This window comes from Drosophila subpulchrella, unplaced genomic scaffold, assembly GCF_014743375.2.
Source record: "Drosophila subpulchrella strain 33 F10 #4 breed RU33 unplaced genomic scaffold, RU_Dsub_v1.1 Primary Assembly Seq61, whole genome shotgun sequence".
NCBI lineage: Eukaryota > Metazoa > Arthropoda > Insecta > Diptera > Drosophilidae > Drosophila > Drosophila subpulchrella.
This window is the reverse complement of record NW_023665697.1, coordinates 173,917-750,632: the sequence shown is the minus strand read 5'-3', so window position 1 is coordinate 750,632 and position 576,716 is coordinate 173,917. Positions and strand designations below refer to the sequence as shown.

General features: G+C 41.5%; 1 protein-coding gene and 1 long non-coding RNA gene across 15 annotated transcripts; one reads left to right on the top strand and one right to left on the bottom strand.

Moving 5' to 3' along the window:
- Positions 1–112,173: 112,173 nt before the first annotated feature.
- Positions 112,174–356,858, top strand: LOC119562564 (putative serine/threonine-protein kinase STE20-like). Of its 14 annotated transcripts, XR_005221886.1 has the most exons (8): positions 112,174–112,501; positions 113,461–113,889; positions 151,720–151,956; positions 152,010–152,117; positions 210,969–211,066; positions 316,578–316,857; positions 317,228–317,289; positions 317,349–322,230. XR_005221886.1 is itself a non-coding variant. In XM_037875770.1 (6 exons), exons 1-5 carry the CDS (start codon positions 112,198–112,200, stop codon positions 211,034–211,036), a joined length of 1,146 nt encoding a protein of 381 aa, XP_037731698.1. In that variant the 5' UTR covers positions 112,174–112,197; the 3' UTR covers positions 211,037–211,066; positions 356,763–356,858. The 14 variants fall into 14 exon arrangements, 12 of the variants coding, with proteins under 12 accessions (XP_037731698.1, XP_037731696.1, XP_037731697.1 ...); XR_005221887.1 differs by lacking the exons at positions 152,010–152,117; positions 210,969–211,066; positions 316,578–316,857; positions 317,228–317,289; positions 317,349–322,230 and adding exons at positions 269,235–269,383; positions 270,671–270,746; positions 277,150–277,244; XM_037875770.1 differs by lacking the exons at positions 316,578–316,857; positions 317,228–317,289; positions 317,349–322,230 and adding an exon at positions 356,763–356,858.
- On the bottom strand, positions 197,391–198,134 carry LOC119562566. The gene is made up of 2 exons (XR_005221888.1): positions 197,817–198,134; positions 197,391–197,736 (listed from the first exon to the last, which is right to left on the bottom strand). It is a non-coding gene; the product is annotated as an uncharacterized LOC119562566 (long non-coding RNA).
- Positions 356,859–576,716: the final 219,858 nt, after the last annotated feature.

Genomic DNA, 576,716 nt, shown 5'->3' with positions numbered 1-576,716 from the left:
ACAAGTGTCTTAGTCGCTTGGTTGGCCTTGACTCGTTGCTTGTGACCCTCGGTACGTCCGATGGTCCTGATTGACTCTACGACCTCTCGCCTTTGAAGACTCGGTGCTCCAGTCCTGTAGCTCTCTGAAGATACTCGCAGCTCCCTGAAGATCCTCGCAGCTCCCTGAAGACGCTCGCTGCTCCCTGAAGACGCTCACTCGCTGATCGCTTCGCACGCGTGACTCGGTGACTGCTGGTAACGACTCGGACTCGCGAGGGGGTCAGCCGTACGGGCTTAGGAAAGCGTCACCGTTCTCAGACTAGGGTGAACAGAAGCTGCGCTCTCCAGGATCGCTCCTTTCGACACACCGCCGCCTGTCCCTTGCTCTGTCCCGGATGGTCCCACTGGGGTTTCCGCTCAGCCCGCGCGGACAGTCAAGGCGGTAACGCCAGGAAGCTGCCTCGCGCTTTACTTCGCTTCCACGCCTAGTGTAAACGAACGTTCCACCCTAGCCTCACTCTTTTGCCTTTGGTCCTGGACGTTTCCGCGTGGCTTTTGGTACTCGGGGTTCGGGCGCGCCGCTCCGGGACCTCGCAAGTCGAATCTGTAGGGCTCTCCTGGACAATTCGACTCGAGACCGTACCGATCGACCGCTCTCCCTTCTGGCTTGTTATATTCGTGGTTCGGGCACGCCGCTCCGGGACCTCGCAAGTCGAATCCGTAGGGCTCTCCTGGACAATTCCACTCGAGACCTTACTGATCGACCGCTCTCCCTTCTGGCTGGTTATACTCTCTCCAGGCGTAACGCCAGGACTTTGTGGATAAAGTTATACGACCGCCTTGACCTAGCCGTGTGACGCCCTCTGGATCTCAGCTACCTGCGTCTCAATTCGGAGATTCCTGGTATCCCAATCCCGAACGTCTCGACGTAGCAATCTTGCTCCTTGTAGGCTCCCACGGCGTTGTTTCCCTGGCGACTCGACTTGCTGTTGCTCCCTTGTAGATTATCGGGTTGTTTGATTGTTCACTTTGGTATCTGATTGATCTTGACGGTTTGACTCCTTGTGATCGACTGATCCAGCTGCCAGCGCTCTGCGGCCTTATATAGGGCCTCCGGGAACCGTTATTTCCCTTTTGCGCACGGCCCGCTGGATCTCTCCACTCTGGGTCCAAAGTCCGTGCCTCCTGGATGACCCACTTGTCGTTCCCGTACCGCTTCCAATCGATGCTCCGCCCACTGCTGTCATCCCGCTGATTCCCGTGATGCTTGTGGCACGCCTGTGTGCCGCTCCACCGCCGAGATGTGGTACTTCCTCTCCCGGTCCAAAGTTCACGGGAGAGTCCAAAGTCCGATGGAGTCCCGTTACCCGCTTTTGCACACGGCACTCTTGCCTTGCCCGCGAAGTCTCCACTCTCTCTCGATCTCCATCCTCGGTCTCCAAACTCTCTCGCTCTCCCTCATTGGTCTCCAAACTCACTCGCTCTTCTTCGTTGGTCTCCAAACTCTCTCGCTCTCCTCGCCGCGCCGTTACTACGCGAATTCGCCGCGTATCTGGCAAGCGGCCGGCCATCTGCTGCTGTTTCTATTTGTGGGGAGTTATTCAACTCCTCACAACCCTCATGTGCTGGCTGACAGACAACGGGTTAGCAGTCGCCGAGCACAAAAGGGAGGCAGTGCTGATAAGCAGCAGGAAGACTGTGGAGAAGGCCACAACACGAGTCGGATCAACTCCAATAGAAACAAGTACCTTAATCAAGTATCTTGGAGTACTGATCGACCACAGGCTATCGTTTAAGACGCACCTATTGTATGCAGCAGCCAAAGCATCCAGATCGACTGCTGCCATCTCATGGATGACGGCCAATACTCGAGGACCAAAGCAGCACAGCAGAAGGATCATAGCCACAGTGGTGACATCTACCATACTGTACGCCGCGCCCATATGGGCCGAAGCTATGAAAATCGCAACATACAGCCGCCAGTGCAAAGCTGTCTACAGACGCTGCGCTTTGCGCATCACAGGCAGCTTCTGCAAGGTATCTGAGGAAGCCTCGCTAGTGGTAGCCGGTACTATACCGATAGAACTGCTAGCGGCAGATCGAAGAACTGGTAGCACAGGAAGCAGGACCCAGCGCAATAACACGATCGAGGCATGGCAAGGAGGTGGAACAATGCGGCCACAGGGCGGTAGTCGCACAGGCTAATTCCCAGTCTAACCCCCTGGCTGCAGAGACGACACGGACAGGTAGACTTCTACCTCACGCAGATGATCTCCGGGCACGGATGCGTCAAGAAATACCTGCATAGGTTTAAGCACGAGCCAAACCCCTACTGCGACCACTGCGGCACAGGAAGCATCGAAGACGCGGAGCACGCGCTATTCATCTGCCCCCTATACGCTAGGAACCGAGCCGAAGCTGAAAGTACAACCGATTGTAGCCTGACAGCGGACAACGTGATCAGCTGCATGCTGGAAAACCAAAGCAAGTGGGACGCGTTAGCCAACATGGCCGCTGGCATCCTGAAGGATCTAAGGCGTCGAGAACGGAGTCGACGCAACGAGTCATAAGGACGAGCGGCAACCTGACCGCCATCCGTCCCGCGAAGTATAGCTTTGCGGCAGTCCCGCGGGATCGATACACTTCTACCTCTTCTCTTCTTCTACCACTTTTATTCTAGTATATATTTAAGCTTTATTTAATTTAAAAAAACCCACCCACCAAAACAGCGAAAATATTGCATATACGTTACGAAACGTACTTGTTAAGTGGAATATACTGCATGAATTTATATCAGTAGTCTCGGACAACGAATGTTCGATGACACCCACCCACAACACCCACCAAAACAGCGAAAATATTGCATATACGTTACGAAACGTACTTGTTAAGTGGAATAAACTGCATGAACTTATATTAGTAGTCTCAGACAACGAATCGTCGATGATTAATACGTGCACACTTTTAGAGAAATGGCACATGTCCTGATTTGCACACACTTTGAATCTTATAGTGCAAGAATCATTGATGATCGACAGCGGTACAAAATGTAAAAATATTGTCTCCTCTATTCGTCCGTCAAAATGTCTTGCTATCTGCGACCGCCCTTGCCAGGTAATGTAGAGGGCGATTCAAGAAAATCCCCATAAAAATACCCGTCGCCCTTTTGATGGGTCCCCTGATGGCCTAAAGACACTTAATTTTTGCATTCAAGAAAATAAAATTGGCTTTCACCACTAACTCACTTTGATTAATTTTAACACAAGCGTGACTTTAATAGGGGTCGTCTCTGATCTCCAAAATGGCAGCCACTGAGTTAAAAAGCTCACCTAGATGTCTTTCACGCAATTTTCTCTCTCTCAAAAGTGGGTCATTGGACGATCCGGGACAATTTGAGAGAATTCCTAAGAGCAAGCCGGCATTCATTTGTATAGCTAGATCGCCCAATAGCCAACAATAGGGGGCGCCTCCGGCATTGGGTAACTCTACCTACGCTATCGATATACTGTCCCAATATCAGCTTACTATCACTATCAGCAATATCACTTAAAATGCAACACCACCCAACGATTTAGAGAGATGCCACCTGGTCTGAAGCCACTCGACGAAATCACTGGGAGCATTGAAATCGTTTTGTGATGGGACCTGGTCTGCCATCCAACTAGCAGTTCCATATGCTGTGGGTCAGACTTTGCGGAAACCACTGTTTCCACTCGCCCCTTTGCACCTACTAGATTCGTTGGAGAGACTCCCTAAAATATGAGACCATCCTCGATAAGGTCTGGTAATTTGGCCAAGTGGTAATTCATCCTCAGTGAATTCGGTGGTTTCGAGACTCAACAACTCCGTCGGATACACCGCTAGCTCTTCCACGCACCGTGCGAGGAGACACCCACGACTTTCTTGCTTCCTTTCCGGTGCTCGATGTTGAAGGGGAATCCTTGAATCACGTGACCACCCGGCCAACCGTCCCGAAAGATCTTTCATGGACATGAGCCACTTCAAGCTCGCGTGTTCCATGATGCAGGTGAATGGCATCCCTTCGACATACGGCCGGAACTGCGGCGAGACGCTCTTTCTCGGATTCGTTGTAGTTCACCTGATGTTTTTCATCTTCGCCGAAAAAAAAGCAATCGGCTGTTCCTGTCCGTCGTCGTCTCGCTAGAAAAGCAACGACTCCAACGTGTGATGCATGAATAAAGAAATGTCTCTGGATGTCCGCATGCACCAGTACTGATGCTGTCGCTAACGCCATCTTCAAGGACTCTACGGCTAGCTGGGACTCTGGACTGAAAAAAAACTTTGAGTTACCAGTTTTCTTCAGCGATTCAGTGAGCGGAGATCGCTCGTCGTTTCCGGAATCGATCCCTGGCTTTCTGAACTTTTCCGGACACCAATCTCATGCCGCTCAACTGGTGCTCGGCGAAGATCCGGTTCGTGAACTCCAAATATCGGCGCATCCGTTGTAACGAACTGAATTTTATGGTCTGCTCGCTACGAGATTCGTGCGGCTAGCTCAGTATATTGTGTGTTCGTCCCACCAAATTTATATTAACGTGACCGCCCAGTAGCTCAGTGAGAAAGCACAGAATTCACGGGTTCGTATTGGGTTTTATTGCGGGTATATTATTACAAGTGTCTTAGTCGCTTGGTTGGCCTTGACTCGTATCTTGTGACCTTCGGTGCTTCCAACGGTCCTGATTGACTCGACGACCTCTCGCCTTGACGACTCGGTGCTCCAGTCCTGTAGCTCCCTGAAGATACTCGCAGCTCCCTGAAGATCCTCGCCGCTCCCTGAAGATCCTCGCAGCTCCCTGAAGACGCTCGCTCGCTGTTCACTTCTCACACGTGACTTGGTGACTGCTGGTAACGACTCGGAATCGCGAGGGGTATCGGCCGTACGGGCTTAGGGAAGCGTCACCGTTCTCAGACTAGGGTGAACAGAAGCTGCGCTCTCCAGGATCGCTCCATTCGACACACCGCCGCCTGTCCCTTCCTCTGTCCCGGATGGTCCCACTGGGTTTCTGCTCAGCCCGCGCGGACAGTCAAGGCGGAACGCCAGGAAGCTGCCTCGCGCCTTACTTCGCTTCCACGCCTAGTGTAAACGAACGTTCCACCCTAGCCTCACCCTATTGATTTTTGTCCGGGACGTCTCCGTGTGGCTTTTGGTACTCGGGGTTCGGGCACGCCGCTCCGGGACCTCGCAAGTCGAATCCGTAGGGCTCTCCTGGATAATTCCACTCGAGACCGTACCGATCGACCGCTCTCCCTTCTGGCTTGTTATACTCGTGGCTCGGGCACGCCGCTCCGGGACCTCGCAAGTCGAATCCGTAGGGCTCTCCTGGACAATTCCACTCGAGACCTTACCGATCTACCGCTCTCCCTTCTGGCTTGTTATACTCTTTCTAGGCGTAACGCCAGGACTTTGTTGACAGGGTTAATCGACCGCCTTGACCTAGCCGTGTGATGCCCTCTGGATCTCAGCTACCTGCGTCTCAATTCGGAGATTCCTGGTATCCCAATCCCGAACGTCTCGACGTAGCAATCTCGCTCCTTGTAGGCTCCCACGGCGCTGCTTCTCTGGCGACTCGACTTGCTGCTGCTCCCTTGTAGATTATCTGGTTGTTTGATTGTTCACTTTGGTATCTGAGTGATCTTGACGGTTTGACTCCTTGTGATCGACTGATCCAGCTGCCACCGCTCTGCGGCCTTATATAGGGCCTCCGGGAACAGTTATTTCCCTTTTGCGCACGGCCCGCTGGATCTCTCCACTCTGGGTCCAAAGTCCGTGCCCCCTGGATGACCCACTTGTCGTTCCCGTACCGCTTCCAATCGATGCTCCGCCCACTGCTGCCATCCCGCTGATTCCCGTGATGCTTGTGGCACGCCTGTGTGCCGCTCCACCGCCGAGATGTGGCACTTCCTCTCCCGGTCCAAGGTTCACGGGAGAGTCCAAAGTCCGGTGGAGTTCCGTTATCCGCTTTTGCACACGGCACTCTTGCTCTGCACGCGAAGTCTCCATTCTCTCTCGATCTCCACCCTTGGTCTCCAAACTCTCTCGCTCTCCTTCATTGGTCTCCAAACTCTCTCGCTCTCCTTCGTTGGTCTCCAAACTCTCTCGCTCTCCTCGCCGCGCCGTTACTACGCGAATTCGCCGCGTATCTGGCAAGCGGCCGGCCATCTGCTGCTGTTTCTATTTGTGGGGAGTTATTCAACTCCTCACATTCCCCCCTTACTTCGGGAAACATTTTAAACTTGTTCCTACTCTCCGGCGTTTTCTTGTTTATCCTAGCCTTCGAGTCCTTGTGATTCCCGCGGCGCTCCCTCGTTGCTCCCTCGATACTCCCACGACGCTCTTAACTCCGTTGAGTTTCTACAGCGCTGGTCATCCTCCTCGTAGCAACTTGAATCTCCCGCGCCGATATCTTTCCTGACTCCACTGGGACATCGATACTCGTGTGCTATCGATCCCCAGCTCGCTGCTCATCGCTGCGTTCTACTCCTTTTATTTGCTTCCTCCGCCTGGTCACACCATTCGTGCGTGATCGATGTGCGATATCGATAACGACGGTGCGGCGTTGCCACCTGCTCGTTGCGATATTTCCACCTTTGGCCGATATTACCATTTGACGTGTACCCATCGATCGCACTTTCATCTAGTGCCAATCGATCGCCTATCGAGGCGCCCCCTTCCCTGGCTCATGGTGATTTTGCAACTTTCTAGGTAAGTTTTCGCATTTCCTCACTCCTTTCTATTTCATCCTTTCTCTCTCCACACGACCTCTCTCGCCTCTCGCCTCTCTCTCTCGCCCTTCAATTGTCCTTAGCCGGCTGAGCCTGGTTTTACGCTGGCAACACTCGAAAGCTGGTGCGGAGAGGACTTCGCATTTGCTTCGCTGCAGGTAAATATTTTGGTGTCGCTTGGCTGCTTCCTGTATTAACCCAATATTGATTTCAGGACGCTGAAGCTGCCATGTATGCCCCTTACTTCTGTTTCAGCCGCGTTTCCCGTTCTATGCCGGTTTTTTTTTTAAACTCTGTTTTTCGTTTCATTTAACTTTTATTTCTGCTCCTCGAACACTCTCATGCCCGCCAGCCCCAACCGGACGCGGAACGCGCGCCCCTCTCTCCATACGCGCACGCTGCGCCTGCCGCCCAGGATGCGAGCCTCCTGTACCACCGGTGCCTCCGCTATCCCTTCGGGCCACTCCGGCTCCGCGATCTCTCGCCATCGCTGGCCCTCCGGCGCCGACACCGTCCGCGACAACTTCGGCCGGGCCACCACCTCGGACACTTTGGGCGCCGAGTGCTGCCGCTTGAGCGGAGGACGGCCGTTTTCCACGGGCTCAGGCCACACCCAGGGTCCTCGCTCCAGAGGCTCCGCGGTTACTGCGCTCCCGGTAGGCGTTGGCGTCGATGGCCCTGTCCTTGGCGTCGTTGGTCCGGTGCTCGGCGTCGGTGGTGCCCACTGCTCCGGTCTGCCACGGGTCCTGGGGTCCAGCGGGCTCACCCGGGGACCACATTCTTCCCAGATCCGGGGTTCCTCCGGCCAGGTCCAGACAACCGTCTGCTGTCGCCACCTTACCCCTTCGGCCACGAACGTCCGGGTGCTGTGGCTCACGTGGGCCGCCGGTATGTCTGTCCGGATGTGTTGCTGCTGCGGTGGTGGCTGCTGCTGCGGTGGTGGCTGCTCGAGCTGCTGCTGCGGTGGTGGCTGCTGCTGTGGTGGCTGCTGCTGCGGTGGTGGCTGCTGCTGCGGTGGCTGCTGCTGCGGTGGTGGCTGCTGCTGTGGTGGCTGCTGCTGCGGTGGTGGCTGCTGCTGCGGTGGCGGCTGCTGCTGTGGTGGCTGCTGCTGCGGTGGCTGCTGCTGCGGTGGTGGCTGCTGCTGCGGTGGCTGCTGCTGCGGTGGTGGTTGCTGCTGTGGTGGCTGCTGCTGCGGTGGCTGCTGCTGCTGCGGTGGCTGCTGCTCGTGCCTCGGCGTGGGCGGTCGTGCTGGCGTCCACTGTGGTGACCCCTCGTACCGCGGTGTGGGCGGGATTTCGGGCAGCCACCGCGGAGGCGAGGACGCCCAATCGTCTGCCACTTCTTGCGGCGGGATGCAGGGCTCGGGCGCATACCTCGGCGTGGGTGGGTACCCCGGGTTTTCCCACAGCTGCTGCTCCTCCTCCTCGGCCATCCGCAGTTGGGCCTGCCACTCCGGCGACTCCTCCATCTCCTTTAACCGCCGCTCCTCGCTCCGCCTTCGCGCCTCGCACTTTCGTCGAAACTCCCACGTAGCCGCTACCACAGCCTCGGCATGGCTACTGGGAGCCAGCTGGTCCTGGGGCGGCTCTTCGCTGGCCCACTCCACCTCCGCCGCGCCAGTCGGGATGCGTCCGTCGGCCCGGTTGACCGCTTTGCGAAGCCGCCATCGCCGTTGCTCCACCCGCGGGTCCTCCACCAACTCGACTTCCCTGTCGGAGCTGATAACCGGCTCGGGGACGCCCCGCCTGGAGATCCGCCGCGAGGTTCGGGTAGGCCGGGCTGTCGACCATCCTTGCCCCGGGCTAGATCCTCCGGACGGCTGGTGGGCAGCCATCATCCTGCGCGCTTCGCTCCTCGTCACACGTGTGCTCATGGTGCTCGTCGATTTTGATTGTTCAGCTGGAGCCTGGGCTCCCTTTAACGACACCTCGGTTCCAAGCCTTCCTCTTTGCTCAATCCCGCTATTTCCATCGGCCTCTCCTTCTTACTACCCAGATCTACGGTACAGCTCTCTGCTTTGTGCCGTCTTCCCCCTTCCTTCGGCAGACTTTTGATGCGTGTTTTTTCTTTTCCTCCGATCAGTCCCAATCGAGACCTTAGACGCTCTGGTTCGCTCCCTTTGTGTTCTTAACGTTCTCCTGATGTCCTTTATGTGTTTCATTGCGCCTTTGTAGATGCCCTGTAGTATCCTCGGAGGTATCCTTGGAATTTGTTCGTAGTATCCTTTGGGAATCCTTGCAGGTATCCTTGCACTCTTTCCGTAGTACCCTTTGGGAATCCTTGGACGTATCCTTTGACTCCTTTCGTAGTATCCTTTGGGCATCCTTGGAGGTATCCTTGGAATCCTTTCGTAATACCCTTTGGGCATCCTTGGAGGTATCCTTGGACTCCTCTCGTAGTATCCTTTGGGCATCCTTGGAGGTATCCTTGGACTCCTTTCGTAGTATCCTTTGGGCATCCTTGGGGGTATCCTTGGACTCCTTTCGTAGTATCCTTTGGGCATCCTTGGAGGTATCCTTGGGATCCTTTCGTAGTGTCCTTTGGTCATCCTTGGAGGTATCCTTGGACTCCCTTCGTAGTATCCTTTGGGCATCCTTGGAGGTATCCTTGGGATCCTTTCGCAGTATCCTTTGGTCATCCTTGGAGGTATCCTTGGACTCCTTTCGTAGTATCCTTTGGGCATCCTTGGAGGTATCCTTGGACTCCTTTCGTAGTATCCTTTGGGCATCCTTGTAGGTATCCTTGGGATCTTTTCGTATTATCCTTTGGTCATCCTCGGAGGTATCCTTGGACTTTTAATGTTGTTTTGCATCTGTTGTGTCTGCTTGCTGTAGCCGCTCGCTTGTGTTTTCCGTTTGTTGCTGTTTCAGCTCGCTTACGTGGATGGTCCGCTCTTTCTTTGTGTTTATGTGTCGAATTTTGCAGATTACTGGTGACGCAAAACCTATGACTTGGTAAGGTCCGTCGTATCTTGGGGCCAATTTTGCTGCGAACCCCTCGGCCGCTTTTGATAAGTGGTGTTCCTTGGCCCACACGACGTCACCCACCTTTGGCGTCCATTGCCTCCTCCTTAGGCTATAATGCCTAGCCTGGTCCTGGGATGCTTTCTCCAGGTTCCGCCTTACAATCTCGAAGATTTCCCTGAGTTTGTTTGCATTCTCTACCGGGGTCTCTGTCGGTCGTCCGGTCCCTACGGTTTCTCTGTCGTATAGGGCGCTCGGCAGTCTTGGTTCTCTGCCTTGGGTAATGAACGACGGTGTGTAACCTGTGGATTCTGAAACGCTCGTGCTTACTGCCAGCATGATTTCTGGCCATTTTTTGTCCCAGTCTCTTTGGTTCTGCCCTGCGAACTGCGCAATCATTGTTTTCACCGTCCTATTGGCTCTCTCAGTCGGGTTCTCCTGTGGGGTGTATGGAGCTGTGAACTGTTGCCTGGCTCCCATTTCGGCCAGGAAACTCTTGAAGGTTTTGCTGGTAAACTGGACTCCGTTGTCCGTCATGACTATTTTGGGGACCCCATACCTCGCGATTATGCGTTCTTTAAAAGCTTTCTTTAGGGACTCGGCCGTCGCGCTTCGCAGCGGCACCAACTCAGTCCACTTGGAGAACCTGTCTATCAATACCAGCAGCATTTGGTTGCCGTGTTTCGAACGCGGCAGGGGTCCGACGAAGTCCGCACATACCGTAGCCCATGGTTCCTCTGGCACCTGCGTAAGCATTTTCCCAGCCATTTGCATCTGATTCGGCTTGAACCTCATGCATGTCTCGCATACTCGCACGTGGGCTCGGGCGTCTCTGTGCATTCCTGGCCAGTAGTACGGGGCTGCCAGACGTGCTATTGTCTTTCGGCTTCCTACATGGCCAGCCGCCGGTGAGTCGTGGTTCTCCTTCAGCACCGTTTCCCGTAGAGCTTTCGGGACGCACATCTTCCATGTTGCAACATCTTCGCTGCCCGCTCTATGAGGTATATTCCTGTACAGGGTGTTACCCTCCATCACGTAGTCTGGATACTTTTGCGGCTGGGTCCTTATCTTTTCGCGCATTTCCAGAATCCAGCTGCATGCTGCAGAAGCTTCCGCCGCCGACGTCTCCTTGATCCCTCGAAGCGTTTCCGGCAGTGGCTGCCTTGACAAAGCGTCTGCCACCACGTTGAGTTGCCCTTTCCTGTACGCTATTTCGAAGTCGTACTGCTGCAACTCCAGGGCCCATCTGGCGATCCTCCCTGAAGGGCTCTCTATGCTGTTGAGCCACTTCAGTGCCATGTGGTCGGTTACTACTTTAAAGTGGTAACCTTCCAGATACGGCTTGAGCTTTCGGATTGCCCAGACGATTGCCAAGCACTCCTTCTCGGTTGTTGAGTAATTCTTCTCAGCGCCGTTGAGCGTTCGGCTTGAGTAAGTTTCCTGGGTCAAGATTGCCCCGATGCCGTAGTCGCTTGCGTCAGTTTGCAAGATGAATGGTTTGTCGAAGTCCGGGCATGCCAGTACGGGGTCTGCGACGAGTCTTGCCTTCACCTCTTCGAACGCCGTCTGATGTTCCTGTGTCCACACCCATTTATTGCCCTTGCGTAGCAGATCGTTGAGAGGTTTGACTATTTTTGCGAAGTCAGGTACAAACCGGCGGTACCATGATGCTACGTCCAGGTACTGTCGGAGCTCTCTTACTGTCGATGGTGGTTCTAGTTCGGCGATGGCTGCTATCTTTTCCGGATCCGTGCCTATTCCTTCGCTAGTCACTCGATGACCGAGATATAACAGCTCTTTCTTGAAAAATTGGCACTTCTCCGGGTTTAATCTCAGATTTGCCTCCTTTAGTCGTCGGAACACTTCCTTTAGGTTGGCCTTATGTTCTTCCAGCGAGCGCCCGATCACTATGATGTCGTCCTGGTAAGCAAATGCGTGCGGCGACATTTCTGGGCCGATCACCCGGTCCAGCACCCGTTGAAAGGTCGCAGACGCCGAATGAAGTCCGAATGGCATTACTTTCCATTGGAATAAACCTTTCCCCGGGACTGTAAATGCCGTATACTGCCTGCTGTCCGCTTTCAGTGGGATTTGCCAGTACCCATCCTTTAGGTCCAAGCTGCTGATGTACCGTGCTTCCCTCAGTTGGTCGAGAATATAATTTATTCGGGGCATCGGGTAGGCATCCTTTACAAATTTGGCGTTTATTTGCCTAAAGTCGACGCACAGTCTCCATTTGCCCGTCTTTTTTCTAACCATCACGATGGGAGAACTGTATGGGCTTGTTGAGTGTTCTATGTATCCCATTTGGAGAAGCTCGTCCACCTTCGCATTGATCTCCCCTTGAACTTTCGGATTCTTGGGATAGTATCGCTGCTTTATTGGTTTGTCGTCTTTCATCGTGATCTGATGCTCTGCCATGTTTGATGTTCCCTTCATGCTGCTGAAAGTCGATAGCTCTGCCTCCAGGAATTTCGTCGTGTCGTCATCTTCGCTTGCCCGTTGGACGACTGCCACCGACAACTTTTCCTCGAGCCATCCCTTGTGACGATTCCTGGCCGGTATTATCACTTCGTGTCCAGCGCACTTAATTTCGGTACCGACTTGTGTTAGAAAGTTCCATCCCAACACCAATGAATCCACTACTCCTGGTAGTATCAGCAGGCTCATGCTCAGTCGCTTGTTCCCGAACGCGATTTCCACCTCCAGCTGCTCATCGATTCCGCCACATCTTCCGTCTGCCAACCTAACTTGCCGTCGTATCCTCGTAATCTTTCCGAGGGCAGCCAGGTCGTCCGCCAGTTCTTTGCTTATAAAGCTTGCTGTTGCCCCGGTGTCGATTGTGGCCTTGTATGTGCCCCCACCAATCGTCACCGCTGCGGACAACTGCTGCTCCTCCTCGATCATCTTTCCCGTTAGTTTGGAGAGGTAGCATCTTGCGACCCCCGCTCGCCTCTCTGCGGCTGAGATCGCTGGGCATTTCCCGCCTGCTGGCAGCATTCAACGCTCCTGACGCCTACTCTCCCGCACACCCAGCAGAACAACAGGCGTTGGTGCCGACATCCCCGCGCCCAGTGTCCATGACCGCCGCACTTTCGGCAGGCCTCCTGGGGGTCTGTGATGTGTGTCGTTTCACGAGGCCTTTGTGTTGTACTTGGTGGCCTCCAAACATTGTTTGCTGGTTGCATTTGTTGCTGTTGTGGTGGTGTCCATTGGCCTCCGCGTGGTGCTCCTGCTGCCTGCTGCCGTGGTACTCGGTTAGGTGGCGACCATTGGTCGTTTCCCCGTGTCTCCTGGATTCCTGTCTCTTCGCATCTTCTGCATGTTACCTGCGCTGGCGATGCCGACTTGTTCTTAGAGAATTTGTTCTCCTGCGCGAACGCTTCCCGCTCCTTTTCGAGTTCTTCATACTCGTCTGCTAATATCATCAGCGTGTCCAGGTCCGACACTTTGTATGCCCTTAGGAAGATCCTTAGACTGGGGGTGCAGTTCTCCTTGATGATTCTTAGGGTCTCTATAGCGGAGTAATTAAGTGGCCTCACCATCGTCTGCATGTCGATCATGTAGTCTTTGAACGACTCGCTGAAGCCCTGCTTCCGTTGCCTGACCTGATCCGCCAGCCTGGTGAAGAAGTCTCTCGGTAGAAAGTATGTGTGGAAACTATCTATGAACTCCGCCCAGGTTTTCCATTGTTTGTTGTTGGCGATGAACCACTTCAAAGCCCTTCCCTTCAGCAATTCAGGCATCGCTCGGGGAATCATGTCTAACTCCAAGCCGTATGTGTTGGCGGACCATTCCACCTGCTCCAGGAACTCGAACGGTTTTTCCGCCCCGTCGAACCTGAACGACCATTCGCGGACCTGTTTAGCGATCCTTGCATAGTCTGATTGATTGGGTCTCGAGATCAGCGCTGTTGTTTTCCTGTCTTGGCTTGATTCTCTCCTGTTTGCCCCCTTTTGTAGGTTGTCAACGCTCAGGCTTGCCACTAAGTTGTCCCCTTCGGCGGTTGGTAACGTGATGCTGGGGCCGGCTTTGTCGTTGTATGTGGCTTCCAAATCGGCCCAGATGTCAACGAGTTGTGGGTCATTATCCGTTTCTGAGTAATACTCGGATAATGCTTTTCTCATGTCCTCTAATCTGCCGTCCAGGGTGACATTAAGCCTCTGTGCGACATTGGCGAAATCCTCCTTTTTAAGCCGGTAGATCCACTTCTTCCCCATTCTGTTTAAATTGCTTTCACTGCTGGGACAATCACGTTGGGCGCCAGATGTAACGAACTGAATTTTATGGTCTGCTCGCTACGAGATTCGTGCGGCTAGCTCAGTATATTGTGTGTTCGTCCCACCAAATTTATATTAACGTGACCGCCCAGTAGCTCAGTGAGAAAGCACAGAATTCACGGGTTCGTATTGGGTTTTATTGCGGGTATATTATTACAAGTGTCTTAGTCGCTTGGTTGGCCTTGACTCGTATCTTGTGACCTTCGGTGCTTCCGACGGTCCTGATTGACTCGACGACCTCTCGCCTTGACGACTCGGTGCTCCAGTCCTGTAGCTCCCTGAAGATACTCGCAGCTCCCTGAAGATCCTCGCCGCTCCCTGAAGATCCTCGCAGCTCCCTGAAGACGCTCGCTCGCTGTTCACTTCTCACGCGTGAGTTGGTGACTGCTGGTAACGACTCGGAATCGCGAGGGGTATCGGCCGTACGGGCTTAGGGAAGCGTCACCGTTCTCAGACTAGGGTGAACAGAAGCTGCGCTCTCCAGGATCGCTCCATTCGACACACCGCCGCCTGTCCCTTGCTCTGTCCCGGATGGTCCCACTGGGTTTCTGCTCAGCCCGCGCGGACAGTCAAGGCGGAACGCCAGGAAGCTGCCTCGCGCCTTACTTCGCTTCCACGCCTAGTGTAAACGAACGTTCCACCCTAGCCTCACCCTATTGATTTTTGTCCGGGACGTCTCCGTGTGGCTTTTGGTACTCGGGGTTCGGGCACGCCGCTCCGGGACCTCGCAAGTCGAATCCGTATGGCTCTCCTGGATAATTCCCCTCGAGACCGTACCGATCGACCGCTCTCCCTTCTGGCTTGTTATACTCGTGGCTCGGGCACGCCGCTCCGGGACCTCGCAAGTCGAATCCGTAGGGCTCTCCTGGACAATTCCACTCGAGACCTTACCGATCGACCGCTCTCTCTTCTGGCTTGTTATACTCTTTCTAGGCGTAACGCCAGGACTTTGTGGACAGGGTTAATCGACCGCCTTGACCTAGCCGTGTGATGCCCTCTGGATCTCAGCTACCTGCGTCTCAATTCGGAGATTCCTGGTATCCCAATCCCGAACGTCTCGACGTAGCAATCTCGCTCCTTGTAGGCTCCCACGGCGCTGCTTCTCTGGCGACTCGACTTGCTGCTGCTCCCTTGTAGATTATCTGGTTGTTTGATTGTTCACTTTGGTATCTGAGTGATCTTGACGGTTTGACTCCTTGTGATCGACTGATCCAGCTGCCAGCGCTCTGCGGCCTTATATAGGGCCTCCGGGAACAGTTATTTCCCTTTTGCGCACGGCCCGCTGGATCTCTCCACTCTGGGTCCAAAGTCCGTGCCTCCTGGATGACCCACTTGTCGTTCCCGTACCGCTTCCAATCGATGCTCCGCCCACTGCTGCCATCCCGCTGATTCCCGTGATGCTTGTGGCACGCCTGTGTGCCGCTCCACCGCCGAGATGTGGCACTTCCTCTCCCGGTCCAAGGTTCACGGGAGAGTCCAAAGTCCGGTGGAGTTCCGTTATCCGCTTTTGCACACGGCACTCTTGCTCTGCACGCGAAGTCTCCATTCTCTCTCGATCTCCATCCTTGGTCTCCAAACTCTCTCGCTCTCCTTCATTGGTCTCCAAACTCTCTCGCTCTCCTTCGTTGGTCTCCAAACTCTCTCGCTCTCCTTCGTTGGTCTCCAAACTCTCTCGCTCTCCTCGCCGCGCCGTTACTACGCGAATTCGCCGCGTATCTGGCAAGCGGCCGGCCATCTGCTGCTGTTTCTATTTGTGGGGAGTTATTCAACTCCTCACACCGTTCTTCATATGATAAATAAATTAAATTACAGCTATACCTATGTACACTTATCTACACTTAGGACTTTTACTGCTTCACAGGACTCTTCTCTGGAGGCATCCTTTCCGCCCCCAGATCCCCTAGTCGACCGGTTTCAGCGCAATCCGGTCACTTTGTAGTAATGCTGTCCAGTTTTTCGGATACATAGCAAAAAGTCTGCAATCCGTCGACTCCCACTGCCGGTAGCCATGGTCCATGGCTCCACCTCGTGCTCATCCGGATCCTCTTCAGCCCTTAGAAAGCTCGGCCTCGCTCACCCTGGTTTTGTCCCCGAGGCCAAAGCGCGGTTGCTGCCCGTATGAGGCGTGACCTCGGCGGCCGAAGTTGCGTTCGACCTCGATGCTTTTGCCCACTTATGGCCCTTTTTGGTTATTTTTACCAACTGTCGCTCTGGCAATGGTTGAATCTGGCGGACGATCTGGCCATGTTGCGATTAATCCCGGTTCGCTCAGAGATAACTTTAAATGGACACATCATGATAGGCAGATGTTGGGATAGTCGCAGCCATATCGTCTAAGCAGACAGATGAAGCGGGAGTTTCCGAAATGAGTGTTTGTACCTAGAGATTGAATAAAAGTGAGTAGAAGAATAATTATCATGTTAGTGGTAGTAGCCTATTCTTTTATTTATACGGGGTCCCAACACAACGGGCACCAGGATATTTATTTGAGAGTTCCACGGACTTACGCACAATTTCGCCGTACCTGAGAGCCACGATTTGGTGATGCAACCGGTGTCCGTTTGACCCGCTTAGAAGTACTTGGACCAGCTAACGTCGTCTTCCGACGTCGCTGCCGACGCCCTTCAACCTTTCCCGGTGAGTCCGTTCCGGACTCTTCCCTCATCTTGGGAACATCAGGCCGTAGTATCGCGCGGCATTGAGAGATACCGCCATTTTTAGTCGGGCGGTCGATCTTTGTACTGGTCTTGCCGAAACACATTGTAGCGCGCCAGGTTTCCTTGTGCGACATTCATTGTCGCTGGCCTCCGACGAAGAAGTCCTCGGCCCGGGTTATAATCGCCCTTCATGCCTGGCCCAGAAGTGGCTGAAATGCAAAATTGTTAATTACATGTTTACATTTATTGCTTTATATACTTCCTTTTTAATTGACCTGTAGGAGCGGCTCCGGCCGACCGAGATTGGGTGGTGCCCCTGCAAAATCCTATGGCCATCCTTGGTTTGGTGGGAGCGCTTGGCTAAGTCAACGATAGCCACCAAAAATAACCAATTTTTCCGTAAAATTATATTTTTTTTTTTTGATGATTTGTCTTTTGGTCGCGTCAACTCTGTCGCATTGACCAGATACTGGTATTGGTATTTTATTTTTTTTTTTTGGTTTTAAATCATCACATGGATGATAGAGCTGTTGGTCGCAACAGCACTGCCGCATAGACCAGATACTGGTGGTTTGAAGGTGTATGCGCGATACACCTACGTAGACTCAGCTGCAATCGATATTAATCGTAGACGTTCTCAATGTTGTGATGTCGTTGATGCTTAAAGTTATTCCTTCAGAATGTTGCTCTAAATGTCGAGGTGTCATCAGAAAGTGTAGTGATAGTCTAGGTTAATCCTCCAGATAGATTAACCGAGGATGTTTGGCGGGGTGCTGTTGGTTTCAGCACATTTGCTCGTACGTTTCCAATTTACAAGACCACAGAAGATGGTCTCCAAAATGTTCCGTGGGATGAGTGTGACAGGTGGTTGTCAGGCCAATAAGCCAGTGTTTCTTAATAAATATAAAGTGATAGAAATAAGAGGTAGATTCAAAAATGTAAATTGCAGTATTTAAAAAATATGGCCAACTCTCTTAGATGGAGAAGTTCTTTTCTCTCTAGTAATTGTGATAGATTGTTATAATGATTACAAATTTTACATTTAGTACGGATGTGGGTTAGTTTTTGGCAGTTAAAAATTAGATGTTCAGCATACTCAGGTGCGTTTTAAGTATCACAGAGACTTGAGTTAATAACTTCTAGTCTACTTAAGAACAATTTGTCATACGTATGATCTACAATTAATCTATTTTTAACTTATAACTCATAGTGCTATGGCTTTTTGGGAATGTCTGAAAATACTCTAATAAGGATAGACCCTTTGTTTATACATTAGCCTTTGAAATCCTCATTTCATTTATGATGTTAAGTCTCTTTAGAGCTAAATTTTAATATCTACAGCAACACCCTCGCTGACAGCTAAGTTGGCTACAGCATCAGTCGTTTCGTTCAGTTCAACTCCTTTGTGTTCTGGGATCCACATGAATCCATAATGATCCATAAAATCTTGTTAAACCGATTTCTCTACTATGTTGTGTATTTCTTGTAGAATATAAGACTCAGTTCACTTGTTTTTGACTAAGTTGGCAGCACCCAAACTGTCACAGAAAATTCCAGCCTTCGACAAATCTTACTGGATAGCTTTATACCAGCAAGCTCTTCACCCACCGAGGATAAGGAAGATTCCGCTGTCAATTCCGCTAGCAACAGGTTTTAAGAAGGCTTCTGTGGATATAACATTCCAACCCTTGTCAAATACCCATTTGTTATTTTGATGTATATGGCCTCCACTACATCACTCGAATATTTTTTCTTGTTTTTCACTAATACTTTTTCTTCAACATTTACTTTTCTTGAAAGAAGTGTTCTCGAATTTTAGATTTCTCAAAAATGAAACTAGACTCCTTATTGGTACTGGTGTAACCTGTATCTGCCAAGGAATACTTGAATTCGTTGAAAAGAGAAGGGTTCATAGTCTTTACCTTGATAAGCTCTTTCGCCGTAAGAAACTTTGATCGAAAAACTGGTGGCACGACACCCGCAAGAACAAAAATTTAGTGTTTGCTAGTTCCTGGTGGGACATCAACACATCTTCGTGGGACCCTTGCCTGATCAATTTCTAAACTTTTTTTATTGGCTAGGCCTGATATTGCATATTCCTGCTTGGCACGAAGAAAAGATTTAAAAAGATTAGTGCTTATTCTTGGCTTTAAGCCTGATTTGAAGGATGTTGCGTACTGGATAAATTTTTCGCTCTTCTTGGTGTCAGCTTTCACCTTTTTCACGTGATCATTAAGCGACAGTTTTGCGGAGAAAACATTCCCCAAAAAAGAGTAATTTCTTGTAGACCCCTTTTGACAGGAAACTGAGGCACCAGTGGATTAACACCTTTGGATAGTTATGACTCAAGAGAGTCGGAAAATATGATGATGCAATTTTGCCGATAAAACTTTAAATTTAAACTCTGCTGGAAATTAGTGTTTACAATAGCGTACTTCAGGGCTTGCTGTGGGGCTCTGGTGTTTAGAATATCAGCTTGGGTGCTTAATTAATCCGTTTGGTGCGGAGTGCGTGAAACAGATTTGGGTGGGAATAATTTGGAGACGTTGTTGAAAGAAATAGCTGACCCTGGATTTACCTCAGAGTCAGTCAGAGTTATATTTAAGTTAGCTCTTGGCTCAGAGTTGTTTATTAATTGGGTAAGTATCCCTAAATAAGGTGCCATACAACTTGTAGGTGTGTATACATATATGCTATTGCAGCTGATGGGGGTAAAATGAGAATTATTTAAATGTAAATTCTTTATAATACCCACTAATATCCTTATGTAAAAAAAATTTCACATGCAAAACTTAAACATCATTAACACATTTCCGTTAAAGGGTACTACTAATTTGAAATTACAAAATAATGTTGTTATTCTCATTGAAATTGCATTCCTATGTTTAAACAAATACATATAAATGTTTAAGCAAATAAATTCACGGCCATCCTCACACCATTCCGCTCCATTATTATTACTAAAATTAATATAATTATTAATTAGCTCCAGTGGTCTTGTTACATGTGTGGGAGTCAGTATATTCGGCTAAGTTGGCATTCCTAGTTAGGACATTACCCATGGCAATTAACATAAATAGCCCAGTTGCAACCCTTCAGTAGCAAGGATCCGATCCTCGCTCGAATACCAAAAATACCATTTTTATGGATTTTGGGGATTTTGTACATTCTACATCCACGCTAGACGCCATGATTTCCTCCTCTTTGTCGCAAGCTTCTCCCGAGATCGGTTCGTTCCCTGCATAAAGTGCTATAATTTTCAAACCCGTCCGCATCCACACATCCGCGTGTGAAATTCTTGGAATTTTGGTTGACCAGTACGACCGGTTATCACTCTCAATATTGGTGGTAAGATAACTCGACGATATATTGAAAGAATCTAATCGTAATTCCCGGGAAACAGCAGTAACCAGAGACACGTGCGAATTCTCGGAATTGACGGAAGTTTTACAGTCCTCCCTCTGCGCACAGCAAGGAGCAGGTGCCGCGTGCAGCGGTTCATTAGCGGAACCATACATTTCTTAAGCGCCAAGCCATAATCGCCATTTGGGATTCTCATACCGGACACCGCGTGAAAGGAATCTTTCATGTTTGCCACACCTGGATATATTTCATCATCGTCAAACCATAAGCGGCTTCAAGGATCGCCTCCGTCAACCCGCGTGAGGTTTTGACCTTGCCAAGCCCGCACCACGATCTACAAGTCGGATCACGTTGCAGTTCGGGCGAAAATCACACCGGCGCCAATTCGGCGCAATTCGGGCAAGACAGCGGAGGCAGATGCCGCATCCCAATTGGAATTTGAATTCCAATTCTGGCTTCCAGTTCATTTTGGCCGGGACTGTCAACTCGTTTTTGTGTCGCTAAAGCGATTGTAGTTTAATTTTCTTATTCTAAATATTTGTACAAGTTTCTAATTTAATTTACGATTCCTATTTAGCCATTATACTTGCGTGTGTGCTTACAACATAGTATGACATATATACACCTAAATTAAACTATTCTACAGCGCACATCGATCGTCATCAGGCCTGCTGACTTCGTTGGAGAGTTCGTAAGTACGGCATAGCCGTAAATCATTTACATTCCTACATATATATATTCATTCTTGTCTGAGCCCGCACACTTTTGGTACAAATATATACATGTAATTTTTCACATTCGTTTATTGATAAATATTAAATAAGAATCGTTTGCCCTTATATAATTTAACGTAATCCGCCTAAGTGATTTTCTGTAATTATACCTTTGCAGAGGGTATATTGATTTCAGTCAGAAGTTTGCAACGCAGTGAAGGAGACGTTTCCGACCCCATAAAGTATATATATTCTTGATCAGCATGACTAGGCGAGTCGATCTAGCCATGTCCGTCTGTCCGTCCGTTTCTACGCAAACTAGTCTCTCAGTTTTAAGGCTATCGGGCTGAAACTTTCCCAAAAGTCTTATATCTTTTGCAGGTAGTATATAAGTCGAAACCAGCCGGATCGGACAATTATATCTTATAGCTCCCATAGGAATAATCGGAAAAAAAATTTTTTTTATACCCTTGCAGAGGGTATATTGACTTCAGTCAGAAGTTTGCAACGCAGTGAAGGATTCGTTTCCGACCCCATAAAGTATATATATTTTTGATCAGCATGACTAGACGAGTCGATTTAGCCATGTCCGTCTGTCCGTCTGTCCGTCCGTTTCTACGCAAACTAGTCTCTCAGTTTTAAAGCTATCGGGCTGAAACTTTCCCAAAAGTCTTATATCTTTTGCAGGTAGTATATAAGTCGGAACCAGCCGGATCGGACAACTATATCTTATAGCTCCCATAGGAATAATCGGCCAAAAAAATTTAAAAAAATTATATCTTTGGTGTTTTTTAGCATATAACCTCCTAAGCTTGGAAATAACATTTTTTAATTAGTTTTGAGTTTTGAATTAAATTTTATCGAAATCGGACGACTATATCATATAGCTGCCATAGGAACGATCGGAACATTTGTGGAAAAATAATATGAAACAAATTATTGCTTCGGTGTTTTTCAACATATAACCTCCAACGCTTGGAAATAACATTTTTTAATTAGTTCTGAGTTTCGAATTTAATTTTATCAAAATCGGACGACTATATCATATAGCTGCCATAGGAACGATCGGAAACTTGGTAGGAAAATAATATGAAACAAACTATAGCTTCGGTGTTTTTTAACATATAACCTCCTACGCTTGGAAATAACATTTTTTAATTAGTTCTGAGTTTTGAATTTAATTTTATCAAAATCGGACGACTATATCATATAGCTGCCATAGGAACGATCGGAAAATTGGTAGGAAAATAATATGAAACAAACTATAGCTTCGGTGTTTTTTGACATATTATCTTATACTATTGGGAATATCATTTTTTGTGTTTTTAAATTTAATAATTATAGCTGCAAGGGTATATAAGCTTCGGCTTGCCGAAGCTAACTTCCTTTCTTGTTTAAATTATATCTTTGGTGTTTTTTAGCTCATAACCTCCTAAGCTTGGAAATAACATTTTTTAATTAGTTTTGAATTTTGAATTTAGTTTTATCGAAATCAGACGACTATATCATATAGCTGTCATAGGAACGATCGGAAAATTGGTGGAAAAATAATAGGAAACAAATTATAGCTTCGGTGTTTTTCACCATATAACCTCCAACGCTTGGAAATAACATTTTTTAATTAGTTCTGAATTTCAAATTTAATTTGATCAAAATCGGACGACTTTATCATATAGCTGCCATAGGACCGATCGGAAATTTGGAAGAAAAATAATATGAAACAAACTATAGCTTCGGTGTTTTTAACATATAACCTCCTACGCTTGGAAATAACATTTTTTAATTAGTTCTGAATTTCGAATTTAATTTTATCAAAATCGGACAACTATATCATATAGCTGTCATAGGAACGATCGGAAAATTGGTAGGAAAATAATATGAAACAAATTATAACTTCGGTGTTTTTTGACATATTATCTTATACTATTGGGAATATCATTTTTTGTGTTTTTAAATTTAATAATTGTAGCTGTAAGGGTATATAAGCTTCGGCTTGCTGAAGCTAACTTCCTTTCTTGTTTTTGAATAAGTTGGCCGCATATCGATAAAATATGTAATCAGTTTCGTAATAATTTAACGTAACCAAATATCCATTTCTTTTTCTATTTGATAATCTTGTACTGACACACGATCATATAGAGAGTCATTTGGCGTGAAGAACGCTTAGTTTTAAGGTTTCAATGTTAGGATTTGTAGTATTAAGAACCATGAACCATATTATCGTATTTGCCGTATTAAATGGAATTTAAGATGAATTAATTTGTGACCTTTTGAGGGCACCTTAGAGGATGTACCACAGCGGTTGTTTTAAGGGTGGAGTCTAATGAGACTTCACAGGTAGGGTAGGTATAGAAGGTGGCCAATAACATCTGGGCCTCCGTCTTCGATAGGTACAGTCTCTCGTCCGAATCTTAGCCGATGAGTTAAAAATCCTTATCGTTACCGTCTCTCTGTCTACTATTGTTAGTTCTGTGACACTCTTGTTTCACTCTCACACAAACCCACACCCATCTTCCTAAGCAGGCCGGTCAAAGCGTAGACAGAGGTGTTAGGGTGGACAACGCTCATAGAGTGTGTTCGTTACACGTGGGCATATTAGTGCCCGAGTCCTGACAGGGACTTGGGCCGAGGGAGAGGCGTCCAGTGTTCAGGAACCAATTGCCGGCATAAGCTAAGTCGTATTTGGGTCTTGGGATCTTGGTAAGCCTCTCTTCTCTCCAACATAACGTGAATAAATATTTAAAGTGCCTGGAAAATAATATTAGTCCATAAATTTCGTCAGTCATCAGTTCACACTGCCCCACAAGCTTAGCTGTCGCTTGATCGCAATACGATCGGGCTGTGTTTTGGCCATATTCCCTCCCCTTTACACGTTCGTGTGCCAATAGATCGTCGCGGGCCGAGCAATACGATCCCCTGGTGTCAAGGTGGTTGACCTACTCCACTTCTCGCGTTAGAGCTCTAGCACACCATGGTTTCGAATTCTTTTTTATTTACATTATAAATTTATTAGGTAAAATATATCGGCGTCCGACTAATGCATATGGAATTTATTTAATTGGCAATTACAAAATATTGCTAGCGGAGAGTATCGAATTTACCACCTGTGATGGTGCACATATCAGCAAAACGCTGACTATTCACGACTACAAACGTCACTCGGAGGGCTCTTGCAATTGTACATGCAACAACAAGGCTGATACTTGCCGCTGAAAAAGTTTACAGTAGTCAATAAAACGGTAGGATACTGCACGAATATTTATATATGTATGTTTATAAGAAAAGAACCGTGTTCCGACAAACGTACTTCCTCTTTAAGTCCTGGGCGATGAGATCTCGACGATCCGGATCCTGGGCTTTGGAAAATATTATATTATATATATATATATAAATATACGTGCACCAATACCTCTACCTCTATGGTGGTGTGGAAATGACGACTGCTTTAAATTTAATTTAAGTAACAAAGAGAAAAGCATAACAAAAGTTGGACTATATATTATATATTTACGAAATTTACGCAGGCGAAGCAACTGGTGACCTTGCTAGTGTATATATATATATTTATGTGACGATACTTACGTATATGTATATACATGTTAGTCAAATTCGAATTCAAATTTTACTTTTATTAAAGAGCACCTGTGTAGAAGATGACGTTCCAGGAGAAACCAAGCCCCCATCGAAAAAAAATGCGGCATGTCATTAGTGAGGAAATATTTCCAGCAGGTTGAGGGAGGCTGTGGAAAGTGTGTAGGGTGTAAGCAACATCAACGACCTGTAAGACCCTGGTTTCATTTTTTAATGTGTCTTCAAGCAAGGCATATTCTATGGGGTCGGTAAGCAAAGCAAACTAGACGATGCGCTAACAAGAATGGTAACTACGGACATGCATCCGTTCCGCATAGGGTTCCGTAAATGTTGTGCATTGCCTAGACCCCAATTGTACTTTGGCTTTGGCATAAATGAAAAGAAAGCTCCACGATCTCCTCGCAAATGTGAAGTACTGCGGCATCACAACAGATGGTTCGACGAGTCGAGCAAATTACCAGTTTTTGTCGGTAACGTGCAACTTTGTTTCCACAAGTTGTATCTAAGAAGTGCGGTGTTGTTAACGAACAAATTAGTATGCGACACTGTTATGTGGGCATATTAGTGCCCGAGTCCTGAAAAGGACTTGGGGCGATGGAGAGACGGCCGATTTTCAGGCACCATTTTGTGTGTGTGCGTACAATATTCAGGAGCACACATTCCCCCTCACATTCTTTGATTACACTGGCGGCGGTGGTGCGACACATAACATTCTTTCGTGCTGCTATTTGGGTCCTCCCTACTGAAAGTTAGATAAGGTAGCTGGTCCTGGTGGCGTAGACTCCGTTGGCGGCTGCCCATTGGAAAGTCGCCTTTTTTCGGAGGTGGCGGCTTCCGTCAGCAAGACACCCGAATGGATTCTCCTCTCTTTTCTAATCCGCTAATGACTTTTACACCAGTCTAAAGCTTTTACTTGGCTGCCGGTATGGATCGAATTAACTTGGTTTTTCCACATAGACATATTATTTCTCGATATCTGCTATCTTGGGATTCAAGGCCCGGCAGTTGCACTTTGCCAGCTGGCGTGGTATGGTTATCAGTAGGTCGTTCGTGGTCGATGTTATGGCCACACGACACCGGTAAATAGCCAGTCTACCTTTACCAGTCTGAGTATGGTTAGTCAAATGCACCACTCCCCTCGACTCAATCTTTTTATGGGGAGGGCGTACGTAACAACACCCACCAAAACAGCGAAAATATTGCATATACGTTACGAAACGTACTTGTTAAGTGGAATATACTGCATGAATTTTTATCAGTAATCTCAGACAACGAATCTTCGATGACACTCACCCACAACACCCACCAAAACAGCGAAAATATTGCATATACGTTACGAAACGTACTTGTTAAGTGGAATGTACTGCATGAATTTATATCAGTAATCTCAGACAACGAATGTTCGATGACACCCACCAACAGAAACTGCATACAGCCATCAAGTCCGCCTTCAACGGCAAAGCCGAAGTGGCTATGCTGGAGGACACGGTGCAAGTGGAAATCCGCGACCTAGACGAAATGACCACCTGCGAGGAGGTGTTACATTCAGTGTACGCTGAGGAGGAGTGCGACATCCCGGCGGGCGCTGCACCTAGGATGCGAAAGGCGTATGGCGGAACCCAAACGGCGACGGTCCACCTCAGACCTGAGCATGCGCAGCGGATCCTCGACAAGGGGAAAATCAGGGTTGGATGGGTCGTCTGCCGCATAAGACAGAAAATGGAGCCCAGGCGATGCTACAAATGCCTGGGATTAGGCCACATGTCTGCCAGATGCCCAGCGTCAGAGGCAACAGTCAAAATCACGAAGCAATCCTGCTTCAGATGTGGCAAGGATGGCCACAAGTATAAAACTTGTACCCAGGGCAAACCAAAATGCATCGTCTGCACAAGAAGGGGGAAATCTGGAGGAGAGGCCGAACACTCGACCCTCAGCAGGGCGTGCCCTGAGTACCGGAGAGCCATGTACGATAAACAGAATGGTTAAGGTCGTACAGCTCAACCTTAAACACTGCAGAGCGGCGCAGGACCTGCTAGCACAGACGGTCATCGAGCAGCAGGCTGAGGCTGACAATACTCATCGAGCCCTACAAGGACAAGCATGAAGGCGTATGGCAACATAGCTCGGATGGCAGAGCAGCAATATGGAGCTGCGGACAGCCCCCTGGACACCTATCGCAAAGGGCTTCCAGGACGGGATACACCAGAGCGAAGATCAAAGGGATAACATTCTACAGCTGCTACATAGCCCCGATCGTTCACATTAGCGAGTTCGGAACAATAATGCAGGAGATCGCTGACGACGCACGCGGTAGGTCCCCTATCCTCATCGCGGGTGATTTCAACGCATGGTCCACAACATGGGGCAGCGCTAGTACGACGCAGCGGGGAACCATCCTCCTTGAGGCAGTGGCTCCGTTAAACGTATGCCTACTCAACGAAGGTAATAGACTAACCTTCTGCAAGTCAGGTCGGGAGGCAATTATCGACCTGACCTTCGCTAGCCCTGAACTGGCACGTAACTGCGTATGGAGGGTGTTAGACATATACACCCACAGCGACCACGCCCTGATCATCACCCAGACAAGCCCCAGACTGGCCGCCCCAAGCAGCCGCCAAACGACCTACAAAGCGCACAACCTTAACACAGTGTCCCTCCTAGCACACATGGAAGGCGTCTGCGTTACAGGAGAGGCTAACACATGCGCGAGGAACATAGCCGATAGAGTGAAGGAGACGTGCGATGCATCTATGCTTCCAGAAGCTACCAGGAGCTGTGCGAAGCGGCGGATGCAGAACCATTCGGGTCAGCATACAGGATGATCATAGGTAAGCTCAACAGACAGCCGACCCCTAAGGAAAACCAAGATCGAAAAACCCTTTGGCCCCGATGGCATTCCCAATGCTGCACTGCACACATTGGTGGCAAACTACCAGGGTATATTCACGGATATGTGTCTCACCCAACGAACCTTCCCCATGGGTTGGAAGCGTCAAAGGTTGATGCTTATCCCAAGACCGGGCATCCTCATACAGACCCCTATGTATGCTGAATACAACGGGGAAGATATTCGAGCGCATAATCTGCACCCACCTCGAAAAAGAACTCGACCAACTTAGAGCGTTATCGGACCACCAGTTTGGCTGCTAACGCAATCGAAGGAGAAAGGTGGCTAGGTGGCTCAAAAGAGTACTGCCCTGTCTGCACCCTGGACGTCAAGAATGCCTTCAACTCTGCCAACTGGAACCTTGTCCTGCAGGCACTTCATCGCATGGGAATCTCGGACTACCTGATCGACCTCGTAGCGGACTACTTCAAGGACAGAGTGCTCACATATTCCTCTGATGTCGGAGAGCACGGATACCTGGTGACAGGAGGAGTACCTCAAGGCTCAGTCCTGGGCCCGATACTTTGGAACGTCATGTACGACGGGATCCTAAGGCAGGTACTACCCGAAGGATGCACTGTTGTGGGATTTGCGGACGACATAGCGCTGGTAACGTTAACGAAAACCCTCGAAGAGATCAGGGATAGATGCAGCCTCTCGATAGACACCCTCATGTGCTGGCTCACAGACAACGGGCTAGCAGTCGCCGAGCACAAAAGGGAGGCAGTGCTGATAAGCAGCAGAAAGACTGTGGAGAAGGCCACAACACGAGTCGGATCAACTCCAATAGAAACAAGTACCTTAATCAAGTATCTTGGAGTACTGATCGACCACAGGCTATCGTTTAAGACGCACCTATTGTATGCAGCAGCCAAAGCATCCAGATCGACAGCAGCCATCTCATGGATGACGGCCAATACTCGAGGACCAAAGCAGCACAGCAGAAGGATCATAGCCACAGTGGTGACATCTACCATACTGTACGCCGCGCCCATATGGGCCGAAGCTATGAAAATCGCAACATACAGCCGCCAGTGCAAAGCTGTCTACAGACGCTGCGCACTGCGCATCACAGGCAGCTTCTGCAAGGTATCTGAGGAAGCCTCGCTAGTGGTAGCCGGTACTATACCGATAGAACTGCTAGCGGCAGATCGAAGAACTGGTAGCACAGGAAGCAGGACCCAGCGCAATAACACGATCGAGGCATGGCAAGGAGGTGGAACAATGCGGCCACAGGGCGGTAGTCGCACAGGCTAATTCCCAGTCTAACCCCCTGGCTGCAGAGACGACACGGACAGGTAGACTTCTACCTCACGCAGATGATCTTCGGGCACGGATGCGTCAAGAAATACCTGCATAGGTTTAAGCACCAGCCAAACCCCTACTGTGACCACTGCGGCACAGGAAGCATCGAAGACGCGGAGCACGCGCTATTCATCTGCCCCCTATACGCTAGGAACCGAGCCGAAGCTGAAAGTACAACCGATTGTAGCCTGACAGCGGACAACGTGATCAGCTGCATGCTGGAAAACCAAAGCAAGTGGGACGCGTTAGCCAACATGGCCGCTGGCATCCTGAAGGATCTAAGGCGTCGAGAACGGAGTCGACGCAACGAGTCATAAGGACGAGCGGCAACCTGACCGCCATCCGTCCCGCGAAGTATAGCTTTGCGGCAGTCCCGCGGGATCGATACACTTCTACCTCTTCTCTTCTTCTACCACTTTTATTCTAGTATATATTTAAGCTTTATTTAATTTAAAAAAACCCACCCACCAAAACAGCGAAAATATTGCATATACGTTACGAAACGTACTTGTTAAGTGGAATATACTGCATGAATTTATATCAGTAGTCTCAGACAACGAATGTTCGATGACACCCACCCACAACACCCACCAAAACAGCGAAAATATTGCATATACGTTACGAAACGTACTTGTTAAGTGGAATAAACTGCATGAACTTATATTAGTAGTCTCAGACAACGAATCGTCGATGATTAATACGTGCAAACTTTTAGAGAAATGGCACATGTCCTGATTTGCACACACTTTGAATCTTATAGTGCAAGAATCATTGATAATCGACAGCGGTACAAAATGTAAAAATATTGTGTCCTCTATTCGTCCGTCAAAATGTCTTGCTATCTGCGACCGCCCTTGCCAGGTAATGTAGAGGGCGATTCAAGAAAATCCCCATAAAAATACCCGTCGCCCTTTTGATGGGTCCCCTGATGGCCTAAAGACACTTAATTTTTGCATTCAAGAAAATAAAATTGGCTTTCACCACTAACTCACTTTGATTGATTTTAACACAAGCGTGACTTTAGTAGGGGTCGTCTCTGATCTCCAAAATGGCAGCCACTGAGTTAAAAATCTCGCCTAGATGTCTTCCACGCAATTTTCTCTCTCTCAAAAGTGGGTCATTGGACGATCCGGGACAATTTGAGAGAATTCCCAAGAGCAAGCCGGGATTCATTTATATAGCTAGATCGCCAATAGCCAACAATAGGGGGCGCCTCCGGCGTTGGGTAAATCTACCTACGCTATCGATATACTGTCCCAATATCAGCTTTCTACCAGCCAGTTCTCACTTAAAATGCAACACCACCCAACGATTTAGAGAGACGCCACCCGGTCTGAAGCCACTCGACGATATCACTGGGAGCATTGAAATCGTTTTGTGATGGGACCTGGTCTGACATCCAACTAGCAGTTCCATATGGTGCTCGACGCGGGTTGTTCGTTTAATTATGCTGTGGGTCAGACTTTGCGGAAACCACTGTTTCCACTCGGCCCTTTGCACCTACTAGATTCGTTGGAGAGACTCCCTAAAAGATGAGACCATCCTCGATAAGGTCTGGTAATTTGGCCAAGTGGTAATTCATCCTCAGTGAATTCGGTGGTTTCGAGACTCAACAACTCCGTCGGATCCACCGCTAGCTCTTCCACGCACCGTGCGAGGAGACACCCACGACATTCTTGCTTCCTTTCCGGTGCTCGATGTTGAAGGGGAATCCTTGAATCACGTGACCACCCGGCCAACCGTCCCGAAAGATCTTTCATGGACATGAGCCACTTCAAGCTCGCGTGTTCCGTGATGCAGGTGAGTGGCATCCCTTCGACATACGGCCGGAACTTGCGAATAGCCAGGAGAGCGGCGAGACGCTCTTTCTCGGATTCATTGTAGTTCACCTGATGTTTGTTCATCTTCGCCGAAAAAAAAAAGCAATCGGCTGTTCCTGTCCGTCGTCGTCTCGCTAGAAAAGCAACGACTCCAACGTGTGATGCATGAATAAAGAAATGTCTCTGGATGTCCGCATGCACCAGTACTGATGCTGTCGTTAACGCCATCTTCAAGGACTCTACGGCTAGCTGGGACTCTGGACTCAAAAAAAACTTTGAGTTACCAGTTTTCTTCAGCGATTCAGTGAGCGGAGATAGCGGAAACCACTTCGCGCCTCTTCGCTCGTCGTTTCCGGAATCGATCCCTGGCTTTCTGAATTTTTCCGGACACCAATCTCATGCCGCTCAACTGGTGCTCGGCGAAGATCCGGTTCGTGAACTCCAAAAATCGGCGCATGCGTTCTTCATATGATAAATATATTAAATTGCAGCTATACCTATGTACACTTATCTACACTTAGGACATTTACTGCTTCGCAGGACTCTTCTCTGGAGGCATCCTTTCCGCCCTCAGATACCCTAGTCGACCGTTTTCAGCACAATCCGGTCACTTTGTAGTAATGCTGTCCAGTTTTTCGGATACATAGCAAACAAGTCTGCAATCCGCCGACTCCCACTTCCGGTAGCCATGGTCCATGGCTCCACCTCGTGCTCATCCGGATCCTCTTCAGCCCTTAGAAAGCTCGGCCTCGCTCACCCTGGTTTTGTGCCCGGGGCCAAAGCGCGGTTACTGCCCGTATGAGGCGCGTCCTCGGCGGCCGAAGTTGCGTTGGTTATTTTTACCAACTGTCGCTCTGGCAATGGTTGAATCTGGCGGACGATCTGGCCATGTTGCGATTAATCCCGGTTCGCTCAGAGATAACTTTAAATGGACACATCATGATAGGCAGATGTTGGGATAGTCGCAGCCATATCGTCTAAGCAGACAGATGAAGCGGGAGTTTCCGAAATGAGTGTTTGTACCTAGAGATTGAATAAAAGTGAGTAGAAGAATAATTATCATGTTAGTGGTAGTAGCCTATTCTTTTATTTATACGGGGTCCCAACACAACGGGCACCAGGATATTTATTTGAGAGTTCCACGGACTTACGCACAATTTCGCCGTACCTGAGAGCCACGATTTGGTGATGCAACCGGTGTCCGTTTGACCCGCTTAGAAGTACTTGGACCAGCTAACGTCGTCTTCCCAGGTCGCTGCCGACGCCCTTCAACCTTTCCCGGTGAGTCCGTTCCGGACTCTTCCCTCATCTTGGGAACATCAGGCCGTAGTATCGCGCGGCATTGAGAGATACCGCCATTTTTAGTCGGGCGGTCGATCTTTGTACTGGTCTTGCCGAAACACATTGTAGCGCGCCAGGTTTCCTTGTGCGACATTCATTGTCGCTGGCCTCCGACGAAGAAGTCCTCGGCCCGGGTTATAATCGCCCTTCATGCCTGGCCCAGAAGTGGCTGAAATGCAAAATTGTTAATTACATGTTTACATTTATTGCTTTATATACTTCCTTTTTAATTGACCTGTAGGAGCGGCTCCGGCCGACCGAGATTGGGTGGTGCCCCTGCAAAATCCTATGGCCATCCTTGGTTTGGTGGGAGCGCTTGGCTAAGTCAACGATAGCCACCAAAAATAACCAATTTTTCCGTAAAATTCTATTTTTTTTTTTTTTGATGATTTGTCTTTTGGTCGCGTCAACTCTGTCGCATTGACCAGATACTGGTATTGGTATTTTATTTTTTTTTTTTGGTTTTAAATCATCACATGGATGATAGAGCTGTTGGTCGCAACAGCACTGCCGCATAGACCAGATACTGGTGGTTTGAAGGTGTATGCGCGATACACCTACGTAGACTCAGCTGCAATCGATATTAATCGTAGACGTTCTCAATGTTGTGATGTCGTTGATGCTTGAAGTTACTCCTTCAAAATGTTGTTCTAAATGTCGAGTTGTCATCAGAAAGTGTAGTGATACTCTAGGTTAATCCTCCAGATAGATTAAGCGAGGATGTTTGGCGTGGTGCTATTGGTTTCAGTACATGTGCTCGTACGTTACCAATTTACAAGACCACAGAAGATGGTCTGCAAGATGGGATGAGTGTGACAGGTGGTTGTCTGGCCAATAAGCCAGTGTTTCTTAATAAATATAAAGTTATAGAAATAAGAGGTAGATTCAAAAATGTAAATTGCAGTATTTAAAAAATATGGCCAACTCTCTTAGATGGAGAAGTTCTTTTTTCTCAGCGTACTCAGGTGCGTTTTAAGTATCACAGAGACTTGAGTTAACAACTTTTAGTCTATTTAAGAACAATTTGTCATACGTATGATCTACAATTAATCTATTTTTAACTTTAATTATTTTGGCTTTCCATTTAAGGTCATAGTGCTATGTTTTTTTGGGAATGTTTGAAAATACTCTAATAAGGTAAGACCCTTTGTTTATACATTGCCTTTGAAATCCTCATTTCATTTATTATGTAAAATTTCTTTAGTGCTGACAGCTAAGTTGGCTACAGCATCAGTCGTTTCGTTCAGTTCAATTCCTTTGTGTTCTGGGATCCACATGAATCCATAATGATCCATAAAATCTTGTATAACCGATTTCTCTACTATGTCGTGTATTTCTTGTAGAATATAAGACTCAGTTCACTTGTTTTTGACTAAGTTGGCAGCACCCAAACTGTCGCAGAAAATTCCAGCCTTCGACAAATCTCACTGGATAGCTTTATACCAGCAAGCTCTTCACCCACCGAGGATAAGGAAGATTCCGCTGCCAATTCCGCTAGCAACAGGTTTTAAGGAGGCATCTGTGAATATAACATTCCAACCCTTGTCAAATACCCATTTATTATTTCGATGTATATGGCCTTCACTTCATCACTCGAATATTTTTTTTAGTTTTTCACTAATACCTTTTCTTTAACATTTACTTTCCTTAAAATAAGTATTCTCGAGTTTTGGTATTCTCAAAAAGAAACTAAACTCCTTATTGGTACTGGTGTAACCTGTATCTGCCAAGGAATACTTGAATTCGTTGAAAAGAGAAGGGTTCATAGTCTTTACCTTGATAAGCTCTTTCGCCGTAAGATACTTTGATCGAAAAACTGGTGGCACGACACCAGCAAGAACAAAAATTTAGTGTTTGCTAGTTCCTGGTGGGACACCAACACATCTTCGTGGGACCCTTGCTTGATCAATTTCTAAACTTTTTTTAATTGCTTGGCTTGATATTGCATGTTCCTGCTTGGCACGAACAAAAGATTTGAAAAGATTAGTGCTTACTCTTGGATTTAAGCCTGATTTCAAGGATGTTGCGCACTGGATAAATTTTTCGCTCTTCTTGGTGTCAGCTTTCACCTTTTTCACGTGATCATTAAGCGACAGTTTTGCGGAGAAAACATTCCCCAAAAAAAGTAATTTTTTACAATTTGACAGAACTGCTTCTCCAAATTTTAGACACCTTTTGACAGGAAACTGAGGCACCAGTCGATTAACACCTTTGGATTGTTATACCAGTTACTCGTAGTGTAAAAGGGTATACTATATTCGTCGTATTGGGTTTGGCACGCAGATTCTTGAGCTTCCTGCGAAGCGCAAACCGCCCAAAACTGTGGCTCCTACAGTTTTAATGCTAAAAGAAAAATTTTTACTGACCCAAAAAACCGCCCACAAGTCGCCCACAAACTTCAAAAAATCGTAAATGTGAACGCGGATATCTCGGATACTATCAAAGATAGAGAATTGGGATTTCAGACTTAGATTCCGTAGCCTTGTACGCAGCGCCCACTCTAACGCCCACAAACCGCCTTAGCCTGTGGCGCCCACATTTTTCATGCTAGAAAAAAAATTTTAACTGAAATGTATTAGTTTCGTCAATACCAATTGATTGACCCAAAAAAAGTTTGCAGCGCCCACTCTAACGCCCATAACGCTTAAATCTGTCTACCGCCCATATAACCATATATTGAGATCGCAGGTAGGTGTCGCATTTCAATCTCGCTTTGCTGATTGCATATCTCCATTTCCCTTTTGTCCCTTTAGCTTAGTAACGGGTACCTAATAGTCGAGGTACTCGACTATAGCGTTCTTTCTTGTTTTCACTTTGCATGATCAGTTTAAAGGAGTTCACATTACAGGTCTACGACCGCCATGATGATATTTGATGCTCTTACATTTATCACATCGTTTATGCACATCGATGCAGATTCACCTTTTTGATATGCATAAGATCTTTATGGTAGCACTTCATTTTTCTTAGTAAGCTTTTCCAGTTTCATTTTAACCAAGCGGTTTACTGTTTTGTCAAACACGGAAATGTGGGAGATTGGCTAAAATTTGCAACATTTTTCAAGTCCTTGTCATTTTTTGGAATAGGTGTGACCTTAATAAATCTTCACTCTTTCCGAAAATTGCAGCATTGCAGCATAATTGCATTTTTTTTTTGCTATTCTAACAGCCTCTTTCCATTTTATCTTTTAGTTGACAGCATCAACATATACTGTGTTTATGCTATGCCTATTTCATGAAATCAATTCATTAAATGAGCAAATTCGAAAGTCACGAAAGTTGACTATGAAATCAGTCCCAATATACGAAATGCTGAGGCACAGCCAACTTTACTGCCTACTACTCTATAGAGCTCTATATAAAACTCAAAAGATTTGAGAGCTTTACTAATATCATTTGATGAATTTTTCTGTGTTGTATAAACAGGGGCTATTATAATTTCATGTGTTAAGAATGCATGATATTCATAGCATAAACATAGTAATAGTTTTCATAAGAAGGTAATGAACAGGCTCTTTTTTGTTTGTTTAAAAAATCTCTATAAAGGTTCATTAGATCTTCACTCCACCAATACTTAGGAGTCCTATTTTCCTGAACCATGTATGTCGCTTGCAGAGGGTATATTGATTTCAGTCAGAAGTTTGCAACGCATTGAAAGAGACGTTTCCGACCCCATAAAGTATATATATTCTTGATGAGCATGACTAGACGAGTCGATCTAGCCATGTCCGTCTGTCCGTCCATTTCTACGAAAACGAGTCTCTCAGTTTCAAAGCTATCGGGCTGAAACTATCCCAAAAATCGTATATCTTTTGCAGGTATTATATAAGTCGGAACCGGATCGGACAACTATTCTTATAGCTCCCATAGGAATAACCGAAAAAAAAGTTTAAAAAATTATATTTTTGGTGTTTTTTATTATATAACCTCCTACGCTTGGAAATAACATTTTTTAATTAGTTCTGAGTTTCGAATTTCATTTTATCAAAATCGGACGACTATATCATATAGCTGCCATAGGAACGATCGGAAAATTGGTGGGAAAATAATATGAAACAAATTATAGCTTCGGTATTCTTTAACATATAACCTCCTACGCTTGGAAATAACATTTTTTAATTAGTTCTGAATTTCGAATTTAATTTTATCAAAATCGGACGACTATATCATATAGCTGCCATAGGAACGATCTGAAAATTGGTGGGAAAATAATATGAAACAAATTATAGCTTCGATGTTTTTCGACATATTATCTTATATCATTGGGAATATCATTTTTTGAATTTTGAAATTTAATAATTATAGCTGCAAGGGTATACAAACTTCGGCTTGCCGAAGTGACTTCCTTTCTTGTTTTTTGTTAAGGTTTCAATGCTACTATTATTTACTAATTTTTTCAAATTTTTTTCAACCTTTTTTTGGATAAAAATTGTTTTGGTAAGCTTCAGTAATCTTAAAGGGGATTGGATGATGATGACTACCACCTAAGAATATATAGTCACACAACCATTCCCTACACTGAATCCCTTTAACGAAAGTTAGATCTAATACCCATCCTTGAGCAGCATCTGTTTTTTCTTCTAAAAGTAGGATTACCATTGTTTACTATTAGAAAACCAGCATTTCGCATTCGCATGTAGACCTTGCATTGAAATCTCCAGCAATAATTACCCTGTCGAAAGGGTCTTAGGTTGGTAATTTCATTTTGAAAATCCGGGAGCAATAATTGAGGTTCTAAATATAGTGAAACAATTTTGATGTTACAACTTCTTTTTGAAAAATTTGCAACAATAATGTCAAAATTCGTTTCATAAATAGATCTTTTGACATTTAGATCATTTTTGTATGCAATTGCAGCTCCTCCAGAAGGGTAAAATTAAAAATTAAGAAAAGTTTATGTACCTGTTTGTATGATTCTTCGTTCACACTTTCTTTATGGCCTAATTCTTGATGAGTTTATTGTATCTATCTTCATCAGTGAAGGTTATATAGGAAAGAATGTGATCGCTAGTATACGAATCCAGATGAGGCTGTTGCACAGGAATAGTTGGTTTTAATACTAATCGACTGGCATAACTATGCTTTTTCAGCACGTCCTTAAGATTTGCGTCCTTATTTTGCACAACTACCTCTTTCTGACTGAGAGCCGGAAAATTTCCCTCATATTTGACAGAATATGAGTAGTTTTGTTGAATCGAATACGTACTTCACACCTCTATTCTAGAAATCTTTTTAATGGTCATGTCGGATATCCCTATTCTGTTATTAAAAGTAACATTACACAATACTGAAGTATTTTTCATAGATCGTTATTTGGTCACGCTTAAGTTCTCTATTTCCTTTTTGATTTTGTCTGCGGCGTGCGTGTGCGACGAAAAGAGCTATAAAATTAAACATAAAATAAAAACTTAAATATAAAACACAAATTTTCTGTTTTGGTTGCTGGGAGTGGCTGAGTTATTCAATTTCCAACAGGTTATGGGCCCAGATCTACGCACGAAATAAATACCCCTCAGTTCCAAAAAAAAGTTTCACTTGTGAATCACCTTGTGAATCACGTGGGACATGTCCTCTTGCACAAGTGAAGAACAAGTGACGCTCCATATAGAAAATTGTATGGGATGTCCGCATTTTCACAGGTGAAAATTCAAATGAAAATTTTTCTAATTCCCACGGGATTTCACTTGTTCCTTATACTCACTTTTCGTATGGCCTGTCACGTGCCGGTGACACGTCCCAAGTGAAATCACTTGTGAAAATCAGAATTTAGCCATGAGTTTTCACTTATGAAAATATAGAATTTAAAATACATACATTTTTATTTACTTTTAAATTCATTTTAATTAATTAGTGTTATTATAGTGTTAGTGTTATAGTGTTATAGGACAATTATTATAGTAAGCCTAGTTTTATGTTACGTTATTGGCTTTTTACATTGGTCATCGCTTTCCTTAATCCTTTGTCCGGGTCCTCCGAACCCTTGGCCAACGCTCCAAAAAAAATGTATGGGCATATGATTAAAAAATGCGTTTTACTTGTTTATTTGTATCTTTACCTTTTAGAGCTGTGTATAAACCCTTTGCGGGATTTTTTTTGACACAAAGCATTTCGTCATCCACTTTCGGCTAACGGAACCCATTGAATACCTTCAACATTGACGTACTTTAAACTAAGATCAATGCACAACATCTTAAACTTAACGTAGCCCTTAACTGACTTTATTATATTAACTTAAAGAAACGATTAAAGTAACTCTGCTGCGCACAATGAAAATGGATGCTCCCCTTTCAATCACTCAAACAGAATGCACCAAGTCTTTTCCTCACCCCTTTACTTGACTTCTTTTGTTTTATCTTCGTTGTTGGCGCGTGCCACTGCACCTATACCCTTTCTAAAGCGAAAAATATCCGACTAAATAATGTTTACTTCTTGGGTAAAAAACACAATGTGAATTTTTTTAAAAATGTTAATTCTAAAATATTTTAAATACTTAATTCAATTTTGACGGACTAAATTTCTATAACTAAACTAAAAAATTGTATTGTTATAAAAATGTATAATAAGTAAACATAACATTATAAGTAAATTCAATTTACTTAATTTTACTATAATCAAATAATTTAAATTTATAAAACAAGATAAGTGGTTTTTTTTCGATATACAATAATGCTCCTAAAATATTAGGGCATTCACATGTCGCTGCTCTACGAACATTTTTTCGCCGAAATATTAGTCGCTAGCCGAACATAACGGAGAGACGCAAAAAAAATAACGGACCGGCCGAAATTTGTCTCTGCGAGCGCGGAGTGCAGGCAGATTATAAGACAAGAAAGAGAGAGAACTTCCGAATATCTGCCTCTATTTGTTGCACGATGGTTTTCGTAGGCAGTCTTCTACGCTGCGCCGACTTTTCTGCTGACGTCAACAGCGGAACAGCGTTTTAGGCACAAAAAAAAAGCAAAAAAGCTTTTTGCCTTGAGCCATGTCACCGCGTCCCTCCTGCAGAACTGAAGGGTAAGTAAAATTGGTGTAATAGTGACTTTCAAGAACAAAGTGCAGTTGCGCGTCCTCCGCATACATTTAAACAATTTGTGTGTGTGTGTACTAGAATTCATTGGAAAAGGCGAAGCTGAATATACAGCAGTTTGACGGCGAAAAATATGCCGTGTGTAAGTTCAGAATAAGGCCTTTGTTTTCAGAATTAAATGTAATCAAAGTTATTGATCAAGATCAATAGTAGATGAGAATTGGAAAAATGCAGAGAGGTGTGCAAAAAGCACGTTAAGAGAATACTTAAGTGCTTCGTTTCTCAATTTCGCATCCAGCGGCATCTCAGCGCGCCAGATTCTCAAGAATTTGGACGCCAAAGACGCGCTAAAAAGTTTGGGCGCGCAGTGGGCATCTCGCAAACGGCTTCTTTCACTTAAATTAAAGAGCGAGACGGCACTGTTGAGCCTACAGTAAGTATTCGACGAGTTAGTGAGTGAGCTGCTAGCTGCTGGTGCAAGAATCGAAAAGTGATGAAGGTGTTTGTTCCAAATGACAATACACAGCAACAATAGCAATAACTCTTTCCGAAATTATAATAATAATAACAACAACAATAACTCTTTTCGAAATAGGGTTGCCAGACCATCAAAAATATTTAAGGGAAAAGAGAAACTAAACTTTAGATATCATTACTGTGGTAGGAAGGGACATATAAAAAAGGATTGTTTTCATAATAAATCAAGAAAGATCGCTATAGTCGAGTACCTCGACTATCAGATACCCTTTACTCAGCTAAAGGGACCAAAGGGAAATGGAGATATGCAAGCAGCAAAGCGAGATTGGAATGCGCCACCTACCGCCGGTAGACAGATTTAAGCGTTATGGGCGTTAGAGTGGGCGTGGCACTCTGCTAAAACAAATTTTCGCTGCGTAAGAAGTTCAGGAATCTCCACGCCAAATCTCAATAGCCTAGCTCTTATAGTTTTCGAGATCTCAGCGTTCATCCGGACAGACGGACATGGCTAGATCGACTCGGCTAGTGATCCTGATCAAGAATATATATACTTTATGGGGTCGGAAACGCTTCCTTCTGCCTGTTACATACTTTCCGACGAATCTAGTATACCCTTTTACTCTACGAGTAACGGGGAAAAAAAATAAAGAAAATAAACAATCTCAAGTCGCAACGTCGCTACACGGTGATTTCTCGTTCATGCTAAAAGCAAATAGCTCGGTGCCGGATAATTTCGGATTTATTCTTGAGCTGGAGTATCCGATTAAAATATCTGTGTCCAATCCTTAACGTGGCATTGTTCGACTCCACAATGGCCATGAAAGGTAATAGTCTAGAAGAGGGGCATGTGCTCCAAAAATATCGAAAAAATTATCCTCGACTTTTTAGGAATCTACGTGCAGAAGATTATCGCCTGAAACGCGTGGTTCTCTTGTAATTGCATTTCAAAGTTGCTATAAAAACCAAGTAGCATTTTCTAGGATTGATGGTGTTATGCTTTCCATTCGTTGTCAAAATAATAAGTATTTGAAAAAATTCGACTAAAATCTTTATTTGTTTTTATAGCAGGCCAGATCCCACAACCGCGAATTAAATATCCTCGATAGACAATGATTTCCAAAGAACTCGAGCGACCATGGATGACCAACAAATACATTTTTAAAATGATTCTGAAGATAAACTATTTTAACCTTTTCTGGGGTCTTAGTCGTCATCGAAGCCAATTACGAAAATTGTTATCAACTGGTTTAGTATCTGCTTATACTTGAAATTCATTTGTAATAGTAAATAAAATTCTTTATTAACTTATGGTTAATGATTTGACAGTAAATATTTACTATAAAAAATGCTGGGTATAATTCCAAAAAATATCAAAATTGGCTTATAGGAAGCCATCTTATTTTCTTTCTGAGTAAACCCATTACTCGGAGAGTAAAAGGGTCAATTGTTTTTTTTTTTTTTTTTGGTTTCTCTAATAAAAGCATACTCCACATTTCAAACCAATTTCAGTTTTACAGACTAAGCCTATTCCTTTTCGTTGTCCGTATCGGTGGATTCCTGAAATTCAAGATAGTAAATTGCGTTCAGGATTGTACGATTCGCCCATTGCTGAGAAAAATGCTTGAAATCTTGAGATGTGGTTTGGGTGCCTTTTCAAAAAAGTGAATCGCGCTAGGTATCCTTGGTAGTTATCTCTTTTCCATTCATAGGGAGGAATATTCTCCTTCAGATCACGCCATGGTCTCTCGATCCGCGGCGTATTTGCTCCCATTTCAGGGTCCACGAAGTTAACTAAATCATTAACGATCATGTGGGAGTAATTTTAATCCTTCAAACCATTGTATGACATCCAGCAATCGGATATAATTGTGGTTCCATTGGCGACGTTGGCCTCAATAATCGAAGAAGCGTTTCCTGGCTACGATCCTCCACAGCCACCACCCGGTTTCTATACAAATTCCTTCGGAAACCCATTGGCCATCCTCAAATATATTTGCGCCGGCCAACTTTTGTTTCGTCAATTTCGACGAATAAACCGACTCCACCTATTACCTGCTTTCCTCCGTCCAGCTAACATAAATTTCCCGACAAAAATTACTCCAGTCGGCCACCGTCTGTTGGGACCAGCCTATTTATCGTCGAAGGAATGATGTTACAAGCCTGTTCTAAGCCAACGAGGGATTTGCTAAAGAATGTCCGTTTAAGGCCGGATTCCTTACAAATAGAATTTAAAGTAAAAATTCCTTAAAATTAAACAATTATTACCTTAAAGGAGCATTCCACTTTTCTTATTGGTGATCATTACTTATCATCCTGAGACACCTCCTAAGTGGCGTGCTAGTCGGACCCTTCGTACTGAAGGACAATATTGCGGGCCTATTGCAGTTGGGACAGTCCTTGTTCTTCAGAACAACTCCATGTCGCTGCAGAAAAGCAAACATGTCTTCTTCGCCCATGGCAAGAAAGTCTTTATACGTTAAAAAGCTCCCGTTGCAAGTATCCATACTAAACAAAAATCAAAAGTGGAATTTTTGATTTAAGTAACAAGAACCAACTTGTTTTTTATAGCACTTAGAAAATGCTACTGGCTTTTTATAGCAAAACACGCAACTTAAAAATGCAAGAGAACCATTAAATTCCGCCGATAACCCTCTGCGCGTATATTCCTAAGAAATCGCAGTCCATCGAGGGTAATTTTTTAACGATTTTTGGAGCACAGGCTATTAACCCATGAAACAACGTTGGAGGATGTTCTCTACTGCAAAGAGGCTTCCGGAAACTTGATCTCTATAAAGCGACTTCAAGAGGCCGAAATGTCAATCGAGTTTGACAAGAACGGAGTAACTATATCCAAAAATGGAGTTATAGTCCAGTGAATTTCAAGCCCTTACAGCTAAAAATCAAAATAAAAGTACTTACAAAATATGTTATGAGAGATTTGGTCACATAAGCAGTGGCAAATTATTAAAAAAAAAAATGTATTTAGCGACAACAGTCTCCTTAATAATTTAGAATTGTCCGATGAAATATGTGAAGCTTGTTTAAATGGTAAACAAGCCAGATTTTCATGTAATCAATATAAAGATAAAAGCTATAAAAGAGGCCTTCGTTTGTAGTTCACTTAGATGATTGTGGCCCAATTACATCTGTACCACAAGATGACAAAAATTAGTTTGTTCTTTTTTTGTAGATCAATTTACACATTACTGTGTAATATATTAAATAAAGCATAAATCAGATGTATTTACTATGCTTAAAGATTACGTAGCAATAAGCGAAGCACTTTTTAATCACAAGATTGTGCATTTTTACATAGGAGGGAATATTTGTCCAATGAGATGCGTGGTTTGTGTCCAAAAAGGGATTTCTTACCACCTAACATTACCACAATTAAATGGGGTTTCAGAACGAATGATAAGAACCCTCACTGAAAAAGCTCGTGCCATGGTTAATGGTGCAATAAATTCCTGAAAGAGAGTAAGGTGAGTAGACTTGAAAATTTCCCGAATGAGAGTAAGGAATATGAAGAAACAAATTTCCCGAATAAGAGTAAGGAATATGGAGAAAAAAATTTTTCGAATGAGAGTAAGGAATATGATGAACCAAATTTCCCGAATGAGAGTACGGATAATGAAACACCTTAACAGCCAAGTGAAATTGGTAACATCGACTACAACAATGGGGGTGTCGAAATAATCAGTAGAAGTGAAAGATTAAAGAACAAGCCTTTGAAAACCAATAATGAGGAAGATATAAATTTATATAAGTATATATTAAATGTTCATAGTTTTTTTTAATGCTGTTCCAAATACATTTGGTGAAATAAAAAGTAGAAATGATAGATCGTTTTGGGAAGAAGCATATAATAAAAGTACTTGGAAAATTGTAAAGAATCCTGAAAAAAAATATTGTGGACAATAAATTTTCTCTAAAATATGATATGATAAAAATACAAAGCAAGATTAGTTGCGCGAGGGCTTACACAAAAGTATCAAATCAACTATGATGAAACCTTTGCCCCAGTTGCTAGGATCTAGAGTTTTCTATTCATATTATCAATATCAGTTCAATATAAATTAAAAATACATCAAATGGATGTGAAAACAGCGTTCTCAAATGGCAAGTTGAATGAAAAACAAGGAAAAACGCTATAGTCGAGTACCTCGACTATCAGATACCCGTTACTCAGCTAAAGGGACAAAAGGGAAATGGAGATATGCAAGCAGCAAAGCGAGACTGAAATGCGCCACATACCCCTGATCACAATATATGGTTATGTAGACAGATTTAAGCGTTATGGGCGTTAGAGTGGGCGTGGCAAACTTTTTTTTGGGTCAATCGATAGGTATTGACGAGACTAATACATTTCAGTTAAAATTTTTGTTCTTGTGTGGCAAACTTTTATTTGGATCAATCGATTAGTATATCAGTTAAAATTTTGTATCTAGCATACAAATTGTGGGCGCCACAGGTTTGGGCGGCTTGTGGGCGTTAGAGTGGGCGTGGCACATTCGCGTAACAAACTTGCGCTGCGCTTAAGACTACGGAATGATAGGTATTGATGAGAACAATACATTTCAGTTAAAATGTTATTTCTAGCATTAAACAACAAACTTGCGCTGCGTAAGAAGCTCAGGAATCTGCATGCCAAGTCTCAGTAGCCTAGCTCCTATAGTTTCCGAGATCTCAGCGTTCATCCGGAAGGACAGACAGGCGGACAGGCGGACAGACGGACAGACGGACATGGCTAGATCGACTCGGCTAGTGATCCTGATCAAGAACATATATACTTTATGGGGTCGGAAACGCTTCCTTCCGCCTGTTACATACTTTCCGACGAATCTAGTATACCCTTTTACTCTACGAGTAACGGGTATAATTACTCTACGAGTAATGGGTATAATAAAACGGACAACCTCCTTGTCTTTCAATTGTATAAAAAATATCATTAAATTTAGCAGCACTTTAAAGACATGATACTTAAATTAAAGTTTTGACACAATGGGCCCTTTTGACCACTATTGGCCCTATCCGAACTCTTTGCTCGGGATATTCTGTTGTTTTCCTGTAAATAGAAGTATTCATCAATGTAAAAAATATTTTTTATTTTTTTTAATTTATAAGTAAGGTTTACTTCGAAAAAATAACCATAAAACATTGGAATTTCATTTATTTCGTTTTATTTATTTATTTATATCCTAACGCTACAAGTAAAGACTTATAATTATTGCGTAAGTCACATCGGGTTGAGTAAAAAATGTTTAAATAAAATAAATAATTTAAATGTACTACCTTATAACTAACAAAGTTGTGTTTACAATTTGAGTATAAGTTTAAGTTTAAGTATGAGTTTAAGTTTGAAACTTTCTTTAAGCATGCATAAATTCTATGATTTTAGAGATAATAATAATAATAAATAATGTCTTAAGGTCAATCCACTGACTAAGGCTAAGGTCTAGAATACTATTAACTAGGTGGGAAGTGTGGTCAGTGCGACGAAGATTAAACACATAACGGACGATTGAATTACAAGCAAGTTAATTTTTGCGTATCCTGAGTGTCGCAATGTCCAAAAATCTCAACACCGTAACAAACAAAATTGTTTTGGCCACAAGCATACGTAGCTGAGTTGGCAAGAACGACTGAGAAGTAGAAAGCTGTCTCAGAAGCCCATATGTTATGCTCCATGTTAACGTGTTATTAAAGGTGATACCCAGGCTGCCTGCAGATTCTTCATATTTGATTGGGCTATTGAGAATCATTAAGTGTCGAAGGGTTTTTTGAAAAGGGAAAAGTGGATGTGGTAATTGCTGTGTTTATAATGTGTGTATTATGGCTAAGGAGTAAAGGTAACAACAATTTAATAACTTTTAGGCTAATGCCATCCTGGCCTTCAGAGTTTGACTTCACCTTAAGTAAACATTCAAGAACATCACATTGTCTAACACACATAAAGCTAAATCTATTATCAGAGTCTGGTAAGGCATTCAGGTACTTGTTACATGTAGCTTCAGGTACATCGAATTCCACAAACTTCCTGTTCAGATCGTTGACGTCCACTTGGTGTTGGACCAGCTGCTTGCTTTTACCCATTCCAATATTATTAAGTTCACGCCATTTTTTTTAATGGATACATTTTACAATTTGGACCCATAAAACAAAACATAACAAGAAAGGAAGTTAACTTCGGCTAGCCGAAGTAGTATACCCTTGCAGTTATAAGAAATAATCAATGTTAAATTTTTAAGAATTGTTGCTAGCTTCAGTGATATTTGTGAAAAGTTAAAATATTCTATATCCCAAAGTAAAAGGAAATACGATGAAAATCAACAAAGCAATATTTTTTTAAAGTAATAATTTCATTATTTCTCTGACCGTTTCTTTGATAGCTATATGTTAGAGTCGTCCGATTTTTATTAAATTTAATTCGAAATTCCTAAAAGTACAAAAAATGATATTCCCAATAGTATAAGATAATATGTCAAAAAACACCGAAGCTATAATTTGTTTCATATTATTTTGCCACCAATTTTCCGATCGTTTCTATGGCAGCTATATGTTATAGTCGTCCGATTTTGATAAAATTGAATTCGAAATTCAAAACTAATAAAAAAAGGTTATTTCCAAGCGTAGGAGGTTATATAATAAACAAGGAAGAACGCTATAGTCGAGTACCTCGACTACCAGATACCCGTTACTCAGCTAAAGGGACCAGAGGGAAATGGAGATATGCAAGCAGCAAATCGAGATTGAAATGCGCCACCTACCGGCGGTAGACAGATTTAAGCGTTATGGGCGTTAAAGTAGGCGTGGAATAGTATCAAACAATAGGTATTGACGAGACCAATACATTTCAGTTAAAATTTTGTATCTAGCATGAAAATTGTGGGCGCCACAGGCTTGGGCGGTTTGTGGGCGCTAGAGTGGTCGTGGCATATTCGCGTAACAAGCTTGCGCTGCGTACAAGGCTACGAAATCTAAATCTGAGATCCCAATTCTCTATCTTTGATAGTTTCAGAGATATCCACGTTCATACTTACGATTTTTGAAGTTTGTGGGCATTTTGTGGGCGCTAAAGTGGGCGGGTCAATCGGTAGGTATTGATGAGAACAATACATTTCAGTTAAAATTTTTATTCTAGCATCAAAACTGTAGGATCCACAGTATTGGGCGTTTGCTGAAACAAACTAGAGCTGCGTAAGAAGCTCAGGAATCTGCACGCCAAATCTCAATAGCCTAGCTCTTATAGTTTCCGAGATCTCAGCATTCATCCGGACAGACGGACAGAAACATCAAAGATATATGTTTTTAAAATTATTTTTTTCCGATTATTCCTATGGGAGCTATAAGATAAGGTTGATTACTCCGTCTGGTTACAACTTATATACTACCTGCAAAAGAGAGAAGGCTTTTGGGCAAGTTTCAGCCCGATAGCTTTAAAACTGAGAGACTAGTTTCGGTAGAAACGGACGGACATACGGACAGACGGACATGGCTAGATCGGCTCGTCTAATATGCTGATCAAGAATATATACACTTTATGGGGTCGGATACGTCTCCTTCACTGCGTTGCAAACTTCTGACGGAAATCATAATACCCTCTCCAAGGGTATAAATATTCATGAAAGTTCCTCAGGGTATATCATGCGATGGAGAAGGTGTTAGTTAGTTAGGTAAGTTGAATAAAGCAATTTATGGGCTCAAACAAGCAGCTAGATGGTGATTTGAAGTTTTTGAGTGAGTGTTAAAAGATTGTGGGTTTGTAAACTCTCCTGTAGATCGCTGTACATATAAAATAGACAGAGGTGGTGCTAAGGAAAACATATGATATATGTATTGTTATATGTTGATGATGTTGTAATAGCAACTGGGGATATAAATAGAATGAATAATTTCAAAAGTTATCTAAATGAGAAGTTCGACATGACTGACTTAAGTGAATTCGTAATTTTATTGGGACTCGAATAAAAATGAGCGAGGGTACAATTAGCTTAAGCCAATCTGCTTGCATGAAAAGGGGCTTAAACAACTTTAACATGGATGATTGCAATGCAGTCAGTACGCCTTTACCAAGCAAACTTAATAATGAGTTGCTCAACTCAGATGATAATTACCGCAACCTTATTGATCTTTTGATATATATAACGCTATGTACATTATACACGTCTCGAATTCACAACTGCTGTAAATATAATTCTGAGTTGTGGCAATTTTTAACAAGAGTTCTTATGTATTTAAATGGGGACATTAACATGAAACTGAATTTTAAAAAGAATACAACATTTGAAAATGTTTTAGTTGGTTATGTCGATTCTGATTAGGGTGGAAACGGAGTTGATAGAAAAAGTAAAACAGGCTATTTATTTAAAATGTTTCATTCCAACCCTATTTGTTGGATCACAAGAAGACATAATTCGGTAGCAGCTTCATCGACTGAAGCTGAGTACATGGCTTTATTTGAGTCCGTAAGAGAGGCTTTGTGGCTAAAATCTCCCCTTAATATCTACGAAGACAACCAAGGTTGTATAAGTATAGCAAATAATCCCTCATGCCATAAGAGATCCAAGCATATAGATATACAATATATCATGAATGATTTTTTGCATTGCATAGAATGCACTTTAGAATTGAACAGACATCAAAAAGAGATTTTTTCGGGCAACACTACACCATCAAAACCCGTTTTTACTGTTTCAGTAGGTACAAGTTTGAAACCCTGCATATTGTCATTAAAACGTTCAATAAAGTTAATCTTAACCGGCAAAAAAACAATTTCCAAAATTTCCTGATAGCAAAAAAAAAGTTGGAATTCCTTTAAAGGTCCCCCGCGTTTCAACAACATTCCTGGGAATAAAAGCAACGATGTTCACCCTTTTCAAGTCTTCATTGTTAACAAAGGCATTTGAAATAAATCTTATAAAGGAGCGGCGATAGTGCAACGAACTTATTAAAGAAATAAAAATTTTGATATGCCTTTTTTTTCATAAAGGAAGAGACCACTCTTCTCTTTTCAAAAAGACTGTAGTTTTTGATTGTTACAAGCACCCCAGAATCACCAATATGACAAGTATTATACAAGAAATTACGACGTTCAGTTTTATCAATTAGTTGTTGAGTTAGAATTATCTTTAGTTTCATTAATACATAGTTTTTTTTTTACTTGTTCTTCATTGTCGGGTCCAGCTGTCATTGTTTGGTCTGAGTCACTTTCGTTTTCAAAAAGACTGTAGTTTTTGGTTGATACAAGCACCACAGAATCACCAATATGACAAGTATTATACAAGAAATTACGACGTTCAGTTTTATCAATTAGTTGTTGAGTTAGAATTATCTTTAGTTTCATTAATACATAGTTCCTCTTTTACTTGTTCTTCATTGTCGGAACCAGCTGTCATTGTTTGGTCTAAGTCACTTTCGTTGTCCCTAACACCCGTTGAGTTGTGGCTCTTTGCAATCATATTTTTCACACCATGACCTTGCCCAAAATTTAAATTATCAATTCGTACTTTTTTAGTAATAAGTTCAGCATCAGCATAGTTATCGAGCAGGTCTTCATTGTTCAAGTCGGAAAGCTTTACTTTATCACAATTTATTTTGTTAACTCGACCATGATTAGAGTCTCCATCAAAAGGTTTCAATTTTGCGCATGATTTGTATTTATTAACCAATGTTTATGTTTTGTTTTTAGTGATGACAGATAGTTGTGTGATGTGAGACAGCGTTGCTATCGATATTTTATGTTGCGAGCTGTAGCATAAGGGGTACTCCGAAGGATAAACTTCCGTTTAGCTCCAACGCCCGATTTTGTTCAAACTTTCTATATCGACGTGTTTTCGGGTCCTGATTACGGGAAAAATTGTCAAAGTTGGCGAAAAAGCCCCTGGCCCCGATGGCATTCCCAATGCTGCACTGCACACATTGGTGGCAAACTACCAGGGTATATTCAGGAGAGAGAGTTGTGAAAGCAGAGAGTGCGGACGCGTTCTAAAATCGCTCCGTTTATTCCTTGAAGATTTCAGCATAAAACCAGAAGCGCAGCCGGCCATCCGGCGTGGAGCACTCGGGACACGCACCTCGACATCAGCTGGTGGACGGGAGGCCGTGGACGACATCCAGGAGCAGCTTGGGAATCTATCCCCAACAGGCTTGGCGGCCAGGCAGGGGCCGGTCGTAGATGAGGGAGGGGAGGCATCTCTGCCTCTTATTACTTTCCACTCGTTGTTTGTTTAGCAGTTGCCAAATTTTTTCTTGCGCGACCAGCTGATCGTAGTATGCGAAAGGGGCTGCGTGTGCTATAGCAGCAAGCTTCGGACAGGGTGCAGGCCAAGCACATAAATAAGTGCGTGCCGTAGCACGTAGGGAATTTTGGGTGGCTCTTTAAAAAAAAATTAGAAAATAAAAACCATAAGCCTTATTACTAAGACTTATCCCTTTTATTAAATAACTCATAAAAATATTAAAGTCCGATCGAAAAACAGCAGATACTGCGGATAAAGATCCAAGCTTACTGCAGTACCATCGAACTCCCCAGGCGGGGAAATGGCGGGCAGGGGATCGGGGGCACAACACCCTGGCGCTAGCCTAGGGGTTGGGCCAACCAATAGTGGAGGCACGCCGGCAAACAAAGGCCTGGCGGCGCCGGCTAATGCCGACGGCTTCCACGCGCCTTTGTCCAGTCTACCTGACTGGGCCAACACGGGAGCTGACCCTTTTAAAAAAAGCAGTGTAATGGCGAGATCGCCAGAAAAAAGGGTGGAGTGCAGTGGCAGGCAGCCTGGCACCCCCCCAGCAGGAGATAAAAGCAGCCCAAAAGCTGCTGATGAGGAGCAGGGGGATATGCTGAAGCAGCTGACGGGCCTGGGATCAAAGGCCAGGGAGCTGAAGAAGCTAATGGAAGGAAAGCGTTCCATTACTAACCCCATGAGGGATATAGTCGACGAAATCGACTATCTCCAGAGGGAAGTCCTGTCGGCTGTGCAATGCATAGTCGAAGAACAGGAAAAAGCTAAGGAGATAGCAAAAAAAAACCTGCGCAGAAGTGCTCGCGAGCGGCACCAGCAAGCGACCCAGGGGTCAAGAAACTGGGATGACGTTAGCGGTACCAGCGAAAAAGGCGATGCATAAGGCACCGGCAAGTGATGCCAGTCAAGGTGTAAAGAAAGGGAAACATGCTGGGACAGTTAGGACCAGCAAGCCCCAAAAACCTGGGAAGAAGCCAGAGGAGTGGACACAGGTAAAGCAGAAGGTCCGGAAGCCCAAGGTGCGACCGCCACGGAACGACGCCTCTGCTGGAAGGTCCTATGCCGACAACCTTAAAAAGGTTAAGGCTGAACCGCAGCTTAAGGAGCTAGGACAAGCAGTACAGGCCGTTAGGCGAACAGCAAAGGGGGAACTCCTAGTGATTCTAAACAAGGTCTCTGACCCTAAAACCGTAGAGCTTCAGACCACAATGAAGGCTGTCCTGGGCAACAATGTCGACGTCAGAGCGCTGACTGAACCAATGCTGATCGAGGTAAAAGACATCGGTGAGACCACCGACAAAGCAGACATCTTATGTGCGGTTCAATCACAATTTGATGTGGAACTGCCAGAGTCCGCGGTGGTAAACCTAAGGGTGGCATACGGAGGCACCCAAACCGCCACACTAAGAGTTATGCCCGACATAGGGAGGCGACTCTTAGAGAAGGGCAAAATAAGGCTGGGATGGACCTGGTGTAGAGTCCGCCCAAAGCTAACACCTAAAAGGTGTTTTAAATGTATGGAGTTTAACCATGTAGCAGGGAATTGCAGGGTCCAGGAGGAGTGCTCAAAATGCTGCTACAACTGTGGCGCAAAGGAGCACCAAGCCAGAGGCTGCAAAGCAAAGGCCTGCTGCATGCTATGCAAACGCAAAAAGGAGAAAGATTGCGATCACCCAACAATGAGTGGGAAATGCCCGTACTTCAGGAGGGCTATGCAAGGGCTTAGGGGTAAATGAAGTTCCTTCCAATGCTGCCCAATCGTTGCTAGAGCAAAATGTCATCGAGAAAAACGTAGACATGGCACTCATAAGCGAGCAATACAGGAATAAAAATTCCGGAGAATGGGTAACAAATAATAGCAAAAAATCGGCAATATGGAGCTGCGGTAATCCAAGGCGACAGATTAGCAAGAAAAAATGCGGAAATTGCTTCGCTAGGGCTCAAGTGAATGGTATAGCTTTCTATAGCTGTTACCTGCCGCCAAGCCTTAGCCTTCCCCAGGCAACATCTGCGCTCAAAGAGATTGCAGAAGACGCCCGGGAAAATCGCCCCGCCGTAATTGCCGGGGACTTTAATGCCTGGGCTACGGAGTGGGGCACCCCCCGAACCAACGCGAGGGGAAAGGCGCTACTTGAGAGCTTCGCCGCACTTGACCTAGTGCTGCTGAACTCTGGAACAAAACCGACTTTTTCAAGAGCCGGCACCAGTTCTATCATTGACCTCACATTTGTGAACGCTGGATTGGCCTCGGGCTCCAGCTGGGAGGTTAGTGACACCTACACGGGTAGTGACCATGCAGCAATAATCTGCACGATAAATTCTAGAAGTGGCCCACCACGAGTCCCTAAGACCGTGCCAGGGTACAAAATAGAAACGCTAGACGTGGAGATGGTACAGATGTTGTTCGAGGACCTCTCCACAAGCGGCTCAGCTGAAGAAAGGGCAAACCACATCGCAGAGTACACCAAGGTAGCGTGTGATGCACCTATGCAGAGAAGAGGGAAAATCCCATCAAGAAGAAGACCTGCATACTGGTGGAACCAATCCATTGCGGAAGCCAGGAAAGACTGCCACAGGGCAAGACGCGCATACCAACGCTCAAGAGGAAGGCCCGAATTTGAGGCACTTCAAATATATTTCAGGGAAAAAAGACGAGCCCTGGAAAAAACTATAAAAGAGAGCAAACGCAGGTGCTTTAACAATATTTGCGAAGAAATAGACTCCAACCCATGGGGCTTCGCTTATAAACTCGTCACAAAACGGCTGCGGGTATTTAGTCGGCCATCACCGACATGCCCAGTCAGCCTAAAAAGGATAGTGGAAACACTATTCCCAGAGCAAGAGGGTATGGCGCGAACCTCACTGATCGTGAACAGGGCGAGCATAAAGCTCACAAGTGCCGAAGAAGTCCTCCAGGTATTGAAGACAATACTGGACGACAAGGCACCGGGACCAGATGGAATCCCGAATAAAGTTCTCAAAATTGCCATAAAAGCAAATACTAAAGAGTACGTTGACATGTATAACGCATGCCTAACGGAAGGTGTGTTCCCTAGCCGCTGGAAAACACAGCGGCTGGTACTCATACCAAAGGGGGAAAAACCCGCGGAGGAGCCTTCTTCGTATAGGCCACTCTTCATGCTGGACACGGTGGGTAAAATTCTCGAAAGAATAATCCACTCCCGGCTAGAAGGTGCCCTTGTCGAATCCAACGGCCTCTCAGAGATGCAGTATGGTTTTCGGAAGGGGCTATCCACCATCGACGCCGTCGGTAAACTGTGTGAAATCGCAGATAAAGCCATTGAGGGGAAAAGGTGGTTGTACGGCACTAAGCAGTACTGCATAGCGGCAACGTTGGATGTAAAAAACGCTTTCAACTCCGCCAGCTGACACCACACACTAAATGCACTGAGCAACCTAAATGTACCAGTGTATATACAGTGAGTAATAGCGAGCTACTTTGAAGGCCGCCTGCTCCTGTACGAAACTGATTCCGGGCAATCGACCCACAGGGTCACCGGGGGAGTTCCCCAAGGATCAGTCCTTGGCCCTTTGTTATGGAATGTCATGTACGATGGGATACTTAGGATCACGATGCCCGAAGGGGCACGACTCATTGGTTTCGCGGATGACGTGGCCATAGTGGTTACGGCAAAGAAACTCCCAGATGCGGAAGGAATCTGCAACGAAGCGGGGAAACGAGCAAGCGCATGGCTCGACTCCAAGGGACTCGCCTTGGCAGCGCACAAGACTGAAGCAGTCCTGATAAGTAGCAGGCAGAAAGTGGAGGCAGCTACTATCAAAATTGGAGAAGCCACAATTACATCGCGTCCAAGCCTAAAATACTTGGGCGTCATGATCGACCACCGGCTTTCTTTCAAAGAACATCTAGCGTACGCTAGTGGCAAGGCAAGTAGGACCGCGGCCGCAATCTCGCGAATTATGGCGAACACTCGGGGACCAAGGCAACCAGGATGTAGATTACTGGTTAGTGCTGTCACATCGACGCTGATGTACGCTGCTCCCATATGGGCTCGAGCCACAAAAAATGGAAGTTATATGCAAGACGGCGACTCCGTGCAGAGATTGTGTGCACTACGGCTATGCTGTGCGTTCCGCACGGTATCCCATGACGCGGCGCTGGTAATATCGGGAGGCATACCGATTGATCTGCTGGCAGTGGAATCAGCTAACATCCGCGCGGGCAGCACAGGGGTCGCAACTGCAGAATCCGTACGGAAAAGGTGCAGAGAACTCACCATTGCTAAGTGGCAAGAGAGGTGGGTAAATAGTAGCAAAGGACCATGGACGTATAAGCTTATCCCAGAACTGCAGAGATGGCTGGGACGGAAGCATGGACATGTGGACTACTACTTAACGCAACTGTTGACGGGACATGGATGCTTTAAATACTATCTGAATAGGTTTAAGCATGAACGTTATCCGCACTGCCCACTCTGCGAGTCGGATAATAAAGACGCAGAACACGTATTTTTTGTCTGTCCGAGATTCGAAAATGAACGAAGAGATCTGAGCATAAGGGTTGGGAGGACGCCAGCCGCTTGTAACCTGGTGGACATTATGCTTGAATCAGAAGTAAATTGGTCTGCGGTATGCAACATGGCCACAATAGTACTCAAAAAACTGCGCATCGCAGAAAGACTGCGAAATTCCAATAGGATAGAATCCTAGAGAGCCCTAAGGGCATTCCCCCCGGCGAAGTAATACCTAACGGCAGTCCCGCCGCGGAAGCGGGGAGGGGGTGGAGTTTTTACTGGGTTAGAGTCCCTGACTTCTGCAAGCTAGTTCAGCTCCGAGTTGGCTTTCGATGCTTTAAACCACCACTAACACAAAAAAAAAAAACCAGGGTATATTCACGGAGATGTAGAACATGTGTCTCACCCAACGAACCTTCCCCATGGGTTGGAAGCGTCAAAGGTTGATGCTTATCCCAAGACCGGGCATCCTCATACAGACCCCTATGTATGCTGAATACAACGGGGAAGATATTCGAGCGCATAATCTGCACCCACCTCGAAAAAGAACTCGACCAACTTAGAGCGTTATCGGACCACCAGTTTGGCTTCCGGAGAAAAAGAAGCACCATTGACGCGATCCAAGCGGTCACCAATTTGGCTGCTAACGCAATCGAAGGAGAAAGGTGGCTAGGTGGCTCAAAAGAGTACTGCCTCGTCTGCACCCTGGACGTCAAGAATGCCTTAAACTCTGCCAACTGGAACCTTGTCCTGCAGGCACTTCATCGCATGGGAATCTCGGACTACCTGATCGACCTCGTAGCGGACTACTTCAAGGACAGAGTGCTCACATATTCCTCTGATGTCGGAGAGCACGGATACCTGGTGACAGGAGGAGTACCTCAAGGCTCAGTCCTGGGCCCGATACTTTGGAACGTCATGTACGACGGGATCCTAAGGCAGGTACTACCCGAAGGATGCACTGTTGTGGGATTTGCGGACGACATAGCGCTGGTAACGTTAGCGAAAACCCTCGAAGAGATCAGGGATAGATGCAGCCTCTCGATAGACACCCTCATGTGCTGGCTCGCAGACAACGGGTTAGCAGTCGCCGAGCACAAAAGCAAGGCAGTGCTCATAAGCAGCAAGAAGACTGTGGAGAAGGCCACAACACGAGTCGGATCAACTCCAATAGAAACAAGTGCCTTAATCAAGTATCTTGGAGTACTGATCGACCACAGGCTATCGTTTAAGACGCACCTATTGTATGCAGCAGCCAAAGCATCCAGATCAACTGCAGCCATCTCATGGATGATGGCCAATACTCGAGGACCAAAGCAGCACAGCAGAAGGATCATAGCCACAGTGGCGACATCTACCATACTGTACGCCGCGCCCATATGGGCCGAAGCTATGAAAATCGCAACATACAGCCGCCAGTGCAAAGCTGTCTACAGACGCTGCGCACTGCGCATCACAAGCAGCTTCTGCAAGGTATCTGAGAAAGCCTCGCTAGTGGTAGCCGGTACTATACCGATAGAACTGCTAGCGGCAGATCGAAGAACTGGGAGCACAGGAAGCAGGACCCAGCGCAATAACACGATCGAGGCATGGCAAGGAGGTGGAACAATGCGGCCACAGGGCGGTAGTCGCACAGGCTAATTCCCAGTCTAACCCCCTGGCTGCAGAGACGACACGGACAGGTAGCCTTCTACCTCACGCAGTAGCCTGACAGCGGACAACGTGATCAGCTGCATGCTGGAAAACCAAAGCAAGTGGGACGCGATAGCCAACATGGCCGCTGGCATCCTGAAGGATCTAAGGCGTCGAGAACGGATTCGACGCAACGAGTCATAAGGACGAGCGGCAACCTGACCGCCATCCGTCCCGCGAAGTATAGCTTTGCAGCAGTCCCGCGGGATCGGAACACTTCTAGCTTTTCTCTTTTTCTACCACTTTTATTCCTATATATATTTAAGCTTTTTTATTAAAAAAAAAAAACTGAAGATAGTACAAAGACCCGAATCGCCGCGATTTTTGTTTAAAAAAAGTTTTGCCAGCGTCATTAGAAATGCTTTTTATATTTTTTTTGGTTAATACATTTTATTTCCGTTTTATAATTTGAATTTTATTTTGTTTTCTTACATTATTTTTAGCTACGACAACTGAAATGCTCTTTCCAACATTTCTATTTTGCTTTTACTTTTCATTTAGACTTTATTATTATAATTTCGTGTTCTTAAAAATGTTAATGCCGTTCTCGTGATTTGGTCGTACCATCACTTAAACATCGAGTGACATAGATATCAATATCGACACGCCGATATAACAACAAGCTTCCGTGCGAAATATCGGGCAAAATGACGCAAGTGTGTAGGAGTACCCCTAATGCCACAGCTCGCAACATAAGTATCGACAACTCCGCTGTCTCACATCACTAATCTATCGGTCATCGCTAAGAACCAAAACGTAAACAAAGGTAAATATCTACAAACATTGACGGAAAAATGGATTAAATTTGGTGGCGAAACCTGACCGCCGTCTTCAATAATTACGCGGTCAAAGCAGAGGATTTGTTTTGCTGAAAAAAGGGTACAGGCGCCGCGGAAACTATGCTCTACAAGTCACTTATTGGTAGAGCTCGCATGGAAACACGGCCCTCAAAAGGAACATACGCGATGCGCGTGTGTATGGTCACCTTATCGTGAGGAGCTCCAGGGCAAAAGAAGGGACAGGCCAAAAAGGTACTGCACTGTAAACTGTAAAAATTAGCGCCGATGAAATTGACAAAAAAAATTATGCGAAGCTGGTAGTGGAAAATTTTGCCAAAATAATTCCTGAGCTCAGTGGAGAAAATATGTCAGTGCAGCAGTGGTTTAATAACTTCGAATTAAACGCTGAAGCATATGGGCTTAACGACAAACAGAAATACGTACAAGCTCGTGCCAAAATGACACGTACAGCCGCTCTTTTTCTGGAGTCTACAGAAGTGTACGAGTACAGCCAGCTGCGTCACCAACTTATAACGGAATTCGAGTGCAATCGTTTATGCAGTGCCCAAATTCACAATCAGCTGTCTGTGCGAGTGAAAGCAAACAATGAAGCTTTCACGAATACATGCTACAGATGAAACGCATCGCTGCTCGTGGGACATTGGACACGGAGTCGGTAATTCGGTACATTGTCGACGGATTGGGGCTTAAAGCGGATTACAAGTACACCCTGTATGGATGCAGTTCTTACAAGCAGCTAAGAGAGAAATACTAAATCTACGAACGAACGCGTCCGATCGATGAGAATCTGATGTTGAAGAAGAAAGAGTCACAGCCGCTTGCAGAGAAGCCCGAGCACAACAGCTATGTGAGGAAACAGCACTGCTACAATTGTGGATCCCAAGAACATCTACGCAGGGATTGCCGAGCTGCATTAAAGTACTTCCGCTGCAATCAGAATGGTCACATGTCGAAAGATTGCCCTAGTACGGCTGCCGTAAACTTAAGTCTCTCAAAATCAACGATGTGCAAGTCAAGGGGCTCATAGACACAGATGCAAATGTTACCCTATTAAAAATGTCCGTGTTTGAGGAAATGGGTAGCGTCTTCTTGCAGCCAAGCTGTGTAACTTTAAGAGGACTTGGAAACAACATCACACGCTCCGCTGTTCAGTTTATGGCAGAAGTGGAGATCGACGGAATGTGTCTGGCACACAAGCTTCTTGTGGTGGCCAATCATGCCATCGGATGCGATTTGCTGCTGGGATATGACTTTATATCCAAATTCACAATGAGGTCGACGCCGGAAGGATATCCGTTTTCTCCTTTGAATGAGGAGGAAACTGTGAACACGAATCAGTTAAGTATCTACAATGTGGTTGAAGCAAATACTGATATAGTTGTCCCCTCACAGTACAGAGATACCGTCCAATCGATGATTGAAGAATTTTCCGAAAAAAAACAGACTGCTGTGTGCCCGATCACGCTGAAAATTTTACCGGATGAGAACATAACGCCGTTTCGACATGCTCCAAGCTGAGTGGCTATTAGCGAAGCTGATGTAGTTAAGCAGCAGATTGATATATATAGTAAACGCTGGAATAATACGGCGCTCATCCTCAAATTTCGCCAGCCGCACAGTCATAGTCAAGAAAAAAGATGGGAGCAACAGGGTCTGCGTGGACTATCGCCAGTTGAACAAGATGGAGCTAAGGGAAGCAACCTATAGAGCCAAGAGAAAGGTGCTTAAAGCTAGCAAGGCCAGATGCTTCCAGGAGCTGTGCGAAGCGGCGGATGCAGAACCATTCGGGTCAGCATACAGGATGGTCATGGGTAAGCTCAACAGACAGCCGACCCCTAAGGAAAACCAAGATCGAAAAAGCCCCTGGCCTCGATGGCATTCCCAATGCTGCACTGCACACATTGGTGGCAAACTACCAGGGTATATTCACGGAGATGTAGAACATGTGTCTCACCCAACGAACCTTCCCCATGGGTTGGAAGCGTCAAAGGTTGATGCTTATCCCAAGACCGGGCATCCTCATACAGACCCCTATGTATGCTGAATACAACGGGGAAGATATTCGAGCGCATAATCTGCACCCACCTCGAAAAAGAACTCGACCAACTTAGAGCGTTATCGGACCACCAGTTTGGCTTCCGGAGAAAATGAAGCACCATTGACGCGATCCAAGCGGTCACCAATTTGGCTGCTAACGCAATCGAAGGAGAAAGGTGGCTAGGTGGCTCAAAAGAGTACTGCCTCGTCTGCACCCTGGACGTCAAGAATGCCTTAAACTCTGCCAACTGGAACCTTGTCCTGCAGGCACTTCATCGCATGGAAATCTCGGACTACCTGATCGACCTCGTAGCGGACTACTTCAAGGACAGACTGCTCACATATTCCTCTGATGTCGGAGAGCACGGATACCTGGTGACAGGAGGAGTACCTCAAGGCTCAGTCCTGGGCCCGATACTTTGGAACGTCATGTACGACGGGATCCTAAGGCAGGTACTACCCGAAGGATGCACTGTTGTAAGATTTGCGGACGACATAGCGCTGGTAACGTTAGCGAAAACCCTCGAAGAGATCACGGATAGATGCAGCCTCTCGATAGACACCCTCATGTGCTGGCTCGCAGACAACGGGTTAGCAGTCGCCGAGCACAAAAGGGAGGCAGTGCTCATAAGCAGCAGGAAGACTGTGGAGAAGGCCACAACACGAGTCGGATCAACTCCAATAGACACAAGTGCCTTAATCAAGTATCTTGGAGTACTGATCGACCACAGGCTATCGTTTAAGACGCACCTATCGTATGCAGCAGCCAAAGCATCCAGATCAACTGCAGCCATCTCATGGATGATGGCCAATACTCGAGGACCAAAGCAGCACAGCAGAAGGATCATAGCCACAGTGATGACATCTACCATACTGTACGCCGCGCCCATATGGGCCGAAGCTATGAAAATCGCAACACAGCAGTGGTAGCCGGTACTATACCGATAGAACTGCTAGCGGCAGATCGAAGAACTGGGAGCACAGGAAGCAGGACCCAGCGCAATAACACGATCGAGGCATGTCAAGGAGGTGGAACAATGCGGCCATAGGGCGGTAGTCGCACAGGCTAATTCCCAGTCTAACCCCCTGGCTGCAAAGACGACACGGACAGGTAGACTTCTACCTCACGCAGATGATCTTCGGGCACGGATGCGTCAAGGAATACCTGCATAGGTTTAAGCACGAGCCAAACCCCTACTGCGACCACTGCGGCACAGGAAGCATCGAAGACGCGGAGCACGCGCTATTCATCTGCCCCCTATACGCTAGGAACCGAGCCGAAGCTGAAACGACGACCGATTGTAGCCTGACAGCGGACAACGTGATCAGCTGCATGCTGGAAAACCAAAGCAAGTGGGACGCGATAGCCAACATGGCCGCTGGCATCCTGAAGGATCTAAGGCGTCGAGAACGGATTCGACGCAACGAGTCATAAGGACGAGCGGCAACCTGACCGCCATCCGTCCCGCGAAGTATAGCTTTGCAGCAGTCCCGCGGGATCGGAACACTTCTAGCTCTTCTCTTCTTCTACCACTTTTATTCCTATATATATTTAAGCTTTATTTATTAAAAAAAAAAAAACTGAAGATAGTACAAAGACCCGAATCGCCGCGATTTTTGTTATAAAAAAAGTTTTGCCTGCGACATTAGAAATGCTTTTTATATTTTTTTTGGTTAATACATTTTATTTCCGTTTTATAATTTGAATTTTATTTTGTTTTCTTAGATTATTTTTAGCTACGACAACTGAAATGCTCTTTCCAACATTTCTATTTTGCTTTTACTTTTCATTTAGACTTTATTATTATAATTTCGTCTTCTTAAAAATGTTAATGCCGTTTTCGTGCTTTGGTCGTACCATCACTTAAACATCGAGTGACATAGATATCAATATCGACACGCCGATATAACAACAAGCTTCCGTGCGAAATATCGGGCAAAATGACGCAAGTGTGTAGGAGTACCCCTAATGCCACAGCTCGCAACATAAGTATCGACAACTCCGCTGTCTCACATCACTAATCTATCGGTCATCGCTAAGAACCAAAACGTAAACAAAGGTAAATATCTACAAACATTGACGGAAAAATGGATTAAATTTGGTGGCGAAACCTGACCGCCGTCTTAAATAATTACGCGGTCAAAGCAGAGGATTTGTTTTGCTGAAAAAAGGGTACAGGCGCCGCGGAAACTATGCTCTACAAGTCACTTATTGGTAGAGCTCGCATGGAAACACGGCCCTCAAAAGGAACATACGCGATGCGCGTGTGTATGGTCACCTTATCGTGAGGAGCTCCAGGGCAAAAGAAGGGACAGGCCAAAAAGGTACTGCACTGTAAACTGTAAAAATTAGCGCCAATGAAATTGACAAAAAAAATTATGCGAAGCTGGTAGTGGAAAATTTTGCCAAAATAATTCCTGAGCTCAGTGGAGAAAATATGTCAGTGCAGCAGTGGTTTAATAACTTCGAATTAAACGCTGAAGCATATGGGCTTAACGACAAACAGAAATACGTACAAGCTCGTGCCAAAATGACACGTACAGCCGCTCTTTTTCTGGAGTCTACAGAAGTGTACGAGTACAGCCAGCTGCGTCACCAACTTATAACGGAATTCGAGTGCAATCGTTTATGCAGTGCCCAAATTCACAATCAGCTGTCTGTGCGAGTGAAAGCAAACAATGAAGCTTTCACGAATACATGCTACAGATGAAACGCATCGCTGCTCGTGGGACATTGGACACGGAGTCGGTAATTCGGTACATTGTCGACGGATTGGGGCTTAAAGCGGATTACAAGTACACCCTGTATGGATGCAGTTCTTACAAGCAGCTAAGAGAGAAATACTAAATCTACGAACGAACGCGTCCGATCGATGAGAATCTGATGGTGAAGAAGAAAGAGTCACAGCCGCTTGCAGAGAAGCCCGAGCACAACAGCTATGTGAGGAAACAGCACTGCTACAATTGTGGATCCCAAGAACATCTACGCAGGGATTGCCGAGCTGCATTAAAGTACTTCCGCTGCAATCAGAATGGTCACATGTCGAAAGATTGCCCTAGTACGGCTGCCGTAAACTTAAGTCTCTCAAAATCAACGATGTGCAAGTCAAGGGGCTCATAGACACAGATGCAAATGTTAGCCTATTAAAAATGTCCGTGTTTGAGGAAATGGGTAGCGTCTTCTTGCAGCCAAGCTGTGTAACTTTAAGAGGACTTGGAAACAACATCACACGCTCCGCTGGTCAGTTTATGGCAGAAGTGGAGATCGACGGAATGTGTCTGGCACACAAGCTTCTTGTGGTGGTCAATCATGCCATCGGATGCGATTTGCTGCTGGGATATGACTTTATATCCAAATTCACAATGAGGTCGACGCCGGAAGGATATCAGTTTTCTCCTTTGAATGAGGAGGAAACTGTGAACACGAATCAGTTTAGTATCTACAATGTGGTTGAAGCAAATACTGATATAGTTGTCCCCTCAAAGTACAGAGATACCGTCCAATCGATGATTGAAGAATTTTCCGAAAAAAAAATAGACTGCTGTGTGCCCGATCACGCTGAAAATTTTACCGGATGAGAACATAACGCCGTTTCGACATGCTCCAAGCAGAGTGGCTATTAGCGAAGCTGATGTAGTTAAGCAGCAGATTGATATATGGGTAAACGCTGGAATAATACGGCGCTCATCCTCAAATTTCGCCAGCCGCACAGTCATAGTCAAGAAAAAAGATGGGAGCAACAGGGTCTGCGTGGACTATCGCCAGTTGAACAAGATGGTGTTAAGAGATTGCTTCCCCGTTCCAATCGTTGAAGATGTGCTTTAAAAACTGAAAAATGCAAAAATGTTCACCATAATGGACTTGGAAAATGGTATCTTCCACGTTCCAGTCGAAGAAAGCAGCAAGAAGTATACAGCGTTCATAACGAAGGAGGACCTCTTTGAATTTAATAGAGCGCTTTTCGGTTTTTGTAATTCGCCAGCAGTCTTCATCCGCTTCATAGGTCATGTATTTCAAAACCTCATAAATGAAAACATTCTGGATCTTTACATGGACGACATTGTTATACACGCCGAAACTGCCAACGAATGCCTGGGAAAGCTAAAGAAGGTATTAGATGAAGCAGCTAAATACGGGCTGAAGATGAAGTGGAAGAAATGACGATTCCTGCAGTCCTCAATAACATTGTTGGGACATCAAGTTGGAGGAGGAGAAATTAAGCCTGGACCGGAGAAAACCAAAGCCATCAGAAAATTTCCAATGCCGCAAAACATCAAGGCGGTGCAGCTATAAAAAACTATTCACTGATCGCAAAATCATTAACGAATGTGGGATATGGATATATTGAGGGATTCACAGTAAACTATTTAATTTCATATGGGGACACACTGTTCAGAGTTCCGCAACCTCAAGCATTCTTCATCAGCCAAAAACGCAAAAGAGTTCCTATCCCTTTTCATCAAAGTGATCTATATCCATCACCCTCTTTCATTAGAAATTACGCCTTATAAATGTAAGCAAGTCAGTTGATGTGGAAATTTTGTCAGAGGAAGTCGTGTCATCCATAGAGTGCGAAAGTCGTGAAGTTTTAATAAAATACCTTTGTTTCTTTAATTTACTTACTATACCCGAAATAAACATTTAAATTTGTAAAACCCTACATATTATTGGGGGCTCGTCCGGGATTAAAGTAAAAGAACAAAGAGAAAACTGTGCGTTAACACATCGAAAAACTGCCGCGACAAAGAACGAAGCAAAAACTGAAAAGAAACAGTTAAAAGCGGGGGAAGTACCTGTTATAGAAACAATTGAAGCCGAGAAAATCTGAACAGTTAAACAAATCGACTAGCAGATTTGTGTATTAGAGGAGTTTGAACGATTACGAAGACCACAAAAAAATTGCCAAAATTTGTGCAAAACTTGATTGTGTGAGTGCCCACAAAACTAACGCGCTAAAACCCGCTACGAAGTAATGTACGCAGTATAGAAAGAAAAGCAATTCTGATGAAACACGACGGAAAAAAATTTCGACGACAATTTGATGCAGTGCCTGTGATCGAATTTTGACGACACCTGTGAGAGGAGGACAACGAGAGGTGATCCTTGCAACGAAGGCGAGGGTGCTATTGGCGAGAGAAGAGAAGGACGACATACAGCAACGGAGTGGCCACTTTCTACTTTTGCTACAACAAAAGTTTCCCTGTGGCGAAAAGAGCAGCTGCAAGAACTTGCAAACGACGCAATTTGTAAAAAGTGGACGAGACGATCAAGCAGTGCGGTCTGTCGACATTGTAGAAGAATACGAGCTGGAGTAGCTGAGTGGACTGGAATTGGCCAAAATTCAAGCAGTTGTAGAAGACAGAAAAATCCAATTGGGCGTGGTGAGCGACTGAGGCGATTTCACATATTTAATCTGATTCGAACTTTTTTTGATCACACGAATTGTTTAACGTTAATTAAATTATAACTTTGTATCATTATATTTAAATATTGAACTGTACCACTGTTTGTAAACGGCTTAAACGCATTACCATGGATGCTAGAACGATCCTCGCTATGACAGTGCCTCTTCTAAGGGCAAAGTTATCCGAACTAGGTTTGAACACAACTGGCAGAAAAGGAGCTTTGCAGGATCGGTTGTTCGATCATTATGGATTAGTTGTGGCTGACGATGAGGACGACGATGCTGATGAGGATGGTGCGAGTGTTAGTGGTTCTTCCAATGACCAAGAAGCGGTTCAACCTAGTAGCTCGAGATTTACCCTACGCGATATTCAGGACAGTGTTTCATCATTTTCAGGCTCCGAACAAGAAGACGTCAATCACTGGCTGTCTGAATTCGATGACGTTGCAGTTACCGTGGGTTGGGATAAATTGCAGAAATTCATTTATGCTAAGCAACTTCTGATTGGAGCAGCCAAGCTTTATATCAAAAGTACAAGTGGAGTTAGGGGTTGGATTGAGCTGAAAAACGCGTTGAAGGAAGAATTCGGTAAAAAACTATGTTCGGCAGAGATACACAAGATTTTGCGCCAAAGGCAAAAACAACCAAAAGAGACATGCATCGAATATCTCTATAGTTTAATGGAGATCAGCAAACCGATAAATCTTGTTGAGGAAAGTCTAGTATCGTACTTCGTAGATGGCATCCCAGATAGCAAGATCAACAAGGCAGGGTTGTATCGAGCGAAATCCATTAGGGAACTTAAAGAAGAAGTATTTATTTACGAAAAGATGAAGGGTAAGGAAAATTCTAAAGACAATTTTAACAGGGAATCGACAGGTAAACAGACTCAGAGCAATTTTTTAAGAAAATGCTTCAAGTGTAACAGCGAAGGCCATATTGCTAAGGATTGCAAGGGCGAAGTAATATGTTACAAGTGCAACAAGAATGGACACATTTCTAAAAATTGCGATGAGAAGAAAGCAACTATTTCCATTAAGAAAGAGCTTGCAAACGTGCTGGAAGAGAAGGCTGCGAAGGGACTAATTTACAAAAAGATGAAAGCTGAGGGAGTGACATTCATAGCAATGATTGATTCGGGATGTGACCTGTGTTTAATGAGAGAGGACATTTTCAAAAGTTTTGACGGCTTGAAGCTAAAGCCAAAAGTTAAGCACCTGAGAGGTATCGGCAAGGGCGAACTTGTGACCGTAGGATGCTTCGACGTCGATCTTGAAGCAGATGGCGTATGCTTCTCAGTAACTTTCCATGTCGCTAAACAAAATGAACTCGAGTACGCTGCGATTGTGGGAAACGATGTGCTACAATCAGTCGACGTTATTTTCAGTTCCAACGGCGTCGAGTTCAGGGCAAAAGAGAGAGACTTTGCATCGACATTTAATGGAATGTGTGTCACGGAGATAGTCGAGCAAAGTGCTGTCCTTGATAAAATTAATTTATCTCACCTAGACGATAGCCAAAAGCTAAAGGTACAGCAGCTTGTTTCAGAGTACAAGCCAATAAAATCGATAGAGTCTCCAGTAAGCATGAGAATCGTTTTTGAAGACGACATTCCTGTATATCAACGCCCAAGACGCACGTCATACGAGAACAAGTGTTTCATAGAAAAGCAAGTGCAGGAGTGGTTGGCAGAGGGAATTATTGTACCCAGCTCCTCAGAGTATGCTTCGCCAGTGGTACTGGTAACTAAAAAGGACGGATCCAGACGATTTTGTTGCGATTATCGTCGACTCAATCAAAAAATCAAGAAGGACAATTTTCCGATGAGTCTAATTGACGATGTTCTCGACAGGTTGCAGGGCTCAAAAATATTCACAACCCTGGACATGATGAACGGATTCTTTCTTGTGCCGATTGAAGAAGAATCTAGGAAGTTTACAGCGTTCGTGACGCATAACGGGCAGTACGAATTTACTCATGTACCGTTTGGTATCTCAAATTCTCCTGCTGTTTTCTGTCGTTATGTCACGGCTACGTTGAGGGATCTCATTCAAGCGCAAACAATCGTTGTCTATATGGACGATATAATCGTGCCAACTAAGAACGAATCTGAAGGACTGAAGGCGTTGGAGAAAGTATTGAGCGTAGCTTCGAGGGATGGACTACGAATCAAGTGGGAAAAAGCACAATTTCTCAAGAGCAAGATCAATTTCTTAGGCTACACTATTGAGAACGGAACTATAGCACCCACCAACGAGAAGATTAAAGCAGTCGTCAATTTTCCAATTCCTCAAAGCAGACAAGCTATGCAGCGCTACTTGGGTCTGACGTCATACATGCGGCGCTTCATTAAAGACTACGCCCTCACAGCAAAACCTTTAAGCGACCTTCTTCGGATAAAAAGCAACAAAAAGGACGACAGAAATCTCACGTTGACAGAGCAAGGATTACTTTCGTTTAACCTCTTGAAACAGCTACTAGTGTCAGCACCAGTACTCAAACTGTTCGATCCGATAGCCACAACCGAAGTGCATACAGATGCAAGCAAGTATGGCTTTGGAGGCGTTTTAATGCAAAGAGACTCGGAGGATCAGCAGTTCCATCCTGTAGAGTTTATGAGCAGGAAGACAAACGGTTGTGAAGAAAAGTACAGTTCCTACGAGCTCGAGGTTTTAGCAATCGTAAATGCGTTGAAAAAATGGCGAGCTTATCTCCTTGGTAAACCTTTTACTGTCGTTACCGATTGCAACGCCTTCGCAATGACGATCAAGAAGGATGACCTACCACCAAGAGTTGCCAGATGGGCCATGGCTCTGCAAGAGTTTGAATTTAAGGTAGAACACAGGGCTGGAACCAAGATGAGGCACGTGGATGCATTAAGCCGATTGTCATGCTTTCTAATCGCAGATTCCACAAAGTCACGTTTAGTGGAGGCACAGGACAACGATAGCTGGATAAAAGCTGTAAAATCCATATTAACCAACAACGATGACTACGAAGACTATTTCCTAAAAAATAATATCCTGTACAAGGACGCAGTTCTTGAGCTGTTAGTTGTTCCTAATTCAATGGAAGAGGAAATTATCAGCGTAGCACACAAGGAGGGCCACTTCGGTATAAAGAAGACTCGCGATATTCTGGAAAAGTCGTATTATATCCCTGGAATCCAACAGAAGGTAGAACGAGTTGTCAAAGCATGCGTGGAATGCCTGATCATCGACTCCAAGCGTGAAAAAAGGAAGGGTTACTCAGTCCCATTGACAAGGCTCAGGAACCTCTCGGAACCTATCACATCGACCACGTTGGACCCCTAACCGACACATAGAAACGCTATAACCACATTTTGGCTGTCGTGGATGGATTTTCCAAGTTTGTTTGGCTTTATCCAACAAAGTCGACTGGAACCGAAGAAGTCTTAGAAAAACTGGAAAAGCAAGCAGCAGTTTTTGGCAATCCTCGCCGAATAGTTACTGACAGGGGCACCGCTTTTACCTCAGGACTCTTTAACGAGTACTGCAACCGTGAAGGAATCGGAGGTAACCAGAGGTAACGGCCAAGTGGAAAGAGTTCACAAAATTGTCATCCCGATGCTCAGCAAAATGTGCCAGGAAAACCCTCTGAATTGGTATCGTCACGTAGATAGAGTTCAGCAGATAATTAACAACACTCCACCTCGAACAACAAAGTACAGTCCGTTCCAAGTCTTGACCGGATTGAATATGAGAAAGAGGGACGACGAATTCTCGAAACTTTATGAAAACTTAAAAAATAGAAGAACTAAATGACGAACGTGAAGAGATACGAAAGAAAGCTCAGCAAAATATAGAGAAAGTCCAGCAAGAAAACAGAAAGACTTTTAAAGAAAAAAGGAAGGTAGAAACTGAATATAGTGTAGGTGAATTGGTTGCCATAAAAAGAACACAATATGGAACTGGAATGAAACTCCGTCCAAAATTTTTCGGCCTATACAAAGTAACTAAAAAACTTAATCACGGGCGCTATGAAGTAAAGAAAGAAGGCAATCAGGAGGGACCAAAAATTACTACGACAGCAGCCGAATATATGAAAAAATGGGGTTCATTCAGGGGCGAATGAAGATTCAGGATAGCCGATTGTGGGATATGGATATATTGAGGGATTCACAGTAAACTATTTAATTTCATATGGGGACACACTGTTCAAAGTTCCGCAACCTCAAGCATTCTTCATCAGCCAAAAACGCAAAAGAGTTCCTATCCCTTTTCATCAAAGTGATCTATATCCATCACCCTCTTTCATTAGAAATTACGCCTTATAAATGTAAGCAAGTCAGTTGATGTGGAAATTTTGTCAGAGGAAGTCGTGTCATCCATAGAGTGCGAAAGTCGTGAAGTTTTAATAAAATACCTTTGTTTCTTTAATTTACTTACTATACCCGAAATAAACATTTAAATTTGTAATACCCTACACGAATTTGCTGCGAAAAGACGTTAAATTTAAAATGGGTCTGGACGAGCAGCAGGCGGTCGCCATATTAAAGGAAGCATTGGTGAGCGAGCCGGTGCTAAGACTCTATCGCAGGGATGCAAAAACCGAGATACACACCGACGCGTCGAAGGATGGGTTCGCAGCTACGCTGTTACAGTGGCATGAAGGACAATTGAATCCGGTCTTATTCTGGAGCAAGAAAACCTCGGAGTCTGAGCTATATACAAGAAGCCAAAGCTATTTTTCTCGCATGCAAAAAATTCCGTCAGTACATACTCGGTACCAACTTCAAGCTTGTAACTGATTGCGCCGCTTTTAAACAAAAGTTAAGCAAGAAGACGTTCCGCGAGAGGTAGCCCAATGGGTACTGTACCTGCAGAACTACAGTTTTGAGGTGGAACACAGACCAGGAGAACGGTTGAAGCACGTGGATTGCCTGAGTCGATACGCAATTGATGTCATGATAGTATCGTCGGAACTCACAGCAAGAATCAAGAAAGTCCAGCAGGAGGATACGATGATCAAAGCAGTCTCCGAAATCCTGAAAAGTAAACCATACGACAACTTTAAATTAAAGGCTGGTCTGGTGTACAAGGTTGTGCAGGGAACGGATCTGTTAGCAATACCGAAATCGCTGGAGAGAGAGATAATAACAGAGGCACACAACGCAGGCCACTTTGCCGTACAAAAAGCAATGCATGCTGTTCAATTGTGACGCCGTGCCAAAAAAAAGCTCTGTACGGCTGTCATTGTAAGAGGGGCTCTTGGGAGTAATTAAACGACTGAAGTTCAAATATAACAGTTTAGCCTTTAATTCATTAGCTTATAATGTGTACACTTCACTCTTCTTCATTAATTAACTTTAACAAAATAATGGGTCGCAATGGACAGAAAAATAAAAGAAGACAATGTTGTTCCGGTCGCTGAAGCTTGTAGTTCTCACTGCTCTCCTCTCAAGTTCTGTAGGGTTGCCAGATGTCCTGACCTTCGTCTTCAGTTGACAGGGCTATCAGCTGTGCATACGAACCAAGTACCGTGGGACTGAACATGCCGCCCGCCAATGCGAAATCCGCGTGATACATGTGTTGTTCAGGATTCTGGATCTAAATTCCCTTGTACTCGTAGCGGCTAAGACAAAGAGAAAGAGAAATGACATACGGATGCAATTGATTACCAAGGGAGCGATAGCTGGTTCATATTAGCATGAGATCGGCAGGCGACAAAGCTTGGAGATGGAGCGTTTTTGACTGCCTGATTTTGTTTTCAGTGTTACGACACGAACGAGTGAATCCTCTCCAGGATGGACACTGGTAATTCTACCGAGCGTCCATTGCGATGGAGGCAGTTGATCGTCCTCGATGAGTACTAATTCGTTGATTTAAAAATTCTCCTTTTCCTGACACCATTTTGGGCGAGTTTGAAGATGGGACAGCCAATCTCGGCTCCATTGCGTCCAAAACTGACGGATCAAATTTTGATGAGATAGAAATTGCTCACGGAACGACGAGTTTTGAGGGCGACAATGGGCAGGTGCGAGCAGGGTGTCACCAATGAGAAAATGTGCCGGCGTGAGAGCTTCTAAGTCGTCTGGATCAGACTCCCACAGGCCTCCGAAATTGGGAGAGTATGGCGGAGTGAAATGCCATGTAGGGCACGTAGCGTGGTCGCGATCCGCCTGTTGTGCGCTTGCTAATAACTTATTGGCGCCAACGAAATTTATTCCGTTGTCGCTATACATATGTTGAACTGGTCCTCGCCGACCAGTAAAACGAGAAAATGCTAGTAGGAAGTGTTCCGACAAGAGTCCGGTAACCGCATCTAGCCAAGCAGACGAAAATAGCAATGTATCCTTTGTAAGTACTTGTCCCACGAAGCCGTGCTGCCTTGATTTCGATTGCCCCGGTATAATCGACGACGGTCGCAATGAATGGGCGGTTTGGTGGTTGACTCTGTGCACCGGCAGGTCGCCCATCAATTGACTTCCGATGCTGGGTGACGCGCGGAAGCACGTGATGCATTTTCGAAGGATCGTTCGGACGGCTTGTCTTCCATTTGGAATCCAGAACTTGTACCTCGTGTGGGCTTAAGTAAGATGAGCGCCGCCATGCAGGGTAGCTTGATTGGAGTTCTGAATTACCAGCTCTGTAAAGAAATGACGCTGCGGTAAGATGATTGGATGTTTGCGATCGAAAGAAAGGTTGGAATGTTTGAGACGACCGCGAACGCGTAAGATGCCGTCGTCAAGAAAGGGAGTGAGATTTCTTAGGATGCTCTTCGGAGGCAGAGGATTTTCTGCGAGGATTGCGTGCATGTCGGATTGAAAGGTTTCGGCTTGTACTATTTTCACGACGCAGCGAAGTGCATTGTCCAGTTCCTCTGGCGACAGCTGACTGTAAGATCTGGTTTTCTTCGATTGAGCGTTGTGACGAAAGCGCAGTATGTGTGCTATGACTCGAACGAGTTTGGTGTAAGTCGAAAACCGCTCAATGATATTAATGTCTACTTGGGTGGTGTGCAAACGAATTTGCAAAGATTTTGCTTCTAGGGATTGCTCATCAAACTTTACGTTCGGTACCACTGTGTCCGGCCACTCACTGGAGTGTTGCCTCAACCATGATGGTCCGTGCCACCAGAGATCAAAGATGGAGATTTCTGATGGGGATAGTCCTCTCGTGGCGCTGTCTGCTGGATTATCCGCCGTGGGAACATGTCTCCATTGGTTTGAATCGCTGTGGTCCAGAACGTAGGCAACGCGATTGGCAACGAACGTTTTCCATCTAGTGACATCTCCTTTGATCCAGTGGAGAACGATAGTGGCGTCCGTCCAGTATGTAACGGAGATTTGAGCGTTTTTCCAACGATTGTTTGCTACTACCCATTTAGTTAGTTTGGTTGCCAGCACAGCGCCGCATAACTCGGTCCTCGGGATCGTGAGGGGTTTCGTTGGAGAGATTTTGGATTTTGCAGTGAGGAGAGTGGTATAAAACGATGAATCCGGTTGGGGTATACGCATGTAAACCGCCGCTGCGTAGGCGTGAGTGGACCCGTCGCAGAAAGCGTGCAACTGGATATCATGGCTAAAGTCTGGCGTATACCGTACGCTGCGAGGTATTCGGATTTTGCTGATGTCCCCCAGATTGACACGGAACTTTTTCCATTTGTTAGCGATGGAACTGGGCACTGGGTCGTCCCACCCTAAGTGCTTGCGATCGTTCTCAGAATGGAGGTGTGCCATTGTGACTTCCTTTAGAATTAATTTTGCTGAAATGAGAATAGGGGCGATTAGTCCTAAGGGATCGAAAAGTCTGGCGATGCTGGAAAGAATTTCTCTTTTGGTTGAACCCGTGGGAATGCTCGCTTGCAATTTGTAGGTGAAACAGTCTTGGTTAGGTAACCAATGCATTCCTAAGGTTTTGACGGTATCAGAGCTGTCCCAGCTTCGTGACGTTTGATTGCATCGGTTTGATGAAGGAATGCTGTCTAAAAGCGCTATGTCGTTACTAGACCATTTCCTCAATTCCATATTTGCGGATTTTAGAGCGTTCTGGATTTGTAAACTCTTGTTTTGTGCTGCTGAGATAGTGTGATCACCAGAAAGAATATCGTCGACGTAGATTTCGTGCTTTAAGACCTCTTCCGCCAGTGGATGGCGGTGAATGGTGCAGAAGCGGTACCGAAAGTTACAGTTGACAGGCAATATTCCTTGATGTTTCCATCCGCCGCCCGCCATAAAATCCGCTGGTACTGCGTGTCGTCCGGATGTACGTCTATGCAGCGGTACATGCGCTGGATGTCGGCGGTGAAAACATGCCGGTACTGTCTCCAATTCAGCAACACTGCAGGGAGATCATTTTGTAGAGTGGGTCGGACAATACATCGTTTAGAGATCGACCGTTGGAGGTCTTTGCCGATGCGTCGAATACAATGCGCTGTTTGGTGGTGAGACTTTCTTCTTTATAGACAGCGTGATGAGGAAGAACGCAGGATTCAACCCGACAGGATTTTATGGAGGTACTGACTGTTGATCTCTCACTAGAGACTGCTGGTGTGATTTGTCCCAATTCAAAATATTCTTCGATGCCCTCCTTGTAGCGAATCCATTTGTCTGGATCCCGTTCATAACGCCTCTCTAATTGAAGGAACCTGTTTAAAGCGACTTGACGCGATTTTCCTAGGGCCATTGTGGGATCGAAATGCCATTTGAAAGGTAGTCTTACCATAAAACTACCGTTTGGTTGGCGTGTGTGCGTTTCCTTAAAGAAGGACTCACACCACCGCTCTTCGTCAGATTGAAGTGATCGGCTTGGGACCGATTCTATTTCGCAGAAATTCTTCAAAAGCGATTCCGTATCTAGCGTGGTTTGATGACAGCGAATATTAAGCGTGTGGATTGATTCCTGGAACTTGCCGAGTATCATCCAACCTAAGTGAGAATTTTGTGCAATAGGTTCGTATGGATTTCCGATTCGAGTTCCCGGAAGGATAAGACCTGCCATGAGGTCGGCTCCGATGATGAGATCTATGCGTTTCGAGCGATAGTATAAAGGTTCCGAGAGCTGGAGTCCGTTGATGTGTTTCCAGTTTTGAGGCGAAAACGATTGGTTTGCTAGATGTGAGGTCAGCGAGTTCATAACGTACGCAGAGTCGACATCTAGATTGAACGTTGGGTTTAGCGACGTTCGGATGCAGCATCTTGCCGTAAAGTTGCACCGTTGACCAGTAGTTTGGCCGACGCCGGCGATCGAAGCGCGGATTCTGCATCGTGGAAGCTGGAGAGCTTGGACGGTATGCTCTGAGATTATTGTAGCTTCCGACCCCTGATCGATGAGGGCAGTTATTGTTGCTTGAGCGCCGCTCTGGGGGTGGCAGACAATAATCCGTGCGGTAGCTAGCAAGATATTCTGTCGCGTTGCATGGGAGGCTGTGGAAGAATAACATTGGAGGTTTGGATTAGCAAGGGGGCTAACTGGTGAGGTGTCGTTGTTCATAATCGAAGCGATATGTGGTTGACTGGATGATACGGTCGACGAGTAAGGTTGGGGTGCTGGAGTGATGCTTGGCGCCGCGGCCAGATGAAGTAAAGAATGGTGGCGTTGTCCACAGTGGTAGCAATTCTTTACACTTGAACAGCGGGCCAGCATGTGCGATTTGCTCAGGCAGTTAAGGCATTGGTTTGACTTACTCACGACCTCCTTACGTTGGTAGCAATCCAAGCTAAGGAATCGCTGACATCGACGAAGGATATGATTACCATTGCAGTGTGGGCAACGAAGCACAGGGGGGCTTGGTTGCGCGTGGGTGTTATGAACCGAGATACGTTTTGTGATACGTTCCACAGCCTCCCATGCAACGCGACAGAATATCTTGCTAGCTACCGCACGGATTATTGTCTGCCACCCCCAGAGCGGCGCTCAAGCAACAATAACTGCCCTCATCGATCAGGGGTCGGAAGCTACAATAATCTCAGAGCATACCGTCCAAGCTCTCCAGCTTCCACGATGCAGAATCCCCTCATTTATGGCGGAAGCGCGGACTCTGCATGATCCAGTGATGATCCAGATTTGTTGGTGCCCGAACAGTTTCAATTTTCAATGGCGTCCAGGGTGATTAACCGGTTGTTGAGAAACTGTTCGAGATCCTTGTAAAAGGGATTGTGGGTTTGACTGCCGAGATGATGTTCCCAGGCGGAGTGCGTCTCTTTCGGTAATTTTGCAGTCAAATAATGGGCGAGCCAGTGATCCCCGTTCTGCAACGACGCGTTGACGGTGTTACAGGCGGCTGCGCAGACGTTGACTGCACTGATCATAGATCGAATATCATCTGGCTTCTCCTTGCTTAGGCTTGGCAACTGGTACAACATGTTCATGTGATTGGAAAAGACCACGCGTGGATTGTTATAGCGCTGAATTAGTGTGTCCCAAGCCACCGTATAGTTAGCGGCCGTCAAAGGAATTTGACGAATATCGCAATCTCGACCAGCTGGCAGAGATTCCTTGAGGAAATTAAACCGTTGAATATTGTCCAGCCGCTCATTTTGATGAATTAACCGAGTGAAGGCGTCATAATATCCAGGCCAGTCCACACAGTTTCCGCTAAACTTGGGCACTGGCAGTTGTGACACGTGCGTCGGCAACCGTCGACACGGCGGTGGGTGCCGAGGCTGAGGACGGCGTCACTGGGAACTTTATTCGTTGGCTTTCAGCTACAAGGCAATAGGTTTCCATGTACAGATCCTCGAAGCTGACGGCGATCTTCTTGGCGTGATAGTCCGCTTTGACATATCCCTCGGTGCAGATGATTACTTGATGGGTGGTCTCAAAAGCTGCGTTTAATCTCTCGATCTGCTGCAGGCGCTTCATATAATAGCTTTCGGTTTTTCGAGACGCGGAATCCTTCTTATAGTTCTGCTGCAGACGGGTTAGACTTTGAAGACGCTCCTTTTGAAGTGTAATAAAACCTGCTAAGGCCGGATCATCAGCTTCGTGGTCAGACATATTATGAGAATTTTTACCAATTTATTTTGAATCTAGCTAGCTCTGCTTGATAAAATAAAAAGCACCCGTACTCACGTGATCTTTCCCTTATTACTTATGCCTGAGTTTACGTAACGTTGAATATAGCGTGAGCGCAGGCTGTACTTTTTCCGATTCCGCTTTGAGTAGAAGATTTTTCTTGGTTGCGAAATTATAACGGGCCTTCTTGCAGCACCCGTGTGTGTGTGTGTGTAGAAGCGCTGTCAGGCGCCCGGGTGTGTTGGTATTGGTGACTGTGCTCTTTCGGTGTGAGAGCACTTGTCGGGGGCACAAACGTAGACGATCGCAATTTGTGTTAGATGGAGTGATGGGTGTTATGCTTTATAACCAACAATTGAAAGATCAAACTGCGATTTTTAAACTTCAAGCAAGACTCCCCTCATGGGCCACCATGTTCAATTGTGACGCCGTTCCAAAAAAAAGCTCTGTACGGCTGTCATTGTAATAGGGGCTCTTGGGAGTAATTAAACGACTGAAGTTCAAATATAACAGTTTAGCCTTTAATTCATTAGCTTATAATGTGTACACTTCACTCTTCTTCATTAATTAACTTTAAATAAAATAATGGGTCGCAATGGACAGAAAAATAAAAGAAGACAATGTTGTTCCGGTCGCTGAAGCTTGCAGTTCTCACTGCTCTCCTCTCAAGTTCTGTAGGGTTGCCAGATGTCCTGACCTTCGTCTTCAGTTGGCAGGGCTATCAGCTGTGCATACGAACCAAGTACCGTGGGACTGAACACATGCCATACAGCAGAGTTATTGGATCCCACATCTAGAAGGGAAGGTACTGAAGATCCTAGAAAACTGTATGAAATGTATAATCTACAACAAAACACTCGGAAGAAAAGAAGGATTTTTGCATCAAATCGACAAAGGATCAGAGCCGCTTCATACTATACACGTAGACCATCAGGGACCAATGGATGCTACTTCAAAGCACTACAAGTACATCTACGCGATGGTTGACAGCTTTAGCAAGTTCGTATGGATGTATCCCACAAAAACAACAGGTGCAGACGAAGTCTTTGGTAATCCGGCTCGTATAGTAAGCGATCGCGGATCAGCATTTACGTCGTCTAGCCTGTGGGGCACCACAGGAGTTCCAAGAGGCAATGGACAAATAGAACGTGTAAACCGATCCATCCTGAGCATTATTTCAAAGTTGTCGACGGAGGAACCTGGAAGATGGTATAAGTTTGTACCTCGAGTTCAGATGGCTATCAATGGCACAGTTCATGAATCTACACAGCGTTCTCCATTTGAGCTGCTGATCGGGATAAAAATGCGTTGTAGACCAGATAGCGATATACTTCAACTAATAGTTTGATAACTTTGATGACGAAAGAAAGAAGATGCGACAAGAAGCATAAGATAATATTCAGCAGGCCCAGGAAAAATATAAGGAACAATTTGATAAAAAGCGAAAATGCGAGTACGGATACAAAGTTGGAGATCTCGTCGCCATTCGTAGAACGCATTTCGAAGCTGAGAGAAAGATGTCTAGCGAATTCTTTGGTCCATACGAAATAACAGAAATGAAACGAGGTGAACGCTTTAATGTACGAAAAGCAGCAGACGTCGAGGGACCCAATAATACGCACGAGCAAATCCAATTGTTCTTTTCATTACCTGTGCACCGCGAAATAATATTAATAAACCGTATCCAATAACATCTTACATGTATTTAATTTTTCCTAAATTTCAGCCACTTTTGGGACTGGCCTGGAGGCGATGACTTCTTGCCGGAAGACAGCGGCAACACGGGTCTCAGCAAAGGAAAACTGTCCAGTCCGAGGTTCGGCTGCCCTACAAAATGGCGGTACTGAGGTGGACGTGGTAGACCGGAACGGACTCACCGGGAAATACTTGATGTCGTCGACTTGGACAGCTTAACGCGTTTATTGCTGGTCGTCTGTGCGGGACGAACGGACACTGGTTGCTGGCAGCCAAGTCGGGGCTGGTACGTACGGCGAAGTCGCACAGATATCAGAGGAACTCCCAAGTAAATATCCCGGGGCCCTTTGTGTTGGGACCCCGGCTGCCTTTATAAATGATTATTAATAAATAACGAACTACCATGTAACTTTCCTGTCACTCACTATTATTCAATTTCAAGCACAAAAAATGTATCCTAGCACTTCCAGCTGCATCTGCCTGGCTGGAAAATATGGCTGCGAATATCCTCATATCTGCTGATCATCGTTCGTCCCCCCGCCATGTTACATGGCATCTCCCAAAATTGGGTCATCGGATACATGGGGCCATTTAAGGTAATCCCAGGTTTATCAGTAAACCGGTGATAGCATCCTTGCAACACGTGGTAAATCGTGAAAAGCAAGTACACTGAAGAAAATTTGTGATACATTTTTGTTATTTATTTATTTAAAGTGTTGTTTTGTTGTTAGGATGTGTTGGATTCCTTTTTCTTCACGTCCTGAATACATAATTTTATGTCGCTTAAATACTGAAATGTGTAATCGTAACCCGTGGCAACCCTACGCGCTGCGCGGTTACCTCGACTTAAAATATAAAATGGGGAAGGAAAGGAAAAACCAGCAGTAGTTAAACCAGCTCTACTTCCGAGTGAGCGATAGAAAGACGATAGGACACACTTTACAAAAACCAAATTATTGGGAAAAAACTGTCTTCCAAATGTCTTCTAGAAGTTTAAAAGAAGATGGAAAGGAAAACAAAAAACAACGCTCATGCGATAATAGGGGGCTGCGATAATTTTCCGTTACCCATTCTGATATATAAAATAATATATAATCATTTTCGACCAAGCGTCATTTGGCTTCGCGATTTGTTTGTGGTCACAGCAGTCTTGTATAAAAATTGTTTGTTTACAATATATTTACATTTTCTTAATTATTCTTAATTGTATAACATATTAAAATGTCCATCTCAACAAAGGGTGTGGAATTTACGTGCAATAAAGCTGTGAACATTACTTGGCGTGTAAGAGCGGAGAAAACCAGCATCCAAGGTTTCGCCATATAATTGATTATTAAAGTATGTAACAGGCAGAAGGAAGCGTTTCCGACCCCATAAAGTATATATATTCTTGATCAGGATCACTGGCCGAGTCGATCTAGCCATGTCCGTCTGTCCGTCTGTCTGTCTGTCCGGATGAACGCTGAGATCTCGGAAACTATGAGAGCTAGGCTATTGAGTTTTGGCGTGCAGATTCCTGAGCTTCTTACGCAGCGCAAGTTTGTTTCAGTAGAGTGCCACGCCCACTCTAACGCCCACAAACCGCCCAAAACTGTGGCTCCTAAAATTTTGATGCTAGAGTAAAAATTTAAACTGAAATGAATTGTTCTCATCAATACCTATCGATTGACATAAAAAAAAGTTTGCCACGCCCACTTTAACGCCCACAAAACGCCCACAAACTTCAAAAAATCGTAAGTATGAATGCGGATATCTCGGAAACTATCAAAGATAGAGAATTGGGATGTCAGATTTCGATTCCGTAGCCTTGTACGCAGCGCAAGTGTGTAATTCGAATATGCCACGCCCACTCTAACGTCCACAAGCCGCCCAAACCTGTGGCGCCCACAAATTTCATGGTAGATAAAAAATTAACTGAAATGTATTGGTTTCGTCAATACCATTCGATTGATCCAAAAAAAATGTTGCCATGTCTTACATCTATTGCAGTTAGTATATAAGTCGGAACAAGCCGGATCGGACAACTATATCTAATAGCTCCCATAGGAATAATCGGAAAAAAAATTTTTTAAGAATTATATCTTTGGTGTTATTTAGCATATAACCTCCTAAGCTTGGAAATAACATTTTTTAATCAGTTTTGAATTTCGAATTAAATTTTATCGAAATTGGACGACTATATCATATAGCTGCCATTGAAACGATTGCAAAATTGGTGGAAAAATAATATGAAACATATTATAGCTTCGGAATTTTTTAACATCTAACCTCCTACGCTTGGAAATAACATTTTTTAATTAGTTCTGAGTTTCGGATTTCATTTTATCAAAATCGGAAGACTATATCATATAGCTGCCATAAGAACGATCGGAAAATTGGTGGGAAAATAATATGAAACAAATTATAGCTTCAGTGTTTCTTAACATATAACCGCCTAAGCTTGGAAATAAAATTTTTCATTAGTTCTGAATTTCAAATTTAATTTTATCAAAATTCGACGACTATATCGTATAGCTGCCATAGGAACTATCGGAAAATTGGTGGAAAAATAATATGAAACAAATTATAGCTTCGGTGGTTTTTGACATATTATCTTATACTATTGGAAATATCAATTTTTGTATTTTTAAATTTAATAATTATAGCTGCAAGGGTATACAAGCATCGGCTTGCCGAAGTTAACTTCCTTTCTTATATGCTAAATAACACCAAAGATATAATTTAAAAAAATTTTTTTTTTCCGATTATTCCTATGGGAGCTATAAGATATAGTTGTCCGATCCGGCTTGTTCCGACTTATATACTAACTGCAAAAGATGTAAGACTTTTGGGAAAGTTTCAGCCCGATAGCTTTAAAACTGAGAGATTAGCTTGCGTAGAAACGGACGGACAGACGGATATGGCTAGATCGACTCGTCTAGTCATGCTGATCAAGAATATATATACTTTATGGGGTCAGAAACGTCTCCTTCACTGCGTTGCAAACTTCTGACTGAAATAAATATACCCTCTGCAAGGGTATAAAAATTTAATCCGGTCATACATTGGTCTTGTCACTGAAGACAGCATTCCGTTCCATGTGCTAAACTCAACTAGCATGCGCAACATAATTTACCCCATATGTCAAGGTCTTAACGAAAAAAGCGGAAAAAAAATTATTTTGAACGGAAGCAAGTGAAAGTCTGTTCTAAAACAGGTAGCAGCGAATGTTAGGCTTGAAATACATTAAGAATGTAAAAATTGACTGCTTTCTTTAAAAATAGATAGTGCAACGCGGCTTGATCGAAATATATTCGGCATCAGTGCTCAATTCGTCAGCAAACAAGAAATAAAATCCCGAATTCTTGGAATGGGGGAACTCAAAGGAGCAGGTTCAAGTACATCCCAAAATCTCGCTAGAGAAATTATAGCTGTTTTAGACAAATACGAAATAGCCCTGACCCAAATTGTATCAATTACATCGGATAATGGTGCCAATATGATAAAAACATCGAAAATTTTATCAGAAATACATATGATGATATTGACGAAGTCTGTATTAAAGAGAACTTGAGTACACAAAGCAAGTCGACCTTTTCGAAAAAACATAAAATATGTATTTGGGTGAAATACAAATATGTCGATGTGCAGCACACACTGGACAGCTTTGTGCTTTTTATGTAACAAAAAATGAACATATAAGAGGGTATTAGTTAACCTGCCGCAATTTTACCAAACACATTCGGAAGCAATCAAACGGTTATTATAAATTACCTCAATTGGATTGTCCAGCTAGATGGGGATCAACATATAATATGATTGACCTACTCTATATTAGGCTCTATTGAAACTGTTGAAAATAAATCCAAAGACGACTATTTCGTTGGACTCCTATGTTACAATTATGGCTCCACTGCAAATACTATAGTGCAGTTTCAACAAGAACAATTGCACTATGGGAATTTTTATGCTCTGTGGCTGGTTTGCAAGTTGTCAACAAAACAGATTTAAGCAACATGCGCTTTAAGTAAAGAATCAATTTTTTATAGGATTGAAGAGGCGCTTCCTGAATGTAATGAAGTAAGAACAAAAAAATTAGTATCAAATGTTGGCTTCGATGCTTGCTTATACCTGGACCCAAGATTTCATCATATCCTGGACGGCTCACAAAAGGAAAGAGCAATTCATTTTCTGAAGAAATTGTGGACACAAATTAAAATCCACAGCCCCATTCCAAATTTAGTATCATCAAATAATTCAATGGCTTCGGATACTGTACATGAAGGAAGTAATTTCGATCTTTTGGGCGACTTTTTAGGTGCTAACATTAATCCGAATGAGTCAACAGATGTCCATGGAAAGATTGAATCGTTGAAATTGCCGTATATGGGTATTTCCAGGGGTCGCGAACGTACGTTAGTACGCACTTAGTGCAAATAAAAAATAGAAAAAAAATCTTTTCTGAATTTTTTTTTTGCTTTTTGATAGCATTTTGTTAGCTCTTAGCTTAGTGTACATGATGGGATTTAATGAGCTATCATTTTCATAATATTGGCAAAAAACATGCGGTCGCGAACGTACACAAAATGGAAGTCGACTTTGGCTTAATCTAGTAAAATGCAAATATCTGCGAATTGGGACGGAATATTCTAAAGCAATAACTTTACTTTTAAAATGGATTCATGTAGCTTTCATTCGAGTCAGTTTCCAAGGAAATATCTCCATTTGTTTTTTTTTTATTGAAATAAGTACCAGTCGCGAACGTACGGGTCGCGATGGTACGATTTTTCCATGTTGATTTATCAACAGTTAATTGAAAATTTTTTTGTCCTCCTTGGATTTTTATCTGCTTATTAGATTGCAATAAAGAGATTTGGTAGAAAAGGTTCAAACATATCATATGTTTTCCCTGCGAAATAATTAATCATAAAAATGCCTTTAAAAGTAGCTAAAAATGAAAAAAAGTGAATTTTTTCAGTTTTCAGGGAAATTTTTTTTCAGCAAATTGATTTGTGAAAATACGCACAAAATTCGATGATTTCGAAGATTTTTTTGTTGTGGGCCTGGTTGACCATTTTCCGGATTTGCCCATATGTAATCTAGTGAAAATGTTTTAAATTTCTGGAAAGTAAGGAAATTTAGCGATCCAGAGCTTAATTTAAAACAAAATATTTATTAACAAGTGTTTAATTTTTTTAATATTTGTAGGTAACAATAGAGCGGGCGTTTTCGTCTTTAAAACTGGTGTTGTCATATAACCGAAATCGATTAAGTCACGAAATATTGGAAAATATTCTTCTTGTCCGGCTTAACTCAACTCACTTGGATAGTGCCATCAACAATTTAAGTTTATTTGAAGACGAAGAAGAAGAGGGGTGATTCGTGTTTCCAAATGCATAAGTTCCATAGCTCGCAAATAACTGTTGACCGTTTTTCTTCTTGCGCTCTCGTTGCGAGCACAACCGAAAATGTTCATACTCTCTCGCTCTCGCTCTGAGCTCACTTATGTTTTCTGTTGAGCGCTTTTCGTTGAGCTCTTTGTATGTCGCTCTTTCAATGAGCAGTGCGTAAAGAGCGGAACGAGAAACGCTCGCACAATGAGAGTCAGCAAAAGACCAATTGACCGAAAAACTCAACGCAAACGGTCTTCACATTTACCTTCGTTGTTGTAAAAAAGAAATAATATAATTTGTTTAATAGAACAATTTAAATATATTTTTAAATATTTTTGTTAACGATCGCAATTAATATATTTTTTCTGCAAAACAGACGCTTAACGTTTTGCTTGCCTATGCGTGTGAATGTATACCAATACATACGCAAAAGACTTTTTGATTCACTGAACACGACAAAACGGTCTTGGAACAACCAGAACAAAACAGAATAGAAAAAAGGTTTCGCTCTGAGCGCGAGCGAGCTCATTCAAAAACCCATAAATCGGTTGCTCTCTGATTATTTTCGTAGAGTCAGGAAAAGACACTTATTTGCAGACAACGAGAAACGGTCGACAGTTATTAGCGAGCTCTGATAAGTTCTTATTTCTTTTTACTTTTTTATATTTAATTAATATTTAGTTAATACATTAATATGAATACTGTAACTTTTAATTTTGATTTAATCTGAATACTGTGAATAAATATAAGTTTTTTATTTTGATTTTTTGTTTTTGAATAATATACTATTATTTACTTTATTATTTCAAACCACTTTATTCTGACAGAAAATATGTTCTTTGTCAGGTGCAGAAAATAAAAAAAACAAACACAAGCGAGAGCACATGAAAAAATATCATGTGCTCTGTTCTCATCTCGCTATCAATTTTTGCTACCGTTACTGCTACACAGAGCACAGAACTTCATTTTCTGCAATCGCTATTGCTACCGTTTCTCAAGCGACAAAACTGCGAGCAGAGCAGAGCACATACTTTCTCGTTGTTCTGCTATGGCTCTGCTAGGGCTCTCGTCAAAAAGAGAGCGATAGCAATAGCAAAACGAAATACTACGAGAGTAGCGTAGCTTTTCAAACGCAGATTAAATTGTTAATTAGCATTTCCTACATGCAAGGTACCGTACCGTACAAGAAGACAAAGCCCTTATAAGTAAAAAATATGCAAGATATATAAAAAAAAAATTTTTTTTAAGATTTATCAACGGAGAAGACCTTTCCTAGGTATCTTCTACAAGCGTTTGTTAAGTCACTTCCACGATCCGAATGCGATATCGCGGTTGATCGTTTTCATCTTTTAGAAGTCACTATACAGTGCCTTTCGCGACAGAAAAAGCTTGCAGAGTCCTCCTAAAAAAGAACTAAACGTAAAGAAAAACTTCAATCGCTAAATTGAATAATTAAATTAATGTCTATCTAAACCTAGTATATGTGTAACCCATCCATTTATGTATAGACATTTGTATGACCTTAAACTAATATTTAATAAAATTATTTATTTATTTAAAATCATAAAGTCGAAAACTTGTGTATTTATTTATATATATATATTTATTTTTTGATTAATTGATTGATTTATTTTTTTTTTTGACAGAAACTTTATACAAAAGTGTTTATTTTTTTATTAAAAATACGTTTGATAAAATGATGTCGGTTACCACCGCAAATGCAGCATTGCGCAGATCAATCGTGAATACAAAAAAATCAAAAATGCCTCAACAATTGGAAAAAATTCACTTAATTCATGTTTATTTTTCATAATTATTTTACTGACGTTATGCATTAAAACTTGCACAAAATTCTTACTTTCCCCAACACTGAAAATTTAAAATAATGTTTAACCGCCGCTGCACCCGAATACTGAACTTGGGTATATTTAAAAAACCTGTAAAAAATCGATTTAGCAACGGATTGTCGTGATCAATGGGCGCATATTCTCCGTTAAGGTTCAGTCTTCAAGAAAACAACATAAAATTAATTTCGGTTTTTAGGCGTGTATTTTTAAAGAAGCCATTTATGCCAGCGTCATTTTTTCCAACTTTTTTAACTTTGACGAATTGTAGCTTCTAAACTAATGAATGGATCTCAATGATGTGTATAAGAAAGTTAAAGGGAATTCTATTACCTGTAATATCGAGTTATAAAATAAAAAAGTGCGAAAAACGTTTTTTACACTTTAAAAAAAATTGGTACCATAGAAAAAATTGTAAGTGCCCTTTTCATAATCAGAGAGATGTACCTTACCGGAAAACAAAGCTTTCCTTGAAGGCGTATTTCATCAATTTTTTTTGTAAACTGGTGTAATCAGTTATCATTTTGTACTGCTGAACGCAGCCAATGTAGCATGTATCAAGAAAAAGTACCATCATATTTTTATGCTTCAAGAACTTAAGCCTATTCACATATGTATGGGGAGTTTCCGCATCAGCGACCGGATTCCGCTTTAGCAACTTCTTCTTCCATAAGAGGCTAAAAAGAGAAGTCAAAAAGTCGCTACATCAGCGGAAAATGGGACCGCAAATTGTTTTAGAATTCCAGTGTTCTGTTCAGTGTTTTGTACGAGTTTAGGTGCTATTTGTTCTTTGCGTTTCGGAATTTTTCTGAAAAGGAAATGCATTTGGACTGTAATGGCGCCGTCAAAAGAAAACTATTATTGGTGCTGTCCCATGGAGCCGTCAAACGGCTCAAAGCCCAGCTATTGACCTCATCCTGAAAATAAATTATGCTATGGTGATTATTAAAGAAATGACCAACCCCTTGTCCTTCTTGGCAAAACGTACATTATTTATCTCAAGTAAAATGCATTTGAGGGCCCATTCACCTCAAACATTTTTTGCTTAAAAATGGATATAGACAAAGAACAGTATGCGAAGAAGGTGTAATAAGCACTTAAAAGGGTCCAAACGGTTCTAGCTCGTGACAGTTCTCGTGGCGCCACTGTTGACCCACAATAGTCCCTATTCATTTTACTACGCTTGCCTGAATGGAAATCACATCACATCATACTCATTTGGCGCTGAAAACATTTTACATGATAGCGTTCAAATTGAATTCAATTTTGCGTTGTCTTGCCTTTTTTCCTCTTCCTCTTCCTTGGGATATGGCTTCCTTATGCCGATCAGCTGTTCGCTTCAGAGATTCTCTATGTGAAGAAAAATCCGCTTAAAATTTGTGTGTGCAGAGGCTGTTGGTAATCATGTGCGTCTAGCAAAACTATCTTAAAATTTCCATCGGTGATCAGGATATTTATTTGTATAGACTTGATTTATGAAATGCTTTAAACGTTCAGATTTGTTTTAGGGGTTGTATACACTTGACGACAAAAACTGCTAGGTATCTTGGAATCTTACACGCATTAAAGGCTATACTAGATTCGAAAGGAAGTATGTAACAGGTAGAAGCTCCCAGTCGTAAATGACAGCATTCCAGCATCCCAGTCGTAAGTTGGGGAACGTGTTTTAAAAACACATAGTTCTGTGTCGTATCTTTTTTACGCAAAACAGCACGCATGCAAATTTACCAAGGCAAATGTGCGTGCTGGGTGCATTCTATTGCGGTGCCTTCTATACGTGTTTCAGAATAATGCATCCAGAAGCATGCCCAAATGGGTATTCGGGGACGTGTTCCGAAACAAGTAGTTCTGGGTCGTATCTTTTTTACGCAAAACAGCACGTATGCAAATTTACCTAGCATATGTCCGTGCTGGGGGCAGCCTTTTGCGTGGCATCTGGGTGTATTTCAATATAATGCATCCAAAAGTATGCCCAAACGGGAGTTCGGGAACGTAAAAATAGTTCTGGTCCGTTCTTTTTTAAGCCAAAAAGCTCGCATGCAAATTTAACTACCAAATGTGCTTGCTGGGTGCAGTCTTTTGGGTGCCGACTAGTGTATTTCAATATAGTGCATCCAGGTGTATTTTAGTGGGAATGTAAAAAACAATACTCAAAGCCGAAGGTTGCCGATGCCCATTTTTTACAATTGTCTTTTCTGTACACAAATGAAACTGTCAGGAATTATTACCACCTCTAGTTTTCTAAAATAAAATTTATTTACGTAATTACATATACAACCAAAAATTCCTGGTAAAAGGGAACATGCAAAGAAGCGCGCGGTTTTTCTCGCCTCTTGCATTTCTCGCCACTTGCAGATTTCATTTGAAAGAGTAAAGTTCTTACCAAATAACCAAATTTTTATCAACCTTGGATTAATCTTTTCCCAGGTAAGTAAAGTGTAGTTAGTGTAGTGTGAAATTAAACAAATTCACAAAAAACTTTAAATGTGATTGCACATACATATGTATTTAGAATGCAATTACATACATACATATATGTATACATAAGTGCGAAGTTAAAAGAACATTAAGCATATATACAATGAATACCAAATTAATTTCAATAAATAACATGTATGTACGCAATTGAACGTTGCTTTTATGTTTATACAGTTTATACAGTATGTGCAAGCTACATTTTACAATTTTATTATTTTTTAATTTTATCAAAGTTTTACAATTACATCAAAGCATATATATATAGAGTGTAGTTCTGCGAAAATAAATAAATTTCAAATTAATATAATATGTTTGTACACAAATAATCCGCTCTTTTACAAACCGAACACCTTTTTTTGAGTCACATTTTTGATATGCATATAACTCTTTACGTATATTATTTGGTAAGTAAGTAAACACGCGTATCAGGATTTTGCCGAAAAATACTTATTTTTGTTATATATATTTCAAAAGTTTAGAACGCAATGTAGTAGAAGATTCCAGCCCCATAAAATTATCGTCTCCTGTATTGCTTTGTAAACTTTTGACTTAAGAAATATAATTTTTTATTATTTCCGAATTTTAATGTAAGTTTTTATTCATATTTTCTAGTATTTTGTATATTTTTATTTTCAGGTACCGCTCTTTAAATCCATTTTGGGGAATAATTTGATAAAAAACTGGGACCAAATAATAAGACCTGAAGTTATCATTATTATTATTATACCCGTTACTCGTAGAGTAAAAGGGTATACTAGATTCGTCGGAAAGTATGTAACAGGCAGAAGGAAGCGTTTCCGACCCCATAAAGTATATATATTCTTGATCAGGATCACTAGCCGAGTCGATCTAGCCATGTCCGTCTGTCCGTCTCTCCGTCTGTCCGTCTGTCTGTCCGTCCGGATGAACGCTGAGATCTTGGAAACTATAAGAGCTAGGCTATTGAGATTAGGCGTGCAGATTCCTGAGCTTCTTACGCAGCGCAAGTCAGCAGAGTGCCACGCCCACTCTAACGCCCACAAACCGCCCAAAACTGAGGCTCCTACAGTTTTCATGGTCGAATAAAAATTTTAACTGAAATGTATTGTTCTCATCAATACCTATCGATTGACCCAAAAAAAAGTTTGCCACGCCCACTTGAACGCCCACGAACCGCCCACAAACTTCAAAAAATCGTAAATATGAACGCAGATATCTCGGAAAATATCAAAGATAGAGAAATGGGAATTCAGATTTAGATTCCGTAGGCTTGAGCGCAGCGCAAGTTTGTCACGCGAATATGCCACGCCCACTCTAACGCCCACAAACCGCCCAAGCCTGTGGCGCCCACAATATTCATGCTAGATAAAAAATTTTAACTGAAATGTATTGGTCTTGTCAATACCTATCGATTGATCCTAAAAAAACTTTGCCACGCCCACTGTAACGCCCACAACGCTTAAAACTGTCTACCGCCGGTAGGTGGCGCATTTCAACCTCGCTTTGCTGCATATCTCCATTTTCCTTTGGTCCTTTTAGCTGAGTAACGGGTATCTGATAGTCGAGGTACTCGACTATAGCGTTCTTCCTTGTTATTATTTATTGTTTTAGGCTTCCTAACGCTGCAAGTTCCAAAACTTATAAATTACAGCGCTAGTCACAACTGGTAAACATATTTAAGTTTTGACAAAATTGGTTCTTAAATCTAATGACATACATTGATACATTTATTGCTGAACATTTAGATAAATAGAAATAAAGTTAAATCGAAATTAAACAAGAAAGAACGCTATAGTCGAGTACCTCGACTATCAGATACCCGTTACTCAGCTAAAGGGACCAAAGGAAAGTGGAGATATGCAAGCAGCAAATGCGCCACCTACCGGCGGTAGACAGATTTAAGCGTTGTGGGCGTTAGAGTGGGCGTGGCAAAGTTTTTTTTAATCAATCGATAGGTATTGACGAGACCAATCAGTTAAAATTTTTTATCTAGCAGGAAAAATGTGGGCGCCACAGGCTTGGGCGGTTTGTGGGCGTTAGAGTGGGCGTGGCATATTCGCGTGACAAGCTTGCGCTGCGCTCAAGCCTACGGAATCTAAATCTGAAATCCCATTTCTCTATCTTTGATATTTTCCGAGATATCCGCGATCATATTTACGATTTTTTGAAGTTTGTGGGCGGTTTGTGGGCGTTAAAGTGGGCGTGGCAAACTTTTTTTTAGGTCAATCGGTAGGTATTGATGAGAACAATACATTTCAGTTAAAATTTTTGTTCTAGCATCAAAACTGTAGGAGCCACAGTTTTGGGCGGTTTGTGGGCGTTAGAGTGGGCGTGGCACTTTTCTGAAACAAACTTGCGCTGCGCAGGAATCTCAGGAATCTGCATGCCTAATCTCAGTATTGTAGCTCTTATAGTTTCCGAGATCTCAGCGTTCATACGGACAGACGGACAGACGGACAGACGGACATGGCTAGACCGACTCGGCTAGTGATCCTGATCAAGAATATATATACTTTATGGGGTCGGAAACGCTTCCTTCTGCCTGTTACATACTTTCCGACGAATCTAGTATACCCTTTTACTCTACGAGTAACGGGAAAAGGTTTTGGGGATAAGTCGCAATGTTAAAATAGGAAATAATATACCTTATAGTAGACTAGAACTGCTATTTTTTAGGTGTGAGAGAAGTTTTGTCTTAAATAGTGTTGCGCTCCTAGTTTCTTTTATGTAGTTGGGAAGCTCGTTCCACGTTCTAATCGCATTTATAAAAAATTGTCTATTTGAAAGCAGAAACCTGTGTCGGATGCAGATAATATTCTTTGTTCTTGTAGATCTGGAGAATTGTAATTTTTCAAATAAGTACAATGGCTCTCTGGTTTTTTTTTTTTTTTTTTTTTTTGTGTTAGTGGTGGTTTAAAGCATCGAAAGCCAACTCGGAGCTGAACTAGCTTGCCGAAGTCTGGTACTCTAACCCAGTAAAAACTCCACCCCCTCCCCGCTTCCCCGGCGGTACTGCCGTTAGGTATTAGTTCGTTGGGATGGAAATGCCCTTACGGCTCTCTAGGATTCTATCCTATTGGAATTTCGCAGTTTTTCTGCGATGCGCAGTTTTTTGAGTACTATTGTGGCCATGTTGTATACCGCAGACCAATTTACTTCTGATTCAAGCATAATGTCCACCAGGTTACAAGCGGCTGGCGTCCTCCCAACCCTTATGCTCAGATCTCTTCGTTCATTTTCGAATCTCGGACAGACAAAAAACACGTGTTCTGCGCCTTCATTATCCGACTCGCAGAGTGGGCAGTGCGGATAACGTTCATGCTTAAACCTATTCAGATAGTATTTAAAGCATCCATGTCCCGTCAACAGTTGCATTAAGTAGTAGTCCACATGTCCATGCTTCCGTCCCAGCCATCTCTACAGTTCTGGGATAAGCTTATACGTCCATGGTCCTTTGCAACTATTTACCCACCTCTCTTGCCACTTAGCAATGGTGAGTTTTCTGCACCTTTTCCGTACGGATTCTGCAGTTGCGACCCCTGTGCTGCCTGCGCGGATGTTAGCTGATTCCACTGCCAGCAGATCAATCGGTATGCCTCCCGATATTACCAGCGCCGCGTCATAGGATACCGTGCGGAACGCACAGCATACCCGTAGTGCACACAATCTCTGCACGGAGTCGCCGTCTTGCATATAACTTCCATTTTTTGTGGCTCGAGCCCATATGGGAGCAGCGTACATCAGCGTCGATGTGACAGCACTAACCAGTAATCTACGTCCTGGTTGCCTTGGTCCCCGAGTGTTCGCCATAATTCGCGAGATCGCGGCCGTGGTCCTACTTGCCTTGCCACTAGAGTACGCTAGATGTTCTTTGAAAGAAAGAAGGTGGTCGATCATGACGCCCAAGTATTTTAGGCTTGGACGCGATGTAATTGTGGCTTCTTCAATTTTGATAGTAGCTGCCTCCACTTTCTGCCTGCTACTTATCAGGACTGCTTCAGTCTTGTGCGCTGCCAAGGCGAGTCCCTTGGAGTCGAGCCATGCGCTTGCTCGTTTCCCCGCTTCGTTGCAGATTCCTTCCGCATCTGGGAGTTTCTTTGCCGTAACCACTATGGCCACGTCATCCGCGAAACCAATGAGTCGTGCCCCTTCGGGCATCGTGATCCTAAGTATCCCATCGTACATGACATTCCATAACAAAGGGCCAAGGACTGATCCTTGGGGAACTCCCCCGGTGACCCTGTGGGTCGATTGCCCGGAATCAGTTTCGTACAGGAGCAGGCGGCCTTCAAAGTAGCTCGCTATTACTCACTGTATATACACTGGTACATTTAGGTTGCTCAGTGCATTTAGTGTGTGGTGTCAGCTGGCGGAGTTGAAAGCGTTTTTTACATCCAACGTTGCCGCTATGCAGTACTGCTTAGTGCCGTACAACCACCTTTTCCCCTCAATGGCTTTATCTGCGATTTCACACAGTTTACCGACGGCGTCGATGGTGGATAGCCCCTTCCGAAAACCATACTGCATCTCTGAGAGGCCGTTGGATTCGACAAGGGCACCTTCTAGCCGGGAGTGGATTATTCTTTCGAGAATTTTACCCACCGTGTCCAGCATGAAGAGTGGCCTATACGAAGAAGGCTCCTCCGCGGGTTTTTCCCCCTTTGGTATGAGTACCAGCCGCTGTGTTTTCCAGCGGCTAGGGAACACACCTTCCGTTAGGCATGCGTTATACATGTCAACGTACTCTTTAGTATTTGCTTTTATGTCAATTTTGAGAACTTTATTCGGGACTCCATCTGGTCCCGGTGCCTTGTCGTCCAGTATTGTCTTCAATACCTGGAGGACTTCTTCGGCACTTGTGAGCTTTATGCTCGCCCTGTTCACGATCAGTGAGGTTCGCGCCATACCCTCTTGCTCTGGGAATAGTGTTTCCACTATCCTTTTTAGGCTGACTGGGCATGTCGGTGATGGCCGACTAAATACCCGCAGCCGTTTTGTGACGAGTTTATAAGCGAAGCCCTATGGGTTGGAGTCTATTTCTTCGCAAATATTGTTAAAGCACCTGCGTTTGCTCTCTTTTATAGTTTTTTCCAGGGCTCGTCTTTTTTCCCTGAAATATATTTGAAGTGCCTCAAATTCGGGCCTTCCTCTTGAGCGTTGGTATGCGCGTCTTGCCCTGTGGCAGTCTTTCCTGGCTTCCGCAATGGATTGGTTCCACCAGTATGCAGGTCTTCTTCTTGATGGGATTTTCCCTCTTCTCTGCATAGGTGCATCACACGCTACCTTGGTGTACTCTGCTATGTGGTTTGCCCTTTCTTCAGCTGAGCCGCTTGTGGAGAGGTCCTCGAACAACATCTGTACCATCTCCACGTCTAGCGTTTCTATTTTGTACCCTGGCACGGTCTTAGGGACTCGTGGTGGGCCACTTCTAGAATTTATCGTGCAGATTATTGCTGCATGGTCACTACCCGTGTAGGTGTCACTAACCTCCCAGCTGGAGCCCGAGGCCAATCCAGCGTTCACAAATGTGAGGTCAATGATAGAACTGGTGCCGGCTCTTGAAAAAGTCGGTTTTGTTCCAGAGTTCAGCAGCACTAGGTCAAGTGCGGCGAAGCTCTCAAGTAGCGCCTTTCCCCTCGCGTTGGTTCGGGGGGTGCCCCACTCCGTAGCCCAGGCATTAAAGTCCCCGGCAATTACGGCGGGGCGATTTTCCCGGGCGTCTTCTGCAATCTCTTTGAGCGCAGATGTTGCCTGGGGAAGGCTAAGGCTTGGCGGCAGGTAACAGCTATAGAAAGCTATACCATTCACTTGAGCCCTAGCGAAGCAATTTCCGCATTTTTTCTTGCTAATCTGTCGCCTTGGATTACCGCAGCTCCATATTGCCGATTTTTTGCTATTATTTGTTACCCATTCTCCGGAATTTTTATTCCTGTATTGCTCGCTTATGAGTGCCATGTCTACGTTTTTCTCGATGACATTTTGCTCTAGCAACGATTGGGCAACCTCGCAATGGTTTAGGTTAATCTGAAGGAACTTCGTTTACCCCTAAGCCCTTGCATAGCCCTCCTGAAGTACGGGCATTTCCCACTCATTGTTGGGTGATCGCAATCTTTCTCCTTTTTGCGTTTGCATAACATGCAACAGGCCTTTGCTTTGCAGCCTCTGGCTTGGTGCTCCTTTGCGCCACAGTTGTAGCATCATTTTGAGCAGTCCTCCTGGACCCTGCAATTCCCTGCTATATGGTTAAACTCCATACATTTAAAACACCTTTTAGGTGTTAGCTTTGGGCGGACTCTACACCAGGTCCATCCCAGCCTTATTTTGCCCTTCTCCAAGAGTCGCCTCCCTATGTCGGGCATGACTCTTAGTGTGACGGTTTGGGTGCCTCCGTATGCCACCCTTAGGTTTACCACCGCGGATTCTGGCAGCTCCACATCGAATTGTGATTTAACCGCACATAAGATGTCTGCTTTGTCGGTGGTCTCATTGATGTCTTTTACCTCGATCAGCATTGTCTCAGTCAGCGCTCTGACGTCGACATTGTTGCCCAGGACAGCCTTCATTGTGGTCTGAAGCTCTACGGTTTTAGGGTCAGAGACCTTGTTTAGAATCACTAGGAGTTCCCCCTTTGCTGTTCGCCTAACGGCCTGTACTGCTTGTCCTAGCTCCCAGGTTCAGCCTTAACCTTTTTAAGGATGTCGGCATAGGACCCTCCAGCAGAGGCTGCGATGACTATCGCGTCGTTCCGTGGCGGTCGCACCTTGGGCTTCCGAACCTTCTGCTTCACCTGTGTCCACTCCTCTGGCTTCTTCCCAGGTTTTTGGGGCTTGCTGGTCCTAACTGTCCCAGCATGTTTCCCTTTCTTTACACCTTGACTGGCATCACTTGCCGGTGCCTTATGCATCGCCTTTTTCGCTGGTACCGCTAACGTCATCCCAGTTTCTTGACCCCTGGGTCGCTTGCTGGTGCCGCTCGCGAGCACTTCTGCGCAGGTTTTTTTTTGCTATCTCCTTAGCTTTTTCCTGTTCTTCGACTATGCATTGCACAGCCGACAGGACTTCCCTCTGGAGATAGTCGATTTCGTCGACTATATCCCTCATGGGGTTAGTAATGGAACGCTTTCCTTCCATTAGCTTCTTCAGCTCCCTGGCCTTTGATCCCAGGCCCGTCAGCTGCTTCAGCATATCCCCCTGCTCCTCATCAGCAGCTTTTGGGCTGCTTTTATCTCCTGCTGGGGGGGTGCCAGGCTGCCTGCCACTGCACTCCACCCTTTTTTCTGGCGATCTCGCCATTACACTGCTTTTTTTAAAAGGGTCAGCTCCCGTGTTGGCCCAGTCAGGTAGACTGGACAAAGGCGCGTGGAAGCCGTCGGCATTAGCCGGCGCCGCCAGGCCTTTGTTTGCCGGCGTGCCTCCACTATTGGTTGGCCCAACCCCTAGGCTAGCGCCAGGGTGTTGTGCCCCCGATCCCCTGCCCGCCATTTCCCCGCCTGGGGAGTTCGATGGTACTGCAGTAAGCTTGGATCTTTATCCGCAGTATCTGCTGTTTTTCGATCGGACTTTAATATTTTTATGAGTTATTTAATAAAAGGGATAAGTCTTAGTAATAAGGCTTATGGTTTTTATTTTCTAATTTTTTTTTAAAGAGCCACCCAAAATTCCCTACGTGCTACGGCACGCACTTATTTATGTGCTTGGCCTGCACCCTGTCCGAAGCTTGCTGCTATAGCACACGCAGCCCCTTTCGCATACTACGATCAGCTGGTCGCGCAAGAAAAAATTTGGCAACTGCTAAACAAACAACGAGTGGAAAGTAATAAGAGGCAGAGATGCCTCCCCTCCCTCATCTACGACCGGCCCCTGCCTGGCCGCCAAGCCTGTTGGGGATAGATTCCCAAGCTGCTCCTGGATGTCGTCCACGGCCTCCCGTCCACCAGCTGATGTCCAGGTGCGTGTCCCAAGTGCTCCACGCCGGATGGCCGGCTGCGCTTCTGGTTTTATGCTGAAAACTTTAAGGAATAAACGGAGCGATTTTAGAACGCGTCCGCACTCTCTGCTTTCACAACTCTCTCTCTGGCTCTCTGGTGTATATAACTTTGTGTAAAAAGATTATTGTTCTACTTTTCATATAATCTGCCAAGCTTATATCAAATATATTGTAAGCAAATTGAGTTACATGGTCAGATCTATGCAAATTAAATATAAAACGCGCAATACTATTGTATGCTATTTTCAGCTTATGCTGACTTGCTATATCACAATTTTCATAGATCTCTAGACCATAAAAGAGTGTGGGTATTATACAAGACTTGGCAATTAGAAGACGCACACTAACAGGTAAGGAACATTTAACTAGTGACAAGGTCTTATTAGTACGTATGTTTTGCCTACAGCTTTGTTTACGTGGTCATTCCAGTTCAAGGTTCTATTAAATGTGATACCCAAATTATTGGCGGTTTCCACGTACTCAATTGGTGTTTTTTTTAATCATCAGGGGGAATAGTTCAATATTGCATAATTTCTTCTTAAAAATGATTAAGCACTTTGATTTCAATGGATTTATGGCAAGACCGTTGTTTCTTGCCCATTCATTTACTCTTCCAAGCTCCATTCTACAAATATCTAAACACTCACTGATTCTGTTTAAGGGACGACTAACATACATCTGAACATCATCAGCATATAAATGGACATTACATTTCGACAGCACAGAAGGAAGATCATTTATATATAGTGTGAATAATAGTGGTCCAAGAACCGAACCCTGGGGTACACCACGCTTCAGATAGGCAATCGAAAAACAAATATTTGATGATACAACATATTGGCGACGATTTTTAAGATACGAACACAAAAGTTTGACGGCAGTATTGGAGAAGAAATACAAATTTTTGAGTTTTGAGAACAGAATTTCATGATTTACTATGTCGAACGCTTTGCTGTAGTCCAGCAATATTATGAAGGTGACATACGAGTTGTCCGTCTGTTGACGAATATCTTCAGTAATTTTTAGGATGGCTGAGGTGCAGCTACGATTTTTTCTAAATCCAGATTGATGGTCATTTAAGAGGCTGTTGACAGACAAAAAATTATTTATTTGTGATGCGACAATATTTTAAAGCACCTTCGAGAGGTACGGAAGAATAGATATCGGCCGGTATTCTTTGTTTGATTTAGGTACTGGGATAATTTTGTCGGTTTTCCAGCAGTCAGGGAACGTAGACGTGGTAAGAGCCGTGTTAAATGTGTGCGTAAGGTAAGGGATAAGTTTAGGAAGTAGAATTTTTATAAAATTAGGATGAATATCGTCAGGTCCAATTGCGTTAGACTTAATTTTAAGAATTGTGAGGAGTTGAATAACTCCCCACAAATAGAAACAGCAGCAGATGGCCGGCCGCTTACCAGATACGCGGCGAATTCGCGTAGTGACGGCGCGGCGAGGAGAGCGAGAGTGTTTGGAGACCAAGGGTGGAGATCGAGAGAGTTTGGAGACCAACGAAGGAGTGCGAGAGAGTTTGGAGACCAGTGAAGGAGAGCGAGAGAGTTTGGAGACCAAGGATGGAGATCGAGAGAGAATGGAGACTTCGCGGGCAGAGCAAGAGTGCCGTGTGCAAAAGCGGATAACGGAACTCCACCGGACTTTGGACTCTCCCGTGAACTTTGGACCGGGAGAAGAAGTGCCACATCTCGGCAGTTTAGTGGCACACAGGCGTGCCACAAACATCATGGGAATCAGCGGGACGGCAGCAGTGGGCGGAGCATCGATTGGAAGCGGTACGTGAAGAACAAGTGGGTCAACCAGGAGGCACGGACTTTGGACCCGGAGTGGAGAGATCCAGCAGGCCGTGCGCAAAAGGGAAATAACGGTTCCCGGAGGCCCTATATAAGGCCGCAGAGCGCTGGCAGCTGGATCAGTCGATCACAAGGAGTCAAACCGTCAAGATCACTCAGATACCAAAGTGAACAATCAAACAACCAGATAATCTACAAGGGAGCAACAGCAAGTCGAGTCGCCAGAGAAGCAGCGCCGTGGGAGCCTACAAGGAGCGAGATTGCTACGTCGAGACGTTCGGGATTGGGATACCAGGAATCTCCGAATTGAGACGCAGGTAGCTGAGATCCAGAGGGCATCACACGGCTAGGTCAAGGCGGTCGATTAACCCTGTCCACAAAGTCCTGGCGTTACGCCTGGAAAGAGTATAACAAGCCAGAAGGGAGAGCGGTCGATCGGTAAGGTCTCGAGTGGAATTGTCCAGGAGAGCCCTACGGATTCGACTTGCGAGGTCCCGGAGCGGCGTGCCCGAACCACGAGTATAACAAGCCAGAAGGGAGAGAGGTCGATTGGTACGGTCTCGAGTGGAATTATCCAGGAGAGCCCTACGGATTCGACTTGCGAGGTCCCGGAGCGGCGTGCCCGAACCCAAAGTACCAAAAGCCACACGGAAACGTCCCGGACAAAAAGCAAAAAGGGTGAGGCTAGGGTGGGACGTTCGTTTACACTAGGCGTGGAAGCGAAGTAAGGCGCGAGGCAGCTTCCTGGCGTTCCGCCTTGACTGTCCGCGCGGACTGAGCAGAAACCCCAGTGGGACCATCCGGGACAGAGCAAGGGACAGGCGGCGGTGTGTCGAAAGGAGCGATCCTGGAGAGCGCAGCTTCTGTTCACCCTAGTCTGAGAACGCTGACGCTTCCCTAAGCCCGTACGGCCGATACCCCTCGCGAGTCCGAGTCGTTACCAGCAGTCACCAAGTCACGCGTGAGAAGTGAACAGCGAGCGAGCGTCTTCAGGGAGCTGCGAGGATCTTCAGGGAGCTGCGAGTATCTTCAGGGAGCTACAGGACTGGAGCACCGAGTCATCAAGGCGAGAGGTCGTCGAGTCAATCAGGACCGTCGGAAGCACCGAAGGTCACAAGCAACGAGTCAAGGCCAACCAAGCGACTAAGACACTTGTAATAATATACCCGCAATAAACCCAATACGAACCCGTGAATTCTGTGCTTTCTCTCTGAGCTACTGGGCGGTCACGTTAATATAAATTTGGTGGGACGAACACACAATATACTGAGCTAACCGCACGAATCTCGTAGCGAGCAGACCATAAAAATCAGTTCGTTACAGAATATTATCTAAAACATCACATTGGTCAACACACATAAATCTAAACCTAGTATCACAGATGTTATCAGGTACTGAATTCAGGTACGTGTTGGTTGTGACCTCAGGAACTTGGCATTCTGCTAATTTAAGGTTGAGTTCATCTATGTCAACATCTAGTTCCTGTGATGTTTTTTTTTTTACCTATCCCTAGAGCTTTAATCTGTTTCCATGTTTGACTCGAAGAGGTTGAGTTTTTAAATTTTTGGCTAAAAAAGTTTGATTTTGCAGAGTCGATTAGTTTGGTAACCGTTTTTCTCAGAGATACAAACATGCTGTGGTGTTGCGGTGTTTTGTATCTTATCCGCTTCTGGTATGCTTCATTACGTTTTATAATTGCCAATTTTATATTATTGGTAAACCATGGTTTTTCGGACGGTCGAATTCTATTGAATTACAGTGGGTCTAGACATACCCATCAGTTCTGCAGTAGGGACGCAAAAAGTTTTTTTGTTTTTTTTTTGTGCTTAAAACGCTGTGCCGAAGTTGACGTCAGCAGAGCAGTCGGCGCAGCGCAGAAGACTGCCTACGAAAACGGTGCAATAAAGTGAGGCAGATATTCGGAGATTTCCCTCTCTTTCTTGTCATATAATCTGTCTGCACTCCGCGCTCGACGAGACAAATTTCGGCCGGTCCGTTATTATACCCGTTACTCGTAGAGTAAAACGGTATACTAGATTCGTCGGAAAGTATGTAACAGGCAGAAGGAAGCGACCCCATAAAGTATATATGTTCTTGATCAGGATCACTAGTCGATCTAGCCACCGAGTCGATCTAGCCACGTCCGTCTGTCCGGATGAACGCTGAGATCTCAGAAACTATAAGAGGTAGGCTATTGAGATTTGGCATGCAGATTCCTGAGCTTCTTACGCAGCGCCAGTTTGTTTCAGCTGAGTGCCACGCCCACTCTAACGCCCACAAACCGCCCAAAACTGTGGCTCTACAGTTTTGATGCTAGAATAAAAATTTTAACTGAAATGTATTGTTATCATCTATATCTATCACGGGTGCGGGACAAAGAAGAATGTACCCGTTGCATGCTTCTGGAAGCATATATCTGGAATGCACCTGGAACTAACAAACTAAACACATTCTGGGTGCAATCTTTTTTAATGCACCTGGAAGCAACATACTAAACACCTTCTGGTTGTACTCCTTATTAAGGCACCTGTAACATGTACCGAGGAATGCACCTAGATGCATTAAAAAATCTAATATCTGGAAGTTTTCCCCAGGAATACATAAAACTGGATTTAAAATTCAAATTTTTATTAATTTATTTACTTTTTTCAATCAAAATCGCTTTCTGGTTCGGCTCCTTGTTCCGGGTTGGCCTTCTTTAGGGCGATTTTTCCTTTACAAATTTAGTTCTTTTGCCTCACGAATGCCAACCGGATGTCTTTTAAATAGTCCAAAAAGGCATAACCTTCTTTTTTTGTGATTCTGCATAAATATAAACACATTTAAAATTATTAGCTTTGGTTAATAATATTTATAATGTAATTTATTATTTCTAGTATTGGCTACTGTCACAAAGTTTTTAATCAAAATAAGGAAGAACTCTATAGTCGAGTACTTCGACTATCAGATACCCGTTACTCAGCTAAAGGGACCAATGGGAAACGGAGATATGCAAGCAGCAAAGCTAGAATGCGCCACCTACCGGCGGTAGTCAGATTTAAGCGTTATGGGCGTTAGAGTGGGCGTGGCAATTTGGATCAATTGATAGGTATTGACGAGACCAATACATTTCAGTTAAAATTTTTTATCTAGCATGAAAATCGTGGGCGCCACAGGTTTGGGCAGTTTGTGGGCGTAAGAGTGTGGCAAACTTGTTTTGTGTCAATCGATAGATATAGATGATAACAATACATTTCAGTTAAAATTTTTATTCTAGCATCAAAAGTGTAGGAGCCACAGTTTTGGGCGGTTTGTGTTTGTGCGTTAGAGTGGGCGTTAGAGTGGGCGTGGCACTCTGCTGAAACAAACTTGCGCTGCGTAAGAAGCTCAGGAATCTGCATGCCAAATCTCAATAGCCTAGCTCTTCTAGTTTCCGAGATCTCAGCGTTCATCCCGACAGACGGACATGGCTAGATCGACTCAGCTAGTGATCCTGATCAAGAATATATATACTTTATAGGGTCGGAAACGCTTTCTTCTGCCTGTTACATACTTTCCGACGAATCTAGTATACCCTTTTACTCTACGAGTAACGGGTATAAAAAAAAGCTTACAAAAAAACAGAAACAATAAATGTCCATAAGTTGAAAATTTAAATAATACCATATATTTAAAATGAATTAAAATGTATTTAAAAATGTATGTATTTTCAATATTTTCATAATTGAAAACGCATGGGAAAAGTTCTGATTTTCACAAGTGCTTTCACGTGGGACGTGTCACCGGCAGGTGACAAGCCATACGAAAAATGAGTATAAGGAACAAGTGAAATCCCGTGGGACTTCGAAAAACTTTCATTTGAATTTTCACTTGTGAAAATGCGGACATCCCATACAATTTTCTATATGCAGCGTCACTTCCCTTCAGTTCCAAATAAAAAGTTTCACTTGTGAATCACCTTGTGAATTCCGTGGGACATGTCCTCTTGCACAAGTGAAGAACAAGTGACGCTCCATATAGAAAATTGTATGGGATGTCCGCATTTTCATAATTTTGTATCTAGCATGAAAATTGTGGGCGCCACTTTTTACTCTAGCATCAAAACTGTAGGAGCCTCAGTTTTGGGCGGTTTGTGGGCGTTAGAGTGGGCGTGTCACTCTACTGAAACAAACTTGCGCTGCGTAAGAAGCTCAGGAATCTGCACGCCAAAGCGCCAACGCCTAGCTTTCATAGTTTCCGAGATCTCAGCGTTTATCCGGACAGACGAACAGACGGACATGGCTAGATCGACTCGGCTAGTGATCCTGATCAAGAATATATATACTTTATGGGGTCGGAAACGCTTCCTTCTGCCTGTTACATACTTTCCGACGAATCTAGTAAACCCTTTTAATCTACGAGTAACGGGTATAATAACGGACCGGCCGAAATTTGTCTCTGCGAGCGCGGAGTGCAGGCAGACTATAAGACAAGAAAGAGAGGGAAATCTCCGAATGTCTGCCTATCTTTGTTCTGCAGTAGGGTCGCGATGACATGGCTCAAGGCAAAAAGCTTTTTTTGTGCCTAAAACGTTGTGCCGCTGTTGACGTCAGCAGAGCAGTCGGCGCAGCCCACGAAAACGATCGTGCAACAAAGAGAGGCAGATATTCGGATATTTCCCTCTCTTTCTTGTCTTATAATCTGCCTGCACTCCGCGCTCGCAGAGACAAATTTCGGCCGGTCCGCTATTTTTTTGCGTCTCTCCGTTATGTTCGGCTAGCGACTAATTTTCGGCGGAAAAATTTTCGTGGAGCAGCGACATGTGAATGCCCTAATATTTTAGGAGCATTATTGTGTATCGAAAATATACAACATATATTGTTTTATAAAAGTAAATTATTTGATTATAGTAAAATTAAGTAATTTGGATTTACTTATAATGTTATGTTTACTTATTATACATTTTTATTACAATATATTTTTTTAGTGTAATTATAGAAAATTAGTCCGTTAAAATTGATATAATGATATATGTAATGATATATGTAATTATAGAAAATTAGTCCGTTAAAATTGATTTCAATATTTAAAACATTAGTAGTATTAGTAGTATTTTTAAAAAATACGTATTGTATTTTTTACTGAAGAAGTACAAATTATATAGTCGGATATATTTCGCCTTAGAAAGGGTATAAGTGCAGTGGCACGCGCCAACAGCGAAGAGAAAACAAAGGAAATCGAGTATAGGGGTGAGAAGAAAACTTGGTGCATTCTTTTTGAGTGATTGAAAGGGAAGCATCCATTTTAATTGTGCGCAGCAGAGTTACTTTAATCGTCTCTTTAAGTTAATATAATAAAGTCAGGTAAGTGCTACGTTAAGTTTAAGATGTTGTGCATTGATCTTAGTTTAAAGTACGTATATTTTGAAGGTATTCAATGGGTTCCGTTAGCCGAAAGTGGATGACGAAATGTTTTGTGGCAAAAAAAATCCCGCAAAGGGTTTATACACAGCTCTAAAAGGTAAATATACAAATAAACAAGTAAAACGCATTTTTTAGGAGCGTTGGCCAAGGATTCGGAGGACCCGGACAAAGGTTTAAGGAAAGCGATGACCAATGTAAAAAGCCAATAACGTAACATAAAACTAGACTTATTATAATAATTGTCCTTTAACACATAACCTAAATAACACTATTTAATTAAAATTAATTTAAAAGTAAATAAAATGTATGTATTTTAAATTCTATATTTTCATAAGTAAAAAGTCATGGAAAAATTCTGATTTTCCCAAGTGATTTCACTTGGGACGTGTCACTTGCACGTGATTTCACAAGTGAAAACTCATGGAAAAATTCTGATTTTCACAAGTGATTCACTTGGGACGTGTCACCGGCACGTGACAGGCCATACGAAAAATGAGTATAAGGAACAAGTGAAGTCCCGTAGGACTTCGAAAAATTTTCATTTGAATTTTCACTTGTGAAAATGCGGACATCCCATACAATTTTCTGTATAGAGCGTCACTTGTTCTTCACTTGTGCAAGAGGACATGTCCCTCGTGATTCCCAAGGTGATTCACAAGTGAAACTTTTTTTTGGAACTGGAGGGAAACTATCAAAGATAAAGAATTGGGATTTCAGATTTAGATTCCGTAGCCTTGTACGCAGCGCAAGTTTGTTATTCGAATATGCCACGCCCACTCTAACGCCCACCATCCGCCAAAACCTGTGGCGCCCACAATTTTCATGCTAGATACAAAATTATGAAAATGCGGACATCCCATACAATTTTCTATATGAAGCGTCACTTGTTCTTCACTTGTGCAAGAAGACATGTCCCACGGGATTCACAAGGTGATTCACAAGTGAAACTTTTTTTGGAACTGAAGGGAAGTGACGCTCCATATAGAAAATTGAATGGGATGTCCGCATTTTCACAAGTGAAAATTCAAATGAAAGTTTTTCGAAGGCCCACGGGATTTCACTTGTTTCTTATACCCATTTTTCGTATGTCTTGTCACCTGCAGGTGACACGTCCCACGTGAAAGCACTTGTGAAAATCAGAATTTTTCCAATGAGTTTTCACTTATGAAATCACTTGCAAGTGACACGTCCCAAGTGAAATCACTTGTGAAAATCAGAATTTTTCCACGAGTTTTCAATTAAGAAAAGTACTTACATATTCAAGTACATTTTAGTTCATTTTAATTGGATGGTATTATTAAAATTTTCAAGTAACGGACAATTATTGTTTCGTTTTTTTTGTAAACTTATTTTTAGCATTTTATATTTACCTTTTATAGCTGTGTTTAACCCTTTTCACAAAACACAATTAAAATGGATTTCAATCACTCAAACAGAATGCACCAAGTCTTCTCACCCCTTTACTTAATATCTTTTGTTTTCTCTTCGCTGTTGGCGAGTGCCACTGCACTTATGCCCTTTCTAAGGCGAGATATATCCGATTATATAATTTGTACTTCTTAAGTAAGAAATACAATATGAAATTTTTTTTAAATGTTAATACTAAAATGTTTTAAATATTGAAATCAATTTTAACGGACTAAATTTCTATTACTAAGCTAAACAATTATATTGTAATAAAAATGTGTAATAAGTCAACATAACATTATAAGTAAATCCAAATTACTTAATTTTACTATAATCAAATAATTTACTTTTATAAAACAATACAAGTTGTTTATTTTCGATACACAATAATGCTCCTAAAATATCAGGAAAATTTTTGCGCCGAAATATTAGTAGCTAGCCGAACATAACGGACAGTCGCAAAAAAAAATAACGGACCGGCGAAATTTGTCTCTGAGAGCGCGGAGTGCAGGAAGATTAGAAGACAAGAAAGAGAGGGAAATCTCCGAGTATCTGCCTCTCTTTATTGCACGACCGCTTTCGTAGGCAGTCTTCTACGCTGCGCCGACTGTTCTACTGACGTCAACAGCGGCACAGCGTTTTAGGCACAAAAAAATAAACAAAACAAGGAAGAACGCTATAGTCGAGTACCTCGACTATCAGATACCCGTTACTCAGCTAAAGGGACCAAAGGAAAGTGGAGATATGCAAGCAGCAAATGCGCCACCTACCGGCGGTAGACAGATTTAAGCATTGTGGGCGTTAGAGTGGGCGTGGCAAAGTTTTTTTAAATCAATCGATAGGTATTGACGAGACCAATACATTTCAGTTAAAATTTTTTATCTAGCACGAAAGTTGTGGGCGCCACAGGCTTGGGCGGTTTGTGGGCGTTAGAGTGGGCGTGGCATATTCGCGTAACAAACTTACGCTGCGCTCAAGCCTACGGAATCTAAATCTGAAATCCCGTTTCTCTATCTTTGATATTTTCCGAGATATCCGCGTTCATATTTACGATTTTTTGAAGTTTGTGGGCGGTTTGTGGGCGTTAAAGTGGGCGTGGAAAATTTTAAGTCAATCGGTAGGTATTGATGAGAACAATACATTTCAGTTAAAATTTTTGTTCTAGCATCAAAACTGTAGGAGCCACAGTTTTGGGCGGTTTGTGGGCGTTAGAGTGGGCGTGGCACTCTTCTGAAACAAACTTGCGCTGCGCAGGAATCTCAGGAATCTGCATGCCTAATCTCAGTATTGTAGCTCTTATAGTTTCCGAGATCTCAGCGTTCATACGGACAGACGGACAGACGGACATGGCTAGATTGACTCGGTTGGTGATCCTGATCAAGAATATATATACTTTATGGGGTCGGAAACGCTTCCTTCTGCCTGTTACATACTTTCCGACGAATCTAGTATACCCTTTTACTCTACGAGTAACGGGTATAATAATAATAATGATAACTTCAGGTCTTATTATTTGGTCCCAGTTTTTTATCAAATTATTCCCCAAAATGGATTTAAAGAGCGGTACCTGAAAATAAAAATATACAAAATACTAGAAAATATGAATAAAAACTTACATTAAAATTCGGAAATAATAAAAAATTATATTTCTTAAGTCAAAAGTTTACAAAGCAATACAGGAGACGATAATTTTATGGGGCTGGAATCTTCTACTACATTGCGTTCTAAACTTTTGAAATATATATAACAAAAATAAGTATTTTTCGGCAAAATCCTGATACGCGTGTTTACTCACTTACCAAATAATATACGTAAAGAGTTATAGGCATATCAAAAATGTGACTCAAAAAAAGGTGTTCGGTTTGTAAAAGAGCGGATTATTTGTGTACAAACATATTATATTAATTTGAAATTTATTTATTTTCGCAGAACTACACTCTATATATATATGCTTTGATGTAATTGTAAAACTTTGATAAAATTAAAAAATAATAAAATTGTAAAATGTAGCTTGCACATACTGTATAAACTGTATAAACATAAAAGCAACGTTCAATTGCGTACATACATGTTATTTATTGAAATTAATTTGGTATTCATTGTATATATGCTTAATGTTCTTTTAACTTCGCACTTATGTATACATATATGTATGTATGTAATTGCATTCTAAATACATATGTATGTGCAATCACATTTAAAGTTTTTTGTGAATTTGTTTAATTTCACACTACACTAACTACACTTTACTTACCTGGGAAAAGATTAATCCAAGGTTGATAAAAATTTGGTTATTTGGTAAGAACTTTACTCTTTCAAATGAAATCTGCAAGTGGCGAGAAATGCAAGAGGCGAGAAAAACCGCGCGCTTCTTTGCATGTTCCCTTTTACCAGGAATTTTTGGTTGTATATGTAATTACGTAAATAAATTTTATTTTAGAAAACTAGAGGTGGTAATAATTCCTGACAGTTTCATTTGTGTACAGAAAAGACAATTGTAAAAAATGGGCATCGGCAACCTTCGGCTTTGAGTATTGTTTTTTACATTCCCACTAAAATACACCTGGATGCACTATATTGAAATACACCTAGTCGGCACCCAAAAGACTGCACCCAGCAAGCACATTTGGTAGTTAAATTTGCATGCGAGCTTTTTGGCTTAAAAAAGAACGGACCAGAACTATTTTTACGTTCCCGAACTCCCGTTTGGGCATACTTTTGGATGCATTATATTGAAATACACCCAGATGCCACGCAAAAGGCTGCCCCCAGCACGGACATATGCTAGGTAAATTTGCATACGTGCTGTTTTGCGTAAAAAAGATACGACCCAGAACTACTTGTTTCGGAACACGTCCCCGAATACCCATTTGGGCATGCTTCTGGATGCATTATTCTGAAGTACATGTAGAAGGCACCGCAATAGAATGCACCCAGCACGCACATTTGCCTTGGTAGATTTACGATCCAGAACTATGTTTATTAAAGACACGTTCCCCAACTAACGACTGGCAAGCGTTTCCGACCACATAAGGTATATATTAGGTTGTCAAAAAAGTCTTGCGGTATTTTCGCTAGTTGTCGCTGCAAGCGTGTAGTTCTAGTAGGAAAAGCTCTTTTCACGCGCTAACACGCGATTAATTGATGGTTGTTTCTTTTTACAACGATGGTTTCGACGTCTCCGTTCTGGTGTAGAGGTGGTCGAAGATGCGCCACGCTCCGGAAGGCCTGTCGTCGAAAATTACGATAAAATAGCTGAGTAGCAAGGCATTGTAGCAGCAGTAGCATCTGCCAAGAGCTGGCATGAGTCATCAAACCGTTATAAGCCATTTGAAGAAACTTGGAGTCACTAAGAAGCTCGATGTATGGGTGCCACACGAATTGACGCTAAAAAACATCTTTGACCGTATCGACGCATGCGAGTCGCTTCTAAATCGCAAGAAAATCGACCCGTTTTTGAAGCATATGGTGACTGGCGACGAAAAGTGGGTCACTTACGACAACGTAAGGCGCAAACGGTCGTGGTTGAAAAGCGGTGAAGCGGTACAGACGGTGGCCAAGCCTAGATTGACGGCCAGGAAAGTTCTTTCAAGTGTTTGGCGGGATTGGCAGGGAATCATCCACTATGAGCTGCTCCCCTATGTCCAAACGCTCACTTCGGACATGTACTGCCAACAACTGGACCGCTTGAAGGCAGCACTCATGTAGAAAACGACATCTTTGATCAATAGAGGCCAAATTGTCTTGCATCAGGACAACCCCAAGCCACACATCTTTGGTGACGCGCCAGAAGCTCCGGGAGCTCTGGATCTCGCACAAATTGATAACCACCTGTTTCTGTTCATGGCGAACGCGCTCAATAGTCTGAAGTTGGCCACAAGAGAGTCCTGTGAAAATTGGCTCTCCGAGTTTTTTGCCAATAGGGAAGCAAGCTTCTATAAGTAGGCATCTCGTTGGGAACGCGTAATCTAACAAAACGGCGCATAATTGACTTGAATCGCGTTATTGTAACCTATTTTATGGACAATTGAAAATTCAATAAAAATACCGCAGGACTTTTTTGACAACCTAATATATACTTAATCAGGATCACTTGCCGTTTTGGTCAGCGATGTCCGTCTGTCCGTATGAACGTTGTCATCTCGTAAACTATAAAAGCAAAAGTATTGAGATTTGGCATACAATTTCTTGCGCACCACAAGTTTGTCTCAGCAAGGTGCCACGCCCACTTAAACGACCACAAGCCGCCAAAAATTGCGACACCCATAGCTTTAATGCTAGGATAAAAATGTTAACTGAAATCTATTGCTTGACTGACCCAACAAAATGTTGCCACGCCCAATTTAACACCCACAAGCCCCCATAACGCTAAAACATGTCTGACGTTCAATGAACAATTTTGTAATCTTCGCTAGGTGTGGCCTTGAAATCTCGAAAAAAAAGGTAGCTTTGCGACTTGCCTACCGCCATCTCGCTTGCTCATCCTTCCTGCGCATCTGATAGCTGAGGCACGTCGAGTGCCATAGCATTCTTCCTTTTTTATATCAAGGAAACTTTTTGGTTAATTTCTGATTTTAGTATCTTAAAGTAAATAATTAATGTTATGTTAAGCCTAGTACTCAGATCGGGCAAAAGTTTCACTAGTCGAAAAATCGTATTCTTTGTAGTGTGACCGAAGTTTTCAAAGTTCACCCGCCATGCATGTAGCATGGTCTTACTGTCAAGCAGCTGAGCTTGTTGCCAAACAGAAAACAAATCCATTGGAGCAATTTAAAAAAGAAGAGTCTGCTGGTGCACAAAGAAAATAAAATAAAAATAAATGAAATTTTCAACGATGTTTTTATTTATGTATGCATTGGCATGTGGCATGGTCTTACTGTCAAGCGGCTGGGCTTGTTCCCAAACGGAAAACAAATCAATTGGAGAAATTTAAAAAGGAGGAGTCTTCTGGTACACAAAGAAAGTAAAATAAAAACAAGGGAGAACGCTATAGTCGAGTACCTCGACTATCAGATACCCGTTACTCAGCTTAAGGGACCAAAGGGAAATGGAGATATGCAAGCAGCAAAGCAAGATTTAAATGCGCCACCTATCGGCGGAAAGCAGATTTAAGCGTTATGGGCGTTAGAGTGGGCGTGGCAAAATTTTTTTTGGGTCAATCGATAGGTATTGACGAGCCCAATACAGTTCAGATAAAATTTTGTATCTAGCATGAAAATTGTGGGCGCCACAGGCTTGGGCGGTTTGTGGGCGTTAGAGTGGGCGTGGCATATTTGCGTAACAAACCTGCGCTGCGTACAAGGCTACGGAATCTAAATATGAGATCCAAATTCTTTATCCTTGATAGTTTCCGAGATATCCACGTTCATATTTACGATTTTTTGAAATTTGTGGGCGGTTTGTGGGCGTAAAAGTGGGCGTGGCAAACTTTTTTTTTATCAATCGATAGGTATTGATGAGAACAATACATTTCAGTTAAAATTTTTATTCTAGCATCAAAACTGTAGGAGCCTCAGTTTTGGGCGGTTGTGAAACAAACTTGCGCTGCGTAAGAAGCTCAGGAATGCACGCCAAATCTCAATAGCCTAGCTCTCATAGTTTCCGAGATCTCAGCGTTCATCCGGACAGACAGACGGACAGACGGACAGACGGACATGGCTAGATCGACTCGGCTAGTGATCCTGATCAAGAATATATACTTTATGGGGTCGGAAACGCTTCCTTCTGCCTGTTACATACTTTCCGACGAATCTACCCTTTTACTCTACGAGTAACGGGTATAATAAGTGGAATGTTCAACGTATGTTTTTATTTATGTAAATTTGTAGTTTAAAGCTTCCTTAACGTCCCACGAATGCTTCGCTATCTTTCCCGCGCCACCGCAGTCCAGCTCCGAGTCCCAATGGGCATATTGGACCTTGAGGAAGTGGGAGCCGGATTGGGAACGGGATTGATCCGCTGATGCTGCAGGAAGTCGCCCAGCATCCTGGCCATGGCTTCTCCAACTGTTCCTTAGCGGGCGCCCTATTTTCCGTGGGAGCCGGATTGGGAACGGGATTGATCCGCTGATGCTGCAGGAAGTCGCCCAGCATCCTGGCCATAGCTTCTCCAACTGTTCCTTAGCGGGCGCCCTATTTTCCTCCTCCCTATAGAAGCCACCCCGTCCTCCAGCTCCGCTTAAGATGCCAAATAGCTGGTGGTGGTGGTGTACGGAGTCCTAATGGAGAGGACTTCGGAGATCATTATCTATTAGTACAACGCAACCAAATTATTTTGTCCAGATCTTACTTTCTTTGCGAGGACACGCTCGGCAGGATGTCCATGTAGAGAGCGAAGTCCCACTCGGCATGTTCCTTCCCACTGGGAAGATCCAGAGGATCTCCTCCAGCACGTCAACTATTCTGCGGATTTGCCCCTGTTTTGGTATTGCTTCCTGTCGGTTAAGTCCCACAATAATGGGCAACAGCTTGGATTAGGCGTTCTTTTTCATCTGCACTGACCTCCTTTAACCGTTTTTGGGGTTTTTCTTCCATTTAAAATTTTTAAATTCCCCACCGCTTCTGCACGAACACCGCCAAAGATTAAATTTCTCATTCTTTGGGCCGCGGCACTCGCGAAATCTGGTATTTTTTGTGGTATTTCCTTAGCTCATCTGAGTACCGCGCTTAAAAACAGACCCGACGAAAAGCGTTAGCCGCGTATTTGCCTCTCGCTCACTCCTATGGTTAGCTCGCGGTTTTCGTCGATGTGAGTACTAGGCTTTAATTTTAAAACTATAACAACATTAGAAATCACGGAAATATAGTCAAACTACTAGTATCGATTTCAAGGCCTTGCGGTGCACACGATTCCGGGAGAACGCTTTATCTTATACCGAAAGTGAACGAAGGAATTTGAAAAATTTCGATTACAGCGGAAATAGCGGAACTTTGACCGAAATAAGTGCTAAGTACAAGAAAATTCTTTTGTTTTGATAATAGGATGACAATGTAAGGATCTGTGTCCACCGCATAACCATTTCGAGAGAACACCGTTCCGAGATATTCTCGATTGCTTTTTAAGTTCACTGCTTCTGTTTTATTAATGTTTTAAGTTCACTACTTCCTGTACCCAGAGGTAGCTATTAAGTCCCATATGTGTGAGTTTACCTAAAATTTTGTACAACAAGGTAATGAAAAATCGCATTTTTAGCGGATGAAAGTGTATATAACCACTAAAATAGGAGTGTACAAAATTAATTGAACCACAGTTTCCCCAATTTGAAATGTTCCTTGTTTATGTCGTGATCGGCAACTGTTATTCATGTGAGTTGTTTTTGGATAGCTGAGTGGGCATCGGAGTTTCACAGTTGCCAAAAAGCCCACTCTTTGGGAAAAGGAGACTAACGTCATAACTTGACGTATCTTCCAATATAACTAGCATATAGGGTATGTCACATATTTTCTACAAAGCCAAAAATATCTTCTGCACTTAGCCGCTTAAAATTGCAACACCGATTTTTGTTAACAGTTAATCGGCGACCGATCAAGGAAATTTTCATTCAGGCAAGCTATGTATAAATTGAATAGGGACTTCTGTGGACCAACAGTGACGCCAGAGAATTTTCACAAGTTAAAACCGTTTGGACCCTTTAGGAACATATTTAAAACACATATCTCGCATTGGGTTCTATGACTCCACCAATTTTTAAGCAAAATGTTTGGGAGGTGAATGCGCCTTCAAATATATTTTGCTTAATATAAATATTGTACGTTTTGGTGCAACATATGTCAAGTCTTGCCACGAAAGACATAAGCTGAATGTTGGTTATTTCTTAAAAAAAAAAACCGCAATATTTATTTTCTAGATAAGATCCGAGCTGTTGTAAGGCTCCTTAGTGTTGGGCCAACAACAATTACCTTATAACAGATGACTTTTGACATTAGAGTAAAATGCATTTCCTTCTCAAAAAAATCGTATGAATAAAAGTCTCCTTCGTAAAAAATACTGAATAAAAACATTGAAATACTGCATCGTTTGGCATCATTTTCTGATGCGAGTTATAGCGACTGTTTGCCTTCTCTTTTTAACACGTGAATTTCTTATTGAAGAAAAAGTCGCTTAAACGGGAACAGCCACTGTGTGAGTAGCTATTTGTTGTATTTGATTTATTTAAATTGTACACTGGGACGGTTCGCATTTGCTTCAAAATTTTTTTAAAAAGAATCATAAATAGAATTTATCGAATTAGATACCGATTAATATGCGATTTTAAACACTGAAAGAAAAAGAAAGAAAAAAAATTGATTTCGGAGGGCATATATAAAATGGACTTGTTCCCTTTAAAGTAAAGCCTACTACTCACATCGACGAAAACCGCGAGCTAACCATAGGAGTGAGCGAGAGGCAAACAGGCGGCTAAAGCTTTTCGTCGGGTCTGTTTTTCAGCGCGGTACTCAGATGAGCTAAGGAAATACTAGATAAAATACCAGATTTTGCGAGTGAATTTTCGATGAACGCCGTTAGCCGCGGCCCAAAGAATAAGAAATTTAATCTTTGGCGGTGTTCGTGCAGAAGCGGTGGGGAATTTAAAAATTAAAAATGGAAGAAAAACACCCAAAACGGCTAAAGGAGGTCAGTGCTGATGAAAAAAGACGCCTTATCCAAGCTGTTGCCCATTATTGTGGGACTTGACCGACAGGAAACAAAACCACAACGGGATAAATCCGCAGAATAGTTGAAGCGTTAGAGGAGATCCACTAGAGAATCCCAGTAGGAAGAAACATGGGACATCGCTCGATCTCCGACGAGCTCTCCATTGAGGACTCCTCCCTCACCAGCTACTTGGCAGCTGGTGATGGAGCGAAGGTAGAGGATGCGCCGGCTTCTATAGGGAGGAGGAAATAAGGTCGCCCGCGAAGGGACAGCTGGAGGAGCCATCACCAGCCATTATTGACCAGCTCGGAGCTGGACTACAGATGGCGCGGGAAAGATGGCGGAGCATCCGTGGGACGAGAAGGAAGCCTTTAACTTCCAATTTGCATAAATAAAAACATTCGTTGAAAATTTAATTTATTTTTATTTTAATTTCTTTATGCACCAGCAGACTCTTTTTTTTTTAATTGCTCCAATTGATTTGTTTCCGTTTGACTACAACCCCAGCTACTTGACAGTAAGACCATGCCACATGCGTGGCGGGTGAACTTGAAAACTTCGGTCACACTACAAAGAATAATATTTTTCGACTAGTGAAACTCTTAGCCGATCTGAGTACTAGGCTTAACGATAAAGTCGAAGTTTCACATCAGTTAAACATCACAACATTTTCCTAGGAATGGGTTGTGTGTAAAGAAGCTCTTATACAGAATTCGTCAAAGAGTGGATGGTGTATTCTCTGTGGGAATCGGGTATAAGATGCACTTTTGGATTTCAAACAGAAAAATAGCCACATACATAAGTCATTTTTGATTGAGATGTGCAGCAACAATATACGCCACTATAAACTATTGCAAATATTAAAATATGGGAAATATGGAACAGTTTACATGGGATATGATTTAAATAATAAATGTTTAGCTATTAAAAAAATGTCTCTGGATCAACCAATAGAAGAGCTTACGGCAATGTGCAATGAAATTTTGACTATTCGTCGTTTTAAGCATAAAAATATTATCACAATCCTTCACTGCTTTTTGTATAATCAGCATGCATATCTGATATTCCCATATATGTGTTTTGAAAACTGTGAAATTCTGCTTCAAAAAGTGTATACCTCTGGTAAATTTATTATATTTTTATGTATAAAAGTATATGTTAAACTAAAACAATATACAAACATACCCCTTGCGCGCATAACTTTGAATTGATTCCACACAAAAAGGCTTGAAAGCAGAACACAGTCGGAAATAAATGCATTCCGGAACACGTTCGCTTATTAACAAATAATCACACAAAACATTTGCCGGAAGTGATGATCTTTCCCATTCAATTTACCCACAAACTTCAAGAAATCGTCCATATGAACGCTGATATTTGGTATTTAAGATTTAGATTCCTAAGCTTCGTACGAAGCGCAAGTGTGTTACGCTGATGTGCCACGCCCACAAACCGCGCGTAGCTGTGGCGCCAACAGTTTTCATGCTAGACAAACAAATTTAACTGAAATGTATTGGTCTCGTCAATACCTTCCGGCGCTTAAAGAGAGCAGAGTGCGCGGCTAAATTATTCTATTGAATAATTCACAATTTAAGCAATTTGTCCTTTTTGTTTCCCCCTCTATCTCTCCAATAGCGAATCTTCGATGCGTATTCCAATTATAAAGCTGTCATCCTAAAATTGTAACTTAACTTTTTATCAATTTTCAAATTAAAAGCTGAGTAACTTGATAGTTGAGACACTTGACTATAGCGTTCTCTCTTGTTTTAGTTTAATTTTACTCGTAAAATATTACTTTAGTTTTATATACAAATCCAAAATCAATACTTTTTCTTATAGTTTTATTGTTGCTTAAAAAAATAAAACTCAGATAACTTTGGTTGGTAAGTTTTGGATTTTTTTATAAAACTTTAGGAACAACTTATATTTTTAATTTCTTTATGTAAAAATAGAACTCAAAATCATGTGGCGATTCTGTGGACTTTGAAATAAGTATTGAAATAATAATCTTAACTCTTCTGATCCCTCGTATCTTCTTGTCTTATTATACATTTATTCTGATGCAATATCTTGTTTTCAAGGTTTTCCGGAGATTATGATAGCACTTATCATAAAGGATGTATTATCAGCTATTACATATATTCACTCTGAGAACTGTGTCCATGGATCTATAAGAGCTCAGCATGTTCTTATAAATTCTAGAAAAGCTGTTATATCAAATTTTCGTGATTGCCAAACTTTTATTAATCAAGGAGAAAAAAAGAATGTGCTGTATGGATCAACGGTGGGAAAAAAAAATCAGTTGTATTGGAAAGCACCAGAAGTTTTAAATCAAAACCTTTCTGGCTACACCGAAAAAATAGACATATACTCCACAGGAATCACTTGTTGTGAAATGGCAAATGGGTTTCAACCGTATCAAGGCACAGAATTAACATACATGTATATTGAAAAAGCTCGTGGAAGTCGTCCTTTGCTATTGGATCAGAGCAGTATTATGGAAGACCAAGGTAATATATTTCACAACTATTTTTAAGTGAAATCAAATATCTAAACGCTAAGAATTATAAAATATATAAAGCTTATAGGTTAAATGCTTTTATCACTGTGGACGAAGACAACTACTACTACTACTACTTGCGAAGACAACTACTATATACAAGGGTGGTCAAAAGTATTTTCACAAAAAAAAAGTTAAATATATTCATAATTTGAACTTACATCTTGTTAACTTTGGCATCAATGGAAAGGTAATTTAAATGCCGTTTGAATGATACAATACATTTCTTAACACATTCAGTACTTATTGAAAAGGACGAATTTGTGTGAAAATGTCCTTTTTGAACTTTTTTCCTCGACTTGAAAACTTAAATTTTTTGATGCAAAAAGTTTCTTCAAACAAAAATAATAGTAACTGCAAAAAGAATTTTTCAAAAATCATTTTGCTTATATTTTTTATGATTTTTTGAAAATGCTTAGAAACATGCATTTTAGCCATATTTTTCTCTTTTTCATACAAATTTTTTCCGACAGTGTCACCTTTAAAAAATCATAAAAAATATAAGCAAAATAATTTTTGAAAAATTTTTTTTGCAGTTACTATTATTTTTGTTTGAAGAAACTTTTTGCATCAAAAAATTTAAGTTTTCAAGTCGAGGAAAAAAGTTCAAAAAGGACATTTTTACACAAATTCGTCCTTTTCAATAAGTACTGAATGTATTAAGAAATGTATTGTATCATTCAAACGGCATTTAAATTACCTTTCCATTGATGCCAAAGTTAACAAGATGTGAGTTCAAATTATGAATATATTTAACTTTTTTTTTGTGAAAATACTTTTGACCACCCTTGTATAGCCGCAGAATTGAAAATCTGCCATTATGATCCGATCGTAACGAGTGATACACCAATCGAAAGCTATCGCATAAACTAAGAAGATTGCATACCAAGACTTTAGGTTAGGTTAGGTAGGAGTGGTTGGAGACTAACTATTAGTCCCCTCACTTAGGCCACAATGGGCCCCTTGTGATACCACATGATCTCTGAAAGATCCGTTTCCCTAGCTCATGGGTTTTCTGCCTTCTCGAAGTATTCTGTTCTTCTTAAGAAGCATAGTAATTTTTGAATGCTTACGTCCTGAATGGCCGCAAGGTTCGGAAGTGTGTAGCTACCTAGGGTTTGAAAGCGCTTTAGGTTATGCGCTGGGCAGAAGCATAGGAGGTGTTCGATGCTCTCCTCTTCGTCTATCTCCTTGCAGCTGCGGCAGAAGTCGTGGTTACTTAAACCCAGCCTTATCGCATGAGTCCCTATAAGACAGTGGCCCGTGAGGGCATTTAGGAGAGTGGAGATGTCCTCCCTACTACATTGTAGGAGAGTTCTTGTTCTTTTCGTATTATAGTTTGGCCATGTGAGTCTAGAATTGTGGCATGTTGAGATTGAGTTCCAACGGTTATTGGAAAGAGTATACAATCTCTGCCTGAGATGGAGCTTGCAGGTAGCCATGGGCATCCCTACCGTGTCCTTATCACGAAGGATATCGGCGGTTGTCCCCTGTCTTGCCAGCTCGTCTGCTATGCAGTTGCCCTCAATGTTGCGGTGCCCAGGCACCCAGATGAGGCTGATTCTCAGATGAGTGGCCATCTCGTTAAGAGATTTGCGGCATTCAGAGATTGTTTTTGAGCTCGTTGTGTAGGAGTCGAGGGCCCGGAGGGCAGCTTGACTATCCGAGAATATGAAGATATCACTGTCCTTATGTACAGACGTGTTCAGGTGGGTAGTGGCTTCCTGAATTGCCATCACTTCCGCTTGGAAAACACTACAGTGGTCTGGTAGGCGGAATGAGACTTTTATGTCTAATTCGGGGGAGAAGACTCCCCCACCTGTTTGGGAGTTAAACTTGGAGCCGTCCGTGTATATGTTGACGGCGTTTACGAATTGATGTGGGAGGTTGTCCCAGTCTGAACGGGTGGGTATATGAATTTTGTATCTTCTTTCGAAGTTGACTATGGGTGGGACGTAGTCTGTATAACGTGGTAGGGGTGAATGTTTTGATAGGATAATGGAGTGACCCGTGGAGCCCGTTGTCCATGCCGCTGCTTCACGGAGCCTCAGCGCTGTTGCAGATGCCCAGCTTTTGGCAAGTAGGTCCAGGGGTTGGAGATCGAGAATTGTGTTTAGAGCCTCAGTGGCGGTAGTGCGCAGCGCCCCACTGATGCAGAGTTCTGCGCTCCTTTGGATCTTGTGAAGGATCCGGAGGTTGCAGTTCTTATCTAGAGAAGGCCACCAAACGATGTTTCCGTAGAGGAGAATGGGCCTGACTATTGCAGTATATAGCCAGTGAACTATCATGGGGGAGAAACCCCACTTCCTCCCTATGGCTTTTTTACAAGCGAAGAGGGCTATGGCCGCTTTGCGTGTGCGATCTAGGATGTTGTCAGTCCAGAGGAGCTTTTTGTCAAGAATGACACCTAGGTACTTTGCTTGGTTGCTGAAGGTTAGGCGCGTTTGGTGTAGTTTTGGGGGAACTAGAATTGGTATCTTGTACTTCCTTGTAAAGAGGACTAGTTCGGTCTTTTCCGGGTTAACTCCCAGTCCACAGCCAGCCGTCCACCGGGAAAGGGTGGATAGGGCTGTCTCCATCAGATTACAAAGGGTTTGCGGGAATTTGCCCTGCAGTAGGATAACCACGTCATCCGCGTAGGCTACCACTTTTGTGCCCGCCTCTTCTAGAAGTGATAGCAGTTTGTTGACCACCAAAACCCATAGAAGAGGTGAGAGTACTCCCCCTTGTGGGGTTCCTCTACTGACATTCCTGGTCGAGAGGGCCGATCCCATAGTGGAGTGCACTACCCTGCTGGTTAGCATGGTGTGTATGAGTCCCACTATGGGCCGCTCAATGCCCAGTTCAGTCAGAGCACCAGTGATCGCCGTTGGGGTGACGTTGTTGAAGGCGCCTTCTATGTCTAGAAACGCTGCAAGAGAGTATTCCTTATTGTGGAAGCCTCGTTCTATACTGTACACTAGAGAGTGGAGGGCGGTGTCGGTTGATCTACCCTTACGGTACGCATGCTGTGCGTCAGAGAGTAGGCTATGGTCGATGGTTAGTCTGATATGGGTGTCAATTAGCCTTTCCAGGGTCTTCAACAAGAAGGAAGAGAGACTGATCGGGCGGAAGTCCTTTGGGTTGGTGTGGGAGGGCTTGCCGGCTTTCGGTATAAAAATTACCTTAACGTCCAGCCACCTTGTTGGAATATGGTTTAGAGCAAGGCAGCCGTGGAAGATGGCTGTCAGCCAGGGAAGGGACATATCTAATGTCCGTTGTAGCTGGGCCGGGAAGAACCCATCTGGGCCAGGTGATTTGAAGGGCTTAAAAGAGTTAACAGCCCACTGAATGCGGTCAGGGTTTGAAATGTTGGCAATACTCTGGTCGTCTAGATTCTCCTCTATGTGGAGGTCCTCCACTACCTGGGTATTGTTAGGGAAGTGTGTGTCTAACAGCAGTTCAAGGGTTTCCTGACTGTTTTCCGTCCAGCCATCATCATTGGTTTTAAGATAGCCAATGGTAGCTGGAGCTTTAGCTAGAATTCTTCTGAGTCTGGATGCCTCCGCAGTAGATTCTATGCTACTGCAGAAATTAGCCCAGGCTCTTCGTTTTGATATTCTTATTTCCTTTTTGTATAGGCTTAGTTTTGAATGATATAGATTCCAGGAGGATTCGCTATTGTTATATTTAGCTTTATTGAAGTAAGTTCTACACTCTCTTTTAAGGTTCGCCAGGGTTGGGTTCCACCATGGGGGTTTGTGCTTTGTTTTGCCTGTTCTACTTGGGCAAGCCCTTTTTAAGGCCTCCCCGCAGATATCGGTAAAAGTGTTGACTAGGTTATCTAATTCTTGACGGTTGTGTATGCGTGTCGGGGGAGCGAGTAGGTTCCTGCTGAGGAGATTTTTGTAGTATCCCCAGTTGGTTAATCTTAGATTAGTGATGTTCTCGGCTGGAGGATGGTCTAGACTTATTGTAAATTCTATGTACCGGTGGTCTGAGAATGAGTGTTCGGTCCCCACCTTCCACGTTTCAAGTTGGTTAAGTAGGGGATCAGATATTAGAGTAATGTCTAGTACTTCCCTCCTATTTCTAGTGATGAAAGTTGGGTCATTACCTTTGTTGCAGATGAATAGATTTGATTGAAGGAGATAATCGTAGAGTAACTCACCCCTTTCGTTGGTGTTTGTACTTCCCCATTGTGTGTGGTGAGAGTTAGCGTCCCCACCCAGGATGAGTTCCTTAGATGAGTGAGTGTGTATGAGTTGTTGTGTAGTGGTGTTTGGTAGTGGCCCTTCGTGGTCGTGAGCCAGATAGAATGATGCTATGGTGTGATGGGTGTGTTCGCTTAGCTCCAGCCTGACCGTGGTAAGGTCGCCTTCGCTAAACTGTGGAATAAGAAATGTGTTAAAGTGTGTTTTTGTGAGAATGCAGGTTCTGGTTTTACCCTTGTCCTTGGTGTAAAAAAGCTTGTAAAGGGGGGTTGATAAGCCACAGATGTTGTTACCAACAATCCATGGCTCTTGAATGAGGACTACGTCTATGTTGCCTGTTGCCAGGCGGGTGAGGAGGGCAGCGGATGCTGCCTTGCTGTGGTGCAGATTAATTTGCAGAAACTGCACCATCTTTGGGACTGGGGTCGGGCTGGGTTCCCTCCGCTTCCTCCGCTATGTCCTGGAGGACAGAGCGCCCTGGTCGGGCTGTGTCCTGGGTGCACAGCTGTTTCAGGCTCTCCGTCAGCTCCGAGTCGGTTGACACGTAGCCGGTGAGGGTGGCCTCCTCGTGATCTGGTTCGTCGTCGCTCGGGGGTTCGTACGACGCACAGGCAGCCAGGTTGTCTGCCGCTATCTTGTCTGTGTCGTAAATACGAAGCTGCACCTTATCGAACCCGTAGTTCACTCGGTGCTGCTGGGCTGCGAGGGGTTCCAAGCATGCCTGGTTCAGGAGGATGACCACGCTCATGGTGACTCGCTCGGTCTTCTCCACCTTGACCACCTTCCAACCGTCTGTTGGAAGTTTTGGGTTGAACCTGGTCAGCAGGCTGAGTATAGCCTCTGGTTCCGATGGTTCAGACGGCAGCCACACCCTCGCTCTCGGTCGAGACGGGATGTCTGCAGCCTCACAAACTGCCAGCTTGGCCCCGGGGTAGACCTCGCCGACTTTGTCAATTGCAGCCTTGTACAGTGCTGCCGATCTCTCGTCTTCGCAGGCGATCAACTTTACGTTGCCCTGGTACCACCCTGCATCAGTGCAATCGGGTGGCGGTCCTGGGTTTTCGTCCAGCACTTTCAAGGCCACTGTCGCAAGGGCCCGTCTAACCAGACCCCAATGGTTTCTTGGGATCCTTCCGCCTTCATCGCTCTGGTCGATGACTCCAATGATCTTCCGATCCTTTACCACTTCCGCAAAGGATCTCGACCATGTGCCGCGGTTGGTTACTTTGGCCTTCTTGCTCGCTGGTTGAGCTGACTCCATCGACCTCTCACGCTTGTTGCTGGTAGTCATAGCGATGTCGAAGTCTGGGATAACTGCCTTCGCCCAGGCTATGTCCTCTTGGATTTTCTGGTAATCCAATTTCGAAGTCTGATCCTCACGTATCGGATTGGTGGCCAGCCGTTTGAGGATCCTGGAAGCCTTCTTTCTTTCAAGAGGTCCAGCCTGGTTAGGTGGAACCCTCTTGAACTCCTTTGCCCTGGTACTCACCACGAGACCGGCTTTGGCGCTCCCCTCAGGTTGGAGTGACTGGTTAGCCACACCTACGCTGGTGGGAGGCTTGGGCTTGTCGCTATGGCGAGTTGGGCTTAGCCGGCTGCGTGGTTCGCTGGCCTTGGCAGGGGTAGACGTCACGTGGACTGGGGTAGTCAGAGCCGTGATCTTGCTCTTTCTTTCGTCGTTGGTTACGACTTCCGACTTTATAAGAGTGTCGGGCTCTCGTTTTGTGCAGTCTGTTTGTTTATTGTTATTTGAGTTCTCCATGTTAAATCCCACGAGCTGCGGAGAAAGGACAGGTCCACCCGGGCAGAGATCCGCCGTACCCGGGTAAGGCTGACTTAGAACAGGCGGTCGCCACTTGCCTGAGCTCACCGTTTGAGACTGAGTTATTTGATGACTCGGGCTCCCAGCCAGATTGACTCTCGGCACGGTACGAGTGACACCTTAGTCCAGCCCGGGGTGAGATGAGTTGTGTGGGTAGGGAAGAGGTAGGTTCAAAGAGTGTGGGAAGGGGGTGTGTGTGAGCTATTTGTCGGAGGCGGCAGCACAAGCGCGACGTCGGTACTGCTACGGCGCAGATACCCGCTGACTGTCCGGGGCTACTTATTTGCGCTTCATGTTGGGGGCTTGGCGGTAGCCGGGCCGTGTCCAACTTCCACGCTTATTCGTAGCTACCCTGGAGAACCAGGGCGCTCGCTATCCGCAACCTGCGACCCGTTCGGTAGCCTTCAGCTCGGCGCCCTCAGAGCCATCCCACTAGCTCTTTGGCCGAAATACCAAGACTTTCGAAATATAGATTTGTTTGGGTGAAAAAGCGGTGAAAGTGTAAAAGTAAAAGTTTAGAAAATTGGAGCTGCTGGATACGGTGGGGATAAAAGTCTCCGGCTGTTTAGCTAGTTTTTTTTTTTTAGGAGCCACAGTTTTGGGCGGTTTGTGGGCGTTAGAGTGGGCGTGGCACTCTACTGAAACTAACTTGCGCTGCGTAAGAAGCTCAGGAATCTGCACGCCAAATCTCAATAGCCTAGCTCTCATAGTTTCAGAGATCTCAGCGTTCATCCGGACAGACAGACAGACGGACAGACGGACATGGCTAGATCGACTCGGCCAGTGATCCTGATCAAGAATATATATACTTTATGGGGTCGGAAACGCTTCCTTCTGCCTGTTACATACTTTCCGACGAATCTAGTAAACCCTTTTACTCTACGAGTAACGGGTATAAAAACAAGATTTTCTTCTTCCCAAAATTAAAATGTTTTTCCCTTTGTTTGTGGGTTTGTATGCATCCCTTCTTAGTTTTAGGGTTTTGGAAACCCTATGGGTGTATAAAGTAGCTTGAAATAGAAAACGTTTGTTCTACAACTTTTGGAAAAACCCGCTAGTTTAGTGGAAAATAAAAAAAAAGCCAGATTTAAAATGCTTATAGTATCTAAACAACTAATGCTACAGAAACGTGCTATAAATCTCTGAAAAGATAATTTAATTTGCTAAATACTCTTCATATAGTAAAATTGTCTGAATATAATAGATTTAAAGTTATGACAAAAAGTTATGTTTTAAAACCATTTTTTGACTATTTTCTCAAAATTGAGTCAAACGATTTCTTTTTAAATTTCAAATAGCCCTTGATATTCCTCAACTTGTGATGTATAACACTTTTTGCCCTAAAAATTTACCGTTTGGAAGATATTAAGCGATAAAAGTGCAACTCGTTTTAACTCCGTATACGAAATATTTCATACTTATAGGAATAAACAAGAAAAAAACCAATTTGATGAAAAATATTCTTATTAGATTTTTTCAAACGGAAAATCTGTTATGGTTTTATGGTCCTTTACTAGCATGAAGCTAATCGAAATAGGAAACTTGATCTATTTGTTCTACCACTTTGGAAAAACCCGCTAGTTAAGCGGGAAATGTAAGAAGCGACAGATTTCTCTTGGAATCTGAAACTATACAGCCCTTGAGATTCCAAACTTGTGCTATTCAAATAGGTAACTTGTGCCTAATTTAAGGTGGCGTTCAGCTAAGATTAGGGGTCGAATCTGTGTTTGGTTTTTCAATAGCCAAGCCATATGGGAACGACTCCTAGTCATGGTATTGGGGTACTTAAACTCTTGTGCAAAAAAAAAGTAGTGGCGAACACGTCTTTAGCAAAAATTATATTACATTCGAAAAAATAAATAAACTATATTAAATTTATGTATTCGGCACGCTACAAAAGAAAATTTACGTGTAGGTAAATGATTATTTACTTTGCGGGCCGAAATCATAAATTTAATATAGTTTATTTATTTTATTGAATGTATCATTCTTCGTCACAATTGTTGATATCAGAAAGTTTTGTTAAAGGAGCGTTCGCCACTACTTTTTACCTCCTTAAGAGGTGTTTTTGTTTGATATATAAATATTTCGCAAGAAAGGAGATTATATAGTTATTTGGCTCAAGATACCCGAATAGGTTCTCATAACAAAAGGATGGATCTACAAAAAGGAGACGCAGCTTCCTGCGCCCACCTTCCTACCTTTTGAAAAATCTGATCTAGACTGCAAAATAAATTTTACTAAGGGGAGGGGTCGAAAATCTAATGGGGTTACAAAAGCTTGATTTCTTTAAGGTGAAGTTAATCGTATGTGTAACAACAGACAGACAGATTAAACGTTTTGGGCGTTTTTTGGCGAGTGCAAGAAGCTCTAGAATTCTTATCTAAACATTCTACTTTTTATGTTTTTCGAGATCTCAGCGTTCATACGGACAGCCAGTCAGATATGGCTAGATCGATTGGGTTTCAGGATCAAGAATATTTATACTTTATAGGGTCGGCAACGCTTCCCTTAACCTGTCACATAATTTCGAATGCATCTAATATACCCTTTTACTCTACAAGTAACGGGCTTAAAAATATTATTAGTTGACAAATAATTGACATAATTTCCGATGAATCTAATATACCCTTTTACTCTAAAGTAACGGCCTTAAAAATATCTAAAAGTTGACAAAAAATTATTTTAAAATGAAAAACTTTTTGTCGGGGAAGTAATAAAATAGGGATACTCGTTCGCTTTGTAGGGCAGGTTGTTCTCCATTTTCGTATTTTTGTTAATTGATTCGACAACTTTGGGGGCGTCGCCATATATCGGTGCGCTTTTCAGTCAATGAAACTGGGTCCTGTAAAATGCAAGTATAAATATTTGAAAACGATAATCGATCGTCTATAAGTAACCAATATCTATTTTTTTTTTTTTCACCCCGTCCAGAGTTGATAATATTAAATTTCAATGATTTGCTTAATTTGACATCTCACTAAATCATAAATATAATGGGTATAAAACCCGTTGAGTAACTAGCCAAGTCGATCTACCCAGCTCCGTGTGTATATTCGTATAAACGATGAGATCTCGGATACGATAAAATTTAGTTTATTAGAGGCATCGGGTAGCCGTCTTTTTGATAGGTTTTGCGTTGATCTGCATGAAGTCGCATAAAGTCTTTACTCGTTTGTCATCTTTTTCACCAAAACGATGGAGGAGCTGTGAGGGCTGTTTGCCCCCAACTCGAGACGCCACCGACGCATGACCTACCCCTGGATTTTTGTGTTCTTCGGCTTATACCCCTGCTTGATTGGTTTGTTTCCTCCTTCATTGTGATCTGATACTATGCCATGTTCGATACTTCCGTCATGGTGTTGAAGTCTGTCTGTTTTTCCAGGAATTTCGGCAGTGGCCGGAGTTGTTTTGCAGAGAACTTCTGTTCTTTATTTTATGAATGCCAAAAGGGAACTGACTTACAGCTAACAAAAATTTAACTTAAATTTAACTGGCATCCGGCCAGACGCTGTGTCAGCAGTTTGGCCGGAGCGAGCTCTTGGACGATCGGTCATCGCCGTCGCCCGGTTAACTTAGTTAACTACTCCCCCCGGCCTGGGTGACTTGCCGATAGGTCAAGCCGATGCAGATCAACGCGCTGAATATTGCTCCTGCAATTAGTACCATCTGATATGACCGATAGTCGTTGACCTTCTTCCCGAATTTTTTGATATGCTCCAAATTACGCTCACTCAAACGGTGAAGGTGTGGAAGACTGAGAACGTTGCGCTCCATGGTGACATTCAGGGAAGGTGAGCTGGCTACTCCTGGAGCCCTTTTCTGGGCTGTGTCATGGTTGACAAATCGGGTTTCGTTGACCGTGGCACTCTCGGTAAAGGTGATGAGGTATGTACCCCGTATATGGACGGACATAAGTGCCATTGTCCACACTCACGCGAGCGTTTATAATGACAATCCCATCGTCGACGTAAGTAACGGGATGCAGGTCACTTTGCTGGATCTCGCAATGCGCAGTGCCTCTAGCGTGGAGTTCTTGGGCGCACGATCTTCTTAGCGCCAGCTGGCAAAACGTAGCCCCTGGTGTTATGGAGCAATTCTTCAGCGTGTGGATCTCCCCATCGCATTCCGCTATCACGTTATCTTCCAGCCTGAGCATGGTGTCTTGATGCGACACGGGAAAAATAGTAATCCTATTGCAGGCTGACTTAATTTTAGGAAATTTAATAATAAAGTGTAAAATGTTAACGGATTGAAGGATTTTAACGGATGCTACGGACAAAACGTCTTTAATCGCGGTCTCGGCGGGCTCTTCCATCCACACACTTTTCAGGTCTGCATGATCTAGTATGCTAGGGCTAACGATATTAACTTTAGCAAGAGTTACTTCGAGCATTAAATTTTGCAGCTCCATTGCGATCATCCTATTTCGAGTTAGTAACATCTCGAATAGATGGCCCGTATCAATTTGGGATTCTTTAGCCGACCTCAAAAGTTGATTGACAGTTGTGGAAATTATATTGATTTGGTCCTGTACTTTGTTATTGATATTTAATTGCCTATTGCTTGCATTTATTAGTTGGAATTCTTTAAATTTCATATTTTCAAAATCTTCAGCGTCTGGCGTTCCCGCCACTACCTTCAACGCCGTCCCTAGGAAGTCTAAGCTACTCTATGATGGATGCTCAATGAGTCGAGCAGGTCACGCAGGTGAGCGACATCAACGCTCAAAAGTTTTTGCATGTGCGACTGGGGGAACATGTTGGTCATTCCGTCAGTCTCTTCTACCACGCGCCTATATTCTGAGAGATTCGCTGAGTGTTTTACAAATGCGAATTCCTCCCATACCAAAATTCGACCATCAACGATGGGAATGTATTTAGCTTTTGTCCGTGACGCGTTCCGATGTTATGGTCAAAAGGAATAGCAGGGGTATGGATGTAAACCTGTAATTCGAATATACTGTAATGATTGTTCAAAACGGGGTAGCCCACCACCAAAGCATGGAAAATAAAGCACGATTAAAAATAATAGTAATAAAAAACTTACGCCAAGTGGCTAGGGATAAAAGCAATAAAAAATTAAAAATTACCAGGCGAGCAATAACATGGTTATGCTTGGCCTACTTAAGGTTGTCCTTGTGGACCACCCTCCCCTTAATGAGGACTGTAGTCCCCATGTCCGCTTCCACAGTTTTTCTCTTCACACAATGGTGAGAGTTTGTTGCCTAGTCGTTTGTTGGATTTCACTAGGACTTTTTCGCCAACTTTTAACACCCTGTTTTGTCGGGAAGCATTTTCCCTGTTTCGGAGCTTATCTTGGGCGTGTTTAGTCTTATCCTGTACCTCGTATTGTGGGTCATTCGATTGTGTTTAAACCACGTCGGCTGGCAGTGGCCAGCAGAATTAACTCAACTCCCTAATGTCTTTATCAATTTTAAGACATCTAGCAAGCTCTACAAGAGTGCTGTGGAAACGTTCCACCTGTCCGTTTGAGACACTGGAGGGGCGGCGGACGTAAGGAAATATTTTTTGTCTGTGGAGAAAATGTCTATATGTAGCAATTCTCCTACATGAGATGGGACTGGTGTTTCACCAAGCATATGTTTTTTGGGATGTCTGTCATATTTTGCCTTAGCGCATGTCTAGCAATTGGCTACAATCTCGCTCGCTAGCTTGTCCATTTTCGGGAAGTAGTATTCTTTAGGAACAATAATGTCCGCGAGCTATTCAAGCAATGACTCCTTGCATGTGAAGTCAATGTTATGCCGTCTTTTGTTTCCGAAGAGTACGAAGCTGCGTTTTGACGGAAAGCGTGCTTCCTCCAGAGTTATCTGGTTTTAAAGGCAATTCAAAGGTTTGTCCGTAGTCTCACTGTGAATTGTGGCTGCGCACGAAAGAGCTTCTTCCTCTTCCACATCGTTAAGTTGTTGTCTTGAAAGGGCATCCGTAACGAGGTTTTCTTTGCCGGGCTTGTAAAAAATTTTAGCGCCGGACTCGTCGATGCGAGCTTTCCACCTTTGGATTTTCGCATTCGGATTGGATTCCGACACTGCGAAGGTCAACGGTTGGTGATCAGTAAAGATACTTATATCTTTAACTGCATACAAATAATGGCGCAGTTTGGCCAGCGCCCAAACTATGGCTAACAGCTCCCTTTCGTTGGTAGCGTAGTTAACTTCTCTATCCTTTAAGGTTCTGGAGATCATAGTTATGGGTCGCCCCTCTTGGGACAGCACCGCGCCGATGCCGTGCGCTGAGGCATCTGTCGTTAAATCTGATGCCTTTTTGTAGTCGGGATATCTGAGGACGACATCTTCGGAAGCCAGAATGTTACGCAGCTTTTGGAAAGCCAGCCGTTGCGGCTCGCTGAACTGTACCTGGATATTTTTGGATCTGTGTCTACTGACACTTCCATGTTCCCCTTTCAGAATGTTCGAAATGGGCCTAGCTATTGACGCAAAATGTTTAATAAAGCATCTATAATAGCTAGCCCCAAGCCCAGGACTGATCTGACCTCAAATATGTTTTTAGGCTCCGCGAATTCCTGAATGGCCATGGTTTTTTTCGGGTCTGTAGTGGCCCCGTTGTTGGTGACTATGAACCCTAAAAAGCTAACGCTTTTCTTAAAAAAAATTGATTTTTGTGCTGATACCCTCATGTTGGCATCGTGCAGGCTCTTAAGAACCCAATCTACGTGCCGGATGTGGGACTTTTCGTCCTCTGAGAAAACAATAACATCATCAACATAGACATAGCAACATTTGCCGATCTGCTCTCGCAGTATATCGTGTTCTTTGGAAAATGCTGGCCCCATTTTTTAATACAAATGGCATCTGCGAAACTCGTATTTTCCTCCGTTAACGGAAAAGGAAGTTTTTTCACGGTCGCGTTCTGCCAGTGTGATTTGATGATAACCGGACTTCAAGTCCAGTGTTGTGAAATACTGGGCCTTGCCCAAGTTTCCTAATATCATCGAGATGTTCGGCATGGGTTATCGCTCGGGTATTGTTTTCTCGTTCAGCTTGCGAAAGTCCAACACCAAACGCATTTTCCGCTTGCCAGTTTCGGCGGTAACCTTTTTATCTACTACCCATATTGGGTTATTGTAGGGGGATTTTGACTTTTGGATTATGCCATTTTTTAACAGGTCTTGAATTTCGCCATTGACGAAATCGGCTGCTCCCATTGGATATGGGTTAAGTTTGGCATAGATGGGCTCCTCATCGACAGTTCTTATGGTAGCTACCACCGACGTGTTGTAAGGTAGGGCCTCATTAGGGTCCGTGAACGCTTTTTTCCTGTCGCTGAGCATTTTCAAAAATGCTTTTCTGACCAGAGGTGGTGCATCCGGGCAGTCCAATCCTTCGTATGGGCGGATGAATTTCCCCGCTACTCTATGTCTGATGAATGGTAGCAGGGATTTTCCCCTAAAAAATTAATGGCATCCGAGTCATACTCGCAGATGGCGTCATCGTCTACCTTTTCCGCTGCACTGGAGGCTGCGTCGGCGAAGTATCAGAAGTATCTGCGCCCTGAGCTATGAGGATAATTCTTTGCCTCTTGGGAGGGCCCGAGCGTCCAGACGCAGCCGCCTTCGCGTTCTGGTAAGCCGGGGCACGGGACGGCTGTAACATTTTGGAAAGCGACGGATCCACGTCCATGGGCTCCGGTGTGTTTCTCGGAAGCCTGTCGCTGCGTGGAGCAGAGTGTACTTGCGCCTTGTAGTTTTTAGTAAAGGGCGGGTTCTTCCCGGCACCTATTTGAGAATTTGTTTGTGGAGGGGCTTGTTGCCGTTCCTGCGCTTTTGGGAATTGCTTGCGCTCTCTATCCTCTTGGTTCCTTGCAAACGTTGTTGCGAAGATGTTTCTCTCATGGTTGGATTCGACTTCCTGCGCCAAGGCGAGAGTTGTCGGCATGTCTTTGGGTTTTGCCGAGAAAAGCACATCAGTGAGGCTGCGCTTTAGCCCGGAGATAAACACCCGCAAAGCGTCTTCACGGAATTTATCGCACAATACCTTAGCCATGGCCGCCTCATACGTCATATTGACCTTGTTTGTTAATAAGGTGAGTTTCTTTTCAACCTCATCATAGTACTGTAACAAAGTTAGACCACCCTGTCTTAGAGTGCCTAACTCTTGCTCGATGACGTGCATCAGTCGCTTGTCACTGTATGTGAAGTCCAAGCGATTTATAATCGCGTCGAAATTCAACACAGTCCCAAACAAAGATAGCACAGCATCAGCGGGACCCCTGACCTTACTCCTAACAATTATGACCGCTTGATAGTGGCGGGAGCTGCCATCATACCGTCTGAAAATGTGGTAAGCGGCTACAGCTGCTTGTCCCCAAGATACGTACGATTCTTCCGTTCCCGCAAATTCGGGCAGACATTTAACGGCATCTAAAGGCTCGTTACATTGTATGTCTTCTCTTATTTCTATGGCCACATATGTTTTTATCTGAGGGGTCTGGGCTGGAGCGCGGCCGTATCGGATTGGCAAAAGTGGAGTGGCGAGACAATAAGACAACTAAGACTGCGATGCTAATGTCAAGAATTCGAGCATAAGCAAAGAGACATATAAAAGCTGAATTAAATGCACCCAATTAAACGAAGCAATGAGACGGTGTTTTTATTAATTATGATCAATTAGTATTTAAATCTTCTGCTAGTAGTTTATTCTTTAGCTTCGGTTGAGATATTTAACTTCCAAATTTTCTGTTAGCTGCACCAAAATATTAATTTAGTTATTCACAAAAAAGAAAATAATATGCAAACAATACGCAATAATAAATATCTTGAATAGCAAACTGTCACTATTAATTATATATTCTAATAACATATAATTAATTTGTAAAAAATATATTATTATGTAAAAATATATATATAATGTAATATATTTATATCAAGCTGTCAATCAATTAATGAGTGTTAGTTAATTACGATATTAATGTTAAATATTAGTATGAAGCTGCAGAAGGTTTTCCTGTAGTGTATGTGAATTTTAACAAAACTGTGTTATGGATTTTCTCACTTACATGGTTCCCTAATTTTTACCGCAGTGGGTATTTTATGTTGAGCGCCAATTAAACTTTTAGTATTCCCCTATCGGTGCTGACGTGATCCCGCGCAGCAGTCTAGGTTTAAGGCAGGCCTACTTTTCGCGGCTAGTGAGCTCGTGGGCTCGTGGGGAGGCCCGGAGCAGCAGCAGTGAATTGTGGACGGCCGGTTGGCTGGCCGATATACGTATGTTTGTTACATTAAAATTTACAGAGCAATAAGTGAATATCAAGAAATCATTATATCATTATAATGCGAACATAATACGCGAATTGGATCATGTAACTCAAAATTAGTCTTACAAATTTCTGGGTAATAGGTCGAAAATGACGAGTTGACCTTACAGGGATGGAGAACTGTATTTGACTAATCAGGTAGCTTGAATTTACAAGTCCACTGATTAATTGGTGAAGGAACATAACACAATGGCAGGCCCGGCGATCCTTGAGGGAGAGCAGGGTCAGTAGACGCAGTCTATCCACGTAAGATGGTAGGTGACGATGTGTTTCCCAGTTTAAACCACGTAATGCTAGCAAAAGGAACTGTTTCTGTACTGATTCGATAAGCTCCTGATACTTAGCATATTGAGGTGACCATGCACACGAGCAGAATTTTAGGATTGACGAACCAAGGAAATGAATAAGTGTTTCGTGGTATAGGGTCCTCAAATTCCTTTGACCAACGTTTGACAAAGGCAAAAACCCCTTTTGCTTTTCTAAATATGATGCCAATGTGATCAGTGAAGTTTAAGTTGTGGTTGAATAAGACTCCAAGGTCTGTAACGGAATTTATGCGTTCAAGATCACTCGACCCAATAAAATAGCTTCTGAGGAAAAGATTCTTTCGATAAAAGGACATTAAGTTACATTTATAGTTGTTTAAAAACAGCTAATTCTGAATGCACAAAGAATGCAAATTATTCAAATCGGCTTGCAAGTGCAAATATTTACGTCGTCCAGCATACATCACAACATGAGAGGAGAGAACTACATGAGGCAAGTCATTTATTCATTCAAATTTAATTTTTTTCTTAAAAATACCAAACGCTTAAAAGATAGATAGACAGATAATTCTGTTCTTTTAGGGATCATATACACATTAATTGTGGTTTTTTTTTTATAGTAAAAAAAAGCTTTAAACAGTCTTCATTGGTTTTTGCTGCTCTTCTATCATAAATTATATTTCCAGCCGCACTGAACACTCGATCGCTCTTTGTGGAGCTAGCTGGAACGCAAAGAAAGTTGTCAGCGCATTTTGCCAAGAGGGTCTTCTCGCTGTAGATATTCTTAAATTAATCAAATATTAATTGGGATTTAGTGCGATTGAAAACAAACTTACCTTCCTGTATTCAAGCGGATTGGAATCAGCTTTTGTATGGACATTTTCGAAATACTGCCTCGTTGAAATTATAGCGTCAACATGAGGTGTTTTAGTTTTTTGCGCAATCTTTTCCGAATGTTACGCAAACATTGATGTTGATGAAGTTGATGGTGTTGGTGGCTCAGACATTACGGATACCGGGGACATTTGTATTTCAGTTAATTCAATTTCGAGAGCATTTACAGCCTGATCCACCGAGGTCTTTGTTGAAAATGCCTCCCTCTTGAACCGCGGGTCCAACAAAGCCGCAATCTTCGTAACTTTTCTTGTTTGGTACGGAAAGAGCCTCTTTATGTAGATGGCACTTTCTAGGTGTTTCTTCTTAGGCGGTCGCAGCAAAAGTGATCTTTATTGCACAGATTTTTACAGCCTTAGCCTATTTCACAAGAGTTGGGGGTATACAGTATGAGGGAGTGAGACAAGCATAGTGTTTCTGTAACCGAGATGTAATATTTAATAAAAGTGTGACCTAACTTAATGTAGTATGTATGTATAACAGATGCTTAGGGATATGTATGTGTGTGTGTGTGTGTGTCTGCTTGCTACATTTATTATATCTTTAATGATGATTTGATCTTTAGCTCGATGATTTTATGGTATAAGCTTAAAGAAATAGGAATTATTAATGATATTGACACTTTAGTATTCGTTGATGTCTGAAGGGTCGCCTCTTCGAATGGCTGTACCAGTTCATTAAAAACTTAAGTTTTAAGCCGTGAGTGGGTCAGGGACTTTAACAATTTTCAGAAGGGTTTTGGAAACAGCATCTTTTATTTGTATCAATCGTTTAATAACCTTTAAGGAACTTTTCCATTTTGTTGACATCTCTTGTACAAGAGAGTATGGAAACTCCCGGTCTTTAGCTTTTCTTAGCTTGGAGTAAGCAGTGATGCTGCTCTGGAAGAATGTTACAATATGTTTGCATTTCTCAATTAAAATTTTTACAATTGGCAGCCAATTGCATCTTGTACAATTAAATTAAGTGTATGTGCAAAGCACGTCATATGTAGTTTTTGCAAAAGATTACATGCTTTTATCATGGATGCTGCATTGTTGGTAACTACTGCGGTTACTTTATCCATGACCTCCCACTCTTCAAGTACTGCTCTTAAAGATCTCTCAATATTTCAATTTTCTGGTCATCGTCACTTAACAACTTGCTGGTTGACAATACACAAGACTTAAAGCAACTTTGGTGAACAAAATGGCAAGTTACAGTAAGGTAATGATCATTGACTCGCGAGGACCACCCATCCGTTGTTATTGCGCGTTGTTTTACATCCTTTAATATTGTTTTTATGTTGGTCTGTATGTCGTTATACATGTTTAGGAGCAAAACATTGCGCAATGTCTTACGGCTCGGTAATATTTCATATTTCGAGTAACTCATGTCAAGTAACGACATGTCAAAATGCCTTATCTTTGACGATTCTAAATGGCTGCATATCTATTGCTATCATTTTGACTATTGCGTTGTCCAATTTCATTTTTCTTTCCACTACTGATTTCTGTATATATTTAGCTCTTTTAGGATCAAAAAAGGTTTTAATTGTCTCAATTGGCTTTTCGGATTATGGTTGGAAAGATTCGATGTGTTGCCACTGGTTTTAACAATTTTGGCACATATGTTGCACTAGGCGAAATCTGCAGTTATGTATTTCAAACACTTCCATACCTCCGATCTACTTTTAAATTTGTTCTCCGTTTTGTTTTCCTTGTCGGAAATAGGTTCTGCGTATAAAAAAAATTAGTATAAGAGCATAAATAAATGTGAATAACAAAATCAAAACAAGTGAGAAAGCAGCAGTCGAGCGTACCCAACAGCAGTGTACGATACCATGTATTGAACATATTTTTAAGTGTTTTTAAATTAACTCCTTACATGAACACTGCAAATACTTGTCCATTGTTATCCTCGTGTCCTGCCACCAAGTACGAACCTATATAATTAAAAAGAAACAAATTGTACATAAATAATAGGCGAAAAATAGTTTTCAACTACAAACCTCGTTTTAAGACAAATTTCACAACATATTGCAATGTTGCATGGCCAAAAGAATCGATTCTAAAAAAAAAAGAATCCATTGTTTTGCCGGGGGTAAAGAATCGATTAAATCGAATCTGAATCCAGCTCTAGTCCTAGGTGGCTTCCTTGCGGAACACCACGTCACGTGAACAAGATTAGAGATTGAGCTTTCAAAAACTTCTCTCTGAGTCCGGTTTGATAAGTATGTTGAAATCTACTTAGTCAACGTGATCGGGAATCCTAACAGTATAAGTTTTTTCAATAATAACTGATGGTTCACGGAATCGAAAGCCTTACTGAATTCCGTAACAAGACATCAGTTTGATTATAATTTTTAAAAGCGCTTCTGATAACTTAAGTAATTTTAAGAATATTTGTAGACGTTGACCTTTGTTTCTTAAAGCCATGCTGAGTCGGGGACGATACTGAGCTGCATTCTTGCTGGAACTGAGCGGCAATTAACTGTTCAAAAAACTTTGGAATTGCGCTCAGTTTTGCGATTCCACGGAATTTTTTAATGTCCGACTTGCTTCCTTTTTTATGAAGTGGGATGATAAAACTTCAGGGAAATAAGAGTGTAGAAGGGATATTTGAAAAGTTTAGATATCGGTTTGCACGAAGCATCGGCAAATTTTTTTTAAAACACAGCTCGGTACAACTTCAGGGCCCGAAGAGAAAGACATCTTGATTGTTTGAAGATTTTGAGAAACATCGTCCTCACTTATAAGGGGCATGAAAATACAGTTGGAGTGAGGGAGAGGGTTGGGTATTATAAAGCGTTATCGTAACTAAAAGATGAGTACGTAGACAGGAAAAAAAGTTCGCAATATCGGGGTCACAAGAGGAGGATGTAGAATCAAGGTGAAAACAAGACGGAAATTGTTGTGATTTTTGTTTCGAATTAACAAAGGTATAGAACTGTTTTGTTTTATCTTGGAATTCGGTTCTACAACGGTTTAGGTAACTATTGTAGCATTCGGAGTTATGGATTAAGAAATTAGAACGAGCAGTTAGATACCTCGAGTGTTCAGCTTGCAGCCCGGTTCTCTTCAATTTCTTAAACAGTCTGGACATAGAGTTTTTCAGGAAATAGAGGGTCTGAGAGAACCAAGGGGGATTATGAGACGCGTTTGCAGAGAGAAATGAGACAAACATATCGAAAGCTGAATAGAGTAAACCATAAAACTGTTCTACAATATGATCATCGTTTGAATCCATGAAGTACCAATCGAGTTCGGATAAATACGTATTCATTTCTGCGAGCTTAGCTGTACGAAATCAACGAAACGATCTAGGTTCGATTTCGGGACATGCCAGTAATGGCACTGGTGCTTCTAAAGTAACCTCAAGTGTATAATGGTACACGTCTTCGGTATTAGACGGAGGGATAGTTCGAGTTACGTATGCATTTGGAAACTCTGAAGCAAAAATAAGGTTTACAACCTTACCAGAGCAATTCAAGACTGAGTAAAGATGTCCTAATGAAAGGATCAATAAGACCGTGAACAAACGCATGGGACGATGTGGCAACGAGAACATTTGAATCAGTTGAGGGCATCCAAGAAATGGCAGAAAGGTTAAAGTTGCCCATAACAATAAGATGATCGTTATTGCCAAGGGTTGAATGAATACTCTATACTTGAGCCATGTGCTGAAGTTAGAGGCTACTATCAGACCGAGGGGGAACATACGAGTATAATATAAAATCGAAATAATCGTGAACCTGAATCCGAACAGCAACAAACTCTAATGCTCTGTCCGTACCAATCAACGGAATACTTTGAAAGACAAGATCGCCCTCGACGGCAATAATATAATTTTCCGCAAATATTTCGCAGTCAGACACAGAGGAATTAAGCCACGTTTCAGTAAAAGCAATCACATTGGCATTGAAGGAGACACTGTTGACGTGCAGTTTACTAAGTTTGCCCAATAAACTGCAAACATTTTAGAAGTGTAGGGAAAAATTATTTTTTGATATTTTGGAACGTTGGTTGAAGAAATATGAGGTCCGTGAACCCGAGGAAATATAGAATGCCTTATCAGCCTTATCAAGATGTACCTTAGGAAGTCCACAAGGTCGGCACACTTAGGGTGAGCAAGGTTGTCTCAAAGCCAGCAACCAATTGTGGTCTGTCGAGAGGTGATTTTGTCATTTAAGTGGCAAGGTTTGATGCAGCAGGCAGACATAGTATGTTTTTATATAGTTGTCTAATATATACGCGTAGACAAACAATTTAGATGTAGAAAGCGCAGATTGCAATGGATAGTTAGGGATAGTTAGAAGGATGAAGTTTTTTGCGTTTTTCTCTTAAAAGATTGTACTTTTCAACGAACTAAAATTAAAATTTATTATAGATAATAATAATAAATATAGATAACCCAAGCTAAAATTGGAAAATTGTACATACTTTTCAGTTTTTTATTTAAAAAAAAATAACTAGAAGACGCACTCAATCCATTTTCATACACGATTAAGTATGGGAGAAAACAAATTAAAAACAAGGAAAAACGCTATAGTCGAGTACCTCGACTATCAGATACCCGATACTCAGCTAAAGGGACCAAAGGGAAATGGAGATATGCTAGTAGCAAAGCGAGATTAAAATGCGCCAGCTACCGGCGGTAGACAGATTAAAGCGTTATGGGCGTTAGAGTGGGCGTGGCAACACTTTTTTTGGATCAATCGATAGGTATTGACGAGACCAATACATTTCAGTTAAAATTTTTTTTTCCAGCATGAAAATTGTGGGCGTCATAGGTTTTGGCGGTTTGTGGGCATAAGAGTGGGCGTGTCATATTCTGGTAACAAACTTGCGCTGCGTACAAGGCTACGGAATCTAAATCTGAGATCCCAGTTCTCTATCTTTAATAGTTTCAGAGATATCCACGTTCATATTTACGAGTTTTTGAAGTTTGGGGGCGGTTTGTGGGTGCTAAAGTGGGCGTGGCAAACTTTTTTTTGGGTCAATCGATAGGTATTGATAAGAACAATACATTTCAGCTAAAATCTTTACTCTAGCATCAAAATTGTAGGAGCCACAGTTTTGGGCGGTTTGTGGGCGTTAGAGTAAGCGTGGCACTCTGCTGAAACAAACTTGCGCTGCGCCTAATCCCAGTATTGTAGCTCTTATAGTGTCCGAGATCTCAGCGTTCATACGGACAGACGGTCAGACGGACAGACGAACATGGCTAGATCCACTCGGCTAGTGATCTGATCAAGAACACAAGGTGAGTTCCAAAGTAAACAGGACTTTTAAAAAAAAGACAGAACAAATAGTTTTTTCGGCAAAATCAATTTATTTTATTCAAAATAGTCTCCTTCTTTAATACGGCGTTTTGCACGGTCCAACAGCATGTCGAACGAGTGTTTTAGCTGGTTGCCCGGTATGGCCGCCAGTATGCCGGTGCAAGCCTTTTGAATGGCCTCTACGTCTGCATAACGCTTTCCTTTCATCGGCAAATGAATTTTTCCGATTAGGTAGAAGTCGCACGGTGCCATATCAGGTGAATACGGGGAGTGGTTGATGGTTAAAATGTGATTTTTGGTCAAATAGTCGGACACAAGCGTCGATCGATGAGACGGCGCATTATCGTGCAACAAACGCCAACTTCCATCTTCGCGATATTCGGGCCGAACATCATCATTATAATCAAATTATTAGAAAAAAATTGTTTGTAAAATATTGTTTTTTAATTTGTTTAATGTTAATTTGACATATTCTGATTTCATCACAAAAGTATACTTAATTTATTTATTTATTTATTTAAGATCATAGTAAAGTTTACAAAACTAACAGTTTACTAACCAACATAGGGGGTGTATTGCTAGATACTAGGCCTTCGACTACGTATTTAATTAAGCTACATTTATATTTGTATAATATATTTTAGAAATGCAGCATACCCTTAGGCATACGTAAGTCCTTCCTTATGAATGACAGAAATTGTGAACATTTTTTAGAGACGAACCAAAAAAGTTGATATTTCTCTTTTCGAAATATCGATATTTCATTCGATTGTTTGGTTTTAAAAATAAAAGAAGCGGGAATGAATGAAAAAAGTAGAATTTAGATGTTAGGCAAACTAAAATCAAATATTGGCGCGCAAAACGTACATTAAAACCTGAAGGAAAAAAATACGGCATACTTTTGGGCATTCTTAGTAAAGCTCATCAAAATGGTTCGACTTCAAATTAAACCTTCAATTAAAACTAAAATTACTGAAAACTAAGGTAAAACCGCATCGAGTCGGCGATGAGCGATTTTAGTAAATTAATCAAAGAATTTATTTTTGAAGTAATGACTCCATTTGGGGATGGCACTCAAAAGCACTCGAAAAGCAAAGTACTCAATTGCTAAAAAAAAAAACTGTAAAAATCAACGAAAAAGTTTCTTTTAGAAAACAAGTAAGACATACGAGCTATTTAATATTTTTTACTTGTTGAAAATAATGACTTCTAAAAGTTTTGTGAAGAAGTCGAACAGCAACATCAGCATTCGTGACTTCTAGATTTTTTTCATTTCCGTCAATATTTGTTTAAGTTTTTACTTTTTTACGGTAAAAGAAAACTTCTTGCCCGAATTCTTTGAAACTTTGGCATAAATTAGTTTAATGTATTATTATTATAATATTATTATAATAATATTATTATTTTCTTTGAAAAAACGTATTTTTGTCCAAAAATCGGATCGGCTGGTTCAGTGTGCAGTGTTGAAAAGCACTCAAGGATAGTAAAAAGACCGACAATTTAAGCACGTAACAGCGCTGTAAATCTTTCGGTCATCTTAACATTTAAACTTAACTTTAATAAATATTCAATTTAAAAGCTGAGTAACGGGTATCTGATACTCGAGACACTCGACTGTAGTGTTCTCTCTTGTGTTTTTTTGAGCCATTCGTTATGTCGGTTCCTGGCTGGAATCAACGAACCCACTACATTTGGTGTTGTTTCCAGATTCGACTTCTACCTCGAGCTATGCGGCTGAATAAATGCCGCATCTTCCGTCTAACCTAACCGTCCCGTCTTGTCCTTGTAATTCTTCCTAAAACTGCCAGATTGTAAGCCAGTCAACAAAGTTACGCCAGTTTTTCGTTAATAAAGTTCGCTGTGGCCCCGGTGACGATTGTGGCTTTGTATGCGGTTCCCCCAATCGACACCGCTGTGGACAACTGCTGCTCGTGCTCGATTTGCTAGCCGGCTAGTTTGGAGGTAACACAATCGTCACTGGGGGATAAGATCGCCACGCTCGTTGGCAGCATTTGACGCTCCTGACACCTACTTAGCTGCACACCTAGCGGAACAAGCGTTGAATCCGACATCCTCGTGTCCGCCACATTTTCGTTAAACCTCTTAAAGGTTTCTGATGTGTGTTGTAAGGCCTCCGTAAGGTGTTGGTTTGCTGTCCCTGTTGGTGTGGTGTCCACCGTCCTCCAAGAGGTGCGTGGGTGCCGCCGCCGACGGAGGATGCGGAGAAATATATGCATCGCTCGAGGTGGAGGTCAAATTCGGCAACAAACAACTGACCGCCATCGCTAAACTGTAACCATCCTCGACCGTCAAGGAACTACTCCGGCAATACCTTAGAGTAGCGTCGTGGTACCGACGATTTGTACCAGATTTGTAAAGAATCGTCAATCCATTGAATGACTTACTACGTAAAGGTAGTAAGTGGGAGTGGACACCGGAGCACCAGATGGCGTTTGAGGAAGTGAAGGCAAGACTCGTGGCAGACCCGGTACTAGCATGTCCCGGCTTCAGCAAAACATTCACCCTACAAACAGACGCCAGCGACTACGGCATCGGAGTGATACTGACCTAGGAGACCGAAAAGGGCGAAAAGGTAATCTTTGAGAAGAACTATTCAACAACGAAGAAAGATTACTTGGCAATTGTCTGGGCGATCCGAAAACTCAAGCAGTATATGGAAGGTTACCACTTTAAAGTAGTAACCGATGATATGGCTTCAGGAGGGATCGCCAGATAGGCCCTGGAGTATCAACAGTACGACTTCGAGATAGCGTACAGAAAGTGTTAGCTAAACGTGGTGGCTGACGCCTTGTCAAGACAACCACTACCAGAGACGCTACGAGGCTTGAAGGAGACAACGGCGCCAATGGCTTCAAAAAGTTGCAGCTGGATCAAGGACATGTGCGAAAATATAAGGATCCAGCCGTAGAAGTATCCGGACTATGTGATGGAAGGCGAGACTCTGACATATATAGAAATGTACCACATAGAACGGGCAGCGAAGACGCCGCATCATGGAAGATGTGCGTCCCAAAGTCGCTTCGGGAAACAGTGCTAAAAGAAAACCACGTCGCACCATGAGCGGGGCATGTTGGAAGCCGAGTGCTAACCCAAGTGCCAGAGGAACCGTGGGCCACGGTATACGGGAACTTCATCGGAACCCTACTAAGCCTACCCAACAAGAAAAATCAACAGAACGAGCGAACAGTAATATAAAGACCATAATAGCGAAGTTCGAAACTTGGACGAGAAGTGTCCGGAGATTATGCTAGCAGTGAACACGAGCATATCGGAGTCCTCTGGTTGTACCCCATCGTTTCTTACCCAATGCAGGGAGCCACGACTCCGGAACGCCCTTTATGATAGGGAAACCCTTTCACGTTGGCGACCTTAAACAACAATAAACACAAAACACAAGAAAGCAGCCTGCGGACACATCGGAAGACTTATAAAAAATGCAAGTCCAGACCGCAAGGCAACAGAATTCAGCGTCCGGCATTTGCCGTATTCATCCGTGATTACGCCAGGCGGAAAGGACCTATACTAGGATACGGCACAAGAACACGATCAGAATTTTACATTGATCCAGACTGCGAGGCAACAGGATTATGCGTCAGGGCTGAGCGAGAGTCATCCATACGCACCGCTGAAAGGACAATCATACGGATAATGCACAAGGACACGATTAAGGGTGTATACTAACCCTACTTTGGATACGAGCCACGTAGGAAAAAGTATGCGCGGAAGAGCTCCTCTTCTTGTTAACCGTGGAAAGGGGGAGGGTGTAGATTCAGATTTACACCGAATTCAGAAAAACAACAAACAGGAAGAGAACACGGAAAAACCGTGGAATGAAAAGTAAGTAAATGCCGATCCAACCAAAATTGCAACTAAAAAAAGCCCTGCTGCAAACTAAGGTCAAACGGTACCCAAAACAGCTGGGACCATTGTCCCAAAACTTAAGGGCAACCAACGGCATAGTCTGGTTGGGGCTGAAAAAATAAAGGAAAGACAAGAACAAATCAACCGAAAGCTGTTCTGGCAGAACGAATTTTTCCTATTCACCGATGACTAGGGAAGGGGGCGACTCGATTAGAAGGCGGTCGATTGGCACTGAATGATGGTGTCGATCCATGGGCACAAGAAAATACTGGAAATATCGACAAATGGTGAACATCGCAATGAGCATACGGAGGAACGGCGAAAAGGTGGAGAACGCATTGATCTGGGGTATCGATGTTCCAGTGGAAATTCATGGAGCATCGGCGTTTTAATTCTGAGAGGCAGGCGCACGAGGCAAGAATGTAAACGTGATCGAGAACTCAAGATAGAGCGTCGGGACAGCATCGAGGGATTCATCTAGAGCATCGCAAGGACTAAATTAATTAAAGCCGGAGAGGAAGAAGGAATTTATTTGTTTCCCGAAGAAAGGGGCAATTATACATGGCGGTCTGCCGGTTACCAGTAACGGCAAGGCGAAGAAAGTTCGCAGAGAGAGAAGTTGGAGAATGATCGTTTAGAGAGGGTTTGGAGAACGAGACGTTGGACAAAGAGCGTTTGGGCAAAGAGACTCTGGGGAACGATAAGTTGTAGAATGAGTAGAGAGCAAAAGGAAAATAACGGTTTCCGGAAGCCTTATATAAGACCGGTGGCAGCTGGATCAGTCGATCACGAAGCGTCAATCCATCAAGATCAGTCAGTTATTAAAGCCTAAGAACCAGGAGCAAGTAAACAACAAAAAAGTGAAGCAGCACCGTGGAAAGCCTACAAGGAGCAAGATCGCTACGTCGAGACGTTCGGGATTGGGACATCAGGAATCTCCGAATTAAGACTCAGGAAGCTGAGGTCCTGAGGGCATCACACGGCTATGTCATGGCAATTTGTTTCTAACTCTTGTCACGACCACACTTTGGTCACGACCACACAGAGTTGATCAATAGAGTACTTTGACGAGAAACCGTGAGCTCCGTGTGCCTTGCCCAATTGAACAGGGTTCGACTTGTGGTTTCGGGAGGCGTTGTCTTGGAGAGCCCAGCGGTTACCGGCGAAGTCCCAGAACAGCCACTGATGAAACCCCAAGTGCCAGAGAACCACACTTTCAGCCAGGAAGGGCGAGCAGTCGAACGGTTGAGAGAACTCATCGAGTAGCGCAGAAACGCCACGGACGACAAGCAATAGGGTGAGGCTAGAGCGAAGTGAATGGCTAGGCAGCTTCCTGGCGTAAGCCTTGGCTGTTAGCGTGAACCAATCCCCGGTGGTCGTTGTTTCGAATGGCGTTGCCCTAGAGAGCGAGCACCTGCCCGAGAAGCACCCTACACACAGAAAAAATAAAATTCCAATACTGGTCATCAACCGGGTATATTTGCATATAAATTTTGGTCCCTTATGTTGCCATATTAAATTGATATTTTCGAACATATCAACAAGGTATTTTTCATACTAAATTAGTATGCGGACATATTAAATTTTTGAGAAATCTATGGTATTTTTAATTCCAGTATGTTATTTTTTAATAACAAACTGCTATGCTTTCATATCAAACTGCTATGCTTCGATATTAAACTGATATTCTTTTACATGATAAGTTTGTAATAACCATTTTTGAAAAAAAAAATTGCCTTTATAAAAATGAATATTAAATCCCCTTTAAATTTGTTTAAATTATTTATTTCCAATATATTTTGGATCCATTACAAACATATTTCGAGGACTTAGCAATGTACGGCCGGTCATCTGAACTCCGATCCTCGATAGAGGAGCCAAAACAATGATCTCTTGCTTGCTAGTGTCCGGTGCCACCCACACACACCCTATCTCAAAATGTTTGCTTGTTTGGACGTCACAAATGACTTAAAAATGTTAGTGGTTGGTTACCTTTGGTCTCAGACCCGATTTGATAGTGGTCGCAAACTGCAGGATTCCCTCGCTTACTTAAGTTAATTTTTTGAATTTATTTACCTGGTCTGTGCATGCGCTTAGGATTCATCCTATAAAGGTGATTTTTTTTTAGATCGGCATCGTTACCCTTATAACAGTTGCACTTGCTTCCCTTTTATTGCCTTTGCTTACTATGTTAAAGGCAAAACCGAGGTCCTTGCATAGAAGACTAAAATCGATTAGCTTCATTTGCATGTTTTTAACATTGTTGTTACATTTAACAGAGGAGGTTATGACACTCATCATGCATTGAAAAGAATTGGCGATAGGCAGGATCCTTGGGAAATCCCACAAGTTATCACTTGAACAGCCTCCCCCAGTTCTAGGACACAAAGCTTAGTATTCAGTCGCTGTAGGTAATAGAAAAGTCGCACTTTCTATGACGACCCTAAGCGTGTTAAGATTGACGCAGTTGTAGACATTGGAACCACAACTGCTATAACTACGTTATGGCGAAGCTTTTCCTTAAGGGCTATAACATTGATGACGTCGTGTATGCACATTGTAATATTACATGGTCCTGGATAGATTCCTCCAATCTAATTTCGACCATAACGTATACCGTTTTGGCCAACACAGAAATGAGTGAGATAAGTCTCACCTATGAGATTTTCTCCAACCCTCCAACTGTCTTCTTGTTTTTGTTTAGAGAAGTATTTAAAACTTAAAGAAATTAACATAAAAAGGATGAAAAGGATTTTTAAAGAAAAAAATGTATTTCTTGTCAATCAAATTAAAAAAATTGTTTCTTCATTTTATTTTATGAAAAGACCATACTTAAATAAAATAAAATTTTGGCGTGTTTTATTTCCCACTTTTTAAGTGAAATTGTAATTTTATATTTTTATTAACAATATAGTTCTTAACAAAAATACTGAAATCCTTTATATCAACGTTAAGTGAAATGATGTTGTAAGCTACTTTTAAAATAATCGGTATTTAATAGCAAAGATAATTGCACACTGTTTTTTTAAATTTACGTTCCTGCGGCTTACCGCCTTGACATAGTTTTCATATGCCGGGGAGGTGCACGCTTTTACTTGGCTTTACTTGGCAAAATCTGTTAAAAAGATTCCTCAAGTCATAACTCCACCAGAACTTAGAAGATTTGTTTGATTCAATTTTGTAAGTGGCTGCTTTAATTTCGATCTTCATGTTCTTTGTTAAGTTGTCAAGATTACCGCTAAAATTTATTTTGCCTAAATTTTTTCACAGCATTCTTTTGCCAGGAAGACATTTGTGTCCTTTCAAAATTCTTACTTTTCCTGAAGTAAAAGTGGTGATAAAGACTGCCACACAGGAATAAACTGTCTCGGTTCCAATCTGAGATTTAAATCAGGGACCATAATCATTATACGTTTTATACAAAACAAGAAAGGAAGTTAGCTTCGGCAAGCCGAAGCTTATATACCCTTGCAGCTATAATTATTAAATTTAAAAACACAAAAAATGATATTCCCAATAGTATAAGATAATATGTCAAAAAACACCGAAGCTATAGTTTGTTTCATATTATTTTCCTTTTTCATTTTCTAACTCTAGTTGTGTTAAACCGAATTCGGTCATCAAAGACTCATTTTAACTTTTAACTCTCTTCTACACATCATTGAGTTCCATTCATTAGTTTAGAAGCTACACTTCGTCAAAGTTGAAAAAGTTGGAAAAAATGCAATAACGCTGGCATAAATGGCTTCTTTAAAAATACACGCCTAAAAACCGAAATATGTTGTTTTCTTGAAGGCTGAACCTTAACGGAGAATATGCGCCATTGATCACGACAATCCGTTGGTAAGCATTTGCTGCAAGTTTCCGTGCTATTTCCTTGCTAAAAATATATGAAAATGATTTCTTCGTAACTGCAATCGCATACTTTTTAGCTTGCCCAGCACTAATAGCAAGGAATCTGACGTTATGCATTACATCTTGCACCAAATGCTTACGTTCCCCAACACTGAAAATTTAAAATAGTGTTTAACGGCCGCTGCTCCCGAGTACTGAACTTGGGTATATACGTTTAAAAATTTGTAAAAAATCGCTTTACCAACGGATTGTCGTGATCAATGGCGCATATTCTCCGTTAAGGTTCAGCCTTCAAGAAAACAACATAAAACTAATTTCGGTTTTTAGGCGTGTATTTTTAAAGAAGCCATTTATGCCAGCGTTTTTGCATTTTTTTCAACTTTTTCAACTTTGACGATGTGTAGCTTCTAAACTAATGAATGGAACTCAATGATGTGTAAAAGAAAGTTGAAGGGCATTCTATTACCTGTAAAATGAGTCTTTGATGACCGAATTCGGTTTATCAGAGCTCGAGTTAGAAAATAAAAAAGTGCGAAAAACGTTTTTTACATAAAAAAAAAATTGGCACCATAGAAAAAATTTTAAGTGCCCTTTTCTTAATCAGGGAGATGTACCTTACCGGAAAACAAAGCTTTCCTTGAAGGCGTATTTCATCAATTTTTTTTTTGTAAACTGGTGTTATAGCTCCGGTGTATTTTTATACCCGTTACTCGTAGAGTAAAAGGGTATACTAGATTCGTCGGAAAGTATGTAACAGGCAGAAGGAAGCGTTTCCAACCCCATAAAGTATATATATTCTTGATCAGGATCACTAGCCGAGTCGATCTAGCCATGTCCGTCTGTCCGTCTGACCGGGTCACAGCACCCGAGTTGTGTAACGCAATATCCACGTCGAGCCCGGAGACTCTACCCACGATTTAGGTGTCAACCACAGCCACCACGATACTCCCACAAGGGGGCCAACCTAAATGAGCAGTCTTGGAAGTGCTCAACCCGTGGTACCGAAATTACAGGCTCGGTAGGCCTCACCCCTTCAGCTCCGACAAGCTCGGATGGGGCAACCATTGCCATATTAGTCGCCTCCTACCACAAGCTAAGACACGCTGTGGCAGTATTCTTCGCCGCCACCACACGGCAACTGGCAATGCAACAGCGGGCCGTTGACTCCCAAGATAGCAGATATCAAGAAACAGTAATCCCAGGTGAGAACATCTAGTTTATCCGATCCATACCGGCAGCCAAGTAAAAGCTCTACTCTGGTATAAAAGACCTTAGACAATTACAGAAAGGGGTAGAATCCATTTCGTTGTCTTGCTGACGGAAGCCGGAAGCTCCGAGGGAAGTAGACACAAATCGCAGCTCGAAAGAATCTTATGTGTCGGACCTGCGACGCCATTGTCATCAAAGAACGTGGAGAGGATCAACAATAAGGACGACATCCGACATGCTGTGATGTTTGTGGACGCAGTACCCGTGATCCCCACGCTCCTGAAATTTGCTCAGCCATCCGTTCAGAAGCGTAGTGACCAATAACATACTTCGGAGAAAGTAGTGATGCAATAAAAATGTTTTAATAGAGCCAAACAAAGCTAAAGTGAACCTATGCGTAACCAAAGACAAATATCCTTTAGTAATACAAAGGAGCAAGTGAAAGTCAAAAAACATTGAAAGCATTCAAAAATGCTTTAAAAATACATTTAAACCAACCGAATTGATAGACAAAGTGCGAATCATGATGAACAATTAGAGAAGGCGAGTCTCTCCACCAGCCGTTTAAGAAGTCGCATGCCTCTGGCATAATATTAATATATCTATATATTTTGTGTTTAAGTGAATTGGTATACTTAAGAACAGCCGTATTTTGGTGCACGTATATTTATATATATATGCAATATAATTTTTTCCAAAGCCCAGGATCCGGAGCGTCGAGATCTCATCGCCCAGGATTTAAAGAGGGAGTAAGTTTGTCGGAACACGGTTCCTTTCTTATAAACATACATATATAAATATTCGTACAGTATCCTACAGTTTTATAGACTATTGTAAACTTTTTTAACGGCGAGTATCAGCCTTGTTGTTGTATGTACATTTGCAAGAGCCCTCCGAGCGACGTTTGTAGTCGTTAATAGTCAGCGTTTTGTAGATGTATGGTGCACATACACACACAGGTGGTAAATTCGATACTCTCCGCTAACAATATAATTGTCAATTAAATAAATTCCATATGCATTAGCCTATTATTACTCATCCCCGCCGGACGCCGATATATATTACCTAATACATTTATAATGTGAAAAAGAATTCGAAACCATGGTGTGCTAGAACTCTAACGCGAGAAATAGGTCAAGAACTATAACATAACTTTCGACGGACAATCTTGACAACAGGGGATCTTATTGCGCGGCCGCGACGATCCATAGGTACACGAATGTGTGAAGGGGACGGAATATGGCCAAAACACAGCCCGATCGTATTGCGATCAAGCGACAGCTAATCTTGTGGGACAGTGTGGACTGACGACTGACGAACTTTATAGACTTATATTATTTTCAAGGCACTTTAAATATTTATCCTCGTTATGTTAGAGAGGAGAGAGGCTTACCAAGATCCCATAACCCAAATACGACGTAGCTTATGCCGGCAAATGGTGCCTGAACATCGGACGCCTCTCCATCGGCCCAAGTCCCTGTCAGGACTTGGGCACTAATATTTCCACGTAACATTATACGTGTGACCGACATGCAAAGAAAATGTAAATATCGGTTATGGTCCGCTGCGTCGTCGCGACCCACTTTGCCCACCCAACCTTGGCCACGAAATTTTTTTGTCGTATGGGTTAGAGGTTATTTAGCGGGGACCAAAAAAAAAGGTTTTAATCAAATATTATATTATGTTTATTTAAAACTAAATAAAAAATATAAAAATTCATGGTATTCTTGGGTTCTTATTTTAATTCTAACAATTTAAAAATAACATAATTCGTTCCAAATTTTAATTAGTTAGTGTAGACCTTAAGAATTGTTACATTTTTTTTAAAGCAGCCAAGAAAATATTTATGGCTCGACAAAGTTAGTATAAAATAAGTAAAGGTAAAAAAGGTCACTTACATTTCTCACGGCTCCAACGTTGTTGCTGTTCCTGTTTTGGAAGGTATTAAAAAATATAATAATTTGCCACAATGTAAAGATTTTATTGAAAGGTTTTCTTAAACACTCGCACCGATATTTATAAGCACACCGAGGCCCTTGAGACATTTTTAAAATTACTAAAACTCAATATGTTAAACTAAGAATTCTTTACATAACTACCCTTTATTCCATTTTCCCATCTCCGCTTCTCCGATGTTCGGTCATTGGTCTGTTCTGGGGTCTTGTAAGCTATGCTTTATCTCACTCAAACGCACAACCGTATGCGGAGCCTCTCTCTCGGGTTTGCGTCTGGTCAACTTCTCTCTCACTGTTCCCGCTTAGCTTCTGCACCTGCGATGTGAACTTTTACAACGGCCAGAAAATTACCCAGGCTTTCGACGCCCAATCCTAGTGCCAAAATATAGCTTTTAGACAACTCGTGGATTTCCCAAACTCACCCAGTGGACTTCGCTCAGAAAATGTAAATTATTATGTTTTCTTGGGTCTAAGTTGCTTTAAGGGCGTTGGTTTTTATTACGTTTGTTACGTTTAGGATCACCCGCGAACACTTATGTGACACTCTACCGACCTTTTAGTTAGAGTTCACTGCCAATCGTGATTGAAATAATACTCCGAACCTAAGACCATTTCAGTCGGAGAATCAAAAACCAAAAGAAGGTTACTTCGGTCTCCAACAACTCTTTTCCTTTCTTAGATAACTTGAAACTATTCCCTGTTTTTTTTTTTTCATCTTTTCTTTGACCTTATCTGCTGTATGTAAGACGTTAACAGAGCTGTTAAACCGATGCTCACTGACACTTTCTCGGTCCTTTTTGGAGAATTGCCAACTGCGGTATCTGTCGGATAAGGTCTAACGGACTTTAAGCCCATGTATCCAAGCTTATTTTAGGGGCAGCTACGATATTCATTAAATTTGTTGATTCCGGTTCCACCGTGAGCCTTACCGTCCGGATGATCTGTGCAATACGAAGTGTATCCTCTTATTTGAAAGTTCTATTTACTTGTATAATGCATTTCTGCCAGCAGCATTACGATTTGAGCTATTTCAAGTTTGTGCCGTAAAACGCCATTGGCATTCCACATGGATATTCGAAGGCTAGACATCGATTATTTAGATTGTTGGGACGGAGCATCGAGCTTGTGGATTCGGCGTTTTGTTATTGATGTTGATTATATGAAAATATTTTTGGCGAAAAAGCTTTTTTCTTTCAAACCCTCTACTATATCAGTGGTGGATATGTCGGGTTCTATGCCTTTTAACACTACTTGCCAGTCCTATCCGCTCCTGAGCTGAGGGGTTTTTTGATCTCATCCAGGTATTTAGTTACGGCTCGGAAATAATCTGTTTTAGTTTGAAGCTTTGACTCGTGAAGAGGGTAACATAAAAGCGCACCAATTTTATTCACTAGGGCATTCAATTTCTGTTCCCTTTTGTAAATTGGTGGGGGCTTTGACATCTTTTGACTTGGATTGCTTATTTTCCACTTTCGACAATAGGGCGTATCTGTTGTTACTAGAGGCCAACCATTCCAACCATTCCAACCATTTTATTTTACGGTCTTTCGGTTGATTTGTTATTTTATTATTGTTTTTTTCTATTGTTATTGCCGGTATTCGTCCTCGTACTTACAATTGGTTTTGTAACTTTAAACGGCGCTGCAGAAATGGACAACGCTTCCGTTATCGAGCTGTTGGTGACGGTGACCTTTGATGTTGTTGTTGCAGTTGCTGCAGTTGCAGATACTAGCCAGGTCCGTGCGCTCTTGGCTGGTAAGCCATGACTCGAAGCTGGCGGTGGTGTTCTACACTGCAAACTCCATGAAGTGTGAGTTGGGGTGGGTAGGGCGGTAGAACAAGACCGTGCTTCTTTGCTGTCAGCTTTAAAGAAGTTATTTCTACTTCTATATCAAGGGTTGAGAAATATGAGAGATAGCCGTTTCTCTGGTTTACGGAGCTTCAACGCTCATTTTTTGGAATGCCACGCATCGAGCTAAGTATTATTCGCGGCACTTCTTATTTATAATAATTTGGCACTGATTTTATTCATTGCATTAATTACTGTATGAACCATTTATGTTATTTGTTATCCACTTTTTTGTGTGTTTTTTGCGGAGCTTGTGAAAAACAAGTGCACTCTTTTTGGCAGTTGGTGTGGTTTTTTTATTCATCAAACTCTATTACATAACTTTTTATTAGTTAAATTACCGATCGCAGCTTCAATCCAAAGTAGGCTGACTTTTTATACCCGTTACTCGTAGAGTAAAAGGGTATACTAGATTCGTCCGAAAGTATGTAACAGGCTGAAGGAAGCGTTTCCGACCCCATAAAGTATATATATTCTTGATCAGGATCACTAGCCGAGTCGATCTAGCCATGTACGCCTGTTCGTCTGTCTGTCCGTCCGGATGAACGCTGAGATCTCGGAAACTATAAGAGCTACAATACTGGGATTAGGCATGCAGATTCCTGAGATTCAGCAGAGTGCCACGCCCACTCGAACGCCCACAAACCGCCCAAAACTGTGTACAGTAGGTGTCGCATTTCAATCTCGCTTTTCTGCTTGCATATCTCCATTTCCCTTTGGTCCATTTAGCTGAGTAACGGGTATCTGATAGTCGAGGTACTCGACTATAGCGTTCTTCCTTGTAAATTCTAAAATCTTAGCCAACTAACATCTGCCAGAAGCTTTTCTTTTGAGCTTTTATAACTTTAATTGTTGTTTGAAATATAAGCTTATACTGAAAATGTCGCATCCCATTGATCCCATGAAATGAAATAATGCTGACCGATGCAATTTGCTTGAAAATTGGATCGAAATATGATTTGAAATTAAAACTTGAAACGTATAGTTCGGCCCACGAAGGAGAGAGTTTGAGCTTCGAACCGAAGCTTGTGCTTACTTACGATTGGTTTATTTAGTTGATGCGAAGTTGATGGCCAAGGCAAAGACCAAATAAGAAACAAAGGCAATAACGTTGAGAGCAAAGTCAATATCAAAAATTGTTTATTAAATCATTGGATGGATAATTTGTGCATCTACCAAAGAAAGCAAATGATAAAAATATGACAAATTTTTTTTTAGATAATAAAGATAATAAATATAATAAATATAATAATATATAAGATAATAAATTGCCATATAAAAAAAAAACTTTTTAGTGTTGAGGGTCTTTTAAACATTACAATATTATTTTTAAAATGCACAACATAAATCGAGGTTAACGCAAAAAAAACCTAAACACGCCCTCTTGATTTGGTTCATAATTCATAACTCTTACAAATACGCCTGTCCCAAAATTTCCCTTTCAGGGTTGTTAGGTAAGAAAATAAGGATCATTTTAAGATTTTGTCGAGAAAATAACGATGGGGGCATTACTTGTTAAAAAATGAATAATTTTTTGTTTTAAATGTTTTCTTAATAAAATACTAGTTTAAAAGCATTATGTAATTTTTTCTTAAAATTTGGAATGTGTGTAACATAGAACCCTTTGTTGCATAAAAAACACTCGTTCAATAGTGGTTGCTTATCATAGACTTTCAGCTGAAAAACTTTTTTTTAAGTCTGGAATAATCATTTTAACTGATATGTATTTCTCTCGTTAAAATGTGGCAACGCCCTTTCGAACGCACACAAAATATCGTCAATATGAACGCGGATATCTCGAAAACTATGAAAGCTAAATTTTAGGGACTCAGCATGTAGATTCAATACTTAAAATATAAAAATTAATTTTATTTTATACAGCCAATACCTACTGGCACATCGAAACTTTTTAAAAACAGTGATGATTTATACCCGTATCTAGCAAGAACATCGTCAAGAAGTCACAGCGAGTAGATAAAAGTGAAAAGTGTAAAATGTAAAATTGTAAAATAGATCCAATGTAAAGGGTATTTTATTTTGAAGTATGTTTTCTGAGTAACAGGTATCTGACATATGGGGCGTTAACCGGAAAACCCACCAGCCAAAACGGCATTTTTCGGATGTACGTAAGAAACACAAAATTGTCGCAAATAGGGTTACCAACCTATAAAAATTTAAACGTCTTTTTCATTTAATTTGCACCCTGTGACGTAAATTTTAGGACAGACATATTTGTACCTAAAAACAAAACGATTTCAAAAAGTTTATCTTCTGTTGTACATATCGGATCAACCCACTTCCTTTTGTCCGTTTTTCCTCTTGTTGCGTTTAACTCCATCTTTTGATGAACAATTTAAAATTGTTAGAAATTTTAAATTTAAAAACGAAACTTACTGTCCTTCTTACTTCAGTCGAGGCTGATTCCTTTGTGTCTGACATAGAGACAATAGATGGTAATCGATTTACTAATGCAGTCAAAATGTAGACCGAAGACACTAATGTTAAGGCAGCATCTCCAAGAATAAATTCGTCCAATTCAAGGCTAATTCGAATACCCAAAGGCTTGGATCTGTGTGGCAAAAAACCATCCAGTGCGTATTTGTTAACGCTAATTCCAAAAGTACGTTATATTAATGGGTAAATATATATATTCGCTTAATACGGTTTTTATACCTTTGCAGAGGGTATAATGATTTCAGTCAGAAGTTTGCAACGCTGTGAAGGAGACGTTTCCGACCCCATAAAGTATATATATTCTTGATCAGCATGACTAGACGAGTCGATCTAGCCATGTCCGTCTGTCAGTCCGTTTCTACGCAAACTAGTCTCTCAGTTTTAAAGCTATCGGGCTGAAACTTTCCCAAAAGTCTTATAACTTTTGCAGGTAGTATTTAAGTCGGAACCAGCCGGATCGGACAACAATATCTTATAGCTCCCATAGGAATAATCGGAAAAAAATTTTTTTTAATTATATCTTTGGTGTTTTTTAACATAAACATCCTATGCTTGGAAATACAATTTTTTAATTAGTTTTGAATTTTGAATTAAATTTTATCAAAATCGGACGACTATATCATATAGCTCCATAGTAATGATCTTAAAATTGGTGGGAAAATAATATGAAACAAAAAATGTAGCTTCGGTGTTTTTTGACATATTATCTTATACTATTAGGAATATCATTTTTTGTATTTTTAAATTTAATAATTATAACTGCAAGGGTATACAAACTACGGCATGCCGAAAGTAACTTCCTTTCTTGTTTTTTAATATTATGTAAACCTTTTATTCAATTTCAGAGTCAAGCTTACTGCCTCAAACAAATGAACAATTTCGCCGTGATATATTTATGAAAAAATCGTTTTCAGATGACTTTCATCAGTTCGTTGAACTATGCTTGAATAAAAATCCACTATCTCGATGGGCCACGTCAAAATTAATGACACACTCCTTTCTGAAGCAATGCCGCTCTACAAGTCTTGCAGAGCACTTCAAAGATTTCAATCATGATTTGTCAAAATGTAAATTAAAAGAACGTATGTATATTAATACTACCAACACATATTTTAAGCCTTTAATTAAATTTAAGGAGTCACAGCGAATGAACAAAAACTATCAATACTGAATGCTTTTACTTTTAAGGGGTTATATACCTTCTTTGTCGAAGAAAAAGAGGAATGTTTGGATTTTTTTTTAGGTATGTAGCAATTATTTCATTACACGAATGTTTTAATTTTTTGATAGTATTAACAATGTTTGTGCAATATTTCGTGGAAAAATATTAAATAGTTTTTAAGGGGTGGCTGTTTCCCTTAGAGGCCTTTTTTTGATGAGCCTTGCGGTGATACTTCCCCAGGTCGAACAGGTCAACTGAAACCATAAAAGTAAACAAACCTCCTCATAGTCGATTTAGCGTCGCTTGTGACCGGTTGTGTTTATCTTGTGCTCTGTGATATTTGTCAATTTGTCATTAATATCTGTGATACTGGTGCCTTGCTTTGTGACTTAGTCTATCATAACCAGCCGTGCTTGTGTTTTAAATTTAATTATGTTTAATTGTCTATTTTATTGTAGAAATTTTAACAAAACCTAACTCTGTTTTTAGCCTGTGCATTTTGTTATTGTAACTTCTGTACGCTGTGGTGCATTGGTTTCAATAGCTTTTGTTGTTGTTTCCCATAACTTTCTTGTAATCTCTCTCCCGTTTCTTGTCGTCTAAACTGTTGTCGTGTATATTTTGTTTGTGTTTACTCTTATACTTTTGTGCTCTTGTGTGTCTACATTTTTATTTGTTTGATCCCACACAGTGCTCTTGAAGCAGAAGCAGGGTTTTTGAAAATGGATGGAAGGTTTTTGAACGTAGAGTTTTCCTACATGAGCTCTACTTTCAGAATTTTCAAACAGCGAAATCATACCTGATCCTATTTTAAAGATACATGTGTATATATCTTCATATGTATACTCTAAGTGGATTATAAATAAGTCTGCACAGATAATAATTTCAAATACAGATTAAATGTGTTTTATATATTTCTTTTGTATTGTTTTAGTTAATTTAGAGTTGGATTAATTAGTTTAATAAGACATCTTGTCAGAAAAAATTTAAATACTTGAATATACCACTTTCAGCGTAACCCGGGACCAACGGCGTGGACGTAGTGGTAATCTGGACCCATATTTATACCCGTTACTCGTAGAGTAAAAGGGTATACTAGATTCGTCGGAAAGTATGTAACAGGCAGAAGGAAGCGTTTCCGACCCCATAAAGTATATATATTCTTGATCAGGATCACTAGCCGAGTCGATCTAGCCATGTCCGTCTGTCCGTCTGTCCGTCTGTCCGTCTGTCTGTCCGGATGAACGCTGAGATCTTGGAAACTATGAGAGCTAGGCTATTGAGATTTGGCGAGCAGATTCCTGAGCTTCTTACGCAGCGCAAGTTTGTTTCAGTAGAGTGCCACGCCCACTCTAACGCCCACAAACCGCCCAAAACTGTGGCTTCTACAGTTTTGATGCTAGAGTAAAAATTTAAACTGAAATGAATTGTTCTTAGCAATACCTATCGATTGACCCAAAAAAAAGTTTGCCACGCCCACTTGGACGCCCACAAACCGCCCACAAACTTCAAAAAATCGTAAATATGAACGCGGATATCTCGGAAACTATCAAAGATAGAGTATTGGGATTTCAGATTTAGATTCCGTAGCTTTGTACGCAGCGCAGGTTTATTATGCGAATATGCCACGCCCACTCTACCGCCCACAAACCGCCCAAGCCTGTGGCGCTCAAAATTTTTATGCTAGATAAAAAATTTTAACTGAAATGTATTGGTCTCGTCAATACCTATCGATTGATCCTAAAAAAAATTTGCCACGCCTACCCTAACGCCCACAATGCTTAAATCTGTCTTCCGCCGGTAGGTGGCGCATTTAAATCTCGCTTTGCTGCTTGCATATCTCCATTTACCTTTGGTCCCTTTAGCTGAGTAACGGGTATCTGATAGTCGAGGTACTCGACTATAGCGTTCTTCCTTGTTTTTTTTTTGTAATTTTTTGATTTTTATTATATTTTTTTGTATTTTGTTTTTTTTATTTTGTTTTCGTTTTGTTTTTAATGTGGTTTTTCGTTTATCGAGAAATGTTCAAATGATGAAAAATAAAATAAAATGACGTCTGGTGCTACAGATAAATACGTCATTATTATATAAAAATTTGAGGAATAACAATCCTTTTTGGAATCTTAATTTCGATTATACATTGAGTGATGAAAATTCTACAACTGCTCTGAAAAGCCTCTCTAAGTATAATTCGTCTTCGATAGTATTAATTTTATACCTCTCCCAAGTTTGAGAGAATTCGCGGTGGAGTGACTCCCCACTTTGCTCAGACCAATACCCTAGTCCATTATTGTGTTCTATGAACTGAAGACATTCTTTAATGTGAGTTTTTAATACATGTATTTTCAATGTTATAGAGACGTCTTCAATTTCATGTAAAGCATCTAAAGCTTCGTTAAGCTCATTTAAATGAATATCCAGTTCTGGTCCTACTTTACCAGATGTGAAACTGCAATCGACAACTTTATTCATTATCACAAAAGCATTGAAAAAGGGTATTATTTTCAAATAACCGACTTTTTCATATATCTCAGGATCTTTTAGTTTGTGAGCTTCTTTTAAAAGTTTCCTACATGCGTTGCCTTCGAAACAATCTCCGTGGTAGTTTTTGGAAATAAGTTTTAACTTTTTCGGCCAGATCAAAGCTTTCTCTTTACCCAAAAGGGGTACTAAACCCTTCCAAAATAGATGATTTACTAAACCCATCAACACATGTAATTCAGGAATAACGCATTTTTCTAACACGGTGGTATCATCACTTTCTGTGAATAGAGGAGAGTTGATAGTACTGTGAAACTCTTTGCTGTTTTTCTTATTTCTACCAGAAAGATCGAACTGTTCGAAATCATTTCTTAAATCTCCGAAAGTTTTTAGTCTCGTGACATTAATTTTTAAATTATTTGCATCCGAACTACAATGAGAACTGCTTACATCCTCCTGCGTAGGAGTCTTATTTTCTCTCAGGTCGTCGAGTGAAATGAAACAGTAGGGGCAAGGAAACATTGCAGATGCTGTCTGTTGGCCATTTATGATAAGCAACAATTTGAAATCCGAAACGAACTTAAAGGGAATATTATTTATTTTAGTGATTTCAAACAAAAGTTTAACATTTTCATATGTTTCCTTAATCTTAGGAACAATGCATAGCAACACAACTCGTTTCACGCTCATCAATTTCGCTTTCTTACTTGCGCTACCACCTTCGAAATACAGACATCTTCGATTCCTATTCTGAATTGTTGAATCATCATCATCATCGTAATCACAGTTTTCTTGAAATATTGATAGAGAAATTTTGAAAAATCCGCCACCCCCGTCGGCCATTGCTTTAACACAAACGTTTTCCTGAAATTTTCTCTCTGTAACAACTGCATCAAAAAGTTCTTCTGCATCTGTGTAAACTACTGGTCTTTCTTCTTTTTTTCTATCGTCACAATCAAAAGAGTATTTACCTTTTTTATAAATATTTTGTAAAATTTTAGATTGCCCTGACATGTGCTTACTGTAATCAGCGGGTACTGACTTTCTCCCAACATTTGATCTTAGAAAGTTAGCAATATTCTTCATTTTATTGCTAGATAAGCCAAGATTCACTCGCAAATTATCCAAACGCTCCTCGCTGAACGTAGTGTTTTTTTTTTCATTCGGATTGACAACATTTTGACAACATTTTCATTTTCGAACCCTTTGTACTCAACTGAATTTGCTTATTCCTAATGCGCCCGCTTGCATTGTCTTCAGAATGAATTTTTGTTTTAATAATACTAGACGCAATGTATTCTTGCTTTTTCTCGGGAACGTTTTCCATTAGTTTCAAGACACCTTGCATATTGTTACATGAATGCTTCTTACCTTTGCTGATTTCTTGTAAGCATTTTTTACACACTTGAAGGGTAATTTTTTCCTTTTTTTGGATGTTTTTCTTTGCAAGTTTGTCAATATTTGAGGATCCATAAAGACCGTTAGTTGTGTCAATCTCAGATTCAAAGTTTCGTTTACAACCTCTACCCTTTACTACTTTTTCATGACCTTTATGTCTACCTGTTAAGCATATATAACAATTACAACTGTCCGTAGATGTGCGAGTATTTTTAGGTAAAACCAAACAAATGTAATCTGGCATACCTGGTAAAGGTCTTGTAAAAATATTCTTACTTGCATCAAATAGTGTAAGATAGCAGGTTCTGCATATGCTTAGGGGAAATTTCTCGTTATTTAAATCGTAATCTTTGTTTATAAACATCTTAATCAATGATTCATACTTTTCATTTATAAGAAATTCATTCGGCTTTCTTTTCCCGAAAAAAATTTTTTTACCGCAAGGTCCGCAGACTTTACGTCTATTTTCATCGTGAAGACAAGTTTTCGTATTGTCCATTAGAGCCTTGCAGTTTTTATGAAGTCTTATAACAATGCTGATATGTAAATAGCACGTTACACCCGTGAGGCCTTGCGTCCATAGGGACCTGAGCACATACGCAGTAAGCATACGCGACTGTCAACTGTCGAGAGAAGCTATTGGTTCAGTTCAAATGTTTATATTATATTCAACCAAAAATTTTTCTCGACAGTCAACTGTCTTTCTCATTAGTAAATCAACTAAAATTAAATAAACTTTTGATGTTATATAACCTATGGACCTCCAATGACGAAATGAGCAATGTATTACTCATAATAACGCATCTATCACAGGTTAAATCAGTCTAACTTTAAAATAGGATCAGGTATGATTTCGCTGTTTGCAAATTTTGAAACTAGAGCTCATGTAGGAAAACTCTACGTTCAAAAACCTTCCATCCATTTTCAAAAACCCTGCTTCTGCTTCAAGAGCACTGTGCCCAGTGTCAAATTAAGTGAGGTATTTATATTTCCTTTGATTCTTTGGTTTTATTAATAACTTCTTTTCTTAAATTAAAAATGGCTCTTTTTTGTTGCAAAAAAGATTGTCAGTTTGGATCGTCACCTAATGACGTTTTTATTTACTGTCGTCTCTGCAACATAGTCATACACCCAAAATGTACTGGACTTGTTGGCAGAGTAAAAGATTATATTGATCTGCATGTTGGTTTTTCGTGGACTTGTGCCTCATGCGTGGAAATAGATCGTGATTTGGATGGCTATGTTGCGCTGACCAATGATCGTTTTATGAAACTGTTCGATAAACTCATGAGCGTAGTTGCTGATATTAAAGAGTTTAAGGCGGACCTAGATAATAAAAAAATGTCAGTAGGGTCACCTAAACGCAAAAAGACCGCTCCTTCAAAATCTGTTCAAGTAAAGGCATCAGTTCCAAATCCCAACTTAGCTTCTAATATTTTTACCCGATCGGTAACGCCAGCAATGTCGGCATCCACTGGGGCTGGGGGACCTAAAGCTTCACTGACAGCAGTACCCATAGGTACCAAAAGCTCTGGAGTCCCTGTTTCTGCTAGTCAGCCTAACGTTTCAAACCCTACGCAGCTTTCTGTGCCTACAGGGAAAGTTAGCTCTATAGGAGTCCCTAGTCTCGATAATCAGACGAACGATGTTCAGATTGCTGGTGGTGGAAGAAAGAGCCTCTCGGTTGTTCCATATAGGAAGCAATTATTTGTGTCTCGTTTAACACCTGAAACCACATCTGCAGATGTTTTGGAATTTATATATCAAAACATCACAGTGGAGGAGTTTAAATTTCCATATGTTCGTAGGATATCTTCATTTAAAATATCTGCTCCTCCGGAAGTATTTAATGTACTAAATTCTAAAAGTTTTTGGCTTAATGATGAATTGGTCATTAAAGAATTTGTTCCAAACAGACGGAGAACTAATAATAGGCCTTCCACGACAGTACCTGCGCCAAAAAACTGAGCAGTTTATTTTTGGCCTATCAAAATGTTAGGGGACTTAATATAAAGCTACCTAAGCTATATGCTGACTCCTCTGCCTTTTCGGAAGACATTCTGGCCTTTACTGAGACTTGGCTGAAGCCGGAGATATCAGACTCTGAAGTTCTGTCCAAAAATTTCAATACGTATAGAACTGATCGCTCTCCTCGTAGGGGGAGTGGGGTGCTGGTTGCCGTTACCTCTACTTTAACATCGGAAAGGATATACTTTCTTAATCCCAATGAAATAGAATTCGTTGGTGTTAAAGTTTCTTTGAAATCTTTTTCTATTTATTTAACTTGTTCTTATATTCCACCTGGATCCGACTTAACAATTTATGAGCAACATTTGTCTGCAATAAAAACTGTTTTATCTCATATTTCCGAAAGGGATATTTTGATTATTTTGGGTGATTTCAATCTCCCTGACATTTCTTGGTCCCTTTCTACTGACTCACTTGTCTCTGCCCCCTTATCTGACCATGAATTCGTTGATGGTCTGTTAGAATTATCATTACAGCAAGTAAGCTTTATACGGAATTCATTAAATAGACAACTAGATCTTGTGTTTGCTTCAGACCCGTCTGAAGTCACGGTATCTAGAATTGACGCTCTTGTTGTACCTGAAGACCGATATCATCCAACAATGGAATTGACAATCTGCCTCCCATGCGTTGATACCCTCTCTCCTTCCCTTTCACCAACTAAAAGTAGATGCTTTCGTAAATGTGACTTTAGTAAACTCAATAACTTGATTTCATAATATAACTGGACAAATTTATATAATTGCTTGGATATTGAAAGTGCTACGGAACTATTTTATAGTGTCCTAAACTCTTTTTTTCTGTGAATGTGTTCCTGATAGTTTTGCTCCTAAGTTAGACAGGCCTCCTTGGTTTACCAATCAGTTGCAAAGACTTAGAAACCTAAAAACAAACTTCTATAAAAAGTACAAAAAGTCGGGTAGGCCATCCGATTTTTCAAGATATGTGGTGGCTCGTACTAATTTTAATGTACTTAACAGTCATTGCTATTCCATGTATTTGAACCGATGTAAATTTGAATTTTCAAAGGATCCAAGGCAGTTTTATAACTTTGTCAATGCTAAGCGAAAGTCTTCAGCGTTGCCATCATCTGTACGTTTAAACTCTATTGAGGCATGCACGGATCCCGAAATTGCTGATTTATTTGCCGAATTCTTCCAATCTACTTATAGCTCTGTTTCTTGGTCTAATTCTAGCTACCCTAATCAATTAAACAGGGCAAATTGTATTTTTTCTCCTGTAATCACCGAAAGTTCTCTCTTAAGTGATTTAGAAACTATAACGCCGACTTATTATTCTTAAGTATTGTGCCCGAACTATTTGTAAACTCATTCTTAAACTTTTTCATTTGTCTATCTCATCATCTGTTTTTCCTACTATCTGGAAAGATTCTTTTATTATTCCACTCCACAAAAAGGGTGCGAAGGTTAATGTTCAGAATTATAGAGGAATATCCAATTGTCAATTCCTAAAGCATTTGAACGCATTATTACCTCTCAGTTGCAACATTTGTGCTCCTCTTTAATATCGCCGTGTCAACATGGTTTTGTTAAGCGAAGATCGACCACCACTAACCTGCTCGAATTGACATCTTTTGTAATAGATGGGTTTAACGAAAAATTGCAGACAGACGTTATATATACAGATTTTAGTAAAGCCTTTGACTCTGTAAACCACTCTCTTCTTTTATTCAAATTAGATCAGCTCGGGTTTCCGAATAATCTTTTAACTTGGATTTCAAGTTATTTAAATGGTAGATCTCAGAGGGTTTTATTCAAAAACGCTGTTTCCAAGATGATCAACGTGACATCTGGAGTGCCTCAGGGCAGTCATTTAGGCCCTTTGCTGTTTACTCTGTTTATAAATGATCTTCCCTCTCTAGTAACTCACTCTCGTGTACTCTGCTTGCAGTCAGACATTAATAGATTCCAGGAATGGTGTCAGTACAACCTTTTGAATTTAAACTATCTTAAATGCAACGTTATGACTTTTTATAGGGGTACGCCAACGTTCATAAGTTACTCTCTTCAGAACATGTCCCTGGACCGAATATACTCAGTAAACGATTTAGGTGTTCTCCTAGATCCTAAACTTAAATTTGACTCCCACATAACCTCTACTGTAAATAAAGCTATGAGTGTTCTTGGGTTTATAAAGCGTTGGTCTAAAGAATTTGATGATCCATACACTACCAAATTATTATTTACCTCCCTTGTCCGTCCTAATTTGGAATACTGTTCTTCCGTTTGGAGTCCTCAGTATCAAGTGCACATTGACCGTATAGAGTCCGTACAGAAACAATTTCTTCTTTTTGCCTTACGTGGTTTGAACTGGGATCAAAACGTCAGGTTGCCTTCTTACTCGAGTAGATTGCTATTAATTAATTTGCCTAGTCTAGTAAGCCGTAGAACTATGCTTGGTACTATTTTTATGAATAATCTTAGCAGAGGCGATATTGATTCTGTAGATTTGGTAAGCCGCCTTACTTTCAATGTTCCTGTTAAACTAATGCGAAACTACTATCCTATCAACTTGCCACGATGTTCATCTAATTTTAGTCAGCATGAGCCTTCTTGCGTTCTTTGTAATAATTATAACAACCTATATCATTTAATTTGTTCCTCAACTTCTATCCCTGTATTAAAAACTAAAATTTTAGCTCATTTGCTTTAGTCTTGTTGATCTATGTTTCTTCCTGTCTTTGTTTGTTCTATGTACCTTCCTCGCGAACCGTATTTGCCCGAAATAAAAATGGGCCCGCGCGTAACAAGCACGTGCTTGGTGTCGTTTGGGCCACTTGTTTGTACTGCTCTTAGTGCATCAACGTTCAAGAAATATAAAAAAAAAAATAAAAAAAATTTCATTAGTTTAGTGTAATTCCTTGTGCTTGAACGATGGTTTTTAAGATTTTCTTGCTAAAAATAAACCTTTTGGTCGCTAGAAATTTCACTAAAAAATTCATTTCGGCGATAAAAAAGTTTGTGCGTGAAAAGTCGATCGTTCAAGCACAGACAAATTTCATTACGAACATTTAAAAAAAAATTGAAGTGAATCGGTTCAGTAGTTTTCCGCCAATCCATATCACCGCAAAGTCATTTTTCAAGAAGCACCATTTCGAGATATTCGCGTTTAAAGTTTCAAGTTCAGTTTATGCGCGCGACGAGGCGCGCGGTTAGGAGCGCTGTAACTTTTTTTCTACTACTCGAATCTCTAAGAAAATTTGGGAAAATGTTCTCAAGGAGTTGTTCTTTAAGATAAAGCAATAAAAAAATGTTCGATTTTTTGAAAATAAAAAAGGTTTATAACCCCTTAAGCAAACTTATTAAATGTTTTGTTTTTTCAAAAGTTTAAAAGCAGAAAGTTGCTGAGATCTATTGGGCATATCCCTATAAAAGTTCGGAGGCAAAATTTCAGCGGAGTTAATACTAACAGCTCTTGGCGTAAACCAGATGTGATACTTATTCTCTTTTTTTACAAAAGTCACAAAAAAAAATAGGTTTTTAAGTTATCGGCTGTAAAAAAGAGAAAATTAACGATAATGTCAACAAATACCGAAAAAATGAAATCTTCATACCCTAACAAATGGTACTGTTGGGAATATAATGGTACCAATTTCAAAAGCACGAATGAAAAAACCACAAGGACCCACGAAATGTTTGCTCTGGCACTGCTGAAACACTTAAAAATTAAATAGGTTTCTTTAATTTTTACTCCGCGCTTTTAGTCTAAATTATCTCACATACAAATATTAAAAGGTGGATTCTGGGACAATTAGCATATTAATGGCAACCCTCCCCCCACTCATTAACGTATGCGGGTTCTAGGACAATTACCATAATCCATAAATTAACTGATTTTAATGGGCCTTGAAGTCATAAAAATGTCACGATCATGTACATAAATTATTTAATTGCCCCCATCGCCCCCACATCCCCATGTGACAATATTGATCATGTATCCTTTCCCTCATTATGAGCAATTAATAGTCACGTGAGAAAGGTCGCACAACCATAGTATCTGTTTACGTCAAATGGGCGTTTAATTTCAGGAGGCAGTGTCGAGCGGCAGTGATATGTCTACATATCACGCGCTCGCACTGCCGTCCGCTCTCCCTCTGCATCTCTCCCCTAAGTCTCCGCTCCGCACTGGAGCGCTTAAGTTAAGTTAGGCTTAACTAGCTCCTATTTCCAAGTGTATCAATAAACATCTATGCACGTCGCGTAAGAAACCCCAAGTTACCCCCGTGTTTTTTGCGTACCCTTCGTTCTTGGGACTTCATCTATTTTAGCGATCAAGCCACCCCGCCACAACATTTTGGTCCTTCGAGCCGAATTTAAAAATCTTTGCATTTTCCTCTCCTGAACTTTCCTTTCCTATCAATAAACATCTATGCACGTCGCGTAAGAAACCCCAAATTACCCCCGTGTTTTTTGCGTACCCTTCGTTCTTGGGACTTCATCTATTTTAGCGATCAAGCCACCCCGCCACAACATTTTGGTCCTTCGAGCTTTCCTTTGATTTTTCCCAGCAGACTCCAACCGCTTCAGATAAGTTCCACTTACTATAATTTGCCGGTCATACAGCCAGTTTTTCGAACCCTATTTCCACTAACTTTCTGTATGATATATTGTCTAAATCCAAAAGTGATTAATCCGAGGCAACGGCAATGAATATATGTATTTCAATTCCGTTATTTGTGCCCGACAATATTCCAGTTTCCTTTGTCCACAATTGTACACTTGAAACAATTCCAATAGATATTTCAGTGCTACTATTTAACTAAAATATCACTCAAATATATTTTTAATTCCAACTGTGTGTAAAATATAACTCAGCCACAATAAACAATTCCCGATCATAAAATATTTTCTTAAGATTTTCACTCCTTATTTTTTACTGTTCCAGATGCGTGTGTATATTTACATAAATATTATAATACAGTCCACTCTAACTACTCTTTCTAAAACAGTCCACTCTAACTACTCTTTCTAAAACAGTCCACTCTAACTACTCTTTCTAATACTTCAACTACTTCTCACGACCTACAAATACGGGTAAATTATTTTTAAAATTAAAAACAAAGTTACAATATCCACAAATTTACTCGAGCAATTCGTCTGCAATTTAGTTGTGCAGGTGACAAACAAACGCACCGACAAACAAACATAAGCGAAGTCTTTACAATTCCCGCATCGTTATTCCGCTATTCGCACTTCACATATGTACATATGTACAGTGTACATACATACGTATATCGATTTTTCGCCAGTGCGCAGTGGGTCAAGAGCTCTCAATAAATGTTCCTTCCAAACAAACAAAATAAAACTCCGTAATTCTTTACATAAGTCCGACCATCTGATATAATAAATATAATTGACTCTGCCTATCCGACGTATATATATATATATATATTTACAATCTTGATTGGTTCCTAAATTAAAATTGGATTTTAGCCCGTTTCCTTACTTCTGAACTAAAATTCTAAATTATTTTACGCTATGGCAACATCTGTAAAATCCGCTTTAGCCCGATCCAATCGATCCAATTTAGTCTGATCCAATTTTATTCCACTGTGAACGCTCCAGGTGCTCCTAACGTAATCCGCCTGTAAAATTCGTCGCGATCATTTAAATTCCTTGTGGCAAACGGTAAAAGCAGCATATGACATATGCTCCGATTGCGTTGTGGCTGCAGGCGAGAGCGCCGCAGACACCAAATCCATACTAAAATCTGAGTATTACCAAACTTACTCCACTTTTGAAACGGGGCTCCTCCCGATTACCTCAAGCTCCAGCAATTCCGTCCCGAATTACCACGTCTTATGCTCCTTCCTATCGACAAAAGAGGTTTTCTGGGGCGTTTATCTTCGCTGGCCGACTTTCCGGGACCTTTTCACGGCGATATACATAGAAAATCCGAGTCTAACGTCCGTTGAAAAATTGTTTCACTTAAATTCAAAAACAAGTGGCGAAGCTCATTCCATAGTTTCGAGATCCCCACTCACCAGTGTTTCGAAAATAAGCGATTGTAGGTGAACAGTCAACCTAAAAGTCTCTTCAATTCATAGCACAGGAGTCTGGAGCAGCCTTAAAGGAACTTCAACGCACTATTCAAGGTTGCTTAACTTCCTTATGTGCTCGACAAAACTACTAAAGCTCTCATTATGGGATCAATCCATCCAAAATAAAGCCGAAACTCCTACGTGGCTCGAGCTTGAGCCTTTTTCGACTGAGCGCCATCGAACTCTTGAGGCCGTCGATAGCTTCCGATCTGCCAAATTTCTCCACGTCCATTCCAAAGACACTAGTCGAATGGCAGAATTTCCAAAAATTAATAACTTCAATACAAGGGTAGTTTCGATACCCAAAGGCGCTGCGTTCTGTGTTCAAAGAAGAATGACGGTAGACGATCGCCTAGCCTATATCCAAAGAAAGCAGTTGTGCTTCAAATGCTTTGCAAGCAGCCATCAATTCCAGGATTGCACATTTGCTTACAACTGTCTCTTTTGCCAGGATCAACACCACACATTGCTGCATCAAAGCAGCGGTCCTACTGCTCTACCGATTCCATCCGACCCTCCAAGGCCAGTATCCGCCTCAGTTCCACACACCATTTCGTCCTATTCAACGCAAGTTTCCGTACAAAAATATATTAAATCCTTCCAATGCCGAGTCTGCCAAAATATCCATTCTCTACGGAAGTGCCTCCATTTTCTGCGGCTTAGCCCCCAGAAACGGCTCCAGGAAGTACATATCCAAAAGTACTGCTCCAATTGTTTGGCCACAATCATTCCAAGAACTCCTGCCGCAGTGATCATCACTGCCACAAGTGTGGAAAGGGCCACCACACTCTCCTACATACGGACGACCGATCTTCACTTCCATCATACTCCTGAGCCTACTAACCTGAGGTTCTTGCTACGGGTGTCCTCGCAAGAGTGGGAATGTTCACGCCAAAAGGCCGTTTAATTTCTGGAAGCAGATATCTACATCTCGCGCGCTCGCACTGCCCTCTGCTCTTCCTCTCCATCTCTCCCCTAAGTCTCCGCTCCGCACTGGAGCGCTCAAGTGAAGTTAGGCTTAACTAGTTCTTATTTCCAAGTGTACAAATAAACATCTATGCACGTCGCGTAAAAAACCCCAAATTACCCCCGTGTTTTTTGCGTACCCTTCGATCTTGGGACTTCATCTATTTCAGCGATCAAGCTACCCCGTCCAACAGTATCCAAAGGTTGTTATCTTAGAGGAACATCCGATCATGTTGGGGAAAGGTGTGATCACGTACCCTTTTGCCTCATTATCACAGGTGTTGCTGTGCACGTGAAAAAGGTCGCACACCCAAAGTATTCAAAGATGGTTATCTTAGAGGAACATGTCCGATAATGTAAGGGAATAATGTTTTCTATGATTGTAAAACTAATTTAGAAATCAAAAGAACCCCAATAAAATAATTCTCATAAGTTAATGATTCTCAGATGTGAAATATTGTTAAACACACATTTTTGTTTCCGCCCCAGAACGTTTAACTGGTAAATTTTCTAGGATTCTCTTCTTTCCACAAATGGGGCATAAAAGGGATTCAAGCAAGAGCTACCCGAACATGCGCACCTGTCCATTACCTGACCGCAATGAAAGGGGCACATGCACAAGCCTGAAGATGCACGCTCATTGACAAGCGATATAAAAGGGACACATGCACAAGCCTGAAGGCGCACGCTCATTGACAAGATCATGGGCCTCACGCTAACGACCTCACGGCTGACTGCTAGCTCTAGCACGTCCCATAATAGGGGTTGAAATCCCGACCGCGCAGCAAGTAGCCGACATATCTCAGTCAAGAAAATATTTTCCATTCCCCGTACCTGTAATTTTAATTTATTCATTTATTTTGATATTGCAAACATGTTTTATTATATATTAAAACTAATTTTCTGGCTTCGTTCCGGCGATTTTCATAGATGCGGCAGGCGCACGTTTCCGATGTCAATTAAGGATTAGAAAATGTAAAGTCTTCACCATAATTCGTAGTTTTGAGATCATGTCCACCATGATTCATGATGAAATGCTGACCTATTATCTGTCCTTTAAATTGTTCAATAAATTGGTAAATTTCCTCATGAAATTTTATTTTATTAATTTTGTTTTCTTGTAGATCTTTACACATTTAGTCTCAACTTCAAAATGATGTATAAAAATTATTGCATTGTTTTGGAGCTACTTTTAAAAAATGTCAAAATAATGTAAAAATAAAAATAAAAAAATAATGTATGCATTGGTAAGAGCACAAACCCCGCCCTTAAGATGTGTTTCACAATAAGGAAACCGGTTTCCCTTAAGCCTGTTTAATGACGGACAGCCCACTTCCTCAATATTAATGAGCTGACGACTCCCAAAAAACGTCTGTAGATATCGATTCTTTTCAAAACCTTTAAGAATAATTTATTTTCCGTTTGTGTCAGCCGAGCCAACTACGCAAACTGCGACCATAATCGAAACTCCCTGACCTACCTACCTACTTTAGAATATAGCTTATTTCACTAATCATTACACTAAACTGCCGTGTTCCAAGTAGTATATAAGCATGTAGCAAATGAAGAATAAATCAGTTATCAACACACCTCATAACTCCGCGGTTCTACTTCCTACCTCTAGGAATAGGGCTCGTAATACACTATCTCAACTAGCAGCTATCCACGTTAGCTCAACCTCAGCGCAGCTCAGCATCGCCTGTGGTCCGGCATCGCTGTAACCATCGTTACCATTGCCGCGACGCGATCGTCCTGACAGCAAAGCCTCCCCGTGCCAGCGACAAGAGCTCATTACCCCCTTGTCCCGCGGTGTGACCCAGAAGTGTCTACTTCGGTTAGGCACAAGCATTGTCCTTAAATACTTTCGAGTTTGCGGAAAACTGTTTTCTAAATCGTTCCAAAAAAATTTGTAATGTGTATTGGTTAACCAAATTGGAGTCTTTCGAGATTTTATATTTAGTAAAGTAAAATCATATGGTGGTTCTATTAAAAAACTATTATTCAAGTTTGGATCTTTTCGAATATAATTCCAATTTCCTTTAGAATAAAATTATTATTATTATCAAAGAAACCTTGAACATCAATAGAAACAGTATCTTTCAACATTTGTCTAATGTTAAACAACTCGTTGTGCTAGTCCGTTTGATGGGTCATATTCAACTAAACGGTCATGTATGAGGAGACAATAAGGTTGGGAATTTTCATGACTTGGTGTCCTCAGTTCTATTGAAATTCTCACATCAATAGGACAAGTTTTCACTGATTCGTTTTGATATGAAAGATCAACCACAATAATAGGACCCTTCATTTAAATTCAATTTTACATTGCAGCTGTGTTGACTTCCAACCCCAATTTGGGATTAACATATGTCATTGTTTTCCTTTCAACCGCTTATATTATACTCGAAGCTTCAGTCCTAACGACTTTAAAAAAAGTTTATTTTTCAAAGTAAGTGGGCATCTATTCACTGTTGATCCTCTTTCTATAGTTTTACAATTAGTAATGCTTGGCTGAGGACTTAAGCTACGTCTTTAATTATAATCATTCTATTAAATGAATGTGCATGCGAATCGAAATCGAATAAAGAGATTTTTTTTATACCCTTGCAGAGAGTATTATGATTTCAGTCACAAGTTTGCAACGCAGTGAAGGAGACGTTTCTAACCCAATTAAGTATATATATTCTTGATCAGCATCATTAGACGAGTCGATCTAGTCATGTCCGTTTGTCGGTCCCTTTTTTCGCAAACTAGTCTCTCAGTTTTAAAGCTATCGGGATGAAACTTTCCCAAACGTCTTCTTTCTTTTGCAGGTAGTATATAAGTCGGAACCAGCCGGATCGGATAACTATATCTTATAGCTCCCATACGATTAATCGGAAAAACATATATAAAAAATTATTTCTTTGGTGTCTTTTAACATATAACCTCCTACGCCTGGAAATAACATTTTTTAATTAGTTCTGAATTTCGAATTTAATTTTATCAAAATCCGGTTCTTGTCATTTCGGCGACGGATCAGGAAGAAGAGAGCAAAGCATCCTAATAGTAGGACGGTGGTAGCCCCACAGCTAAAGACGGAGCCATACGTAATTTGGCCCCCAAGATCGCCGATTCGCTGCAGACTGCGCTTGTTTAATTCGTGCAGAAACGGTAGACTAAGGAGTTGGTGGTGCTCAGTAATGTTGATTTTAGCCATGGCTGGCACAGCCGGTGTTTTCCTCAGAACCCCATGATGATTGACGTATGGGGTATGGGGTTTATTTGTTCGACGAAGGTTACAAGGAACGTGCCGGCAATGTTTTGATGAGTACTGCCGCCTGTTATGTTTGCAGCAGCGTCGTTGATGATAAACATGCCTTCGTCTAGTGTCTCAGTGAGCGAGAACCCCGGTCATTAGCTATTGAGCGCAATAGCTAAAGTATATATATTCTTGATCAGGATCACTAGCCCAGTCGATCTAGCCATGTCCGTCTGTCCGTCCGTCTGACTGTGCGTCCGGATGAACGCTGAGATCTCGGAAACTATAAGAGGTAGGCTATTCTAGGATTCCTGAGCTTCTTACGCAGCGCAAGTTTGTTTCAGCAGAGTGCCACAAACCGCCCAAAACTGTGGCTCCTACAGTTTTTATGCTAGAATAAAGATTTTAACTGAAATGTAATGTTCTCATCAATACCTATCAATTGACCCAATAAAAGTTTGCCCAGCGCACTTTATCGCCCAAAAACGCCCCCAAATTTAAAAAAATCGTAAGTATGAACGTGGATGTCTCGGAAACTATTAAAGATAGAGAATTGGGATCTCAGATTTAGATTCCGTAGCCTTGTACGCAGAGCAAGTTTGTTACACGAATATGCCACGCCCACTCTAACGCCCACAAACCGTCTAAGCCTGTGGCGCCCACAATTTTCATGCTACCGATCCAATCGATCCAATTTAGTCTGATCCAATTTTATTCCACTGTGAACGCTCCAGGTGCTCCTAACGTAATCCGCCTGTAAAATTCGTCGCGATCATTTAAATTCCTTGTGGCAAACGGTAAAAGCAGCATATGACATATGCTCCGATTGCGTTGTGGCTGCAGGCGAGAGCGCCGCAGACACCAAATCCATACTAAAATCTGAGTATTACCAAACTTACTCCACTTTTGAAACGGGGCTCCTCCCGATTACCTCAAGCTCCAGCAATTCCGTCCCGAATTACCACGTCTTATGCTCCTTCCTATCGACAAAAGAGGTTTTCTGGGGCGTTTATCTTCGCTGGCCGACTTTCCGGGACCTTTTCACGGCGATATACATAGAAAATCCGAGTCTAACGTCCGTTGAAAAATTGTTTCACTTAAATTCAAAAACAAGTGGCGAAGCTCATTCCATAGTTTCGAGATCCCCACTCACCAGTGTTTCGAAAATAAGCGATTGTAGGTGAACAGTCAACCTAAAAGTCTCTTCAATTCATAGCACAGGAGTCTGGAGCAGCCTTAAAGGAACTTCAACGCACTATTCAAGGTTGCTTAACTTCCTTATGTGCTCGACAAAACTACTAAAGCTCTCATTATGGGATCAATCCATCCAAAATAAAGCCGAAACTCCTACGTGGCTCGAGCTTGAGCCTTTTTCGACTGAGCGCCATCGAACTCTTGAGGCCGTCGATAGCTTCCGATCTGCCAAATTTCTCCACGTCCATTCCAAAGACACTAGTCGAATGGCAGAATTTCCAAAAATTAATAACTTCAATACAAGGGTAGTTTCGATACCCAAAGGCGCTGCGTTCTGTGTTCAAAGAAGAATGACGGTAGACGATCGCCTAGCCTATATCCAAAGAAAGCAGTTGTGCTTCAAATGCTTTGCAAGCAGCCATCAATTCCAGGATTGCACATTTGCTTACAACTGTCTCTTTTGCCAGGATCAACACCACACATTGCTGCATCAAAGCAGCGGTCCTACTGCTCTACCGATTCCATCCGACCCTCCAAGGCCAGTATCCGCCTCAGTTCCACACACCATTTCGTCCTATTCAACGCAAGTTTCCGTACAAAAATATATTAAATCCTTCCAATGCCGAGTCTGCCAAAATATCCATTCTCTACGGAAGTGCCTCCATTTTCTGCGGCTTAGCCCCCAGAAACGGCTCCAGGAAGTACATATCCAAAAGTACTGCTCCAATTGTTTGGCCACAATCATTCCAAGAACTCCTGCCGCAGTGATCATCACTGCCACAAGTGTGGAAAGGGCCACCACACTCTCCTACATACGGACGACCGATCTTCACTTCCATCATACTCCTGAGCCTACTAACCTGAGGTTCTTGCTACGGGTGTCCTCGCAAGAGTGGGAATGTTCACGCCAAAAGGCCGTTTAATTTCTGGAAGCAGATATCTACATCTCGCGCGCTCGCACTGCCCTCTGCTCTTCCTCTCCATCTCTCCCCTAAGTCTCCGCTCCGCACTGGAGCGCTCAAGTGAAGTTAGGCTTAACTAGTTCTTATTTCCAAGTGTACAAATAAACATCTATGCACGTCGCGTAAAAAACCCCAAATTACCCCCGTGTTTTTTGCGTACCCTTCGATCTTGGGACTTCATCTATTTCAGCGATCAAGCTACCCCGTCCAACAGTATCCAAAGGTTGTTATCTTAGAGGAACATCCGATCATGTTGGGGAAAGGTGTGATCACGTACCCTTTTGCCTCATTATCACAGGTGTTGCTGTGCACGTGAAAAAGGTCGCACACCCAAAGTATTCAAAGATGGTTATCTTAGAGGAACATGTCCGATAATGTAAGGGAATAATGTTTTCTATGATTGTAAAACTAATTTAGAAATCAAAAGAACCCCAATAAAATAATTCTCATAAGTTAATGATTCTCAGATGTGAAATATTGTTAAACACACATTTTTGTTTCCGCCCCAGAACGTTTAACTGGTAAATTTTCTAGGATTCTCTCCTTTCCACAAATGGGGCATAAAAGGGATTCAAGCAAGAGCTACCCGAACATGCGCACCTGTCCATTACCTGACCGCAATGAAAGGGGCACATGCACAAGCCTGAAGATGCACGCTCATTGACAAGCGATATAAAAGGGACACATGCACAAGCCTGAAGGCGCACGCTCATTGACAAGATCATGGGCCTCACGCTAACGACCTCACGGCTGACTGCTAGCTCTAGCACGTCCCATAATAGGGGTTGAAATCCCGACCGCGCAGCAAGTAGCCGACATATCTCAGTCAAGAAAATATTTTCCATTCCCCGTACCTGTAATTTTAATTTATTCATTTATTTTGATATTGCAAACATGTTTTATTATATATTAAAACTAATTTTCTGGCTTCGTTCCGGCGATTTTCATAGATGCGGCAGGCGCACGTTTCCGATGTCAATTAAGGATTAGAAAATGTAAAGTCTTCACCATAATTCGTAGTTTTGAGATCATGTCCACCATGATTCATGATGAAATGCTGACCTATTATCTGTCCTTTAAATTGTTCAATAAATTGGTAAATTTCCTCATGAAATTTTATTTTATTAATTTTGTTTTCTTGTAGATCTTTACACATTTAGTCTCAACTTCAAAATGATGTATAAAAATTATTGCATTGTTTTGGAGCTACTTTTAAAAAATGTCAAAATAATGTAAAAATAAAAATAAAAAAATAATGTATGCATTGGTAAGAGCACAAACCCCGCCCTTAAGATGTGTTTCACAATAAGGAAACCGGTTTCCCTTAAGCCTGTTTAATGACGGACAGCCCACTTCCTCAATATTAATGAGCTGACGACTCCCAAAAAACGTCTGTAGATATCGATTCTTTTCAAAACCTTTAAGAATAATTTATTTTCCGTTTGTGTCAGCCGAGCCAACTACGCAAACTGCGACCATAATCGAAACTCCCTGACCTACCTACCTACTTTAGAATATAGCTTATTTCACTAATCATTACACTAAACTGCCGTGTTCCAAGTAGTATATAAGCATGTAGCAAATGAAGAATAAATCAGTTATCAACACACCTCATAACTCCGCGGTTCTACTTCCTACCTCTAGGAATAGGGCTCGTAATACACTATCTCAACTAGCAGCTATCCACGTTAGCTCAACCTCAGCGCAGCTCAGCATCGCCTGTGGTCCGGCATCGCTGTAACCATCGTTACCATTGCCGCGACGCGATCGTCCTGACAGCAAAGCCTCCCCGTGCCAGCGACAAGAGCTCATTACCCCCTTGTCCCGCGGTGTGACCCAGAAGTGTCTACTTCGGTTAGGCACAAGCATTGTCCTTAAATACTTTCGAGTTTGCGGAAAACTGTTTTCTAAATCGTTCCAAAAAAATTTGTAATGTGTATTGGTTAACCAAATTGGAGTCTTTCGAGATTTTATATTTAGTAAAGTAAAATCATATGGTGGTTCTATTAAAAAACTATTATTCAAGTTTGGATCTTTTCGAATATAATTCCAATTTCCTTTAGAATAAAATTATTATTATTATCAAAGAAACCTTGAACATCAATAGAAACAGTATCTTTCAACATTTGTCTAATGTTAAACAACTCGTTGTGCTAGTCCGTTTGATGGGTCATATTCAACTAAACGGTCATGTATGAGGAGACAATAAGGTTGGGAATTTTCATGACTTGGTGTCCTCAGTTCTATTGAAATTCTCACATCAATAGGACAAGTTTTCACTGATTCGTTTTGATATGAAAGATCAACCACAATAATAGGACCCTTCATTTAAATTCAATTTTACATTGCAGCTGTGTTGACTTCCAACCCCAATTTGGGATTAACATATGTCATTGTTTTCCTTTCAACCGCTTATATTATACTCGAAGCTTCAGTCCTAACGACTTTAAAAAAAGTTTATTTTTCAAAGTAAGTGGGCATCTATTCACTGTTGATCCTCTTTCTATAGTTTTACAATTAGTAATGCTTGGCTGAGGACTTAAGCTACGTCTTTAATTATAATCATTCTATTAAATGAATGTGCATGCGAATCGAAATCGAATAAAGAGATTTTTTTTATACCCTTGCAGAGAGTATTATGATTTCAGTCACAAGTTTGCAACGCAGTGAAGGAGACGTTTCTAACCCAATTAAGTATATATATTCTTGATCAGCATCATTAGACGAGTCGATCTAGTCATGTCCGTTTGTCGGTCCCTTTTTTCGCAAACTAGTCTCTCAGTTTTAAAGCTATCGGGATGAAACTTTCCCAAACGTCTTCTTTCTTTTGCAGGTAGTATATAAGTCGGAACCAGCCGGATCGGATAACTATATCTTATAGCTCCCATACGATTAATCGGAAAAACATATATAAAAAATTATTTCTTTGGTGTCTTTTAACATATAACCTCCTACGCCTGGAAATAACATTTTTTAATTAGTTCTGAATTTCGAATTTAATTTTATCAAAATCCGGTTCTTGTCATTTCGGCGACGGATCAGGAAGAAGAGAGCAAAGCATCCTAATAGTAGGACGGTGGTAGCCCCACAGCTAAAGACGGAGCCATACGTAATTTGGCCCCCAAGATCGCCGATTCGCTGCAGATTGCGCTTGTTTAATTCGTGCAGAAACGGTAGACTAAGGAGTTGGTGGTGCTCAGTAATGTTGATTTTAGCCATGGCTGGCACAGCCGGTGTTTTCCTCAGAACCCCATGATGATTGACGTATGGGGTATGGGGCTTATTTGTTCGACGAAGGTTACGAGGAACGTGCCGGCAATGTTTTGATGAGTACTGCCGCCTGTTATGTTTGCAGCAGCGTCGTTGATGATAAACATGCCTTCGTCTAGTGTCTCAGTGAGCGAGAACCCCGGTCATTAGCTATTGAGCGCAATAGCTAAAGTATATATATTCTTGATCAGGATCACTAGCCCAGTCGATCTAGCCATGTCCGTCTGTCCGTCCGTCTGACTGTGCGTCCGGATGAACGCTGAGATCTCGGAAACTATAAGAGGTAGGCTATTCTAGGATTCCTGAGCTTCTTACGCAGCGCAAGTTTGTTTCAGCAGAGTGCCACAAACCGCCCAAAACTGTGGCTCCTACAGTTTTTATGCTAGAATAAAGATTTTAACTGAAATGTAATGTTCTCATCAATACCTATCAATTGACCCAATAAAAGTTTGCCCAGCGCACTTTATCGCCCAAAAACGCCCCCAAATTTAAAAAAATCGTAAGTATGAACGTGGATGTCTCGGAAACTATTAAAGATAGAGAATTGGGATCTCAGATTTAGATTCCGTAGCCTTGTACGCAGAGCAAGTTTGTTACACGAATATGCCACGCCCACTCTAACGCCCACAAACCGTCTAAGCCTGTGGCGCCCACAATTTTCATGCTAGATAAAAAATTTAACTGAAATGTATTGGTCTCGTCTATACCTATCGATTGATCCAAAAAAAAATTTGCCACGCCCACTTTAACGCCCATAACGGCTAAATTCGTCTACCGCCGGTAGGTGGCGCATTTCAGTCACGCTTTGCTGCTTGCATATCTCCATTTCCCTTTGGTCCCTTTAGCTGAGTAACGGGTATCTGATAGTCGAGGTACTCGACTATAGCGTTCTTCCTTGTTTTGAAATATTTTTACCTTAGACACCGCCAGCACGTCAGCCACACTGAAAATTGTAAGGTGTTCATTCGTAATCTCTCTCACATCAATGTTATCTAAAATAACCGGACTCAACAAATTTACTTTTGCTAAAGTTAAGGATGCAATAAAGTTTTCCAATTGAGTTATTAGTACGCTATTTCTAGCAAGAACCGTCTCGTACAGGTGATCGGAGTCTATCTAGTCTGCCTTGCTAATGGAGTTTACTTGCTGGGGAAGAAGATTAAATTGAGTTTGTATTTTGCTATTAATGTTTATCTGATTATTTTCAGTCTGTATTAACTGCAGTTGTCTGAATTTTATTTGTTCCCAGTCCTCGAAGTCTGGAGTCCCTGCTATTACTTTTAGTGCGGATCCTAACATGTTAATATGTCGACCATGTCTATGGAGTATTAGTTCCATATGTTTCCTTGGGAACTTTGTCGTTAATGATGATATTTCGTCCGCATAAGTCTCATAGAATGTTATATTAGCTGTGTGTCCAAGGTATCCGTACTCGTCCCAGATAGTTACGTCCCCGTCGGTCACCGGTATGTAATCAGCGTGTAAGTAGTGACTAAGTCGGAAAGTCGCGTTCGTGGTCAGTACTGTCTGTAGGAATATGGCGACGTGGTTTAGTCTAAAAGGAACAAAAGGAGAATGGTTAATACTAATTTTTCTTCATCTATATTAGGTTGTCCTTATGAACCACTCTCCCCTTTATTAAAACCGTTGTTCCCAGGTCAGCCTCAACGGTTTCCTCGGAACAAAGTGGTGATAATTTGTTTCCTAGCCGTTTATTTGTTTTTAACCAAACTTTGACCCCTACCTTAAAACGTTTGTAAGCCTGTTCTTTGTTTACGTGGTCTAGTGTTTTTACCTGAGCTTTTTGTATTTTTTCTTTAATTTATATTTCAAGTTCATTGGGATAATTTTGACAGGTTCGACGTACTTGTTACGGAGTGAATTGTTTTGTTATATTCTACCTGAAAACTTTTGTAAGCCCCGTTTTTGTTTACGTGGTCTAAGGTTTCACCTGAGCTTTGTGTATATTTTCTTTAATTTATATTTCAAGTTCATTGGGATAATTTCGACAGGTTCGACGTACTTGTTACGGAGTGAATTGTTTTATTATATTCTATAGTTGCTAATAGCACAATGTCAATGGTATCGTCAAGTTTTCTGTCTATTTTTAGGCAACGAGCTATCTCGGCTAACGTACTATGATAACGCTCTACCGTTCCGTTTGATGTGCTATGCAGAGGTGGTGAATTAGTGTGGTGTTTAGCCTGCTTTTCAGGATGACCATTTGTATTGTAGTGAGAACGTATCTTTTGGTAGTTTTAATATTCTTTATTTGTATTGTAGTGAGAACGCATCTGTTGGTAGTTTTAATATTCTTTATTTGTATTCAGGAGCAGCATTAATGCCGCTTCCAACGTCAAGTTGTTTCTGGTTTAACAATTTTCCTTAGGTTCTTAGTAAGCCTAAGTCTCGTAGCTGCGCTGCCTACAGTTGGACGGAAGAGAGACGGCTATGTATATCTTATATATATTAGTGTATTTAATTATGCTCTCTTTAGCTGGAGCGCGAGGGTATATGTATATACTTGAGTTTGGCTGAGCGGCCGGCGTGTGTAACAGAATGCTGACACTTGCACTTTCTGTGAGCGCGCCGATCGACTCATGTTTCGGCCACTTAGGTTTTTGACCGGGCCTTTGTTTATGTAAACACAGCAACAAAGTGTTACAGTGTGTTTGCTTCAAGTACTCTTGGTACAGTAGATATTCAATATATGTGCATACTACAGTAAAAATAAAAATAAAAATATAATGTATGTATAATGTAGAGCACTAACCCCGCCCTTAAGATGTGTTTCACAGTATGGAAACCGGTTTCCCTTAAGCCTGTTTAATGACGGACAGCCCACTTCCTCGATATTAATGAGCTGACGACTCCCAAAAATCGTCTGTAGATATCGATTCTTTTCAAAACCTTTAAGAATAATTTATTTTCCGTTTGTAATTGCCCTTAAATTTTTTCGAGTTTGCGGAAAACTGTTTTCTCCATCGTGCCAAAAAATTTGTAATGTGTATTGGTTAATCAAATTGGAGTCTTTCGAGATTTTATATTTAGTAAAGTAAAATCATATGGTGGTTCTATTAAAAAACAAGGAAGAACGCTATAGTCGAGTGCCTCGACTATCAGATACCCGTTACTCAGCTAAAGGGATTAAAGGGAAATGGAGATATGCAAGCAGCAAAGCGAGATTGAAATGCGCCACCTACCGGCGGTAGACAGATTTAAGCGTTATGGGCGTTAGGGTGGACGTGGCAAATTTTTTTTTGGGTCAATTGATAGGTATTGACGAGACCAAAACAGTTCAGTTAAAATTTTTATTCTAGCATCAAAACTGTAGGAGCCACAGTTATAGTGGGCGTGGCATATTCGCGTAACAAACTTGCCCTGCGCACAAGGCTACGGAATCTAAATCTGAGATCCCAATTTTTTATCTTTGATAGTTTCCGAGATATCCACGTTCATATTTACGATTTTTTGAATTTTGTGGGCGTAAAAGTGGGCGTGGCAAACTTTTTTTTGGGTCAATCGATAGGTATTGATGAGAACAATACATTTCAGTTAAAATTTTTATTCTAGCACCAAAACTGTAGGAGCCACAGTTTTGAGCGGTTTGTGGGCGTTAGAGTGGGCGTGGCACTCTACTGAAACAAACTTGCGCTGCGTAAGAAGCTCAGGAATCTGCACGCCAAATCTCAATAGCCTAGCTCTCATAGTTTCCAAGATCTCAGCGTTCATCCGGACAGATGGACAGACGGACAGACGGACATGGCTAGATCGACTGGGCTAGTGATCCTGATCAAGAATATATATACTTTATGGGGTCGGAAACGCTTCTGCCTGTTACATACTTTTCGACGAATCTAGTATACCCTTTTACTCTACGAGTAACGGGTATAACTATTATTCAAGTTTGGATCTTTTTCGAATATACAGTGGTCGGCATAAGTATTTTGACAAAATAAAAGTTAAGTATACTCATAACTTGAATTTACTTCTTGTAAACTATAGGCATCAATGGAAAGGTAATTTCAATGCCGTTTGAATGATACAATACATTTCTTTACCCATTCAGTACTTATTGAAAAGGACGAATTTGTGTAAATCAACTTTGAAATTAAAAAAAAAAACTTTTTTCCTCGTCTTGAAAACTTAAATTTTTTGATGCAAAAAGTTTCTTCAAACAAAAATAATAGTAACTGCAAAAAGAATTTTTCAAAAATAATTTTTCTTATATTTTTTATGAATTTTTGAAAATGCTTAAAAACAGGCATTTGAGCCATATTTTTCTCTTTTTCATACAAATTTTTTCCGACATTGTCACCTTCAAAAAATCATAAAAAATATAAGGAAAATGATTTTTGAAAAATTCTTTTTGCAGTTACTATTATTTTTGTTTGAAGAAACTTTTTGCATCAAAAAATTTAAGTTTTCAAGACGAGGAAAAAAGTTTTTTTTTTTAAATTCAAAGTTGATTTACACAAATTCGTCCTTTTCAATAAGTACTGAATGGGTAAAGAAATGTATTGTATCATTCAAACGGCATTGAAATTACCTTTCCATTGATGCCTATAGTTTACAAGAAGTAAATTCAAGTTATGAGTATACTTAACTTTTATTTTGTCAAAATACATATGCCGACCAGTGTAATTCCAATTTCCTTTAGAATAATATTATTATTATTATCAAAGAAACCTTGAACATCAATAGAAACAGTATCTTTCAACATTTATCAACCACAATAACAGGGGCCTTCATTTAAATTAAATTTCACATTGCAGCTGTGTTGACTGCCAACCCTAATTTGGGATTAACATATGTCGAAGTTTCAATCCTAACGACTTTAAAAAAGTTTATTTTTCAAAGTAAGTGGGCATCTATTCACTGTTGATCCTCTTTCTATAGTTTTACAATTAGTAATGCTTGGCTGAGGACTTAAGCTACGTCTTTAATTATAATCATTCCATTGAATGTGCATGCGAATCGTAATCGAATAAAGAGATTTTTTTTTATACCCTTGCAGAGAGTATTATGATTTCAGTCACAAGTTTGCAACGCAGTGAAGGAGACGTTTCTAACCCAATTAAGTATATATATTCTTGATCAGCATCATTAGACGAGTCGATCTAGTCATGTCCGTTTGTCGGTCCCTTTCTTCGCAAACTAGTCTCTCAGTTTTAAAGCTATCGTGATGAAACTTTCCCAAACGTCTTCTTTCTTTTGCAGGTAGTATATAAGTCGGAACCAGCTGGATCGGATAACTATATCTTATAGCTCCCATACGATTAATCGGAAAAACAAATATAAAAAATTATTTCTTTGGTGTCTTTTAACATATAACCTCCTACGCCTGGAAATAACATTTTTTAATTAGTTCTGAATTTCGAATTTAATTTTATCAAAATCCGGTTCTTGTCATTTCGGCGACGGATCAGGAAGAAGAGAGCAAAGCATCCTAATAGTAGGACGGTGGTAGCCCCACAGCTAAAGACGGAGCCATACGTAATTTGGCCCCCAAGATCGCCGATTCGCTGCAGATTGCGCTTGTTTAATTCGTGCAGAAACGGTAGACTAAGGAGTTGGTGGTGCTCAGTAATGATGATTTTAGCCATGGCTGGCACAGCCAGTGTTTTCCTCAGAACCCCATGATGATTGACGTATGGGGTATGGGGCTTAATTGTTCGTCGAATGTTACAAGGAACGTGCCGGCAATGTTTTGATGAGTACTGCCGCCTGTTATGTTTGCAGCAGCGTCGTTGATGATAAACATGCCTTCGTCTAGTGTCTCAGTGAGCGAGAACCCCGGTCATTAGCTATTGAGCGTAATAGCTAAAGTATATATATTCTTGATCAGGATCACTAGCCCAGTCGATCTAGCCATGTCCGTCTGTCCGTCTGTCTGTCCGGATGAACGCTGAGATCTCGGAAACTATAAGAGCTAGGCTATTGAGATTTGGCGTGCAGATTCCTGAGCTTCTTACGCAGCGCAAGTTTGTTTCAGCAGAGTGCCACGCCCACTCTAACGCCCACAAACCGCACAAAAATATAGCTCCTACAGTTTTTATGCTAGAATAAAGATTTTAACTGAAATGTATTGTTCTCATCAATACCTATCGGTGCCACGCCCACTTTATCGCCCACAAACCGTCCCAAACTTCAAAAAATCGTAAATATGAACGTGGATATCTCGGAAACTATTAAAGATACAGAATCTCAGATTTAGATTCCGTAGCCTTGTACGCAGAGCAAGTTTGTTACACGAATATGCCACGCCCACTCTAACGCCCACAAACCGTCTAAGCCTGTGGCGCCCACAATTTCCATGCTAGATAAAAAATGTAACTGAAATGTATTGGTCTCGTCAATACCTATCGATTGATCCAAAAAATAATTTGCCACGCCCACTTTAACGCCCATAACGCTTAAATTTGTCTACCGCCGGTAGGTGGCGCATTTCAATCAGACTTTGCTGCTTGCATATCTCCATTTCCCTTTGGTCCCTTTAGCTGAGTAACGGGTATCTGATAGTCGAGGTATTCGATTATAGCGTTCTTCCTTGTTTTGAAATATTTTTACCTTAGACACCGCCAGCACGTTAGCCACACTGAAAACTGTAAGGTGTTCATTCGTAATCTCTCTCACATCAATGTTATCTAAAATAACCGGACTCAACAAATTTACTTTTGCTAAAGTTATGGATGCAATAAAGTTTGAGTTATTAGTGCGCTATTTCTTGCAAGAACTGTCTCGTACAGGTGATCGGAGTCTATCTAGTCTGACTTGCTAATGGAGTTTACTTGCTGGGGAAGAAGATTAAATTGAGTTTGTATTTTGCTATTAATGTCTATCTGATTATTTTCAGTCTGTATTAACTGCAGTTGTCTGAATTTTATTTGTTCCCAGTCTTCGAAGTCTGGAGTCCCTGCTATTACTTTTAGTGCGGATCCTAACATGTTAATATGACGACCATGTCTATGGAGTATTAGTTCCATATGTTTCCTTGGGAACTTTGTCATGTTATATTAGCTGTGTGTCCAAGGTATCCGTACTCGTCCCAGATAGTTACGTCCCCGTCGGTCACCGGTATGTAATCAGCGTGTAAGTAGTGACTAAGTCGGAAAGTCGCGTTCGTGGTCAGTACTGTCTGTAGGAATATGGCGACGTGGTTTAGTCTAAAAGGAACAAAAGGAAAATGGTTAATACTAATTTTTCTTCATCTATATTAGGTTGTCCTTATGAACCACGCTCCCCTTTATTAAAACCGTTGTCCCCAGGTCAGCCTCAACGGTTTCCTCGGAACAAAGTGGTGATAATTTGTTTCCTAGCCGTTTATTTGTTTTTAACCAAACTTTGACCCCTACTTTAAAACGTTTGTAAGCCTCGTCTTTGTTTACGTGGTGTTTTTACCTGAGCTTTTTGTATTTTTTCTTTAATTTATATTTCAAGTTCATTGGGATAGTTTCGACAGGTTCGACGTACTTGTTACGCAGTGAATTGTTTTGTTATATTCTACCTGAAAACTTTTGCCCCGTCTTTGTTTACGTGGTCTAGGGTTTTTACATGAGCTTTTTGTATTTTTTCTTTAATTTATATTTCAAGTTCATTGGGATAATTTCGACAGGTTCGACGTACTTGTTACGGAGTGAATGGTTTTGTTATATTCTATAGTTGCTAATAGCACAATGTCAATGGTATCGTCAAGTTTTCTGTCTATTTTTAGGCAACGAGCTATGTCGGCTAACGTACTATGATAACGCTCTACCGTTCCGTTTGATGTGCTATGCAGAGGTGGGGAATTAGTGTGGTGTTTAGCCTGCTTTTTAGGATGACGATTTGTATTGTAGTGAGAACGTATCTTTTGGTAGTTTTAATATTCTTTATTTGTATTGTAGTGAGAACGCATCTGTTGGTAGTTTTAATATTCTTTATTTGTATTCAGGAGCAGCATTAATGCCGCTTCCAACGTCAAGTTGTTTCTGATTTAACAATTTTCCTTAGGTTCTAAGTAAGCCTAAGTCTCGTAGCTGCGCTGCCTACAGTTGGACGGAAGAGAGACGGCTATGTATATCTTATATATATTAGTGTATTTAATTATGCTCTCTTTAGCTGGAGCGCGAGGGTATATGTATGTACTTGAGTTTGGCTGAGCGGCCGGCGTGTGTAACAGAATGCTGACGCTTGCACTTTCTGTGAGCGCGCCGATCGACTCATGTTTCGGCCACTTAGGTTTTTGACCGGGCCTTTGTTTATGTAAACACAGCAACAAAGTGTTACAGTGTGTTTGCCTCAAGTACTCTTGGTGCAGTAGATATTCAATATATGTGCATACTACAGTAAAAATAAAAATAAAAAAATAATGTATGTATAATGTAGAGCACAAACCCCGCCCTTAAGATGTGTTTCACAATATGGAAACCGGTTTCCCTTAAACCTGTTTAATGACGGACAGCCCACTTCCTCGATATTAATGAGCTGACGACTCCCAAAAATCGTCTGTAGATATCGATTCTTTTCAAAACCTTTAAGAATAATTTATTTTCCGTTTGTAATTGCCCTTAAATTTTTTCGAGTTTGCGGAAAACTGTTTTCTCCATCGTTCCAAAAAAATTTGTAATGTGTATTGGTTAACCAAATTGGAGTCTTTCGAGATTTTATATTTAGTAAAGTAAAATCATATGGTGGTTCTATTAAAAAACAAGGAAGAACGCTATAGTCGAGTGCCTCGACTATCAGATACCCGTTACTCAGCTAAAGGGATTAAAGGGAAATGGAGATATGCAAGCAGCAAAGCGAGATTGAAATGCGCCACCTACCGGCGGTAGACAGATTTAAGCGTTATGGGCTTTTTTTGGTCAATTCATAGGTATTAACGAGACCAAAACAGTTCAGTTAAAATGTTTATTCTAGCATCAAAACTGTAGGAGCCACAGTTTTGGGCGGCTTGTGGGCGTTATAGTGGGCGTGGCATATTCGCGTAACAAACTTGCCCTGCGCACAAGGCTACGGAATCTAAATCTGAGATCCCAATTTGTTATCTTTGATAGTTTCCGAGATATCCACGTTCATATTTACGATTTTTTGAATTTTGTGGGCGTAAAAGTGGGCGTGGCAAACTTTATTTTGGGTCAATCGATAGGTATTGATGAGAACAATACATTTCAGTTAAAATTTTTATTTTAGCACCAAAACTGTAGGAGCCACAGTTTTGAGCGGTTTGTGGGCGTAAGAGTGGGCGTGGCACTCTACTGAAACAAACTTGCGCTGCGTAAGAAGCTCAGGAATCTGCACGCCAAATCTCAATCCGGACAGACGGACAGACGGACATGGCTAGATCGACTCGGCTAGTGGTCCTGATCAAGAATATATATACTTTATGGGGTCGGAAACGCTTCCTTCTGCCTGTTACATACTTTCCGACGAATCTAGTATACCCTTTTACTCTACGAGTAACGGGTATAACTATTATTCAAGTTTGGATCTTTTTCGAATATAATTCCAATTTCCTTTAAAATAAAATTATTATTATTATCAAAGAAACCTTGAACATCAATAGAAACAGTATCTTTCAACATTTATCAACCACAAAAATAGGGGCCTTCATTTAAATTCAATTTCACATTGCAGCTGTGTTGACTGCCAACCCCAATTTGGGATTAACATATGTCGAAGTTTCAATCCTAACGACTTTAAAAAAAGTTTATTTTTCAAAGTAAGTGGGCATCTATTCACTGTTGATCCTCTTTCTATAGTTTTACAATTAGTAATGCTTGGCTGAGGACTTAAGCTACGTCTTTAATTATAATCATTCCATTAAATGAATGTGCATGCGAATCGAAATCGAATAAAGAGATTTTTTTTATACCCTTGCAGAGAGTTTTATGATTTCTGTCACAAGTTTGCAACGCAGTGAAGGAGACGTTTCTAACCCAATTAAGTATATATATTCTTGATCAGCATCATTAGACGAGTCGATCTAGTCATGTCCGTTTGTCGGTCCCTTTCTTCGCAAACTAGTCTCTCAGTTTTAAAGCTATCGGGATGAAACTTTCCCAAACGTCTTCTTTCTTTTGCAGGTAGTATATAAGTCGGAACCAGCCGGATCGGATAACTATATCTTATAGCTCCCATACGATTAATCGGAAAAACATATATAAAAAATTATTTCTTTGGTGTCTTTTAACATATAACCTCCTACGCCTGGAAATAACATTTTTTAATTAGTTCTGAATTTCGAATTTAATTTTATCAAAATCCGGTTCTTGTCATTTCGGCGACGGATCAGGAAGAAGAGAGCAAAGCATCCTAATAGTAGGACGGTGGTAGCCCCACAGCTAAAGACGGAGCCATACGTAATTTGGCCCCCAAGATCGCCGATTCGCTGCAGATTGCGCTTGTTTAATTCGTGCAGAAACGGTAGACTAAGGAGTTGGTGGTGCTCAGTAATGTTGATTTTAGCCATGGCTGGCACAGCCGGTGTTTTCCTCAGAACCCCATGATGATTGACGTATGGGGTATGGGGCTTATTTGTTCGACGAAGGTTACGAGGAACGTGCCGGCAATGTTTTGATGAGTACTGCCGCCTGTTATGTTTGCAGCAGCGTCGTTGATGATAAACATGCCTTCGTCTAGTGTCTCAGTGAGCGAGAACCCCGGTCAATAGCTATTAAGCGCAATAGCTAAAGTATATATATTCTTGATCAGGATCACTAGCCCAGTCGATCTAGCCATGTCCGTCTGTCCGTCCGTCTGTCTGTGCGTCCGGATGAACGCTGAGATCTCGGAAACTATAAGAGGTAGGCTATTCTAGGATTCCTGAGCTTCTTACGCAGCGCAAGTTTGTTTCAGCAGAGTGCCACAAACCGCCCAACACTGTGGCTCCTACAGTTTTTATGCTAGAATAAAGATTTTAACTGAAATGTAATGTTCTCATCAATACCTATCAATTGACCCAATAAAAGTTTGCCACGCGCACTTTATCGCCCAAAAACGCACCCAAACTTAAAAAAATCGTAAGTATGAACGTGGATGTCTCGGAAACAATTAAAGATAGAGAATTGGGATCTCAGATTTAGATTCCGTAGCCTTGTACGCAGAGCAAGTTTGATACACGAATATGCCACGCCCACTCTAACGCCCACAAACCGTCTAAGCCTGTGGCGCCCACAATTTTCATGCTAGATAAAACATATAACTGAAATGTATTGGTCTCGTCTATACCTATCGATTGATCCAAAAAAAAATTTGCCACGCCCACTTTAACGCCCATAACGGCTAAATTCGTCTACCGCCGGTAGGTGGCGCATTTCAATCACGCTTTGCTGCTTGCATATCTCCATTTCCCTTTGGTCCCTTTAGCTGAGTAACGGGTATCTGATAGTCGAGGTACTCGATTATAGCGTTCTTCCTTGTTTTGAAATATTTTTACCTTAGACACCGCCAGCACGTCAGCCACACTGAAAATTGTAAGGTGTTCATTCGTAATCTCTCTCACATCAATGTTATCTAAAATAACCGGACTCAACAAATTTACTTTTGCTAAAGTTAAGGATGCAATAAAGTTTTCCAATTGAGTTATTAGTGCGCTATTTCTTGCAACAACTGTCTCGTACAGGTGATCGGAGTCTATCTAGTCTGACTTGCTAATGGAGTTTACTTGCTGGGGAAGAAGATTAAATTGAGTTTGTATTTTGCTATTAATGTCTATCTGATTATTTTCAGTCTGTATTAACTGCAGTTGTCTGAATTTTATTTGTTCCCAGTCTTCGAAGTCTGGAGTCCCTGCTATTACTTTTAGTGCTGATCCTAACATGTTAATATGACGACCATGTCTATGGAGTATTAGTTCCATATGTTTCCTTGGGAACTTTGTCGTTAATGATGATATTTCGTCCGCATAAGTCTCATAGAATGTTATATTAGCTGTGTGTCCAAGGTATCCGTACTCGTCCCAGATAGTTACGTCCCCGTCGGTCACCGGTATGTAATCAGCGTGTAAGTAGTGACTAAGTCGGAAAGTCGCGTTCGTGGTCAGTACTGTCTGTAGGAATATGGCGACGTGGTTTAGTCTAAAAGGAACAAAAGGAAAATGGTTAATACTAATTTTTCTTCATCTATATTAGGTTGTCCTTATGAACCACGCTCCCCTTTATTAAAACCGTTGTCCCCAGGTCAGCCTCAACGGTTTCCTCGGAACAAAGTGGAGATAATTTGTTTTCTAGCCGTTTATTTGTTTTTAACCAAACTTTGACCCCTACCTTAAAACGTTTTTAAGCCTCGTCTTTGTTTACGTGGTCTAGGGTTTTTACCTGAGCTTTTTGTATTTTTTCTTTAATTTATATTTCAAGTTCATTGGGATAATTTCGACAGGTTCAACGTACTTATTACGCAGTGAATTGTTTTGTTATATTCTACCTGAAAACTTTTGCCCCGTCTTTGTTTACGTGGTCTAGGGTTTTTACATGAGCTTTTTGTATTTTTTCTTTAATTTATATTTCAATTTCATTGGGATAATTTCGACAGGTTCGACGTACTTGTTACGGAGTGAATGGTTTTGTTATATTCTATAGTTGCTAATTGCACAATGTCAATGGTATCGTCAAGTTTTCTGTCTATTTTTAGGCAACGAGCTATCTCGGCTAACGTACTATGATAACGCTCTACCGTTCCGTTTGATGTGCTATGCAGAGGTGGTGAATTAGTGTGGTGTTTAGCCTGCTTTTCAGGATGACCATTTGTATTGTAGTGAGAACGTATCTTTTGGTAGTTTTAATATTCTTTATTTGTATTGTAGTGAGAACGCATCTGTTGGTAGTTTTAATATTCTTTATTTGTATTCAGGAGCAGCATTAATGCCGCTTCCAACGTCAAGTTGTTTCTGGTTTAACAATTTTCCTTAGGTTCTTAGTAAGCCTAAGTCTCGTAGCTGCGCTGCCTACAGTTGGACGGCAGAGAGACGGCTATGTATATCTTATATATATTAGTGTATTTAATTATGCTCTCTTTAGCTGGAGCGCGAGGGTATATGTATGTACTTGAGTTTGGCTGAGCGGCCGGCGTGTGTAACAGAATGCTGACACTTGCACTTTCTGTGAGCGCGCCGATCGACTCATGTTTCGGCCACTTAGGTTTTTGACCGGGCCTTTGTTTATGTAAACACAGCAACAAAGTGTTACAGTGTGTTTGCTTCAAGTACTCTTGGTACAGTAGATATTCAATATATGTGCATACTACAGTAAAAATAAAAATAAAAATATAATGTATGTATAATGTAGAGCACAAACCCCGCCCTTAAGATGTGTTTCACAGTATGGAAACCGGTTTCCCTTAAGCCTGTTTAATGACGGACAGCCCACTTCCTCGATATTAATGAGCTGACGACTCCCAAAAATCGTCTGTTGATATCGATTCTTTTCCAAACCTTTAAGAATAATTTATTTTCCGTTTGTAATTGCCCTTAAATTTTTTCGAGTTTTCGGAAAACTGTTTTCTCCATCGTGCCAAAAAATTTGTAATGTGTATTGGTTAACCAAATTGGAGTCTTTCGAGATTTAATATTTAGTAAAGTAAAATCATATGGTGGTTCTATTAAAAAACAAGGAAGAACGCTATAGTCGAGTGCCTCGACTATCAGATACCCGTTACTCAGCTAAAGGGATTAAAGGGAAATGGAGATATGCAAGCAGCAAAGCGAGATTGAAATGCGCCACCTACCGGCGGTAGACAGATTTAAGCGTTATGGGCGTTAGGGTGGGCGTGGCAAATTTTTTTTTGGGTCAATTGATAGGTATTGACGAGACCAAAACAGTTCAGTTAAAATTTTTATTCTAGCATCAAAACTGTAGGAGCCACAGTTATAGTGGGCGTGGCATATTCGCGTAACAAACTTGCCCTGCGCACAAGGCTACGGAATCTAAATCTGAGATCCCAATTTTTTATCTTTGATAGTTTCCGAGATATCCACGTTCATATTTACGATTTGTTGAATTTTGTGGGCGTAAAAGTGGGCGTGGCAAACTTTTTTTTGGGTCAATCGATAGGTATTGATGAGAACAATAAATTTCAGTTAAAATTTTTATTCTAGCACCAAAACTGTAGGAGCCACAGTTTTGAGCGGTTTGTGGGCGTAAGAGTGGGCGTGGCACTCTACTGAAACAAACTTGCGCTGCGTAAGAAGCTCAGGAATCTGCACGCCAAATCTCAATAGCCTAGCTCTCATAGTTTCCAAGATCTCAGCGTTCATCCGGACAGATGGACAGACGGACAGACGGACATGGCTAGATCGACTCGGCTAGTGATCCTGATCAAGAATATATATACTTTATGGGGTCGGAAACGCTTCCTTCTGCCTGTTACATACTTTCCGACGAATCTAGTATACCCTTTTACTCTACGAGTAACGGGTATAACTATTATTCAAGTTTGGATCTTTTTCGAATATAATTCCAATTTCCTTTAGAATAAAATTATTATTATTATCAAAGAAACCTTGAACATCAATAGAAACAGTATCTTTCAACATTTATCAACCACAATAATAAGGGCCTTCATTTAAATTCAATTTCACATTGCAGCTGTGTTGACTGCCAACCCCAATTTGGGATTAACATATGTCGAAGTTTCAATCCTAACGACTTTAAAAAAAGTTTATTTTTCAAAGTAAGTGGGCATCTATTCACTGTTGATCCTCTTTCTATAGTTTTACAATTAGTAATGCTTGGCTGAGGACTTAAGCTACGTCTTTAATTATAATCATTCCATTAAATGAATGTGCATGCGAATCGAAATCGAATAAGGAGATTTTTTTTTATACCCTTGCAGAGAGTATTATGATTTCAGTCACAAGTTTGCAACGCAGTGAAGGAGACGTTTCTAACCCAATTAAGTATATATATTCTTGATCAGCATCATTAGACGAGTCGATCTAGTCATGTCCGTTTGTCGGTCCCTTTCTTCGCAAACTAGTCTCTCAGTTTTAAAGCTATCGGGATGAAACTTTCCCAAACGTCTTCTTTCTTTTGCAGGTAGTATATAAGTCGGAACCAGCCGGATCGGATAACTATATCTTATAGCTCCCATACGATTAATCGGAAAAACATATATAAAAAATTATTTCTTTGGTGTCTTTTAACATATAACCTCCTACGCCTGGAAATAACATTTTTTAATTAGTTCTGAATTTCGAATTTAATTTTATCAAAATCCGGTTCTTGTCATTTCGGCGACGGATCAGGAAGAAGAGAGCAAAGCATCCTAATAGTAGGACGGTGGTAGCCCCACAGCTAAAGACGGAGCCATACGTAATTTGGCCCCCAAGATCGCCGATTCGCTGCAGATTGCGCTTGTTTAATTCGTGCAGAAACGGTAGACTAAGGAGTTGGTGGTGCTCAGTAATGTTGATTTTAGCCATGGCTGGCACAGCCGGTGTTTTCCTCAGAACCCCATGATGATTGACGTATGGGGTATGGGGCTTATTTGTTCGACGAAGGTTACAAGGAACGTGCCGGCAATGTTTTGATGAGTACTGCCGCCTGTTATGTTTGCAGCAGCGTCGTTGATGATAAACATGCCTTCGTCTAGTGTCTCAGTGAGCGAGAACCCCGGTCATTAGCTATTGAGCGCAATAGCTAAAGTATATATATTTTTGATCAGGATCACTAGCCCAGTCGATCTAGCCATGTCCGTCTGTCCGTCCGTCTGTCTGTGCGTCCGGATGAACGCTGAGATCTCGGAAACTATAAGAGGTAGGCTATTCTAGGATTCCTGAGCTTCTTACGCAGCGCAAGTTTGTTTCAGCAGAGTGCCACAAACCGCCCAAAACTGTGGCTCCTATAGTTTTTATGCTAGAATAAAGATTTTAACTGAAATGTAATGTTCTCATCAATACCTATCAATTGACCCAATAAAAGTTTGCCACGCGCACTTTATCGCCCAAAAACGCCCCCAAACTTAAAAAAATCGTAAGTATGAACGTGGATGTCTCGGAAACTATTAAAGATAGAGAATTGGGATCTCAGATTTAGATTCCGTAGCCTTGTACGCAGAGCAAGTTTGATACACGAATATGCCACGCCCACTCTAACGCCCACAAACCGTCTAAGCCTGTGGCGCCCACAATTTTCATGCTAGATAAAACATTTAACTGAAATGTATTGGTCTCGTCTATACCTATCGATTGATCCAAAAAAAAATTAAATTGAGTTTGTATTTTGCCATTAATATCTATCTGATTATTTTCAGTCTGTATTAACTGCAGTTGTCTGAATTTTATTTGTTCCCAGTCTTCGAAGTCTGGAGTTCCTGCTATTACTTTTAGTGCGGATCCTAACATGTTAATATGACGACCATGTCTATGGAGTATTAGTTCCATATGTTTCCTTGGGAACTTTGTCGTTAATGATGATATTTCGTCCGCATAAGTCTCATAGAATGTTATATTAGCTAGCTGTGTGTCCAAGGTATCCGTACTCGTCCCAGACAGTTACGTCCCCGTCGGTCACCGGTATGTAATCAGCGTGTAAGTAGTGACTAAGTCGGAAAGTCGCGTTCGTGGTCAGTACTGTCTGTAGGAATATGGCGACGTGGTTTAGTCTAAAAGGAACAAAAGGAAAATGGTTATTACTAATTTTTCTTCATCTATATTAGGTTGTCCTTATGAACCACGCTCCCCTTTATTAAAACCGTTGTCCCCAGGTCAGCCTCAACGGTTTCCTCGGAACAAAGTGGTGATAATTTGTTTCCTAGATGTTTATTTGTTTTTAACCAAACTTTGACCCCTACCTTAAAACGTTTGTAAGCCTCGTCTTTGTTTACGTGGTCTAGTGTTTTTACCTGAGCTTTTTGTATTTTTTCTTTAATTTATATTTCAAGTTCATTGGGATAATTTCGACAGGTCCGACGTACTTGTTACGCAGTGAATTGTTTTGTTATATTCTACCTGAAAACTTTTGCCCCGTCTTTGTTTACGTGGTTTAGGGTTTTTACATGAGCTTTTTGTATTTTTTCTTTAATTTATATTTCAAGTTCATTGGGATAATTTCGACAGGTTCGACGTACTTGTTACGGAGTGAATGGTTTTGTTATATTCTATAGTTGCTAATAGCACAATGTCAATGGTATCGTCAAGTTTTCTGTATATTTTTAGGCAACGAGCTATGTGGGCTAACGAGCTATGTCGGCTAACGTACTATGATAACGCTCTACCGTTCCGTTTGATGTGCTATGCAGAGGTGGGGAATTAGTGTGGTGTTTAGACAGCTTATCAGGATGACGATTGTATTTCCCTTTCGAGCATACTCTTCAATTTGTTACTACTTCAGTAACAATTCTTGTCATTTTGGGAAAGAAGTAGTCTAAAAGTATTTGTTTGACGTTTTCTTGAGCCGCGCGATGTACTCGGTTGTGCTCAGTCACAACTATTTCGAGTTGCTCTGATTTGTTAGTTTCTTCAATTACAATTAAAATTAATTTGACATATTCTGAAGTCATCACAAAAGTATGCTTCATTTATTTAAGATCATAGTAAAGCTTACAAAACTAATACTTACATATGGGTTGTAGTGCTAGCTACAAGGCCTTCGACTACGTATTTATTTAAGCTACATTGATATTACATAGGGGTTGTAGTGCTAGCTACAAGGCCTTCGACTACGTATTTACTTAAGCTACATTAATATTTGTATTATATATTTTAGTTCTCATCCGAAGAAAGTGCAAGAAATGCAGCATACCCTTAGGCATACTTAAGCCCTCCCTTATGAATGACAGAAATTGTGAACATTTTTTAGAGACGAGCCAAAAAGTTGATATTTCTCTTTTCGAAATATCGATATTTCATTCGATTGTTTGGTTTTAGAAATAAAAGAAGCGGGAATAAATGAAAAAAGTAGAATTTAGATGTTAGGCAAACTAAAATCAAATACTGGCGCGCAAAACGTACATTAAAACCTGAAGAAGAAAAATACGGCATACTTTTGGGCATTCTTAGTAAAGCTCATCAAAATGGTTCGACTTCAAATTAAACCTTCAATAAAAACTAAAATGACTGAAAACTAATGCAAAACCGCATCGAATCGGCGATGAGCGATTTTAGTAAATGAATCAAAGAATTTATTTTTTGATGTAATGACTCCATTTGGGGATGGCACTCAAAAGCACTCGAAAAGCAAAGTACTTATTTTCTAAAAAAAAAAAAAACAGTAAAAATCAACGAAAAAGATTATTTTATGAAACAAGTAAGACCTACGAGCTAGTTAATATTTTTTACTTGTTGGAAATAATGACTTCTAAAAGTTTTGTGAAGAAGTCGAACAGCTACATAAGCATCTTTGACTTTTAGATTTTTTTTCATTTCCATCAATATTTAATGAATTTTTATACCCTTGCAGATGGTATATTTATTTCAGTCAGAAGTTTGCAACGCACTGAAGGACACGTTTCCGACCCCATAAAGTATATATATTCTTGATCAGCATGACTAGACGAGTCGATCTAGCCATGTCCGTCTGTCCGTCTTTCCGTCCGTTTCTACGCAAACTAGTTTCTCAGTTTTAAAGCTATCGGGCTGAAACTTTCCCAAAAGTCTTATATCTTTTGCAGGTAGTATATAAGTCGGAACCAGCCGGTTGGGACTACTATATCTTAAAGCTCCCATAGGAATAATCGGAAAAAAAAAAAAAAATAATATCTGCTTTTTTTTTAAGCTTGGAAATTACATTTTTGAATTAGTTTGAATTTCGAATTAAATTTTTTTATTAGTTCTGAATTTCCAATTTAATTTTATCAAAAGCGGACGACTATATCATATAGCTGCCATAGGAACGATCGGAAAATTGGTGGGAAAATAATATGAAACAAATTACAGCTTCGGTGTTTTTAACATATAACCTCCTACGCTTGGAAATAACTTTTTTTAATTAGTTCTGAATTTTGAATTTAATTTTATCAAAATCGGACGACTATATCATATAGCTGCCATGTGAACGATCGGAAAATTGGTGGTAAAATAATATGAAAAAAATTATAGCTTCGGTGCTTTTTGACATATTATCTTATACTATTGGGAATATCATTATTTGTATTTTTAAGAATTTCGAATCACATTTAATAATTACATCTGCAAGGGTATACAAACTTCGGCTTGCCAAAGTTAACTTCCTTTCTTGTTTTTATTTAGATTCCTAAAGTCAATAACCAGCGTCTTTTTTTGTGGCCATCTTTGTCAACACCCTTTTTGTCTACAACCCAGATGGGATTATTGTAGGGTGATTTTGACGGTCGAATAATGCCATCAGCAAGAAGTTGTTAAACCTCCGTGTTGACAAAACCCGATACAACTTGAGGGTGGGGGTACATTTTTGAACAAATGTGTTCTTCATCCGTTGGGATTGTAACAACCGTGTTTATGTTATACGGCAGGGACTCGTTGGGGTCCGCAAATGCGTTTGATATTAATTTAATCATCTTTTGAAAAGAATTTTTAATGACCACCGGTACGTCTTTATGGTATACTTTTACAAAATTTACATCCTTAAATTCAGCAAATTTAAGAGCCTCGATGCCGCTTTCATATTCTATAATGTTTTTTTTTACATCAAATTCCCTTAGGCAATTTAAGATGACGAAGGTAGTTATTTTTATACCCTTGCAGAGGGTATATTGATTTCAGTCAGAAGTTTGCAACGCAGTGAAGGAGACGTTTCCGACCCCATAAAGTATATATATTCTTGATCAGCATGACTAGACGAGTCGATCTAGCCATGTCCGTCTGTCCGTCTGTCCGTCTGTCCGTCTGTCCGTCCGTTTCTACGCAAACTAGTCTCTCAATTTTAAAGCTATCGGGCTGAAACTTTCCCAAAAGTCTTATATCTTTTGCAGGTAGTATATAAGTCGGAACCAGCCGGATCGGACAACTATATCTTATAGCTCCCATAGGAATAATCGGACAAAAAAATGAAAAAAAAATTATATCTTTGGTGTTTTTTAGCATATAAACTCCTAAGCTTGGAAATAACAATTTTTAAATAATTTTGAATTAAATTTTATCGAAATCGGACGACTATATCATATAGCTGCCATAGGAACGATCGGAAAATTTGTGGAAAAATAATATGAAAAAAATTATAGCTTCGGTGTTTTTCAACATATAACCTCCAACGCTTGGAAATAACATTTTTTAATTAGTTCTGAATTTCGAATTAAATTTTATCAAAATCGGACGACTATGTCATATAGCTGCCATAGGAACGATCGCAAAATTGGTAGGAAAATAATATGAAACAAATTATAGCTTCGGTGTTTTTTAACATATAACCTCCTACGCTTGGAAATAACATTTTTTAATTAGTTCTGAGTTTCGAATTTAATTTTATCAAAATCGGACGACTATATCATATAGCTGCCATAGGAACGATCGGAAAATTGGTAGGAAAATAATATGAAACAAATTATAGCTTCGGTGTTTTTTGACATATTATCTTATACTATTGGGAATATCATTTTTTGTGTTTTTAAATTTAATAATTTAAAATTAATTAATTCGGCTTGCCGAAGCTAACTTCCTTTCTTGTTTGAAATGTTTTTGTTGTAAATTTGATATTATAATTTCAAATTTACATTGTAGTAGATTGGATATTTAAAATATCAAATTGATATTATTGTAAATTTGATATTATAAAATATACATTGTAGTAGATTGGATATTAAAAATACCAAAATGATATTATTGTAAATTTGATATTATAATGTCAAATAAAAATTTAAATAAATAATAATATACCAAATTTTTTAAATTATACGTTTTTATTACCTATTTACAGTTTTTACAAAGAATTTGTATTTCATATTTACATTTTTTTTATTTTACATTGAGTCTTTATTTTTGTACTTTTATATATATACTTATTAACTAAAATTTCTTTATTCTTATTAACTTATAACTAGAGTTTATGTACAAATGAACGGCGGGCCCTCGAAGTTTTCTATATTATCAATCTTATAATTTTCCAATTCGGCACCCACCACATAAGCTTCATAATGCTCGCTAAATTGGAAACTTCAATTAACTGGGTAATAACAAAAATTGTTTTTGAAAAACTTTCCAGAATACGCAAAACTTAATGCAATTCGCAAACATTTTCGATATTTTTTGTAATGTAATAACCGGGCTTGTATACTAAACCCTTAAACTCTAAATGTGTAACAAAAGCATCTATAAATATTTCATTGGCGCCATTATTTCGAATTAAATAATTAAATCTACATTTCTTATGAACGTTAATATTTTTTTTTTAATACTGTAAACAGTGGGAAATCCATTTTCAAAGCTCTTTAAAAACTGGGAGAATTTAAGCGAGGCCCTAATACTTAATGAATGAGAAATGTCTTTTCTTGAAGTAGTAGACTTTTTAGGTGCCTGATGGTGTTTCAACATCTAAACCAAATTCTTCGAGTTCTTTAAATGTATTTAGCAGTGGATATAGAAGAGTTTCTGCGCCAAATTTCTTTTCGAATGATGTTTTAAAGGAAGCAGCTATAAATATAAGTATAAAGTCAAGTTTTGACAAAATGTGCTGCGGCAATGTAGGGAACGTGTAATAAGCGCCACAAATATTATCAATGCTAGCTTCAAATCCATCCATATACATAAACGGGAATTATAAGCTTGTCTTGAAAGTTAAGTTTTAGAGCTTGAAAACTACTAGAATTGACAAAGTTCTTAATGTTGGTGGATTTGCTTAGCCTTTCCATTTTGTCTAAAGTTTGGTCAAGCCCGCGAGGAAGTTCAAAGAAAGTCTTGATTTGGAATTTAATAGGCATAATGCATGCATCCTTTTACCTTTGCGTCATGTAACGTAGGTCTATTGTTCTTAATAACTTCTGTTATTTCGTTATTGACGTTAAAAGTAATGGGCTTCGCAAAGGTACTGTTGCTTAAAAGGTTTTTAAACAGTCTATACTCTGTGCCAATATTTTGAAAAGGGTTCAAACAAAAAGAAAGAACATTTTCAACTGGTTGCTTAACTGTGTCTGGAACACTTTTTAAAAACACATGTCTTAGAGCATTAGCTATAGTCGTTGTTACAGTTTGAATTTTTTCCTGAATGAGTAGTACGTCTTTTCGACAAAAAGATTTTGTGGAATGTAACTCAAGAAAAATGTTTTGACAAACTGACTGTGATTGAAACATTAAAAAAGTTGATTCGTCGATATTTACATTATCTTCGATCAGATTTTCAAAAAATATATTTTCTTCACTAAAATTATGGTCGTCGGACAAATTTTGCTTATCATTTTCGTCATCAAAAACAATACATTGTTTTAAAATTGAACATGAAGTTTCCAAATTATAAGCGGGGACTGATTTTCTTAATACATTTTAATTTTTTGGGTGTGGTTTTTAATATGTTCCTTTAAAACTTAAAAATTCCTTAAAACACTGGGTTTCTTTTTGAGTGCACTTAACCTCTCTATTTCCATCAATTCGTGGAAAACTTTCAAGTGTGAAAAGTAACAAATACTTTCATTAAAGTATTTAAAGCATTTAAAGCATTCCATTTTGCTGTTTTTAAATGTGTTTGTTTCGTTATGTAGTAAGTATGTTTATGAGAAATAATAAAAAAAGTGAGTATAAAAAATTAATGAATTCTCAAAACCTAGAAATTGTACAGAATTTTCAAAAGTCTGAGTGAAATTCGTTTTTTTGTTTTTAGAGGGTTTTTTAAGGTAATGCATTAAATTTATCACTGAGTGACTCTTTTGGTCTCCTGGACAAATTATGTCAAACAAGAAAGGAAGTTAGCTTCGGCAAGCCGAAGCTTATATACCCTTGCAGCTATAATTATTAAATTTAAAAACACAAAAAATGATATTCCCAATAGTATAAGATAATATGTCAAAAAACACCGAAGCTATAATTTGTTTCATATTATTTTCCTACCAATTTTCCGATCGTTCCTATGGCAGCTATATGATATAGTCGTCCGATTTTGATAAAATTAAATTCGAAACTCAGAACTAATTAAAAAATGTTATTTCCAAGCGTAGGAGGTTATATGTTAAAAAACACCGAAGCTATAATTTGTTTCATATTATTTTCCTACCAATTTTGCGATCGTTCCTATGGCAGCTATATGACATAGTCGTCCGATTTTGATAAAATTTAATTCGAAATTCAGAACTAATTAAAAAATGTTATTTCCAAGCGTTGGAGGTTATATGTTGAAAAACACCGAAGCTATAATTTTTTTCATATTATTTTTCCACAAATTTTCCGATCGTTCCTATGGCAGCTATATGATATAGTCGTCCGATTTCGATAAAATTTAATTCAAAATTCAAAATTATTTAAAAATTGTTATTTCCAAGCTTAGGAGTTTATATGCTAAAAAACACCAAAGATATAATTTTTTTTCATTTTTTTGTCCTATTATTCCTATGGGAGCTATAAGATATAGTTGTCCGATCCGGCTGGTTCCGACTTATATACTACCTGCAAAAGATATAAGACTTTTGGGAAAGTTTCAGCCCGATAGCTTTAAAACTGAGAGACTAGTTTGCGTAGAAACGGACGGACAGACGGACAGACGGACATGGCTAGATCGACTCGTCTAGTCATGCTGATCAAGAATATATATACTTTATGGGGTCGGAAACGTCTCCTTCACTGCGTTGCAAACTTCTGACTGAAATCAATATACCCTCTGCAAGGGTATAAAAAGTAGTGTTGTATAAAACTCCATACCCAATAAGATTCTTCTGAATACTTTAAATTAAAAACATGAAAAATTTTAAATAGGGTATCTAAAGCCCCTACAAAGGAATGAAACTTGAGTCGATAACTACCATAGAAAACAAAAAACTCTTGATCTTCGCCATTGTTTTCATCAACCACCACCATATAGGGTTGTATTGGAATGTTGTCTATCTCAGACTTTCGCATTTTCCGTTCCTGCTCCTCCTGCAGATTGTTAATAGAGCTTATTTAAACAACGCTACTATTAATCGAATCTTGAATCGAAGGCACATGAACTTGTGAGTTTGATTGTTTGCAGCTCATAGTCGGTTTTAATACGCAGTCCAGCAACTTAAAGTAAGCGCAATTTTTGACATCTGAGGAAAAAATTAAAATTAGTATGGTATTTAACATTTTATGTTCTAAAATTAATTTAGATTTAATTGAAAAAGCTTACCATCCCTTACTTCGGAAAATAAGCTGATATAATATGGATTTTTAAGATTTTCATCGAAAGAAGCAGTTAGTTTTTCAATGGTTTTATCCCATAAAGTCATTAGCCAGTAGGACTTCCCTGGGAATCGTTTATCGAAGTCAATACCTATCTAAAAATGTATAAAAATAAAATAAAATAAGCATGATATCTATAAAGGCATAAAATACACAGAAAACACAACAACTAATATACAAAACAACACGGACAAAACAAAAGGCTTACATTAAAAAAATATGCTTACAAAGTTACTGGCGCTCGCTTGCTTAAAAATTGGAAAAGTAGAAATTATATCATTTAGATTATTTGCGTTTTTGTTAATAATTTTGCGCGATAATCGTAAGTTTCTTCCCAAAGTTCGATACATTCAGGCTCCGATCCATTCAAAAATTTTTGTTTTGCGACTAATTCGATTTTACTCTCATTTTCTGACTCGGATTCTGAACTGCTGAGACGACGTTTTAATGAAATATATCTTTTTTGATTCAAATTGTGAATTTTATTGTATAGTAAACCCCTCGGGTTTTGGCGACCGCATGCTTTTCTGCTTAGAAAATATAATTCCTTTTCTTCAGTCGGAATTTCGTGAACATTTGGTGCCTTGTATTTTTTTTAAGAAATCCTTCATAAAAGCTTTCGGCAATAATCGTTAATATCTTGCTTCTGCTATGACTGGTAAGGCTTTTGATTTGTAAAATTCTTTCAATATTTTAGCTCTAATGTCGGGCGACTGAAGTATAGACTTTGAAGTTTGTGGGCGGTATGTGGGCGTTAAAGTAGGCGTGGCAAACTTTTTTTAGGTCAATCGATAGGTATTGATGAGAATAATACATTTCAGTTAATATTTTTATTCTAGCATTAAAACTGTAGGAGCCACAGTTTTGGGCGGTTTGTGGGCGTTAGAGTGGGCGTGGCACTCTGCTGAAACAAACTTGCGCTGCGCAGGAATCTCAGGAGTCTGCATGCCTAATCCCAGTATTGTAGCTTTTATAGTTTCCGAGATCTCAGCGTTCATACGGACAGACGGACAGACGGACATGGCTAGATTGACTCGGTTGGTGATCCTGATCAAGAATATATATACTTTATGGGGTCGGAAACGTTTTCTTCTGCCTGTTACATACTTTCCGACGAATCTAGTATACCCTTTTACTCTACGAGTAACGGGTATAAAAATAAGAACAAATTAATATGAACATATGAATAAAGGTTAAGGTCTCATAAATTAATATATGTACACAACCCAATGGCAACTTTAAACATTATGCTGACATTACCGTATTGGAACAGGCCGGAACAGGAGTCGATGTATTATTTGATGATTATTTGATTATGTATTTGAGCCTTTGGAAAGTAAAACCACTATCTGAAAACCAAAAAAGTAAATCAATACACTATATTTGTTGTATATTTACAAATAAGACAGTCGTAACAGGACATTGGTAGGTCCTGATCGGTCAAGAAACTTAATAGTTCTTCGTTTTCAGACTCCGTCATTTTTTCTAAAAAAAAAGGGCCAATATTTACTTTTGAGTGTACGTGTTTGAGTCTATGCCGAGCGCAAAAACACTGTAAATGTTTATACATACGAATGAATGTGCGTGTGAGATACTAAAAATGGGCAAGTGAAACTAACTAAATTTTCACTAAATCAAGACACACATAGTCATACACACATAGTTACGCATGTACATATGTATGTATGGACAGATGCACGTGCTTTTCATTGTCGTAAGAATGTGCGTGTGAGAAGCAAAAAATGCACAAATGCAATTAAATAAACTCTCGATATATAAAATTTCACTTATGCATTTTTTTGCTTCTCACACGCACATTCGTGCATCTGTCCATACCCTGCAAGCAAAAGTGCGATATTTCTATCGCCTGTCGTCCAGAAGTCACTTCTTAGTAACTTCTGCGCGATAGAAACGCGGTAGAACACATTTTACAAAAACAAAATATACATATATCGCGTGGAAGTAACTTCCAAGTCCCTTATGGAAGATAGAAAGGCGATAGTACACATTTTACAAAAACAAAAAGGGTCGGGATCGCGAAGAAGTAACTTCTGAGACACTTCTGCGCGATAGAAAGGCGATAGTACAGATTTTACAAAAACAAAATATACATATATCGCGTAGAAGTAACTTCTGAGTCACTTCTGGACGATAGAAAGACGATAGTACACATTTTATAAAAACAAAAAGGGTCGGGATCGCGAAGAATTAACTTCTGAGACATTTCTGCGCGATAGAAAGACGATAGTAGTGAGTAAAACACGCGATAAAAAGAGGTCGCGGTAATTTTCCGTTACCCCTTTTTTCTGAAAATTTTTTGGGTCGAGCGTCATTTCGTTGCGTGATTTGTCTGTGGACAGTGCGGTTTTGTATCAAATTTGTGCATATTAAAAATATAATATATATAATGATATAATACAAGTTAACACCGGCCAAACGCCCCCTTCCCTTCACCCCCTCTCGACCACGATACTGGACACCGCATATCTTTCATCACCCCTCTCGGCCACCCGCATTGCCCTCACCCCTCTCGGCCACCCAGCAACACCAAAACATTCGAGTGGCTACAGTTTCAAGTGGCTACAATAATGCAGCCGCTAAGTTATAGTACCAGCAGCGATGGAGCAGCAGCGATGCAGCAGCAGAGACAACGTCAGCGACGCAGCGACAGCGACGTCAGAACGACAGCGACGCAGCGACGGCGGCGTCAGAGCGACAGCACAGCGACAGAACGTCAGCGTGAGAAATGCAACGGCAGCAGCGCGACAATGCAAGAGCGCTGACCGCCCGCTAGCTGCCTCAGCTATAGCCGCCGCTACCCATACCCATCGCTGCGCCCTAACGGAAATGCAGCGTTAGCATATGGGGCTTAGCAACGCATTGGGCAAAATACCCAAAACCGCTGCTATCGGCATCGGGTTTCCGGAGCCGCTCTGCCAACGTTATGCTGACGGGCGGTTCCGTCCAAGCCAACCAGCGACTCGAGGAATGATTTTACTTTTACTTGCATTTGTACCCCTGACCAGCCTAGACTTAACAATTTGAATAATAAAACCAATTGTAACGTTAAAGAACGTTTACTGTTTTATTTTAAAGTAAATTCGTTAACTAAATTAAAAAGGCTTAGAAGGAAGAAGACGAAGAAGTCAACCCAAGAGAAGGAACCGCAATGAGACTGATCTTAACTAGGTAATATCGGGGAGAATCCTCCCCCCTCTGGCCATACTGGCCATAACTGGCGCCCGAACAGTGTTCACTTTCTCGCGAAAGTGGGGCAAAAAGGACCCCCTAAATTCAAAAAAAATGAAAAAGAAAAAAATTAAAAATGTTAGCTTTAAAAGCTAATCAAAATTTAAAGGAAAATGTCTTTTTTAATATTTCAAAAAATGTGGTGTTGTGCGTGTGGTCGAAAAGTAAAAAATGTATACAAAAAACGAAAATATGAGAAATTGTGCGAAACACAGCTACCCGCCGCGGTGGGGGTGCTGCCGTCCAGAGCTGGCACTCCCCACGGGCGCAAAGAAAAACTGTGATTAATTTTATGTGATGGTAAACCTGCCGCGGCGATTTGTCCACGCACCTTGTGGCGCGGCATATTCGCGGGCACAAAATACCTATATAACAAAAACGACCAATAATCCGCTGCGGCGATAAGTCCATATCAATGGGTAACTTATTCGCGAGCGTAAAAAAAATTGCAATCTAAAAAAATAAATACAGATAACCGCTGCGGCAATTAATTTGCGAGCGGAAAACTATTAAAAATGTCTTCGAGACCAAAAAAGTACAAAAAAATAAAATATACCAAAAGTTCTCGCGTGTGGATGTGGAATGCATTCAAGAAAGCTGCCCAGTGGATTGTGTGGCAACCGTACCTTAGTAGGCGAAACGCCAAAAAGGACAAATACGGACCACCGCGCCGATAAACACAATACACAAAAAGGAAAAACAAAGAAATTATTTAAAAAAAGAAAAAAACGCACAACCCTCAAAACGACAAGTCCCATAAAATTTTTTTAATAAACCGAAAGAAAGAAACAAATTCTAATTAATATTTAATTTCAGACTAATAACCCTGTAAGCAGCGAATACGGAATACAATCAAAAACAATACAAGGAGGAAAATAATAAGGGTGAGTGAAACGTTTCCGCATAAAATTTCCCTTATTATATTATTATTCCCAAAAGAGAACAAAAAATAAATTTTCATAAAACTGTTGCTTATTTCCCCACGTCGACCCAAAATAAAAATAAACTCTTGAAATCCCAATAAATTAAGCACTTGAAACTATCGATATTAAAAATGGAGGAAATGAAGGAGGTACTAAACCGACTTGACTCCACTGTTGCGGCCCTAACCACTCAGATGGTGGGCATGAAGGACGAGGTTAAGAAAATAGGGAATAGGGTGAGAACTTTAGAAACCGACTTCGAACAGCGCAACCCGATAGCGGACATACCGCTACCATTAACGCGTCCGCGTACGGAGTATGAATTGAAGGAATCTTCGACCGTACCGGATTGCGTAAGGGAGTTAATAACTTTCGAGGGTGATTCCGAGAAGTACATTTCTTGGATCAATAGGGCACAGTCCATAATTAACGACTATGAGGTCATTCGGGAGAAACCCCTTTATAGATCAGTCCTTATCCAAATTAGGCAAAAAATTAGTGGCAACGCCGACATGGCGCTCAATGCCTACAATGTACGGGATGACGACTGGACTGAAATTAAACGAGTATTGGCACTACACTTCGCCGATAAAAGAGATGTCGGTACGCTAGAGTACGAGCTAACACAAATGACCCAGGGAAACCAAAAGGTGGACGATTTTTACAGTAAAATTAATAATCACGTCTCGCTAATAATGAATAAAATTAAAAGCATGAATTACTCTTCGGAGATAACGAAAGCTTTCCTTGCCGGACAAAGGGACAAGGCTCTTAATGCCTTTATTAGGGGGTTAAACGGCGACGCTTCCAGGCTTCTAATAATCCGTAAACCTGCGGACGTCCACGAAGCTTATTCTATTTGCCTAGAGCTGCAGAAAATGGATCCGAGGAACCCTACGTCAAGGGCGCCTCTATTTAAACAGACCTTCAACCAAACATATCAGAACTAAAGATCACCTAATCCACCGAGGTTCCCCCAGATCTATCAGTTTAACAATAGGGCCCAAACTAGTTCAGGGCACAACTTTGCCCCAAGTGGAAGCGTGCAGGGCTCTCCAAGATAGACACCGGCGCTAACAATAATTTTATTAGCCTCAAGAATTCCGCCGGCTCTACAACATTATCCACGCCGTTTGTCCTTCAATCCGCGGGGGGTAATATTAAAATAACACATCGTATTACTGGACAATTTTTTAAACCAATAGGAAACGATACTGTTCTCACCTTTTTTGTTCTTCCCGGACTAAACTCATTTGACGGCATTATAGGAGACGACACCCTAAAAATCTTAAAAGCCCTGATCGACAGAAAAAACGATACCTTGACAATATCACCCGGTATTAAAATACCCCTCCTTGCAAAAAATCTCTAAATGTACATCTGTTATGGGATGCAAAACATTCCGAATCTGCAAAAGAAGCTTTAAACGCGCTTATCAGCGAATATTTCAAAATCTTTGAACCACTCTCGCCCGGAGAGGCCGTAGACACGAGCGTTAGGGCCGAGGTTCGCACCAGCACCTCAGACCCCATATACAAAAAGAGCTATCCCTACCCTACCAATATGAGAGGGGAAGTGGATAGACAGATAGAGGAACTTTTGCGGGATGGGATCATCAAACCATCAAAAAGTCCCTATAACTCCCCGGTCTGGGTAGTTCCAAAGAAACCCAAACCAAATGGAGAGAAACAATACCGCATGGTCATCGACTTTAAGCGCTTAAACGCTGTCACGATTGCAGACACTTATCCAATACCGGACATTAATTCTATTTTGGCCAGCCTAGGGAAGGCCAAATAGTTTACCACTCTCGATTTAACTTCGGGATTCCATCAAATTTACATGTTGGAATGCGATACCCCAAAGACAGCATTTTCTACACTGAATGGGAAGTACGAATTTCTTCGTCTTCCGTTTGGGTTGAAAAATGTCCCAGCAGTATTTCAAAGAATGATCGACGATGTATTAAGGGAACACATTGGCAAGATTTGCTATGTGTACATCGACGACATAATAGTCTTTAGTGAGGACTATGATAGCCACTGGCAAAACCTCCGCGCTGTCTTTAATAACCTGGAGAAAGCCAAGCTGCAGGTCAACTTAGAAAAAACTAATTTCCTGTCAACGCATGTTGCAGACGACAAAAAAGTAGAAGGTGTCACAAAAATGAAACCACCTACCAATGTAAAGGAACTAAAGAGTTTTCTCGGCATGACATCCTATTATAGAAAAGTTATTAAGGACTATGCCAAAGTCGCAAAACCACTGACTAACTTAACTCGAGGAGAGTTCGCTAGAGTTAAATCTTCACAATCAAAAAAGTCCCCATTGAACTCGACGAGGCCGCGATGAAAGCCTTTAATGATTTGAAAACTATCCTTTCATCCTCAGAGGTATTGGCATTTCCAAATTTTTCCAAACCCTTCCACTTAACCACCGACGCGTCAAGTTACGCTATCGGAGCAGTTCTTTATCAAGTGGACTCTGGCAAAGATCGGCCAATAGCGTATATCTCCCGATCTTTGAGTCAGACAGAAGAGAACTACGCCACCAACGAAAAAGAAATGCTTGCGATAGTGTGGGCCTTAGATAACCTTCGTTCTTATTTGTATGGCGCTGGATCTATTAAGATTTACACTGATCACCAGCCTTTAACATTTGCACTGGGCAATATACATTTTAACGCCAAGTTAAAACGCTGTAAGTCCCGTATTGAGGAGTACAATTGCGAATTAATATACAAACCAGGGAAGTCAAATATAGTGGCCGATGCCCTTTCGAGGGTTACAACGTATGTTAATCACCTGGGTCCTGACAATGATACCGCCTCCGAATCGGATTCTATAGCTACGGTTCATAGCGCTCTTCAAGACGCCTCTTCTTTAATTCCCCACGTTGAAACCCCGATTAACGCCTACCGGAATCAATTGAATTTTTATTCAGATCTGTCCGATTATTCGTGTGGGCACCCACATACTGGAGATGTGCGCCACTCAATTCCAATTAGTGATCACGCCCCTTCAACTCTTCTAAACTCATTAAAGAAATACTTGAAACCTTCGGTAATCAATGGAATTAAAATCCCGGATGATTACCTACAACTCCTTCAAACCTGTTGCTTCCAGAATTTTAAATTGTATAAAATCCGTATAACACAGCGCTTAGTAGAGGATATTACGGACGAAGAGCAAATTTGCGAAGTCATCGAGAAAGAGCATCGCAGAGCTCACAGGAATTCAAAAGAGGTCCGTATTCAAATCCTAGAAAAGTACTACTTCCCCAGGATGGCTAGTATTTCCCTTTTCCTTTTTCCCTTGCAATCAAAATCAGCAATACATTATTTCACAGCGCCTAAAATGATAGTGTCTGATAACGAAAGGGGCCTTCTATGCCCAACTGTCTTAAGCTACTTGCGAACGCTGGGGATTGAACTTTATCACACCCCAACTCAGAAAAGCGAAGTAAACGGTCAGGTAGAAAGATTCCATTCTACCTTCATGGAAATATATCGATGCCTAAAAGGAGAATATCCCACCTTTAAAACCACCGAGCTTATCGCAATTGTCGTAGACATGTACAATAATACTGTCCACTCGGTAACGAATAGAAAGCCGGTGGATATTTTTTTAAACCGTACTTCTAGAATAAATTACCAGGGATTATCCGATTTTAAACATCAAACTCTTGAGGACATTATAGGGCTCATTGAGCACAAACATACTTTAACCAACAATGGGCGCAATAAAAATAGAAGCGACCCAATTTCCAACGAACCAGGTGGCACAGTGTATGTCGCCAATAAACAAATAAAAACAAAGGAAAAACAACGATTCAAGGCAGAAGAAGTTCAGGATGACCGAAGGGTCACTATTAAAACAAGGTCGGGAAAAATCTTTCACAAATCACACTTAAGAAATTAAAAAAATTTTTGAAACGAACCTACAACTAACAGAAAATCTAACTATTCGACATATGTGGTAGGGGAGACTAGCAACAGAATCTCTTAACACTTTACAAAAATTCATCTAAAAACCATAAAGGGAAATGCGTACTGAACGTTTCACTAACTCTTAATCTTCCCCAAACACAAACAAATAAAACCATTTAATATCTTCACAAATATAATTAAGAAAAACCTAGTCTAAGATACACACTTATTGATATGAAAAATATAAACCCCTCAGAAAAGGGGAACAATAAATTCCTTTAGTAATAGCTATACACAAATAAGAATAAATACGCAAATAATAACAATACGAAAATAATAATAATACACACACAGAAAAACACCAACACGAACATTAAGATTAAGACAAATAGACAATTTAATTATAAGAATCTGCAATTTCATGTACATTTAATCCTCTTCTGACGCTACAAGCGCGTCTACCATCTACGTGGCGGCAACCCTCCATATTTTCAAATATGATGCACCGGTTGTCCCCTTACAACAAGGTACCGTCTGGAGGACCAATGGCGTCTTCAAACTGGCTCACGTCATCAATCTAGGCCGCATGCAGCAACTCATCGACCAGGTAGCAAACGAGGCTATGATAATCACCGATCAACATATTGGCGCTTTGGTTGGCCACTATCTTCAGCACGCTTTGGAAGGAATCTCGCGCATGGATAGCGCACCAACACGGAGACAACGCTCAATCGATTGGCTAGGATCAGCCTGGAAGTGGGTCGCGGGATCACCGGACAAATCGGATTGGAATGCCATCTTGAAAGAGGAGGACAGCTTGGCAAGGAACAACAACCAGCAGATTCGAATCAACACTAAGTTGTTTGACTCAACGCACGAATCGCTCCAGAAGCTGAACGATGTTATCGGGAGAGTCAACGCAATAGACGGGGACTTCCACGTGACGACGGCCGTCTGGAGTGGTAAACACGAATCTCTTGGATCACGACGAAATCAACATGATATTGGCAGAGGTGGACAGCCTTCCTTATAAAAACGTCGTGGAGGCAGTCGAATTTTCCAGACCTACAATCCTTACAAACGGGACTACTCTTTTGTACATCCTAGCGATGCCCAAGGTAGTGGACAGGAAGTACCGATTGATGAGGATCTACCCAACGACATCCGACGGTAAACAAGTTGTGCTAAAATATACCACACTGGCAATGGACAGTCTGGAAACATACGCCCTTCTCGGAAATTGTGTATCCATCGGTAACGCAATAGTCTGCCGAGAAAAGGACCTGCTTAAATTGGAGGAGGACAGTTGCATACCCAGACTGTTGAAAGGAGGCCAAGCCGAATGTGACTACTTGAGGACCAACCAGGAAACAGTGGAGCTTATCGATGACGGCACAATTTTTTTTGACAAACTTCAATGGAACAGTATCCACTCCGGTCAAGAAACACCACTTAGAAGGCTCATACGTCGTGCAGTTCGACAACGAAACGATCACAATCGGCGACCGGAACTACAGCAGTTATTCGTCAACACACCTGATGGCAATGCCAGCCGTGCTAACCCAGATAAAAACTACGGGTTATGAGCTATCACTGAAATATGTCCACGAATTCAGCATGGAGAACCTGAAAAAATTATCAGTCATGTCCAATGAGATTTTGATATCCTTCTCAGTGGAGCTAGTCATAGCTCTCTCCATCATGACAGCGGTGTACCTCGTGTGGAAAAAGATAACGTCGACCAAAGGAATCCTTAAGCTGCGGGATCCGCTTGCGAACCTGGAAACGCAGGGCACCCTGGAGCCCGCAAAAAAGGCCTAATAATCTGTGGGACACAGATCTTGTGGTGGGGAGGAGTTAACACCGGCCAAACGCCCCCTTACCTTCACCCCCTCTCGACCCCGATACTGGACACCGCATCTCTCTCATCACCCCTCTCGGCCACCCGCAAACTAGGGCCCATTGCCCTCACCCCTCTCGTCCACCCAGCAACACCAAATCATTCGAGTGGCTACAATTTCAAGTGGCTACAATAATGCAGCCGCTAAGTTATAGTACCAGCAGCGATGCAGCAGCAGAGACAACGTCAGCGACGCAGCGACAGCGACGTCAGAACGACAGCGACGCAGCGACGGCGACGTCAGAGCGACAGCACAGCGACAGAACGTCAGCGTGAGAAATGCAACGGCAGCAGCGCGACAATGCAAGAGCGCTGACCGCCCGCTAGCTGCCTCAGCTATAGCCGCCGCTACCCATACCCATCGCTGCGCCCTAACGGAATTGCAGCGTTAGCATATGGGGCTTAGCAACGCATTGGGCAAAATACCCAAAACCGCTGCCATCGGCATCGGGTTTCCGGAGCCGCTCTGCCAACGTTATGCTGACGGGCGGTACCGTCCAAGCCAACCAGCGACTCGAGGAATGATTTTACTTTTACTTGCATTTGTACCCCTGACCAGCCTAGACTTAACAATTTGAATAATAAAACCAATTGTAACGTTAAAGAACGTTTACTGTTTTATTTTAAAGTAAATTCGTTAACTAAATTAAAATGGCTTAGAAGGAAGAAGACGAAGAAGTCAACCCAAGAGAAGGAACCGCAATGAGACTGATCTTAACTAGGTAATATCGGGGAGAATCCTCCCCCCTCTGGCCATGACTGGCCATAACTTATATAATATAATATAACATATTTAAATATCCCCCCAACAAAGCGTGCGAAATTACGTGCTTAACGTGAGCTGTACGATTATTTAAACCTTTTTACGGACAAGCTAGCTGTGGACATTACTTGGCGTGTAACTGCGGAGAAACCCAGCATCCAACGATTCTCAACATATTTAATTGTAAAAAATAATGTATTCTACTTTATTTTTACTTTGATTGAACAAAAAACAATTTTTGTTTCTGTTTCTTTTAGAAATGGTTATTAATAAATTTCTTTTGTCGACGGAGCTGGACCTAAAGAACATTGTTCAGCAAAATTTCCTACATGCCAGGCACCGTGTATACAAGCGGACAAAGCACGTATACAAAAAATAAATGCAAAATATTAAAAGTAAAAAAAATATGTTTTTATTCAAGATTTTTCAATTGGGAAAGACTCTTCTAGGTATCTTCTACAGGCATATGTAAAGTCACTTTTGAGTGACTTCCATAAGTGACTACGGCGACACTTCCAGAAGTTACTTCGGCGATATCGCATTTGGATCGCGGGAGTGACTCCCTTCGGGAAGAAATGTGCCACTTTGGCGACACTTCTAAGAGTGACTTCGGCGACACTTCCAGAAGTTACTTCGGCGATATCGCATTCGGATCGCGGAAGTGACTCCCGTCGGGAAGAAATGTGCCACTTCGACGACACTTCTCGGAGTCACTTCGGCGTCGAGGGAGCATCGAGGAAGCAACGAGGGTGCGCCGGGGGGATCGGCAGGAGCATCGCAAGGGCTCGAAGGCTAAGACATGCAAGGAAACGCCGGAGAGTAGGATCGAGCCTTTAATTGTTTCCCGAAGTAATGCAGAATGTGAGGAGTTGAATAACTCCCCACAAATATCAGCAGCATCAGCAAAAGATGGCCGGCCGCTTACCAAATACGCGGCGAATTTGCGTAGTAACGGTGCGGCGAGGAGCGACTGGAGAGGAAGAAAGTTTGGAGACCAAGGTTAGAGAAGATGAGAGTTTGGAGACCAATGTGGGAGAATAAGAGAGTTTGGAGACTAAGGATATAGATTCAGAGAGTTTGGAGACAAAGGAGGGGATAAGGAGAGAGTGGAGACAAGCGGAGTAGTGCAGAAGAGCCCTACGGTTTTGATTCGTGAAGTCCCGAAACGGCGTGTCCAAAGCCCGAGTATGACGAGCCAGAAGGGAGGGCGGTCGATTCTGTACGGTCTCAAGCGGAGAAGCCCAGGAGAGCCCTACGGTTTTGATTCGTGAACTCCCGGAACGGCGTGTCCGAACCCCGAGTATAACAAGCCAGAAGGGAGAGCGATCGGCCCTACGGTTTCGACTTGTGAAGTCCCGGAACGGCGTATGCCCGAAACCCGAGTACCAGAAGCCACGCTACGTCCAGCCGCGCAGCCAGTTCAGCCAAGAGCAGTGCGCAGGATATTGTAAGCAGCAAGCCAGCCACCACATCACGACAGCCACGCAAGATAGATCGAGCCACGCGGAAAAGTCCCGGACAATAAGCAAAAGGGTGGGGCTAGGGTGGAACGTAAACGCTAAAGCCCTTCTAGCGCCATCATTTTTTAATACTTTGCAAAAATAGAAAAATAAGAATTTCTTCTTGTTATAAATACCCATACTTATGCCAAAATATTTCAAATCGGACCAATAACTAAAAAGTTATAACCAAATAATAATTAAAAATATCCAAATTCAATGGAGTGCGAAGGGAATGGAGATATATTAATGCAAGAAATCGGCTGCTTACGAAATTTCACTAACAAGCCACCTTGCTTTCATTCCTATAAACGCTAGGAATGAATGCTTGGTAGCGCTTTTGTGTGGTGTGCAATCTTTGCATCAAAACTGTGACCACCGATGTTTTGTGAGTTTTAGAGAGGGCGTGATACATTGCTGAAACAAACTTATGATGCGCAGAAGTCTCCAGAATCTGCATTGTTAATACACTTTTTCTTCTTCTTCTTTTCCTGTTACTGATGAATCTATATACTCTTTAACTCTACGAGTAACGGGTTCAACAACGTGGTTATTTCAATCGCTTTAATTCATAGGAATAATTGTGATTTTCTTAAATGGAAGCATTGATGAACCCTCTTATGTCGGCAAAAGGCACTTTTTCTTTATAAATATAATAAAATAAATAAATAAATATATTAAATACACTCACTTTGGTATTTTAAAATATTTTAAACATTCTAATTTGTACGTTACATATATATCTTAGGAAATACCATTCCGTGTTTCAATATATACAAAAAGGTTTCGTTAATTCTATTTGATAATAATTTCTAATGTTATTTCTCATTGTTTTAGATGAAACGTTTTCTAGCGCTGACACTAACCCAATCAGGGACAATGATAATACAATATGGAATTTTTAATCAATTTAAATAAACTGCGTAATATTTTGGGTAAGATTTTATTATTAATTTAATTTTCCTTTACGCATTTTGGAACTAATTGATTATAATAATATTAATTAATTAATTATTTTTATGAATAAATATAATTTATATTGTAATAAAAGTTAATTAATCTCATTGTTTTAGATTAAACTTTTTCTGGCGCCGATACCAACCGAATCAGAAATCAATTCAATTTAATCAATTTAAAAAAAATTTCGTTAGTTTTTGGGTAAAATGTTATAAATATATTTACATTTTCCATTACGCTTTTCGCGGAACATTATTAGATTTGTTTTTTAAAGTATTTTTTAGTTTGGCCCGATTGAGGTCAAATATAGTAAAATAAAGTAAACAGAATGGCAGACTCCCCAAAAAGTTTTGCATTTATGTTGAAAAAAAAGAAGGCGACAGCTGAAGAGAGCGGACGAGTCTCGTGCGAGCTCCGCGAAAAGTGCAAGAAAGTTTATTAATTAAAAGACAAACAAAACACCTGGTTAATTACAAATAAGTGAAAAGACGCTAGAACCCAAAGAAATTTAGGTTACAACTCACAAAATCGGTGTAATGACTTAAACTAGCTCATAATTATTTTAACTTATAATAATAAATAAGTGCCACGCTAATAAAAGCTCAATGAGCTACGAACAAAATAAAGAGACTGAGCTCCGCGAGCCGAAGAGACGGTCTCAACGCGTGATAGCGAAGTGCAAGAAACGACCCTACTGTCGGTCGATAGCCAAAGAGCACGATCTTGCTCACCATGCTTACCTAAGGCTACCCCTACTCCGACGGCGTGGAGTCAACAATGCAAAAACCCCCCGACCATCAGTTTCTACCCCTGGCGCACCAACAACATGCAACGGTAAAACTGCATCCGCACTAAATATGTCAGCAACAACTACAGCTACGGCAAAAAACCAACAAAAACCACAGCTACGGCTATTATTTCGGAATCGACTGCAACCGCAGCTCTAAGTACAACGGCAACAAAATCCACGACAACAAATGAAAACCAAAACAAAATTCAGCAAGCGGGACCGGCCATACAGACCGGACTAGATCGGTACATCCATGTCAAGCGTAAGCTTAGCCCGCAGAATACCGCGGTAGGTAACAAGTCAAAAATTAACCGTGTCCAAATATAAGATAAATTACCCGGGAGATCCAGCAGCAATAGATTTGCGCTTCTAGCAGAAAATGAACCAGAACAGGCTCAGGAGACCCAACCGAAACCTAAGCCCCACCAATTTACATTAGGGAGAAAATCTCGAACGCCCTGGTTAACAAAATTGTTGCGCTGACCGGGGACGGAAACTTTTATGTTGTTCCGGTCACAAAAGGGGATTTTCATGAAACCAAGCTTCAGACCAAATCTGAAGAACATTTCCGAGCAGTATCCAAATATCTGGAGGAAGCTAGGAAAAGCTACTACACGTACCAACTAAAAAGTAGCAAGGGCCTGCAAGTGGTACTAAAATGAATCGAGCACGACGTAACCGCCAAGGAAGTTATCGATGCTCTCAAGGAAAAAGGGTTTTCTGCAAAGAGCGTCAGTAACATTATAAACAGGAAAAAAGAGCCGCAACCACTCTTCAGGGTCGAGCTGGAGCCAGACAGCAGAGTCTTGAAGAAAAATGAAGTGCACCCCATTTGTAACCTGCAATACTTATTGCACCGAAAAATTAACGTGGAAGTGCCACATAAAAGGAACGGCCCAATGCAATGCTCAAATTGCCAGGAGTATGGACACACCAGGGCATACTGTTCACTTCGAACAGTCTGTGTAGCTTGTGGATACTTCCACAATTCGGCTAACTGCCCTGCCAACAAAGAAGACCCCAAAACGAAAAAATGCGTTAACTGCCGAGGTAACCACACGGCAAACTACAGGGGCTGTCCGATCTAAAAGGAGACAAAGGACCGCATGCGAAAAGTGACAGCAACGCGTCATCAGAATACCCAGAAGACGCCGGAAGTATTTTTCGGCACGGCTGCAAGATCCTCATTTGGTCAACTAAATGCCCAGAAGGGATTCTCATACGTCGATGCCCTTCGATCAGGGACGGAAAATCCACTCCAGTCTAATCTAGGAAACGATTAGTAGATCCGAGTACAGACACAATGCACTCTGGAATCTATGATGGTCACCATGCAACAAAGTATGATGAAAATCATGTCATTCATGAAAACGACCATGCAAACACTGGTTCAAAACCAGAACATGGTGTTACAGCTACTTTCAGCTAAGCAGTCTAAATAACAGATGGCAAATCTACGAATAACAATGTGGAACGCCAATGGCGTTTCACGGCACAACCTTGAAGTAACACAGTTCCTGAATGATAATCATATCGACATTTTGCTGCTGGTAGAGACGCACCTCACAAACAAATACCACTTCCAAGTAAGAGGCTTTACTTTCTACCGCACAGACCATCCAGATGGAAAAGCTGTAGTAGACAGCTAGGGTTTTCAGGCCTGCGTTCACTAGACTATGGATAACCTAGTGTATAGGAAGATTCGGGTTCGTGCACTTCTAGCATTGCTCGGTGCTAAGCTCGTCGGATTGTCGTGGGATCTTCCTAGTCTTCTCTATAACACGCACCGTACTACGCGAAAAAAGTTTTAAGTGCACTAAGCGGTAATCTAAAAGGATCGAACAACAAAATAATGGGTGTAAACGGACTCAAGGCACGCGGACGGACGTTGAAGGCACAAGCGAATCAGGAAACATTAAGAGTTGGGGTGGCTCGATGATATTGCCGCCCCTTTCTGTACCCTCCCTACCATGATAACTCGTGTGAAATTGTTTGCGGTTATCCCTTATTCAATGTTTATTCATTATTCACATTTTTACTTTATATAGCGGCGGCATAGCAAGATCAATCACGATTCCGCGTTACAAATTTATTCAACCATTGTTGAACTATCAACTTCAATTAACAAAAGAAAATCAGAAATTACAATTATGATTTCAAAACAACTTAAATTCTTTCATATTCAAAAATCAAATTTAACTCAAAATATAATAAGACTCAATCTGACCGAATAACCTTCCGTTTGATTTGGCACGCATAATCATAATATCATTTATATATGGGTCAAATGTCAGAAAATCAATATGGTGGTAACAATATTCACTTACGCAAAACTCCGGCGATGCAGGTTCGGTGGGCCCATCGAAGACGCTGTGCAAGGATGCTTTTAAGACAAGTTATCATATTAATTTCTGACAAGATCAGTTATGTGGAATGTACGGATGGTCATTGTCAGAACTTAAAGAAAATTACTACTAAATCAATACAAAGGTACGCTACATAAGCTAGTACCGAAAAATTACTCTACATAGATCGAAAGTTAAACTACACAAAAGTTAGCGCCTCCGACAGCTCACAACATACGAAGGGATCTGCGTCTTCGCATGCCAGACAGCAGGTCTGATCAATCGATGCTCTCCTCCAGATACATTTGCCTATGGTGAGGCTTCTCCCATCGGCAAGCCGCACGTGGCGAATACGGGCGAAGTGCCGGGTCTGTTGCTCTCCTTCAAACGCGATCACCTATGGTGAGGCTGTTCCCATCGGCAAGCCGCACGTGGCGAATACGGGCGAAGTGCCGGGTCTGCTGCGCTTACAAAACGCCTTCCGAGATACTGCTCACTGGACTAGCCAGAGCTGAGATTCCTGATGCCGCGCGTGGCGCGTGTGGGTGAGGCGATGTGGGTGTAGCAGCAAAAGTCACATCCGGTATCCGTTCACTTCCTTATCCAAGTATGACCACGGCTGCGATCAGTGGTCCAAAAATGGCTGCTGTACTAGCACCATAACCCTCCAAATTGTCGCTCTATGGCTTAGCCAGAGCTGGGGCGGTGGATGCCGCGCGTGGCGCGTGTGGGTGAGGTTATGCACTAGCCACAGTGGTCACTCAGGTAGGCTTCCTTCGATTAGGGCGGTTCTTACAAGGCCGCACGTGGCATGCGGTTGGTGGGATGCCGGGCCAGAGATTTATGCCGTTCGCGGCGATCTGTAGCCTCGGTCACCTTCCAGAATGTTCGCGCCTTTGCTGATCGCAGGGGGCACCTAGCGCGACACGTGTCCGCGGGACAGAAAAAGTCTCGTCTTGGCCGACCGGTTGCGGGGTTGCAGACGGCGCGATCACGCCGCGCTGGCGCTGATGTTGCCGGCCGGCTTCGACAGAACCTCCTTTCTTTTCCTATTACAAAAAAAATACAAAGAAATACACGCCACTTAATAGCCTGCCTATGCGGTTAAATTCGATTGTTCTTATTTACCAGTAGTTAGGTGTAAAAATATATATATGATCCTCCTGTTAGCATAGACTTGGCCGGTGCACACACACTTAACGGAATTCAAACCGCGTGGGTTGTAATTTTCCGTTTGTATTCTACTTACGGCAGCAGCTTTGCGTCCGTTCTCAATCAAAGTTTTAAACGAAGTGAACGAGAACTCTTGACGCGAGAAGTTGGCTGTACGCTGCAGCGTTGCCAAGCACACCTAACGGGATCTTTCCAGATTCTGTTCTCCTTTCTGCCTTCACACGTTTTCGGTGCGCGCGAGAAAGAGAGGCTGTTATGCTGACAGACTATACGTGTAAGCGGTTCAGCTGGACGATATTCGCTGCTCTCTGCTATACCCTGCGTTTAGCTGTTAGACATATGCGAATTTACATGCAAAATGACTTTACTTAGATTTTTCTCAAAAGTTTATACTTCCATTTACGACTGGCCCCCACAAAGCCCACGGCGGAACCGGCATCCTAATCAGAGAACGCATCAAGCACCACTTTCACCAAAGGTTTGCAACTAATTACTTGCAAGCCACTTCTACCAAAGTGCAGTCAGGGAACGGAAACCTCAACATAGCCGCTGTCTACTGCCCGCCTCGCTTTACAATTTTTGAAGAACAGTTCATGGACTTCTACAACTTGCTTGGAGATCGCTTTATAGCTGCAGGGGACTATAATGCCAAACACACGCACTGGGGATCACGCCTTGTGACTCAAAGGAAGGCAATTATAAAATGCAATCATAAAATCGAACAACAAATTAGACTATGTTTTCCCTGGAAGCCCAACATACTGGCCAACAGACCCCAGGAAAGTTCCAGTTAATAAGCGCCAAAGCGCTTTCGGTCCTGTCGTTAGACCATTCGCCAGTGCTAAAAACTCTTCTTCGAAGCACAAAAACTACAGATCACCCCCTCAGGCTGACGTCGCACAGAACCAACTGGTTAAAATATAAAAAGTATGTAAGATCACACATCAAATTAACCCCTCACTTCAACATCGAAGCGGACATCGACTGCTCTACCGATGGAACAGATACAGAAAATGCACAGCTGCGGTTCATTAAAAAACTTTCGCCAACCAGTACATCCTCTGTGAAGGGCAGTAACTCCGATCAGAAATTCATCTGGCAGAGTGGCTCGCAGTGACGAAGACAGAGCCGAAACTTTTGCTTTACATCTCAGAAACGTCTTCTAGCCGAACCCTGCCACTGGTTCATCTGTCCTAAAATAAAATGGATTCTGAATCTAGTTCCCTACCACCATTGTTTCAGCCAAAGGAGATCGCGAAATTCATTGGAAAACTGAAACCGAAAAAGGCCCCTGGCGGTGACCGAATAACCCCAAAAATGTTAATTGAACTTCCAAACTCTGCCATTGAGTTTATTCGTAAGCTCTTCAATGGGATCACAACTCTCGGCTACTATCCGGAAAAATGAAAAAAATCTATTATCATTATAGTACCGAAGCCCGGAAAACACCACACAATTCTGTCATCCTACAGATCAATTAGATTATTATCGTGTCTGTCTAAGTTGTTCAAAAAATGCCTTCTAACTCGCATAATACCATATCTAGGAGCTCATCAATTTGGCGTCAAAACCATGGAACAATAGAACAAGTTAACAGAATAACATCAGAAATACTCACAGTCTTGAGCATCGAGATACTGCAGCGCAATATTCCTCGATGTATCTCAAGCCTTCGATCGAGTATGGCTAGATGGCCTCATGCACAAAATCAAAACACACTTGCCTGATAGCACTCACAAGTTTCTTGAGTCGTTTGTATACAACAGAACCTTCGCAGTAAGGTGCAACAACAACATCCGACGACTACATTATCAAAGCAGGAGTCCTGCAAGGAAGCGCGCTAGGGCCTACTCTGTTTCTCCTATACACAGCGGATAATCCCACGAACGAGCAGCTAACAACATCTACGTTCGCTGACGACACCGCAATTTTAAGTCGCTCGAGGTGCCCTGGCCGAGCCACAACACAGCTAGCAAACCACCTCCTCGTAGTAGAGAGGTGGCTATCTGATTGGCGGATTAAAATAAATGAAAAAAATGTAAGCACATAACGTTTACTCTCAACAGGCAAAAATGCCCTCCACTATCATTGAATAATACGTAGATTCCCCAAGTCAACGATGTACCGTATCTCGGCGTCCACCTTGACAGACTACTAACCTGGAGAAGACATATCGAACGCAAGAGAGTACACCTAAAACTAAAAGCCAGCAGCTTCCACTGGATTCTTAACGCTCGTTCGCCCCTGCATCTGGACTTCAAGGTTTTGCTCTACAACTCCACTCTCAAGCCCATCTGGACATATGACTTGGGTTTCCAGCCGATCCCGTCTACAACGCAACGACCAGCCAAGCCATCAATAACTTTCGGGCTCCCTTTAGCACAATATCAGTCATATGACTGTTAGTTAGATTAATTAGTTTAAGATTTGATACACTTATTGTTAGTATCCAAAGGGAAAATTTTCAATAAATAAATAGCAAAGCATAAAAAAAAAATGTTGAAAATATATATATAAAGGCATTGTATGTGATTACATTTTGTTTTGCGTAAAGTCGACCAAATAAAATAATCCTTGAACAAGGGTGTTCCCAGCTTAAACCCTTTAAAGCTTAATAAATTTTTCCAGCACCGATTCCATGAGAAGTTGATGCCTTGATCAAACGAGATATACAGAAGTTTGATCCAGGATCATTAAACTGTTTAGCCCAACGTATTTTGATCGCTAAACCGCCCTTGGCCCTTCCCTATATAACCCCTTAAGTTTTCCTTATTCTCGTTTTGTATATCCGTTACTCGTAGAGTAAAGGGGGATAATTGATTCGTCGGAAAGTTTGTTACAGGTAGAAGGAAGCGTTTCCGACCCTATAAAGTATATGTATTCTTGATTAGGATCACTAGCCGAGTCTAGCTAGCCATGATCGTCTGCCTCTCAGATTTCAAAATTTTTAAGAGCTAGATAGTTGGGATTTATCCTTGATCCTTGATCTACGCCCACAAAGGGCCAAAAAACTAAAACCCGTCGAACACGCGCATTTAAAAAATATTTCGAAAAATTTAAATGAGAATTGTTCAGTTCGGCCCATTCATTAAAATGTTAAACGCAAATAGAGCGTACAATCTTGGGAACAGACGCTTTGCTACTTGCTTATCTCTATCTCCCTCGCACTCCCAGTACACTTCGCTGAGTAACGGTTAACTGATAGTCAACGGCGTCGACAGCGTTCTCTCTTGTTTCTTTTATTTTTATTTTTGCCAAATGAAGTCGAAAACTGTGCAGTGGTGACTCGTTAAGTTGAGTGGGTCAAAAAGGTAAGCTAGGCATAAGCAGTTATATTTTATAAGTGTCACAATAAACACCCACGCACGTAAAAACCCTAAGTAAAACCCCGAGTTTTTCGTACTTTTGTTTTTGGAATTTCCTACTATTTCAGCGATCAAGCTACCCCCTGCCACAACAGTTGTTTTTACTTGCTTACAGCACTAAATTGGCCGCAAGGAGTGGAAAAAATCAAGCAAAAATCATAGTATTAGTGTCTAAATATAAGTTTGAAGCGCGACCATCGCACTTAACTCTTGTACAAAAGTAATTCTGTTATATGGACTGGCAATGTGGTGGACTGCTCTACACCAACAACGTATCTCGGCCCCACCAAACACAGTACAACGAATGGATGGTTTTGTATTAGTGGAGCCCTTTGAACTATCTCAAGTATTAAACCGTCCATGTCTGGACTTACCATGCATGGAGCTGGTGAGATAGGCAGCTTTTAGACTGAGGGACTCATGGCAATAAAAAACTAATTCCAATGGACATGCAAAGATTCTCGAAAACAACACGATGATCCCGGAAAAAACGGATCTGTGTTGAACACTTGAGTAAAATCAGAACCCCTTCGAGGGCTTTATTCCGAGTAGAGTAGAATGGGACCAATGCCGACCCAGCTTAACGAAAGCAATCTGCTTCTATACTGACGGCTCCAAATTAGAAGGGTGCGTTGTCGGAGGCGTGTACTCTGAACACCTTCATCAATAATATAGCCGAACTGGCAGAGATTCAACTTAAAAATCTAAACAAATCATTTGGATTAGAGCAATGTTAGCCAACCTTTGAATCGGCTGGCATCCCATATATTTTTGATCAGGATCTCTAGCCGAGTCGATCAAGCTAGCCCAGTCCGCCTGTCTGTCTGTCTGTCCGTATGAACGCTGAAATCTAGGAAACTATAAGAGGTAACATGTTTGGATTAGGCATGCAGACAATTGGCCTTTCTGCGCATCGCAAGTTTGCTTCATCGGAGTTCCACTCCCCGCATATCTTCATCTCCCTGATGGTCAAGGCTAACGACTATAGCTTTATTTCTTGTTTTCTATAAATTTTTGTATTTTTCGATGTGGAAGTAGAATTTTTGTCGTTAAAACTTTCGTTATTTTCGCCTTAGTTGAAAATTCCATCGTTCGGCGACAATAAAATTGATGAAGCTATCTAAATGTTTTTATACCCGTTACTCGAATAGTAAAAAAAGTGTTTCCGACCTAATAAAGCATATATATTTTTGATCAAGATCACTAGTCGAGTAGATCTAGCCATGTCCGTCTGTCAGACTGATCGACTTTCCATCTGTCCGTATAAACGCAGAGATCGCGGAAACTATAAGAGCTAGTATGTTGGGATTAATATTGAATATTCTTTGGTTTAATTCAAGTTTAATTCAGCAGGGTACTACCCCCACACACGCCCATAACGCTAAAGCCCATCTAGCGCCACCATTTTATAATACTCGGCTGTTTAAGAAATTTCACTAGCAAGCCATCTAGCTTTCATTACTACAGACGCTAGATGGCATGTTATTGAAATCTCGTAAACAGTCGATAGGAATGTAAGCTTGGTAGCGCTTTTGTGTGGTGTACAATCTTTGCATCAAAACTGTGACCACCGATGTTTTGTGAGTGTTAGAGTGGGTGTGATACATTGCTGAAACAAACTTACGATGCGCAAAAGTCTCTAGAATCTGCATTCCTTTTCCTGTTACATACTTTCCGTTGAATCTATATATTCTTTTACTTCACGAGTAACTAAGTGGTTATTCCAATCGTTTTAATTCAAACGAATAATTTTGATTTTCTGAAATAGAGGCATTTGTGTACCCTCTTATGTCGGCAAAAGGGACTTTTTTTTATAAATATATTAAAATAAATAAATAAATATGTATATTAAATATTTTAAACATTCTAATTTGTACGTTACGTTTATATCTTAGGAAATACCATTCCGTGTTTCAATATATACAAAAAGGATTGTTTAATTCTATTTGATAATAATTTCGAATGTTATTTCTCATTGTTTTAGATGAAACGTTTTCTAGCGCTGACACTAACCGAATCAGGAACAATGATAATACAATATGGAATTTTTAATCAATTTAAATAAACTGCGTAATATTTTGGGAAAGATTTCATTATTAAATTAACATTTTCCTTTACGCTTTTTGGAACTAATTGATTATAACAATATTAATTATTATTATGAATAACAATAATTTCTATTTCAATAAAATGTAATTTATCTCATTGTTTTAGATTAAACCTTTTCTGGCGCTGACCCCAATCGAATCAGCAACAATCATAACACAATATGGAATTTTTAATCAATTTAAAAAAAGTTTTTATTAATATATTTACATTTTTCATTACGCTTCTCGGAACATTACTAGATTTTTTTTTTAATATCTTAGCTTGTTTCGATTGAGGCCAAAGATAATAAAATAAAATAAACGGAATGGCAAAATGTTTTTGATTGTCACCTTTTTGCTTTTTGGCCAATGAAATCGTCCACTGTACAGTGGTGACTCGTTAAGTTGAGTAGGTCAAAAAGGTAAGCTAGGCTTAAGCAGTTTGTTCAAGAAGAACACTTATTGTCATAAGCTTAAGCTCTGATCAAGTCAATATGTAAATCTATCTAGGGCCTTTAATAACGATCTGTAACTTAGAACCTACAAGGGTGCAGTGTCGAACAATTGTAATCTTAAGTACAGGGCACTTGAGCCTGACCATAAATATAGTTCTTACACTGCACAAAGGGTGGCTTAGCGGGAGACCGTTGATAAGGCTCAAGCAAACAAATGTTGTCTTTGCGTAGACCATAGATAAGCATATTATAAGAATTTCATGTTAGTTACGTAAGCGAAGACTTAGAATAGTAAAAGTAAGTTTTTATACAGAACTCAAACGTTACCCTTTTATTTTGGTCATTCGAGCCTTTTTGATTTCTTGCGGAACAATTGGTTAGACCTCTCTGTTGTCTTCCCCCACCAGTGGTAAGAGACTCAGAGATTTTCTGCACCTTAAAGATTCTGCTAAGTGCTAGACATTTGCAGCTAAAGGTAGCAAAAGGTTCAAACGATTGTTTTCCCCCACCAGTTGTAAGAGACAAAAGTGTTGAACAAAAGAAATGTATAAAGGCAAGAAGAGTCTTTTTTGTTTCTAAGCACCTTAAAGATTCTGTTATCTAACAGCTAAAGGTCGCTAGGTCGCTAAGGCGTTTCCGAGGCCATAACATCGGATAAATATATAAAGAAATATAGTGATTTATATATTCAAACCAATAAGTTGGTAAGGCGTGTCCGTGGCCAACAGCGACAGCGGATATAAAAATAAATCATTTTGTGAAAAAAGCATAATAAATACAAAAAGTGCCACAAAATAACACTGGTGATTATAAATAACAAAACAGGAGTGAAACAAAAAATGTTCTAAAAAATTCAATTATTTGGATTAATATAAAAAAAGTGCCTACAATGCAAAAAAGCAATAAGATAAAAAGCATTAAGGCTAAATAGCACGAAACCAGAAGCTAACAAAACAACAATAAATTACAACACTAAAACAAAATTAAAAAAAAAACAACAAAATCATCTATAAACAAGGAAGAACGCTATAGTCGAGTACCTCGACTATCAGATACCCGTTACTCAGCTAAAGGGGCAAAAGGGAAATGGAGATATGCAAGCAGCAAAGCGAGACTGAAATGCGCCACCTACCCATGATCTCAATATATAGTTATATGGGCGGTAGACAGATTTAGGAGTTTTGGGAGTTAGAGTGGGCGTGGCAAACTTTTTTTTTTGATCAATCGATAGGTAATGACGACTAATACATATCAGTTACAATTTTTTATCTAACATGAAAATTGTGGGCGTCACAGGATTGGGAGGCTTGTGGGCGTTAGAGTGGGCGTGGCATATTCGCGTTACAAACTTGCGCTGCGCTCAAGGCTACGGAATCTAAATCTGAAATCCCAATTCTCTATCTTTGATATTTTCCGAGATATCCGCGTTCATATTAACGATTTCTTGAAGTTTGTGGGCGGTAAAGTGGGCGTGTCAAACTTTTTTTTGGGTCAATCGATAGGTATTGATAAGAACAATACATTTAAGTTTTTCTAGTTATTCTAGCATGAAAACTGTGGGAGCCACAGTTTTGAGCGTTAGAGTGGGTGTGGCACTCTGCTGAAACAAACTTGCGCTGCGTAAGAAGCTCAGGAATCTGCACGCCTAATCTCAATAGCCTAGCTCTTATAGTTTCCAAGATCTCAGCGTTCATCCGGACGGACAGACAGACGGACAGACGGACATGGATAGATCGACTCGGCTAGTGATCCTGATCAAGAATATATATACTTTATGGGGTCGGAAACGCTTCCCTCTGCCTGTTACATACTTACCGACGAATCTATTATACCCTTTTACTCTACGAGTAACGGGTATAAATATATATAAATTAAGAAAATGTTGTCCGACAAGTCCATTGAGCTCTTGCAAAAGCAGTCCGAGTTAACCCAGCAAATCATAGTTTTAGAGGCAAAAGTGCATTTAACTCAACAGGAGTTTCAAAAATCTTTTGACCTACAAAAGGTTTTTATACATAACCATAGTGTTTTGCTAAAGATCGGTGTAGTTATTTTTTTTTTTTGCTTTGCTATTAATTTTTTGAATCTTCTCCCTTTGGATACTAACAATAAGTGAATCAAATCTTAAACCAATCAATCTAACTAATATATATGACTGATATTGTGCTAAAGGGGGTCCGAAAGTTATTGCTGGCTTAGCAGGTCGTTGCGTTGTAGACAGTATCGGCTGGAAACCCAAGTCAAGCCTCTTGCGAAGTGATAGGGGTGCACAGAGAGTTTTTCATTGTATGACGCTTTTTGTTTGTCTTTTTCATCTTTTACGGTAAGAATGCCTAGGTCCATGTGGATGTTTTGGTTGCGAATATACCATGGTGCCCCAGTGATAGTTCGCAGGATTTTCGATTAAACGCGTCTGTTCCCAAGATTGTACGCTCTATTTGCGTTTAACATTTTAATGAATGGGCCGAACTGAACAATTTGGAATTGAACAATTCTCATTTAAATTTTTCGAAATATTTTTTAAATGCGCGTGTTCGACGGGTTTTAGTTTTTTGGCCCTTTGTGGGCGTAGATCAAGGATCAAGGATAAATCCCAACTATCTAGCTCTTAAAAATTTTGAAATCTGAGAGGCAGACGATCATGGCTAGCTAGACTCGGCTAGTGATCCTAATCAAGAATACATATACTTTATAGGGTCGGAAACGCTTCCTTCTACCTGTAACAAACTTTCCGACGAATCAATTATCCCCCTTTACTCTACGAGTAACGGATATACAAAACGAGAATAAGGAAAACTTAAGGGGTTATATAGGGAAGGGCCAAGGGCGGTTTAGCGATCAAAATACGTTGGGCTAAACAGTTTAATGATCCTGGATCAAACTTCTGTATATCTCGTTTGATCAAGGCATCAACTTCTCATGGAATCGGTGCTGGAAAAATTTATTAAGCTTTAAAGGGTTTAAGCTGGGAACACCCTTGTTCAAGGATTATTTTATTTGGTCGACTTTACGCAAAACAAAATGTAATCACATACAATGCCTTTATATATATATTTTCAACATTTTTTTTTTATGCTTTGCTATTTATTTATTGAAAATTTTCCCTTTGGATACTAACAATAAGTGTATCAAATCTTAAACTAATTAATCTAACTAACAGTCATATGACTGATATTGTGCTAAAGGGAGCCCGAAAGTTATTGATGGCTTGGCTGGTCGTTGCGTTGTAGACGGGATCGGCTGGAAACCCAAGTCATATGTCCAGATGGGCTTGAGAGTGGAGTTGTAGAGCAAAACCTTGAAGTCCAGACGCAGGGGCGAACGAGCGTTAAGAATCCAGTGGAAGCTGCTGGCTTTTAGTTTTAGGTGTACTCTCTTGCGTTCGATATGTCTTCTCCAGGTTAGTAGTCTGTCAAGGTGGACGCCGAGATACGGTACATCGTTGACTTGGGGAATCTACGTATTATTCAATGATAGTGGAGGGCATTTTTGCCTGTTGAGAGTAAACGTTATGTGCTTACATTTTTTTCATTTATTTTAATCCGCCAATCAGATAGCCACCTCTCTACTACGAGGAGGTGGTTTGCTAGCTGTGTTGTGGCTCGGCCAGGGCACCTCGAGCGACTTAAAATTGCGGTGTCGTCAGCGAACGTAGATGTTGTTAGCTGCTCGTTCGTGGGATTATCCGCTGTGTATAGGAGAAACAGAGTAGGCCCTAGCGCGCTTCCTTGCAGGACTCCTGCTTTGATAATGTAGTCGTCGGATGTTGTTGTTGCACCTTACTGCGAAGGTTCTGTTGTATACAAACGACTCAAGAAACTTGTGAGTGCTATCAGGCAAGTGTGTTTTGATTTTGTGCATGAGGCCATCTAGCCATACTCGATCGAAGGCTTGAGATACATCGAGGAATATTGCGCTGCAGTATCTCGATGCTCAAGACTGTGAGTATTTCTGATGTTATTCTGTTAACTTGTTCTATTGTTCCATGGTTTTGACGCCAAATTGATGAGCTCCTAGATATGGTATTATGCGAGTTAGAAGGCATTTTTTGAACAACTTAGACAGACACGATAATAATCTAATTGATCTGTAGGATGACAGAATTGTGTGGTGTTTTCCGGGCTTCGGTACTATAATGATAATAGATTTTTTTCATTTTTCCGGATAGTAGCCGAGAGTTGTGATCCCATTGAAGAGCTTACGAATAAACTCAATGGCAGAGTTTGGAAGTTCAATTAACATTTTTGGGGTTATTCGGTCACCGCCAGGGGCCTTTTTCGGTTTCAGTTTTCCAATGAATTTCGCGATCTCCTTTGGCTGAAACAATGGTGGTAGGGAACTAGATTCAGAATCCATTTTATTTTAGGACAGATGAACCAGTGGCAGGGTTCGGCTGGAAGACGTTTCTGAGATGTAAAGCAAAAGTTTCGGCTCTGTCTTCGTCACTGCGAGCCACTCTGCCAGATGAATTTCTTATCGGAGTTACTGCCCTCCACAGAGGATGTACTGGTTGGCGAAAGTTTTTTAATGAACCGCAGCTGTGCATTTTCTGTACCTGTTCCAACGGTAGAGCAGTCGATGTCCGCTTCGATGTTGAAGTGAGGGGTTAATTTGATGTGTGATCTTACATACTTTTTATATTTTAACCAGTTGGTTCTGTGCGACGTCAGCCTGAGGGGGTGATCTGTAGTTTTTGTGCTTCGAAGAAGAGTTTTTAGCACTGGCGAATGGTCTAACGACAGGACCGAAAGCGCTTTGGCGCTTATTAACTGGAACTTTCCTGGGGTCTGTTGGCCAGTATGTTGGGCTTCCAGGGAAAACATAGTCTAATTTGTTGTTCGATTTTATGATTGCATTTTATAATTGCCTTCCTTTGAGTCACAAGGCGTGATCCCCAGTGCGTGTGTTTGGCATTATAGTCCCCTGCAGCTATAAAGCGATCTCCAAGCAAGTTGTAGAAGTCCATGAACTGTTCTTCAAAAATTGTAAAGCGAGGCGGGCAGTAGACAGCGGCTATGTTGAGGTTTCCGTTCCCTGACTGCACTTTGGTAGAAGTGGCTTGCAAGTAATTAGTTGCAAACCTTTGGTGAAAGTGGTGCTTGATGCGTTCTCTGATTAGGATGCCGGTTCCGCCGTGGGCTTTTCCATCTGGATGGTCTGTGCGGTAGAAAGTAAAGCCTCTTACTTGGAAGTGGTATTTGTTTGTGAGGTGCGTCTCTACCAGCAGCAAAATGTCGATATGATTATCATTCAGGAACTGTGTTACTTCAAGGTTGTGCCGTGAAACGCCATTGGCGTTCCACATTGTTATTCGTAGATTTGCCATCTGTTATTTAGACTGCTTAGCTGAAAGTAGCTGTAACACCATGTTCTGGTTTTGAACCAGTGTTTGCATGGTCGTTTTCATGAATGACATGATTTTCATCATACTTTGTTGCATGGTGACCATCATAGATTCCAGAGTGCATTGTGTCTGTACTCGGATCTACTAATCGTTTCCTAGATTAGACTGGAGTGGATTTTCCGTCCCTGATCGAAGGGCATCGACGTATGAGAATCCCTTCTGGGCATTTAGTTGACCAAATGAGGATCTTGCAGCCGTGCCGAAAAATACTTCCGGCGTCGTACGCGAGTAAATGAACTCATTTTGGGTATTCTGATGACGCGTTGCTGTCACTTTTCGCATGCGGTCCTTTGTCTCCTTTTAGATCGGACAGCCCCTGTAGTTTGCCGTGTGGTTACCTCGGCAGTTAACGCATTTTTTCGTTTTGGGGTCTTCTTTGTTGGCAGGGCAGTTAGCCGAATTGTGGAAGTATCCACAAGCTACACAGACTGTTCGAAGTGAACAGTATGCCCTGGTGTGTCCATACTCCTGGCAATTTGAGCATTGCATTGGGCCGTTCCTTTTATGTGGCTCTTCCACGTTAATTTTTCGGTGCAATAAGTATTGCAGGTTACAAATGGGGTGCACTTCATTTTTCTTCAAGACTCTGCTGTCTGGCTCCAGCTCGACCCTGAAGAGTGGTTGCGGCTCTTTTTTCCTGTTTATAATGTTACTGACGCTCTTTGCAGAAAACCCTTTTTCCTTGAGAGCATCGATAACTTCCTTGGCGGTTACGTCGTGCTCGATTCATTTTAGTACCACTTGCAGGCCCTTGCTACTTTTTAGTTGGTACGTGTAGTAGCTTTTCCTAGCTTCCTCCAGATATTTGGATACTGCTCGGAAATGTTCTTCAGATTCGGTCTGAAGCTTGGTTTCATGAAAATCCCCTTTTGTGACCGGAACAACATAAAAGTTTCCGTCCCCGGTCAGCGCAACAATTTTGTTGACCAGGGCGTTCGAGATTTTCTCCCTAATGTAAATTGGTGGGGCTTAGGTTTCGGTTGGGTCTCCTGAGCCTGTTCTGGTTCATTTTCTGCTAGAAGCGCAAATCTATTGCTGCTGGATCTCCCGGGTAATTTATCTTATATTTGGACACGGTTAATTTTTGACTTGTTACCTACCGCGGTATTCTGCGGGCTAAGCTTACGCTTGACATGGATGTACCGATCTAGTCCGGTCTGTATGGCCGGTCCCGCTTGCTGAATTTTGTTTTGGTTTTCATTTGTTGTCGTGGATTTTGTTGCCGTTGTACTTAGAGCTGCGGTTGCAGTCGATTCCGAAATAATAGCCGTAGCTGTGGTTTTTGTTGGTTTTTTGCCGTAGCTGTAGTTGTTGCTGACATATTTAGTGCGGATGCAGTTTTACCGTTGCATGTTGTTGGTGCGCCAGGGGTAGAAACTGATGGTCGGGGGGTTTTTGCATTGTTGACTCCACGCCGTCGGAGTAGGGGTAGCCTTAGGTAAGCATGGTGAGCAAGATCGTGCTCTTTGGCTATCGACCGACAGTAGGGTCGTTTCTTGCACTTCGCTATCACGCGTTGAGACCGTCTCTTCGGCTCGCGGAGCTCAGTCTCTTTATTTTGTTCGTAGCTCATTGAGCTTTTATTAGCGTGGCACTTATTTATTATTATAAGTTAAAATAATTATGAGCTAGTTTAAGTCATTACACCGATTTTGTGAGTTGTAACCTAAATTTCTTTGGGTTCTAGCGTCTTTTCGCTTATTAGAAATTAACCAGTTTAGTTTTTGGTGTTTTGTTTGCATTTAATTTATCAACTTTCTTGCACGAGATATATTCATTTATTACCTAGTACGTATATACATACAGGGTAAATATAAGTATACAGCTGCGAAAAAAAAATAGCACCACCTACTCGAGCAATGTTTGGATAGCCACCCTACCTATATTTTTAGCTCTGTCAAAACATGCAATACCTTTTTGGAATCGAATTGCAACATAGAATCAGAAAATGAAAAAATAATGTAGATTTTTTTTTTAGTTTTTAAATTATTTAAGAAACTTTATAAAAACTCCAAAAACTTAACGAAAAAAAAAAATAGTACCACTTTTCAAAAATGGATTTAAAATTATAGGATCTACCAATATTCATGAGATAAGAATATGGAACTATTAAATCGATGTTTATATTCTTCATTTAATACTTTGTGGTGTATCCTTTATTGGAAATAACAGCTGCGCAGCGTTTTGGGATGGAGTCAACTAGGTCCTGGCATCGCTTTATGGAAATTTGAGTCCAGGACTCCTTAATTACTCTGCAAAGGGATCCCATGGATGTTGGCGACTGCCTTCTTGACGTCCGACCACAGATTCTCTATTGGATTAAGGTCTGGAGACTGCGGAGGCCACTCCATAACGTTTACAGAGTTGTCCCCAAACCATTTCCTTGCCTTCTTGCTGCTATGTTTTTGGTCATTACCTTGTTGGAAGACCCACACGAGCGGCATTTCATTCTCTGCGAAAGGTAGCATAATGGTATCCATGATATCCACGTATACGTGCTGATCCATGATGGCCTTGATCCACTATATCGGGCCTACTCCGTAATAGGAAAAGCAGGCCCATACCATCACACTACGCCCTACATGCTTTATGGTCTACTGGGGCTTAAATTCCGAGTTCTTTGGACGTCAGACACACGATCGTGATCCTTTTCCACCAAACATAATTACATAATCACCTTGCTCTGACGTGACCATAAAAAATTCCTCCACTGTTTGGGTGACCAATTTGCATGATCCTTGGCAAACTTCATTCGCCTAGAAATATGTCTGGCATTTAAAAGTGGTACCTTTCTCGGGCTGCAGGCTTTTAGGTTATATTCCCTGAGATATGTACGCAGAGTTTGCACCGTCGCATTCATTTTAAGCTCCTTTTTAAGCTCAGTAGCAGATTTAAAAGGATCCTTCTTGTTCTGACGAATCAATCGATTGACGTGAAGGGGGGTCATAGACAGTTTTCTTCATCGTGTTTCAGGTTTTTCTTTAAAGATTAGAGCGTTCTTAATCATTTTATTTAAAGATTCGACCAATCGACCAACTTCTCTGTAAGATTTTCCATCCTTTATCGACTTTTGGATGATATCACGCTTTTTCTCAGTGCATTGCCTTCCACGCCCCATTTTAATGGTATTATCAAACTTTTTATGTTCAAAATATTTAAGTTATAGATAAATCTAATTGACCCGTGCTTTGTTTAAAGGCTATTCGGCAAAATATGGGGTTTTTGCTAATAAATGTGGAAGTGGTGCTATTTTATTTTTCTCCATTTTTTGGGCTTTTTTAATAAAACACTTAAAAATAAATTTATAGGAAGGATTTAAAAACAGGGAAACACATTTTTTGGTTAGAAAGAATACTAAAGAGTACAAAAAAATTTTGTGTTGAAAAAAAACAAACACTGAAAACAAGGTATTGCTTCGCGCAATGGTAGCCGCCTAGGCTGTAGCTCCTCTCCTCTCGTTATCGGTGCGACGCAGCGTTCGCAGTACACTCGCTACGTAGGCTGCCGTCGCTTCCCAATTCACCTCGATCAGCAGCATGAGGGGCACAAAAGTTTCTAGCCTAACTCTTGCCCCGGTGGTCTCCATCAGTGTTTGGCGGTTGTTTGGCGGCGACATTCAAACAGGACATGCTGAGCGTCCTCAACAATCCCTCTGCCGCACTCTGGGCAGCTGTCCTCCGTGTCGTGTCCGAAGCGCTTAAGGAAGCTTCGGAAGCAACCGTGTCCACTCAGCGCCTGCGTGAGGTAAAAATCAACCTGGCCGTGCTTCCTGTTCACCCAAGGCTCTATGCTGGGGATAAGCTGGTGCGTCCAGCGTCCCTTGCTGGAGTTGTCCCAGGCTGCCTGCCCGATGTCGACGCTCTGCATCCTGGCACTCCTCTTCACCTCGGTCTTGGCTCTGTGGTTCGTCTGATCGCCTGCTAGGGCCGCGCGAATCTCCTTGGCCTCCCGCTCCAGTTCACATAGGGGAACTTGGCCTGCGATGACAAGCGCTGCGTCGTCCGAGATCGTCCTAAAGGCATTCGATATTCTGACGGCACACAGGCGGTACGTCGAGTTAACCCCTGGCATGTAACTGCTTACAGCCGCGGCCTCGGCCCACACCGGAGCAGCGTACAGCAACTGCGACTTGACAACGGTCGCGAGAAGCTTACGTCTGTCCTGCTTCGGTCCCCTGGTGATCAGCAGGATCCTGCAGAGCGATCCTGTGGTCTCACTTGCCTTTTTATTGACGTACTCGAGATGTTCGCGGTAGGAGAGGCGGGTGTCCAGCATGACTCCGAGGTACCTTATGGCACGCTGGGATACTATCAAAGTCCCTCCGATCTGGATATGCGCCTCCTCCTCCACTGCTCGAATTGCGCAGTTTGCAGCTGCTTCCACGGCAGCAACATCATCAGCGAAGCCAACTATATTGGTGCTGCTCGGCAGTGGGAGCTTCAGAACGCCGTCATACATCGTGTTTCAAAGAGGGCCCAGTACCGAGCCCTGAGGAACAGCGGCAGTCACCTCGTAAGTCCTGGGGCCCACAGAGGTTTCTAGGACCAGCTCCCTTTTGCTGAGGTAGCTGTGCACTACATTCAGCAGGTACTCCGGGATGTTGAAAGACCGCAGTGCCTCCAGTGTCCTCCCCCAGTCGGCTGAGTTGAACGCGTTCCGTATGTCCAGCGTGACCACTAGACAATATTTCTTCGTCCCACCCTTCCGTCTGGTACCAGCGATGGCTTTAGATGCAATGTTGGTGACTCTCTCTATCGCGTCCAGTGGCGCTTCCACCTGTCGGGGAAGGTCCCTTCCAGCAGGCACGTGTTGTAGAGCGTTGCTACCGCGTCCGGATGGAGGGATAGCAGGGTCTTCACTGCACTGTTCGGGATCAGATCCGGCCCAGGTGCTCTCCTGTTCTTCAAGGTTCTTGCCACAGATAATATTTCCGTCTCCGTGACCGGACATATCGGGCTCCCAATTTGTCGCGTCCATCGGGGGATGCAGTGGAGGCGGCCTTCTGGGAACAGCGCCTGTATAATACCTTCCAATACCGCTGGGTCAGTAGGCGACTTAATGCCGGCATTCACACGCTTGACCACTGTCTTGTAGGCTCTTCCGCATGGGTCATTTTCCAGCTCGTCGCAGAGCTTGAGGTAGCTTTCCCTCTTGCTGTCCCGAATCGCCAGTTTGAGTGCCTTCTTTGCACTCCTAAAGCTCGAGTTGCAGGCTGGGAGGTATGCGGTACCTCTCGCCCTTTGGACTAACCTCCTGGCTCTAAGGCAGGTCCTGCGCAAGCTAGCGATTTCCTCGCTCCACCAGTACACTGGCGCGTGGTGCTTCCAAAAGGTCTTCCGCTGCTGCATGCTTAGATCACAGGCTTCCTCAAGTCTAGCCGCCAACTTATTCGCTGCTTCATCTGCCGAGTCCAACTCAGAGACAGCCAATCCTTCTAGTGCACTGGCAAAGGTCTGTGGCATAAAGGTGTCTTGGCGGTAGGCTTTTCTTGACCCTGTCGTCGGCTGACTTTGGCACGGTGGACCGCCAACTGTCAGCAGGATGGCCTCATGGTCGCTGGCCGTGAACACCTCGCCTATCCTCCAGCGTGTGCTACGGGATAAGGAGCTGCTCGCGAACGATAGGTCGATAATTGAACCGGCCCCAGCTCTGTTGAAGGTGTGCTGGGAGCCCTCGTTCAACAGGACGATGTCCAGCGACGAAATGGCTTCGAGGATAGTGCGCCCCCTGGCGTAGGTATAGAGGGAGCCCCATTCCTCGGCCCAGGCGTTAAAGTCGCCTCCGATCACCACGTTGCTCCGTCCTCTCAGGTCGCTACTCAGCTCGTACTGCTCGATCCTGCTAAAGGACGTCAGTGATAGACTGGGGGCCAGGTAGCAGCTGTAGAGCCATGTGCCGCCTACGTTCGTTCGGACGAACCCCTCTGCTGCCCTCATGTCCCGGCTGAGCAGAGTCTGCTTCCTGCCTGGTGCCTGGTCTCCTTTCTTCCTGCCGCAGAGCAGATTAAGCATGAAGGCTCCTTGCTGCACTTGGCTGCCTTGTGCCCTTTTTCACCACATCTTATGCAGCAATCGCTCCTGTCCACTAGGCTCTTGCAGTTAACTGCAATATGCCCGGACTCCAAGCATTTGAAACATCTTGGGGGGCCTGTTCTTTCCCGAATTCTGCAGATGGTCCATCCAATCCGCACCTCGCCGCGATGGAGGACGGCTTTCCCCAGGGAGTAGGGCAAACTGATCACAGCTAACTGCGACTCCGCGTAGCCTCGACGCAGACTCCGAACTCTGATGCGCTCCGCGTCGATACCATACTGGCTCGCAATCGCAGCGCAGATTTCCTGCTCCGTCGCGATGGAGTCGATGTCTCTTATCTCCAGAACGAGCAGTTTCGTCTCGTCCGATATGGCTCGCACTGACGCTGCGTCGCCTAACACCCTCGCAACGCTCTCCTTAATGGCTTCTTCACTTTCTGCGCTGCCTTTGGCCACCTCGAGCAGTAGGTTGCCGTTAATGGTGCGGCGTACCTTGGATACACAGCTTCCCAAGCCCGACAGCTGTTTATTTTCCCTTCGAGTCACTATGGCTAACACCTCGCTGTACGATTTCCCGCTCGCCTGGACAACGACGGCGTCGGGTCTGGCGCAACGCGTGGCCCTCGGCTTTTTCTTGACCACCTCCCACTCGGCGAGCGGAATTGCGGGGCTCACAGTCATACTGGCGCCAGCGTGCGTCGCATCTCTTTCTTGTGGCCCTTTTGGCGGGTTCTTTCGGGTGCTCCTGGGAGCTTTGGCACTTTTCTGCTGCGTTGGGCGCGTGGATGGTGGGGCCATTTGAGCCGCAGATCCTCCAGCCACAGTCGGCTGGCTTATCCTTCGCCAAGGCTCCGTTTGCGCTGCAGAATCTCTCCTCCAGACAGGCGTTGTCTGCTGTTCTTTGTCGGCGCTCTGCAGGCTTCGAGAGCATTTCGCGCACATAATTGCAGCATCCTGCCCATTCACCCTGATACTGTCGTCCTTGCCGCCCTCTCTGTTCGCCTCTAGGAAGTTCGTGTGAAGCGCCTTCATGCGCACGAACGTCTCCCTCGTGGCGACAGTTATGTGGCGCGCCGTCTTGTCCATCATCTTGGTAGATACCTTCTGCAGAAGCTTCCCCAGCTCCAAGAGATCCTCAAGGCAGGTTGCCTCGTGGAAGGCCTTGCTCCTTTTGGCCGGCGTTGTCCTCTGCGAGTTAGCTGGGCTTGCAGGATCACGCGTCCTCTTAGGGGTTTCCTTAGCTTCCTCAGTGTCTACGATCAGCTCATCGACTTGGGTTGTCGAAGGTGCCGGCGAGCGGGCGAGCTTGCTGCCCTTCTTAAATGCCGCTGCAACTCCATCGGTCCCATCTTCCCTCGGCTGGCGCCACAGACTTAGACGGTTTGTGGGCGTTAGAGTGGGCGTGGCATATTCGTGTAACAAACTTGCTCTGCGTACAAGGCTACGGAATCTAAATCTGAGGTTCTCTATCTTTAACAGTTTCCGAGATATCCACGTTTATACCTACGATTTTTTTAAGTTTGGGGGCGGTTTTTGGGCGATAAAGTGCGCGTGGCAAACTTTTTTTTAGGTCAATCGATAGGTATTGACGAGAACAATACATTTCAGTTAAAATCTTTATTCTAGCATAAAAACTGTAGGAGCCACAGTTTTGGACGGTTTGTGGGCGTTAGAGTGAAACAAACTTGCGCTGCGTAAGAAGCTCAGGAATCTGCACGCCAAATCTCAATAGCCTAGCTCTTATAGTTTTCGAGATCTCAGCGTTCATCCGGACGGACGGACGGACAGACGGAGAGACGGACAGACGGACGGACGGACAGACGGACAGACGGACATGGCTAGATCGACTCGACTAGTGATCCTGATCAAGAATATATATACTTTATGGGGTCGGAAACGCTTCCTTCCGACGAATCTAGTATACCCTTTTACTCTTCGAGTAACGGGTATAACAAGGAAGATTGCTATAGTCGAGTAAAAAAAATTCAGAGCACTGATTGACAGTGGATCTCAAAGTACTATTATAACGGAGGAAGCTTTACAAATACTCAAGCTTTCAAAAAAAAAAAATTATACTGAGATTAGTAGAGTTTCCTCGATAAAAAAATGCATATCAAAGAACTGAACATTAAACCTTTAAAAGGAAAGAAAAATGAGTTAGTAGTGGAGGCAATTGTCCTCCCAAAATTAATGAAAGCGTTACCAATTCGCTCATTAAATATTCATAAAACGAGGTGTGATAGTTTCCCTACTATCCGTTAGCCGATCCCGAGTTAAACAAGCGACGTTGAGTGGACTTAACTATAGGAGCCGATTTATATGCTAAAAGTCTTCAAATAGGAGTAATAAAGATAGACGGTCTTCTTGGTCAAAACACAGACTTTGGTTGGATAGTGTCTGGATGCACCAAATCAAAAGGAAGTAACACGGTAGTTGCGACCACGACAGAGTGCAAGGATTTGGAAATTAAGGTTTGTTTTTGATGCGTCAGCAAAAACAACCAATAACAAATGTCTTTATGATATCATGTGGATTGGACCTAGAGTTCAAAAAGATATTTTCGACATCATTTTAAAATGGCGCAGATGGCAGTATGTAGTTTCGCCGGGATGTCATGCATGTCTTGTGGAGACTATAAATTAACTCCATATTTAGCTAAACGAGTACTAGCGGATATAGTAGAATAAAAAAAGAATAATAATTATAATAAAGAATAATAAAAAAAAATAAAAAATGATTTCTATATGGATGATTTGATGACAGAATCAGATAGCATTAAGGAATCTAAAGAAATCGTTAAACAGGTCTCATTGGAGTTAGAAAAAGTAAGGATGAATTTGAGAAAATTTATATCGAATCATAAAAAAATTATTGAAAATGTCGAAAATGCTGGAGAAATTTACTAATTAATTATTGTTAGTAGTTTTACGCTTTCTGAAATCTGGGTGTCGGAATCGGTTGACTTCTTGGCGCGAACGAGTACTGCTGCGGATGGGGATACCAGATCGACGTGGCTGTGACGGTTGAGGATTGGTGCTGGTACTTAATTGAAGCTTAGGTGGATTGGAGAGGCTGTGATGGGCTAGATGGCTGCTGTTCTTCATGTCTTGGGCTTGGCGGAGTTGTGGGTGGATTGGAAGTGTCGGGCATCCACCAAAACGGAGTGTTGTCATCTTTGGAGCTGCTACTGAGGCCATCGTTATCAGATCTCGGCTTAATCTTATTTATGTGGCGCTTAATAACACCTGTGGATGTTCGAAGAATAAAGACCCTGCGGCCTATGGGCCGATCGATGACAGCCTTTATCCACTTTTCTCCCCTGGCGAAATTTTTGGCAAATTTTTGCCGACAGAAGATTTAAAAGTTTGGACGAAGCGCTCAGCTAGTCCATTTGATGCTGGGTGAAAAGGAGCTTTTGTAAGGTTGTTAATTCCATGTTGAAGGAAAACTTCCTTAAATGTTTCTGCCGTGAGTTGCGGTCCGTTATCACTGACAATTGTTTTGGGGTAATCCTCGATTGCAAATATAGCTGTGAGCGCTGATATAGTATTTGCAGTGGTAGTCGACGACATTTGGGTTATGAACGGGAACTGAGAATAAGCATCGACGCATATTAACCACATTGAATCAAATATAGGACCAGCAAAGTCTATCCTTTCCCAGGCACTTGTAGTTTTTGGCCAGCTTTGAAACTCTTTTACTGGGTCTGGGTTGCCTACCTTGCAAACGCTGCAACTCTTAGTTGTGCTATGTCGTCGTCGATACCTGGCCACCAAACATGCTGACGTGCTAGTTGTTTCATGCGAACTATTCCCCAGTGACCGTCGTGAAAAAGTACAAGAATTTTACTTCGAAGCTTGCGAGGAATAATAATTCTGTTGACATCAGAATGGAGACATAGCAGCTTTTTGTTGATCGTCAAGGCAAATCTGCGGCTAAAGTTAGGTTGTATATCGGGATCATCCTGTTGTTTTGTCCAAGCAGTTGATACGAAGTTGTATACTCTCTGCAAAACCGTATCGCTTTTTAGACTTTCGTTGATGATATCGGCATTTCTTGGACAGGATATATCGACGATGTTATAGCATTCCTCTTCCTTATCGAAAAGGGGATCTGAGCTTATAGGAAGACGTGAGAGTGCGTCTGCGTTCCATGAGCTTTGGTTGAGCGATATTTAATATCAAAATTATAAGCCATCAAAATTATAGCCCAATGCTGGAGTCTTTCAGCCAACGGCTTGTGATCAGTTATAAGAATAAATTTCCTGCTATATAAATACTGATTAAACTTCTTTACCCCAAATATGATTGAAAGGGCTTCCTTCTCAATTTGGCTGTATCGGACTTGGTGAACGTCAAGGGTTTTCGATGCGAAGGCTATTGGCTTTTCCTTGCCATCTGGATGTATGTGTGACAATACAACACCAATGCCGAAAGAGGATGCATCAGTGGCTAAAACAAGCGGAAGATTCTCGTTGAAATGTGCTAGCTCAGTAGCGTCGAGGATATGCTTCTTCAAAGCTGAGAAAGCTTGCTGTTGCTCTGGTCCAAACTTGAAGGGTGTGTTCTTTCTACGCAATTGATTAACGGGTGAAGCTAACTGGGAGTAATTTGGAATGAAATTGCAGTAATAGTTCACTTTTCACATGAACGCATCTAGCTGTTGTAGATTAGAGGGCGGCTTTAATTCCTTAACGGCTTCTAGTCCTGACGAATCCGGAAGGATGCCTTAACAATGACCCTTCTTCCAAGGTACTCAATTTCATCCCTTAGAAAGAAACATTTCTCTTTCTTACATTTTATGCCATTCGCCTGTAAAATGCATAAAATTTGTTCAAGTCTGGCTAGGTGTTGGTCCGCTATAGTAGCCGAAATAATTATGTCGTCGAGATAATTTCCACAACCTTCTATTTCACTTAGAAGTTGCTCAAGGTGACGCTGGAATACAGCTGGTGCGCTAGCTATTCCATATGGCAAACGTTGGTATTGAAAGAGACCCAACGGCGTGTTGACAAACATAATTTCTTTCGCTGCATCGTCTAACTCCATTTGTAAGTAAGCGTCTTTGAGGTCAATTTTCGAGAAATGCGTGCCGTGACGAGTTTTGTGTAACAAAGACTTACGTGTCGGCAATGGATATTGCTCGATGCCCAATTGAGAATTGACGCCTTGCTTGAAATCGCCGCATATTCGTAGTGCTATGCCTGGCCTCTGTGCTATTACTATTGGCGATGCCCAGTTGCTAAATTTTGTGGCTTTCCAAATACCTGCTTCTATGAGACGCTGCGCTTCGTCCTTGAACTTATCCCATTGGGCAAACGGAATTTGCCTGCTTTTGTAGAACTTTGGTACGGAATTCGGTTTAAAGTAAATGCTTGCCTTAAAGTTTTTTATCGTACCAATAGCCGGCTCAAATACCTCCTCATACCTCTGCAAAGATCTGTCATTTGAGTCCCCTGCTTTTCAGTGACGTTTGCGGTTTGCTGAATTTCAAAATTGAATGTTCCAAGCCGAACCGATTATTGGAGTTCTCCACATTAACCACAATTATCACCACATTTGCCAATTTGTTGCCTCACTTTGCTTCAATGTGTAGCTCACCCAGTACAGGAATTTGCTGTTGGCCAAATGCGTGCAAGATTCGATCGCACTTATGCAGCCTCGGGCTGTTTAGCTTATTGTATGTGTTGAATCTCAATACTAACACCGTTGCACCAGAATCCATTTGGAAGGATACGATTGTATTGAAGAGCTTCAATTCAATCACAGTTTTGTTTCCTTCAAACTTGACAGAGCTGGAAACGTTATAAATTGTTTGAATTGAGTCTGGGTTTTTTTTTCGGGTTTTTTTGTTGATCGGTGTCTTTTTTTGTCTTTGCACTACTTGCAAGCAAATGACAGCTATGTGCCTCTTTCTGGAACAATTGTGGCAAATTGCCTCCCGAAACTTGCAGTTTTTCGAGAATGAGAATGACCGCAGCCAGAGCACGATTTTAAAGCAGTCTTGCTGCCTTTACCATCAGAAAAATTGCGTTTTTGATGATTTGCCTTTGGTGTGTATACTTCGTTTGTATCAAGAGCTCTCTTCTCATTCTCTTTGATTACTGCCATTGTTTTTGTTGTTGCCTCGTAGGTTTCGGCAATTGAGAGAACATCTTCGAGCGACGGCTGCAACATCTGCAAAGCGGCTGTGCGAATTGCGTCGAACGGAGTGTGCACAATTATTTGATCGCGGATCATTTCATTAACGTAATTAAATGAACACCCATCGGATTGGCAAACAAATTGACACTCTCTAGCAATGCCACGTAGATCGGCGACCCATTCCTTATGTGTCTGTGAGTCCTGCATCTGACGTTTGTAGAATTCTTACCCCGCAGCAACAATATGACGCTTCTGCTTGAAATGTTCTGTTAGTTTTTCCGTTATTTGTTCATATGTCTGCTGGTCCAAGTTTTTGATTTTCTTTGTAAAAGTTTGGAAACGGTGGGCACACGGTTAATTCTCCCGATCTGACTAAGTTCACATCACTGTTTTGTGAAAGAATGGATTCCATCCATTTTTGTTGTTGTTGCATCAACTTCTGCGCAAATTCTTGCTGTTGAGCCAGTATTGTTTCAAAATTAACTTGGTTGTCAGCCATTTTATGTCTTTTTGCGTTCGATCACTATTGTTTTAGTCTACCGACACGAATTACACAAAATGAAAATTTTGCGGCACTTTTTTCCTTTTTTCACTCGTCGCCAGAAAATGTTGTGTTCCGATTGCAAGGAGACGACAGATCGGGTTGAGATTTAATGTCCAACTGACTTTTTTCGGCTCTGTATAGCTTTGGTATTTTTGGTATGTTAGAGTGTACATAATAACAGAGAATATCGATAAATTAAACGGCAATTGGCCAAGATTTCGTTATTATGATACATATCAGACCTGATGATATTAAAAAACTAATGGATACAGAATGGAATCACGTAAATTCGGAAGATAACCCGGCAGACATTGCCTCCAGAGGTATTTGTGCCACCAAATTAAAAGATTGCTCAATTTGGTGGAGTGGGCCAAAATGGCATTCAATGTCTAAAGACCATTCGCCAACGTTTCAATTGGAACAAAAAGAAGATATAGTTGTTAATACTGTAATAACAGGTACAGAAAATAACATATCTAAATTACTTGAAAGATATTCAAGTTTTCAAAAATTAGAGCGGATTATAGCCTCGGTATTAAGGTTTATACATATTAAAGTTAATAAGGCTTCATATCTAGCCTTACTGACAGTTGATGAATTGAAAATCGCTAGAATACTGATTGTTAGAAAACAACAGGAGCGTCAGTTTATGTCAGAACTAGTTTGCTTGAGAGACGGTAAAGAAATCGAATCGAGAAGTAAAATATTAGGGTTGCACCCATTCTTAGACAAAGATGGAGTTCTTAGAGTGGGTGGGTGGCTACAAAATAGCAATATGCGATTTGAGGTCAAGCTCCTAATAATATTAGATAAATGTCACCTATCTGATTTAAACCATATCACCTGAAATGCTCAAAAAATCGGGGACAAAATACATTTAAAGGTTACATTTTAGTGTTTGTGTGCAGGGCTACTAAGGCCATTCATTTAGAAGCTGTTAGTGACTTAACGTCATCGTACGTAGGAAATATTAGTAAAATCCCAAAGTGTTTGTGCCTAACCGAAGTAGACATTTCTGGGTCGCACCGCGGGACAAGGGGGTAATGAGCACTTGTCGCTGGCACGGGGACGCTTCGCTGGCAGGACGATCGCGTCGCGGCAATGGTAACGATGGTTACTGCGATGCCGGACCACAGGCGATGCTGAGCTGCGCTGAGGTTGAGCTAACGTGGTTAGCTGCAAGTTGAGATGGTGTGTTACGAGCCCTATTCCCAGAGGTAGGAAGTAGAACCGTCCCTGCAAGCAAAAGGGCGATAATTCTATCGCCTGTCGTCCAGAAGTCACTTCTGAGTAACTTCTGCGCGATAGAAACGCGGTAGAACACATTTTACAAAAATAAAATATACATATATCGCGTAGAAGTAACTTCCAAGTCACTTATGGAAGATAGAAAGGCGATAGTACACATTTTACAAAAACAAAAAGGGTTGGGATCGCGAAGAAGACACTTCTGGACGATAGAAAGACGATAGTACACATTTTACAAAAACAAAAAGGGTCGGAATCGCGAAGAAGTAACTTCTGAGACATTTCTGCGCGATAGAAAGACGATAGTAGTGAGTAAAACACGCGATAAAAAGAGGTCGCTGTAATCTTCCGATACCCCTTTTTTCTGAAAATTTTTTGGGTCTTCCTTTTGACCCACGCCGTTATATTTCGCCCGAGCGTCATTTCGTTGCGTGATTTGTCTGTGGACAGTGCGGTTGTGTATCAAATTTGTGCATATTAAAAATATAGCTTTTTTTTTCTAAATGTTTTTAATTGCTTAACATATTTAAATGTCCCCCCAACAAAGCGTGCGAAATTACGTGCTTAACGTGAGCTGTACGATTATTTAAACCTTTTTACGGACAAGCTAGATGTAGTAATAAAAGAATTTGTTCCCAATAAACCGAGAACAAATAACAGACCCTCCACTGCGCCAAAAAACTAAAAAGTTTATTTTTGGCTTATCAAAATGTTAGGGGACTAAATATGAAGCTACCCAAGCTTTATGTTGACTCCTCTGCATTTACTGCAGATATTTTGGCTTTTACGGAAACTTGGCTGAAACCAGAGATATCTGACTCTGAAGTTCTGTCAAATAACTTTATTGCCTATAGGACCGATCGCTCCTCACGTAGGGGAGGCGGTGTGCTGATTGCCGTTACCACTAGCCTCACATCTGAAAAAATTTACTTTGATACCCATAACGAAATTGAATTTGTTAGTTTGAAAGTTTCCTTGCAATCCATATCTATTTTTGTAACATGTTCCTATATTCCACCTGGCTCTGATTTAATAATTTATGAGCACCATCTGTCTGCCATAAAATCTGTTCTATCCCTTCTTTCTAACAGAGACCTTTTGATTGTTTTGGGTGACTTTAATCTCCCTGATATCTCTTGGTCTTCTTCTACTGACTCACTTGTCGCTATATCTCTATCCGCCCATGATTTTGTAGATGGTCTTCTAGAATTATCGTTACAGCAAGTAAGCTTTATACGGAATTCATTAAATAGACAACTAGATCTCGTGTTTGTTTCAGACCCGTCTGAAGTCACGGTATCTAGAATTGACGCTCTTGTTGTACCTGAAGACCGATATCATCCAACAATGGAATTGACAATCTGCCTCCCATGCGTTGATACCCTCTCTCCTTTAGTTCCTCAAACTAAAATGAGATGTTTTCGAAAATGTGACTATAAAAAACTTAACGATATGATTTCTCAATATAATTGGACAGACTTGTACAATTGTATGGATATTGAAAGTGCCACTGAACTCTTCTATATAGTGTTAAATACTTTGTTTAGTGAATGCGTTCCTGATAGGCTTCCTTCAAAGCTAAACAGGCCTCCTTGGTTTACCAATGCGCTTCAAAGACTTAAAAACCTTAAAACAAACACCTATAAAAAGTATAAAAAATCGGGTAAGCCATCTGATTTTTCGAAATATGTGGTGGCTCGATCGGACTTTAATGTTCTCAATAGTCATTGCTATTCTATGTATTTAAGTCGATGTAAATTCGAATTTTCGAATGATCCGAAGCAGTTTTATAACTTTGTTAATGCCAAGCGTAAGTCGTCGGCATTGCCTTCATCTGTACGTTTTAACTCAATGGAGGCATCGACGGATTCTGAAATTTCTGATTTATTTGACGAGTTTTTCCAAACTACTTATAGTTCGGTTGCTTGGTCAAATTCTAACTACCCTAATCCCTTAAATAGGGCAAATTGTATTTTTACCCCTGAAATTACGGAAAGTTCTCTCATAAGAGACTTAGTAACAACAACGCCAACTTATTCTCCCGGTCCAGATGGACTCCCCGGGTGTGTGCTTAAGTTTTGTGCGTCAACCATATGTAAACCGATTCTTAAACTTTTTAATTTGTCTTTTTCATCATCAGTTTTTCCTACTATCTGGAAGGACTCTTTTATCATTCCACTTCACAAAAAGGGTGCGAAGGCGGATGCCCAGAATTATAGAGGTATTTCCAAATTGTCGGCAATTCCTAAAGCATTTGAACGTATTATTACTTCTCATTTGCAACATTTATGTTCCTCGCTAATATCACCGTGTCAGCATGGTTTTGTTAAGCGAAGATCGACCACCACCAACCTTCTTGAATTGTCATCTATTGTAATAAATGGATTTAAGAAAAAAATGCAGACTGACGTTATATATACAGATTTTAGTAAGGCCTTTGACTCTGTCAACCACTCTCTTCTATTATTCAAATTAAATCAGCTTGGGTTTCCATGTAAGCTATTAGCTTGGATTTCAAGTTATTTGAATGGTAGGACTCAGAGGGTTATATTCAAGAACGCTGTTTCAAAATTGATCTACGTGACATCTGGAGTGCCTCAGGGTAGTCATTTGGGTCCTTTGCTGTTTACTTTGTTTATTAACGATCTTCCCTCTACCATAAAACATTCTCGTGTACTAATGTATGTTAATGACGTTAAGCTTTGTTTATCATATAACGATATAGCGTCGGGTTCCAACTTACAGTCAGATATTGATTGTTTTCAGGGATGGTGTGAGTATAACCTTTTAAATTTGAACTGCCTTAAATGCAACGTTATGACTTTTTATAGGGGTACTCCTACTTTTGTTAGTTACTCTCTTCAAAATACGTCACTCGATCGTATATATTCCGTTAATGACTTAGGCGTTCTTCTGGACCCAAAACTTAAATTTGACTGCCACATAATGTCCACTGTCAACAAGGCCATGAGTGTTCTTGGGTTTATAAAGCGTTGGTCAAAAGAATTTGATGACCCTTATACAACCAAATTATTATTTACCTCCCTTGTCCGTCCTATTTTGGAATATTGTTCTTCGGTTTGGAGTCCACAATATCAAGTGCACATTGACCGTATTGAGTCGGTACAAAAAAAATTTCTTCTTTTTGCCCTTCGTAGTTTGAACTGGGATCAAAACGTAAGGCTACCTTCCTATCAGAGTAGATTACTATTGCTTAATTTACCTACACTTGTAAATCGTAGAACAATGCTTGGTACTATTTTTATACAAAATCTTATTAGAGGTGATATTGATTCTGTAGAACTTGTAAACCGCCTAACTTTCAATGTCCCTGCTAGACTAACACGAAATTATTATCCCCTAAATTTGCCACGATGTACATCAAATTTTTGTCTGCACGAGCCCTTTCGCGTTCTATGTAATAATTATAACAATCTTTGCCATTTAATTTGCACATCATCTTCTATCCCGGTATTAAAAACTAATATTTTAACTCATTTGCTTCATTCTTAGTTGCTTCTTTTATTTTTATTTGTGTCCCGTCTCTATTTGTTTTTTGTATCTTCCTCGCGAACTCGCATTTTTGCCCAAATTTATAGAAGGGCCCCGCGCGTAACAAGCACGTGCTTGGTGTCGTTGGGCCACTTGTTTGTACTGCTCGTAGTGCATCAACGTCCATAATAATATTACTTGGCGTGTAACTGCGGAGAAACCCAGCATCCAACGATTCTCAACATATTTAATTGTAAAAGGTAATGTATTCTACTTTATTTTTACTTTGACTAGACAAAAAACAATTTTTGTTTCTGTTTCTTTTAGAAATGGATATTAATAAATTTCTTATGTCGACGGAGCTGGACCTAAAGAACATTGTTCAGCAAAATTTCCTACATGCCAGGCACCGTGTATACAAGCGGACAAAGCACGTATACAAAAAATAAATGCAAAATATTAAAAGTAAAAAAAATATGTTTTTGTTAAAGATTTTCCAATTGGGAAAGACTCTTCTAGGTAGCTTCTACAGGCATATGTAAAGTCACTTTTGAGTGACTTCCATAAGTGACTACGGCGACACTTCCAGAAGTTACTTCGGCGATATCGCATTTGGATCGCGAGAGTGACTCCCTTCGGGAAGAAATGTGCCACTTCGGCGACACTTCTAGGAGTGACTTCGGCGACACTTCCAGAAGTTACTTCGGCGATCGCGGGATCGCGGGAGTGACTCCCATCGGGAAGAAATGTGCCACTTCGGCGACACTTCTAGGAGTGACTTCGGCGACACTTCCAGAAGTTACTTCGGCGATATCGCATTCGGATCGCGGAAGTGACTCCCGTCGGGAAGAAATGTGCCAGTTCTGATGTGTTGTTGACCAGTGCAACGCAACCTGGCTAGATCGAACCGAGTAACGATGGTTACGAACACAAAGGTTGTTTGGGATCCATTGAAACTGGATTCTATTTATTATACTGTTGAGATTGCACGCCTAAATAAAGAAATTAAATACATAAATGAAAATTATATTTAATTAAAATATTTGCATTTTCATCATATAGATACAGTAACATATATAGGGACAGTACGATTTTTAAGGCCTTCGGGTATTCCTCTTGTTGATCCACAGCGAGTTGTTCCAGCACTCGTAGCGCCAGGAACGGTGCAAATGTGTGGAAATGCTTGATCGGATCGGATGGATCCTCTCTCCAAACGATCTTCTGGCAGTTTCTGTGCTTTTCGTTAACCCATATTTGGCGGAACATTTTAACAATGTCTGCTGAGAATGCGAACTTGTACATTCGAAAGCGTAGGCACACAGCAAATAGATCGCGTTGGATACTGGGCCCTGTGAAAAGAGTGTCATTTAAGGCCTTACCATTAGCGTCGCGAAAGGATCCATTAAAGATCACTCGCCTAGCACTGGGTGGTGGGAAAGAAAGAACTGATTCCCAGTAGCGATTTCTCTGGCGGCACCTCACGCATGTGCCCCAGATTGATATACTCCCGCATAAGGTATATATATGTAAGGAGTTGAATAACTCCCCACAAATCTAAGCAGCAGCAGCAGCAGATGGCCGTCCGCTTATCAGATTCGCGTCGAATTCGCGTAGTAACGACGCGGCAAGGAGAGGATGGAGGACAAGAGAGTTTGGAGACCAAGGATGGAGAACGAGAGAGTTTAGAGACCAAGGATGGAGAACGAGAGAGTTTGGAGACCAATGATGGAGAACGAGAGAGTGTTTGGAGACCAAGTATGGAGATCAAGAGAATTTGGAGACCAAGGAGCGGATAAGGAAAGAGTGGAGACTTGCCGGGCAGAGCAAGAGTGCCATGTGGGGATAACGGGAGTCCACCGTACTTTGGACTCTCCCGTGAACTTTGGACCACATCTCGGCAGTAGAGCGGCACACAGGCGTGCCACAAGCATCACGGGAATCAGCGGGATGGCAGCAGTGGGCAGAACATCGGTTGGAAGCGGTACGTGAAGGACAAGTGGGTCAACCATGAGGCACGGACCTTGGACCCGGAGTGGAGAGATTCAGCGGGCCGTGCGCAAAAGGTAAATAACGGTTCCCCGAGGCCCTATATAAGGCCGCAGAACGCTGGCAGCTGGGTCAGTCGATCACGAGGAGACAAACTGTCAAGATCAATCAGATACCAAAGTGAACAGTCAATCAACCAGATAATCTACAACAAGTCGAGTCGTCAGAAAAGCAGCGCCGTGGGAGCCTACGAGGATCAAGATTGCTACGTCGAGACGTTCGGGATTGGGATACCAGAAATCTCCGAATTGAGACGCAGGTAGCTGAGGTCAAGAGGGCATCACACGGCTAGTTCAAGGCGGTCGGTTTAACCCTGGCGTTACGTCTGGAGAATAACGAGTATAACAAGCCAGAAGGGAGAGGGGTCGATCGGTACGGTCTCGAGTGGAGTTGTCCAGGAGAGCCGTACGGTTTCGACTTGCGAGGTCCCGGAGCGGCGTGTCCGAATCCCAAGTACGACAAGGCAGAAGGGAGAGTGGTCGATCGGTACTGTCTCGAGTGGAGTTGTCCAGGAGAGCCCTACGGTTCCGACCCGTGTAGTCCCGGATCGGGGTACGCCCGAACCCCGAGTACCAAAAGCCACGCTACGTCCAGCCGCGCAGCCAGCACCGCCAGGAGCAGTGCGCAAGATAGCGTCAGCAGCAAGCTAGTCACCACATCACGACAGCCACGCAACACAGAGCGAGCCACGCGGAAACGTCCCGGACAATAAGCAGAAGGGTAAGGCTAGGGTGCAACGTTCGTTTACACTAGGCGTGGAAGCGAAGTAAAGCGTGAGGCAGCTTCCTGGCGTTCCGCCTTGACTGTCCGCGCGGGCTGAGCAGAAACCGCAGTGGGACCATCCGGGACAGAGCAAGGGACAGCCGGCGGTGTGTCGAAAGGAGTGATCCTGGAGAGCGCAGCTTCTGTTCACCCTAGTCTGAGAACGGCGACGTTTCCCTAAGCCCGTATGGCTGATCCCCCTCGCGAGTCGTGAGTCGTTACAAGCAGTCACCGAGTCACCGCGTCAGGGACGAGCAGCGAGCGAGCATCTTCAGGGAGCCGCAAGGATCTTCAGGGAGCTACAGGACTGGAGCACCGAGTCAACAAGGCGAGAGGTCGTCGAGACAACCAGGACCGTCGGAAGTACCGAAGGCCACAAGTGACCAAGACATTTGTAATAATATACCCGCAATAAACCCACTACGAACCCGTGAATTCTGTGCTATCTCACTGAGCTACTGGAGCTGCGAACACGCAATCTACTGAGCTAGCCACACGAATCTCGTAGCGAGCAGACCACAAAAATCCGTTCGTTACATCTGACGCCCAACGTGATTGTCCCAGCAGTGAAAGCAACTTAAACAGAATGGGAAAGAAGTGGATCTACCGGCTTAAAAAGGAGGACTTCGTCAATGTCGCACAGAGGTTTAATTTCATCCTGGACGGCAGATTAGAAGACATGAAAAAGGCATTATCCGAGTATTACTCAGAAACGGATAATAACCCACAACTCGTCGACATCTGGACTGAGTTGGAGGCTACATACTACGACAAAGCCGGCCCGAGCATCACGTTAACGAACGCCTAAGGGGACAACCTAGTGGCAAGCCTGTGCGTTGACAACTTACAAAAAGAGGCAAACGGGAGAGAGTCAAGCCAAGACAGGAAAATAAGAGCGCTGATCTCGAGTCAGTCAGACTATGCAAGGATCGCCAAACAGGTCCGTGAATGGTCGTTCAGGTACGACGGGGCGGAAAATCCGTTCGAGTTCCTGGAGCAGGTGGAATGGTCCGCCAACACATACGGCTTGGAGTTAGACATGATTCCCCGAGCGATGCCGGAATTGCTTAAGGGAAAGGCTTTAAAGTGGTTTATCGCCAAAAACAAACAATGGAAAACCTGGGCGGGGTTCATAGACAGTTTCCACACATACTTTCTGCCGAGAGACTTCTTCACCAGGCTGGCGGATCAGGTCAGGCAACGGAAGCAGAGCTTCAGAGAGTCGTTCAAAGACTACATGATCGACATACAGACGATGGTGAGGCCACTTAATTATTCCGCGAAAGATACCCTAAGGATCATCAAGGAAAACTGCACCCCCAGTCTAAGGATCTTCCTATGCGCGTACAAAGTGTCGGACCTGGACACGCAGATGATATTAGCAGATGAGTATGAGGAACTCGAAAAGGAGCGGGAAGCGTTCGCGCAAGAAAACAAATTCTCGAAGACCAAGTCGGCATCACCAACGCAGGTAACATGCAGAAGATGCGAGGAGACACGGGGAAACGACCAATGGTCGCCACCTAACCGAGTCCCAGAGCAGGAGGCAACAGGAGCACCACGCGGAGGCCAATGGACATCACCACAACAGCAACTGATGCAGCCGGCAAACACTGTGTGGAGGCCACCAAGTACAACACAAAGGCCTCGTCAAACGACACACATCACAGACCCCCAGGAGGCCTGCCGAAAGTGCGGCGGTCATGGACACTGGGCGCGGGGATGTCGGCACCAACTCCTGTTGTTCTGCTGGGTGTGCGGGAGAGTAGGCGTCAGGAGCGTCGAATGCTGCCAACAGGCGGGAAATGCCCAGCGAACTCAGCCGCAGAGAGGCGAGCGGGGGTCGCAAGATGCTACCTCTCCAAACTAACGGGAAAGCTGATCGAGGAGGATCGATTGGTGGGGCCACATACAAGGCCACAATCGACACCAGGGCAACAGCAAGCTTTATAAGCAAAGAATTGGCGGACAACCTGGGATGGAACTTTCTAACACAAGTCGGTAGCGAGATTAAGTGCGCTGGACACGAAGTGATAATACCGGCCAGGAATCGACACAAGGGATGGCTCGAGGAGGAGCTATCGGTGGCAGTCGATTCGGCGAAATTCCTGGAGGCAGAGCTATCGAGTTTCAGCAGCATGAAGGGAACATCGAACATGGCAGATCATCAGATCACAATGAAAGACGACAAACCAATAAAGCAGCGATACTACCCTAAGAATCCGAAAGTTCAAGGGGAGATCAATTCGAAGGTACTCGAGCTTATCCCAATGGGATACAAAGAACACTCAACAAGTCCATACAGCTCTCCCATCGTGATGGTTAAAAAAAGACGGGCAAATGGAGACTGTGTTTCGACTTTTGGCAAATTAACGCCAAGTCTATAAAGGATGCCTACCCGATGCCCCGAATAAATTATATTCTCGACCAACTGAGGGAAGCACGGTACATCAGCAGCTCGGATCTAAAGGATGGGTACTGGCTGTACACGGCGTTTACAGTGCCGGGGAAAGGCTCCAGTGGAGAGTAATGCCATTCGGACTTCATTCGGCGTCTGCGACCTTTCAACGGGTGCTGGACCGGGTGATCGGTCCCGAAATGTCGCCGCACGCATTTGCTTTCCAGGATGACATCATAGTGATCGGCCGCTCGCTAGAAGAACACAAGGCTAACCTGAAGGAAGTGTTCCGACGGATTAAGGAGGCAAATCTGAGGTTAAACCCGGAGAAGTGCCAAATTTTTAAGAAAGAGCTGTTGTATTTTGGTCATCGAGTGACTAGCGAAGGAATAGGCACGGATCCGGAAAAGGTAGTAGCCACGCCGAACTAGAACCACCATCGACAGTAAGAGAGCTCCGACAGTACTTGGGCGTAGCATCATGGTACCGACGGTTTGTACCTGACTTCGCAATTATAGTCAAGCCTCTCAACTATCTGCTGCGCAAGGGCAATAAGTGGGTGTGGACACAGGAACATCAGACGGCGTTCGAAGATGTGAAGGCAAGACTCGTCGCAGACCCCGTACTAGCGTGCCCGGATTTCGACAAACCATTCATCTTGCAAACTGACGCGAGCGACTACGGCATCGGGGCAATCTTGACCCAGGAAACTAAACGGGGCGAAAAGGTAATCTCTTACTCAAGCCGAACGCTCAACGGCGCTGAGAAGTTACTCAACGACCGAGAAGGAGTGCTTGGCAATCGTCTGGGCGATCCGAAAGCTCAAGCCTTATATAGAAAGCCCTTCAGGGAGGATCGCCAGAAGGGCCCTGGAGTTGCAGCAGTACGACTTCGAAATAGCGTACAGGAAAGGACAACTCAACGTGGTGGCAGACGCTTTGTCAAGGCAGTCATTACCGGAAACGCTTCGAGGGATCAAGGAGACGTCGGCGGCGGAAGCTTCTGCAGCATGCAGCTGGATTCTGGAAATACGCGAAAAGATAAGGACCCAGCCGCAAAAGTATCCGGAATACGTGTTGGAGGGTACCACCCTGTACAGGAATAGCGGGCAGCGAGGATGTCGCAACATGGAAGATGTGCGTCCCGAAAGCTCTACGGGAAATGGTGCTCAAGGAGAACCACGACTTACCGGCGGCTGGCCATGTAGGAAGCCGAAAGACAATAGCACGTCTGGCAGCCCGGTACTACTGGCCAGGAATGCACAGAGACGCCCGAGCCCACGTGCGAGTATGCGAGACATGCATGAGGTTCAAGCCGAATCAGATGCAAATGGCTGGGAAAATGCTTACGCAGGTGCCAGAGGAACCATGGGCTACGGTATGTGCGGACTTCGTCGGACCCCTGCCGCGTTCGAAGCACGGCAACCAAATGCCGCTGGTATTGATAGACAGGTTCTCCAAGTGGACTGAGTTGGTGCAGCTGCGACGGCCGAATCCCTAAAGAAAGCTTTTAAAGAACGCATAATCGCGAGGTATGGGGTCCCCAAAATAGTCATAACGGACAACGGAGTCCAGTTTACCAGCAAAACCTTCAAGAGTTTCCTGGCCGAAATGGGAGCCAGGCAACAGTTCACAGCTCCATACACCCCACAGGAAAACCCGACTGAGAGAGCAAATAGGACGGTGAAGACAATGATAGCGCAGTTCGCAGGGCAGAACCAAAGAAGTAAACACGAGCGTTTCAGAATCCACGGGTTACACACCGTCGTTCATTACCCAAGGCAGAGAACCAAGACTACCGAGCGCCCTATACGACAAAGAGACCGTAGGGACCGGACGACCGACTGAGACCCCGGAGGAGAAGGCCAACAAACTCAGAGAACTCTTCGAGATTGTAAGGCGGAATCTGGAGAAAGCATCCCAGGATCAGGCTAGGCATTATAGCGTTAGGAGGAGGCAATGGACGCCAGCGGTGGGTGACGTCGTGTGGGCCAAGGAACACCATTTATCAAAAGCGGCCGAAGGGTTCGCAGCAAAATTGGCCGCAAGATACGACGGACCTTTCCAAGTCATGGATTTTGCGACACCAGTAATCTGCAAAATACGACACGTAAACACAAAGAAAGAGCGGACCATCCACGTAAGCGAGCTGAAACAACAACAAACGGAAAACACAAGCGAGCGGCTACAACAACCGGACAACAACGTTGAAAGTCCAAGGATATCTCCAAGGATACTCAAAGGATACTACAAAAAAAAGGTCACCACCGACACGATCAGGCGTGTTCGGTGTGCTCTGACTTACAGTGAGTCGCTCAAATAGTTGTTGGCTTTGTTGCAGCAAGTTAAAGATTGCATCGTTTTTTGAATGAAGACCGTTGCTGCCACTCGTTTACATTACTCCTTTCCTTGAGAATAGCGCTTGCACTTAGGTATTTTGCTTCGTATAGCGCATTGTCGATCTCCGGATCGACATAACCTCCCACTTCCTCGTGAAGAGCAATGCAATCGCTGAACTGGCTGAACTCCTTCCGAACTTCATTTAGACGTTCTATTCGTGTGACGATCTCTATGTGTGTAGCAATCTCCGTTTGTTCAGGACATGCCAAGACACGTGTGATGTTGGATGTTCCATTGCAAAATATTACTCTGAGAATCAGGCACTTCAAAACTGTCCAAGAATTCGGAACGATGGACTAGCAATATGGTTAGATATATAAATATTGAGTTCTGTGGACTGTATGTAATTTTATTCTTGCCAGTCGCGTAGCCTATTTGATACTGAGATGAAATTCACAAAAAGACTACGTCGTAGCAGCGTTGCCAGAAGTGATAGTGACGTATCTGCACTGCGATTTCTCAACGGCCACCAGTTCAAAGTGTGATAGTTATTATCCCAATTTGAATATGTTGTTTCAATTTAGATTTGCACGTCAACCTTTTGCTTAGAGTTATCTTTATTTAATGAATTCTTAAGGCTATTACAATTCTTTGTACAGCTACTGAGAGTGTAGCTGCGCCGCCAGAGACGCCGGCAGAGCAGCGTTCAATGCTTATGTATAGATGTATGTATTAGTAGCCGCTGGCGAAGAGTCGCCGCGGCGGAGGGGAGGTCTTATGTTCACTTGGTGACAGAGCGGTCGCGCATGTCAAATATGCAGTCTCAGCCCTATCCAGTCTCAGCCCAGTCCCAGTGCTCTAAACGGCGATCATATTACCGGGCACTTGAAGAACTGTTTGGGACTTGTATTTGTGGCGTACTTATTGTGGCCAAGTGCTACAATGTATATGTAATAATATTAATGCAAAACACTAGTACAGTGTGCATTCAATATGTGAACATACTACATCTCCCTCCTTTAGAAAAATAACGTAATTATATGGAGTTATTTTCTTAGTATATTAAGTTGTATATAAGAATATATATATATAAATTTATGCATTTTAATTTTTAATTTTTTTTTTTTTTTTGTGTAATTACGTTTTTACTTCTATGTATGGCCATACTTGAAATATTTGTTAGAGTAATGAACTGATTATGAAATAAAAGTTTTTAGTCTATCTTTATGTACTGTTTGCTTTTTATTTTTATTGTTTGAAATTATTATATTTTCGTTATCTTCTAAACTTTCTACCGTATATTGTCCAGTATATTTAGAATCTAGCTTATGTCCTGTTTCATTTTTCAATAAAACTTTATCTCCTATAGATATATCTATGTCATTAGTCGTAAGGTCATAAAATTCTTTGTTTTTCCTCTTATTTTCCTCTATCATAATTCTAGCTCTTTTATGTGCTATTTCTAATCTATATTTACTCTCTCTAGCTTAATCATCTATGTTATATATACGCTCTATGTTTTTTATGGTATTAAATTGTTTTGGCAAATTCGATGTTTTGCCAAAAACTAACTCATATGGACAGTAGTCATGTGCCATTGAGGGTGTAGTGTTAAAACAGTATACGAAATATTTTAACCATACGTCCCAATCATTTTTATCAATCGATATGTATGAGCGTATGTATTCGTTAAATGTTCTGTGACTTCTTTCTACTGTTCCAACTGTCTGGTGGTGGTGTGCTGTAGAAGTTATATTTTTAATTTTTAAATATTTGCACAAGTCGTTTATGATTGAATTTTTATATTCGAGTCCCATGTCCGAAATGAACGTCTTCATTGGACCGTACCTTAATATAAAAGATTCGGAAACAGCTTTTGCGACAGTGTTTGCACTTTTATTGGCAATTGGAATGGCAACTAAATATTTTGTTAGATCACATATAAGTGTGACTGCATATTCGTTACCATTATTTTGTGTCTACAATTGTGTCTACTATCACTCTGTCGAAAGCAATTATTGGAATGTCTGTGATTGTCATAGGAGTCTATGTATGTGTTGTCACTTTTGATTTTTGGCATTTTTGATATTTTCTTATGTACTTAGTAATATATCGGGTCATACCTTTTCAATAATAATATCTTTTGACCTTGGTTTTAGTTATGCCACTGTGACCTCCTTGTACTGGATCGTTATGAAATGTAGAGAGTATAGCTTCTTTTTCTTTATCATTATATATTACGGTCACCGAGTTGAGTAGCGCTACTCTCAATGATTTCAGTGTCTTATTGCCCATTTTTTTAAAATCATCTATTGAAACTTGTTCAAAGATATTTTCCCACGGTGCCACTTTTAGTTGGCTGATTTTATATATACCGGCTTGCATTTCAAGCCTTTGGAAGAACTGACCTAAGTCAAGAATTCCATTGGTAACTAAATCGTTAACATTATATCTTGCAGTAATTTGTTTTCCTTGTTTGAAGAAACAGGTCATATTATTTACGTGCAAGGTCACTACTTTACGTACTTCGTCATTATTGATGACTCCGTATACGTTGGGCTTTGAAGCTTTTTCTATAGATTGCCTAGGCAACTCTATTTCTTTTTCTCCTGCGCAGGATTTCTGTCTACTTTGTTATCTTGTAGTGACTTTATTTATCCACCCCAAATCTGAACTTGGTGGCTGCAGCAGTCTCTGTTAACACTGTGGTAAGTGAACCTACTGCGCCTATGGATACAGCTGTTTCAGGTGGAGTCACTGTTTCTCGAAGTTTGTTGGTAAAAAAATCTTCAGTGCCGGCTATGGTGCCGACCGTACCTATAGGTACAGAAGGTACCATTTCTGGCTCTCAGCTTAGTGTGGTTCAATCTGCTGCTGGAGGACGTAAGAAACTGTCAGTTGTTCCACATAGGAAGCAATTATTTGGTTGTAGATACACCCCAGATACCACATCTGAGGATGTTTTGGAATTTATACGTGAAAAATTCCCATCCGAGAATATTTCAGTTGAACAATTTCGATTTTCGTACGCTCGCAGTATATCCTCTTTTAAAATATTTGCACCTCCTGATATGTTTAAGGTTCTACTTTCAAAAAGCTTTTGGCTTAATGATGATTTAGTAATAAAAGAATTCGTTCCAAATAAACCGAGAACAAATAACAGACCTTCCACTGCGCTAAAAAACTAAAAAGTTTATTTTTGGCTTATCAAAATGTTAGGGGACTAAATATGAAGCTACCCAGGCTTTATGCTGACTCCTCTGCATTTACTGCAAATATTTTGGCTTTTACGGAAACTTGGCTGAAACCAGAGATATCTGACTCTGAAGTTCTGTCAAATAACCTTAATGCCTACAGGACCGATCGCTCCTCACGTAGGGGAGGCGGTGTGCTGATTGCCGTTACCACTAGCCTAACATCCGAAAAAATTCACTATGATACCCCTAACGAAATTTAATTTGTTAGTGTAAAAGTTTCCTTGCAATCCTTATCTATTTTTGTTACATGTTCCTATATTCCACCTGGCTCTGATTTAATAGTTTATGAGCACCACCTGTCTGCGATAAAATCTGTTCTATCCCTTCTTTCTAACAGTGACCTTTTGATTGTTTTGGGTGAATTTAATCTCCCGGATATTTCTTTGTCTCCTCCTACTGACTCACTAGTCGCTATACCTCTATCCGCCCATGATTTTGTAGATGGTCTTCTAGAATTATCGTTACAGCAAGTAAGCTTTATACGGAATTCATTAAATAGACAACTATTTAGATCTCGTGTTTGTTTCAGACCCGTCTGAAGTCACGGTATCTAGAATTGACGCTCTTGTTGCACCTGAAGACCGATATCATCCAACAATGGAATTGACAATCTGCCTCCCATGCGTTGATACCCTCTCTCCTTTAGTTCCTTAAACTAAAGTGAGATGTTTCCGAAAATGTAACTATAAAAAACTTAACGACATGATTTCTCAATATAATTGGACAGAATTGTACAATTGTATGGATATTGAAAGTGCCACTGAACACTTCTATATAGTGTTAAATACCTTTTTTAATGAATGCGTTCATTGCCTTCATCGGTACGTTTTAACTCAATGGAGGCATCGACGGATTCTGAAATTGCTGATTTATTTGCCGAGTTTTTCCAAACTACTTATAGTTCGGCTGCTTGGTCAAATTCTAACTACCCTAATCCCTTAAATAAGGCAAATTGTATCTTTACCGCTGAAATTACGGAAATTTCTCTCGTAAGAGACTTAGAAAAAACAACGCCAACCTATTCTCCCGGTCCTGATGGACTCCCCGGGTGTGTGCTTAAGTTTTGTGCGTCAACCATATGTAAACCGATTCTTAAACTTTTTAATTTGTCTATTTCATCGTCAGCTTTTCCTACTATCTGGAAGGACTCTTTTATCATTCCACTTCACAAAAAGGGTGCGAAGGCGGATGCCCAGAATTACAGAGGTATTTCTAAATTGTCGGCAATTCCTAAAGCATTTGAACGTATTATTACTTCTCATTTGCAACATTTATGTTCCTCGCTAATATCACCGTGTCAGCATGGTTTTGTTAAGCGAAGATCGACCACCACCAACCTTCTGGAATTGTCATCTATTGTAATAAATGGATTTAAGAATAAAATGCAGACTGACGTTATATACACAGATTTTAGTAAGGCCTTTGACCCTGTCAACCACTCTCTTCTCTTATTTAAATTAAATCAGCTTGGGTTTCCATGTAATCTATTAACTTGGATTTCAAGTTATTTGAATGGTAGGACTCAGAGGGTTATATTCAAGAACTCTGCCTCAAAACTGATCTATGTGACATCTGGAGTGCCTCAGGGTAGTCATTTGGGCCCTTTGCTGTTTACTTTGTTTATTAACGATCTTCCCTCTATCATAACACACTCTCGTGTACTAATGTATACTGATGATGTTAAGCTTTGTTTATCACATAATGATATAGCGTTGGGTTTTAACTTACAGTCAGATATTGATTGTTTTCAGGGATGGTGTGAGTATAACCTTTTAAATTTGAACTGCCTTAAATGCAACGTTATGACTTTTCATAGGGGTACTCCTACTTTTGTTAGTTACTCTCTTCAAAACACGCCACTCGACCGTATATATTCAGTTAATGACTTAGGCGTTCTTCTGGACCCAAAACTTAAATTTGACTGCCACATAATGTCCACTGTCAGCAAGGCCATGAGTGTTCTTGGGTTTATAAAGCGTTGGTCAAAAGAATTTGATGACCCTTATACAACCAAATTATTATTTACCTCCCTTGTCCGTCCTATTTTGGAATATTGTTCTTCGGTTTGGAGTCCACAATATCAAGTGCATATTGACCGTATTGAGTCGGTACAAAAAAAATTTCTTCTTTTTGCCCTTCGTAGTTTGAACTGGGATCAAAACATAAGGCTACCTTCCTATCAGAGTAGATTACTATTGCTTAATTTACCTACCCTTGCAAATCGTAGAACAATGCTTGGTACTATTTTTATGCAAAATCTTATAAGAGGTGATATTGATTCTGTAGAACTTGTAAACCGCCTAACTTTCAATGTTCCTGTTAGACTGTTACGTACGCCCTCCACATAAAAAGATTCACATAGAGAAACAACGACGAATCTTTAGACAGGAGGAGGGGTGCATGTGACTAACCAGACTCATACTGGTAAAGGCAGAAGAAAATGCAATTCGGCAATTCTCGGGTGTCGCGTGGCCAGAACAACGGCCACGATCAACCTACTGGTAACCATACTCCGGTAGCTAGCAAAGGGCAACAGCCGGCCGTTGACTCCCAAGATAGCAGTTATCAAGAAACAGTAATCCTAGGTGGGAACACCTAGTTTATCCGATCCATACCGGCAGCCAAGTAAAAGCTCTAGTCTAGTATAAAAGACCTTAGACAAATAGAGCTTGGGAGAGAATCCATTTGTGTTTCTTGCTGACGGAAGCCGGCAGCTCCGAGGGAAGACGACTTTCCCTGGGGTAGTCGTCCACGGAGTCTTCTGCCACCAGGACCAGCCACCATATCCAACAGTCCTTGAGGAGGACACAAATCGCTGCTCGAAAGATCCTTATGTGTTGGACCAGCGCCGCCATTGTCAACAAAGAACGTGGAGAGGATCAACAATAAGGACGACATCTGTCACACTGTGATGTTTGTAGCCGCAGTACCCGTGATCCCCATCCATGCTCCTGAAAATTGTTCAGCTGTAGGAGCCATCCGTTCAGAGGCGTAGCGACCAATAGCATACGTCGGAGAAAGTAGTGATGCAATATAAATGTGTTAATCGAGCCAACCAATGTGAAGCATAACCCAAGACCAATATCCTCTTATAATACAATTGAAGAACAAGTGAAAATCAACAAAAAACATTGGAAGCATTCAAACATGCACTGAAATACATTTAAACCAACCGAATCGATAGACAAAGTGCAAATCATGATGAACAGCCGTTGAAGAAGTCGCATGCCTCTGGCCTAATATAACTATATATTTTGTGTTTAAGTGAATTGGTATACCTAAGAACAGCCGTATTTTGGTGCACGTATATTTATATATATATATATCCAATATAATATTTTCCAAAGCCCAGGATCCGGAGCGTCGAGATCTCATCGCCCAGGATTTAAAGAGGGGGTAAGTTTGTCGGAACACGGTTCTTTTCTTAAAAACATACATATATAAATATCCGTGCAGTATCCTACAGTTTTATAGACTAATATAAACTTTTCCAGCGGCGAGTATCAGCCTTGTTGTTGTATGTACAATTGCAAGAGCTCTCTGAGCGACGTTTTGTAGTCGTGAATAGTCAGCATTTTGCTGATGTGTGCACCTTCACCGGTGGTAAATTCGATACTCTCCGCTAACCAAATATTGTCAATTAGTTTAATTTCCATATGATTTAGCCAACATTATGTTATTCATTCACGGCACTCGCCGATATAAATATTATCCAATAAATTTGTAATGTGAAAAAGTATTCGAAATCATGGTGTGCTAAAGCTTTATTAAGGGGGTGTGCTGACGCGAAAAGTGGAGTAGGTCAAGAACAATGACATAACTTTTGACGGACAACCTAGACAATAGGGGATCGTATTGCGCGGCCCGCGACGATCCATTGGCACACGAATGTGTGAAGGGGAGGGAATATGGCCAAAACACAGCCCGATCGTAATGCGATCAAGCGACAGCTAAGCTTGTGGGGCAGTGTGGACTGACGACCGACGAACTTTATGAAGTAATATTATTTTCCAGGCACTTTTAATATTTATTCTCGTTATGTTGGAGAGGAGAGAGGCTTACCAAGATCCCACGACCCGAATACGACGTAGCTTATGCCGGCAAATGGTGCCAGAATATCGGACGCCTCTCCCTCGGCCCAAGTCCTTGTCAGGACTCGGGCACTAATATGCCCACGTAACAGAATTGGCGCCCAACCTTAGGATTTTTCATATTCCTTAAGGAATATTATTAGGGTCAACCATCTCGACGCCTGCGGTATCGGAGTGGATGTACCTAAGTATGGCAAAGCTTTCATTTTTTTTTGCCATAGGTAATTTGACTGTTTTATAGAGCAGGGAGATTAAATAATTTTAAATGTACGCGTACTTACTTATTTGTCGAGCTAGTAACTGTAAAGTCCCCAACTTCTGTGACTGTCAGTGTTGAGCGGCCGCTCAATCAGAACTTTGTCGCAGAATAGAGGCCTGACTTTGAATTTTTTTTTTTTTTTTAACCTTAAAAATTCCCTGTTTTGTTCATGGACATATTTACCAGAACTTCCTTAAATCAAGAACTATGAGTTATCCTTTTTTATAATACTATACCTAAACTACGTGCTGAACGACTACTTGTTAAAATTAACGTAAATACAATTTATAGGTGCTTTTTGGCCGACGCCACACGACGTACTACGCATTTGCCCGGTCGTTTGAATTGGTTCGAGTCCAGAAAGAGCAGGAGCGCAAGCATTACGGTAACGCATTTAGCAGTTGCGGTGCGGGTCTACTGTTCGTTTGTCGATCCAGGACAGAATGGGGGTGGGGGAACTGACAGGAAACGAAAAGCCGACGCCCTACAACGTACTGGGCATTTGTCCGGTCGTTTGCTTGGTTCGAGTCTTTGTTGTTTCCCTTGACATATTTGGGCGGTGGACGATTTTTAGTTTCTCTGGCCGACGCCCCACAACGTATTAGGCTAGTTGGTCAGGTCGTTTGCTTGGTTCGAGTCCAGAGAAATAGGAGACGGTTGTGGAGCCCGAGAATGATCGGTCAAACAACTTGTTTTCCGACGACTGGCGGGAGGGGGTTTTTGGACAGATTCCTTATCTAGACACAGCCATTCCGTTTGGAACATTTGGGATGTCTAGAAAAAAGGGAAAGTATGGGCATGTTAGCTTAGCGGAACCGCGTTGTGTAGAAGCGGCTAACACCCCTAGTTAGGGAAATATATTTTGTTTTTTTTTGGGGCTTAAATATCGGACGGTTCTTGACCGAAGAGAAACTTGAGAAGCAGAGAGAAGCACCCCCAGTTTATAAACATTTTTATTGTCGACTTATTCAGCGTATACGTCGCTGACCGGGTGTTTTGAAAAGAATCACGTGAACCTTTTATACCAAAACGCAAAAAAATATGGTGAAGACAAACTTTAGTGCGTGTATTAATCCGCACAAAGTGACAATTTATAAAAGAAAGCGGAGGCCTTTAAAGAAGGTCCAATCACATAAATGAAGGGGGCCAAGAAGAAGGTCCTATTCCAACCCAGCACCGGAAGAGTGACCCGAGCAACAACGCGCGGAGACAATCACCAACCCCGGAGTGCGAGCGCGCCAAGGCTAGGAGACTCATCTGAAAGAGAGCCGTGGGAGCTCGCACAGAATCAGCCAGGACAGGTAGATACCCTGTCCGAAGAAAACAATTTGGACCAATACACTGAAGTGGAAGGTCCCCTAGGACCGCCGAAAGGGAGATCAAGTATGCTTCCCCAATTTCAGAGGCACGAGGAGGACAACTTAGAGGCTGCCGAGCGACGTGAACAAAGATTGATGGAGCTCTTGAGACAGAGCAACGAAATGCAGCGTGGAATGAGTGCCCAGATAGAAGCGCTGAAGGCACAGATAATAGAATTGCAGTCTCCGACACCCAGGAGACCCGAACAGAAGGGACTGCCTTCGCCGCCCCGAACTGTTCCGAATCCAACGGACAGCTTCTTGATATACCAAGAGACCCCGCCTCTGGAACCAGTAACGCAGGACATGCTTAGTAGCCAGATGCACCGGTTAAGAACACCCAGGCGGATGGACACCTCGTCCCACAGGCAGTCCAGAACAAACGAGAGGGAGACGAGTCACCAACTGCATCCAGAGATCGATCGGAGCTCATCAAGACTTACACGAAATTATTATCCCCTAAATTTGCCACGATGTACATCTAATTTTTGTCTGCACGAGCCCTTTCGCGTTCTATGTAATAATTATAATAACCTTTATCATTTACTTTGCACTTCAACTTCTATCCCGGTATTAAAAACTAATATTTTAACTCATTTGCTTCTTTCTTAGATGCTTCTTTTGTTTTCATTTGTGTCCCGTCTCTATTTGTTTTTTGTATCTTTCTCGCGAACTCGTATTTTTGCCCAAATTGATAAAAGGGCCCCGCGCGTAACAAGCACGTGCTCGGTGTCGTTGGGCCACTTGTTTGTACTGCTCGTAGTGCATCAACGTCCATCACTATATATTGGTATCTGGTAATGTCTTTTAGCTCTTCGATGGTTATTCGCGATAACGGATCTGCTACGTAATTATCTTTACCCTTTAGATACTCTACAGTGAAGTCAAACTCTTCTAATTCAAGCCTTATTCGCGAGAGTTTGGAACTCGGACTTATTATGGAAAATAGGTACGTAAGTGGTCTGTGATTTGTTTTGACAGTGAAGTGTCTACCATAAATATATGGTCTGAAGTGTGTTATTGCCCAATGAATTGCTGTAAGTTCTTGTTCCGTTGTACTTTTGTTACTTTCACCCTTTGTAAACGGTCTTGATGCGTATGCAACTGGGAGTTGAAGTCCATTTTTGTTTTGCGTTAAAACTGCTCCACAAGCTTGCTTACTAGCATCTGTTATTATGTAAAATTCTTTACTGAAATCTGGGTATTGTAACAATGTTGGTTCTATTAATGCCGATTTAAGATGTTCGAACGCATGCTGGCAGTCAGCTGTCCATTCAAATTTTAAATTTTTTTTGCATAACTTAGTTATGTGACGAGAATAGTCGGCAAAGTTTTTAATGAAACGTCTGTAATAATTGAAGAATGCAACAAATGTTCTAGCGCTGTCCGCATCGTGTGGGACTGGATAATTTTTTATGACGTCGTATTGTTTGTCGTCGGGCAAGATTCCTTTATCAGTGCATTTATTTCCTAGAAAAGTGACTTCATGCATAAAAAATGAGCATTTTTCAGGATGTAACTTCAGGTTGTATTTCCTACATCTCTCAAAAACATCAGATAAGTTTTTAAGCATATGATTTTCGGAACAGCCAATGACTATTAGATCATCCATGTAAAGGAATGCTTGAGAAGGATCTAGTCCAGAGAATGCTATAGTCATCATCCTCTGAAAAGAGCTATTTTTAAGCCGAATGGTAATCGCGTGAAGCGATACGAACCATTGCTTGTCGAGAAGGACATTATATCTCTAGAGCTTTTTTCAAGCTCGATTTGGTGAAAACCTGACATTAAGTCGAGACATGAAAAATATTTTGCTCTACCTAGTTGGTCTAAAATGTCATCAATTCTGGGTAGAGGGAACTTATTAGACAATAACTTTTTATTGATCTGACGATAGTCAATTACTAGTCGCCATTTCTTTTTATCTGAGCCCGGGATGGACTTTTTCGGAATTAATAAGAGTGGGCTGTTATATGCAGATACAGATGGTTCCACAATGTTATCTTTTATTAGTTTATGTACCTGGGCTTGAATTTCGTCTTTTTGACTGTGAGGACTTCTGTAGTTTTTGATATAAACCGGTTCTTCATCCTTCAATATCAGCTTTTGTTTATAAAAATTATTTGTACTTAACGATTTTGTTTCCAATCCGAATAAATCGCTATATTGTGTTCATAGGGTTGACAGTTGTGTCCGGAATTGTGGAGGAAAATTTTTGGAAAGTTGGGATAATTCAAACTTTTCTCTATTTTCTTTGCTTGATTGAACTACGTCGTAGTTCGAAAGTGATTCATATTTTAATTTATTAATGCTAACTACTTTATCTGTATTTGTTGTGTTAAGTAGTCTAATGAATGCATTTTCAGGGGATGCTATGGTATATGCCATGTATATATCATGCTCAATTTCTTGGTTTGGAATCAACACACTGTCTTCAATTGAATCTATTTTAGTTTTTCGTACAACTTGGGATCATGCTGTTAGAGTTATGGAGTTATTGCCAGAACTGTATGTTATCGGAACATAAATTGAGAATTTTAAGTTATTTGGTCTAATTATAAGCCAATCTTCGGCTTGCTTGAAGTCTAACTGACAGTTGTATTTTTTGATAAAGTCGATTCCTAATATTCCATCACAGGGAATGGCGAATTGTAAATTAACAATTTGAAAATTATGTGAAATTATATATTTAGAAGTCTGTATCTCAATGGATATTTGTCCTATAGATTTTGTAATTTCTTGACTGATTCCTTGTATGTTTATTACATAGTCGGATTGAATGTTTGGAAAAACATCTGCATTTTCTTTGAGTATAGATATGTCCGCACCAGTGTCTATATTTTGGCTGAGATTGATTGTGTGAATTGTTGTGGTCCCTTTTGCTTGGTATCTAAAGGTTGTTGGGAGTTTCCCAAAACGTTTTGGACTACCCTAACATTATTGTTATTATTATTGTTATAGTAATAACCCCTATTTTGGTGGTTATTTCCTCTATAACTTCCTCTATTTTGGCCTCGTCCTCTATTACTGTTATAGTAACCAAGGTTACTATTGTTGCTGTTATAAAAGCGGAAATTACCTCTTCCGCGGTAATTTCCACGGTTACTTCTAGTGTAAAACATGACCGTGTTTGATTGGCCTGTTGCATCTGTACAACTGTTTACGAATTTGGACATAGCATCATCCAATGTGTTGAATGTGCCAACCTCCATGATAAGTTTAATTTTATCGATTGTACAGTTTTTGGTCATTGCTTTGACGGCATGTGTTTTGCTTTACTGAGTGGCTAATTCTGAGGATAGTCCGTCATTTATGTAGGCTCCTTCTAGTGCCTATGCCAATTTCTCTATTTCTTGAACGTATTGATTGGCTGTTTTCTGTCTCTGTTGGAGATTTAATAGTTTTGCCGAAATGACATCTACCGATTCTCCTTTAACTTTATTTTTTAGTTTCTCTATTATTTCTGAGACTGAGTTCTCATTGTCTATTAAGTTTCGTGTATGGCCTTTTAGCTTAGTCTTGATCAGATTAACTGCTAAAGCTTCATGTGATTCCTTCAGGGAGTTTACCAAATTTAAGGAATCTAAGAAACTTTTCAAATTTTCTGCCTTACCATCAAACTCTGGTATGAGTGATGAGGCTAATTTTAGGAATTCAATTGGTGTGATAGCCATTTTTTCTTGCTCCGGTATTATGACTGGTTTATCCTCAACAGTACTACAATTAGATTCAGGTTCTAACCAATTTTCTTCTTCTGCCTCAGGTAATGTGATTACGGCAGATATTGTTAAATCATTTATATTTTTCTCGTCAATATTTTCATCTTCTTCTGAATCTATTTTTTCAGTAGTATCGGTATCTGACTCTAGTTGTTGACTAGGTTCAGCCGTCAGTGGGGTATTAAGAACAGTGGGAATAGATATATTCAAATCGTATTTTTCTTTGACAGAAATAAGCTTGGATCTTATCCGTAGGAATAATTTTGAGGCATATGACCAGCGTTCGTGCTTCATTAAAGCATTCTACTAGTATTTTAGCGTGTTTGTTTATGGTGCCTTCTTGTATATTTCTATTTTGATTTAGGCATTTAAAGGATTTGTCAAACGTATTTTTTACTTCTGTCAGCCTATCCTTTATTTCTTTCTATTCCATGCTGCTTTTATCACTATTACATAACCAAGAAACGGATCTTTATTTACTTCCGAAAAAAATTTTACAATTTGGTACTGTACTCAGAATAATTCCTTTTTGTGTTGCAGTGCAATGGATCAATGGTGAAAATTGTAGGTTATATCTTTTAATGTATTCATTTTCGAGTTCATTGATTGACATTGGTGAGTTGTGCAATTGAAGTATGGCTTGCACTCGCTCAGAAAATTCGGGGTCCTTTCTAAAAGTTTCCCTTATCGCTTTATTTGTCGGCATAATTAAAATATTTTTAGCGACGCTTGTGTTTATTGTTTACCTATTTTTCCATTCGTACCTATCCATCTATTTGCATAAGAAACTACAGGGGCTCTGTTATTTTTTGATTTATCAAAAAAACCCTATTCTCTATTCTCAAAATCTAGTTCTTTTTTTTGTGTTCTTTTACGATCATGATTTTTTTTAATTTTTATTTGTTATCTTTATTTTTTATTTTATTAATTTCTTTGTTTAGAAATTATGTTTCTTAGACAATCAATTCATTTCTCATTACTTAGACCATTATTTTGAAAAAGGTTTTTTTTTCAATTTATATATATTTATTTCAAGATGTTGGAATATATATTTTTATTATAATTATCATGATGTTGTGCGTGTGCATTTAGATCTTATCTAGATCATTTGCTTGGCTTATGGCCCTTTTTGTTATACACCTATTGTGTAATAGTTATATATCCGCACAAAATTATGACAATTATCAATAACAATATATTTGTTAAATGGGGATCGATATTTGTCGTTTCTTTTTTATTAATCACGTTTGCAGTGGAGTCCACTGTTTTCGTATCGATCAATCCCATTGTGTTCACATAACATATGGGTACGAATTTTTATGACATTAGCAACAGTACTTAAACTGAAACAAGCGGCTCAGAAAGAAGGGCTATATGAAAAAAATGAAAATTTAAAATATTATAATATCAATGTTAATAAAATTCAAAAGCAACAACAAACAAATTATACACGTTATAACCCCTACCCTCACACTTATTTTAACAACACCCAACAATTTAATCCTGGCCCAGCTCTTTCAATTCAACCACACCCCAATCAACCCCAAAGAATGGTTCCACAAAATTATAGGTTCCAATCGAATAACAGAAATAATAATTTTGACCAAAATAGGAGAAGTTACAAAAAGTTTCGAAGAAATTTAATTCAGGGACAGCAAAATAATACATTGAATCAAAGCCAACAGCCAAGTAGACGATCGGGCTCAGTACCCAACCAATCACAAAAGAGAGTCAGAGAAAGTAATAGTGTACAATCAAGAATGCAAGTAGACGAAAATTATCAATAAAATAAAGAGTACAAAGAAGAAGATACTTATAATGAAAATTAACATTTTCCATTGCAAGCTTCGGACCAATTACATAAATAGAAATAACTATAAATAATCACAATTATCGTTAATGAAAAGGAACTTTCTTAACAAGAGCCTACATAAAGATCCGATAGTTATACACACTATGACAGGTCATTATGAACTAAATGAATTTGTAAAAGTTGAACCTAATAGTTTATTTACTCAAGAACCAATATTTTATATTTACGACTTTTCTTCCAATTATGACATACTACTAGGACGAAAGTTACTAGAGGCAAACCAGGCAAATATTGATTATTTAAATAATCGCACTACTAGTTTACACAAAAAAATAAGTTTGAAAATCCAACACAAATAAAGGATTTTGAGGCATTGCTAAGATCTAAAAATTCTACTGAAGAATAAAATTATGCTGTTCAAAATGAATTAGCAAAAAAAAAAAATTTTTTGTGTAGAACACTTAAATGAAGAAGAAAAAGTTAAATTATTAAAATTAATTAACCAATATAAATGCATTCAATATCGTCATGATGAAAATTTGACCTTTACGAATGTTGTTAAGCAAGAAATAAAAACTCATCATGAAAATCCAATTTATAAAAAATCGTATGGGTATCCTTTTTATTTCAAAAAGAAGTTGAGTTTCAAATGCAGAACATGTTAAAGCAAGGAATAATTAGGCACAGCCAATCACCTTATTGCAGTCCATTGTGGATAGTACGAAAAAGAAAGATGCTTCAGGTAAAAAAAATGTAGACTTGTAGTAGACTATAGGGGCTTAAATGAGATCACTATTAGTGATAAATTTCCCATTCCCAATATGGACAAAATACTAGGCAAGCTAGGACGGTGTCAATATTTTACCACCATTGATTTGGCTAAAGGTTTCCACAACATCGAAATGGACCAAAATTCCATAAACAAAACAGCATTTTCCACAAAGTACGGACACTACGAGTGCACACGAATGCCATTTAGATTAAAAAATGCACCTGCAACTTCTCAGCGATGCATGAACAATGTCCTTCGTGAATTATTAAACAAGCATTGCCTTGTATACTTGGACGATATAATTTTTTTCTTTGCGTCTATTGACGAACACCTTACTTCATTCAAAATTGTTTTTAATAAACTTAAAAACGATAATCTAAAATTACAACTAGACAAAAAAAATTTTTGTTGGACCAAACGGTGTAATGCCAAATCCAGAAAAGGTTAAGGCAATCAACAAATTTCCAATTCCCAAAACTCAATAAGAAATAAAATCATTTCTTGGTCTTTGCGGTTATTACAGAAAATTCATTGCAAACTTCGCAGACATTTCAAAGCCTTTAACTAAATGTTTAAATGCTGGTTCTAAAGTGACATTCAAAGGTGATACATTTATTGCAGCATTCAATAAATTAAAACAACTTATCATAAACGATCCCATACTGATTTGTCCAGATTTTGGAAAAAGGTTTCAATTAACTACTGATGCTAGCAACTTTGCATTAGGAGCAGTTCTTTCTCAGGATAACAAACCAATCAGTTAAATTAGTAGGACTCTAAATGCACACGAACAAAACTATAGTACAATTGAAAAAGAATTATTAGCTATAATATGGGCAACAAAAACCTTAAGACCATATTTATTCGGAAGAAGATTTGAGATATTAAGTGACCACAAGCCGTTAGTCTGGCTAAACAATATCAAAGAACCTAATATGAAACTGCAAAGATGGAAGATAAGGTTAGGCGAATATGACTTCGAAATAAAATATTTAGAAGGAAAGCAAAATCACGTAGCCGATGCATTGTCAAGAATCAAAATTAACGCAGTATACTATGGCAGTAACAAAGCAACAGCACATAGCGCTGAAGAAGATAAAGAAAATTTAATAACAATTTCTGAAAAACCAATCAGTTATTTCGCAAGACAGGTAGAAATGATTCGAAGCAATACAGAAGGTGAAGAAAGTGAAAATTATTTTAAGAAAGTCAAGATTAAAATAATGTTTAACGAATTAAACATCGAAAAAGCTAAGCAAATATTAATAAAACACTTTTGTACACGACTCTGATTTTGAAATCATTCAACAAGCTTTTAAACAGGTCATGAACTCTATTACAAAAATTGTAAGAGCAGTAACTAAATTACAGGACATAAAAACTTACGCTGAATTTAAAGAAATTATTGTTAGCAACCACGAAAAACTATTGCACCCAGGAATTAAAAAAATGGTAAGGCTCTTCAATGAATCCTATTATTATCCCGACTACCAGAATTTAATTCAGAATTTAATTAATGAGTGTAATGTTTGTAAGTAAGCAAAAACCGAACATAGAAAAACATCGCTTTTATTAAAAACAACTCCAGAAACAGAATTTTGTAGGGAAATTTACGTCGCAGATATTTACACGATCAAAAATCAAAATTACCTAACTTGTATTGACTTATACTCAAAATTTGGAAGCGCGATTGAACTAAACGGAAAGGATTGGATGGAAGTGGGAAAACCCAGAACCTTGAAAACAGATAGGGATAGTGCTTTTATGAGTATAGCGCTTAAAAATTGGCTGGACACAGAAAACGTAAATATTCAGATAACAACAAGTAAAAATAGAGTACCAGATGTAGAAAGATTACACAAAACAATTAACGAGACCAGCGACAATACGAAAAATAAACTTATGAAAATGGAAGTAATACTGTATACTTACAATTATAAAATAAAACACAATGCAAAAGGTAGAACACCAGCTGATATTTTTATATATGCAGGTACCCCTGCATATAATAACCAAATTATAAAAGAAGCTAAAATAGAACAACTTAATAAAAAACGACAGCATTTTAGGTAAATACCAAATTTAGAAAGGCTACTATAATTCACGGGAAATTACACAATCCTTATGGTTAGAGAGGAAATATAGAAAAAATAGATAATGATCATTTTGAGGAAACTAACAGAGGTCGAAAAATAAAACATTACAAATCAAACTTCCAGAGTCAAAAGAAAGTTAATAAAAGTAAATATTTGCAGGAGGACCCAGATCAAGACCCAGCGCTTTGACTTTCATCTTCCTGACATCAACGTTAATAAAAACAAGGAAGAACGCTATAGTCGAGTACCTCGACTATCAGATACCCGTTACTCAGCTAAAGGGACCAAAGGGAAATGGAGATATGCAAGCAGCAAAGCGACATTTAAATGCGCCACCTACCGGCGGAAGACAGATTTAAGCATTGTGGGCGTTAGGGTAGGCGTGGCAAATTTTTTTTTGGATCAATCGATAGGCATGGACGAGACCAATACTTTTCAGTTAAAATTTTTAATCTAGCATAAAAATTGTGGGCGCCACAGGCTTGGGCGGTTTGTGGGCGTTAGAGTGGGCGTGGCATATTCGCATAACAAACTTGCGCTGCGTACAAGGCTACGGAATATAAATCTGAAATCCCAATACTCTATCTTTGATAGTTTCCGAGATATCCGCGTTCATATTTACGATTTTTTGAAGTTCGTGGGCGGTTTGTGGGCGTTAAAGTGGGCGTGGCAAACTTTTTTTTGGGTCAATCGATAGGTATTGATGAGAACAATTCATTTCAGTTTAGATTTTTACTCTAGCATCAAAACTGTAGAAGCCACAGTTTTGGGCGGTTTGTGGGCGTTAGAGTGGGCGTGGCACTCTACTGAAACAAACTTGCGCTGCGTAAGAAGCTCAGGAATCTGCTCGCCAAATCTCAATAGCCTAGCTCTCATAGTTTCCAAGATCTCAGCGTTCATCCGGACAGACGGACAGACGGACAGACGGACAGACGGACATGGCTAGATCGACTCGGCTAGTGATCCTGATCAAGAATATATATACTTTATGGGGTCGGAAACGCTTCCTTCTGCCTGTTACATACTTTCCGACGAATCTAGTATACCCTTTTACTCTACGAGTAACGGGTATAATGATGCCAATGGGTAACAACCCATTTATAGAAATTAATCCTATAAAATCATGCAATGGCTATTTGTTATTTATGGCCGACACAATCAACATCCCAGATAGTTTTGAATACCATTGCCTCACAATTAATATTACAAAAACGGAAGAAACTTACAAAAACTTGCTATCACAAGCGTTTGGCTTTAAGGAAATAATGAAGATTAAATATTTAACGGAAAAAATACACAGAGAAATTAATGGGCTTTAAATTGTTAGGAGAAACTAAAGAGGATTAGCTAACTTTGTAGGAACAGCTTACAAATATATTTTTGGAACATTAGATAATAATGATAAAGAAGAATTAGAAGAAAAAATCAATGTAATAGCTCAAAACAGTGTACAGGTAATCGAATTAAATAATATAATCGATACAGTTAACAAAGGCATCGATATAATAAACAAGCATCTCGAATACAACGAAAAATAAAATTCTTGAATTATTGGTTTTTAATTTAGAACATTTCGCAGAATACATTGAAGACCTGGAAATTAAAACGCGACTACTTGACAAACATTAATTCTGAGATACTTCTGAACATAAAAACCTCAACTTGGCTAAGGTCAGATTCAAACGAAATTTTAATTATATCCCACATACCCAGAAAAATAAAGAAACTTCCCGTATGCGAAATATTACCTTATCCAGATGAAAATAATAAAATATTACAATATAACACCCAAAACAAATATTACGTATATTACGTCGATGGCCATAGTAGCTAGTTACTCCTTTCCTTAAATTAGTTAATATATTATAAATGCGATTTATGTATAATAGCTTATACTAAATAAATAAATATTACGTACACAGAAAAAGTTTATATAACAAAGAAACAAAAAAACGTGTTCCCAACACATGTCTTTTAGTTCTTGTTAATCAAACAGATACTAGTTGCAGGTACACAAAAACGCTATTAACTACCCACTTTAATAATGTCGAAACAAATATCATAATTACATGGAATTTGTCAAAAACTATACTAAATCAAAATTGTATTAAAAATTAAATTGTAATTGAAGGAAACAATATGATCAAAATACACAATTGCTCAATTGCAAATAACGATTTATCCATAAGCAATTATAATTCTGACTACACACAAAGCATATACACAAGAAATAATGTCACCAAATTAGACCAGATTTACAAAATAATTGTAATTGTAACACTGGGTCTCTTAATATTAAGTGTATAACTAAACGCTATGCGCCTAAGTAGGAGTGTTTATTAAAGACTGCAACCGTTCACAAACAAAAATGTTTCCGACTCCATAAAGCATATATATTTTTGATCAGAATCACTAGGCGAGTCGATCTAGCCATGTCCGTCTGTCCGTATACAAATCGATTTAGCGTCGCCTGTGAACAGATGTGTTTACTTTTGTGCTCTGAGTTTTTGTCTTATTCAGTGATTTTTTGCGAGTGCCTTGTGTTTGTTTTTTAACAAAGCTTAGCCTAACAGTTGTGTTAGTTTTTTTGACTAGATCCCCCAGTAAACGGGTATGTGGTTATAGTTATTTTAACATTTCTATTAGATTTGTTTAATCTCCTTGCTTTGTTAGTTTAATTTTACACTCAATAATCTGGCTAAAACTCTTTATTCCCACTCTCTCTCCCGCTCTATATTACAACTGTAATTTAAACTCTCTCTGAACCTGCCGAATTTTTGGTAGTCTTTTGGTGTGCTATCCTCTTATTCTCTCTCTGAACCTGCCGAATTTCTGGTAGACTTTTGGTGTGCTACTCTCTTATTCTCTCTCTCTTGCTTGCTTTACATTGTAACTGTTCGTGCGTAAAGTTGTCAGTGTCCCACAAGCAACGCTCAGTCGATAGAAGATTTATTCTCTAGTGCTCTCTTACATTTAAATTAATACGCAATCTCGCGCTCTTATTTTTTTGGTGTTTTGTGCCTTTGTGGTTTTGGAATTTGATTCCAGTGCCAAATTTACTTGAGGTATTTTTTTATATTTTATTTTATTTTATTTCATCTCCTTTAAATGGCTCGTGTCTGCTCTAAGAATATGGTACTCTTTCGTCTTCAACTAAAGACCCTTTTATTTCCTGCTGGCTCTGCGAATCGATGATGCACGTTAAATGGGCAGGATGTTCTGGCACAGTCAAAGACTTCATTGATCTAAATTCTGGTCTCATGTGGTCATGTGGATCTTGCAAGGAAATGGTAGTTCAGATGAGCGGCTTTATGAAGCAGACTCGAGACAGCCTTTTGAATCTCTCAGGTGTTCTTAAGCAGCTCAATGAGGGGTTCAATTCCGTTTGTGCCCAATTTTATAATAAACAAGGAAGAACGCTATAGTCGAGTACCTCGTCTATCAGATACCCGTTACTCAGCTAAAGGGACCAAAGGGAAATGGAGATATGCAAGCAGCAAAGTGAGATTGAAATGCGCCACCTACCGGCGGTAGACAGATTTAAGCGTTGTGGGCGTTAGAGTGGGCGTGGCAATTGAATCAATCGATAGGTATTGACAAGACCAATACATTTCAGTTAAAATTTTTTATCTAGCATGAAAATTGTGGGCGCCACAGGCTTGGGCGGTTTGTGGGCGTTAGAGTGGGCGTGGCATATTCGCGCAACAAACTTGCGCTGCGCGCAAGCCTACGGAATCTAAGTGTGAGATCCCATTTCTCTATCTTTGATATTTTCCGAGATATCCGCGTTCATACTTACGATTTTTTGAAGTTTGTGGGCGGTTTGTGGGCGTTAAAGTGGGCGTGGAAAACTTTTTTTTGGGTCATTCGATAGGTATTGATGACAATACATTTCAGTTAAAGTTTTTATTCTAGCATCAAAACTGAGCCACAGGCTTAGGCGGTTTGTGGGCGTTAGAGTGGACGTGGCATTCTGCTGAAACAAACTTGCGCTGCGTAATAAGCTCCGGAATCTGCACGCCAAATTTCAATAGCCTAGCTTGTATAGTTTCAGAGATCTCAGCATTCATTCGGACGGACAGACAGACGGACATGGCTAGATCGACTCGGCTAGTGATCCTGACAAGAATATATATACTTTATGGGGTCGTAAACGCTTCCTTCTGCCTGTTACATACTTTCCGACGAATCTAGTATACCCTTTTACTCTACGAGTAACGGGTATAAAAATTACTAACTGAGTCGCCTAAACGCAAAAAAGCCAGCTTAGCGGTAGTTAATACGGTCACGGTATCCTCCCCAAATCCGAACTTGGTGGCTGCAGCAGTTTCTGTTGACACTAGGGTAAGTGAACCAACTGCGCCTAGGGATACAGCTGATTCAGGTGGAGTCACTGTTTCTCGAAGTTTGGTGGTAAAAAAATCTTCAGTGCCGGCTATGGTGCCGACCGTACCTATAGGTACAGAAGGTACCATTTCTGGCTCTCAGCTTAGTGTGGTTCAATCTGCTGCTGGAGGACGTAAGAAACTGTCAGTTGTTCCACATAGGAAGCAATTATTTGGTTGTAGATACACCCCAGATACCACATCTGAGGATGTTTTGGAATTTATACGTGAAAAATTCCCATCCGAGAATATTTCAGTTGAACAATTTCGATTTTCGTACGCTCGCAGTATATCCTCTTTTAAAATATTTGCACCTCCTGATATGTTTAAGGTTCTACTTTCAAAAAGCTTTTGGCTTAATGATGATTTAGTAATAAAAGAATTCGTTCCAAATAAACCGAGAACAAATAACAGACCTTCCACTGCGCTAAAAAACTAAAAAGTTTATTTTTGGCTTATCAAAATGTTAGGGGACTAAATATGAAGCTACCCAAGCTTTATGCTGACTCCTCTGCATTTACTGCAAATATTTTGGCTTTTACGGAAACTTGGCTGAAACCAGAGATATCTGACTCTGAAGTTCTGTCAAATAACCTTAATGCCTACAGGACCGATCGCTCCTCACGTCGGGGAGGCGGTGTGCTGATTGCCGTTACCACTAGCCTAACATCCGAAAAAATGCACTATGATTCCCCTAACGAAATTGAATTTGTTAGTGTAAAAGTTTCCTTGCAATCCTTATCTATTTTTGTTACATGTTCCTATATTCCACCTGGCTCTGATTTAATAGTTTATGAGCACCATCTGTCTGCGATAAAATCTGTTCTATCCCTTCTTTCTAACAGAGACCTTTTGATTGTTTTGGGTGACTTTAATCTCCCTGATATTTCTTGGTCTCCTCCTGCTGACTCACTGGTCGCTATACCCTTAACCGTCAATGATTTTGTAGATGGCCTTTTAGAATTATCGTTACAGCAAGTAAGCTTTATACGGAATTCATTAAATAGACAACTAGATCTTGTGTTTGCTTCAGACCCGTCTGAAGTCACGGTATCTAGAATTGACGCTCTTGTTGTACCTGAAGACCGATATCATCCAACAATGGAATTGACAATCTGTCTCCCATGCGTTGATACCCTCTCTCCTTTAGTTCCTCAAACTAAAATGAGATGTTTTCGAAAATGTGACAAAATGTGAAAAAACTTATCGATATGATCTCTCAATATAATTGGACAGACTTGTACAATTGTACGGATATTGAAAGTGCCACTGAACTATTCTATGTAGTGTTAAATACTTTTTTTAATGAATGCGTTCCTGATAGGTTTCCTTCAAAGCTAAACAGGCCTCCTTGGTTTACCAATGCGCTTCAAAGACTTTAAAACCTTAAAACAAACACCTATAAAAAGTATCAAAAATCGGGTAAGCCATCTGATTCTTCGAAATATGTGGTGGCTCGATCGGACTTTAATGTTCTCAATAGTCATTGCTATTCTATGTATTTAAGTCGATGTAAATTCGAATTTTCAAATGATCCGAAGCAGTTTTATAACTTTGTTAATGCCAAGCGTAAGTCGTCGGCATTGCCTTCATCGGTACTTTTTAACTCAATGGAGGCATCGACGGATTCTGAAATTGCTGATTTATTTGCCGAGTTTTTCCAAACTACTTATAGTTTGGCTGCTTGGTCAAATTCTAACTACCTAATCCCTTAAATAGGGCAAATTGTATTTTTACCCCTGAAATTATGGAAAGTTCTCTCTTAAGAGACTTAGCAACAACAACGCCAACCTATTCTCCCGGTCCAGATGGACTCCCCGGGTGTGTGCTTAAGTTTTGTGCGTCAACCATATGTAAATCGATTCTTAATTAATTTTATTTAATTTTATTTTTAATTTGTCTATTTCATCATCAGTTTTTCTTACTATCTGGAAGGACTCTTTTATCATTCCACTTCACAAAAAGGGTGCGAAGGCGGATGCCCAGAATTATAGAGGCATTTCTAAATTGTCGGCAATTCCTAAATCATTTGAACGTATTATTACTTCTCATTTGCAACATTTATGTTCCTCGCTAATATCACCGTGTCAGCATGGTTTTGTTAAGCGAAGATCGACCACCACCAACCTTCTTAAATTGTCATCTATTGTAATTAATGGATTTAAGAAAAAAATGGAGACAGACGTTATATATACAAATTTTAGTAAAGCCTTTGACTCTGAAAATCACTCTCTTCTTTTATTTAAATTAGATCAGCTCGGGTTTCCGAATAATCTGTTAACTTGGATTTCAAGTTATTTGAATAGTAGGACTCAGAGGATTATATTCAAGAACGCTGCTTCAAAATTTATCTACGTGACATCTGGAGTGCCTCAGGGAGGTCATTTGGGTCCTTTGCTGTTTACTTTGTTTATTAACGATCTTCCCTCTACCATAACACATTCTCGTGTACTAAATTATGCTGATGATGTTAAGCTTTGTTTATCATATAATGATATAGCGTCGGGTTTCAACTTACAGTCAGATATTGATTGTTTTCAGGGATGGTGTGAGTACAACCTTTTAAATTTGATCTGCCTTAAATGCAACGTTATGACTTTTTATAGGAGTACTCCTACTTTTGTTAGTTACTCTCTTCGAAATACGCCAATCGACCGCATATATTCAGTTAATGACTTAGGCGTTCTTCTGGACCCAAAACTTAAATTTGACTGCCACATAATGTCCACTGTCAGCAAGGCCATGAGTGGTTCTTGGGATTATAAAGCGTTGGTCAAAAGAATTTGATGACCCTTATACAACCAAATTATTATTTACCTCCGTTGTCCGTCCTAGTTTGGAATATTGTTCTTCGGTTTGGAGTCCACAATATCAAGTGCATATTGACCTTATTGAGTCGGTACAAAAAAAATTTCTTCTTTTTGCCCTTCGTAGTTTGAACTGGGATCAAAACGTAAGGCTACCTTCCTATCAGAGTAGATTACTATTGCTTAATTTACCTACCCTTGCAAATCGTAGAACAATGCTTGGTACTATTTTTATGCAAAATCTTATAAGAGGTGATATTGATTCTGTAGAACTTGTAAGCCGCCTAACTTTCAATGTTCCTGTTAGACTTACACGAAATTATTATCCCCTAAATTTGCCACGATGTACATCTAATTTTTGTCTACACGAGCCCTTTCGCGTTCTATGTAATAATTATAACAACCTTTATCATATAATTTGCACTTCAACTTCTATCCCGGTATTAAAAACTAATACTTTAACTCATTTGCTTCTTTCTTAGATGCTTCTTTTATTTTCATTTGTGTCCCGTCTCTATTTGTTTTTTGTATCTTCCTCGCGAACTCGTATTTTTTGCCCAAATTGGTAAAAGGGCCCCACGCGTAACAAGCACATGCTTGGTGTCGTTGGGCCAATTGTTTGTACTGCTCGTAGTGCATCAACGTCCATCTAACTCGAGTTCTGATAAAAAAAATTGCGAAAAACTTTTGGTACCATAAAAAAAATGTCCCCTTTTCTTAATCAGGGAGATGTACCCTACCGGAAAACAAAGTTTTCTTGAACGCGTCTTTCATCGATTTTTTTTTGTAAACTGGCGTTATAATAATCTTAAATTACTAATTATTATTATAAATAACAATCATTTCTATTGTAATAAAGTTTAATTTATCTCATTATTTTAGATGAAACCTTTTCTGGCGCTGACACTAACGGAATCAGGAACAATGATAATACAATATGGAATAGTTAATCAATTAAAAAAAAATTTAAAATTTTATTAATATTTTATCAATAAAACAAGAAAGGAAGTTAGCTTCGGCTTGCCTACCCTTGCAGCTATAATTATTAAATTTAAAAACACAAAAAATGATATTCCCAATAGTATAAGATAATATGTCAAAAAACACCGAAGCTATAATTTGTTTCATATTATTTTCCTACCAATTTTCCGATCGTTCCTATGGCAGCTATATGATATAGTCGTCCGATTTTGATAAAATTAAATTCAAAATTCAGAACTAATTAAAAAATCTTATTTCCAAGCGTAGGAGGTTATATGTTAAAAAACACCGAAGCTATAATTTGTTTCATATTATTTTCCTACCAATTTTCCGATCGTTGCTATGGCAGCTATATGACATAGTCGTCCGATTTTGATAAAATTTAATTCGAAATTCAGAACTAAATAAAAAATGTTATTTCCAAGCGTTAGAGGTTATATGTTGAAAAACACCGAAGCTATAATTTTTTTCATATTATTTTTCCACAAATTTTCCGATCGTTCCTATGGCAGCTATATGATATAGTCGTCCGATTTCGATAAAATTTAATTCAAAACTCGAAATTATTTAAAAATTGTTATTTCCAAGCATAGGAGGTTATATGCTAAAAAACACCAAAGATATAATTTTTTTTCATTTATTTGTCCGATTATTCCTATGGGAGCTATAAGATATAGTTGTCCGATCCGGCTGGTTCCGACTTATATACTACCTGCAAAAGATATAAGACTTTTGGGAAAGTTTCAGCCCGATAGCTTTAAAACTGAGAGACTAGTTTGCGTAGAAACGGACGGACAGACGGACAGACGGACAGACGGACAGACGGACATGGCTAGATCGACTCGTCTAGTCATGCTGATCAAGAATATATATACTTTATGGGGTCGGAAACGTCTCCTTTACTGCGTTGCAAACTTCTGACTGAAATCAATATACCCTCTGCAAGGGTATAAAAATGCGTGATTTTTTGGGTAAAATTTTATTAAAATACATTTTGCATTACGCTTTTCGGAACAATTTTAGATTTTTTTTAAGATTTTCTTTGTTCGGCCCGATTGAGGTCACAGATAAAAAAATAAAATAAACAGAACGGCAAAATGTTTTTGATTGTCACCATTTTTATTTTCATTTTAACTTACAAAATTGGGGACAATCTCACTCGCACTCCCTGAGTGCTCCCAGTACACTTAGCTGAGTAACGGCACTTTCGGACTTTCGTTTTTTCACCCCCTGCCACAACAGTTGTGTGGACAAAATCAAGCAAAAATCATAGTATTATTGTCTTAATATAAATTTGAAGCCTGAAAATGTAAAGGTGCGCTTGTCGCTAAGACTTTAAATATTGCTACAGCCCAAAAGCATGCCTGCGGTTGTATATCTTTTGTACAGACTCTTAACTGCCCACTTATTTTAGACCAAGATGTTAGTTATGATAGCTATCGTAAAACTTGTTGGAAGACATACCAGCTGACAACTGTCAAAAAGGACCGGGAAACATAGAAGAATCAGTTTGGGGTATAAAAAGGCCGCACTTACACAATTCGACCTCTTTTCTTGTGATAAACTCCTGACTAATAGTTTCAGAATTTGGCTGTACGAGATCAAAATATTGTTAATTTTTTTTTTGTGTGCCAATCACATGTAACGAAACCCTTAAAAGCTAACTTGTATGAGTTTAGGCTGAAATATTTCTGTTTCATCAGATAATTGGCACCTAGTATTGCGTTCGAGTCCGTCAGGAGGGAAAGCGTTATTAAGGCCACCAATTCTGCCTACACGTGGACGGCTTCACCGGAACATTGAGGAATTCAAGAAATATTTTCAAGAATCACCCTTATCAGTATCTAAAACAGCGTACCCAATATCTCCGAATTTTTGGCCGCCATGTGAAATAATAAACCTTAACTGACTTTACCCGCGTGCGGTCTAACCTACCCAGTGCAAACGGGAAAATAACCGGCAACGTTTCGGATTCGCACATAAATATTATACCATAAGTTACACGCAAGTCAAAATTGTAAATGTAGTGGAGAAAGACATCAAATAAGATCAACCCCCATAAGAAATTACATTGACCGAAGTTAAAACCAACTAATTACGTAAGCAGCACATGATCGAGGCGAAATCTTAGTTTCGCTAAGCTACACTCAAACTAAAGAAAATGAATTGAAATTGAAAAATGAATTAAATAAGCAAAACCAATAGAATACTGCAACCCATATACCTATGGAATTTACCTGAATCTTAAACGATAATAAAATTTAGCCTTACCACAAAAAAAGAGAAGAAAAAGAATGGATGTTGAATAGATAAAATAAATTAAAAACTGAAAACATTTTTGTTCGTTGCAACTTAGGTAGTTATTATACCCGTTACTCGTAGAGTAAGAGGGTATACTAGATTCGTCGAATACTTTGTAACCCAGAGCCAAGAATAAACGCCACATAACCGAATTCTAAATTAATATTTCTGGGAACTGGGCAGTCACGTTTACTATACATTTTGGCCGCACGAGTTTCGTAGCGAGCAAACATAGAAAACCAGTTCGTTACAATGCTTATAGTGCTTTCTGTGTTTATTAGAATTTTAAGTTCCTTGTTTTACCAAGGAACTGTGCGATTTAGGGAAAGGTTGTATTTTGAGGCATAGATGTAAGGGCAGATTGGAGCAGTCAATAAGTGAGGTTTTTGTGTTTACATTGCTGTTGCATGCTTGTGTGAGGGAACTAAGATGCATAATTTTGTTTCAATAAGGTTGCCAGTCTGCTTTCTTAAGGTAAGGTGTCAGGGAGCATAGAAATCAAGATGGGAAGTGATCGCTTCCATGAAGGTCGTTAATCACTTTCCATGTTATTTCTTGGGCTTTGTCGGCTGTAGCGAGAGACAGGTCTATGTGTGTCAGTGTGCTGTGAGTAGAGTAGCGGTTTGGAGACATGTCATTAAGGAGGATGTAGTCTGAGCGGTCTATGAATTTCGCCACTATGTTGCCTCTGGAGTTGGATCAGTGGGATCCCCAATAACGGTGCCAACTGTTGAAGACGACTATGGGAAGATTTGATGGGGGGAGACTTGAAGTTTATGGGTATGGAGATGGATATTGTGTTGGATAAGTAAGTAATTTCTTAAAAAGTATTTGTAATTCTAGGTGATTATTTCTATAGCCTTTTTTATTTCATTGCAATATTTTGAGCATTAGTTTAGTTGGGAGTTTAGTTGGTTTCCATGTCGCAAGAGTCGCACGAGGGGTCTCCAGGTTGGTTTGCGTTTGTTTTGGTTTCTTTTTATTAGAAGTCTTGTTTGCGGCTTTGAGCGTTGCGAGAGTTAGCTTAGTAAAGGAATTTCAATTTGGTTCGGGGAGCCTCCCAATAATTAACAGTACCAAGTTGTGGTTTCTTTGACAACATATATCGAACTGAATTCTTTATTTTAGTATTCGTCTTTCAATGCTTAAATGTTTACATGCAAATATGCTGACCTAGCGGAATGGAGTTGTAATTGGAGCGGAGGCATATGTGGGGTTTGGATCTGGAGTCGTCCCAATGTTTGTGTTTTGTTTGCGACTTTATTGCCAACAAAGTATTTGGCTGCTCGATGTTTGACTGCCATGGGATTTCGGTGGGTTTCGCCGAGGGAAATTGCTGAGGCGGTTACTCCTCCCCCCTCAGACTGAACTACCGACCATAACGGAGCGATGGTAGGTGTAAAAGTGGCAGGTGGAGCAATAATGGCGTGCATGTCGTGATTGGTGCCGCTGGTGTAACGGTATTCATTTTTTTCGAAAAACAAACCACTGCTGCCACCATAATCTATAGGACGGTTAGCATCGCTATTCCCGTCTGTCTATCTATCATGGCTCTGCACTCACTGAATGTGATCAATGCTGATCCATTTATATTTCTTTTGTGTCCACAGTATTTTGTAATTTTACATTCTCTCCATTGAAGATTGCGATGCAACCCTCTTCCGCTTACGAGTCCTACATCCTTTGTTTCACACTTCGCTTCCTCTCCGCTGATCAGCTTCTTAATACGATTCTCGTTAACCTGGTTTACAATTTTATCATTCCTACATGTATATAAATTTCTTATTTTCTGACATTTATTCTTATAATAATATATTTCTTCCTTGTTGCTTTCTACATATTCCGGTGTTATTACAAATTCAGTTTTATTCCTGGGTAATGCTATAATTCTATGCAAAGAAAACGTTTCCTTTTTAAAAACCTTCCTTTTTTAAAACATTATTAATTCTAAAAATTCGTACATATGTTCCTCGGACATTATTTGTATACCTTGCCTTTCAAACACACTTCGTTGCTTCTTGCTTGTCAAATATAAGTTTCGAGATTAGTCCCATTTTTGCAAGCAACAAGCTTTCAGCTATATCATTTAAATTTAATCCTAACATATCCATCGTTACAGAAACCCTGAGTATGAACCTATAAATCCTCTTGTCCTCCTCTAGTAACGTCTTGCTTATTCCGTTCTTATAAATGTTTATAAGCATGGTTACTCTGGTCTGTTCTTCATTAATGTATTTTGTTAGATTTTTGAACATTATACTGATCTTGCTCCGTATTTTCCTGAGAGCTTATGGCTTCTCTCAATCCTTTTTCTTCTTCCTGCATTCTCCTTATCTCCGCTTCTAGCCTTTCTGCATATTCTGCATCTAGATTCCCTGTTATCGATTTTACGACTGAACCTAATCCGTTTATTAATCCTCTCGTTCTCCTACTCTTTGGGCATATAGCTTCCAATCTCGCCTTCATCAGTTGTAATTTGTTTTAAAGTGCTCTTACCAGATCCTTCGTTTCTGTATCTTCAACTATGTCTCTGAGCGTCTGCTCTATGCCTTCAACTGCTCCTTGGTATTCCTGTAGCCTTACTATGTGTATTAATGTCTTGTGTGTCTGCATTATCTTCGCCTAAGTTGATCTATGCCAACGTCTCGTCTCATTTTAACGGCCGGATCTCTAAGCTCCTTTCCGCGTTCATGGTCCTTGACCACCTGTAATTATTTATTCGTTTGGTTTGGTTAATCTTCTGATTTTCTCTTTGTGAATCTTCTGTGGTCTGGTTGACGTTAATGTCAGGCCATTGTCTTCCAATACCCTGTGTTTTAAAGACCATGGTGTAAGTTTATCCCTCCTGTTTTCCTTCCTAAATATCGTCTCTCCTGCCTGTACCGGACTTGGTTCCTTTCTATCTGTATTTGCTGCTTCTATTCTCTTGGTCTTTTGTTGCTCTACCCTTTCCTTTGTTCTCCCAGTGAATAGCTCCTGCGGCGTTAACTTAGTAGCTGAATGAATAGCGCTATTATACGTTTAAACGCCTCGTCCAGTACTTCCTCATGTCTGATTTCCAACTTATTTGTCTTCTTAGTTTCGTTTATAAGCCTGTATTTTTCGGTAATCGTGGAGTGCAGCCTTTCAACCGTGGAATTGAACGACGACTGCTGAAAAGACATTGTGTGCAGTTCCAAATCGTACTGCCGACAAAAGTCTTTGACGAGGTTGGACGAGAATTCTACTCCCTGATCGCAAACTATCTTTTTGAGTACTCCGAATAAGGCTATGAAACTTTTAACTGCTTTTACTATATTTACGCTTTCCTTTGATGGGATCGTTATTCCCCAAGCGTACCTCGAGAACTTGTCTATTATGGTTAGTACATTTTTCTTGTTCACAAAATACAAGTCTACACGTATGTGTACTATTTCCGTAGGTCTCACCGTTGTCTCCGTCACACTGTCCTTTTTCTTATTTGGTTTCCTTTCGTATTTTTGAACTTGGCAACTGTCACAATTATTTTTATACTCGTTACTCTTAGAGAAAAAGGGTATACTAGATTCGTCGGAAAGTATATAACAGGCAGAAGGAAGCGTTTCCGACCCCATAAAGTATATATATTCTTGATCAGGATCACTAGCCGAGTCGATTTAGCCATGTTCGTATGTCCGTCTGTCCGTCCGTCCGGATGAACGCTAAGATCTCGGAAAATATGAGAGCTAGGCTATTGAGATTTGACGTGCAGATTCCTGAGCTTCTTACGCAGCGCAAGTTTGCTTCAGCAGAGTGCCACGCCCACTCTAACGCCCACAAACCGCCCAAAACTGTGGCTCCTACACTTTTGATGCTAAAATAAAGAAATGAATTGTTCTCATTAATACCCAAAAAAAACTTTGCCACGCCCACTTTATCGCCCACAAACCGCACTCAAACTTCAAAAAATCGTAAATATGAACTAGATATCTCGGAAACTATTAAAGATAGGGAAGTTTGCCACGCCCATTTTATCGCCCACAAACCGCCCCCAAACTTCTAAAAATCGTAACTATTAAAGATTGAGAATTGGGATCTCAGATTTAGATTCCGTAGCCTTGTACGCTGCGCAAGTTTGTTGCGCGAATATGCCACGCCCACTCTAACGCGCACAAACCGCCTAAACCTGTTTCGCCCACAATTTTCATGCTAGATAAAAAATTTTAACTGAAATGTATTGGTCTCGTCAATACCTATTGATTGATCGAAAAAAAAACATTTTCCACACCCACTCTAACGTCCATAACGCTTAAATCTGTCTTCCGCCGGTAGGTGGCGCATTTCAAACACGCTTTGCTCTTTGCATATCTCCATTTCCCTTTGGTCCCTTTAGCTGAGTAACGGGTATCTGATAGTCGAGGTACTCGACTAAAGCGTTCTTCCTTGTTTGTTTGTGTAATTGCCTGCTTTATGTGTAGGAAAAACACCTTTCTTTTGAGGTGGGCTACAGTTTCGTCTATTCCTCTATGATTGCTCTTTTCGTGATATTCCTTAATGACTTGTTCCTGTTTGCTCTTTTCCGTTATATCTGGCAACAAAACTGTACAACTTTTTGCCCTATACAACTTGCTATAGGCAAAGTACTTGCAATATACGTTTTGGATTGTTATCACCAAGTTTTCCGGAATCAACAACGCCACCGTTCTTATAGGTTTTAGGATTTATTTTAGCCTACGGGCAATTGTTTCGTCATCAAAACTGTTTCTGTCTAAATTACTCGTAATTTATTCCTGAATGGAATTTGTTTTACTACTCCTGCTATTGTCCCTTCCTGTATAACCACTTGAATATTATACTTATTCAGTGGTCTTTCTGATATTGGGAATTCCAGTTGCAGGTCTTCCCTAGCGGAGTGAAATGTCTCTCCAATTGTCGCTATCTCTGAGGCATCTTCTAACACATTGAGCTCAGATTGAATTCTGTTCAATGCGTCTGCCACTACATTAAAGGAGCCCTTTTTGTACACAATCTCGTTATCATATTCCAACATTTGGAGTCGCCACCTTACGAGTTTGGAGTTCGGCTCCTTGACGCTCATCAGCCGGGTTAAAGGTCTATGATCAGTGACTATTCTAAACTTCTGGCCGAATACATAGTGTTCAAAATGCTTAATTGCCCAAATAATGGCCAGCATTTCTTTTTCTGTGGTCGCATAGTTCACCTCTCATCCTGATAAGGTTCTACTGGCTGAATACATAGTGTCTAAAATGCTTAATTGCCCAAATAATGGCCAGCATTTCTTTTTCTATGGTCGCATAGTTCACCTCTGATCCTGATAAGGTTCTACTAGCATATGCTATCAGTCTGTCCGTTCCCAGATTTCCTTGGGATAATACGGCGTCAATCGCATAGTTGCTTGCATCTGTGGTAAGGATGAATGGTTTGTCAAAATCGGGAGACTGTAAGATCGGATCGTTGCATAATATGGTTTTGCATACCTCAAATGCTACTTTGATCCATCTGTACAGCCTTTTCGCCCTTTAAATGTCTCGTCATTGGCTTCGTTATAGCCGCGAAATCTCGTATAAATTTCCTATAGTACCCCAACAGACCTAGGAATCATTTAATCTGCTTCCTAGTCTTGGGAATCTCGAATCTTTTTATTGCTTCGATTTTCCCTGGGTTTGGTTTAATACCCTGTTGGGTTACTACATGCCCTAAATATTCTACCTCTTTTCTCAAAAATTCTGTCTTGTCCAATTGAAGTTTAAAATTGCCTCTGCAAGCTTCTTAAAAACTCTTTCCAAATCTGTGATGTGTTCTTGCAACGACGTTAAGAACACCATAATGTCGACCATGTATATGAGACAACATTTCCCTAGTAATTCTCCAAAAATGTTGTTCATTAACCTTTGAAGGGTTGGGGGTGCGATATTCAATCCGAAAGGCGTTCGGACATACTGGAAGTGCTCCCCTTCAGCAGAGGAAGCTGTTTTCGGGATATCTTCCTCCTTTACCTCGATTTGGTGGTATCCACTCGCCAAATCTAAGGTTGAGAAGTATTTGCTATCCAATACATCGTATATTATTATTATCTATCTTTAATAACCTTCTCATTTAATTTCCTATAGTCCACCACCATTCTCCATTTTCGTTCTCCTGAGGCAGCCTTCTTTTTGGGCACCAGTCAAACCCGCGCACTCCATGGCGAGTGGCTATGTCTAATAATCTTCTGTTCTAATAACTTCTCTAGCTGTTTCCTAACTTTCTGTCTCTCCTTGAATGCACTGGTATGTCATCATTCGTTCTGATTTGATGTATGACCACATTCGTGGAGGACAAATTATCACCTTCCTTATGGAATACCTTCGGGTACTTCCTGCAAATTCTCTGAAGCTCTTTAAGCTCCTCGCTATTTAAATGTTCTGTCCTGAACTTGTGGAACGGTATGTTTTTATCTCAGTTACCTGCCTCTTCTATATTATTGAGTTCGAAATGTTATTCGGTTTCGAGTTCTACAACATTTAATCGTTCTTCCAAAAACAACTCCTGGTCTATCTCCGCATTATTCGTTACTTCTACCAGGCTCTGTCCAGCCACTGCCTTGTAAATACCTTCTGAAATGATCACGTCCTTCTTCGCTGTTCTTTTACTTAACAAAAAATCCCCATCGGATACTTTTACTGGAATGCGGATTACTCTTTTTATTCCTGCTTCTATTGTGTGAACTTCGCTTGGTCTATATTTAGCGAACTGAATCTGCAACTTCTCGCCTACCGTGCGGAACCAACCATTTTCTATGTCGATCACGGCTTTTAGCTGTTGTAACAACTCTATCCCGATTAATCTTTCAAAAAACTGGTGGAATCTGAAAGGTAGCATTCTCATCTTCCCTACTCCTCCCAGTTCCTTGAATGTTGGTAAGTATGCTTCCTTTAAAATTTTATGAGATTGCGTAATCGTCTTAGTCGCTATTGGGTCTTGTAGGTCTTCCACGTTTTGTGCTTGAACCAGTTCATGGCGAATAAGAGAAAGTGGATCCTGTGTCAATAAACATTTTTATTGTTCTTTCCGGAGTGATTTTGATCAATACATAAGGCTGATTGCGAAAAATTAGCATCTTCCTCTTGGATGTTATTCAACTGACCAGTGGCTGACGGCCGATTTTCACCCCTCTCTGAGTTACCCGTCGAATTATATGACCGTTTTGAATTGGACGAGTTATTCGACTGCCGAGTTGGGCATCGGAAACGGCATTGAAAACTGCGCTTGGGTATTTCCTGCCCACCGATACTGATTCCAAGTGCCAGTACTTGCTAGTACTCCGGTACTGGGTTATCTTGCTTCCCTGGCTCCTGTTTCGGAGTTTCCTTAACCTCTTTGCCGTGCGACCCAGTCGGCCTTGACCGTTTGCTTCCAATTGTGCTTCCTCTACCCAGGTTATTTTATCTGCAGGCTATTTCATAGGCCTTAGCTATATTCGTAACCCCCTGTTCCTGATAGTTACCCCTATCGGTCCTTTTAGGGCTGACACAAAAGCGGTTAAGGCCGTCTCCTCATACCACTTGGTCTTTTCACTCCTCAACAATATGCCTTGTTCGCTGGACTTGGTCAGACTCTTGAGGGTCATAATTTTGGTGTATAAGGCATCTAATTCCAACTTCTTTTCTTTAATATGGGTCAATTCCATAATCAAATCCTGCTCAGATCTCTTGTCTTTGAAATCAAATCAAATAATCAATACTCTCTTTATCTGGTGCGATTACTCCTACATTTGATCTCTCTTCTCCTTTGATTAGGCCTAGCACCTGCTCTACCGCTCCTATAAATCCACCTAATTTACCAGAGTCTCGCTCGTACTTCGGAATAATTTTTACCAGGTCTATTACCTTGATAGTGTATTAGGACATATACTGACATTGCCCACTGTACAAAATATGATGTAATATATTCATACAACACCCACTGTAAGCGGGAAACCTAAGCGGGAATAAGCGGGAAACCTAGTTTAAGTTAACTGTAAACGTTATATTGTCATCCCTTTCTACCGAGTCCTGCAGCATAAGAGATCGCAGATAAGTATACCTGCCTCGCTCACACAGATTAGCGAGAAGAAGGAAGAGGGAGAATCGTTGCGGCACTCTGTGTTAGACGTTCAAGGAAAGCGGTTGTGAAATAAAGAAGTTAAACAGAAACTATCTCCGGAGTGCATTTATTGCCTATTACAATATCAGAAGTGGTTCTTACTCAAAATGCCTGACATGGATATAAATCAATTCACGGTCGTTCAGTTGAAAAACTGGTTAAATGTGCTCAAGCTGCAAACCTCAGGCTGGAAAGCAGAGTTGATGGCGCGTCTGCAGACCCTATCATCAGAGGAACGTGGTGATCCACCAAATGGAGCTTCATTTGACAGCCAGCGGCCGCCAGTGGCCGAATTAGAGGGAGCCGCATCATTGCCGCTGCAACAACATTTAGAAGACGCACAGGAAGCTCGGTTCGACTCAGGTACGATGGCGTCACAGACAGTGGACGGCATACGCACGGAGAACGTTTCTCTGGTAGATGTCGCAAGGGTGAAGCTGCAGAAAATTCTCGACGAAATCGATGCATGCAAGGCCATATTGCAACAGCTTCGGGCGGAGATCGCTGACGTCGCCAGGGACAAGCCAAATCATGCTCTGCAAGTTCATGACGTCATCGAAAGCGACATCGAAACTTCTGGCAACCTTAACAGTTTCGTTTGCATCGACGCTGTTAACGCTAACAGTCCCAGGGTTAAAAGCGCCAGGGATAACTTCGATGTCGATGATTTTAGTGTTGGAAAGCACGCCACAGACAGTGCTGATCAATGCCAGTTTACAAATGTAAACAAATTGTTAGAATCTCCAGCAACAACACTCGCACTGGCAAAATAAGTAACAATGGACTATGACGGCACCTCGTGTGCCCGTAACTGGGTCACACAACTGCAAAACATTGCGCGGGTGTACAACTTGGACTCGTTTGGTGTGCGTATGCTCCTTATTGCCAAACTAAAGGGAAAGGCCCAAATTTGGCTGCACGCAAACGCAACACGCATTTTGGAGCCAACCGACCGCCTTTGTGAGCAGCTGATCCTAGCATTTGCACCCAAGATGTCAAAGGGGGAGCTGAGGAATGCGTTTCAAAGTCGTCAGTGGACAATATAATAGGTGTGAAGATTTTTTTTTTTTAATATCGATTTAAATCAATATAAACATAACATTTAATATGGAAGCGATACTTTTTAATATAGTCACACTGTTTCGGTACGAATTTGGTGAATTCCCGGAATTAATAAGCTTCTGGGAAAAATTGTGGAATGTTTTATTGCTGAGACTGCAATCTCGGCTGGTTAATGAAATAGGTGTTGTTGAACTAATAAGCTTTTTTATTAGTTATTGCTAAATTAAAATACGAATTTCAGGTTGCTTTAGGCTTGTTAACAATTTATTAGCGAGAGAGTGTACAGCAGGCGAGACGAGAATGCGTTTTATGTCAGAACTCGTACTGATTTTACAAAGGGACAGCCAGCCGAATGCTGGGCCCAAGAATGCAAATACACAAAAGACGAGAGAGCTACCTTTCGCGATGCCATTAATATAAGAGATCGAATTAAGATTTTAGTTGGCTGATGCGGCTGCGTGACCCGACATACTCCCCCCGTTGGAAGCCTGGGATTCAACATCATCCTTAAGGGGAAGCAGACACAGCTTGTTTACTGCTCGCTTTGTCACTCCTGATGCTGTCTTCAGAACGGCAACTCGAGCAACCCCATCTCCACCGAACAGGACCTCGATCACTCTGGCGAGGGGCCACTTCATGGGAGGCAAGTTTTCGTCCTTGACCAGAACTAAGTCATCGACAACCAGGCCAGGTTTTGGGGTGCGCCACTTGGAGCGCTGTTGTAGCAATGTTAGGTATTCTTCCTTCCATCGGGACCAAAAGATCTGCTGCAAGTAAGCCACGCGTTGCCATCCATCCAAGCGATTGAAGTTAGGACTGGTCACATTCGGCTCGACGAAAGAAGAAGGCGGACCACCATTCAAAAAATGTGCTGGGGTTAATACATCCAGATCAGCTGGGTTTTCTGAAATCGAGACTAATGGTCGAGAATTAACAACCGCCGAAATGTGACACACCAGGGTCCGAAACTCCTCAAAGGCTAAAACAGCAGTGCCAACAGCGCGGTAGAAATGATGCTTAGCGATCTTCACAGCCGCTTCCCAAAGACCGCCAAAGTGTGGCGACCTAGGAGGAATGAAACACCAATCAATAGCCTCCGCTAGGCAAAAGTCCAACGTAGCTCTCTGGTGATCACTGCTGAGGAATAGGCGCCTTAGTTCGAGCAGCTCATTGCGAGCGCCAACAAAGTTGGTTGCATTATCAGACCAAATCTGCCGCGGCCTTCTTCTAGTGCATATAAATCGTTTGAGGCCATGTAGAAACGATACCGTAGAGAGATCCTTGATTAACTCCAAATGAATAGCCTTCGTGGCGAAACAAATGAAGACACAAACGTAGCATTTTACTGGAGGCTTGCTTCGCGCCTCTGACTTGTAGAAAAATGGCCCGCAAAAATCAATGCCAGTGACTTCGAACGCATGAGATCCATCAAGTCGCTCCTTTGGAAGATCCGCCATGATATGCTCCACTACTCGAGGCTTCATTCGAAAGCATCTAATACATTTGTTTACCGCCTTTAGAAACGTCTTCCTCCCCCCAATAGGCCAATATTGGGATCGAATTATGCCAAGTAATGCCCGTGGCCCAGTGTGCAGATTGCGTTCATGAAAGTGAGTAATAATGGCAATAGTGACCGAATGACTCCGTGGTAATATAATTGGATGACGCCCATTAAAATCCAGAGAAGAATTCCTCAGCCGGCCATCCACTCTAAGAAGCCCAAATTGGTCAATGAATGGCGAAAGAGATGCGAGCGAGCTGGAGGAGTGCACCATTCCCTTTGACTGCAATGATTTGATGTCATCCCATAAATGTGAGCGCTGGACAAGACGAAGCAACAGCAGCGTACCGCCTTGAAGGTCAGACACCGTGAGCGTAGGGCGATGGATGCGATTACTAAACTTATAGACGTATCCGAAAATTCTTTGAAGGGCAGCAAAGGAATTGGCAAATTTGGAACTGGACACTATGTCTTCGTATGGAGATTTTATTAGCAGAATCCTCCGGCGAACCTCAAGCGTTGGCTTTTCAGCAGTGATTGGGGTCGGCCAGTCAGCTTTGGGACCACAGAGGAATTTTGGTCCATGAGTCCAGAGAGGAGACTCGTTGAGCTCAGCAGGAAAAGCACCTCGGGAGAGAATGTCAGCTGGATTTAAAGAAGTTGGAACATATCGCCACTCCACTGACTCAGTTAGCTCCTGAATGGCAGCTACTCGGTTCGCTACAAACATATTGAATCTGGACGGCTCGTCCCGGATCCATGAAAGCGCAACAGCAGAGTAGCTCCAGCAATAAACCTTTCCCTCAAATGCACTCGTCCCAGACACTTCTGCGATGAGCCTAGACATGAGTTCCGCCCCACACAGTTCCAACTTGGGCACAGTGAGTGTTTTCAAGGGGGCTACCCTTGACTTTGAGCAAAGTAATTGAGATCGGCCTTTGCAAACGATGTAGACACAAGCACCATATGCTTCTATGCTGGCATCACAAAATCCATGTATTTCACTCTCAGAGTTTGGAGAACGAACCAGCCGAGGAAATGACGCATGCTTAATCTGCCCAAAACTCGTACATATAGCACTCCATTCCGTATTCTGTGACTCAGGAAGGCTTTCATCCCAGGATAACTTCTCCTTGCACAGTTGTTGAAGGAAAATTTTCGATTTTGTGATCACAGGTCCAACCAACCCGAGAGGATAGTAGAATCGCGCTATTACAGACAGGACAGATCGCCTGCAGGGGCTTGAGGTTGACTGTAAGACCGAAAAGGAAAACAGTAGTTGGTCAGAGACTGGATCCCAAGCGAGACCTAAGGTTTTTGCAAAATCAGTGCCATCATCAAACTTCAAATAGGACTGCTTATCCTTGTCTGCAACTCCATCCAAAACAACCGACACATTGGAGCACCACTTTCTAAGCTTAAATTTTCCCTTGGCTAGAAGTTTTGATGCCTGATCCATAATGATGACTGCCTCTTCCTTGGACTTGGCTCCAGATATCAAATCATCCACATAAAAATCGCGACGAATGACCTCAGCCCCAAGCGGAAACGCTGTTTGGTCGTCTGCTACCAACTGATGCATAGCTCGCACAGCCAGAAATGATGCTGGCTTCGTGCCATAAGTAACGGTGTCTAGCTTAAACACCCGCAATTGATCCTGGGGGGAATCCCTCCACAAAATGCATTGCAAATGGCTGTCCTCAGGCTGAACCCTAACACAACGGTACATTTTGCAAATGTCTCCTGTGATTGCTACTGGGTGTGAACGAAACCGTAGAAGAATCTGGAACAGCTTAGGCTGAATAACAGGGCCTGCCATAAGAACATCGTTGAGAGAATAGCCTGAGGAACTGGCCGCCGATCCATCAAAAACTACGCGAAGCTTTGTAGTGGAGCTATCTTCCTTTATGACGCAATGATGAGGCAAGAAGTATCGGCACAACACGATGTCAGCGGCAGAAACTGATGACATATGTCCTAGATCGAGATATTCTTTTATGAATGCTGCATATTGAGCCTTCAAAGATGGCTGACGATTCAACTTTCTCTCTAGGGACAAGAATCTTCGATAAGCTTGCTGGTAGGACTCTCCCAAAAGATCTAGATTGAACTTGGCAGGCAGCCGAACAGAATAATCACCAGCTGGCAAACGATTGACGTGTCTTACGAAATGTGCTTCACAGTCCAATTCTTCCTTAGTAGCGCGTATAATTGGCTCGGCGCAGCTTTCCACTTCCCAAAATCGTCGAGGAAGATCATCTAACCGATCGAAACTATTCTCTCTACTAGCCAGAAGTTCATCTTGAGGCGACATTAAAACCGAGCCATTGGAAAGGCCATAGCCTCCAGAAACAACCCAACCCAGACGCGTCTTTTGAATTAGGGGTAATCCAGGTGGGAGCTTGATTTGGCCAACGCACAACATCTCGAAAAAGAGGCTGGCTCTGATTAAAAGATCCACCCGCTGGGGAGCATAAAACCTTGGGTCAGCTAACTGTATATTTTTGGGTATGTTCCAGCTGCCAATGTCGACGTTGAAGCTAGGCTGTCGCTCTGTTATGTTCGGAGCAATCACCGCGGTAATGTTGGCCGAGTATTCGGAAGTTCGGGACTGAATCGTAATATTAACCGAGTGACCTTCCGTCACAAAACTGGAATCTCCTACTCCAGTTACAGATGCTGAGGATATTACTTTCTTTACTTGAAGCTGATTTGCGAATCGGGACGTTATTAGATGCAGTTGGGAGCCCGAATCGAGTAGAGCTCGACAGGGAACGAAAACCCCAGAACGGTTTTTTACTAAAATGCTAGCCGTTGCTAAGAGCACAATATCATTACTAAATTCCTGTGCAATAAGAGCAGTCGAAGTGGAAGGCAGTGCAGAGGGTGAAGCAGAAGGAAGTGCTTCTTGAAGCTGTGCTCCTTCTTGTGAAGGAAAAGAAGGTGAGTTTCCCAGGTGAAGCAGGGTGTGGTGCTTAGATCCGCATGAACGACAACTACTAGAGTTGCATTGCCGAACTTGATGACCAACCTTAAGACAATTTATGCAAAGACCGAGCCGCTTCGCTTCTTGAAGCCTATTCGCAGGAGACAGGACATTCTGACAATAAGAAATGGAATGCCCCGTATCATTACAGAATATACAAATCCAAGGGTTAGCGTTCGAGGTAACAAATGCTGATCTACGCGCATTGGGTATTCTGTTACTTCCCACCTGATTGCCCGGCGAATAGTTTGCCATGGCGAAATCCATAGTCTCCAACGTCCTGCATCGCTGCTCCAGAAATGATGCCATTGACTCCCACGTAAGAATTAAATTGACGAAGGCAGGGTCCTCTAAACGCTCTTCCCACTTTGCCTGACTTGCCGGATCCAACCTTTGGAACAGGACTTGGACGATGATGCATCCTGCGATTTGTTCTGTCGTGCCCAGTCCTTTGAGAGCACGAATATGAGCATTGAATTTATCGGACAGATCCCGAAGTGTCGAGACGGAACCACTCTGCACCGCCTTTAGTCCCAGGATCTCAATAATGTGTGCCTAAAAAACCAAACGTCGATTATCAAATCTATTTTTCAGCAAATCTAAAGCAATTGCGTAGTTGCCATCCGCAATTTCCAATGAGCGAATAGTTTCCAACGCTGCGTCCCTCAGGCATGATCGTAGATGCTGCAGCTTTTCTACGTTGGTGAGGTCCGGATGACTATCTATGATCGTGGTAAACATAGAATAAAAATCAGACAGAGTGATGCCGTCAGCAAAAATTGAATGCGGAAGAAGCTGTGAGGTGCGCTTTGAAATTTCGGATCGAACCGATGACTTCAGAGTTACGAGAATGTCATCAAATTTCTCACTTAAATCACTTTCAATTTCCTCTAAATCCAATTCTTAGAGCTCACCGAGCACCTTTTTAAATGACTCTTGAAGCTCATCAATCAACTCTAACCTCACATGAAGACCGGATTCGTCGCATGAAGTTAACGCCGCACTTGATAGGGAATCCACTAAACGCTCCACTCTATTAAATAAAGCCGTTGCCTTGCGCTTTAAAAATATTGCCATGTTTGCATCAGCGGTAACATCTCCAAAAGCTCCCGTAGGCATGGCTACAACAACAACAGCAGACGAAATGCCCGAAATTCGGCTCCAGCGGGAAGATGAGCGCAAAGCAAACGAGGGAATAACAGCCCGTTACTTGGCTATGTACGCTTCTATGTATAGCTGATTTTGCGCCTTATATGTAAATTTCCGCAATCACCAACTGCTATTTATTTATAGCGCTCACTGCATTTAAGGCCTTATGATTGTTGCTACGCCAATGCACCGCAGAAGCAAGAATGAAAAAGTCAATAAATAGACTTATATGATTTGCACTTAGTATTATTTATGCACAAATCACGTCGGGGTCACCAATGTTGAACTAATAAGCTTTTTTATTAGTTATTGCTAAATTAAAATACGAATTTCAGGTTGCTTTAGGCTTGTTAACAATTTATTAGCGAGAGAGAGTACAGCAGGCGAGACGAGAATGCGTTTTATGTCGAGATCAGAATTCGTACTGATTTTACAAAGGGACAGCCAACCGAATGCTGGGCCCAAGAATGCAAATACACAAAAGACGAGAGAGCTAGATAAAGAGAGCTACCTTTCGCGATGCCATTAATATAATCGAATTAATATTTTAGTTGGCTGATGCGGCTGCGTGACCCGACAGGTGTATTAACCAAATCATTAACCTGTTACTTATTAGTACAATTATTTGGTTGCACAAGGTAAGGTATTAGGAAAATATACCTAAATAAGGACTTAATTGACCACTAAAATTGTATTAGATGGGCCGTGGGCTTCACTGCAGTGCGGAGGAGAGAAGGCTCATTCGACGACTCCGAGATGAAGGAAAAACGTATAAATCCATTGCCATGCTAATGAAACGTTCTCAAAACTTCGTAACCAATGCCTTAAAACCGGATAAAAAAGATGAAAGTCGGGGAGCACCTAGAAAATCATCATGTAAGACCGACGATCGCATTGTTCAATTGGTTAAACGCGATCCGTTCAAGTCTTCCAGGACGATTTCCAATGAAATTGGGAGTATTGTGTCATCACGGACCGTTAGGCGACGATTGGCAATAGCAAACCTACCAGGTAGGATTGCTCGCAGGGTTCCTTTGCTTCGGTCGGCAAATTTACAGATGAGGAAAAAATTTTCATTAGATCGTAGAACCTGGTGCGGACCAGAGGGTGAGAAAAAATGGCGTAATATCCTCTTGAGTGATGAAACCAAAATAAATTTATTTGGAAATGATGCCAAAAGGATTGTTCGTCGTCCGAAAGGCAAAGAATTTGATCCTAAATACACATATAAGACTGTGAAACATGGAGGTGGTAGCCTAATGGTATGGGGCTGCTTTTCATGGTATGGTGTTGGTCCGATTCATCGCATTGACGGAATAATGGACAGATTTGTTTACAAAGATATATTGGAGACGGTGATGCTACCATATGCCGAGGATGATATGCCACTTTTATGGAAGTTCCAGCAGGATAATGACCCGAAGCACGCCCCTCGAGTAGTAAAGGATTGGTTCCGAGAGCAAAATGTGGATGTTCTTGAGTGGCCAAGTCAATCCCCGGACCTCAATCCCATCGAGAATCTCTGGGGTGAACTCAAAAGAGAGGTGGGGAAGATTTTATGTCAAAATAAAAGTCAACTTTGGGATATTGTCCAAAGAGCATGGTACAATATTCCAATTGGAACATGTCGCAAGCTAATATCCTCCCTGCCAAGACGAATGGAGAAAGTCCTGCAAAATAATGGCGGATATACCGGCTATTAGCTGCCAGATACTTAGTTTAATATAAAACAAGAAAGGAAGTTAGCTTCGGCAAGCCGAAGCTTATATACCCTTGCAGCTATAATTATTAAATTTAAAAACACAAAAAATGATATTCCCAATAGTATAAGATAATATGTCAAAAAACACCGAAGCTATAATTTGTTTCATATTATTTTCCTACCAATTTTCCGATCGTTCCTATGGCAGCTATATGATATAGTCGTCCGATTTTGATAAAATTAAATTCGAAATTCAGAACTAATTAAAAAATGTTATTTCCAAGCGTAGGAGGTTATATGTTAAAAAACACCGAAGCTATAATTTGTTTCATATTATTTTCCTACCAATTTTGCGATCGTTCCTATGGCAGCTATATGACATAGTCGTCCGATTTTGATAAAATTTAATTCGAAATTCAGAACTAATTAAAAAATGTTATTTCCAAGCGTTGGAGGTTATATGTTGAAAAACACCGAAGCTATAATTTTTTTCATATTATTTTTCCACAAATTTTCCGATCGTTCCTATGGCAGCTATATGATATAGTCGTCCGATTTCGATAAAATTTAATTCAAAATTCAAAATTTTTTAAAAATTGTTATTTCCAAGCTAAGGAGTTTGTATGCTAAAAAACACCAAAGATATAATTTTTATACCCTTGCAGAGGGTATATTGATTTCAGTCAGAAGTTTGCAACGCAGTGAAGGAGACGTTTCCGACCCCATAAAGTATATATATTCTTGATCAGCATGACTAGACGAGTCGATCTAGCCATGTCCGTCTGTCCGTCTGTCCGTCTGTCCGTCTGTCCGTCTGTCCGTCTGTCCGTCCGTTTCTACGCAAACTAGTCTCTCAGTTTTAAAGCTATCGGGCTGAAACTTTCCCAAAAGTCTTATATCTTTTGCAGGTAGTATATAAGTCGGAACCAGCCGGATCGGACAACTATATCTTATAGCTCCCATAGGAATAATCGGACAAAAAAATGAAAAAAAATTATATCTTTGGTGTTTTTTAGCATAAAAACTCCTAAGCTTGGAAATAACAATTTTTAAATAATTTTGAATTTTGAATTAAATATTATCGAAATCGGACGACTATATCATATAGCTGCCATAGGAACGATCGGAAAATTTGTGGAAAAATAATATGAAAAAAATTATAGCTTCGGTGTTTTTCAACATATAACCTCCAACGCTTGGAAATAACATTTTTTAATTAGTTCTGAATTTCGAATTAAATTTTATCAAAATCGGACGACTATGTCATATAGCTGCCATAGGAACGATCGCAAAATTGGTAGAAAAATAATATGAAACAAATTATAGCTTCGGTGTTTTTTAACATATAACCTCCTACGCTTGGAAATAACATTTTTTAATTAGTTCTGAATTTCGAATTTAATTTTATCAAAATCGGACGACTATATCATATAGCTGCCATAGGAACGATCGGAAAATTGCTACGAAAATAATATGAACCAAATTATAGCTTCGGTGTTTTTTGACATATTATCTTATACTATTGGGAATATCATTTTTTGTGTTTTTAAATTTAATAATTATAGCTGCAAGGGTATATAAGCTTCGGCTTGCCGAAGCTAACTTCCTTTCTTGTTTTTCATTTTTTTGTCCGATTATTCCTATGGGAGCTATAAGATATAGTTGTCCGATCCGGCTGGTTCCGACTTATATACTACCTGCAAAAGATATAAGACTTTTGGGAAAGTTTCAGCCCGATAGCTTTAAAACTGAGAGACTAGTTTGCGTAGAAACGGACGGACAGACGGACAGACGGACAGACGGACATGGCTAGATCGACTCGTCTAGTCATGCTGATCAAGAATATATATACTTTATGGGGTCGGAAACGTCTCCTTCACTGCGTTGCAAACTTCTGACTGAAATCAATATACCCTCTGCAGGGGTATAAAAAGACCAAACATAGTGAAATATTGATTTAATTTAAACATTTAAATTTGTACACCTATTATTGTGTCCAGCCAAAATTGGAGGATTTAAGGAAATATTTAATTTAGTTGTTTATGAAAGGGTTTGTGAAACCTTTGTTACTTTTTGTTTAAAGACAATTAATAAAAGTTTTGAAAAAAGTTTGTTTTTTTGAGATTAGAGATGATAAGAATTAGAAATAAAAAGTTAAAAATGAAAAAAAATCACACCTATTGTCCATGAGTGTATGAACGCTGAGATCTGGGAAACTATAAGAGCTACAATACTGGGATTAGGCATGCAGATTCCTGAGATTCCTGCGCAGCGCAAGTTTGCTTCCCACAAACTTAAAAAATCGTAAATATGAACGTGGATATCTCGGAAACTACCAAAGATAGAGAATTGGGATCTCAGATTTAGATTCCGTAGCCTTGTACGCAGCGCAAGTTTGTTACGCGAATATGCCTCGCCCACTCTAACGCCCACAAGCCGCCCAAGCCTGTGGCGCCCACAATTTTCATGTTAGATAAAAAAAAAAAAAAAAAATGTTGCCACGCCCACTCTAACGCCCATAACGCTAAAATCTGTCTACCGCCGGTAGGTGGCGCATTTTAATCTCGCTTTGCTGCTTGCATATCTCCATTTCCCTTTGGTCCCTTTAGCTGAGTAACGGGTATCTGGTAGTCAAGGTACTCGACAATAGCGTTCTTCCTTGTTTTTTTATATACACTGGTTCATCATCCTTTAATCTCAGTTTTTGTTTATAAAAATTATTTGTGCTTATTGGTTCGGTTTCCAATTCGAATATATCATTATATTGGGTGCATAGACTTTAAAGCTGTGATTTGAATTGTGGAGGAAAGTTTTTTGAAAGTTGAGATAACACAGATTTTTCTCTATTTTCTAGATTAGTTTTGACTACATCGTAGTTCGAAAGTGATTCATAAGCTAAATTATTTGTACTGACTACTCGATCTTTATTTGTGGTATTGAGTAGTCTTATAAAAGCGTTTTTAGATGTTGCTATGGTACTTGCTATATAAATACCATGCTTAATTTCATGATTTGGAATCAATACACTGTCTTCTTTTGAATTTAGTTGAACTTTTCTAATAACTTGGGATCTTGCTGGCAGAAGTATTGTGTTGTTGTTAGAACTGTATGTTATTGGAACATAAATTGGAAATTTTAAGTTATTAGGTCTAATTATAAGCCAATCTTCAGATGACTTAAAGTCTAAATAACAGTTGTATTTTGTTATAAAATCGATTCCTAAAATGCCATCACAAGGGATAGCGAAATGTAAATCCACGATATGAAAATCGTGTTGGATTATGTACTCAGTGGTCTGTTTCTTAATAGAATTTAGCCCCTTGGATTTGGTTACCTCTTGACTTATTCCTCTTATGTCTGTAATATAATTATCTTGTATGTCATGAAAGACATCAGAATTTTCTTTAACTATTGAACCTGTGTCTACTAAAAAGACAAGTTCTTTTCCTTTAGCCACATGATTGAATGTTACAAATATGTTCTGACTGAGATTATCGGTATGAACCCTTGCATTTTCTATTGTTGAATATCTAAAGGGTTTTGTGAGTTTCCCGATGTACTATTGGTTACTCGGATATTATTTTGGTTATTATTGTTATGGCCTCGACTCGAGTTGCCACGGCCTCTATAGTTTCCTCTATACTGGCCTCGGCCAGTATTGTTTTGGGTACTTTTGTTGTTGTAATTATTATTACGACTACGAAAGTTACCTCTGTAATTTCCTCGTCCGCGGTTTCCGCCGCGCTGCGGGTAATTTTTGTAATATAGGACAGTGTTTGGCTGTCCGGTTGATTCTGTGCAACTGTTTACAAATTTTGATATGGCATCATTAATAGTATTGAAGGTACCAGCTTGCATGATAAGTTTAATCTTATCGATTGTACAATTTTTAGTCATTGCTTTGACTTCATGCTGAGTGGAATAACTTCTGGCTAACTCTAGGGGTAAGCCATCTGTTATATATGCACCTTTTAAAGATTTTGTCATCTGCTCAACCTCTTGTGTGTACTGGTTAACAGTTTTATTGCGTTGCTGTAGGTTCATCAATTTTGCTGACAACACTTCTACATTTTCGCCTTTGACGTTGCTTTTTAATCTGGAAATGACTTCAGTTATTGTTGTTTCATTTCCGATAAGATTTCTGGCGACACCTTTTAGCTTTGTTTTTATTATGGAAACTGCTAATTGTTCGTGCTCGCCTTTTATTTATTTTATTATTTGCAATGCATCAATAAAACTTTTTAAGTTTTCAGCTTTACCATCGAAAACTGGTATAAGCTTGGATGCTGTATTAATAAAATCAATTTGACTGTGCCATAGTGATTGTACGCCGGGGGGTAGCGGGAAACTGGCGGCGTCCGCGGGCTGCTGCGCTGGGCTTCGGCGGTTAGCTGCTGGTGCGGTTTGCTGCTGGTGCGACGGAAAGCGTCTAAGCCGTAAGGGAGAAAACCACTCGAAACGCGAATTGCCCCTTGACCGAAAAGAAGTTACGCACAAAAGTTAACTTGTAAAATAGGCGGGGGTACGACCGCGGTCTATTCAATTTGAACTCCAAAATCGAACTACTCAAGTCTAAGCTCCGCAGCGAACGCAGCGGAGACTTCACGGAGGGGAGCTGGGAACAGCGCAGGAGAGCGGGAGAGCGGTGCAGCTGGATAGCGGGGCCGGTCCAGATTCGCCGGGCAGTGGGCCTGAACATTCCGCCCCCCTTGCAATCGCTAGCGTTGGAAAAAAAAAGGAGACGAAACTTCGGCCAGTCGCCTACGCCTTAAGCCTGCGTACAGGCACCGGAGAGGATCCACCCGAACACCGTATTCTGGGCTACTGGCAGTCCCTCGTCGACCATGTGGAAGCCCGGCCGTATCACCTTCGGGTAGAAGTCCGCGCCCAGGATCAAGGAAATAGTGGCTGGCCGGTGGAAACGCTCATCCGCGAGCGGTAGCTCCTTAAACTTCGACGCTCTCACTGAGCGCACGAATGGGGGTGCGGATGCGCACGTTCGGCTCGATCTTGAGGACCACCTCCAGCTTGATGGCCTCGTCGACCTTCGAACGAATCGTCGCCGTGCAGATGCTCTCATCGCCCACGTTTGTTGTCGGCAAACGAAACGCGGCGGCCAGGGATGCATCGATGGAGCTTGTCGGGGTTGCCGGATCGATGAGTGCGGCGGTGTCGAACGTCTTCTCCCCGGTCTCGACGATCACCAAAGCAGTCGGGAGGACATTGACGCTATGACGCTGGAGAAGTGCCGCGAGCGACGGAGCTGGTGTCGAGGATGCTAAGCGCGGTGGAGGGGCAAGCGTTTGGAGAGTTGGCGGATCTTGCCGGCGCGAACGCTGCGGAGAAGCGGGCTGTTGCTTGGAGCCGGACTTTTTCCGGGAAACAAGTTCGTGCATGTGGAGCAGCGTGTGATGGTTCCTGTTGCACGTTCTGCACCGGTCACCGCTACGACAGCTCCCCGTGGAGTGCTTGTGTGCGAGACAGTTCGCGCAGTACTTGTTTATAAGAACTGCCCGCAGCCGCTTCTCTGCGCTCAGCTTTAGGAACCCCTGATACTTCCGAAGAGGATGGATTCCGCGGCAGACTCGGCATCGGTAGGACTGAGTACCTCTCGTACGCCTGCTATCCAATGCCTGAGCGCTACTTGGACGCGGAGCCATTTTCCTTGGTCACTTTACGTTTGAAAACGCCGCGTGTCGTACGAATGTCGACTACGCGGACATTGCCATCGGCTCCCGGAAAAACGAAGTCTATTCTTCCGAGTCGCCACTCATTTGAGGGCAAATTGTCATCCTTAATGACGACCAGATCGCCGACACGCAGATTTTCTGTGGGGACTTGCCACTTGTTGCGCTTGTGGAGCTCCTTAAGGTACTCATCCTTCCATCGAGTGCGGAATTGTTGATGGAGAGACTTTAAGTGCTGCCACCGGTTCAGAATGGACTTGGATTTGCCCTTTACTTCAGGTTCCACTATGGATAGAAGAGGTCCACCAACAAGAAAGTGCCCTGGTGTCAACGCTAAGAGATCAGTTGGATCCTCGGACATGGGAGATAGCGGTCTGGAATTCAGACAAGCTTCGATTCTCGCTAGGAGGGTCGACAGCTCTTCAAAGGTGTACTTCCGTGTAGCGGTGGACTTGTAAAACAAGGTCTTGAAGCTCTTGACACCAGCTTCCCATAGGCCTCCCATATGGGGTGCCCCAGGAGGAATGAATTGCCAGGTGAGCTGCTGATGACTATACGCATCGGTCACAGACTCCTTAACGGCTTGCAAGAAGTCTCGGGAAAGCACGGTGGATGCGCCGACAAAGGTCTTTCCATTGTCGGACTGGACTTGGCGAGGACACCCTCTTCTAGAGACGAAACGAGCGAAAGCGTCAAGAAACTTTTCAGTCGTTAAGTCGGATGTAGGCTAGATGGATGGCCTTTGTAGAAAAACAAACGATAACCCACACATACCCTTTCGTAATGAGACAAGCTCTTCCGGTATAATTTTTTATATCAAACGGGTCGGCGTAGTCCATCCCTGTGTACGTGAACGGACGGGAAAAAGACACTCGCTCTTTTGGAAAACTTCCCATCATCTGGACTTGCAATTTCTTTTTGTGGATAACGCAGACCTTGCACGAGTTAACCACTGCCTTCACCAAGTTCTTTATTCTCGGAACCCAGTATCTGGACCGAGTGAGACGCACCACTAACTGGTTACCACCATGTAACGAATTGAGATTCGTGAATTTTACCAGAAGCCGCGAGAGTGCACATTCGTACGGCAGGATTGTCGGATGTCGTTCATCATACCGCAAACTGTCGGAGGCCGTTACGCGGCCGCATGCCCTGATTACCCCTTTCTTATCTAAAAGGGGTTCAGGGACAGAATCGAACTTGCCGCGGGCACAGGACGCTTCTGACTCAAGCAGCGGTATTCTTCAGAAAAATACCTGCGCTGAGTGCAAATTGTCATGAGTTCTTCCGCGGCGGCAACGTCCTGGGCCTCTAGACGGACCCCGGAAAGCGGTGATCGTCTTCGACATCGTTAGACAAATCGATGGACATACGCGAGGACCCGCAAAGCTCTATCTAAATTGGAAAAGCGATCTAGGAAATCTTCTGTCGGCATAGACGCCACATGGACTTTAACGGCACGCTTTTCGATCTCAGTCACCGGCAGGTCGTCACGCGTCACACGCGTCTTGGCCGTGAGCAAGTGCACCATCGTCTTGTGGCCCACTTCTACGCGCACATAGATTGCAGCACCGTATGCCTTTTGCGAGGCGTCACAGAATCCGTGATGCTCTCGTAGTCGTTCGGAGAAAATTTTCCTCACATGTCAAATCGGAAGATTTTGTCACTTTTACTGGCAGATCCTCCACCTCCCAAAATTTGGTGAGAAGCCTATCCAGGGACGTGTCAACCGTGTGGGAGATTCGTGTGGAAAAAACGGAAATCTGATTTTCCCTTGGAGCAGGAACGGGTCCTGTTAGGATCCACCCGAAAATGGTTTCTTGGCCGAGGAGAGAGCCATAAATATTCGGCCGGGTGCCGCTTAGGAGAATGGATGGCAGCACGTCGGCCCCGACCAGAATATCTATCTGTGCGCTCTCGTAGAACTTTGGATCCGCTAGAGGCAGTTCGGGAAGATCCCGTAGAAACTGTTGCGGAATCGGACAAGATGGGAGGTTTCCAGCTAATTTGCTTATTTGCAGGCCAGGCCTGGTCGGAGAACGGATGGTAAACTGACAGAGCTTTTTGGATTCAGCGGATACTGTCTGGTTTAGCCTGATACTTGGGCTCGGATTACCTGGTGAGGCAACTTAATCAATTTGAACAGCCGCTCAGAAATAAAGGTTGCCTCTGATCCTGAATCTATCAAGGCACGAGCTTTAAAATTCGACCCCAGGTGACATATGTCAATTATGGCGGTGCCCAGCAAGACGGATCTATAGCCCGTCGCGAAGTAATTTTGGACCCGGAAGCGGTGGCAACTGGCGTATTTGGTCTTGACCTGGGTCTCGGGGAGGGATTCGAAGGCGATTGGGAGGAGTTGCCTCTGTGCAGTAAGGTGTCATGGCGGCCGCGGTACGTAAAGCAGCTATGAGTGCTTTCACAATCACGCAGCTGATGCCCTCGTGCGAAGCAGTTCAGACACAGCTGCTTCCTCTTTATATATGATGACCGCTCGTCTACCGTCATCTGGAGAAACCGTGCACATGTGCGGACAGGATGGTTTTCCTTCTTACAAAGGTCACATCCTTTTGGCTTGGGTGCTACCCTTGTCTCGTAAGAATTTATTCTTCGAGGGCGGAAAGTTTTGGCAGAGATTGACTCGAGCCTGACGGCCGTACGTCGTCAATGGCTTCTAAGGTCTGGTGACGCTCCGTAAGGAAGGCGTTCAGTTCCTACCACGTCGGAATCTCTGCCTTATTGTGCAGGGACTGTTCCCACAAGGATAGCATGAGCTTAGGAAGTTTGGAGGAGCACATGTACACTAAGAGACAATCCCAATTTTCGGTTTCAATTCCGGGCATTTCTAAAGCCGTGAGGCAACCCTGGATAGTGCGTTGAAGCTCTCGGATAGCTGACCCAGATTCCTGATTAACGGACTGCACACAGAAAAGTATTTTTAATTGGCTATTTACTAACAACCGCTTGTTTTCGAAACGCTCAGTTAGGTTAGCCCAAGCTGAACGAAAGCCATCGTTAGTAAGGGGGGAGTTCGACACTATCGTGTGTGCATCGCCACTTGTTTTGGCATTCAGGTGAAACAGTTTTTCCACTGGCGTCAGCCTTGGATTGTTTATATATATGGCCGTAAACAGATCCCTAAAGGTCGGCCACCGCAGATAATCTCCGGTGAAAACCTCGATATCGCACGGAGGCAGCCGACAGCCAGAGGAAATGTAAGTCTGGGTAGGAAGAGCTTGAACTTGGGGAGCCTGGGCTATCATATCCGCGATCTGAGCCCCACATCTCTCTTAAACGGAATAGCAGTAGCCGTATTTAGCTTTGCGAGTTGGCAAACTATCAGCTGCACTGTCTCCGGCTTCTGCTATGCACCCGGTGCATTCATCGTATTCTGCCTTGATGCGGTCCCATAACGCGCGTATTTCTTCGCGGCGGATGTTCAGCATGGACAGAGTAGGAGGGATCGGCGAAGGAGACCTCAATGAATTTGCTTAGAGCAATTTGGGAAGGTGTCAGTGCCATTTTGACGTTTCCACGGGTGACCCTTTTTCGGGGCGACGAGGACTTAGCGGTTAGTTCTGGTGTGGGTGGATCTACGGCTATGCCTGGAACTACGGCAGGTGGAATAGACAGCTTGTTGTTATCACCTCCAACGGACATTTAAAAAAGATGACCTTTTTTGGGTCAGAATCTGCTCGCCCTTGTTTATGTCGAATAAATAGGAAACCTGGCCCACTTCTGGAACAGTGGAAGGAGGTGTCGACAAAAAAAGTAGTGGATCGGAGAAATAGAAAATTGGAGCAAGTACCGACCTGGTTTACTTTGCGGAATTGAACCCAATGATACGGATTGAGAACGGTGAGTAAGGAGTTCGAATATCACCCGTTGCGAAATAATACTATAATATTTAACCCTTTTGGTATATGTATTATGGTTGGGATATTGGTATATTGGTTGGTATATTTTTGCTGGTATTTTTTGCGTTTGGATAAATTGAGGGGAAAAATACCAACTATGTGTTAATATATAGTCCCCGGTGGAGTAATTGTAATATTTCGCCTTTACTTAAACTTTTGAAGCGATCGGAGGATGCGATTGATTATTTAGTATTCGAGTATTGCTTTAATTTAATTTAATATTCCGAGGGAAAAATACTAAAAATATACCAAAAAAATTGGTGGACGGAGGATGCTATGCATGCGGTGGAGTGCTGGTATTTTTCTCGTTTAAATAAAATAAATTTTTCGGACCCTTCAGTTCTGCAGTAGGGACGCGGTGACATGGCTCAAGGCAAAAAGCTTTTTTTGTTTTTTTTTTTTGTGCCTAAAACGCTGTGCCGCTGTTGACGCCAGCAGAGCAGTCGGCGCAGCGTAGAAGACTGCCCACGAAAACGATCGTGCAACAAAGAGAGGCAGATACTCGGATATTTTACTCTCTTTCTTGTCTTATAATCTGCCTGCACTCCGCGCTCGCAGAGACAAATTTCGGCCGGTCCGTTATTTTTTTTTTTGCGTCTCTCCGTTATGTTCGGCTAGCGACTAATATTTCGGCGGAAAAATTTTCGTGGAGCAGCGACATGTGAATGCCCTAATATTTTAGGAGCATTATTGTGTATCGAAAATATACAACTAATATTGTTTAAAAAGTAAATTATTTATTTATAGTAAAATTAAGTAATTTGGATTTACTTATAATGTTATGTTTACTTATTATACATATTTATTAAAATATATTTTTTTAGTGTAATTATAGAAAATTAGTCCGTTAAAATTGATTTCAACATTTAAAACATTAATAGTATTAGTATTAACATTTTTTAAAAATTCGTATTGTATTTTTTACTTAAGAAGTACAAATTATATAGTCGGATATATTTCGCCTTAGAGAGGGTATAAGTGCAGTGGCACGCGCCAACAGCGAAGAGAAAACAAAAGAAATCTAGTAAAGGGGTGAGAAGACTTGGTGCATTCTGTTTGAGTGATTGAAAGGGAAGCATCCATTTTAATGGTGCGCAGCAGAGTTACTTTAATCGTTTAGTTAATATAATAAAGGCAGGTAAGTGCTACATTAAGTTTAAGATGTTGTGCATTGATCTTAGTTTAAAGTACGTAAATTTTGAAGGTATTCAATGGGTTCCGTTAGCCGAAAGTGGATGACGAAATGTTTTGTGCCAATAAAAATCCTGCAAAGGGTTAAACACAGCTATAAAAGGTAAATATACAATTAAACAAATAAAACGCATTTTTTAAACATATGTTTTTTTCAGGAGCGTTGGCCAAGGATTCAGAGGACCCGGACAATGGCTTAAGAACGGCGATGACTAACGTTAAAAATAAGCTTACGAAGCAAAAAAACAGAAACAATAATTGTACAATTTTTGAAAATCTAAATAATACCATATAATTAAAATGAAATTAAATATGTATGTATTTTAAATTCTATATTTTTATAATTGAAAACTCAAGGAAAAATTTTGATTTTCACAAGTGATTCACTTGGGACGTGTGCCTTGCAAGTGATTTCACAAGTGAAAACTCAAGGAAAAATTCTGATTTACCCAAGTGATTCACTTGGGACGAGTCACCGGCACTTGACAGGCCATACGAAAAATGAGTATAAGGAACAAGTGAAATCCCGTAGGACTTCGAAAAATTTTCATTTGAATTTTCACTTGTGAAAATGCGGACATCCCATACAATTTTCTATATGGAGCGTCACTTGTTCTTCACTTGTGCACGAGGACATGTCCCAGGTGATTCCCAAGGTGATTCACAAGTGAAACTATATAATTATATTGTAACAAAAATGTATAATAAGTAAATATAACATTATAAGTAAATCCAAATTACTTAATTTTACTATAATCAAATAATTTACTTTTATAAAACAATATAAGTTGTATATTTTCGATACACAATAATGCTCCTAAAATATTAGGGCATTCACATGTCGCTGCTCCACGAAAATTTTTCCGCCGAAATATAAGTCGCTAGCCGAACATAACGGAGACGCAAATAAAAATAACGGATCAGCCGAAATTTGTCTCTGCGAGCGCGGGAAGAGGAAAATATCCGAGTATCTGCCTCTCTTTGTTGCACGATCGTTTTCGTGGGCAGTCTTCTACGGCTGCGCCGACTGCTCTGCTGACGTCAACAGCGGCACAGCGTTTTAGGCACAAAAAAAAACCAAAAAGCTTTTTGCGTTGAGCCATGTCACCGCGTCCCTACTGCAGAACTGAAGGGTATTTGTATGGATGTAGATATTTGTATGTATGTAGATATTTGTATGTATGTAGATATTCGTATGTATGTAGATATTTGTTTGTATGTAATTTTCGCCGGTTTTAAATTTATTAAATATATTTAATTTAATTATAATTATTGCCGGCGGTGTATGTGTTGTGGACGTTTTCGATTTATTTGTGTATGGACTGTATTTGGAAAAACGAAAAGATATGTGCCAGTACTTAAGTGGCTGCGGATATACAGTGAGAAAATCTTGGAAAGTTTTGGGGGCCTGAATTGGCAGAACACTGGAAATTAAATAATTCTCACTGTATGCTTGGCTTATATTTGCACAATATTTTCACTAAGCTTGGAATATTTTTTCTCGATTTTATATAAGTGTATGTATGTATGGATGAGCGGCCAAATGCAATTAAAAAAGGAGTCGGAAAAAATTGGCAATATGGCCGCACGTTGCAAAAGGAAAATCGAAGAAAAAAATGGCGAAGTAATTTATTAATTGCCGTTGTCGGATTTAATCGGACTTGGATTTTGGACAAATCGTACAGAAAGTCAAACGAATTATATTTTCGAGTGGCTGACTGCAGACCGGCAATTAATGAGACGATAAAGCTTTACTTATCTTATCGGGTCGAATGGACCAAAATGTACGCCGGAGGGTAGCGGGGTACGTCGGCGCTGGTAGAATGGCGTGGGTTTCGGCGGTTAGCTGCTGGTGCGGCGGAAAGCGTCTAAGCTGTAGGGGAGAAAACCACTCGAAACGCGAATTGCCCCTTGACCGAAAAGAAGTTACGCACAAAAGTTAACTTGTAAAATAGGCGGGGGTACGACCGCGGTTTATTCAATTTGAACTCCAAAATCGAACTACTCAAGTCTAAGCTCCGCTCTGCGCTCCAAAGCGCAGCGGAGACTTCACGGAGGGGAGCTGGGAACAGCGCAGGAGAGCGGGAGCGCGAGAGAGCGAGAGAGCGGTGCAGCTGGATAGCGGGGCCGGTCCAGATTCGCCGGACAGTGGGCGTGAACAGTGATATTGTTGCTTATTTTATTTTCTATTATGCTTGAACCATCATCAGAATCTGTAGAATTATCCAGATCTGACATTAAAACAGCTGGGATAGTAAGATTATTTAAATCTTGCTCTTCTATTTTAGGGTTTGTTTCTGTAAAGTCTTCTGATTGCTATTGCTCTACCTAGTATTGGGTGGTCGTCTACTACTGATCTAACTTGTACACCTGGACTCTGCAAGCATTTTCTATCGCGGAAGGCACTATTACGTGACTTCTAGAAGATGAAAACGATCGTCCGCGATATCGCATTCGGATCGCGGAAGTGACTCCCGTCGGGAAGAAATTTGCCACTTCGGCGACACTTCTGGAAGTGTCGCCGAAGTCACTTCTGGAAGTGTCGCCGAAGTGACTCCGAGAAGTGTCGCTGAAGTGGCACATTTCTTCCCGACGGGAGTCACTTCCGCGATCCGAATGCGATATCGCCGAAGTCACTTCTGGAAGTGTCGCCGAAGTGACTCCGAGAAGTGCCGCCGAAGTGGCACATTTCTTCCCGAATGCGATATCGCCGAAGTAACTTCTGGAAGTGTCGCCGTAGTCACTTATGAAAGTCACTCAAAAATGTGACTTTATAAAGTATATGTATACATATGCTTGTAGAAGATACCTAGAAGAGTCTTTCCCCATTGGAAAATCTTGAATAAAAACATTTTTTTTTAACTTTTAATATTTTGCATTTATTTTGTGTATACGTGCTTTGTCCGGTTGTATACTCGGTCCCTGGCATGTAGGAAATTTTGCTGAACAATGTTATTTAGGTCCAGCTCCATCGACATAAGAAATTTACTTATAACCCTTTCTAAAAGAAACAGAAACCAAAATTGTTTTTTGTTCACTCTAAGTAAAAATAAACTAGAAGACATTACCTTTTACAATAAAATATGTTGAGAATCGTTGGATGCTGGGTTTCTCCGCAGTTACACACCAAGTAATGTCCACAGCTAGCTTGTCCGTAAAAAGGTTTGAATAATCGTACAGCTCACGATAAGCACGTAATTTCGCACGCTTTGTTGGGGGGACATTTAAATAAGTTAAGCAATTAAAAACATTTGGAAAGAAGCAAAGCTATATTTTTAAAACGCACAAATTTGATACAAAACCGCACTGTCCGCAGACAAGTCACGCAACGAAATGACGCTCGGGCGAAAAATAACGGCGTGGGTCAAAAGGAAGACCCAAAAAATTTTCAGAAAAAAAAGGGGTAACGGAAAATTACCGCGACCTCTTTTTATCGCGTGTTTTACTCACTACTATCGTCTTTCTATCGCGCAGAAGTGTCTCAGAAGTTACTTCTTCGCGATCCCGACCCTTTTTGTTTTTGTAAACTGTGTACTATCGTCTTTCTATCGTCCAGAAGTGACTCAGAAGTTACTTCTTCGCGATACATGTATATTTTGTTTTTGTAAAATGTGTTTAATCGCGTTTCTATCGCGCAGAAGTGTCTCAGAAGTTACGTCTTCGCGATCCCGACCCTTTATGTTTTTGTAAAATGTGTACTATCGCCTTTCTATCGTCCATAAGTGACTTGGAAGTTACGATATATGTATACTTTGTTTTTGTAAAATGTGTTCAATCGCGTTTCTATCGCGCAGAAGTTACTAAGAAGTGACTTCTGGACGACAGGCGATAGAAATATCGCCCTTTTGCTTGCAGGGGAATGGCGTATAATACAATTCCCTTTTGGGTGCTTGTGCAATATATTAGTGTAGAAGCATCTAAATTAAATGTTTCAATATATACATTTTCTAAATTATAAATGCTAACTGAAGTTGCTGAAACTAATTGCAGAATTCTTTCCTCAAAATGAGGGTCCCTATCATATGTATCTCTAATTGCCTTTAGTGTAGCCATTTTTAGTTAATATATTTTTATTTATTTATTTTTATTTATTTATTTTTATTTTATTCAATTTTCTTAAATTTTAAAATTTGATTACAGAATTATTATACCCGTTACTCGTATAGTAAAAGGGTATACTAGATTCGTCGGAAAGTATGTAACAGGCAGAAGGAAGCGTTTCCGACCTCATAAAGTATATATATTCTTAATCAGGATCACTAGCCGAGTCGATCTAGTCCGTCTGTCCGTCTGTCCGTCTGACCGTCTGTCCATCTGTCCGTATGAACGCTGAGATTTCGGAAACTATAAGAGCTACAATACTGGGATGCATGATGCAGGCATGCAGATTCCTGAGATTCCTGCGCAGCGCAAGTTTGTTTCAGCAGAGTGCCACGCCCACAAACCGCCCAAAACTGTGGCTCCTACAGTTTAGATGCTAGAATAAAAATTTGAACTGAAATGTATTGTTCTCATCAATACCTATCGATTGACCTAAAAAAAGTTTGCCACGCCCACTTTAACGCCAACAAACCGCCCACAAACTTAAAAATATCGTAAATATGAACGCGTATATCTCGGAAAGATAGAGAATTGGTATCTCAGGCTTAGATTCCCTAGCCTTGTACGCAGCGCAAGTTTGTTACGCGAATATGCCACGCCCACTATAACGCCCACAAACCGCCCAAGCCTGTGGCGCCCACATGCTAGATAAAAAATGTTAATTGAAATGTTTTGGTCTCGTCAATACCTATCGATTGATCCAAAAAACAATTTGCCACGCCCACTCTAACGCCCATAACGCTTAAGTCTGTCTACCGCCGGTAGGTGGCATTTTTCAATCTCGATGTTCTGCTGGCATATCTCCATTTCCCTTTGGTCCCTTAAGCTGAGTAACGGGTATCTGGTAGTCGAGGTACTCGACTATAGCGTTCTTCCTTGTTTTTCTGTTAATGTTGCTTGTGCTATATATTTTCATCATATACAAGGGTGGTCAAAAGTATTTTCACAAAAAAAAAGTTAAATATACTCATAATTTGAACTTACATCTTGTTAACTTAGGCATCAATGGAAAGGTAATTTAAATGCCGTTTGAATGTTACAATACATTTCTGAACCCATTCAGTACTTATTGAAAAGGACGAATTTGTATGAAAATGTCCTTTTTGAACTTTTTTCCTCGACTTGAAAACTAAAACTTTTTGATGCAAAAAGTTTCTTCAAACTAAAATAATAGTAACTGCAAAAAAAATTTTTCAAAAATCATTTTGCTTATATTTTTTATAATTTTTTGAAAATGCTTAGAAACATGCATTTCAGCCATATTTTTCTCTTTTTCATACAAATTTTTTCCGACATTGTCACCTTCAAAAAATCATAAAAAATATAAGCAAAATTATTTTTGAAAAATTCTGTTTGCAGTTACTATTATTTTTGTTTGAAGAAACTTTTTGCATCAAAAAATTTAAGTTTTCAAGTCGAGGAAAAAAGTTTAAAAGGGACATTTTCACACAAATTCGTCCTTTTCAATAAGTACTGAATGGGTTAAGAAATGTATTGTATCATTCAAGCGACATTTAAATTACCTTTCCATTGGTGCCTAAGTTAACAAGATGTAAGTTCAAATTATGAGTATATTTAACTTTTTTTTTGTGAAAATACTTTTGACCACCCTTGTATTTCTTTTTAAGACATTTATTATGAAATTTATACAGTTTATAGAAACAATTTGCGCACATTATAACAACAATTATTATTAGAAATGTATGTATTAATTCTAAGTGATTGTTATTTGACTCTACTTTATTGATAACATTTGCAGTGGAATCCACTGTTTTTGTGTCTACCCTTCAGTTCTGCAGTAGGGACGCGGTGACATGGCTCAAGGCAAAAAGCTTTTTTGTTTTTTTTTTGTGCCTAAAACGCTGGGCCGCTGTTAACGTCAGCAGAGAAGTCGGCGCAGCGCAGAAGACTGCCTACGAAAGCGATCGTGCAACAAAGAGAGGCAGATATTCGGAGATATCCCTTTCTTTCTTGTCTTATAATATGCCTGCACTCCGCGCTCGCAGAGACAAATTTCGGCCGGTCCGTTATTTTTTTTTTGGAGTCTCTCCGTTATGTTCGGCTAGCGACTAATATTTCGGCGGAAAAATTTTCGTCGCGCAGCGACATGTGAATGCCCTAATATTTTAGGAGCATTATTGTGTATCGAAAATATACAACTTATATTTTTTTATAAATTTAAATTATTTGATTATAGTAAAATTAAGTAAATTGAATTTACTTATAATGTTATGTTTACTTATTATACATTTTTATAACAATACAATTTTTTAGTTTAGTTATAGAAATTTAGTCCGTTAAAATTGATTTAAGTATTTAAAATATTTTAGAATTAACATTTTTAAAAAAATTCACATTGTGTTTTTTACTCAAGAAGTAAAAATTACGTAGTCGAATATTTTTCGCTTTAGAAAGGGTATAGGTGCAGTGGCACGCGCCAACAACGAAGATAAAACAAAAGAAATCAAGTAAAGGGGTGAGAAAAAGACTTGGTGCATTCTGTTTGAGTGATTGAAAGGGGAGCATCCATTTTCATTGTGCGCAGCAGAGTTACTTTAATCGTCTCTTTAAGTTAATATAATAAAGTCAGGTAAGTGCTACGTTAAGTTTAAGATGTTGTCCATTGATCTTAGTTTAAAGTAAGTATATTTTGAAGGTATTCAAAGGGTTTCGTTAGCCGAAAGTGGATGACGAAATGTTTTGTGCCAATAAAAATCCAGCAAAGGGTTAAACACAGCTATAAAAGGTAAATATACAATTAAGCAAATAAAACGCATTTTTTAAACATATGTTTTTTCAGGAGCGTTGGCCAAGGATTCAGAGGACCCGGACAAAGGTTTAAGAACGGCGATGACTAACGTTAAAAATAAGCTTACGAAACAAAAAAACAGAAACAATACTTGTGCTATTTTTGAAAATTTAAATAATACCATCTAATTAAAAAAAAATTAAATATGTATGTATTTTAAATTCTATATTTTCATAATTGAACTCATAGGAAAAATTCTGATTTTCACAAGTGATTTCACTTGGGACGTGTCACTTACAAGTGATTTCACAAGTGAAAACTCATGGAAAAATTCTGATATTCACAAGTGATTTCACATGGGACATGTCACTTGAAAGTGATTTCACAAGTGAAAACTCATGGAAAAATTCTGATTTTCACAAGTGATTCACTTGGGACGTGTCACCGGCACGTGACAGGCCATACGAAAAATGAGTATAAGGAATAAGTGAAATCCCGTAGGACTTCGAAAAATTTTCATTTGAATTTTCACTTGTGAAAATGCGGACATCCCATACAATTTTCTATATGGAGCGTCACTTGTTCCTCACTTGTGCAAGAGGACATGTCCCACGTGATTCCGAAGGTGATTCACAAGTGAAACTTTTTTTTTGGAACTAAAGGGTATTAACCCATCTTTGGGGTTGGTATTCTTGTATGTATATATATATATATGTATATGTATGTATGTATGTATGTATGTATATGTATGTATTTGTATCTTGGTCTGTCAAATATTTTACAGTTTTGAATTGATTCGTAAGTTCTGTTAATGTTATTCATTAACAACTAGTTCGATTTGAAGAATTTAGATTTGACTGTTTGGACCAAGAATTATTATATTTTACATATCATTTCCTGCCAATTTTTGTGTATGGTTTTCAGGCCGTACTCTTATCGGGCAACAGTTATTTCGCTCAATATTAAACATTTGCTTTAATGTAATAAATAAAAAAGTACGCATCGCAGTGCAGTTAAAAAAATTTTGCAACGCAGTGCAGAGAAAAAAAAAATTATGCGCTCTTGGCAGCGCTGTCGGTTGACTTTTCCTTGGTCTGGCTTGGTGCGCCCGACAGTGCCGGTGCTGGCTGCACAGGCTGTACTTCTATGGTGGGGCACCGGTGCTGGCTGCACATGTTTTTACTTCTTTGGTGTGGCACCGGGGCTGGCTGCACAGGTGTACCCGCAATGGGGTGAACACAGTGGTCCCTCGCAGTCATTCGGGCATGTCTTCCTCAGCTTGGGAACCTCAATTTTTTCTGGTGGAGGCAGTTTTTTTTATAGTTTTGGCAAGATTTTGAATTGCAGGGTAGGTGGATGTGTGTGTGGCTGTGATTTGACTTTTACGTACATACTGTTAGCCAATTTTTTATGTGTTCAACTTCGGCATGCAGTTCTACCGAGTTGTTCCAACTTATTGCATTGCCGCTGTTCAGCAGCTTCAATAGTTCAGCCTTTCTGGCTTTTAATCTTTTCACTACGCCACTACGTTTGGCTTACATCACACTCTACTCACTGCGTTTCTTGTTGTTGTTCTTGTTATTGCCCTTGCTGCCGTTGTTGCCGTTGCTGCCGTTGTTGCCGTGGTTGCTGTTTTTGCCGTTGTTGCTGTTGTTGCCGTTTCTTATTGTGCCAGGTCCAGATCCAGGACCAGATCCAGTTGGACCAAAGTCACTTTCGCCATGTAGTGTAAAGACATCTTTGATTTGTTTTAATATTCTTTATTTTAAATCTGGAGCAGCATTAGTGCCGCTACCAACGTCCAGTTATTTCTGAATTTATATTTTTCCTTAGGATCTAAGTAAGCGAGACGGCTATGTATATCTTATATATATTATGTGTATTTAATTATGCTCTCTTTTGTCTGGAGCGCGAGGGTATATGCATGTACTTGAGTTCGGTTGAGCGGCCTGCGTATGTAACAGAATGCTGACACTTGCACTTTCTGTGAGCACGCCGATCGACTCATGTTTCGGCCACTTAGGTTGACCGGGCCTTTGTTTATGTAAACACTGCAACAAAGTGTTACAGTGTGTTTGCTTCAAGTACCTTTGGTTCAGTAGATATTCAATATGTGTGCATTAGGGCGGTCCACATTTGTATGGACATTTTTAAGGTCCTACTCTCACCCGCCTACACGGTGCGCTTTGAGGTATTTAATGTATACCAAACGAAAAAAAAAAAAAAAAAACGCGATTTAGGGTCTGCGAATTGGTTTCAAAGTTTATAACTCATACGCACTGTTGCCCTTGATCAAAAATATTATTTTCATACGGGTTGCCTTGACTTGGTTTTATTTCTCAAATTCGTTTGTCAACTTTCCGAACTACTTTGGAAGCGTTCACTCAACATGATTCTGAAACGGCTTTCCCTGTTTCGGTGAAGCTCTCCTTTTTTATTAACATTTTTTTAGGCTAGAATAATCTTTGTGAAGCCGCGATATAGATTTAAAAATATGATGGTGAGGCCGGACTGGAATATACCTTTGACTCCAAATGGTAACTAGCATTTGTGTTACATCTTTGGCGCTTTGTAGCAAAGTTTTTCCGGAACATCTAGTCCAATAGAGGACACTAGATAATACGGACCTCTTAGATGGTAAATGTGTCAAATTCGGATCTTAGATGTCCAACCAAAAACATTTCAAAATTGTCCATTTCTTACTAATATTGACTGAGCTAAGAATTTTGACAAAGTTGGGGGTGGGAAATCGATTTTTTCGAAAAATGTTCTGGCTGGAACACATGTCGTATGACTAATTTTAAAGCAAACTTTGAGGACGATTCGCAAGGTCTAAGTCCCAACAACATTTTTTTTTATTTTTGATTAAATTTTTTACAGACATTAATCTACCATTTAAAATGGTGAGAACTAGTTTTCATTTTTTGGACCACCCTAATGTGCAAAGACACCGCCGTCTTACAAATTTACGCGGTCAAAGCAGAGGATTTTTTTTGCTGGAAAAAGGGTACAGGTGCCGCGGAAAATTATGCTCCGCTAGTCATGTATTTGTAGAGCTCGCATGGAAACACGGCCCTCAAAAGAGACATACGCGATGCGCGTGTGTATGGTCACCTAATCCTCAGGAGCTCCAGGGGAAAAGAAGGGACAGGCCAAAAAGGTACGTAACTGTACTGTAAACTATTACTATGTTTATGCTATGAATTTCATGCTTTCTCCAATACATGAAATTATAATAGCCCCTGTTTATACAACACAGACAAATTCATGAAATGATATTAGTAAAGCTGTCAAATTTTTTGAATTTGATATAGAGCTCTATAGAGTAGTAGTCTGTGAAGTAGGCTGTGCCTCAACTTTTCATGCATTGGGACTGAATTCATAGTCAACTTTCGTGTGTTATCGAATTCATGAAATGGTGTTTATGCACACACGAATTTGCTCATTTCATGAATTGATTTCATGAAATAGGCATAGCATAAACACAGTATATATCATCTAACTAATGCTCGCGACCTTTTTGATTCTAGGCAAACGAAGAGGACAAATAAGGCTCTCGGGTCTAAGTCCGGATGAATTCACAAACAGGGAAGTAAATATCACTATCAACAATCAAGGTACAAATGTATTTTAATTTTTCCTAAATTTCAGCCACTATTGGGCAGGTCCTGGAGGCGATGATAGACCGGGCTGAAGACTTCTCGCCGGAAGCCAGCAGCGATACGGGTCTCCAAGAAAGAAAACTGGCGCACTACGGTGAGTTGTGCAAGGGCAGTCGGAGGTTCGGCCGCCCGACAAAATGGCGGTACTTCTCAACGCCGCGATGCGACGGCTGGAAATTCCCGAGATGAGGTGGACGTGGTAGACCGGAACGGACTCACCGGGAAGTGCTTGATGTCGTCGGCGTCGACTGAGAAAGGCGTTTATGGCTGGTCGTCTATGCGGGTCGAACGGACACCGGTTGCTGGCAGCCAAGTCGGGGCTGGTACGTATGGCGAAGTCGCGCAGATATCAGTAGTACTCCCAAGTAAATATCCCGGGGCCCTTTGTGTTGGGACCCCGGCTGCCTTTATAAATGATTATTAATAAATAACGAACTACCATGTAACTTTCCTATCACTCACTATTATTCAGTTTTAAGCACAACAAAATTTATCCTAGCACTTCCAGCTGCATCTGCCTGGTTGGACAATATGGCGGCGACTATCCTCATATCTGCTGATCATCGTTTCTCCCCCCGCCATATTACATGGCCATTCCCAAAATTGGGTCATTGGATATATGGGGCCATTTAAGGTAATCCCAGAGCGAACCGGGATTAATCCTCAAATGACCAGATCACCCGCCAGATTCATCCCGCTGCTGAAACTATCGACCTAACCTATCGATAAAGTCCCTCTCTTATTATCGACTCCACTTGCAACACAGTGAGCACTTGTTGCTGGCACAAGGACGCTTTGATGGCGATGGTAACTGCGATGCCGGACCACAGGCGATGCAGGGACTGCGATGAGGTTGAGCTAAAGTAGGTTACCTGCTAGTTGGGATAGTGTATTTCGAGCCCTATTTCCAGAAGTAGGAAGTAAAACCGCGGAGCTAAGAGTTGCGTTGATAACTGATTTATTCTTAAATGGAACATGGAAGCTTAGTGTAATGAATAGTGAAATGAAACATATTCTAAAGTACGTCAGGAGATTTTGACTATGATAGCAGTTTGCGTAGTTGGCTCGGCTGACACTGCAAAATGTGCTGATCACATTGGGCAGTCAATGTGCCTTTGAGTCGGTAAGACGGTGAGGTAGTGAAACATAATCTAGTGATCAGCAATTCTCATCTGCAGTGGGTACTGTTCCCAACATGGCAACTGCTTGATTTGTTGAATGCAGGTCATGTTGAGCCCCCTTCGGTACAAACATTCTCCCCCCATTGAGGGGTACCTTCAACTAAGGCGTGATGTCGGTCAAAACTTGGCAGCAGCTAACAAATCATTGACCGTGTAGGATCTTTCCTTCAGCTTCGGAGGAACATTTTTGTAATTAAAGTCCTTTATATCTTCTTGATGCTGCTTAACGCTCCACTTTGCGACAAAAATGGCATTGTCGTGGGGACTGAAACTGTGCCCTCATAGAAATTGATCATTTGGCACGTCGATGTGATGTGGAACTTCTACAACAAAGCTTAGATATTTCTTGGCTAAATTTAAAAATGTTGTACAAAACTCTGATTTCTTTTAGTTGTTAAGTTGATGAAAAGTCGGTTCTATATTAATTGGATTTTCTCATGCAGTGTCTAATTAAGTCACCTGCAAGGAACCATTCTATGTAGCGATTGATTCTCTTTTGGACTAGTTAGTGTCGCTAATTTTTGATTAGCTACGTGTGTCTGCAGACTCTATTACTTTATGATCTATCAATGCCAAGTTCGATACATGAATCCCACCTTCATCGTGGGAAATCTCATTCTGCTGTTTGCTATCTTCAATATCAAATTGGTTATTATTCACCGGATTTTCATCTTTCTCATAAGCAGAGTTCGGTTCTGCAAGATCGTCTACGTTTTGTTCCAAAATAGGGTTCCAGTGGTTTATCAGGTCCCATTCTAAGAAGTTCACCGGTAATTAAACGATGATATACACCAGCCCCTAAGTTTAGGTCAATGGGTTCAGGTTGCCGAAAGTCAGGATCTACTAGCGGCAGATATTATAATATTCCCTCGGGAATATTAAGATCATTTTCAATTGGTAATGATGGTTTCTTTGCAAAGGCTGTGGGAATAATAAACACCTCTTCTGGTGTTTCAAAACCTGATGTAGATGACGAGAGCTTATTGATCTCATTGCTGTTGTTATTTTTCCTCCGATTCCAGATATTTTAATCGGTAATGAAATTTCCTTAAGAGATAGCAAATCTGTCATCCTCCTTGAGATAGGATTCACCTATGATCCGGAATCTATTACAGCGCGACATGTCAAAATGTTCCCTGCGTCACCGCAGAGTGAGCCTTGTAGAAAGTGCAGCTTCTGGCTAGCAAAGTGTGGTTTATTATGCACTAATTCCGCTAATAAGTCGTGAAACCGGGGTTAATCTAGATAGTTAGATATAGGCTCATTGGAGAGTCGTTCATAGCAAGACGGGCAAGGTCATATTTTATTCTTTACATAAGGTCTGGAACTGACTAACTTCTTCTGTGGCGGCTGCCTCTGTCCCATGCGTGTGCCGGACCACAGGCCGGACCAAATTGGCTACTGCTTGATTTGTTGGGTGCTGGTCATGTTGAGCACCCTTGGCTACGAACAGCAATGTTGCTGTTGATTGCGTTCCCCCAAGCCTGGGAGCAATAATTTAAAATGTGCTTAAAGTGGAATTTTAGAGCAGAACCTTGAGGTTCAGACACAGGAGTGATTGAGAATTTATAATCCATTGTAGGCTACTAGCTTTCAGTTTGAGATATCCTTTTGCTTTCAATATGTCTCCGCTAGTTTAGACATCTGACAAGGTGGACGCCGAGATATGTTACATCGTTGGCTTGGGGGATCTGCGTACTGTTCAAAGTTGCGAGGGGCAGTATTGTCTGTTAAGAGTAACGTTATATGTTTACACTTTTGTTAATTAATTTTGATTCGTCAGTCTAATAGCCACTTCACAACTATCACCAGATAATCTGTTGAGCTGCAGCTCTAGTTGGGCAGCTCGAGCGGCCCAGGCTTGCGGTTTCGTCGGCAAATGTGGACGTCTGCTTTCGACAGGCTAAGCAAACCCAAAGCAAAACAGACAACCAAACAACAGACAAGAACAATCTCAAAAAATTTCGGTACAGCCAGTGCAAGTGCAAGCAAAGCCGGCGCGCAAGTAAACCTACGTGTCATAAAAATTACGGCGGCGAGATGGACCCACTAGACCCCTCTAAAAATGTAGAACTATTAAAAAAATCCAGGCCCCGAATATGTCATTACTAGCAGATCTGAACCAAAGGCCTCATTTACATCAAAACTACCAAAAATGCGACAAAAGAACAGCCCTTTCAATCTTAAAGTTACGTAACATAAACAACACCCCGCTTCCATACTCAACCGTCACCAAAAACGTAGCTCAAGCTCATAAAAACGCTGCACTTCAGCAAAACTCAATACCTCAACACCTCAAAGGACCCAATTCCACGCAAGAAGCTTCAACAACCTCCAGAAAACTAACCTCTTATACAGATCTTACTACGACTACAGTTATTAAAGTAAACTCCTTAAGCTTGCCAGAAACTTCCGACGAACTTCCCCCTAACCCAGTAAAATTCCACGCATGCTCGGCCCCCACCGAAATCCCACGGCAGCCAAACATCTAGCAGCCAAATACTTTGTTGGCAATAAAGTTGCCAACCAAACACAAACATTGGGACGACTAAAGATCCAAACCCCACATGTGCATCCGCTCCAATTTCAATGCCATTCCGCTAGGTCAGCACATTTGCATGTCAACATTTAAGCATTGAAAGACGAATACTAAAATAAAGAATTCAGTTCGATATATGTTGTCAAAGAAACCACAACTTGGTACTGTTAATTATTGGGAGGCTCCCCGAACCAAATTGAAATTCCTTTACTAAGCTAACTCTCGCAACGCTCAAAGCCGCAAACAAGACTTCTAATAAAAAGAAACCAAAACAAACGCAAACCAACCTGGAGACCCCTCGTGCGACTCTTGCGACATGGAAACCAACTAAACTCCCAACTAAACTAATGCTCAAAATATTGCAATGAAATAAAAAAGGCTATAGAAATAATCACCTAGAATTACAAATACTTTTTAAGAAATTACTTACTTATCCAACACAATATCCATCTCCATACCCATAAACTTCAAGTCTCCCCCCATCAAATCTTCCCATAGTCGTCTTCAACAGTTGGCACCGTTATTGGGGATCCCACTGATCCAACTCCAGAGGCAACATAGTGGCGAAATTCATAGACCGCTCAGACTACATCCTCCTTAATGACATGTCTCCAAACCGCTACTCTACTCACAGCACACTGACACACATAGACCTGTCTCTCGCTACAGCCGACAAAGCCCAAGAAATAACATGGAAAGTGATTAACGACCTTCATGGAAGCGATCACTTCCCATCTTGATTTCTATGCACGCCATTATTGCTCCACCTGCCACTTTTACACCTACCATCGCTCCGTTATGGTCGGTAGTTCAGTCTGAGGGGGGAGGAGTAACCGCCTCAGCAATTTCCCTCGGCGAAACCCCCACGGCAGCCAAACATCTAGCAGCCTCAGCAATTACCCTCAGCGGGCCCTCACCGAAATCCTAAGGCAGTCAAACATCTAGCAGCCAAATACTTTGTTGGCAATAAAGTTGCAAACCAAACACAAACATTGGGACGACTCCAGATCCAAACCCCACATATGCCTCCGCTCCAATTACAATTCCATTCCGCTAGGTCAGCATATTTGCATGTAAACATTTAAGCATTGAAAGACGAATAATAAAATAAAGAATTCAGTTCGATATATGTTGTCAAAGAAACCACAACTTGGTACTGTTAATTATTGGGAGGCTCCCCGAACCAAATTGGAATACCTTTACTAAGCTAACTGGCGCAGTCGGTAGCCCTTCGCCCAAGGACGGATTCTACCCTAGGACTTGAGGAAGGATCTGAGACGACGAAGGTGACAAGGATAAACAACATTATCTCTATCATTATTATGTAAGAGTGAGTAGAGTGAAGTGGGTGCAATGGAGTGGAAAAATAAAATTAAAATGAAGAAAATAATAAAATAAAATAAAGTACAACGAATAATGCAGCAATAATAAATGAATACATTAATAAAAAAAATGCAATCATAAAAGTTATAATCAGTGAGAATAAGGCAGTAATTCGAACCGCAGGCAGAGAAATATGAAAGCAGAATAGGGCAAGTGCATAGTGTCCGAAGCTGAACAACAGCAGGATGAGACTATTCACATGTAGTAAGCGATACACTGTAACGAACAGGGTAGTCGTTTAGCATGGGGATGGGAAAAACAAGTCAAAAAGAGGGAGAATAATACCCAAATGGCAATGACTGTCCGCATTTGGTTGTGATACTGTATCGCACAGCTGGTCAGCTAGCTTCAGCATGCCGGGTAGCAATGACTAGAATGAAAAAAAGTATAATAAATATACAAAACAGTAAATAAATGATTTAATTATTAAATATGATAGTAGGAGACGGAGGTAATAATAATAATAGGAAATTAATATATAACATATATACAATTTTTTTTTTTTTAAACTATAATGAAACCTATTGTTGCTATTTTTTTAAATCAATCTAAGAGATGAAGTTCTTATTTTTAATTAATTCCAGAACTCCATTTCACCACACTGAAACTCGCGGATCTACACAGTAAAAACACAAAGATGAAACGAGTAAACAATTAAAATACACTCTAAATTAAGCACACATTATATACCTAAGTACACTACTAAACAACGAACAATCGCACATACAACAAGAATTACAAGATAAGTACGAAGAAAAAAACAGTAAGAGCATTCAAGCCAGATCTGTTATGCCAGTGGAGAGTAGGCCTACAGCAATGGCGACTACAAGTGTTTTAGAAGCTATCAAGGTTATAGACCTGGGAGAAATTATTCCGAAGTACGAGGGAGACTCTGGTAAATTAGATGGGTTTATAGGAGCGGTAGAGCAGGAGCTAGGCCTAATCAAGGGAGAAGAAAGATCAAATTTAAGAGTAATCGCACTTAGAACGGTAAGGAGCAAGATCTTAGGAGCAGCAGATAAAGTCCTCGATTTAGATGAGTCGGAGCTAAATCGGGACCAGATAAAGAGAGTATTGATTACCCATTTCAAAGACAAGAGATCTGAGCAGGATTTGATTATGGAATTGACCCATATTATATGTATATATGATGGACGTTGATGCACTACGAGCAGTACAAACAAGTGGCCCAACGACACCAAGCACGTGCTTGTTACGCGCGGGGCCCTTCTATAAATTTGGGCAAAAATGCGAGTTCGCGAGGAAGATACAAAAAACAAATAGAGACGGGACACAAATGAAAATAAAAGAAGCAACTAAGAATGAAGCAAATGAGTTAAGATATTAGTTTTTAATAGCGGGATAGAAGATTATGTGCAAATTAAATGGTAAAGATTGTTATAATTATTACATAGAACGCGAAAGGGCTCGTGCAGACAAAAATTTGATGTACATCGTGGCAAATTTAGGGGATAATAATTTCGTGTTAGTCTAGCAGGGACATTGAAAGATAGGCGGTTTACAAGTTCTACAGAATCAATATCACCTATAATAAGATTTTGCATAAAAATAGTACCAAGCATTGTTCTACGATTTACAAGTGTAGGTAAATTAAGCAATAGTAATCTACTCTGATAGGAAGGTAGCCTTACGTTTTGATCCCAGTTCAAACTACGAAGGGCAAAAAGAAGAAATTTTTTTTGTACCGACTCAATACGGTCAATGTGCACTTGATATTGTGGACTCCAAACCGAAGAACAATATTCCAAAATAGGACGGACAAGGGAGGTAAATAATAATTTGGTTGTATAAGGGTCATCAAATTCTTTTGACCAACGCTTTATAAACCCAAGAACACTAATGGCCTTGTTGACAGTGGACATTATGTGGCAGTCAAATTTAAGTTTTGGGTCCAGAAGAACGCCTAAGTCATTAACGGAATATATACGGTCGAGTGACGTATTTTGAAGAGAGTAACTAACAAAAGTAGGAGTACCCCTATAAAAAGTCATAACGTTGCATTTAAGGCAGTTCAAATTTAAAAGGTTATACTCACACCATCCCTGAAAACAATCAATATCTGACTGTAAGTTGGAACCCGACGCTATATCGTTATATGATAAACAAAGCTTAACATCATCAGCATACATTAGTACACGAGAATGTTTTATGGTAGGGGGAAGATCGTTAATAAACAAAGTAAACAGCAAAGGACCCAAATGACAACCCTGAGGCACTCCAGATGTCACGTAGATCAATTTTGAAACAGCGTTCTTGAATATAACCCACTGAGTTCTACCATTCAAATAACTTGAAATCCAAGTTAATAGATTAAATGGAAACCCAAGCTGATTTAATTTAAATAATAGAAGAGAGTGGTTGACAGAGTCAAAGGCCTTACTAAAATCTATATATATAACGTCAGTCTGCATTTTTTTTTTAAATCCATTAATTACAATAGAAGACAATTCAAGAAGGTTGGTGGTGGTCGATCTTCGCTTAACAAAGCCATGCTGACACGGTGATATTAGCGAAGAACATAAATGTTGCAATGAGAAGTAATAATACGTTCAAATGCTTTAGGAACTGCCGACAATTTGGAAATACCTCTATAATTCTGGGCATCCGCCTTCGCACCCTTTTTGTGAAGTGGAATGATAAAAGAGTCCTTCCAGATAGTAGAAAAAACTGATGATGAAATAGACAAATTAAAAAGCTTAAGAATCGGTTTACATATGGTTTACGCACAAAACTTAAGCACACACCCGGGGAGTCCATCAGGACCGGAAGAATAAGTTGGTCTTGTTGTCGCTAAGTCTCTTAAGAGAGAACTTTCCGTAATTTCAGGGGTAAAAATACAATTTGCCCTATTTAAGGGATTAGGGTAGTTAGAATTTGACCAAGCAGCCGAACTATAAGTAGTTAGGAAAAACTCGGCAAATATATCACCAATTTTAGAATCCGTCGATGCCTCTATTGAGTTAAAAGATACCGATGAAGGCAATGCCGACGACTTACGCTTGGCATTAACAAAGTTATAAAACTGCTTCGGATCATTTGAAAATTCGAATTTACATCGACTTAAATACATAGAATAGCAATGACTATTGAGAACATTAAAGTCCGATCGTGCCACCACATATTTCGAAAAATCAGATGGCTTACCCGATTTTTTATACTTTTTATAGGTGTTTGTTTTAAGGTTTTTAAGTCTTTGAAGCGCATTGGTAAACCAAGGAGGCCTGTTTAGCTTTGAAGGAAGCCTATCAGGAACGCATTCATTAAAAAAGTATTTAACACTATATAGAATAGTTCAGTGGCACTTTCAATATCCATACAATTGTACAAGTCTGTCCAATTATATTGAGAAATCATATCGTTAAGTTTTTTATAGTCACATTTTCGAAAACATCTCATTTTAGTTTGAGGAACTAAAGGAGAGAGGGTATCAACGCATGGGAGGCAGATTGTCAATTCCATTGTTGGATGATATCGGTCTTCAGGTACAACAAGAGTGTCAATTCTAGATACCGTGACTTCAGACGGGTCTGAAACAAACACGAGATCTAGTTGTCTATTTAATGAATTCCGTATAAAGCTTACTTGCTGTAACGATAATTCTAGAAGACCATCTACAAAATCATGGGCGGATAGAGGTATAGCGACTAGTGAGTCAGTAGGAGAAGACCAAGAGATATCAGGGAGATTAAAGTCACCCAAAACAATCAAAAGGTCTCTGTTAGAAAGAAGGGATAGAACAGATTTTATGGCAGACAGATGGTGCTCATAAATTATTAAATCAGAGCCAGGTGGAATATAGGAACATGTTACAAAAATAGATATGGATTGCAAGGAAACTTTCACACTAACAAATTCAATTTCATTATGGGTATCAAAGTAAATTTTTTCAGATGTGAGGCTAGTGGTAACGGCAATCAGCACACCGCCTCCCCTACGTGAGGAGCGATCGGTCCTATAGGCATTAAAGTTATTAGACAGAACTTCAGAGTCAGATATCTCTGGCTTCAGCCAAGTTTCCGTAAAAGCCAAAATATCTGCAGTAAATGCAGAGGAGTCAGCATAAAGCTTGGGTAGCTTCATATTTAGTCCCCTAACATTTTGATAAGCCAAAAATAAACTTTTTAGTTTTTTGGCGCAGTGGAGGGTCTGTTATTTGTTCTCGGTTTATTGGGAAGCCAAAAGCTTTCAGAAAGTAGTACCTTAAACACATCAGGCGGTGCAAATATTTCGAGAAACAGTGAATCCACCTGAATCAGCTGTATCCCTAGGCGCAGTTGGTTCGCTTACCCCAGTGTCGACAGAAACTGCTGCAGCTACCAAGTTCGGATTAGGGGAGGATACCGTGACCGTGTTAACTGCCGCTAAGCTGGCTTTTTTGCGTTTAGGCGACTCAGATAGTAATTTTTTATTATTAAATTGGGCACAAACGGAATTGAACCCCTCATTGAGCTGTTTAAAAGCACCTGAGAGATTCAAAAGGCTGTCTCGAGTCTGCTTCATAAAGCCGCTCATCTCAACTACCATTTCCTTGCAGGATCCACATGGCCACATGAGACCACAATTCAGATCAATGAAGTCTTTGACTCTGCCAGTAAATCCTGCGCATTTAACGTGCATCATCGATTCGCAGAGCCAGCAGAAAATAAAAGGGTCTTTAGTTGAAGCCGAAAGAGTACAATTTTTCTTACAGCAGACAAGAGCCATTTTAGGAGATGAAATAAAAATAAAATAAAATATGAAAAATACCTTAAGTAAATTTGGCACTGGGATCAAATTCCAAAACCACAAAAGCACAAAACACGAAAAAAAATAAGAGCGCGAGATCGCGTTTTAGTTTAAATGTAAGAGAGCACGAGAGAATAAATCTTCTATCGACTGAGCGTTGCTTGTGGGACACTGACAACTTTACGCACGAACAGTTACAATGTAAAGCAAGCAAGAGAGAGAGAATAAGAGAAAAGCACTCCAAAAATCTACCAGAAAATCGGCAGGTTCCAAGAGAGTTTAAACTACAGTTGTAATATAGAGCGGGAGAGAGAGTGGGAATAAAATAGATTTAGCAAGATTAGTGAGTGTAAAATTACACTAACAAAGCTAGGAGATTAAAAAAATCTAATAGAAATGTTAAAATATCTATAACCACATACCCGTTTAATGGGGGATCAAGTCAAAAACACTAACACAACTATTAGGCTAAGCTTTGTTAAAAAACAAACACAAGAAACTCGCAAAAAATCACCGAAAAAGACAAAAACTCAGAGCACAAAAGTAAACACATCTGTTCACAAGCGACGCTTAAAGAAAAGAAGTGGGAATGAGAGGCCTTGTACACCAAAGTTATGACCCTCAAGAAAGCCCTAGTGAGTCTGGACAAGTCCAGCGAACAAGGCATATTGTTGAGGAGTGAAAAGACCAGGTGGTATGAGGAGATGGCCTTAACCGCTTTTGTGTCAGCCCTAAAAGGACCGATAGGGGTAACTATCAGGAACAGGGGGTTACGAATATAGCTAAGGCCTATGAAATAGTCTGCAGATAAAATAACCTGGGTACCTTAGAGGAAGCAGAATTGGAAGCAAAAGGTCAATGACTGACTGAGTCGCACGGCAAAGAGGTTAAGGAAACTCCGAAACAGGAGCCAGAAAAGTAAGATAACCCAGTACCGGAGTACTAGCAACTACAGGCACTTGGTATCAGTATCGGTGGGCAGGAAATACCCAACCGCAGTTTCCAATGCCGTTTCCGATGCCAAACATGAATGGATGGCCAGGATTCGGATTTCCGTATCCGATGATGGGTAACCCATTCAGAGCAGAAAGCTTTAACGTGTACAGGATAAATAGAGTAGGGCCCAGTGCTCTACCTTGTAGAGCTTCAGCTTTAATGTTATACTGGTTGGATGTTGTTGCATTGCATAATTCTTAATTGGATTTAGCGGCGCTTGTGACCGGTCTATGTTTTCGACAAGTTAAGCAAGCAAAAAGCAAAACAGACAACCAAACAACAGACAAGAACAATCTCCAAAAATTTCGGTACAGCCAGTGCAAGTGCAAGCAAAGTCGGCGCGCAAGTGAACCTACGTGTCATAAAAATTACGACGGCGAGATGGACCCACTGGACCCCTCTAAAAATATAGAACTATTAAAAAAATCCAGACCCCGAATATGTCATTACTAGTAGAACTGAACCAAAGACCTCGTTTACATCAAAACTACAAAAAATGCTACAAAAGAACAGCCCTCTCAATTTTAAAGTTACGTAACACAAACAACACCCCGCTTCCATACTCAACCGTCACCAAAAACGCAGCTCAAGCTCATAAAAACGCTGGACTTCAGCAAAACCCAGTACCTCAACACCTCAAAGGACCTTAAGCTTGCCAGAAACTAACCCTGCCCTAACCCAGTACAAATCCACGCATGCTCGAGATACCGCCACAGCAATTACCCTCGGCGGTCCCCCACCGAAACCCCCACGGCAGCCAAACATCTAGCAGCCAAAGTACCGCCTCAGCAATTACCCTCGGCGGGCCCCCACCGAAATCCCACGGCAGCCAAATACTTTGTTGGCAATAAAGTTGCCAACCAAACACAAACATTGGGACGACTCAAGATCCAAGATCCCAAGAGATATATGAAAGGAGAATAGGGCAAGTGCATAGTGTCCGAAGCTGAACAACAGCATGATGAGACTATTCACATGTAGTAAGCGATACACTGTAACGAAGAGGGTAGTCGTTTAGCATGGGGATGGGCAAAACAAGTCAAAAAGAGGGAGAAGAATACCCTAATGGCAATGACTGTCCGCATTTGGTTGTGATACTGTATCACACAGCTGGTCAGCTAGCTTCAGCATGCCGGGTAGCAATGACTAGAGTGAGAAAAAAGTATAATAAATAAACAAAATAGTAAATAAATAATTTAATTATTAAATATGATAGTAGGAGACGAAGGTAATAATAATAATAGGAAATTAATAAAAAAAAATTTTTTTTTTAACTATAATGAAACTTATTGTTGCTTTTTTTTAATCAATCTGAGAGATGAAGTACTTATTTTAAATTAATTCCAGAACTCCATATCACCACACGGAAACTCGCGGATCTACACAGTAAAAACACAAAGATGAAACGAGTAAACAATTAAAATACACACTAAATTAAGCACACATTATATACCTAAGTACACTACGAAACAACGAACAATCGCACATACAACAAAAATTACAAGATAAGTAAGAAGAAAAAGACAGTAAGAGCATTAAACCCAGATCTGTAATGACAGTGGCCAGAGTCAGGAAAGCAAGATAACGCAGTACCGGAGTACTGGCAAGTACTGGCACTTGGTATCAGTATCGGTGGGCAGGAAATACCCAACCGCAGTTTTCAATGCCGTTTCCGATGCCCAACATGAGTGGATGGCCAGGATTCGGATTTCCGTATCCAATGATGGGTAACCCATTCAGAGCAGACAGTTTTAATCAGGGGGAAACGGCCAACTATTCAAGTCCAAATCGTAACTATCAGAACAAGAACAAGAATTGTGCCCGACAATATTCCAGTTTCCCTTGCCCACAATTGTACACTTTAAACAATTCCAGTAGATGTATCAGTGCTACTATTTAACTAAAAAATATTTCTCGACTATATTTTAAGTTCCAATTGTCCGTAAAATATAACTAAGCCACAGTACAAAATTCCCGATAATAAATTGGAATAATTGAATAAGTGGAATTATGGACAAAATAATCAAGATAGACCGTGGTATATCAACAACAATTTATGTTGCAACGATAATCCTCTAGCCGCGTGTGATGCTCATCACAAGCCCCTATTAATCTTAATTACTTGTTATATTTTCTCACTAAATAATTCTCGCTTGCCTCTTACTTATATCAATTCTAGCAGTTTAGATTCTATCTGTAGTGATATTTCTAATATCAGATGGGCGGAAGTCCTCTCGCATGCGGATGTGAATACAACCTATGAAGTTTTTATATCTTTTCTCTCTACTATTATTGGCAGATACGCTAAAACTAGAGTTCAAAGTTCTTATAGACTACCATGGTACACACAAGGACTAAACAAATATAAGAATCTCCGAAATATATTCTTTAAGCGCTACATAGAAAGCGGTGATGCTGCTGACTTTGATCGGTACAAACAACATAAGCGTGAGTTTGACTTCCTCAATAAATTCTTATACAGCCAATATATTGCTGTATTACCAATCCTAAATCATTCTGGCTCTTTGTCAATTCTAAACGAACAACCTCATACTTTCCTTCCCTTATGTCATATGAAAGTCATTCAGCTTCTTCAGATATTGAGGGCGCTTATCTATTTGCTAAGTACTTTGCATCTATCTTTGAACCGAGCTCGCTGTGGAATGACGATGATTCACTCAGTGCCATTGCCACGATGCGAAATATTGGGTGCTTAGGTGTTACTGATTTGGACTGTCATATGGCGGCTGAGAGTTTTAACGACTCAGGAAAATTAGACTGCGATGGCCTTTCTCCATTTATTTTGAAAAACTGTATAGGTGTTCATTGTGAGCCCCTAAAAATGATCTTTAACAAGTCTCTTTCCACTGGCGTATTTGCGCATAGATGGAAACTTGTCACAGTTTCTCTATATTAAAGTCTGGTTACAAAAATATTGTTTCAAATTATAGGCCAATTGCAAAACTAAGTAATGTCTTAAAAATGTTTGAACGAATTGTAGCTAAGCAGCTAACTTTTCTTGCTGGTCGGATCATCAGTCCTAACCAACATGGTTTTATGCCTGGAAGGTCAACTATCACTAACTTAGCTACGTTCAATCTTTTTCCATCCACTCGTTTATCAGTCATCATCAAGTTGATGTAGTCTACACCGACTTCGCCAAAGCATTTGACAAAGTCTCCCATAATGCTTTATTGGCAAAATTGCAGAAATTGGGATTTCATTCATCAATATTAAATTGGTTTAAATCTTATTTAGATGGGCGGATTTATAGAGTAGAGTGCAATGGTGTTTTCTCAAACCCGTATGTGGCTACTTCTGGCCTTCCTCAGGGAAGTGCATTGGGTACGTTCCTATTCATCATCTTCGTTAATGATTTAAGCTATTGCATAACAAATTCTGAATTCCTGTTGTTTGCGGACGATCTTAAAATATTTAGTTCTGTGAATTCAATCTCAGATCGTAAACTTCTTCAAAATGACCTAGTAAAAGTGGGAAATTGGTGTTCTCGTAATAAGTTGCCTCTGAACGTGTCAAAATGTTTCTACGTTAGGTACAGCAAACGATTAATTAATGTCCTCAGCTCGTATTCCATTAGTTCCCATATTCTTTCCTAAAGAAATGAATCACTGGACCTAGGAGTTATGTTTGATACCAAATTTACTTTCATTAATCACATAAATTACATAATTCCAAAGGCATACGCTATGTATGGGTTTGTAAAACGAAATTCCACGCAATTTAAAGATCTGTACACGAAACTAAGCCTATTTTCTTCGTTCATTAGGTCCAGATTGGAATATTCTTCGTTTGTCTGGAGTCCGACTGGTACTACACACATCAATCGTATTGAGCGTGTTCAAAAAGAAAATCCTATATTTTGCCCTTCTTTCTCTAAACTTTAATGACCCGGTTCCCTCTTACTCTGCGAAATGTCGTCTTGTGCACCTTTCTTCCCTACAAGATCGCAGAACAACTATCGCACTAGTTTTTATTTGTGACCTGCTGTCCTCCAAAATAGACTGCCCTGCATTGCTGAGTAGCATAGGTTTTTCCGTACCTGGTAGGTCTTTAAGGTCATTTGAACCTTTTTGTATTCCGCCCTATAGAGCTAACTATTCTTTTAATGAGCCTCTGTGTAGAACTTTGTTCTACTGAAACAAACTTCCATCTCACATGCGGCTGGACCCATTCTCCCCTTGAGAATTAATTAAGAAAACCCTTTACAATTACCTTTCGTCCTTAAGTATTTAGTTTAGTAATAGACAAGTAGCCAGTTAAGGTACCAACTGTTGGCGAAATAAATAATAAATTAATAAATAAATTATAGCAACAACAAATCTAGAGAGGGTCAGCTGGCAATCCAGGCGGTTGGAGATGCAGAAGGTAGTGGCCAGACAAGGATGTCTAGGAATTCGAACTGTTCCGACAATCGTATAACTCGTTCAAGGCAGTCGAATAACTCTTCCAATTCAAAATGGTCGTAAATTTCGACGGGTAACTCAGAGAGGGGTGAAAATCGGCCGTCAACCACTGGTCAGTTGAATAACATCCAAGAGGAAGATGCAAATTTTTCGCAATCAGCCTTATGTATTGATCAAAATCACTCCGGAAAGAACAATAAAAATGTTTATTGACACAGGATCCACTTTCTCGTTTATTCGCCATGAACTGGTTCAAGCACAAAACGTGGAAGACCTACAAGACCCAATAGCGACTAAGACGATTACGCAATCTCATAAAATTTTGAAGGAAGCATACTTACCAACATTCAAAGAACTGGGAGGAGTAGGGAAGATGAGAATGCTACCTTTCAGATTCCACCAGTTTTTTGAAAGATTAATCGGGATAGAGTTGTTACAACAGCTAAAAGCCGGGATCGACATATAAAAGGGTTGGTTCCGCACGGTAGGCGAGAAGTTGCAGATTCAGTTCGCTAAATATAGACCAAGCGAAGTTCACACAATAGAAGCAGGAGCAAAAAGAGTAATTCGCATTCCAGTACAAGTATCCGATGGGGATTTTTTGTTAAGTAAAAGAACAGTGAAGAAGGATGTGATCATTTCAGAAGGTATTTACAAGGCAGTGGCTGGGCAGAGCCTGGTAGAAGTAACGAATAATGCGGAGATAGGCCAGTAGTTGTTTTTGGAAGAAAATAAACACCTCTACTAGTGTTTCGCGATCAGAACATATCCTCTAGGGTTGTCGTAGCCTGCAATGGTTACTGCGCCGGACGCTGGATTTCTAGGCGGTCCTTTGTGTAACATTGAGTGATGCCGTTGCTGGCAGACTGGACAAGTGGCCAGTGATCCACAGTTTTCAACCTTATGAGCTGTAGACAAACATTTTTTGCATCCTCCTACTTGAATAATAGCTTGGCATCGCGTGTAGGGGTCCAATTCCTGAAAACGGATACACGCTCTAAGATGATGTGTTTCTAGATTACAAGTCTTACAGCTCTCTTCGTTTTGAACTGACTGATGGTTCGCGCCGCGCAATAAACGTCATGACACTCCTTAACGTTGGAATTTCCGTTGGTGCATCAGCTGAGTTTTATAGTGCAGCTAGAGCCTGCTGGTCTAATTTTCTTCTGATAATAAAACACAGGATTGGATCCCAGGATTTTGTGCTGATTCGAGGTTTTTAAGGCTACTTAAAGTCTTTCGCACTGTGTCATGTAGTGCTCGAAGTTGTTAGTCGACGATTTCTCCTATTGCAGCAAAGACTAATATTTTGCGGTTTTGGTACATGGTACCTCGTCGTGTCCGCCTTGTGAGAAGGCTGTGTCTGTCAAAATGTTCCTTGCGTCACCGCAGAGTGAGCCTTGTAGAAAGTGCAGCTTCTGGCTAGCAGAGTGTGGTTCATTATGCATTAATTCCACTAATAAGTCGTGAAACCGGGGTTAATCTAGATATTCCCATCAAAGTCGGGTATACTGATTTGCGGTAGAGTTAGATTTAGGCTCATTGGAGAGTCGTTTATAGCAAGGAGAGCAAGGTCATATTTTATTCTTTACATAAGGTCTGGAATTGACTAACTTCTTCTGTGGCGGCTGCCTCTGTCACATGCGTGTGCCGGACCACAGGCCGGACCAAATTGGCTACTGCTTGATTTGTTGGGTGCTGGTCATGTTGAGCACCCTTGGCTACGAACAGCAATGTTGCTGTTGATTGCGTTCCCCTAAGCCTGGGAGCCGTAATTTAAAATGCTTAGAGCAGAACCTTGAGGTCCAGACACAGGGGTGATTGAGAATTTTTAATCCAGTGTAGGCTACTAGCTTTAAGTTTGAGATATCCTTTTGCATTCAATGTGTTTCCCCCAGTTTAGACATCTGAAAAGGTGGACGCCGTGATATGTTACATCGTTGGCTTGGGGGATCTGCGTACTGTTCAAAGTTGCGAGGGGCAGTATTGTCTGTTAAGAGTAAACGTTATATGTTTACACTTTTGTTAATTAATTTTGATTCGTCAGTCTTATAGCCACTTCACAACTACCACCAGATAATCTGTTGAGCTGTAGCTCTAGTTGGGCAGCTCGAGCGGCCCAGGCTTGCGGTTTCGTCGGCAAATGTGGACGTCTGTTTTCGACAAGCTAAGCAAAACAGACAACCAAACAACAGACAAGAACAATCTCCAAAAATTTCGGTACAGCCAGTGCAAGTGCAAGCAAAGTCGGCGCGCAAGTGAACCTACGTGTCATATAAATTACGACGGCGAGATGGACCCACTGGACCCCTCTAAAAATATAGAACTATTAAAAAAATCCAGACCCCGAATATGTCATTACTAGTAGAACTGAACCAAAGACCTCATTTACATCAAAACTACAAAAAATGCGACAAAAGAACAGCCCTCTCAATCTTAAAGTTACGTAACACAAACAACACCCCGCTTCCATACTCAACCGTCACCAAAAACGCAGCTCAAGCTCATAAAAACGCTGGACTTCAGCAAAACCCAGTACCTCAACACCTCAAAGGACCTTAAGCTTGCCAGAAACTAACCCTGCCCTAACCCAGTACAAATCCACGCATGCTCGAGATACCGCCACAGCAATTACCCTCGGCGGTCCCCCACCGAAACCCCCACGGCAGCCAAACATCTAGCAGCCAAAGTACCGCCTCAGCAATTACCCTCGGCGGGCCCCCACCGAAATCCCACGGCAGCCAAATACTTTGTTGGCAATAAAGTTGCCAACCAAACACAAACATTGGGACGACTCAAGATCCAAGATCCCAAGAGAAATATGAAAGGAGAATAGGGCAAGTGCATAGTGTCCGAAGCTGAACAACAGCAGGATGAGACTATTCACATGTAGTAAGCGATACAGTGTAACGAACAGGATAGTCGTTTAGCATGGGGATGGGCAAAACAAGTCAAAAAGAGGGAGGAGAATACCCTAATGGCAATGACTGTCCGCATTTGGTTGTGATACTGTATCGCACAGCTATTCAGCTAGCTTCAGCATGCCGAGTAGCATTGACTAGAATGAAAAAAAAAATATAATAAATTGTTTACGTCAAAAGGGCGTTTAATTTCAGGAGGCAGTGTCGAGCGGCAGTTTTATCCAGATGTCTACATCTCGCACGCTCGCACTGCCGTCCGCTATCCCTCTCTATCTCTCCCCTAAGTCTCCACTCCGCTCTGGAGCACTTAAGTTAAGTTAGGCTTAATGAGTTCTTATTTCCAAGTGTACGAATAAACACCAATGCACGTCGCGCGAAAAAACCCGAACTACACCAGTGTTTTTTTAAGTACCCTCCGTTCCTGGGACTTTATCTATTTCAGCGATCAAGCCACCCCGCCCCAACATTTTGGTCCAGTCGAAGCCGGATTTTAAAATCTTTGGATTTTCCTCTCCTGGAGTTTCCTTTGATTTTTCCCAGCAGGCTTGAACCGCTCCAGATAAGTTCCACTTACTATAATTTGTCGGTCATACAGCCAGTTTTTCGACAAACTTTCTGTATGATATATTGTCTAAATCCAAAAGTGATTAATCCGACGCAACGGCAATATATATATGTTTTTCAATTCCGTTATTTGTGCCCGATAATATTCCAGTTTCCTTTGCCCACAAATGTACACTTGAAACAATTCCAGTCGATATTTCAGTGCTGCTATTCAACTAAAATATTTCTCAAATATATTTTCAATTCCATTTGTGTGTAAAATAGAGCCCAGCCACAGTAAAAAATTCCCGATCATACAATTTTTCCTTAAGACCTGCACTCCTTATTTTTTACTGTGTTCCAGCTGCGTGTGTATATTTACATAAATACTCTTTCTAATACAGTCCACTCTAACTACTTTTTCTAATACAGTCCACTCCAACTACTTTTCTCGACCTACAAATACGGCTAAATTATTTCGAAAATTAAAAACAAAGTTACAATATCCACAAATTTACTCCAGCAAATCGTCTGCAATTTATTTGTGCAGGTGACAAACAAATGCACCGACAAACAAACATAACCGAAGTCTTTACAATTCCCGCAGCGTTATTCCGCTATTCGCACCCCACATATGTACATATGTACAGTATACGTATATCGATATTTTTGCTAGTCCACAGTGGGTCAAAGGCTCACAATAATTGTTCCTTTCAAACAAACAAAATTGAAGTCCGTAATTCTTTACATAAGTCCGACCATCCGATATAATAAATATTTATTGACTTTGCCTATCCGACAGTGTGACCGTATATATTTACAATCTTGATTGGTTGCTAAATTCCAATTGGATTCTAGCCCGTTTCCTTACTTCTGAATTACAAATTTTAAATTATTTTACGTCATGGCAACATCAGTCAAATCCGCTTTAACACGATTTATGGCCACAGCTGACTGTCTGATCCACTTTGAGGCCACTGTGAACGCTCCAGGTGCTCCTACCCCAACGTTATCCGCCTGTAAAATCCGTCGCGATCACTTCAATTCCTTGTGGCAAACGGTAAAGGCAGCATACGATATATGCTCCGACTGCATTATAGCTGCAGGCGAGGGCGCCGCCGACACGAAATCCATACTAAAATCCAAGTATTACCAAACGTACTTCACCTATGAAATGTTTGCCGCGCAGCTAATGGAACAAATCCAAAAGGGCTCCTCCCAAATACCTCAAGCTCCAGTAACTCCGTCCCAAAATTCCACGTCTTATCCTATCGACATAGAGGTTTTCTCTGGCGATTATCTTCGCTGGCCGACTTTCCGGGACCTTTTCACGGCAATATACATAGACAATCCGAGTCTAACGCCCGTTGAAAAATTATTCCACTTAAATTCAAAAACAAGTTGCGAAGCTCATTCCATAGTTTCGAGATCCCCACTCACCAATGATGGCTTTCGCTCAGCCTGGAAAAACCTAACTGAGCGTTTCGAAAATAAGCGATTACAGGTGAACAGTCACCTGAAAACACTTTTGAATGTGCAATCCGTAGCACAGGAGTCGGGAGCAGCCTTACAGGAACTTCAACGCATTATTCAAGGTTGCTTTACTTTCTTAAAACTTTCCGGTGTTAATATTGAGAATTGGGATCCTATCCTGGTATATATGTGCTCGACAAAACTTCCAAAGCTCACTCTCTTTATATATAATGGGAGCAGTCCATCCAAAATAAAGCCGAAATTCCTACGTGGCTTGAGCTTGATTCCTATTTGACGGAGCGCCATCGAACTCTTGAGGCCGTCGATAGTTTCCGATCTGCCGATTTCCACCACGTCCAGGCCAAGGGCACAAATCGAGTGGAAGAATTTCCAAAAATAAATTCCTTTAACACGAGGTTAGTTTCGATACCCAAAGGCTGCGATCTGTGTTCGAAGAAGATCCCTCCCGTGCGTATATGTCCACGCTTCCTACAAATGACGGTAAACGATCGCCTAGTCTATATCCAAAGGAAGCAGTTGTGCTCCAATTGCTTTGCAAGTAGCCATCAATTCCGGGATTGCACAAGCGCTCACAACTGTCTCACTTGCCAAGATCGGCATCACACATTGCTGCATCGAAACAGCGGTCCTACTACTCTGCCGATTCCATCCGACCCTCCAAGGCCAGTATCCGCCTCAGTTCCACACACCATTTCCTCCTATTCAACGCAAGTTTCCGTACAAAAAGTCCCTCCTAAAAATACTCCATCCGAATATTGGGTTCCATACCCCACCTTGGATGGCAGACGTACTCGAGGTATTAAATCCTACCAATGCCGAGTTTGCCAAAATATCCATCCTCTACGGAAGTGCCACCACTTTCTACGGCTAAGCCCCCAGAATCGGCTCCAGGAAGTACATATCCAGAAGTACTGCTCCAATTGCTTGGCTCACAATCATTCCAAGGACTCCTGCCGCAGTGGTCATTACTGCCACAAGTGTGGAAAGGGCCACCACACTCTTCTACATACGGACGACCGATCTTCACTTCCAACATATTCTTGAGCCGACTATTCTTGCTACGGGTGTCCTCGCAAGGGGGGGGGAGAATGTTAGTAGTATGGAAACGCGGATTCTGGGACAATTAGCATATTAATGGCCCCAAGCCCCCCCTCCCCCTCATTAACCTATGCGGGTTCTGGGACAATTAGCATAATCCAATAAATTAAGTGATTTTAATGTACTTTGAACTCATAAAAATGTCACGATCATGTCTATAAAGAGTATACTTAATTACCCCCATCGCCCCCACATGCCCATGTGACAATATTGATCATGTATCCTTCCCCTCATTATGTGCAATTAATAGTCAGGTGAGAAAGGTGCACGTGTGAAAGGTCGCACAACCATAGTATCCAAAGGTTGTTATCTTACAGGAACATATCCGATCATGTTGGGGAAAGGTGTGATCACGTACCCTTTTGCCTCATTATCACAGGTGTTGCTGTGCACGTGTGAAAGGTCGCACACCCAAAGTATTCAAAGATGGATATCTCAGAGGAACATGTCCGATCATGTTGGGGAATAATGTTTTCTATGATTGTAAAACTAATTTAGAAATCAAAAGAACCTCAATAAAATAAATCTCACAAGTTAATGATTCTCAGATGTGAAATATTTTCAAACACACATTTTTGTTTCCGCCCCAGAACGTTTAATTGGTAAATTCTCTAAGATTCTCTCCTTTCCACAAATGGGTCATAAACATGTCATAAAAGGGATTCAAGCAAGAGCCACCCGAACATGCGCACCTGTCCATTACCTGACCGCAATAAAAGGGACACATGCACAAGCCTGAAGGCGCACGCTCATTGACAAGCGCAATAAAAGGGACACATGCACGAGCCTAAAGGCGCACGCTCATTGACAAGATCATGGGCCTCACGCCAACGACCTCACGGCTGACTGCTAGCTCTAATACGTTCCCATAATAGGGGTTGAAATCACGACCGCGCAACAACTCGCAAGTAGCCGACATATCTCAGTCAAGGAAATATTTTCCATTCTCCATACCTGTAAATTTAACTCGAAATAAAAAGTCAGAAGTGTATTTTGTAGCATAATAATACATTTATTCATTTATTTTGGTATTGTGAACATTTTTATTATATATAGAAATTAATTTTCTGCTTTGATTCCGGCGATTTGCATAGAAGAAGCAGGCGCACGTTTCCGACGTCATTTCTGGATTACAAAATGTAAAGTGTTCACCATAATTCGTAGTTTTGAGATCATGTCCACCTCGATTCATTAACATAGTTTTTGTGTTTAGAAGATATTGAAAATGCTGACCAATTATCTGTCCTTTAAATTCTTCAATAAATTGGTCAATTTCCTCATGAAATTTCATTTTGTTAATTTTATTTTCTTGTAGGTCTTTACACATCTAGTCTCAACTTTAAAATGATGTATAAAAATTATTTTATTGTTTTGGAGCTACTTTTAAAAAATGTCAAAATAATGTATGCATTGTTAAGAGCACAAACCCCGCCCTTAAGGTGTGTTTCACAATAGGGAAACCGGTTTCCTTTAAACCTGTTTAATGACGGACAGCCCATTTCCTCGATATTAATGAGCTGACGTCTCCCAAAAAACTTCTGTAGAAATCGTTTCTTTTCCACACCTTTACAAATAATTTGTTTTCCGCTTGTAATTGTCCTTAGATACTTTCGAGCTTGTGGAAATCTATTTTCTCCATCGTTCCAAAAAATTTTGTGATGTGTATTGGTTAACCAAATTGCAGTCTTTCGAGATTTTGTATTTAGCAAAGTAAAATCATATGGTTGTTCTATTAAAAAACTATTATTCAAGTCTGGTTCTTTTTCGAATACAATTCCGATTTCCTTTAGAATAAAATTATTATTATTATCAAAGAAACCTTGAACATCAATCGAAACAGTATCTTTCAACATTTTTCTAATGTTAAACAACTCGTTGTACTAGTCCGTTTAATGGGTTATATTCAACTAAACGGTCATGTATGAGGAGACAGTAAGCTTGGGTATTTTCATGACTTGGTGTCTTCAGTTCTAGTGAAATTCTCACTTCAATAGGACCAGTTTTCACTGATTCGTTTTGATATGAAAGATCAACCACAATAATAGGGGCCTTCAATTTAAATTCATTTGGGGTCAAAAATGGTTGTGATTCACGATTATAGTAACTAGATTGAAATCTTGTATACATTTTATATAGGTGTGCATACTGATTCTTACTAAAATCAACATTCAGATTATCATATGGATATGACTCAGAATTCAAGTGAACTTTCAAGTTTGATAAGTTATTTGTGATAAGTTCTCCATTTAGTGTAAATCCAATTATGGCAAATCTTGGTTTTTCGCGGTTAGCCGACAATTTCACATTCCAGCTGTGTTGACTTCCATACCCCAATTTGGGGTTAACATATGAATCCCGACTCCGGAATGCGATTGGTAGGTTTACACCACTTTTAATAATATCGTACATCTTAATTTTTGCAAAATCGCTTGGAGTTACATGGGGAATTTTCCAGGTTATATTCGTCATTTCCAACTTAAAAGTTTGTTCATTTCTGGTTTGTTCAAACACATCACCAAGATTCTTAGTTAGCATCAACACTAGTTCGTGTTTACAATTTAACAAAACTTTTTTATAATCCTCAGCAAATCCCAACAAATTTTTTAATGGTACAGAAAAGTTAAAGTGGGGTCCCGTAGAAATTTCGTCTCCACTGCTCCATCCGGAATTTAATAGATTTTGACTTTGAAGATTATCCAGAGATATATAATTTTTTAGGGTTGTAGTCATACCGACAAATCGTGTTTTATCAATCTCACATCCATTTATTTCGTACTTAATTTCATCCAAAAAGTAAGCCATACAATTATTTTTAAAAAAAGTGGTAACATTATCAGTTGTGGGTCCATTCGGTGAATCTTTTCTAATAATTCCTTGAAAATTAAGGTAACTTTCGTGAGGAAGCACGTACAAGTCTTGATTTTGAATAGTAATTCGAATTTCATCGTTTGGTTTAAATGTTTGATTATACGATGAATAAGTATGAAACTCTTTCTTCGAAATACTCTCATCTGAGTAAACCTTTTCTCGAACATTTAAAATTTCGTTCATTGTTCTCCTTTCCACCTTTTATATTATACTCGAAGCTTCAAGCCTAACGACCTTAAAAATATTTTATTTTTCAAAGTAAGTGAGCTTCTTTTTACTGTTGATCCTCTTTCTATAGCTTTACAATTAGTAATGCTTGGCTGAGGACTTAAGCTACGTCTTTTATTATAAATAATCATTCTATTAACCGAATGTGCATGCGAATCGAAACGTTTTCACCACGTAAATTCACCAAATCACCGTTTTGATCAACTATGCGTATAGATAGTGTGCTTATTTCGTCACAGTTGATTGGTAAATAAATTAGGTTATGTGGTGTCACTGTCATTTTATACCCAGGCGGAACATTAATGCCAAACTCATGTAATGTGTGATTCGGTGTATTATCTACATATGAACCGCTGATTATATTACATTCCAAACGAATTGTATTAAGTTTTAATATGTTCACGGTCTGATCTGATCGATAGAATTTTGTAGGATGTGGTTCTAGTACTTTTTGATGGAAACCAAACAGTTGTCCAACCGATCTTTCCTTATTAAAGTAAACTGACTCTCGCATGGTAGTTATTTCAACTTGAAGTGTATTATTATTACTTTGAATCTTAAATGTATTTTCAAGGTTCTAGTCTTTTAGTTTATTGTAAATGAAATCGGTGATATCATTCAACTCATATGACCCAGTTGGAATTGTAATAACCTTGTCACCGATGTGGAAGAGGTTATTTTTTTCATCAATATTTGGAATCGAATTATACATATTAAAATCGATAAGAGCACACTCATATCGACCATTCAATTCGATAGGTGGAAAAAAGTTTGTATTTATAATGGAACTATTTCCATTCAAGGATAATGCAAGTGATCTAGACATATTGAAATCTCTTGACATACTGTGGCATTGTAAGTATCGAACCAAGCTTTATATTGAAATTACTCCTTAAATCATAATAAATTGATCAAATCCTTTTCTGTATCTTCCGTTATCCATTTCGTTATCCTTGCTAATTAATAGGAATCCGTGCCTGTCCTTCCAACATTTTTGACAAATTTTCACAAATGTTTCATAATTCATATCAGTGTTAATATGGTCCCGATATATATGCCGCATATTTAAATCATCTTGTTTAATCATTATAATAAAGTTGGCATTGTCACGAATCAGATGTTTAGGTATATGACTATACGTTTGACATAAATAAAAAGAGTCGATATTTTTATGTCGACCCATACAAAAATAAGATCTTATGTTATCTTGTTTTTCACAAGCTACGTCATCGAATATCATAATGGAATTATTTTTAGCTTCACTGGGGTCTAGTACACCCTCATTATGGGAGAATGTATGATATCCCATTCCTTTAATCGGTTTGATTAATTTCTCCAAGTACTCATATTTAGGTTGATATAAACTTTTTGAAAATATATAAACATTTTCGAATTTTAATCCATTAGGACTCTCTATTAGACTTAACATAATATTAGTTTTACCACAATTCGAAGGCCCAACAATTAGAGCCCTTATTGTGTTCGGTAAGAGAGCACTATGTCGTGGCGGTAGATTTTTCTCGTTTTCATCGTTAATATTTCTAACTAAAATTTTTTGTTTTTGACTTATTAAACGCATCTCTTAATCTAATGTACCTCATTCAATGAGAAATCTTTGATGATTAAACATCAATAAAATGGGGAAACGTTTTTATAATCGCATCAGTCGTATTTTTAATTGTAAACACGGTGGTGGTCTTGTCGATAAGCTAATCAATACATTACCGTTTGAAGCCCATATTCCGGGATATAATTTTTGTGGACCGGGTACAAAGTTACAGAAACGGTTGGAACGTGGTGATCAAGGAATAAACCCATTGGATGAAGCTTGCAAAGAGCACGATATTGCATATTCTCAAAACAAGGCATTGAGTGAACGACATAGGGCAGACTCCATATTAATTGACAAAGCCTGGTCGCGTGTCAAGGCACCAGATAGCAGTCTTGGTGAAAAAGCAGCAGCATACTTTGTTACAAATATAATGAAAGCCAAGAAAAAATTTGGTATGGGATTGAATAAAACGGAAAAGAAAGGAAAGAGAAAGATATTGAAGAATAAAATGAAGAAGACAAACCTTTCGACTGTTATTAATGTTGCTACTAAGACATTAAAAAAACAAAAACCATTAGACATTATGAGTGCAATTAAAGTTGCACGTAAATCAATTCATCAATCAATCGGTTCTAAGAAAAATGTTAAAGTACCTGGTGTTATTAATGTACCCAAAATTGGAGGTTTTCTACCAATCGTGCCGATCTTGACAGCCCTCAGCGCTCTTGGTAGTTTAGCAAGTGGTAGTGCAGCAATTGCAAAAACAATTAACAATGCGAGAATGGCTAAAGAAGATATGGAGGAGAAAAAACGTCACAACAGGAAAATTGAAAGTGTTGCTGTAGGAGAAGGATTATATCTCAAGCCCTATAGAAAGGGTTATGGTTTTTTCTGAAGCCCTACAGTAAGGGGAAAGGAATTAAGAAGCGAAAAAACTAATTTCTCTGCTACCCAATAGACCACTATCAAATATAGACATAATACATTTTGCTAAGAAATATATCCCACATTTTAGAGGAGTGTTTATGAGAGATCTACTTCCAGAAGCACCAAAAAGTCGGGAGTGTGGTATAGTAAACCTAGATAATTCACGATCAAGTGGTACACATTGGGTTGCATATAATAAAAATAAAAATAATATACATTATTTCGATAGTTTCGGAAATCTTCAGCCACCTAGAGAAGTTGTGAAATACTTGGGTCATAGAATACAATACAATTACGATAGAGTTCAAGACTTTGATACATGCAACTGTGGACACCTGTGCCTCGCTTTTCTACTTTCTTTCGTAGAAGATGTGGAGTCAAAACCGGTATATTTAAATGGTTAATTTACATTTGGGGGGGGTTGAAAATCAATGTATGGGTACGTGTATGTGTGAACTCTGTATAGTATAAAAAGTGGACCTGCACGCGTTCAAATTCACAGTCTAAGTTTTTACTTCACATCGAACGTCATCTAGAGGACAAGAATTTTTGATCATTCTTAACACAAAACTATAACAGCTCATAACAGCTCAAAACAGCTGGTGACCAGCTTATAACAACTAGTAAACAACCAGTTAACAGCTACTAAACAGATAATAACCATCTAATAACAGCTATTAACCAGCTAAAACAAGTAGTAAGCAAGTACGAAACAAGTACTGAACAACTGCTATACAGCTAAATACAACGTGGAACAACTGTACCAAGTCCAAAACCTCAACAACCATCATAAATCGGGAAAACCAGATGAATATTGTAATTAAAGAGTTCAATAAATTTAATAAAAAGACACTGCTATCGAAGACAAGAATGCCTGAAAATGTAATATTCCCGATCCTCAAGGCGGAGCGCAAAACAACAAAGGTTGGAGAATCTATTGCTCTCGAGTTGGAGGAGCACATCCTGTACATGCCGGAAAGGTACCCCTCTCTTCAAGATGATATCATCAATGAAATGGTTGATGGAAAATTTAATATTTATAAAAGTAATGACAATTTGTATTTAGAAATAAGTCAGTAATGATTAAAAAGATTGAGATTTTAAGAATATAACAATAAATACACTTTTTTAAATATAATGAAGAAAATGTATCGAATCTTTTTTTATTCAGAAATGGTGTATAAATATTACAGATTATGGCGTTCCCTAAACAGTAATTGTTTAGTAACTGAGGACTGACTACATAAATTTCGGAAATTTAAAATCTTTTACCTATAAAGTTTGTAAAATATACTACAATGAATATTTTGTCACAGTTAACCAAAGCTAGATTTGCTTTGAAGCGAAAATTCGATGATCTCAAACAAGTCAAAAATCATACTAATTTACAATTGGAGGAGACTTTTAAACCTATAACTGAACCCTTACATGAACTTGTTAAGGAAAATAAAAAACAAAAGGTTTCTAATGTAAAAGATAGTATAAAAGTAAAGCGTGAAATGAAGCAAATTAAAACATACGATGACGATTTATACTTTACAACTAATGAGAAAGATCTGCAGTCTAATCGAAACATAACTCCACCAAGGTCTTTCGATGATAGTGATTCCTATAATCAATTCTTTTCACAGACGAATATAGAGGAAGATATAGAAGATGAGAAAAAGGAGACGGAAAAAAGTGAAGAAGGAGAAGGGACAACACCTTTACCAATGTATACAGAAGAGGCCGATATGGGTGTGGATGCAGAGCTAGAAGATAATAACACTAGTTATAATTATGATTTTAATATCAGTAATTTGACCAGAGGAAATGTGTTGGATAAAGGTTATGGACCTAAAAAAACTGCAAACAATTCATTAACACTGGGAGATAAAGAAATAAAAATTAAAATTAATAAAATAACATTTTCTAGTGGAATGAGTTGTGATCTGACTCCTGGTCTGTACTCTCTAATTTTTCTTAGTAAACCTGAAAACTATGATGATCAAGACTTGAAAATGTATAAAAAAATTATTTTAGAAACGAATATACATAGAGTAGGCTTTAAACCTAATAACAGAATTAAGGGTACACGAGCATACAAATATAGCCATATTATTAAGAAGTTGATAGACAAAGATTTCAGTCCTACAACATCTACTCCACTTCGCTCAAAAACAGGTTTTGGTTACATGACTCTTCAGAAATCAAATCCAAACTATGTATATTGGAATGATGTAAATGAGTTAGTCGAACGGTTGGAAATTTTAGTAGCAACAAAAGGAGCGGGTAACACCAGCCACAATAACGAAATTTTTTCAATATTAGAGGAATTGCGTGAAGAAAGGAATATATTTTAATGGGTATAAATAAGAAGGACAATTATGTTTTACATTTATAAACATCATGTCTGTCGACAAGTTTGGACATTTTTCTGTTGATAAGGAACGATCAGAAAATTTGAAAAGACGTGTTAATTCTACTGAGGGGTTATTCATCGATGAGGACGGTAATCTAAATGCTCAAAATAAACGTATCAAAAACGGATCTAAGCCTTTAGACAACAATGATCTAGCAACGAAACAATATACTGATGAGATTCTCGGAAAGTTGGGAGAAGATTTAAGGAAAATTATAACTCAAAATGTTAATCGTCGACTCACAAAAATTTCAAGCTTAGAAAATAAAATTGAATTGAATAATAAGAGGGCAGACAGCGCTGACCAAATTTTTGCCAAAATTCTGGAAAAGATTAAAACCATTGAGGACTATATATTTAAATATGTAACAAAACCGGTATCATTACCGAAAAAAACCACAATTGAGTTAGAAGGTGTCGCTTTTCAGCCTATTAGAAGAATATGATTAAGCGAGAAATCGTAAATGAGTTGCACGGACCATCTCGAAAAAACTTTCAACGAAGACGAGTCATTACAAGGGGTATAAACGATCTGTGGCAAGCAGATTTGGTTAAAATGGGAGCCTTTTCAAAATCTAATGATGGGTACCGATACTTGTTGACTGTTATAGACACATTTTCGAAATATGCTTGGGGTGAGGCATTAAAATCAAAAAATGCAAATGATGTTTCCCAAGCCATGGAGAGAATATTTAAATCGGGTCATGGAACACCAAAAAACTTGCAAACTGATGATGGCACTGAATTCTTTAATTCTAAATTTAAAGTATTAATGAAAAGTTATAGGATAAATCATTATTCAACCTTCAGTACTCTAAAAGCATCAATAGTTGAACGTTTCAATAGAACTCTTAAAGAATTAATGTGGCGTGAGTTTAGTTTCAATGGAAAATATAAGTGGATAGATATGTATAAACAATTAATTAATAAATACAATAATAGAGTGCATAGAACAATAAAAATGAGTCCAAGTAAAGTCAATTCCTCCAATGAAAAACAAATATTACAAACTTCGTATAATCACCTGAAAATATTTGTTGCAAGTAAATTCCGTAAGGGGGACCACGTTCGTATCAGTAAATATAAACATGTCTTTGAGAAAGGGTATACACCAAACTATACAACTGAAATCTTTAAAATTAGAAAGGTGAAGAATACATACCCTAAAACATACTTACTTGAAGATTTAGATGGTAGCCCGATTCAGGGCGGATTCTATAAAGAAGAACTGAAAAAAACACGATTTCCCACACATACCTAGTTGAAAAAGTTGTAAGGCGAAAAGGAAATAAAGTTTTGGTTAAGTGGCTCGGGTTTTCAAAGACTAGCTGGATAAATAAAAAAGACATTTTGTAGTATAATAAATGATTTATTTAATTAATTTTTATTTACATATTTATCTATCTTATATTAAGTTTAATATTAATATTTTTGTACAATGTCTTAAACTAAAATTAAATATAATAAAAACACTTTTTACAAACTCAAAATCATTTTCATTTATATTTTTCAAAGTCTCGATCATAATAAAACATCTCCAATTCAACTGATTTATAAAATAGTTCTTTTTCAATATGTTCCTTTTGAAATTTAAGACTATCTAATGATATCTATCTAATGATCGTTCACATAATTATTTTGTATCATCTCACCCAAGCAAAGTGAATTTGATTCTAACCATTCAAAATTTTCTAAAATATCTTTTTCAATTAATCTCTGATGTTTTATTGATGTCGTACCATGGTCTTCGTTACTTAACTCTAAAAATTGTGTTTCATTAACATTACGTTTTCTTTTATTATCTTTGCCACAAAGAATTTTTTTATTTACTTTAACTGTACTTATTTTATGTGCTTTTGATCTAAACATTGTTCTATTACCATATGAGGCCCCAGACAGTAAAACGTTTTTATAGTGTTCAATTGTAAGATTTCGTGAACTCACTCCCTTTTGCTTTATTATGTGAAGATTCGACTTGATCTATTCTATAACAATAAACCTTTGAGCACAGACCTACAAATTCTGTCATGAGTTTACCGTTAAGCTCATCTTTAAAAAACCCTAAACTTTTTTTGTTAACTCTTTTGAAGTTGTATAGATTAATTCTTTCATCTGAATAGTCTGATGTATCAAATTTTGCTTCAAGATCATTACGAATATCTTTATAAAAATCTTCAGTTTTTATTGTATAGATAAATGAATCGGTATCCATATAATTTAAGAGTAACTTTTCCTGAAACTTTGGCTTCATATATTGATAGTGAAAATCATACATTTTCCATTTCGATAAGTCTAATACTGCAAATCCTAAATACATTGGCTTATTAAATAGAACGGACAATCTTTTCATTTGAATTGCATAGATATTATCATTAATTTTAGTTGCACTATGAAAATTGGATTTTGAAATTAAAGCTTTGGCACAATGTGCTTTTCGTCCAGTCTTCGAGCTATCCGAAGCTTCCCATGTACTAATAAGCTTAATATCGACCCTGCGCTCGGGATCTTCCATTGTTTTCCCGTAAACAGAATTATTCATTAATTTAAAAAAATCTTTTTCAAATTTATTTTTTGCATTTTGCCTATGTAAAGTATTTAGATCAATGTAATTCTTTAACCAAGGCTTTTGTAAAAACTGAACACCTCTATGGATCTTTTTCAATACTAACCCGTTCTGTATACATTGTTGCAAATTCCGATAATGTATTACATAATTTTTCTTATTTCCCAGGTCAGCAATTAATATTTTTACCTTATCCTCTTTTGAGGCCAGACAATTTGACGGACAAAATGGAAGATCATTATGAAGATCATCAGTAAATATAAACATGTCTTTGAGAAAGGGTATACACCAAACTATACAACTGAAATCTTTAAAATTAGAAAGGTGAAGAATACATACCCTAAAACATACTTACTTGAAGATTTAGATGGTAGCCCGATTCAGGGCGGATTCTATAAAGAAGAACTGAAAAAAACACGATTTCCCACACATACCTAGTTGAAAAAGTTGTAAGGCGAAAAGGAAATAAAGTTTTGCTTAAGTGGCTCGGGTTTTCAAAGACTAGCTGGATAAATAAAAAAGACATTTTGTAGTATAATAAATGATTTATTTAATTAATTTTTATTTACATATTTATCTATCTTATATTAAGTTTAATATTAATATTTTTGTACAATGTCTTAAACTAAAATTAAATATAATAAAAACACTTTTTACAAACTCAAAATCATTTTCATTTATATTTTCCAAAGTCTCGATCATAATAAAACATCTCCAATTCAACTGATTTATAAAATAGTTCTTTTTCAATATGTTCCTTTTGAAATTTAAGACTATCTAATGATATCTATCTAATGATCGTTCACATAATTATTTTGTATCATCTCACCCAAGCAAAGTGAATTTGATTCTAACCATTCAACATTTTCTAAAATATCTTTTTCAATTAATCTCTGATGTTTTATTGATGTCGTACCATGGTCTTCGTTACTTAACTCTAAAAATTGTGTTTCATTAACATTACGTTTTCTTTTATTACTCACCCAAGCAAAGTGAATTTGATTCTAACCATTCAACATTTTCTAAAATATCTTTTTCAATTAATCTCTGATGTTTTATTGATGTCGTACCATGGTCTTCGTTACTTAACTCTAAAAATTGTGTTTCATTAACATTACGTTTTCTTTTATTATCTTTGCCACAAAGAATTTTTTTATTTACTTTAACTGTACTTATTTTATGTGCTTTTGATCTAAACATTGTTCTATTACCATATGAGGCCCCAGACAGTAAAACGTTTTTATAGTGTTCAATTGTAAGATTTCGTGAACTCACTCCCTTTTGCTTTATTATGTGAAGATTCGACTTGATCTATTCTATAACAATAAACCTTTGAGCACAGACCTACAAATTCTGTCATGAGTTTACCGTTAAGCTCATCTTTAAAAAACCCTAAACTTTTTTTGTTAACTCTTTTGAAGTTGTATAGATTAATTCTTTCATCTGAATAGTCTGATGTATCAAATTTTGCTTCAAGATCATTACGAATATCTTTATAAATATCTTCAGTTTTTATTGTATAGATAAATGAATCGGTATCCATATAATTTAAGAGTAACTTTTCCTGAAACTTTGGCTTCATATATTGATAGTGAAAATCATACATTTTCCATTTCGATAAGTCTAATACTGCAAATCCTAAATACATTGGCTTATTAAATAGAACGGACAATCTTTTCATTTGAATTGCATAGATATTATCATTAATTTTAGTTGCACTATGAAAATTGGATTTTGAAATTAAAGCTTTGGCACAATGTGCTTTTCGTCCAGTCTTCGAGCTATCCGAAGCTTCCCATGTACTAATAAGCTTAATATCGACCCTGCGCTCGGGATCTTCCATTGTTTTTCCGTAAACAGAATTATTCATTAATTTAAAAAAATCTTTTTCAAATTTATTTTTTGCATTTTGCCTATGTAAAGTATTTAGATCAATGTAATTCTTTTACCAAGGCTTTTGTAAAAACTGAACACCTCTATGGATCTTTTTCAATACTAACCCGTTCTGTATACATTGTTGCAAATTCCGATAATGTATTACATAATTTTTCTTATTTCCCAGGTCAGCAATTAATATTTTTACCTTATCCTCTTTTGAGGCCAGACAATTTGACGGACAAAATGGAAGATCATTATGAAGATCATGTAAACGGTATGGATATATTAAGTCCACTTCCAAAAAATAACCGTATTTGCTATCAAATGGAATATTATGAATATTAAAATTGTCTATGTCTGTGGTAGACATCCACTTAAAATCTTTATATGGTAAAGGTTGTGACATTGCCCAACCATACAAGTTATTAGCATCCACATACATTAAAAATGAAGACTCCTTCGAGGAATCATAATCTGACAAATATTTGTTATCTGCTTTTGTATATCTATGACAACATTGAACTAAACCACCTCGAATGCTACTTTGAATAAATCTATACATATCTATATCTGTCAGCAATTCAAGATGAATATTTGTAGTTTTCAACATTGCCTCCCAAGATAGACCTGGTGTCGTAAAATACTGAGCTGGGTCAAGTGAATAAATTTGCATACAAATTTTTCTGAAGTTTTCAAAAATGTCGGTTAAAAGAAATACATCAGTTTTTAAATATAATTCTAAATAATCTTTAAGAGTGGAACATGAGAAATGCGACCAAACTTTAAGAGCTTGATCATAATCTTCCTGAGAGCATTCCCTTTCCGTTAAATTACTATAGAATGCTTCCCTTGGTGGGAGGGAAGTTTCCTCGAGTCTACTAGCGGAATCTAAATATTCATAGGGAAATATACCCTTCTTACGCATTAGTCGAAATTCTATATCATTACTGAAAAACGATTTTACAGTGTTCATTTGATCATCAACTAAATTAGAAGCTAGGGTATCTAAACTTGATGGCATAAATCTATATGTATCGAGCAAAACGAATTTCAAAACTATTTCCACTTAAACTTTTTATTTTTTTTGAGACAGAAATTTAGTTTTCCTTATTTATTGGTATTACGGAAATTTCACCGGGAATCTTTCCAAACTCTTGAATAAATAAATGACAGTCGTATTTCGAAAAATTATGAAAAAATACTGGAATAAATTTCTTTACTTTATAATCCAAATTACATTTAGAGTGGGCTGCACCTCTAAAGCGACCTGTGAAATGACAATGATCTCTAACCCTATCAGTCCCTAAACCTTTCTGACAAATAGAACAATTCAATGAATTATCAAATATTTGCTGGTCATCCAAAGTCATTCTCATAGGAACTATTTTATGTAAGTAGTCATCACTTAATTTAGTTAAATTTTTAATCAATGAACTTACAAAACTTACTCCCGAATTTTTTCCTGTTTCTAAAACAAATTTATCTAGTTTAGAATCAAAAGCACACTTTATATAATACGCATATAATATTGGAATATGTTCATTAATATTAAATAATTTGGGGCTCACTTCAAGATTTTTTGGTTCCAGAATGCATTCGAAATCCGCGTAGACAACAAATGGAACTTGAAGCTGATGTTGAACTTGGGTAAATTCCAATGTATTATTCTGGGGGTGTGGCATCTTTGAGACCTTCCTACTGCAGAGCGTTTTGTGTTTCAATGCAGCTTCCTCAGTTTTGCAAAAAATTCAAACACACACTGCAGAAATATTGCGCCCTCTTCTGATTTCCTCTTTGCGCTGTCATTAATCTTTGAAAGAGAATTATATACACATTATTTAATTGCTTAAAAGAGATAAAAATGAATAAATGAATTTACCTTGAAATATTTTTAATGTATGTTACATATAATGTCCATTCCCACCGTCTTCCAAAAACATCATATTGATATGAAGAGGTTTTTCCACTTCCGATTGAAAAAGTGGTCCAATTATTTCCCTCGTCTCTTCATTGTATCCGAATACGTTCAAACTCATATGAGTATTCTTTTTTAAAAAATGCTTAATACATTTTATTTCAAGGGGGAAAGTCAACCCTGTGAAATCTAATTTTATTTCATCACTTATATAAATTATCTCCAGCGTTATATCAATATTATATGCCGAACATCTCTCTCTTGAAATTCTTGAGTTTTAGAAATTATTTCCATGGTATGTTCATGAAAAATATTTTCTAAGTCTGTCCGATCCATCGTTTACATACATGTAATGCAGTATTCTTCCCTTGAATCCCTCAGAAATTTTTTTGACTCTTCCGTCAAGGGGTTGAATTGCATTTTGTTTGCCCACTTATTCTTTTGCAAGAAACACTTGCAGGATTGACAATACTGATTTTCGTTATTCATTTTATTTTATCCTTTTAGTTTAAACTATTTTTTCATGATCACTTTTTCACTTTTACTTAAGTTCTGTTTGACGTAGCAGAGTATCCCACTTCAAGACTATTTTTGGAAGACTAACTATTGTCCTCGATCATTTATAGTGTTTGAAGTGGGCGTGAACGATAATATTGAAGATGAGAGGTGCATGCTTAAGATTTTTTTTAATTCAAAATACTTAGGTAATTCTTGTACATCGACTATTCATTGGCTAGAAGAGATGAGAAGTATTGATTTTGAAAAATATTTGATACAAGTGTAACCAATAGGACACCATCAAATCGATAAAGGAGACACAAAATCATAGAATAAAGGAGAGTGTTGGTTAGAAAAGGTCGCACATACTTTGCTGCAGGTGGGAAAGGAAAGGTCATTTTTTATACACACCATCATACTCAGGTAGCCAATAGGGGACAGTTTGGAAAAAATCATTTCGATTTTGGGAAAAATAAAAGATTTTCATTTGTTGAATTTCGAGAATGCACATTTTTGGGTAAAAGAAGAGGAAAAATCAAAGATTTTCATTTGTTGAATTTCGAGAATGTACATTTTTGGGTAAAAGAAGAAGATGAAAACCTATATAAAATTTCCTTATAAATTATGTAAGCATATTTAAAAGGGTAAGACGAGATTGTTGACTTAGATAGACAACAGGCATTCACTTAAAATAAATAACTTTCTGAATGTATTTGACGGAATTCTGTTCAATGCACACTATGTACGGCTCCAGTTCATACAATCAAAACTCTTTGAATGTGAACGAGGCAATATGAAAACATCTATTCATGGAAATCATATGGACACCTGCGTGTGGAGCAATGATGCAGCCACTGAGGGTGTTGATACTTGTGTATGCCATCGAATTTCGGATTACAAATAGGAAGCACTCAACATTATGAATATATACTATAATCTAGAAAAAAGAATGAAAATGATTAAATAACATAATAAAACATGTTCTAAATACCAAAATAAATGAATAAATGTATTATTATGCTACAAAATACACTTCTGACTTTTTATTTCGAGTTAAATTTACAGGTATGGAGAATGGAAAATATTTCCTTGAGTGAGATATGTCGGCTACTTGCGAGTTGTTGCGCGGTCGTGATTTCAACCCCTATTATGGGAACGTATTAGAGCTAGCAGTCAGCCGTGAGGTCGTTGGCGTGAGGCCCATGATCTTGTCAATGAGCGTGCGCCTTCAGGCTTGTGCATGTGTCCCTTTTATTGCGCCTGTCAATGAGCGTGCGCCTTCAGGCTTGTGCATGTGCCCCTTTTATTGCGGTCAGGTAATGGACAGGTGCGCATGTTCGGGTAGCTCTTGCTTGAATCCCTTCTATGACATGTTTATGACCCATTTGTGGAAAGGAGAGAATCTTAGAGAATTTACCAGTTAAACGTTCTGGGGCGTTCTGTGTGTTTGAAAATATTCCCCATCTGAGAATCATTAACTTGTGAGATTAATTTTATTGGGGTTCTTTTGATTTCTAAATTAATTTTACAATCATAGAAAATATTATTCCTCAACATGATCGGACATGTTTTTCTAAGATAACCATCTTTGAATACTTTGGGTGTGCGACCTTTCTCACGTGCATAGCAACACCTGTGATAATGAGGCAAAAGGGTACGTGATCACACCTTTCCCCAACATGATCGGATATGTTCCTCTAAGATAACAACCTTTGGATACTATGGTTGTGCGACCTTTCTCACGTGCACCTTTCTCACCTGACTATTAATTGCACATAATGAGGGGAAGGATACATGATCAATATTGTCACATGGGGATGTGGGGCCGATGGGGGCAATTAAGTATACTCTTTATAGACATGATCGTGACATTTTTATGAGTTCAAAGTCCATTAAAATCACTTAATTTATTGGATTATGCTAATTGTCCCAGAACCCGCATAGGTTAATGAGGGGGAGGGGGGGCTTGGGGCCATTAATATGCTAATTGTCCCAGAACCCGTCTTTCCCTACTACTAATGTTTACGTCAAAAGGGCGTTTAATTTCAGGAGGCAGTGTCGAGCGGCAGTTTTATCCAGAGGTCTACATCTCGCACGCTCGCACTGCCGTCCGCTCTCCCTCTCCATCTCTCCCCTAAGTTTCCACTCCGCTCTGGAGCGCTTAAGTTAAGTTTGGCTTAATGAGTTCTTATTTCCAAGTGTACGAATAAACACCTATGCACGACGCGCGAAAAACCCCAAACTACACCCGTGTTTTTTTACTTACCCTCCGTTCCTGGGACTTTATCTATTTCAGCGATCAAGCCACCCCGCCCCAACATAAATAAACAAAACAGTAAATAAATAATTTAACAAGGGAGAACGCTATAGTCGAGTACCTCGACTATCAGATACCCGTTACTCAGCTTAAGGGACCAAAGGGAAATGGAGATATGCAAGCAGCAAAGCGAAATTTAAATACGCCACCTACCGGCGGTATACAGATTTAAGCGTTATGGGCGTTAGAGTGGGCGTGGCAAATTTTTTTTTGGATCATTCGATAGGTATTGACGAGATCAATACATATGGCATATTCGCGTGACAAAATTGCGCTGCGTACAAAGCTACGGAATCTAAATCTGAGATCCCGACTCTGTATCTTTGATAGTTTCCGAGATATCCACGTTCATACTTACGATTTTTTGTAGTTTGTGGGCGGTTTGTGGGCGTTAAAGTGGGCGTGGCAAACTTTTTTTGGGTCAGTCGATAGGTATTGATGAGAACAATACATTTCAGTTAAAATTTTTAGTCTAGCATCAAAACTGTAGGAGCCACAGTTTTGGGCGATTTGTGGGAGTTAGAGTGGGCGTGGCACTCTGCTGAAACAAACTTGCGCTGCGCAGGAATCTGCATGCCTAATCCCAGTATTGTAGCACTTATAGTTTTCGAGATCTCAGCGTTCATACGGACAGACGGACAGACGGACATGGCTAGATCGACTCGGCTAGTGATCCTGATCAAGAATATATATACTTTATGGGGTCGGAAACGCTTCCTTCTGCCTGTTACATACTTTCCGACGAATCTAGTATACCCTTTTACTCTACGAGTAACGGGTATATTTATCAAATATGATAGTAGGAGACGAAGATAATAATAATAATAGGAAATTAATATAATTTTTTTTTTGTTTAACTATAATGAAACCTATTGTTGCTATTTTTTTAATCAATCTGAGAGATTAAGTACTTATTTTAAATTAATTCCAGAACTCCATTTCACCACACGGAAACTCGCGGATCTACACAGTAAAAACACAAAGATGGAACGAGTAAACAATTAAAATACACACTAAATTAAGCACACATTATATACCTAAGTACACTACTAAACAACAAACAATCGCACATACAACAAGAATTACAAGATAAGTAAGAAGAAAAAGACAGTTAGAGCATTAAAGCCAGATCTGTTATGACAGTGGAGAGTAGGCCTACAGCAAGTGTTTTAGAAGCTATTGTAATAGGCAATAAATGCACTCCGGCGATAGTTTCTGTTTAACTTCTTTATTTCACAACCGCTTTCCTTGAACGTCTAACACAGAGTGCCGCAACGATTCTCCCTCTTCCTTCTTCTCGCTCATCTGTCTGAGCGAGGCAGGTATACGTATCTGCGATCTCTTATGCTGCAGTACTCGGTAGAAAGGGATGACAATAACGTTTACAGTTAACTTAAACTAGGTTTCCCGCTTATTCTATAGTACAGTTGTATAGTAGTTGTAAAGTGGGCAATGTCAGTAATCCTGACTGAATGATCCCCTGATCACTGTGAACATCAATTAAAGTTTATTTATTTACAATATGTGTTGCAGTTCTTATTCATTTTTTTAATTATTTTTAACATATTTTATCTAGGTTTTTTTCATTTCTTTTTGGAACCTACCCAGTGTTTAATATTATTTATGCTCCATGCGCCTTGGTAAGGGTTGCGTGATACATGGAATCCTTCACCATCTTTTAACAAAAATCTATTATTTCTTAGTACTTTTGAAATTACATACGGGCCCTTGTTCTTCGGAATTAACTTTCTAGAGACGCCAGTTGTGCTATCGAAATTTTTGATCATTAAATAATCTGTAAATGTACATTAACATCTTTGCTGGCGATCATAATGTCGTCCATGTACACAATTACTTGATTCTTTATTGACAAAAACGTGAAAGTAGCCGTTTTTTAAATCAAGTTTTGAAAATACTTTTTTATTAGCTAACTTGTCTAACAGGTCATCGATAAGCGGTTAGTTTGGTTTTCTAAAATCTATGAAAAGTCGTATTTCCCTGGTTTTTTTCTTTACTAACGCTATAGGAAAATCATATTCAGACTGGCTTGGTTGAAATTTTTTAGATAATCGTCCAAAAGTTTTTGCCGTTTTTCTTTTTAAGCATAGGCAAGCCGCCGCGGAGCACAACTAAACGGTTTCGAGTTTTCTAAATTAAGTTTTATCTCACTTTTAATAACCGGTTCCTTTGGTTTTTCTACCCTAATGTAATTGTATCTCTTTTAATTGAGGTAAAAGATCTTGATTATCAATTGTACCGCATATGTAATCAGTGTCTTCGTCATTCATATAGCTTATGCTAAGCATTTCCCGAATCGTTATAGACATATTGCTTTCATTTTTGTTATTGACTATATCGCCCTCACAATCTTCGTCGATGGCAGCCGGACTAGTTGCCTTACTAACTATAGGGTTGTCTGTATCCCCGATCGAAACACTTATTGTTCCACAATCTTTAAAACTAACTGTTTCAGTACCTGTATCACCAATTTTTTTGTTTAACTGTAGCATCAACTGCTTCGCTAAATGAATCATTAATTGAATTACTAAATGTATTACTAACTGTTTCTCCAACTGTATCTCTAACTGTTTCTTTAACTGTATCATTAACTGTTTCACTAACTGTTGTACTTGCGCTTTACGCTCAGGGCACTGACCCACAAAGTGTCCAAATTTGCCACATGCGTAGCACGATCCGGGCTCTCGTTTCGGTTTCTGGCAGTCCTTGGCGTAGTGGCCCTTTGAGTTGCAATTGGGTCAACGGAAGTCCTTTGTGTCTGCAATCTTTTCTGAAGAGCACTGCGAAGAATTGATTTCCTGCTTCCGTTCAGATAAACGGATTCCAGAGAAGGCTTTCAAAATCAGCACAGGTTCGGCGGAACATTGTATGCGAGCTTGGTCGCGCAGCCCTGGTGCTGGAATTCCTTCGATGGTGTTTTCGAGAAGCTCCTCCTCGTCGATGTTTATGTCCTTGGCCAACATAATTTTCTCCTCGAAATAAGAAGCGAACCTTTCTCCTGAACGCCACTGACGACTTTGAAACGCACTCCTCAGCTCCCCCTTTGACATCTTGGGTGCAAATGCTAGGATCAGCTGCTCACAAAGGCGGTCGGTTGGCTCCAAAATGCGTGTTGCGTTTGCGTGCAGCCAAATTTGGGCCTTTCCCTTTAGTTTGGCAATAAGGAGCATACGCACACCAAACGAGTCCAAGTTGTACACCCGCGCAGTGTTTTGCAGTTGTGTGACCCAGTTACGGGCACACGAGGTGCCGTCATAGTCCATTGTTACTTATTTTGCCAGTGCGAGTGTTGTTGCTGGAGATTCTAACAATTTGTTTACATTTGTAAACTGGCATTGATCAGCACTGTCTGTGGCGTGCTTTCCAACACTAAAATCATCGACATCGAAGTTATCCCTGGCGCTGTTAACCCTGGGACTGTTAGCGTTAACAGCGTCGATGCAAACGAAACTGTTAAGGTTGCCAGAAGTTTCGATGTCGCTTTCGATGACGTCATGAACTTGCAGAGCATGATTTGGCTTGTCCCTGGCGACGTCAGCGATCTCCGCCCAAAGCTGTTGCAATATGGCCTTGCATGCATCGATTTCGTCGAGAATTTTCTGCAGCTTCACCCTTGCGACATCTACCAGAGAAACGTTCTCCGTGCGTATGCCGTCCACTGTCTGTGACGCCATCGTACCTGAGTCGAACCGAGCTTCCTGTGCGTCTTCTAAATGTTGTTGCAGCGGAATGATGCGGCTCCCTCTAATTCGGCCACTGGCGGCCGCTGGCTGTCAAATGGAGCTCCATTTGATGGATCACCACGTGCCTCTGATGATAGGGTCTGCAGACGCGCCATCAACTCTGCTTTCCAGCCTGAGGTTTGCAGCTTGAGCACATTTAACCAGTTTTTCAACTGAACGACCGTGAATTGATTTATATCCATGACAGGCATTTTGAGTAAGAACCACTTCTGATATTGTAATAGGCAATAAATGCACTCCGGCGATAGTTTCTGTTTAACTTCTTTATTTCACAACCTTCACAACGACTGGGTCGCACGGCAAAGAGGTTAAGGAAACTCCGAAACAGGAGCCAGGAAAGCAAGATAACCCAGTACCGGATTACTAGCAAGTACTGGCACTTGGAATCAGTACCGGTGGGCAGGAAATACCCAACCGCAGTTTCCAATGCCGTTTCCGATGCCCAACATGAATGGATGGCCAGGATTTGGATTTCCGTATCCAATGATGGGTAACCCATTCAGAGCAGACAGTCTTAATCAGGGGGAAACGGCCAACTATTCAAGTCCAAATCGTAACGATCAGAACAAGAACAATAATTGGAACAATAAGTGGACTTATGGGCAAAATAATCGAGATAGGCAGTGGTATGGCATCAAAAATAATAACAACAACAAATCTAGAGAGGGTCAGCTGGCAATCCAGGGGCTGGAGATGCAGAAGGTAGTGGCCAGACAAGGATGTCTAGGAATTCGAACTATTCCGACAATCGTATAACTCGTACAATTCAAGGCAGTCGAATAACTCGTCCAATTCAAAACTGTCATATAATTCGACGGGTAACTCAGAGAGGGGTGGAAATCGGCCGTCAACCACTGGTCAGTTGAATAACATCCAAGAGGAAGATGCAAATTTTTCGCAATCAGCCTTATGTATTGATCAAAATCACTCCGGAAAGAACAATAAAAATGTTTATTGACACAGGATCCACTTTCTCGTTTATTCGCCATGAACTGGTTCAAGCACAAAACGTGGAAGACCTACAAGACCCAATAGCGACTAAGACGATTACGCAATCTCATAAAATTTTGAAGGAAGCATACTTACCAACATTCAAGGAACTGGGAGGAGTAGGGAAGATGAGAATGCTACCTTTCAGATTCCACCAGTTTTTTGAAAGAATAATCGGGATAGAGTTGTTACAGCTAAAAGCCGGGATCGACATAGAAAATGGTTGGTTCCGCACGGTAGGCGAGAAGTTGCAGATTCAGTTCGCTAAATATAGACCAAGCGAAGTTCACACAATAGAAGCAGGAACAAAAAGAGTAATCCGCATTCCAGTACAAGTATCCGATGGGGATTTTTTGTTAAGTAAAAGAACAGTGAAGAAGGATGTGATCATTTCAGAAGCTATTTACAAGGCAGTGGCTGGACAGAGCCTGGTAAAAGTAACGAAAAATGCGGAGATAGACCATGAGTTGTTTTTGGAAGAACCATTAAATGTTGTAGAACTCGAAACCGAATAACATTTCGAACTCAATAATATAGAAGAGGCAGGTAACTGAGATAAAAACATACCGTTTCACAAGTTCAGGACAGAACATTTAAATAGCGAGGAGCTTAAAGAGCTTCAGAGAATTTTCAGGAAGTACCCGAAGGTATTCCATAAGGAAGGTGATAATTTGTCCTCCACGAATGTGGTCATACATCAAATCAGAACGAATGATGACATACCAGTGCATTCAAGGAGAGACAGGAAGTTAGGAAACGGCTAGAGAAGTTATTAGAACAGAAGATTATTAGACATAGCCACTCGCCATGGAGTGCGCCGGTTTGACTGGTGCCCCAAAAGAAGGCTGCCTCAGGAGAACGAAAATGGAGAATGGTGGTGGACTATAGGAAATTAAATGAGAAGGTTATTAAAGATAGATAATAATAATATACGATGTATTGGATAGCAAATACTTCTCAACCTTAGATTTGGCGAGTGGATACCACCAAATCGAGGTAAAGGAGGAAGATATCCCGAAAACAGCTTCCTCTGCTGAAGGGGAGCACTTCCAGTATGTCCGAACGCCTTTCGGATTGAATATCGCACCCGCAACCCTTCAAAGGTTAATGAATAACATTTTCGGAGAATTACTAGGGAAATGTTGTCTCATATACATGGTCGACATTATGGTGTTCTTAACGTCGTTGCAAGAACACATCACAGATTTGGAAAGAGTTTTTAAGAAGCTTGCAGAGGCAATTTTAAACTTCAATTGGACAAGACAGAATTTTTGAGAAAAGAGGTAAAATATTTAGGCCATGTAGTAACCCAACAGGGTATTAAACCAAACCCAGGGAAAATCGAAGCAATAAAAAGATTCGAGATTCCCAAGACTAGGAAGCAGATTAAATGATTCCTAGGTCTGTTTGGGTACTATAGGAAATTTATACGAGATTTCGCGGCTATAACGAAGCCAATGACGAGACATTTAAAGGGCGAAAAGGCTGTACAGATGGATCAAAGTAGCATTTGAGGTATGCAAAACCATATTATGCAACGATCCGATCTTACAGTCTCCCGATTTTGACAAACCATTCATCCTTACCACAGATGCAAGCAACTATGCGATTGACGCCGTATTATCCCAAGGAAATCTGGGAACGGACAGACTGATAGCATATGCTAGTAGAACCTTATCAGGATCAGAGGTGAACTATGCGACCATAGAAAAAGAAATGCTGGCCATTATTTGGGCAATTAAGCATTTTAGACACTATGTATTCAGCCAGTAGAACCTTATCAGGATGAGAGGTGAACTATGCGACCACAGAAAAAGAAATGCTGGCCATTATTTGGGCAATTAAGCATTTTGAACACTATGTATGCGGCCAGAAGTTTAGAATAGTCACTGATCATAGACCTTTAACCCGGCTGATGAGCGTCAAGGAGCCGAACTCCAAACTCGTAAGGTGGCGACTCCAAATGTTGGAATATGATAACGAGATTGTGTACAAAAAGGGCCCCTTTAATGTAGTGGCAGACGCATTGAACAGAATTCAATCTGAGCTCAATGTGTTAGAAGATGCCTCAGAGATAGCGACAATTGGAGAGACATTTCACTCCGCTAGGGAAGACCTGCAACTGGAATTCCCAATATCAGAAAGACCACTGAATAAGTATAATATTCAAGTGGTTATACAGGAAGGGACAATAGCAGGAGTAGTAAAACAAATTCCATTCAGGAATAAATTACGAGTAATTTAGACAGAAACAGTTTTGATGACGAAACAATTGCCCGTAGGCTAAAATAAATCCTAAAACCTATAAGAACGGTGGCGTTGTTGATTCCGGAAAACTTGGTGATAACAATCCAAAACGTATATTGCAAGTACTTTGCCTATAGCAAGTTGTATAGGGCAAAAAGTTGTACAGTTTTGTTGCCAGATATAACGGAAAATACGAACAGGAACAAGTCATTAAGGAATATTACGAAAAGAGCAATCATAGAGGAATAGACGAAACTGTAGCCCACCTCAAAAGAAAGGTGTTTTTCCTACACATAAAGCAGGCAATTACACAAACAAACAAGGAAGAACGCTATAGTCGAGTACCTCGACTATCAGATACCCGTTACTCAGCTAAAGGGACCAAAGGGAAATGGAGATATGCAAACAGCAAAGCGTGATTGAAATGCGCATACCTACCGGCGGTAGACAGACTTAAGCGTTATGGACGTTAGAGTGGGTGTGGAAAATGTTTTTTTTCGATCAATCAATAGGTATTGACGAGACCAATACATTTCAGTTAAAATTTTTTATCTAGCATGAAAATTGTGGGCGAAAAAGGTTTAGGCGGTTTGTGCGCGTTAGAGTGGGCGTGGCATATTCGCGCAACAAACTTGCGCTGCGTACAAGGCTACGGAATCTAAATCTGAGATCCCAATTCTCAATCTGTAATAGTTACGATTTTTTGAAGTTTGGGGGCGGCTTGTGGGCGATAAAGTGGGCGTGGCAAACTTTTTTTTGGGTATTAATGAGAACAATACATTTCTTTATTCTAGCATCAAAACTGTAGGAGCCACAGTTTTGGGCGGTTTGTGGGCGTTAGAGAAACAAACTTGCGCTGCGTAAGAAGCTCAGGAATCTGCACGCCAAATCTCAATAGCCTAGCTCTCATATTTTCCGAGATCTCAGCGTTCATCCGGACGGACGGACAGACGGACATACGGACATGGCTAAATCGACTCGGCTAGTGATCCTGATCAAGAATATATATACTTTATGGGGTCGGAAACGCTTCCTTCTGCCTGTTATATACTTTCCGACGAATCTAGTATAGCCTTTTTCTCTAGGAGTAACGAGTATTAAAATAATTGTGACAGTTGCCAAGTTCAAAAATACGAAAGGAAACCAAATAAGAAAAAGGACAGTGTGACGGAGACAACGGTGAGACCTATGGAAATAGTACACATACGTGTAGACTTGTATTTTGTGAACAAGAAAAATGTACTAACCATAATAGACAAGTTCTCGAGGTACGCTTGGGGATTAACGATTCCATCAAAGGAAAGCGTAAGTATAGTAAAAGCAATTAAAAGCTTCATAGCCTTATTCGGAGTACCCAAAAAGATAGTTTGCGATCAGGGAGTAGAATTCTCGTCCAACCTCGTCAAAGACTTTTGTCGGCAGTACGATTTGGAACTGCACACAATGTCTTTTCAGCAGTCGTCGTTCAATTCCACGGTTGAAAGGCTGCACTCCACGATTACCGAAAAATACAGGCTTATAAACGAAACTAAGAAGACAAATAAGTTGGAAATCAGACATGAGGAAGTACTGGACGAGGCGTTTAAACGTATAATAGCGCTATTCATTCAGCTACTAAGTTAACGCCGCAGGAGCTATTCACTGGGAGAACAAAGGAAAGGGTAGAGCAACAAAAGACCAAGAGAATAGAAGCAGCAAATACAGATAGAAAGGAACCAAGTCCGGTACAGGCAGGAGAGACGATATTTAGGAAGGAAAACAGGAGGGATAAACTTACACCACGGTCTTTAAAACACAGGGTATTGGAAGACAATGGCCTGACATTAACGTCAACCAGACCACAGAAGATTCACAAAGAGAAAATCAGAAGGTTAACCAAACCAAACGAATAAATAATTACAGGTGGTCAAGGACCATGAACGCGGAAAGGAGCTTTGAGATCCGGCCGTTAAAATGAGACGAGCCGTTGGCATAGATCAACTTAGGCTCGGCGAAGATAATGCAGACACACAAGACATTCATACACATAGTAAGGCTACAGGAATACCAAGAAGCAGTTGAAGGCATAGAGCAGACGCTCAGAGACATAGTTGAAGATACAGAAACGAAGGATCTGGTGAGAGCACTTTAAAACAAATTACAACTGATGAAGGCAAGATTAGAAGCTATATGCCCAAAGAGTAGGAGAACGAGAGGATTAATAAACTGATTAGGTTCAGTCGTAAAATCGATAACAGGGAATCTAGATGCAGAATATGCAGAAAGGCTAGAAGCGGAGATAAGGAGAATGCAGGAAGAAGAAAAAGGATTGAGAGAAGCCATAAGCTCTCAGGAAAATACGGAGCAAGATCAGTATAATGTTCAAAAATCTAACAAAATACATTAATGAAGAACAGACCAGAGTAACCATGCTTATAAACATTTATAAGAACGGAATAAGCAAGACGTTACTAGAGGAGGACAAGAGGATTTATAGGATAGAGTTCATACTCAGGATTTCTGTAACGATGGATATGTTAGGATTAAATTTAAGTGATATAGCTGAAAGCTTGTTGCTAGCAAAAATGGGACTAATCTCGAAACTTATATTTGACAAGCAAGAAGCAACGAAGTGTGTTTGAAAGGCAAGGTATACAAATAATGTCCGAGGAACATATGTACGAATTTTTAGAATTAATAATGAATAGGACAGACGTAATATTTTCCAATAAGTTACCGGTTTTTAAAAAGGAAACGTTTTCTTTGCATAGAATTATAGCATTACCCATGAATAAAACTGAATTTGTAATAACACCGGAATATGTAGTAAGCAACAAGGAAGAAATATATTATTATAAGAATAAATTTCAGAAAATAAGAAATTTATATACATGTAGGAATGATGAAATTGTAAACCAGGCTAACGAGAATCGTATTAAGAAGCTGATCACCGGAGAGGAAGTGAAGTGTGAAACAAAGGATGTAGGACTCGTAAGCGGAAGAGGGTTGCATCGCAATCTTCAATGGAGAGAATGTAAAATTACAAAATACTGTGGACACGAAAGAAATATAAATGGATCAGCATTGATCACATTCAGTGAGTGCAGAGCCATGATAGAAAAACAGACGGGAATAGCGATGCTAACCGTCCTATAGATAATGGTGGCAGCAGTGGCTTGTTTTTCGAAAAGAATGACTACCGTTACACCAGCGGCACCAATCACGACATGCACGCCATTATTGCTCCACCTGCCACTTTTACACCTACCATCGCTCCGTTATGGTCGGTAGTTCAGTCTGAGGGGGGAGGAGTAACCGCCTCAGCAATTTCCCTCGGCGAAACCCCCACGGCAGCCAAACATCTAGCAGCCTCAGCAATTACCCTCAGCGGGCCCTCACCGAAATCCTAAGGCAGTCAAACATCTAGCAGCCAAATACTTTGTTGGCAATAAAGTTGCAAACCAAACACAAACATTGGGACGACTCCAGATCCAAACCCCACATATGCCTCCGCTCCAATTACAATTCCATTCCGCTAGGTCAGCATATTTGCATGTAAACATTTAAGCATTGAAAGACGAATAATAAAATAAAGAATTCAGTTCGATATATGTTGTCAAAGAAACCACAACTTGGTACTGTTAATTATTGGGAGGCTCCCCGAACCAAATTGAAATACCTTTACTAAGCTAACTCTCGCAACGCTCAAAGCCGCAGACAAGACTTCTAATAAAAAGAAACCAAAACAAACGCAAACCAACCTGGAGACCCCTCGTGCGACTCTTGCGACATGGAAACCAACTAAACTCCCAACTAAACTAATGCTCAAAATATTGCAATGAAATAAAAAAGGCTATAGAAATAATCACCTAGAATTACAAATACTTTTTAAGAAATTACTTACTTATCCAACACAATATCCATCTCCATACCCATAAACTTCAAATCTCCCCCCATCAAATCTTCCCATAGTCGTCTTAAACGATTTCAACAGTTGGCACCGTTATTGGGGATACCACTGATCCAACTCTAGAGGCAACATAGTGGCGAAATTCATAGACCGCTCAGACTACATCCTCCTAAATGACATATCTCCAAACCGCTACTCTACTCACAGCACACTCACACATAGACCTGTCTCTCGCTACAGCCGACAAAGCCAAAGAAACAACATGGAAAGTGATTAACGACCTTCATGGAAGCGATCACTTCCCATCTTGATTTCTATGCTCCCTAACACCTCCTCCCCTCCATTTTTAGCCAAACCAACAATTTACCTTAAGAAAGCAGACTGGCAACCTTATTGCAACAAAATTATGCATCTTAGTTCCCTCACACAAGCATGCAACAGCAATGTAAACACAAGAACCTAACTTATTGAAAAAACACTGCTCCAATCTGCCCTTACATCTATGCCTCAAAGTTCTGTGAGAGATTCTGTTATAGCAGTGGGGAGCACGTTATTGAAGGCTCCCTCTATATCCAGGAAGGCGATCAGTGTATATTCCTTGATGCTGAGTGATTTGACTTACCTTTGGTTGACTTACCTTTGGTGTAAGCGTGCTGTGCTTCTGATATTTGTGTCGGGTCTACGGTGGCCCTTATGTGTAGGCTTATCATTCTTTCAAAGCTCTTAAGCAGGAATGATGTTAGGCTTATTGGCCTAAAATCCTTTGCTGCGGTGTGAATGGCCTTCCCAGCCTTGGGAATGAAAACCACCTTTGTTTCTTGCCATGCTGTTGGTAGTTCTCCTACCGCCAGGATGGATTGGAAGATGTTTTGCGACCATTTTATGGCTATTTGTCCTGCTTGTTGGATGTGAGCCGGTGTTATCCCGTCCCGGCGATTTGTATGGTTTGAAACTATGAATGGACCATTTTATGTTGCGGTCTGATAGGAGTGGATTTAATTCGATTCCCTCTCCTGCTCCTCTTTCAGGAGGATGACCTGCTTGTTGGCTCCCCGGGAAGTGAACGTCTAGGAGCAGGTCTAAGGACTCTTTGCTGGAGTCTGACCATGATCCATTTGCTTTTTGAAGATAGCCCAAGGCGCGGCTGTCTTAGAGAGTATTTTTCTGAGCCTTGCGGCATCAGTTGTTTTTTCTATGTCAGAGCAGAAGGTCTGCCATGCCGTTCGTTTTGCTCTTCTAATGGCCTTTTTGTAAGAGGCTAGTTCATACTTTTAGTTCAGCCAATTAGTGTCCCCATCTCCCGCCTTTGCTCTGTTAAACAGGCATCTGCAGTTGGTTCTGAGGATCGATAGTTGTTGGGTCCACCAGAGGGGTTTTATCCTTCCCCTTGGTTTCTCTGTGGGGCATGCCACTTTGAAGGCAGTGTTGCATGCCTCTGTGAATTTATATACTGTTTCGTCCAGCTCCTGTGGGTTTATGATGCTTTCTGACGGTTCCATGGGGAGGATATTTGTCAGAACTTCTTTGTACCTGTGCCAGTCGGCTCGTCTGGGGTTAAGGGCGAATCAAGGGACAATACAGTTTCTATGAATCTATGGTCCGAGAAGGAGTGCTCGTCAGAGACTGCCCAGTTTTTGACTGCGCATACGAGTGAATCTGATACCAAAGTTAGATCTATGATCGTTTGGCAAGCTTTAGTTATGAATGTAGGTATATTGCCCCTATTGCATAAGAATAGGTTCGAATTTAGAATAAAATCAAAAAGAGACTCACCTCTGTCGTTGTTGTTTGGGCAACCCCACTGGGTGTGATGGGCGTTGGCATCACAGCCTATTACCAAACCTTTCTTAAGCTTTTCGCATTCCTCTGCCAGTCCTCTGACCAGCGCATCTGGGGGGTTTTCCTTTTCAAAGGCCAAGTAGGACGATAGGACCCTTATAGAGCCACTTTGCAGCTCCATGCTTACTGCAGTGTTGTCTCCGTTGCTGTAATTGCGAAATAGAAATATACAAAGATGCCTTTTGGCTAATATGCAGGTTCGAATTTTACCTTTTTTGGGGTCAAGCATTCCTTGTATTCCTTTGTTCCTAGTCCAGCAACCTTGCCTCCCACTACCAAAGGTTCCTGTACTAGGACTAGGTCGGATCCGCCTTCGGTCAGGCGAAGCAGAAGTGCAGCAGACGCTGCTTTACTGTGGTGAAGGTTTATTCGTAGAAGTCTTAGTGACATCTACAGCTTCAACTTCCACCACAGTGACGTCGGCCTCCACTGCATCGCTGAGGTCTACGTCCTCGATAGCCGGTCCGAGCGCTCGCATCTCTCTGCTTAGCGACGAATCGGTGGAGTAGCCGTCCTCCGGCCCACCAGGTGCCTCCAACTCCTCAGCAAGCACCTGCTCGGCTGGGTTGCCGGCAGAGCTACTAGCGGCGTTGGAGTCGCCCTTATACACCTTGATGTGTATTGCACTGAACCCGAAGTTCAGCACTCCTCGGGCAGTCTCGATCGGAGCAACTGACTCCTTGTTCAGGACCAACACTGCCTGGTGGACGTCCCCTTCATACTCCTCCACCTTGACGACTTTCCAGTCCTTCGTGGGGAGGTGCGGGTTGCATTCTTGCAACATGAAGAGGATGTCCTCCGGCGCCTTGATCTTGACCTGCTGGAAGCCAGATCCTGGCTCGGGGCCTACTGGGGACATCGCACCAGTCTAGCGCGACGATGTTCGCCCCTTCGTAGACCTCACCGAGCTTGCTCGTCGCCTGTTTATACAAGTCAGCCGACCGCTGACTGTCGCAGGCCACCACCTTGACGCTGCCCTGGTACCAGCCCGCGTCCATGCAGCAGGGCGAGGTGCCTGGCTTCTCCCGTACCATGCGCAGGCAAATGAGGAAAAGGTGGGACTCCACTGCCTTCCACTTGTTCCTGGAGATCCTGCCCTCCGGATTTCCCCTGTCGATTAGGCCGAGTAGTTCTTCGTGATTTCGGCAAACGAGACCGATGGCTGGATCTTAGATCTCTTCGCCGATGGTCTGGGTAGTTCGAGGGACCGCTGCCTTTTCGCCTGAGTCCCTTCTTGAGTGGGCTTATCCTGCCCGTAGTTAGGGAGCACCTTCCTTGCCCACTCTTCCTTTTTTAGCCATGCGGGCGAAGGTGTGGCAACGGTGCTCCTAGTGTGTGAGCGCAGAGTCTGGGCGGCAGTCCGCCTTTCTGCGTATGTGTATTTGTTAGCTCCAGCGGGTGGCCCGAGCGCCTTGGCAGTCCCTACCACTGCTTTAGGCGCAGATGCGCTCGTGGCGAAGGCGTTTGCGGCTGGCATTCTGCCACCCGTCATCCCCAGTTTGGGATGCGGCCCTTTCTGGACCGTGCTGGTATGGATGGTCGAACCAGTGTTCAGCTTATCCATGGGTTTTTTGAGAGCTCCCGTCTTTGTGTTTTGTGTTGTGTTGTTAGGTTGCTTTTTATGTTCCATATTTTGGTCCCACGAGTCGCGGAGAAGGGGAAAAGTCCGCCCGGGCAGAGATTCGCGATGCCCGGGTAAGGCGATAGTTAGAACAGGGGGTCGCCATGTCCCTGAGCACACCGTTTGAGACTGGGCTAGTTTTTGATCCGGGCCCCCAGCCAGGCTGACTCTTGGCACGGTCCGTATTACACCGTAGTTCGGCCCGGAGTGAGATGTTGTTTGGGAGGGGAGATGGGTAGGTGTTGTGTTGGGAGTGTGTTTGTGTAAAGCAACTATTTAGATGCGGCTGAACAGCTCGCATCGTCGTTATTGCTTCGTTGCAAAATACCCGCTGGCTGTCCGGGACTGTTTATTTACTATGGTTTCCGTCCACGATTCCGTGTTTGACTTCTCCCACCAGCTTATTCACAGTTAGCCTCGAGAGAGGTCGTCCGCTCTCCGCAACCTGCGACCCGTTCGGTGGCCCCAGCTAGGCGACTTTGGAACCACCTCACAAGTTCCTCAGCCGAGTGTGGATCCAGTAATAATAATTAAAATGTTAAACCCACGCGAAAAGAGGCTATGCGTATGAAAAAGCATAAAGTCCTTACGGCTGTGTTTACACGACGCGGCCTTGCGAACGTACGCTGCACTCGAAGAGAGGGTGTTCTTTGCATTAATAGTGTGGAGGAACTTTCGTCCATTAATCATTCGCCTGATCCACTTTCTACATTTCTCACTAACGCTTCGGCTGGACCTGAAGCTGATAGCTTTCGTTCTTAAGCGTATAAATTGCATCCTCTTAATTAAGATAGCTTTGAAAATAGTTTACTTTAAGATATGTATAAGTTCCGCTTTGAATATGGAGTTTGCGCCTCTAATAATCATTGATAACAACAATGCAGGATGGGGAAGTTTGTTCCATAGCTAGTGCCATGATAAAAACTATAAGAAGTTATAAAATTGGTCTCAAAATCGTTCACTTAAATGCACAAAGTCTGTTAAAGAAGATTGATGAGTATAGATTTCTTTTCACCCAGTCTAATGTTGATGTGATATGTGTGTCTGAGACGTGTTTTGTACATGATCTATGTGATTCGTCTATTTTTTGTGAAGGCTTTAATGTTTATCGCGCCGATCGTGTTTATCGGTCCGATCATGCAGGTGGTGTTGCTATATATGTGAATATGAAGCTGAAATGTGAAGTGGTACTTAAACAGCCAAGTGACAGTACTATTGAATACATTCTATTAGAACTTCCCAACAAATCCCATGGAAGAACCCTTTTAGGATGCATATATAGACCGAATAGGACAATTGACTATGGGTCATTACCTAAGTTGTTTCAGACATTTCGTTGGAGTACACCGACATCATATTGGCAGGCGATTTCAACAGCAACCTATTGTCAGAAAGCCAATTCAAGGATAACTTTAAGTCCCTAGGTCTGTATTCCGTAAACGAAACAATTCCCACGCACTATAGCAGCACTGTGATACATTACTTGACTTTTTTCTTATCAATGACCCTAGCAAAATCATACATTATGATCAGGTTTCTGTATCAGCCTTCTCCAGACATGACTTAATATTTTTAAAATACGACTTGACCTTTCACAGCAAAATCAGTTATTTTACGTATAGAAATTACAAAAATATAAACTATAATGAATTAAAAACGGAATTTCTCTGTTGTGACTGGTAATGTATTTACCATCTTCGTCATGTAGATTGTCAGTTAGAGGTTTTAACCAACAATGTCCAGGATTTGTTCAGCAAGTTTGTGCCCCTAAGGACCAAGGTTATTAAGCCAATGCAAAATCCGTGGTTCAGTAGTGAAGTTAAAAACCTAACCCGTCAGCGAGATGTAGCTTACCTCCGGTGGAAGCGATACAGAACTGATGAATTTCGCAAACAATACAAAGAGTCTACGGTAAAAGTAAACAAAAAGATAAAATCAGCAAAGAGAGAGCATTATAATATACAATTTAATAACTGTGTTAACTCAAAAATCAGATGGAACAAACAAAAACGGTTAGGTATTGGAAAATGTAAACAACAGACAGAGTCTGAGGCGGACGGCGAATTAATAAACCAAAAGTTTTTGGAAATAGATGTACCTGAAGCAACATGCAATCCGTACCTTAATACTCAACCCCTCTGTGACACTAGTTTTAGCTTTATATGTATAAACCAAAGTGATGTCCTAGCTAGTATTCTGCATGTCAAGTCCGATGCTGTAGGTCTCGATAATATGAGTCCAAAATTTGTTAAGCTTTTGCTTAATGTTGCCCCATGTTACATGTATTTTTAACAAGGCTATTACCACGACTTCATTTCCGACAATATGAAAAAAACGCCAAAATTTTCCCAATTCCTAAGCTAAACAATGACAATAGACCTATTTCAATATTACCTTTTCTATCAAAAGTCTTTGAAAACCTTATGTCCTCACAGATTCAACTATACTTAGCTAATAATGTAACTGAAATACATGCCCGTGTCTGTATAAGTAATAAAATGTTCTCACTAATTGAAAAATGGGCAAAGGAAAATGGATTGGGTATAAATCCTAAGAAATCGAAGTGCTTGGTAGTTGGTAAAAAGCTAATTGCAACACTTTCACCAAAAATTATATATAAACCATACGCCGATAAGCTATGAAGTGAATGCAGTTAATCTGGGGATAACATTTAACAATAATTTATTATGGAGCAACCATATAGTCAAAGCGACAGGACGTACATATGCTCTGTTGAGAAAACTTTCATTCTCTAAATCGTTCCTAAATGAGGAAGTTAGTTATACTTTACCATAATTTTTATTATTCTTTCACAAATAGTGACGAGTGGAAACCCAAATTATCGTTTCAATTAACTTACCCCAGCCACATCTTTAAGAACCAAAAATTACATATGCCCTCGAATAAAAACAGTGTGTTCGAGAAGGCAATTTTTCATATATGGTATCCGGTTATGGAACAATCTATCGCACCAATACAAAACAATTAAGAGCGCAACTCAATTTTACAATAAAACTAAAGATCTCTTAAAATACTAGTACACATAAGTAAACAAAAAAAATGAAATGATATAAAATAAAAAAATTTATTAAAAACAATAATAATAGTAACTAAGAAACTACGAAAATTTTATGTTAGTCATTAATATTAATTAAGAGAGTGAGAAAAATTGTTTTAATAATTTAAAAATAATAATAATTTAAAAATATCAACTCAATGTGAATAGCGCGATAATTATAAGTGTGTACTTGTAGCGCTGGGATATAAATATAATAAATAATATAATAAAAGTCTCGACGTACCGATCTTGCTCCTGGTTGACTTTCATGGCTGTATCTCCTTGACTTTGACTTGCTTGACGTTGCTCACTCGCGTTCTGACTTTCGATGACACTGATCCAGCTTCCAGCGCAGGACCTGCTTCGATTTTTTTTCGATCTGTGCGCACGGCACCACGCCAGGGTCCAAGGTCTTCGTTTTCACCGTTCGACCTCTGCGCACGGCAGCACACTAGAGTCCTAAGGGCGGCGATCTAACGTTATTCCTTCGCTTACCCCACGCCGGCGCTCTCTCGTTTCTCTCCGCTCCACCTCTCCAAACTCTCTTGGTCCGCACTCTCCATTCCCCTCTTTCTTCGGGTGACGACACGAAGCCCCTTTCTTTTTCTCAGGCTTTTATTCTGTGAATCCTTGTAGCCTTTGAGTTCTCTCTCTCTTCTTCTTGATCTAATCCCACCCTTAGGCGTTTACCGAAAGAATTAGGAATTCTCGCTTTTCCTCTCCGGACGGTTGCTATCGATAATCTGTAAGGCAGCGTTGCCACCTGGTCGACGCGATATCTCCGAGTGTGACCCTCCATATGCCGATATTTCAATTATATTCGTGCCCATCGATCGACACTATCGACACTACCCCCATCCACATGGTGATAAGGAGAAATTTTCACGCCGGTAAATTATCTATTTATTTTCCATATTGCTCCTTTCTCTGATCCTTCTATCCCCAGGAGTGGCCGCCAACTGGGTGTCGAAGATGCCAAGAGATGACCTGAGACAAGGCCTAACTGGAGAGTAGGCCACCGCCTAACAGCTACCCTTCGCCCACCACTCTGTATGCGTGAGTATGATCCTCCTCTTTGCATAGCCCCAAAAAATTACTATTTGCTTGTTTCAGATCAGACATCCCTCGCGCGCTTTAACTTCAAGTTTTATAACTTCAAAGATAGACACCCTTTTCTTTTTGTGTTCTTATTTTTTTGTATGTGTGTGCTTACGACTGTGGCCCGTTCCAGTGCGTCTTACTTTTCAGTGAATTTATTGCCAAAGATCTCTTGCTTTGCCCGGACCCCAGATGCCATCACTCGAAACTTGTGCGTCACCTGCTGGAGCAACACGCACCGTCATCCTCCTCTCTTCATTGCGTGCCTGACGAAGGGCTCTTGCATCAGGCCTGGCGGCCAGTCCTCATCGCGGACCTCAATCCACGGCGCACTCTCCGGCTCGCGATCCGCCTTAGTGGTCTGGACTTCATCTTGTCCTGCATCGGGTGCCGAGGCGCTGAAGTTTGGGCAGGGTTGTTCTGGGATGGACAGTCCTCCCAGTGTAGTGATCGGGGGTGGACACAGGGGTATCCAGGTGGGCGTCCCGGACAGGAACGGTGTCGTGTACTGGGGCTCCGCCCTCCTCTGCTCCATGGTCGGGCTGTACCTTAGTGTAGAAGGGATTCCCATCATCTCTGGAGTCGGCATAGTTGAAGGCAAGACTAGCGAACTGCACCTCGTTGTCCGTGATTACCACTTTCGGGGTTCTGAATTTTGCGATTATGCGTTCTCTTAATGCTCTCTGTAGGGTTTCCGCTGTCGCTGCACGTAGTGGCTCCAAATCATTCCATTCTGAAGATCGATCGTGATTTTCATGCAAGACTGTTTCCCTGAGGCATTGGCTGTCAGGACAGAGCGTCGGCTACCACGTTCAAATGGCCCTTTCTGTACGAAATCTCAAAGTAGTACCGTAGGAGCTCTAGGGGCCATCCGGCGATTCTTCCTGAAAGGCTCTTAATGCTGTTTAGCCACTTTAGTGCCATGTGATCCGTTACAACCTTGAAATGGTATCCTTCCAGGTAGGGACTTAGTTTTCGTATTGCCCAAACAATGGCCAAGCACTCTTTCTCCGTTGTCGAATAGTTCTTTTCGGCTCCGTTTAGGGTACGAATGGAGTTGGGGATTATTTTTTCCCCGTTTTCCGTATTCTGCGTAAGAATCGCGCCAATGCCGTAGTCGCTGGCGTCCGTTTGCAGAATGAATGTCCTTTCGAAATCCGGACACGCCAACACTGGATCAGTCACAAGCCTTGCCTTCACCTCCTCGAACGCTTGTTGGTTGTCCTGCGACCACGCACTATAGCAGCACTGTGATACAATACTTGACTTTTTTCTTATCAATGACCCTAGCAAAATCATACTGTGAGGAGTTGAATAACTCCCCACAAATAGAAGCAGCAGCAGATGGCCGGCCGCTTACCAGATACGCGGCGAATTCGCGTAGTAACGGCGCGGCGAGGAGATCGAGAGAGTTTGGAGACCAGCGAAGGAGAGCGAGAGAGTTTGGAGACCAGCGAAGGAGAGCGAGAGAGTTTGGAGACCAACGAAGGAGAGCGAGAGAGATTGGAGACCAAGGATGGAGATCAAGAGAGAATGGAGACTTCGCGGGCAGAGCAAGAGTGCCGTGTGCAAAAGCGGATAACGGAACTGCACCGGACTTTGGACTCTCCCGTGAACTTTGGACCGGGAGAAGAAGTGCCACATCTCGGCAGTGGAGTGGCACACAGGCGTGCCACAAACATCATGTGAATCAGCGGGACGGCAGCAGTGGGCGGAACATCGATTGGAGCGGTACGTGAAGGACAAGTGGGTCAACCAGGAGGCACGGACTTTGGACCCGGAGTGGAGAGATCCAGCGTGCCGTGCGCGAAAGGGAAATAACGGTTCCCGGAAGCCCTATATAAGGCCGCAGAGCGCTGGCAGCTGGATCAGTCGATCACGAGGAGTCAAGCCTTCAAGATCAGTCAAAGTACCAAGTGAACAATCAGTCAAGCAAGTAATCTACGAGGGAGCTACAACCAAGCGAGTCGTCGGAAGCAGCGCCGTGGGAAGCACACAAGGAGCAAGATCGCCACGTCGAGACGTTCGGGATTGGGACATCAGGAATCTCCGAATTGAGACACAAGTGGCTGAGTTCCGGAAGGCAACACACGGCTAAGTCAAGGCGTTCGTTTTCCAACTTTTTCGCGACCACACCCTGGCGAGTCGCCCGGCGGGTCCGTCAGAGACAAGCGGAAGAGTCCTACGACGAGGAACCGTCAGTTTGGGGAGGAAAGTTGTCTGAGACCCAGCGTACCTTGCCCGACCAAGCAGGACCTGGCGTGACGGACGAGCGGTAGATCGATTTGCGGTTTCAAGAGGCGAGCGCCTGGAGAGCCCTGCGATTACCGGCGAAGTTCCTGAACAGCAACCGCCCAACTCCCCGAGTGCCAGAACGACAAGCTACTGGTCAGGAGACAACGCAGAAGACATCGACAGCGACGCCAGCAGACATCCCCGGCAGCCACGTTATCATCGCCGCGCGGAGCTCACTGGGGAGCGCAGGCGCGTCACGGACGTTAAGCAGTAGGGTGAAGTCGGGTGGAACGTTCGTCTGCGCTAGGCGTAAAGCGAAGTGAACTGCTAGGCAGCCTCCTGGCGACAGCCTGGACTGTCAGCGCGATCTGAGCAAGAACCTAGCGGGACCGTCCGGGACAGAGCAAGGGACAGGTATTGCCTCGAAAGGCGTCGGCCTGGAGAGCAAGGCTTGTTCACCCTAGTCTGAGAACGGTGACGCTTCCCTAAGCCCACAAGGCCGAACCCTCTGCGAGTCTAAGGCGCAACAAGCGACCCCGAGGAAGCGCGTCGGCGAGTGAGCAGAGGCGGCTACTACGAGCGTCCCGAGACCCAGGAGCCAAGCGGAAGCCGAGTCAACGCGTCGACAAGCCAGAAGGAGGAGCACCAGCAGCCGGCGGAACCAGAACGAGGAGATACAGAAGCCAGCATAGCCACACACCCGCTGTACCAATACCACGAGAATAAATCCCACTGTTGCCATTTGAACCCATTGTTTTCTCACTGATCTACGGGGCAGTCACGTCATATAAATTTGGTGGGACGAACGCACAATCTTCTGAGCTAGCCGCACGAATCTCGTAGCGAGCTGACATACAAAATCAGTTCGTTACATCTGGCGCCCAACGTGATTGTCCCAACAGTGAGAACAGCACAGTAAAAATGGGAAAGAAGTGGATTTACCGCCTCAAGAAGGAAGACTTCGCCCATGTCGCACAGAGGCTCAATGTCGCCCTGGAGGGCAGGCTAGACGACATGAGGAAGGCACTATCGGAATACTACTCCGAAACAGAGAATGATCCACAACTCGTCGACATCTGGGCCGAGCTGGAGGCATCATACTACGACAGAGCCGGCCCAAGCATTACGCTAACGAACGCTGAAGGGGACAACTTGGTGGCAAGCCTGAGCATTGACAACATGCAAAAAGAGGCCCACAGGAGAGAATCAAGCCAAGAAAAGAAAGCAGCAGCGCTAACCCCGAGACCAAGCCAGTCGGACTATGCAAAGGTCGCTAAACAGGTCCGCGAATGGTCGTTCAGGTTCGACGGGGCGGAAAAACCATTCGAGTTCCTGGAGCAAGTAGAATGGTCCGCCAACACGTACGGTTTGGAGCTCGATATGATCCCTCGAGCGATGCCAGAGTTGCTAAAAGGAAGGGCTTTGAAATGGTTCATCGCCAACAATAAGCAGTGGAGAACTTGGGCAGAGTTCATTGAAAGTTTCCACACATATTTCCTGCCAAGAGATTTCTTCACCAGGCTGGCGGACCAGGTCCGGCAAAGGAAGCAGGGCTTCAGCGAGTCGTTCAAGGACTACATGATCGACATGCAGACGATGGTGAGGCCACTTAATTACTCCGCTAAAGAGACCCTAAGGATCATCAAGGAAAACTGCACCCCTAGTCTAAGGATCTTCCTAAGAGCATACAAAGTGTCGTACCTGGACACGCTGATGATACTAGCAGACGAGTACGAAGAACTTGAAAAGGAACGGGAAGTTTTCGCACAGGAGAACAAGTTCTCAAGGACCAAGTCGGCGTCACCAACACAGGTGACATGCAGAAGATGCGAGGAGACAGATAACCAGGACATACGAGGAAGCGACCAATGGTCACCACCACACCAAGCCAGACGACAGCAGGCAACAGACGCACCACGCGGAGGTCATGGCACACCACCCCCACAGCAACAGAGACATCCAAACAACACCTTGTGGAGGCCGCCAAGCAACACACAGAGGCCACAAGATGCCACCCATATCACAGACCCGCAGGAGGCCTGTCGGAAATGCGGTGGGAACGGACACTGGGCTAGAGGATGTCGTAACCAGCGGCTGCTGTTTTGCTGGATATGCGGCAAGGTGGGTGTTAGGAGCGTTGATTGCTGCCAACGATCGGGAAATGGCCAGCGATCTCAGCCGCAGAGAGGCGAGCGGGGATCGCACAATGCCACCTCTCCAAACTAACGGGCGAGCTAATCGAGGAGGAGCAGCAGTTGTCCGCAGCTGTGATGATTGGTGGGAAAAGCTACAAAGCCACAATCGACACCGGAGCAACGGCAAGCTTCGTTAGCGAAGAATTGGCGGACAATATTGCTGCTCTAGGAAAGATTACCAGGACGAGACGGCAAGTTAGGTTGGCAGATGGAAGGTGCGGCGGAATTAATGCGCAGCTCGAGGTGGAGGTCAAATTCGGCAACAAACAAGTGACCATGAGCCTGTTGATTTTACCCGGGGTAGTGGATCCATTAGTGTTGGGATGGAACTTCCTGAAACAAGTCGGAACCGAGATAAGGTGTGCTGGACACGAAGTAATAATACCAGCCAGGAACCGACACAATGGATGGCTCGAGGAGAAGCTATCAGTAGCAGTCGTTCAACAAGTAAACGAGTTGGACGATACTACAGCGTTCCTTGAAACAGAGCTGGCAGACTTCAGCACAATGTCGGGAACATCGAATATGACAGAACACCAGATCAAAATGAAGGACGACAAGCCAATCAAGCAGAGATACTACCCAAAGAACCCAAAAATTCAAGGGGAAATCAACGCAAAGGTGGACGAGCTTCTCCAAATGGGGTTCATAGAGCATTCAAAGAGCCCATACAGCTCCCCCATCGTGATGGTGAAAAAGAAGACAGGCAAGTGGAGACTGTGTGTCGACTTCAGGCAGATCAACGCGAAGTCAGTGAAGGATGCCTACCCAATGCCCCGCATAAACTACATCCTAGATCAACTAAGAGAAGCGCGGTACATCAGCAGTTTGCACCTGAAGGATGGATACTGGCAGATCCCACTGGAAGAAAGTAGCAGGCAATATACAGCATTTACGGTACCAGGCAAAGGTCTGTTTCAGTGGAGGGTAATGCCGTTCGGACTTCACTCGGCGTCGGCAACGTTTCAGCGAGTCTTGGACCAAGTAATTGGCCCCGAGATGTCACCTCACGCATTCGCTTACCAGGATGACATAATAGTGATCGGTCGCACGCTGGAAGAACACAAAAGAAACCTGAGGGAAGTGTTCCGGCGTCTAAAGGAGGCAAATCTTAGGCTGAATCCAGAAAAATGCCAATTCTTCAAAAAGGAGCTGCTGTACCTGGGTCATCGAGTGACTAGCGAGGGAATAGGAACAGATCCAGAGAAAGTAGCCGCCATCGCCGAACTAGAACCGCCATCGACTGTCAAAGAGCTCCGGCAATACCTAGGAGTAGCGTCGTGGTACCGCCGATTTGTACCAGATTTTTCCAGAATCGTCAAACCCCTGAACGACCTGCTGCGCAAAGGCAGTAAGTGGGAGTGGACACCAGAGCACCAGATGGCGTTTGAGGAGGTTAAGGCAAGACTCGTGGCAGATCCAGTGCTAGCATGCCCGGACTTCAGTAGAACTTTTATCCTGCAAACAGACGCCAGCGACTACGGCATCGGAGCGATACTGACCCAGGACACCGAAAAGGGCGAAAGAGTAATCTCCTACTCGAGCCGAACACTGAACGGCGCGGAAAAGAACTACTCGACAACGGAGAAGGAGTGCTTGGCCATCGTCTGGGCGATCCGGAAGCTCAGGCCATATCTGGAAGGTTACCACTTTAAGGTAGTAACCGACCACATGGCCCTGAAGTGGCTTAATAGCATCGAAAGCCCTTCAGGAAGGATCGCCAGATGGGCCCTGGAGCTACAACAGTACGACTTTGAGATAGCGTACAGAAAGGGCCAGCTAAACGTGGTGGCCGACGCATTATCAAGACAACCACTACCAGAGACGCTACGAGGAGTAAAAGAGGCATCGGCAACAATAACCTCAGGAGAGTGCAGCTGGATCAAGGACATGGGCGAAAAGATAAGGACCCAACCGCAGAAGTACCCGGACTATGTTATGGATGGTGAGACACTGTACAGAAACATACCTCACCGAGCAGGCAGTGAAGACGTCGCGTCATGGAAGATGTGCGTCCCGAAGTCGCTACGAGAAACAGTGTTGAGGGAAAACCACGACGCACCGTCCGCGGGACACGTAGGAAGCCGAAGGACAATTGCACGATTGGCAGCCCGATACTACTGGCCAGGCATGCATAGAGACGCCCGAGCCCACGTACGAAAATGCGAGATTTGCATGCGGTTTAAGCCCAATCAGATGCAGGCTGCCGGGAAGATGTTGACCCAAGTGCCGGAGGAACCATGGGCCACGGTATGTGCAGACTTCGTTGGACCCCTACCAAGATCTAAGCACGGGAACCAAATGCTCCTGGTCATGATAGACAGGTTTTCGAAATGGACGGAACTGGTGCCCCTACGCAGTGCAACAGCAGAGTCACTCAAGAAGGCGTTTAGGGAGCGCATAATCGCAAGGTACGGGGTCCCGAAGGTGGTCATAACGGACAACGGAGTTCAGTTTGCGAGCCGCATCTTTAAAACTTTCCTGGCTGAGATGGGTATCAGACAACAGTTCACCGCACCATACACACCACAAGAAAATCCGACCGAACGAGCGAACAGAACGGTCAAGACCATGATTGCGCAATTCGCAGGGCTGGACCAGAGAAACTGGGACGAGAAGTGGCCGGAGATTATGCTAGCAGTGAACACGAGCACATCGGAATCTACCGGCCATACACCGGCGTTTCTTACCCAGGGAAGGGAACCACGTCTACCCAGCAGCCTATACGATAAGGAAACCCTAGGAACTGGACGAGCTACGGAGACCCCTGAGGAAAATGCCAACAAACTGAGGGAGGTATTCGAGATCGTACGGCGAAATATGGAAAAGGCGTCCCAGGACCAAGCCAGACACTATAATCTGAGAAGGAGACAATGGTCACCAGCGGTGGGCGACATAGTGTGGGCCAAGGAACATCACCTGTCCAAAGCGGCTGAAGGATTCGCTGCAAAACTAGCCCCGAGGTACGATGGCCCTTACCAGGTGGTGGATTTCGTCTCTCCAGTGATCTGTAAAATTCGCCACACACAGTCAAAGAAAGAAAGGACGGTTCACGTTGGCGAGCTCAAGCAACAACAAAACGAGCAGACAGCAGAAACGTCAGGTACGAGGCGACAGGATTAGGCGTCAGGCCGAAGCGAGAGTCATCCATACGCCACACGGAAAGGACAATCAGGACAGCACATGGACATGGATAAGGATTTCACGTTGATCCAGACTGCGAAGCTACAGGATTATGCGTCAGGCCTAAGCGAGAGTCATCCACAAGCCACGCAGAAAGATCAACCATAAGGATAGGTCGCAAGGACATGGATAAGGAATTCACATTGATCCAATCAGCGAGGCCACAGGATTATGCGTCAGGCCTAAGCGAGAGTCATCCACACGCCACGCAGAAAGGACAATTACAAGGATAGGTCACAAGGACGTGGATAAGGATGGATGGTGATCCCGACCGCAAGGCAACAGGATTCAGCGTCGGGCAGTTGCCAGAGTCATCCGAGATTACGCCAGGCGGAAAGGTCACTTACGAGGACGACACAAAGACATGAGTAACGATAAGGGATCCACCCGCAAGGCAGCAGGATTCAGCGTCGGGCAGTTGCCAGAGTCATCCGCGATCACGCCAGGCGGGAGGGACACTTACAAAACGGCACAAGGATACAGGTAACATGTAGGGATCCAACAGCAAGGCAGCAGGATTCAGCGTCGGGCAGTGGCCAGAGTCATCCGCGTTTACGCCAGGCGGGAGGGACACTTACAAAACATTATAAGGATACGGGTAACATATAGGGATCAACCCGCGATGGCAACAGGATTCAGCGTCGGGCAGTTGCCAGAGTCATCCGGGTTTAGGCCAAGCGGGAAGGAAACGGACAAGGTCGACAAAATAGTAGCGAAAGCATATCACGTATCCAAAGGACACCCGAAGGATACCCTAAGTGTGCCCAAATTATACCCGAAGGATACCCAAAGGACACCCGAAGGATGCCCTAAGTATGCCCAAAGAATACCCAAAGGACACCCGAAGGATACCCTAAGTGTGCCCAAATTATACCCGAAGGATACCCAAAGGACACCCGAAGGATGCCCTAAGTATGCCCAAAGAATACCCAAAGGACACCCGAAGGATACCCTAAGTGTGCCCAAACTATACCCGAAGGATACTCAAAGGACACCCGAAGGATGCCCTGAGTGTGCCCAAAGGATACCCAAAGGACACCCGAAGGATACCCTAGGGATAGCCCAACGATACCTAAGGATACCCCAGTAGGACTCGAAAGACACCTCAAGGATACCCCAATAATAACACAAGGACACCAAAGATACCAACCAGGAACGCCCCGAAGCAAGGTATAGGCCCAAGGACAACTTCCAAGAACACTCACCAAAGGCGATCAAGTTAATTACGGAACCGGGAGGTACAACGCACCGCAGCATCCGGAGTGCCACGGTGATCTGAGGGAATACAACATGTGGTTTACGAAGAAAGGGGGAAGACGGTACAGCAAAGAGAGCTGTACCGTAAGAGAGCGAGCGCCCCAAAGAAAGGACATAACGGTACCGGGCAAAAGGAAGGCACGCAACCGAGGTTTCATGTATGGGGTGCCGGGCGACGGTCGAACACAAAAATTCAGAACACCATCATGAGCGCACGCGTTACTAGAGCCGAGGCACGCAGGAGGATGGCGGCCCTCCAGGAACCTCGCCCGGGGCAAGGATGGTCGGAGACCCGGCCTACCCGAGCTTCGCGGCGGGCCCTGAAGCGGACCCGAGACGAGGACTCCGCACCGGAACCAGTGGTGAGCTCCGACAGCGACGTGGAGGTGATCGGCGATCCCGCCGTCGAGGAAAGGAAGTGGCGACTCCGGAAGGCGGCGGCGGGCGGTCGGATACCGCGCGGGACGACGGACGTCGGAGGAGAGGAGCTCCCGAGGAGCCACGCGGAGGCGGTCTGTCGGGCCACCGAGGAGTCCCAGAAGCGGTTCCGAGACCGGGAGCCGTCGGCCGAGGAGCAGAAACGGTCGACGGAGGAGGAGGCGAGACGGCAGGCGCGGCTGCGGCAGGATCACGAGGCGGCGGCGGCGCGGTGGCATGCCCGCTTGCGAGAGGCGGAGGAGGAAGAGCGACGTCTGTGGGAGGCACCGGTGGAGGACGCGTGGGAGGTACCACTCACCCCCAGGTACGCGGCCGAGGATCCCAGTCCGAGGGAAGAGGACGAGGACGAACCACGCGCGCCATCCCCTCCGCGGTGGTTACCCGAGGTGCCACCCACTCCCCGCTACGAGGGAGAGTGGCTCACGGACGGCGCTCGAGACGGCGACGATGGAGCACCGTCGGCCACGCCGCCGTGGAGGCCGGCCCGGCCACCCACGCCGCGTTACACGGAGCCACGACGACCGGAGGAGCAGGCGCAGAGCGAGGAGTCGACCGCGCAGCCGATGCCGCAACCGCAGGAGGAGGACGTCCACCAGGCGAGGGCGGAGGAGCCGTCGGTGGTGCGGACGGAGGTGCCAGCCGCGCACGTGAGCCACAGCACACGGGCGTTCGAGGCCGAGGGCATGCGGTGGCGGCAGCAGACGGTGACGTGGACGTGGCCCGAGGGGCCCGCGACAGAACCTGCGAAGGAGGTGCCCAGGATATGGGAGGAGGGGGTACCTAAGTTGAACCCTCGGGACCCCCGGACGAGGAGCCGACGGGATGCGTGGGTCCCGCCGACGCCAAGCACGGGCCCGCCAACACCGGCGACGACGGCAGCGACGGGGGAGGCGGAGTCGCCGGAGAAAGGACCGTGGGTGTGGCCCGAGCCACCGGCCATCCAGAGACCGACGTTGCAGCGGCAAGACTCGGACCCCGGATCGACGCGCCCGCGGCCGCAGTTCATGCGGCAAGTTTCGGCCCCGGAGGAAGGCGGTTGGCGCGAGGTCGCCAGGAGCGAGTGGCCGGTGGGCATCGAGGAAGCACCCGCGGTCGCGACGGCACGGCGGAAGGGCGGCAGGCGGTGCGTCCTGGTCTGCGAAGGCGGGAGGAGGTACCGGGTGAGGCTCGGAGTCGCGGGTATCCGAGTCTTCGCACAGTAAATAAATAAAAAAAATCACAAAAACAACCAAGGGTTTTTCCACACAAAACAACAAGAGAAGTGGTGCGGGGCCAAAAGTTTGATTGGGGTGGCTGGAAGAAGAACGGGGCATGCATGGGCCACTCCAGCAACCTGTAAGGCGAATGGTCTTAGTCCAGGAAGAAGAAATGAACGCCAACTACTTACCTGCTGTCCCGGTTGCAAGGTGAATGCGAAGTCCTCTCCGCACCCGCTCTCGAGAGCTGCCAATATGGAGTCCGATGCAGCCGATAGAGGACGAGTGAAGGGCGAGAGAGGATGAAAGGAGAGAGAAGGATAAGATGAGAAGGAGTAGAGGAAATGTAAAAGGAACTTACCCATGAAAATTGCAAAATCACCACGAGCCAGGGAAGGGGGCGCCTCGATAGGCGGTCGATTGGCATTAGATGGAAGTGCGATCGATGGGTACACGTCAAATGGTAGTATCGGCCCAAGGTGGAAATATCGCAACTAGCAGGTGGCAACGCCGCACCGTCGATATCGATAACGAACATCGATCACGCACGAATGGTGTGACCAGGCGGAGGAAGCGAATAAAAGGAGTAGAACGCAGCAATGAGCAGCGAGCTGGGGATCGATAGCACACGAGTATCGATGTCCCAGTGGGAACACAGGAAATATCGGCGCGGGAGATTTAAAGTTGCTACGAGGAGGATGACCCCCGCTGTAGAAACTCAAGGGAGTTAAAAAGCGTCGAGGGAGCATCGAGGGAGCATCGAGGGAGCAACGAGGGAGCGCCGCGGGAATCACAAGGACTCAAAGGCTAGGATAAGCAAGGAAACGCCGGAGAGTAGGAACCAGTCTTAAATGTTTCCCGAAGTAAGGGGGGAATGTGAGGAGTTGAATAACTCCCCACAAATAGAAGCAGCAGCAGATGGCCGGCCGCTTACCAGATACGCGGCGAATTCGCGTAGTAACGGCGCGGCGAGGAGATCGAGAGAGTTTGGAGACCAGCGAAGGAGAGCGAGAGAGTTTGGAGACCAGCGAAGGAGAGCGAGAGAGTTTGGAGACCAACGAAGGAGAGCGAGAGAGATTGGAGACCAAGGATGGAGATCAAGAGAGAATGGAGACTTCGCGGGCAGAGCAAGAGTGCCGTGTGCAAAAGCGGATAACGGAACTGCACCGGACTTTGGACTCTCCCGTGAACTTTGGACCGGGAGAAGAAGTGCCACATCTCGGCAGTGGAGTGGCACACAGGCGTGCCACAAACATCATGTGAATCAGCGGGACGGCAGCAGTGGGCGGAACATCGATTGGAGCGGTACGTGAAGGACAAGTGGGTCAACCAGGAGGCACGGACTTTGGACCCGGAGTGGAGAGATCCAGCGTGCCGTGCGCGAAAGGGAAATAACGGTTCCCGGAAGCCCTATATAAGGCCGCAGAGCGCTGGCAGCTGGATCAGTCGATCACGAGGAGTCAAGCCTTCAAGATCAGTCAAAGTACCAAGTGAACAATCAGTCAAGCAAGTAATCTACGAGGGAGCTACAACCAAGCGAGTCGTCGGAAGCAGCGCCGTGGGAAGCACACAAGGAGCAAGATCGCCACGTCGAGACGTTCGGGATTGGGACATCAGGAATCTCCGAATTGAGACACAAGTGGCTGAGTTCCGGAAGGCAACACACGGCTAAGTCAAGGCGTTCGTTTTCCAACTTTGTCGCGACCACACCCTGGCGAGTCGCCCGGCGGGTCCGTCAGAGACAAGCGGAAGAGTCCTACGACGAGGAACCGTCAGTTTGGGGAGGAAAGTTGTCTGAGACCCAGCGTACCTTGCCCGACCAAGCAGGACCTGGCGTGACGGACGAGCGGTAGATCGATTTGCGGTTTCAAGAGGCGAGCGCCTGGAGAGCCCTGCGATTACCGGCGAAGTTCCTGAACAGCAACCGCCCAACTCCCCGAGTGCCAGAACGACAAGCTACTGGTCAGGAGACAACGCAGAAGACATCGACAGCGACGCCAGCAGACATCCCCGGCAGCCACGTTATCATCGCCGCGCGGAGCTCACTGGGGAGCGCAGGCGCGTCACGGACGTTAAGCAGTAGGGTGAAGTCGGGTGGAACGTTCGTCTGCGCTAGGCGTAAAGCGAAGTGAACTGCTAGGCAGCCTCCTGGCGACAGCCTGGACTGTCAGCGCGATCTGAGCAAGAACCTAGCGGGACCGTCCGGGACAGAGCAAGGGACAGGTATTGCCTCGAAAGGCGTCGGCCTGGAGAGCAAGGCTTGTTCACCCTAGTCTGAGAACGGTGACGCTTCCCTAAGCCCACAAGGCCGAACCCTCTGCGAGTCTAAGGCGCAACAAGCGACCCCGAGGCAGCGCGTCGGCGAGTGAGCAGAGGCGGCTACTACGAGCGTCCCGAGACCCAGGAGCCAAGCGGAAGCCGAGTCAACGCGTCGACAAGCCAGAAGGAGGAGCACCAGCAGCCGGCGGAACCAGAACGAGGAGATACAGAAGCCAGCATAGCCACACACCCGCTGTACCAATACCACGAGAATAAATCCCACTGTTGCCATTTGAACCCATTGTTTTCTCACTGATCTACGGGGCAGTCACGTCATATAAATTTGGTGGGACGAACGCACAATCTTCTGAGCTAGCCGCACGAATCTCGTAGCGAGCAGACATACAAAATCAGTTCGTTACAATACATTATGATCAGGTTTCTGTACCAGCCTTCTCCAGACATGACTTAATATTTTTAAAATACGACTTGACCTTTCACAGCAAAATCAGTTATTTTACGTATAGAAATTACAAAAATATAAACTATAATGAATTAAAAACGGAATTTCTCTGTTGTGACTGGTAATGTATTTACCATCTTCGTCATGTAGATTGTCAATTAGAGGTTTTAACCAACAATGTCCAGTATATGTTCAACAAGTTTGTGCCCCTAAGGACCAAGGTTATTAAGCCAATGCAAAATCCGTGGTTCAGTAGTGAAATTAAAAACCTAACCCGTCAGCGAGATGTAGCTTACCTCCGGTGGAAGCGATACAGAACTGATGAATTTCGCAAACAATACAAAGAGTCTACGGTAAGTAAACAAAAAGATAAAATCAGCAAAGAGAGAGCATTATAATATACAATTTAATAACTGTGTTAACTCAAAAAACAGTGCCATGTGATCCGTTACAACCTTGAAATGGTATCCTTCCAGGTAGGGACTTAGTTTTCGTATTGCCCAAACAATGGCCAAGCACTCTTTCTCCGTTGTCGAATAGTTCTTTTCGGCTCCGTTTAGGGTACGAATGGAGTTGGAGATTATTTTTTCCCCGTTTTCCGTATTCTGCGTAAGAATCGCGCCAATGCCGTAGTCGCTGGCGTCCGTTTGCAGAATGAATGTCCTTTCGAAATCCGGACACGCCAACACTGGATCAGTCACAAGCCTTGCCTTCACCTCCTCGAACGCTTGTTGGTTGTCCTGCGACCACGCACTATAGCAGCACTGTGATACAATACTTGACTTTTTTCTTATCAATGACCCTAGCAAAATCATACATTATGATCAGGTTTCTGTACCAGCCTTCTCCAGACATGACTTAATATTTTTAAAATACGACTTGACCTTTCACAGCAAAATCAGTTATTTTACGTATAGAAATTACAAAAATATAAACTATAATGAATTAAAAACGGAATTTCTCTGTTGTGACTGGTAATGTATTTACCATCTTCGTCATGTAGATTGTCAATTAGAGGTTTTAACCAACAATGTCCAGTATTTGTTCAACAAGTTTGTGCCCCTAAGGACCAAGGTTATTAAGCCAATGCAAAATCCGTGGTTCAGTAGTGAAATTAAAAACCTAACCCGTCAGCGAGATGTAGCTTACCTCCGGTGGAAGCGATACAGAACTGATGAATTTCGCAAACAATACAAAGAGTCTACGGTAAGTAAACAAAAAGATAAAATCAGCAAGGAGAGAGCATTATAATATACAAATTAATACCTGTGTTAACTCAAAAATCAGATGGAACAAACAAAAACGGTTATGTATTGGAAAATGTAAACAACAGACAGAGTCTGAGGCGGACGGCGAATTAATAAACCAAAAGTTTTTGGAAATAGATGTACCTGAAGCAACATGCAATCCGTACCTTAATACTCAACCCCTCTGTGACACTAGTTTTAGCTTTATATGTATAAACCAAAGTGATGTCCTAGCTAGTACTCTGCATGTCAAGTCCGATGCTTTAGGTCTCGATAATATGAGTCCAAAATTTGTTAAGCTTTTGCTTAATGTTGCCCCATGTTACATGTATTTTTAACAAGGCTATTACCACGACTTCATTTCCGACAATATGAAAAAAACGCCAAAATTTTCCCAATTCCTAAGCTAAACAATGACAATAGACCTATTTCAATATTACCTTTTCTATCAAAAGTCTTTGAAAACCTTATGTCCTCACAGATTCAACTATACTTAGCTAATAATGTAACTGAAATACATGCCCGTGTCTGTATAAGTAATAAAATGTTCTCACTAATTGAAAAATGGGCAAAGGAAAATGGATTGGGTATAAATCCTAAGAAATCGAAGTGCTTGGTAGTTGGTAAAAAGCTAATTGCAACACTTTCACCAAAAATTATATATAAACCATACTCCGATAAGCTATGAAGTGAATGCAGTTAGTCTGGGGATAACATTTAACAATACTTTATTATGGAGCAACCATATAGTCAAAGCGACAGGACGTACATATGCTCTGTTGAGAAAACTTTCATTCTCTAAATCGTTCCTAAATGAGGAAGTTAGTTATACTTTACCATAATTTGTATTATTCTTTCACAAATAGTGACGAGTGGAAACCCAAATTATCGTTTCAATTAACTTACCCCAGCCACATCTTTAAGAACCAAAAATAACATATTCCCTCGAATAAAAACAGTGTGTTCGAGAAGGCAATTTTTCATATATGGTATCCGGTTATGGAACAATCTATCGCACCAATACAAAACAATTAAGAGCGCAACTCAATTTTACAATAAAACTAAAGATCTCTTAAAATACTAGTACACATAAGTAAACAAAAAAATGAAATGATATAATATAAAAAAATTTATTAAAAACAATAATAATAGTAACTAAGAAACTACGAAAATGTGATGTTAGTCATTAATATTAATTAAGAGAGTGAGAAAAATTGTTTTAATAATTTAAAAATAATAATAATTTAAAAATATCAACTCAATGTGAATAGCGCGATAATTATAAGTGTGTACTTGTAGCGCTGGGATATAAATATAATAAATAATATAATAAAAGTCTCGACGTACCGATCTTGCTCCTGGCTGACTTTCATGGCTGTATCTCCTTGACTTTGACTTGCTTGACGTTGCTCACTCGCGTTCTGACTTTCGATGACACTGATCCAGCTTCCAGCGCAGGACCTGCTTCGATTTTTTTTCGATCTGTGCGCACGGCACCACGCCAGGGTCCAAGGTCTTCGTCTTCACCGTTCGACCTCTGCGCACGGCACCACACTAGAGTCCTAAGGCCGGCACTCTCTCGTTTCTCTCCACTCCACCTCTCCAAACTCTCTTGGTCCGTACTTTCCATTCCCCTCTTTCTTCGGGTGACGACACGAAGCCCCTTTCTTTTTCTCCGGCTTTTATTCTGTGAATCCTTGTAGCCTTTGAGTTCTCTCTCTCTTCTTCTTGATCTTATCCCACCCTTAGGCGTTTACCGAAAGAATTAGGAATTCTCGCTTTTCCTCTCCGGACGGTTGCTATCGATAATCTGTAAGGCAGCGTTGCCACCTGGTCGACGCGATATCTCCGAGTGTGACCCTCCATATGCCGATATTTCAATTATATTCGTGCCCATCGATCGACACTATCGACACTACCCCCATCCACATGGTGATGAGGAGAAATTTTCACGCCGGTAAATTATCTATTTATTTTCCATATTGCTCCTTTCTCTGATCCTTCTATCCCTAGGAGTGGCCGCCAACTGGGTGTCGAAGATGCCAAGAGATGACCTGAGACAAGGCCTAACTGGAGAGTAGGCCACCGCCTAACAGCTACCCTTCGCCCACCACTCTGTATGAGTGAGTATGATCCTCCTCTTTGCATAGCCCCAAAAAATTACTATTTGCTTGTTTCAGATCAGACATCCCTCGCGCGCTTTAACTTCAAGTTTTATAACTTCAAAAATAGACACCCTTTTCTTTTTGTGTTCTTATTTTTTTGTATGTGTGTGCTTACGACTGTGGCCCGTTCCAGTGCGTCTTACTTTTCAGTGAATTTATTGCCAAAGATCTCTTGCTTTGCCCGGACCCCAGATGCCGTCACTCTCACTCGAAACTTGTGCGTCACCTGCTGGAGCAACACGCACCGTCATCATCCTCTCTTCATTGCGTGCCTGACGAAGGGCTCTTGCATCAGGCCTGGCGGCCAGTCCTCATCGCGGACCTCAATCCACGGCGCACTCTCCGGCTCGCGATCCGCCTGGTCTGGACTCCCACTTGTCCTCCATCGGGTGCCGAGGCGCTGAAGTTTGGGCAGGGTTGTTCTGGGATGGACAGTCCTCCCAGTGTAGTGATCGGGGGTGGACACAGGGGTATCCAGGTGGGCGTCCCGGACAGGAACGGTGTCGTGTACTGGGGCTCCGCCCTCCTCTGCTCCATGGTCGGGCTGTACTTAGTGTAGAAGGGATTCCCATCATCTCTGGAGTCGGCATAGGGACCTCCTCCACCAGGACCTCTCTTTCCCATATCCTCCGTTCCTCTGCCTGCTACAGTCGCCGCTGCCACTGCCACTCCGCTTCCTCCCTCGCCTTCGTTTCCTTCTCTTTTGGTCGTCGCTGCGCTTGCTTATCTATCTCCTCCCTTGCCCTCTCCGTCTTCTCCTTCAGGGCCTTCAGCCGGTAGAACTCTTGGACTCCGACGGCGGAGGCCCACTGGGACCTCTCCACCACCTCCTTCCTGGCCGCCGCGTAGGCGTCGCTTGCCGCCGCGCGTTCCGGTCGTGGGGCTCTCGTGGCGTGTCGACGAACGACTGAGCTCCCTTTTCCCCGGGGTCCTTTAAGACTTCGGTGTACCCCGCAAAATCGCGTCGACTCGTTCCACTCGATGTCGCTCTACTCCGTCGTGACCACTGGCTCTGGCTCCATCTTCCTCGGCACCTCGCCGTAAAAAGTTCCTCCGACCGTCCTTGCTTCGCGGCGGGTCCTTCAGGACCTCGCTGGAATGCAGCCTGGGTTACTCGTGTGCTCATCGTAGATCGATCGGGTGCTGACCCAAAGAACAGTATTGACATTTTGGGTAGATTTCGTCCCTAGCAAAGGGGAGTGCTTATGCCGACTTCAGTAAGCACTCATAGCCACTGTGGCAGTTGCTATATCTCGAATAGCTTCTGACTCAGGTTCTTCGTCACAGCTGGTGATGCCTGGCTGGTACCTGGGCTGCCATTTCCAGATTGCGTCTCTCGGTTTCTAAGACTTCCTTCAACTTATCCGCGTTCCCTTCTGGTGATTCCGTCTGCTTTCCTGTCCCCAATGCTTTCCGGTCGTATAAGGCGTTCGGCAACCGCGGCTTCCTCCCCTGTGTTAGGAACGAAGGCGAGTAACCAGTGGACTCGGATACGCTAGAGTTGATAGCCAACATAATATCTGGCCACTTTTGGTACCAGTATCTCTGGATTTGCCCGGCAAACTGTACTATCATTGTTTTTACAGTCCGGTTCGCGCGCTTAGTTAGATTTCTTGGGGAGTAAACGGCGCCGTGAATTGTTGAAGGCAAGACTGGCGAACTGCACCTCGTTGTCCGTGATTACCACTTTCGGGGTTCTGAATTTTGCGATTTTGCGTTCTCTTAATGCTCTCTGTAGGGTTTCCGCTGTCGCTGCACGTAGTGGCTCCAAATCATTCCATTCTGAAGATCGATCGTGATTTTCATGCAAGACTGTTTCCCTGAGGCATTGGCTGTCAGGACAGAGCGTCGGCTACCACGTTCAAATGGCCCTTTCTGTACGAAATCTCAAAGTAGTACCGTAGGAGCTCTAGGGGCCATCCGGCGATTCTTCCTGAAAGGCTCTTAATGCTGTTTAGCCACTTTAGTGCCATGTGATCCGTTACAACCTTGAAATGCGAAAACTAAGTCCCTATGGATACTTCCAGGTAGGGACTTAGTTTTCGTATTGCCCAAACAATGGCCAAGCACTCTTGCTCCGTTGTCGAATAGTTCTTTTCGGCTCCGTTTAGGGTACGAATGGAGTTGGGGATTATTTTTTCCCCGTTTTCCGTATTCTGCGTAAGAATCGCGCCAATGCCGTAGTCGCTGGCGTCCGTTTGCAGAATGAATGTCCTTTCGAAATCCGGACACGCCAACACTGGATCAGTCACAAGCCTTGCCTTCACCTCCTCGAACGCTTGTTGGTTGTCCTGCGACCACTCCCATTTCACGCCCTTGCGGAGAAGGTCGCTGAGTGGCTTGAATATGCTTGCGAAGTCCGGGACGAAACGTCGGTACCATGAAGCCACACTTAGGTACTGCTTTAGCTCGCGGTCTATTGAAGGTGGTTCTAGCTGTTCTATGGTTGCCACCTTGTCGGTGTCTGTACCAATCCCTTAACTTGTTACGCGGTGGTTCAGGTACAGCAGCTCCTGCTTGAAATATTGACACTTATCTGAGTTTATTCGCAGGTTTGCCTCCATTAAACGCCGAAACACTTCTCGGAGAATTTTTTTGTGATCTTGTTGAGTACTTTCAATAACTAAAATGTTGTATTGGTATGCGCATGTGGTGACATCCCCGGTCCAATGACTTGGCTTAAAACGTTGCAGATGTCGAGTACAATCCAATCGGCATTACCCTCCACTGGAATAGCCCCTTTCCTGTCACCGTGAACGCAGTGAATCCCTTGAATTTCATCCAGAGGAATTTGCCAGTAAACCTTGCTTCCCGTAGTAGTTTATTCGTGACATTGGGTATGCGTCCTTCACCGATTTAGCGTTCATCTGCCTGAAATCGACACACAATCTTTATTTGCGCCCATCAATATGGGTATAACGATTTTGTGACCTGTGCATCTCATATCGGCGCCGATGTGTGAGATGAAATTCCATGCCAGCATCAACGCGTCTTCTACCCCTGGTAGTATTAGCAGGCTCATGGTCAGTCGTTTGTTCCCGAATTCGACTTCTTACTGCGTTGCACCTTCCGTCTGCCAACCTAACTTGCCGTCTTGTCCTTGTAATCTCTCCAAAAGCAGCCAGTTTATCCGCCAGCTCTTCGCTAATAAAGCTCAATGTTGCCTGGGTGTCGATAATGGCTTTATACGATTTTCCACTGATCGTCACATCTGAGGACAACTGCTGTTCCTCTTCGATTAGCCTGCCAGTCAGATTGGAGTCCCGCTCACATTTCTGCGGCTGAGAACGCTGGCCATTTCCCGGCTTTTGGCAGCATTCTGTGCTTCTCACACCAACCCTGCTGCACATCCAGCAGAACAGCAACTGCTGGTTTCGGCAACCTCTTGCTCACCGCATTTGCGACAGGCTTCCTGCGACTTGGCTATGTGGGTTTGTGGCCTGGTGCGAAACCCTGTGACCGCTGGGTGGAGTTTGGTGTCCTCCAAAGCGTGTCTGTCTGCTGCCTGAACCGGGCAGTGTTGGACTGTGTCCACTGCCTGTTGGGTTGTGTTCGGTGCCCGTCAGTGTTGTCGCACCTGCAAAGCCGTCGCACCTGCACCTCCTCCAACGCTTCCAGGTCTTCCAAGAGGTGCGTCCTCATAGCGATCCGCAGGTCTAGAGCGCAATTCTCCTTTATGATCGCTAGCGTTTCCTTGTTGCTATATCCGAGTGGTCTTATAAAGGTCTGCATCTCTATCATGAAGTCTTAAAATGACTCTATTAACCCTTGCCTTCTTTGCTTGATCTGGTCTGCGAGCTTAGCGAAGTATTACCTTAGTAGGCAGTACGCTCGAAAGCTCACTATAAGCTCGCTCCAAGTTTTCCACTTTTTATTGTTCGATATGAACCCTTTTAACGCCTTACCCAGGAGCAGTTCCAGCATTGTTCGTGAAATAAAGTCCATGTCCAATCCGAAGGTGTTCGCGGACTATTCCACCTACCTTAGGAATTCGAGTGGTTTCTCCAAGCCGTAGAACCGAAAGACCACTCTCGGACCTCCTTTTCAATTTTGGCTAAGTCGGGCTGGTTAGACCTTGTTCGGTGGACCTTTCTCTGGGCACGGTTTCTCTGGGTAACACTTACTTCCCCGGCTTGCGCCCCTTCGATATCCTTCTTGCCGCATCTCGTCGAAGCTAACGCCCGATATTAGGTCTTCCCCTTCTGGGGGTTTCACCTTGAAGCTTGGACCTGGTCTCTCTTGTTTTAACTGCCGGGACAATCACGCTTCTGGCGCCAGACGTATCGAACTGATTTTCTATGTTTGCTCGCTATGAAATTCGTGCGGCTAGTTCAGTAGATTTGTGCGTTCGTCCCACCAAATTTATAGTAAACGTGACGCCGGGTCTTGATCTCGGGCTCAAAGTAACCAAATGGATGCGCTTCCCAGAAAACCGTACGGCGCTACATCCAATCGGCTTCACGACAGGACCGTTGCTACCTGTGTCTCAATTCGTAGACTTATGTTGTCTCGAACGTCTCAACGTACCGATCTTGCTCTTGGCTGACTTTCATGGCTGTATCCCCTTGACTTTTACTTGCTTAACGTTGTTCACTCACGCTCTGACTTTCGGTGACTGATTCAGCTTCCAGCGCTGGACCTGCTTATATAGGACTCCTGGTACCGTTAATCGTCGGCTTCTCCTTTTCGATCTGTGCGCACGGCACCACGCAAGGGACCAAGCTCTGCGATTTTACCGTTCGAGTGTAGTGTCTGCATTGACAAAGCATCTGCCACCACGTTGAGCTGACCTTTCGCTATCTCGAAGTCGTACTGCTGCAATTCCAGGGCTCATCTGGCGATCCTTTCTGAAGGGCTGTCTATGCTGTTAAGCTACTTCAGCGCCATAGATATGGCTTGAGCTTTCGGATCGCCCAGACGATTGCCAAGTACTCCTCTTCGGTCGTTGAGTAGTTCTTCTCAGCGCCGTCGAACGTTCGGCTTGAGAAGGAGATTATCTTTTCGCCTGTCTCAGTTTCCTGGGTCTATATTGCTCCAATTCCGTAGTCGCTCGCGTCCGTTTTCAGGGTAAACGGTTTTTCGAAGTCCGGGTACGCCAGTACGGGGTGTGCAACGAGTCTTGCCTTTACTTCTTCGAATGCCGTCTGATGTTCCGATGCCCATACCCACTTGTTGCCCTTGCATAGCAAATCGTTGAGTGGTTTGACTGTTTTCGCTCACTCGATGGACGTGATATAAAATTTCTTTCTTGAAAAATTGGGATTTTTCCGGGTTAAGCCTCAGATTTACTTCCTTTAGCCGCCGGAACACTTCTTTCAGATTCGCTTTGTGCTTGCGTGCGCCCGATCACTTTGATGTCATCCAGGTAGGCAAATGCGTGCGGTGACATTTCGGGACCGATCACACGGTCCAGCACCCGTTGAAAAGTCGCAGATGCAGAGTGAAGTCTAAATGGCATTACTTTCCACTGGAATAAGCCTTTTCCCGGCCATGTTAGAGCCGGGTATTGCCTGCTGCTTTCTTTCAGTGGAATTTGCCAGTACCCATCCTTCAGGTCCAAACTGCTGATGTACCGTGCTTCCCTCAGTTGGTCGAGAATAAAATTTATTCGGGGCATTGGGTAGGCATCCTTCATAAACTTGGCGTTGATTTACCTGAAGTCGACGCAGAGTCACCTTTTGTCTCTTGCCCGTCTTCCCTTTTAACCATCACGATTGGAGAGCTGAATGGGCTTTTCGAGTGCTCTATGTACTCCATTTGGAGAAGCTCGTCCACCTTTGCATTGATCTCCCCTTGAACATTCGGATTCTTGGGGTAGTATCGTTGCTTCATTGGTATGTCGTCCTTCAACGTGATCTGATGCTCTGCCATGTTTGATGTTCCCGTCATGGTGTTGAAGCTCGCTAGGTCTGCATACAGGAATTTCGACGTGTCGTTATCCTCGCTTGTCTGTTGCACGACTGCCATCGATAGCATCTCCTCGAGCCATCTATTGTTTCGAAATGTATTGTTCTCATCAATACCTATCGATCGAGCTAAAAACAAGTTTGCTACGACCACTTTAACGCCCACAAGCCGCCCACAAAATTAAAAAAACGAAAATATGAACGCGGATACCTCGGTAAGTATCAAAGATGGAGAATTGCGATTTCAGATAAAGATTCCGTAGCCTTGTACGCAGCGCAAGTTTGTTACGCGCATATGTCACGCAAACAAACCGCCCAAGTCTGTGGCCCATGTAATAAGAAATGCATAATATCAGATCGTGGAAGTTGATTCACATCAATGCAGTTCGAGTTACGAGGTACACTGGGTTTAGACAGGTTTCTCCAGAAGCTCACGATTTCTTATCGCAGGCCTTCACTGCTCAGACTCTGATCGACTTTTCAAGGCGCAGCGCGAGGATTCAGTTGTGACAGGAATAAGCAGATCGCCTTGACCTAGCCGTGTAATGCCCTCTGGCTACCTATGTCTCAATTCGGAGATTCGTAGCGTCCCAATTACGAACGCCTCGACGTAGCGATCTTGCTCTTTGTAGGCTCCCACGGCGCTGCTTCCGACGACTCGACTTGTTGTGGTTCACTTGTAGTTTACATGGTTGACTGACTTGTTCGCTTTTATATCTTGATTGATCTTAACGGGTTGACTTCTTGTGATCGACTGATGCAGCTGCCAGCACCCTGCGGCTTTATATAGGGCCTCCGGGAATCGTTATTTCCCTTTTGGGCACGGCCCGCTGAATATCTCCACACCAGGTCCAAAGTCCGTGGTACCTGTTTAATCCCGCACAACTTAAAACTGGAGCTCTGCCTATTGCTGCCATCCCGCTGGTTCTCATGATGCATGTGGCACGCCTGTGTGCCGCTCCGATGCCAAGATGTAGCACTTCCCCTCCTGGTCCAAGGTTCACGGCAGAGTCCAAAGTCACTCTGACCGCAAAGTCTACTGGTAAGCGGCCGGCCATCCGTTGTTACTGCTGTTGGAATTTATGGGGAGTTATTGAACTCCTCACATTCCCCCCTCGTAACGAATACACTCTATGAGCGTTGTCCACCATAACACCTCTGTCTACGCTTTGACCGGCCTGCTCAGGGAGATGGGTGTGGGTTTGTGTTAAGATGAAACAAGAGTGTCACAGAACTAACAATAGTAGACAGAGAGACGGTAACGATAAGGATTTTAGCCCAACGCCTAAGATTATGACGAGAGACTGTACCTATCGAAGACGGACGCCCAGATGTTATTGGCCACCTTCTATACCCACCCTACCTGTGAAGTCTCATTAGACTCCACCCTTAAAACAACCGCTGCGCTACATCCTCTAAGGGGCCCTCAAAAGATCACAAATTAATTCATCTTAAATTTCATTTAATACGGCAAATACGATAATAGTGTTCATGGTTCTTATTTCTACAAATTCTAACACTAAAACCTTTAAAACCTTAGGAATGTAAATAATTTACAGCTATGCGGTACTTACGAACTCTCCAACGAAGTCAGCAAGCCTGATGACGATCGATGTGCGCTGTAAGCACACACGCAAGTATAATGGCTAAATAGGAATCGTAAATTAAATTAGAAACTTGTCTTAAAAATATTTAGTAGAAGAAAATTAAACTACAATCGCTTTAGCGATACAAAAACTAGTTGGCAGTCCCGGCCAAAATTAACTGGAAACCAGAATTGGAACTCAAATTCCAATTGGGATGCGGGATCTGCTTCCACGGTCTTGCCCGAATTACGCCGAAGCGGCGCCGGTGTGATTTTCGCCCGAACTGCAACGTGATCCGACTTGTAGATCGTGGTGCGGACTTGGTAAGGTCAAAACCTCACGTGGGTTGACGGCGGCGATTCTTGAAGCCGCTTATGGTTTGGCGATGATGAAATTAATCCAGGTGTGGCAAGATGAAAGATTCCTTTCACGCGGTGTGCGGTGTGAGCTCTTTGCCGTTCATGGCTTCCAGAACATATAATGATTGACCGAGTGCTACGATAAAATTCTATGTGGTGGTGACACGCCTTACGCAAAGCTTCCAAAGAAAGGGTGTCAACATGCAGTAACTCAAGTTTCAAGTCTGGCTTCAGATTGTTGCGCACTGCGCTGGCTAGCTCACTATCATGCATGGGCTCTCGGAGGGAATTAACTATGATAAGCATTGCGTCAAGAAAGTCATCAAAACTTTCGTTTGAACCCTGCTTACGACGACGCATTGCACTTTTTATTTCACGGTCTGATCTCTGATCTGAGTACCTCTTCTTTAAAGCGTCTGCATAATACATGCCAGCTCATGTCATCTACCGACTTTTGAACACACCAGTAAAAAGATAGAGCAGGACCTGCAAATAGCAAATTTGCGAACTGCGACAACAAATCGAAATTTCTGTTTAGGCTTTGTGTGTGAGACAGTTTACACGGTATATAAAATCCTCAACTGCGATGTCGTCAGCTGACCCACTGAATTTGATTCGCCAGTTGGAAATCACATTTGAAATTCTGTCAGGACGATCCAAAGAAAGATCGCTGCGATCGCTTCGCACATCCGGAGAGTTCCTAACTTTCTGACTGTTTTGACCCCGATTGTTCTGGAAATCGACTTGTCCTGAACTGTTACGGAATTCGTGCCGCGTATTGTTATCCATAAACGAAGACCTATTCAATTGGTTAAGCATCTGAGTCATTTTTTCTATGATTGTATCTGTCATGGTTACTTGAAATGTTCTCTGGATCTCCAACATGTTTTTTTGAAATGCTCGCATTTGATTCGCAAGACTTTGCTGATCTGGGTCCTCGGTTGTATCTGAGTCGTTAGTTTGCCTATTGTCTTGATGGGGATTCGAGTTGCCATTCTGAGAGACGATAATATTGTTCTGATTATCGGCGTTACGAGACCTAGATCTGGTCATCAATCGATTTTTCATACCGGAATTCGGAATAGATACCATCTGGGACTGAGAACATGTTGGACAAGTGTTGGTACCCTGCAGCCAGTTTTGTAGACAAGCCTTTTGAAAGCCATGTTTACAAGCAGTTTCAATTAAATCGAATTCGAAAACTACTCCATTGCAGAGGGTGCACGTCACTGAGTCATCATCAACTAGAAAAACTAGGTTCTCGTTGCTGTGCCTAACCGACATTTTTAAACGATTTCAAACCTAACTAAACAACTAACTAAACTCGAACACTTAAAAAGAGAAATGGAAGATATACGATATGCGATAGAAATATACGATATGCGATAGAATTATACGATAATCATTCAACAATGACAAGACGAGAAAGATCCTTGAGAAATACGGAATGCGATAGTATCATAAGAATGAGAGGGGCTTATCCTGAGGAGTAATGTAGCAGCAGGTTGATTTTTGTTCGATAGGTACTAATTATTAACTGAAAATGTTTGCGGAATTAATTATATAAAAATGGTATTTTGAGGTCTAACCAATCAAAAGAGGGACTAGCCGAATCTTTCCAGCTAGAACAAATCTCGATTTTAATTGGATAGAAGATGTGGTTTAAAAACTGAAAACCTGGTAAAGAACCGACCTTAAATCAGATCTAAAATTGCGAAGTATCAAATAATCAAAATGGAATGTTTTTAACTATAATGTCCGAGTATGACCGAACTGATAGAAAAACATGTACCAAAGTATAACATTTCTGCTGGTATGGCTCCGAATCAGTACCATCAAATACAAGTCAAAAATGAAATACCAACTAAACTACAATTTTACAAAAATAGATGGATTAAAATATTTTCGGGAAGCTCGGCTGTCAAACGAGAGATGCCTGATCAGGCATAGGGTTGGCCCCACGTTGGGCGCCATTTAATTCTGTAACGAACACACTCTATGAGCGTTGTCCACCGTAACACCTCTGTCTACGCTTTGACCGGCCTGCTTAGGGAGATGGGTGTGGGTTTGTGTTAAGATGAAACAAGAGTGTCACAGAACTAACAATAGTAGACAGAGAGACGGTAACGATAAAGATTTTAGTCGAACGGCTAAGATTCGGACGAGAGACTGTACCTATCGAAGACGGACGCCCAGATGTTATTGGCCACCTTCTATACCCACCCTACCTGTGAAGTATCATTAGACTCCACCCTTAAAACAACCGCTGCGCTACATCCTCTAAGGTGCCCTCAAAAGATCACAAATTAATTCATCTTAAATTTCATTTAATACAGCAAATACGATAATGGTTCTTAATTCTACAAGTCCTAACACTAAAACCTTAAAACGAAGCGTTCTTCATGCCAAACGACTTCCTATATGATCGTGTGTCAGTACAAGATTATCAAATAGGAAAAGAACTGGATACTTAGTTTACTTTAAATTATTACGAAACTGATTACATATTTTATCGATATGCGGTAAACTTATTCAAAAATAAAAGAAAAGCACTTAGGCGGATTACGTTAAATTATATAAGGGCAAACGATTCTTACTTAGTATTTGTCAGTACACGAATGTGGAAAAGGTACATGTATATATTTGTACCAAAAGTGTGCGGGATCAGACAGGAATGAATGTAGGAATGTAAATGATTTACGGCTATGCCGTACTTACGAACTCTCCAACGAAGTCAGCAGGCCTGATGACGATCGATGTGCGCTGTAAAATAGTTTTATTTAGGTGTATATATGTCATACTATGTCGTAAGCACACACACAAGTATAATGGCTAAAAAGGAATCGTAAATTAAATTAGAAACTGGTCTTAAAAATATTTAGTATAAGAAAATTAAATTACAATCGCTTTAGCGATACAAAAACGAGTTGGCAGTCCCGGTCAAAATTAACTGGAAGCCAGAATTGGAACTCAAACTCCAATTGGGATGCGGGATCTGCTTCCACGGCGTGCCGCCGGGATGTCCGTCCGAACGCGGCGTTCCCTCGGGTTCCCTTGCTGTTGCTGAGGCGGATCGGGTTGTTGCTGCTGGCGTTGCTCGGCTTGTTTCTGCTGTCGTTGCTTGGGTTGTTGCTGCTGTCGTTGCTCGGGTTGTTGCTGCGGTGGTGACTACTCGAACCTCGGAGGAACCCTTGGAGGTCCTTGAAGCATCCTTGGAGATTCCTTGGAGTGTCCTTGGAGCTTCCTTGGAGTGTTCCTGGAGTGTCCTTGGAGGGTCCTTGGAGTGTCAATGTTGTTTTGCGTCTGTTGTGTCTGCATGTTGTAGGTGCTTGTTTGCGTTTTGTGTTTGTTGCTGATTAAGCTCGCTAACATGTATGGTCCTCTCTTTCTTTGTATTTTGGCGTATTTTGCATGTTACTGGTGATGCAAAATACATGACCTGGTAAGGCCCGTCGTAATTTTGTTGCGAACCCCTCGGCCGCCTTTAATAAATGGTGTTCCTTGGCCCACACGATGTCACCCACCGCTGACGTCCATTGCCTCCTCCTAAGATTATAATGCCTAGCCTGATCCAGGCAGGCTCTCTCCAGATTTCGCTTACGATCTCGAAGATTTCCCTGAGTTTGTTGGCATTCTCATCCGGGGTCTCAGTTGGTCGTCCGGTCCCTAAGGTCTCTCTATCGTATAGGGCGCTCGGTAAACTTGGCTCACTGCCTTGGGTAATGAACTCTCGTGTTTACTGCGATCATAATTGCAGGGCATTTTCGTGAACTGTTGCTTGGTACCAATCTCGGCCAGGAAAGTCTTGAAGATTCGGCTGGCAAACTGTACTGCGTTGTCCGTTATGACTACTTTCGGGACCCCACATCTTGCGATTATGCGTTCCCTGAAAGAATTTTTAAGTGATTTGGCCGTCGCGCTGCGCAGCGGCACTAACTCAGTCCTCTTGGAGAATCGGTCTATTAGTACTAGAAGCATTTGGTTGCCGTGCTTTGAACGCGGCAGGGGTCCGACGAAGTCCGCACTTACCGTAGCCCATGGTTCCTCTGGCACCTGCGTCAGCATTTTGCCAGCCGCCTGCATTTGATTCGGCCTGAATCTCATGCATGTCTCGCATCTTCTCACTTGGGCTCGGGCTGTGCGTATCTGGCCAGTAGTATCGGGCTGCCAGACGTGCTATTGTCCTTCGGCCTCCTACGTGGCCAGCTAACGGTGGTATATCTCTGTATAGGGTCCACCCTCCATCACGTAATCCGGGTATTTTTGTGGATGGATCCTTATCTTTTCGTGCGTTTCCTGTATCCAGCTGCACGCTGCAGAAGATTCTGCCTTGATACCTCGAAGCGTCTCTGTTAGTGTCTGCCTTGACAAAGCATCTGCCACCACGTTGAGCTGACCTTTCCTGTTCGCTATCTCGAAGTCGCACTGCTGCAATTCCAGGGCTCATCTGGTGATCCTTTCTGTAGGGCTGTCTATGCTGTTAAGCTACTTCAGCGCCATATGGTCGGTTACTACTTTAAAGTAGTAAAGTAGCCAGATATGGCTTGAGCTTTCGGATCGCCCAGACGATTGCCAAGTACTCCTTCTCGGTCGTTGAGTAGTTCTACTCAGCGCCGTCGAACGTTCGGCTTGAGAAGGAGATTATCTTTTCGCCTGTCTCAGTTTCCTGGGTCTATATTGCTCCGATTCCGTAGTCGCTCGCGTCCGTTTTCAGGGTAAACGGTTTTTCGAAGTCCGGGTACGCCAGTACGGGGTTTGCAACGAGTCTTGCCTTTACTTCTTCGAATGCCGTCTGATGTTCCGATGCCCATACCCACTTGTTGCCCTTGCGTAGCAAATCGTTGAGTGGTTTGACTGTTTTCGCTCACTCGATGGACGTGATATAAATTTCTTTCTTGAAAAATTGGGATTTTTCCGGGTTAAGCCTCAGATTTACTTCCTTTAGCCGCCGGAACACTTCTTTCAGATTCGCTTTGTGCTTGCGTGCGCCCGATCACTTTGATGTCATCCAGGTAGGCAAATGCGTGCGGTGACATTTCGGGACCGATCACACGGTCCAGCACCCGTTGAAAAGTCGCAGATGCAGAGTGAAGTCTAAATGGCATTACTTTCCACTGGAATAAGCCTTTTCCCGGCCATTTTAAAGCCGGGTATTGCCTGCTGCTTTCTTTCAGTGGAATTTGTCAGTACCCATCCTTCAGGTCCAAACTGCTGATGTACCGTGCTTCCCACAGTTGGTCGAGAATAAAATTTATTCGGGGCATTGGGTAGGCATCCTTCATAAACTTGGCGTTGATTTGCCTGAAGTCGACGCAGAGTCACCTTTTGTCTCTTGCCCGTCTTCCTAATTAACCATCACGATTGGAGAGCTGAATGGGCTTTTCGATTGCTCTATGTACTCCATTTGGAGAAGCTCGTCCACCTTTGCATTGATCTCCCCTTAAACTTTCGGATTCTTGGGGTAGTATCGTTGCTTCATTGGCTTGTCGTCCTTCATCGTGATCTGATGCTCTGCCATGTTTGATGTTTCCGTCATGGTGTTGAAGCTCGTCAGGTCTGCATACAGGAATTTCGTCGTGTCGTTATCCCCGCTTGTCTGTTGCACGACTGCCATCGATAGCATCTCTTCGAGCCATCTATTGTTTCGAAATTTATTGTTCTCATCAATACCTATCGATCGAGCTAAAAACAAGTTTGCTACGACCACTTTAACGCCCACAAGCCGCCCACAAAATTAAAAAACAAAAATATGAACGCGGATACCTCGGAAAGTATCAAAGATGGAGAATTGGGATTTCAGATATAGATTCCGTAACCCTTGTACGTTTGTACAAACAAACCGCCCAACTTTGTGGCCCATGTATTAAGAAATTCATAATATCAGATCGTGGAAGTTGATTCACATCAATGCAGTTCAAAAAAAGATTGAAATTGGTTCCATGAATAAGGAACGAAACTATTGCAATGCTTTTAAATGGAAGAACGAATTTGAAGGCATTTGCTATAGTGCCGGAAAAGCTAAACTTCCTCAACTTCAAATAATACCTAAGCCTCCTAAGAGCCCAATCCCAAGCCTGCCCACTTTTTATATTTTATATTATATTTGTTGAACGTTGATGCACTAAGAGCAGTACAAACAAGTGGCCCAAACGACACCAAGCACGTGCTTGTTACGCGCGGGCCCATTTTTATTTCGGGCAAATACGGATCGCGAGGAAGGTACATAGAACAAACAAGGACAGGACAAAACATAGATCAACAAGACTAAAGCAAATGAGCTAAGACTTTAGTTTTTAATACAGGGATAGAGGTTGAGGAACAAATTAAATGATATAGGTTGTTATAATTACTACAAAGAACGCGAAAAGGCTCATGCTGACTAAAATTAGATGAACATCGTGGCAAGTTTATAGGATAGTAGTTTCGCATTAGTCTAACAGGAACATTGAAAGTAAGGCGGCTTACCAAATCTACAGAATCAATATCGCCTCTGATAAGATTATTCATAAAAATAGTACCAAGCATAGTTCTACGGCTTACTAGACTAGGCAAATTAATTAAAAGCAATCTACTCGAGTAAGAAGGCAACCTGACGTTTTGATCCCAGTTCAAACCACGTAAGGCAAAAAGAAGAAATTATTTCTGTACGGACTCTATACGGTCAATGTACACTTGATACTGAGGACTCCAAACGGAAGAACAGTATTCCAAATTAGGACGGACAAGGGAGGTAAATAATAATTTGGAAGTGTATGGATCATCAAATTCTTTAGACCAACGCTTTATAAACCCAAGAACACTCATAGCTTTATTTACAGTAGAGGTTATGTGGGAGTCAAATTTGAGTTTAGGATCTAGGAGAACACCTAAATCGTTTACTGAGTATATTCGGTCCAGGGACATGTTCTGAAGAGAGTAACTTATGAACGTTGGCGTACCCCTATAAAAAGTCATAACGTTGCATTTAAGATAGTTTAAATTCAAAAGGTTGTACTGACACCATTCCTGGAATCTATTAATGTCTGACTGCAAGCAGAAACCAGACTCAATATTATTATATGAAAAACAAAGCTTAACATCATCAGCATACATTAGTACACGAGAGTGAGTTACTATAGAGGGAAGATCATTTATAAACAGAGTAAACAGCAAAGGGCCTAAATGACTGCCCTGAGGCACTCCAGATGTCACGTTGATCATCTTGGAAACAGCGTTTTTGAATAAAACCCTCTGAGATCTACCATTCAAATAACTTGAAATCCAAGTTAACAGATTATTCGGAAACCCGAGCTGATCTAATTTGAATAAAAGAAGAGAGTGGTTTACAGAGTCAAAGGCTTTACTAAAATCTGTATATATAACGTCTGTCTGCAATTTTTCGTTAAACCCATCTATTACAAAAGATGTCAATTCGAGCAGGTTAGTGGTGGTCGATCTTCGCTTAACAAAACCATGTTGACACGGCGATATTAAAGAGGAGCACAAATGTTGCAACTGAGAGGTAATAATGCGTTCAAATATTTTAGGAATTGCAGACAATTTGGAGATTCCTCTATAGTTCTGAACATTAACCTTCGCACCCTTTTTGTGGAGTGGAACAATAAAAGAATCTTTCCAGATAGTAGGAAAAACAGATGATGAGATAGACAAATTGAAAAGTTTAAGAATGGGTTTACAAATAGTTCGGGCACAAAACTTAAGAACACACCCAGGGAGTCCATCTGGCCCCGGAGAATAGGTTGGCGTTATAGTTTCTAAATCAGTTAAGAGAGAACTTTCGGTGATTACAGGAGAAAAAATACAATTTGCCCTGTTTAAGTGATTAGGGTAGCTAGAATTAGACCAAGAAACAGAACTATAAGTAGATTGGAAGAATTCAGCAAATAAATCTGCAATTTCGGGATCCGTAGATGCCTCAATAGAGTTTAATCGTACAGATGATGGCAATGCTGAAGACTTTCGCTTAGCATTGACAAAGTTATAAAACTGCCTCGGATCCTTTCAAAATTCAAATTTACATCGGATCAAATACATGGAATAGCAATGACTGTTAAGTACATTAAAATTAGTACGAGCCACCACATATCTTGAAAAATCGGATGGCCTACCCGACTTTTTGTACTTTTTATAGAAGTTTGTTTTTAGGTTTCTAAGTCTTTGCAACTGATTCGTAAACCAAGGAGGCCTGTCTAACTTAGGAGCAAAACTATCAGGAACACATTCACAGAAAAAAGAGTTTAGGACACTATAAAATAGTTCCGTAGCACTTTCAATATCCAAGCAATTATATAAATTTGTCCAGTTATATTGTGAAATCAAGGTATTGAGTTTACTAAAGTCACATTTACGAAAGTGAAAGAGAAGGAGAGAGGGTGTCAACGCAGGGAAGACAAATTGTAAGTTCTAATGTGGGATGATACCGGTCTTCTGGCATAACTAGTGGGTCAATTCTAGATACCGTGACTTTAGACGGATCTAAAGCAAATACAAGATCTAATTGTCTGTTTAGAGAATTACGTATAAAGCTAACTTGCTGTAATGATAATTCAAACAGACCGTCAACGAATTCATGGTCAGATAAGGGGGTAGAGGCAAGTGAGTCAGTGGAAAGGGACCAAGAAATGTCAGGGAGATTGAAATCACCCAAAACAATCAAAAGATCCCTTTCGGAAAGATGAGATAAAACAGTTTTTATTGCAGACAAATGTTGCTTATAAATTGTTAAGTCGGATCCAGGTGGAATATAAGAACAAGTTACATAAATAGAAAAAGATTTCAAAGAAACTTTAACACCAACGAATTTTATTTCATTGGGATTAAAAAAGTATATCCTTTCCGATGTTAAAGTAGAGGTAACGGCAACCAGCACCCCACCCCCCCTACGAGGAGAGCGATCAGTTCTATACGTACTAAAATTTTTGGACAGAACTTCAAAGTCTGATATCTCCGGTTTCAGCCAAGTCTCAGTAAAGGCCAGAATGTCTTCCGAAAAGGCAGAGGAGTCAGCATAAAGCTTAGGTAGCTTCATATTAAGTCCCCTAACATTTTGATAGGCCAAAAATAAACTGCTCAGTTTTTTGGCGCAGGTACTGTCGTGGAAGGCCTATTATTAGTTCTCCGTCTGTTTGGAACAAATTCTTTAATGACCAATTCATCATTAAGCCAAAATCTTTTAGAATTTAGTACATTAAATACTTCCGGAGGAGCAGATATTTTAAAGGAAGATATCCTACGAACATATGGAAATTTAAACTCCTCCACTGTGATGTTTTGAGATGGGAATTCCTGTTGTATAAATTCCAAAACATCTGCAGATGTGGTTTCAGGTGTTAAACGAGACACAAATAATTGCTTCCTATATGGAACAACCGAGAGGCTCTTTCTTCCACTACCAGCAATCTGAACATCGTTCGTCTGATTATCGAGACTAGGGACTCCTATAGAGCTAACTTCCGCAGTAGGCACAGAAAGCTGCGTAAGGTTTGAAACGGTAGGTTGACTAGCAGAAACAGGGACTCCAGAGCCTTTGGTACCTATGGGTACTGCTGTCAGAGAAGCTTTAGGTCCCCCAGCCCCAGTGGATGCCGACATTGCTGCCGTTACCGATCGGGTAAAAATATTAGAAGCTAAGTTGGGATTTGGAACTGATGCCTTTACTTGAAGAGATTTTGAAGGAGCAGTCTTCTTGCGTTTAGGTGACCCTACTGACATTTTTTTATTATCAAGGTCCGCCTTAAACTCTTTAAAATCAGCAACTACGCTCATGAGTTTATCGAACAGTTTCATAAAACGATCATTGGTCAGAGCAACATAGCCATCCAAATCACGATCTATTTCCACGCATGAGGCACAAGTCCACGAAAAACCAACACGCAGATCAATATAATCTTTTACTCTGCCAACAAGTCCAGTACATTTTGGGTGTATGACTATGTTGCAGAGACGACAGTAAATAAAAACGTCATTAGGTGACGATCCAAACTGACAATCTTTTTTGCTACAAAAAAGAGCCATTTTTAATTTAAGAAAAAAAAGTTATTAATAAAACCAAAGAATCAAAAGAGTTATAAATACCTCACTTAATTTGACACTGGGATCAAACAAATAAAAATGTAGACACACAAGAACACAAAAGTATAAGAGCGCGTAGAGACTTCGGGAGCGAGAGAGCGCAACAGAGTGGCTGTCGACTGAGCGTGGCTTGCGAAACACAAACAAAATATACACGACAACAGTTTAGACGACAAGAAACGGGAGAGAGATTACAAGAAGGTTATGGGAAACAACAACAAAAGCTATTGAAACCAAAGCACCACAGTGTACAGAAGTTACAATAACAAAATGCACGGGCTAAACACAGAGTTTGGTTTTGTTAAAATTTCTACAATAAAATAGACAATTAAACATCAACAGACGATTTAAAACACAAGCACGGCTGGTTATGAAGGACTAAGTCATAAAACAAGGCACCAGTATCACAGATATTAATGACAAATTGACAAAAATCACAGAGCACAAGATAAACACAACCGGTCACAAGCGACGCTAAATCGACTATATCGCCATATCACCATTTTCCTTATTGTCCGTAACGTTTCCACGTAGCTCGATCTGTCCTGCGTAGCTGTCGTGATGTGGTGGCTGGCTTTCTGCTGACGACGTCCTGTGCACTGCTCCTGGATGTGTTTGCTGCGCGGCTGGGCGTAGCGTGGCTTCTGGCAATGTAGTGCTTGGAACGAGGTACACTGGGTTTAGACAGGTTTCTCCAGAAGCTCACGATTTATAATCGCAGGCCTTCACTGCTCAGACTTTGATCGACTCTCCAGGCGCAGCGCGAGGATTCAGTTGTGACAGGAATAAGCAGATCGCCTTGACCTAGCCGTGTGATGCCCTCTGGCTACCTATGTCTTAATTCGGAGACTCCTAGCGTCCCAATTACGAACGTCTCGACGTAGCGATCTTGCTCCTTGTAGGCTCCCACGGCGCTGCTTCCGACGACTCGACTTGTTGTGGTTCACTTGTAGTTTACTTGGTTGACTGACTTGTTCACTTTGATGTCTTGACTGATCTTAACGGGTTGACTTGTCGTGATCGACTGATGCAGCTGCCAGCGCCCTGCGGCTTTATATAGGGCCTCCGGGAACCGTTATTTCCCTTTTGGGCACGGCCCGCTGAATCCACACCAGGCCCAAAGTCCGTGGTTCCTGTTTAATCCACTTTTCATTCACGCACAGCTTCAAACTGGAGTTCTGCATATTGCTGCCATCCCGCTAGTTCTCATGATGCATGTGGCACGCCTGTGTGCCACTCCGATGCCAAGATGTGGCACTTCCCCTCCTGGTCCAAGGTTCACGGCAGAGTCCAAAGTCCGGTGGAGTTACGTTATGTTTTTTTTGCACACGGCACTCTCACTCTGCCCGCAAAGTCTACTGGTAAGCGGCCGGCCATCCGTTGTTACTGCTGTTGGAATTTATGGGGAGTTACTGAACTCCTCACACTCCCCCCTCGTAACGAACACACTCTATGAGCGTTGTCCACCATAACACCTCTGTCTACGCTTTGACCGGCCTACTCAGGGAGATGGGTGTGGGTTTGTATTAAGATGAAACAAGAGTGTCACAGAACTAACAATAGTAGACAGAGAGACGGTAACGTTAAGGATTTTAGCCCAACGGCTAAGATTCGGGCGAGAGACTGTACCTATCGAAGACGGACGCCCAGATGTTATTGGCCACCTTCTATACCCACCCTACCTGTGAAGTCTCATTAGACTCCACCCTTAAAACAACCGCTGCGCTACATCCTCTAAGGTGCCCTCTAAAGATCACAAATTAATTCATCTTAAATTTCATTTAATACGGCAAATACGATAATAGTGTTAATGGTTCTTATTTCTACAAATTCTAACACTAAAACCTTAAAAACCTTAGGAATGTAAATGATTTACAGCTATGCCGTACTTACGAACTCTCCAACGAAGTCAGCAAGCCTGATGACGATCGATGTGCGCTGTAGAATAGTTTAATTTAGGTGTATATATGTCATACTATGTCGTAAGCACACACGCAAGTATAATGGCTAAATAGGAATCGTAAATTAAATTAGAAACTTGTCTTAAAAATATTTAGTATAAGAAAATTAAACTACAATCGCTTTAGCGATACAAAAACTAGTTGGCAGTCCCGGCCAAAATTAACTGGAAACCAGAATTGGAACTCAAATTCCAATTGGGATGCGGGATCTGCTTCCACGGTCTTGCCCGAATTACGCCGAAGCGGCGCCGGTGTGATTTTCGCCCGAACTGCAACGTGATCCGACTTGTAGATCGTGGTGCGGACTTGGTAAGGTCAAAACCTCACGTGGGTTGACGGCGGCGATTCTTGAAGCCGCTTATGGTTTGGCGATGATGAAATTAATCCAGGTGTGGCAAGATGAAAGATTCCTTTCACGCGGTGTGCGGTGTGAGCTCTTTGCCGTTTATGGCTTCCAGAACATATAATGATTGACCGAGTGCTACGATAAAATTCTATGTGGCGGTGACACGCCTTACGCAAAGCTTCCAAAGAAAGGGTGTCAACATGCAGTAACTCAAGTTTCAAGTCTGGCTTCAGATTGTTGCGCACTGCGCTGGCTAGCTCACTATCATGCATGGGCTCTCGGAGGGAATTAACTATGATAAGCATTGCGTCAAGAAAGTCATCAAAACTTTCGTTTGAACCCTGCTTACGACGACGCATTGCACTTTTTATTTCACGGTCTGATCTCTGATCTGAGTACCTCTTCTTTAAAGCGTCTGCATAATACATGCCAGCTCATGTCATCTACCGACTTTTGAACACACCAGTAAAAAGATAGAGCAGGACCTGCAAATAGCAAATTTGCGAACTGCGACAACAAATCGAAATTTCTGTTTAGGCTTTGTGTGTGAGACAGTTTACACGGTATATAAAATCCTCAACTGCGATGTCGTCAGCTGACCCACTGAATTTGATTCGCCAGTTGGAAATCACATTTGAAATTCTGTCAGGACGATCCAAAGAAAGATCGCTGCGATCGCTTCGCACATCCGGAGAGTTCCTAACTCTCTGACTGTTTTGACCCCGATTGTTCTGGAAATCGACTTGTCTTGAACTGTTACGGAATTCGTGCCGCGTATTGTTATCCACAAACGAAGACCTATTCAATTGGCTAAGCATCTGAGTCATTTGTCTATGATTGTATCTGTCATGGTTACTTGAAATATTCTCTGGATCTCCAACATGTTTTTTTGAAATGCTCGCATTTGATTCGCTAGACTTTGCTGATCTGGTCCTCGGTTGTATTTGAGTCGTTAGTTTGCCTATTGTCTTGATGGGGATACGAGTTGCCATTCTGAGAGACGATAATATTGTTCTGATTATCGGCGTTACGAGACCTAGATCTGGTCATCATTCGATTTTTCATACCGGAATTCGGAATAGATACCACCTGGGACTGAGAACATGGTTGAGAACATGTTGGACAAATGTTGTTACCCTGCAGCCAGTTTTGTAGACAAGCCTTTTGAAAGCCATGTTTACAAGCAGTTTCAATTAAATCGAATTCGAAAACTACTCCATTGCAGAGGGTGCACGTCACTGAGTCATCATCAACTAGAAAAACTAGGTTCTCGTTGCTGTGCCTAACCGACATTTTTAAACGATTTCAAACCTAACTTAACAATTAACTAAACTCGAAAACTTAAAAAGAGAAATGGAAGATATACGATATGCGATAGAAATATACGATATGCGATAGAAGTATACGATAATCATTCAACAATGACAAGACGAGAAAGATCCTTGAGAAACACGGAATGCGATAGTATCATAAGAATGAGAGGGGCTTATCCTGAGGAGTAATGTAGCAGCAGGTTGATTTTTGTTCGATAGGTACTAATTATTAACTGAAAATGTTTGCGGAATTAGTTATATGAAAATTGTATTTTGAGGTCTAACCCATCAAAAGAGGGACTAGCCGAATTTTTCCAGTTGGAACAAATCTCGATTTTAATTGGATAGAAGATGTGGTTTGAAAACTGAAAACCTGGTAAAGAACCGACTTTAAGTCAGAACTAAAATTCCGAAGTATCAAATAATCAAAATGGAATGTTTTTAACTATAATGTCCGAGTATGACCGAACTGATAGAAAAACATGTAACAAAAGTATAACATTTCTGCTGGTATGGCTCCGAATCTATCCAGAGTACCATCAAATCCAAGTCAAAAATGAAATACCAACTGAAACTACAATTTTTAAAAAAAATGGATGGATTGAAATATTTTCGGGAAGCTCGGCTGTCAAACGACAGATGCCTGATCAGGCATCGGGCTTGCTCCATTGTTGGGCGCCATTTAATTCTGTAACGAACACACTCTATGAGCGTTGTCCACCCTAACACCTCTGTCTACGCTTTGACCGGCCTGCTCAGGGAGATGGGTGTGGGTTAGTGTTAAGATGAAACAAGAGTGTCACAGAACTAACAATAGTAGACAGAGAGAGATAAAGATTTTAGCCGAACGGCTAAGATTCGGACGAGAGACTGTACCTATCGAAGACGGACGCCCAGATGTTATTGGCCACCTTCTATACCCACCCTACCTGTGAAGTCTCATTAGACTCCACCCTTAAAACAACCGCTGCGCTACATCCTCTAAGGTGCCCTCAAAAGATCACAAATTAATTCATCTTAAATTTCATTTAATACAGCAAATACGATAATGGTTCTTAATTCTGAAAGTCCTAACACTAAAACCTTAAAACTAAGAGTTCTTTATGCCAAACTACTTCCTATATGATCGTGTGTCAGTACGAGATTATCAAATAGGAAAAGAACTGGATATTTAGTTTACTTTAAATTATTACGAAACTGATTACATATTTTATCGATATGCGGTTCACTTATTCAAGAATAACAGAAAAGCACTTAGGCGATTCTTATTTAGTATTTGTCAGTACACGAATGGGGAAAAATTACATGTATACAAGGGTGGTCAAAAGTATTTTCACAAAAAAAAAGTTAAATATATTCATAATTTGAACTTACATCTTGTTAACTTTGGCATCAATGGAAAGATAATTTAAATGCCGTTTGAATGATACAATACATTTCTTAACACATTCAGTACTTATTGAAAAGGACGAATTTGTGTGAAAATGTCCTTTTTGAACTTTTTCCTCGACTTGAAAACTTAAATTTTTTGATGCAAAAAGTTTCTTCAAACAAAGATAATAGTAACTGCAAAAAGAATTTTTCAAAAATCATTTTGCTTATATTTTTTATGATTTTTTAAAGGTGACACTGTCGGAAAAAATTTGTATGAAAAAGAGAAAAATATGGCTAAAATGCATGTTTCTAAGCATTTTCAAAAAATCATAAAAAATATAAGCAAAATGATTTTTGAAAAATTCTTTTTGCAGTTACTATTATTTTTGTTTGAAGAAACTTTTTGCATCAAAAAATTTAAGTTTTCAAGTCGAGGAAAAAAGTTCAAAAAGGACATTTTCACATAAATTCGTCCTTTTCAATAAGTACTGAATGTGTTAAGAAATGTATTTTATCATTCAAACGGCATTTAAATTACCTTTCCATTGATGCCAAAGTTAACAAGATGTAAGTTCAAATTATGAATATATTTAACTTTTTTTTTGTGAAAATACTTTTGACCACCCTTGTATATTTGTACCAAAAGTGTGCGGGATCAGACAAGAATGAATGTAGGAATGTGAATGATTTACGGCTATGCCGTACCTACGAACTCTCCAACGAAGTCAGGAGGCCTGATGACGATTTATTTAGGTGTATATATGTCATACTATGTCGTAAGCACACACGCAAGTATAATGGCTAAATAGGAATCGTAAATTAAATTGGAAACTTGTCTTAAAAATATTTAGTATAAGAAAATTAAATTACAATCGCTTTAGCGATACAAAAACGATTTGGCAGTCCCGGCCAAAATTAACTGGAAACCACAATTGGAACTCAAATTCCAATTGGGATGCGGGAACTGCTTCCACGGTCTGGCCCGAATTACGCCGAATCGGCGTCGGTGCGATTCTCGGCCGAACTGAACGTGATCCGACTTGTAGATCGTGGTGCGGACTTGGTAAGGTCAAAACCTCACGCGGGTTGACGGCGGCGATCCTTGAAGCCGCTTATGGTTTGGCGATGATGAAGTTAATCCAGGTGTGGCAAGGATGAAAGATTCCTTTTAAGCGGTGTGCGGTGTGAGAATCTCAAATGGCGATTCTGGCCTGGCGCTGAAGAAACGTATGGTTCCGCTAATGAACCGCTGCAAGCGGCACCTGCTCCTTGCTGTGCGCAGAGGGAGGACTGTAAAACTTCCGTCAATTCCGAGAATTCGCACGTGTCTCTGGTCACTGCTGATTTCCGGGAGTTACGATTAGATTCTTTCAATATATTGTCCCAATTATCTTACCACCAATATTGGGAGTGATACTGGTCAACTTAGTTATAAGAATTTTACACGCGGATGTATGGATGCGGACGGGTTTGAAAATTGTAATACTTTACGCAGGGAGCGAACCGAGGAAATCATGGCGTCTAGAGTGGATGTAGGATGCACAAAATCCCCAAAATCCATAAAAATAGTTTTTTGGTATTCGGTCGAGGATCGGATCCTTGCTAAACTGAAGGGTTGCATCTGGGCTACTTATGTTAATTATCATGGGTAATGTCCTAACTAGGAATACCAACTTAGCCGAATATACTGACTCCCACACCCTTATTTCGAGAAACATTTAAAACTCGATCCAACTCCGGCGTTTCCTTGAACATTCTAGCCCTTGAGTCCATCCGATGCTTCCGCTGATTCCCTCGGCGCTCCCTCGACGCTTTCAACTCCATTGAATTCCTACAGAACTGGTCATCATCCTTGTAGCAATTTAAAATCGCCCGCGCCGATCCTTCCTTCTGGTCCTACTGGGCACCGATACCCATCAGCTATGAACAGCCCAGCGGGCCTCTATTCAAATTTCCCGCGTCGATCTTCCAACTATCGATAACCCAACAGGACTCCCCGTGATATCGATACCCATCAGCAATCGATATCGCTGGGGCAGCGTTGCCACTTGATCGCTGCGATGATTACCATAAACGATGTTTCCATTTTTGGGTGCGCCCATCGATCGCACTATCGTCCAGTGCCAATCGACCGCCTAATCGAGGCGCTCCTTCCCTTGTTTATGGTCAATTTTTCCAAATTTCATAGATAAGATTCCAACTTTCTTAAGTCCTTTCTCTCTCATCCTTTCTCTCTCCTTGGTCTCCTCTTTCGCCCTTCACTCGTCCTCAGCCGGTTGAACTTGGCTTTACGCTGGCAACATTCGAGAGAGTGCATTTGCTTCGCAAACGAGCCAACAGGTAAGTATTGTGGTGTTTGTTTTCTGCTTCCTGGACTTACCTTTTCATTTATTTCAGATTGCTGATGCTGCTATGTAAGCCCCTTTTCTTCGGCTCCATGTTTTCAAGCGCGTTTCCCCAGCCCTATGACAGTTTTCGTGTTTGTTGGAGTGCTGCGGTTTTAGCGGGGGACGGCCACTGTCCATGGGTTCGGGCCACACCCAGGGCCCCCTTTCCAGAGGCTTGTCCTGTTCCGGTGCTGCCGTCGTGCCGTCCGTTGCTGCTGGTGCCGGTGTCATCGGTCCGGTGTGGGTGGGGTTCATGGCTCCGGTCTGCCTCAGTTTCTCGGGCCTCGTGGGCTCACCCGTGGGACTTCCTCCTTCCAAATCTGAGGCTCCTCCGCTGCCGCCATATCTTCCGCGGGTCTCCCCGGCCATGTCCGGACGACCGTCTGCTGCCGCCACCTCATCCTTTCGGCCACAAATGTTCGGGTGCTGTGGCTTACGCGTGCCGCCGGGATGTCCGTCCGAACGCGGCGTTCCCTCGGGTTCCCTTGCTGTTGCTGAGGCGGATCGGGTTGTTGCTGCTGGCGTTGCTCGGCTTGTTTCTGCTGTCGTTGCTTGGGTTGTTGCTGCTGTCGTTGCTCGGGTTGTTGCTGCAGTGGTGACTACTCGAACCTCGGAAGAACCCTTGGATGGTCCTTGAAGCATCCTTGGAGATTCCTTGGAGTGTCCTTGGAGCTTCCTTGGAGTGTCCCTGGAGTGTCCTTGGAGGGTCCTTGGAGTGTCAATGTTGTTTTGCGTCTGTTGTGTCTGCATGTTGTATGTGCTTGCTTGTGTTTTGTGTTTGTTGCGTGGCCAGCTGACGGTGAGTCGTGGTTTTTCTTCAGCACCGTTTTCCCTATAGCTTTCGGGACGCACATCTTCCACGTTTTGACATCCTCGCTGCCCGCTCTATGTGGTATATTTGGGTATAGGGTCTCACCCTCCATCACGTAATCCGAGTATTTTCGTGCGTTTCATGAGTCCAGCTGCATGCTGCAGAAGCTTCTGCCGCCGATGTCCCCTTGATACCTCGAAGCGTCTCTGGTAGTGTCTGCCTTGACAAGGCATCTTTCACCACGTTGAGCTGACCTTTCCTGTTCGCTATCTCAAAGTCGTACTACTGCAATTCCAGGGCCCATCTGGCGATCCTTTCTGGAGGGCTGTCTATGCTGTTAAGCCACTTCAGCGCCGAATGGTAGGTTACTACTTTAAAGTAGTAAAGTAGCCAGATATGGCTTTAGCTTTCGGATCGCCCAGACGATTGCCAAGTACTTTTTCTCGGTCATTGAGTAGTTCTTCTCAGCGCCGTCGAACGTTCGGCTTGAGAAGGAGATTATCTTTTCGCCTCTCTCAGTTTCCTGGGTCTATATTGCTCCGATTCCGTAGTCGCTCGCGTCCGTTTTCAGGGTAAACGGTTTTTCGAAGTCCAGGTACGCCAGTACGGGGTCTGCAACGAGTCTTGCCTTTACCTCTTCCAATTCCGTCTGATGTTCCGATGCCCACACCCACTTGTTGCCCTTGCGTAGCAAATCGTTGAGTGGTTTGACTGTTTTCGCTCACTCGATGGCCGTGATATAAAATTTCTTTCTTGAAAAATTGGGATTTTTTCGGATTCAGCCTCAGATTGACTTACTTCAGCCGCTGGAACACTGCTTTCAGATTCGCTTTGTGCAAATGCGTGCGGTGACATTTCGGGACCGATCACACGGTCCAGCACCCGTTGAAAAGTCGCAGATGCCGACTGAAGTCTAAATGACATTACTTTTCACCGGAATAAGCCTTTTCCCGGCACTGTTAAAGCCGGTATTGCCTGCTGCTTACTTTCAGTGGGATTTGCCAGTACCCATCCTTCAGGCCCAAACTGCTGATGTACCGTGCTTCCCTAAGTTGGTCGAGAATATAATGTATTCGAGGCATTGGGTAGGCATCCTTTATAAACTTGGCGTTGATTTGCCTGAAGTCGACGCAGAGTTCCGGTCATGGTGTTGAAGCTCGCCAAGTCTACATACAGGAATTTCGTCGTGTCGTTATCCTCGCTTGTCTGTTGCTCGACTGCCATTGATAGCATCTCCTCGAGCCATCCATTGTTTCGATTCCTGGCTGGTATTATTATTTCGTGTCCAGCACACTTTATCTCGGTTCCGACTTGTGTTAGAAAGTTCCATCCCAACACCAATTAATCCACCACCCCTGGTAGTATCAGCAGGCTCATGGTAAGTCGCTTGTTCCCAAATGCGATTTCCACCTCCAGCTGTGCATTGATTCCGCCGCATCTTTCGTCTGGTTGTCCGCTAGTTCTTCGCTTATGAAGCTTACAGTTTCCCCAGTGTCTATTGTGGCCTTCTACCAATGCCTCCACCAATCGTCACCGCTGCGGACAACTGCTGCTTCTCCTCGATCAGCTTGCCAGTTAGTTTGGAGGTGTAGCATCTTGCGACCCCCGCTCGCCTCTGCGGCTGAGATCGCTGGCCATTTCCCGTCTGTTGGCAGCATTCGACGCTCCTGACGCCTTCTCTCCCGTACACCCAGCAGAACAACAGGCGTTGGTGTCGACATCCACGCGCCCAGTGTCCGTGACCGCCGCACTTTCGGCAGGCCTCCTGGGGGTCTGTGATGTGTGTTGTTTCGTGAGGCCTTTGTGTTGTGCTTGGTGGCCTCCACAAAGTGTTTGCCGGCTGCCTCTGTTGGTTCTGTTGTGGTGCCCGCTGGCCTCCATACGATATGTTGGTTGCCTACCCCCGATGGTCTAGTTGTGGCAGTGTCCATTGATCGTTCCTTCGAGGTTCGTGGTCGCCGGTGTCCTCGCACCTTTTGCATATAGCTTGCGAAGGGGCTGCCGATTTTGTTTTAGAGAACTTGTTCTCCTGAGCAAAGGCTTCCCGATCTTTCTCCAGTTCCTCAAATTCGTCGGATAGGATCATCAGCGTGTCCAAGTCCGATATTTTGTGGGTTCTGAGGGCGAATCGCAGGATCGGCGTTCAGTTTTCTATTATGATGTTGAGTGCTACTTTTGTAGAACACCCGAGCGGTCTCATCAGCGTCTGAATGTCGAACATATAGTCCTTAAACGACTCGCCGTAGCCCTGCTTTCGTTGCTTGACCTGATCCGTTAGTTTCGTAAAGAAATCTCTCGGTAGGAAATATGTGTGGGAGGTTTCGATGAATTCCGGCCACGTTTACGACTGCTTGTTATTGGAGATGAACCACTTCAATGCCCTTCCTTTGCGTAATTCCGGCATCGCTCGGGGAATCATGTCTAAGTCCAGGGCGTGTGTGTTGGCAGACCACTCCACTTGCTCCAAAAACTCAAATGGTTTCTCCCCACCGTCGAACCTGAACGACCATTCGTGGACTTTCTGTTGCTGTTGTTTTCCATTCCTGGCTTGCATCTCTTTGTTGACCTTCTTTTTGCAGGTTGCCGAAACAAAGGCTTGCCACTAGGTTTGCCCCCTCGGCGTTTGTCAGCGTAATGCATGGGCCTGTTTTCTCGGGGTATGCTGCATCCAGCTCGGTCCAGATACCGACAAGTTTCGGGTCGTTCTCCGTCTCAGAATAATATTCTGACAATGCCCTTTTCTTATCTTCTGATTTGTCCTCCAGAGCGATGTGTAGCCTCTGTGCGACATAGGCAAGTGCACTTCTTCCCCATTCTGCTTTAAGTTGCTTTCACTGCTGGGACAATCACTTTTGGCGCCAGATGTAACGAACTGATTTTGTCTGTCGCTACGAGATTCGTGCGGCTAGCTCAGTAGATTGTGTGTTCGTCACACTAAATTTATATAAACGTGACCGCACATAAACGTGAAAAAGCACAGAATCCACGGACTCGTGGGCTTATTTCGGGTATAATATTACAGCGGCTTGGTGGCTCGGTTGGTCTTGATATCGCCACTCGTGGCCTTCGGTGTCTCCGACTGCTCATGGCCGCCTCGATGATTGCTCGCCTCGTTGCACCTTTCCTGTAGCTTCCTGAAGATCCTAGAAGCTCCCTGAAGATGCTCGGCGCTGCTTTTTTCTGATGTGTGACTCGATGACCACTTGTAGCGTCCTGGACTCGCAAGGGGATCAGTCGTGTGGGCTTAGAGAAGCATCACCGTTCTCAGGCTAGTTTGAACAGATGCTGCGCTCTCCAGGATTACTCCATTCGACACACAGCCGCCTATCCCTTGCTCTGTCCCGGATGGTGTTCTACTCAGTTCGCGCTGACAGTTTAAGTTATGCAAGGAGGCTGCCTAGCGCTTCACTTCGCTTCTACCCCTAGTGTAAACGAACGTTTCACCCAAGCCTCATCATTTTCCTTATTGTCCGTGAAGTTTCCGCGTAGATCGATCTGTCCTGCGTAGCTATCGTGATGTGGTGGCTGGCTTGCTGCTGACGACGTCCTGCGCACTGCTCCTGGATGTGCTTGCTGCCCGGCTGGGCGTAGCGTGGCTTCTGGCATTCAGGGTTTCGGCCATACGCTGATGCGGGATTTAACGCGTTAAACCGTAGGGTTCCCCTGGACTACTCCTCTTGAGACCACAAGCGATTGAACGATCTCCCTTCTCGCTCGTTAATCTCGGGGTTTCAGACACAAGCCGTAGGGCTCTCCTGGACAACCAACCGCTCTTCCTTCTGGCTTGTTATACTCAGGATTCTCCAGGCGTAACGCCAGGACTTAGTTGATAGGGATAAACAGACCGCCTTGACCTAGCCGTGTCATGCCCTCTGGACCTCAGCTACCTGCGTCTCAATTCGGAGATTCCTGGTATCCCAATCAGAATGTCTCGACGTAGCGATCTTGCTCCTTGTAGGCTTCCACGGTGCTGTTTTCCGACGACTCGACTTGTTGTAGGTCCCTTGTAGTTTACTTGGTTGACTGACTGTTCACTTTGGTATCTTGACTGATCTTGACTACTCCACTTGAGACCGCACACGACCGACTGCTCTCCCTTTCTGGCTGATCGCGCCAGGACCGGCTCCGTTTCCACTTGACGTACTGGGCTCGCACAGGGACACGCCAAAGTAGTGCTTGGGGCGAGGTACACTGGGTTTAGACAGGTTTCTCCACGAGCTAACGATTTCTTGTCGCAGGCCTTCCCTGCTCAGACTCTGATCGACTCTCCAGGCGTAGCGCAAGGATTCAGTTGTGACAGGAATAAACAGATCGCCTTGACCTAGCCGTGTGATGCCGTCTGGACTTCAGCTACCTGTGTCTCAATTCCTAGCGTCCCAATCCCGAACCTCTCGACGTAGCGATCTTGCCTTGTAGGCTCCCACGGCGCTGCTTCCGACGACTCGTCTTGTTGTGGTTCATTTGTAGTTTACATGGTTGACTGACTTGTTAACTTTGATATCTTGACTGATCTTAACGGGTTGACTCCTCGTGATCGACTGATGCAGTTGCCAGCGCCCTGCGGCTTTATATAGGGCCTTCGGGAACCGTGATTTCCCTTTTGCGCACGACCCGCTGAATCTCTCCACTCCAGGTCCAAAGTCCGTGGCTCCTGTTTGACCCACGCACAGCTTCAAGTTGAAGTTCTGCCTATTGCTGTCATTCCGCTGGTTCTCATGATGCAAGTGGCAGGCCTCTGTGCCGCTCCGCAGCCGAAAATTGGAACTTCCTCTCCTGGTCCAAAGTTCACGACAGAGTCCAAAGTCAGGTGGAGTTCCGTTATGTTTCTTTTGCACACGGCACTCTCGTTCTGCCCGAAAAGTCTCCACTCTCTCATTCCCCACACTTTGGTCTCCAAACTCTCTTTCTTTCACACCTTGGTCTCTATTTCTGAGTTCTTTCTTCAACCTTGGTCTCCAAACTCTCTTTCTGAGTTCCTTCTCCAACCGCTCTTCGCCGCGCCGTTACTACGCGAATTCGCCGTGTATCTGGTAAGCAGCGAGCCATCCGTTGTTACTGGTGTTGGAATTTGTGGGGAGGTATTCAATTCCTCACAAAAGATTTAAAAACAACTCTCGCGGGTCGAATGCGATGCCGATAATTTAGTCTAGTATTTTCTGATAGTTTGGTATTGTCCCCCTCTGGAGTAATCGGGCACTAATATTAAGTTGTAATATGGCGCTTGTGGTGAGTTTGTGGTTAAGCGTCATGAAGTGTGGGAGGTTAATCTGCGGTAAGCCGTTTTTTAGATTAAGTTTAAATTGTTATTGAGTTTGTAACCCCAACGGAATAAAATATACGTTGGATATACAACTCTGGGCAGTGTTGTCAATGGCGCGTCCGCGTGTATTGTAGGCAACTCCCACACGATCAACGACATTAACGACAAAGTTCCTGCAAATACTACTAACTACAAAATGATTAATCTTTCTGATTGCTATAATGCACCGCGAGCAAGTGAAGTACCTTTACTTATTGTTGGTCAGCAGATCAAGCAGAGATATTATAACTAACTATAACTATTAGAATTACACCGTTCCTATGACGCTTTGCAGTTCTTCGCTTCTCTTTCCACATAAAGAGGATGGATTTTCAATTGATATACCACAAGTAGACCCTATATCAAAAAGACATTAAAAGAAGACCGTATCGCCATAAATTTTTATAGTTACCGAATAATAATGGGGGAGGGTGAAGCTAATCATTTAATAAATTGCAAAGCGCTAATTAGTCAATATTTCGTCAATATATTTGCCAAAATTAAAACAGAGAGGCATAATTTTATTTAAAAGGGCTGATAGCTATGTTCACCTTAAAGACGCCGTAGGTGAACAAGATGGAAATCCAGCTCAGCTGGGCCAAATGGTTATTTTACCATCTTCATTCACGAGTTCTGCACGATATTTGAATGAGAAAACTCAAGATGCTATGACATATGTCCGGCACTATGGCCGTCCTGATTTATTCATAACATTTACTTGCAATCCTAAGTGGGAAGACATTATTACCAGGTCAGATGGCCCATAACCACCATCACATAACAGTACGAGTGTTTCATTTCAAAGTTAAAGCCCCGTACTCAGGTCGGCTAAGAGTTTTACTAGTCGAAAAATCTGAATTGTTTAGAGAGGTTGTTACTGTTGACAATCTTTTATGTACACCGTAGAATGTTAAAAAAGTGGCCTGCCACATATCCATATAATACTTTCGCTTAAAAATTTTATTTATGCAGATCAAATAGACGAAATAATATGTGCAGAAATTCTCGATCCACAAAAGGTTCCCGTGCTGCATAATTTCGTAAAGTCCAATATGATTCATGAACCTGGCGGAATATTAAGCCGTAGTTCACCGTGCATGAAAGACGACAAATGTTAAACAAGATTTCCCCGTCAGCTTTCAAAGTAAACAGTAACAGTATAAGGTAGGGTCTAAGTGATGGTAAACAATTTTTAAAAACAAGGAAGAACGCTATAGTCGAGTACCTCGACTATCAGATACCCGTTACTCAGCTAAAGGGACCAAAGGGAGATGGAAATATGCAAGCAGCAAAGCGAGATTGTAATGCGCCACTTACCGGCTATCTCAACACATGATTATGTGGGCGGCAGACAGATTTCAGAGTTATGGGCGTGAGAGTAGCCGTGGCTAACTTCTTTCGTGTGAATCGATAGGTATTGACGAGACTAATACATTACAGTTAGCATTTTTTTTCTAGCATGAAAATTGCAGGCGCCACAGACTTGAGCGGTTAGTGGGCATGGCGAAATTTTTTTGGGTCAATCGATAGGTATTGACGAGACATTTTAGTTAAAATTTTTTTTCTATCATGAAAATTGTGGGAGCCAGAGGCTTGGGCGGCTTGTGGGCGTTAGAGTGGGCTTGGCAAACTTATTTTAAGGTCAATCGATAGGAATTGACGAGACCAATACATTTTAATTTTCCAGCATTAAAACTGTAGGCACCACAGTTTTGGGTGGCTTGTGTTCGTTAGAGTGGACGTGGCACCCTGCAAGCAAACTTGTGCTGCGCAAGAAGCTCAGGAATCTACATACCAAAAGCTAACCTTCTAGCTTTTGTGGTTTCCGAGATCTCAGCGTTCATCCGGACGGACAGACGGACATGGCTAGATCGACTCGGCTATGATCCTGATGAAGAATATATATACTTTATGGGGTCGGATACGCTTCCTTCTACCTGTTACATACATTCATGAAAAGCATGAATGGGCGTGGCATATTCGCGTAACAAACTTGCACCGCGTACACGGCTTTGGAATCTAAATCTGAGATCTCAATTCTCTATCTTTGATAGTTTCCGAGACATACACGTTCATATTTACGATTTATTGAAGTTTGTGTGCGTGGCAAACTTTTTTTTGGGTCAATCGATAGGTATTGATGCGAAAAATACATTTAAGTTACAATTTTTATTCTAGCATCAAAACTGTAGGAGCTAGTTTTGGACGGTTTGTGGGCGTTAGAGTGGCCGTGGCAATCTGCTGAAACAAACTTGCGCTGCGCAGGAATCTCAATCTCAACATCTCAATAGCCTTGCTCTTATAGTTTCCGAGATCTCAGCGTTCATACGGACAGACGGACTTGGCTAGATCGACTCGGCGGATCAAAAATAAAAGAATTTATGGGGTCGGAAACGCTTCCTTCTGTCTGTTACATACTTTCCGACGAATCTAATCTATGAGTAACGAGTATAATAATGATAATTGTAATAAACGCAAAAATGTAATAATATATAATATACGTATAGATCTAAGATTAGGTTGTACTATAACTGTGTAAGTTACAGTATATAGATCAGAAGGTCTCAAGTGTCAAGATAGCCGAGTTATAGCACACAATCACAAGAGTCTGTGATTTCGCTATTGGTTACTTTTAGATCCGTTCCAGTTTACAATAAAGTTATCCCTTGCAAATTAATGTTATCCGAGTAGTTGAAATATAGCTATCTCACTCTTCTGAAAAAGAGTTCAGAGAGAATGAACGAACAGGGTTTATGGAGAATTTCGATCAGGCAGCGAGTCAGTCTGAATCGGCATTTGAAAGCGTGAAGCGTAATTTAACTTTAAATTAGCATTTTTTTTTAACCGGTCAATTATCCCTAAATATTTATAAATGGAAGGAGCGAACACTGAGGGGATACGCCCACAGCCCAAACCGAAGGAGCTAGAGCAGCCACATTTTTACACAGTATTCCATTGTGTGCATTACCGCCCACTAAGGCTCGACATGTACCTCCCCTTGGACCCAAACAGCCCAAGCAATAGTTTCAAGGAAAAATAAAATCTATTTTAAATGCTTAGCTCCTAAAGATGTTGAAATTTTGAAATTTTTGTTTACCAAAATGTAGGTTTTGAAAATGCCAATTTATATATTAAAAATATATTTCGAAATCCTCATAGTTTGAGGGCTACACCTAAAATGAACTTTTGGATTTTAAAAATCTAAGCCGCTGCTCCGATGAAGAAGATTTTTAAATAAACAGTTAATTCGATGGCCCAAGTGCACAAGTTTTATTTGTCAAATTTCTAGTATATTTATTTCATACTAGATAAAAAATTTTAACTGGTATGTATTAGTCTAGTCAACACCTATCGGTTGATCCAAAAAAAAGTTTGCCACGCCCAAATCAGTCTACCGCCCACCTGACCATATATTGAGATCGCGTGTAGATGGCGCATTTCAATCTCGCATTGCTGCTTGCTTGGTATCTGATTATAGCGTTCTTCCTTGTTTTAAAGAATTAGTAAAGAATTCTTTAGACTTTTTAATTTATTGCAGAAGCGAGTGCCCGCCGAGAAATCAAACGCTTAGAGAGCAAATGCCGAGAGCAACAGCCGAAGAGCTGATGAGAAGGTAGAGCTGTTATGGGAGGGGCAAATTAGGATAAAATTATTTAATGAAAAGGTCAAGTAATAACCGGAAAAGAAATTTTTAAATTTCTTATAACTTGGGAACCAAATTGAAAATTTACATTTTGATTTTAGAATCTTAAGGCGCTGATCTTTTTCATCAACGGTTAATTCTATAGCCCAAATGCTTAGGTTTTATCTTTCTAAGTTATTTATTAATCTCAAGTGTAGCGTTTTTGACCAAGTATGGGAGTTTGTATTGCAAGCAAACAAAAACGATATTTTTTCAGCTTTGTATGTATGTTGGATATGTTTTACTTTGCTTATATTGTGTGTGTATGTTTCTATTTGTAAGTACCCTTCAGTTCTGCAGTAAGGACTAGATTTGTCGGAAAGTATGTAACAGACAGAAGGAAGCGTTTCCGACCCCATAAAGTATATAGTGACGTATCTGTGTTTGCGATTTCTCAACGGCCACCAGTTCAAAAAAATATCCTTGCGAAAAAACAAAGTCGGGACCTTACTGATCAATTAAAAGGATATTTCTAAACTACTAGGATATCCAGATAAGCGCGTGGAATTGCCCACAAGAAAGCAATTTAATCGACTAGCTCGGAAGTGCAACTAAGAGATCCGCAAATGAACCTAAGTGCAAATTAAAGGCACTGAAAAAATATTATAATAAATATAAATTTCAATCGACTACTGAATAAATTCAATTCGGTCAGTAATAAAGTTGAGTGGAATTTAATTAAACACAACAAAATGGACCAACAACCACCAGCTCAAGGGCAACCACAAATTGTTGTGGCACCCAACCCATTGACGGAGCAAAACTTAAATCAACTTTTGTCCCAGATCAGGAATATTCCAACGTTTAAAGGAGATACATCTACCCTAGGAACCTTTGTAGAAGAGTTAACTACCTTTTGCGTATGTATCCTACAACCAATGATCGTCAGACAAGCGTTATATTTGGAGCAATTGAACTTCAAATCAAAGTTCTACAAGTCAACAACTGGCCAGATTTTAGAGCAGCCCTAATCGACGAGTTCAAAACGCAAACCCCTGTGGAGGAACTATGAAGGCGATTATACAATACTAATTTTCAAGGTAATCTAAAAATATTTTGTAATGAGATCGAGCTTAAGCAGTTAGTTATAAGCAACAAATTAGAACTTGAGGGAATCCAAATGAATTAATATTGTACACAGAAGCAAACGAAAATTACCTGACAGAATTTTTATGACATTAGCAAGAAGCGATATTTCAACAGTACTTAAAATGAAACAAGCGGCTCACCAAGAAGGGCTATACGAAGAAAATGAAAATTTAAAACATTATAACATCCATCTTAATAAAATTCAAAAGCATCAACAAACAAATTATACACGTAACCCCTACCTTACACTAATTTGTACAACATCCAACAATTAAATTCTGGCCCAGCTCATTCAATTCAACCACACCCCAATCAACCCCAAAGAATGGTTCCACAAAATTATAGGTTCCAATCGAATAACAGAAATAATACTTTTGACCAAAATAGGGGAAGTTACCAAGAGTTTCGAAGAAATTTAATTCAGGGACAGCAAAATAATACAATGAATCAAAGCCAACAGCCAAGCAGACGAAAATTATCAACAAAATAAAGAGTACAAAAAAAAAGATGTTTATGATGAAAATGAAAATTTTCCAATGCAAGCGTCGGACCAATTACTTACATAGAAATAACTATAAATAATAATAATTATCGTTGCCTCGTCGATACCGGTTCATCAATTAACTTAATGAAAAATAATTTTCTTAACGGGAACATACATAAAGATCCAACAGTCATACGCACTATGACAGGCCATTATGAACTAAATGAATTTGTAAAAGTTGCACCTTATTTACTCAAGATCAAATATTTTATATTCACGACTTTTCTTCCAATTATGACATACTACTAGGACGAAAGTTACTAGAGGCAAGCCAGGCCAATATTGATCATTTAAATAATTGCACTACTATTAGTGGGCGCATTTTTATACACAAAAACATTAGTTTGAAAAATCCAACACAAATAAATGATTTTGAGGCATTGCTAAAATCTAAAAATTATACTGATGAAATAAATTATGCTGTTCAAAATGAATTAGCAGACGGAAAAAATTATCGTTTAGAACACTTAAATGAAGAAGAAAAAGTTAAATTATTTATTATTTATTTTATTTAAAAACTTATCATGAAAATCCAATTTATAAAAAACCGTATGGGTATCTTTTTTCATTTGAAAAGAGGGGGTCAAAAAGTGCTTAAAATTTGTCCACGTGGTTTATGGACGGCCCCTTAATAAACAAGCATTGCCTTGTATACTTGGACGATATAATTGTTTTCTCTACGTCCCTTGACAAACACCTTACTTCATTAAAAATTGTTTTTGAAAAACTTAAAAACGCTAATCTAAAATTACAACTAGACAAATGTGAATTTTTGAAAAAAGAAACAGAATTTTTGGGACACATAGTTGGACCAAACGGTGTAATGCCAAATCCAGAAAAGGTTAAGGCAATCAACAAATTTCCAATTCCCAAAACTCAAAAAGAAATAAAATCATTTCTTGGTCTTTGCGGTTATTACAGAAAATTCATTCCAAACTTCGCAGACATTTCAAAACCTTTAACTAAATGTTTAAAAGTTGGTTCTAAAGTGACATTCAAAGGTGATACATTTATTGCAGCATTCAATAAATTAAAACAACTTATCATAAACGATCCAATACTGATTTGTCCAGATTTTGGAAAAAGGTTTCAATTAACTACTGATGCTAGCAACTTTGCATTAGGAGCAGTTCTTTCTCAGGATAACAAACCAATCAGTTACATTAGTAAGACTCTAAATGCACACGAACAAAACTATAGTACAATTGAAAAAGAATTATTAGCTATAATATGGGCAACAAAAACCTTAAGACCTTATTTATTCGGAAGAAGATTTGAGATATTAAGTAACCACAAGCCGTTAGTCTGGCTAAACAATATCAAAGAACCTAATATGAAACTGCAAAGATGGAAGATAAGGTTAGGCGAATATGACTTCGAAATAAAATATTTAGAAGGAAAGCAAAATCGCGTAGCCGATGCATTGACAAGAATCAAAATCATTAACAAAGCAACAGCACATAGCGCTGAAGAAGATAAAGAAAATTTAATAACAATTTCTGAAAAACCAATCAGTTATTTCGCAAGACAGGTAGAAATGATTCGAAGCAATACAGAAGGTGAAGAAAGTAAAAATTATTTTAAGAAAGTCAAGATTAAAATAATGTTTAACGAATTAAACATCGAAAAAGCTAAGCAAATATTAATAAAACACTTTTGTACACGACTCCGATTTTGAAATCATTCAACAAGCTTTTAAACAGGTCATGAACTCTATTACAAAAATTGTAAGAGCAGTAATTACATAACAGGACATAAAAACTTACGCTGAATTTAAAGAAATTATTGTTAGCAACCACGAAAAACTATTGCACCCAGGAATTGAAAAATTGTAAGGCTTTTCAAAGAAACCTATTATTATCTTGACTACCAGAATTTAATTCAGAATTTAATTAATGAGTGTAATGTTTGTAACCAAGCAAAAACCGAACATAGAAAAACATCGCTTTTATTAAAAACAACTCCAGAAACAGAATTTTGTAGGGAAATTTACGTCGCAGATATTTACACGATCAAAAACCAAAATTACTTAACTTGTATTGATTTATACTCAAAATTTGGAAGCGCGATTGAATTAAACGGAAAGGACTGGATGGAAGTTAAAAGAGGACTTTTTCGAATATTCAATTCAATGGGAAAACCCAGAACCTGCTTTTATGAGTATAGCGCTTAAAAATTGGCTGGACACAGAAAACGTAAATATTCAGATTACAACAAGTAAAAATGGAGTATCAGATGTGGAAAGATTACACAAAACAATTAACGACAATACGGAAAATAAACTTATGAAAATGGAAGTAATACTTACAATCATAAAATAAAACACAATGCAACAGGTAGAACCCCAGCTGATATTTTTATTTATGCAGGTACCCCTGCATATAATAGCCAAATTATAAAAGAAGCTTAAATAGAACAACTTAATAAAAAACGACAACATATTGAGGTAAATACCAAATTTAGACAGGCTCCCATAATTCACGGGAAATTACACAATCCTTATAAAAAGACAGGAAATATAGAACAAATAGATAATGATCATTTTGAGGAAACTAACAGAGGTCGAAAAATAAAACATTACAAAACAAACTTCCAGAGACAAAAGAAAGTTAATAAAAGTTGATATTTGCAGGAGGACCCAGATCAAGACTTTCATCTTTCTGACATCAACGTTAATAATAATGATGCCAATGGGTAACAACCAATTTAAAGAAACTAGCCCTATAAAATCATACAATGGCTATTTGTTATGTATGACCGACACAATCAACATCCCAGATAGTTTTAAATACCATTGTCTCACAATTAATATTACAAAAACGGAAGAAACTTACAAAAACTTGCTATCACAAGCGTTTGGCTTTAAGAAAATAATACAGATTAAATATGTAACGGAAAAACTACAAAGTGAAATGAATGGGTTAAAAATTGTTAGGAGAAACAAAAGAGGATTAGCTAATTTTGTAGGAACAGCTTACAAATATCTTTTTGGAACATTAGATAATAATGATAAAGAAGAATTAGAAGAAAAAATCAATGTAATAGCTCAAAACAGGGTACAGGTAAACGAACTAAATAATATAATCGATACAGTTAACAAAGGCATCGATATAATAAACAAGCATCTCAAATAGAACGAAAACGAAAAAATTCTTGAATTATTGGTTTTTAATTTAGAACATTTCGCAGAATACATTGAAGACCTGGAAATGGGAATGCAGTTAGCAAGATTAGGAATATTCAATCCAAAGTTATTAAAAAACGACTACTTGACAAACATTAATTCTGAGATACTTCTGAACATAAAAACCTCAACTTGGCTTAAGTCAGATTCAAACGAAATTTACATTATATCCCACATACCCAGTGAAATAAAGAAACTTCCGTATACGAAATATAACCTTATCCAGATGAAAATAATAAAATATTACAAGACAACAGCCAAAAAAATATTACGTATACAGAAAAAGTTTGTATAACAAAGAAACAAAAAAACCTGTTACCAACACATGTCTTTTAGGTCTCGTTAATCAAACAGATACTAGTTGCAGGTAAACAAAAACGCTATTAACTACCCAAATTAATTAAGTCGAACCAAAAATCATAGTTACATGGAATTTGTCAAAAACTATACGAAATCAAAATTGTATTAAAAATGAAATTGTAATTGAAGGAAAAGATATGATCAAAATACACAATTGCTCAATTGTAATTAACGATTTATCCATAAGCAATTATAGTTCTGACTACACACAAAGCATATACACAAGAAATAATGTCACCAAATTAGACCCAATATCATACATACAAGCAAAAGAAATATTTTTTGAACAAAATAAAGAAAACCAGATTTACAAAATAATTGTAATTGTAACACTGAGTCTCTTAATATTAAGTATATCACTGTACCTACTTTATAAATTTAAGGAAATACCTAAAAGAATACTTATAAAGTACAAAAACACAAAAGGTGACACCCAACAATAGAAACACAAGAGTTACAAGAAATACCAAAACTGTACCCCAAAATCACATAAATAACCATATGATTTTGTCTAAGTGATGGGGGAGTGACGTATCTGCACTGCGATTTCTCAATGGCCACCAGTTCAAAGAACGAAACCGTTCACAAATAAACAGAATAGCCAATTTCGGCTTTGATTAAAAACGATACAGAAGCTTGAGATCCCGCAATGCAAACAAACAAAGAAAATTGATTAAGTCCGAACGTCAACAATGACGTAATTCCTTAAACGTAAAAATCCAATAAGATCGCAAAATCTAATAAGACCGAATTATGTAAGCATAAACAAAGAAGTTTCGATCGCATCATCCACTTGCGATTGCGTCACCTAATGCACTAACAGTAAATTCTAAGACGCAAACCGAGGTTTCATTCTAACCAATTCTGTAACATACAATTAGTCTTATTCTAACGTTCTAATAAAGAATAACCAACAAATATAAAAAAATCTCCAGATTTTTTCTTCGGGCAAAGAACAACTCATGTAAATATATATATTCTTGATCAGGATCACTAGCCGAGTCGATCTAGCCATGTCCGTCTGTCCATCTGTCTGTTAGTCGGGATGAACGCTGCGATCTCCGAAATCAAGGATCGTAACTGTTATAAGTTTTATTTTTAAAATCACTTTATAATAGTTATGTCATGATTTTTATTTAAAACTCATGATATAATCGTTATTCTGTCAGTTTTATATTAAACTTGACAAAAAAACTTGTTCTCCGAGTTTTATTTTCCGCTTGAAAAATAACAGTTATTCTTTAAGTTTTATATTAAAATCAAGTAATAAAACTGTTAGAAACGTTAGTATGTTTATTTTTATTAATCAAACCACGTAAGGCAAAAAGAAGAAATTGTTTCTGTACGGACTCTATACGGTCAATGTGCACTTGATACTGAGGACTCCAAACGGAAGAACAGTATTCTAAGTTAGGACGGACAAGGGAGGTAAATAATAATATGGAGTGTATGGATCATCAAATTCTTTAGACCAACGCTTTATAAACCCAAGAACACTCATAGCTTTATTTACAATAGAGGTTATTTGAGAGTCAAATTTAAGTTTAGAATCTAGGAGAACACCTAAATCGTTTACTGAGTATATTCGGTTTAGGGACATGTTCTGAAGAGTGTAACTCATGAACGTTGGCGTACCCCTATAAAAAGTCATAACGTTGCATTTAAGATAGTTATACCCGTTACTCGTAGAGTAAAAAGGTATACTAGATTCGTCGGAAAGTATGTAACAGGCAGAAGGAAGCGTTTCCGACCCCATAAAGTATATATATTCTTGATCAGGATCACTAGCCGAGTCGATCTAGCCATGGCCGTCTGTCCGTCTGTCTGTCCGGATGAACGCTGAGATCTCGGAAACTATGAGAGCTATTGAAATTTGGCGTGCAGATTCCTGAGCTTCTTACGCAGCGCAAGTTTGTTTCAGTAGAGTGCCACGCCCACTCTAACGCCCACAAACCGCCCAAAACTGTGGCTCCTACAGTTTTTATGCTAGAATAAAAAGTTTAACTGAAATGTATTGTTCTCATCAATACCTATCGATTGATAAAAAAAAAGTTTGCGACGCCCACTTTTACGCCCACAAACCGCCCACAAAATTCAAAAAATCGTAAATATGAACGTGGATATCTCGGAAACAATTAAGGATAGAGAATTGGGATTTCAGATTTAGATTCCGTAGCCTTGTACGCAGCGCAAGCTTGTTACGCAAATATGCCACGCCCACTCTAACGCACATAACGCTTAAATCTGCCTTCCGCCGATAGGTGGCGCATTTAAATCTCGCTTTGCTGCTTGCATATGTATCTCCATTTCCCTTTGGTCCCTTAAGCTGAGTAACGGGTATCTGATAGTCGAGGTACTTGACTATAGCGTTCTCCCTTGTTTAAACTCAAAAGGTTGTACTGACACCATTCCTGGAATCTATTCATGTTTGACTGCAAGCAGAAACCAGACTCAATATGATTATATGATAAACAAAGCTTAACATCATCAGCAAATATTAATACACGAGAGTGAGTTACGATAGAGGTAAGATAACTTATAAGCAGAGTAAACAGCAAAGGGACTAAATGACTGCCCTGAGGACCTTCCAGATGTCACATTGATCATCTTGGAAACAGCGTTTTTGAATAAAAGCCTATGAGATCTACCATTCAAATAACTTGAAATCCAAGTTAACAGATTATTCGGAAACCCGAGCTGATATAATTTGAATAAAAGAAGAGAGTGGTTTACAGGTTCAAAGGCTTTACTAAAATCTGTGTATATAACGTCTGTCTGCCATTTTTTGGTAAATCCATCTATTACAAAAGATGTCAATTCGAGCAGGTTAGTGGTGGTCGATCTTCGCTTAAAAAAACCATGTTGACACGGAGATATCAAAGCGGAGCGCAAATGTTGCAAATGAGAGGTAATAATGTGTTTAAATATTTTAGGAATTGCAGACAATTTGGAGATTCCTCTATAGTTCTGAACATTAATCCTCGCACCCATTTTGTGGAGTGGAATAATAAAAGAATCTTTCCAGGTAGTAGGAAAAACAGATGATGAGATAGACAAATTAAAAAGATTAAGAATGGGTTTGCAAATAGTTCGGGCACAAAATTAAGCACACTCCCAGGGAGTCCATCTGGCCCCGGAGAATACGTTGACGTTATAGTTTCTAAAACACTTAAGAGAGAACTTTCGGTGATTACAGGAGTAAAAATACAATTTGCCCTGTTTAAGGGATTAGGGTAGCTAGTATTAGACCAAAAAACAGAATAATAAGTAGATTGGAAGAATTCAGCAAATAAATCTGCAATTTCGGGATCCGTAGATGCCTCAATAGAGTTTAATCGTACTGATGATGGCAATGCTGAAGACTTTCGCTTAGCATTGACAAAGTTATAAAACTGCCTCGGATCCTTTGAAAATTCAAATTTACATCGGTTCAAATACATGGAATAGCAATCACTGTTAAGTACATTAAAATTAGTACGAGCCACCACATATCTTGAAAAATCGGATGGCCTACCCGACTTTTTGTACTTTTTATATAAGTTTGTTTTAAGGTTTATAATTCTTTGCAACTCATTGGTAAACCAAGGAGGCCTGTCTAACTTAGTAGGAAAACTATCAGAAACACACTCACAGAAAAAAGAGTTTAGGGCACTATAAAATAGTTCCGTAGCACTTTCAATATCCAAGCAATTATATAAATTTGTCCAGTTATATTGTGAAATCATGTTGTTGAGTTTATTAAAGTCGCATTTACGAAAGCATATACTTTAAGTTGGAAAAAGTAAAGGAGAGAGGGTATCAAGACAGGGAAGAAAAATTGTAGGTTCCAATGTGTGATGATATCGGTCTTCTGGCACATTTAGTGGGTCAATTGAAGATACCGTGACTTCAGACGGATCTAAAACAAATACAAGATCTAATTGTCTATTTAGTGAACTACGTATAAAGCTAACTTGCTGTAATGATAATTATATTATAATAACAGACCGTCAACGAAGTCGTGGTCAGATAAAGGGGTAAAGACACGTGAATCAGTGGAAGGGGACCAAGAAATGTCAGGGAGATTGAAATCACCCAAAACAATCAAAAGATCCCTTTTGGAAAGATGAGATAGAACAGTTTTTATTGCAGCCAAAATTTGCTCATAAATTGTAAAGTCGGATCCAGGTGGAATATAAGAACAAGTTACATAAATAGAATAAGATTTCAAAGAGACTTTAACACCAACGAATTCTAAGTCATTGGGATAAAGAAAGTATATTCTCTCCGATGTTAAAGTAGAGGTAACGACAATCAGCACCCCACCCCCCCTACGAGGAGAGCGATCAGTTCTATACGTATTAAAATTTTAAGAAAGAACTTCAGAGTCTGATATCTCCGGTTTCAGCCAAGTCTCAGTAAGGGCCAGAATGTCTTCAGAAAAGGCAGAGGAGTCAGCATAAAGCTTAGGTAGCTTCATAATAAGTCCCCTAACATTTTGATAGGCCAAAGATGAGCTGCTCAGTTTTTTGGCGCAGGTACTGTCGTGAGGCCTAATATTAGTTCTCCGTCTGTTTGGAACAAATTCATTAATGACGAATTCATCATCAAGCCAAAAACTTTTAGAATTTAGTACATTAAATACTTTAGGAGGAGCAGATATTTTAAATGAGGATATCCTACGAACATATGGAAATTTAAACTCCTCCTCTATGATGTTTTCAGATGGGAATTCCTGGTGTATAAATTCCAAAACATCTGCAGATGTGGTTTCAGGTGTTAAACGAGACACAAATAATTGCTTCCTATAAGGAACAACCGAGAGGCTCTTTCTTCTACCACCAGCAATCTGAACATCGTTCGTCTGATTATCGAGACTTGGGACTCCTATAGAGCTAACTTCACCTGTAGGTACAGAGAGCTGCGTAGTGTTTGACCCCTTAGGCTGACTAGCAGAAACAGGGACTCCTCTAGAGCTTTTGGTACCTATGGGTACTGCTGGCAGTGAAGCTTTAGGTCCCCCAGCGCCAGTGGATGCCGACATAGCTGCCGTTACCGATCAGGTAAAAATATTCGAAGCTAGGTTGGGACTTGGAACTGATGCCTTTACTTCAACAGATTTTGAAGGAGCGGTCTTTTTGCGTTTAGGTGACCCTACTGACATTTTTTTTTTATCAAGGTCCGCCTTAAACTCTTTGAAATCAGCAACTACGCTCATAAGTTTATCAAACAGTTTCATAAAACGATCATTGGTCAGCGCAACATAGCCATTATGATAGATAAAAAAATGTTAACTGAAATGTTTTAGTCTCGTCAATACCTATCGGTTGATCCAAAAAAAAAGTTTGCCACGCCCACTCTAACGCCCACAAACCTCCCAAGCCCAAACCAGAAAAAAAAATTTTAGCTGAAATGTATTAGTCTCGTCAATATCTATCGGTTGATCAAAAAAGTTTGCCACGCCCACTCTAATGCTCACAAACCGCCCAAATCTGTGGCGCCAACAATTTTCATGCTAGAAAACAAATTAAAACTGTAATGCCGAACATAACAGAGAGACGCCAAAATTTGTCTCTGAGAGCGCCGAGTGCAGGCAGATTAAAAGACAAAGAAAGAGAGGGAACTTTCGAATATCTGCCTCTCTTTGTTGCACGACCGTTTTCGTAGGCAGTCTTCTACGCTGCGCTGACTTCTCTGCTGACGTCAACAGCGGCACAGCGTTTTAGGCACAAAAAAAAAAAAAACAAGGAAGAACGCTATAGTCGAGTACCTCGACTATCAGATACCCGTTACTCAGCTAAAGGGACCACAGGGAGATAGAGATATGCAAGCAGCAGAGCGAGATTATAATGTAACACCTACCCGCTATCACAATATTTGGTTATGTGGGCAGCAGACAGATTTAAGCTTTATGGGCGTTAGAGTAGGCGTGGCATATTCGCATGATAAACTTGCGCTGCGTACAATGCTACGGAGTCTAAATCTGTAATATTAATTCTCTATCTTTGATAGTTTCTGAGATATCCGCGTTCATATTTACGATTTCTTGAAGTTTTTCGGCGGCTTGTGGGCGTTGAAGTGGGCTGGGCAAACTCTTTTTTGGGTCAATCGATAGGTATTGATGAGATTTATTCTAGCATCAAAACTGTAGGAGCCACAGTGGGAGTTTGTGGGAGTTAGAGTGGGCGTAGCACCCTGCTTGAGCAGCGCAACAAGCTCAGGAATCTGCATGCCAAGTCCCAATAGCCTGGCTCTTATAGTTTCCGAGATCTCAGCGTTCATACGGACGGACAGACAGACGGACATGGCTAGATCGACTCAGCTAGTGCTCTTGGGACGTGTCGCTTGCAAGTGATTTCATAAGTGAAAACTCATTGGAAAGATTTTGAACTTCACAAGTGATTTCACGTGGGATGTGTCACCGGCAGCTGACAGGTCATACGACAAATGAGTATAAGGAACAAGTAAAATCCCGAGGGACTTTGAAAAATTTTTATTTGAATTTTCACTTGTGAAAAAGCGGACATCCCATACAATTGTCTATATGGAGTGCCACTTGATCTTCACTCGTGCAAGGGGACATGTCCCGTGGAATTCACAAGGTGATTCACAAGTGAATCTTTTTTCTTGGAACTGAAGGGTAGATGATTGATGATTCCTTTAAATACAACAAAGTTATTAATTTCCTTTCAGCCAAAATGTTTCTAAGTTATTTGTCAAGTTTAATTAATAATTATCAATTAAATGAGGAACCGGAAAGAAGTTACTTTTGTATGGTATGCAAATCTTTACGTGTGTTTTTACATGTATGTTTCTATTGCATTAAACAAAAAAAAGAATAAGCAAATTTATTTGTAGTCAAATTTGAATTGCATTGATATTTTACATAAAAGAAATGTGCAAATTAGGGAGGTCAACATTTGTATGTGAATTATTAAGGTAAGGACCTGGACATAAGGTGCGCATTAAAAAACTAAGGGTATACCAAACGAAAGTTAAGCAAGAATGGAAGTTAACTTGGGCAAACCGAAGTTTGTATACCCTTGCAGCTCTAATTATTACATTTAATTCGAAGTTCTTAGGAATACAAAAAATTATATTCCCAATAAAAATCAAAATTTCTGATATCAACAATTGTGACGAAAAATGATTTTACATTCGATAAAATAAATAAACTATATTAAATTTATGATTTCGGCCCGCAACAGTAAATATTTATTTACCTACACGTAAATTTTCTTTTGTAGCGTGCCGAATACATAAGTTTAATATAGTTTATTTATTTTATCGAATGTAATATCATTTTTCGTCACAATTGTTGATATCAGAAATTTTTGTTAAAGGCGCGTTCGCCACTACTTTTTACCTCGTTAAGAGGTAGTTTTGTTTGATATCAGAAGTTTTTTTTTGCACGAGAGCTTAAGTACCCCAATACCATGGCTAGGAGTCGTCCACATATGGCTTGGCTTTTGAAAAACCTCTTAACCTCTTATGAAAAACATAATAAATCCATAATATTTGCCGGATGTTCTGAAAGTACAAAGTAATCATTGGAGAAGTATTTGCTTATTTCTGAAATGGTTCCTTTATTTTCCTGAAATAGTTCTTTTATCCTAGGACACATAATGTCAACACTTATTTTCAATGGGTAATATTTCCCAATACCTACAAAAGTAATCTATGAATATATGTACAATGTAGATTATGTAACTGTTACTTAGCTACTAAAATGTTCTAAGAATTGTAAGAAAAGTTTTTCTTTCATTATTTTTAATTAAATAAATATATAATTCTAAAAAATTTATAAAGACTATAATAAACTTTCACGTTCCACTTCGGCTTTACCTTATTATAATAAGGTATGGGTTGTTTACATTCACATTCTAAAAAGAATGACACATCTAATATGAATATTAAACTTTTTAATAACAAGTTTTATCGCTTCAATTACCAATTTTAATAGCACTAGCTTGGAATCTCAAGGGCTGTATAGTTTCAGATTCCAAGAGAAATATGTCGTTTCTTACATTTCCCGCCGAACTAGCTGGTTTTTCCAAAGTGGTAGGACAAATAGATCTAGTATTCTATTTCGATTAGGTTCATGCAAGTAAAGGACCCTAAAACCATAACAGATTTTCCGTTTGAAAAAATCTAATAAGAATATTTTTCTTCAAATTGGTTTTTTTCTTGTTTATTCCAATAAGTATGAAATATTTCGTATACGGAGCTGAAACGAGTTGCACTTTTTATCGCTTAATATCTTCCAAACGGTAATTTTTAGGGCAAAAAGTGTTATAAATTAAAAGTTGAGGAATCTCAAGGGCTGGATGATTTGAAATTTAAAAAGAAAATAGTCAAAAAGTGGTTTTAAAAAATAACTTTTTGTCATAACTCTTAGTAGTATGGAAACGCGGATTCTGGGACAATTTGCATATTAATGGCCCACGCCCCCTTACTAATTAGCATATTAATGACCCCGCCTCTCACTGATTAATGTATGCGGGTTCTGGGAAAATTAGCATAATCCAATAAATTAAGTGATTTTAATGGACTTTAAACTCATAAAAATGTCACGATCATATCCATAAAGAGTATACTAAATTGCCCCCAACCCAACACCACCATGTGACAATACTGATCACGTGACCTTTTTTGCCTCATTATCAACAATTAATATTCAGCAGGTGTTGCTGTACACGGGAGAAAGGTCGCACACTTTCCCCACATCCCCATGTGACAATATTGATCATGTATCCTTTTCCTCATTATTAGCAATTAATATTCAGCAGGTGTTGCTGTGCACGTGAGAAAGGTCGCACACCCAAAACATCTAAAGATGGTTGCCTTAGAGGAACATGTCCGATCATGTTGGGGAATAACGTTTCCTATGATTGTAAAATTAATTTAGAAATCATAAGAACCACAATAAAATGAATCTCACAAGTTATTAATTCAAACAGACATTTTTGTTTCCGCCCCAGAAGGTTTAACTGGTAAATTCTCTAAGATTCTCTCCTTTCCACAAACGGGTCGTAAGCATATCAAAAAAGGGATTCAAGCAAGAGCTACCCGAACATGCGCACCTGTCTATTACCTGACCGGAATAAAAGGGACACATGCACAAGTCTGAAGGCGCACGCCCATTGACAACATCATGGGCCTCACGCCAACGACCTCACGGCTGACTGCTAGCTCTAATACGTTTCCATAATAGGGTTTGAAATCACGACCGCGCAACAACTCGCAAGTAGCCTACATATCTTAGTCAAGGAAATATTTTCCATTTTCCGTACCTGTAATTTAAACTCGAAATAAAAAGTCAGAAGTTTATTTTGTAGCATAATAATACATTTATTCATTTATATTGGTATTGCGAAAATGTTTGATTATATATTGAAATTAATTTTCTGCTTTGATTCCGGCGATTTGCATAGAAGAAGCAGGCGCACGTTTCCGACGTCATTTCTGGATTACAAAATGTAAAGTGTTCACCATATTTCGTAGTTTTGATTTCGATTCATGAACATAGCTTTTGTGTTTAGAAGGTATTGAAAATGCTGACCAATTATCTGTCCTTTAAATTGTTTAATAAATTGGTCAACTTCCTCATGAAACTTCATTTGGTTAATTTTATTTTCTTGTAGGTCCTTACACATCTAGTCTCAACTTTAAAGTGATGTATAAAAATTATTTTATTGTTTTGGAGCTACTTTTAAAAAATGTCAATATAATGTATGCATTGTTAAGAGCACAAACCCCGCCCTTAAGGTGTGTTTCACAATAGGGAAACCGGTTTCCTTTAAACCTGTTTAATGACGGACAGCCCATTTCTTCGATATCAATGAGCTGACGACTCCCAAAAAACTTCTCTAGAAATCGTTTCTTTTCCACACCTTTACAAATAAATTGTTTTCCGCTTGTAATTGTCCTTAGATACTTTCGAGTTTGTGGAAATCTATTTTCTCCATCGTTCCAAAAAATTTTGTGATGTGTATTGGTTAACCAAATTGCAGTCTTTCGAGATTTGGTATTTAGCAAAGTAAAATCATATGGTGGTTCTATTAAAAAACTATTATTCAAGTTTGGATCTTTTTCGAATACAATTCCAATTTCCTTTAGAATAAAATTATTATTATTATCAAAGAAACCTTGAACATCAATCGATACAATATCTTTCAACATTTTTCTAATGTAAAACAACTCGTTGTACTAGTCCGTTTAGTGGGTAATATTCAAATAAACGGTCATGTATGAGGAGACAGTAAGCTTTGGTATTTTCATGACTTGGTGTCTTTAGTTCTATTAAAATTTTCACATCAATAGGACCCATTTTTACTGATTCGTTTTGATATGAAAGCTTAACCACAATAATAGGGGTCTTCAATTTAAATTCATTTGGGGTCAAAAATGGTTGTGATTAACGATTATAGTAACTAGATTGAAATCCTTGTATACATTTCATATAGGTGAGCATACTAATTCTTACTAAAATCAACATTCAGATTAATTTTCATGACTTGGTGTCTTTAGTTCTATTGAAATTCTCACACCAATAGGACCCGTTCTTACTGATTCGTTTTGATATGAAAGATCAACCACAATAATAGGGGTCTTCAATTTAAATTCATTTGGGGTCAAAAATGGTTTTGATTCACGATTATAGTAACTAGATTGAAATCTTGTATACATTTCATATAGGTGAGCATACTAGTTCTTACTAAAATCGACATTCAGATTATTATGGATATGACTCAGAATTCATGTGAACTTTCAAGTTTGATAAGTTATTTGTGATAAGTTCTCCATTTAGTGTAAATCCAATTATGGCAAATCTTGGTTTTTCAAGGTTAACCGACAATTTCACATTTCAGCTCTGTTGATTCCCATACCCCAATAAATCCCAACTGTGGAATGCGATTGGTAGGTTTACACAACTTTTAATAATATCGTACATCTTAATTTTTGCAAAATCGCTCAGAGTTACATGGGGAACTTTCCAGGTTTTATTCGTAATTTCCAGTTTAAAAGTTTGTTCATTTCTGGTTTGTTCAAGATTCACCACGATTCTTAGTTAGCATCAACACTAGTTCGTGTTTACAATTTAACAAAACTTTTTTATAAAACTCAGCCAATCCCAACAAAATTTGATTGGTACAGAAAAGATGAAGTGGGGTCCTGTAGAAATTTCATCTCCACTGCTCCATCCAGAATTTAATAGGTATTGACTTTGAAGATTATCCAGAGATATATTACTTTTTAGGGTAGTACTCATATTGACATGGACTTGACACGTTGAACACGTTGTATTTAGTTGTTACCTAGCAGTATTTTGATGGTAACTTTCTCTTTAGTCTTGTTTTTGGATGGTTACTTTTGAATAGTACCTGAACAGTACTTGGTTTTGGGTGGTTACTATCTGTACAGTATCTGTAAAGTACTTGGTTTTAGATGGTAACTAAATGTTAACAAGTATTATAGTTGCTATAGTCTCTTATTAAGAATTATCAAAGTACACAAGTTAAAGTTTCTAAGATGTGTTAGCCAAACACACTTGCAATGAACTATCATTACCTGACCGTCATCAAAGTCACATGCCCAAGACCCAAGGACATTGAATAAAATACTTCCCCTTCATTTGTACCTGTAGTTTTAATTACAGTCAGAAACAAAATTTTTAGGATCATTCAATATTTTTTATATATTTTATTTTTGTATACATATTTCATTAAATTCATAATTAATTATATTTTATATATATTTGTATATAATTAATTTTCTTACTCCATCCCTCTGTAAGAAACATGTCGGTTATTAATCTTCGTTCCAAACGCAGATTTTCGCTTGGTTCCCATAGATAGATGTAAAATAGTTCTCACAATGTAATCTTTCTCAGATGTTGGATTATTTTTAAAGCATTCATTTGTTCTAACCCATAATAATATTATAACATATTTCGAAAGCATCATTAGCTAGCATAGGAGCGTCTTTCAATTTAATTTCTGATTCAAATTTATGATAGAAGTGTTGGGACCTGGTAATATCGGTTTTTGTTGTCAACTATTTTTCTAGTTCTAGTTTTCTAGTTTTATTCTATTTGTATACTATTTGTATGAGTAAGGCATCATTGTCTAAGATTCTGAATAAGTTTAAAAAACTCTTTAATTACAATACTCATCTGGTTTTCGTGATTCATGATGAGCTGCTTGGACTTTGATTACTAGCTGTAATTAACTGTTATGAGCTATTATTAGATGGTTACTATCTGCTTGGTAGATGTCTATTAGTTGCTTACTAGTTTTTATTAGCTGGTTACTTTATGTTTAGTAGATGTATACAAGATGTTTAGTATCTGGTTTCTATATGTTAAGTAGATGTATACAAGTTGTTTACCAAATGTATACAAGTTGCTTACTAGCTATTTAGTATCTGGTTTCTATATGTTTAGTAGATGTATACAAGCTGTTTAGTAGATGTATACAAGCTAGTTAAGCTGTTTAGTATCTGGTTTCTATATGTTTAGTATCTGTTTACTTGATGTTTACTTATTATTATTAGCTGGTTACTAGTTGTTATTAACATCTACGAGCTTTTATAGTCTTTTGTTAAGAATGATAAAAAATTCCTGATCACTAGACGACTTTCGATGTGAAGTAAAAACTTACACTCTGATTTTCAATGTGTTTGCTATGTACGTGAGAAAGAACGCAAAGCCAAAATATCTCAAGATTTATATATAAATCTTAGAGGAACATATCCGATTATGTTGGGGGAAGATGTATCCTGTGATTGTAAAACTAATTAAGAAATTGTTCACAAGCTGTCTAAAAGCTGTTTAGAAGCTTTTTTGATAAACAATTTTGGTTCATAATGACAGATACTAAGAATATATATTAATATCATCCACTTTAACTAGTATATAAAATAAAACATTTCCATTTTTCATGTTCTTTCATCTTATGTAGGTATAATAAATGTAATCTTAACTACGATAGCTAGCCTTACATCCCATAACTATAGTTATTAGCTACAATAAAATGTCTAGAAAGAACTAAATATATGAATGTCAAAAACGATTTAAAACTAACTATAATTGGGAAAGTAATTGAAATCACTCCGGCGTAATACAGTAAAAGAAGAAAAAACACTGTGATTATCCCATTTTCTATCACCATAACAAATGTGTATACCCACACCTAAATGACCAATTGTATCCTTTGTCCAAAAATGTCTGTGACTTTCACTTATAAATTTGTCACCGATAATTTAAATCCCATTAAGCAAACCACCCATTGCTAACCATACCATAACCCCAGACTCAGGTTGGTTACCTACAATAAACATAGGTGATTGTGTAAAGGATTGCTAAAATGCCTCGACGCAGGCGCAAAGGTCAAGGTATTGGAAAAACTTCATGAAATATTATCCGTTCATAAAAGAGGTCATAAAATATATAATTAGGAAAGTATTTTTTATTTGCGAACAAATTATAACTGGTACCAACAACACAAATAGTTGTTACAAAGGATTGCTAAAATGCCTTGATGCAGGCGCAAAGGTCAAGGTAATGGAAAAATTTCTGGAATATTATCCCTTGACCAAAAACGAAAATTTCTTCTATTTGGATAATAAAAAAATATATATTTATTCAATACTTTGATTTTTCCATCAAAATGCTTGAAAATCTAGTTTTTTAATATTCTCTAACTAATTGAGTAATAAGTTTTCATGTGTCTATTCAATTTACCAAAAACTGTATTAGTCTTCTCTCATAAAATTGATCTTTTGGATCTCTCTAATTCCCCACCGGTGAAATATATGTTCCTCATATTTAAAAATTATGGTTTGCCAACCCCGACCAACCTCCGCAACATAGATGGGTACTTGTAATTCATATTTAAGATATTTCCATCCTTCTCTAACTAATATCCTTTTATCCATCATGTAAACAGGTTTAGAATTGTATTGCATGCTTCAACCCCTAGCCACACCCACCACTGTTACAGATTTGACTTTTCCAATGGCTGCCCCAGCTACCTAAACTGTACATTTCTTTTGATTTTCTCTTTTTCTTTCTAAGCAATGTACACAATTTTTAAACTGGTTCTGACCTCCCTCTTTAATGGCATCCTCTACTTTATTTTCGTTATATTTCTGATCTTTTCCTAACAGTAGGTTGTTAAACTTTTATCATTTTATGGGATTATTGAGCACCCGAAATCCCAGATATTAACTCATAACATGTAACTAGCAGAATATAGTCAAAGATATCAGACTCTAAAAAGACAAGATTTACCTACAATTCAATTTACCATCTACAATCCCTGGAGAAGATTTTAGTATTTGTAGTTTAATTTTTTAATTTATTGATTTCACAGATTCCCGCTAGTAAATACCAATTTTTAACAAATGGCTTCCAACTCCATACCATTCAGACACTGGTTTACAACCTCATAGAACTGACTCTCAAGGTATCTGTAACGCACAATATATTTCCGTCTCTTCTCTTCTAATCAATATTAAAAAATTTCAAAAACAGTTTTTGGAGTTCATTTTATTCTTAGAATTAAATTATTAAAAATCATGATGGATAAAAGGATGTTAGTAAAAGAAGGATGGAAATATCTTAAATTTGAATTACAAGTACCCATCTATGTTGCGGAGGTTGGTCGGGCTTGACAAACTATCATTATTAAATATGAGCAACATATATTTCACCGGTGGGGAATTAGAGGGATCCAAAAGATCAATTTTATGAGAGAAGACTAATATTGTTTTTGGTAAATTAAATAGGCACATGAAAACTCATTACTCAATTAGTTAGAGAATATTAAACAACTAGATTTATCAAACATTTTGATGGAAAAATAAAAGTATTGAATTAATATTTATTTTTTATTATCCAAATAGAAGAAATTTTCGTTTTTGGTCAAGGGATAATATTCCATGAATTTTTCCATTACCTGCATCGCCTGCATCGAGACATTTTAGCCATCCTTTGTAACAACTATTTGTTATAAATTCTAACAGTTATAAATTGTTCGCATATAAAAAATATTTTTCTAATTACATATTTTATGACCTCTTTTATGAAGGGATAATATTCCATGAATTTTTTCCAATACCTTGACCTTTGCGCCTGCGTCGAGGCATTTAAGCAAATCCTTTGTAACAACTGTTTGTGTTGTTGGTAACAGTTATAAATGGTTCGCAAATTAAAAATAATTTCCCAATTATATTTTTTATGACCATTTTTTTATGACCTTTGCGCCTCCGTCGAGGCATTTTAGCAATCCTTTACACAATCACCTATGTTTATTGTAGGTAACCAACTTGACTCTGGGGTTATGGTATGGTTAGCAATGGGTGGTTTGCTTAATGGGATTTACACTGGTCGGCATATGTATTTTGACAAAATAAAAGTTAAGTATACTCATAACTTGAATTTACTTCTTGTAAACTATAGGCATCAATGGAAAGGTAATTTCAATGCCGTTTGAATGATACAATACATTTCTTTACCCATTCAGTACTTATTGAAAAGGACGAATTTGTGTAAATCAACTTTGAAATTTAAAAAAAAAACTTTTTTCCTCGTCTTGAAAACTTAAATTTTTTGATGCAAAAAGTTTCTTCAAACAAAAACAATAGTAACTGCAAAAAGAATTTTTCAAAAATCATTTTTCTTATATTTTTTATGATTTTTTGAAGGTGACAATGTCGGAAAAAATTTGTATGAAAAAGACAAAAATATGGCTCAAATGCCTGTTTTTAAGCATTTTCAAAAATTCATAAAAAATATAAGAAAAATGATTTTTGAAAAATTCTTTTTGCAGTTACTATTGTTTTTGTTTGAAGAAACTTTTTGCATCAAAAAATTTAAGTTTTCAAGACGAGGAAAAAAGTTTTTTTTAAAAATTTCAAAGTTGATTTACACAAATTCGTCCTTTTCAATAAGTACTGAATGGGTAAAGAAATGTATTGTATCATTCAAACGGCATTGAAATTACCTTTCCATTGATGCCTATAGTTTACAAGAAGTAAATTCAAGTTATGAGTATACTTAACTTTTATTTTGTCAAAATACATATGCCGACCACTGTAAATTATCGGTGACAAATTTATAAGTAAAAGTCACAGACATTTTTGGACAAAGGATACAATTGGTCATTTAGGTGTGGGTATACACATTTGTTATGGTGATAGAAAATGGGATAATCACAGTGTTTTTTCTTTTTTACTGTATTACGCCGGAGTGATTTCGATTACTTTCCCAATTGTAGTTAGTTTTAAATCGTTTTTGACATTCACATATTTTGTTCTTTCTAGACATTTTATTGTAGCTAATAACTATAGTTATGGGATGTAAGGCTAGCTATCGTAGTTAAGATTACATTTATTATACCTACATAAGATGAAAGAACTTGAAAAATGAAAATGTTTTATTTTAACAATATACTAGTTAAAGTCGATGATATTATTATATATTCTTAATATCTGTCATTATGAATCAAAATTGCTTATCAAAAGAGCTTCTAAACAGTTTTCAGACAGCTTGTGAACAATTTATTTCTTAATTAGTTTTACAATCACAGGATACATCTTCCCCCAACATAATCGGATATGTTCCTCTAAGATTTATATATCAATCTTGAGATATTTTGGCTTTGCGTTCTTTCTCATGTACATAGCAAACACATTGAAAATCAGAGTGTAAGTTTTTACTTCACATCGAAAGTCGTCTAGTGATCAAGAATTTTTGATCATTCTTAACAAAAGACTATCAAAGCTCGTAGACGTTAATAACAACTAGTAACCAGCTAAAATTAATTAGTAAACATCAAGTAAACAGATACTAAACATATAGAAACCCGATACTAAACAACTTGTATACATCTACTAAACAACTTGTATACATCTACTAAACATATTGAAACCAGATACTAAGCAGCTAGAAAAAAACTTGCATACATCTAGTAAACAACTTGTATACATCTACTAAACCTATAGTAACCAGCTAATAAAAACTAGTAAGCAACTAACAGACATCTACCAAGCAGATAGTAACCATCTAATAATAGCTAGTAATCAAAGTCCAAGCAGCTCAGCCGCCATCATGAATCACGAAAACCAGATGAGTATTTTAATAAAAGAGTTTATTAAACTTATTCAGAATCTTAGACAATGATGCCTTACTCATACAAATAGTATACAATTAGAATAGAACTAGAAAACTAGAACTAGAAAAATAGTTGACAACAAAAACCGATATTACCAGGTCCCAACACCTCTATCATAAACTTGAATCAGAAATTAAATTGAAAGACGCTCCCATGCTAGCTAATGATGCTTTCGAAATATGTTATAATATTATGGGTTAGAACAAATGAATGCTCTAAAAATAATCCAACATCTAAGAAAGATTACATTGTGAGACCTATTTTACATCTATCTATGGGAACCAAGCGAAAATCTGCGTTTAGAATAACCGACATGTTTCTTACAGAGGGATTGAGTAAGAAAATTAATTATATACAAATATACATAAAATATAATTAATTATGAATTTAATGAAATATGTTTACAATAATAAAATATATAAAAAAATATTGAATGATCCTAAAAATTTTGTTTCTGACTGTAATTAAAACTACAAGTACAAATGAAGGGGAAGTATTTTATTCAATGTCCTTGGGTCTTGGGCATGTGACTTTGATGACGGTCAGGTAATGATAGTTCATTGCAAGTGTGTTTGGCTAACACATCTTAGAAACTTTAACTTGTGTTCTTTGATAATTCGTAATAAGAGACTATAGCAACTCATAATACTTGTTAACATTTAGTAACCATCTAAAACCAAGTACTTTACAGATACTATACAGATAGTAACCATCCAAAACCAAGTACTGTACAGGTACTATACAAAAAGTAACCATCCAAAAAAAAGACTAAACTGAAAGTAACCATCAAAATACTGCTAGGTAACAACTAAATACAACGTGTTCAACGTGTCAAGTCCATGTCAATATGAGTACTACCCTAAAAAATTATATATCTCTGGATAATCTTCAAAGTCAATACCTATTAAATTCTGGATGGAGCAGTGGAGATGAAATTTCTACAGGACCCCACTTCATCTTTTCTGTACCAATCAAATTTTGTTGGGATTGGCTGAGGTTTATAAAAAAGTTTTGTTAAATTGTAAACACGAACCAGTGTTGATGCTAACTAAGAATCGTGGTGAATCTTGAACAAACCAGAAATGAAAAAACTTTTAAACTGGAAATTACGAAAAAAAACCTGGAAAGTTCCCCATGTAACTCTGAGCGATTTTACAAAAATTAAGATGTACGATATTATTAAAAGTTGTGTAAGCCTACCAATCGCACTCAAGACTTGGGATTTATTTGTTAACCCAAAATTGGGGTATGGGAATCAACAGAGCTGAAATGTGAAATTGTCGGTTAACCTTGAAAAACTAAGATTTGCCATAATTGGATTTACACTAAATGGAGAACTTATCACAAATAACTTATCAAACTTGAAAGTTCACATGAATTCTGAGTCATATCCATAATAATCTGAATGTCGATTTTAGTAAGAATTAGTATGCTCACCTATATGAAATGTATACAAGATTTCAATCTAGTTACTATAATCGTTAATCACAACCATTTTTGACCCCAAATGAATTTAAATTGAAGACCCCTATTATTGTGGTTAAGCTTTCATATCAAAACGAATCAGTAAAAATGGGTCCTATTGATGTGAAAATTTTAATAGAACTAAAGACACCAAGTCATGAAAATACCAAAGCTTACTGTCTCCTCATACATGACCGTTTATTTGAATATAACCCACTAAATGGACTAGTACAACGAGTTGTTTTACATTAGAAAAATGTTGAAAGATATTGTATCGATTGATGTTCAAGGTTTCTTTGATAATAATAATAATTTTATTCTAAAGGAAATTGGAATTGTATTCAAAAAAGATCCAAACTTGAATAATAGTTTTTTAATAGAACCACCATATGATTTTACTTTGCTAAATACCAAATCTCGAAAGACTGCAATTTGGTTAACCAATACACATCACAAAATTTTTTGGAACGATGGAGAAAATAGATTTCCACAAACTCGAAAGTATCTAAGGACAATTACAAGCGGAAAACAATTTATTTGTAAAGGTGTGGAAAAGAAACGATTTCTAGAGAAGTTTTTGGGAGTCGTCAGCTCATTGATATCGAGGAAATGGGCTGTCCGTCATTAAACAGGTTTAAAGGAAACCGGTTTCCCTATTGTGAAACACACCTTAAGGGCGGGGTTTGTGCTCTTAACAATGCATACATTATTTTGACATTTTTTAAAAGTAGCTCCAAAACAATAAAATAATTTTTATACATCATTTTAAAGTTGAGACTAGATGTGTAAGGACCTACAAGAAAATAAAATTAACCAAATGAAGTTTCATGAGGAAGTTGACCAATTTATTAAACAATTTAAAGGACAGATAATTGGTCAGCACTTTCAATACCTTCTAAACACAAAAACTATGTTCATGAATCGAAATCAAAACTACGAATTATGGTGAACACTTTACATTTTGTAATCCAGAAATGACGTCGGAAACGTGCGCCTGCTTCTTCTATGCAAATCGCCGGAATCAAAGCAGAAAATTAATTTCAATATATAATCAAAAATTTTCGCAATACCAATAAGAATGAATAAATGTATTATTATGCTACAAAATAAACTTCTGACTTTTTATTTCGAGTTTAAATTACAGGGACGGACTAAGATATGTCGGCTACTTGCGAGTTGTTGCGCGGTCGTGATTTCAACCCCTATTATGGAAACGTATTAGAGCTAGCAGTCAGCCGTGAGGTCGTTGGCGTGAGGCCCATGATGTTGTCAATGGGCGTGCGCCTTCAGACTTGTGCATGTGTCCCTTTCATTCCGGTCAGGTAATAGACAGGTGCGCATGTTCGGGTAGCTCTTGCTTGAATCCCTTTTTTGATATGTTTACGACCCGTTTGTGGAAAGGAGAGAATCTTAGAGAATTTACCAGTTAAACCTTCTGGGGCGGAAACAAAACTGTCTGTTTGAAAATATTCGACATCTGAAAATTATTAACTTGTGAGATTCATTTTATTGGGGTTCTTTTGATTTTTTAATTAATTTTACAATCATAGGAAACGTTATTCCCCAACATTATCGGACATGTTCCTCTAAGGCAACCATCTTTAGATGTTTTGGGTTTGCGACCTTTCTCACGTGCACAGCAACACCTGCTGAATATTAATTGCTAATAATGAGGAAAAGGATACATGATCAATATTGTCACATGGGGATGTGGGGAAAGTGTGCGACCTTTCTCCCGTGTACAGTAACACCTGCTGAATATTAATTGTTGGTAATGAGGCAAAAAGGTCACGTGATCAGTATTGTCACATGGTGGTGTGGGGTTGGGGGCAATTTAGTATACTCTTTATGGATAGGATCGTGACATTTTTATGAGTTCAAAGTCCATTAAAATCACTTAATTTATTGGATTATGCTAATTTTCCCAGAACCCGCATACATTAATGAAGAGGTGGGGGTCATTAATATGTTAATCAGTGAGAGGCGGGGTCATTAATATGCTAAGGGGGCGGGGGCCATTAATATGCAAATTGTCCCAGAATCCGCGTTTCCATACTACTACCCTTAATCTATTATATTCAGACAATTTAAATATATGAAGAGTATTTAGCAAATTAAATTATCTTTTCAGAGATATATAGCACGTATTTGTAGCATTAGTTGTATAGATAGTATAAGCATTTTAAATCTGGCTTCTTTTTTTGATTTTCCGCTAAACTAGCGGGGTTTTCCAAAAGTCGTAGAACAAACGTTTTCTATTTCAAGCTACTTTATATACCCATAGGGTTTCCAAAACCCTAAAACTAAAATGGGATGCATACAAACCCACAAACAAAGGGACAAACATTTTCATTTTGGGAAGAAGAAGTAAATCTTGATTTTTAAATTACTTTTGAACGGGACATCGGATTTAAACAAATGAGGTGTCATTCGACGCGTATTCTCAGTAAGAATAAAACTAGCGAAACAGCCGGGGGCTTTTATCCCTACCGTATCCAGCAGCTCCAATTTTCTAAATTTTTACTTTTACACTTTCACCGCATTTTCTCCCAAACAAATCTTTATTTCGAAAGCCTTGGTATGCAATCTTCTTAGTTTTTGCGATACCTTTTGATTGGTGTATCACTCGTTACGATAGGACCATAATGGCAGATTTTCAATTCTGCGGCTATATATAGTAGTTGTCTTCGCACGCTCACTTGCGCGCTTTGCCACTACGTGTACTGCCCTCCACAGTGATTATTTTCCCATCAATTTTCAGATCGTTCCTATGGCAGCTATATGATATAGTCGTTCGATTTTGATAAAATTAAATTCGAAATTCAGAACTATTTAAAAAATATTTTTCCAAGAGTAGCAGGTTATATGTTAAAAAACACCGAAGCTATAATTTGTTTCATATTATTTTCCCACCAATTTTCCGATCGTTCCTATGGCAGCTATATGATATAGTCTTCCGATTTTATTAAAATTAAATTCGAAATTCAAAACTAATTAAAAAATGTTATTTCCAAGCGTAGGAGGTTAAATGTTAAAAACTCCAAAGATATATATTTTTTTCGATTGTTCCCATGGGAGCTATTAGATATAGTTGACCGATTCGGCTGATTCCGACTTATATACTACCTGCAAAAGAAAGAAGACTTTTGGGTAAGTTTCAGCCCGATAGCTTTAAAACTGAGAGACTAGCTTGCGTAGAATCGGACGGACATCGACTCGTCTAGTGATGCTGATCAAGAATATATATACTTTATGGGGTCGGAAACGTCACTGCGTTGCAAACTGTGTTAAGTCCCAAAAGTGGGCAACGCCGGCTAGCTCTAGAGCACTTGGGGTGTGAGTACTCCAACCCTGCCCACACACACGCAACAATAAATAAACAGATGTTTGTACTTTACAACATTCCACGCAGAGCTGTCTTACTGCTGGCCCACAATATTGACGAAATGTGCACAGCTATAAGACTAACAAAACACGTGATTATCACAAAACAAACTCCCCCACTTGTTCCCTTCTAGGTCACAGGACACCATTGGATATATTGAGGGCTTTTGGGGGCAAACCTAAAGCCTCAGCGCTCCCACCCGACCGTCGCAGCCGTAGGTGTCTCCGACTGCCCCTTGGACCGGTCACCGAAGGATACTTTAGGACTGTCTACATGTTCCCTCCCCTCTGAAAGATAGGTCCATATTCATATTATTACAATGTATTCACTTAATTTATTCACAGAATTGTCAACCACCGCCCGCCGGGTGCAACAGTCCCACTCAGGGATTTGTATCGAGGAATAGGATGTCTGTTTTTTATTCCTTCAGTCCCGCCTAGAAGGCGCGTGCGCCACAATAATTATTACTTTCTTTATAATAGCTTTAAGAGAAATACAGTAAATTACAATAAATATTAAGTCGAATTAAGAATAAATAACTTATAGCTAAGTTCAGAACCCGGGGTGGCAACGCCAACCAATAGTTCATCAAGACATGTTAAATACTAGAAAAAGGAGCTAAAATACCAGTAGTAGGAAAATACTGGAAATCCCGAATAGAGGAAAAGGCCGGAAAATGGAAGAGGGTCACGCGGCGATCGTGGCGTGTCGCTTCTTTCAGGATCGCGGAACGGGTAAGACGTGTGATTTGTACACAGCTTAGCGGGGTTTCGGAAGTGGCGTGTGCTCCTCGAGTTCGACAACCGAAGACGAGCAAGTTTTATGCGGCAATTACGCGGACGATTTCAAGACACATACGTCTATTTATATCTAATCCAGTCAGCTGAGGTTAGTACGACCAAATTCTCACGTGATCGAAACAGTGTAGCAGACCTGAGTGAGGATAAATTAAATAAATGGAAAAGAATATATAATTGCACCTCTCGATCGTGTGTTTCCTTCTCGTAGTCAGGCACCACGTCTAACCTTATCTTACCCCGTTCACATTGCTACTTCGGACCTGAATCTGTAGTTTTTGGGATTTGTGCGTGGACACCCTTCCCGCCTTATCCGCAAGCCTAGTTTTCCTACCTCTGTAGTTTTTGGGATTTGTGCGTGGACACCCTTCCCACCTTATCCGCAAGCCTAGTTTTCCTACCTCTGTAGTTTTTGGGATTTGTGCGTGGACACCCTTCCCGCCTTATCCGCAAGCCTGGTTTCCTTACCTCCATAGTTTTTGGAATTTGCGCGTGGACACCCTTCCCGCCTTATCCACAATCCTAACTCCTTCGTCGTTCGGGGGCTCGTGCGCGGCCCCGCCCTGTGCTACCTAACGCCCGCCAAGTATTCTCCCGGCTTGGCCTCGCCCGAGGGTCCAGCCCGGTGGATTTTTCGCCTCCGACGAGAGACCCAAGACTTACGCCCGCAAAGTATTCTCCCGGCTTGGCCTCGCCCGGAGGTCCAGCCCGGTGGATTTTTCACCTCCGACGCGAGACCCAAGACTTACGCCCGCAAAGTATTCTCCCGGCTTGGCCTCGCCCGAAGGTCCAGCCCAGTGGATTTTTCGCCTCTGACATGAAGTACAAGACTCCGGCTCAGTCACCGACTAACTCTCTTCTAGCGCAGACGTCAGTGCCTAATCTCGTGTCTTATCTTACTTCTTTTCGTGGATTGATCCACACCGTTCTTCGCTTATAAACGGGTATTTATTTTTTCACGTGCAAGTGCCTTCGATCACAAATCTAAAGTTAAAGTTATTGTGTTATGGCCTCAGGGCCTCCCAAATTGGGGACAATCGCTTTGCTATGCTTAGCGACAGCCCCAAAAAAAAAAAAAAGAAAAGACCTTTTGTTAAACTTCAAGAAGAGTTCCCCGAACTTCCCGAAAAAACAAAAGAAAACCCCAAATTCATCATTATATCTTCCAAAGATCCCAAGAAGAAAATTTCAGAATACTCCTGCTTCGCTGTTTACAGCGCGTTGAATATTATAAGCAAAGAAATAGTATCCATCTCCATCCTCCGCGATGGCAACCTCCTAATGCTGGTGAAAACCAAAAATGTGGCAGAAAAATTCTTAAAATCAAAAAATCTTGCTGGTATATGCGAAATTGAATGCAAACTCCATGAGTCCCTTAACTTTGTCAAGGGTACTATATATGCCCCCTTCCTCGTAAATGTCCCCGATGACGAGATCGTGAAAGAACTGGCCGACCAAAATGTACACTCCGTATTCAAATTCTCTAGGAAAGTAGATGGCCAACTAAAACCTTCGGGTGTTATACTCGTAACATTCGACCTGTACAACTTGCCTAGCAAACTAGACGTCTCCTGGCACACTATCAAGGTAAGGGAATACATTCCCAACCCTATGAGGTGTAAATCTTGCCAAATTAGAGGTCATACAGCCAAATTCTGCAAAAAAACGCCCACGTGCGAAATATGTAATTTCCCCTCTCACACCCCCAAACCTTGCACACGTACCCAGTGCGCTAATTGCTCTAGCGATCATGCTTCCTCGTCCACCTCATGCCCAAGATACCAACAACAAAAAGAACTTATAAAAATCAAAACTACACGCAAGTGCAGTATAAGAGAAGCTAGTCTGATTCTCAAACAACAATCTACAACAACAACACATCCATCACCCAATTATGCACAAGCTGTGTCCAACTCAAACTCTTTACCTAACACAATCAGTAATACTCAAAAAGAAAATACTATAAACGAAAACATCGACGATCACTCCAAAAAGCCTGCCAAAGCAGACTCTCAACCCCAACCTCTCTCAATTACTCCCTCCTCAAGCAATTCCATTACACGCTTTGAGCTTCGCTCTCCAAGTCAAACATCAGCTAAACAAAAGCTGCAAATAAGCCCCACGACGTGCACTGTCAATACGAAAACGATCGAAGACTTCGAACACCTAAATCACTCACCAAACTCTTTCTCTCCCTCCTCAAGTGTACACAGTGAACGCTCAGAGCTTTCCCCCCTCTCTTTAAACTATCCCGACTTTCAAGAGCGCTTAAAAAACAGTCGCTCTCTTAGATCTGAAGCTGATAAACTCTTAAGCGAAATGATATCTAATTCTAACTCATCTGATTCAGATACAGCTATGGATGTAGCTGACTCTGCGTCAGCCCCCCTTAATTCCCTTTAAGATACTTTAGAATGGTTATCAACATTTTACAGTGGAACATAAAAGGAATCTTTAATAACTATCACGAATTAAAATTACTTATAACCGAACGCTTTCCAGACATTTTATGCCTTCAGGAGACACACTTACCTCATAACTTTAATAACTTTAGGTGCCCGCCGGGTTATGTGGGGTATTTTTGGAACTTTCCCCATAATACCTCTGCAAAACAGGGCGTGGCCATACTTATAAAACAGCAAATTCCTCACTCCCAAATGTCCATAAGCTCCCACCTGCTCTGCTCTGCAATTAAAGTCGAGCTTACTCACCCCATTTTTATAATAAACATGTATATTCCACCATGTCAAGGCTTTTCAAGTACGGATCTTTTTCACGCTCTAAATCAACTTCCTGGACCTATATTGTTAGTCGGAGACTTTAATTCTTGGAGCCCTATGTGGGGTTCGCCTTATCCCAATTCCCGCGGTAAGAAAGTTGAGCGAGTCATTTCATCGTTTAACGGGTCTGGAACCCATCTCTCCACCCGCAACACCATAACACACATTGATGTTTCCCTAATTTCACCCAGAATAGCCCACCGTAGCAGTTGGTCTATATGTGATCAATTGCATTGAAGCGATCATTTCCCCATTTTCGTTTCCTTAGAATTCCCTTTCTCCCCAGACAAAACCCTACAAATTCCAAAATATAAAACTGATCTCGCTGACTGGAATAGATTCGGCCAAATCTGCATCGAACTTGAATCCAAGTGGGTACCCGGGTGCTTAAATCATCAGGTTGCTCTACTTACAAAATACATCAGAACGTCCGCTAACTCCTCCATCCCCCAAACAAAATGAATACCACATAAATCAAAAATCCCATGGTGGAGCCCGCAACTTCAACAGCTCAGGGAAACAAAGCAAAAACTGTTCCACACATTTAAAGCTCAGATGTCATCCATAAACCTTATCAATTATAAAAAAACCAATGCCATTTTTAAAAAAACTGTCCTTTCTGAAAAACGGAAATCCCTTGAAAATTTTACGTCACGTATTTCCCCCCTTTCGACCACCAAAAAGATATGGTCCGACATTAATCGTCTGGCAGGTTATCCGAAGATCCCAATAAAATGCATCAAAACAGCAAACGCACTCATAACAGACTCCAGTAGCATATCAGAACAATTCAAGGAAATCTGGGCCAAAATATCCTATACCATCCTAAAACAGATACCTCCATGTCTTAAGCAGAGACTTCTTGACATTTACAACTCCATGCTATCCACCGGCAATTACCCCCACACCTGGCGATCTTCCATTACCATTCCCATCCCTAAACCCAAAACCAACTCCTCAGAAATGAATGGCTATCGCCCAATATCTCTAATACCCTGTCTTAGCAAAATAATTGAGAAAATGATTGCAGTCCGACTTATGTGGTTCATCAACCGCCACAATCTGATCAACGGCAACCAAGTTGCATTTAAAAGGAAGCACAGCACTATGGACGCACTTCTGAAGATCCAACACTTCGTGTCGAATGCCATTTCGACCAGGAATCACGTCTCCATCCTGGCGACGGATTTCGAAAAGGCCTTCGATCGCGTGGGGCCACATGCAGTTCTCTCTCGACTCCAGCTTTGGGGCATTGGTCCAAGGCTTTACAACCTGGTTAAAGCATTTATGACGAATAGGACCTTTAAAGTCAGAGTCAACGACAAGACTTCAACTTCGGCCAACTTGCTTAACGGAATCCCACAAGGCTCCCCTCTGTCGGTAGTCCTGTTCATCATAGCGTTTGACCACGTAAACCTTCGTTTAGCTAGGTACAAGAAAATAAACCTTTCCTTATATGCAGATGACATAATAATTCTCACAAAAGAAAAGAACCTTAGGACGGTAAAAAATACATTTTTAAAAATTCTCCAGGACTTAGAGTCTTGGGGAATATCCTCAGGCGCTTCTCTTGCCATAGAAAAATGCCACACACTTCACATTTGTCGCAAAGTCCACTGTTGCTTCCCAACTTTGGAGTTTAGAAATAAAACCATCCAAACAGTTACAAATTTAAAAATACTTGGCATTATATTTGATTCTAGGTTTAGTTTTAAGGAACACTGTATTACTTTAAGAAAACAACTTGAAGTCCGTGCCAACATTATAAAATTCTTAAGTTCTAAGCTTTCACACATCCATCCCAACATCCTAACCAATATAACCCGTGCCCTTATCCTCTCCAAAATCGAATACGGACTCCCAATCTACGGTTGGTGTGCAGCAACCCACCTAAGGAAACTGCAATCACCTTACAATACCTCAGTTCGCAGATCAATAAACGCATTCCCAACATCGCCAATACGATGCATTCTGGCCGAAGCAGGGTTACCAACCATAATGGAAAGACTAAACGAAGTCACCATGAATTTAATACCGAAGTTATTTACAAGCCCAAATCACTCGCTGGTCAAGGATTTCAAAGCCTGCTTCAGAAAAACACGCACGCCCAGGGTTCCCTCAACCCTTCACAGATGCGCCAAGCAAGCTGCCCAGATAGGCCTTGCAGCTCCTAAGCGGAGAATTATAGTTAGTTCCATCCCACCCTGGAAAAGTACATCGCACTATATAAAAAAGGATCTTCACTTCTTCGCCAAAAGTGACACACCCAGCAGAGTTTTCCAAGCACAATTTGGTCTTCTAAGAAGTCAACTAGGGGCAAGGAACTGGCTATATACGGATGGTTCTAAAACGGATTCATCGTCTACATTCGCAGTCGTCAACGAGGACAACGACATCATCGCGGCAGGAACCCTTCCAAACTTTAACTCCATATTTACCATCGAAGCTTTTGCAGTCCTACAGGCCTGCCAATATGCCAACAAAAATAAAGGGAAATTCGCAATTTGCACCGACAGCCTATCCACCATCTCTGCTCTGGAAAACCCCGGACAATCAGATCCCACAATATGCCAGATAAGGAAAATTATTTGCTTTAAGGCACCGAAAATAACCATAATTTGGGTCCCCAGCCATCAGGGAATTCTTGGAAACGAGCAAGCTGACGCAGCTGCCCGATTTATGAGCACCGCACCAACCCTTTTATTTACACCTACCAGTGCCAAAGACATCTTCAGACTTATTACATCCACCAACAAAGAAAAGCTAAAATCTGACTGGGAAGGTATCATCCATAGATACAACATACTAAACCCAGCCCGCGAAAAAACAACTTTTCCTACCGACCTCAACAAACATGACCGCAGAATTTACACCCGACTTCGCATCGGACACACACAGGAAACCCACGAACATCTTCTTCAAGGATTGGCTCTCCCGCATTGCCGCTTCTGCAGAGGCATTATCTCTTCGATCGAACATCTTTTCGATACCTGCCAGGCTTTAAATCATACACGATTTTCCATTTTTGGATCCGTCACCGTTCCATCCTCCCTTCTCACATCCCCCTTCATACCAAACATTAAAAAATTGAAAGAATACATTACTACAGTTCATCTCCGAACTTAGATATCGTAATTTAGCTTAAACAGCCGGGCCAAAGGACTTTTGCTTCCGGCGCCCCTTCTTTCTTTTTAAATATTAATTTTAGTATTATATACTAGCTTTAATTTGTTAAAATAAAATAAATAAAATAAGACTCCATCGTAGCCCAGGAATTGGACTCTGCATAGCCAACGTCATCTGCCTTCTCCTCGACGTAAATAAGGACCTTTCGGGGAAGACTCCCCTCAAAGCTACCCGTTCCCCTGTGGAGTGGAACCCTCTAGTCCGGTGTTTCGGTGATTTACAAATTTTCTTGTAAAGGACTCTTGGATCCGACTGAGATCTGTACCCCGCCGAGAAAGCATCCTTACAAGTGGCGCCCGAGCAGGGACCCCGAGACTAGCTGGACATTTATCCAAGTGGCCTAAAGAACCGCCGTGAAAAGGGAAGAGTCGCCCGGAGAGTCGAGACGTTTGCCCCTACCCAGAGTCGGGAAGGAATAGGAGGATTTAAGAAGGAAGTCCGCCCAGGAAAACAAGACCATGAGTACCCCTAAAAAATCAGACGGTGAGTCCGAAGAAACCGATTTTATCAAAAACCCTGGTGTAGGAGTTCGCTGGATATATGCTCGCCGAAAAGACGAACTCAACTCACTCGCCGTTGTGTTTGGCTTTAAAGCGGATGGTACCGTCGAGGAGGCCAGGAAGGCGTTCGCTAACCTAGTCAGCGCAGGATCCTTCCCACAACGGGTGTGGACCCGACTAGCTCAGTTGCAGAAACAGTATAGCAGTCGGGCCCCGAGCCCCAACCCTGCGGGGAAGAACGATGAGATGGGACAATTTGCGGAGTCCCTCCGGATCCCCGTCGGCTCTGACGCCGCGCCGATCAAGGTTCCAACGCGTCATCGAGGGATACATCCGGGAACGACACACGGCGTCTGGGTGCCGCCAGGAGATGTTTGCCCAACCACCGGCCTACAGGAACAAAATGTACGAGGTAACACGACTCCCACTCAGCATTTGCTCCCCGAGAAGATGCATAAGTGGAACCTACGGTTTGACGGTAGCTCAGATCCGTTGGCTCTCGTCGCCGCACTCGAGGAGAAGATGACGACATATAGGATAAATCCGGATGAGATCCCCCGGGCTATGTCCGAAATTTTCGAGGGAACGGCGGCACGGTGGTTCCGCACTAGCAATCTGCAATCTGCCTCTTGGGAAACTTTTCGGAGGGAATTCCTGGATTTCTTCCTACCTCCTCGATATTTCGAAAGATAAGAGGATGAGATTCGTACTCACATGCAGAGGAAAGGAGAGTCTTTCAAAACATACCTGATCGAGCTCAGGACGAAGATGCAACAGGCCGGGTACCGAGAAGAGGAAGAGTTGTACCGGACATACGAAAACATGGCTCCCGAGTATCGGCTGTATATCAAGCGCGGCGAATTCGCGTCATTCAAGCAGCTGGCACACATGGCTACCGAGTACGAGAGTGTCAAACAACTCGAGTTGATTCGATGTGGAGCCCCAGGCGAGGGATCGCAACTTCGACGGTCGCCGAATTCCTTCCGGAGCTCGGAGAGCATGGGTGCGGCGGAGACGAACGAAGCATCGGCTTGACCCCAGCAAACCCCCCGTTAAGGGTACACGGTGGGCTCATCACGGCAGCGACAGAAGTCGGAGGGAGATGGGTGGACGCCACCGTTGATACCGGGGAATCGAGGAGTTTCGCCAGCGAAAGTTTTACAAACCTGGTCGCCCGCGCCGGCGAGGTTCGGGATGTGGTCACTAGAATAGCGTTGGCCGATCGGTCATGTCTGGACGTGACGAAATTGTGGCGAGCTCCGGTCACGTTGGCGGGCACCACAGTACTCTTACCCATGTTGGTGATGCCCACCATGTTGGATCGAGTGATACTTGGGATGGATTTCCTCAAGACCGCAGGAACGCGCGTGCGATGTGGGAAAGCCACCCTTGACTTGCAGCCCGAGCCACAAGCGGTAGGCGATCCGTTGTTACTCCAAGTGCTCATACCACCGAGGGACGATCGAGGAAAAGCAGTACGCCCTGTCAAGTTTAAAGGTCCAATTGGAGACTGCCAGACAAGGAGGTCCAGAGGTTCTCAGCCCGACGCCTACGCGGGCCACGGCCGCGACAGACGACACTGGGATACCCGTAGGGATGGAAGCGACAAATCGTACCTTTGAGCCTGGGGCAACAAAGCTTCATCGACCGGGAGTTAACTTTGTTCGAGAGTCTCCAGGGGGTATTGCATGTCGCCGAACACCATATCGTCATGCGCGACGATAAACCATTGAAGCAAAGAGTATTATCCCAGGAACCCCGCGATGCAACATGTCATCGATACCCAAGTAGACGAGCTGCTCCGCTCCGGAGCCATCGAGCCTTCCAGAAGCCCACACAGCGCACCAAACGTTTTGGTGAAGAAAAAGGCTGGCGATTGGCGCATGTGCGTTGACTACCGACAGTTGATCGCACACTCGGTGCCTGACGCCTATCCGGTCCCGAGGATCAATCACATCCTGGAGAAGTTGCGTCACGCACGGTACATCTCTACGTTAGATCTGAAAAACGGCTATTGGCAAATACCCATGGCCAGGGGTAGTAGCCAACACACGACCTTCACCGTTTCAGGTCGGGGACTATACCAATGGAAGGTCATGCCCTTTGGGCTGCACTCCGCCAGTGCCACGTTCCAACGTGCTCTGGATAGCGTAATCGGGGCGGAAATGGAGCCGGTCGCCTTCGCTTATTTAGATGACATTATTGTCATTAGCGCTACGGAGGAACAACACTTCGCTAACCTCGCCGAAGTGTTCCGCAGATTGCGGGCGGCAAATTTGAGGATAAGTCCAAAGAAGTGTACTTTCTACACGCCGGAAATTTCCCTCGCTATCAATAGTAGCATATTGGATTCGAAAGACTATACTCCCGCATTTCTCACTCAGGGACGGGAGTTACGCCTGCCTGCGATGCTGTACGACGAACTTACCCCTGGATCGGGGGTCGTACATACAGGTCCTGAAGACAAGGCGTCGCATCTCAAAAGAATCTTCGACATCGTACGATCGAATCTACAACGTGCATCTCTAGAGCAGGCGAGGCACTATAACCTTCGAAGGCGCGAATGGAGACCAACGCTGGGGAGTCAAGTGTGGCTGCGACAACATCCCTTATCAAAAGCCGCTGAGAGATTCGCCGCCAAACTCGCTCCCAAATACGACGGTCCCTATACCGTCGCGAAGTTTACGTCTCCAAACTTGGTACGCCTCCGGCGTCCGGGAGACCGACGGCGACGGATCGGACACCTCCGACACGATCGACGACGGCATCACCGGGGCGAGTAACCCGGCACGGTAAGCGCACGGAACCGCGGAATAGTTTTAAGATCAATGCTTGTAATAGGTTAAGATTCACGGGTCCTATGTTAGCTACACCGTTAGGTAGGGAGTTCAGAAGGTAGGGTTATACCAATAAGTCTAGACTAATATTCCAGATGGACGAGGTAATCATGGTATCCGACGACTCCGACGACACCGAGGCCTTCTACCCGGGGGCAAACTACGGGGACGGCAGTGAAGAAGAAGAGGAGGAGGAGTCCCCCACCTCCGAAGGTGAAGCCGAGGTTAGCTCAATGGGAATGGACGGCGATGATTCCCAGGATCCCGGCGACCCACACTTTGCTGGACTTCGCGGAGGTCTGTGGAGTCCCCGACCCGGGGAGTCGCGGCGATGCTACCAGTCAACGTCGCCCCAACCAGCCTCATACCCCCAGACGCCCGGGATGCGGGTGCCTTACGACGAGGGGCCTACCAGTCCGAGACGCGACTTCGGAGTCTCAACACCGATAGTTCAACACCGAGGACGATGAAGAAGAAAGGCCTCTGTTTCGCCGTTCCTTTGTGGCGTCGCCTCAGCAGGACCAGACGAACGGGACCATACCCTCCAGAGTCTACGTCGAACGTTCTCGGCCGGAGAGCGGGAGGAACCTTTGGTCCACGACGCGAGAACGAGCCCCCAGTTGCGCCCATCCTGGCGAAGCACTCACTGAATGAGAGAATCAGGTGCTAGAGCAAGTCCTCACGAATCTGTCGGGAGTTAGGTTCCCCGATCATACCGTTGACATGGTTCTCAGGCACGTGCAGCCGGCGACCGAAGCGAGCGCATCACCCATTTCTGCGACGGAGGTAGACCGGTCGGCAGACACGGAGGACGACCTATGCCCACTACCAGAAGGTTGGATCGGGGGCCACAACTTACGCTGCCTACCCCGACGCGTCATAAGGCAGATAGAATCGAAGGTGGCTACCCGTATCGGTCGTGGACGTCGAGTGCGAATAGCCGTCGAAGCGGGCGCTTATAAGTTCATTGTCACCATCAAGGACGACGGGTGCCTCTACATTGTGCCGCGTAAAGAAAGGGGGGGGGGGGGGGGGGGGGGGGTGACGAACCCGCCTAGAAGGCGCGTGCGCCACAATAATTATTACTTTCTTTATAATAGCTTTAAGAGAAATACAGTGAATTAGAATAAATATTAAGTCGAATTAAGAATAAATAAGTTATAGCTAAGTTCAGAACCCGGGGTGGCAACGCCAACCAATAGTTCATCAAGACATGTTAAATACTAGAAAAGCAAAGGAGCTAAAATACCAGTAGTAGGAAAATACTGGAAGTCCCGAGTAGAGGAAAAGGCCGGAAAATGGAAGAGGGTCACGCGGCGATCGTGGCGTGTCGCTTCTCTCAGGATCGCGGAACGGGTAAGACGTGTGATTTGGACACGGCTTAGCGGGGTTTCGGAAGTTGTGTGTGCTCCTCGAGTTCGACAACCGAAGGCGAGCAAGTTTTATGCGGCAATTACGCGGACGATTTCAAGAGACATATTTATATCTAATCCAGTCAGCTGAGGTTAGTACGACCAGAGCCAAGTGAGAATAAATTGAACAAGCGGAAAAGAATATATAATTGCACCTCTCGATCGTGTGTTTCCTTCTCGTAGTCAGGCACCACGTCTAACCTAATCTTACCCCGTTCACATTGCTACTTCGGACCTGAATGTGGACCCCCTTCCCGTTCGATCCGGTGGTCTTCCTATCCCTGTAGTTTTTAGAATTTGTGCGTGGACACCCTTCCCGCCTTATCCGCAAGCCTAGTTTTCCTATCTCTGTAGTTTTTGGGATTTGTGCGTGGACACCCTTCCCGCCTTATCCGCAAGCCTAGTTTTCCTACCTCTGTAGTTTTTGGGATTTGTGCGTGGACACCCTTCCCACCTTATCCGCAAGCCTAGTTTTCCTACCTCTGTAGTTTTTGGGATTTGTGCGTGGACACCCTTCCCGCCTTATCCGCAAGCCTAGTTTTCCTACCTCTGTAGTTTTTGGGATTTGTGCGTGGACACCCTTCCCGCCTTATCCGCAAGCCTAGTTTTTCTACCTCTGTAGTTTTTGGGATTTGTGCGTGGACACCCTTCCCGCCTTATCCACAATCCTAACTCCTTCGTCGTTCGGGGGCTCGTGCGCGGCCCCGCCCCGTGCTACCTAACGCCCGCCAAGTATTCTCCCGGCTTGGCCTCGCCCGAAGGTCCAGCCCGGTGGATTATTCGCCTCCGACGAGAGACCCAAGACTTACGCCCGCAAAGTATTCTCCCGGCTTGGCCTCGCCCGAAGGTCCAGCCCGGTGGATTTTTCGCCTCCGACGCGAGACCCAAGACTTAAGCCCGCAAAGTATTCTCCCGGCTTGGCCTCGCCCGAAGGTCCAGCCCAGTGGATTTTTCGCCTCTGACACGATGTACAAGACTCCGGCTAGCCCGTTAGGTCGTAGCCCAGGAATTGGACTCTGCATAACCAACGTCATCTGCCTTCTCCTCGACGTAAATAAGGACCTCCGGGGAAGACTCCCCTCAAAGCTACCCGTTCCCCTGTGGAGTGGAACCCTCTAGTCCGGTGTTTCGGTGATTTACAAATTTTCTTGTAAGGGACTCTTGGATCCGACTGAGATCTGTACACCGGCCGAGAAAGCATCCTTACACCTTAAAGAGCTCTCTTAAGTGGATCCCAGACTTAAATGATACGCGACCTGCTCGACGCGGTCACTGGATAGGATTCCCCGTGGGATTTACAAGGGTCCCGCGATGCAATTGCGGTTGTGTTTGTTTTTGTGTCTTTCTGTTTTTGCCTATTTATTCTTTGACTTTGATAATTTAAATCCTAAGCCTCGCCCAGGAGTAACAAGTGATAAATAATAAATAAATATAAATATGAAAACGCTCGCAGTGAATTAATCAATTACGGCAATAAATAAACTGATTTAAATAAGTGATGTAAGTAAATAAATAAATACGTAAATAGAGTGTAATAAGTGTGCAATAAACAAGTTAATTTTTAAGAAAAATAAAAATCCCCTCCGTAACAAATATACTGAAATATATAAATAATCAAATAAATAAATAAATAGCTAAATTAATGGACGACACAACATAAATATTAAAAAATCGTTCCGCGCTGAGCCGCCGATCTCCTCCAGCTCCGGTTGGTGACGTAACTCCACCACGTACTATTGCGCTCGATCGAGTCACTCCGCCGAATCCCAGACAGGATTCGCGGAGTCGATTCGCGGAGTCGATTCTCTACTTCTCTACTTACTTCTGGCAGGTACTACAGGTTCATCTAAGTGGCTGTCGGCTTGAGGCACCGGATCTGCCGATTGTGTAACCTTTGGCTAAAAATCCGGGATTACTCCAAAAAACTTGGACAGGCCCTAACTAGCGGAACCTGGCCACTATCTTCCTCGTCTCGTCTCGGCTGGCCTGAAACGGGATTCCTAATTGGCCTTTTTTTTCCCCCAACTTACACGGAACGCACTTTCCGCAGAGACTTAACCAGTATGGCTTCGGAGACCGTTCTTCGGCGTCGGCGAAATTTAGATTAAAAATGTCTTGGCGCTGATGGCCATTTGAATACCGCGACTGCTATAAGGAGATTGCTTTTGATTGAACCCGCTGCGACTGCGCGCCGCCGACACCAAATCTGAAGTCGGCCAATCTAGTGTCGGACATTTGCCTTCCGCCAACCCATGCCGATTACGGACCTCTGTTCCCTGCGTTCTGGGTCAATGTCCCTTTAATCTACATTGGTCCGGTTTGAATTTGAATTCGCCACCAACAGACTGCAATTTTTATGTTGCCCATCACTGGACCCTAAACCCACTTTGCATCCCTGGTTTTCCCGATTACTCGATTATTGAGGGATGGCGACATAACAACCGAACTAGCATTTCGGATGCTTGTTTTCCCTCCTATGGACATCTACCAAACATCTGAACATCCTGAACTACCCTGAAAACATGGAGGATCATTTTGGGACATCAGGACAAGGCCCAACGAGGGATCACACCCACATACACTACCGATCAGCTTGTTGAGATGTCTTCTTCTTCCCCAGCTGGAGATCGGATTGTGTTTGTTTTGGGTTTGGGTAGATGGCCACTAATGGACTTGGAATCTCGTCGCGGGCACCAGGTAAGTACATAATCGCAGCAAACCCTTCTCACCGACACCTTCTCTTCCAGTGATCGTCGTGGGTTGCCCGACTGCGAATCGTATCTTTCTTGACCTCCGATTGTACACAGCTGCGCTTATTTCATATGCCTTGTGTGAGTTCCTTCGGATTTCTTCGCACATCAGGTCGAGCCTCGATTCTCTTGGCAGGACATACAGCTTGTTGTCTTCTAACGTCTCGCCAATTGGTAATCTGCCCCGTTGGTGAACATATTTTGCCCAAACAGAGCGAAGTATGGAGATACTCCAGTAGCCTGATGAACCGCTCCTCTGAGTGCACAATTAATCTTCGACAGATACAGATCGCAATCTCGGTGGTCGTGCTCTAAATAGGCTCGAATCGCATTTAGAACAGACTGGTTGACTCTTTCCGCTGCGTTTGATAGAGGCGAGTAAACAGCGGTCCGATTGTATTTAACTCCATATTCATTCAGAAATCCCGAGAACTGCTTGGAAACAAATTGTTTCCCGTTGTCGGAATGTAAAAATTCCAGAACCCCAAACTTGTTAAACACCTCCTGCCTTAAAAATCGAATAACTCTTGCAGATGTTGATTCCCGCATGCCCTTAAGACGTGTGAACTTCGAGAAATGATCGACTACTACGAACACATATGAATTCCCTCTATTTTTCGGGCTATGCGCTTGCTCTATCAGAGTGCTTGTGAGGCTAGTCGGTATCCACAGTTTCCAGGAGTATTCCCCTAGTTCGGGCTTGTAATCATCTCGTTTAGACCGCAGAAACACATAATCTCCATCCACAACGAGATCTGGGAAACGTTCTTCAAGGGCCAATACCTCCTTCCAAAACTCAGCGTACTCTGGAAACTCGAAATCTGTCGTCTCGAACCCCAGCAAATGTAACAAGTCAATTGACTCTATCATCCTGGAAGGAGTGTCAGCCACTACATTTTCTGAGCCCTTCCCATGTTCTAAAGCAAAGTCATAGATCTGAAGCTTTAATGACCAACGAGCAATCCGCCCATCCAGGTTCTTAATGACATCAACCACTTCAGGCTGGCGTGGTCCGTTATAATAGTAAAGGGTATGATTTCGACATATTGTCTAAATCGTTTCACTCCGAGGATGGCCGCCAGACATTCCTTTTCTGTGACGCTGTAATTCTTTTGGCATTTGTTCAGCTTCTGTGAGAAGTATTTAGTTGGTCTTTCGTTTCCCTGATCATCCAGCTGGAATAACGCCGTATGTAAACACTGTTTGTAAAAACGCCGTGAGAAATCTGGATGGTTTAACACGGGCGCCGTCATGAGTGCAGTTTTCAGGGTTTCTTTGCCTTGCTGAGCCGCGGGGGTTTTCAAGGTATCTGTATCTGGGGCGGAAATTTCTGCGAAATTACGGGTGAACCTGCGGTACCATCCCGCTGTGCCCAACAGACTACGAACCTCCCGCGGGTTACGGGGATTATTTAGCTATTGATTAGCTTCTACCTTCTTGAGATCTGTTCTTAATTCCCCTCAGCCAATCACAAAACCCTTTTAACATTCTCCTACATCTTTTAAAATGGGCAGATGTGATTCAAAGTCTGGGGTTACTATCAGTTGTTCGTCGAGATAAACATAGCCTTTCTCCCGTAGTTTGGATGGGATGACCTTATCCATCAACCGACGCAGGCTTTGACCCGCATTACAGAGCCCAAAAGGCATTACGACGAATTGGTACAAAGGCCTTCCAGGGACAGTAAATGCTGTGATTGGTCGACTATCTTCCTGCAGCTAGATTTGCCAGTAAGCATGTTTCAGGTCGACGCTGCTGATAAATATGGTTGAGGCAATTCTGCTAAGGATTCCATCTGTGCTTTGAAGCGGATACGCGCCCTTCTTTGCCATCTTGTTCACCCTGCGCGCGTCCAAGCACAGCCAGGCTTCATGACCAACGTCATGGGATTGTTCCACACACTCTCACTTTCCTCGACGACGCTTAATCGCAACATCTCATAGACCGCCGCCTGTTGCGCCGGAGACATCGGATAGTGCCTTGATTTCACCGGTACAGCTCCTTCTTCCAGTTCTATCCTGTGCTTTAGAAGTTTAGTTCGTCCAAATCCAACCGTTTCGTAAGAAAGAAAAGCTTCTCGGACTTTAGCGAGTTGGGATTTCTGTGACCCCGATAGTTGATGGCGTTCGACAGTCGTAACTTCCGTTGGTTGCGACTCTACCAAGTCCTCGACGCCACCTCCAAATAGTTCCAGAGCAATATCAAACTCCATTCAAAAGTCTACCCCCAAATATAATTGTTGCTTCAAGGCAGGACATATGTAGATACAAACACATGCTGGCCTCTCGTCCCCAGAAACCCACTCTCACGGTGAACTTGCCTAGTATCCTTTGATACTCGCCGTATGCCGTCTTCAAGTTTCCCCTGTATGGTAACCAATCTAATCCGGGTCTATCCACCAACTTTTGGCAGCCGGTACCAAAAACGCCAATGGAAGCTCCGGAATCCAGCAATCCTTGGATCTCCTGATCTGCTATAGTCATTGTCGCGTAGGACCTTGGATCGTCGTTGGGATTCTATTTGCGATATCGTCTTCTGGACCTCCTGCCATTACGTTTTCCTCTTTTAAAGCGCTGCCTAGCCTTGTGAATCCGTCTGGTCACAGCTGTCATTCCCTCCAGTTGGTGGTCCTTAAAAATGCGTTCCTGTGTCTCCTTGTATCGCCGCCATCTCTTCTCGAGGTAGAGCCAGTCTGCCTTGCCATTCCACCAATGATCCTGCGTTTACTTCGCACGACTTTGGGTCATTGGGGTTACACCGACCGACTCCCGTCCGGAACGCAACTCAACCGGGTTCATCACGTTCCCCTTCGAGTTTCAGTTCACATTGCTTGTAGACGTGCCCGGCTTGTTTGCAGTTCCAACATACCACGACTCTCCGTTGGCTGACAGATTGGATGGCCTCTAATAGTCCTCCCTCGCTTTCATCTTCGACTACTGCCTGGAAATTCTGATCTTGAATGCGGCTGTACCGGACTTCGTCTGCCCTCTGTCCTCGAAATTCCTGTCGTCTGGGGGTACCGCTCGTGGTGTCTGTCTAGCTCGTCCCACTTCCTTCGCAAAAGCTCTTTCAGCGTCTCGAAATTCGTTTCTGAGATGACCGGATCGGGAACACGTACTGCTTCAAGGGCTCGCACAGATTACGCTTGACGGTCTTGATCATCCATTCTTCCGTAATTGGTAACCGCACCGCAGCCCTCATTCCTCCACGAAGAACGAATCCAGAGACTCTTCTGGCATTTGCCTCAGCTCGCTCAGGTTCTGGATTTTGTTAACGACTTTCAAAATGACCTCCCGCAGGGTGTTCCTGAGCTCTAGTCGATATTTCTGACCCCCCCGATAGAGAGTCTTCCTTTCGATCTCCCTCAACAACTCAGCAAAGCCTTCTTTGATGTTTTTTTCAATCTTATCGCTGATAACCGTTTCATTTCAGCCCGGAACTGGTTTCTTGAATCTTCACATCGCTACCATGGCCCTGTCGCCTCCCTCGAGACTATACTGTTCTTGGATCGGATCTAGCTGAATGTTTGAAGAAGTCGGTATTGGAGTGGAGTTGTCGCCAAGCTCCAATCTTTTTGGGTTTCCCACCCGGTTTAGAGAGTGAAACGGCATTGGTTGCAGTGGACGACAAGTGAATGATCCTGCCTTCCCTAAAGGGGTCGTAAGGTTCCCGTTTTCTTCGACATTATTTCCATTCTTACCCATTTTAATTTGATTATTTATTTCTCCAAAAATCGTAATTGCGGAATTTGTCTTTCAGAAAACAGATGGGGAAAGAACAACTACATGGAACATGATAACAAAATTTTACGTTTAACACAAAACAATGAGAAAGCGACTCTTTCCAACTTCGACTCAGTCGAAGTTTGGGAGTCAAAGGTGTCATTTTATTTAGTAATCAAAATCCACGTTTCTTCACCCGCCATCATCCCTTCGACCGCTCGATACATCTCAACCGCCGTTCGACAGTCGAGGACTCCGAGGAATCATCCGGAAGCTTCTAAGACTCCTGTTCTTAAAAGGCTCAGGGCTCCGGATTTCGGTTGTATTGGCGACCTCCTGAAGAAAAAAGATCCTTTTACGTCCACCCGACTGTTGCTCCTTTATATCGATCGCAAATCTTCCAGCCTGCTAGGACTAGCTGATGTCGTGGAGCAAGAAACATAATAACTCTCCAACTCTCCCGTGTGCAGTCGCTTTATTGAACGCTCTATAAAATGAACGATATTCCACGGAAAATAACATTTATAAAATTGAAGAAAGTCTATAACCGCCTAATATACCACTAGCTCTATCCGTGAACAACACAACATAGTGCTAATAAACAAAGTTGACTCTACAAATCAGAAAATAAATTCTTGCTGAACAACAAGTGCGGTTGTGCGTGCACCTTCAGTGAGAGACAATTGGTGCGGCAGCATCTTCGGAGTGCAAGAGAGAAAAAGGTTGCCCCATCAACTACCCATCGCCGATAAGGCAGCTATTCACTATTTTCGATAAGGCAGTTTGTCGTAAAGCAGTGAGTGGTTGCAAGCTAAGCTACAACCTAAACTTAAAGACTAAATCCGAAAGATACAATACAAACACAACCGACAAATACACCTAACTTTAATCAAATCAAACAATAAATACACTTAAAAAAGTCATGGGTTCTTCTGCTCCACCCACTAAACGTACCCGCAACAATGCTGGAACTGCCAGCGAACGCATCTCGGATGTAAATTCGATACAGCTTCCGGAGCTCCTAAAAACTCGTTTCGAGGAACAAACCGAGAAAATTGAGTCGGCCGTTTGGGAAGCTGATCAGCGAATGCTTAGAAGCCTTATGGATCGCTTGGACATAATCGCCGGGGAAGTAAAGCAAATGGATGCTCGTGTCCTGACGTTTGAGCGCGAGGTTGCCGATCTTCGCTCCATGAGGGACGGAATGGGTGAGCGGGAGGTAGAACATCTACAAGCAGCAGGTGAGAGGTTGGGTGCACTGGAGACCAGGCTGGCAACGCAATGCAGGGAGACTAGCTCGAATGATCTGAGGATTCATGGAGTTCCCTATGTCGAAGGTGAAGAGCGCTCTATCACAAGCTATGTGACTCCACCACCAAATGTCTGCGATATCTTCCGAGCAAGGAAATCACAACAAACACATGTGGATCCAGTAATAATAATTAAAATGCTAAGCCCACGCGAAAAGATCAAGCTGCTTGGTCAAGTCGGAATGTACAGGCGCGAGCACAAGAAACAACTTAGCTTGCAATTTCTGGGTTTCAATTCAGAAAAGTTAATTTATATTAATGAGCAATTGTTAAGACTTGACCTTTGACAGCAAAATCAATTCTTTTACGTATAGAGATTACAAAAATATAAACTATAATGAATTAAAAACGGAATTTTTGTGTTGTGACTGGTCATGCATTTACCATCTTCTTCATGTAGATTGTCAATAAGAGGTTTTAACCAACAATGTCCAGTATTTGTTCAACAAGTTTGTACCCCTAAGGACCAAGGTGATTAAGCCAATGCAAAATCCATGGTTCAGTAGTGAAATTAAAAACCTAACACGTCAGCGATGAATTTCGAAAACAATACAAAGAGCCTAGGGTAAAAGTAAACAAAAAGATAAAATCAGCAAAGAAAGAGCATTAAACATACAATTTAATAACTGTGTTAGCTCAAAAAACAGATGGAACAAACTGAAACGGTTAGGTATTGGAAAATGTAAGCAACAGACAGAGTCTGAGGTGGATGTCGAATTAATAAACAAAATGTTTTTGGAAATAGATGTGCTCAACCCCTCTGTGATAATAGTTTTAGCTTTATATGTATAAACCAAAGTGATATCCTAGCTAGTATTCTGCATGTGAAGTCCGATGCTGTAGGTCTCGATAATATGAGTTCAAAATTTGTTAAGCTTTTGCTCCCCTTAATGTTGCCCCATGTTACATATATTTTTAACACGGCAATTACAACGTCTTCATTTCCCATAATATGGAAAAACGCCAAAATTTTCCCAATTCCTAAGCTAAACAATGACTATAGACCTATTTCAATATTACCTTTTCTATCAAAAGTCTTTGAAAACCTTATGTCCTCACAGATTCAACTATACTTAGCTAATAATTCTCTACTTGATGAAAAACAATCTGGATTCCGTAAGAGAAGGAGTTGTATTACTGCAATCACTAATATTGTTGAGGATATAAGACAAAAACTGGACAGTAACTGCGTAACGTTTTTGACGCTCCTTGACCACAGTAAGGCTTTTGATTCTGTGAATCATAACATTCTTTGTACCAAGCTTAGGAATATGTTTAATTTCTCCACTACTGCGACGAAGCTTATTAGGTCGTACTTAACGAATAGGTATCAAGCAGTCGTCTCTGGGACGCAAGTTTCTTCTCTCCGGAACTTATCCAGGGGAGTGCCACAGGGATCTGTGCTAGGCCCTTTATTGTTTTCTATATATGTCAATGATCTCCCTAGTATCCTGTCTGAGTGTGACGTACATTTATATGCTGATGATGTCCAAATATATGTTAGTAGCCCCGTAACTGAAATACATGCCTGTGTCCGTATAAGTAATAAAATGTTGTGGCTAATTGAAAAATGGGCAAAGGGAAATGGCTTGGGTATAAATCCTAAAAAATCAAAGTGCTTGGTAATTGGTAAAAAGTAACAATCAACACTTTCACTCCAAAAATTATATATAAACCATACGCCGATAAGCTATTTAACAATACTTTAACATGGAGCAACCATATAGTCAAAGCGACAGGGCGTACATATGCTCTGTTGAGAAAATTTTTATTCTCTAAATCGTTAACTGAAGAAGTTAGACTATTAATCGCCAAAGTTATCCTCCTGAACACTCTCTTTTACGGCATAGAAATTTTTGGAAATTGTGTTGCGCGGGATTTGCGCACATTAACTGTAGCCTTTAATTCAATTGTCCGTTGTGTGTTTAACTTAAGACGTTTTGACTACAGGGTTGCCCATATTCGACGGACCCATGTTTTTTTTTTAAAAATCAAAGAAAAAAATAAAAATTTGGCGGTTGGCAATCTTAATCATTTAATTTGTTCCAAGTAGATTTGTTTACATCAATTTTTGAATATGATATCTTTCAAATGGCCGCCTCTGGCGTTGATGGCGTATTGTGCCCTTTTTGCAGCATTTTCCATCGTTTTCGCCAACATTTCGGCCGGAATAGCGGCTATTTCTTCACGAATGTTGTCCTTGAGCTCTTCTAGGGTCCTTGGCTTGTTAACGTAAACCTTTGACTTCAAATATTCCCACAAGAAGAAGTCAGGCGGCGTCAAATCGGGCGAACGCGGTGGCCAGTCCAAATCACCACTTTTCGACATCAAACGGCCCGGAAACAATTTCTTCAGAAAATCGATTGTTATGGGACTTGTGTGCGGTGGAGCGCCGTCTTGTTGAAACCAGAACTGCCTCATACGCTTTCGACGAATAATTGGCATCACAAAATTGGTCATCATGTCGCGATAACGCTCCTGGTTGATGGTAACAGCATGGCCATTTTCATTTTGGAAGAAAAACGGCCCAATGACCGTTTTCGAACTAACGCCGCACCAAACTGTGACTTTTTCGTCGTGAAGAGGCACTTCTAGAATCTTCTCAGGATTTTCAGTGGCGTAAATACGGCAATTTTGCTTATTTACGGTCCCATTCAATGTGAAATGGGCTTCATCGGACATGATAATTTTGTTCCAAAATTGATCGTCATCTTCGGCCATTTCGATGACTCTTTGGGCCCATTCCAATCGACGAGGCTTGTCCGTAAGCAACAATCTTTGCGTCAATTGAATTTTGTACGGGAACAAATGCAAATCAACGCGAATAATCGTTGTAAAGTGGACCGAGCCATGCCCAACTGCTGAGAACGGCGTTTTTGGGATGTTCTTGGGGACATCTCAACACTGGCTCGTACGGCAGTCGACTTTTATTTGGCCTCTTCGGATTAGAAAGAGCCTCACCAGTCGTAAATTTTTCGTATAAACGCTTAATGGTGTTCTTAGAAGGCGCACTTTTCACATTTTTTAATTTTTTAAAAGCACGTTGAGTTTTCACAATTGACTTGTTCTGTTGAATGTAAATTTCAACTATTTCAGAGCGCTCGCGTGGCGTGTATTGTTCCATGGTAAAAATCTGCTTGGACTGACGCTTCAAACGCGGTATGTCATTAAGCGATCTGGCATCTCTGTCAAAAGTTATGGCGTCGTCAGATGGGTCCGTCGAATATGGGCAACCCTGTATGTATCAGAATTGACATATAAAATACTTAACCCTAATTTGACCTCCTGGATCGATCTCAGATCTTTAATATTCTTTTACAAAGAAGTGACGAGTAGAGAACCAAAATATCTTTTCAATAAACTAACCCTAGCCACATCTGTAAGAACCAAAAATTACATATGCCCTCGAATACAAACATTCGATAAGGCAATTTTTCATAAATGGTATCTGGTTATGGAACAATCTACCTCACCAATACAAAACAACTAGGAGCGCAACTCAATTTTACAATAAAGTTAAAGTTCTTTTAAAATACCAGTACACATAAGTATAACAATGAAATAAAATGAAATAAAAATAATAAAAAATAAAAAAATTTATTAAAAACAATAATAATAGTAACTAAGAAACTACGAAAACTTGATGTTAGTCAGTAATATTAATTAAGAGAGCGAGAGATATTGTCTTAATAATTTAAAAATAATAATAATGTAAAATATCAACTCAATGTGACTAGCACGATAATTATAAGTGTGCACTTGTAGCGCTAGGATATAAATAAATAAATAAAATAATAAAATAATATGGAAACAAAGTACTGAACGTTTTTTTTTCTTAATCCAACCTTTATTTCTCCTCTTCCACCAGATCCTTCTGCTGTTCGCCTACCGGTCAGACGAGGACTTCAAAAAGGCCTATGGGAAGAGGAAAATCCTGTTGGAGCCTGGTGTGCTGCCATTTATATTTGAAATTTGGCGCCAAAATAGGGCTACGTGTGTCCGCGAGTGGGCAGCGCCGGCTAGCTCTAGAGCACTTGGGGTGTGAGTACTCCAACCCTTCCCACACACACGCAACAATAAATAAACACATGTTTGTACTTTACAACACTCCACGCAGCAACAGCTGTCTTACTGCTGGCCCACAACATTGACGAAATGTGTACAGCTATAAGACTAAAAAAACACGTGATTATCACAAAACAAACTCCCCCACTTGTTCCCTTCTAGGTCACAGGACACCATTGAATATATTGTGGGCTTTTGTATATAACAGGCAGAAGGAAGAGTTACCGACCCCATAAAGTATATATATTCTTGATCAGGCTCACTAGCCGAGTCGATCTAGCCATGCCCGTCTGTCCGTCTGTCCGTCTGTACGTCTTTTCGTCTGTCCGTATGAACGCTGAGATCTCGGAAACTATAAGAGCTACAATATTGGGATTAGGCATGCAGATTCCTGAGATTCCTGCGCTGCGCAGGTCTGTTTCAGCAGAGTGCCACGCCCACTCTAACGCCCACAAGCCGCCCAAAACTGTGGCTCCTAAAGTTTTGATGCTAAAGTAAACATTTTAACTGAAAGGAATTGTTTTCATCAATACCTATCGATTGACCCAAAAAAAGTTTGCCACGCCCACTTTAACGCCCACAAGCCGCCCACAAACTTCAAAAAATCGTCAGTATGAACGTGGATATCTCGGAAACTATCAAAGATAAAGAATTGAGATCTCAGATTTAGATTCCGTAGCCTTGCAGCGCAAGTTTGTTACGCCAATATGCCACGCCCTCTCTTACGCCCACAAACCGCACAAACCTGATGCGCTCACAATTTTCACGCTAGATACAAAATGATAACTGAAATGTATTGGTCTCATCAATACCTATCGATTGATCCAAAAAAAATTTGCCACTCCCACTATAACGCCCATAACGCTTAAATCTGTCTACCGCCGGTAGGTGGCGCATTTTAATCTTGCTTTGCTGCTTGCATATCTCCAGTTCCCTTTGATCCCTTTAGCTGAGTAACGGGTATATGATAGTCGAGGTACTTGACTATAGCGTTCTTCCTTGTTTTCAGTTTTTAATCAACCATGTAAAGGGCTGAGAACAAAATTTTGTTTTTGGGTTGCCCTAGTATACGCACATAAGTTATGGGTGGACATGGCCAGAGGGGAGAGGATTCTCCCCGATATTACCTAGTCAGGTTCTGCTGCATTGTGGTTCCTTCCGTCTTTTAGCTTCTTCGTCTCATTCTTCTAAGACCTTGTATTTAATTTCCACGATTTTTCTTAAAAATAAAACAGTAAACGTCTTAAATGGTTTTATTGCTTAAGATAAGTAGTCTTGGCTGGTCAGTGGTACAAATTGAAGTAAGTCTAAAATCATTCCTCGAGTCGCTGGTTGGCTTGAACAGTACTGCCCGTCAGCATTATGCTGACAGAGCGGCTGCGGAAACCCGATGTCGATGGCAGCGGTTTTGGGTATTTGGCCCAATGTGCTGCTAAGCCCCATATGCTAACGCTGCATTTCCGTTAGGGTGCAGCGATGGGTAGGGGTAGCGGCGGCTACGGCGCTTGGCCGGTGTTAACTCCTCCCCACCACAAGATCTGTGTCCCACAGATTATTAGGCCTTGCTTGCGGGTTCCAGGGTGCCCTGCGTTTTCAGGTTCGCAAGCGGGTCCAGCAGCTTAGGGATTCCTTTGGTCGACGTTATCTTTTTCCACACGAGGTACACCGCTGTCATGATGGAGAGAGCTATGACTAATTCTACTCAGAAGAATATCAAAATCTCATTGGACATGACTGATAATTTTTTCAGGTTCTCCATGCTGATTTCGTGGACATATTTCAGTCATAGCTCATAACCCGTACACAGAGAGAATTATTCAAGTAATTTGTACTCAAATTGAGTATTTTTGTACTCAAAAATTCAGCATGAACAAAAATTCTCACATTGAGTGCAAAATACTCACTTTCAGTACAAATTTCTCAAAAAATTTGTACTTAAATTAAGTACATTTGTGCTCTTTTTTGAACAATTTTCCTCAATATGAGTACAAACTGCACTCATTTTAAGAAATAATTTAGCTTGAGTTTTGGAAACGAGTATCCCCTTTTCTCATACTGAGAAATGTCCAGCGCTCAAAATGAGAAACAAGTTCTTGATAGTGAACTTCTAAATTCTCAAATGAAGAACTTTTGCACTTAAACCCGCGCCACCCATTCCCAAAAAAAAGGGTAAAATATTTGTTTTATTGTATTTTGTAATACAGTTATATATATACATGTTCCGTGTTCTAGGTTATTATTTTTTCCCTTAGCTGTCTGGTCTAGCGAAGAGCAAAGAGGCTGAAATAGAAAACGTTATTGTTAGCAAATATTGTAAATATATATGCATATATATAAAACAATAAAATTAGAATGTTATTAATGTACATTTAATATTATATTTAATTATATGTGTATGTATGTATGTACAATGTACGTAGAAACTAACTAATCTAGACTGCTTCACGCCACTTACAATCACACATACAAACATATTAATGTACACGATTTGGCAATATTTTTGCAGTGTTTGGTTACCGCATCATTGTTTAGCACATTATAAATACAGTTTAAATTAAAAAACTTACCCTCGAGGTACGGAAGGGTCGCACGAATGTCCAATTCACAAAAATAGTTTTTCAGCTTTGAGTTACGCGCACGCCTTCACTTTGCTAAATCACACGGCAAATGACAGTCACACAAATGCAGCGCGCACCACTTTACACACCCATTAGTGAGAGAGAGACAACCATATACGCAACGAACTAAAGGCCGCTCATCTCTCGTCTCGTTCGCAGAACGGAATTCTCTAGAATTCCTTATGAGAATTTCGCAACACATTTTTGAGTTTATCGGTTACTCATAATGAGAATGTTAATTCTCAAGTTGGAAATTTAAGAACACATTTCCTCAAGCCTAGAATTTTGCGATCAATTCAAGTCCTTTTTCTTAAAATGAGTGCAGCTTTTCTCAACATGAGCTTTTTCCACAAATTTTGTACTTAAATTGAGTACATCCTCAAATTGAGAATACAAATAATCAATTTCAGAACGTCATAATTTTCTCTGTGTAGTTATACCCGTTACTCGTAGAGTAAAAGGGTATACTAGATTCGTCGGAAAGTATGTAACAGGCAGAAGGAAGCGTTTCCGACCCCATAAAGTATATATATTCTTGATCAGGATCACTAGCCGAGTCGATCTAGCCATGTCCCTCTGTCCGTCTATCCGTCTCTCCGTCCGTCCGGATGAACGCTGAGATCTCGGACACTATAAGAGCTAGGCTATGCAGACTTGGCATGCAGATTCCTCAGCTTCTTACGCAGCGCAAGTTTGTTTCAGCAGAGTGCCACGCCCACTATAACGCCCACAAACCGACCAAAACTGTGGCTCCTACAGTTTTGATGCTAGAATAAAGATTTTGACTGAAATGTATTGTTCTCATCAATACTTATCGATTGACCCAAAAAAAAGTTTGCCACGCCCACTTTATCGCCCACAAACCGCCCCCAAACTTCAAAAAATAGAGAATTGGGATCTCAGATTTAGATTCCGTAGCCTTGTACGCAGCGCAAATTTGTCACGGGACTATGCCACGCCCACTCTATCGCCCACAAATCGCTTAAACCTGTGGCGCACACAATTTTCATGCTATATAAAAAATTTTAACTGAAATGTATTGGTCTCGTCAATACATATCGATTGATCCAAAAAAAAGTGGCCACGCCCACTCTGACGCCCATAACGCTTAAATCTGCCTACCGCCGGTAGGTGGCGCATTTCAATCACGCTTTGCTGCTGACATATCCCCATTTCCCTTTGGTCCCTTTAGCTGAGTAACGGGTATCTGATAGTCGAGGTACTCGACTATAGTGTTCTTCCTGGTTTTTATCTGGGTTAGCACGGCTGGCATTGCCATCAGATGTGTTGACGAATAGCTGCTGTAGTTCCGGTCGCCGATTGTGATCGTTTCGTTGTCAAACTGCACGACGTATGAGCCCTCTAAGTGGTGCTCCTTGACCGGAGTGGGTACTGTTCCATTGAAGTTTGTTAAGAAAAACTGTGCCGTCATCGATGAGCTCCACTGTTTCCTGGTTGGTCCTCAGGTAGTCACATTCGGCTTGGTCTCCTTTCAATAGTCTGGGTATGCAACTGTCCTCCTCCAATTTAAGCAAGTCCTTTTCTCGGCAGACTGTTGTGTAACCAATGGATACACAATTTCCGAGGAGGGCGTATGTTTCCGGGCTGTCCATCGCCAGTGTGGTGTATTTTAGAACAACTTTTTTGCCGTCGGATGTCGTTGGGTAGATCCTCATCAATCGGTACTTCCTGTCCACTACCTTGGGCATCGCCAGGATGTACAAAAGAGTAGTCCCGTTTGTAAGGATTGTAGGTCTGGAAAATTCGACTGCATTAACGACGTTTTGATAAGGGAGGCTGTCCACCTCCGCCAATATCATGTTGATCTCGTCGTGATCCAAGAGATGAAACAGCGTTCTTGAATATAACCCTCTGAGTCCTACCATTCAAATAACTTGAAATCCAAGTTAATAGATTACATGGAAACCCAAGCTGATTTAATTTGAATAAGAGAAGTTTGACAGAGCCAAAGGCCTTACTACAATCTGTATAAATAACGTCAGTCTGCATTTTTTTCTTAAATCCATTAATTACAATAGATAACAATTCAATAAGGTTGGAGGTGGTCGATCTTCGCTTAACAAAACCATGCTGACACGGTGATATTAGCGAGGAACATAAATGTTGCTAATGAGAAGTAATAATACGTTCAAATGCTTTAGGAATTTGCGACAATTTAGAAATACCTCTATAATTCTGGGCATCCGCCTTCGCACCCTTTTTGTGAAGTGGAATAATAAAAGAGTCCTTCCAGATAGTAGGAAAAACTGATGATGACATAGACAAATTAAAAATAAAATTAAATGAAATTAATTAAGAATCGATTTACATATGGTTGACGCACAAAACTTAAGCACACACCCGGGGAGTCCATCTGGACCGGGAGAATAAGTTGGCGTTGTTGTTGCTAAGTCTCTTAAGAGAGAACTTTCCAAAATTTCAGGGGTAAAAATACAATTTGCCCTATTTAAGGGATTAGGTAGTTAGAATTTGACCAAGCAGCCAAACTATAAGGAGTTTGGAAAAACTCGGCAAATCCGTCGATGCCTCCATTGAGTTTAAACGTACCGATGAAGGCAATGCCGACGAATTACGCTTGGCATTAACAAAGTTATAAAACTGCTGCGGATCATTTGAAAATTCAAATTTACATCGACTTAAATACATAGAATTGCAATAACTATTGAGAACATTAAATGGCTTACCCGATTTTTTATACTTTTTATAGGTGTTTGTCTTAAGGGTTTTAAGTCTTTGAAGCGCATTGGTAAACCAAGGAGGCCTGTTTAGCTTTGAAGGAAGCCTATCAGGAACGCATTCATTAAAAAAAGTATTTAACACTATATAGAATATTTCAGTGGCACTTTTAATATCCATACAATTGTACAATTGAGAAATCATATCGTTAAGTTTTTTATAGTCACATTTTTGAAAACATCTCATTTTAGTTTGAGGAACTAAAGGAGAGAGGGTATCAACGCATGGGAAGCAGATTGTCAGATGATATCGGTCTTCAGGTACAACAAGAGCGTCAGTTCTAGATTCCGTGACTTCAGACGGGTCTGAAACAAACACAAGATCTAGTTGTCTATTTAATGAATTCCGTATAAAGCTTACTTGCTGTAACGATAATTCTAAAAGGCCATCTACAAAATCATGGACGGTTAAGGGTATAGCGACAAGTGAGTCAGTAGGAGGAGACCAAGAAATATCAGGGAGATTAAAGTCACCCAAAACAATCAAAAGGTCTCTGTTAGAAAGAAGGGATAGAACAGATTTTATCGCAGACAGATGGTGCTCATAAATTATTAAATCAGAGCCAGGTGGAATATAGGAACATGTAACAAAAATAGATAAGGATTGCAAGAAAACTTTTGCACTAACACATTCAATTTCGTTAGGGGTATCATAGTGAATTTTTTCGGATGTTAGGCTAGTGGTAACGGCAATCAGCACACCGACTCCCCTACGTGAGGAGCGATCGGTCCTATAGGCATTAAAGTTATTTGACAGAACTTCAGAGTCAGATATCTCTGGTTTCAGCCAAGTTTCCGTAAAAGCCAAAATATCTGCAGTAAATGCAGAGGAGTCAGCACAAAGCTTGGGCAGCTTCATATTTAGTCCCCTAACATTTTGATAAGCCAAAAATAAAGTTTTTAGTTTTTTGGCGCAGTGGAAGGTCTGTTATTTGTTCTCGGTTTATTTGGAACAAATTCTTTTATTACTAAATCATCATTAAGCCAAAAGCTTTTATAAAGTAGTACCTTAAACACATCAGGCGGTGCAAATATTTTAAAAGAGGATATACTACGAGCATATGAAAATCGAAATTGTTCAACTGCAATATTCTCGGATGGGAATTTTTCACGTATAAATTCGAAAACATCCTCAGATATGGTATCTGGGGTGAATCTAGAAACAAATAATTGCTTCCTATGTGGAAAAACTTACAGTTTCTTACGTCCCCCAGCAGCAGATTGAATCACACTAAGCTGACTGCCAGAAACGGTACCTTCTGTACCTATAGGTACGGTCGGCACCGTAGCCGACACTGAAGATGTTTTTACCACCACTCTTCGAGAAACAATGACTCCACCTGAATCAGCTGTATCCCTAGCCGCAGTTGGTTCACTTACCCCAGTGTCGACAGAAACTGCTGCAGCTACCAAGTTCGGATCAAAAACGCTGTTTCCAAGATGATCAACGTGACATCTGGAGTGCCTCAGGGCAGACATTTAGGCCCTTTGCTGTTTACTCTGTTTATAAATGATCTTCCCTCTATAGTAACTCACTCTCGTGTACTAATGTATGCTGATGATGCTAAGCTTTGTTTTTCATATAATAATATTGAGTCTGGTTTCTGCTTGCAGTCAGACATTAATAGATTCCAGGAATGGTGTTAGTACAACCTTTTGAATTTAAACTATCTTAAATGCAACGTTATGACTTTTTATAGGGGTACGCCAACGTTCATAAGTTACTCTCTTCAGAACATGTCCCTGGACCGAATATACTCAGTAAACGATTTAGGTTCGATTCGCAGAGCCAGCAGAAAATAAAAGGGTCTTTAGTTGAAGACAAAAGAGTACAATTTTTCTTAGAGCAGACAAGAGCCATTTACAGGAGATTAAATAAAATAAAATAAAATATGAAAAATACCTAAAAGAAATTTGGCACTGTGTGTTATGGTAGGGAAGATCGTTAATAAACAAAGTTAACAGCAAAGGACCCAAATGACTACAACAATTCAAGAAGGTTGGAGGTGGTCGATCCTCGCTTAACAAAACCATGCTGACACGGTGATATTAGCGAGGAACATAAATGTTGCTAATGAGAAGTAATAATACGTTCAAATGCTTTAGGAATTTGCGACAATTTAGAAATACCTCTATAATTCTGGGCATCCGCCTTCGCACCCTTTTTGTGAAGTGGAATAATAAAAAAGTCCTTCCAGATAGTAGGAAAAACTGATGATGACATAGACAAATTAAAAATAAAATTAAATGAAATTAATTAAGAATCGATTTACATATGGTTGACGCACAAAACTTAAGCACACACCCGGGGAGTCCATCTGGACCGGGAGAATAAGTTGGCGTTGTTGTTGCTAAGTCTCTTAAGAGAGAACTTTCCAAAATTTCAGGGGTAAAAATACAATTTGCCCTATTTAAGGGATTAGGTAGTTAGAATTTGACCAAGCAGCCAAACTATAAGGAGTTTGGAAAAACTCGGCAAATCCGTCGATGCCTCCATTGAGTTTAAACGTACCGATGAAGGCAATGCCGACGAATTACGCTTGGCATTAACAAAGTTATAAAACTGCTTCGGATCATTTGAAAATTCAAATTTACATCGACTTAAATACATAGAATTGCAATGACTATTGAGAACATTAAAGTCCGATCGAGCCACCACATATTTCGAAAAATCAGATGGCTTACCCGATTTTTTATACTTTTTATAGGTGTTTGTCTTAAGGGTTTTAAGTCTTTGAAGCGCATTGGTAAACCAAGGAGGCCTGTTTAGCTTTGAAGGAAGCCTATCAGGAACGCATTCATTAAAAAAAGTATTTAACACTATATAGAATATTTCAGTGGCACTTTTAATATCCATACAATTGTACAATTGAGAAATCATATCGTTAAGTTTTTTATAGTCACATTTTCGAAAACATCTCATTTTAGTTTGAGGAACTAAAGGAGAGAGGGTATCAACGCATGGGAAGCAGATTGTCAATTCCATTGTTGGATGATATCGGTCTTCAGGTACAACAAGAGCGTCAGTTCTAGATTCCGTGACTTCAGACGGGTCTGAAACAAACACAAGATCTAGTTGTCTATTTAATGAATTCCGTATAAAGCTTACTTACTGTAACGATAATTCTAAAAGGCCATCTACAAAATCATGGACGGTTAAGGGTATAGCGACAAGTGAGTCAGTAGGAGGAGACCAAGAAATATCAGGGAGATTAAAGTCACCCAAAACAATCAAAAGGTCTCTGTTAGAAAGAAGGGATAGAACAGATTTTATCGCAGACAGATGGTGCTCATAAATTATTAAATCAGAGCCAGGTGGAATATAGGAACATGTAACAAAAATAGATAAGGATTGCAAGAAAACTTTTGCACTAACACATTCAATTTCGTTAGGGGTATCATAGTGAATTTTTTCGGATGTTAGGCTAGTGGTAACGGCAATCAGCACACCGACTCCCCTACGTGAGGAGCGATCGGTCCTATAGGCATTAAAGTTATTTGACAGAACTTCAGAGTCAGATATCTCTGGTTTCAGCCAAGTTTCCGTAAAAGCCAAAATATCTGCAGTAAATGCAGAGGAGTCAGCACAAAGCTTGGGCAGCTTCATATTTAGTCCCCTAACATTTTGATAAGCCAAAAATAAAGTTTTTAGTTTTTTGGCGCAGTGGAAGGTCTGTTATTTGTTCTCGGTTTATTTGGAACAAATTCTTTAAGCCAAAAGCTTTTATAAAGTAGTACCTTAAACACATCAGGCGGTGCAAATATTTTAAAAGAGGATATACTACGAGCATATGAAAATCGAAATTGTTCAACTGCAATATTCTCGGATGGGAATTTTTCACGTATAAATTCGAAAACATCCTCAGATATGGTATTTGGGGTGAATCTAGAAACAAATAATTGCTTCCTATGTGGAAAAACTTACAGTTTCTTACGTCCCCCAGCAGCAGATTGAATCACACTAAGCTGACTGCCAGAAACGGTACCTTCTGTACCTATAGGTACGGTCGGCACCGTAGCCGACACTGAAGATGTTTTTACCACCACTCTTCGAGAAACAATGACTCCACCTGAATCAGCTGTATCCCTAGCCGCAGTTGGTTCACTTACCCCAGTGTCGACAGAAACTGCTGCAGCTACCAAGTTCGGATCAAAAACGCTGTTTCCAAGATGATCAACGTGACATCTGGAGTGCCTCAGGGCAGACATTTAGGCCCTTTGCTGTTTACTCTGTTTATAAATGATCTTCCCTCTATAGTAACTCACTCTCGTGTACTAATGTATGCTGATGATGTTAAGCTTTGTTTTTCATATAATAATATTGAGTCTGGTTTCTGCTTGCAGTCAGACATTAATAGATTCCAGGAATGGTGTCAGTACAACCTTTTGAATTTAAACTATCTTAGATGCAACGTTATGACTTTTTATAGGGGTACGCCAACGTTCATAAGTTACTCTCTTCAGAACATGTCCCTGGACCGAATATACTCAGTAAACGATTTAGGTGTTCTCCTAGATCCTAAACTTAAATTTGACTCCCACATAACCTCTACTGTAAATAAAGCTATGAGTGTTCTTGGGTTTATAAAGCGTTGGTCTTAAGAATTTGATGATACACTACCAAATTATTATTTACCTCCCTTGTCCGTCCTAATTTGGAATACTGTTCTTCCGTTTGGAGTCCTCAGTATCAAGTGCACATTGACCGTATAGAGTCCGTACAGAAACAATTTCTTCTTTTTGCCTTACGTGGTTTGAACTGGGATCAAAACGTCAGGTTGCCTTCTTACTCGAGTAGATTGCTTTTAATTAATTTGCCTAGTCTAGTAAGCCGTAGAACTACGCTTGGTACTATTTTTATGAATAATCTTATTAGAGGCGATATTGATTCTGTAGATTTGGTAAGCCGCCTTATTTTCAATGTTCCTGTTAGACTAATGCGAAACTACTATCCTATAAACTTGCCACGATGTTCATCTAATTTTAGTCAGCATGAGCCTTTTCGCGTTCTTTGTAATAATTATAACAACCTATATCATTTAATTTGTTCCTTAACCTCTATCCCTGTATTAAAAACTAAAATCTTAGCTCATTTGCTTTAGTCTTGTTGATCTATGTTTTGTCCTGTCCTTGTTTGTTCTATGTACCTTCCTCGCGAACCGTATTTGCCCGAAATAAAAATGGGCCCGCGCGTAACAAGCACGTGCTTGGTGCCGTTTGGGCCACTTGTTTGTACTGCTCTTAGTACATCAACGTTCAACAAATAAAATACCGTGACCGTATTAACTGCCGCTAAGCTGGCTTTTTTGCGTTTAGACGACTCAGTTAGTAATTTTGTATTATTAAATTGGGCACAAACGGAATTGAACCCATTGAGCTGTTTAAAAGCACCTGAGAGATTTAAAAGGTTGTCTCGAGTCTGCTTCATAAAGCCGCTCATCTCAACTACCATTTCCTTGCAGGATCCACGTGACCACATGAGACCAGAATTCAGATCAATGAAGTCTTTGACTCTGCCTGTAAATCCTGCGCATTTAACGTGCATCATCGATTCGCAGAGCCAGCAGAAAATAAAAGGGTCTTTAGTTGAAGACGAAAGAGTACAATTTTTCTTAGAGCAGACAAGAGCCATTTACAGGAGATTAAATAAAATAAAATAAAATATGAAAAATACCTAAAAGAAATTTGGCACTGTGTGTTATGGTAGGGAAGATCGTTAATAAACAAAGTTAACAGCAAAATACCCAAATGACTACCCTGAGGCACTCCAGATGTCACGTAGATCAATTTTGAAACAGCGTTCTTGAATATAACCCTCTGAGTCCTACCATTCAAATAACTTGAAATCCAAGTTAATAGATTACATGGAAACCCAAGCTGATTTAATTTGAATAAGAGAAGAGAGTGGTTGACAGAGTCAAAGGCCTTACTACAATCTGTATAAATAACGTCAGTCTGCATTTTTTTCTTAAATCCATTAATTACAATAGATAACAATTCAAGAAGGTTGGAGGTGGTTGATCCTCGCTTAACAAAACCATGCTGACACGGTGATATTAGCGAGGAACATAAATGTTGCTAATGAGAAGTAATAATACGTTCAAATGCTTTAGGAATTTGCGACAATTTAGAAATACCTCTATAATTCTGGGCATCCGCCTTCGCACCCTTTTTGTGAAGTGGAATAATAAAAGAGTCCTTCCAGATAGTAGGAAAAACTGATGATGAAATAGACAAATTAAAAATAAAATTAAATAAAATTAATTAAGAATCGATTTACATATGGTTGACGCACAAAACTTAAGCACACACCCGGGGAGTCCATCTGGACCGGGAGAATAAGTTGGCGTTGTTGTTGCTAAGTCTCTTAAGAGAGAACTTTCCAAAATTTCAGGGGTAAAAATACAATTTGCCCTATTTAAGGGATTAGGTAGTTAGAATTTGACCAAGCAGCCAAACTATAAGTAGTTTGGAAAAACTCGGCAAATCCGTCGATGCCTCCATTGAGTTTAAACGTACCGATGAAGGCAATGCCGACGAATTACGCTTGGCATTAACATAGTTATAAAACTGCTGCGGATCATTTGAAAATTCAAATTTACATCGACTTAAATACATAGAATTGCAATAACTATTGAGAACATTAAAGTCCGATCGAGCCACCACATATTTCGAAAAATCAGATGGCTTACCCGTTTTTTTATATTTTTTAAGGGTTTTAAGTCTTTGAAGCGCATTGGTAAACCAAGAAGGCCTGTTTAGCTTTGAAGGAAGCCTATCAGGAACGCATTCATTAAAAAAAGTATTTAACACTATATAGAATATTTCAGTGGCACTTTTAATATCCATACAATTGTACAATTGAGAAATCATATCGTTAAGTTTTTTATAGTCACATTTTCGAAAACATCTCATTTTAGTTTGAGGAACTAAAGGAGAGAGGGTATCAACGCATGGGAAGCAGATTGTCAATTCCATTGTTGGATGATATCGGTCTTCAGGTACAACAAGAGCGTCAGTTCTAGAAAGCGTGACTTCAGAAGGGTCTGAAACAAACACAAGATCTAGTTGTCTATTTAATGAATTCCGTATAAAGCTTACTTGCTGTAACGATAATTCTAAAAGGCCATCTACAAAATCTGGACGGTTAAGGGTATAGCGACAAGTGAGTCAGTAGGAGGAGACCAAGAAATATCAGGGAGACTAAAGTCACCCAAAACAATCAAAAGGTCTCTGTTAAAAAGACAGGATAGAACAGATTTTATCGCAGACAGATGGTGCTCATAAATTATTAAATCAGAGCCAGGTGGAATATAGGAACATGTAACAAAAATAGATAAGGATTGCAAGAAAACTTTTACACTAACACATTCAATTTCGTTAGGGGTATCATAGTGAATTTTTTCGGATGTTAGGCTAGTGGTAACGGCAATCAGCACACCGACTCCCCTACGTGAGGAGCGATCGGTCCTATAGGCATTAAAGTTATTTGACAGAACTTCAGAGTCAGATATCTCTGGTTTCAGCCAAGTTTCCGTAAAAGCCAAAATATCTGCAGTAAATGCAGAGGAGTCAGCATAAAGCTTTGGTAGCTTCATATTTAGTCCCCTAACATTTTGATAAGCCAAAAATAAAGTTTTTAGTTTTTTGGCGCAGTGGAATGTCTGTTATTTGTTCTCGGTTTATTTGGAATAAATTCTTTTATTACTAAATCATCATTAAGCCAAAAGCTTTTAGAAAGTAGTACGGTGCAAATATTTTAAAAGAGGATATACTACGAGCATATGAAAATCGAAATTGTTCAACTGCAATATTCTCGGATGGGAATTTTTCACGTATAAATTCCAAAGCATCCTCAGATATGGTATCTAGGGTGAATCTAGAAACAAATAATTGATTCCTATGTGGAAAAACTTACAGTTTCTTACGTCCCCCAGCAGCAGATTGAATCACACTAAGCTGAGTGCCAGAAACGGTACCTTCTGTACCTATAGGTACGGTCGGCACCGTAGCCGACACTGAAGATGTTTTTACCACCACTCTTCGAGAAACAATGACTCCACCTGAATCAGCTGTATCCCTAGCCGCAGTTGGTTCACTTACCCCAGTGTCGACAGAAACTGCTGCAGCTACCACGTTCGGATCAAAAACGCTGTTTCCAAGATGATCAACGTGACATCTGGAGTGCCTCAGGGCAGACATTTAGGCCCTTTGCTGTTTACTCTGTTTATAAATGATCTTCCCACTATAGTAACTCACTCTCGTGTACTAATGTATGCTGATGATGTTAAGCTTTGTTTTTCATATAATAATATTGAGTCTGGTTTCTGCTTGCAGTCAGACATTAATAGATTCCAGGAATGGTGTCAGTACAACCTTTTGAATTTAAACTATCTTAAATGCAACGTTATGACTTTTTATAGGGGTACGCCAACGTTCATAAGTTACTCTCTTCAGAACATGTCCCTGGACCGAATATACTCAGTAAACGATTTAGGTGTTCTCCTAGATCCTAAACTTAAATTTGACTCCCACATAACCTCTACTGTAAATAAAGCTATGAGTGTTCTTGGGCTTATAAAGCGTTGGTCTAAAGAATTTGATGATCCATACACTACCAAGTTATTATTTACCTCCCTTGTCCGTCCTAATTTGGAATACTGTTCTTCCGTTTGGAGTCCTCAGTATCAAGTGCACATTGACCGTATAGAGTCCGTACAGAAACAATTTCTTCTTTTTGCCTTACGTGGTTTGAACTGGGATCAAATCGTCAGGTTGCCTTCTTACTCGAGTAGATTGCTTTTAATTAATTTGCCTAGTCTAGTAAGCCGTAGAACTATGCTTGGTACTATTTTTATGAATAATCTTATTAGAGGCGATATTGATTCTGTAGATTTGGTAAGCCGCCTTACTTTTAATGTTCCTTTTAGACTAATGCGAAACTACTATCCTATAAACTTGCCACGATGTTCATCTAATTTTAGTCAGCATGAGCCTTTTCGCGTTCTTTGTAATAATTATAACAACCTATATCATTTAATTTGTTCCTCAACCTCTATCCCTGCATTAAAAACTAAAATCTTAGCTCATTTGCTTTAGTCTTGTTGATCTATGTTTTGTCCTGTCCTTGTTTGTTCTATGTACCTTCCTCGCGAACCGTATTTGCCCGAAATAAAAATGGGCCCGCGCGTAACAAGCACGTGCTTGGTGCCGTTTGGGCCACTTGTTTGTACTGCTCTTAGTGCATCAACGTTCAACAAATAAAATACCGTGACCGTATTAACTGCCGCTAAGCTGGCTTTTTTGCGTTTAGACGACTTAGTTAGTAATTTTGTATTATTAAATTGGGCACAAACGGAATTGAACCCCTCATTGAGCTGTTTAAAAGCACCTGAGAGATTTAAAAGGGTGTCTCGAGTCTGCTTCATAAAGCCGCTCATCTCAACTACCATTTCCTTGCAGAATGCACATGACCACATGAGACCAGAATACAGATCAATGAAGTCTTTGACTCTGCCAGTAAATCCTGCGCATTTAACGTGCATCATCGATTCGCAGAGCCAGCAGAAAATAAAAGGGTCTTTAGTTGAAGACGAAAGAGTACAATTTTTCTTAGAGCAGACAAGAGCCATTTACAGGAGATTAAATAAAATAAAATAAAATATGAAAAATACCTCAAAGAAATTTGGCACTGTGTGTTATGGTAGAGGGAAGATCGTTAATAAACAAAGTTAACAGCAAAGGACCCAAATGACTACCCTGAGGCACTCCATATGTCACGTAGATCAATTTTGAAACAGCGTTCTTGAATATAACCCTCTGAGTCCTACCATTCAAATAACTTGAAATCCAAGTTAATAGATTACATGGAAACCCAAGCTGATTTAATTTGAATAAGAGAAGAGAGTGGTTGACAGAGTCAAAGGCCTTACTACAATCTGTATAAATAACGTCAGTCTGCATTTTTTTCTTAAATCCATTAATTACAATAGATAACAATTCAAGAAGGTTGGAGGTGGTCGATCTTCGCTTAACAAAACCATGCTGATACGGTGATATTAGCGAGGAACATAAATGTTGCTAATGAGAAGTAATAATACGTTCAAATGCTTTAGGAATTTGCGACAATTTAGAAATACCTCTCTAATTCTGGGCATCCGCCTTCGCACCCTTTTTGTGAAGTGGAATAATAAAAGAGTCCTTCCAGATAGTAGGAAAAACTGATGATGAAATAGACAAATTAAAAATAAAATTAAATAAAATTAATTAAGAATTTATTTACATATGGTTGACGCACAAAACTTAAGCACACACCCGGGGAGTCCATCTGGACCGGGAGAATAAGTTGGCGTTGTTGTTGCTAAGTCTCTTAAGAGAGAACTTTCCATAATTTCAGGGGTAAAAATACAATTTGCCCTTTTTAAGGGATTAGGTAGTTAGAATTTGACCAAGCAGCCAAACTATAAGTAGTTTGGAAAAACTCGGCAAATCCGTCGATGCCTCCATTGAATTAAAACGTACCGATGAAGGCAATGCCGACGAATTACGCTTGGCATTAACAAAGTTATAAAGCTGCTGCGGATCATTTGAAAATTCAAATTTACATCGACTTAAATACATAGAATAGCAATGACTATTGAGAACATTAAAGTCCGATCGAGCCACCACATATTTCGAAAAATCAGATGGCTTACCCGATTTTATATACTTTTTATAGGTGTTTGTCTTAAGGGTTTTAAGTCTTTGAAGCGCATTGGTAAACCAAGGAGGCCGGTTTAGCTTTGAAGGAAGCCTATCAGGAACGCATTCATTAAAAAAAGTATTTAACACTATATAGAATATTTCAGTGGCACTTTTAATATCCATACAATTGCACAATTGTCTGTCCAATTATATTGAGAAATCATATCGTTAAGTTTTTTATAGTCACATTTTCGAAAACATCTCTGGGAAGCAGATTGTCAAATCCATTTTTGGATGATATCGGTCTTCAGGTACAACAAGAGCGTCAATTCTAGATACCGTGACTTCAGACGGGTCTGAAACAAACACAAGATCTAGTTGTTTATTTAATGAATTCCGTATAAAGCTTACTTGCTGTAACGATAATTCTAAAAGGCCATCTACAAAATCATGGACGGTTAAGGGTATAGCGACAAGTGAGTCAGTAGGAGGAGACCAAGAAATATCAGGGAGATTAAAGTCACCCAAAACAATCAAAAGGTCTCTGTTAGAAAGAAGGGATAGAACAGATTTTATCGCAGACAGATGGTGCTCATAAATTATTAAATCAGAGCCAGGTGGAATATAGGAACATGTAACAAAACAAGATAAGGATTGCAAGGAAACTTTTACACTAACAAATTAAATTTCGTTAGGGGTATCATAGTGATCTTTTTCGGATGTTAGGCTAGTGGTAACGGCAATCAGCACACCGACTCCCCTACGTGAGGAGCGATCGGTCCTATAGGCATTAAAGTTATTTGACAGAACTTCAGAGTCAGATATCTCTGGTTTCAGCCAAGTTTCCGTAAAAGCCAAAATATCTGCAGTAAATGCAGAGGAGTCAGCACAAAGCTTGGGCAGCTTCATATTTAGTCCCCTAACATTTTGATAAGCCAAAAATAAAGTTTTTAGTTTTTTGGCGCAGTGGAAGGTCTGTTATTTGTTCTCGGTTTATTTGGAACAAATTCTTTTATTACTAAATCATCATTAAGCCAAAAGCTTTTAGAAAGTAGTACCTTAAACACATCAGGCGGTGCAAATATTTTAAAAGAGGATATACTACGATCATATGAAAATCGAAATTGTTCAACTGCAATATTCTCGGATGGGAATTTTGCACACATAAATTCCAAAACAACCTCAGATATGGTATCTGGGGTGAATCTAGAAACAAATAATTGCTTCCTATGTGGAAAAACTTACAGTTTCTTACGTCCCCCAGCAGCAGATTGAATCACACTAAGCTGAGTGCCAGAAACGGTACCTTCTGTACCTATAGGTACGGTCGGCACCGTAGCCGACACTGAAGATGTTTTTACCACCAGACTTCGAGAAACAATGACTCCACCTGAATCAGCTGTACCCCTAGCCGCAGTTGGTTCACTTACCCCAGTGTCGACAGAAACTGCTGCAGCTACCAAAATCGGATTTGGGGAGGATACCGTGACCGTATTAACTGCCGCTAAGCTGGCTTTTTTGCGTTTAGACGACTCAGTTAGTAATTTTGTATTATTAAATTGGGCACAAACGGAATTGAACCCCTCATTGAGCTTTTTAAAAGCACCTGAGCGATTCAAAAGGTTGTCTCGAGTCTGCTTCATAAAGCCGCTCATCTCAACTACCATTTCCTTGCAGGATCCACATGAGACCAGAATTCAAATCAATGAAGTCTTTGACTCTGTCAGTAAATCCTGCGCATTTAACGTGCATCATCGATTCGCAGAGCCAGCAGAAAATAAAAGGGCCTTTAGTTGAAGACGAAAGAGTACAATTTTTTTTAGAGCAGACAAGAGCCATTTACAGGAGATGAAATAAAATAAAATAAAATATGAAAAATACCTCAAGTAAATTTGGCACTGGGATCAAATTCCAAAACCACAAAGGCACAAAACACGAAAAAAATAAGAGCGCGAGATCGCGTTTTAATTTAAATGTAAGAGAGCACGAGAGAAAAAATTTTCTATCGACTGAGCGTTGCTTGTGGGACACTGACAACTTTACGTTATGAGTTAGTGAAACGTTCAGTACGCATCTCCCTTTAAGGTTTTAGATGAATTTGTATATTATAAAGGGTTAAAATATTCTGTTGCTAGCCCCCAAACCACATCTTTCGTGTAGTTAACTTTTATTTTAAGTGTAGGTTCCTTTCCAAAATTTAATTCCTTAAGTGTGATTTGTGAAAGATTTTTCCCGACCTTGTTTTAATAGTGACCCTTCGGTCATCCTGAACCTCTTCTGCCTTGAATCGTTGTTTATACCCTTGCAGAGGGTATATTGATTTCAGTCAGAAGTTTGCAACGCAGTGAAGGAGACGTTTCCGTCTCATTCTTGATCAGGACGAGTCGATCTAGCCATGTCCGTCTGTCCGTCCGTTTCTACGCAAACTAGTCTCTCAGTTTTAAAGCTATCGGGCTGAAACTTTCCCAAAAGTCTTATATCTTTTGCAGGTAGTATATAAGTCGGAACCAGCCGGATCGGACAACTATATCTTATAGCTCCCATGGGAATAATCGGAAAAAAAAATTGAAAAAAATTATATCTTTGGTGTTTTTTAGCATATAACCTCCTTAGCTTGGAAATAACATTTTTTAATTATTTTTGAATTTCGAATTAAATTTTATCGAAATCGGACGACTATATCATATAGCTGCCATAGGAACGATAGGAAAATTGGTGGAAAAATAATATGAAACAAATTATAGCTTCGGTGTTTTTCAACATATAACCTCCTACGCTTGGAAATAACACGTTTTAATTAGTTCTGAATTTCGAATTTAATTTTATCAAAATCGGACGACTATATCATATAGCTGCCATAGGAACGATCGGAAAATTGGTAGGAAAATAATGCCGGACCACAGGCGATGCTGAACTGCGCTGAGGTTGAGCTAACGTGGTTAGCTGCTAGTTGAGATAGTGTATTACGAGCCCTATTCCCAGAGGTAGGAAGTAGAACCGCGGAGTTATGAGGTGTGTTGATAACTGATTTATTCTTCATTTGATACCTGCTTATATTCTACTTAGATAACGGAAGCTTAGTGTAATGGTTAGTGAAAGAAGCTATATTCAAAAGTAGGTCAGGGAATTATGATTACGGTAGCAGTTGCGTAGTTGGCTCGGCTGACACCGCAAATGTGCTGACTGCATTGGCGGGTCAGCGTATCGTTGTGACGGTGAGATGGTGAGTTAGTGAGACATATAATATGCTGACCAGCAATTCTCATCTGCAGTGAGTGCTACTGAGCGCCTGGTACTGTTCCCAACTTGGCTACTGCTTGATTTGTTGGGTGTGGTCATGTTGAGTACCTTTGGGTACGAACATTCTCCCCCCCATTGAGGGGTACCCTCAATTAAAGGCGTGATGTCGGTCAGCCCTTGGCCGAATTGTATAGAAAGCACCAAACAAATCATTGACCAAGGGGGATCTTTCCTTCAACTGCGGCGGTTCCTGTTTGTGATTCAGGTCCTTCACATCTTCTTGATGCTGCTTAACACTCCCCTTTGCGATAAAATTTACATTACTGTGGGGACTGAAATTGTGCCCTCGTAGAATTTGATCATTTGGCACGTCTATGGTATGTGGACGTTCTGCAACAAAACTAAGATCTTTCTTGGTTAAGTTTAGAAATGTTGAACCAAAGTCAGCCTTCTTGTAGGTTTTGAATTGATGAGACGTCGGTTCTATATTCATCGGATTTTTATCTTTCGTTGGCTCATAAGCAGCGTTCGGTCCTGCAAAATCATCTCTGTTTTCTGTTAGATTGGGGTTGATTTCCGTATCAGATGAGGTTTCTTTATTGAGATAACCTGTGATTACATAACCAAGCCTTGTGCCTTGTGCCAAAGGTTTATTAGGTCCTAGTTCAAGACGTTCACCGGTAATTACACGAGAAAATACTTCAACCCCTAAAGTTAGGTCAATGGGTCCTGGTTGCCGAAAGTCAGGATCTGCTAACGGCAGTCCCTCGGAAATATTAAGATCGGTTGTAATCGGTACTGACGGTTGGTCTGTAATGACTGTGGGCATAATAAATACCTCTAATAGTTTTTCAAACCCTGATGTACAGGTTGAGAGCTTTAGTGTTGATCTAATTGCTGTTGATATCTTTCCTCCGATTCCAGATATTTCAATCGGTGACATTTCCTTAAGAGATAGCAGATCTGCCATTCTCCTTGAAATAAGATTCACCTGTGATCCACCATCTATTACAGCGCGACATGTTTGTAATTGACCGTTTGGCCCTTGTAATGAGACCTTGGCGGTCGCGAGCAAAGTATATCCTCCTACGTGGTCGTAGCCTGCAACGGTTACTGCGCCGGCCACTGGATTGCTAGTCGGTCCTTGGTGTAACAGTGAATGATGCCGTTGCTGGCAGACTCGACAAGTGGTCGGTGATCCACAGTTTTCAACCTTATGAGCTGTAGACAAACAATTTGTGCATGCTCCTACTTGAATAATGGCTTGGCGCCGTGCTTTGGGGTCCATTTGCTGGATACGGCTACATGCTCTAAGATTATGTTGTCCTAGGTGACAAATCTTACAGCTTTCTTCGTTGTGAACTGACTGATGGCGGAGTGTTGCTGTAGGTTGAGCGCTTATCGTCTCCAGCATGCAAGCGCGCCGCTCAATAAACGTCAGTACACTCCATAACGTTGGAATTCCCGTTGGTGCATCCGCTGAATTTTCGAGAGCAGCTAGAGACTGCTGGTCTAGTTTTCTTCTGATAAGAAAACACAGGATTGGATCCCAGGATTTTGTGCTGATATCAAGGTTTTTAAGAGTACTCATTGAATTTTTTATAGTGTCATGCAAGGCCCTTAGTTGGCGCGAGGAGCCGTCTATAGGCTTATGGTCAATAATTTTTGCAATGGCGGCGAATACTAGTATTTTTCCGTTCTGGTACCTGGAATTGGGCTAGCTCCTTATCCTGGGGAAGTAATACTTTTCTAGGATTTGAATACGGACCTCTTTTGAATTTCTATGAGCTATGCGATGCTCTTTCTCGATGACTTGGCAAATTTGTACTTCATCCGTAATATTCTTTACTAAGGGCTGTGTTATACGGATTTTATACAATTTAAAATTCTGGAAGCAACAGGTTTGAAGGAGTTTTACAAGTAGGTAATCATCCGGGATTTTAATTCTATTGATTACTGAAGGTTTCAAGGCGATATCATTGCCAGAGCCCAGGTAATTAACATACGCTGTAACTCTTGAAAGGGCATTGGCCACTATATTTGACTTCCCTGGTTTGTATATTAATTCGCAATTGTACTCCTCAATACGGGTCTTCCAGCGTTTTAACTTGGCGTTAAAATTTCTATTGCCCAGTGCAAACATCAGTGTAAATCTTAATAGATCCAGCACCATACAAATAAGAACGAAGGTTATATAGGGCCCACACTATCGCGAGCAATTCTTTTTCGTTGGTGGCGTAGTTCTCTTCTGTCTGACTCAAAGATCGGGAGATATACGCTATTGGCCGATCTTTGCCAGAGCCCAGTTGAGAAAGAACTGCTCCGATAGCGTAGTTTGACGCGTCTGTGGTTAGGTGGAAGGGTTTGGAAAAATTTGGAAATGCCAATACCTCTGAGGATGAAAGGATAGTTTTCAAATCATTGAAGGCTTTCATCGCGGCCTCGTCGAGTTCAATGGGGACTTTTTTTGATTGTGAAGATTTAACTCTAGCAAACTCTCCTCGAGTTAAGTTAGTCAGTGGTTTTGCGACTTTTGCATAGTCTTTAATAAATTTTCTATAATAGGATGTCATGCGGGGAAACTCTTTGGTTCCTTCACATTGGAAGGTGGTTTCTTTTTTGTGACACCATCTATTTTTTTTCGTCTGCTTTGATGCCATCTGCAGTTACTACATATTCTAAAAATTCAACATGCGTTGATAGGAAATTAGTTTTTTCTAAGTTGACCTGCAGTTTGGCTTTCTCTGGGTTGTTGAAGACAGCGCGGAGGTTTTGCCAGTGGCTATCATAGTCCTCACTGAAGACTATTATGTCGTCGATGTACACATAGCAAATCTTGCCAATGTGTTCCCTTACATCGTCGATCTTTCTTTGAAATACCACTGGGACATTTTTTAACCCAAACGGAAGACGAAGAAATTCGTACTTCCCATTCAGTGTAGAAAATGCTGTTTTTGGAGTATCGGAGTCCATATAAATTTGATGGAGTCCCGAAGTTAAATCTAGAGTGGTAAAATATTTGGCCTTCCAAATTGGCTTGCCAAAATAGAATTAATGTTCGGTATTGGATAAGTGTCCGCAATCGTGACAGCGTTTAAGCGCTTAAAGTCAATGACCATGCGGTATTGTTTCTCTCCGTTCGGTTTGGGTTTCTTTGGAACTACTTCCATCCCGCAAGAGTTTCTCTATCTGTCTATTCACTTCCCCTCTCATATTGGTAGGGTAGGGATAGCTCTTTGTGTATATGGGGTCTCAGGTGGTGGTGCGAATCTCAGCCCTAACGCTCGTGTCTACGGCCTCTCCGGGCGAGAGTGGTTCAAAGATTTTGAAATATTCGCTGATAAGCGCGTTTAAAGCTTCCTTTGCATATTCGGGGTGTTTTGCATCCAACAACAGATGTACATTTAGGAATTTTTTTGCAAGGAGGGGTATCTTAATTCCGGGTGATATTGTCAAGAGATCGTTTTTTCTGTCGATCAGGGCTTTTAAGGTTTTTAGGGTGTCGTCTCCTATAATGCCGTCAAATGATTTTAGTGCGGGAAGAAGTCGTTATTAGAATGTCGTTCATAGTATTCATTGGGAGTGGGGTTCGATGATGGGGTGGATTGAATATGGTAAAGTCTTTGGGCTTTACGGAAGGGATTCAAATTAGAATTAGCGCTCGGGCTTCGCTTGATGCCGCCGGCCTCTCTTTGACGCGAGTTAAAATTTGACCTATAACTTTGACCTGATTGGTTTGACTCATGTTTGATCGCTGGTCTGGCCCCCTGGAATCTTAAGTGGTCTATAACTCTGGTAGTTTTGATTAAAGGTCTGTCTAAACAAAGACGACCTTGACGTAGGGTTCCTCGGCTCCATTTTCTGAAGTTCTAGACAAATAGAGTACGCTTCGTGGACGTCCGCAGGCTTACGGATTATTAGGAGCCTAGAAGCGTCGCCGTTTAGTCCCCTAATAAAGGCATTAAGAGCCTTGGTTCTTTGTCCGGCAAGGAAAGCATTGGTTATCTCCGTAGAGTAATTCATGCTTTTTATTTTATTCATTATTAGTGAGACGTGGTTATTAGTCCTAAGGTAAAAGTCTTGTACCTTTTGGTTTCCCTAGGTCATTTGAGTCAGCTCGTACTCTAGCGTACCGACATCTCGTTTATCGGCGAAGTGTAATGCCAATACCCGTTTGATTTCTGTCCAGTCGTCATCTCGTACATTGTAGGCATTGAGCGCCATGTCGGTGTTGCCCCTAATTTTCTGCCTAATCTGGATAAGGACTGACCTATATAGGGGTTTCTCCCGAATGACCTCGTAATCGTTAATGATGGATTGTGCCCTATTGATCCAAGAAATGTACTTTTCGGAATCACCCTCGAAAGTCAATAATTCCCTTACGCAATCCGGTACGGCCGAAGATTCTTTTAATTCATACTCCGTACGCGAATGCGTTAATGGTAGCGGTATGTCCGCTACCGGGTTACGCTGTTCGAAGTCGATTTCTAGAGATTTCACCCTATTCCCTTTTTTTTAACTTCATCTTTCATGCCCACCATCTGAGTGGTTAGGGCCGCAATGGTGGAGTCAAGACGGTTTAATACCCCCTTCATTTTCTCCATTTTTAATATCAATATTTTTAAGTGTTTATTTTGTTGGAATTTTAAGTTTTTATGTTTATTCTGGGTCGAGGTGGGGAAAAAAGCAACAGTTTTTTTGGAAATTTTTCTTTTTTAAGTACTCTTTTTTATATTAAGGGAAATTTACGCAGAATCGCTTCACTCACCCTTATTATTTTCCTCCTTTGTTTTGCTTGTGTTTTAATTGTAATCCGTTTTCGCTTCTTACAGGGTTATTATTCTGAAATTAAATTGTAATTAGCATTTGTTTCGTTTTTGGGTTTTTAAAAAAAATTGTATGGGAATCATCATTTTGTGGGTTGTGCGTTTTTTAAATATTTTCTTTCATTCATCTTTTCTTTTTCCTTTTTGTGTACTTGTGTTTATCGGCGCGATGGTCCGTATATGTCCTTTTTGGCGTTTCCCCTACTAAGGTACGGTTGCCACACAATCCACTGGGCAGCTTTTTTGAATGCATTCCACATCCGTTAGCCTTTCCAGCAGATTGCCACACACACACACGAGAACTTTTGCATATTTTATATTTGATTAATTTTTTGATCTTCAAGACATTTTTAATAATTTTCCGCTCGCAAATTAATTGCTGCAGCGGCTATCTGTATTTATTTATTTATAATTGCAATTTTTTTTACGCTCGCGAATAAGCTATCCATTGATATGGACATATCGCCGCAGCGGATTATTGCTTATTTATTGTTATATCGGTACTTTGTGCCCGCGAATATGCCGCGTCACAGGGTGCGTGGACAAATCGCCGCTGCAGGTTTACCGGGCGTTTTTTGGTCCCACTTTCGCGAGAAAGTGGACTCTGTTCGGGCGCCAGTTATGGCCGGACATGGCCAGAGGGGGGAGGACTCTCCCCGATATTACCTAGTCAGGTTCTGCTGCATTGTGGTTCCTTCCGTCTTTTAGCTTCTTCGTCTCTTCCTTCTTCCTTGTATTTAATCTTCACGATTTTACTTTAAAATAAAACAGTAAAGGTTTTAAACGTTACAAATGGTTTTATTCCTTAAGCTTAGTAGTCTTGGCTGGTCAGGGGTACAAATTGAAGTAAGTCTAAAATCATTCCTCGTGTCGCTGGTTGGCTTGAACAGTACTGCCCGTCAGCATAATGTTGGCAGAGCGGCTGCGGAAACCCGATGCCGATGGCAGCGGTTTTGGGTATTTGGCCCAATGTGCTGCTAAGCCCCATATGCTAACGCTGCATTTCCGTTAGGGTGCAGCGATGGGTAGGGGTATCGGCGGCTATAGCTGAGGCAGCTAGCGGGCGGTCAGCGCGCTTCCATTGTCGCGCTGCTGCCGTTGCAATTCTCACGCTGACGTTCTGTCGCTGTGATGTCGCTCTGACGCCGCCGTCGCTGTCGGTTTGACGCTGCTGCTGCGTCGCTGCTGGTCCCATAACTTAGCGGCTGCATTATTGTAGCCACTTGAAATTGTAGCCACTTGAATGTTTGGTGTCGTCGCGTGGCCGAGAGGGGTGAAGGCAATAGGCCCTAGTTTGTGGGCGGCCGAGAGGGGTGATGAGAGAGGTGCGGTGTCCGGTGTCTGGTAGAGGGGGTGAAGGGAAGGGGGCGCTTGGCCGGTGTTAACTTATATGTACAATGTAAATACATATGTATGAGTATACAGACTGTTACTTCGATCACATTCATTAATAGTATATTTTAAGCAATCTCTAAAGATTATATGTATTTTCGTAGTTTAACCATCGTAAGTATTAGAAGAGGGTTATAAAAACCCTTCAGTTCCAAAAGAAAAGTTTTACTTGTGAATCACCTTGTGAATACCGCGGGACACTTTCCCTTGCACGAGTGAAGAACAAGTTACACTCCATATAGACAATTGTATGGGATGTCCGCTTTTTCACAAGTGAAAATTCAAATGAAAATTTTTCGAAGTCGGGATTTCACTTGTTCCTTATACTCATTTTTCGTATGGCCTGTCACGCGCCGGTGACACGTCCCAAGTGAATCACTTGTGAAAATCAGAATTTTTCCATGAGTTTTCACTTGTGAAATCACTTGCAAGTAACACGTCTTGAGTGAAATCGCTTGTGAAATTCAGAATATTTCCAATGAGATTTCACTCATGAAAATATAGAATTTAAAATAAATACATTTTTATTTACTTTTAAATTCATTTTAATTAAATAGTGTTATTTTGGTTTTCTGTTAAAGGACAATTATTGTTAGTAAGCCTAGCTTTATGTTACGTTAATTTGCTTTTTTCATTGGTCATCGCCTTCCTTAAACATTTCCCGGGTCCTCCGAATCCTTGGCCAACACTCCTGAAAATATTTATTGGCATATGTCTAAAACTTGCGTTTTATTTGTTTATTTGTGTATTTACCTTTTACAGCTGTGTTTCACCCTTTGCAGGATTTTTATTGGCACAAAACATTTCATCATCCACTTTCGGCTAACGAAACCCATTGAATACCTTCAAAATTTACGTACTTTAAACTAAGATCAACGCACAACATCTTAAACTTTGTAACGAACACACTCTATGAGAGTTGTCCACCCTAACACCTCTGTCTACGCTTTGACCGGCCTGCTCAGGGAGATGGGTGTGGGTTTGTGTAAGAGTGAAACAAGAGTGTCACAGAACTAACAATAGTAGATAGAGAGACGGTAACGATAAGGACTTTAACCCAACGGCTTAGATTCAGCCGAGAGACTGTACCTATCGAAGCCGGAGGCCCAGATGTTATTGGCCACCTTCTATACCCACCCTACCTGTGAAGTTTCATTAGACTCCACCCTTAAAACAACCGCTGCGCTACATCCCCTAAGGTGCCCTCAAACGATCACAAATTAATTCATCTTAAATTCCATTTAATACGGCAAATACAATAATATGGTTAATGGCTCTTAATACTATAAATCCTAACACTAAAACCTTAAGACTAAGCGTTCTTCACGCCAAACGACTCTCTATATGATCGTGTGTCAGTACAGGATTATCAAATGGGAAAAGAAATGCATATTTAGTTTACGTTAAATTAATACGAACTGATTACATATTTTATCGATATGCGGTAAACTTATTCAAAAATTACAGGCGAATTACGTCAAATTATATAAGGGCATACGATTCTTATTAAATATTTATCAATACATGAATGGGGAAAAATTTACTTGTATATAATTGTACCAAAAGTGTGCGGGCTCAGACAAGAAAGAATATAAATATGTAGGAATATAAATGATTTACGGCTATGCCGTACTTATGAACTCTCAAACGAGGTCAGCAGGCCTGCTGACGTTCGATGTGCGCTGTTGAATAGTAGAGTAGTTGTTTTTTTCCGATATACAATAATGCTCCTAAAATATCAGGGCATTCACATGTCGCGGCTCCACGAAAATTTTTCCGCCGAATTGTTAGTCGCTAGCCGAACATAACGGAGAGACGCAAAAGAAATAACGGACCGGCCGAAATTTGCCTCTGAGAGCGCCGAGAGCAGGCAGATTATAAGACAAGGAAAGAGAGGGAACCTCCGAATATCTGCCTCTCTTTGTTGCTCGACCGTTTTCGTAGGCAGTCTTCTACGCTGCGCTGACTTCTCTGCTGACGTCATCAGCGGCACAGCGTTTTAGGCACAAAAAAAAACAAAAAAGCTTTTTGCCTTGAGCCATGTCACCGCGTCCCTACTGCAGAACTGAAGGGAAAAAACACTTGCTCTGGATTTTTTCGGCTACTTGAAGTGAAAAAACTATTTAACAGTTTACATAAAGCTTTTAAGTCAGTACTTTGGCGATATGTTTGCCAAAATTGAAACAGAACGGCTAAATTGATTTCGAAACAATCAGGAACAACTTAGGGCTGATAGCTACATATATTCATCCTAAAGACGGCGTCCTGATTTATTCATAACATTTACTTGCAATCGAAAGTGGAAAGACATTACAGAGTCATTATTACCAGGTCAGATAGCCTATGACCACCATGATATAATAGCACGAGTGTTTCATTTCAAAGTTAAAGGGGCTTATAATCAAGGCGAATTGTTTAGAGAGGTTGTTACAGTTGTCAATGTTTCATGTACACCGTAGAATTGTAGCCACTTGGCCTGCCACATGTCCATGTACTATACTACTTTGGGTTTAAAATTGTATTTATGCAGATCAAATAGACGAAATTTTGGATCCACAAAAAGGTCCCGTGCTCTATAACATCGTAAAGTCCAATATGATTCATGGACCTTGCGGAATATTAAACCGTAGTTCACCGTGCATGAATGTCGATAAATGTTAAAAAATATGTTCCCGTCAGCTTTTAAAGGAAAAAGTAACAGGAATTGATAGATATCCCCTGTATCGAAGGAGGGCTTCAGATGATGGTGGCTGTACTGTAGAAAAGAATGGTAATATTTTAGACAATTGTTGGGATGTGCTGTAAGGACCTTTTTCATAGGCTGGGATAAAACTCAGTCCGGCCAGGGTCCTCTACAGTTAAATTTGTAGAAAAGTATTGGGACGAAACTGGACGGGGAGTTGCCGCGGGGATTTGTGGGGAAAAGAGGCCAGAGTATCCGCGTTGCACCGAGTAAGCAGCTCTAGCGCAACACGGCACCCGAAAGGTATAGTGGAGGGCGGGGCTGCTCCCGGCGAAAATACTAACGAAAACGAGCGGCGTAGCCGATCCCTAAGAAAATACCAACAAAACTGGACGGCGTGGCCGTTCCCCCTGGATGTGCGACTCACAGGCTACTGGGGTAGGGGGTAGGGATCCGAGGGGAGGATGGCCGGAGGCGACCCTTCCCTGTGCTCCCTGTGGCCGATCGAGTGGTCGTTTGCACTGAGTAAGCTTCTCTGGCGCGACACGATTCCCGACCGGCACAGATCACTACACGTGGCTCGCGACTACCTAAACCGTATTTGGGGCGGGGTTCCCAGTAGAGGGTGGCCAGAGGCGATCCTTTCCTATGCTCCTTGTGGGCGATCGGGTGGTCGTTTGCACTGAGTAAGCTTCTCTGGCGCAACACGATTCCCGACCGGCACAGATCACTGCACGTGGCTTGCGACTACCTAAACCGTATTTGGGGCGGGGTTCCCAGGAGATGGTGGCCAGAGGCGATCCTTTTCTATGCTCCTTGTGGGCGATCGGGTGGTCGTTTGCACTGAGTAAGCTTCTCTGGCGCAACACGATTCCCGACCGGCACAGATCACTGCACGTGGCTCGCGACTACCTAAACCGTATTTGGGGCGGGGTCCCCAGGAGAGGGTGGCCAGAGGCGATCCTTTCCTATGCTCCTTGTGGGCGATCGGGTGGTCGTTTGCACTGAGTAAGCTTCTCTGGCGCAACACGATTTCCGACCGGCACAAATCACTGCACGTGGGTTCCCGAAAAATGCACAAATTCACACGGACACATACTTCCTCATTCTCTCTTGTCTTTGTTATTCGCTAGTACTACTACTACTACCCCTACTCGCACTCAGTCTGATCGCTATTGTCTGTCCCACTTACTCCTTGGATCCGGCGTGCCGACGCTCGTGCCGCTGTACCACTCCGGGTTGAAGTCCGCTCCTAGGTCTGATCGCCTTGGCTGCCATTCGGGAATGAGAGCGGGCTTCCGTCCTTGCGGCCGCATGTAAGCCCGGTTTGCCGGGTTTCTTCGTTTCCCAACACAGTTTCTTATCGAACCTCCCGCCTCTCGCTATCGGCACTATCAGCTGTTGGCCCTCGGTTGACCAACACTGGGTGGTTTTCCAGCCCTGGTGCGCGCAATATTTAAATCTGATAAGCTTAGCTTCTAGTTTGAGCTTAAATAAATTTCCTTAGTGGCGTAACGACTTATGGCTAACTTATGCTTATAACTTTTAAATAAATGGCCTTCGTGGCGTAATCTCCAATTATATGCCTTCGTGGCGGAAAGAATAGAAGTGGCGAAATGTGGAGGGTGTGTTTCACGCATCGTCACCCCCCCCCCCCCCCCCCCCCCCCCTTTCTTCGGCGTGATTATGGCGGAGGGAAACGATCACCTCCCGCCCGGCGGTGATGGTGACTCGGAACCGATGACCCTCGATCTGGCGCAAGTAGCGCACCCTCCGTCGATCCTGCTCCTGGATGGATGCGACTAGGGCTGTAGGCAGTCGTCGCTGGTGGGTGTCTACCCTCCAGCCGACTGGGGCGACGATCCACTGGGCCTCCTCCATGACTTGTCCTGCCTGAGTGCGAGGATCGACTTATCTAGTGGGTACAGCTCTCAGTTTAACCTAGTTTTCTACTAAAGTTATTACTACGATGCTTTGGGTACATTCGTCGACTCCCTTATGTTGGGCACGCGCTCTCTCCGGTGGCTTCTTCCGGGTCCCCTAGTTGGTCGCTGCGTTGGTGGTACTCCTTCAGGTCGCCTACTCCTGCTGTTCGCCTCTTCCTGTTTTCCATATGTTGTATCCTGACGATATTCGGGGAGAGGAACTTCAGCACCTTAAATGGCCCCGAGTACTTAGGAGCAAGCTTCGCGTTAAAGCCTTCGCTGGCCTTTGACAGGTGGTGGAGGTGGACCATAACCTGTGATCCACTCGCGACGTCGCAAATTGTAGTGGCGGCCTTTTTCCTGAGAAGCCATCTGGTTGGTTTCCAGCGCAGTGCGGAAAGCTTCCTGAAGTCGTTTAGCTCGCTCAGAAGGGTCCAACGGCGACAAGTGTAGACCAGGCGTGACCACATCAAAGAGGGCCCCTGGCAATCTGGGTTCCCTACCCTGCACCAGATAGGCGGGGCTGAAACCGGTGCTATCTGAGATGCTCGTGTTTATGGCCAGCGAGATCTCTGGCAGTAGCTGATCCCATGTCCTGTGATCCTGGTCCACGTACTGGGCTATCATTGTCTTGATGGTCCGGTTTGCCCGTTTCTGGTTCTGCTGCGGGGAATAGGGAGCTGTGTATTCCAGTTTGATGCCGTTAGTGTGACAGAATGTCTTGAAACCGCGGCTGGTGAACTGCGTGCCGTTGTCGCAGATCAAAGTCTTGGGTGCTCCAAAGCGGGATATTATCCTTTCCCGAAATCCAAACTCCAGTTGGGCGGCTGTGGCCTTCTTTAAGGGGTATGATCTCGACCCATTTGGAAAAGACATCTATAAATACGAGCGGCATGGTATTCCCTCGTCGGGTCCGAGGGAGAGGTCCAACGAAGTCGGCTCCGACGAGCGCGAATGGCTCCGTGGGATGGCGGGTGAGCACCTTGTATTGTTGGCAAACCAAGCAGCTAGTGACGTACCGCACAACGTCTCGATGTAATCCCGGCCAGAAATATCGTTGGGCAATCCGTCTGCGAGTCTTCCGGATGCCCAGGTGACCAGCAGAAGGGTGGTCGTGGCAATCCTCCAGCACTCGTTGTCTCAGCTCCCGAGGCACGCAAAGCTTCCATGGGTTGCTGTTTCCCACGTCTGAGGTGTGTCCGATGTGTCGATACAGCTGTCCGTGATCCAGAGTGTAATCCGGAAACTTTTCGGGGCGCCACTGGACTTCTTCTTGCGTTCTCCGGATCCATTTGCACTGAGTTCCGTGTTCCGCGAGCAGCTGAAGCATCCCTAGGGGTTGTCGGGAGAGGGCGTCGGCGACAACGTTGTATTTGCCCTTCCGATAGAGGACGGTAAACTGGTATTGTTGCAGCTCCAGAGCCCACCGGGCTATGCGGCCCGTGGGGTTGTCAATCGAGTTCAACCACTTGAGAGCGAGGTGATCCGTAATCACGTCAAACTGGTAGCCCTCCAAGTAGCAGCGTAGCTTCCGCGTGGCCCAAACTATGGCGAGGCACTCCTTTTCGGTAGTGGAGTAGTTTTCCTCGGCTCGCTCGAGGCGTCGACTTACGTAGGCGATGACCTTTTCCTCTCCATCGATGCTCTGAGTGAGGACTGCTCCAAGTCCTGCATCACTTGCATCCGTCTGAAGCTGGAACTTCAAAGTTTGGGCAGGCCAGTACCGGTGCGGCCGTTAGTCTGGCTTTGAGTGTCTCAAATGCCTGCTGTTGGGGCTCCTCCCAGCTCCACTTGACCCCCTTCCTGAGGAGTCGGGACATGGGCTGAACGATGGAGGCGAAATCCTGGACGAAGCGTCGATACCAAGATGCGATGCCCAAATGGCGACGGAGTTCCTTGACGTTGGTTGGCGGGCGTAGTCCCTGGATAGCAGCTATCTTATCTGGGTCCGTCCTGATGCCTTCTTCGCTGATCAAGTGGTCCAAGTATACCAGCTTTTTCTGGAAAAACTTGCACTTGCCTTGACTCAGCCGAAACTTTGCTTCCCGTAGTCGTCGGAAGACTTCCCTGAGATTCCTGGCATGTTCCTCCCACGTCGCCCCGATGACGATGATGTCATCCAAGTAGGCAAAGGCGTGGGGTTCCATATCCGGCCCGATGACGCTGTCAAGGGCTCGCTGGAACGTTGCTGGGTTGGTTCTACCTTCCGGGTGGCAGGTGGGGCTAGTTGCAAGCAGACTTGCCCGCAGATTAGAGTTGCGCTGATGGCGCAAAGAAAGTCGATGCCCAAAATCACTTCATCCAGGATCGTTGGCAGGACTAGTAGCGTCAGCCCGATCGGTCGGTCGTTTAAGCCGACTTGCGCCTGGAGGGCCTTGGTCACCTCTTTCTGGGATCCATCCGCCAGAGAGATGCGAGAGCGGACTTCTCTGCTGTTTCTTCCTGAGTCTAGGCGCTTGGCGATCGCTTCGCTGACAAAGCTTCGCGAGGCTCCTGTGTCAATTGTTGCCGAGAAAGGTTGTCCCTCGATGGTAACATTGGCAACAATCCGCCCCCCCGCCAGGCGGAGTGGGGAATCTAGAGATGGGGGAGCACCGAGTGGGTCACCGCGGGCTCCCGACGTGGGCGATGACCCTGGCCGTTTTCCGTCCGGCGGCAGCAGTCGATGGTACGGATGCTTCGTTTCCCACAGTCCCAGCAGTACATCAGCGGTGGGTTTCGGCATTCTCGTGAGAAGTGTCCAATTTCTCCGCAGCGGCGACAAGCTCGTCCGATGTCAACCGGTGGTTCCGCTTCCTGGGCGATCATCCCGTTGGATATCGCCGGCCTCCTGGGTCCAGAGGGCATTGGAGCGGGAAAGTTCCGGGGTCGAGGTGTGGGTCTTTCGCTGCTCTCCCTGCCGGAATTCCAGCTTGCGGTTGGAATTAGGGCTGCATGTCGAACGGGGTCTCGATCCCGTGCGATTTCGAACGCAGTTGCCAGTTGGGTAAACCCCTCTAGTGAGGAGAACTCATGTCGCCGTATGAAAAGCTGGTACTCCGGCATCAAATTCTCGTAGATCCGCTCGAGCTCCTGGTCTAGTGAGTACTTGGCGCGTTGAATCATCAGGCGTAATTCCACTACGTATATTTTGAAGAGCTCGCCCACTTGTTGTTGCCTGGTCCGGATGGCATCTTCTAGGCTCTGGTAGTACCGCGGAGGCAAGAAAAACTCCAGAAACTCTCTCCGGAAAGTTTCCCATGGCTCGGTGTGCATTTGGTATGCCCGGTACCAGCCTTCGGCGCGGCCTGAGAGAAGTCCAATGACGGCCCTCGGTACGTCACTCGTTCTCACATTGTAGGCAGTGGCACCTTCCTCGATGCGTTCTATAAAATGAACGGGGTCTGACTGTCCGTCAAAAAGTACGCCCCATCCTCGCAGTTTCTCGGCGAACACGGCCGCGGATATAGGGCTGTGCGGAAGATGGGCGGCTGGGTTGGCGGCCGGTATCTCCCGTCCTAAGCAGGGCACCGGAAGCGTGTAATCCTCAATTCCGGGCATCGGTGAGGTGGCCCGACTGGTGGACGTCCTCTGGGTGGGTGCTTCCGGGTATATTGCCTCCAGTGCGGCAAAGCGCTCTCGTAGAGCCGGGCTGTGGTCTCCTCCTCCGATGAAGGATGCCAATCGTGGTCGTAGTTCGTCTACTTGGCCGTTTGAGTCAAGTCCAAACTCTTTAAGTAGAGCCTGCAGCTCGTCCTTCCGGCGGTAGGCGATCCACCTGACCCCCATGTTTGCGGTCGTGGAATCACCCCCGGATGCGGTGAAAAACCTGTCCTCTTCCAGTCCGGCAGCTGCCGGATCTGGCTTTGATTCTGCGTCCTCTGACGTTTTCTTTCCCGAGTCATACGCGCGGTGGCGCTGCCGATGGCTCTGCTGGGGATCACTCGGTGAGCGCTCCTATTGGCGTGACTGGGGCGCACGGCAGGTGCTGCTGACGTGCGGCAGTGGCCGACCGATGTGGTTGCGACTGGCGCTCCCGTTGCCCCGTGGACGGCGCTGCTGGCGGCGCGATGAACGCTACTGAGGGCGCTCCTGTGGATCCCGTGGGGGGCGCTGCTGATAGCGCGGCCGATGGGGCGCTGACGCCGATGGTAGGCGTTCGTTGGGCGCGAGGCGCGGTGGACGCTGTGGAGGGCGAGGTGGCCGCTCTGTGGGCACCTGATGGCCACGTGGGTGGCACTGCACGGCGCGGGACGCTGCTGGGTCTGCGCTGCTGATAACGCGGCTGGCGGCGCGGGTGACGCTGCCGAGGGCGCGGTGGCCGCGCTGTGCGTGCTCCTGGTGGGCACGTGGGTGGGTGCCGCTGGTGGTGCACTGACGCCTCTCGCTGGGCGCTCGTTGGGCGCTGCTGGGCCGCTCTGTGGGCGCTGCTGGGCCGCTCTGTGGGCGCTACTGGGCCGCTCTGTGGGCGCTGCTGGGCCGCTCTGTGGGCGCTGCTCGGGGCGCGGTATGCGCTTGACGGCTTCGTGGGAGGCCACGTGGCTATGTGGCGCTCCGGGAGTGGGTTAGCGTTGGCGGGCGCAGCGTTACGGGATCCCCTACTCTAACTATTCCTGCGGTCTCCTATCTTTCCCTAAATCTCATCTACTGGACATGGGTCTTTAGGCCATGCGGTTGGTGGTAAAAACCCAACTCTCCTGAAGGATATCTAGTCGTCCTTATTCGTCCCTGTTCGGGCGCCAAACTGTAAGGACCTTTTTCATAGGCTGGGATAAAACTCAGTCCGGCCAGGGTCCTCTACAGTTAAATTTGTAGAAAAGTATTGGGACGAAACTGGACGGGGAGTTGCCGCGGGGATTTGTGGGGAAAAGAGGCCAGAGTATCCGCGTTGCACCGAGTAAGCAGCTCTAGCGCAACACGGCACCCGAAAGGTATAGTGGAGGGTGGGGCTGCTCCCGGCGAAAATACTAACGAAAACGAGCGGCGTAGCCGATCCCTAAGAAAATACCAACAAAACTGGACGGCGTGGCCGTTCCCCCTGGATGTGCGACTCACAGGCTACTGGGGTAGGGGGTAGGGATCCGAGGGGAGGATGGCCGGAGGCGACCCTTTCCTGTGCTCCCTGTGGCCGATCGAGTGGTCGTTTGCACTGAGTAAGCTTCTCTGGCGCAACACGATTCCCGACCGGCACAGATCACTGCACGTGGCTCGCGACTACCTAAACCGTATTTGGGGCGGGGTTCCCAGTAGAGGGTGGCCAGAGGCGATCCTTTTCTATGCTCCTTGTGGGCGATCGGGTGGTCGTTTGCACTGAGTAAGCTTCTCTGGCGCAACACGATTCCCGACCGGCACAGATCACTGCACGTGGCTCGCGACTACCTAAACCGTATTTGGGGCGGGGTCCCCAGGAGAGGGTGGCCAGAGGCGATCCTTTCCTATGCTCCTTGTGGGCGATCGGGTGGTCGTTTGCACTGAGTAAGCTTCTCTGGCGCAACACGATTCCCGACCGGCACAGATCACTGCACGTGGCTTGCGACTACCTAAACCGTATTTGGGGCGGGGTTCCCAGGAGAGGGTGGCCAGAGGCGATCCTTTCCTATGCTCCTTGTGGGCGATCGGGTGGTCGTTTGCACTGAGTAAGCTTCTCTGGCGCAACACGATTCCCGACCGGCACAAATCACTGCACGTGGGTTCCCGAAAAATGCACAAATTCACACGGACACATACTTCCTCATTCTCTCTTGTCTTTGTTATTCGCTAGTACTACTACTACTACCCCTACTCGCACTCAGTCTGATCGCTATTGTCTGTCCCACTTACTCCTTGGATCCGGCGTGCCGACGCTCGTGCCGCTGTACCACTCCGGGTTGAAGTCCGCTCCTAGGTCTGATCGCCTTGGCTGCCATTCGGGAATGAGAGCGAGCTTACGCCCTTGCGGCCACATGTAAGCCCGGTTTGCCGGGTTTCTTCGTTTCCCAACACAGTTTCTTATCGAACCTCCCGCCTATCGCTATCGGCACTATCAGCTGTTGGCCCTCGGTTGACCAACACTGGGTGGTTTTCCAGCCCTGGTGCGCGCAATATTTAAATCTGATAAGCTTAGCTTCTAGTTTGAGCTTAAATAAATTTCCTTAGTGGCGTAACGACTTATGGCTAACTTATGCTTATAACTTTTAAATAAATGGCCTTCGTGGCGTAATCTCCAATTATATGCCTTCGTGGCGGAAAGAATAGAAGTGGCGAAATGTGGAGGGTGTGTTTCACGCATACTCACAGTGCCAAATAACTTAGTATTATTGTTAATTTGTTATTAGTATAATAAATATTGAAACTTGCATTACTGTTAAGTCTATAAAATTCGTTTGCAGCGATCAGGCGTCATTTTCCCATGAATACCAACGAAATGAAGTAAAACTTATGAAAATGGGAGACATTTAAGCAGTTTGGAAGCCGTGTGGAGAATTTTTGCTTTCCATATACATGAAAGATTTCTAACAGTTATGCATTTGTCGGTACATTTCGAAAATGGCCAGCGCCATCCAAATACAAATGATCCGAATCAATTAGCGAAGAAGATAAACACTCCTTCGAATACTACACTTCTCGCTTTCTTTGAACTTTGTAAAAATGATGAATTCGACAGAACTCTTTTATATGTTGAAATTCCATCTTATTACATATAGAACAACATAAAGTTTCTTAGAAGAAAACGCGGCAGTAACATGTCTAATTTTTCTGGAGTTAAAAAGGATTCTGCTTTGGGCAACACTGAATGTTATTTTGTTATACTTTTACTGCATGAGGTACGAGGTCCAACTTCATTTTTGTATTTCAAGCCGTAAATGGCGTAATATACAGCTTAATTGAGGATAATAATCATTGGAACAAAACTTTGGCCGAAGATAGCGTTTTTCAAGTTCCTAAAAATTTACGTGATCTGGAATTGTGTTAGCTCCTTTAGGTCTTTAGAATAAGTACAAGACTTACTTATCGAAAGATATACTTCATTCATTAAAAATGCCATTAAACTGTGACATTAATGACGAAATTACGAGAAGTCTATAAAAAATGCGTAACAAGCATTAAACATTTTGAATTGTCTATTGGTGGAACATTTTTTTTTTTTTTGTTTTAAATGCTTTGCAATTTATTTATTGAATCTTCTCCCTTTGGATACTAACAATAAGTGTATCAAATCTTAGGCTAATTAATCTATCTCACAGTCATATGACTGCTGTTGTGCTAAAGGGGCCCGAAAGTTATAGCTGGCTTGGCAGGTCGTTGCGTTGTAGACGGGATCGGCTGGAAACCCAAGTCAAGCCTCTTGCGAGGCGATTGGGGTGCACAGAGAGTTTTTCGTTGTAGGACGCTTTTTGTTTGTCTATTTCATCTTTTACGGTAAGAATGCTTAGGTCCCTGTGGATGTTTTGGTTGCGAATATACCATGGTGCCCCAGTGATAGTTCGCAGGATTTTCGATTGAAAGCGCTGTATAATGTCTATGTTGCTTCTGCTGGCGTTTCCCCATAGCTGGGAGCCGTATGTCCAGATGGGCTTGAGAGTGGAGTTGTAGAGCAAAACCTTGTAGTCCAGACGTAGGGGCGAACGAGCGTTAAGAATCCAGTGGAGGCTGCTGGCTTTTAGTTTTAGATGTACTTTCTTGCGTTCGATGTGTCTTCTCCAGGTTAGTCGTCTGTCAAGGTGGACGCCGAGATACGTTACATCGTTGACTTGGGGAATCTGCGTATTATTCAATAATAGTGGAGGGCATGTTTGCCTGTTGAGAGTAAACGTTATGTGTTTACATTTTTGTTCATTTATTTTAATCCGCCAATCAGATAGCCACCTCTCTACTACGAGGAGGTGGTTTGCTAGCTGTGTTGTGGCTCGGCCAGGGCACCTCGAGCGACTTAAAATTGCGGTGTCGTCAGCGAACGTAGATGTTGTTAGCTGCTCGTTCGTGGGAATATCCGCTATGTATAGGAGGAACAGAGTAGGCCCTAGCGAGCTTCCTTGCGGGACTCCGTCTTTGCACCTTACTGCGAAGGTCCTGTTGTATAGATACGACTCAAGAAGCTTGTGAGTGTAATTAGGCATGTGTGTTTTGATTTTGTGCATGAGGCCATCTAGCCAGACTCGATCGAAGGCTTGAGATATATCGAGGAATATTGCGCTGCAGTATTCCCGATGCTCAAAGGCTGTGCGTATTCCTGATGTTATTCTGTTAACTTGTTCGATTGTTCCATGTTTTTGACGAAATCCAAATTGATGGGCAGGGATAACATTGTGTGCTCCTAGATATGGTGTTATGCGAGTTAGAAGGCTTTTTCGAACAGCTTAGACAGACACGATAATAAACTAATTGGTCTGTAGGATGACGGAATTGTGTGGTCTTTTCCGGGCTTCGGTATCATAATGATGATAGATTTTTTCGATTTTTCCGGATAGTAGCCGAGAGTTATAATCCCATTGAAGAGCTTACAAGTAACCTCAATGGCAGAGTTTGGAAGTTCAATTAACATTTTTGGGGTTACTTGGTCACCGCCAGGGGCCTTTTTCGGTTTCAGTTCCCCAATGACTTTCGCGATCTCCTTTTGCTGAAACAATGGTGGTAGGGAAATAGATTCAGATTCGATTTGTGGTAGGAAAAATGGCCAGTGGCAGGGTTCGGCTGGAAGACGTTTCTGAGATATAAAGCAAAAGTTTCGTCTCTATCTTCGTCGCTGCGGACCCAGATGCCAGATGAGTTTCTTATCGGAGTGACTGTTTCTTGCTTTAGAGCTCGATTTAGTGTGCGAGTGGCTTCCTTAAGACGTTGTTTTGATGACGGCGATCTGTTGGTTTGCCAGGCACGTCGCAGGCGCCTCTTTTCTAGGACTAACCGTTCAATTTGCAGATTAGTTTCCCTGTCTTGCGGTGTTGAGATAGTGGCTGCCTCCACGAATACTTCTTCAAGAGCATCGGTAGAGCAGTCGATGTCCGCTTCGATGTTGAAGTGAGGGGTTAATTTGATGTGTGCGCTTACATACTTTTTATATTTTAACCAGTTGGTTCTGTACGACGTCACCCTGAGGGGGTGATCTGTGGTTTTTGTGCTTTGAAGAAGAGTTATTAGCACTGGCGAATGGTCTGACGACAGGTCCGAAAGCGCTTTGGAGCTTATTATATTGCAGGGAATGTTTTTTGTCACCGCAAAGTCTATTAGGTCTGGAACTTTCCTGGGGTCTGTTGGCCAGTATGTGGGGCTGCCAGGGGAAACATAGTCTAATTTGTTGTTTGGTTTTATGATTGCATTGTAAAATTGCCTTCCTTTGGGAGTCACAAGGCGTGATCCCCAGTGCGTGTGTTTGGCATTGTAGTCCCCTGCAGCTATAAAGCGATCTCCAAGCAAGTTGTAGAAGTCCATGAATTGTCCTTCAGAAATTGTAAAGCGAGGCGGGCATTAGACAGCGGCTATGGTGATGTTTCCGTTGCCTGACTGCACTTTGATAGACGTGGCTTGCAAGTAATTAGTTGAAAACCTTTGGTGAAAGTGGTGCTTGATGCGTTCCCTGATTAGGATGCCGGTTCCGCCGTGGGCTTTACCATCTGGATGGTCTGTGCGGTAGAAAGTGTAGCCTCTTATTTGGAAGTTGTATTTGTTTGTGAGGTGCGTCTCTACCAGTAGCATAATGTCGATATGGTTTTCATTCAGGAACTGTGTTACGCCAAGGTTGTGCCGTGAAACGCCATTGGCGTTCCACATTGTTATTCGTAGATTTGCCATCTGATTATTTGGACTGCTTAGCTACAAGTAGCTGTATCACCATGTTCTGGTTTTGAACCAGTGTTTGCATGGTCGTTTTCATGAATGACATGAGTTCCATCATACTTTGTTGCTTGGAGACCATCATAGTTTCCAGAGTGCTTTGCGACTGTACTTGGATCTGCTGAGCGTTTCCTAGATTAGACTGGAGTGGGTTTTCCGTCCCCGATCGAAGGGCATCGGCGTATGAGAATCCCTTCTGGGTATTGATCTTGCAGCCGTGCCGAAAAATACTTCCGGCGTCGTACGCGAGTAAGTGTACGCATTTTGGGTATTCTGATGACGCGTTGCTGTCACTTTTCGCATGCGGTCCTTCATCTTCTTGTATATCGGACAGCCCTTGTAGTTTGCCGTGTGGTTACCTTGGCAGTTAAAGCATTTTTTCTATTTGGGGTCTTCTTTGTTGGCAGGGCAGTTAACCGAATTGTGGAAGTCTCCACAAGCTACACAGACTGTTCGAAGTGAACAGTATGCCCTGGTGTGTCCATACTCCTGACAATTTGTGCATTGCACTGGGCCGTTCCTTTTATGTGGCTCTTCCACGTTAATTCTTCGGTGCAATAAGTATTGGAGGTTATAAATTGGATGCACTTCATTTTTCTTCAAGACTCTGCTGTCTGGCTCCAGCTCGACCCTGAAGAGTGGTTGCGGCTCTTTTTTCCTGTTTACTGTTTACTGACGTTCTTTGCAGAAATCCCTTTTTCCTTGAGAGCATCAATAACTTCCTTGGCGGTTACGTCGGGCTCGATTCCTTTTAGTACCACTTGCAGGCCCTTGCGGCTTTTTAGTTGGTACGTGTAGTAGCTTTTCCTAGCTTCCTCCAGGTATTTGGATACTGCTCGGAAATGTTCTTCAGATTTGGTCTGAAGCTTGGATTCATGGATATCCCCTTTTGTGACCGGAACAACATGAAAGTTTCCGTCCCCGGTCAGCGCAACAATTTTGTTGACCAGGGCGTTCGAGATTTTCTCCCTAATGTAAATTGGTGGGGGCTAAGGTTTCGGTTGGGTCTCCTGAGCCCATTCTAGTTCATTTCCTGCTAGAAGCGCAAATCTATTGCTGTTGGATCTCCCGGGTAATTTATCTTCTGTTTGGACAAGGTTTATTTTTGCCTTGTTACCTACCGCGGTGTTCTGAGGGCTAAGCTTACGCTTGATATGGATGTACCGATCTAGTCCGGTCTGTATGGCCGGACCCGCTTGCTGAATTTTGTTTTGGTTTTGATTTATTGTCGTCGTTTTTGTTGCCGTTGTATTTAGAGCTGCGGTTGCAGTCGATTCCGAAATAATAGTCGTAGCTGTGGTTGTTGTTGGTTTTTTTGTTGTAGCTGCAGTTGTTGCTGACAAATTTAGTGCGGATGCAGAAGTTTTACCGTTGCATGTTGTTGGTGCGCCAGTCGAAACTGATGGTGGGGGGGTTTTGCATTGTTGACTCCACGCCGTCGGAGTAGGGGTAGCCGTAAGTAAGCATGGTGAGCAAGATCGTGCTCTTTGGCTATCGACCGACAGTAGGGTCGTTTCTTGCACTTCGCTATCACGCGTTGAGACATACGAAAAGGAACCGTCTCTTCGGCTCGCGGAGCTGAGTCACTCTTTATTCTGTTCGTAGCTCATTGAGCTTTTATTAGCGTGGCACTTATTTATTTTTATAAGATGAAACAATGTCTGTGCTAGTCAAAGTCATTACACCGATTTTGTGAGTTGAAACCTAAATTTCTTTGGGTTTTAGCGTCTTTTCGCTTATTTGATACTAACCACTTTAGTTTTTTGTGTTTTGTTTGCATTTAATTTATCAACTTTCTTGCACTTTTCGCGGAGCTCGCACAAGACACGTCCGCTCTCTTCAGCGGTCGCGAATTTTAATTCAATTGGTGGAACATGTCTTAAAGAATGTGGTCTTCCTCAACCAAATATTCCTGAAGTCGAATTGGAAGTAAATAATACAGATTATCTTAGAGAAAAAAGTTATGAAAATAACAACACTCTCCTTAAGCCTACTACTCACATCGACGAAAACCGCAAAGTAACCATAGGAGAGAGCGAGAGGCAAATACGCAGCTAACGCTTTTATGCTCGGCTAGCGACTAATATATCGGACGATAAATTTCGTGGAGCAGCGACATGGGAATGCTCTAATACTGAAGGAGCATTGTTGTATTTCGAAAAAAAATCAACAAATTTTTTTGGGAAGGAAAAGGCCAGAATCGACCCCGGGGGGCCTATCGAATCGAAGGGGCCTAATCATCCGCAAGCCCTCTGCCCCATTTTCGTCCCGGTAAGCACGAGGGCACTATTCCCGGACACTCTCGAACTTTCACTGACACATTGTTGTTTTCCACTTTGTTACTCTTTATTTTCTTCTTATGTTATCCCTATCCTATCTGCCACACATGTTCTCCCACTTTTGGGATTTCGGGCCCTCGGCCAGCTCACCCACTTTTACTCCTTCCGCATCCTCTGGGTTGTGGCGGTGATGATGTCCAATTCCAAGCTTTGTTCTATCTCCCCGCTTTTCTGCGAACCGCGACGACCGTCAACTTTGTCGGTTTACGAGTGACTACGTCTTCCGACAAGTCGGGAAGCTTCGGCTGCAGTCCTCTGCCGACGATCGTGTCGGCTGCTGCGCTGTCGTTGTCCGAGCAGAGGACCACGTGATTTGAGCTTCGGCTGCGTTTTTAGCTTCGGCTGCGTTTTCGGATGCGTTTTTAGCATCGGCTGCGTTTTCGGCTGCGTTTTTAGCTTCGGCTGCGTTTTTGTCTTTATCTTATTTGGCTACATAAGTTATGTCAATCCTTAATCTACAAATGTCTACTTATATCTACTTATATCTACAAAAATGTGGGGTTTGCCTCACACTCCCTCCCTTCTTCGGGGAAGGGGAAGGATGAACACTCGTTGCCTCTGCCGCGAGCTCTGGACTCGATAACGTATGTCACACACCTTATCCAAGAAAAGTAGAGTGGCGGATTCGCTGCTGGACGCGTTCCAGGAGTGCGGCTGGCATCCATCCGTCCGGAGTCGTCCATCCCGGTGGGACACGGACCAGTAACTCGGGGTCGTCCTCGAGTTCTATGTCCGGGAGTGCCTCCTCGTCGGTGCTGGCCTCCGCTGGCCATGGGGCGGCTCGTCGACGCGGGCCGTTGTTCACGATTCCTGGGCGGTTGGCGGCTGTTTCGGCTGTGTCACGGCGGAAACGCCAGCGCCAATGGTCGGTGGCGGGTAGCGGGAGTACCTTTTGAACTGGTCTCGGGGTGACCACGATCCGTCCGGCGGTGGCCATAATGGCCCCGTCTAGTGGGGGTGAGCTTGTCGAGGGGGCAAAAAGCAGGCTCTCTATCGTGGCCCTGGTGGTCTCGCGCCTCTGATTGGCGGCTGACGTGGTGGGTCCTTCTGGGGACTTCAGTAGCTGTTGCACCATGTGCTCATAGGCGCTGTGGCCCCGTGCTCCTTCTGCGCTCTCGTTGGGGTGGGCGACGCCGGTTGGCCGCGAACAGGGGGTCGTGCTCGGGTCCCTGGATGACTCGTCTGCGCTGATTGTGGCGCAGCCGGACGAGGCAGTGTCAGTAGCGACGTCTGGGCTTGCGAGCTGGGCGCGATCGATAATCAGGTTGTTGTCGGGCGGCACGGATGATTCGGTCCCGGTGATTCCGACGACCATGGGGTTGCCGTCGTTGCCAGTCCTGGACTTGATTGCTCCGGCCGTGGATGTGTTTGAAGTGCCGGGCATAACGGCGTTGGTCCCGGAAACGGCGTAGTGGCTGGAGCCGGTGGTGATGCCTGGGGTTTCGGCGGCGTTGGTGGCCACAACTATGTCTGCTCCAGTCGTGGGTGTGCCCGTGCTTACGAAGATGGGGTATGACCCTGGTCCGAAAAGCTCTTCATACGGCGGTGGCGTTGTCTCGAACCTGAGCGGTGGGAAGTTGTTTTCCTCGTCACGTAGCCCCTCCTCGTCTGAGATGAGGATGGCATCCTCGGCGGGCGGTCTCGAGTCTTCGTCCTCGGAAGCTTACCTCGACGACCTCCCCTTCCGAGATGTCCTCGTACGTCGCACACAAAGATCCCCTGTCGGTTCCGCGAACCGGTGTCGGTACCGAATCCTCGTTGTCACGACGTGGCGCAGTCAGCGGCTCCCTCGGTGGCCGTGGAGGGGTAGTCCCGAATCGTGGGGTGATGGGCACTTCTTCGTCCTCCAGCAGTGCTCCCATCATGTCCTCGAGGGACATCCCCTCGCACCAGGAAGGGCTGATTGGAGGCGAGCGCTCAGGTCTGGCGACGATCGCTATCAGCGGCGGCGGCGAGGACAAGATTACCGCCAGTGGAGCTTCGCTGTGCATGCGGGTTGCGGCTGCGCTCGATGGTGCGTTACTGCCCGTGTGGGTCGCGGGGGCGGTCGATGGTGCTTTGCTGTGCGTGTGGGTTGCGGCCGTGGTCGGTGGTGGCCAAGATACAATTCCGGCAGCGATCGGGACGAGCGGGTTATTTTTGGCGGATGCTGGATTTCCGGTGATTGTGCCAGGGATGAGGAGAGCCGACTGGGTGTCTTTCTCCCCCAATGGGGGGTGGGGACGTTGGACGAGTGCGCTTATCAGCAAGTGGCCCTCAAAGACACCCTTGTCTCCTCGGCCGCGGCACGACTGTGGTGGTCATCCTGGTCGTTTGCGGTTTCGCCGATTCGTTCTGAGTCATGGTCCCTGTCGTGGTCGTCGTCGTCCTCATCCTGGTGGTATGGCTTCAGGTTGCTTAAACTGGCGGTGCGGCGGCGTCGGCTTCCTGGGATCTGTAAGCGGACGATGTTCGGGGACGGGAATTTTATGACTCGATACGGTCCCTCGAATTTCGCGGCCAGTTTGGCGGCAAAACCTTCGGCGGCGTTTGACAAGGCGTGGTGGCGTACTAGTACCAGCGATTCTAGTGGTGGATTCCACTCCCATCACCGCAGATTATAGTGACTGCCCTGCTCCGCTGTGGCTCGTTCCGCGTTTTCCCGGGCGACCTTGAAGATATGGATCTGCTCACTCACTCGGGCTAAGTCCCGTGGTGTCCGACACGCTGCTGTTTACGGCCAGCGAGATCTCCGGGAGCAGGTGGTCCCAGGTGTTCTGCGGTGCGTCTTCGAGGCACTGTGCTATCATCGTCTTCACGCTTCGATTCGGCCGTTCCGTGGGATTCTGACGTGGCGTGTAGGGTGCGGTGTGCTGTAACTCCATTCCCGGGGATTAGCAAAACACTTGAAATGCTCAGCTCGGAAATTGTGTTCCGTTATCACAGACGAAGGTCCGCGGGATCCCGAAGCGGCTGAGGATCCGTTCTCGGAACGCTCGCTCGAGGTAGGGGACTGTGGCTCGGCGTAGGGGAACTAGTTCAACCCACTTGCTAAAGGAGTCGAGGAACACGAGGAGTACAGTGTTCCCTAGCTTGGAGCGTGGTAAAGACCCGACAAAGTCGGCGCACAAAACGTGGAACGGTTCGTCGAATTGCCGCGTAAGCATCTTTCCGGCCGACCTCTCCTGACTCACCTTAAATCTCTGAAACTAGGACATCTTCGTACGTACTGAGCCACTTCTCGGAACAATCCCGGCCAGTAGTACTGTTGAGCCACCCGTGTGGTTGTCTTGCGGACTCCTAGGAGTCCAGCAGCGGGATGATCGTGGCACTCCTCCAGCACTCTCCGGCGGTATTGCGTTTCTACGCATAGTTTCCAAGGCGTGTATTCTCCCTCTCGGGCGCAGGCCAATGCGCCGATAGAGTTGTCCGTTTTCCTCTCAAAAGTCTGGAAACTTGGCGGGCTCCTGCCGCATTCGTCGTAGCATTTGCACTTGTTGCCTTGTACCTGCACTGGCTGAATCGCCGGCGACCAGGTCCTGGGTTCCGCGGCGGTAGTTAATATCGTACTGGAACTGTTGCAGCTCCAATGCCCACCGAGCGATTCTGCCCGTGGGATTGTCGATCGAATTCAGCTAATTTAGCGAGTGGTGGTCGGTGAGTACCTCAAACCGGCATCTTGTGGACGGCCCACACGATCGCCAGGTACTCCTTCTCCGTCACGGAATAGTTGCGCTCCGCCACGTTCAGCCGGCGGCTGGCATACGCGATCATCCGTTCTTGCCCGGAACGAAGCGACGGTATCAAAAAGCTATCCCAAGGCATCGGCGAAGCTCCCTTAGTTTCGTCGGCGGTGTCAGTTTCCGGATGGCTGCGACCTTATCAGGGTCGGTCTGTATCCCGGCTTCGCTGATAACGTGGCCTAGGTACCTCAAGCTTCGCTGGAAAAACTGTCATTTGTCTCGATTCAACCGTTGTCTCGCTTCCCTGAGTCGTAGGAACACTTCGCGTAAATTTCGGACATGCTCCTTGAGTGTGGCCCCAATTACGATGCTATCGTCTAAGTATGCGAAAGCATGCGGTTCCATGTCCATGTCCGGGCCGATGACAGTATCCAGGGCCCGCTGAAAAGTTGCCGGTACCGAATGTAGCCCCGGCCTGGAACTGTGAACGCGGTGTACTCACGCTGGTGCGCGCTACTGGAATCTGTCAATACCCATTCTTGAGGCCCAGCGTGGATATATATCGAGCGTTGCGCAGCCGCTCCAATATGTGGTTTATTCTGGGCAGTGGGTAGGAATCCGGTACCGAGTTCTCGTTCAGTTGCCGGTAATCCACACACATCCGTACACCCAAAAAAAAATCTTCGAGTGTCAATTTGATAAGTGTGGGTGAAAATGACACTACACCTAGGATTAAATTTTTGGGATCAATTTGATCCTAAGTGAGTGTCAAAAGTATACTACATTGAATGAAAAATCTTTTTGATCCTAATTAGTGTCACTTTGACCAAATCCAGGGTCTCGTCTATACCAATAATTGTATTTTTATTTTCGAAATTCGAACTGCGCCTATCGTGCAAGCAAGCGCAGTTATCGATAAATCATTGTGAGCTCGACATTGTGTAAAAGAGACAAATATTTCAGTGCAAGGTGCTAGTGTTTATTGAATCAGGTAAGTACATCCCTTATAATATAATATGTAATATGTAATGTACTTTGCGGTTACATACATACATATTTACGCAGGAATGTGTATCTATTCGTTACAGCGATCTTCGAATTCATAGGTACACACTGCACATATATATATAAGTATGTAAGTATGTATATAAATATGTAAGCATGTAAGCACTAACGGTGACATCGCTTGCAATTTTTGAATGCAATATTTTTTTTCTCATTTAAGTTCACTACGGAGGACAACGTTTCTATGCAGATGGCCCGCCTATCCACGTATGTATGTATACCTGGTCGACGGCAGCAAATTTATAAAATTAAAAATATACATATAACTTCAATAAAAAAGCCAAATTTGTATTAAAAAAAATGATAAATAAATTATTTGTCTTTTTTTGGGTGTGAAATCAACAATTTATTCGTTTCATATTGATACTAAAATCGTATCAAGTTGACCCTAAAAATGGCCCTTTTGTACCCCGAATGAGTATCAAATTACTGCGAAATATTGTCAATGTGACCACATATTCTTACTAAAAAATGCGAATGCGTAGTGTCCTTTTGACACCAAAAAGTGTCAAATTGATATTTTCGAAAATATCAAAATGACACCAAAATAGTGTCAATTAGATGTGCTTCGTATCAGAGATTTTTTGACACTCAATAGTATCACATTGACACCTAAATAATGGCATATTGATGACGATTTTTTTTTTGGGTGTACCTCTCCATTCTTCTTCGTGACTATAACTATCGGCGCACTGTGGCGGCTTTTCGATGGCTCGATACGCCCGTCGCGAAGCAGCTCGTCTACCTGCTTGTCGATGACGGCTCTCATAGCCGGATTCCTCGGGTGGTACCTCTGTTTGATCGGTCGGTCGGTTCGCATAATGATATTATGCTCGGCGTTGTGGGATACTCCTCCGAGGGATCCAAATCGGGATAATTCCCGCTCGAGGAACTCCCCTATCCATGGTTCTGGGTAGTTCTCGGTGTGGTCATCGGAGCTTTGCTAATTACCCGAGGCGAATTCGGCGCTGGCGCTCCCGCACAGTGGAGCGCTCGTGGTCGCCGATGTTTCCGGATCACTTGACTCCTAAAACCGAACTTCCCTTGCCGCGCGGCGAAAAGGGTTCCGCTGGACGGCTGATGCGTCAGGAGCGGGTAACGCGGTGGCGCAGGTCGGGGTTGCCCCCAGTTCTGCGATAGTGATCGGAGCTGCCGGGTTCCCGCGATTTGGACGCGCCCTGTGGTTGCCGGGCGGAACCCGTGGGGTTGTGCGCTGGCGGTTCTCTGTACGTGCCCTAGGAGCGGTTTGTCGATGGTTTTCTTGCGGTACCTTTGGAGCTGTGTCTTGTATGTGTTGGGGTTGCGCCCGTGGGGCGGCTTCGCCGTAGTTCTCCCGCTGCTCTGTCGGTGTCCGTGGGACGGCTTCGTCGTGGTTCTTCTGCCGCTCTAGCTGCGTCCGTGGGACGACTTTGTCGTGGTTCTCCTGCTGCTCTGGCTGCGTCCGTGGGACGGCTTCGTCGTGGTTCTTTTGCCGCTCTGGCTACGTCCGTGGGACGGCTTCGTCGTGGTTCTTCTGCAGCTCTGGCTGGGTCCGTGGGATGGCTTCGTCGTGGTTCTTCTGGCGCTCTGGCTGCGTCCGTGGGACGGCTTCGTCGTGGTTCTCCTGCTGCTCTAGTTGCGTCCGTGCTAGGTCTGGGTTCGTTTCGCGGGGCGCCACGGATCTGGTTCTGGTGGGGGTCCGCAGGGTAAGGGCCTGGCCTCCACATTAAAGCGTTGCTGCATAAGAAATCCATGCCGAGAAGGAGGACATCCAGTACGTCCGGCATGATGAGGATGGAAATGATGACCCTTGCTTCTCCTTGTTAGACTGCTGCCCTCAGGGCCTGCGTCAGTTCCCTACCGGTTCCATCGGCTAATTTCACCTGAGAGCGTACGGCGCATAGATTCCTCCCGTTGTCTAACTTCCTCGCCAGGCGTTCGCTTACGAAGCTGTGCTAGGCTCCCGTATCCAATGTAGCGCTGAGGGAGTGCCCTTCGACCGTGACGTGGACGCGGATACGGCTCTGATCCTGTACGAATGGGTTGGTTACTGTCTCTGTGGGATCGGTGGGTTCCTCGGGTAACTCCCGGATACTCGAGGCCCTTGCCCGTTTCCCGACCCTATTTTCCGACAGCAGTCGATGGTCCGCAGATCGCGTCGGCCGCAGTCCCAGCAAAAGATGACTCTGGGATTCCGGGATTCCGTAGCATAGTGACCAGCCTGACCGCAGTTTCGGCAGGCGGTCCTGACATCGATCGCTTCTCCGGCGGCTCGGGGTCCCCGATCCTGGTTCCGTGCAACGTTCTGTCTGATGGCGTCGTTAGGTACATTCGCGCGCGCGGCATCTGCGGCTCGGCTGGCGATGCATAGTTCGGATTCCCCCGGGGTCGTGAGATTTGGTGATCAGATGCGTGCTCGGTTGTAACGAACTGATTTTGTTGTCTGCTCACTACGAGATTCGTGCGGCTAGCTCAGAAGATTGTGTGTTCGTCCCACCAAATTTATATGACGTGACTGCCCCGTAGATCAGTGAGAAAACAAAGGGTCCAAATGGCAACAGCGGGATTTATTCTCGTGGTATTAGTACAGCGGGTGTGTGGCTGGGCTGGCTTCGGTATCTCCTTGCTCTGGTTCCGCCGGCTGCTGGTGCTCCTCTTCCTGGCTTGTCGACGCGTTGACTCGACGTCCGCTGGCGAGAGAGAGAGAGGGAGTTCGGTCTTGTGGGCTTAGGGAAGCGTCACCGTTCTCAGACTAGGGTGAACAAGCCTTGCTCTCCAGACCGACGCCTTTCAAGGCAATACCTGTCCCTTGCTCTGTCCCGGACGGTCCCGCTAGGTTCTTGCTCAGATCGCGCTGACAGTCAAGGCTACCGCCAGGAAGCTGCCTAGCAGTACACTTTGCTTTACGCCTAGCGCAGACGAACGTTCCACCCGGCTTCACCCTAATGCTTGACGTCCGCGACGCTCCTGCGCTTCCCAATGAGCTCCGCGCGGCGATTGTAACGTGGCTACCGGAAATGTCTGCTGGTGTCGCTGCCGATGTCCTCTGCGCTGTCTCCTGACCAGTAGCTTGGCGTTATGGCACTCGGGGAGTTGGGCGGTTGCTGTTCGGGAACTTCGCCGGTAATAGCAGGGCTCTCCAGGCGAACGCCTCTTGAAACCGCAAATCGATCCACCGCTCGTCCGTCACGCCAGGTCCTGGTTGGTCGGGCAAGGTACGCTGGGTCTTAGACAACTTTCCTTTCCGAGCTAACGGTTCTTCGTCGTAGGCCTCTTTCGCTTGTCTCTGACAGATCCGCCGGGCGACTCGCCAGGGTGTGGTCGTGACAAAGTTGTAAATCAAACGCCTTGACTAAGCCATGTGATGCCTTCCGGAACTCAGCCACTTGTGTCTCAATTCGGAGATTCCTGATGTCCCAATCCCGAACGTCTCGACGTGGCGATCTTGCTCCTTGTATGCTTCCCACGGCGCTGTTTCCGACGACTCTCTTGGTTGTGGCTCCCTCGTAGATTACTTGCTTGACTGACTGTTCACTTGGTACTTTAACTGATCTTGAAGGTTTGACTCCTCGTGATCGACTGATCCAGCTGCCAGTGCTCTGCGGCCTTATATAGGGCCTCCGGGAACTCCGGGTCCAAAGTCCGTGCCTCCTGGTTGACCCACTTGTCCTTCACGTACCGCTTCCAACCGAAGCTCTGCCCACTGCTGCCGTCCCGCTGATTCCCGTGGTGCTTGTGGCACGCCTGTGTGCCGCTCCACTGCCGAGATGTGGCACTTCTTCTCCCAGTCCAAAGTTCACGGCAGAGTCCAAAGTCCGGTGGAGTTCCGCTATCCCCTTTTGCACACGGCACTCTTGCTCTGCCCGCCAAGTCTCCATTCTCTCATTCTCCGCTCCTTGGTTTCCAAACTCTCCTGATCTCCATCCTTGGTCTCCAAACTCTCTCGCTCTCCGCTCCTTGGTCTCCAAACTCTTTCGTTTTCCGCTCCTTGGTCTCAAAACTCTCTCCTCGCCGCGCCGTCACTATGCGAATTCGCCGCGTATTTGGTAAGCGGCCGGCCATATGCTGTCGCTGCTGCTTAGACTTGTGGGGAGTTATTCAACTCCTCACACGGTGTCCATATATCCTCGGCTAGTCCGGCCTCCTCGGCTACGGGCGACCTCGAAGTTGACCGCAGGTGGGTGAGTTCAGTCAACGTCCGAAAGTCTTGGCGGCGCGTGAACATCTGGTACTCTGCTAGCATGTTTTCATACACACGCTCCAACTCTTGTTCTGATAAAAACCCGGCGCGGCGCATCTGAAGGCGAAGATCGACAAGGTATTCCTTAAAATGGTTCGCTCGCCCCTTGGAAATGCGAGCGGATTTAGTCGTCAAGCCGTTGATAATACCTGGGCGGTAAAAAGAAGTCCAGAAATACCCGACGGACCTCCGTCCAGGCTCCTCCCTGGAGTTCACTGGTGCGAAACCAGCTCTCGGCTCGGCCAGTCAAAAGTACGACAATTGCGTGGGATAAATATTTCTGGTCGATACGGTAGGTATCCGCCCGTTCCTCCATGTGTTCAACGAAGCTGAGCGGGTCCGACGTGCCGTCGAAAGACAACCCCACTTGGTCATTTTGTCGACCAACATGGAGCACACGGCCGCGTCGAACTGGGGGTTGTGCCGCGTGGTGATCCTGGTGTCCCACGTGGTCCAGGTGCTGGCGACGTATGGCGTGGCACCGTTAGGGTGTGGGCCGTGGGCGGTGCAATCGTGTGTGTAGATGCCGTGCCGGCGCTCGACTCGAGGTCCGGAGGAAACGGCGACGATGGCTTGGAGTCCCCGGATGAGGAATTTCCATACTTTAGCTCCATTTCTCCGAGCCGTGTCTGGACCGCGTCGGGGAGTCCGGGTTGCCGTTCGAACGCGTAGAGCCGGGATCGTTGCTCTTCGACCGTACCGGTGCGTTAGAGGCAAAGCTCGAGTAGGATTGCGTCTAGTTTGTGCTTCGTTCGATATGATATCCAGGTAACACCCATGTTTCCGTTGGAAGCGAGGGCTCATGGTGTTGGATGCCGACGGTGTGGGTGGCTTAGTAGTTGCGAAGGGTACCAGCGTGGTGTGTGCTCGCGGCGTGGCTAGACTCTCGTTCGCGGCGTGCCTAGGGACACGAGTAGTGATCGACGCGTATCCTGATGTGGTTTCGCGAATACGGATCAGGATGCGCGTTCTCAGAGAGAGGGTTGAAGGTTGAAGGTTGTATCCTTAAAGCGTTGCGTCCTTGGAGGATCCTGCTAGCGATGAGGTTGATATCCTTAAGTGTGTCCTTGTAGCAATACAGCAGGTCCTGGTGTATCCTCGCAGTGATCCTTAAGGCGTGTCCTTGTGGCGATGCAGCAGGTTTATGTTCACTCTTGTAGCGATGGGAATCGAATGATCTCGATTCGTGGGGACGACGGTTTGTATACTTGAAGTCGGCTGGCTTTGGGCTTCCTACTTGGTAAGAGAAACCATGTGTGCGACAGGGATAGAAAACTGCGTTTCTTTTTTTTTCGTACCCGACGTCGGCTGCGTCGTCGACTTTGTGTTGTGTTCTTTTATTTCTTTTCTTTGCTTCGTGTACTTTTATCGTCGGGTCTAGCGCAACTTTGTGTCTGGTTGTTCGTAACTTCGTGTCTCTGCAGCTTCGTGTGTCACGTGTTATCGTCAATGGGTCTGACTGTACCTCGCGGCTGTACTTTTTCCTGATTCTCCATTCTGTAAAGTAGTTCTAGAGCTGGGATGAAACTCGGTCACGCCAGGGTCTCTTTACAGAAAATGTTTCTATTTTAAGACAGACAGTATAACGGACGAAGACTACTTTCGAGTCGTTCTAAAGGAGGGGGGGAAAAGTAAAAGGAAAAAAAAAGTATCGACCCCGTCAACCGTGAGTCGATCTCCAGCCCAAAGACAGAGGTCCGGAAAATCAGATCCCGTCACTCGGAAATCAGATTTTCGGCCTCAGCAGGAATTCCGGAGAAGGGAGGCTGGCCCCGTCACCCGTGAGCCAGTTCCCCGATCCGGAGGTGGGGGAAACTTCCGGAGAAGGAAGGCTGGCCCCGTCACCCGTGAGCCAGTTCCCCGTTCCGGAGGTAGAAAAGCACTTCCTTGGCGGTTAAAGGAAGGAGGGGCCCCGTCATCCGAGAGCCCTCTTCCCCTTTTCGTCCCGGTAAGCACGAGGGCACTATTCCACTTTGTTTTCCACATTGTTACTCTTTATTTTCTTCTTATGTTATCCCTATCATATCTGCCACACATGTTCTCCCACTTTTGGGATTTCGGGCCCTCGGCCAGCTCACCCACTTTTACTCCTTCCGCATCCTCTGGGTTGTGGCGGTAATGATGTCCAATTCCAAGCTTTGTTCTATCTCCTCGCCTTTCTGCGAACCACGACGACCGTCTCCTTTGCCGGTTTACGAGCGACTGCGTCTTCCGACAAGTCGGGAAGCTTCGGCTGCAGTCCTCTGCCGACGATCGAGTCGGCTGCTGCGCTGTCGTTGTCCGGGCAGAGGACCACGTGATTTGAGCTTCGGCTGCGTTTTCGGCTGCGTTTTTAGCTTCGGCTGCGTTTTCGTCTGCGTTTTTAGCTTCGGCTGCGTTTTTAGCTTCGCCTGCGTTTTGAGCTTCGGCTGCGTTTTGAGCTTCGGCTGCGTTTTGAGCTTCGGCTGCTGTCGATCGTTGCGCCCTTCGTGGCCTCTCTCTCCTCTCTCTCTCCTGCAGCGTGTGGTATGTGCGTGTGTGGACTTCATATGGGTAGTGCCCTCAGTGGGTCTTTGTCTTTCTCTTATTTGGCTACATCAGTTATGTCTATCCTTAATCTACTAATGTGATTTCACGTGGGACGTGTCACCTGCAAGTGACAGGGCATTTGACAAATGAGTAAAAGGAAGAAGTGAAAGCCCGAAAACTTTTCATTTGTATTTTCACTTGAGAAAAAGCGGGCATCCCATACAATTGTCAATATGGAGTGGCACATGTTCTTCACTGGTGCAAGCTGACATGTCCACGGTATTCACAAGTGAAACTATTTTCGGAACTGAAGACCAGAATTATGGGCCAACAACTCTTGGTTGTTCTTGTCTTACGATTATGCACCGTCACACTCTGCACTCGTTTTTCGTGAACATTTCGCAAAAATTTCAAGTCATATCGATCCGCAACAACCTCATTCGCCTGATTTGGCTCCTTGTGACTTCTGGCTATTCCCAAAATTCAAAGGCGTTCCGGGGAACGAGGTTCAAGTCGATTAAGGAGATAAAAGCTGAATCGAAAAAGGCGCTGATGGCTATACCAGAAAAGGACTGCGGCATGTTTTGAGGATTTATAAAACGTTGGCATAAGCGTATTTTATCGGGAGGGGATTACGTTTAAGGGGATAACATTGTTTTAGAAGAACAAATAAAGATTTTTCATTTGACAAACAAATGCTCCTCTTTTTTTTCCACAATATTTGGCGCATAGTTCTTTAAGAAGGGGTGGGTGAAGTGTATTCAGTTTATCTACATTTTTTCGTGATTTGCGTTTTGAATCTTTTTTACTATGTTGTAATCAACCAATGGTTCAACTTTTAATGCACTTGTATTTAATGATTGTATTTTTCTTTGTTGTATTTAAGATTCGGATAAAAGTGATTTTATAATCTGCAATGGAATATCCAGTAATATGTATTGCGTTTTGGATTCTTCGGTTTGGTATAAATATATAACTGGTTGGTAAGATTATTGTAACTTTTTGGTCATTTCATTATGTAATTATTAATTCTACGTTTGTTGCGATGCCTGACTATCGAAAGCTGCGAGCAGGGGCGTAGCACAGCTGATATCACTAATAAATTACCCCCAACAAGTCGGCAAGCAACGTTCATGAAAACTCTACAAAATACTAGAAACTATAGATACTAGATTCTATAAAATACTATATTAAGAAAGTTTGAAATACCTATGTTCTATATTGAAGAAGATCAAAAGAATGAGATTTGGTAACATTGTTGAATTGAACTGCTCTTGGAATAAACGCACAATTTACACAGACAACTGTTAAGCAATGTTTTTTATAATTCCAGTGGGCTCGCGAAGTTTCATATTCACTCCTGCTTTGTGAGCAAAAAGTAATTTTTCAGACAACTTTGGACCTTGCTGGTAAATTTGTCACATGATTTTGGAGGGTATAATTTATTGGAATATTAATAAGATGATAGAGGTTATCGGGCCTCAATATCAACCAATCGTTTTCTGGTTATAAATCTATTTGACAATTGCATTTATTTTATAAAATCTTTGCCCGACGTTTCTCTGTTTTGTACTGAGAGTCTCTGCCGCAGCAGCAAAACAGCGCGCCGAAGCTGAAAGGTACACAGTCGTCAAATCTCATATGTGACGTAACGTCAAGAATCCCAAATAATTGTAGTCGAATTCTTTTATAGTGCGGACAATGTATTCACAAGATTGTTCTCAATAACTCGTGTAATACTTTCGTGAATTAATATTGTCTAAAAAGTTGGAGCAAAAATTAAAAACGTTTTCAATTTATGTATATGTGTGCCAGAGCAAAGAGTTGTGAAAAAAAACTGTGAAAATATGAAGACTTAAAATTTTACTTGGTATTTGTTGACATTATATCATAATTTAATTCTTTTCTACAGCCAATAATTAAATAAAATTGAACAAATTAATTTTTTCAACTTAAGCCCAGAACTGGAGTAGACATTTGTTTAAGTGTATGTACAGTTATTCCATTATTGTGCATATTACACTTTTTTTGAAGAAAAATAAATAAATTTCACATCTGCATAGAGTTTTAGTGTGTAAGTTATATGACACATTATTTAGGGGCACTTACCCAATTTTTAAACAACTTTAAGCCCAGAGCCAATCTCCAAAAAACTCTGACTGACTCCGAGATAAATGGTCATCTAATTCTCTCAACTACGCTTCCGAATTATTCCAACCCAGATCAGTTTCACAGAGTTCGCAACAAACGGATACTGTAAACATCCAAGCCGATATTGTAAACATCGGAGTCCCAAGCGAGCCCTGAGTCCGCTAACGTAAACAAAAGACCCCCAAAGCGAGCCCCGAGTCCGCTAACGTAAACAAAAAGATCCCCAAAGCGGTCCCTAAACTCCGCTAATGTAAACACCAATTTCCGGCCAAGATTGGACTTCAAATTTAATTGGCAAATTGCATCATCCTTTTTTCCGACTCTCTTGAGTCATTCTCTTTATCAATTTTTGGGGATAAAATCTCTTAAGCCGAGGTTTGATTATTGATCATTGAACAAGAGAGCAGGCAGTCCGTTTCTGAGATCCGAATCGAGCAGTAGAATAAATCGAGAAAAAGTAAAGAGCAGTGATCGAAATAAGTTCGACCTATTAAAAAAGTGTAATAGTGAATAAGTGATATAAAAAATAAAAATAAATTTTTTTAATTAATTCACAAGTGAAAAACTTAATTGGCGCCCAACGTGGGGCCGTGTGATTAAAAAATTCTAAAAACAAAGCTTTAAAGTAAACGCAAAAAAAGTTTTAAAGTGAAAAAAGAATTTAGCGCGGCCAAAAACCCGATACAACCGACGAATATATAAAGCCTGTGTTGATAAAAATAAGGTGGAAATTAATAAATGCAATTATCCCCTCAAACTCTATACAACCGGCAAAAAATTAAAAAGTTTGTGTTGATCAAAAAATACTAAGGTGGAAAATAATTAATGAAATAATCCCCTTAAATCTCAAGTAACATAAATTCACTGCTATAAACATTGGAAAAGAAGGAAGACCCCAAATAAAAAATTGAAAAAAGAAGGAAGACCCCAAGATAAAATCGGAAAACCAATAAAGGAAGGAAGACCCCAAGCAGGATCATCAACCAAGAAAAGGACGACCCCAACAGGAATAGAAAACAACGAGAAGAAAAATAAGGAGGACGATTCGTGAGCGATACTATCTTTTTTTTTATTAATATTATTATTATATAAGAAATTTGTAAGAAAAGAAATATAAATATACAAAGTGGAAGAATTAATTTCTGATTTCGGAAAAATTATCAAAATGTCAGAACCCTCAACAAGCCAGACTGGAGCAAATAAAAGACTCCACATAAATCCGCCTCAAGAACATACAAACCATTAGGCAATAACAAACAATACAATGTTAAATGTAGGAGATTTAATTAAACAAATTGTAAATTTTGAATTAGATCCATTAAAGGAGGAGATCGAAAACTTAAGATAGCATCTTTCTCACAAAATTAAAACGGTTGAGAATTATCATATAGAGATTGTAGATCCAAATATCAAGTGCGACACATCTTATGAGATCATCAAATCTGTAAGGGAATATAAAGGTGAAGAAGATAAATATGTAAGCTGGAGAGAATCAGCTGAAATAGCCATGGGGCAATATGCCAGAGGGAGTGAAAGATTTTATTTTGGCTTATCTATATTAAGAAACAAAATAACAGGAATGGCAAACGATGCTTTAACCCATAATGGTACGGTGTTAAATTTCGATGCCATAATGGCATGACTTTGTCTTTAGCGACAAACGTCCAATTCATATTATAGAACAGGAATTAAGTGTATTGAGTCAGGAAAAATTATCCATAATGGATTATTATGGTACAGTTAATAGAAAATTTACTCTTCTAATTAATAAAACTATTATGACCTACTGTAGAAACAAGCTGACAACAGCGGAAATGAATGAGAAACATAGGAAGACAGCTCTTAGAGTTTTCACAACCGGCCTCAACGGCCAAATTTCAGATACTATTTTCTTAATGAATCCACCTGACCTACCAAATGCAATGGTCATAGTTCAGGAATTGGAAAGCAACAACATGAGGGCTCATTTCGCAAATAGTTTCTCTACTACTCAGAGAAAACATAGCGAGCCAAACTCTAGTGGAAATGGACAAACACATTTCAACCACAGGACAAGACAGCAAAACAATAGTTACAGTAACCAGCGAAGTAATAATAATTTAAGGTTTAATCATGACAACAACCAGAACAAAAATACTTATGGTTATTATAATCAGAATAAAAATAATTCTTGGAACCAGGGTAGATTTAATAATAACCAACAAAATCAGTGGAACACCTACAGGTAGCCACAAAATAAGCCGGAACCAATGGAGGTAGACGAGTCTATCCAGGTTCAGAATAGGGCTAACAACGGATATAATCAAGGCTATAATAAATATCAAAATAATAATTATAGTCAGAACAAGTGGGATCAAACAAAAAAACTTGAGACCCCGAACACTCAGCAACTGGAACTGTTAACCAACCGGCTAACAAGACGATGAGACTAAATAACATTGAGGAGAACCATTTTTTAGACAAAAGTCAGGAGTAGAAATGACCCAAAAATAAATAAAAAATTAAAAATATTAATTGACACTGGGGCAACCTCGTGTTATATAAGAACAGGAATTTATAAAAATAAGAACGAGCTTCCAATTTACAAAAGAGTATCCACAGTGAATGGATATTCAATAATTAAATTTTATCATATGATAACTATTTTTGATACGCGATATACTTTTTATGAAATAGATGAGCTAGACTCAGATTTACTGGTCGGCTATAACCTATTAAAAAAAATAGGAGCGGTAATTGATACAGCAAAGGGAGTAATTAAATATAATGGAATAGAAGAAAAATTAAATTATGATAACGGAAACATATTAAACCAACATTCTTTAACAGAAGAAAACACCATTCTTCCATTAAAAGAATTTATATTAAAAAAATACTTTGATGAAAAAGCTCAAATTAGATCCGAATCTGAAATGGGTAATCAAAGTGAATCTAGTTTGGGATATACAAATCCTGAACACGCCGTCGTTGAAAAATCCGACAAAAATAAAAGTTTGGAATTTAAAAATTCTGAGCACGCCGTCGTTGAACTATCCGACAATCAAAGAATAAACAACATAAAAATATCGTCTGAAGATCAAAGAAAAGATTTGGAGAACGAAATATTAAATATTATCAATGAAGAGCATTCAAAAATAAATATGCACATTCCATTTAGGACAGATATCCGCGGTGAAATAAACACTGTAAACGATAGGGCCATTTACAGCAAACAATACCCTTATGCTCTATCAGCTTCAGATTTTGTAAATTCTGAAATAAGTCGAATGTTAAAAGAAGAAATTATAAGGCCAAGTATTAGTCCTTATAATTCACCAGTACTAGTGGACGGAACTCCAAAACTCAGACTCGTAATTGATTATAAAAAACTTAATGAAAATACAATACCTGATAGATATCCAATGCAGGACCCTTCAGTGATTTTGTCAAATCTTGGAAAAGCCAAATACTTTTCAACAATTGACTTGGAATCTGGATTTCGTCAGATTCTCATGAATGAACCAGACATTCAGAAAACCTCATTTTCAATAAACAACGGGAAATACGAATACCTAAGAATGCCTTTCGGTTTGACCAACGCTCCAAGAATATTCCAACGAGCGATGGATGATATTTTAAGAGAACAAGTGGGTAAAACATGTCACGTTTATATGGATGACATAATTATATTTTCAAAAACAATTGAACGTCATTACAAAGATTTAATTCTAATTATTAAAATTTTGCTGAACGCAAACATGAAAATTTCAATTGAAAAATCAAAGTTCTTTAAATTAGAAACCAATTTTTTCGGTTACGTTGTTTCTCACAATGTGATAAAAACCGATCCCGAAAAAATTTCTACAATTGTAAAATATCCGATACCTTAAAAAAATATCCGAGAGCTTAGAAGCTTCCTAGGTCTTACAGGATATTACAGAAAATTTGTGCAAAATTACGCAAAGATAGCTAAGCCTTTAACAAAATATTTAGAAGGCCAAAACGGCAAAGTATCAAAAAAGGCATCACGTAAAACTTTAATACAGTTTGATGATTCAGCTGTAGGAGCTTTTAACGAGCTCAAAGAAAATTTAATTGCACAAGTAACAACCGGACTATAATAAAAAATTTACTCTAACAACTGACGCACCTGACATAGCAATTGGTGCTGTTCTTTCTCAGGAAGGAAAACCAATTACATTTATTTCAAAAACTCTGACAAAAACCGAACAATTATACGCAACAAATAAAAAGGAACTTTTAGCCATTGTATGGGCTTTTAAAAATCTTCGAAATTACTTATATGGGGTTAACAACATCGAGATCTATACCGATCATCAACCTTTTTCATTTTCCATTTCTCAAAAAAATCCAAATATTGAGATGAAAAGATGGTATTCCTTTATTGAAAGCTATTCACCCAAAATTATTTATAAGCCAGGAGCAACAAATGTTGTTGCGGACGCCTTATCACGGATCCAAATTAATAACTTAACGGAAAGCAATGAATCGGTCTCAGATCAAAATACTCAGCATTCAGCAGAGAGTAGTTTTGAGAATGTTATACAAGAAACCCGGAAACCCTTAAACCAGTTAAAGCAACAATTGCTAATAGCAACGGGGAGGTATACAATACATGAGTCGATTAATGTATTCGGAAATACTAGACATATAATAGAGTATGGAACTCCAGAAAATATATTATCAATCTTAAGGGAATAAATTCCACCCAATATAACAATAGGAGTTCACAGTACTCTAGAAGATTTTTACAGAATTCAAAAACCACTTAAGGACAATTTTATAAAAACATTTTTATAAACTAAGACATTTGTCCAGGATGTCGAGAACGCTGAAGACAGATCCCTTATTATCACAGAAACTCATTGTAGAGCTCATAGAGGGCTTGATGAAAATTATAAACAAATAACTAGACTTTATTATTGGCCCAATTTATACAAAGAGCTTAAGGAGTTGTAGTTGTAGAGCTCATAGAGGGCTTGATGAAAATTATAAACAAATAGCTAGACTTTATTATTGGCCCAATTTATACAAAGAGCTTACGGAGTTTATAAAGAATTGCACAATCTGCAATCAAAACTTATATTTTTTATGATTTTTTAAAGGTGACACTGTCGGAAAAAATTTGTATGAAAAAGAGAAAAATATGGCTAAAATGCATGTTTCTAAGCATTTTCAAAAAATCATAAAAAATATAAGCAAAATGATTTTTGAAAAATCCTTTTTGCAGTTACTATTATTTTTGTTTGAAGAAACTTTTTGCATCAAAAAATGTAAGTTTTCAAGTCGAGGGAAAAAGTTCAAAAAGGACATTTTCACACAAATTCGTCCTTTTCAATAAGTACTGAATGTGTTAAGAAATGTATTGTATCATTCAAACGGCATTTAAATTACCTTTCCATTGATGCCAAAGTTAACAAGATGTAAGTTCAAATTATGAATATATTTAACTTTTTTTTTGTGAAAATACTTTTGACCACCCTTGTATATCTGAATTTAAATTCGCTTTGCATCAAGATCTTATTATAATTTACATTAAATAACCTATTATTACCGATCGTTGTGAAGTTTACAATTCAAGATTTATTTCACATAATGATGGAAAATTATTAATTGATAATCACGTCGCAAAATATAGAAATAATTTTAATTTTAAGACAGAAATATTTAATAATTATTGCACACTTAACCCAGAAGGTTCTTGTTTCACCAGATTACTAAATGGAGAAAAATCCTTTTGTAACAAAATCCGAGAAAGAAAATAAAATGTAGATGTAATCCAAGATGGAGCCATTTTTGTAAATGGCGAAAATACAGTTAAATGGGTCATATTTAATAACTTAATGGCACCACTAAAATTAATAATATTTCCTACACCAATGTAGACAATAAGATATTGGAATACATCACAGCTCGAAATTATATAGATTTTTTAGTATCCGAATATATTATATCTAATGATTCGGAACTCACATTCGATAATATTAACATACTAAATCCATTTATCCAAATTAAACAAACTCAAATACCAGTTACATTAATATTAATCATATTCACATTTATATATTTAGTTATTATGATTATAATCAAATTCAGAAAATTTTTAATATTCAAACCATGGCAAATTCATATAGAAATTTAACCAGAAAGCAATATTTCCGATAATGAAATAAATAATATCCCCGACTGAAAATAGCCTAGAAGAAAATATCATTGTCGAATTAACCAATCAATTACATTCAATATACTCATCAGTTCCAGTGAATCGGGACGATTCAATTTAGAATGGGGGGAGGTATATGACACTTTATTTAGGGGCTTTTACCCAATTTATAAACAACTTTGAGCCGAGAGCTAATTTCCAAATGTCTCTGACAGACCCGAGATAAATCCGTGGTCAGCTATTTCTGTCAACCAGGCCTCCAAGTCATTCCCACCCAGATCAATTTCACGCAGTCCGCATCAAACGGATGCTGTAAACATGCAAGCCGATACTGTAAACATCGGAGTCCCAAGCGAGCCCTGAGTCCGCTAACGTAAACAAAAGACCCCCAAAGCGAGCCCCGAGTCCGCTAACGTAAACAAAAAGATCCCCAAAGCGGTCCCTAAACTCCGCTAATGTAAACACCAATTTCCGGCCAAGATTGGACTTCAAATTTAATTGGCAAATTGCATCATCCTTTTTTCCGACTCTCTTGAGTCATTCTCTTTATCAATTTTTGGGGATAAAATCTCTTAAGCCGAGGTTTGATTATTGATCATTGAACAAGAGAGCAGGCAGTCCGTTTCTGAGATTCGAATCGAGCAGTAGAACAAATCGAGAAAAAGTAAAGAGCAGTGATCGAAATAAGTTCGACCTATTAAAAAAGTGTAATAGTGAATAAGTGATATAAAAAATAAAAATAAATTTTTTTAATTAATTCACAAGTGAAAAACTTAATTGGCGCCCAACGTGGGGCCGTGTGATTAAAAAATTCTAAAAACAAAGCTTTAAAGTAAACGCAAAAAAAGTTTTAAAGTGAAAAAAGAATTTAGCGCGGCCAAAAACCCGATACAACCGACGAATATATAAAGCCTGTGTTGATAAAAATAAGGTGGAAATTAATAAATGCAATAATCCCCTCAAACTCTATACAACCGGCAAAAAATTAAAAAGTTTGTGTTGATCAAAAAATACTAAGGTGGAAAATAATTAATGAAATAATCCCCTTAAATCTCAAGTAACATAAATTCACTGCTATAAACATTGGAAAAGAAGGAAGACCCCAAATTAAAAACCGAAAAAAGAAGGAAGACCCCAAGATAAAATCGGAAAACCAATAAAGGAAGGACGACCCCAAGCAGGATCATCAACCAAGAAAAGGACGACCCCAACAGGAATAGAAAACAACGAGAAGAAAAATAAGGAGGACGATTCGTGAGCGATACTATCTTTTTTTTATTAATATTATTATTATATAAGAAATTTGTAAGAAAAGAAATATAAATATACAAAGTGGAAGAATTAATTTCTGATTTCGGAAAAATTATCAAAATGTCAGAACCCTCAACAAGCCAGACTGGAGCAAATAAAAGACTCCACATAAATCCGCCTCAAGAACATACAAACCATTAGGCAATAACAAACAATACAATGTTAAATGTAGGAGATTTAATTAAACAAATTGTAAATTTTGAATTAGATCCATTAAAGGAGGAGATCGAAAACTTAAGATCGCATCTTTCTCACAAAATTAAAACGGTTGAGAATTATCAGATAGAGATTGTAGATCCAAATATCAAGTGCGACACATCTTATGAGATCATCAAATCTGTAAGGGAATATAAAGGTGAAGAAGATAAATATGTAAGCTGGAGAGAATCAGCTGAAATAGCCATGGGGCAATATGCCAGAGGGAGTGAAAGATTTTATTTTGGCTTATCTATATTAAGAAACAAAATAACAGGAATGGCAAACGATGCCTTAACCCATAATGGTACGGTGTTAAATTTCGATGCCATAATGGCATGACTTTGTCTTTAGCGACAAACGTCCAATTCATATTATAGAACAGGAATTAAGTGTATTGAGTCAGGAAAAATTATCCATAATGGATTATTATGGTACAGTTAATAGAAAATTTACTCTTCTAATTAATAAAACTATTATGACCTACTGTAGAAACAAGCTGACAACAGCGGAAATGAATGAGAAACATAGGAAGACAGCTCTTAGAGTTTTCACAACCGGCCTCAACGGCCAAATTTCAGATACTATTTTCTCAATGAATCCACCTGACCTACCAAATGCAATGGTCATAGTTCAGGAATTGGAAAGCAACAACATGAGGGCTCATTTCGCAAATAGTTTCTCTACTACTCAGAGAAAACATAGCGAGCCAAACTCTAGTGGAAATGGACAAACACATTTCAACCACAGGACAAGACAGCAAAACAATAGTTACAGTAACCAGCGAAGTAATAATAATTTAAGGTTTAATCATGACAACAACCAGAACAAAAATACTTATGGTTATTATAATCAGAATAAAAATAATTCTTGGAACCAGGGTAGATTTAATAATAACCAACAAAATCAGTGGAACACCTACAGGTAGCCACAAAATAAGCCGGAACCAATGGAGGTAGACGAGTCTATCCAGGTTCAGAATAGGGCTAACAACGGATATAATCAAGGCTATAATAAATATCAAAATAATAATTATAGTCAGAACAAGTGGGATCAAACAAAAAAATTTGAGACCCCGAACACTCAGCAACTGGAACTGTTAACCAACCGGCTAACAAGACGATGAGACTAAATAACATTGAGGAGAACCATTTTTTAGACAAAAGTCAGGAGTAGAAATGACCCAAAAATAAATAAAAAATTAAAAATATTAATTGACACTGGGGCAACCTCGTGTTATATAAGAACAGGAATTTATAAAAATAAGAACGAGCTTCCAATTTACAAAAGAGTATCCACAGTGAATGGATATTCAATAATTAAATTTTATCATATGATAACTATTTTTGATACGCGATATACTTTTTATGAAATAGATGGGCTAGACTCAGATTTACTGGTCGGCTATAACCTATTAAAAAAAATAGGAGCGGTAATTGATACAGCAAAGGGAGTAATTAAATATAATGGAATAGAAGAAAAATTAAATTATGATAACGGAAACATATTAAACCAACATTCTTTAACAGAAGAAAACACCATTCTTCCATTAAAAGAATTTATATTAAAAAAATACTTTGATGAAAAAGCTCAAATTAGATCCGAATCTGAAATGGGTAATCAAAGTGAATCTAGTTTGGGATATACAAATCCTGAACACGCCGTCGTTGAAAAATCCGACAAAAATAAAAGTTTGGAATTTAAAAATTCTGAGCACGCCGTCGTTGAACTATCCGACAATCAAAGAATAAACAACATAAAAATATCGTCTGAAGATCAAAAAAAAGATTTGGAGAACGAAATATTAAATATTATCAATGAAGAGCATTCAAAAATAAATATGCACATTCCATTTAGGACAGATATCCGCGGTGAAATAAACACTGTAAACGATAGGGCCATTTACAGCAAACAATACCCTTATGCTCTATCAGCTTCAGATTTTGTAAATTCTGAAATAAGTCGAATGTTAAAAGAAGAAATTATAAGGCCAAGTATTAGTCCTTATAATTCACCAGTACTAGTGGACGGAACTCCAAAACTCAGACTCGTAATTGATTATAAAAAACTTAATGAAAATACAATACCTGATAGATATCCAATGCAGGACCCTTCAGTGATTTTGTCAAATCTTGGAAAAGCCAAATACTTTTCAACAATTGACTTGGAATCTGGATTTCGTCAGATTCTCATGAATGAACCAGACATTCAGAAAACCTAATTTTCAATAAACAACGGGAAATACGAATTCCTAAGAATGCCTTTCGGTTTGACCAACGCTCCAAGAATATTCCAACGAGCGATGGATGATATTTTAAGAGAACAAGTGGGTAAAACATGTCACGTTTATATGGATGACATAATTATATTTTAAAAAACAATTGAACGTCATTACAAAGATTTAATTCTAATTATTAAAATTTTGCTGAACGCAAACATGAAAATTTCAATTGAAAAATCAAAGTTCTTTAAATTAGAAACCAATTTTTTCGGTTACGTTGTTTCTCACAATGTGATAAAAACCGATCCCGAAAAAATTTCTACAATTGTAAAATATCCGATACCTAAAAATATTCGAGAGCTTAGAAGCTTCCTAGGTCTTACAGGATATTACAGAAAATTTGTGCAAAATTACGCAAAGATAGCTAAGCCTTTAACAAAATATTTAGAAGGCCAAAACGGCAAAGTATCAAAAAAGGCATCACGTAAAACTTTAATACAGTTTGATGATTCAGCTGTAGGAGCTTTTAACGAGCTCAAAGAAAATTTAATTGCACAAGTAACAACCGGACTATAATAAAAAATTTACTCTAACAACTGACGCACCTGACATAGCAATTGGTGCTGTTCTTTCTCAGGAAGGAAAACCAATTACATTTATTTCAAAAACTCTGACAAAAACCGAACAATTATACGCAACAAATAAAAAGGAACTTTTAGCCATTGTATGGGCTTTTAAAAATCTTCGAAATTACTTATATGGGGTTAACAACATCGAGATCTATACCGATCATCAACCTCTTTCATTTTCCATTTCTCAAAAAAATCCAAATATTGAGATGAAAAGATGGTATTCCTTTATTGAAAGCTATTCACCCAAAATTATTTATAAGCCAGGAGCAACAAACGTTGTTGCGGACGCCTTATCACGGATCCAAATTAATAACTTAACGGAAAGCAATGAATCGGTCTCAGATCAAAATACTCAGCATTCAGCAGAGAGTAGTTTTGAGAATGTTATACAAGAAACCCGGAAACCCTTAAACCAGTTTAAGCAACAATTGCTAATAGCAACGGGGAGGTATACAATACATGAGTCGATTAATGTATTCGGAAATACTAGACATATAATAGAGTATGGAACTCCAGAAAATTTATTATCAATCTTAAGGGAATAAATTTCACCCAATATAACAATAGGAGTTCACAGTACTCTAGAAGATTTTTACAGAATTCAAAAACCACTTAAGGACAATTTTATAAAAACATTTTTATAAACTAAGACATTTGTCCAGGATGTCGAGAACGCTGAAGACAGATCCCTTATTATCACAGAAACTCATTGTAGAGCTCATAGAGGGCTTGATGAAAATTATAAACAAATAACTAGACTTTATTATTGGCCCAATTTATACAAAGAGCTTAAGGAGTTGTAGTTGTAGAGCTCATAGAGGGCTTGATGAAAATTATAAACAAATAGCTAGACTTTATTATTGGCCCAATTTATACAAAGAGCTTAAGGAGTTTATAAAGAATTGCACAATCTGCAATCAAAAATATTTTTTATGATTTTTTAAAGGTGACACTGTCGGAAAAAATTTGTATGAAAAAGAGAAAAATATGGCTAAAATGCATGTTTCTAAGCATTTTCAAAAAATCATAAAAAATATAAGCAAAATGATTTTTGAAAAATCCTTTTTGCAGTTACTATTATTTTTGTTTGAAGAAACTTTTTGCATCAAAAAATGTAAGTTTTCAAGTCGAGGGAAAAAGTTCAAAAAGGACATTTTCACACAAATTCGTCCTTTTCAATAAGTACTGAATGTGTTAAGAAATGTATTGTATCATTCAAACGGCATTTAAATTACCTTTCCATTGATGCCAAAGTTAACAAGATGTAAGTTCAAATTATGAATATATTTAACTTTTTTTTTGTGAAAATACTTTTGACCACCCTTGTAAATCTGAATTTAAAATCGCTTTGCATCAAGATCTTATTATAATTTACATTAAATACCCTATTATTACCGATCGTTGTGAAGTTTACAATTCAAGATTTATTTCACATAATGATGGAAAATTATTAATTGATAATCACGTCGCAAAATATAGAAATAAGTACTATGTAATGTCTAATTTTAAGACAGAAATATTTAATAACTATTGCACACTTAACCCAGAAGGTTCTTGTTTCACCAGATTACTAAATGGAGAAAAATCCTTTTGTAACAAAATCCGAGAAAGAAAATAAAATGTAGATGTAATCCAAGATGGAGCCATTTTTGTAAATGGCGAAAATACAGTTAAATGGGTCATATTTAATAACTTAATGGCACCACTAAACTTAATAATATTTCCTACACCAATGTAGACAATAAGATATTGGAATACATCACAGCTCGAAATTATATAGATTTTTTAGTATCCGAATATATTATATCTAATGATTCGGAACTCACATTCGATAATATTAACATACTAAATCCATTTATCCAAATTAAACAAACTCAAATACCAGTTACATTAATATTAATCATATTCACATTTATATATTTAGTTATTATGATTATAATCAAATTCAGAAAATTTTTAATATTCAAACCATGGCAAATTCATATAGAAATTTAACCAGAAAGCAATATTTCCGATAATGAAATAAATAATATCCCCGACTGAAAATAGCCTAGAAGAAAATATCATTGTCGAATTAACCAATCAATTACATTCAATATACTCATCAGTTCCAGTGAATCGGGACGATTCAATTTAGAATGGGGGGAGTTATATGACACATTATTTAGGGGCTGTTACCCAATTTATAAACAACTTTGAGCCGAGAGCTAATTTCCAAATATCTCTGACAGACCCGAGATAAATCCGTGGTCAGCTATTTCTGTCAACCAGGCCTCCAAGTCATTCCCACCCAGATCAATTTCACGCAGTCCGCATCAAACGGATGCTGTAAACATGCAAGCCGATACTGTAAACATCGGAGTCCCAAGCGAGCCCTGAGTCCGCTAACGTAAACAAAAGACCCCCAAAGCGAGCCCCGAGTCCGCTAACGTAAACAAAAAGATCCCCAAAGCGGACCCTAAACTCCGCTTATGTAAACACCAATTTCCGGCCAAGATTGGACTTCAAATTTTATTGGCAAATTGCATCATCCTATTTTCCGACTCTCTTGAGACATTCTCTTTATCAATTTTTGGGGATAAATTCTCTTAAGCCGAGGTTTGATTATTAATCATTGAACTAGAGATCAGGCAGTCCGTTTTTGAGATCCGAATCGAGCAGTAGTGCTAATCGAGTAAAAGTAAACGAGCAGTGAATAAAATAAGTTCGACCTATTGAAAAATTGTAATAGCGATTAAGTGATTAAAAAATAAAAATAAATTTTTTTAATTAAATCACGACTAAGAAACATAGTTTACATATATATATTGTTGTGATATAAATAGGCTTTAATATAAATCAAATCGCAAACATGGTTTTCTTTTTATTTTAAACAAATTGCAGCATATTACAATCAGGGTGGGAAAATAAAATTAACACAACCATCCAACCACAAAATAGAACCGCAAAATGCTTATTTGCAACAATTAGTACAGGCGTGGCAGCGCACAGTGAGACATCCTTCATAGCGCAAAGAAAGAGAGCCGACCGCGAACTTTTTGATTATACGCTTCAAATCAAATTTATTTCAAAAAATTTAACAAAAACCGAACAGTTATACGCTACAAATAAGAAGGAACTTTTAGCCATAGTATGGCTAACAACATCGAGAGCTACACAGATCATCAACCTCTCTCATTCTCAATTTCTCAAAAAAAATCCAAATATCGAAATGAAGAGAAAATTGAATATAAATTTTGAGGGAATATATTCCGCCTAATATAACAATAGGAGTTCACTGTACTCTAGAGGACTTTTATAGAATTCAAAAACCACTCAAAGATAATTATACCCGTTACTCGTAGAGTAAAAGGGTATACTAGATTCGTCGGAAAATATGTAACAGGCATAAGGAAGCGTTTCCGACCCCATAAAGTATATATGTTCTTGATCAGCATCACTAGCCGTGTCGATCTAGCCATGTCCGTCTGTCCGTCTGTCTGTCCGGATGAACGCTAAGATCGGAAACTATGAGAGCTAGGCTATTGAGATTTGGCGTGCAGATTCCTGAGCTTCTTACGCAGCGCAAGTTTGTTTCAGCAGAGTGCCACGCCCACTCTAACGCCCACAATCCGCCCAAAACTGTGGCTCCTACAGCTTTGATGCTAGAATAAAAATTTTAACTGAAATGTATTGTTCTCATCAATACCTATCGATTGATAAAAAAAGTTTGCCACGCCCACTTTTACGCTCAGATATATATACTTTATGGGGTCGGAAACGCTTCCTTCTACCTGTTACATACTTTCCGACGAAAGTTACTCTACGAGTAACGGGTATAAAAACAAGTAGTTAACGAAAATCTTTCTAAAAAGTTATAATAAATAACAAAAACCGTACTATTCATAAAGGTAATATTAAATAATTTGACTCAAATTCTAGATAATGATTTCAATAATGTACTTATTATTGCTGGCAGCTACAACAACAACAATTTTGGATTAAACAAGCCATGATTTCCTTCTTTACAAGGATACAAAAGATGTTCTTACTTATAAATCAAACGCAGAAGTATTTAATATAAATAATATAAGTTTTTATATAGATATAATTAATTTTGAGACAGCATTTTTAAGCAATCACAATAGCCAGAATTTTTGTTGGGAAATATCACACGATCTAAACATTATCAAATTAGTTATCTCACAAATAATACCCAATAGATCAAAAAGAGGTATATATGAAATAGGCACTATTTGGAAATGGATATAAGGAACACCAGATCATGATGATTTCATAACCGTCAAAAGTAAAATCGATGATTTAGTACAAAATAATATCGATCAGTTCGTTATTAATTCTAAAATATTCAAAGAAATAAAACCTTTATCTGATAAATTTAAAACTGCCTTTAAAAATCAAGAAAGTCCAATCAGAAAATGTTGTCTGCGTTTGTTTACTTGCGATCTTATGAATATAATGGAACAATTACACTAGCAAAAATGTATGTATTTAATAATAAAATTCTTAACAATAAGGATATGCAAGAAATCTAAAAGCATAAGCCAAAACCAGTAATTATAACTGACCTTTTGGATATATCTGAGTTTAAAATCGCTTTGCACCAAGACCTTATTGTAATATAAACAAAGTACCTATTATTACCGGTCGTTGTCCATTCAAGATCCATTTCACATAATGATGGAACATTGTTAATTGATAATCACGTCGCAAAATGTAGAATTAAGTATTACGTAATGTCTTATTTTCAGACAGCAATATTTTATAATTATTGCACAATAAGCCCTGAAGGTTCTTGTTTCACCAGATTACTGAATAGAGAAAAATCCTTATGTAACAAAATTAGAGAAAACAATGAAGAACGCTATAGTCGAGTACCTCGACTATCAGATACCCGTTACTCATCTAAAGGGACCAAAGGGAAATGGTACAACCAGATTATAACAACAGCTTACTCTAACAACTGAGGCGTCTGATTTAGCTATTGGTGCTGTTCTTTCTTAAGAAGAAAAAACCAATTAAATTTATTTCAAAAAATTTAACAAAAACCGAACAGTTATACGCTACAAATAAGAAGGAACTTTTAGCCATAGTATGGCTAACAACATCGAGAGCTACACAGATCATCAACCTCTCTCATTCTCAATTTCTCAAAAAAAATCCAAATATCGAAATGAGGAGAAAGTTGAATATCAATTTTGAGGGAATATATTCCGCCTAATATAACAATAGGAGTTCACTGTACTCTAGAGGACTTTTATAGAATTCAAAAACCACTCAAAGATAATTATACCCGTTACTCGTAGAGTAAAAGGGTATACTAGATTCGTCGGAAAATATGTAACAGGCATAAGGAAGCGTTTCCGACCCCATAAAGTATATATGTTCTTGATCAGCATCACTAGCCGTGTCGATCTAGCTATGTCCGTCTGTCCGTCTGTCTGTCCGGATGAACGCTAAGATCTCGGAAACTATGAGAGCTAGGCTATTGAGACTTGGCGTGCAGATTCCTGAGCTTCTTACGCAGCGCAGGTTTGTTTCAGTAGAGTGCCACGCCCACTCTAACGCCCACAATCCGCCCAAAACTGTGGCTCCTACAGTTTTGATGCTAGAATAAAAATTTTAACTGAAATGTATTGTTCTCATCAATACCTATCGATTGATAAAAAAAGTTTGCCACGCCCACTTTTACGCTCAGATATATATACTTTATGGGGTCGGAAACGCTTCCTTCTACATACTTTCCGACGAAAGTTACTCTACGAGTAACGGGTATAAAAACAAGTAGTTAACGAAAATCTTTCTAAAAAGTTATAATAAATAACAAAAACCGTACTATTCATAAAGGTAATATTAAATAATTTGACTCAAATTCTAGATAATGATTTCAATAATGTACTTATTATTGCTGGTAGCTACAACAACAACAATTTTGGATTAAACAAGCCATGATTTCCTTCTTTACAAGGATACAAAAGATGTTCTTACTTATAAATCAAACGCAGAAGTATTTAATATAAATAATATAAGTTTTTATATAGATATAATTAATTTTGAGACAGAATTTTTAAGCAATCACAATAGCCAGAATTTTTGTTGGGAAATATCACACGATCTAAACATTATCAAATTAGTTATCTCACAAATAATACCCAATAGATCAAAAAGAGGTATATATGAAATAGGCACTATTTGGAAATGGATATAAGGAACACCAGATCATGATGATTTCATAACCGTCAAAAGTAAAATCGATGATTTAGTACAAAATAATATCGATCAGTTCGTTATTAATTCTAAAATATTCAAAGAAATAAAACCTTTATCTGATAAATTTAAAACTGCCTTTAAAAATCAAGAAAGTCCAATCAGAAAATGTTGTCTGCGTTTGTTTACTTGCGATCTTATGAATATAATGGAACAATTACACTAGCAAAAATGTATGTATTTAATAATAAAATTCTTAACAATAAGGATATGCAAGAAATCTAAAAGCATAAGCCAAAACCAGTAATTATAACTGACCTTTTGGATATATCTGAGTTTAAAATCGCTTTGCACCAAGACCTTATTGTAATATAAACAAAGTACCTATTATTACCATTCGTTGTCCATTCAAGATCCATTTCACATAATGATGGAACATTGTTAATTGATAATCACGTCGCAAAATGTAGAATTAAGTATTACGTAATGTCTTATTTTAAGACAGCAATATTTTATAATTATTGCACAATAAGCCCTGAAGGTTCTTGTTTCACCAGATTACTGAATAGAGAAAAATCCTTATGTAACAAAATTAGAGAAAACAATGAAGAACGCTATAGTCGAGTACCTCGACTATCAGATACCCGTTACTCATCTAAAGGGACCAAAGGGAAATGGAGATATGCAAGCAGCAAAGCGTGATTGAAATGCGCCACCTACCGGCGGTAGACAGATTTAAGCGTTATGGGCGTTAGAGTGGGCGTGTCAAATTTTTTTTTGGATCAATCGATAGCAAACAAATTGTGGGCGCCACAGGTTTGGGGGGTTTTTTTGGGCCTTAGAGTGGGCGTGGCACATTCGCGTAACAAACTTGCGCTGCGTACGGAATCCAAATCTGAGATCCCAATTCTCTATCTTTAATAGTTTCCGAGATATCCACGTTTGAAGTTTGGGGGCGGTTTGTTGGCGATAAAGTGGGCGTGGCAAACTTTTTTTTGGGTCAATCGATAGGTATTGATGAGAACAATACATTTCAGTTAAAGTCTTTATTCTACCATCAAAACTGTAGGAGCCATAGTTTTGGGCGGTTTGTGGGCGTTACAGTGGGCGTGGCACTCTGTTGAAACAAACATGCGCTACTTAAGAAGCTCAGGAATCTGCATCTCGATAGCCCAGCTCTTATAGTTTCCGAGATCTCAGCTATCATCCGGACGGACGGACAGACGGACATGGCTAGATCGACTCGGCTAGTGATCCTGATCAAGAATATATATACTTTATGGGGTCGGAAACGCTTCCTTCTGCCTGTTACATACTTTCCGACGAATCTAGTTTACCCTTTTACTTTACGAGTAACGGGTATAAGAATGTAGATGTAATCCAAGATGAAGCCATTTTTTAAATGGACAAAATAATGGCACCTTTAAAATTAATGATATATCCGACACTAATATAGACAATAAGAAATTGGAATACATCACCGCTCGAAAACATACCGATTTTTAATATCCGAATATATGTCAAGTGAACTCTCATTCGATAATATTAACATACTAAATCCTATTATCGAAATCAAACAATCTCAAATACCAATTACGTTAATATTAATCATATTTACATTTATATATTTAATTATCATGATTATGATCAAATACAAAAAATTTTTAATTTTCAAACCACGGCAAATCCATATAGGAGTTCTACCAGAAAGTAACATTTCCGACAATGAAAAAAGTATTCCCGACAATGAAAATACCCTAGAAGAAAATATCATTGTGGAATTGACCAACCAATTACATTCAATATACCCATCAGCCCATCTCCAAATAACTCTGACTGACTCCGAGATAAGTCCGTGGTCAGCTAATTCTGGCAACTACGCTTCCAAAATATTCCCACCTAGACCAGTTCCACAGACTCCGCACCAAACGGATACTATAAAAATCCAAGCCGCTAACGTAAACACAAGACCTCCAGAGCGAGCCCTGAGGTCGGCTAACGTAAACACAATATCTCCAAAGCGATCCCTAAAGTCTGCTAACGTAAACACAAGATCCCCAAAGCGATCCCTAAAGTCCTCTAACGTAAACAACAATTTCCGGCCGATTTTTAATTTCAAATTTAATTAACAAATTGCCTCATCCTATTTTTCCGACTCTTTTGAACCACTCTCTTAATAAGTTATATTATAAGAATTTTTTAGATAAATCTCTTAACACGAGGTTTGATTATTGATCATTGAACTCGAGGTATGGTAGTCCGTTTTGGAGAATGGAATCGAACATATGAATCGAGTGTAAAGTAAAGAGCAGTGATAAGTGATGGACGACCTCAACAGGATCATCAATCAAGAGAAGGACGACCCCGAAACAGGATCATCAAGCAACAGGAATGAATCCTTCAGAACCTTCAACCAGTCAGGCTGGAACCAACAATAAAAGACCACACATAATGAATGAGCCTCTAGAACATACAAGCCATCAGGCGGTAAAAAATAATGCAATGTCAAATGTAGGAGATTTAATAAAACAAATTTTAAATTTTGAATTGAATTCATTAAAAGAGGAGATCGCGAACTTAAGATCGCAGCTATCCCACAAAGTAAAAAAGGTTGAAGATTATCAGATAGATATTATTGATCTTATGATCAAATCGGTTAGGGAATATATAGGTGAGGGAGACAAATATGTTGGTTGGAGAGAATCAGCTGAAATTGCTATGGGGCAATATGCCAGAAGCAGTAAAAGGTTTCATTGTTCCTTATCAATATTAAGAAATAAAATAAAGGGAATGGCAAATGATGCCTGAAGTTAAGTTTCGATGCCATTCACATTATTGAACAAGAATTGAGTGTATTGAGTCAGGTATAACTGAGGCAACCTCGTGCTATATCAATTTATAAAAACAAAAATGAGCTTCCAATATATAAAAAAGTATACACAGTGAACGGACTGTTTGCTCAGGGAGCAGGAGTAAATATGAAACTTCGCGAACCCAATGGTTTTATTTAAAACATTGCTTAGCCGTCATCTGTGTAAATTGTGCGTTTGTTCCAAAAGCTTTTCTATTCAACAATGTTCCCATCTCTCTTTCTTCAGATCTTATCCATTGTCGCTGGCCCCACGGAGTTGCCTTTAACGGCCGGTTTCCACCCTGCGAATAAAAAGGTTACTCGGGCTGACTGCCGTTGTAAAGCCGTTTTATTCTGGAAATATTCACTTAGAACATAACCAAACACAATTCTGTAAACTAATCTTAGCGAAGTATGTCCTCCTCATTTCACCACGCGACAATAAATGCGCAAGCTTAAACCATGGCGGTAAATCAATGGCCGCCCAGTATGACCGTACACCGATCGAGATCTAATCCATACATTTCTCGATATATATACTAAAACTATCTTAAGACCTATCGGAGTAACTATCGTCCGTAGACATACCCGACCCCGTGAAGAACCGCTTCATTCAAATCCAAAACTGTAAGTTTGGAGACGGGACGCATAATAATTCTAGATAGGCCGTTGTCGCTCACACGTACCCTGGCGCGTCGGATCACTCCATCCACTCCATGATAGACCTCCTCGATAATTCCCTTGCGCCACTCTCTTCGGGGCAAGGCTGGATCACAAACGAAGACCATGACACCTTGGCGAATCGACTCCGTCCTCCGGCACCACTTCTCTCGGCGCACAAGTGTAGACAGGTATTCCAAGCCCAACCTCTTCCAGAAACGGTACCTCAGTATCCGTGCTATCCTCCATTGCTTCCGTGTAGCGCACTACTTGGGCAGCTCCACGTCCTCGCCAGGCGTGTCCGGCAAGTTGGCTACTCCTCTGAGTAGATCATTCGGAGTCAGAGGCGCTTCCTGGTGGTTATCGACCGGCAAGTGGATGAGCAGACGCGATCAGGAAACTCTCCAGTACGTGATCCCGTGGCGCCACCTCCTTCAGCGTGTGACGCAGGACCCTCTTGACGCACTGCACCATTCAGATGGTTTTATCGGACAGTTAAAATCCCACTCAATGTCTCAGCCTGAGAGCTCTCATTGTATTCTTTCCGGCTTGAACACATCACCAAATCGTCTGGCTTCCCTGTCAGCTCCCACGAAGTTCTGGGCCTCGACGGCAGACAAAATTCCTGATCGCAATTATGTAGGAATCCGTCGGCAGGTCATGCGCCAACTCCAGATGTATCGCCCTGGTCGTCAAGCACGTGAACAGGGCTACCCATTGCTTCTCCTTGTGTCGAGCCACGGTCACCATCAAAGGCCCAAAACAATACAGTCCAGTGTTCTTGAACTGTCAACTATTGGCCTCCAAGCGATCCTCCGGAGGGGTCCCATAACCGGCGGCACCGGCCGCGCTCGTTGTAGCTTACACACGTTACACGCTGAGATCACCTTACGTAGGACACGTCTCAACTTCGTGACCCAGAATCTCATCCGGATCTCAGTAATTGTCACATCTACATTTTGATGCTTCATCTTGGCGTGAAAATGGTGCACAACCATCTCCGTAAGACTGTGTCGATGTGACAGGATTTAGGCCTCCTCGCACTGTATGGCTCACAAAACGCCACGGTCATCTATGTAAGGGAACAGCCCTCGAATGTCGCTTCCATTGGCGACGACCTTGAAGTCTTCTGTCGACCGCATCTTATCGGGAAATGCCTCTCGTTGCGCCTGTCTGACCAACTGGTTCTCCGCCGTAGCACACTCCTCTGCCGGGAGTCCATATTCCTTGAGCTGGCTTCTTTGTCTACGGCATCTTCTCGTAAATCTTAAGACCCAGGCTGTGGTCCTGAGTAGCCGATTGTAGCTCGAGAATCTCTGAAAGGAAATACAAAAGTCGTTTGCGGCTACCAACGTAAACTTACTTGAGACTTCCTCGGCGTCATTTATATCCAGATCTTGTTCAACTCCGGATTCAGGCTGTGGTCAGCTCAAAAACTCCCTTTTGGTAGGGCCTCGTTCTCCGTTCACTACGCTGCTCGGAGTTCGATAATACTTCACGTTAAACTTGAGGTAATCCGTGGCTGCGTGCCAATAAGTTCCCATAATTTTCTGTTCAGACTCACCCCATCCGACGCACTTCACAACGGGTGAACTGGATAAAAACTGGCATAACTCAAATCCAGCGTTCGCATGTATCTCCTTCACCCGGGTAGATACGCTGATGGCTTCGCTCTCGTTAGCTGTCCACATAGTCATCCACATAATGACAATCGATGATGGCCTTGACTGCTCTCTGATCCGAATGATCAAACTATTTGGCACTCACAGTCTTCACGTAATGCGCAGCACTTGGCCAGCAGGCTGCTCCGAAGGTCATCACGTTCATCTCGTAGACATCAGGATCCCTCTCGTCATTGCCATCTCTCCACAGGAAGCGTTGGGAACATCTATCCTCGGGTCGGATCTGAACTTGTTGGAACATTTCCCTGATGTCCCCACAAACTCCGACGGCTCCTTTTCGGAAATGAAAGAGTACGGCTGGCAACGGCTTGAAATGTTGCGGTCCTTTGTCCAAGACCGAGAGTAGCGATGTTCCTCCAGCCTTGGCTGCAGCGTCGAAGACTAATCGAGTCTTGCCCAAGTGTCCGTGATCAAGCCCAGTGAGCAACTTCGGTACCACGTTGCTGTAGGGTTTCATCGGCAGTCGCGCATCCTTATGCCCGCATTGAACATCTCGTCGGTCATGGTCTTTATCGGATAGCTCAGTCCACTGATTTGCAGACTCACGACGTTGGTATGCTGTCTGGTTGCTCTATCTCCAAACCACTGAATATTAAGTTGTCGACGCTCACCTTGAGGCCCAAGGTATCTCAGTAGCTCGTCGTCGATCCCTCATTCAGGAGTGCGTACGTATCCACTCGTCGACCAGTGTGACTGGTAATATACGAAACAGAAAACGACTTTCTCTGCGTCGACACAGCTTAAATTCCTCTCTACGGGCGCCTCCGCTGACTGCGGAGTTACTCCATTGCTGGTACGCCTAGAAACTGCTGACTGCTGGTTTCCCTCGTTGTACTTTTTATCGCTGCCTCGTTGCTGCGATCTTCTGCGTTGGCTGTCCGCCCTGTACAGCATGCTGTGATGCCCCTGCCGGCATTAAATAAACTGACACTCACCATGCGAATTGCAGGATCTAGTCATGTGACCACTTTGTAGGCACGTAAAGCATAATCGATGCCATCTCACATATCTCACCCTGTCCGGCGGCGAAGCTGCATTGAATTTTTTGCAGTCCCTGACTGCATGTTGTTCTCCACAAATTGGACAACTTCTGGGGCGACCCTGTTGATCGCATTCGTTATGGTCGATGCTTCCATGCAGCAATCGACGACTCAGTTCTTTCCCCTCGACGTCCACGATAGTACACACTACATTCGCGTACTACGTTAACCAAGCACTAAAATGCACAATAGTTGGGAAAGGAATAATCGTCGCAGCATGCCTTGCCCACTCCACACGTTTGCTGGTAGGGAGCTCGGCCACAAGGTCTTCCATTAGTGTTGGATTCCCCAAATGCTGATCTGCCCTCGCTGACTGCAAGAAGGCTGTGAGATTAGTCACACGTTTTGCGATGGGTACAAACTTCGCCAGGTTGTGCTTCGAAATTGGAGGCACCTCTCGAATACCACTCAGCTGGCTGCGAATAAGTTGTTTCGGTCGGCCAATCCTAAAGCGCAGCTGCTCTACCACAGCGCTGACATTCCTTGGATGGATCAGGAGAGATTTGACGATCTCAAGTGCCTCATCCTTCAGCGCCTTCAACAAGCGTTGGTTGTTCTTCAGATCCGTGCAGTTGTACGCTTGAGTTATCTCGGTAAACGCACAATAGAAGATCGGCCAGTCCTCTGGCTGACCACCAAATACTGACAGATCAGGAAGCTTGCATGGCATGTAGTTTCCAATGTTCCCATTTGGTGCCATCCAGACGTAGGACCCAGCTATTGACGTCGGCGTCACGATGTTCTGGATACTCACGCCCGGCGGTGCAAATCCATGCGCTGTTGCACAATATGGGCGATGATGACTGCTGCTGACTGCTAGCAGTGCTGGCCCGCTCCAATGTGGCGGCGCCACATTTGCCGTACTGCCCGTTCCAACCCCGTTATGTGGGTTCCCGTTACTACTCGTCAAAGATGGCGGATCGATCCAACATGGCGGCGGCCCTGACGCTGCGTTACCCACGCCGCCGTCGCCTTCGGTTACGTAATCGCCAGTGCTTACTGTGTTGCGAGCTCTTCCAGCTCCTTCTGCAACGATGCGATTCTCTCCAAGAGTTCCAACATTGGAGGTAGCCGGATCTGTTCTGGTACAAAACCTCCCACCGTGGTAACAATACCTCCAGGTTGGGAAGCAGTCACCGTGATAGCAGTGGTCTGGCTAGGAATCAGCGGCGCCGTAGTAGCTATCACTTTCTTCCTCACCCGCCGTCGTTGAACTATCCGACAAAAATAAAAGTTTGGGACTTAAAAATCCTAAGCCCCGCCGTCGTTGAATTATCCGAAATCCAAAAAAATAAACAATATATAAATATCATCTGAAGATCAAAGAAAAGATTTGGACAATGAAATATTGAATATTATGAATTAAGAGCATTCACAAATAAATATGCAGATTCCTTTTAGGACAGATATACGACGTGAATTAAATACAGTAAATGATAGAGCTATTTACAGTAAACAATATTCGTATGCTCTATCAGCTTCAAATTTTGTAAGCTCTGAAATTAGTCGAATGCTAAATGAAGAATTTGTAAGGCCAAGTATAAGTCCTTATGATTCCCTGCACTTGTAGTTCTTAAAAAGGGTGATTTGGAAAAGCTAAATACCTATCCACAATTGATTTGGAATCTGGATTCCATTAGATTTTCATGGATGGAACAGACATTCAGAAAACCTCATTCTCAATAAAAAATGGGAAATATGAATTCCTAAGAATGCCTTTTGGGTTCATCAACGCTCCTAGAACATTCCAGCGAGCAATGGATGATATTTTGAAAGAACAAGTAGGTAAAACATGTCATGTTTATATGGATGACATTTTTATATTTTCAAAGACGATTGAACAACATTAAAATATTTAATTGTCATAATTAAAAATTTTAAAACTTTCGATTGAAAAATCAAAGTTCTTTAGATTAGAAACTAACTTTTTCGGTTACGTTGTTTCTCACCATATGACTATAGCCGATCCCGAAACAATTTCTACAATTATAAGATATCCAATTCCTAAAAATATTCGAGAGCTTAGAAGCTTTCTTGGCCTTACAGGATATTACAGAAAATTTCATCAAAATTTCGCAAAGATTGCGAAACCGTTAACAAAATATTTGGAAGGCCAAAACGGCAAAGTATCTTAAAAAGCATCACGTAAAACTTCAATAAAGTTGGACGAATTCGCTGTAAAACGTTTTAACGACCTGAAAAATAATTCAACCGCACAAATTGAATTGGTACAACCAGATTATAACAACAGCTTACTCTAACAACTGAGGCGTCTGATTTAGCTATTGGTGCTGTTCTTTCTTAAGAAGAAAAAACCAATTAAATTTATTTCAAAAAATTTAACAAAAACCGAACAGTTATACGCTACAAATAAGAAGGAACTTTTAGCCATAGTATGGCTAACAACATCGAGAGCTACACAGATCATCAAACTCTCTCATTCTCAATTTCTCAAAAAAAATCCAAATATCGAAATGAAGAGAAAATTGAATATCAATTTTGAGGGAATATATTCCGCCTAATATAACAATAGGAGTTCACTGTACTCTAGAGGACTTTTATAGAATTCAAAAACCACTCAAAGATAATTATACCCGTTACTCGTAGAGTAAAAGGGTATACTAGATTCGTCGGAAAATATCTAACAGGCATAAGGAAGCGTTTCCGACCCCATAAAGTATATATGTTCTTGATCAGCATCACTAGCCGTGTCGATGTAGCCATGTCCGTCTGTCCGTCTGTCTGTCCGGATGAACGCTAAGATCTCGGAAACTTTGAGAGCTAGGCTATTGAGACTTGGCGTGCAGATTCCTGAGCTTCTTACGCAGCGCAGGTTTGTTTCAGTAGAGTGCCACGCCCACTCTAACGCCCACAATCCGCCCAAAACTGTGGCTCCTACAGTTTTGATGCTAGAATAAAAATTTTAACTGAAATGTATTGTTCTCATCAATACCTATCGATTGATAAAAAAAGTTTGCCACGCCCACTTTTACGCTCAGATATATATACTTTATGGGGTCGGAAACGCTTCCTTCTACCTGTTACATACTTTCCGACGAAAGTTACTCTACGAGTAACGGGTATAAAAACAAGTAGTTAACGAAAATCTTTCTAAAAAGTTATAATAAATAACAAAAACCGTACTATTCATAAAGGTAATATTAAATAATTTGACTCAAATTCTAGATAATGATTTCAATAATGTACTTATTATTGCTGGCAGCTACAACAACAACAATTTTGGATTAAACAAGCCATGATTTCCTTCTTTACAAGGATACAAAAGATGTTCTTACTTATAAATCAAACGCAGAAGTATTTAATATAAATAATATAAGTTTTTATATAGATATAATTAATTTTGAGACAGAATTTTTAAGCAATCACAATAGCCAGAATTTTTGTTGGGAAATATCACACGATCTAAACATTATCAAATTAGTTATCTCACAAATAATACCCAATAGATCAAAAAGAGGTATATATGAAATAGGCACTATTTGGAAATGGATATAAGGAACACCAGATCATGATGATTTCATAACCGTCAAAAGTAAAATCGATGATTTAGTACAAAATAATATCGATCAGTTCGTTATTAATTCTAAAATATTCAAAGAAATAAAACCTTTATCTGATAAATTTAAAACTGCCTTTAAAAATCAAGAAAGTCCAATCAGAAAATGTTGTCTGCGTTTGTTTACTTGCGATCTTATGAATATAATGGAACAATTACACTAGCAAAAATGTATGTATTTAATAATAAAATTCTTAACAATAAGGATATGCAAGAAATCTAAAAGCATAAGCCAAAACCAGTAATTATAACTGACCTTTTGGATATATCTGAGTTTAAAATCGCTTTGCACCAAGACCTTATTGTAATATAAACAAAGTACCTATTATTACCGGTCGTTGTCCATTCAAGATCCATTTCACATAATGATGGAACATTGTTAATTGATAATCACGTCGCAAAATGTAGAATTAAGTATTACGTAATGTCTTATTTTCAGACAGCAATATTTTATAATTATTGCACAATAAGCCCTGAAGGTTCTTGTTTCACCAGATTACTGAATAGAGAAAAATCCTTATGTAACAAAATTAGAGAAAACAATGAAGAACGCTATAGTCGAGTACCTCGACTATCAGATACCCGTTACTCATCTAAAGGGACCAAAGGGAAATGGTACAACCAGATTATAACAACAGCTTACTCTAACAACTGAGGCGTCTGATTTAGCTATTGGTGCTGTTCTTTCTTAAGAAGAAAAAACCAATTAAATTTATTTCAAAAAATTTAACAAAAACCGAACAGTTATACGCTACAAATAAGAAGGAACTTTTAGCCATAGTATGGCTAACAACATCGAGAGCTACACAGATCATCAACCTCTCTCATTCTCAATTTCTCAAAAAAAATCCAAATATCGAAATGAGGAGAAAGTTGAATATCAATTTTGAGGGAATATATTCCGCCTAATATAACAATAGGAGTTCACTGTACTCTAGAGGACTTTTATAGAATTCAAAAACCACTCAAAGATAATTATACCCGTTACTCGTAGAGTAAAAGGGTATACTAGATTCGTCGGAAAATATGTAACAGGCATAAGGAAGCGTTTCCGACCCCATAAAGTATATATGTTCTTGATCAGCATCACTAGCCGTGTCGATCTAGCTATGTCCGTCTGTCCGTCTGTCTGTCCGGATGAACGCTAAGATCTCGGAAACTATGAGAGCTAGGCTATTGAGACTTGGCGTGCAGATTCCTGAGCTTCTTACGCAGCGCAGGTTTGTTTCAGTAGAGTGCCACGCCCACTCTAACGCCCACAATCCGCCCAAAACTGTGGCTCCTACAGTTTTGATGCTAGAATAAAAATTTTAACTGAAATGTATTGTTCTCATCAATACCTATCGATTGATAAAAAAAGTTTGCCACGCCCACTTTTACGCTCAGATATATATACTTTATGGGGTCGGAAACGCTTCCTTCTACATACTTTCCGACGAAAGTTACTCTACGAGTAACGGGTATAAAAACAAGTAGTTAACGAAAATCTTTCTAAAAAGTTATAATAAATAACAAAAACCGTACTATTCATAAAGGTAATATTAAATAATTTGACTCAAATTCTAGATAATGATTTCAATAATGTACTTATTATTGCTGGCAGCTACAACAACAACAATTTTGGATTAAACAAGCCATGATTTCCTTCTTTACAAGGATACAAAAGATGTTCTTACTTATAAATCAAACGCAGAAGTATTTAATATAAATAATATAAGTTTTTATATAGATATAATTAATTTTGAGACAGCATTTTTAAGCAATCACAATAGCCAGAATTTTTGTTGGGAAATATCACACGATCTAAACATTATCAAATTAGTTATCTCACAAATAATACCCAATAGATCAAAAAGAGGTATATATGAAATAGGCACTATTTGGAAATGGATATAAGGAACACCAGATCATGATGATTTCATAACCGTCAAAAGTAAAATCGATGATTTAGTACAAAATAATATCGATCAGTTCGTTATTAATTCTAAAATATTCAAAGAAATAAAACCTTTATCTGATAAATTTAAAACTGCCTTTAAAAATCAAGAAAGTCCAATCAGAAAATGTTGTCTGCGTTTGTTTACTTGCGATCTTATGAATATAATGGAACAATTACACTAGCAAAAATGTATGTATTTAATAATAAAATTCTTAACAATAAGGATATGCAAGAAATCTAAAAGCATAAGCCAAAACCAGTAATTATAACTGACCTTTTGGATATATCTGAGTTTAAAATCGCTTTGCACCAAGACCTTATTGTAATATAAACAAAGTACCTATTATTACCGGTCGTTGTCCATTCAAGATCCATTTCACATAATGATGGAACATTGTTAATTGATAATCACGTCGCAAAATGTAGAATTAAGTATTACGTAATGTCTTATTTTCAGACAGCAATATTTTATAATTATTGCACAATAAGCCCTGAAGGTTCTTGTTTCACCAGATTACTGAATAGAGAAAAATCCTTATGTAACAAAATTAGAGAAAACAATGAAGAACGCTATAGTCGAGTACCTCGACTATCAGATACCCGTTACTCATCTAAAGGGACCAAAGGGAAATGGAGATATGCAAGCAGCAAAGCGTGATTGAAATGCGCCACCTACCGGCGGTAGACAGATTTAAGCGTTATGGGCGTTAGAGTGGGCGTGTCAAATTTTTTTTTGGATCAATCGATAGCAAACAAATTGTGGGCGCCACAGGTTTGGGGGGTTTTTTTGGGCCTTAGAGTGGGCGTGGCACATTCGCGTAACAAACTTGCGCTGCGTACGGAATCCAAATCTGAGATCCCAATTCTCTATCTTTAATAGTTTCCGAGATATCCACGTTTGAAGTTTGGGGGCGGTTTGTTGGCGATAAAGTGGGCGTGGCAAACTTTTTTTTGGGTCAATCGATAGGTATTGATGAGAACAATACATTTCAGTTAAAGTCTTTATTCTACCATCAAAACTGTAGGAGCCATAGTTTTGGGCGGTTTGTGGGCGTTACAGTGGGCGTGGCACTCTGTTGAAACAAACATGCGCTACTTAAGAAGCTCAGGAATCTGCATCTCGATAGCCCAGCTCTTATAGTTTCCGAGATCTCAGCTATCATCCGGACGGACGGACAGACGGACATGGCTAGATCGACTCGGCTAGTGATCCTGATCAAGAATATATATACTTTATGGGGTCGGAAACGCTTCCTTCTGCCTGTTACATACTTTCCGACGAATCTAGTTTACCCTTTTACTTTACGAGTAACGGGTATAAGAATGTAGATGTAATCCAAGATGAAGCCATTTTTTAAATGGACAAAATAATGGCACCTTTAAAATTAATGATATATCCGACACTAATATAGACAATAAGAAATTGGAATACATCACCGCTCGAAAACATACCGATTTTTAATATCCGAATATATGTCAAGTGAACTCTCATTCGATAATATTAACATACTAAATCCTATTATCGAAATCAAACAATCTCAAATACCAATTACGTTAATATTAATCATATTTACATTTATATATTTAATTATCATGATTATGATCAAATACAAAAAATTTTTAATTTTCAAACCACGGCAAATCCATATAGGAGTTCTACCAGAAAGTAACATTTCCGACAATGAAAAAAGTATTCCCGACAATGAAAATACCCTAGAAGAAAATATCATTGTGGAATTGACCAACCAATTACATTCAATATACCCATCAGCCCATCTCCAAATAACTCTGACTGACTCCGAGATAAGTCCGTGGTCAGCTAATTCTGGCAACTACGCTTCCAAAATATTCCCACCTAGACCAGTTCCACAGACTCCGCACCAAACGGATACTATAAAAATCCAAGCCGCTAACGTAAACACAAGACCTCCAGAGCGAGCCCTGAGGTCGGCTAACGTAAACACAATATCTCCAAAGCGATCCCAAAAGTCCGCTAACGTAAACGCAAGATCACCAAGGCGATCCTTAAAGTGCGCTAACGTAAACAACAATTTCCGGCCGAGTTTTAATTTCAAATTTTTTTTCCGACTGTCTAGAGTAACTCTCTTAATCAATTTTGAGATAAGCAATTTTAAAATAAATCTCTTAAGCCGAGGTTTAATTATTGATCATTGAACTCGAGATAGTTCAATCCGTTTTGGAGAATCGAATCGAGCAGACGAATCGAGTGTAAAGTAAAGAGCAGTGAATTAAGTATAAGTTCGACCTATAATATTGTAATAGTAAATAAGTAAAGTTTGAAAAATTAAAATACCCTTTTGCTAACAAATTCACTAGTCAGAAAGTTTATTTTTATATATCAGATTGAAAAGTGAAAAAAAATATTGGTAGTATTAGAATCCGCTGGAAGTTTACCATCGAACTTTTACAATAATATGCTCAATAGATGTCGGCAACTTTCTGCTTTTAAGACGATGAAAAATATTAATTTTTGGTAAAATGACATTGAAAATTCGAATTGTTCGTCACTAACACTCCCCTAAAATTGTATTTTTTGTTAATCTTTAAGTGAAACAAAAAGATTGCAGTTAAAATAAAGTTTAGGGTTGTTTTTCTGAGTTTTGTATCTTAAGCGTATTTATTGGTTTTCGGACGTGGCTTGCACATTCGTGCATTATTATTAGTTTGTCTATTTGCGTTGCTATTATTATTGTGTTATTGCCGCTGTTGTCTCCACCACGGTTTTTTCCTGTATAATTTCCACGACTTCTATCATAATTATTGGTCTGATTATTATAGTTTCGGTTGGAAACGTTATTTTCAGCAGTGTCTGGTAAAGATCTTTGTACTGATAATTACATCGGCCATGTCCCCTACCACGATAATTACCCCTGTAGTTATTACCGCGATAGGCTTGTCCTCCCCAGGTGTATAACAATGAATTTGCATTGCCTGTCATTTCAGTACTAGATTGTAAGTGTTTAACGGCATCATTGTTGTACAGTTTCCTGCCTCGAGAATAAGTCGACCGTGTCCACAATTTTTGACCATTGTGTTAATGGCCTTCTAGTTCTGAATTTATCAGCATGTTCGTCTGTAGGCTCCGTCAATTTGCAAAGCTTCAAGGAGCTTTCATAAACAAATGAGCCTTTTGTTAGGTTGACCAATCTCAAAGCGTGTAAGGTAGCTTGTATGTTAGCCAAGATATATTTCGGCCAAGCCTAGGCAACATTATTTGGCCGATGGGATATGTGATAGAAATGTTGTTCTTGAGCCGACAGGTCAGACTCTGGGTCCCGACCCAAAGTCTATTTGTGGTGTGGTTTGCCATTACACAGTTCTTACCAAAGGCTTAGTCCATTTATCAGCAATAAAGCTGTCGAAAATCGCACATTACTCTTGGTTCGAGTGGGCGATCGACTAGCGCACTCGGATCTAAAACCCAGTGCCTAAGTGTGGGTAGAGCAGCTCTAAAAATGTATGCCGCAGAACTTACACATTATTCAACATAAGCGTCTCACTTAGAACTGCTGAAGTACCTCATATCTAACTCGTTTACTCTCTGTCTCAGCAGATTTTTTAAGCGGCGTGGCCCGCTCCAACAACTTGATTGCGCAGCCCAATTTCGTTGAGGCGCAACTCTCGCTGCTTTACCCCCAGGATCCGTATCTCCTCATACGGAGGACGACTTTCCGCTGGCAGCTCATATCAGCCAGTAAACAATGTTTTTGGAGAGATTGGTCCCGCAAACTCTTCACATTTATTGAAGACCTGCAGAGCTTCAACGCGGCCGATGTTTGGTCATCTTATGTATTTATTAAATTAATTTTCGTTGTGATGCCTGACTATCGAAAGCAGCGAGCAGGGGCGTAGCACAGCTGTCATCGCTAATAATTTACCCCCAACAAGTCGGCAGGCAACGTTCATGCTAAAAACACTACAAAATACTAGATACTATAGATACTAGATTCTATAAAATACTATATTAAGAAAGCTCGAAATACCTATGTACTATATTGCAGAAGATCAGAAGAATGAGAGTTGGTAACATTGTTGAAGTGAACTGCTCTTGGAATAAAAGCACAATTTGCACAGATAACGGCTAAGCAATGCTTTTAATAAATCCTCCAGTGCTCAGAAATTTAGTATTAAGTTTAACATTGTATGATAAGCTTAATTTGTTAAATAAATAAATCCAGTGGGTTCGCGAAGTTGCATATTTACTCCTGCTCTGTGAGCGAAAAGTAATTTTTTAGAAAACTTTGGATCATGCTGGTTAAATTGTCAAATGATTTTGGAGGGTATTGGAATATTAATGAGATGATAGAGGTTATCGGGTGTCAATATCAGCCAATCGTCTTCTGGTTTTAAATCTATTTGACATTTGCATTTATTTTATAAAATCTGTGCCTATTTTTCTATTACAGGGAAATAAGTTTTATTAAAACTAATCCTCTGGAATTGGCTGTTACCTCACCAACACCTGATATTAGAGTAACATTTAAATAATCAATGTTATTGAATGAGTCTGAAGTTTATTTTATTAAAGAGATGTCTACACCTGTATCAACTAGTATTGCACAGGCGAGTTCAGGTGGGTAAGTAGATGAAGAGTAGGGTAAGGTACAGAGTCGTCAAATCTCAAATGTGACGTCACGTCAAGAATCCCAAATAATTGTAGTCGAATTTTCTTATAGTGCGGAAAATGTAATTAAAAAAATATTCTTAATAACTCGTCTAATACGTTAGTGATATAATTTTGACTAAAAAGATGGAGAAAAAATTAAAAACCTTTTCAATTTATATGTGTTTAAGCATAAGAATATCTATTCTTTGACGGTTAAGCTTTGGGATGGCATTTGAAATGTCTTTAATGTATGCCCGTTGGGCAACTACTTGATCTGCTATAGTGTTCATTTTTGTGTCTACGAGGGTTGCTATATATATTTTTCACCTAATATTGAAAATGCGGATGCTTATCATCAAAAATGTTTTTAATGTTTTTCAAAGTTTTCTGCAGCAAAATGTATACCCTTTTCCATGCGCCCAAACCAATTGTCGAAGCACTTTTTAACTCAGATTGAGACACCTCCAAAACATGGAACGCTTGAACAGCATCTTCTGGCGAAGAAAATCGTTGACCACGAATTTTTCTCTTGATATGCGGGATTAAAAACAGGTCATTGGGTACCAAGTCAAAACGGCGTTGGTTTTTTGTTTCGGGCTCATATTTAATTTTTTCCAAAATTTCGTTGCACCAATTCACACCAGCCTTTTTTTGAGCGGTGGTCAAATTGTGCGAGATCCAACGGAAACAACTTGTTTTAATGGCCAGGGGTTTACGCAATACCGTATGTTCCTCGCATTCACCCCTTTCTTCGGGAAACAAACATAATCTCGTTCCTCCTCTTCGCTTTAATTCACGTGTATCTAGTAGCCTTTGAGTCCTTGCGACGCTCTTGATGACTCCCTTGACGCTTCCTCGATCCTTCCTTTATGCACCCCCGACGCTCACAGCACTATCCTGAGTTCCATAGCGCCGGTTGTCGAACAAGCTTGCATTCTTTCCCTCTGCGCCTGCCTTGACAAATTTAAACTCTCCCGCGCCGATACTTCATGTGTTCCCACTGGGCCACCGATACTCATCGACTATCGATTAGTGATCGATAGTTTATCGGCTATCGATACCAATGGAGAGGCGTTGCCATCTGCTCGTTGTGACGTTTCACCCTTGCCGATATTTCCAGTTCTTTCTTGTACCCATCTATCACCATCTATTCTCTACGAGTAGGTAGGATCTGGAACAAATCTATACCTAAAGCCGGTTCTGGAACTGTTTTTTTATGCCGGTTCTGACACTATTTTATGCCGGAAGCCGGTTCTGGCACTATGTCGATTCTGGCACAATTTTATACCGGAAGTCGATTCTGGCACGCATTTTTATACCGGTCCTGGCACGCATTTGTATACATACTTTTATACCAAGAATTTTCTAGAATATTCTAGAATATTCTAGAATTTTCCTCCATTATCGTTCCACTTCCTCTCCCACTTCCCCTCCTACTTCCCGTCCCACTTCCCATCCCACTTCCCCTCTCACTTCCACTCCCAACCGTTCCAGTAACCTTATAAGACGACCCGAACAAGCAGTACGCTACAGTTGAATGTTCGGATAAGCAGCTACAATGTGAGAAGTAGAACAGCAAATTTCAGTAGAGGAGCAAGATTCTACAACAGTAATGGAGATCGACAAGGTGCGACCGCTTACCCTCAGAGAGCACTTGAGGCGCACTGCCATCCTGACCGCAGTGAGGATGGCAATTCGGGAACGAGGCCTCGATCAGTGCATGAAAGCGAGCGGATTCGCCGCCTATGTGCTGGGTCGTACTAAGTGCTACAACGACGTGGACGTGTTCTATGCACCGGAGAAGACGGGTCGGAAAACGTTTAGCTTGCGCTCTGGCGGCCTGATTCTGGACTTGATCGCAGTCGCTCGTCAGAACAAGTGCAACGAGCTGAAGTTAATTTAATTAATATTAATATAATTCAGTTTCGACTTGAACGTGTGCCGCGTCGGCATCTTCCTGGGCAAGGACAGAGTTGCGAGGATGTTGAATTTGACCAACCACGCCTTGATTAATGGACCGTGGCCGCTGAAATCCGACGAGCGAGAGCTGAAGTACAGCAAGAGGCAAGAGTCATCGAAAGTTGAAACGACCGATGCAGAGGATCGCTTGCACAACGATTTGAAGCGTATAATCAAAAAGTTCGCGGTCGGCTCTCTTTCTTTGCGCTATGAAGGATGTCTCACTGTGCGCTGCCACGCCTGTACTAATTGTTGCAAATAAGCATTTTGCGGTTCTATTTTGTGGTTGGATGGTTGTGTTAATTTTATTTTCCCACCCTGATTGTAATATGCTGCAATTTGTTTAAAATAAAAAGAAAACCATGTTTGCGATTTGATTTATATTAAAGCCTATTTATATCACAACAATATATATATGTAAACTATGTTTCTTAGTCGTGATTTAATTAAAAAAATTTATTTTTATTTTTTAATCACTTAATCGCTATTACAATTTTTCAATAGGTCGAACTTATTTTATTCACTGCTCGTTTACTTTTACTCGATTAGCACTACTGCTCGATTCGGATCTCAAAAACGGACTGCCTGATCTCTAGTTCAATGATTAATAATCAAACCTCGGCTTAAGAGATTTTATCCCCAAAAATTGATAAAGAGAATGTCTCAAGAGAGTCGGAAAATAGGATGATGCAATTTGCCAATTAAATTTGAAGTCCAATCTTGGCCGGAAATTGGTGTTTACATAAGCGGAGTTTAGGGTCCGCTTTGGGGATCTTTTTGTTTACGTTAGCGAACTCGGGGCTCGCTTTGGGGGTCTTTTGTTTACGTTAGCGGACTCAGGGCTCGCTTGGGACTCCGATGTTTACAGTATCGGCTTGCATGTTTACAGCATCCGTTTGATGCGGACTGCGTGAAATTGATCTGGGTGGGAATGACTTGGAGGCCTGGTTGACAGAAATAGCTGACCACGGATTTATCTCGGGTCTGTCAGAGATATTTGGAAATTAGCTCTCGGCTCAAAGTTGTTTATAAATTGGGTAACAGCCCCTAAATAATGTGTCATATAACTCCCCCCATTCTAAATTGAATCGTCCCGATTCACTGGAACTGATGAGTATATTGAATGTAATTGATTGGTTAATTCGACAATGATATTTTCTTCTAGGCTATTTTCAGTCGGGGATATTATTTATTTCATTATCGGAAATATTGCTTTCTGGTTAAATTTCTATATGAATTTGCCATGGTTTGAATATTAAAAATTTTCTGAATTTGATTATAATCATAATAACTAAATATATAAATGTGAATATGATTAATATTAACGTAACTGGTATTTGAGTTTGTTTAATTTGAATAAATGGATTTAGTATGTTAATATTATCGAATGTGAGTTCCGAATCATTAGATATAATATATTCGGATACTAAAAAATCTATATAATTTCGAGCTGTGATGTATTCCAATATCTTATTGTCTACATTGGTGTAGGAAATATTATTAATTTTAGTGGTGCCATTAAGTTATTAAATATGACCCATTTAACTGTATTTTCGCCATTTACAAAAATGGCTCCATCTTGGATTACATCTACATTTTATTTTCTTTCTCGGATTTTGTTACAAAAGGATTTTTCTCCATTTAGTAATCTGGTGAAACAAGAACCTTCTGGGTTAAGTGTGCAATAATTATTAAGTATTTCTGTCTTAAAATTAGACATTACATAGTACTTATTTCTACATTTTGCGACGTGATTATCAATTAATAATTTTCCATCATTATGTGAAATAAATCTTGAATTGTAAACTTCACAACGATCGGTAATAATAGGGTATTTTATGTAAATTATAATAAGATCTTGATGCAAAGCGATTTTAAATTCAGATATACAAGGGTGATCAAAAGTATTTTCACAAAAAAAAGTTAAATATATTCATAATTTGAACTTACATCTTGTTAACTTTGGCATCAATGGAAAGGTAATTTAAATGCCGTTTGAATGATACAATACATTTCTTAACACATTCAGTACTTATTGAAAAGGACGAATTTGTGTGAAAATGTCCTATTTGAACTTTTTCCCTCGACTTGAAAACTTAAATTTTTTGATGCAAAAAGTTTCTTCAAACAAAAATAATAGTAACTGCAAAAAGGACTTTTCAAAAATCATTTTGCTTATATTTTTTATGATTTTTTGAAAATGCTTAGAAACATGCATTTTAGCCATATTTTTCTCTTTTTCATACAAATTTTTTCCGACAGTGTCACCTTTTAAAAATCATAAAAAATATAAGCAAAATGATTTTTGAAAAATTTTTTTTGCAGTTACTATTATTTTTGTTTGAAGAAACTTTTTGCATCAAAAAATTTAAGTTTTCAAGTCGAGGAAAAAAGTTCAAAAAGGACATTTTCACACAAATTCGTCCTTTTCAACAAGTACTGAATGTGTTAAAAAATGTATTGTATCATTCAAACGGCATTTAAATTACCTTTCCATTGATGCCAAAGTTAACAAGATGTAAGTTCAAATTATGAATATATTTCACTTTTTTTTTGTGAAAATACTTTTGACCACCCTTGTATCTAAAAGGTCTGTTCTAACTACAGGTCTATCTTCGTGCTTATAAATTTCTTGTATATCATCATTGTTTAGAATTTTAGTATTAAATACATCAATTTTGGCAAGTGTAATTGTGTCCATTAAATTCATAAGATCGTAAGTAAGCAAGCGCAGGCTATATTTTCTAAGTGGAATTTCTTGATCTTTGAAGGCTGTTTTGAATTGTTCAGATAAAGATTTTATCTCTTTAAATATTTTAGAATTAATAACGAATTGATCGTTATTATTTTGTATTAAATCATAGATTGTATTTTGGACTGTTATGAAATCATCATGATCTGGTGTTCCCGCTATCCATTTCCAAATGGTGCCTATTTCATTAATGCCTCTTTTTGATCTACTGGGTATAATTTGAGAGATAAGTATTTTGATAATTTTTAAATCGTGGGATATTTCCCAAAGAAAATTCTTGATGTCGTGACCCTTTATAAATTCTGTTTCTAGATTAATTATTTCTCTATAAAGACTTATATTAGTTATATGAAATAAATCTGCGTATGATTCATAAATAAGATAATCTTTGGTATCCTTGTAAAGAAGGAAATCATGGTTCGTGTAATCCATAATTTCGGATTTGGTTGTAGCTACCAGCAATAATAAGTACATTATTGAAATCATTATCTATAATTTGAAACAAATTATTTAATATTATCTTTATGAATCGTACGGTTTCTGTTATTTATAATAACTTTATTGGGGAGATTTTCCTTAACTACTTGTTTTTTATATCTAGAATTCAGCTTGTTTCTTTCTCCGTGTTTCTTTTCGGAAACTACCTCTCCTACGAAATAATTCTTATTTTGTCTATCCTTATTGTGAAAATTCAACATTTTCTCTTGAGCTTGTTGCAGTAATTTAGGAGTATCATCGTGTTTGATTTTATTAAATAATATATCGATGATTGGTTATTGAGTGAATTGTTAAATTGTATTTTTGTGCTGCTCTAATTATAATTTCGGAATAATCAATTAAATTAAGCTCATCTTTAATACAGCGAGCGATTTCTATCAAAATAGAGTGTGCTTTTTCTATTTGTCCGTTGGACGTACTATGTCGAGGATCTGCGAAGAATAGAGATATCCCATTTCTTTGTGCAAAAGATTTAAATTGGGATGAAGAAAAACTTGGTTCGTTATCTATCATCAAAGATTTGGCTAATGGAAATTGTTGTAGAATTTCTGAAACTTTATTCTTTATATTTAGTTTATTAGGGATTTCTTTTACGACTAAGTATTTCGAATACGAATCTATACAAGTAATGAATATTAGATTTTGGGCGTAATATATGTCAAAATGCAAATTTTCACCTTCTCTTTCTGGAATAGGTGCTTGACCGATAGGAATCTGTACTGGGTGTCTGTTGTATTTGTTTTGATTGCAGATTGTGCAATTCTTTATAAACTCCTTAAGCTCTTTGTATAAATTGGGCCAATAATAAAGTCTAGTTATTTGTTTATAATTTTCATCAAGCCCTCTATGAGCTCTACAATGAGTTTCTGTGATAATAAGGGATCTGTCTTCAGCGTTCTCGACATCCTGGACAAATGTCTTAGTTTATAAAAATGTTTTTATAAAATTGTCCTTAAGTGGTTTTTGAATTCTGTAAAAATCTTCTAGAGTACTGTGAACTCCTATTGTTATATTGGGTGGAATTTATTCCCTTAAGATTGATAATAAATTTTCTGGAGTTCCATACTCTATTATATGTCTAGTATTTCCGAATACATTAATCGACTCATGTATTGTATACCTCCCCGTTGCTATTAGCAATTGTTGCTTAAACTGGTTTAAGGGTTTCCGGGTTTCTTGTATAACATTCTCAAAACTACTCTCTGCTGAATGCTGAGTATTTTGATCTGAGACCGATTCATTGCTTTCCGTTAAGTTATTAATTTGGATCCGTGATAAGGCGTCCGCAACAACATTTGTTGCTCCTGGCTTATAAATAATTTTGGGTGAATAGCTTTCAATAAAGGAATACCATCTTTTCATCTCAATATTTGGATTTTTTGAGAAATGGAAAATGAAAGAGGTTGATGATCGGTATAGATCTCGATGTTGTTAACCCCATATAAGTAATTTCGAAGATTTTTAAAAGCCCATACAATGGCTAAAAGTTCCTTTTTATTTGTTGCGTATAATTGTTCGGTTTTTGTCAGAGTTTTTGAAATAAATGTAATTGGTTTTCCTTCCTGAGAAAGAACAGCACCAATTGCTATGTCAGGGGCGTCAGTTGTTAGAGTAAATTTTTTTTAATAGTCCGGTTGTTACTTGTGCAATTAAATTTTCTTTGAGCTCGTTAAAAGCTCCTACAGCTGAATCATCAAGCTGTATTAAAGTTTTACGTGATGCCTTTTTTGATACTTTGCCGTTTTGGCCTTCTAAATATTTTGTTAAAGGCTTAGCTATCTTTGCGTAATTTTGCACAAATTTTCTGTAATATCCTGTAAGACCTAGGAAGCTTCTAAGCTCTCGAATATTTTTAGGTATCGGATATTTTACAATTGTAGAAATTTTTTCGGGATCGGTTTTTATCACATTGTGAGAAACAACGTAACCGAAAAAATTGGTTTCTAATTTAAAGAACTTTGATTTTTCAATTGAAATTTTCATGTTTGCGTTCAGCAAAATTTTAATAATTAGAATTAAATCTTTGTAATGACGTTCAATTGTTTTTGAAAATATAATTATGTCATCCATATAAACGTGACATGTTTTACCCACTTGTTCTCTTAAAATATCATCCATCGCTCGTTGGAATATTCTTGGAGCGTTGGTCAAACCGAAAGGCATTCTTAGGAATTCGTATTTCCCGTTGTTTATTGAAAATGAGGTTTTCTGAATGTCTGGTTCATTCATGAGAATCTGACGAAATCCAGATTCCAAGTCAATTGTTGAAAAGTATTTGGCTTTTCCAAGATTTGACAAAATCACTGAAGGGTCCTGCATTGGATATCTATCAGGTATTGTATTTTCATTAAGTTTTTTATAATCAATTACGAGTCCGAGTTTTGGAGTTCCGTCCACTAGTACTGGTGAATTATAAGGACTAATACTTGGCCTTATAATTTCTTCTTTTAACATTCGACTTATTTCAGAATTTACAAAATCTGAAGCTGATAGAGCATAAGGGTATTGTTTGCTGTAAATGGCCCTATCGTTTACAGTGTTTACTTCACCGCGGATATCTGTCCTAAATGGAATGTGCATATTTATTTTTGAATGCTCTTCATTGATAATATTTAATATTTCGTTCTCCAAATCTTTTCTTTGATCTTCAGACGATATTTTTATGTTGTTTATTCTTTGATTGTCGGATAGTTCAACGACGGCGTGCTCAGAATTTTTAAATTCCAAACTTTTATTTTTGTCGGATTTCTCGACGACGGCGCGTTCACGATTTTTAATTCCCAAACTTTTATTTTTGTCGGATATTTCAACGACGGCGTGTTCGGAATTTTTGAATTCCAAACTTTTATTTTTGTCGGATTTTTCAACGACGGCGTGTTTAGGATTTGTATATCCCAAACTAGATTCACTTTGATTACCCATTTCAGATTCGGATCTAATTTGAGCTTTTTCATCAAAGTATTTTTTTAATATAAATTCTTTTAATGGAAGAATGGTGTTTTCTTCTGTTAAAGAATGTTGGTTTAATATGTTTCCGTTATCATAATTTAATTTTTCTTCTATTCCATTATATTTAATTACTCCCTTTGCTGTATCAATTACCGCTCCTATTTTTTTTAATAGGTTATAGCCGACCAGTAAATCTGAGTCTAGCCCATCTATTTCATAAAAAGTATATCGCGTATCAAAAATAGTTATCATATGATAAAATTTAATTATTGAATATCCATTCACTGTGGATACTCTTTTGTAAATTGGAAGCTCGTTCTTATTTTAATAAATTCCTGTTCTTATATAACACGAGGTTGCCCCAGTGTCAATCAATATTTTTAATTTTTTATTTATTTTTGGGTCATTTCTACTCCTGACTTTTGTCTAAAAAATGGTTCTCTTCAATGTTATTTAGTCTCATCGTCTTGTTAGCCGGTTGGTTAACAGTTCCAGTTGCTGAGTGTTCGGGGTCTCAAATTTTTTTGTTTGATCCCACTTGTTCTGACTATAATTATTATTTTGATATTTATTATAGCCTTGATTATATCCGTTGTTAGCCCTATTCTGAACCTGGATAGACTCGTCTACCTCCATTGGTTCCGGCTTATTTTGTGGCTACCTGTAGGTGTTCCACTGATTTTGTTGGTTATTATTAAATCTACCCTGGTTCCAAGAATTATTTTTATTCTGATTATAATAACCATAAGTATTTTTGTTCTGGTTGTTGTCATGATTAAACCTTAAATTATTATTACTTCGCTGGTTACTGTAACTATTGTTTTGCTGTCTTGTCCTGTGGTTGAAATGTGTTTGTCCATTTCCACTAGAGTTTGGCTCGCTATGTTTTCTCTGAGTAGTAGAGAAACTATTTGCGAAATGAGCCCTCATGTTGTTGCTTTCCAATTCCTGAACTATGACCATTGCATTTGGTAGGTCAGGTGGATTCATTGAGAAAATAGTATCTGAAATTTGGCCGTTGAGGCCGGTTGTGAAAACTCTAAGAGCTGTCTTCCTATGTTTCTCATTCATTTCCGCTGTTATCAGCTTGTTTCTACAGTAGGTCATAATAGTTTTATTAATTAGAAGAGTAAATTTTCTATTAACTGTACCATAATAATCCATTATGGATAATTTTTCCTGACTCAATACACTTAATTCCTGTTCTATAATATGAATTGGACGTTTGTCGCTAAAGACAAAGTCATGCCATTATGGCATCGAAATTTAATACCGTACCATTATGGGTTAAGGCATCGTTTGCCATTCCTGTTATTTTGTTTCTTAATATAGATAAGCCAAAATAAAATCTTTCACTCCCTCTGGCATATTGCCCCATGGCTATTTCAGCTGATTCTCTCCAGCTTACATATTTATCTTCTTCACCTTTATATTCCCTTACAGATTTGATGATCTCATAAGATGTGTCGCACTTGATATTTGGATCTACAATCTCTATCTGATAATTCTCAACCGTTTTAATTTTGTGAGAAAGATGCGATCTTAAGTTTTCGATCTCCTCCTTTAATGGATCTAATTCAAAATTTACAATTTGTTTAATTAAATCTCCTACATTTAACATTGTATTGTTTGTTATTGCCTAATGGTTTGTATGTTCTTGAGGCGGATTTATGTGGAGTCTTTTATTTGCTCCAGTCTGGCTTGTTGAGGGTTCTGACATTTTGATAATTTTTCCGAAATCAGAAATTAATTCTTCCACTTTGTATATTTATATTTCTTTTCTTACAAATTTCTTATATAATAATAATATTAATAAAAAAAAGATAGTATCGCTCACGAATCGTCCTCCTTATTTTTCTTCTCGTTGTTTTCTATTCCTGTTGGGGTCGTCCTTTTCTTGGTTGATGATCCTGCTTGGGGTCGTCCTTCCTTTATTGGTTTTCCGATTTTATCTTGGGGTCTTCCTTCTTTTTTCGGTTTTTAATTTGGGGTCTTCCTTCTTTTCCAATGTTTATAGCAGTGAATTTATGTTACTTGAGATTTAAGGGGATTATTTCATTAATTATTTTCCACCTTAGTATTTTTTGATCAACACAAACTTTTTAATTTTTTGCCGGTTGTATAGAGTTTGAGGGGATTATTGCATTTATTAATTTCCACCTTATTTTTATCAACACAGGCTTTATATATTCGTCGGTTGTATCGGGTTTTTGGCCGCGCTAAATTCTTTTTTCACTTTAAAACTTTTTTTGCGTTTACTTTAAAGCTTTGTTTTTAGAATTTTTTAATCACACGGCCCCACGTTGGGCGCCAATTAAGTTTTTCACTTGTGAATTAATTAAAAAAATTTATTTTTATTTTTTATATCACTTATTCACTATTACACTTTTTTAATAGGTCGAACTTATTTCGATCACTGCTCTTTACTTTTTCTCGATTTGTTCTACTGCTCGATTCGGATCTCAGAAACGGACTGCCTGCTCTCTTGTTCAATGATCAATAATCAAACCTCGGCTTAAGAGATTTTATCCCCAAAAATTGATAAAGAGAATGATTCAAGAGAGTCGGAAAAAAGGATGATGCAATTTGCCAATTAAATTTGAAGTCCAATCTTGGCCGGAAATTGGTGTTTACATTAGCGGAGTTTAGGGACCGCTTTGGGGATCTTTTTGTTTACGTTAGCGGACTCGGGGCTCGCTTTGGGGGTCTTTTGTTTACGTTAGCGGACTCAGGGCTCGCTTGGGACTCCGATGTTTACAATATCGGCTTGCATGCTTACAGCATCCGTTTGATGCGGACTACGTGAAATTGATCTGGGTGGGAATGACTTGGAGGCCTGGTTGACAGGAATAGCTGACCACGGATTTATCTCGGGTCTGTCAGAGATATTTGGAAATTAGCTCTCGGCTCAAAGTTGTTTATAAATTGGGTAACAGCCCCTAAATAATGTGTCATATAACTCCCCCCATTCTAAATTGAATCGTCCCGATTC

What these genes read in the sequence shown, in the direction of transcription:
- LOC119562564 (XM_037875770.1), top strand. Translation starts at nt 112,198, where the DNA reads ATGTGCAGCAACAATATACGCCACTATAAACTATTGCAAATATTAAAA. An exon ending in TCAAAAAGTGTATACCTCTG is followed by an intron (nt 112,502 to 113,460) that starts GTAAATTTATTA and finishes CTTGTTTTCAAG; the next exon opens with GTTTTCCGGAGATTATGATA. An exon ending in ATGTTTGGATTTTTTTTTAG is followed by an intron (nt 152,118 to 210,968) that starts GTATGTAGCAAT and finishes TCATTGTTTTAG; the next exon opens with ATGAAACGTTTTCTAGCGCT.